General features: G+C 46.7%; 62 protein-coding genes, 5 long non-coding RNA genes and 2 other non-coding genes across 97 annotated transcripts in view; 39 read left to right on the top strand and 30 right to left on the bottom strand.

Moving 5' to 3' along the window:
- The window catches only part of LOC133170639 (testis-expressed protein 2-like), a 4928-nt gene extending 3478 nt beyond the window's left edge, over positions 1–1450 (top strand). For both annotated transcript variants that reach the window (XM_061303712.1, XM_061303711.1), the window contains exons 7-12: positions 1–59; positions 131–245; positions 371–487; positions 572–772; positions 850–970; positions 1039–1450. The exon at positions 1–59 is cut by the window's left edge and continues 41 nt beyond it. In XM_061303712.1, the coding sequence (XP_061159696.1) occupies positions 1–59; positions 131–245; positions 371–487; positions 572–772; positions 850–970; positions 1039–1119 (694 nt within the window). In that variant the 3' untranslated portion in view covers positions 1120–1450. The remainder of the gene's footprint in view (positions 60–130; positions 246–370; positions 488–571; positions 773–849; positions 971–1038) is intronic.
- A 292-nt stretch (positions 1451–1742) lies between these two features.
- Positions 1743–2888, top strand: ndufb10 (NADH:ubiquinone oxidoreductase subunit B10). Its single transcript, XM_061303611.1, has 4 exons — positions 1743–1973; positions 2246–2384; positions 2499–2638; positions 2741–2888. Exons 1-4 carry the CDS (start codon positions 1826–1828, stop codon positions 2830–2832), a joined length of 519 nt encoding a protein of 172 aa, XP_061159595.1. The 5' UTR covers positions 1743–1825; the 3' UTR covers positions 2833–2888.
- An 806-nt stretch (positions 2889–3694) lies between these two features.
- LOC133170572 (small ribosomal subunit protein uS5-like) lies at positions 3695–5529 on the bottom strand. The gene is made up of 7 exons (XM_061303610.1): positions 5464–5529; positions 5078–5215; positions 4913–5002; positions 4522–4629; positions 4117–4450; positions 3920–4011; positions 3695–3820 (listed from the first exon to the last, which is right to left on the bottom strand). Exons 2-7 carry the CDS (start codon positions 5210–5212, stop codon positions 3740–3742), a joined length of 840 nt encoding a protein of 279 aa, XP_061159594.1. The 5' UTR covers positions 5213–5215; positions 5464–5529; the 3' UTR covers positions 3695–3739.
- Positions 5530–6859: 1330 nt separating this feature from the next.
- Positions 6860–8693, bottom strand: LOC133170762 (small ribosomal subunit protein uS5-like). The gene is made up of 7 exons (XM_061303892.1): positions 8610–8693; positions 8224–8361; positions 8059–8148; positions 7668–7775; positions 7263–7596; positions 7077–7168; positions 6860–6985 (listed from the first exon to the last, which is right to left on the bottom strand). Exons 2-7 carry the CDS (start codon positions 8356–8358, stop codon positions 6905–6907), a joined length of 840 nt encoding a protein of 279 aa, XP_061159876.1. The 5' UTR covers positions 8359–8361; positions 8610–8693; the 3' UTR covers positions 6860–6904.
- A 1319-nt stretch (positions 8694–10012) lies between these two features.
- LOC133170698 (small ribosomal subunit protein uS5) lies at positions 10013–11877 on the bottom strand. Its single transcript, XM_061303811.1, has 7 exons — positions 11799–11877; positions 11381–11518; positions 11216–11305; positions 10825–10932; positions 10423–10756; positions 10234–10325; positions 10013–10138 (listed from the first exon to the last, which is right to left on the bottom strand). The coding sequence occupies exons 2-7, from the start codon at positions 11513–11515 to the stop codon at positions 10058–10060; spliced, it is 840 nt and encodes a 279-aa protein (XP_061159795.1). The 5' UTR covers positions 11516–11518; positions 11799–11877; the 3' UTR covers positions 10013–10057.
- A 319-nt stretch (positions 11878–12196) lies between these two features.
- Positions 12197–14849, bottom strand: rnf151 (ring finger protein 151). 3 transcript variants are annotated; one of them, XM_061302452.1, is made up of 6 exons: positions 14710–14849; positions 14153–14272; positions 14005–14031; positions 13522–13691; positions 13059–13155; positions 12197–12808 (listed from the first exon to the last, which is right to left on the bottom strand). In XM_061302452.1, exons 1-6 carry the CDS (start codon positions 14776–14778, stop codon positions 12347–12349), a joined length of 945 nt encoding a protein of 314 aa, XP_061158436.1. In that variant the 5' UTR covers positions 14779–14849; the 3' UTR covers positions 12197–12346. The 3 variants fall into 3 exon arrangements, with proteins under 3 accessions (XP_061158436.1, XP_061158437.1, XP_061158438.1); XM_061302453.1 differs by having other exon boundaries at positions 13983–14272; positions 14710–14727; XM_061302454.1 differs by lacking the exon at positions 14710–14849 and having other exon boundaries at positions 13983–14031; positions 14153–14526.
- A 748-nt stretch (positions 14850–15597) lies between these two features.
- Positions 15598–27967, top strand: tbl3 (transducin beta like 3). Its single transcript, XM_061302437.1, has 23 exons — positions 15598–15781; positions 15888–15939; positions 16042–16137; positions 16221–16268; positions 16351–16492; positions 16597–16681; positions 16797–16967; positions 17215–17290; positions 17415–17511; positions 17593–17813; positions 17925–18066; positions 18625–18683; positions 18775–18881; positions 19014–19149; positions 20513–20752; positions 20851–20921; positions 21035–21191; positions 22316–22374; positions 22838–22941; positions 25154–25225; positions 25345–25503; positions 25610–25703; positions 27369–27967. The coding sequence occupies exons 1-23, from the start codon at positions 15750–15752 to the stop codon at positions 27697–27699; spliced, it is 2751 nt and encodes a 916-aa protein (XP_061158421.1). The 5' UTR covers positions 15598–15749; the 3' UTR covers positions 27700–27967.
- Positions 27968–28629: 662 nt separating this feature from the next.
- On the bottom strand, positions 28630–32282 carry noxo1a (NADPH oxidase organizer 1a). Its single transcript, XM_061302444.1, has 8 exons — positions 32123–32282; positions 31957–32037; positions 31817–31880; positions 31555–31738; positions 30896–31086; positions 30694–30807; positions 30487–30604; positions 28630–29907 (listed from the first exon to the last, which is right to left on the bottom strand). The coding sequence occupies exons 1-8, from the start codon at positions 32186–32188 to the stop codon at positions 28974–28976; spliced, it is 1752 nt and encodes a 583-aa protein (XP_061158428.1). The 5' UTR covers positions 32189–32282; the 3' UTR covers positions 28630–28973.
- A 4494-nt stretch (positions 32283–36776) lies between these two features.
- gid4 (GID complex subunit 4 homolog) lies at positions 36777–39272 on the bottom strand. The gene is made up of 6 exons (XM_061302457.1): positions 38912–39272; positions 38389–38448; positions 37840–37947; positions 37647–37748; positions 37422–37552; positions 36777–37304 (listed from the first exon to the last, which is right to left on the bottom strand). The coding sequence occupies exons 1-6, from the start codon at positions 39134–39136 to the stop codon at positions 37241–37243; spliced, it is 690 nt and encodes a 229-aa protein (XP_061158441.1). The 5' UTR covers positions 39137–39272; the 3' UTR covers positions 36777–37240.
- Positions 39273–40195: 923 nt separating this feature from the next.
- Positions 40196–43579, bottom strand: drc3 (dynein regulatory complex subunit 3). 3 transcript variants are annotated; one of them, XM_061302448.1, is made up of 14 exons: positions 43445–43488; positions 43216–43272; positions 42917–43105; positions 42733–42849; positions 42386–42552; positions 42139–42294; positions 41950–42069; positions 41772–41883; positions 41525–41700; positions 41298–41426; positions 41145–41215; positions 40813–40936; positions 40517–40648; positions 40196–40445 (listed from the first exon to the last, which is right to left on the bottom strand). In XM_061302448.1, exons 3-14 carry the CDS (start codon positions 43101–43103, stop codon positions 40350–40352), a joined length of 1587 nt encoding a protein of 528 aa, XP_061158432.1. In that variant the 5' UTR covers positions 43104–43105; positions 43216–43272; positions 43445–43488; the 3' UTR covers positions 40196–40349. The 3 variants fall into 3 exon arrangements, with proteins under 3 accessions (XP_061158432.1, XP_061158431.1, XP_061158434.1); XM_061302447.1 differs by lacking the exon at positions 43216–43272 and having other exon boundaries at positions 43445–43579; XM_061302450.1 differs by lacking the exons at positions 42386–42552; positions 43216–43272 and having other exon boundaries at positions 42139–42248; positions 43445–43579.
- Positions 43580–43802: 223 nt separating this feature from the next.
- On the top strand, positions 43803–54708 carry LOC133169914 (TOM1-like protein 2). 2 transcript variants are annotated; one of them, XM_061302445.1, is made up of 16 exons: positions 43803–43960; positions 45350–45434; positions 47057–47135; positions 47217–47366; positions 47586–47720; positions 47789–47905; positions 47991–48107; positions 48263–48396; positions 48484–48526; positions 48825–48996; positions 49313–49406; positions 50291–50366; positions 50734–50811; positions 51995–52054; positions 52501–52534; positions 52641–54708. In XM_061302445.1, the coding sequence occupies exons 1-16, from the start codon at positions 43876–43878 to the stop codon at positions 52781–52783; spliced, it is 1602 nt and encodes a 533-aa protein (XP_061158429.1). In that variant the 5' UTR covers positions 43803–43875; the 3' UTR covers positions 52784–54708. The 2 variants fall into 2 exon arrangements, with proteins under 2 accessions (XP_061158429.1, XP_061158430.1); XM_061302446.1 differs by lacking the exons at positions 50734–50811; positions 51995–52054.
- Positions 54709–55052: 344 nt separating this feature from the next.
- On the bottom strand, positions 55053–56430 carry LOC133169923 (uncharacterized). Its single transcript, XR_009718479.1, has 2 exons — positions 56289–56430; positions 55053–56196 (listed from the first exon to the last, which is right to left on the bottom strand). It is a non-coding gene; the product is annotated as an uncharacterized LOC133169923 (long non-coding RNA).
- Positions 56431–56537: 107 nt separating this feature from the next.
- Positions 56538–72773, top strand: srebf1 (sterol regulatory element binding transcription factor 1). Its single transcript, XM_061302436.1, has 19 exons — positions 56538–56673; positions 58132–58710; positions 58971–59140; positions 59227–59367; positions 59536–59754; positions 59928–60042; positions 60248–60405; positions 61675–61888; positions 61973–62157; positions 62275–62536; positions 62819–62985; positions 63200–63368; positions 63468–63576; positions 63777–63886; positions 66901–67033; positions 67147–67312; positions 67953–68159; positions 69319–69430; positions 72016–72773. Exons 1-19 carry the CDS (start codon positions 56568–56570, stop codon positions 72234–72236), a joined length of 3543 nt encoding a protein of 1180 aa, XP_061158420.1. The 5' UTR covers positions 56538–56567; the 3' UTR covers positions 72237–72773.
- A 440-nt stretch (positions 72774–73213) lies between these two features.
- LOC133170976 (retinoic acid-induced protein 1) lies at positions 73214–84899 on the bottom strand. The gene is made up of 4 exons (XM_061304214.1): positions 78782–84899; positions 78576–78669; positions 78038–78087; positions 73214–74627 (listed from the first exon to the last, which is right to left on the bottom strand). The coding sequence occupies exons 1-4, from the start codon at positions 84860–84862 to the stop codon at positions 74619–74621; spliced, it is 6234 nt and encodes a 2077-aa protein (XP_061160198.1). The 5' UTR covers positions 84863–84899; the 3' UTR covers positions 73214–74618.
- A 27126-nt stretch (positions 84900–112025) lies between these two features.
- Positions 112026–122476, bottom strand: fam20ca (FAM20C golgi associated secretory pathway kinase a). Of its 4 annotated transcripts, XM_061303547.1 has the most exons (12): positions 121339–122476; positions 120327–120511; positions 119127–119205; positions 118607–118699; positions 118360–118446; positions 114648–114740; positions 114334–114449; positions 113858–114038; positions 113677–113786; positions 113491–113572; positions 113273–113332; positions 112026–113183 (listed from the first exon to the last, which is right to left on the bottom strand). In XM_061303547.1, exons 1-12 carry the CDS (start codon positions 121920–121922, stop codon positions 112931–112933), a joined length of 1923 nt encoding a protein of 640 aa, XP_061159531.1. In that variant the 5' UTR covers positions 121923–122476; the 3' UTR covers positions 112026–112930. The 4 variants fall into 4 exon arrangements, with proteins under 4 accessions (XP_061159531.1, XP_061159532.1, XP_061159533.1 ...); XM_061303548.1 differs by lacking the exon at positions 118607–118699 and having other exon boundaries at positions 121339–122474; XM_061303549.1 differs by lacking the exons at positions 118360–118446; positions 118607–118699 and having other exon boundaries at positions 121339–122469.
- Positions 122477–126681: 4205 nt separating this feature from the next.
- On the bottom strand, positions 126682–131696 carry LOC133170545 (uncharacterized). The gene is made up of 3 exons (XR_009718592.1): positions 131272–131696; positions 130585–130636; positions 126682–129913 (listed from the first exon to the last, which is right to left on the bottom strand). It is a non-coding gene; the product is annotated as an uncharacterized LOC133170545 (long non-coding RNA).
- Positions 126736–129701, top strand: LOC133170542 (serine/threonine-protein kinase par-1-like). Of its 3 annotated transcripts, none has more exons than XM_061303546.1 (7): positions 126736–126872; positions 126994–128088; positions 128164–128258; positions 128342–128386; positions 128800–129024; positions 129086–129263; positions 129327–129701. In XM_061303546.1, the coding sequence occupies exons 1-7, from the start codon at positions 126818–126820 to the stop codon at positions 129599–129601; spliced, it is 1968 nt and encodes a 655-aa protein (XP_061159530.1). In that variant the 5' UTR covers positions 126736–126817; the 3' UTR covers positions 129602–129701. The 3 variants fall into 3 exon arrangements, with proteins under 3 accessions (XP_061159530.1, XP_061159529.1, XP_061159528.1); XM_061303545.1 differs by having other exon boundaries at positions 126994–128258; positions 129327–129500; positions 129572–129701; XM_061303544.1 differs by having other exon boundaries at positions 126994–128258.
- Positions 131697–139592: 7896 nt separating the features above from the next.
- On the top strand, positions 139593–146806 carry LOC133170888 (uncharacterized). 2 transcript variants are annotated; one of them, XM_061304081.1, is made up of 2 exons: positions 139593–139861; positions 140036–146806. In XM_061304081.1, the coding sequence occupies exon 2, from the start codon at positions 142574–142576 to the stop codon at positions 146723–146725; it is 4152 nt and encodes a 1383-aa protein (XP_061160065.1). In that variant the 5' UTR covers positions 139593–139861; positions 140036–142573; the 3' UTR covers positions 146726–146806. The 2 variants fall into 2 exon arrangements, with proteins under 2 accessions (XP_061160065.1, XP_061160066.1); XM_061304082.1 differs by having other exon boundaries at positions 139948–146806.
- A 28251-nt stretch (positions 146807–175057) lies between these two features.
- On the top strand, positions 175058–181677 carry nptx2a (neuronal pentraxin 2a). The gene is made up of 5 exons (XM_061303895.1): positions 175058–175522; positions 177389–177635; positions 177784–178028; positions 179269–179448; positions 179965–181677. Exons 1-5 carry the CDS (start codon positions 175058–175060, stop codon positions 180190–180192), a joined length of 1365 nt encoding a protein of 454 aa, XP_061159879.1. The 3' UTR covers positions 180193–181677.
- A 7567-nt stretch (positions 181678–189244) lies between these two features.
- LOC133170669 (uncharacterized protein K02A2.6-like) lies at positions 189245–193483 on the top strand. The gene is made up of 2 exons (XM_061303771.1): positions 189245–191993; positions 192729–193483. Exons 1-2 carry the CDS (start codon positions 189475–189477, stop codon positions 193420–193422), a joined length of 3213 nt encoding a protein of 1070 aa, XP_061159755.1. The 5' UTR covers positions 189245–189474; the 3' UTR covers positions 193423–193483.
- Positions 193484–193974: 491 nt separating this feature from the next.
- Positions 193975–207027, top strand: baiap2l1b (BAR/IMD domain containing adaptor protein 2 like 1b). Its single transcript, XM_061302494.1, has 14 exons — positions 193975–194337; positions 195536–195611; positions 195684–195770; positions 197286–197347; positions 198162–198233; positions 198836–198970; positions 199946–200098; positions 200175–200330; positions 200415–200532; positions 200610–200829; positions 201965–202027; positions 202342–202561; positions 206286–206332; positions 206537–207027. Exons 1-14 carry the CDS (start codon positions 194287–194289, stop codon positions 206607–206609), a joined length of 1533 nt encoding a protein of 510 aa, XP_061158478.1. The 5' UTR covers positions 193975–194286; the 3' UTR covers positions 206610–207027.
- A 3317-nt stretch (positions 207028–210344) lies between these two features.
- On the bottom strand, positions 210345–218090 carry si:dkey-119f1.1 (Structural maintenance of chromosomes protein 6-like). The gene is made up of 27 exons (XM_061302493.1): positions 217944–218090; positions 217554–217749; positions 217195–217330; positions 216924–217029; positions 216604–216740; positions 216332–216393; positions 216178–216258; positions 216005–216106; positions 214537–214656; positions 214354–214452; positions 214140–214286; positions 213979–214067; positions 213743–213907; positions 213354–213532; positions 213069–213276; positions 212875–212989; positions 212647–212807; positions 212436–212571; positions 212247–212327; positions 212000–212170; positions 211734–211871; positions 211528–211673; positions 211274–211399; positions 211101–211206; positions 210876–211027; positions 210708–210806; positions 210345–210549 (listed from the first exon to the last, which is right to left on the bottom strand). The coding sequence occupies exons 2-27, from the start codon at positions 217683–217685 to the stop codon at positions 210465–210467; spliced, it is 3279 nt and encodes a 1092-aa protein (XP_061158477.1). The 5' UTR covers positions 217686–217749; positions 217944–218090; the 3' UTR covers positions 210345–210464.
- Positions 218091–218977: 887 nt separating this feature from the next.
- On the bottom strand, positions 218978–222210 carry bri3 (brain protein I3). The gene is made up of 3 exons (XM_061302496.1): positions 221644–222210; positions 220339–220435; positions 218978–219847 (listed from the first exon to the last, which is right to left on the bottom strand). Exons 1-3 carry the CDS (start codon positions 221807–221809, stop codon positions 219715–219717), a joined length of 396 nt encoding a protein of 131 aa, XP_061158480.1. The 5' UTR covers positions 221810–222210; the 3' UTR covers positions 218978–219714.
- Positions 222211–222936: 726 nt separating this feature from the next.
- On the top strand, positions 222937–231327 carry tecpr1b (tectonin beta-propeller repeat containing 1b). 2 transcript variants are annotated; one of them, XM_061304025.1, is made up of 25 exons: positions 222937–223102; positions 224081–224331; positions 224399–224581; positions 224692–224814; positions 224883–225005; positions 225418–225592; positions 225673–225773; positions 225849–225950; positions 226168–226295; positions 226470–227032; positions 227524–227627; positions 227712–227867; positions 227940–228089; positions 228156–228313; positions 228416–228543; positions 228640–228730; positions 228797–228893; positions 228991–229070; positions 229378–229434; positions 229518–229692; positions 229941–230076; positions 230170–230262; positions 230338–230444; positions 230513–230632; positions 230715–231327. In XM_061304025.1, exons 2-25 carry the CDS (start codon positions 224107–224109, stop codon positions 230847–230849), a joined length of 3510 nt encoding a protein of 1169 aa, XP_061160009.1. In that variant the 5' UTR covers positions 222937–223102; positions 224081–224106; the 3' UTR covers positions 230850–231327. The 2 variants fall into 2 exon arrangements, with proteins under 2 accessions (XP_061160009.1, XP_061160008.1); XM_061304024.1 differs by having other exon boundaries at positions 222938–223102; positions 228637–228730.
- A 394-nt stretch (positions 231328–231721) lies between these two features.
- On the bottom strand, positions 231722–243738 carry lmtk2 (lemur tyrosine kinase 2). Its single transcript, XM_061303035.1, has 14 exons — positions 243232–243738; positions 242075–242196; positions 241846–241999; positions 241660–241736; positions 241464–241582; positions 241263–241350; positions 239874–240004; positions 238272–238356; positions 237818–237939; positions 237035–237184; positions 234096–236955; positions 233867–233999; positions 233574–233804; positions 231722–233362 (listed from the first exon to the last, which is right to left on the bottom strand). The coding sequence occupies exons 1-14, from the start codon at positions 243332–243334 to the stop codon at positions 233334–233336; spliced, it is 4404 nt and encodes a 1467-aa protein (XP_061159019.1). The 5' UTR covers positions 243335–243738; the 3' UTR covers positions 231722–233333.
- LOC133170265 (uncharacterized) lies at positions 237398–239722 on the top strand. The gene is made up of 2 exons (XR_009718540.1): positions 237398–237792; positions 238553–239722. It is a non-coding gene; the product is annotated as an uncharacterized LOC133170265 (long non-coding RNA).
- Positions 243739–246205: 2467 nt separating the features above from the next.
- Positions 246206–248267, top strand: LOC133170601 (parvalbumin beta-like). The gene is made up of 5 exons (XM_061303652.1): positions 246206–246340; positions 246749–246819; positions 247249–247381; positions 247672–247781; positions 248016–248267. The coding sequence occupies exons 2-5, from the start codon at positions 246759–246761 to the stop codon at positions 248039–248041; spliced, it is 330 nt and encodes a 109-aa protein (XP_061159636.1). The 5' UTR covers positions 246206–246340; positions 246749–246758; the 3' UTR covers positions 248042–248267.
- An 800-nt stretch (positions 248268–249067) lies between these two features.
- Positions 249068–250852, top strand: LOC133170599 (parvalbumin beta-like). 2 transcript variants are annotated; one of them, XM_061303650.1, is made up of 5 exons: positions 249068–249212; positions 249774–249843; positions 249953–250085; positions 250235–250344; positions 250423–250852. In XM_061303650.1, exons 2-5 carry the CDS (start codon positions 249783–249785, stop codon positions 250446–250448), a joined length of 330 nt encoding a protein of 109 aa, XP_061159634.1. In that variant the 5' UTR covers positions 249068–249212; positions 249774–249782; the 3' UTR covers positions 250449–250852. The 2 variants fall into 2 exon arrangements, with proteins under 2 accessions (XP_061159634.1, XP_061159635.1); XM_061303651.1 differs by lacking the exon at positions 249068–249212 and adding an exon at positions 249537–249598.
- A 143-nt stretch (positions 250853–250995) lies between these two features.
- On the top strand, positions 250996–253895 carry pvalb8 (parvalbumin 8). Its single transcript, XM_061303653.1, has 5 exons — positions 250996–252526; positions 252675–252744; positions 253260–253392; positions 253469–253578; positions 253696–253895. The coding sequence occupies exons 2-5, from the start codon at positions 252684–252686 to the stop codon at positions 253719–253721; spliced, it is 330 nt and encodes a 109-aa protein (XP_061159637.1). The 5' UTR covers positions 250996–252526; positions 252675–252683; the 3' UTR covers positions 253722–253895.
- Positions 253896–255792: 1897 nt separating this feature from the next.
- aimp2 (aminoacyl tRNA synthetase complex interacting multifunctional protein 2) lies at positions 255793–257976 on the top strand. Of its 2 annotated transcripts, none has more exons than XM_061303420.1 (4): positions 255793–256045; positions 256742–256960; positions 257047–257281; positions 257389–257976. In XM_061303420.1, the coding sequence occupies exons 1-4, from the start codon at positions 255923–255925 to the stop codon at positions 257775–257777; spliced, it is 966 nt and encodes a 321-aa protein (XP_061159404.1). In that variant the 5' UTR covers positions 255793–255922; the 3' UTR covers positions 257778–257976. The 2 variants fall into 2 exon arrangements, with proteins under 2 accessions (XP_061159404.1, XP_061159405.1); XM_061303421.1 differs by having other exon boundaries at positions 255796–255931.
- zgc:161969 (uncharacterized protein LOC569044 homolog) lies at positions 257974–261588 on the bottom strand. Its single transcript, XM_061303418.1, has 2 exons — positions 261236–261588; positions 257974–260367 (listed from the first exon to the last, which is right to left on the bottom strand). The coding sequence occupies exons 1-2, from the start codon at positions 261425–261427 to the stop codon at positions 258655–258657; spliced, it is 1905 nt and encodes a 634-aa protein (XP_061159402.1). The 5' UTR covers positions 261428–261588; the 3' UTR covers positions 257974–258654.
- A 105-nt stretch (positions 261589–261693) lies between these two features.
- On the top strand, positions 261694–266894 carry cacng4b (calcium channel, voltage-dependent, gamma subunit 4b). Its single transcript, XM_061303419.1, has 4 exons — positions 261694–262605; positions 264772–264855; positions 265129–265269; positions 265387–266894. The coding sequence occupies exons 1-4, from the start codon at positions 262380–262382 to the stop codon at positions 265917–265919; spliced, it is 984 nt and encodes a 327-aa protein (XP_061159403.1). The 5' UTR covers positions 261694–262379; the 3' UTR covers positions 265920–266894.
- Positions 266895–268492: 1598 nt separating this feature from the next.
- cacng1b (calcium channel, voltage-dependent, gamma subunit 1b) lies at positions 268493–271562 on the top strand. The gene is made up of 4 exons (XM_061304163.1): positions 268493–268733; positions 270643–270717; positions 271082–271219; positions 271328–271562. Exons 1-4 carry the CDS (start codon positions 268493–268495, stop codon positions 271558–271560), a joined length of 687 nt encoding a protein of 228 aa, XP_061160147.1. The 3' UTR covers positions 271561–271562.
- An 8223-nt stretch (positions 271563–279785) lies between these two features.
- pitpnc1a (phosphatidylinositol transfer protein cytoplasmic 1a) lies at positions 279786–297004 on the top strand. The gene is made up of 9 exons (XM_061303939.1): positions 279786–280205; positions 289727–289875; positions 290357–290445; positions 291396–291403; positions 292671–292742; positions 294076–294171; positions 294872–295027; positions 295193–295256; positions 295325–297004. Exons 1-9 carry the CDS (start codon positions 280158–280160, stop codon positions 295636–295638), a joined length of 996 nt encoding a protein of 331 aa, XP_061159923.1. The 5' UTR covers positions 279786–280157; the 3' UTR covers positions 295639–297004.
- A 211-nt stretch (positions 297005–297215) lies between these two features.
- On the bottom strand, positions 297216–300911 carry slc25a19 (solute carrier family 25 member 19). The gene is made up of 7 exons (XM_061303938.1): positions 300792–300911; positions 300205–300356; positions 299983–300138; positions 299514–299684; positions 299262–299442; positions 298999–299129; positions 297216–297933 (listed from the first exon to the last, which is right to left on the bottom strand). The coding sequence occupies exons 2-7, from the start codon at positions 300334–300336 to the stop codon at positions 297718–297720; spliced, it is 987 nt and encodes a 328-aa protein (XP_061159922.1). The 5' UTR covers positions 300337–300356; positions 300792–300911; the 3' UTR covers positions 297216–297717.
- A 274-nt stretch (positions 300912–301185) lies between these two features.
- mif4gdb (MIF4G domain containing b) lies at positions 301186–303656 on the top strand. Its single transcript, XM_061303960.1, has 7 exons — positions 301186–301379; positions 301659–301716; positions 301855–301935; positions 301997–302106; positions 302329–302484; positions 302680–302772; positions 303014–303656. The coding sequence occupies exons 3-7, from the start codon at positions 301857–301859 to the stop codon at positions 303239–303241; spliced, it is 666 nt and encodes a 221-aa protein (XP_061159944.1). The 5' UTR covers positions 301186–301379; positions 301659–301716; positions 301855–301856; the 3' UTR covers positions 303242–303656.
- Positions 303654–305425, bottom strand: mrps7 (mitochondrial ribosomal protein S7). Of its 2 annotated transcripts, none has more exons than XM_061303959.1 (5): positions 305317–305425; positions 304733–304924; positions 304457–304520; positions 304198–304365; positions 303654–304131 (listed from the first exon to the last, which is right to left on the bottom strand). In XM_061303959.1, exons 1-5 carry the CDS (start codon positions 305358–305360, stop codon positions 303910–303912), a joined length of 690 nt encoding a protein of 229 aa, XP_061159943.1. In that variant the 5' UTR covers positions 305361–305425; the 3' UTR covers positions 303654–303909. The 2 variants fall into 2 exon arrangements, with proteins under 2 accessions (XP_061159943.1, XP_061159942.1); XM_061303958.1 differs by lacking the exon at positions 305317–305425 and adding an exon at positions 305152–305290.
- Positions 305426–305583: 158 nt separating this feature from the next.
- On the top strand, positions 305584–312231 carry gga3b (golgi associated, gamma adaptin ear containing, ARF binding protein 3b). The gene is made up of 17 exons (XM_061303934.1): positions 305584–305667; positions 306106–306190; positions 306270–306345; positions 306416–306514; positions 306619–306742; positions 306818–306921; positions 307659–307739; positions 307893–308030; positions 308099–308180; positions 308260–308370; positions 310204–310461; positions 310549–310634; positions 310734–310867; positions 310965–311239; positions 311335–311504; positions 311717–311827; positions 311939–312231. The coding sequence occupies exons 1-17, from the start codon at positions 305628–305630 to the stop codon at positions 312047–312049; spliced, it is 2085 nt and encodes a 694-aa protein (XP_061159918.1). The 5' UTR covers positions 305584–305627; the 3' UTR covers positions 312050–312231.
- Positions 312232–317118: 4887 nt separating this feature from the next.
- On the bottom strand, positions 317119–321764 carry nup85 (nucleoporin 85). 3 transcript variants are annotated; one of them, XM_061303335.1, is made up of 19 exons: positions 321258–321764; positions 320986–321076; positions 320642–320843; positions 320501–320571; positions 320368–320411; positions 320155–320218; positions 319946–320067; positions 319747–319881; positions 319504–319626; positions 319271–319402; positions 319081–319187; positions 318917–319000; positions 318772–318837; positions 318534–318685; positions 318319–318436; positions 318139–318239; positions 317870–318021; positions 317578–317682; positions 317119–317279 (listed from the first exon to the last, which is right to left on the bottom strand). In XM_061303335.1, the coding sequence occupies exons 1-19, from the start codon at positions 321288–321290 to the stop codon at positions 317181–317183; spliced, it is 2001 nt and encodes a 666-aa protein (XP_061159319.1). In that variant the 5' UTR covers positions 321291–321764; the 3' UTR covers positions 317119–317180. The 3 variants fall into 3 exon arrangements, with proteins under 3 accessions (XP_061159319.1, XP_061159320.1, XP_061159322.1); XM_061303336.1 differs by having other exon boundaries at positions 319946–320064; XM_061303338.1 differs by having other exon boundaries at positions 320642–320798.
- A 70-nt stretch (positions 321765–321834) lies between these two features.
- LOC133170418 (small ubiquitin-related modifier 2) lies at positions 321835–324895 on the top strand. The gene is made up of 4 exons (XM_061303339.1): positions 321835–321994; positions 322997–323128; positions 323383–323454; positions 324162–324895. The coding sequence occupies exons 1-4, from the start codon at positions 321974–321976 to the stop codon at positions 324222–324224; spliced, it is 288 nt and encodes a 95-aa protein (XP_061159323.1). The 5' UTR covers positions 321835–321973; the 3' UTR covers positions 324225–324895.
- Positions 324896–325295: 400 nt separating this feature from the next.
- On the top strand, positions 325296–330737 carry LOC133170787 (jupiter microtubule associated homolog 1-like). The gene is made up of 5 exons (XM_061303927.1): positions 325296–325510; positions 327265–327407; positions 328789–328943; positions 329442–329472; positions 330236–330737. The coding sequence occupies exons 1-5, from the start codon at positions 325455–325457 to the stop codon at positions 330370–330372; spliced, it is 522 nt and encodes a 173-aa protein (XP_061159911.1). The 5' UTR covers positions 325296–325454; the 3' UTR covers positions 330373–330737.
- A 1709-nt stretch (positions 330738–332446) lies between these two features.
- On the bottom strand, positions 332447–333977 carry si:dkey-66i24.7 (uncharacterized). Of its 2 annotated transcripts, none has more exons than XM_061303554.1 (2): positions 333507–333977; positions 332447–333108 (listed from the first exon to the last, which is right to left on the bottom strand). In XM_061303554.1, exons 1-2 carry the CDS (start codon positions 333559–333561, stop codon positions 332534–332536), a joined length of 630 nt encoding a protein of 209 aa, XP_061159538.1. In that variant the 5' UTR covers positions 333562–333977; the 3' UTR covers positions 332447–332533. The 2 variants fall into 2 exon arrangements, with proteins under 2 accessions (XP_061159538.1, XP_061159540.1); XM_061303556.1 differs by having other exon boundaries at positions 333569–333977.
- On the top strand, positions 333937–339461 carry armc5 (armadillo repeat containing 5). 2 transcript variants are annotated; one of them, XM_061303552.1, is made up of 7 exons: positions 333937–334833; positions 335024–335054; positions 335167–335277; positions 335427–336303; positions 336428–337107; positions 337298–337430; positions 337604–339461. In XM_061303552.1, exons 1-7 carry the CDS (start codon positions 334474–334476, stop codon positions 338862–338864), a joined length of 3453 nt encoding a protein of 1150 aa, XP_061159536.1. In that variant the 5' UTR covers positions 333937–334473; the 3' UTR covers positions 338865–339461. The 2 variants fall into 2 exon arrangements, with proteins under 2 accessions (XP_061159536.1, XP_061159537.1); XM_061303553.1 differs by lacking the exon at positions 335024–335054 and having other exon boundaries at positions 334693–334833.
- A 2679-nt stretch (positions 339462–342140) lies between these two features.
- On the bottom strand, positions 342141–343308 carry LOC133170528 (cytochrome c oxidase subunit 6A, mitochondrial). 2 transcript variants are annotated; one of them, XM_061303516.1, is made up of 4 exons: positions 343186–343308; positions 342916–342979; positions 342401–342543; positions 342141–342291 (listed from the first exon to the last, which is right to left on the bottom strand). In XM_061303516.1, exons 2-4 carry the CDS (start codon positions 342977–342979, stop codon positions 342202–342204), a joined length of 297 nt encoding a protein of 98 aa, XP_061159500.1. In that variant the 5' UTR covers positions 343186–343308; the 3' UTR covers positions 342141–342201. The 2 variants fall into 2 exon arrangements, with proteins under 2 accessions (XP_061159500.1, XP_061159498.1); XM_061303514.1 differs by having other exon boundaries at positions 343130–343280.
- Positions 343309–343370: 62 nt separating this feature from the next.
- Positions 343371–350208, top strand: LOC133170521 (spidroin-2). Of its 2 annotated transcripts, XM_061303505.1 has the most exons (23): positions 343371–344751; positions 345279–345326; positions 345593–345616; positions 345690–345749; positions 345865–345900; positions 346064–346135; positions 346200–346277; positions 346382–346405; positions 346479–346523; positions 346806–347537; positions 348115–348177; positions 348263–348301; positions 348372–348428; positions 348513–348566; positions 348644–348679; positions 348744–348788; positions 348868–348909; positions 348987–349058; positions 349133–349207; positions 349281–349307; positions 349426–349467; positions 349758–349814; positions 350027–350208. In XM_061303505.1, exons 1-23 carry the CDS (start codon positions 344685–344687, stop codon positions 350029–350031), a joined length of 1800 nt encoding a protein of 599 aa, XP_061159489.1. In that variant the 5' UTR covers positions 343371–344684; the 3' UTR covers positions 350032–350208. The 2 variants fall into 2 exon arrangements, with proteins under 2 accessions (XP_061159489.1, XP_061159490.1); XM_061303506.1 differs by lacking the exon at positions 346806–347537 and having other exon boundaries at positions 343844–344751.
- LOC133170522 (perforin-1-like) lies at positions 350209–353011 on the bottom strand. Its single transcript, XM_061303507.1, has 4 exons — positions 352046–353011; positions 351836–351974; positions 351560–351771; positions 350209–351280 (listed from the first exon to the last, which is right to left on the bottom strand). Exons 1-4 carry the CDS (start codon positions 352570–352572, stop codon positions 350386–350388), a joined length of 1773 nt encoding a protein of 590 aa, XP_061159491.1. The 5' UTR covers positions 352573–353011; the 3' UTR covers positions 350209–350385.
- Positions 353012–353849: 838 nt separating this feature from the next.
- paqr4a (progestin and adipoQ receptor family member IVa) lies at positions 353850–358436 on the top strand. The gene is made up of 3 exons (XM_061303512.1): positions 353850–355511; positions 355919–356137; positions 356258–358436. The coding sequence occupies exons 1-3, from the start codon at positions 355238–355240 to the stop codon at positions 356689–356691; spliced, it is 927 nt and encodes a 308-aa protein (XP_061159496.1). The 5' UTR covers positions 353850–355237; the 3' UTR covers positions 356692–358436.
- A 291-nt stretch (positions 358437–358727) lies between these two features.
- On the top strand, positions 358728–363723 carry coro1a (coronin, actin binding protein, 1A). Its single transcript, XM_061303508.1, has 11 exons — positions 358728–358881; positions 359554–359760; positions 361056–361178; positions 361287–361416; positions 361664–361845; positions 361911–362030; positions 362304–362408; positions 362745–362890; positions 362964–363021; positions 363120–363350; positions 363475–363723. The coding sequence occupies exons 2-11, from the start codon at positions 359563–359565 to the stop codon at positions 363565–363567; spliced, it is 1386 nt and encodes a 461-aa protein (XP_061159492.1). The 5' UTR covers positions 358728–358881; positions 359554–359562; the 3' UTR covers positions 363568–363723.
- On the bottom strand, positions 363656–365932 carry cldni (claudin i). Its single transcript, XM_061303513.1, has 3 exons — positions 365774–365932; positions 364569–364701; positions 363656–364442 (listed from the first exon to the last, which is right to left on the bottom strand). The coding sequence occupies exons 2-3, from the start codon at positions 364698–364700 to the stop codon at positions 363939–363941; spliced, it is 636 nt and encodes a 211-aa protein (XP_061159497.1). The 5' UTR covers position 364701; positions 365774–365932; the 3' UTR covers positions 363656–363938.
- A 1313-nt stretch (positions 365933–367245) lies between these two features.
- ppp1caa (protein phosphatase 1, catalytic subunit, alpha isozyme a) lies at positions 367246–373769 on the top strand. Of its 3 annotated transcripts, none has more exons than XM_061303509.1 (8): positions 367246–367550; positions 367681–367787; positions 370024–370155; positions 370257–370487; positions 370558–370662; positions 370863–371086; positions 371275–371409; positions 371486–373769. In XM_061303509.1, the coding sequence occupies exons 1-8, from the start codon at positions 367543–367545 to the stop codon at positions 371600–371602; spliced, it is 1059 nt and encodes a 352-aa protein (XP_061159493.1). In that variant the 5' UTR covers positions 367246–367542; the 3' UTR covers positions 371603–373769. The 3 variants fall into 3 exon arrangements, with proteins under 3 accessions (XP_061159493.1, XP_061159495.1, XP_061159494.1); XM_061303511.1 differs by having other exon boundaries at positions 367246–367559; XM_061303510.1 differs by having other exon boundaries at positions 367247–367445.
- A 463-nt stretch (positions 373770–374232) lies between these two features.
- kmt5c (lysine methyltransferase 5C) lies at positions 374233–384175 on the top strand. Its single transcript, XM_061303504.1, has 9 exons — positions 374233–374708; positions 375706–375838; positions 376496–376661; positions 376964–377073; positions 377159–377322; positions 377652–377671; positions 377828–377964; positions 378039–378199; positions 378531–384175. Exons 2-9 carry the CDS (start codon positions 375726–375728, stop codon positions 383165–383167), a joined length of 5508 nt encoding a protein of 1835 aa, XP_061159488.1. The 5' UTR covers positions 374233–374708; positions 375706–375725; the 3' UTR covers positions 383168–384175.
- A 96-nt stretch (positions 384176–384271) lies between these two features.
- shank1 (SH3 and multiple ankyrin repeat domains 1) lies at positions 384272–411618 on the top strand. Its single transcript, XM_061303469.1, has 27 exons — positions 384272–384771; positions 391162–391638; positions 394739–394942; positions 395063–395134; positions 395212–395320; positions 395656–395810; positions 396206–396373; positions 396559–396675; positions 397092–397169; positions 397248–397314; positions 397409–397578; positions 397660–397784; positions 397883–398046; positions 398130–398243; positions 398332–398407; positions 402048–402130; positions 402245–402369; positions 402478–402613; positions 402694–402774; positions 403014–403022; positions 403241–403267; positions 403348–403404; positions 403579–403694; positions 403863–403980; positions 404515–407899; positions 408214–409092; positions 409377–411618. The coding sequence occupies exons 2-27, from the start codon at positions 391207–391209 to the stop codon at positions 409453–409455; spliced, it is 7146 nt and encodes a 2381-aa protein (XP_061159453.1). The 5' UTR covers positions 384272–384771; positions 391162–391206; the 3' UTR covers positions 409456–411618.
- Positions 411619–411991: 373 nt separating this feature from the next.
- Positions 411992–413401, bottom strand: LOC133170493 (uncharacterized). Its single transcript, XR_009718589.1, has 3 exons — positions 413242–413401; positions 412612–412717; positions 411992–412416 (listed from the first exon to the last, which is right to left on the bottom strand). It is a non-coding gene; the product is annotated as an uncharacterized LOC133170493 (long non-coding RNA).
- LOC133171050 (small nucleolar RNA SNORD88) lies at positions 412482–412571 on the bottom strand. Its single transcript, XR_009718676.1, has one exon. It is a non-coding gene; the product is annotated as a small nucleolar RNA SNORD88 (small nucleolar RNA).
- LOC133171049 (small nucleolar RNA SNORD88) lies at positions 412787–412877 on the bottom strand. The gene has a single exon (XR_009718675.1). It is a non-coding gene; the product is annotated as a small nucleolar RNA SNORD88 (small nucleolar RNA).
- A 1023-nt stretch (positions 413402–414424) lies between the features above and the next one.
- si:ch211-51c14.1 (protein kinase C and casein kinase substrate in neurons protein 2) lies at positions 414425–421264 on the top strand. Its single transcript, XM_061303468.1, has 10 exons — positions 414425–414837; positions 416250–416314; positions 417824–417980; positions 418154–418389; positions 418491–418646; positions 418882–419057; positions 419811–419931; positions 420159–420229; positions 420307–420386; positions 420459–421264. Exons 2-10 carry the CDS (start codon positions 416258–416260, stop codon positions 420566–420568), a joined length of 1164 nt encoding a protein of 387 aa, XP_061159452.1. The 5' UTR covers positions 414425–414837; positions 416250–416257; the 3' UTR covers positions 420569–421264.
- Positions 421265–431198: 9934 nt separating this feature from the next.
- syt3 (synaptotagmin III) lies at positions 431199–445924 on the top strand. Its single transcript, XM_061304186.1, has 13 exons — positions 431199–431450; positions 434921–435045; positions 435139–435441; positions 436883–437278; positions 437692–437800; positions 438125–438301; positions 439976–440102; positions 441192–441410; positions 442223–442343; positions 442695–442866; positions 442940–443069; positions 443145–443241; positions 443600–445924. The coding sequence occupies exons 3-12, from the start codon at positions 435291–435293 to the stop codon at positions 443235–443237; spliced, it is 1695 nt and encodes a 564-aa protein (XP_061160170.1). The 5' UTR covers positions 431199–431450; positions 434921–435045; positions 435139–435290; the 3' UTR covers positions 443238–443241; positions 443600–445924.
- A 1682-nt stretch (positions 445925–447606) lies between these two features.
- Positions 447607–454961, top strand: med25 (mediator complex subunit 25). Of its 2 annotated transcripts, XM_061303884.1 has the most exons (20): positions 447607–447747; positions 448058–448198; positions 448278–448323; positions 448435–448559; positions 448637–448735; positions 448855–448975; positions 449044–449191; positions 449304–449428; positions 449534–449609; positions 449718–449980; positions 450063–450164; positions 450480–450565; positions 450632–450689; positions 450765–450872; positions 451021–451197; positions 452929–453039; positions 453246–453317; positions 454191–454361; positions 454432–454552; positions 454644–454961. In XM_061303884.1, exons 2-20 carry the CDS (start codon positions 448062–448064, stop codon positions 454745–454747), a joined length of 2250 nt encoding a protein of 749 aa, XP_061159868.1. In that variant the 5' UTR covers positions 447607–447747; positions 448058–448061; the 3' UTR covers positions 454748–454961. The 2 variants fall into 2 exon arrangements, with proteins under 2 accessions (XP_061159868.1, XP_061159869.1); XM_061303885.1 differs by lacking the exon at positions 453246–453317.
- Positions 448325–449846, bottom strand: LOC133170756 (uncharacterized). The gene is made up of 2 exons (XR_009718622.1): positions 449705–449846; positions 448325–449588 (listed from the first exon to the last, which is right to left on the bottom strand). It is a non-coding gene; the product is annotated as an uncharacterized LOC133170756 (long non-coding RNA).
- Positions 454962–457686: 2725 nt separating the features above from the next.
- On the top strand, positions 457687–472045 carry lrrc4ba (leucine rich repeat containing 4Ba). Its single transcript, XM_061303566.1, has 3 exons — positions 457687–457870; positions 466824–467314; positions 469006–472045. Exons 2-3 carry the CDS (start codon positions 467072–467074, stop codon positions 470920–470922), a joined length of 2160 nt encoding a protein of 719 aa, XP_061159550.1. The 5' UTR covers positions 457687–457870; positions 466824–467071; the 3' UTR covers positions 470923–472045.
- A 9422-nt stretch (positions 472046–481467) lies between these two features.
- Positions 481468–498055, bottom strand: mybpc2a (myosin binding protein Ca). 2 transcript variants are annotated; one of them, XM_061303905.1, is made up of 28 exons: positions 497902–498055; positions 493307–493345; positions 490848–490931; positions 490595–490743; positions 490416–490533; positions 490285–490333; positions 488754–488810; positions 488528–488700; positions 488335–488467; positions 488055–488179; positions 487378–487483; positions 487144–487313; positions 486257–486422; positions 485764–485870; positions 485664–485693; positions 485217–485356; positions 484986–485145; positions 484773–484877; positions 484511–484699; positions 484265–484399; positions 483865–484032; positions 483709–483797; positions 482960–483155; positions 482545–482684; positions 482271–482430; positions 482061–482197; positions 481791–481977; positions 481468–481599 (listed from the first exon to the last, which is right to left on the bottom strand). In XM_061303905.1, the coding sequence occupies exons 1-28, from the start codon at positions 497987–497989 to the stop codon at positions 481568–481570; spliced, it is 3432 nt and encodes a 1143-aa protein (XP_061159889.1). In that variant the 5' UTR covers positions 497990–498055; the 3' UTR covers positions 481468–481567. The 2 variants fall into 2 exon arrangements, with proteins under 2 accessions (XP_061159889.1, XP_061159888.1); XM_061303904.1 differs by lacking the exons at positions 493307–493345; positions 497902–498055 and adding exons at positions 491496–491510; positions 492017–492143.
- A 1573-nt stretch (positions 498056–499628) lies between these two features.
- On the top strand, positions 499629–502908 carry emc10 (ER membrane protein complex subunit 10). Of its 2 annotated transcripts, XM_061303058.1 has the most exons (8): positions 499629–499790; positions 499905–499968; positions 500309–500421; positions 500631–500744; positions 501421–501605; positions 501723–501816; positions 502068–502182; positions 502676–502908. In XM_061303058.1, exons 1-7 carry the CDS (start codon positions 499701–499703, stop codon positions 502152–502154), a joined length of 747 nt encoding a protein of 248 aa, XP_061159042.1. In that variant the 5' UTR covers positions 499629–499700; the 3' UTR covers positions 502155–502182; positions 502676–502908. The 2 variants fall into 2 exon arrangements, with proteins under 2 accessions (XP_061159042.1, XP_061159041.1); XM_061303057.1 differs by lacking the exon at positions 502068–502182.
- A 1970-nt stretch (positions 502909–504878) lies between these two features.
- zgc:195001 (uncharacterized protein LOC567531 homolog) lies at positions 504879–508546 on the top strand. Its single transcript, XM_061303059.1, has 5 exons — positions 504879–504982; positions 507330–507356; positions 507435–507497; positions 507670–507809; positions 507888–508546. Exons 1-5 carry the CDS (start codon positions 504961–504963, stop codon positions 508284–508286), a joined length of 651 nt encoding a protein of 216 aa, XP_061159043.1. The 5' UTR covers positions 504879–504960; the 3' UTR covers positions 508287–508546.
- A 52-nt stretch (positions 508547–508598) lies between these two features.
- On the bottom strand, positions 508599–512100 carry akt1s1 (AKT1 substrate 1 (proline-rich)). The gene is made up of 6 exons (XM_061303056.1): positions 511939–512100; positions 510870–511467; positions 510549–510810; positions 510243–510326; positions 509994–510172; positions 508599–509800 (listed from the first exon to the last, which is right to left on the bottom strand). The coding sequence occupies exons 2-6, from the start codon at positions 511242–511244 to the stop codon at positions 509663–509665; spliced, it is 1038 nt and encodes a 345-aa protein (XP_061159040.1). The 5' UTR covers positions 511245–511467; positions 511939–512100; the 3' UTR covers positions 508599–509662.
- Positions 512101–512555: 455 nt separating this feature from the next.
- tbc1d17 (TBC1 domain family, member 17) lies at positions 512556–517020 on the top strand. The gene is made up of 17 exons (XM_061303054.1): positions 512556–512711; positions 513244–513339; positions 513409–513486; positions 513554–513668; positions 513853–514036; positions 514131–514242; positions 514372–514530; positions 514626–514751; positions 514840–514943; positions 515050–515144; positions 515242–515358; positions 515459–515559; positions 515683–515782; positions 515856–515953; positions 516124–516240; positions 516304–516390; positions 516503–517020. Exons 1-17 carry the CDS (start codon positions 512670–512672, stop codon positions 516653–516655), a joined length of 1884 nt encoding a protein of 627 aa, XP_061159038.1. The 5' UTR covers positions 512556–512669; the 3' UTR covers positions 516656–517020.
- A 3192-nt stretch (positions 517021–520212) lies between these two features.
- ccndx (cyclin Dx) lies at positions 520213–522012 on the top strand. Its single transcript, XM_061303833.1, has 4 exons — positions 520213–520573; positions 520716–520931; positions 521116–521418; positions 521526–522012. Exons 1-4 carry the CDS (start codon positions 520322–520324, stop codon positions 521661–521663), a joined length of 909 nt encoding a protein of 302 aa, XP_061159817.1. The 5' UTR covers positions 520213–520321; the 3' UTR covers positions 521664–522012.
- Positions 522013–522233: 221 nt separating this feature from the next.
- nucb1 (nucleobindin 1) lies at positions 522234–526839 on the top strand. Of its 2 annotated transcripts, none has more exons than XM_061303832.1 (12): positions 522234–522343; positions 522988–523111; positions 523170–523410; positions 523568–523671; positions 523809–523994; positions 524071–524161; positions 524228–524286; positions 524527–524619; positions 524706–524795; positions 524864–525034; positions 525110–525221; positions 526097–526839. In XM_061303832.1, exons 1-12 carry the CDS (start codon positions 522243–522245, stop codon positions 526186–526188), a joined length of 1464 nt encoding a protein of 487 aa, XP_061159816.1. In that variant the 5' UTR covers positions 522234–522242; the 3' UTR covers positions 526189–526839. The 2 variants fall into 2 exon arrangements, with proteins under 2 accessions (XP_061159816.1, XP_061159815.1); XM_061303831.1 differs by having other exon boundaries at positions 526094–526839.
- A 4220-nt stretch (positions 526840–531059) lies between these two features.
- Positions 531060–535522, bottom strand: LOC133170570 (uncharacterized). Its single transcript, XM_061303606.1, has 19 exons — positions 535445–535522; positions 535196–535307; positions 535086–535133; positions 534843–535010; positions 534460–534585; positions 534280–534381; positions 534177–534206; positions 533978–534112; positions 533551–533703; positions 533265–533399; positions 533023–533171; positions 532829–532949; positions 532705–532756; positions 532569–532635; positions 532371–532498; positions 532248–532300; positions 532016–532189; positions 531779–531924; positions 531060–531704 (listed from the first exon to the last, which is right to left on the bottom strand). The coding sequence occupies exons 5-19, from the start codon at positions 534563–534565 to the stop codon at positions 531600–531602; spliced, it is 1656 nt and encodes a 551-aa protein (XP_061159590.1). The 5' UTR covers positions 534566–534585; positions 534843–535010; positions 535086–535133; positions 535196–535307; positions 535445–535522; the 3' UTR covers positions 531060–531599.
- A 392-nt stretch (positions 535523–535914) lies between these two features.
- Positions 535915–540188, bottom strand: LOC133170763 (C-type mannose receptor 2-like). The gene is made up of 18 exons (XM_061303894.1): positions 539888–540188; positions 539709–539813; positions 539595–539621; positions 539021–539223; positions 538846–538952; positions 538619–538731; positions 538508–538552; positions 538284–538439; positions 538115–538197; positions 537793–537904; positions 537659–537706; positions 537426–537593; positions 536951–537061; positions 536759–536866; positions 536551–536633; positions 536223–536287; positions 536041–536103; positions 535915–535924 (listed from the first exon to the last, which is right to left on the bottom strand). The coding sequence occupies exons 1-18, from the start codon at positions 540060–540062 to the stop codon at positions 535915–535917; spliced, it is 1782 nt and encodes a 593-aa protein (XP_061159878.1). The 5' UTR covers positions 540063–540188.
- Positions 540189–540404: the final 216 nt, after the last annotated feature.

Raw genomic sequence — 540404 nt, 5'->3', positions numbered from 1 at the left:
CATGGGCACCTGCTTGCCTCAAATTCTCAGCATCTCCAAACCTACACTGGACAGCAGAGGTGCGGAAACGCGGCGTAAAGGCGGGCGCAGCAACGCGGATTCACAATGAGCACATCAACGTTTGTTTTAGGTCTGTGGCTGGACCTGCAGATCATGTACAGCGGCTGCTTTCGAATGACCCTGCAAACCAAGATCAACCTGAGCAGACTGGGGAAAGAGGATCAAGACGAGGCTCAGCCAGAACGGTAAATCAATGGCTGAGTAAATTTGCCCATTTATAAAATACATAATCATGTAGACTTCACAGGTTTAAAATAAATGATCAATAATAGTAGTGCCTTGTAGAGATCGTAATATTTTCCAAACGCAGGTTGTCTAAACTAGCGGACAGCGATGAAGAGTCATCCGGTGTCGAAGACGATGTCCTACCAGCTGAGCCGCAGGCGTGTGGGTCAGAGACGGCAGCGGCTGCTGCTTCAGCTGACATGTAGGTTAACACTGCGGTGATTGTCGTTCAAGAGGTGAAACATTTTGGACCCTAAGAATGTGTACCACCCACACGCTGAAACAGGAACTCAGCAGGCAGCACCAGTAGGAAGATTCTGAATGTTATGGACAAGCTAGCAAAGTCCAAATATTTCCAGAATACAGAGTACATCAGGAAGAAAATAGACGAGGTGACAAACATGCCTCTGATGCTCACCGTAGAAGTTCTGGAACTCTCCGGAACTCTGGCCATTAACATCCCGCCTCCCCCTTCTGACAGGATCTGGTATTTGCTGTCTTTCTTCTTTTGTATCTCAGGATACAAGTGGTACAAGCAAAACATTTTGATTTTTTTTTCTTCAGGTACAGTTTCCGGGCACCTCCTAAGTTAGACCTTTGTGTGCATCCCATGCTTGGGGAGAGAGAGGTCAACTTCTCTCAAGTCACAGAGTGGATTGAGAGAAAGCTCAGAGCAGAGTTCCAGGTCAGTGTCACTTCCTGACAAGTCGTGTTTTCTTGAACAGCAAACAAAACACCCGTTGTCGTCAACAGAAATTGTTTGTCATGCCCAACATGGATGATTTCTTTGTGCCTCTCATGACATGGCCCGTTAAGCCATTCGCACCCTGTTAAGAGTCCACTTTATCACCAGCCATCCCCCATGGAGACCTACCAGCGGTGGATAAAAATGTTCATTGGCTGCTCTGATGTGAATGAGTAGCCATTTTTCAGTGATGATTCTCGAGGATGGTCATTTGGCTGCACTTACTTATTATTAATGTATTGAATCAGATTTTTTAAATCAGTGATTTTTATTATCAGCATTTACGAGGGAGTGATTGGGAGAGAACCCAACCCCAGATATTCATTGGAAAAGTCCTATGCTGAGGCTGGAGTGATATCTCATCAAAAAAAAAAACGCTGAACAGAAATTATGCTTGTCTGACATGTCCAAAGCAAGATGTTTCAAATGTAATAAGTGACTGTTAGTTCAATAAAAAAAAAGTGTTCAAAACATTAATTCGTATTTTTAAAAAAAATATATATATTTTAAGGTTCTTTGCTGACATCTGTTGGTTGCCCAATGCCTTCAACTCCAATCTTTACTCCTCAACCTTGTTTGGGAGAAAATACTGTCTGAATTTTAAATCAGGAATTTTCAACGTCATATTTTTTTAAAATACCAAAACTAAACTGTTGTCAGGCGATATGTTTTCATAAAATAAAAGTTGCTATTGACCTCCAGCCGTCGTCCCTTGCGCGCATGCGCCACTTCGAGAGGAGAACTGTCGAGGTCAAATTGTAGGATTTCCCCTGCATAGGCTCAAAAGAAGGTAAAATGCCGTCCGACTTTGATAAGGACGCCTATCCGGAGCCTCCACGGCAAACTCCGGTTGTGGACAAACAGACGGCTCTGCCGAACCCGGCCTTGATTTTGACTAAGCTCTTCTATTACTCCGTGGACCTGCCTGTCACCACATTTCGAGGTAAACGAAGCTAATGCAGCTAGCTGCATGCTAGCACAACAAAACGGTTACAGCTGCTGCATAATGACGCCAACTATAAATTGAACACAAACACATTGTGCTGTATTGCGAGATGTTTTTGCAAGAGTTTTTAATTGAGCAAAATTGAATAAAACAATACGGTGGTTGTCGCTGTTGTCAGTCACACGAAGTTGCATTTTTAAACAACGAAAACACACACACGTTTTAAGAATTGTTACTCCAGAATGTGCTTTGCCATCTTTTCTTTTTAGAGGTCGTTGACAGCATTCAGGCGAAAAACAAGCCTGTCTACTACCATCAGAAGTTCCGCCGTGTTCCCGACCTGACCCAGTGCCAAGAAGGGGATTACCTGTGCTACTATGAGGCTGAGATGCAGTGGCGGAGAGACTTGTGAGATCACATCTTGCATTCAGTCCGAGTGGACATGAACTTAAACTTAGATCCCGATACAACAGCAGTATGAAAGATTCTGCATGTAATGCTCAATCTTGGCTCTCACCACAGCAAAGTGGACCAGGAAATTGTGAAGATAATCCAGGAGCGTATGAGGGCCTGCAATCAGAGAGAGGGCTCCAGTTTCCAGCAGAACTGCTCCAAAGAGATAGAGCAGTTCAATGAGGTTACCAAGAACTACCAGTTGCGCTGTACGTTTCTCACTTGATTGCTTCATGCTCCAACACATTTCCACAAGCGTTGATTTTTTTTTTACCTTGGGAGTAATTTCATGGCTTCTTGTCTTGACACAGATGGGGACCTCGGAGCATATGCCAGCGGGAGGAAATGTCTGATGAAGCAAAAGGAGAGGATGATGGCAGCAGCTCAGACTCAGACTGCTTAACTGTTCTCATCTAACCCGTGCAATAGTTGTAAAATAAAGTGTTTAAATTAACATAATCTCTTTTTATCCACTAAGTAAATAATAATGCTAGTTTTTTCTAGGACAGTTATTTATTGATTGATTGATTGATTGAATATTTATTGATCCCCAGGGGTGGGGAAATTCAGGCCCCAGCAGTATTCATACCACAGAGTGGGTATACAAAAGACACAGGCTGCCACACAACGGCGCCAGAAAGTGCTCAAGATAAAAGCCATCAAAGCAAAACAAAGCTAAAAGACAAAGGAAAAAAAAAACTGTGGCCAACCAGCACCCCTCAATACAAGAGAACACCCCAAAACACACAAAATAGCCTCCACGGGGTCCATAGAGAGGTGTAACGGCAGTCCAGGTCAACGGCGCCCAATGGACCGTGGTCGTGAATCGGTGAAAAACATCACAAAGCAGGCAAACGTGTGAGCAGCGTCCTGGGCACCCAGTCGGATTCACGTGCAGATGGTCACCACGGGGCTAGCATGGCGAAAGTCGTTGGTTCCGACGAGCACGAGGAAGCGGAGTCCCTACAAGGGTCGCGGTTGCAAGGCCAAGGCGAGGGCAACTTTAGTAGCCTCAGTTGACTTAAAAGGGGCACCACCAATGTTGTACACTTGCTAAAATGCAAATGTAAACCCATTCCATGGAAGTTGAATGCCAACGTACAGGTGTTGAGTAAATTTGTCATAAAAGTATATCAAGCTTATTCTAACATTTCATTGCTCATCCAAACTAAGTTCTTACTGCTCACAACTAAAACATACTAGTGAGCATTTTGTTTGTGACAATTTTTGACAGTTTAATTTTGGAGACAGACAGGGTACAAGGGTTGTAATGTTTATCAGACTTTTATTTCCAGTCACTGTGCAAAAGTTTAAGAGGCCGGTGCCTGGACAGACTGGCCTGTCTGCACCGACACTCTGGTATGGGTCTTTGCCAGATGGTCGGTGAACTCCTAGAGGAGGGAGAAGAGGAGGGGAGGGGAAAAAAAAAAAAGTCAAGACAAATTCAAGCTTGAAGAGTCAGCAATGAAACTACAGCAAAGCATTCTGACCTGGTAGGGAGACTTCGTGAAGATGGTGTCCTTCCAGAGGTCAGGAGTCAGGTAACTATAAGTCTTCGAGATGGCATCAAAGGTAGCCTTGGCTGTAGGGGCAACAATTAGTTATTCATGGAATTCTTAAAAGTCAAGGCACCCAGCGATTTAAAAAAAAAAAAAAAAAAAAGAGGAATCCCTGTCATTAAACTTACCAAAGTTGCCCAGTGTGGCAGTGCAGCCCCTGGCGGATGTGTAGCAATCGTCGATTCCGGCCATCGTGAGGAGCTTCTTGGGCACGGGAGCCGACACGATGCCGGTACCACGGGGCGCCGGGATGAGACGCACCAGCACGGAGCCGCAACGGCCCGTCACCTTGCAGGGCACCGTGTGGGGCTTTCCGATCTTGTTCCCCCAGTAGCCCCTCCTGACGGGCACGATGGACAGCTTGGCCAGGATGATGGCACCCCGGATGGCGGTGGCCACCTCCTTGGAGCACTTGACGCCCAGGCCCACGTGGCCGTTGTAGTCGCCAATGGCAACAAAGGCCTGTGAAGACAAGGTACGCTCTCATCTGGAGCTCCGCTGTGGGGAGGAGGAGGAGGGACTGGGGGCCTCACCTTGAACCTGGTGCGCTGGCCAGCCCTGGTCTGCTTCTGAACAGGCATGATCTTCAGCACCTCATCTTTTAGACCAGAGCCCAAGAAGAAGTCGATGATTTCAGACTCCTGTTAAGTTTAATAAAAGATTGGAGGCTACCCAAAGGACCATTTTACAAGTAAACAATTTTACACAATTCCTCTACATTTATGATCACAAACTTTGAGTTTAAATACATTAACAATGAGAGCCACGTGGCCAAATGGCACTTGAAAGAGCAATCTTCAAATAAACACTTTCGGTGAGTGGCACCTGCACAAACAGCAACTTGCAGTAGTGTAACAACTACACAATATACAATTTATTTAAAGTGGCCATTAATCTCATAACCTAACCTCAGACAGAACTCACCTTGATAGGCAGAGAATAAAGATATATCTCCTCCAGGGACTTGATCTTCATGTCCTTAACCAGGCGGCCCAGCTTGGTAACTGGCACCCACTACAAGGTACACGTTAAAATTAAAAAAACTAATACAGTCTTGGTGTGCACTTAACCAAGTAAAATGTCACTCACTTCCTTATCCTCTGCCTTGCCTCCGCGGGCACCGCGGCCTCTTCCACGGCCTCTGCCGCGTCCACGTCCTCGACCGCGGCCGCCCGGGCCAAAACCTCCGCGAAAGCCTCCCCTACCACCGGCGTCGTCCGCCATTTGCTGTGGAATTTGATGCCAAACATTAATCGGAGCCTAATCGGAAACGTATTCAAGACGAGACGTATTCGGGATCGCTGTGCATAAACACGCTAGTTTCGCTGCCATATTGGTGAAAAAGGAAGACACAATGGTGCTCAAAATGTATTTAACGGCTCAATAATATCATAGGTTTCACTAAATAATACAGTTTTAAAATATATACCAGCACGCAGTCATAAGACTGAGATTTGTATGTGTAGCGTACTTACGTGATCGTTAGAACAGGAAGAAGGGCGGGGCTTGGGCCCGCTGCATTTTATTCATGTGAAACATCGCGATATTTAGAAGTTCTCGCAACATACTGCCCAGTAGTGGCTAGGTTTTGGTACAAAATCTTTAATAAATTCGCAGGAGGACGAATATTTTTTGCAACTTACAAAACTACATTCAAATTAATACATCATATAAAAATATAATTCATTTTAAAATTGAGTTGAATCTCACTAGATTATGATTTGTTTAACACCAGACACGTTTTGACTTCTTACCAAAATACTTTATTGAAACAAATACTTCCGTGTCCAGCAGTCATTTGAAACACATTCTATATTTTACCCCTATACTTTCTATATTTTACTTTACTTTGGCAGTATCCATACCACAGAGTGGGTATACAAAAGACGCACAGATGGCATGAGCGCAACTCAATAGGCTCTCATAAGGCCGCCACACAACGGCGCCACAAAGAAAGTCAGAAAGTGCTCAAGATAAAAGCCATCAAAGCAAATCACAGCTAAATGATAAAAGACCAAAAAGAGCAGCCAACCAGCACCCAATACAAGAGAACCCCAAACCACACAAAATAGCCTCCACGGGGTCCATCGACAGGTTTAAGGGCAGTCCAGTTCAACGGCGCCTAATGGACCGTGGTCGTGAAAACATCACAAAGCAGGCAAACGTGTGAGCAGCGTCCCGGGCACCCAGTCGGGGCACGTGCAGATGGTCACCACGGGGCTAGCATGGCGAAAGTCGTTGGTTCCGACGAGCACGAGGGAGCGGACTCCCCACAGGGGTTGCGGCTGCAAGGCCAAGGCGAGGGACCCGGTCATCACTGGCCGGACAAGCAGGACACAGTCGTAGAGTTACGCCGGACTCGACCGATGATCCCGGTCCCAGGAAGAAAATAATAAAAATCAAATATCCGATCCGAAGAGATACCGAGGTGCGGTAGAAGGCCCCAGCATTGCCAAATGGACAAAAAGAAGGAGAAAAGGAAATAGAGGAAAAGAGAACACTGCTGGGAAGCAGCCACTCACAGCACCATACCAAGAGGAAAACAACAAAAAACCTCTTACCCTTTATGTAAATAATAATGCAAGTTTTTCCTAGGACAGTTATTTAGTAGCCTCAGTTGACTTAAAAGGGGCACCACCAATGTTGCACACTTGCTAAAATGAAAATGTAAACCCATTCCATAGACGTTGAATGCCAACGTACAGGTGTTGAGTAAATTTGTCATAGCAGAAGTGTATAGCAAACTTATTCTAACATTTCATTGCTCATCCAAATTAAGTTCTTACTGCTCAAAACAAAAACATACTAGTGAGCATTTTGTTTGTGACAATTTTTGACAGTTTAATTTTGGAGACAGACAGGGTACAAGGGTTGTAATGTTTATCAGACTTTTATTTCCAGTCACTGTGCAAAAGTTTAAGAGGCCGGTGCCTGGACAGACTGGCCTGTCTGCACCGACACTCTGGTATGGGTCTTTGCCAGATGATCGGTGAACTCCTAGAGGAGGGAGAAGAGGGGAGAAAAAAAAAAGTCAAGACAAATTCAAGCTTGAAGAGTCAGCAATGAAACTACAGCAAAGCATTCTGACCTGGTAGGGAGACTTCGTGAAGATGGTGTCCTTCCAGAGGTCAGGAGTCAGGTAACTATAAGTCTTCGAGATGGCATCAAAGGTAGCCTTGGCTGTAGGACCAACAATTAGTTATTCATGGAATTCTTAAAAGTCAAGGCACCCAGCGATAAAAAAAAAAAGAGGAATCCCTGTCATTAAACTTACCAAAGTTGCCTAGTGTGGCAGTGCAGCCCCTGGCGGACGTGTAGCAGTCGTCGATTCCGGCCATCATGAGCAGCTTCTTGGGCACGGGAGCAGACACGATGCCGGTACCACGGGGCGCCGGGATGAGACGCACCAGCACGGAGCCACAACGGCCCGTCACCTTGCAGGGCACCGTGTGGGGCTTTCCGATCTTGTTCCCCCAGTAGCCCCTCCTGACGGGCACGATGGACAGCTTGGCCAGGATGATGGCACCCCGGATGGCGGTGGCCACCTCCTTGGAGCACTTGACGCCCAGGCCCACGTGGCCGTTGTAGTCGCCAATGGCAACAAAGGCCTGTGAAGACAAGGTACGCTCTCATCTGGAGCTCCGCTGTGGGGAGGAGGAGGGGGGACTGGGGGCCTCACCTTGAACCTGGTGCGCTGACCAGCCCTGGTCTGCTTCTGAACAGGCATGATCTTCAGCACCTCATCTTTCAGACCAGAGCCCAAGAAGAAGTCGATGATTTCAGACTCCTGTTAAGTTTAATAAAAGATTGGAGGCTACCCAAAGGACCATTTTACAAGTAAACAATTTTACACAATTCCTGTACATTTATGATCACAAACTTTGAGTTTAAATACATTAACAATGAGAGACACGTGGCCAAATGGCACTTGAAAGAACAATCTTCAAAGAAACACTTTCGGTGAGTGGCACCTGCACAAACAGCAACTTGCAGTAGTGTAACAACTACACAATATACAATTTATTTAAAGTGGCCATTAATCTCATAACCTAACCTCAGACAGAACTCACCTTGATAGGCAGAGAATAAAGATAGATCTCCTCCAGGTACTTGATCTTCATGTCCTTAACCAGGCGGCCCAGCTTGGTAACTGGCACCCACTACAAGGTACACGTTAAAATTAAAAAAACAAGTACAGTCTTGGTGTGCACTTAACCAAGTAGAATGTCACTCACTTCCTTATCCTCTGCCTTGCCTCCGCGGGCACCGCGGCCTCTTCCACGGCCTCTGCCGCGTCCACGTCCTCTACCGCGGCCGCCCGGGCCAAAACCTCCGCGAAAGCCTCCCCTACCACCGGCGTCGTCCGCCATTTGCTGTGGAATTTGATGCCAAACATTAATCGGAGCCTAATCGGAAACGTATTCAAGACGAGACGTATTCGGGATCGCTGTGCATAAACACGCTAGTTTCGCCGCCATATTGGTGAAAAAGGAAGACACAATGGTGCTCAAAATGTATTTAACGGCTCAATAATGTCATAGGTTTCACTAAATGATACAGTTTTAAAATATATACCAGCACGCAGTCATAAGATTGAGATTTGTATGTGGAGCCTACTTACGTGATCGTTATAACAGGAGGAAGGGCGGGGAGTGGGCCCGCTGCATTTTATTCATGTGAAACATCGCGATATTTAGACGTTCTCGCAACATACTGCCCAGTAGTGGCTAGGTTTTGGTACAACATCTTTAATAAATTCGCAGGAGGACGAATATTTTTTGCAACTTACAAAACTACATTCAAATTAATACATCATATAAAAATATAATTCATTTTAAATTTGAGTTGAATCTCACTAGATTATGATTTGTTTAACACCAGACACGTTTTGATTTCTTACCAAAATACTTTATTTATTGAAACAAATACTTCCGTGTCCAACAAAGTCATTTGAAACACATTCTATATTTTACCCCTATACTTTCTATATTTTACTTTACTTTGGCAGTATCCATACCACAGAGTGGGTATACAAAAGACGCACAGATGGCATGAGCGCAACTCAATAGGCTCTCATAAGGCCGCCACACAACGGCGCCACAAAGAAAGTCAAAGTGCTCAAGATAAAAGCCATCAAAGCAAATCACAGCTAAATGACAAAAGACAAAAAACAGCAGCCAACCAGCACCCAATACAAGAGAACCCCAAACCACACAAAAGCCTCCACGGGGTCCATCGACAGGTTTAAGGGCAGTCCAGTAGCGCCTAATGGACCGTGGTCGTGAAAACATCACAAAGCAGGCAAACGTGTGAGCAGCGTCCCGGGCACCCAGTCGGGGCACGTGCAGATGGTCACCACGGGGCTAGCGTGGCGAAAGTCGTTGGTTCCGACGAGCATGAGGGAGCGGACTCCCCACAGGGGTTGCGGCTGCAAGGCCAAGGCGAGGGACCCGGTCATCACTGGCCGGACAAGCAGGACACAGTCGTAGAGTTACGCCGGACTCGACCGATTATCCCGGTCCCAGGAAGAAAATAATAAAAATAAAATATCCGATCCGAAGAGATACCAAGGTGCGGTAGAAGGCACCAGCTTTGCCAAATGGACAAAAAGAAAGAGAAAAGGAAATAAAGAGGAAAAGAGAACACTGCTGGGAAGCAGCCACTCACAGCGCCATACCAAGAGGAAAAAGAAAAGAAACAACCTCTTACCCTTTAAGTAAATAATAATGCAAGTTTTTCCCAGGACAGTTATTTAGTAGCCTCAGTTGACTTAAAAGGGGCACCACCAATAGTGTACACTTGCTAAAATGAAAATGTAAACCCATTCCATTTCATGGAAGTTGAATGCCAACGTACAGGTGTTGAGTAAATTTGTCATAGCAGAAGTGTATAGCAAACTTATTCTAACATTTCATTGCTCATCCAAATTAAGTTCTTACTGCTCAAAACAAAAACATACTAGTGAGCATTTTGTTTGTGACAATTTTTGACAGTTTAATTTTGGAGACAGACAGGGTACAAGGGTTGTAATGTTTATCAGACTTTTATTTCCAGTCACTGTGCAAAAGTTTAAGAGGCCGGTGCCTGGACAGACTGGCCTGTCTGCACCGACACTCTGGTATGGGTCTTTGCCAGATGGTCGGTGAACTCCTAGAGGAGGGAGAAGAGGAGGGGAGGAAAAAAAAAAGTCAAGACAAATTCAAGCTTGAAGAGTCAGCAATGAAACTACAGCAAAGCATTCTGACCTGGTAGGGAGACTTCGTGAAGATGGTGTCCTTCCAGAGGTCAGGAGTCAGGTAACTATAAGTCTTCGAGATGGCATCAAAGGTAGCCTTGGCTGTAGGACCAACAATTAGTTATTCATGGAATTCTTAAAAGTCAAGGCACCCAGCGATAAAAAAAAAAAAAAGAGGAATCCCTGTCATTAAACTTACCAAAGTTGCCTAGTGTGGCAGTGCAGCCCCTGGCGGACGTGTAGCAGTCATCGATTCCGGCCATCATGAGCAGCTTCTTGGGCACGGGAGCAGACACGATGCCGGTACCACGGGGCGCCGGGATGAGACGCACCAACACGGAGCCACAACGGCCCGTCACCTTGCAGGGCACCGTGTGGGGCTTTCCGATCTTGTTCCCCCAGTAGCCCCTCCTAACGGGCACGATGGACAGCTTGGCCAGGATGATGGCACCCCGGATGGCGGTGGCCACCTCCTTGGAGCACTTGACGCCCAGGCCCACGTGGCCGTTGTAGTCGCCAATGGCAACAAAGGCCTGTGAAGACAAGGTACGCTCTCATCTGGAGCTCCGCTGTGGGGAGGAGGAGGGACTGGGGGCCTCACCTTGAACCTGGTGCGCTGGCCAGCCCTGGTCTGCTTCTGAACAGGCATGATCTTCAGCACCTCATCTTTCAGACCAGAGCCCAAGAAGAAGTCGATGATTTCAGACTCCTGTTAAGTTTAATAAAAGATTGGAGGCTACCCAAAGGACCATTTTACAAGTAAACAATTTTACACAATTCCTGTACATTTATGATCACAAACTTTGAGTTTAAATACATTAACAAAGAGAGACACGTGGCCAAATGGCACTTGAAAGAACAATCTTCAAATAAACACTTTCGGTGAGTGGCACCTGCACAAACAGCAACTTGCAGTAGTGTAACAACTACACAATATATAATTTATTTAAAGTGGCCATTAATCTCATAACCTAACCTCAGACAGAACTCACCTTGATAGGCAGAGAATAAAGATAGATCTCCTCCAGGGACTTGATCTTCATGTCCTTAACCAGGCGGCCCAGCTTGGTAACTGGCACCCACTACAAGGTACACGTTAAAATTAAAAAAACAAATACAGTCTTGGTGTGCACTTAACCAAGTAGAATGTCACTCACTTCCTTATCCTCTGCCTTGCCTCCGCGGGCACCGCGGCCTCTTCCACGGCCTCTGCCGCGTCCACGTCCTCTACCGCGGCCGCCCGGGCCAAAACCTCCGCGAAAGCCTCCCCTACCACCGGCGTCGTCCGCCATTTGCTGTGGAATTTAATACCAAACATTAATCGGAGCCTAATCGGAAACGTATTCAAGACGAGACGTACTCGGGGTCTCAGTACATAAACACGCTAGTTTCGCCGCCATATTCGTGAAAAAGGAAATCACAATGGTGCTCAAAATGTATTTAACGGCTCAATAATATCATAGGTTTCACTAAATAATACAGTTTTAAAATATATTCCATTACGTAGTCATAAAGTTGAGAGACAGATGCGTACGATTTTGTCGGATTCGGTGTTTGAATGTCTAGCGTACTTACGTGATCGTTATAACAGGAAGAAGGCCGTGCCGTGGGCCCGCTGCATTTTATTCGCACGAAACATCGCGATATTTAGAAGTTCTCGCAACATACTGCCCAGTCGTGGCTAGTTTTTGCGACATCTTTAAGAAATTTGCAGGAGGACGAATATTGTTTGCAACTTACAAAACTACATTCAAATTAATACATCATATAAAAATATAATAATTCATTTTAAATTTGTGAGTTGAATCTCACTAGATTATGATTTGTTTAACCCCAGACACGTTTTGATTTCTTACCAAAATATTTTATTTATTGAAACGAATACTTCAGTGTCCAGAAAAGTCATTTGAAACACATTCTATATTTTCTATATTTTACTTTTAAAAAAAGAATCAAAGTTTGTACCACAATCGTTACGTTTGGTAATCCTAGTTTTATTTACAAAATAAATATGAAAAAGAGCACAACAATGTCCCACATTCACTCACTTTCATGTGTGATAAACCTATCTGCATATTCCAACACACAACACCTATGAAATAAAGACATTCTTCCTTCAACTGTCAGCCGTCGCTGGTAAATCTGCTCCCCGTGGATCTGGAGCTGCCCTCTCCCAAGTCCTCCTCCACCTTGTGCAGCTCATCCATCGCCTGCAGACTCTCACATATCAGCCCGATTTGCCTCATCATGTGCGTCATGGTGTTCTGCATCCTCCTCATCTTCCTCTGCAGGGCGACGGCGATGGCCCCGTGGTTTCTGCTCTTGTCTTGGTAGTGCAGCTTGAGCTGCATGTAGCAGTTGTGCTGAGTCCGCGTGCGGTGGGAGAGCATGGTGCCGCAGCCCATGTGGCAGGGCTGGCGCCAGTGCTCGCAGTGGCGAGCGTGGGTCTCTAGGTCGCGCCGGAGGAGCTGCGCCCGGCACCCTGGGTACGGGCAGGAGACCAGCTCGAACAAGCAGCTCAGGCTGTGGCAATACTGCTCCGAGAGGGCGAATGTCTCCGCGCAACCACGGATCTCATTCTTACACTGTAACAGACATTACAAGACAACATATCTAGAATTTTCTTCTCTCCTTAAGTAACTTATCTAGCAAAACGATAATTTATTTTGTTACATTCATTATAATCATCATCAAATAGCAATAATCATAGGCTACGATACAGCACATAATAGGGTTATTCCTATTTAGACGCAAATCTCATTTGAGCAACTTTCTCTATGTAATTTGTGGGTGAATTGGAGTACACATGGCAAACAATCTGTTTATAAGGCCAACCTTTATCTTCATGCGTCCTATCGTCTTGCTGAGTTTGAACATGACAAAGATCATGCACGCGTTAATTGGCTTTCGGCAGCAGGGGCAAGTCTCCTGTCTAGCAAGGACATAAAAGACAGTGACTCAGGAGTTGCTTGGAAGCATTTGACAGTACTCCATGCTCAGTGGCGTAGCCAGGAATTTTTCCAGTAGGGGCGCGCGCCCACAGGAAAAAATATCAAACATCACCCACGCCGTTCGCTGGTCGCTAAAACAACATCCGGGTCCGGAAGGCAAACGGTGAATGGATAACATCGCGCACATAGAATAGCGCAAGCACATTCGCGCAAGACCGAAAGAAAAAAACGGCATGAAAATGAAGAATCGAAAAAGCTTGATTTTTTTCAGCCGGGGCGGGGCGCAGGGAGTCCTAACCGGGGCGCTGCCCCGGCTTGGCTACGCCACTGTCCGTGCTTGCTTGTACCTCTTAAGCCACTGTAAAATGCACTTCTTGCAGAAGATGTGGTGGCACGCCGCTCGAACGGGGCACCGCAGGACCCCCTGGCATATGGTGCAGATGAGATCGTAGTCTGGAGGGTCCACAAACTGCTCTGCGTCGTAACCGCCACTTGGCGAAGACACGTCTGCATCCGTCTGGACAGTGACGACATTGATGGAGAAAGGAAAGGAAAGCAGGACAACAGATTTGAATGGAATAGTTGCGTCAAAGGCCTTTTCTTGTACATGTCAGAACCAGGATTTAGCTTTAGGTAAACGCTAGCAATAGGGTTTCCAGGGATCCCCAAAACATCTCATATGATTTGATCTGTTTTTACGATTTAAACCTTTATACACGTAAAAACGTTAGCATTACATTGTTGAGAATGCTTGGAATCACAATATCATCAATCAAACATTTGTTTCAAAATTCTCTTCACTACTCACCATGTTGTTCGTTTCCACTGACCGTTATGTTTCCATTGTAGGGGAGCAACTTCACTCCACATCAAGCCGCGTCACGACGGTGTGTTCACACCCGTGTTATCATGACAAAACACGCATACGTGAACATTCCTGACACAACATGAGGGAGGAACCGTGTGAGCTCGGCATACAAATGACAACAGTGAGCAGTCAATGGTGGTAGCCTGGCCCCCATTTTGCAGCGCGTCCTTTCCGTGGCAGCCTGGCCCCCATTTTGCAGCAAGTCCTTTCTTGTCCTGTCCTGTCCTTTCCTTTCAAGCACAAATGCAAACTTTGTGAGCCTCAGTCACAAATTATTTAGGAAACTTCATCAAACATTCATATTAACACACTATGACATTTTATGGAGACAACCCAAAATACCAAGCCTGGTGTACGGTGGGGTGGATAAGAAGCCCCAGACGTCCAACCACTACCAATTCTGTGAAGTGGTGCCGCCAACCACTCAGGGTGAGGGAGGGTTTCAACTCCTACTTCTCAGCTGATGGCTGATAGTGCACAGTGATACACCGGCACAACCTAAAATGGCTCTTTTAAGGGCCAGCCACACTTTTGATCTCAAACCTGCAATTGTACCTTTTTCAGAACCAAAATTATTATTACAACTGTTTGTACACTGCAGGTCAATACTGAAATATACTTTCTAAATCAAACTTTAAGTAAGTTTATTGTAAAGTTATATACTTACAAAAAAAGAAAAACTGAAGATTGGACACAAAAATAAACATAAACAGCCTGGCTCCTTCCTGGCAAGCATTGTGACCCAGACATTTATTCCAATAATCCCAAATTTAACTTTGTAGTGCTTCGTAAATTAATTTATGAATTTGAAATTTGACACTATCCTTCTGCTGGGCTGGCAATCGTTGCAACATGGGAGCCAGACTTATCATGAACAGCTCATCTTCTGAGAGTGACGGGGCTGGAGCTGGAGCAGAGGAGGCACGCTGTTTCAAACAAGGCAAAAGATGCTCTCTCTCCTTTAGTTCCTTCACACTCTCTATAGCGCTCCACTCAAATCTCCACTTTCCTGTGAAAACACCATCATTTGTGATTGTGATACAAAGCAGTTTGTAGACTGGTACTCTTGGAGAACAGCATACCATGCTCTGGAGCAACCTCTTGTGCCCCCTCGCCATTTGATGTGCTATGGTCGTCGCCCCCCAGAGGAACTTTAAGGTTACCACGCTTCGGTCGCCGTGACACAAAGGCGTCAAGAAAAGAGAGGGCTATCGAGTGCTTCCATTTCTTCTTCTGTTGAATCTTCCTCAAATAAGTGTCCCTTAGACATCTCCATTTTCTGCGGCAATCCTCCTCTGACAAAAAAACAAACAAAACGCATGAATGGTGTCCGGTGGCCAATGTAAATAAGTAAACAAAATCTATTTACCGGACACGCCAACTTCCTCGCTCACCGTTCTCCAGGCCAGATATCTTTTCGTGCGGTCCCTGTAATAGTAACTGGAGGTATCATAAAGTACTGGGTGTCTACAAACAGCAGCGATAATTTTATTCTCCATTTTCCAACAACGCGCTCGGAATATGACGTAATTACCATCGCGACCAAATCAGCAGAGTTCTGTCTGCTGACGTCCAATTCTTGCGACTCTACCGTCAAACATGCGGGAAAGATGTGCCGACCGGAGCCAACGTGCCGAGTAACAAATCTTCATCTTCAGTGAGCGTAATCGACGAAGTATAACGGGTTAAGATTGTGACGCACGCATCATGGCGAATATCAACGTTCAATTCAAAACAAAGTAAGCTTGAGCCCCTTCGCACGAGTTGGTGGCTCCATTCGATGAGCTAAGCTAAGTGTAGCAACAACTCACTGTCCTTTACTGTCATGCTGTCATCCTTTTACAGTTATGCTGTATCTAGTAAAATTGAGCCTTTCTACAAAGGAGGAAAAGTGCAGGTAAATTTGTTTGTTCAACTTTTACTTCAGAGAAAGCGAATCGTGTTTTACTATCAAATCAGTGAATTGCCCCGCTGACATTTTGTTGTAATACTTGGACAGATCAGCAAAGATGAAAAATATATCTTTTGCACGTGTGGCTCACGTGTCAATGTTTTGGAGATCAACACAGGGAAGACCGTCCACAGCATTGAGCACGTAAGGCCGAAACACACCCAAGCAGTGACAGCACTGTGATCAGACGTGTTTTTTTTAACATTAATTTTCTCTCATTTGTGTAGGATGATCAAGAGGACATCACGTCGTTTGCACTAAGCTGCGATGACGAGGTAAGCTGGCATGTTTTTTTGTTTTTTTTTGCATGACTGTCTAAAATCGTTCATTGCATCGTTGCTTTGCGTCCTTGCACAGATGCTGGTAACAGCCAGCAGAGCGCTCCTGTTGAAGCAGTGGGACTGGAAGAAAGCGCAGTGTACTCGCACTTGGAAGGCCATACACACGGTTCCTGTTGCCAGCATGACTTTTGACTGCACCTCCACGCTCATGGCCTCAGGTCAGCATCAATAATAAACACCTGTTATTTTTCGAATTCACACATTCTCCCCCATTGCGAACAAATTGCACAGTTTACGTAGCGTGTCCTAATTATGCTTTTAGGGGGCTGTGATGGCACTATCAAGCTCTGGGATGTGGTCAAGCAATACTGCACCCACAACCTTAAAGGCTCCTCTGGTGTTGTACAGTAAGTGTGAGATTTAACTTTATTTTTCATTTTCACATATGCATGTCAGTGCCTTCATTGTCATTCAAACTGCAACTCGGTAACAGCAACTATGACATCAATCTTATGCGCGCAGCCTGGTGGAGTTCCACCCAGACATCGGCCGTCTGCAGCTCTTCTCGTCCTCTCTGGACTGCGGCATCCGGCTGTGGGACCTGCAGACCAGCCAATGCGTGTGCGTGCTCAAGAGCCACTACAGCGCCGTCACTTCCCTCAGCTTCAGCCCCGACGGCGACACCATGATCAGGTACAAATGTTGAGTGAATCGAAATTGTTTATTCGAAGCAACTTCAAGGCAGACAACAAACTGTAAAGGAAATGGGATTAAAACTGTGTCCTGAATAAGATTTGTTCAAGTTTTTTGGCAGGTGTGTTTTATCAAGAAAGCATGCAACAATCCCAAAATGTTTATTTTTTTAATTTACACATCATTAGTATTTCCCACTCCGGGGGAAACTCACATTTTTGTGTTGTCCACATGTGATTGTGTGTAGTTCAGGAAGAGATAAGATCTGCACAGTGTGGGATTTAAAGAGCCAGACAGCGAAAAGAACTGTACCAGTCTATGAGGTAAGGCTGCGGCAGCTATTGGATGTGACAAAAAAAAAAAAAAAAATTAAACTGAAATTGTCATTTTGTCTGCTAGTTATGAAAACTGACATCTGATGCTGCAGTGCATTTTCTTTTTGTGCAGGCTGTGGAGGGCGTTGTGATCCTGCCTGTGACAAAAGACCTCTCGGAAATAGGAGTCCAGAGCAGAGACTTGCATTTCGTCACAGCTGGCAGCAAAGGTTCACCTTTGACCCACTCTGTAACATCCTCAGAGTTCATTCCTATTTGACATGAAAACTCTTTCCGCTCTGCCTGCGCAGGACTCTTGAGGGTGTGGGAGGCCAGCACAGCCCGTTGCGTCTACAGCCAGGCCCGCCCGTCCACACTCTGCCTTCCCTCAGAGGATGCGGAGGAGACGGATGACGACCCCCGTGCGCTAACATATTTGCTTCACCTGCCCGTCTCTGGCAGGCTGGCCGCCATCACCGCGGAGCACAACATTGTCCTCTACCAGCTGCCTGCCCTCAGCACGCAGCAACAAGTGAGCCACCTCAAGCTACTTTTGTATCACCGTATTTGATAACACAAGTGCGATGGATACTGAACCGAGTAGGCAGACCTGCACCTCTCTGACGTGAGTTCTTTTCCGCAGTTCGTGGGTTACAGCGACGAGGTGCTGGACGTGAAATTCCTGGGTAAAAACGACAGCCACATCGTGGTGGCCACCAACAGCTGCCAGCTCAAAGTGTTTGAGCTGCTCACCAACAGCTGCCAGATCCTCTACGGCCACTCGGGTGAGTCACCAGCAGATGGCAGCAATGCAGCACCTGTCAGCTACTTTACCCCAAGAGTACATTTTAGTAATACAGTAAATACAACATGCACTCAGATTTATTCCATAACCTTGCTTGTATCAATGTACGAGGATGCTCTTTGTCCTCGCTACTAAGAAAGCTTTGCCCCAAGATTATTGTAGTTGACAGAAACAAACAAACAAACTAAACATTGAAAACAAACATTTTCAAAAAAAAAATTAAAAACAAGAGTGTCTCAAGGCACAAACTGCAAATATGGTCCATTTCCTGTTGCTGTTACATAATAGTAAATATTGTGTTGTGAAACAGTATTCAACAAGGGAAAATCCCCGTGGGTGTGAATATGTAACAAAGCATAATTAGCAGAGGTACCTCTCAAAAGCCACAACTGTTGTACCTGGAAGTGTGTGTGTGTGTGTGTGTGTGTGTGCGTGTGTGTGTGTGTGTGTGTGTGTGTGTGTGTGTGTGTGAAGATAATGTTGCGACAATTGAACTTAAAGCAGGTTGAAGGAATGTTCTGCATTTACTCCCTCACAGATACCGTGTTGTCATTGGACGTGTTTAAAAAAGGCTTTGTGTTTGCAAGCTGTGCAAAGGTGAGCGCAAGCCTACACAATAAGACCTTTCCAGCAAGTTGCATCCACACTGCTAACAAGTGTGCGTCATGTGGCGCATCTCATTCCACAGGACAGATCCGTGCGCGTGTGGCATATGGACGCCGACAGTGGCCACGTGCGCTGCGCGGCCTACGGCAGCAGCCACGCCAACGCCGTGGGTTCCATATCCTGTTCCAGGTAAAACCCAGCCCCGTCACGCATTGTGGCCCCGATTGCGATGCGGGATGGGTGAAACAAACCAAATTTGAGTTTCAAACGGGGTCAGTATAAAGAAAAAAAAAAGTAAGGCACCTTGATGTATGCATGCAGGTTGAAGACATCCTTCTTGGTGTCGGGCAGTCAGGACTGTACAGTCAAGGTGTGGGATCTGCCCGAAGATTTATCAGCCACAAGCACAGACTTGCATCAGCTGGCCACACGTTCCACAGAGAGGGCACACGATAAGGTAGGCTCACAACAATAGACGAGAGCAACAAGAGAAGATGCCACAGCAAATAGACTTTGCTTTATGTTCACAACTAATGAATTGTTAAGCATGTGTGCGATTGCATTCGTGCCCACACATAGGCTTGATGTTGCAAGCGTCATTTTTCAGGTATGCAAACTATTCAGGCTACCGTAATTGACGTTCATGTCAACCTCAAAGATCTGAAGTTCCATCCATCCATCCATCTATATTCTGTACCGCTATGTCCCCACGGGGGTCGTGGGCGTGCCGGAGCCTATCCCAGCCGTCATCGGGCAGTCGGCGGGGGACACCCTGAACTAGTTGCCAGCCAATCGCAGAGATCTGAAGTTGTGCCTTTGAATTTCGGCTCGGATATATCGTTTGAATTTGAACACGTCAGCTTCGTTTTGAACACCACCACATCCCCAATTAAAAGGGGCTGTGTGTACATTATCTTTGTCTAAATTTACTTCCAATAGTTTATTTCCAATTGGCTTATTAAATTATAGCATACAATAATGGAAAAAGTTTTTAAATTTAACATGGGCTGGCATTTATACAGGGGTGTGTAAAAGATGATCTTTAGAAGAAATAGATTGATACAATTCTGGAGTAGTCGTCTGGGGGGTTTATTTATACTAAGCTAGCAATCGTAAATCAAGTGCAGTCATCAAACCAGCTAACAACAGTGCATTTCCTCAACCCATGTTTTCCGTGTTGGTCACATTGATGATGTAACACACCGTGTCAAACTCAAGGCCCGGGGGCCAGATACGGCCCGCCACATCATTTTATGTGGCCCGCGAAGACAAATTGTGCATTAAATTTGTGTGTCATTACTAGAATTGCAAATTGTCTTCACTTTGAATAAAATCTTTTTTTTTTTTTTAATATTTGACTAGTTTTTTCTCGTCTGATTTGAAAACGAGTTATTTTTCCGTTTGTTTTGTAGCTTTTACTGTATATAATATGAGGTGCTCATACATTTATTTGGGTTGACAGTTATAATGGCCCTCCGAAAGAAGCTATGACTACAATGCGGCCCGCGAAAAAAACGAGTTTGACACCCCTGATGTAACACATCACTAATCAAGGCGTGCGCAAAGAAAAAAAGTGATGTAAGAAATAATGAAAGACTGGCTTGTTTGTTCCATCGTTAAATAATGATGACGATCTGAAGTATTGTTTCAACTCCTTGAATCAAATGCTCATTAAAAAATGTACCAATTTTAAAATGTAATTTGATTCTTTTTTCCACTGCTACATTTGGTTATTTCAAGATTAGGCTTGTCACTGAACCCGAGACAACCCTGGAAGCACAGAAAAGATGATCCCGATGCTTTGTTGTGTCTCACGGCAGGATATCAACAGCGTGGCTGTTTCTCCCAACGACAAGCTACTGGCATCCGGCTCGCAGGACCGCACGGCCAAGCTGTGGTCGCTGGCGGGGGAGGCCAGCGTGCAGCTTCTGGGAGTATTTCGGGGCCACAAGCGCGGCGTCTGGTCTGTGTGCTTCTCGCCCGTCGACCAGGTGCTGGCCACCTCCTCCGCAGATGGCACCGCCAAACTGTGGAGCCTGCAAGACTTTGGCTGTCTCAAGGTGGGCCGGTGGACACTTGGGCGACTCGCAAAAATTCCTCTGAGCCCAGTGTTCAGTTTGACTCAGAAAGTAAAAACACATCTTTTTGCTTTGGTTAGACCTTTGAGGGCCACGATGCATCCGTGTTGAAGGTCATCTTTGTGAGCCGAGGCACTCAGCTACTCAGCAGGTAAATGCTGACGCCTTTTCTAGCTAACACAATACGCAAAGGTAACCAATTGGTAACAACAAAGACTGTGCCAGTGCCTAACAATAAAATTCCCACCGGCGCTTTGTCCACAGCGGCTCTGACGGTTTGGTGAAGCTTTGGACCATCAAGACCAATGAGTGCGTGAAGACGCTTGACGGCCACCTGGACAAAGTGTGGGGGCTCCATGCCAACAGGAAAGACGACAAGATGGTGACCGGGTCGGCCGACTCCAACGTCATCTTGTGGACGGTAAGGGATGCTTGAGATGAAGTAAGATAAGATAAAGTCAAATAAATAGACACTGCTTAACAATTAGACAGTCATAAAATGTTGTCCACCTGCTAGCAACGTTTTGTTTACTTCACAATAGTAACTAACTAGCTTTAGCATCAGCTAGCAAGCCAACTTGCCCACAGAATAAAACACACAACTATTTTTGTAAACTCTTTCTTCTGTTTTCAAGTGACCCATTCCCATGATCACTATCTTCACATGAAGCAAAAACACTGCCAATCACCCGCACGTCCCTAAAACATGGGCACTTGCAAGTTTGTGACAAAACCAAAGTTGCATCAGGTGAAAGGCGTAGCAAATATATTTCCTCTATATGATGGTTTTGCCGTGGATGTGTTTGGCTAGGCGTGTGTGCGCGCACAAGTCCTCAGTCTGCACGTTTGAATGTCATGCGGCCTTGTCTGCTTGCACTTGTTTGTGACTGCATTCTGATCTGAAAAGATACAATTCCAACACGTCCTCTTTGCTTACTCAAACATATCAGCTCAGTGACCTAGTGGAAGAGTGTCCGCCCTGAGACTGGAAGGTTGTGGGTTCAAACCCCGGCCGGGTCATACCAAAGACTGTAAAAATGGGACCCATTGCCTCCCTGCTTGGCACTCAGCATTAAGGGTTGGAATTGGGGGGTTAGACCACCAACTGATTCCCGAGCGCGGCACCGCTGCTGCTCACTGCTCCCCTCTCCCCCAGGGGATGGATTAAAATCACACGGGGATGGGTTAAATGCAGAGGACAAATTTCACCACACCCAGGTGTGTGACGATCCTTGGGACTTTAGTCTTTAATATGAACTGGGTCACGCAGATAAAAATGAAGCGGATCACTTGAACCATGGGCAACAAGTCCTCTGTCACCTACACAAAAGAAAATGAAAGTCAAAAGTACAGGCAATATCCATCTGTCTGTTTTCTACAGCAATGAAGAATTTAATGCTGCAGAAAAGCCAAACATGCACATGTAATGTGCATGTGCAATGTGTATGTTTGTATGAAAACACTTCCTCCAAACAAAACATCATGTGACCACATGTTTGACTTTCTCAGAATGCCAAATTAACGTGACCTTGTGTCCTTTACCAGGATGTGACACAAATGGAGCTGGCCGAGGAGCAGGCTAAGCAGGAGGATCAGATCTTGAAGTAAGTCGCAAACGGCCCACCTCTTTCCGCTTGAATGTCAGCGGTTGCGCCATCTCAATGGACACAAACGGCTTTTCATCTCGGGCCCGAGACCGGTTACCCGCATGCCTCGCCATCACACGCATGCGTGTGCTCAGTCGAGCTTTCGTAAGATGAAGTCTTTTTGAATGATAAAGCGGTCACATGATCCATATCAACCCTCGGAGGTCGAGTTACTTCCTGCTCTCAGCTTGAACCTTCTGATGGCAAAAGCTGCAGCAGTAAGACTTGTCATTTTGGTGAGAGTCTTGAAACGGAAACTTGAATCGTAGAATTGGGTTTAGTATGTCTTTGTGCCTTCAGTAGTGAGCACAACAGCGGGTTCAGTTCAAACTCGCAAGAATTCACTCTGATCTATCTAACAATAGCACCGAGCATTTGTTTATACAAAACGCCGTTCTTTTCCTTTCCTGTTTGTGCGAAGGCAGCAGGAGTTGTCCAACCTGCTCCATGAGAAGAAATACCTGAAAGCGCTGGGCCTCGCCATCTCGTTGGACCAGCCGCACACCGTGCTGTCTGTAATTAAAGGTACGTCATCTATTCATAGCTATTAGTTTATCTTGCGCCGGAATGAAAGGTCCCAATTGTGGCTCGAAACGGAAATCTATCTTCAGTGCGTGCCAGGAAGAATATTCCTCTGGTTGTGTTCAGGGGAGCGCCTACGATGGAATACCACTATTCATCATTCTGCTCTGACAAGACAAAAACAACTGCAAACTGTATTTTAACCTCTAATTCATCAGTCACTCATCAGCCTGTCACGTCTCAATGTTCTAAAACAAGTCGAGTTGTTTGTTTTGGCCTTTGACGATTGGAAAAGGAGCAAAGGGGAAAGGAGAGGAATATTTTATTCAATAATTATATCATAATTATATAATATTTTTAGCTCAAGTCTATGGTTATGTTCTGCCTCTAGACATTTTGCATTTCTATGTGCACAATGTCACAACACATTCGGAACAATGTGGTTCCACAGGTTCCAGCCACGTCAAACAGTCTGCACATTCAGTCTACAGTGCCTTGCGAAAGTATTCGGCCTCCTTGAACCTTTCAACATTTCGTAACATTTCAGGCTTCAAACATAAAGATATAAAAGTTATATTTTTTGTCAAGAATCAACACCAAGTGGGACACAATTGTGAAGTGGAACAAAATTTATTGGATAATTTAAACTTTTTTAACAAATAAAAAACTGAAAAGTGGGGCGTGAAATATTATTCGGCGCCCTTGCGCTAATACTTTGTAGCGCGACCTTTTGCTGCAATTACAGCTGCAAGTCGCTTGCGGTATGTCTCTATCAGTTTTGCACATCGAGAGACTGGAATTCTTGCCCATTCTTCCTTGCGAAACAGCTCAAGCTCAGTGAGGTTGGATGGAGAGCGTTTGTGAACAGCAGTTTTCAGCTCTTTCCGCAGATTCTCGATTGGATTCAAGTCTGGTCTTTGACTTGGCCATTCTAACACCTGGATACGTCTATTTGTGAACCATTTTATTGTAGATTTGGCTTTATGTTTTGGATCATTGTCCTGTTGGAAGATAAATCTCCGTCCCAGTCTCAGGTCTTTTGCAGACTCCAACAGGTTTCCTTCCAGAATGGTCTTGTATTTGGCTCCATCCATCTTCCCATCAATTTTAGCCATCTTCCCTGTCCCTGCTGAAGAAAAGCAGGCCCAAACCAGGATGCCTGCCACCACCATGTTTGACAGTGGGGATGGTGTGTTCAGGGTGATGAGCTGTGTTGCTTTTACGCCAAACATATCGTTTTGAATTGTGGCCAAAAAGTTCGATTTTGGTTTCATCTGACCAGAGTACATTCTTCCACATGTTTGGTGTGTCTCCCAGGTGGCTTGTGGCAAACTTTAAACGAGACTTTTTATGGATATCTTTGAGAAATGGCTTTCTTCTTGCCACTCTTCCATAAAGGCCAGATTTGTGCAGTGAACGACTGATTATTGTCCTATGGACAGACTCTCCCACCTCAGCTGTAGTTATCTGCAGTTCATCCAGAGTGATCATGGGCCTCTTGGCTGCTTCTCTGATCAGTCTTCTCCTTGTTTGAGATGAAAGTTTGGAGGGACGGCCGGGTCTTGGTAGATTTGCAGTGGTCTGATACTCCTTCCATTTCAATATAATTGCTTGCACAGTGCTCCTTGAGATGTTTAAAGCTTGGGAAATCTTTTGTATCCAAATCCGGCTTTAAACTTCTCCACAACAGTATCTCGGCCCTGCCTGGTGTGTTCCTTTGTTTTGATGGTTCTCTCTGCGCTTTAAACAGAACCCTGAGACTATCAAAGAACAGGTGCATTTATACGGAGACTCGATTACACACAGGTACATTCTATTTATCATCATCAGTCATTTAGGACAACATTGGATCATTCAAAGAGCCTCACTGAACTTCTGGAGTGAGTTTGCTGCACTGAAAGTAAAGGGGCCGAATAATATTGCACGCCCCACTTTTCAGTTTTGTATTTGTTAAAAAAGTTTAAATTATCCAATACATTTCGTTCCACTTCATGATTGTGTTCCACTTGTTGTCGATTCTTGACAAAAAAATTAAATTTTATGTTTTGTTTGAAGCCCGAAATGTGGCGAAATGTTGAAAGGTTCAAGGGGGCCGAATACTATGTTCTACTTTACGGTCGCACGTCGTCTGCGCACATGTTCAGTCACATGGCCATGCTTGTGTGCTAGGTCCCCATCCGGGTATTGCCCTAATTGACTTGTCTCGTTCTCATAGCAATCCGTCAAACGCAAGACAGTCATGAGCTTATGGAGAAGACAGTTTTGAAACTTCGAGTGGATCAGAAAGGTAAGGGAAGAAATAAATAGATAAATAAATAATAACACCTTAAAAAAAGGACGATTGATAAAAGTACTATGTGGCGTCATCCAATCGCCGATCCCTTTTGACGTTGTCGTGTTTCCTAGAGTCGCTGCTGCGTTACTGTGGGGTGTGGAACACAAATGCCAGGAATTGCCTGGATGCTCAGGCCGTGCTCCAGGTGCTGCTGACGCATCTCCCACCTGAGGAGCTCCTTCAGTACCAGGGCGCCCGTACTATCGTGGAGGGCCTCATACCCTACACAGGTCAGCAAATTGTCAGCGCAGCACGCTAGCATAGAAAAAGATGGAGTCGGAGCAGGATACAAAGTCACATCTGTTGCCTTCCTAATTGGCTTTTTCCACCTTCCAGAGAGACACATGCAGAGGATCGACCGTCTTCTGCAGGCATCCATGTTCCTCAACTACATGTGGCAGAAGATGAGAGTAACCGGAGCAGCATCCAGGTGAGATATGCTCAGCTTTGCCATGAAATCTACCAAACAAGGATCAAATGCAGGAAAACGAAGGGAATGTCATTTCCCCCTCTAATTCTAGTCAGTCAAATTCATAACAAATCTTTTGAGATCGAAGCCACACCCCGACTACTGAAGCCAAGGATGAGCATCTCCCGCGGATCCGCGGATTACCGTGTTTTTTTCCGTCTGGAGTATCATTTTTGTGAATCGTGTAGATCCGTTGAGAAAATTGTTTTTACATGGTGGGGGGGAATCAAACGGGATCAGGAACTGCTTCAGATGGGCATGGCTCGAGAGCAGCGTCATCTTACAACTCGGAACACAAAGACGCTCTTAAAGCAATGCAACGGTGAGCGCCCGGCGCGCTGCGGTTGCGCGATCGGACTAAACTAAGCTCCCTGCGCTCTGAGATCCACTTGAATTTTGGAAAGTACATCAGGAGTTTAAAAATATTTTCTAAATTTCAGTGACGGCTCTGTCACAATAATGCAACCAGCGTGGTGCAGTTGTGCGTTCGGCGACGCGCTACGGTTACGCGTTCGGCGGTGCGCTGAAGTTGCGCGATCGGACAAAAGTGCGCAAATGAAAAAATGCTTAAAGTCTTGGAACGGATTAAAAAAAAATCCGTTTTTTGTAATGGGAAGATGGGAATTCGACCGATTCGCTTCTCGAACCGCCTTCCGGAACGGATTGTGGTCGAAAACCGAGGCTTGACTGTATTATATTCCCCTTGGTAGCCCACCAAGCAGGAATATGTTTTAACAAAACTGTTGAAATTGAGTGATGAAATTAATGCTTTTGGGGTTGCTATACTGCCAAAATCCAGGAGTTTCCAGGGAGCTTTTCTGCCTGAGCCCCCTCCGGGGCGTTGCCCCCTGCGGCCCCCAATGGGGGCCTGTGGCCCCTGCAGCCCCCAATGAGGGAATGTGGCCCCCAGACCCCGGCTACTTTTCAGTGTTTTTTTTCATTTGCCGTTCTCATCCCTGATAAGCATATTACAATGGCTTTTTTGTCACACTTAAGTCACACTCTCTGGTCCACAGTACACGATTTAGCCTGACAATGGCAGGAGTGTGACTCAGCTAGAGTTGATTGATGTCAAGACGAAATCGCGAGTCGGTTAACTATACGAAAGCTCAAGATGAACTTTGGCAGTGTCACAGAGCAGAGTGACAATATGCGACAATAAGTATCGTTAGATGTTCTACTTTTATCTTACGGCAATGTTTCTGCTCAGCTATGCGAATTTTTTGTCTATGGCGTTTCCCATTTTATGATAGCATTAAGCTAGCGGACTAATGGTAGGTTGTCGAGATGCCAGTTGGCATTACTTTGAATTACCTTTTGTGACAAATAAACAACATGAAGCCACACAATTCCTGATTTGTAAACTGTTCCTAAAAGTAGACATGAAAATTATCCTCACCTCTGTTCACATTTTGTAACAACATTGATACAAACTGGTTACGGTTATACTACAGAGAAATCAAACAAAATTCCATCCGCCAATTTTTCTGTTCAGATCTCGACCTTCAACTTGGTAGACAAACAAACGTGGTAGACATCTATCAGTAATCTGAATTTCATGGTACAGTGTTTTTTTCATGCATATGGCACATAAGTGTAATATAAATTTCACGTCCTCTCTACTAGCATGGGCCAAGATGAAGAAATGGACACCACACCTCTTGGCTCCGGACCTGTGTTTATGATTGACAAGGAGGGGTTAAAGCCCAGCGGCAAAGACAAACGAGAGGAGGACGATAGCGGAAATGATGAAGATTCAAATTGTCCCGCTGAGGAGGACGAGGAAGACGACGAGGAGGTGAGCGCCGTCAAGAAGGCCACCACGAATGGCAACCCCCGTCCTGAGAGCCAGGAGAGTTCTGAGGAGGAAGAAGAGGAGCAGAAGCAAACAACAGTGTCAGCGGCAAAATGTCTCGCAACTTCCTCTTTTCCACAAGGCTCGGCTCTCACTAGCTGACGGACATGACCAAGTTCCCGTGCACACCTGCGCTCAACCAGTGAGGAGGCAAGAGCGATATTTGACAGTTAACACATTAGCTGGGAAGTGAGTCAAAGAGCAGGAAGTGACAGCCCAGCTACCAACAATGATGGATTTGTTCTGCTTGATGGACCGGCTCTTCCGCAGTCAAGCGAGATGGGGTGGTTTTTTTGTGTGGTTGTGAAATAACTATGTGCATGTTATGCTTTCTAATTAAAATGAAACAGCCTGTATTTTGTCACAAGCAGATGAGTGTCTTGACATTTTCTTCATCCATAACGTAACATGTTTTCATGAATGAGCATCACTCGCTGCAGCTGGCCTCGGATCAGGCAACTCGCAACGCAATGGTCTGCAAAATTAATAGAACGGGGCCAGTGGTAGTTAGTTTAGATTGTAGCCCACGTAGTTGACTTTTGTGCACCTTATTGCTATCGAGCAAGAAAGCATAGAAAACAATGTCTGTATATTATAGAGACCAGGGGGTTCAATATCTGACGTTTGTACAGCTTGTGTGGAAATGGGTGCAGATTTTCGTAATACAAACAGGGATAATATAACTTGATGTAATAATTAAAATGGCACTACTGATAATGTAGTACCTCGCCTGTTTAACATAGGCTAGTAGTTGACCTATATCTTTGTGTAGCTGGCGTAGGACTAAGTGAAAAGGTTCACAAGCTACCTTTCGGGCACATGATATCATAATCGGCCTGTTGCTAGTGGAGTGTTTCATATAACTTGACTTCCCGCAGCTGCCCAGGGAAAAGCTCACAACTGAATGTCAAGGAAATGGTAGTGGTGTGGTACATGTAGCTGAGAGTTCCATCATCGAGGATCACAATGTCTGAACCCGAAAGATTTACCGTATGCGTATGTCATTGCTCTTTAAGTAATGTTACGCCACAGTGCATTTCATCACCATGTTTTTATTTTGTTCGAAGCAAACAAACCACAACACAGCCAGTCTATTTCAAGCATTCGTAACACATGCTAAGTACCTTTGGGTATAAATGAGCTCTATGTGAAAATGCATAAAGCACAACAAAGGTTTTCCAGTACAGAAAATATACCCTGACAAGACTGGAAAGACTTGAGCGTCTGTGATGATCCTTAGCTGGAATGGAACGAGCCATCTTTTTAGTATAATACAATAAATACATTTGAACAAGTTTGTTTGAGAAGTCAACGTGCTGGTGTGACTTCCTCCGCATTGGAGTTGTTTGATCAAAATTGTCCAATGTTGGCTTCTTCTACCGAGTCTGTATGGGAGTCGGTGTCGGGCTGGGAGATCTGTTTGCGTTCTTGCGGGTGATGGTTGTGCAACGACTGAGAATCTCCTCGGTCTGCGGCCTGGGCGGCACCTTGGGTGTCGAGACACTCTTGAAGATGTTTGGGTCAGAGATGGCGGGCATCATTTTGCCCCCTGTCGCGCTTTGTGGGTCCAGTATGTTTCTAGATGCCGGCGGAGGGGTGCGGCTGTGGCGCATTCGGTAATTGTCTGTGCTCATGCTCAGGCTGATTGTTGTGCTGGCCGAAGATGAATTGTATTCATCGCTGCTGAAGTCGCTGTCGCTTGTGAAGTCGTCCTCGCTGTCCACGGTCAGGCTCAGGGGAAGATTGTTCTCGTCCTCATTCTCCACCAAGATGATGGGCGTAGGGACGTAGTTTGCATTGGGAGGTGAGACGTGTCCTCGGTTGGGAGGTAAGGTCTGTACTGGATTGGGAGGTGAGCTGCGTCCTGGACTGGAAGGCGAGGCGTGTCCTCGGTTTGTAGGTGAGCTGCGTCCTGGATTGGGAGTTGAGGTGTGTCCTGCACCGGGTGACAGGGTGTGTCTTGTATCAGGAGATGGGGCACGTCTTGTATTGGGGGGTGGGACAGGTTTCGGCTTGGGAAGTGAAATGGGGGGTGTCGGCTTGGCGGCGGGCCTTGTGGACACGGGTGGGCTGAGGACCTCGAGGGATCTAGACAATTGCCTGGTCAGGGGTCGGGGGTTATGTGAGCCACGCCCGCTGGTGATCGATTGTAGTGTTTCCTGAGAGTGGCTCATGGACTGTGCCTGCACTGCCAGATTGGTCGGGGACAGAAGAATGGGGCTGCTGGGCCCGTGGTGGCCTCCCCCCATGCGGATGTGGCTTGGGGGCTTCAGGTACATGCTGGGGATGTAGCCGGCCTTGCCTTTGTATCTGCGGAAGGTCAGAGGTTGAGTTCAAATCTTCAAGTATTGGACTAAGTCTCTATACACTGTCAGAAATAGGGTCAAATACCCTTGAACTTAGTCCAAGGCTGCAGCTATGTTCCCAAGTTCCCAGTGGGGTATGGGTGTGTTCCCAAGTCCGTTCAAGTCTTTTGTCTCAGGACTACAAAAGCAGGACCTTTGAGGGTAGCACCCCATTGGCAAACCGTTGTACCCCTTGGGTCAGGTTGGGTCCCTTGCGCACCTGGTAATTACAGTCATAAATGACTGTTTGTGCCTTGTCAATGGCTTGGGATGTAAGTTACAAACCCCAATCCTACACTTTTATATCAGCCTAACATCCCAGTCCTCTAAGAGAGAAAGCTGTACCCTTTCCAGCACCTATTTTTTTTTCCTGGATCCTTGACCTTTACAGTTTAAGGTTTGTTTTATCATTGGGTACGGTGATAGTCTCAACCCTTCAAAATGTCAATGCTTCCATAGCACTGCAGTCCTAGTGTGGTACCCATTGACCCAAAGTACAATGACAAGCCTAACACTGTTGTATTGATATGCTGGCCAACAATACCTGATGAGCCACCAGCCGTTTTCGGACTTCTGCAGGACCTCCACCGAGGCACCGATGCTCACTGTTATTTCGTCATCTTTGTTGGATTTGTAGCTTTTGGTAACGGTATAAAACAATCCTGATGGAGATAAAGAGTCAAACTCAGTGTGGCGTGTTCAACATATTTGAGAAAAAGACAAGGTGTCACTGGTGGTTATGACATTGTACCTCTTTCCGGAAGTCCATCAATGTTGTCTTCCTCCGGTTCATCGTCCGTCCTCTCCAGATACGGAGCAGGAAACCAGGCCAAGCACTTGTCTTCATTCTCCACAAGCCACCATCCTGAGGCCAGCCACAACGGAAAACCTCAGAACTGGACGCTTTTTTGTTTTGCCTTGCGATCCAAAGTTGACAAAGCTGTTAAGCTCACCTGCTTTGTCCTTGATGAGCACGTCGACTTTTTCATCCACCGCCACTTTGAAGGGCTTGTTCTTGGTGTCCTTGGTCTCGTAGGGGGCCACACACCTGTAAGTCTCCGACGAAAAGGGCTGGGTCACGTTGCTGCCCTGGCTAAAGACTTGCTCTTGTTGGGTTTGGGTTTCAGGGGGCATGATTATGACGCTGAGGGTGGAAAGACAAACTGGATGTAAATACAGTGCAGAACCAAGCTCCAAAACACGGTTTGTCAGTTCAATGAAGACTTAAAATAGTTCTTAGTTTTTATGCTTGGTTTTCAGTATGAGCCTTGCGATTGGCTCTCATCCAGCTCTGTGTGTGCTCCACCTTTGGCTCAGTCAATTGCCATTACCCCCAAGAAGTAACAAATAGACTCTTGGAAACAGGCCTCAGGCGAAGCTGCGCTGCCATGCTGCTTGGTCACTTAACTAAGGCGTGTACTGTAATCATGACTGCAATCATTGTCTCACTTGACATACTTGGCGCTCCCGTTAGCACCTCAAATTTTGCAAAGCGCTCTTCTCATTCAATTCATCTTTCCCTTCGAATGGCTCGAATCCTCACGTTAGTCATTAGACTTGATGGGTCGGCCACGTGTTTGCCTTTATGTGTCAATGAAAGGAACATGCTTACCCGTTCCTGGAGTACTCTGGCTGCAGCTCCTCGGTTTTGGGGTGGAGAAACTGGATGAGGTGCACCGACTGGTTGACCTGCGGATTGCAGCTCAGCAATTCATTGCAGTACCTTTGCAAGGGCTTCAAGTAGTTCAGGGACTTGGAGGGGCCATTCTTCTGCCCTGCTTTGGCCTTCTTTGTGACTAGAAGCATACATGACACTCAGGTCAGGGCCACCGCCGTCATCGACAGCAAGGTCGAAGGAATGGGATGATCAATACCTTTAAACTTAGGCACGATTCTTTCTGATTTCTTTGTGCCGGGGAAGGCTTTCTTTATCAGCTTCTATAACGCAAGTCAAGGTGACGCATTTAGCTGTCAGAAAGTGTCTTGACACATCCAGGTGGTGTTTTGCACTTACATGCATTTTCTTGAAGTCCTCTACAATCCTGTAGATGACAATCTCTTCCTCGTCCGACCAAAGCACCGATGTGATGTACATCTGGAGGAGCAAAACGTTACACGTTAAAGCTTTTGGGTCAGAATGCTTCCAAAATTAAGAGGGAGAAGAAAAGCAGGCTCCTTACTTTTTTCTTGTCCTTCTCCATCACTCCGGTTAAACGGATGCTGATGGGGTACCTTGGCGACGACATGTCAATTGCAAAGTCCGCCGACTACGAAAACAAGAACGCGTCCACTTGTGTTTGGGAATGCAAGGAACAGATGCTCCACCGGTTCATTTATACGCGTTCCACCTGTACAGGTGTGGCTCCGTGACGCAACAGCAGTATTTGTGACAATTACGGGAAAGTCCAACCTTGCTCTAACCTTTCAGCACGTCACAAAAAGGACAAGTAATAAGTTAAATAGTTATATATGTTAGGTAAATAGCAAATAGTTGGAAAAATAAGAAAAGGGTCAGAGATTTATTTTTTATTTTTACAATTCAACTGAGAAAACGGAACAAAGATAAGTTGTCTGTTCTGCACATTTCTGATCAAATTATAGAACTACGGCAAATTAAAGTCAAAAAGTCAAAAATGATGCATTGAGATTATTTTAAAAAGAACAAAATCAAATAGAGACTATCTGATTGAAGCAGCGCATCAATGTTTCAATCAAATGGCACTTGTCTCCAATTTTCCACATGTAAGAACATGTCAGATGCACTGCTGTTGTCATTAACACAGTTTGACAGTATTTTCTTTTCCAAAAGAATGACCTCACTAATTACAGCACAAATAACGTTTGATTTGGGTTTACGGGAAGTTGCATTGTGTTGTAACCGTATTTTTCACTCCCCACCAGCTACTTGAACTTTTTAGCATGTATTGTCCTTGATGAGCACTGCCAAGAAACTTTGTTGAAGTGAGCTGAGGAGCTTTGTTTGGATAAAGGTAGTGCTTTGGTGCCGCCTTGTGGCAGATTGTTGCAGAGGATTAGTGGTAAAGAGAGAGCTGAGCCAAAAGGCAAAGCTCTCAATTTACCGGTCGATTTACGCTCCTACCCTCACCTATGGTCACAGGCTATGGGTCGTGACCGAAAGAACGAGATCCCGGATACAAGTGGCCGAAATGAGTTTTCTCCGCAGAATGTCCGGGCTCTCCCTTAGCGATAGGGTGAGAAGTTCGGTCCGCCGGGAGGGACTCGGAGTAGAGTCGCTACTCCTCCACGTTGAGAGGAGCCAGATGAGGTGGCTCGGACATCTCATCAGGATGCCTCCTGGACGCCTCCCTGGGGAGGTGTTCCGGGTATGTCCCACCGGTAGGAGACCCCGGGGACGACCCAGGATGCGCTGGAGAGAGAGGATTGATGTTGACGTGATGAGGAGCTTCATTTAGACCAGACAAAATGTTACATTAGCGTATGTTTGTCTGATCTTCTTGCCAGTCTTATTGATCAACTTGGCCAACTTCTTCAAACCAAACCAAAACAGGATTAGTCACTACAAAAGAGCCAAAGCCGCCACCACCTCTTCTCTTCAGTGCCAGATTCAACTCTCATGAAACCTTTAATACAAAAATAAAACAAACTTGACTTCCTTGTGCTTCAAATGCCAGCTTTGGTTTCACTTCTTTGCAGGTGAACAATAGAGAATTCCTTAAATACATAGTTCACACCGTTTAGTGTGTAAAATTAGATGGCAGCTTGTGTGACTGCCAAGTCTGACTCAAGTTTGTGTGGCAAGAAAAGAATTAGGTAAGTCTGCATGAGTAAGGAATCCGGCATCTTGAGAAGGAAGCGTTGCAGCGCCGTTCGCACCTGCTTGCTTTTGCCTGTTTCCATGGCTGCGGCACGTAAGAATAGTACTTGGTGCGTGGAATTTTTCCAACTGCTCTGCTTTTTACTCCATTTTCTTTTATCTGCGATGCGAGTCGTTTGTTAAACGGAAGAGGATTAGGGCCAGTGAAGGAAAAAAAGGGGGGTAACAGGAGTCTGACTTTTTAAATTCTCACTTTAAAGTCAGAATTCTGTGAATAAAGTCGGACTTTAAAGTCAGAATTCTGACTTCAAAGTGAGAATTCTCACTTTCTGACTTAAAAATCATAATTTTGACTTTATTCTCAGAATTTTGACTTTAAAGTGAGAATTCCCACTTTAAAGTGAGAATTCTGAGAATAAAGTCAGAATTCCCACTTTCTGGGAATTCTGACTTTAAAGTGAGAATCCTGACTTTATTCTCAGAATTCTCACTTTAATTCTCCAACTGTGTCACTCAAGATTTTTTGTTTTAACCAAATCACCAGCAGGGAAATATGCAAATAAGAATAAACTGTTGTTACAAATAAGCAACATTTAGTACAAAATAGTATAAACAAAAAGTTAACACGGATTACAGTTCGACATTCGTTTACACTACATGAATCACTGAACAGAGGTGATCTCATCATGTATTAAAAATATTTTCTATTACAAAGTACTGTAAATAATACTGTAAAGTGAGAATTCTCACTTTAAAGTGAGAAGGTCGAATTCTCACTTTAAAGTGAGAAGGTCGAATTCTTACTTTAAAGCTATAATTCCGAGAATTTAGGTCAGAATCCTGTCACTCCCCTCCCCTTTTTTTTATTCTTTACTGGCCCTAATCGTCTTCCGTACCTTTCTCATTGGCTGTCATATTAAGGTTTCATAATATGTAATATGGAAGGAGGCCTATCGGGCCGTTTTGGCCTGCGGGACTCCGGAGGCAGCTGACAGGTACCGGGTGGCCAAGCGGAACGCGGCTTCGGCGGTTGCTGAAGTAAAAACCCGGCCGTGGGAGGAGTTTGGCGAGGCCATGGAGAATGACTTCTGGACGGCTTCGAGGAAATTCCGGTTCACCATCCGGCGTCTCAGGAGGGGGAAGCAGTGCAACGTCAACACTGTTTACAGTGGAGATGGCGTGCTGCTGACCTCGACTCGGGACGTCGTGTGTCGGTGGGGAGAATACTTCGAAGACCTCCTCAAGTCCACCTACACGCCTTCCATTGGGGAAGCAGGGCCTGGGGACCCTGAGGCGGACTCTCCAATCTCTGGGGTCGAAGTCACTGAGGTAGTTAAAAAACTCCTCGGTGGCAAGGCCCCGGGGGTGGATGAGATCCGCCCGGATTTCTTAAGGGCTCTGGATGTTGTGGGCCTGTCATGGCTGACACGTCTCTACAACATCGCGTGGACATCGGGGACAGTGCCTCTGGATTGGCAGATTGGGGTGGTGGTTCCCCTCTTTAAGAAGGGGGACTGGAGGGTGTGTTTCAATTACAGGGGAATTACACTCCTCAGCCTCCCTGGTAAGGTCTATTCAGGGGTGCTGGAGAGGAGGGTCCGTCGGGAGGTCGAACCTCGGATTCAGGAGGAACAGTGTGGCTTTCGTCCTGGCCGTGGAACAGTGGACCAGCTCTTCACCCTCAGCAGGATCCTCGAGGGTGCATGGGAGTTCGCCCAACCAGTCCACATGTGTTTTGTTGACTTGGAGAAGGCGTTCGACCGTGTCCCTCAGGAGGTTCTGTGTGGGGTGCTTTGGGAGTACGGGGTACCGAGCCAACTGATAAGGGCGTTTCGGTCCCTGTATCACCGATGCCAGAGTTTGGTCCGCATTTCCGGCAGTAAGTCGGATTCGTTCTCAGTGAGGGTTGGACTCCGCCAAGGCTGCCCTTTGTCACCGATTCTGTTCATAATTTTTACGGACAGAATTTCTAGGCGCAGCCGAGGCGTTGAGGGTGTCCGGTTTGGGGACCTCAGCATCGTGTCTCTGCTTTTTGCAGACGACGTGGTGCTGTTGGCTTCTTCAGGCCGTGATCTCCAGCTCTGACTGGAGCGGTTCGCAGCCGAGTGTGAAGCGGTCGGGATGAGGGTCAGCACCTCCAAATCCGAGTCCATGGTCCTTGATTGGAAAAGGGTGGAATGCCCTCTCCGGATCGGGGATGAGATCCTGCCCCAAGTATCTTGGGGTCTTGTTCACGAGTGAGGAGAGGATGAAGCGCAAGATCGACAGGCGGATCGGTGCAGCGTCGGCAGTAATGCGGACTCTGTACCGGTCCGTCGTGGTAAAGAGAGAGCTGAGCATAAGGCAAAGCTCTCAATTTACCGGTCGATTTACGCTCCTACCCTCACCTATGGTCACGAGCTATGGGTCGTGACCGAAAGAACGAGATCCCGGATACAAGTGGCCGAAATGAGTTTTCTCCGCAGAATGTCCGGGCTCTCCCTTAGCGATAGGGTGAGAAGTTCGGTCCGCCGGGAGGGACTCGGAGTAGAGTCGCTACTCCTCCACGTTGAGAGGAGCCAGATGAGGTGGCTCGGGCATCTCATCAGGATGCCTCCTGGACGCCTCCCTGGGGAGGTGTTCCGGGCATGTCCCACCGGTAGGAGACCCCGGGGACAACCCAGGATGCGCTGGAGAGACTATGTCTTTGCCTCCTGAAGCTGCTGCCCCCGCGACCCGACCCCGGACAAGCGGAAGAAGATGGATGGATGTAATATGTAATATGTAGCATGCCAAAAAGTTCAGATTGACTGATCAGGCCTCTTTGGTAGACACGATTAGAGACGTGACTTGACCTTGGCCCTTCAATCGCTGTGACCGTCGATGGTATATTTGGCACACTTACCAGTTGAATCCAGTTAAGGCCGTGAAGTTACCCCACCACTGACTGACTGAATTGTTCAAACTGCAGTAGTAACTTAATGCCAAAGACATGCAGCGCCATACTGACATCTAGTGGACACTGCACTGCAGGTGAGTTCAAATGCGGAAACGCATGATACGCACAAGTTTTTATTGCTCCTCGTGCTTGGTGCAGCAGACACATCCAACATTTTTTTTAATGTGGTGTATTCCAGCAAATGTCACACAAGGTACATTTTGCCATCAGTCATAAATTCAACAGATCCTGTCCCCCCCAAAGTCCGACAATATTGTGTTTTGTGATGTGAAGCACCAGGAGGTTTAGAATGTAATTTTAAGTTTGTCACTTTTCCAAGAGCGCCTCGAAGACTGTTTCAAGCTCAATCTTTTTTTTAGTGACGCTTTCACTAGACTGACCCTTGTCCCATTTCTTCACAAACTAACTTTCCCAGCAAGGCAAAGTCTTAACCGAGCTCCATTTGGGACAGCAAGTGGCTCGCTCGCCATCCGTATTTCTTGATGTTGTTTTTGGGCATCCCATTGAAGACCGGGGCAGCGTGAGCTGAACCCTCCTTGACAAAAACATTTGTCGCTCGTCTTTTCAGCGGAATTCATAAATGGGAATACTGTGCTCTCGGACGTGGCTCAGGTTGAGGGACTGATACCTGGAAAAAAAAAAAAGATTTCAACATTGTCGGTCAAAATCCTCATCTACAAAACCGCTCCTTTTCGAGAAATGTACCCAGATACCCATTTCAATCCTTCATAATGCGGCGACTGACCATTCCGAGCTCCTGTGATAGTAGTAACCCTCTATAGTGGCCGAGGACTTCTGGAAGCAGATGTAGTAAAAGCCTGCAAAGGACGCGCCGCTGATATCCTTGATGGTGTGATCGGGGACCAGGAACTGCTCCTTTGGGATGGCAGAAATGCAGGGTTCAAAGTTCACAATCAGGAGGACAAAGAGATAATGTTAAGGGTCACTGAAAAAACACCCGGGGACTGACTTTCCATCTCATGAAGACGTAATCGCTGCGTTCCAGCGCATCGTAGTCAAAGTCATCAGAGTTGAAGCTTTTGGCCACTTTATAAAATGGCTGAAATTTGCCCTGCGGGAAAAAGTCCCTTCAAGTCACGTCAGACAACCGCCGATCAAACGTCACACTCCCTGGTGGAGGTCATGGGAGAACGGGGACGTACCCAGTGCTTCCTGTCCACATCTTCATCAGCATCCCACTTCCTGGTTAGAAAAGGCCGCTTTCGGCTGATGATTTCACCAGCAAAGAATGTCGTGAGCGTCGGATACTCCTGGTGGCAAAAAAAATAAGACGTTAGCAAGGGAGGCAGGAGAGGCGAAATTGGCCATCCGTCTGTTGCTACGCAATTGTAGAACACTCAGTACATACTTGCACTGTTATTTACCATTGCTGTTTTTATTTTAGTTTATTTTTTGGGAGAAATGAAAGCAAATATGTGTTCACTTTGTGCCAGTGAATACACCACTTCAAATTAGATGCGAGCGCAAGCTGACCCGCTGACAACAAGTTTCACCCTTGAACATTCTGTTCCCCTTGTCAGGCCCCCCTCAAAGTATTATGTAATGAAATGGATACACACTTGTCTCAGAAATTATAGGGCAGGCGTGTAGACCTTAAAATAGAGAATCGCCGGGTCAACTGGCCTGCGGTGACCCCCAATAAGATAACCATCACAAGTCCTGATGTCAGCTAAATGTTTGAGCTCGCTCACTTCAGTCAGGCCGCTGATCTTCAGATATCCACACAAGTAGGAGTCCTCGGGAGTCACGTGCTAGAGGAAAAATCAATAATTTTAGTGAAACGTGTTACTAATGTGTAATATCTAGTGTATGCTGTCAAACAAAGTGAAGCTGCATCCCATTTTCTCATGCTCCTCCATTGTAGGGGACAAAATGTTGCAAATTGTGCTGAATAAATAACCTTAAAGTATCAATAATGATAATAGTCCATTAATTCGATAATCGATGTGGTGTCGATTAGTCCATTAATTGTTGCACCACTATTGCAAAGTTATCGGTTCATGCAAAGTTGTAAGAAATGATACCAAACAATGGCATTTCAAATGTCACACTTGCATTCAACCGGTCGCTAAACTAAGTCAGTGTGTTGCTATTGGATGTCAAGTAAGGCAACGTCGACGTGCCAAGTCGGTCGCAAGTGGACCTCAAAAGAATGCCATTTGCACGAGAACAAAAACGCAAGCGATCAAATTCAAAAGTCAACCTGATACGTACCTGCAAAACCACATCCACGTCGTAGGCGTTCCCTTTGCTCTTCTGGTAGCCTCGAAACTGGGAGCCGCTGTACAGCAGCGACGTGGCCACGCCGGGCTGCTGCCCATTGATCGGCCCAGGCGGGACAAGCGAGCCCGGGGATGGACGGGCCGCGTCCGGGGCAAGGCAGCACTCGACTGGGACGGGCATGGCGAGCGGCAACGGGTCACTGTCGGCTACCGTCATCAACTTCGGAGCAGGCGAGCACCCGAAGTCGCCCAGGTCCAAAACTTTGAACTATTTCTTTGGGCTGGCGACCTCAGCGCAACTCTGAATGGAGAGCTATGTTTCCCGGAATGTGATTGGTCGAAAGCGTAGGGCTTGAGCGGACCTTTTCTTTGGGGGCTGTCAAACCGAGTGGCATTTTGGGAACTGTAGTAATATGACGAGATACTACCAAAAAAAGCACTGACGACTTCGAAAACTCGAAACACGCGACCCTCGCCTGTCTTGTGAACAGGTGTTGTGCCAGATTTGGACGGAGGATCCGTATTGTGACGCTTTTATAGGTAAAAAACCCAAATCTTCACGGGGGAACCAAATCTGGCACAAAACCGGCACCGTCAGTTCGATTCCCGCGATGACGGTGTGCGTGTGTGTGACAAAACGGAAAAAGAAAATACGTTCGGTTCCTTCGTATTTTTTTAAAACTTTGGCATAAATATATGTGATCGTAGCTAAATTAGTACACACGGTAGGATCTGGGCGGCTCGCCTCACAGTTAGGAGGGTGTGGGTTCGATTCCACCTCCGGCCCACCCTGTGTGGAGTTTGCATACTATTTTCCCCGTGCCCGCGGTGGTTTTCTCCGGCACTCCGGTTTTCTCCCACACCCCCAAAACATGTTTGGTAGGCCGATTGCGCACTCCAAATTGCCCTTGGTGCGAGTGCGGATGGTTGTTCGTCTCTGTGTGCCCTACGATTGGCTGGCAACCAGTTCAGGGTGTCCCCCGCCTACTGCCCGATGACTGCTGGGATAGGCTCCTGTCCGTGGGACAAGCAGTATAGAAAATGGATGGATGGATGGTAGGATCCGTATTGACGCTTTTATAGGTAAAAAAAATTCAGATGTACTAATGAAAAGTAAAGACATTAAATCAGCGTCAAAGCTGATTTAGCTTTTGAGGACACATGAAGCTATCTCTGATAAAACAAAATGTTTGCTGTTGGTTAGCCAGTATAACTGTACTGCCTATATCACTAATTAATGTAATTGATATAAGAAAAACTTCACTTATTCATCAAGTAAAGAAACAAATCAAGTGAGAATTTTACTATCACAACATTGCAAAGGGAAAAAAAGACCCAAGGAATACGTCAGCCAATATAGTGGTTTTCATGGAGCAAATACATATTTGGGCACAATGTAATCCCCTTCTTTCAAGCCCACCGCGTTTGCACTACATCAATTTTTTCAGCTGTTCCCTCAAATAGTCGGCGTGTCTGTGAATATCTGCGATGCGCATTCGGTTCCTCTTCAGTTCCGTGTCTTCAATCTGAAACGTCACAGAAGGACAACATGAGCGGCGTGCACACGCGAGACCCAAAAGACATTTCAGGTTTTTACCCCTTTGATGAGGGCCACTTTCCAGGCCTCGGCTCGCGTGACCAACTGCGTCTCCCTGTCATTGATAGTCTGCAGATGGTTGTCGTGGCTGGCAGCCAGCGTGTCCATCACTGTGTTTTTGTCCAAGAACAGCTACATTGAGAAGGGCGGGTGTCAGACCTTATTATGCTAAATGGCAATGGTGACAAGTTCTTTGTATTTGTGGATGCAGCATTTCTTGCTAGGAAGACAAACCTCAATTCAACCTCAATCGGAACTGCTGTTAATTGACATCATGCGGTGCTGCCGCTACCTACCATTCGGACATCATCGGGCAAATCATCTTCGGCTTCTCCCTTCGCCACCACCTCCAGTGTGGTGACGGCAATTTGCGTTACCTTCTGATGATGGCTGTCCTCCAGCTCTCGACACTGGACGAATGTGCAATCGAGTCAAGGAAGGCCTGGCACAGTTATAGCGCGAACAGCGCACTAAATGCGGAGTTCAATATGTGAAGATGTCACCATATCCCATGAGTTCATAAAATTGACTTTTTGGAATCAAAGCTTTGTAAAATGGACTTCCCCGTAGCCACAAAAGGTCCGTCCCGTAAAGTTGAAGAGGAGCTGCGAGGACGTGTGAAGGATATATGCCTTGAGCCGTTTCGCTGAAACTGCCGGTCATCTCGGAGATGTTGTTGTCAAACTTTCGGATCGTTTCCTGTGGGGAGCGTCGTTTCACTTTTGTGACATTGTCGGCATAGATTGCAATTGGAATCAAAAGTTAACATCGCACAAGGTACCTCCAGGTAGCTGTAGAGTTGAAACTCCACCGTCATTAGGTTGTAACACAAAACATTGATTTCTTCCAACCAGATGTCCATCTTGCTCTTCTTTTCATCCTTCGCTGCCTGTTGTAAGTCCAATGTTCTCTGTACACAAAAATATGTCTTGAAAAAGCACGGCATCTCGTAGAGGAACCCAAATTGGGACATGTTTAGGACATTCCATTCCCCGTTTGCGAGCGCACCTGCTTCTGTTCCGTCTGAAAATCAGCCAACACTTTGGAGGCTCTGCTTTGGCTGTCCGTCACGTCTACGTCAAGTCGAGCAAAGAATGAGGCGACCTCGGCGTCTCTTCGCTTGTACTCGGCTAGGCCCACTTCAAAGAGCTGGTTGCACAGGTCAACCAGTTGCTGCTCGAATGTAAACGAGAAGAGTCAAGGGAGGGAAACAAACGGGAACCGCTTGACAAAACCGCCCGCGACAAAGGATATGCCTCCAGCAACTCGTCCACTCCCGGCAGGCATTGTAGTTTTTTTAACTCTGTATCATTTTGGATAATGTTTTTGTACAGATAATCTCCATTCAACTGCTCCACAAAAGAATCCTGAAATAAAAATAAAGACATTGGCAGCCATCTTTATCAAAACCCAAACGAGTTGATTGAACTCACCTCGTGCATTTGTAGTATAGCTTCCTGTTTTCGTTTTTCCTTCGCTGCTTGTTGGGCATGTAACTCCTCCTGGTTCATCTCCTCAATGTCAAGGTTGTACTTGGCCGACGCCCTGTTCCTCTTTATGCACATGGCATCATATTACATGCAAGTTGCAAAACGTTTCAAAACACTGCACATGTTTCTTACAATATCCTCGTTGAGAAAAACGTTGTTCAGGAACTTCAATTGCTGAAAATAGGCCGCGAGGAAAAGGGTGTACTTTTCTTCATTGTTCTCCTCTGGGATCGGATTTCCATCTATATTGAGGGTGAAGAGCTTCTTGAACTTTCGCAGATAGACCACCTTTGGAGTGCAGAACAGTGACTTTGGGTTTGGAAAATGTCCCAAAACACACACTTTCTTTTTTCATATTACAATGCGTCTTTTTTGTTACATTGTTCAGTTGATGCAGTTTGTTGTTTGCAATGGAGAAAACAGTTAGTTCCACGAGGTTGTCCATGTTTTCGATGAGAGTAATGTGGTTGTTGGACAAATTCAGCACTTCCATCTTCACAAGACCATCCAGACCTTCAATTTTCTTGATTTTGTTAAATGACAGATCTTAGAAACAAAATGGGCGTTATTCTTTCAAGTTTGCACGTTTTTCCTGCACAGCAAAAAGTCCAGGCTTGAAGGACCCAGCTTAGTCAAGCTTGCCCCATCTCCCAAAAACATGCTTGTTAGGGTAATTGAAGACTCAATATTGTCTTAAGGAATATTCAAAACAACATGTTTTCTTACTGAGCCACGTCAGGTTAACCAGATGGTCCAATCCTTCGATCTTCTTGATGAAGTTGTTGTTGAGATTTAACTTGGTTAACGCCGAGAACTCCCACAAGTGGTCAATCTTCTGAATGTCTTGTGAGGAAAACCATCATTCCACGAGACGCATTCAGTATGACCAAGCCTGAATTTTTCTACTCACTTCTGTATTCCAGACTCAATCTGGGGGCCTCTTTAAAGAGGATTCCCTCCTGCTTAGCAATGAGTTCAGCTTGATCTTGGAGACCTTGCTCCAGGACGGCTTCCTGCAGAATCTCCTCATCGATGTAAATTGGGGTTTTATCATGGTAACCGGCGCTTAGGTTGGAGGTTTCCTTGCTGGAAAGCATGACTTTAAAAGAAATAAAAACACAAACTAAAACCTAATTTGGCCATTTTAAATGGTTATGCATGAATAGACTACTATGACTACCTTTTTCTTAAATATAGCAAATACTGTACCTGTTGACTAATAAGGGGGGAGGGGGTCAAATACTGCATCTCAGAATGTGTCGGATACTGCATGCAACAACGTTGTATTTTTGTATTTTTAATTCACTAAAGGGTACATCAATAGCGTCATCAATGAATGTAGTAAACGATGTTGACACGTGCGCGTATTAATTGCTCAAAACATGTAAATGTAAACGCCGATTACGGTTCGTCGGAATTCAATAATTATAAGTGTTACCTGCGTTAGCACAGAAGCTACAAATCAGCCACAACTGGGAACGCAAAATGCGTATATGTCAAAATAAATAAATCACATTACACTACAGCTCTTCAATGTTTACGGGTTGTTGCGTAGCAACTGGGTGCTGCATTCGAGTACACTGGGTAAAATACATTCATGCGTCCGTCAAAGTTAGCGTCTATTCCACTTTCAGAGCTCAATTCACAAATCGTGTTTTACACAAAAACGTTTTTGTTGCAGTTGAAACACTCATGAGACATTTTAAAAACCAATCACAGCTTATATACGTGGATTCAAATGTATGCGGATACCGCGAAAACCACTATGACTGACAGCCATTCTAACCACTGGCATTTAGGTTGTGAATGTGTGTTGTCCAATAGAGTCGCTTAGAAGGCGGGGCTTAAGAGTAGCGTCTGGGCCTCCGCATGTCGGCGCAAAGCGGATTGTTTGCTGTCAACATGGAGTTCTTACTCGGAAATCCTTACAGCACTCCAGTGGGCCAATGCATAGGTACGTCGCTTTTAAAATTGTGCAATTGCCATGCAGCGAAATGTACCATAGAACAAATCAGACGAACTGGGTGAGTGGCGCCCCATTGGAAATCTCGAGTTAGCATCCTTGCGGCAAACGTCATCTAACTGGAATGAGCTTCCAGACGACCCCCCCCCCCCCCATCCCTAAACTTTCCACTTCCTCGGTTCATTCGCTCAAACGGCATCATTTTCGACAACACGCAAGTGTATTTGAATGCACTAAAGCGGACGGGAATATTTTCAAGTTCGCTTTAGTTTTGAAAAGTTGACTGTAGGGATGTGGCATACACGTCCGTTTTCCGGATCTATTTTCCATTATGTCTATGTGCATTCATAATCATAATATTCATAACAAATGTATGTAGTATGCTTCTATCAGCTAACGGGGTTCAGTGCACGATGGAGCTGCAGGGTTCAGTGTTCCAGAAATGCACCGCCTTGTAATGAAAGGCGTTTCCAATATTCTGATTAGATGAGAGGATACAAGGCAAGTACGAGGTGTGCCAGAAAAAGTCCATTGCTGGGGTCTGAACAGATACGTTTCAAAATTACACATGCTATGATATTCCCCTTCTATGTGGGCAAGATGACCAACCTCTCAAGATTGTCTGGTTTAGTGCTGAAAGAAGGCCAGTCGCCAGCTCACAATGCCCCGAGCAACTGACAGTGTTGTTTCTGAGAAGTTCTAAGTGTGACAGCAGCAAAGAGAGAAGTGGTGATGGGACTGAAGACATTAAATGTGGAGGGTGGGAATAAAGAGCCCAGTTGACATTGCCTGCCTCGGAACCATCTGACACCACTGATGGGGTCTCAGGTGAAAATGAGGTGTTGACAGAGACCATGCGTGAATGGTGCCTGTCAGTTATTTCAAGATTCAAGAGTTTCTATTCGCCATGTTTGAGCGTGCCAAACAAGGAATTTGACTTTGGTAAATCACAGCCTCTGTTCAACATTTAGGAGACTAACAACACTCAGGACATGTGAAAAATGGCAAATATTCTCAAACATCCCCAGACCTTAAACTCCCAAGAGGGCAAGGAAAAACTCAAAACTCCAGCTAGGGGAAATGACAAACCTTGAGAAGAGACCACAGATGGGAGCGTCCCTCTTCCAGTATGACGAGGCTTCCACTTCTCAACAGTATTTAAACTGGGCAACACACTTTTTTTTTTGCCCATCCTTGACCTCCACAATTCTATTCTACATTCGACTCTACAGAATTGTCAATTTTTGCACGTTTTTATCAATTACCTTGAAACATGTCTTAAATGTCTGCACTCACTTTACAGGGTCTTTAAGGCATTTTCTTTTGTGTGTGTATTCACTGAGAGTTGAAAAAAAAATCTGTTTCTGTTGGTTCTTCCAGAGAGAGCCACTGAAGGTGGCCTCCAGAATGAAGACTGGGCCCTCAATATGGAGATCTGTGACATCATAAACGAGACGGATGAGGGGTGAGTTAGCCAAACGACTCGAGCCAGCACAGCGTAGGACTGCTGGGAAGAATGCTGCCCGTGCCCACGGCAGTTTGTCACCGAGCTCTTATTGTTTTTACTGGCTGACTCCACAATAGCCACTGCCTGGGCACCACAAAAAGGCCTTTTGTTAGTGTTGGAGGTGTCACTGAATGGACAAGCTTGACTATGTACTTCTCGTCCGAACGCCTCAATGCAAGAATTTATACTGAAGTCAACGCTTGCCCAGTTGGAGAAATAATCAGGATGTGAATCTTTCATTAAAAAAACCGCTTGCTCGTTGAAGCGCTTAATTCTAGCGTCATCCGCAGTGGCAACTCTCCATGTGTGGACAGCGGCGGCGACATCGCCTCGGGAGAAAAGCGAGAAAAGCGGATGGTGCCGTGGCCTCGTGCTGTCACCGTCGCGCACCTCCGCTGGCTGACAAATGGTCGTCTGTTTGCGTGCTGCGCAAACAATTTCATTGCAAAACCGGTGTAACAGCACGTGGTCTCATAAGATGGACACAGAAAAGAAAGACAGAAAATGTTATGTACTTCTCTCAAACAATTGCTTTTGAGTCAGTGCAGATTGGAAGTGGAAGTTTCAATCCAAGCGATACACTTTGGATTACCGTTTTCTTCCATGTATAATGCGCCCCCATGTATAATACGTACCCTAAAAATGGCATGTCGATGCTGGAAAAAAGCCTGTACCCATGTATAATACGCACCCAAATTTAGACTTTTTTATTTTTTTTATTTTTATAAAAGTCCCAATGATCGTCACACACGCATCTGGGTGTGGTGAAATTTGTCCTCTGCATTTGACCCATCCCCGTGTGATTTTGATCCATCCCCTGGGGGAGAGGGGAGCAGTGAGCATCAGCGGCGCCGCGCCCGGGAATCATTTGGTGATCTAACCCCCCAATTCCAACCCTTAATGCTGAGTGCCAAGCAGGGAGGCAATGGGTCTCATTTTTATAGTCTTTGGTATGACCCGGCCGGGTTACTTAAATCCGTAAACGTAAAATTATTTCAGAAAAAAGATCATCTTTGGGAACAACCGGATGTTATTCTGCCGGTCAGTATCACTGCGCATGCAGTGGCAAACTCGATAGCGAAGAAATATGTGAGACTCTCAACGGGATCACCAATATTTGAGTGATGTTCCAGTTATTTATCACAATTATTTATTATTATAATATATATAATATATATAATAATTATTTATTTATTATTCACAATTGTCATGGTGATCTTTCTGGTGATTTCTTAACTAGGCTGGATGTATTTTTTTTGTTGGTGTTGATTTCTCCGACTGCCCAGAAAGGCACCACCGCGATCAGTTAGGTTAAAATGAAAAAAGAGGAAAGTGACGTTGTAAAGAACCATCCGTGACAAGATCTCCTTCAAAAATTGTTGTACCATGATTTTCTTCTTCTTCAAAAAAAACCATTTGTACCCATGTATAATGCGCACCCCAGATTTTAGGACAATAAATTAGTTAAATTTTGCGCATTATACATGGAAAAAAACGGTAATGTAATTTTGTTTCCAGTCGGAGATGCCGCCGTTTCAGTCCTTCTTTCAAGTCTACACGCATTTATTTTTCCCTCGCAGGCCAAAAGACGCCATGCGAGCGCTGAGGAAACGACTCGGCGGCAACAAGAATTACCGAGAAGTCTTGCTGGCGCTGACGGTAAATCGCACCTTTTCGCACTGACGGTAATTCGCATCTTTTCCTGCGGCATGTATTTCACGATCTTGCGCGACTCGCTAGGTCGTGGAGACGTGCGTGAAGAACTGCGGCCACAGGTTTCACCTGCAGGTGGCCAGCCGAGATTTCATCGATGGCGTTTTGGTGAAAATCATCTCGCCGAAGGCCAATCCTCCGACCATCGTGCAAGACAAAGTGTTGTCGCTGATACAGGCACAGCAGCCAGTGTTAAAAATACGTTTTATTTTATTCTGCAGAGGGATGAAATAATGGCAACATATTTGAATCTTATGAATATAAAATTAATCAAAAACATTTTTTTCTTCAAGTAGTTTGATTTGGCAAGAGCCAACACATTTTTATATTAGCGGGACATTTCCAAAGCGGCCATGTTGCCAGCTGCAATCAAGCATTTTACTCTCACCTGGGCAGGCCTGGGCCGACGCCTTCCGGAGTAGTCCTGATCTTACCGGGGTGGTCCACATTTATGAAGAACTGAAGCGGAAGGGCACGGAGTTCCCCATGGCCGATTTGGACGCACTGTCGCCCATCCACACGCCGCAGCGGGTACCGAACCAAATTTGGAAAGACACACGCGGAACATGTCGACTTTGATCTCCCGTTTCTCCTTCCAGGGCACGCCGGAGGTGGACCCGGCCATCATCAAGTACCTGGCACCTGCAAGCACCGCCACCGACCTAGCCGCCAGGCAAGGGTCTCCACACGACCCCATCACGGCGACCCCCCAACAGGTGACGTCGACTCGTCGCCCTCCTTGCATTGCCCGTTTGCCCACATTGACGACGTCAAGTGATTGTTGCCTGTCTTGGCCCGCAGGTGGCGCGCTTACGTAGCGAGTTGGACATAGTGAGAGGCAACATCAAAGTCTTGTCGGAGATGCTGACGGAGATGGTCCCTGGCCAGGAAGATGGACCCGATCTAGAACTGCTTCAGGTTGGATGGAGGATTTATATTACAATGTTAAATAAGAAAACTCTGCTTGTGTCAACCACCAAGGGGAGTAGTGTGCTAAGGTCCAAACCTTTTTATTCCTTGTCATGTATTCTTTCGCTTCACCCACTCGTCTGTCTGCACCCCCTTTTGCCAAGGAGCTGCACAGGACATGCAGAGCCATGCAGCAAAGAGTCGTTGAACTCATCTCACGCGTGTCCAACGAGGAAGTGACCGAGGAGCTGCTGCACGTCAACGACGACCTCAACAACATCTTCATCCGATACGAGAGGTGCGTTTGCTTCAAAAGATGCTGTGTGCTCAACATGGGTCGTCGTTTGGAAAAATGTGCAGCTAAATTCGGTTGTGCTGCTTTCAGGTATGAGCGCTGCAGGTCGGGGAGGGGCGCTAACAACAAAGGGGTGAGTATGGCCACTATGTGCTCTGAATGCCTTCATTGTTGTTTCTTTGCCCACAAATTGTGCTTCGCTAGTCACGAATTCACAGTTTTTATTTCTTTTGTTGAACTTAACTCCAATATTCTGTGAAAAATTTGCCCATCTGTGTGGGGGCGCTTTCTCTGATGCTTTGAGATGCCAAAAGATGGCGCCAAAGCCCCAGCTTGCAACTGGCCGTGAGAAAGGATCTTTGGCCTCTGACAGGCCCGCCGATAACACAGTTGTTGCCATGTTGTAAGCCTGGTGTTGGGTTGCTCCCCAGATTTTGGGTGAGGAGACAGATGACAACCTGATCGACTTGGGTCCCGGCTCTCCGGCTGTGGTGACCCCCCGAGCGGCGTCCAGCCCGCCTCCCCGCGGCACAACAGGGGCCGCTGCCTCACCGGTCCAGAACCCCGCTGTGGGCTCACTGTCTTCCGCGCTGGGCGGCCTCGGTAAGAAGACAACACGGTCTGCGTGCTACTGTTTGTCTGGCCTCTGTCCTGAAACTTGTTTCAGAGTGACTAGTGGCTATTAAAGTTCAAAAGTTCAAAGTCACTTTATTGTCAATCCCTTCATATGTCCAGACACACAAAGAAACCGAAATTCCGTTTCCTCCATCCCACGGTGACGAGACACAGTACACGATAAACATACAAGTAGACGACAACTCTCAATATAGTACTAGTCAGCTCTAATTGCGTGAAATGTCATGCATTTTTGCTCTGTTGATTTCCATAATGAACCCACCACGCTCCCACTTTGTTTCAGATGTCAGTCCTGCAAGTCCACCAAGCCGCAACCGGGACGACTTTGACATGTTTGCCCAGACTCGCAGCAGCTCGCTGGCTGAGCAGCGCAAAAAGTATGTCGACATGGTTCTGTCCTTGAGTCCCTTTGCCAGTTAGGAAGTAATTATTTTCAGTTTTATCAAGTGCGAGTTATTTTTATAACAAGAACGGGGCAATTGTTCAGACACTCAGGCAACGGAACTAGGGGTGTAACGATTCATCGATACACATCGATTAAGCGATATAATGCTCTACGATTTATTGGCATCGATGATAAACGTAAACATCGATTTATATCGCCGCGTTTTAGACGCGACTTTATTTTGAAATCCAGTTCATTGTTGCTTGCTTCCTCTTTCCGGGAGCAGTGCGCGGCGTTGTTGTGTTGTGAGCAGAGCAGGCACGTGAAAGGGGAGTCGACAACTAGTACGCGCACTGCTTTAGGCTTCAAGTCATTCGTTTGGAAGCACTTTGGATTCCAAAGAAAAGATGGCTCAACGGACAAGACACGTGCAGTTTGTAAATCCTGCCATGGGGTGATCAAATATTCCGGGAGCACAAATCTCGCCGCACATTTAAAGAAAAAACATGACATCAAAGTTCAGTGTTAAAATAAGCACTTTGTATACTACAATACTCTTATAATTTCCTAAATAAAGAGTTTGCAGTACCTTGTTGATTTTGCGTATGAATTGTTATAAATCAGGATATTGTTCTATTTTTTTTATTTAAAAAAAATATATATATCGATCGTAGAGCACTATATCGTGATATATCGTGAATGAATCACAGCAGGCTTTAAGATATCGGCAAATATCGTATCGTGATTCTTTGTATCGATATGATATCGTATCGTGACAAAACCCGCAATTTACACCCCTAAACGGAACGCTAGAAAGGCAAAGCCACTTTGGCCCCTGGTTCTTACGCGTGTTCTCGATGTGTTTGTCGTGCGCAGTGTCAAGTACGAAGACCCCCGGGCTGTGGGTGGTCTGGCCTCGGCTCTGGATGTTAGAGAGCACAACGCGGGAGGGGTGAGTGTGCCTGGCTAACTGTCTGACAAGACGACATCCGTGCGGATGCCCAGCGCATCGTTCTTGTGATGCTCTGCCACTCTCACATTAAATCTGAGGCAAATCTGAGACATTCCAGACTTTTAACTCCTGTAAGTGTAATGCCTCATGACAGGGTGTCTCAATGCATTTGTCCATTTGTCTTTGCGCACCGGTGTTTGTTCCAAAATCTCGTTCACAATGCTGTATTTTCTTTTCCGTATTTTCCATCTTCCTCTCGCTCCTTTCGTTCGGTCTTCCTTTTTTTGTCCGCCTCTTCCATCGTCGACTTGGCTGTCTGCGCTCTGCCGTGCTCCATCCTCTGAGCTGTTTTCTGTTGTTGATTCAGCTGAGGGTAGAAGGATACGCTGGTACCCCAGCAGATCAGGAGCTGCCCATAGACAGCTGGCTTATTACCCAAGGAATGGTGAGGACTCCATCCTGAGCGTGTCCTCCTCTTCCACCTCGTCCTCCTCCCACCATCACCGGCCTCCTGATCTAGCCTCCGTAATCCACCGCTCTTCCTTTTTAGTCTCACGCCATTCTCTCCTGGCCCACTAAAACAAGCGCTCCCGTGATGGGTAATAGGATGATGCTAACCTTTGTCTACGGCCGTCTGCTGTTCATTTGCTGACTGAGCAGCTTTCTAAAGTAAACAGGCTGGCTTTGTGCCAACTTTGCTCTTGACTACTTGTTTAGTCAGGCATTTATTCCGCTGCATTAATTTAAAGCCTCAATGATTATTTAAGCGAGATGCCAATGCCATTTTCAAAAAATAGATTTATATCCATGCCGAAAGCACTTTCTCCATGTTGCCCACCACTGATTTGTTTTATTGACATAGCTGCCAAACACTGAAACGTTACTGACACCTTTCACCTTAATCCATCCCCAGACTTTAACCTTTACCTTCTTTCGTCATCCTATTTCCCAAGCTCACTAAAGCCTGTAGACTAGTGCCATGTAGAAAAGATCTTGAACACCAATTTACACAAGTTGGAGAAAATGTGACGATGGAAACCAGTCACCTCTTTTAACCGCCTTCCCTTTTACGCCACTTTTGTTTCTTCAGTTTCCTCCTATGACTCTCGCTTGCTTTGCTTTTGATGAGCTCTCTTCTCTGCTGCAATCTCACAAAAACGACAATGCCACTTTAGTTTTTTGTGAGGGTGAACGTGTTTGGAGACGTGTGGATTATCCTGAACAGTCCTTGAAATATTTCTTGCCTGTCCCAAACATGACTTGTCATCGCAGCCCTCCGCGTGTGCGCGCGTGACTGCCTCCTGACAGCTTTTCTGTTAGTTGCTAATTCGCTAATGATGGGGAATAATGAAACGCTGCTGCGTGGCACCAGGCGGCAGCTGTTAGCCCGCGTCAACACGCAACACGGGACCTCCTGTTCTTGAGGTCCGCAGCTCACTGGCAGGTTGTTGCGCAACAACAGCGCACTCTGCTTGGCCCTTGCTTTCCCCCCCCCCCTCTTCCCATTTATTTTCCTCCTGCCTGACCTCTTTTTATTTATGTGTTAGAATTTCGTTTCTGTTGTGTGATGTGGTTGTGTTGGTTAGTGTCATGTGGCTTTTTTTTTTGTCCATGGCTTTGCTCCGTAGATCCCTGTATCGCAGTCCTCTGTCATGGATGACATAGAGGAGTGGCTCAGTGCTGACGTGGTGAGACTTAATTTACCTTGATTTCAAATCTCTTCATTTCTTCTGTCCTCACCATTTCTCAGGCAAAACATGTGTTTGCTCTAGCATCACATTCCTTTTTCTTCTCACTAACCTCACTCGATTTCCATCAATGCCTGACATCATGGATGAATGAGCACAAGGCTCACCCGCAAATTATTTTTAGTATGTACTCGTGGACAATGTCCATGTTCCATTTTGAGCCTGCCAAAATAGGAGTTGGAAATTTAACAATGTTTCTATTATTGTGGTAGTGGATAAGCTGCACTGCGTCTCACTGTGAGGTGGAATATTTTGTTAGTTCTATAAATTTTATTTGTTCATAAGGAAGACGCATTGTGTTATTTATTGAGACTGAAGGCCATTATTTGAGACAATCTAGGAATTTTGTTTTACAAAATTATTATTTTTTTTTCTTTCATGACTAGAAAGGCGATCTGGATGAAGGCGTAACCAGTGAAGGTAGACCACATTGAAGCATTTGGCATCATATATTTGCTATGTTATGAAAACAAATTCACTTTTGCATTAATGCACTTGAAAGACAAATTCTTGTGTTTTTCCTCAGAGTTTGATAAGTTCCTGGAGGAGCGAGCAAAGGCATCAGACACGTCTCCCCCCGGGGATAACCCCGCTCACCCAGCCCTCCCCGCTCCCGTCGCCTCGCACAAGAAAGCAGAACGCACAGAGGACGCCCTCTTTGCCTTGTAGACTCGCATCCGAGTGTCTCGGCGGCTCCCTCGGCGCCCTCTGAAGGTCGGCGCTTGGAACAATTCCCTTGAACGCGGTCCTCCGGTAACATTTCATCGTCTTGCCACTTGTTACAGCATTGCTGGAACTTCCACAGGTGTGCAGGTCGTGTCATAGCATCGCTGGATGTATTTGATCGTCAATGTGGGATGCGTTGACGCTTTCGTCATTTCAAGATGCGTTTAAGTGGAGGGAATAATCCCGCTCACAAATCTTCATTAAGCCGCTACATAACTAACGCAAGTGTTGGTGTCCAAGTATTGTAATGCTTTGAAGGAGTTGGACAGGAGAGCAAAGAAAAGATTAATGTGCAGTACCTTGCTTCTGCAGCTGTGTGTGAAAACGAGAAGATGAATAAGCGCATTCTCTCGTTTTAACAAGCTGTGTCTGTCAGCAACCGTTTAACCAAAGGGAAGAAAAACAACCCAAATAGTGTACAAAGGTTTCCTGTTTTAGGAATGATTCCATAAAAGCCAAGTGTTTGATTTCAACTAATCTTGCGTCACAACAAGCAGCAGAAGTTTGGATGTTATGGAAATCTAAATGGAAGAATACTACTACATTATACGCACGTGGAGATCGAGCTATATTTAATCTCTGGAATTATTCCAAATTGACTATTTTGTCCCACCCTGGCAGTAATTAGGCCAACTTTAATTATACTCCCTAAAAAATAGTAAACTTGCAGCGTATTAACGTACACGTTGAAGCAAAACAAAACAATCTGTGTTTTTTTTGGTGTTTTTTAGGGAAAAGGGAACAAGGGAACAAAAAAAAAGAAAGAAAATTCGCAAGAATACAAATGGGTTGAAATGAGGTGTTGAAACTGCTGGGACTGCACCAAACTATTGGATTCGATTACCTACTGGACAATTACGACAAACAAATGGCATTATTAAGGATACCGTAATTTTCGGACTATAAGTCGCGTTTTTTTTTTCATAGTTTGGGTGGGGGGGCGACTTATATACATATATGTTTTTTTTTTCACTTTTTTGGGCATTTTATGGCTGGTGCGACTTATACTCCGGTGCGACTTATAGTCCGAAAATTACGGTATATCGTTGGCTATATTGTGTAATATACCTCAAACAAACAAAAAGCCAATGTAATGACTTTTAATCGTACTATGCAAAGGGAAGCGCGTTATTTCTTGCCCTGGCAGTGTAGATATGTTTTAACAGTTTTAAGAACCTTTTTGTTGTTTTGTTGTTAATGTCAGTATAATTGCTAGTTACGTATTTTTTCCACATCAGACTGTAATATGTCTTATATAATATTGGGTCGATGGTACGGCTCGGGATCCAAGAGCCCAAAAATCCATCCTATCTTAAACTCCAGCACTTTTAACCTCTTGGTTTGTACTAATTTGCTTTGCATGTCTAATTTATATATTTTTGTTTTTGTTTGGTTTTCACTTTAAGAGTAAGACCAAAACCCGTGTAAATCGTGCAGTATTGTTGTCAGAATGATGTACTGAATTTGTTACCCATCTAAAAATGCATTGAAATATATATTTGCCTACATAATCTGCATAACTGCCGAGGATTAGGCAGAACTAAATTGGCGGAAGAGATTTAACAGGCAGTCATTGCACAAACTGTTATCATACCGGCTAAACCGATGTGGCCTAACGTCGCTGAATGTCGTGTTTATGGATTCCAGAACCTTTTGAAAAGGTTTCATGAAGCTTACACGATAATTGCAGCATGGACTCTTCCAAATTCCGGTTTTGTTATTAACATGCTAGTGTACACGTTTAGCATCAGTGGATGTTCCGTGTCTGTTTGGGCTCTACCATCTGCCGTCATCCTGACTGGTGTGTCTCTGTGTGACTTAATGCACGTATGTAACTGCCCAATAAAACACTTGAGACTGCTACCTCACACGCTTTGTGCTTATTCGTGCATGATGTCACTCGTGTTGGCTGCATTCTGAAATGTGAATGTAAACAATGCAAAAAGCTGTCGGTTTCCCTGCTGGCGAGTAACACGCCTTATGCATGTAGGGGGAACAATTCAAATATGTCTCCTTTAGTCCTTTCTTTATACAGTGTCACCTTGCTTTATCGCTGGCTCTGGTGAATGAGTATTTTTAGGCTACGGATTTTAGCTATTGATCTGACTCCAAATTGCGATCAACACTTAACACAAGAATTGTTATGTCCAAATCCACACACTGTCGCAGCTAACAATTTTGCGAGTTCGTTCTGTCAAAGAGAAGACCAGTATATCAATTAGGCCGAATTTACCAATTGTTTAATCCTGACAAAGCAAGCTAATACAGGCGCCATCAGAGACAACACATTCTTCCGAGTTGCCCAGTTTTAAAGAAACACAATATGAATATTCAAGCATGCAAAATATTGTGTGGTGATTGGTCGATGGTTGATGGTCATCTCCTCCTCGTTTGGGTTTTCCCCTGCTCAGCACAGGTGTCTGGACCACAAAGACGAGTTGTTATTCGCGTTCCCCATCGGCCTTGAGATGTCCTCCCTGTCTGGACATCCTGTTCCACAATACTTTGAAGAAAACCAATTAATGTAGCCTGCACATTCCTTTCCACTTATTAATCACCACACTACTACTAGAAATGATATTGATATGATTATATGTGTCTAACGCAGCCTTAATCAAACCAAACTCGGTTGGCCACGTGCCACCAAGAATTGTTAATTGTTAGGTGCCGGTCTTGGGCTCATGTTGGAGAGGACTGTTTTAATACCAATTGTAAGTGAACAAGGAAATACTCAACTTTTTGTGAGTACAATCGATAGTTGAATCTCCCACAACGTACCATAAACACATGCGTGTTGTAACACTGGCATGGTTCCAAAAAGGCATGTTTGACATGTCTATGACAAAAAGTGCCGCAAAGCTTTATGTACATGTGACACTATTTGTTTTTAAAACGATGTATTTTGTAATTATTTTTAAACTTTGCTTTTTGATGACTCAAATAATTAAAATTTGATTACTACACATATCGACATCGGGTAATTTCCCTGTTGCTCTTCAAACTGCAAAAATCATGATGTAATCCCAGGCTCACAGTTGTGACGTCATATCACACCACTCCGCTCCTGCACTTCCCATTGGACAATTCTACTGGTTCTACAGGCGGGGCTACGAATGCGAGTCAAGCAAACTTGATGTTTATTTCCATTTGCAGGCTCGCTTCCCTATTGGCTCTCAGGAGACAAACCCACTCGATAGCCGCCTATGCAGTAAAATTGTGTTGAAACCAATTGGCGCTAATTTGATGAATTGACAGAAAACGATGATGGTTACAATCTGCTATGCAGTTTATAGATAACGTCTGCGTGGAATTATGCTTAGTCTTCTGTACAGCGGTCGTCTGTTTACGTCCACATTCTGTAAGAAAAAACCAAAACAACACAACACGGTAGGCGTTAAGGTGAACGCGGAAGTGATTTGACTATCTCGTGTATGATTGGTTAGATTACCTGCCCGTTGTTCTCGAGCGAGGCGGGCGAGTTTGGCTAAACACGAAGTGGTGAATGGGCTTCTGTGTTTGATTTGACAAGTTTCCTCAAGGCATCATGGGGTTAGCACCGGCCAGTTAGTTGACAGATCGGCACAAAAAGAAACATTCTCCTTCCTCGTGTTTCGGCTACATTTTGGCCAATGTAGCTCCCCGAGAAACTGACGAGTATTCGCCGCTGGGAGACCCCCCTGCATAGTTTTATTTTACACTGGATTATCCTAAAAACAAAACCGCAAAAATGAACACTTTGTCGTTTGACGATCCTTCGTTGGATAATCTGGATCCGACATTGTCGCTGCATGACCCCAGCGAGATTGACACGGCCCTTCTTAGCGACATTGATGGTAAGAATTCTGATTTTCACTAACACAGTCACAGCATACCAGCGACAACTCTTTAGTAACCCTTTTTCGTAAATATTTTATTCACGTCGTGTCGTAGTCTAAAAACGCATTTTAAAAAGCACGAACCGTTTACGTTAAATCATCTTCGTTAAGTGTTGGTAGCTTTGTTACAGCGAGCTAATGGCATGAACTGTATACCGCGGTAAATGTACGTTTCGAAACGTTTTACGGCGAGTGTGTCATTTAACACACGCTTCGAAAAGCATCTTTAATAAGTACAATATTAAATGTGTATAAATTGACTTCAAGATGGAGAAAAAGGCAAGGCTAACGTGCTCGTGATGGCGCCCCGCCCCCAAGCAAGTTTCCCCAGACTGAGGTTACTAGCGTTCGTTTCCTCCTCAGGGGTTCACGGAACCTCATTTGACCGAAAATGCACAGGGGTCCATTAAACACCGAATAGATTTGCCTCGGAAAAAAAACAGTGACCCTATTGCATTTTTTGCTGTGTTATTATGTAGCCAAGCATGTAGCGCTGCTAGGTAAAAAAAACGACTAACCCATATTTGTTTACCGTCATTAAAATATATATATATCGTTTTTAAGACTTGAGTATTCTTATCGGATTTAGAATTTTAACAAATTAAATTAACAGGGAAATAAATTAGGTCACATTATAGACGTTAGACGGTGGCTCACTTGTGACCGATGGTAACCTCTCCGTAATGCCCTTTCCTGTCTTGGACGATACGCGCTGTGATTGGACAAGAGCGATCACCTCATCCATAACACTACCGGAAATTTAAAAAGCACCCCGGCCGGCAGCCGGCGTGTTTGTACAGAAAGAAAACGCAACAATGGTCTGTTATTATCATCAATTATCATTATTAGAACCATCACATTGAGACAAAAAATATTACGCGTGATTTCTCACTATGCAAATTGGAATTGGCAAATAAGGATTTCTTTGAAAGCTATCCATTTTTGTAGTCAAATTCAGAGATTTGTTGATTTGGTTTTAATCCCAAATGGATTTAGTAAAACACACATTTTCTTTCTGTGTATGACTAATATTTTGTCACTTGAAGATATGTGGTGCCCTTGTTTTTTTCTCTTGCACATCACCGTTCCTGGATGACAATAACAATGATATGATAACAATAATGCAATGTATAACATATTTAGTAATAGCTATGGGTTAAGGCATAGATTAGGTGAAACAGGTGGACTTTTTTGGTGAAATGTCATTGCTATAAATTACAACACATGGTAATATCCATCAAATTCTAAATAAAAAAAAATGAATATATCCAGACAACCTGTTGTGTGTGTGAAGAAAGTAAAGATTTTTTTAATCCAGAAAACATCAAGAATACGTTCAGGGTGCCTTGTAAAATGTTGTACGTGGTTGTCATATTGAGTCCTCCTTTCAATTTTGACGATGCTTTTAATTTTCAGACATGCTCAAGTTCCTTCACCAGGAAGGGGAACTCGGAAGCCTCTTTGATAACCCTCCATACACAGGAGGACCCGCCGGCAGTCTGGAACTTCCTTGTCTGCCCCAAGTCGTCACATCATCCTCCCCCCTGTCCACCGCATCTGCGCCTCCATCCACGTCTTCTTCTTCTTCCTCCTCCGTCCTGAGCAGCAGCCCCCATCTGGATGCACTCCTGGGCCCTCCCATCACCCGCAGCTCATCCAGCCCAGACAAGGCCTTCCAGCCTACCACCACCTTTCAGCAGTCCCCGCTGGCCCAGGTGTCCATCCCCACCCCGCGGCAGCAGCCGGCGTCCCCGCAGCAAGCTCACACGGTCGGACCGCCCAAAGTGGAAGCACCCCAGCCGGCTGTGGCCCAGGCTACGCCTGCCCCAGGAACTTTACCTCATGGGTCCCCGGTCCTAAACCCTGCATTCAACAGCACCCCCCCAAAACTCTTCACCTCCTCTTCACCGCCCCAAACTCCACCCCAGCCTCCAAAGCAGATGCCGACGCACCTTCAGAGCCAGACTCCAAACAGAGGCCAGAACTGCTTCATAGGTATTTCCTGTAATGAATTGTCTTGAGGACTAACTCTTGGTGATTTATAGTTTATCACATGGCAATTAGTTTTAATGCTAGAGGAAAAAGGTGACAGACTTCTGTCCTTTCTTTCTAAAGTTGATAAGACAGCACACACTGAATGCTGCTATCATGGCCTTACAATGAGATAAGAGTTCACCTTGTGGTTCACGAATTTTGTAACCTGTCTGCCGAGATAAAAACAATTGCTGATTGTGGCGCACCTTACCCGTTGTCAGTCGGCAGCACTGTGAGCCAAGCGGCAGCCACCTTGTCCTCCTCGCCTCCCAAGGTCCAGCCAATGGCCATTCAGACTCCGGTCCAAGGCTTGAGTGCAGCCTCTCCTTTGCTGGCCGCGGCGGGAAGCCCGCCCGCTCCCGCGCTTACGTCTCATGTTCAGCAAGTACCCGTGAGTGTACAACTCAGGTGGTCTGATTCATCAGTGCTTGTCGACTGGGCGGATGGCTAGAAAAAGATAACTGACGTGTTTTGCAGGTGTTACTGCAACCCCAGTTTATCAAAGCCGAGTCTCTGCTGTTGACCACACTGAAGCATGACCCCTGCATGGTCACCACCGTGGCCTCCACCACATCGCTGGCCACCACCACCACTCCAGTTCAGAGCGCCTCACTGCAGGTAAATAAATTCCCAACCAGTACTTCAGTCACATCCACTGCTGGTTGTATCCATTCCTTCAAAAACAAATGTTTGGGAATCGCTAACGCTATTGAGTTGACTTGCCACCTGTTTAATACTGCAAGTTGGGATGTAAGCTTCACAAGTAGCCATTGTGTGTACTTTGAGGCATTTGTGGGTGGGGGCACCTTCCTGACTACCGTGCCCGTCATGGTGGATGCCGAGAAGCTGCCAATCAATCGCATCATCAACAGCGGCAAGACGGGCGTTTTCCCCGCCAAGGGGGAGAAGCGCACGGCCCACAATGCCATCGAGAAGCGCTACCGCTCGTCCATCAACGACAAAATCAATGAGCTCAAAGATTTGGTCGCAGGCACTGAGGCCAAGGTGGGTTATCTCCTCCATCTTAGCATCCCTTAAACAAATTCAGTGCTATGACTTAACAATACTGATTTGTTTGGTCATTGTTATTCTGGATGGAAATAGAAAGCAATCTAGTAACAGAGAGATTTTATTTGTCGATGTAGTTTAAACCAAAACTATGTTCTTGCGTGTCCTAGCTCAATAAATCAGCCGTGTTGAGGAAAGCCATCGACGTCATCCGTTTCCTGCAGCAATCCAATCAGAAGCTCAAACAGGAGAACCTGGGACTGAAAATGGCAGCCCAGAAAAACAGTATGCACCCGTCCTGCTTTTTGCCCGCACACGATTCTTTCCCACTTTCTCTGCTAATTTCTAGTCGTTGACCTTTTGGTGACGAACTCCGAGTAGAAAGGCTCGTCTAACTGCCCTCTTCTTGCAGCCGACGCCTTTCCTTCCGTGCACTTGATTGATTGCCCCCCCCCCCCCCCCGTCCCCCTGCATTTTGCTTTTTCCGCAGAGTCTCTCAAGGACCTGGTTGCCATGGAGGTGGACACAGTGGCTGACGTGAAGATGGAGCTGCTTACGCCGCCGGCATCTGACGTGGGTTCGCCCTCGTCTTTCTCGCACTGCACCAGTGACTCGGAACCCGACAGCCCGATGGGAGAGGATACCAAGGTATGACGCCGCTCTCCGGGAGCACTTTGGTTTAAGAGCCCAAAATCAATATGCGCAATCTCAGCCTTTGAAAATTAAGTGATCATTTGTTAACTTTTACTACGGAAAACAATGATCGATACTTATTTTTTTCCAAACCAGTAACTTCATCATATTCACTTTCTTTGTTCATTTTCAATTTGAAATAATGTCAAATTTTTGGACAAAGGGGTGGAAATAAGAAAGATAAAAAAAATCTAATTAATTGAAGAAATACCGTTTTTTTCCGTGTATAATGCGCGAAATGTAACTAATTTATTGTCCTAAAATCTGGGGTGCGCATTATACATGGGTACAATTTTTTTTTAATTTTTAAAAAAATGTTTTTTTATTTTATTTTATTTTTTTTAAGAAAATCATGGTCCATACGACCGCAATGCTCTCGTATCAGACGCTTGCTCGATCACCTGCTCGTTTGCTGTCACAATGTACTCTACACAAATCCGAAACATTTGTTGCGGCTCCGAGTCACGACGAGGGGCAAGTTTTGGTTTCCAAGGGTGTTTTTATTCCTCTTCAACGTCTCTCCCATACAGAGCCGCCTTTTACACGTCCGCACGCCTTTTTCACATGTCCGCACTGACCGCGGTGGTGCCTTTACGGGCAGTCGGTGAAATCAACGGCAACAAAAATAATTACATCCAGCCTAGTTAAGACCATACCAAAGACTATAAAAATGAGACCCATTGCCTCCCTGTGTGTGTGACGATCATTGGGACTTAAAAAAAATTTTTTTTATATAAATAAAAAAATTTGGGTGCGTATTATACATGGGTACAGGCTTATTTCCAGCATCAACATGCCATTTTTAGGGTGCGCATTATACATGGGGGCGCATTATACACGGAAAAAAAACGGTAATTGACAGAGTAATGGATTATTAGAATAATAATTAGTTGCAGACCTAATGTGCATGCGGGCTGATTTGACTTTTGCATGATGTACTGTTAACATTTCATCCAAAGTGCATGAAATACACATAAAAAAATACTACTGGCTTTTAATATTTAAGAGCATCTTGACATTTTTTGCTTCAAGTCCAAACACAGTGCATTTAAAGTGGCCTTATGAAAGTGATAAATCTTACGTTTGATAATCTAACACCCACCCAAGAATTTATCTATAAACCAGTCCATTGCCCATATTTCTTGGCAAATTAGAAAATGCCTGGAAACTTTCTGTACTTTTTTCTCCCCTCACTTGAACGGCTCCCTGTCTTGTGCGCACCAGCCACACGTGACCATGCTGGACCAATCGGCGAGCGGCAGCAGCGCCGGCGGCATGCTGGACCGTTCTCGCATGGCGCTCTGCGCTTTCACCTTCCTCTTCCTCTCCCTCAACCCCTTGGCCAACCTGATCTGCTCATCTGGCGGTGACACGGCAAGTGGTGCGTCCGGTGCCCCCCATCACGCGGGCCGGAGTGTTCTGGGCTTGGACATTGCGGGTAAGAGGAGACGACCCTAAGTGAGGAACAACGTCCTGCGTAACACATCTTCACTCGGCTTGTTGTCCAACATGTTCTCTGCAGCGGACTCATGGGGCTGGATGGACTGGATGCTACCAACAATTCTGGTCTGGCTTCTGAACGGCATCTTGGTGTCGGGAGTTCTTATCCGCCTTCTGGTATACGGAGAGCCTGTGACCAGACCTCATTCTGGATCTTCGGTCTTGTTCTGGAGGCACCGCAAGCAGGCCGACCTGGACCTGGCGCGAGTATGTTCGGTGTAGCGGAACGAGATGAAATGGCTTGATCGTTCAAAACAATGACATCGTAAAACTGTGAGAAACATGACTGTCTAATGGTTTCTTGATTGCCTTTTTGCTGCACAGGGGGATTTTGCTCAGGCCGGCCAGAACCTTTGGACTTGTCTCAAAGCTCTGGGTCGCCCCTTACCCACCTCCCAGCTGGACTTGGCCTGCGCCTCGCTGTGGTCCTTCCTCAGATTCTGCCTTCAGCGCCTCTGGGTGGGCCGCTTGCTGGCCGCCCGGGCAGGGGGACTACGATCGGACCGCCCCCTGCAGGAGGACGCGTGCAAGAGCAATCGAGATGCTGCGCTGGTTTACCACCGCCTGCACCAGCTGCACATGACAGGTTGGCTCTGAGAGTACAAATACTTTCAAGTAGATTCTTTTTCCAGGTGTTTGTCCTTGACTATTTCATTTACTGGTGACTTTTCTTTTTCTTCTTACTTTTGGTAAAAACAGCAACACTTTCGACTCCTTGTCAGAACACATACATTACAGATACTTTTTTTTTGTATTTGTATTCGTGCCTCTATGCAAGCACAGAGTGTGAGTTGTTGTCTCCTGTGGCGATGCATTGCACTCATGCACATTCAAGGGTAAGTTTCTCAACATGTGACTTGGCATACAGGCAAACTGAATGGGAGCCACCTTTCAGCCGTGCACATGGCGCTCAGCGCGGTCAACTTGGCGGAATGTTCCGGCTCCTATCTGCCCGTGGCTTCGCTGGCCGAGGTCTATGTGTCTGCGGCGCTCCGAGTCAAAGCCAGCCTGCCAAGGATCCTGCACTTCACCTCTGTGAGCACCCTTTCGTCAGAGCTCGTTGGGTTATATCTCGCGCTAAAGTCAGCCAATATATTCTGCCCAGCTGCTTGTCGCGTTTTGCTCAGGTGCCGTAGTAAAGTGTTTCTGAGGGACTACAAGCTGAACGACACTTGGCAATAAGTGAAAATTGATTGGCTATTAGCGTTCCAATCTGAGTAATGATTCTGTGTTTTTGTGTTGTTATCAGCGTGTGTTCCTGAGCAGCGCGCGTCAAGCGTGCCTGTCGTCCAGCGGGAGCGTGCCTCCGGCCATGCAATGGCTCTGCCACCCTCTTGGCCACCGCTTCTTTGTGGATGGGGACTGGGCCATTCGCAGCATCCCCAAAGAGAGCATCTACAGTCAGGCCGGCAACACTGGTAGGAAGATCTGCAATCTGGGCTCGGATGATTTTTTTTTTTTTTAACAATTTTGTAAAGATGTAAATCATGTAAGTGGTTGCCTGATTTTTCTTTCAGTGGACCCGTTGGCTCAGGTGACTCAAGCCTTCAGGGAACACTTGCTGGAAAAGGCTCTTTACTGCGTGGCCCAGCCAAAAAGGGAGAAAAGCCCCAGTCATGTCGAAGGGTGAGCAAAGCACATAAAGCACCAACTGGCCACTGACTGATGATATCAATAAATCATAATCCAATCCAAGAACCGTATCAAATATTCTGCCTTTACAAAGGGAACAATGGCTTGGTATCAATATTTGATTGGCTGTCCTGATATTGTCGAATTGTAATCACATGATTTCATGCTTTTCATTTTCATGTGATTGTCCTCAGGGAGTATGCAGATGCCCTGGAGTATCTGCAGCTGCTGATTAGTGCTTCCGATGCAGCTGGCGCCACGTCGCAGTCCTTTGCTATTGGCTCCAACATGGCCACTGTCACAGGTAAATGACTTTTGTCACCACTACTTCACCCATAACCACAAATATAATACCCACCATATTTGCGCCACCGAATGCTGACTGAGCCCCGTCAATAATAGTGAAAAGACGCAAGTTATTGACGCCGCAAGATGGCGGCAAAGGACAACGTTTTCAATGTTATGTTCAACACTTATTAAATCAATTTAAGCTTTCTATTAGATTGTTTTACATTAATTCCAAAATTTTACTCAACAAACGCCTGTTGCAAGCGTCGTAGATATTAGCAATAGTAGAAAAAAATTGATTAATTGTGATTTATTACGAGAAATTGTGGTCTTCGTTAGTTAATAAACACTGTTTTTATTTATTTTGTGATAGTATTGCCACTTGTTGCTCTTCTCCTACTGTCACTTAGGTTGCATCTGACTGGTCAAAGTCAGATGGAAAAAATACAATTCCATATAAAAAACCAAGTTAATTTATTGCACATGCCATTGTCGCCATGACCAATGGATGGATAATAACTTTTTATTCTCGTTAGGGTTGTCACGATACCAGTTTGTAGCCTTAGCGTTTGAAAAGCAACAGCACTTTTCTTCTTCACTCTTGCTTGCCGCTGCCTGTCTTGACGTGGTCCACCGCTTCCATTTTGCCTTCATGTTCCCTATAGAAACCGCAAGCTAACTTTGATTTTCACTTTACGGACTGATTTCCACCTTCCCACCGCTTCACTCTGTACTTGCGGATTAGATTGCTCATCTCAGCCAAAAGAAAGCGGTTGAGCAGAGGCTGGCTCGCCAAACAGGAATCATCCGCTGGATTGCTCCATCTATCTTCAGGCCTGTCAAATCAGTGATCACCTTGAGAGTTGGGAGGGATGGAGGGCACAGCGGGAATTTTAATGGTGGCCTTTTATTGGCACCGATTTATTGTTGGAATTCGCTGCGTGCTGGCCCCATGTCCAAATGAAGTACTTTGCTCTCTTAAGCGAGTCGTCCAAACGCTCTCAGGTCTCATCGTGTTGTAAGTTTAGCAGAGGGCTGTGACAGCTGGATTTGGAAGTCAAACACAGACAGCAGATGTCTGTCGTCGCTGTCGTGCATATTGAATTCCACCCGGGAGCTAAGTGACAATGTCAGAGCACGTTGAAGCGTGCCGGTAGCAGCGTCGTTATTTGGTCGTCACTTATCAATACTTCCAAATAGCAGCAGAAGAGAAATTGTACCAATGGAGCAAAGAGTAAAACCCCCCCCAAAAAAACAACGCCGTCAACAGATAATTTCTTTTATTCAAAGTCTTTAGTGAAAACTTTGAATAATGTAACCACTGATCAGTTGTCAATGTTGCATGGCTTCATCATTGGGCTAGATCAGGCGTGGGCAAACTTTTTGACTTGCGGGCCGAATTGGGTTCTAAATTTTGACCGGGGTACCGAACCAGGAGAAGATGGATGTAGTCTTTGTGTGAAGTAATATAAACGACACGTAAAGATCATTGCATAAAAAGTTTTGGCCTTTAGTAGGTAGTAAAGCATTGATAATCAAAAAAAGCTTTTTGAAAACAAATGAAATTATTAACAGCATTAAAAAATATATTCCACCAAAAAACTACTATCAGTGTTTATTAAATAAGACTCTGTTATTATGAATAACAGTTTCCATCACTTCAGCGCCTGCAGGTCAGACTTATGAAAGATGCTTATCGAATGAGGCGAAATCACATCAAACGGCAAACATTGTGACCAAATACATCATCTTGAAGAATCAGTGAAAGAATACATCTAAATAACGTAATAAAGAAATCAATAGTATTGTTGGTCTCCCTTTTTTGCTAGTGCATAATGGTTTGGAGTAAAATTTGTTGTGGTAATTCTTAGGATAGAGCCGAGGTGTCGGTCCGTTAACCTAGATCTGTGACGGGCTTTGTTGACGTTCATGTGGCTGAACGTCTGCTCACCCACCTAGGTCGGGCCAAATTGTCCACTCTTTTTTTAACACTCGGCACTCAGTGTCCACCTTTCTTTTCCTCGGGCCACTCATTTTAATGGAAGGTTTGTGGGTGGCTTTAGCGTAAAACTGTATCTGAAAGCTCAGCGCGCAAATTACGAGAATGCTGACGTCACGGCCCACACTCGAAATTCGACACTGATAGAAATAGAGCGTGGAGTGCGCCAGGACCGTACTACTGAGTACGTATACGCACTTGTGAGTGTGCACCAAGCTTTCTGTCACGGCTTTCGGGAGTCAATGCGCAGGCGGGCGCTTCCCCATCTACTGGGGAAACATACCATTTTTTTTCCATGTATAATGCGCCCTCATGTATAATACGCACCCTAACAATGGCATGTTGATGCTGGAAAAAAGCCTGTACCCATGTATAATACGCACCCAAATTTTGACTCCTACTTAAGTCCGTGAACGTAAAATTATTTCAGAAAAAAGATCATCTTTGGGAACAACCGGATGTTATTCTGTCGGTCAGTATCACTGTGCATGCGCAAGCAACCTCAATAGCGAAGAAATGTTTCGGATTTGTGTAGGGTACATTGTGACAGCAAACAAGCAGGTGATCGAGCAGGCGTCTGATACGAGAGCATTGTGTTCGTATGGAGCGTGTTTGAAGTGAACAGCAGAGAAGAAAGCGCATCTGTAATGGCGGCCTCCGTATGATATCCGGATTTAAAAAAAAAAAATATATATATATATACTTTTTTTGTACCCATGTATAATGCGCACCCCAGATTTTAGGACAATTAATTAGTTAAATTTTGCGCATTATACATGGAAAAAAACAGTAGTCATTGCAGGGAAAATTACCCAAAAAAAAAGTTAAATAATACAGTTTATTCAGGTTTGGCGGGCCGGATTAGGGCCGTAGTTTGCCCATATCTGGGCTAGATGTTGGCTTGGTACGTGAAGATTTTTGAAGCGTTTTGCTGCCATCTTGTGGTGTTTACATGCTACTATAAGCCTCTTAAGCGAGGGCCGTACTCGCTGACGATCTTGACCTCGTGCTGCTTTTGTCTCATTGTCTAGGCTGCGACCCCCACTCTAAATGGTGGTCCTCTGTCATTGTGGTTATCATCAACTGGCTCCAAGGGGACGACGCGGCCGCCGAGAGGCTCTATCCAACTGTCGAGCACCTGCCGCGAACGCTGCACACCGCGGAGTGAGTCGGCGCTCGGCGAGCGGATCCCTCGGTCGTGTTGTCTGCATCGCACTGACCCGCGTTTTGTGCTCGTGTGTGTGGGCGCACATGCGCGGCTCCACTCACGGTGTCAGGAGCCTCCTGCCCAAGGCTTGTCTCAACACCTTCCGAGCGGTGCGGGCTCTGCTGTCCAAGCCAGAAAACTGCTACTTGAGTCTGAGCCACAGCGACAAGGCCAGCGCCCTGCTCAGAGACAGTCTCAACTTGGGCCCGCACTCTCACAGCTCCACTTTAGACAAGGTACGCGCACGCGCGCACACTCTGGCACTTAAAAGCGTGCAAATTTGTTTGCCATAAACGTTGTTGCTTATCACTCCTGAGAGGGCACTCTGCGTGTGTGCGACGGTGTCTGTCTTGAAAGTATAAAACATGCTCAAGCACGCACGCAAATACTTGGTGACAGATGTGCCCGCACATGGCCATGCATTAAGTTGTAAACACAAGGAAATTGCCTGTACAACCGCATCATCACTCACACTACGCATACACGTGCACGCACACGCAGCAACTGGTGCACAGTATTTTTTTTTTGGCCTGAGCTGTGGTGCATTGTAGTTGCATTGCATGTGTGTACGCCAAGTGCAATGTTCCTGCAGCGCAACACAGAGCTGAGCCTCCAACAGCATTTTGACTCGTAGATTTTTTCCATGGCAATGTCAATATTTGTGCACAACCAGATATGACAGCAATATCCAGTAGAATGGCGTTGTTTTGATTGCCTCAAATCGTGACGAGATACAAAAAGTCCACTCACCAACGACGTTAGGAATCCTCTGCAATTGTTTTCTTTCAAATGCCAAAGCACAAATAGGTTTCTCTCGACATAAAATGGATACATGTTCGTTATCTAATGTGCCATCGATGCCCATTTTATCCGCAGGTGGTGCAGTTGCTGTTGTGCGACTTGCTGTTGGTGATGAGGACCAATGTGTGGCGTCTTCAGCAACAGCAGCTGCAGGGGGCGGGTGCGGCCGGGACGGGCTCCGCGGGGGTCCAGCAGGCCTCCCCGCCCGAGCTGCAAGGCTTTCAGCAGGACCTCAGCTCTTTACGCAAGCTGGCGCAGAGTTTCAGGCCAGCCATGCGAAGGGTATGTACTAGGGGTGTAAATCGCGGGTTTTGTCACAATATGATATCATATCGATACAAAGAATCACGATACGATATTTGCCGATATCTTAAAGCCTGCTGTGATTCATTCACGATATATCACGACATAGTGCTCTACGATCGATATATATATTTTTTTAAATAAAAAATATAGACCAATATCCTGATTTATAACAATTCATACGCAAAATCAACAAGGTACTGCAAACTCTTTGTTTAGGAAATTACAAGAGTATTGTAGTATACAAAGTAGGGGTGTAAATCGCGGGTTTTGTCACAATACGATATCATATTGATACAAAGAACTACATTACGATATTTGCCGATATCTTAAAGCCTGCTGCGATTCATTCACGATATATCACGATATAGTGCTCTACGATCGTTGTTTTTTTTTTTTTTTTAAATAAAAAATATAGAATAATATCCTGATTTATAACAATTCATACGCAAAATCAACAAGGTACTGCAAACTCTTTATTTAGGAAATTACAAGAGTATTGTAGTATAAAGTGCTTACTTTAACACTGAACTTTGATGTCGTGATTTTTCTTTAAATGTGCGGCGAGATTTGTGGTCCCTGAATATTTGATCACCGCATGGCAGGATTTACAAACTGCACGTGTCTTGTCCGTTGAGCCATCTTTTCTTTGGAATCCAAAGTGCTTCCAAACGAATGACTTGAAGTCTAAAGGGGAGCAAATTTCTTCGTCTTTTTGGACACTAGCCATAGCACCAGCCCAGGAGCCGCGTACTAGTTGTCGACTCCCCTTTCACGTGCCTGCTCTGCTCACAACACAACAACGCCGCGCACTGCTCCCGGAAAGAGGAAGCAAGCAACAATGAACTGGATTTCAAAATAAAGTTGCGTCTAAAACGCGGCGATATAAATCGATGTTTACGTTTAGCATCAATGCCAATAAATCGTAGAGCATTATATCGATTAATCGATGTGTATCGATGAATCGTTACACCCCTAGTATGTACACAAGCGAGCAAGAGAGAGAGTGAGCGAGAGAGAGCGCCGCAGGTTAACTTGATTATTTGAAAGCAGCACTACTGGCAAAGCCAAGCAACAAGTATGAGTCATCGTTACTTGACTCCTTGATTCACGCACTCTCGTCCCCCTTCTCCCGCAGTTGTTCCTTCATGAAGCCACGGCCAGGCTAATGGCGGGGGCCAGTCCCACGCGCACGCATCAGCTGCTGGATCGCTCGCTGCGACGTAGAGCCACGCCTGGAACCAAGACAGGTGGGTTGCTTTTCGACAAAAATTGCACTCGCAGCTTTAGGGCTAGGGTTAGAGTTTTAGGTTAGGGTTAGGACAGACTGTCATTTGAATTGACCATTTAAAGAAAAATCTGGATATGTGTGCAATTTTATTATCATTCATTTCAAAGGTGGCGGTTATTCATTTTGTCTTCCTCAAAACGAGTCAAATTGACGTGAGGATTCTGTCAGCACCATTGATCATCATTTAGAACACTAAGCCGATTGTAGAAGTGCGCCTAACTTGCAGGGCTCGAAACTAACGATTGCCCGATTGCCCGGGGCAAGTAGCGATGGCAGACGGGCAAGTAGAATTTTTCCTCACTTGCCCAAACTTGCCCTGCCATAATACCATGTTTTCAAGCTGTAAAAAGACGATTTTGTGCATAAGTTCTCGCAACTTCTGCCGCTTCTGGTCCGACATTTTGTTTTCTAGGGAGCGGTTAGTTTCTCGTGTAAGTCTGCAATACATTGATAACGGCAGTGCTTCTCAATTATTTTCTGTTACGCCCCCCCCTAGCAAGAAGAAAACTATTCGCGCCCCCCCTCCCCACCGTGACTATCCTAACTTGTCTTGTAAGTCGTAAAATGTTGCACTGTCGCAAACGTGACAGAAGTAACAATTAGAGCGCCACTGCCCCCTGCTGTAGTAAACGCGCAATTACACTTTATTCTAGTACTGCCAAAAAAAAAGCCTGTTCCCCAGGGTCACACGCGCCCCCCGAGGAATAGCACCGCGCCCCCCTTGGGACCAAGACAGGTGGGTTGCTTTTCGACAAAAATTGCACTCGCAGCTTTAGGGCTAGGGTTAGAGTTTTAGGTTAGGGTTAGGACAGACTGTCATTTGAATTGACCATTTAAAGAAAAATCTGGATATGTGTGCAATTTTATTATCATTCATTTCAAAGGTGGCGGTTATTCATTTTGTCTTCCTCAAAACGAGTCAAATTGACGTGAGGATTCTGTCAGCACCGTTGATCATCATTTAGAACACTAAGCCGATTGTAGAAGTGCGCCTAACTTGCAGGGCTCGAAACTAACGATTGCCCGATTGCCCGGGGCAAGTAGCGATGGCAGACGGGCAAGTAGAATTTTTCCTCACTTGCCCAAACTTGCCCTGCCATAATACCATGTTTTCAAGCTGTAAAAAGACGATTTTGTGCATAAGTTCTCGCAACTTCTGCCGCTTCTGGTCCGACATTTTGTTTTCTAGGGAGCGGTTAGTTTCTCGTGTAAGTCTGCAATACATTGATAACGGCAGTGCTTCTCAATTATTTTCTGTTACGCCCCCCCCTAGCAAGAAGAAAACTATTCGCGCCCCCCCTCCCCACCGTGACTATCCTAACTTGTCTTGTAAGTCGTAAAATGTTGCACTGTCGCAAACGTGACAGAAGTAACAATTAGAGCGCCACTGCCCCCTGCTGTAGTAAACGCGCAATTACACTTTATTCTAGTACTGCCAAAAAAAAAGCCTGTTCCCCAGGGTCACACGCGCCCCCCGAGGAATAGCACCGCGCCCCCCTTGGGACCAAGACAGGTGGGTTGCTTTTCGACAAAAATTGCACTCGCAGCTTTAGGGCTAGGGTTAGAGTTTTAGGTTAGGGTTAGGACAGACTGTCATTTGAATTGACCATTTAAAGAAAAATCTGGATATGTGTGCAATTTTATTATCATTCATTTCAAAGGTGGCGGTTATTCATTTTGTCTTCCTCAAAACGAGTCAAATTGACGTGAGGATTCTGTCAGCACCGTTGATCATCATTTAGAACACTAAGCCGATTGTAGAAGTGCGCCTAACTTGCAGGGCTCGAAACTAACGATTGCCCGATTGCCCGGGGCAAGTAGCGATGGCAGACGGGCAAGTAGAATTTTTCCTCACTTGCCCAAACTTGCCCTGCCATAATACCATGTTTTCAAGCTGTAAAAAGACGATTTTGTGCATAAGTTCTCGCAACTTCTGCCGCTTCTGGTCCGACATTTTGTTTTCTAGGGAGCGGTTAGTTTCTCGTGTAAGTCTGCAATACATTGATAACGGCAGTGCTTCTCAATTATTTTCTGTTACGCCCCCCCCTAGCAAGAAGAAAACTATTCGCGCCCCCCCTCCCCACCGTGACTATCCTAACTTGTCTTGTAAGTCGTAAAATGTTGCACTGTCGCAAACGTGACAGAAGTAACAATTAGAGCGCCACTGCCCCCTGCTGTAGTAAACGCGCAATTACACTTTATTCTAGTACTGCCAAAAAAAAAGCCTGTTCCCCAGGGTCACACGCGCCCCCCGAGGAATAGCACCGCGCCCCCCAAGGGGGGCGCGCCCCACTATTTGAGAAGCACTGGATAACGGCAAAGCGCTTCGTAATTAAATGCATGCTCCCTCACCCGTCCCTGGCTCTTCTGCGCCTGCGCACCAGCAGAGCTTGTTTCCGTGTCGGGCAAGTAAAAATCCACTCCAAAAAAATTCGGGCAAGTAAAATTTTGTTTCGGGCAAGTAAAATTTTCTCCAACTTGCCCAAGGGCAACTTGGGCAAAAAATAAGCTTCGAGCCCTGAACTTGGCATTTGTGTTCGACAGAGGAGTGCGAGGCACGGCCGGGCCAGCGCGAGCAGGCGGAGGCGGTGATGCTGGCGTGCCGTTACCTCCCCCCGTCCTTCCTGTCTGCCCCCGGCCAGCGGGTGGGCATGCTGGCCGACGCTGCCCGCACGCTGGAGAAGCTGGGAGATAAGCGCACCCTCCACGACTGCCAGCAGATGATCATCAAGCTGGGCAGTGGCACCACCGTCACCAACAGCTAAGAGGACCCCACCCGATCAACTGACTCGTCTTGGGACCCGTTTGTAGAAAATCAAAACTAAAGTTCTTGTTTGAACAGTGTTTTCCCACCTCGGAACTTTCTAGATTCCTGAGCAGAATCTGGGAAGTCTGAGCGTGAGTCCTGCGTAGTGCTACAGTTTGACCTCAGAGAGGCACCAATGCATCCTCAGCCAATCGGTCGCGCCCGTTTTCCCAGAGAGTTGCTTCTTTTCATTTGATGAGAAGAAAACAACCTTAAGAGATCCATGAATGAGGTTATGGCTTTGTTTGGTTATGATGTGTACATATAATATTAATAATGTATTTATAATCTGTATGGATTTTGATCCTGCAGTATTTGGCCTATGTGGAAGAGCGAATGCTGCTTTTGAGGGTTGCGTTGTCATGGCGATTGAGCGTCACCAAATCAGAAAGGTGACATTTTGCGCGTGATCTTTGGTGGGGCGAGCCTGTTTGTGTGTCGCCATGCACACGGCAGGCTAACTGTTAAGTGCAGTCCCCCCAAAGAACTGTTTTCTTTCCCACGTTTGAATTTTGCTGGTTTGTGTTTCACTGTTTTCGTAGTTGCAGCCTAATGTTTATGTGTGGCACACACAATTCAAAAGATAACGTTTTGGGGTCCTTGTATATTTTCATCACCAAGATCCATGTCCACATTTAAACATTAAAAACTTTTTAGGCAACCTCAACTTTTTCTTCTCGTGTTTATTGCAGTGAAGTCAAATGCTCTAAAAGTTTTCCAATTTGGAGTAAGTATGGTCCCGACTTGCTCGCTCGATTAATCGTTTCAGATAGTAAGCCTTTTTTTTTTTTTAAATGTATAAGTAAGGCTTTTTTTTTTTTTTTTTTTTTTAGTAAAAACAAAAACATGTACAGTAAGTTTTTTTTCAGGAAAAAAAATATAGCTTTTTATAAATAAATAAATAAATACATAAATGAAAGCCTTACTATACAGCCTTTTATGAAAAATAAATCATGGGATAAAAATCAAGCAAAAAATAAAACACTCAAAACTTAACATTACAAAGAGATGACATCTGCATCGGTGGATTTTATGATTTATTTTATAAGCAATAACGTATTCCATTTTATAGAAAATAAACATCTCTAGGAAATACTATACACAGTTATTATTAGTACAGCACATTTTACATTTAAACAGCATCAAATACTTCTGTACACCATGAAAGAAACCGTCAGAAAGGTGTTCAATGTTTGGCACGCCGTTTTTTTTTTTTTTTTTTTTTTTTTTTTACGCACTGAGACATCACCGAGACATGTCACCTAAAGTCACGTGAGCGGACACCTCGTGCGGCGTGTCGTCACGCGGCGTGGCGTCAGAGGCTACATCGAGACCACACGTGCGCCGTGGCTCTCCCAAAAATTGGATTCACATATCGTGGCCACAGGAATACGATTTTAAAATGTGCAGAAGAGATGTTGTGAGACAAACAGACCCCTTGTTGGATCCTTGGAGCCTTACAATGCAAAGATGATGGCAACAATGGATGAGTTGTACCCATTTTTTGTCATCTTTTTTTTTACCGTTTCCCAAGGGCGGTGTGATGATGTGGTTAATGCACATGAATATATAAGATAAGAGTGTTGTACAGTAGTGCCTTGAGATACTCACTTTGCACTGTGAAAGCCTCAGAACTTCCTCCATTGAATGAAAATGAAAATTGTCTGTGCCAGCCGTCTCAACTCTCAGCTCATCAGTGCGGCACTCTTACTGGCTGTTATCGTTCTCCGCAGAGTGTAAAGAAATATGATTGAAATACGTATGATATTGTCTGCCTGCCTACGTGTGCTGCTTGGAGATATGCACAGTGACGCTTAGGAAGATCACACACACCTTTTGGCCTGCAGACAAAGTGGAGAGTGATGGCAACCTATCATCTATGATGATGGCACCCATCTGAAGGATGGAAGGAGTGCATCCAAGCAGCACTCACTCACTCACTCACTCACTCACTCACTCACTCACTCACTCACTCACTCACTCACTCACTCACTCACTCACTCACTCACTCACTCACTCACTCACTCACTCACTCACTCACTCACTCACTCACTCACTCACTCACTCACTCACTCACTGACAGACTTTGCTCGGCATTTCAAGCATACCTTCCCCCCGCCCCCCTTGTCCAGAAAACGTTGGGTGCCCGAGTCCTTGAGGAGTTGCTCTCTGGAGGAGCATCTTTCTCTTCCCCTCTCAGTTCTCTCTCGATGCCGGTGTGGGAGCGCCGCCTCGGGGCGCGGGGCCCCTCCGTCATCTTGTCCGTTTTTATAGGCTTAGCTGGCTGTTAGGACAGCGTTTATCTTTGCCTTGTTCCTGCGAGGTGGTCCAATCGGATATCTTACAAATCCTGAAAAGGCACGGAGGGGAGACGGGCGTGAATACAACACACGCGCGCACACACTCGCGCGCAATTGAGCGTTTTGCGGTTGAAGCGAGTCGGATTTTAAATTAGGGTTGCCTTAAGGCAGGGGTGGCCGGTCGATTATTGATCGATCGCGTGATATTAAAATGTTGTTTTTTTCCTCGCACTTGACGCGTGTTCAAACAATGGCGCTAACAACACACGCTAGCTCGCGAGTTCCCTCCAATTGTCAGAACCCTGTTTTTTCTCTTAAACTTAAGAAAGGGTATAAAAATGAGCGGGGCAGCTGGCCATAGTAAGAAGTATCACTTCTTTCATGAATGGGAGTAGGACTTTTTTTTCACGCTGACATATCTATCTATCTATCTATCTATCTATCTATCTATCTATCTATCTATCTATCTATCTATCTATCTATCTATCTATCTATCTATCTATCTATCTATCTATCTATCTATCTATCTATCTATCTAATCTATCTATCTATCTATCTATCTATCTATCTATCTATCTATCTATCTATCTATCTATCTATCTATCTATCTATCTATCTATCTATCTATCTATCTATCTATCTATCTATCTATCTATCTATCTATCTATCTATCTATCTATCTATCTATCTATCTATCTATCTATCTATCTCTCTCTCTCTCTCTCTCTCTCTCTCTCTCTCTCTCTCTCTCTCTCTCTCTCTCTCTCTCTCTCTCTCTCTCTCTCTCTCTCTCTCTCTCTCTCTCTCTCTCTCTCTCTCTCTCTCTCTCTCTCTCTCTCTCTCTCTCTCTCTCTCTCTCTCTCTCTCTCTCTCTCTCTCTCTCTCTCTCTCTCTCTCTCTCTCTCTCTCTCTCTCTCTCTCTCTCTCTCTCTCTCTCTCTCTCTCTCTCTCTCTCTCTCTCTCTCTCTCTCTCTCTCTCTCTATCTATCTATCAATTTTTTTTTTAGTGGGTAGATCTTTGTGACTTGGTCATTTCAAAAGTAGCTCGCGAGCTGAAAAAGTTTGAGCACCCCTGCCTTAAGGTTTCAAATTAAGTTTTAATTTCGTTTGAGGGTTTCAAAGTAAGGTTTTAAATTAGGGTAAAGGTTTGAACATTTATAAAATCAGAGTAAGGGTTTCACGATTGGAGTTATCCGCAGTTTCCGGACATGATGTAACATGTTTTTTTCCACTCGCGTGCAGCCTTTGAGACGGTTCCTCGTGAAACGAAGATGCGCTGCAGAGTCGTTAAGTCCACTTGGGCTTCAAGCCTCTGAAGCGGTGCACGTGTGCCTAATGAAGCGGCCTCTAATCACGCGCGGTTGCCATTCATCTTGTATATTGGAGCGGCGCGCAGCAGGAACGCCCACTAATTGCGCCGATTCGGCGGAGGAGAAGCGCTTGGGCTTCGGCCCTTCTCCTCTGCACGCCTGCCGGCGTCGCCTTCTCCTCTCGCCTCTTTGATTGCAACGCCTCGTCTGATTTTACTGTCCCCGTTTGTCTGTGGCGCCCACGCAAACAAGCCGCTTCGCTTCTTTCCTGCCTCGCTAGACGCGCAACCAGCGATGTGTTAATGAGCCTCGTGAGTCATGCGTCACCTGCGCGGCGTTTTTAATGCGACTTCACCTTTTGTGTGTGCTCGCAAGGGGACCCTTGGGTGTGGTGTTTGCGTTTGTGCACTAGGCGCTTTGATTAGGCTTTGCAGCTTAAATTGGCACAGCACCGACCTACACGCACACACGCGCTCACACACACCTCTGCTGATGACAGCTTTTCCTCCTCCTGCTAACAACAAACCACTCACTCTCTTTCTTGCCCTCCCTTTTCTCTTCTCGCACTCCGCTGCCTTGTGCGGCTCAGACGGAAGCGGCGGTGAAGGGAGTGTGTGTGTGTGTGTGTGCGTGTGTGTGTGTGTGTGTGTGGGGGGGGATTAGGGGTGAGGAGATCAGGGGAGGGACGGATGAAGGCGGCATGACTAAAAATGGGAAAGAATGAAAAAAGAGGCGGCAGCTCGTTGGGGATAAGAAGTGAACGCAACAGCAAAAGCAGCGGGAGGGGGGGGGGTGCGAGGAGGCGCCAAATAAGCCGAGTGAGGGAAGGAAGGAGGAACAAGACGAGAGAAGAGGAAGCGTGTGTGTGCGTGTGTGTGCGCGCGTGTGTGTGTAGCATGCGAGGCGCGTCGCAGGCAGGCAGTGATGGTGGGTGGGGTGTTTTGATCAGCAGCCAGCGTTTCATCACTGTCAGTCTGCGCGGAGGAGAACAGAAAGAGGAAGGAGGGAGGAAGCGAAGGAGGGAGAAGGAGGGGGGCACTGGTGCCTCAACGCACCGATGCTCCCTGCTGAATGTCATCCTCACACCCAATTCCCCCGCCTTCTCCCGCTGCCTTTGACCTTCCTCTTTGAGGCTGCAGTGAGGACCTATAACCACCAGATGACGTCTGGCTGACAGCAAAGCCGTCCGTACTAGGGGTGTAAATCGCGGGTTTTGTCACGATACGAAATAATATCGATACAAAGAACTACGATACGATATTTGCCGATATCTTAAAGCTTGCTGCGATTCATTCACGATATATCGCGATATAGTGCTCTACGATCGATTTTTTATTTTTTTTTAATAAAAAATATAGAACAATATCCTGATTCATAACAATTCATACGCAAAATCAACAAGGTACTGCAAACTCTTTATTTAGGAAATTACAAGAGTATTGCAGTATACAAAGTGCTTATTTTAACACTGAACTTTGATGTCGTGTTTTTTCTTTAAATGTGCGGCGAGATTTGTGCTCCCTGAATATTTGATCACCACATGGCAGGATTTACAAACTGCACGTGTCTTGTCCGTTGAGCCATCTTTTCTTTGGAATCCAAAGTGCTTCCAAAGAATGACTTGAAGCCTAAAGGGGAGCCAATTTCCTCGTCTTTTTGGACACTAGCCATAGCACCAGCCCAGGAGCCGCGTACTAGTTGTCGACTCCCCTTTCACGTGCCTGCTCTGCTCACAACACAACACGCCGCTCACTGCTCCCGGAAAGAGGAAGCAAGCAACAATGAACTGGATTTCAAAATAAAGTCGCGTCTAATGTCCGAGGTCAAACACGGCGATATAAATCGATGTTTACGTTTAGCATCGATGCCAATAAATCGTAGAGCATTATATCGATTAATCGATGTGTATCAATGTATCGTTACACCCCTAGTCCGTACCGTCCGTCCGTCCGTCCCTCCCTCTATCCATCCATCCATCCATCCATCCATCCATCCATCCATCCATCCATCCATCCATCCATCCGTCCATTCGTCCATTCGTCCATCCATCCATTCATCCATCCGTCCGTCCGTCCATCCATCCATCCATCCTGCCACGAGGGCTCCCTGTCATGGACAATGTGGACTCATGTTTTTTGGGATGTTCTTACCTCATGTTTGGGACATTTGATGGAGAAGTCATCTTCGTGGAATGTGCAGCCTGCACAGTTTGGGAGAAAGCAAAGACAAACCAAACAGTCAATAGAAACAAGTTGGATTCCAGCACAATTAGCATTAACCTGAAGAGAAGAAGAAGAAGGAAGCAGCAGAGGATGCAAGAGGAAGCAGTCTGTTACGTATGGCCGAAGCACGCAGCAGGAGGGAAATGGGCCTGCTGTGCTCTCATCCCCCCGCCTACCCCCGCCCGCCCCCAGGTGCCTCGGCAGACTTTTAAATCTTCAGCGTGACACATAACAGCCACCATATGAAACAAAAAAGATGGGTTCTGACCCTATCGTGCACAAACATTTTGGGATAAAACTTGCCCGTTCGGCCATCTTGTTGCAGACTAAAGCATTTGAATCCGCCCTTCCTCGTGCTACCTCCGGCTCGAGCACTTCTCCCGGTGTCCTACTTCTTCATCTGCTGCTTCACAAAGCTCTCGTACCTGCTCGCCCCACCCCCGGCCGGACTCTGGTCTTGGCTTACCTGTCTCTTTGGCGCAGGCGTAGTGGTACTTCCGAGAGCAGCTTCTCCAGCAGCAAGTGAGGGACGCCCCCGCAGTCTGGCACTTGTGGCAGCTCTGGGGTTCGTCACAGTGAGCGAGCGCGTTTGGGGACAGAGAGGGAAAAGCAAAAGTAGGAACATCAGGACAAAGCGGTTGCTCGGCAACGCGGCAATGTTTGTGTTCGTACCGTTTGGGCCGAATTTGCGGCGGCTTCCTTCAGTCCGTACAGTCGCCCGGCCAGCACAATCACGCCTTTGGTCCAGATGGCGCAGTTTTCATGAGCCCAGTGCTCACTGGCCTCAGCTTCATCTTGCAGCCTTCGGAGCAAACCCTCTTGGTTTGCGCAAGGTCCGTCCTGGAGCCGCCTCATCCTCTTTAACCTTTCGCGAAGGCTTATTCTTGGAGGAAGGCCTGTTCTGTCTTTTCCGTCTGCTCGTCCGTACGGCCGGCGGCGACGTCTGGCGCTTCGGCTCTCCCGCGCGTTGTCTCCTTCCTTGACTTCCTCGACGGCCTTTGACGATGCCCGCGGTTCTTCACTACCTTCATCCAGGTCGGCATTCCTTGACCCTTGCCCAAGGGAGACGGCGGGCTCGGCGGTCAAGAGTTTCCGAGGGAGTCCTTCTTCGGCATAGTACGGTCCGCACAGATCGCCCAGATCTCGATAGTTTGAAGGTTTTGCGCACAGGCAGCAGGTGAGACGTTTACCGGTTAGATCCGGATTGAGTGTTGGCCCTTGGAGCATGGCGGCGGTATGCGGCACTACTTTTGCCACCGTGAAAGGATTCTTCATCCGGAGAATTCCCTTCTTTCTCCGTCTCTGGAAAACATGCACGTCCTCTGGCTTGTTGACGATGGCGCACCAAGATGGAAAGTCTCTGGAGTTGTTCATGCGCACGTAGGGACAGAAAGACTGCGGCGGGTGCTGCTGCTGCTGCGGCTGCTGCTGCTGCTGATGATGCTGGATGGGCCTGGTTCGGACTCTCCTGACAGAAATGCTCTTGGCCTGCTTGTCTGAGATGGTCAGCACAGGACCCACAACACCGTCTTTGTGTTCCTCGTCACGCATGTCTGTTTGCGTCTGGAGCTTTTCCGCTTCGCAGCCGGCAGCCCTCACGACGGCCTCAATGACCTCCAAGGCGTCCTTCATTCCAGGTTTTGGCCCGGGCTTTTTGTACAGTTTGAGCGGCTTGTCGGACGTCTCCTCCATCCCCCGTTTGCGCTTAGCCGCGTGGGCGAATGGTTTTCTTCCCCTTTTGGATTTCTGGAAGACTTCTGTGCCGCCCACCTCGGTGTATTCTTTGATATCATCGGGAGCGATTGGCAGTCGGGGCTCCTCTGAAGGCATGGTGGTCTCCTCTGCCATCGCGTCTTGTTGCTCCGTGGGTTCCACTTTGATCTCCTTTGCTGTTTGGGTTTCTTCAGGCTGAGCTTTTCGTTTCCTCTTCTGCTTCAGGTGCATCTCGTGGTTATTTTTAATGGCCCTCTGCTTGGCAGCTCTTGGGGCGGTCACGATGGGCTCACTTGCTTCCAAAGCTACGACGGAGGCATCTGTGCTCTCCACCATGGCCCATCGCTTCCGCTTGGAGGAGTTGGGTGTGGGTAAATCAAGTGCTTTTGCCTGTTGGGTCCAATCTCCTCGAGGACCGAGGTCTACCTGAGCCCCCATTGCCCTTTGGACGTTGCACATTGGCCCTTGGTCATTGGCATCCTCTTCTTGTCTCCACTCTTGTGTTTCTCCACTTATCTCCTGCATGTCACTTTCTTGTTTGACCTCCTTCCTGGCAATGCCGTCGAGGTGTTTGGCAACCGCCTGTCTGCTTTTTACTTCACTTTCCATCATTTCAGTGCCGTTGACAGGAATAGCCGTCTGGACGACAGCATGGGTCGCAAAGTCCTTGGTCATTGCGTCGTCGTTGAGATTGACGTCCGTCTGAGGAGTTTGGAGATACTTCTTGGAGCTCGGCGAGGTGATCTTCTGCACCATGGCCTCGTATTTCAGCCCTCTGCCCTTACGTGGAGGAAGAACTTTTGTTCGAGCGGGGCACTGCGCAGGCAGCGCTGGTACGTCCCCTTGATCGCTTTCGGGAATATGTTTGGTTGGGTACGGGAGCGCGGGCTCTGTGGTGGTTGGCCCTCTCTTTCTTCTGGGACCCTCTTGAGGTGCGGAGACAACCTGCTCATGCGGTTGGAGTGCTTTGGCTTTAGGCTTGGGACCCCTCTTTTTCTTGAGTGGCACCAAAGAGGGATCCATGGCTGACTGATATGTGAGTGGAAGCAACTCTTCACTATTTTCAGCTGGAAGCAATGCAGGAGCTTTTGTTGTCGTCTTTTTCACCATATGTGGAGTTGGCTCCACTTCCTCTTTCTCAGAACATTCAATTGTGCCACTTTGGGTTGTTACAACGTCCTTGTGTAGGTTTTTCTCCTTTTCTTTGGCCTGTGGGGGCTTTCTTGACCTTAAAGTCATATTTCTAGTGTCATTTTCCTGTGCTTTTATGTCATCCGGTGACTTTTGGTCACGTTTGATGACTTTTATGTCCTGGTTTATTTGTGATAGTGTGGCCTTAATATTTTTCCTGCCCCTGCCTTGTGGCTCTGTCAAAATTATTTCTTCCTGTCGCGTCTGCTTGGCTCTGGAAACTGAGCCTTTGGGGCGACCGACAGGGGCTTTGACGGTTGGCAAAGCCTCTTCGGATTCGAATCCTGGCTTTGAAATAGGTTTGGGACCAGGTTTTAAGCCTGCTTTTCGTTTCCCCGGAGACTCTATTTTTTCCGCCGGATCTGGTGTACTTGGCACATCCTTTAGTCCTGATTTGAGTCCTGCTTTTGGGCCAGGCTTTAGGGCGAGTTTAGGGCCTGGTTTGGCTGCCGGTTTTGGCCCTGGCTTGGATCCATTTTTCAGTGCTGGTTTGGGTCCAGGTTTTGGGCCTGGTTTCCTCTTCAAATGATCCTCGCCTTTGGGTGGGAAGTCTGCTGCATTGAAAGAGCGGGTGCACATTCTTGAACTCAGTCCTTCGGCTAACATTGTGCTTGTCTGGCTCACGATTGATTCCTGGTGCGCAAGCTCAGTTTGGTCTGGGAACAGCATCATTTTGGCTGAAGGCCTGCAGGCGTTTTCAGAGGCCAGGGGCTCCCCTTCTCGCTCCTTCTCTTGGTCCCGTTCCAAGCTTAGCTGTCGCCTGATGGCCACACCTGAAAGCATGGTTTTCCTTCTCCCCCTTGTATGTTTGCGCCCAAACGCTCTGGGCTGAGCAGACGGGGCCACGGGCTCTGGCTTGGCCAAAGGGGTCACGGCGCTGGAGCAGCTGAGGCCCGGCTCCATGTCCTCATCGCCTTTCTTTGGGGAGGGCGGTGTGTCCGCCCAGGAGGGGGCCGACGGAAGAATCGACTTGCCAGGCAACTGAGGAGAGTCGGGCTCCAGCACTTTAGCGTCGCTGTGATCCATGTGATCCCTGGACAGGGCTGGAGTTGTCGTTGTCTTGTCGTTGAGGGCCGAGAAGACGGGCATAGCAGACTGTGGCTGCGGTGCCGTGTCGCCGATGGCCGATTCTCTGGAAGAAGCATCCGGGGCTGCGGCCACATTTGGATGCGCGGGCACTCCCGCGAGCTCATGGTCGCCGTGGAACTCAGCTCTTTTCTCTGTCCTGGGGCAAAGGTCGGCAGAAGGCTTCTCAGCGCCGTGTCTGTTCTTCATGATGTCAGAATTCACTGACTGGCCGCCGTTCTCCTCCTCCACTGGTTCGTTTCTCACCTCATCAGACGTGGGTGGGGATAGAGCACATTGCGTTGGTTTATCAAAGTCTGCTTTGGGTCCACGGTTTTCCTCCTCCTGTTGGTCTTCCTCAAGCGACTGTTTGCTCTCTGTCTTCCTGGAGTTGTCCTCCTCCAAGGCCTCGCTTTGAGGGGTGTTGTCTGAACTGTCCTCCTTCTCTGTGGAATATTGATCCTGTTCAAGGTCACTTGCAGGATGGAAAGGCAACGTTTTCAAGGAGCTCTCGGAAGCAATTGATGACTCGGATTTGTATGCTTCTTTTATCTCTTGGCCGAAATGGTGGCTCGAGTCAGAGCAGGCGGCTGGGGACTGTTCGAGTGAATCCGGCTCATATTTCCTCCGAACCGCTTCATATGGCGTCTCGGCATAGCAAAAGTCTTTGTTTTTGTTGACTTGGTTGTACAGAAATGAACATTTGCCCTCATCTGACCATTTCTCTCGTTTCTCTGTCAGTTTGGCAACACAGGCATCTATTTCATAGTCAGGTGTTTTGGGCCGAGTCTCCACTTCTTGCTCAGCTGATTTCTCTGTCCACGCCGATTCCTCAAAGTTTTCTTTAACGGGCTGGCTGATCCGCTGTATGTCGGAAGATGAGTCGGTGTCGGGTTTAACGGGACTGGGAACTGTAATGCTCCCCTCAGCGAGGCTCTTCACGGGAGCGCCGTCTTCCTGCATTGACTGACATCGAATTGGGTCAGGAGTGAAGTTGTGCAATCCTGAGTCTCCAGACCTGGTGGACACGTCATCCGGAGATGTCATGGAACAGGACGACATTGTGTCCACGTTAATGTGGGAGTTGTTGGCAGGCTGAGCTGGACTCCTGCCCTGGTTTCTGTAGTAGAAGCTCCTCTCCAGTTGCTCATCACTACTGCTGGAGTAGCCCCCCTCGTGCAGTTCTATTGGCATCCGCGAGTGCTGCACGTTCGAGTAAAGGTCCTGCGCTAGGCCGCCGCTTAAATTACCGGCACTTTCTGAATATGGACTTTTGTAGCCCTCGCCCTTTTTCAAGGACGCCGCGCTGCCAGAACTGCTGCTGCTTTCACCACTGTTCCGTTTAGAGGCTTTCTTGTTGGCCACCAGAGTCTCGGAAAGCAGCAACTGTTGGACGTTGTTGGATATGTTCTCAACCTGAGAGGTGAGGGCATTCAGGCTCCACAAGCTGGGGTTGGACAGCAGTTTCTCGGAGAAGCGCTCTTTCACGCTCGGTCCTGGAAGCGCGTTGGTGAAGCTGTGGGCTGCCGCGTGGGGCACGCTGGGGGACGGGTGTGAGCGTGGGGGCAACAGCATGGCGTTGGACGCGCCGTGCTCTTGGTGGCCCGTTGAGGAAGACGACGAGGACAAAGCCGCTCCCGGGGTGATGGGCGGTTGGCCGTACTGGAATGATTCGGGATTAGTCATCAGCGGCGACGGGGTGGAGCTGTATGAAGGTGAGCGTCCCAGCGAGCGTGCGGGTGAGTGACTCGAAGAGGGACTGCAAGTTTGATAATACTGCTCGGGTGACCTGACAGACAGTTCTGAGAGACAGTAGTTTGCTTGTGGTTGGCTGAAGTGCTGGTATTTGGGGTTGGGCTGGGCTTCCTGTGGGTTGCTCATGGCTTGCAGAGGGGGCTGTGGCTCATAACCTCTGGAGTGTTGGTAGCTGTAGCTGTTCTGAGATGCGCGGTAGGCTCCTTGCTTCAGGTTACCGAGGCCGCTCATTTGTCTGCCGTATTGTGAGCTCGGCGGCACGCTGTAACTTTTATAACATGGCGGCATGGGGCTGCACTTTTCTATGTATGGTGAAGGAGAGGGGGAAGGTTGGGGATAGTGCAGGTGACTTTGTGGGTACATCAACGGTGAAGGGTTACTTTGGTGTGACTGCTGATGAGGGCTGGGATAAGATGGCTGGGGGCACTGGGTCTGGGAGTGGCCCAGCATGTTCTGGTCCATGTACTGTGAGGAGTTAGGGGCGGGTGGACCTCCAGCCTCGAGTCGCCCGACCATCTCGTGCTCATACGACGTCAACTGAGCCGTGTCTTCCCATTTGTGCTGGAGGTGGCCCCCGCTCATGTACTGGGCTGAGTAAGTCCCGGGGCCCATGTGGTTACTGTAACCACCGTGACCTTGTAGAGGTTGGCCGGAACTTGGTGGAGGGAATTTGGGGACTTTCTTCTTTGCCTGCGAGGGTGCCGAGCCTCCGTTTCCGTTCCCGCCGCCGTTGACCGGGAAACCAGGGTAGGCTGGCTGGCTATAACAGTCCTTAGGTGCTCCTGCGGTTCCTGCTCCTGCAGCTGCAGACATGCTTGTAGCGTTCACCAGTGAGCGGGCGTCATAGGCTGACCTTGACAGCCCCGGGCCCGGGCCTGGATGAGGACCAGGCCCCGGGTGGGGTAGCTGAGGGTGGGCATGATGTGGGTGTTGTCGGTACGTCTCCAGGCGTGATAATTCGTGGGGCTCCTGCTGGTAGCAGGGTTGGTTGCTGTGGTAACCACCGGCGCGCTCACGGAAGGACTGCATCGCTACCACAGTCTGAAAGCAGAACAGGGTGGGGGAGTTGTTGGTAAAGAGGGGGTGGGGGTTCTGAAAACATGGAGAAATGGGGCAGGGGACATAAAACACTCATGAGACATTTTGTATACTTTCATGGTATCAAAAAAAAAATCAATAGGTCGATAGATGGTTCAATCACTTAATTGGCACAGTTCGATCCCGATTCCATTGCACTGATGCTGGTATAAGGAATTCAATTGCAGTTTCAAGCTCTCAGCTCAGTCTGTCAGCGTGTGTTTTTCTGTGCTGTACGAGCCTGCCGCCTCCCGCACAATACCCCGGGTTGCAAGCGGCCCCAGGAAGCGCCACCAGATGCGCGTTGCCATTATTCATGTCTGAAACGGGCAATTTGCGCACACGCACACGCACACGAACACACACACATACACGCACACGCACACACACACAAACTGGACAGGTTGACGCAGTGTAATGCAATGCAACATGGTACGTTGCACACACTGGTACAACGAGGTGGGCCCTGTAATGAGCTTTCCCTCCTGCTGAAAGAGGCCGACGTGTGCGTAATTGACTGCCGTGGGCTGCGCACGCCTCACAACTCGGCGAGGCCGTCGATCCTCTTGGGCAACATTTGCGTACACCGTGAGCATTTTCCTGGGCTAAAACGTCGCGGCGATGACCTTTCTAGACACCAGATTCCGGTCTATAAGCGTACATCAATAAGCCAGAGAGTGGAGACGACTGCAAGAAGCAAGAGAGGAGAAAATCTGATTGTTCAGCTGGATGCTTCAGAATGTGGCGAGCCGCCGCACAGTTCCACTCCTCTCTCGGCGCCTTGGTCGCTTTCATCGCATCAGCTTCACAGGCGCTTTGAGACGGGATTTATCTTCTTTTGCCACAAGCACACCCCAACACAAAAGGTGACCTTAAAGCGGTCTTGCGCGTGAAATATAACGACGGACCCGGTAGGGCTGCGCGTTTGGGGGAGGTGCACAAACCCATTCGCGTTGCCCCGACAGGAGGGGTACCCGGCCGCCAGGGTGGAGGGATGGAGTGCCGCACTGCGTTCACCTCGTCGTTGTTGATTGTGCATGCAGACGCGTTTCATATCGCGAGCAGGCGGAGCAGGCCTGGAAGCTAACATAAACACACTTGCTCATCAGCACAGTCCAAGTCCAACAACGTACCATCAAAAAGAAGGCAAACAGACTCCACCCATTAACATATCAGGCTGAAACACTCATCATCTAAGCGGATCAACTACACGGCAAACCAAACCTCTCACCAGTCAACACTAAGACCTCTCAAATTACGCACACAGAAATAACACACGCACGCACACATGCACACCCACACACACACACCTCCCCTCATCAGTGCACCCACTTTTCTTGCTAGGTGGTGTTCTCCACAGCAAACTACGATGATCCCCCCTCCATCAAGGGGGCTATACTCCAGACCAAGGCAACAGTAAGTGAAATTCATGGCCGCGGAAGGCGAGCAACATTGGTTACGTGCTTCACACATTGCAGGTGTCTTTGTTTTGTGTGTGTTGCTCTAAATTGGCTTCAGTATGACTCCAAAGAAAGCCAAAACTGCTAGCGATAGTGTTATTCCAAAACTTTGAAGCGCCTAATTCGCGAGAGTGATCCTGCTGACACCAAGGAGTAAAACGAGCTAGAAAAGACTGACTCCAAGAGGGAGGCATCGATCTCAGCCACAAAAAACTAGACCCGCCCTTGCATGAAAATCAAAGCGCCGATTAACTCAAATGGTTGAAAGATACACGGTTAAAAAAAAATCCTGAACTTTAACTGAACTTCTTGGGTGGAGACTGGCAACACAGACAGACAGACAGACAGTGTGATCAGGCGGTCCGGGGAGGTTAGGACCCCAAGGGAGACGCTCGGGAGATGGATTCAGCCAATATCTGCTCTGACATTTGTAAGTGTCCCGTTGTCATGGCACACGGCTGGATGTCAGGCGGGGTCGCACAGAATAATCGTCCGGCCGCGTCGAGAGGAGCGAGGTGAGGCAATCAAATGGCCGCAAACGGACAGACGGATCGCAAATGAGGTGCCAAAGCCGGCTGCCGCTCAAGAAGTGACAGATCCAGAACAGATCCAGATCTGATCCTGACAACCAGCCAATGGGACCACAGGGATTTGAGGTTTTGAGATCTATACACATTCCAATAACATTTTTCACATCAACAACTACGCAAACATCAAAAGAATCTCAGTACATTCAGTCTTGAAAAACAGTTGGAGCCTTGATGGATGAATCCAAACGATTCCATTTCGCCATTCAACAGAGAAATGTTGGAAAACAAAGCATCGTCTGGACTGCACCTCTTTTCCTCCAACTCGGCCTATCTTTGCCAATATGGCCCAAAGCCTTATTGAAGGGATATTAAAGTCGAGCAAGCGCTTCCTCGTCTTCGACTTGATGAAAACCAGTAATGCGGTATTTGTTGGAGGCGGACGGAAGTGGCCGGCCGAAACGCCTCAATAGCATCCAATCGTGAGGAAACGCAGCTTGGCGCCGCTCGATTTTTGAGAGACCATTTTAGTTGTGTGAGGCACGGCGGTTAGCGTTTGCGCATGTGTATGTGTGTGTGTGTGCGAGAAATGCAATTGCCTCATCTGTGGGGTGGAGGATGACTCATCCACATTCACAGACATGACTTAGTGCTCTCACGCTGACGAGGATGACACTTCACACGAAAACGTCGAACGAACACATCAACATAAACTAGTTTGAGTATCTAGCTCCCATTTTCTCTCAGATAATGTTTTGGGGATCCAGATGTTTCCACACATCTGTTGTGTGGAGATCAGGCGGCAGATGCCGAATGGGTGAGTGTGGACGCAATGCCAAACTTTTTCTTTTGCGCCGTCTCTGAACATGACGATGCCTGCTGACCTTTAGCGGAGGAACAAACAGCGCCAAGCGATGCCATCCAAAAGCAGACACAATAACAACAACACAAAGAGCAGAGTGTGTCGTTGCCATGGCAACGGGGGAGCCCCTCAGTATGCTAGCAGCATGGAGAAAGCATGCAAGATGAACATCTGGCCGCAGTGTGTCAATGACAGGTCGGCGTACTTATCACGCATTCAAAACATGCACAAACACATCATCATCATCAGTCAAGGTTGATCTAATAACATGAAAAAAATCAATATATATTAACCTGTATTGATTTGTGTTGATCGCTATGTGTGGCTGTAACAAGACCGAGGGCCAGTGGCCTGGCTCTGCGAGGAAGAAAAATGTAATACGAATGGCTCCTCGCAAAGGCTCAAGATGGTCTGTCTGGGTACAACATAAAACTCGTATTTAAGGCACCACCACACAAAATGACTCTTTTGCCAGTTGGTTGCCCCAACCCCAAAATATTGCAACACTTTCGTCTTCTTCCTCCATTTCTCCACTCCCTCCATCCCTCCTTCCACATCTTTTGAGGCGCGGTCACCTCCAATGGGCAGCTGACCTTTGAAGGACTAAACCTGCCTTTGTTGACATGGTAACGGCGCGCGCAGACGGGTGGGGATGAGAAGGACGGAGGTGACGCACACACACACACAGGTTGGGTTTGCCTTCCTCTGCGTGAGGACGTTGTCGTGGTTATACCTGGGCATGTGACCAGAATGAGGATTGCTCATTATTTGCTGTGTGTACGTCGGTGATGACGGTCTTGGGTCAGTTTTGGTTTCTGTTAGAAAATGAATTCAAGCTTCCAGGATTACCTCTGCATTGGGTGTGTGTGTTTGTGAAGCGGGCCTCCTGTTGACCTTCCACAACAAAGAGAGAAAGTGACACATCCTGAGATGAGAGGAAAGCGACACAAGCAAAAAGAAGGAAAAGAAGAAGAAGTAGAAGAGCGCGTAGTGAAGGACGCTCTCTGTCTAATTTCCGTCGTTCCGTGCGCTGCTACGCTTGGGCGCACACGCTTGGCGGCGCGCCAGGGAGCTGAGGTCCTGCAATGTGGTCTGCAGAGCTACTTGGTATTCCATCAGCGAGGGAGATTGTGGAGCAGCAGGAGGAAGATTAGATGAGGAGGGGGGAAGACAAAAGCGTGTGCAGAGCAGACTGAAGGGACTCGCTAAGTTTGGAATTTCATGTCCACTAGCTGCATTTAGAGTTTAAACTTTTTGGGAAGCAGTCAAATTGGCACCTACACTCACGTCGGCCTTGGTCCTTAGCACAAAAATGCCACAAGTTGGCGCCAAATCACTGCTTTTCTATTTGACAGGGCTTAGGTGTGGGCCTAAAATAGTGACAGGAAGGTGAGCGCTTTCATTCCACCACACATCTGCTCAGAATGACGATTCCTTTGCATGCTTGCTGTCAAGACACAGAGACGGGCAACAGACATACGACTATGAGAGAAGCGTGGGAAGCCATGGCGCTGCAAGTCTTTGGAGCCGACGCTTTGGGAAGAGCCGGCCAGCCAGCGAGCGAGCGAGCGAAAGAGCGAAAAAAAGCAGGTCAGAGAGACGAGAAAGGTAAAATAGGGAAGGTGCGATAGAAAAAAATGACAGGAAGTTACTTGTTATATAAGGGAAAGGGGGAGGAAGAGATGAAAGAGGAAAGGATGGTTGTGGAGCGCGGGCCAGAGTACTGAAGGGAAGCAAAGTGGAGACGCTTAGCATGGGGAAGGTGTTCAGGGTCAGGAGGAGGGGGTGGGAGGAGGGGGGGTGGCAGAGATGGAGATCCACGCCAGGAAAGAGTTGCAGCAGTGTAGCAGGCAGATGCGTGCGGGACCGAGATGCGGAGATCGTTATCGCGCACCAGCGCTGACTATTGATTTGCCGCTGTTGTCTTCAGCGCTGAAAGAACACCCTCTGTCCGCTTCAAAGTGGCTGTGTAAGTGAGTGTGTGCATGTGTGTATGCGCGTGAGCATTCCTCTGGGCAATATTGAAAAAACAAGAAAAAGGTTACAATGACACTCAGCGGAGTGCAGACCTCCGTCAAGGCCAAACTGTCCAAATTTGGAGTAGTGCTGTTGAGGCTACTCGTCTGTTTTCTACTGCAGTTAGGGCTAGACTGGCCCTCGGGCGTAGCTGCCAGATGCCCGACGGGCCGCCCGTCTTTCAGGCTCCTTCAAGGTAGTGAAAAATTGAACACGTGGCCAGGCCATGACGATGCCACGCGTCTGCGTGAGGCGGCAACTGCTGCGCTAGCCGTATGACAACATCCCGCTCTGGTGCCTGAAAAGCAGATGCTGATGTCTGGAAGGAGAATTGGACGATGGCAACGCATGAGAAGCGACAGCCGACACATCAATCGCCTGTCACAAGTGCATGAAAGCGAGCTAAAGTTTTTGCGCTGCGGCGGCGACACACGTGAGAGTGAAAGCGGCTCGGGTAGTGAGCCAGCGGAAGGCGGAGGAGAGCAAAAGAGGAGGAGGAAGAGATGAAGGGGAAAAAGGGGGAAGACTCCATCCTTTGTTCTTTGTTGATGAAAGCAGGAATCGGAGCCGCGACTCCCACTCCCGCTTTCTCTCTCGCCGTGATGAGCCTTGATGTGTGAGAGCGAGCAAGTGAACAGAAGGGACACACACGCGCACGCACACACACACGTACACGACTGCCTTATTTCGCTCAACTGAGACCCAAATGACTCCTCGCTCACTAATTAAACTTTAATCTGCAATAGCGCGCAAATTACCTGCCACGCAGCTGAGCGCCAAACGACGGGGATGCGTGCAATGAGTGAGATGGGGAGGGGCGGGTGGACAGATGCATGAAAGCGAGAGAGCGAGAGGAAGGTCACACTCCACCTGCGGGAGGAAAAACGTCCTCCCTTTTTTGTTGCCGTCGCTGGCGGCGCCAAGAGAGGCGCAAGTGTTTACGTCTGCACGAGTGGCACTGGAGGACGCGTACACGCAAAGACGCAGTCCGTGCGCTCCTCCATCTGCCCGACCGTGTTCCCATCTTCCTCGCAACAGATGCAGCCTCCGCCATTTTGTGCCACGCATTGGGCAGAGGGCATGGCAACATGCAGGCCACATGGCTGCTCACGGAGAACCCAATTTTCTTGCATCTCCACCTTGTCCAAAATGAGTTTGCCGCGTGCCGCTAAGCAACAGGCTGCCCCGACTTCAAATTTCAGAGCTGCTTTGTTAAGCGAGACCATCAGCATGACGTGCAACCAGCAATCGCACACCACAAATTACTATCAAGAAAATGTTTTATTTCATGTCCTCTTTAAGTTTTGGCGGCCGGTATTGGCATCCCCGAATTATTGACCGAGCTTTTAATGAAGGAATGGGGCATTAGGTGAGCGCGCGTGCCATGACTACCTGACGGTGAGTAAAATAATCAAAAAGAAAAAGCACAAAAAGCTCCAGGCAGCCATCGGCAAACAAAAGACGGACCGTCATGAGCAGGCTTGGCGCTGAATATTAGCCACAGTTGGTGGGCAGGTGCAACAATCAAGGAGATGCCCGTCATGCGAGGCTGCCCTTGTGTGTGCAGAGGCTCACCACGCTTGACTTGAGCAAATCTGGCGCGCAGGAGGCGACAACGCCTCGTTGTGCGATACACCCGCTAAGCGAGGGCAAAGGGAGGCCGCGCTGAGCAGGGAGCTGGGTCGGAATATGTGGCGGAAGTGCAAGACTTCCCGCCTGGTGTGTGGGAGGGGAAGCCGGCCGGGTCAAAGACATGTCAGGACGGAGGCCGACGGAATATCCAGCACACAATTAACCGTTCCGTGCCACAAAGCAAAGCAACGTTGACATCCATGACGGCAGACAAACAACGTGCGATGACAAGGAGCGATGGCGGGGGAAATAAGCGCTGAAGCGGGCTGGTATAGATCCAGCTCGATTCCGAGCGCCGGAGATTGCGCCGACTCTACAATGGCAGCAGAGAATAACATTGATTAATGGCGTCAAACGGGTCATATTGCAGGGAGTTACCGTGGCAACGGCAGCCCGCCAATGTCCGCCAGTGACCACCTGTCAAGTGACAAAGCAACAGGCCGTGAGACCAGAAAGAAAAAAATAGCTGCCCTTTTCGTGGATATGGAAAAAAAGCAGTTCAAAGCACATTTGTTCAAGTACGTCTTTTTTTATCCTATTGATTTGTACTTTTGATTTTGGGTTCGTGCTCGAAAAAAGTAAAGACATTTTTAAATCAGCATCAAACTTACATTTAGGGACACATCAAGCTATCACTGATTCAAATTTGGAGTTGAGCAATCAAGTTTGCGCATGATGATGTTTAGTTTGACAGAAACAAAATAAGATTTGGATTCCATGACGATGAAGGCGACGGTGTTTTGTATCGATTATTATGTCATCAATGGTGACTGCAAATAGAGAATTGTTTGGCTTTCTAGTGTGGTGACGTGTACACAACCATCTCAACAGCCACTTTCCCATCCATCCATCCATCCATCCATCCATCCATCCATCCATCCATCCATCCATCCATCCATCCATCCATCCATCCATCCATCCATCCATCCATCCATCCATCCATCCATCCATCCATCCATCCATCCATCCATCCATCCATCGTTAGCTTCTGCGGACCAGGAGGCACCTAGCAACCAACGTCCAGCCAATTAGTGTCATGCCATTCCTGTTTCCATGGTAACACACCACCGTCCTCTTTAGGCACAGCCATTTAGGCGCCCGCCATGCACTCGCGGCAAAAGCATTCAGCGGCACCAAGTTTGAGAGGCCGACGTCATCTCGTCAATAAAGCGCCGCTCTTTGGATTCATTAGCGCGCCCGCGACAAACAAAGGCCGCTCGTCACTGGTGAGGCTGCCGGCGCCTCTTAATTGCACGCCGGATGTCTTGGGAAAGAAAGAAAAATGTAGCACAAATTCCAGAATTGCTCCTCCTCCAGAAAAAAGAAGAAGGAACATGCTTTTCGGGTTCCTAGCGATGGCAGATGGAGGAAGTGCAGAAGGCAGCTTGACAAATTCTCTTGCAAGATGTTTCTGCCTTTTCTGCGAAAGGGATGAGAAAACAAATGCATATGGAGAGAGGGGGGCGGCTACAAAGCTTTGTGATATGAAGGCGGGCGTTGTGTGGGAAACACGGACATCCAACAAAAAGCGCTGGCACCCGATCCAGGCGCTGCTTTGGGCTCCAACGTGCCGCAGAAAATAATGTTAGCCACAGGGCTGTGCAAAGCTTCCCATTTAAAAGCGGCTTTGCTTCCGCGAGCCACGCTCCAAATGGGCCCATGGAAATAGTTTTGCTCGGCCAAGGAAGATTAAAGATTTGAATGCTAACAAACAACACAAATCGTTGTCAAAAAGGCTAACCAATAGCATTTTAGCAACAAACGGCACAAATTCTGACCCGCTAACCGAATGCTAACATATTTTGCAACATCGCATCAAAATCCTCACAGTTGGCATTGCTGGTTGCAGTTGCGCAAACCTTCAAGCGACAAAGTATTGAATGCGAACGCAAAGACCAACTCAGATTTTTGTGGTGGCCCACTGAGGAGCTGAGCTGTCTCCATGTACAACAGTGTGTCTGCAACATACTGCTCCCTGGTGGCCGGCTAAAACATGCGTTGGCAATTTCCATGAAATGAAAGCAAAAACATTTTTAAAATTCTTAACATTCCATTTAACTATGTGATTATTGTATTTTAACAAAGTGCAATGTCTTGTTTTCCTTATTTAAAACCACATTTCTGGGGTACTGGGAAGAAGAGTGCTCAAAATTGCTCCAAGCTGGTGAGTACCGAAGCTGGGCAGAAGGTAAAGTGCTGACATGACTTCCGCTTTCACCTCCTGTTTACCTCATTCCACTTTGTTTTGCTTTCCTCTCGCTCTCCTCCCCTCCAGCACTTCCTCGCCCTCCCCGTTTCAGCTACCTGCCTCATTTGCATAGGAGAACTCATTTGCATACATATGAGCTACGTGCAGAAAAGGGGATTTGTGAGCGCTGATGAAAAGAAATGAAATCTTAGAGGAGGGGAAGCGTGCTTGCAACCCGTTCGCTCTCCTGAGATTGCCACCAAAGAAACAATGCAATTTTGGCTAAACGAGGGTCCAAAGGAAGTGGCGGAAGGAAAGGAATAGGCGCAAGCGCACCATTTGTGCTGCTCGGCGTTGTTGTTGTTGTTGTTGCCGTGGCGGCGACGGATGATGATTGCCTCACCGGAGCACAAGTGATTGATTGGCTGTGACGCAAAGACACACTCCTCTCCTCTCTTCTGCCACCCTTTCCTATACACCCACAGAGGCCACTTCCTGCTAGGTAGGTCAATGCCAACACACACACGCACACACACGCATACACACCCACACACACACAGACACGCACATGGACGCGCACACACATGCACACGCACAAACACACACAAACACACACTTAGGGAGAGCCTCTGGAATATTAAGAGACTCAACACTCACCCCCCTTCCTCATCTCCACATCAGTCCAACCAAGATGCCTGCCTTGCAATCTGTCCCTGATTGCCTGCACACACGCACGCATGCACGCACAGACACACGCACACACACACGCACGCACACACACACACGCACACACACACACACACACACACACACACACACACTCGCATGCACGCACACGAACTCGCGCATATTTATCCTGCTCCTCCAGCTCGCTAATTGCACACGTTGGGGAAAAAAAACTGCAGCACATCTTCCCGCGCTCTTGTCGCAGGCGATCTAGACGTGACCCAAAGACGGCTCATGCATGTGCAGTAGAACCTCCGTTCTGCTATGCCCTAGTTTTCGGATGGCTCGGTTCTCAATTATTTGACTCTGCTTCCTGTATGTAAAATGATTGTTATTCTCCATAAAACGTTTCTTTTCTGTTCAGACTTGTGAAAGTCTGGAACAGAGTAAGTGGACTTACATTATTTCCTAGGGCAACCCTTACTTTGAATTTCAGAGTATTGCATTTTATTCATTTCTGGATAATAATAATCGTTCCACTGTATGTATTACGTGTATATTACGTAAATCATGTATAAAAGGGTGTCCTCCTTTTCGCCTAGCTTCGATCGTGCACCCCCTTCCATCCTCCAAACACGCACACACAAAGTGCGGCCGCATGTGTTTAGCATAAAAATCATCCATCAACACACACAATTTCCCAGCTCCCCACTAATGTGTTGTTGTGCGCGCAAGCAGACGCAGACGCGATGAGGCGACTGTCGTCTCTTGTGTGTCATCAAGATCGGGCCAAAGAGGACACAGTGAGGGTGTGTGGGGAGGGGGTGAGTGGGGAGCGGGCGACGAGAGGTGGCAGGGGGGCAAGGAGTCGAGATGAAAGCGGGAGAAGGAGGACGGCAAGGCGAGGCGGGGTGTGTGTGTGTGTGTGGGGGGGGGGGGGGGTGATTGTAAAAGGGCAAAGGAAGGATCTGAGAGGGAAGTGAGAAAGAAAGGGAGGGCGGCGAAAAAACGAAGGAAGGAAGCAAGGAAGGACAGCTGTGCCTGACTGTTGATTGGCTGGAGAGCAGGGAGGGAGGGAGGTAGGAGGGAGAGGAAGTGAGAGAGAGTGACTGTCACCTCCAGTCGGAGACTATTAGCAGGAGCGGCAGCTCTGAGACGCCATCGCTCATCTTGGCCTGGCACAATTACACACATGGGCACACGCCCACACATGCAAACACACACGTGTTCTCCTTCACATGCAATGGCGCCTCGAGATGAGAGTTACTTTTGTTCTGTGACAACACTCCAAACTCAAAACCTCTCTCAGCTCATCAGTGCGGCACTAATTTCAATCATCATTGTTGGCAGACTATAAAGACAACCCGACTGAGCGCAATGTGTACATTGTTTGTGCAGAAAAATTTCAGTATGTTGTTTATATAAAATGCGGCCATGAGGCTAAACTTGTACCTCGAGTCGCTCATATCTCAAGGTACTGCTGCATGTTTGTGTATGAAACTAAAGGGAACCGAGTGCACACATCCAAGCTGGCCGTCTGCGTTCAAGTGCGTGTGTGTGTGTCTGTGTGTGTTTGTAGCGAGACTTCAGAGGGAGAAGCAATGTCCTTGTATTTGATCCGTGTGCGTGCGTGTGCATGTGAGGCGCAGCCGGCCAGGGCTGAGTGCCCAGGCCTGAAAGTGACTGATAGAGTCCATGCCAGCTTGAGAAGCACGATGCCACAGTCTCCAAACGACCCCCCCATGTCCCAGCTCCACCCTCCCACTCCTCCTCCTCCTTCATCCCTGCTCTCTCGCCGCATCTATTTTTGTTATTTTGCTTCAATTGTTCCATCTTTTTTTTTGTCCCACGTCCAGCCCTCTCATCCTTTCTCATACTGGAGACAACCCGGTCCACCCCCCCACTGCTCATTTCACATCCCGCCGTCGCTTTTCTCTTTAAAGCGCTTTTGCGCTCTTATTTGTCCATTTTGCCATCGGGCTTTCATCTCAGTCATTATTCAGCACCACAGGCCACCGCAAGTGGTCACTGTTTCCTACTTTGCTGGCTAAGACAAGACTTCTCCGCCGTTTTCCTGCTCTAGACAATTTAGGCCCTCACCATCCTGCTCTCGTTCTTCTCATCCCTCTATTTCAGAGCGGTGTTACCTCATTTGCATACAGCCTGCTGAGGACGCAATGAGCCAGCTTCCTGTTTACTACGGGATTTTTTTTTTTTTAAGTATGGAAGGAATGGTTGAAAATTGTTGCACTGCCGTAGTCTTAAGGAGAACATTTGGAGCACAAGGTGTGCATCTGTGAAAGTGCTGATGCAAATAAGGACTGTTTGGCCTTGGCGGAGGTGCTCGTTTGTTTCGGGGAGAGCGAGAGCCAGCGGGAAGGAGGGAGATGGATGGAGCAGTGAACTAGGGCGGCCCGCCGCGCCGTGCTGCTGCATGCAAGATGGCTATCTGCGTGTCCTATGGGAGAGGCACGGCTTGTTATTTTAAGGAGGGTGACTCTGGAGCTTACCCTTCAACGGAGGAAAACAGGGACACACACACACGCACACACGCTCAATTGACGCTTACTGCGAACATACAGCGAGAGAGCCTACGCAAAAAAAAATAAAAAATAAACACTCCGACACTGAGCGTTGAGAGGCCTCAAAGGCTGCATGCGGGCAACACGGATGAGCGAGCGCACGTGTGTGTGTGACTTGTGACATTTGACGTAGTGGAGCGCCCGCAGTGGCTGCTCGCTAAGCGCGGGGGGCAGTTCTGCGCCAACGCGGCGGCATGCTCGTCGCATCACATCATGTCACATCACAAGTCATCTTATCACATCGAATTTCCTGCTCCTGCAACGCACATAACCCCCCCCCCCCCACCATAATTCCTCCGCTAATGCCGCGTTTGCTACTATTGTCCCATTGTATTTGGGCCTTGTTGGCGTCGTTGCCAATGCTCGTGCTTCTCCTCCCGCATTTTCCTTTATCGGAGCTGTCGCTCCCCAGATGCTCATTTCCTTTACGTCTCTCATGTGCCAGCTCCTCTGACATGTCGTTCCTCCTTTCGCTTCTAATTTCCTTCCTGGCTCTCTGCTGTGGCGTTTCAAATGTGGAAAAGTGATCAGCAAATTTTCAGACAAATCAGAGCGAGTCTAAGGAAATGCTACTACTTAGCAAACATGGTGAAGCGGCATTTAGCTGTTATGCTGTGCCAGAGGTAACACTGAACCGATGACATCACCAGTGTCACGCCACTCCCGTTGGCTCGAGTAGAAGTAAGATGGGGTTTGTTTAGGTTTGTTTACAAAGAAAGCGGTCAGAAGCATCACTTTATGAGCTCTGCTGTTTTGGTGCATGAAGTCATCAAAACACACACGCGGACACACACACACACACACACACACATGCACATGCACACACATCTGCTCAGCAAGAAGGCCTGCCACACACACGCTCGCTCCCTCGGCCAAGAGATAAACAAGAGCGCACGCATCTCCCGGGAAGTAACCATGGAAACCATCTCGCCCTCTCTCTGTCATGCTCTCGCGCTCGCCGGCTCTCTGACGGAGCCGCAGCCTGGCAGTCCTGGAGGCAAGACAATAGCAGGCTTCAAGGCCAATGTCACTTCTTCCCACAGCCCCTCCCATATTCCCCTCCATCACTACCCCCCCCCCCCCCCCACACACACACACAAACACACCCCTCTCCTCCAATTCGTAAACAAGGAGGGAGAGAGAAGCTTGCTGTGTTGATCAACGGTGATGTCACATCTCGGGCGGCATCCACGCAGAGCACCGTCCGAAATTAGAATAGAATGCAAGGAGATTTGGCTCACGGACACACACACACACACACACACACACACGCACGCACACACGCACGCACACCACAAACACACACACACCCACACACACACACGGATTGGCACATCTCCACACAGTGTGTCCACACAGTGTCGCCACACACGCACACATTTGCCTCTTTGTATAATGTGGCCAATTGCTGTCTTTGCTTTGTAGGGCGCTCGAGGGAGGGAAAGGGGATTTCATGCAGACGAAGGCAGCCTCTAATCCCCCGCTTCGTGCCGCTCTCGCTGGCTTTCTCTTTGTAGATAGAGCTCTGCATCTATGCCTCTCCCTCGTGCTATTTACGTGTCTTCGTACCTGGCTGCGGTGACGGATAATCGTAGATAGCAATTAAGAATTGACTAACTGCCCCACTGCCCCCCCCCCCTCCCCACACCGGAAAGGGTAACTACGGGTACAAAGATGCCATCACGTGCAGAAATGAGCACATTATAATTGCTAGGCATGTTTCTTGAGCCCAAAAAGAAAGTACCGTATTTTGCGCCCTATTAGGCGCACCGGTGTATAAAGCGCACCTTCAATGAACGGCCCATTTTAAAACTTTGTCCATATATAAGGCGCACCGGACTATAAGGCGCATAAAATAGAAGCTTTACTGCAACAAACTGAGGTTGACTATGGTTGCGGTATGCACCCACTAGCCAATAACCAACAATGTAAACAATCGCGTTTCTCAAACGATCTCCTATAAAATGATTGGAACTGACTAAAGTTCGATCTAACGCATTGGTACTACTTACCTATGTTTCCCTTCCATATCGATCCGTAGATTTACTCGAAACATTAACGGAGCAGCCTATTTTGAAATGAAATAGCCTCGCGGGTACAGCAGCTATTCGGTGACGCCCCCTGACTACTGTTACCGTAATGTTGGGAAGCGGTGCGACCTTGTAATTTACTAGTCGTACTAAAACGTACTAAAACATTTTGGCAGAGCACTGTGTACAACCAGTATGGATCAACAAATTCATCACTTGATCCATATATAAGGCGCACCGGACTATAAGGCGCACTGTTGACTTTTGATAAAAATTTAGGTTTTTAGGTGCGCCTTATAGGGCGGAAAATACGGTACCCGGTGTTTATTCAAACCAGAGATTTTTATTTTTTGGACGTTGGTGTGACGATTGAGCAGACTGCTGATTGGTGTCTTTTTGCACCCTTAAATGGGTGGCGACCAGTCCGGGGTGTACCTCACCTCTAGCTCAGAGGCAGCTGGGCCAGACTCCAGCCTCCTGCATGTTTTTATTTCCCGAGGGAGAGGCATTTATTCCTTCAAGTGGACAATATGGCGACTAATTGAGAGCAGAGACCTCGATTTGGAGGATTTACGCCGGTAAGCCAGCCTGTGCTCAAGCAAGGACCTGCGTGATAAATGTGAGATGGCGTCAAGCTTCTCAATGGTGAGAGAGTCCTTTGCTTCGTCAGTGTCTGTGTCACTCTCTTTTTTTTTTGTAAAATACCTGTTCTGAATGACTGCAGAAACCTCAGCCAATCTTTCTGTCTCGGTCGAGAGAGGGAAGGAGGGAGAGGTGGGGGAGCTGTCAGCTGCTCAGGCTAAGCGTCTAATAGCTTGCCATGCTGAAGTGACATTTCTAGTATATGGATGCATTAGTCCTGAAATGGAAAAGAGGGATGAGTGTGAAAGAGAGAGAACGAGGTGATTGGATATGCAGCAAGAATGCTGTGGAGTCAACAGAGCTTATCAATGCATCTGTCCAGAACACTCCTTCCTCCCTCTCAAGAAGAAAAGTCAAGGTGGAGAAGGGTGTGAGTGAGCATTACGGAAGACGACGTGGAGGCGGAAAACAAGGACAAGAGCCGGAGAACAGCCATGGAATTTTTGGCCTTCTTTCCAAGTGCTCCAACTTTTGCAACGGCAATCAGCGGAGGTCACCCCCGCGTCCTCAAATGGTGAGCTGCACCTGCGACCGCAAACCACCAATCTGATGGATTTTTTCTTTTTTTTTTAAGCTCACTGTTTGCTCTGATGAGAGCCAACCTGATTGTGAGTTTGTGTTGTGTGTGTGGGTGCATCTGGCGCTGTGGCAAACTTTGTGTTGACAGAGCAGAGTCGGCGCACGTGCGTGCGAGCGTGCAAAGGCGATAAGCACCTGTGCCTGGAGGCGGCCTTGTGATTTCCCCTCACGTCCTTGGCAAAATCAGCTCAATCATCTGGCCGCCACCAGAAAGAGGCCTGCCGCCGTGCCACGGGTACTGACAAGCTCTGACTATTGCTCTTATGCGCTAACATTTCTGCACAAGTTCACGCACCGAGGCCTTCAAAGACAACGAGGGAGAATCCCACCTCAATTGCACACAAGTGGCATTGGTGATGGTGGCAATGGCGCCCCCTGGCGTATGAAGTCTCTTGACTGGCTAGCTAGCTAACAACACATTGCCATGAAATGTAAAAACACACTTTTAAGTTACTTGGCCGTGCTACATCTGGCTTGTCAACAATTAGTACCAAACGCATCATTAATTTTCAAATCAGTCTTCACTTCATTGGGTCTTTCATAAATTCATGAGTGGAAATTGGACAGTTTAGAAGACTCCTGAAGGTCAAAATCCTTCTACAAACCCAAAAACTGGCATTCTGAAATCACAAATAACAAACGCGTGTGCACACGCACGCGCACACACACACACAAACACACACGCACGCACACGCACGCACCCACACGCACCCACACGCACCCACACGCACCCACACGCACCCACACACACGGTGTGACATCCCCCCGACCTAAAAATGTCTCCTAAGTAGCATCCGGCGAGAGAGTGGTGATGCTTGTGTTGATGAGCCACTGTAGAGTGGAGGGAAGATGTGTGTGTGAGCGAGCGCCAAAAAAGGAAGAAAACATGCCGAGCGTATGAATTCTGCATGTGCTTGTGTTCCGTGTGCGTTTGCGTGCACGCATGGTGGCAGAGTGCTGTTCTCCTGTCAGTGTGATTAGAGGGCGGCATAAACATGGACGGAGGGGGGACGAGAAGAGAGAGAGAGAGAGAGAGAGAGAGAGAGAGAGAGAGAGAGAGAGAGAGAGGCGGGGGGGATAGGTAGAGACTGCGTGTGTGTGTGTGTGTGTGTGTGTGTGTGTGTGTGTGTGTGTGTGCATGCGTTTGTGTGTGTGCACCTGTATGCGTGCGTGCGATGAGGGAGTCTTTGAAGGCAGTGGACGCGTGGTGTATTTTCTCCCCCTCCACACACACATTCACCCAAGGGCACTGCGAGGTCATTTCAGTCCTTGCCTCTCTCAGTCAGTTTTACGCACACACACACACACACACACACGCACGCACACACACACACACACACACACACACACACACACGCACGCACACACACGCACACACACACACACAAACACACGCACGCACGCACACACACACACACACACACGCACACACACACACACACACACACACGCTGACGTGTGTGAAAGAGCAAGTGAGTGAGCACGTCCTCCCTATGTGTGTATGTTTGCTGAAAGGTTTCCATGGCAACAGCAACACCGGAACTGCCCCCTTCATTTGCATATTCAAGTGCAACAGCGGCGTACAGTTAAATTACAGGCTTAAACTGAATGGCTTAATCAATAGAGTGGTTGGAAAGGGAGGGGGTGGGGTTCGGGGGGGGGGGCGGTAGGATGCGTAATGCACAGAAGCATGTGGACCGGGCGGGTGGGGGAGTGTCAAAGACGATTGCAGGTGATGTAATGGGAATGAGGTAATGGTTTTTGGGGCAGTCAGTGATTGAGACGTTCATGATTTACTTCCCGACAATTGTGGTGGATTTTCTCAGGAATGTGTTCATTTCTTATTCTGGCGGAATACGGCCTGTTTGAATGCTGCTTGTCTTCTCAGCACGGCTCTCGGTCCACTTGAGATGCCATCTTGAGCTGCTCTTACTTCTTAGCTCGGCACCTTGCTATTGTGATTGACCTCAATTCTATTCTTTTGGTGAAGAGCTCGATGGGTTCTTGGGCATTCTCTCCATGGGCTCCTCTAGCAGGATCTGAGATGTTTTAGGATTTTCATGCACTCACATTTGCTCTCACACCCTGCCTGACTGAGCCACATTTTGGCATTTTTGACAAGAACAACAACAACAACAAGTAGCTCAGGCATACTTTGTGCTACGTATACACGCACGCTGGTGCTCTTGCCTCTCAGTGCCCGGCAAAAAAAAAGTCTTCCTGCTTTGCATCAACATGCCACTGGGAAGAAGAACCAATCGCGCTTTTATTATGATGAGTGACTCTGCGGAAGGTGCGCGTCGCACGGCGCAAATTGCTTTTGCATAATGAGAGCAAGCTGCAAAAGGCTTACGGTGCAGGAGGAGGGCGGCCGCAGCAAGACTGAGGAGAGGCTCGGCTTGCTGACTGGGCTTTCTGCTCTTTTGGGATTAACAGCATGTTGCGATACAAACTCTTGGCGTACGTAGGCGTGGGTGTGCGCGCGCGTGTGCGTGTCTCCGCCACGAGTGTCGGCGTTTGGCGCAGTGGCGTGACAGTACGGCGAACCCAAAACTGTTTTGCTGTGACAATGAAGGCCCAGTGGTCACAGGAGGGATGGAGGAGGACGCGAGAGGAGGGAGGAGTCTGCCGGAGAAATCGGTGATGGAGAAAATGGATGGAAGGAGGAAGGGGGGTTGGGGGGTCACTAATGGCCCGAAGACACAGCTGGCTGCAGACACTCAAGGACAGACAGACAGACAGAATGTGTGTGTGTGTGAGTTGCATGAATGCGAAGACGATAAAAACAGAGGGTGCAAGAGAGGGGTCTCGCCAAGGCGAGTGACGAGACGAGGGAGGGCGGGAAGATGATTTCCTTGTCATACCTTTCACGCCGTGCCAGGACAGACAGACAGACAAACACAAACAGGCACAGGCGTGGCTGCCCGGCACATCAATCAAATATCGCATTATTCAACACAATGCTAAAAACATTCATTCATAACTTGTGTCCTAAAAGTGCTCAAAGTGAGGATAAAGAATATATGCTTGTTTACTGTCTTTCATCATGTGTTCAAAGCTTCATAACACCATCACATAAATGTAATTCATTCGCCCATCTATGGCATTTTGCTAACTGGTTAAGTTGTTCCTAAGCTTCACACTAATAACAAAAAAAAGAACCTCACAGCATTACCCACAAACCGAAGCATTCTTGCACCATCAGCGCCTCATTCAGCTGTTAACCTTGCCGATGACATCATGCATGTTGAATATTGGAGGAGCGGAGGAAGGCGTGTGCGTGTGTGTGTGTGTGTGTGTATGTGCGTGTGTGTTTGTGAGGGCATGCGTGTGAATCAATGCATGAGGATAGGAGCGTTTGAATGAGACGGGAATTTGCCATCGTGTGTCATCCATGCGAGCCAGAGCGGGGAGACAGCGATGAGCGCCATTAAAAAAAATAAGACCAGAGACACTAATGAATTGCAAGTACGAGGGCGGGGGGGTGTTTGGGATGCAAAAACGGGGGAAACAAACAGATGTGGATCGAAGATGGGGCAAGCGGGGGGGGGGGGGGGGGGTACGCGGCATGGGCTGGATGCCGGGATGAGGAGCCCAAGACAAAAAGAAGAGGAGCAAAGTGGAGATGATTGGGGGGTAGGTGGGCTCGGACTAGCTCACACAGGGTTTGTTGACTGCTCGGCTGTTTCAAAGCTGGTGACTCATGCGTTTACACAAGCTAATATGCTAACATGTTAACTGGGTCAACATCGATGGCTTTGCGTTTTGCTGCCGAGTGCTCCAAGTAAAATACAAAAAGAAGCCATGAATTGGTGATTGTTTAGAGGCGCTAGGTGAGGTGAGGTATGAAAGATCCCAGTGTTCTGGAAGGCAGCGCTAACCCGAGGCCGAGCTTGGAATTTTCTTTCACGTGATGCTTGACTCGCAGCGATCTCATTACTGATCCATCCATCCATCCATCCATCCATCCATCCATCCATCCATCCATCCATCCATCCATCCATCCATCCATCCATCCATCCATCCATCCATCCATCCATCCATCCATCCATCCATCCATCCATCCATCCATCCATCCATCCATCCATCCATCCATCCATCCATCCATCATCCATCCATCCATCCATCCATCCATCCATCCATCCTGTCCTCCATCTCTCCCTTCCTCAGCCATCTAGTTGGTATGCATTGCCGCGTAGCTCCTGGCTGCAGGTGAGACCCAATGATTATGCATGAGTCGCCTCCGAGTGGATGCGCGCACGCGCGTGTGCATGCACTTTAGTCGTCACGGATTAGCAAACATACGTGGGCGAAGGGTGCGTCCGCATGGAAAATGGAGATTGCGCGGTAAGGAGGAATTGCTACAACTTGACTTGCAATGCGCAAGCGGGAACTAATTGGAAAGCGTCAACACGCAGGTTGCAAGAATCCGCTCCTTCTGTTGTGCACGCTTTGGCCACGAGGGGCAGTAAAACGTCAGCATACAGACACAAATGAAGACGAGTTTCACAACTAATCTGCGATCATATCAGTAAATATCTTTCTGCTTAAGCGCTGCAAGCTGTGAAGTGAATCGAGTTTAAATCTCAAAACCCTAAAAAAAAGTCTGGCTACTCGTCGGTCTGGGTGTGAGGGACACCAAGTGAAAGGCAGTCGGCAGACGGCAGCGACTTCACAGGGAACTCAAATGACAGCCAATCGAAAGAGCAAAATGTGAGCCGACGCTTCGAAGTTGTGCAAGTCAACGCCCCCGGCCACAATTTGCACAACCCCGCCTTGCAGAAAAGGAAAAAAAAAAGTTGCTTTCTGCCGTCAACGCTTACGCACCATCCGCCCTCCCCAAACCACAAACATGAAAGCATCGACTCGCCCTGCAGCTCCGTAATTGACGAGATCAAATTGGAATTGGATCAAGAAATAATGCTTCTCCTTTCTGAGCCTCAGGTGAGCACTTGCGTGTGTTCCCATGCTGGCCGGCCAGTCCGAGGAGCTCGGTAGGCCGATAGACATCAGACAGGTCATTAGCCCCTCCGCCTTGTTCTCCAGGCACGAGAAGAGTAGCAATTAGCCGCGTCGCGACAGCAAGCTGTGTGAAAGTGGCGCACGTTGGCGCTCCAGATCGCCAGCCAACACGGAGGCCCTCTCCAACGCCTTTGCCGCCGCTGCTTGTTTGTGTTTTTGCCTCCTGCGCCGCAAAGGCTTTGCTTAATTCAGCAGCGCTCAGCATGAGATGCACGCCTGGCTTTGTACTCTGTGTGTGTGTTGGGGGGGGGGCATGCTAATATAGGTCAGCCAAGCAAAAATAAAGCAAAAGTCAGAAATGCAGGCGCAAAACTGAAGGACTGGGGGCCAGATTGGGCCTCCCACATCATTTTGAAATGTCTCAATTCAAATGCTCCATTCGGCTTTTTGACCTTGTCTGGCAACACCCTGACCCCCTGACGTGACCAGCACGCCGACCCATCGTTGAAGCACGCCGGATAGTCGGTGTGCCCACGCTGGCACAAGTTGGCATCTGGCCCGCGCCCACTTTGCTTCTCGTCCCTTCCCTCGGCTGCGCGGCGCGGTTGCTATGGAAGCTAATTTGCAGGCGGCGGCGAGCAGACTTTGCGTCGCTTGCACGGAGGCAGTGGAGCGCAATGTTTCCGCGCAAGCACGCTTCCGCGCGGGCGGGCGCACACACGTGCTCCAAGCACACAGCCTAGTAACAGCGTCGCCAAATATGGGATGGCGCTCATGCGCTTCAAAAGGAAGCGCGACATTTGGCACATCCCAGCAAACAACACGGAGGGAGGGGGGCGAGCGGCATGTCAAGCTTTGGTCGGCGTCCGTTACTGTCCCTCAAGGTCAGTTAACATGAAAAGACCTCAGCGGAGTCATTTTTGGTCTCCAAAGTCAGGGAGTCCAGTGTCAAGGATGTAATGTAGTGCAATAAATTTACTATTTTGAGAGTATCTTTTTGGAGATGCGACATGTTTTTCTTTTTTGATGCAAGAAGACTAAGGCCCGTTTTGCAACAACGTTTTTCTTGCCTCAGACTGTTTGTTGCTGTCGTGTTCCTTGGTTCTGTCTGCTCCTCATGTTACCGCTTGTGTTGCGTCACGTCAGCAGGTGTTTGAAGACGCAGGCGGGCGGGCAGACGGCGAGGAGCTTGGTGGCCACAAAACTTTTTTTTTCTTTTAATCGTGCCCCGATTAGAAGACAGGTGAAGCTGCTCTGGGCTGATACTTGTGTAAACGAACAAACTGCAGCGATCTATAGTTCGCTTAATCAAATCAAGAAGACACTTAATTGAGAGCAATCACGAATAGCGGGTGAAAAAAGAAGATGGATGATGGCGAGGCTTTGGTAATTATTCAGCGGCTCTCCTTTCTGTGACGGGAAGGTGAGGAAAGTTAAACAAGGGAAACGCGGCCGGCAAATGCCAATTTTGGGTGCCCTTTACTGATCATTACACACACACGCATGCGCACACACGCGGCAATGGGAAAAGCTGTCCCGTGCTGAAAACATTTTTTGCCCCCACCTTCGCGGCGCAAGATGTGACTGAAATCATCAAGTGGAGAAACGCAGAGCTGCTCCCCTCGTCCGAGCATTTCCATGCTAATCATGCAGCTCGCTTTCATCGCGTTGCATCATGCGGGAAAGCCACTTTTAGACACAAGAGGGACCAAAAGAAAAACTTCGGAGAGAATCTTCACGCGTGCACAAAAGGAGAAAGAAGCGTCGATTCAGCACTAAAAATGGAAAAACATCAGCAGCACAAGTGCCATTGCGATGCTTGAAGGCAATGTTTGTCTCATCTGCCATTCATATATTCGTCTCCCCTTCACCTCTTCCTCAGCCTCTCGTGCGCCATCACACTTGATGCCTCGCATTGTCATCAAGCACGCGCACACACACACACACACACACACACACACACACACACACACACACACACACACACACACACACGCACGCACGCACACACACACACACGCAGCCCTCCCTCTCTCAATGTCCTCAGGGTGAGCGAGGATGTCGGTAGCATCCGTTTAAGTCAGCGGTGACACTGCAGTCTTCCATTTAACGGCACAACTGAAGCCACGCGCGCGCGCCACACACACACGCGTACACACACTATAGAACCAATGGGCATCCATAACACAGCATGACCCCAAAAAATGCAGTTGACAGAAAATATGGGTTCCATGGATGTTGAAGCTCAAAAAAAAAAAATTCTGGTCACAGGAACAGGCAAGTTACAGGAGCAACTTCATCTTCCTCGCATTCAGATGTGTGTGTTTGCATTCGTGCGCGTGCGTGCGAGCGCGTCCTCTTACGCAATAGGAAACGTAAACAGCGTGCTCCAAGAAATTTGCTATTTTGGCTCGGAGGGGTCTGAAAGGCAAAAGTTGAAGGAAGGAGTGAAGGCACCAGTGACGTGTCGTGACGTGACGGAGCCCGGCTGTCCTCGAATATGCACGCACGCACCACGAGATTCCTTCCACCTGTGTGGTCCACAAGCTGACGATGAGGAGCAAGAAGAAGAAGGAGGAAGAAGAGTGTGCAGTACCTGTTAGCGGCGAGCCGTTCTCGCGGGTGCCGGGGCGGTGCACGTCCTTCCGTGTCCGCTCGTCCTCTAGCGAGGCTGCGGTTAGCTGAGCCGAGCGTTGAACGGCCGAGCGAGGCTCCCTTCGCCTTCCACTGCCGAGGCTGCAAATGGCAACGGCGCTCGCAAGCGGCGATAGCAGCCTCACTCGCCAACGCCAGCTCTCTCTCTCTCTCTTCTCTCCTCTTCTTCCTCTCCTCTCTCTCTCTCTCTCACTCTCTCTCTCTCTCTCTCCTCTCTCTCTCTCTCCTCTCTCTCTCTCTCTCTCTCTCTTCTCTCTCTCCTCTCTCTCTCTCTCCTCTCTCTCTCTCTCCTCTTCCTCTCTCTCTCTCTCTCTCTCCTCTCTCGTCTCTCTCTCTCTCTGTCTCTCTCTCTCTCTGTCTCTGTCTCTCTCTCTCTCTCTCTCTGCTGTCTCTCCTCTCTGTCTCTCTGTCTCTCTGCTCTCTCTCTGTCCTCTCGTCTCTCTCTCTCTCACTCTTCTCTCTCTCCTCTCTCTCACTCTCTTCCCCTCTCCTCCTCCTCTCTCTCTCCTCTCTCTCTCTCTCTCTCTCACAGGACGAGAGGGCGGGCTGAACGGAAGGGGTGGGAGAGGGGCTGGGGGTGCAAACTGTGGTGGTCGGGGAGAGTGATGGGGACTCAGGGGGATAAGAAAGCAATTAGAAGACAGCTCCTCTTCCTTCCAGTCGGGAATGTATAATGGAATTAGCTCGGAGGAGGTATGAGGGGTGAGAGTGGTGGGAGGGAGGTTAGAGGCAGGGGGGGGGGGGGGGCACTCTAGGTGTTCAGGGAGGAGGAGGCAGCGGCGTCAGCGGCCCGGGGGAGTTTATCAGCTGGGAGCCTTTTGGAGAGAGAGCAAAAAATGATGTCATTTTGATTTTCAAATCAACTTTATTAGTAAGTTTCCCAAATTAACTTGCCAAATAAATTACCTTCAAAAACGTCAATTAACCATCAAATAAAGCATTGCATGTGACGCAACACCGAAGATTTCTATAAACGAGCCTTGCATGTCACCTGCATCTTTATTCGAGTAGAAATCTGGATTTGATCTGTCTTTTTCTTCGAACGAGACGCTGGAGGGAGGAGTTGTGAGACCACCTGCAAAATTCTACTTATATTGCCTTGGCCTGAGCACAAAAAGAGTGACAGCAAATTCCAATCAATATCTTCCCAGAAAAAGCGTCTTCACGCTATTTTAAAAACAGACGCCACGCAGGCCACATTTTGCATAGCGGCGCTATGATAGCGCCGCTCGATATGATGTGAGCGACTGAGGCGGCTTTTGCATGAAATCGAAAGACGATTGTGCTGTGAATGAAAATAAACGAGGAGGAGGAAGAGGAGGAGGCATTCATTCTCCTCCAATTCAACCTGCTCCTGCTTGACTGACAGCTGAACAGCCAGGCTTTTATAATAATGAAAATAATGATGGCATGAACGCATGCGCACTGACAGCCAGTACGGACACCTGCTTTCAGTCGCTTCGCAAGTGCGCATTTGGCAGCCAAGATGACGCGCATGCGCATGGGGGGCAATTGATTTGGCGTTTAATTTCCCTCCCAGGCGCTCTTGACGGAGGCGCCCTCGTCCGACCTTGAAGACGCACGCCAGAGGTCACGTCTCGCGCAAGCGCATCACCCCCCACCCCCCTCATGCGCTTCTCTTCCTCAAACGACCACTTTCCATCTGCCTGCTAATTATAGACAAAATGCGGCGCTTCCTAATTTTAGCTGCGGCTGCGAAATAGTGCGCCGGTAATGAATAATTCATGAGCTGAGACACAGAGCCCGCCCGTTCCCGCCCGCTCCCGCTGGCACCGTGTTGCACGGCGCACTCACATCAGGCCTGGTACAAGAGATTCAAAATAAAAAAAGGAGCAATAAATTGTGAGTTTATGCCAAATCTGAAATCACCAACATGGAGATGAGATGCGTGACGTGAGCGCTCGGTTTGCCTCAGTGGGACGCGTTTGTTTTGATGCAAAAATTGCCGGCAGGTAGCTCTGACACGAACCAAGCGAGGTTGAAGCGGTCGGGCCGCGAGGGAAGGCAGTATGCCTTTGAACGCTCCTCTCATCTCATCTCATCTCATCTTGCCTCTGGACGGGCCCACGACGTAAGACATGTCTGATGACGTCACGCTGATTGACTTTCAAACTGGTCTCATTTCAAAACGTTTTCTTCTCCTTAAAGAAATACTGTCAAGGGAATTCTCATAAAACGCTTGGAACCTGCACGGGCCATGTTTTCTCCAATTTTGACCTTCTCAACTGTCGTGCAAGTTTGGAAATACACAAGCGTCTTGAGATACCAGAGACCATGCTGGCATTTTACTAGCTGTTGATGTTTTTGTCTGTTTGCTTGCTTGAGAACAAGCGTTCTACTATCACAATTTTCATGCATGCTACTTTTTCACGTGGCTGCTAATAGGCGCGTTTTGTATTCAGCGCAGGTACACTGAGTGATGTGCGTCGGCGTCGTCCAAGTTCACCAAAGGGCCACGTAGCCTTTGAGGTGGCCGGGGACGTGCACGCGTGTGTGCGTGCGTGGGTAAGGGTCGTGGAGAAACTAAACTCACACGCGCACGCACTCTCGGATCAATGGAAGGCAAGGGAGGGGTCTATGTGTGGGTGGGAGGGATGTTGCCATAGCGACGAGGGGGGCAGTGATGTTACCAGGCAGGAAAGGCTCTCTTTGACTGACGCGGATGGTCAAAAGTGCAATAGGCTACTTCCTTCTCATTATCATTGCAATATAAAGATTAGCCTGAGATTACCATAATTAAAGGATATATATGACGTCACAGGAAACAAAATAAAGTCATGCTGAGAAACATGAGGAAATCAACACAACGCACAAATAAATAATCACCAACAACGTCAGTTGTGGGTTGTACTTGGAAAAGCTTGAAGCAGGACAATACGTACTCCCACTTAGCGCCGTTTTTTAGATAAGATTTCTTTTAATGCCCGGTTTCCATAAGGAACAACGATGTACAAGCGCTCTCTGCTGGTGAATATTGACAGTACACGCAGCCGCTTTGGTTCAGGACCACGGACAGCAGCCGTCAAGCTCTTCAGCGGGCAGCGCCCACTGAACCTAAATATCAACATTTTAAATGACTTTTCTTGCCAGTTGGGAGTGTGTGTGACATATTAAGACGTTTAAAATACATAACAGACATTTTAAAGTTTGGAGTAAAAGAAGTAAGATGGCGGCGCGTGCACACGCAGCGGCCTCTCTCTGTCCCGAACGGTGTTTTGTTTTGTCGTTTAATGTGGGTTTGTCCGACAGTTTTGTGTGTTCGTCTCGTCGCACCGGGTTGTGCTACAAGTACAGCGGGCTGGTTCTGCTAGACATCGGCGAAAGCGAGTTTTGTGGCGATCTGGACTTTGAAGCGGGGACATTAAAGGCGCTCGGTCTGCTCCGTCCTGAAGCGTCGGAAGCGGTGTGCGAGGAGGCTGAAGAGGGGCGAGAGCGGGGGCGTCCGGGCCAGGCTGGCGGCCAACCCAGCTCGCCCGGCCGTGCCTTCCTTTCTTCTGGCGAACGTTCGATCGCTGGGCATCAACATGCCTGCTGAGATCTACGAACCGGACAGTGCGTAACTGCTGTGCATCTGGAGCGGCTAGCGTGCTATCGGGCGGACCGGGCCATTGTACGAGGGGGAACATCGCGAGGAGGTGGAATGCGCGAATGGTGCCGGGACTCTGTGGTGGGATGCAAGCACTGCTCGCCTCTGGCGAAGTTTGTGATCTCCAGGCTTTTGGGGTCCTGAACTCTCTCCCCCGTTGTTTACTTGTATGTTACTCGTGTACTGTGTCTCGTCACCGTGGGATGGAGGAAACGTAATTTCGATTTCTTTGTGTGTCTTGGCATGAAGGAATTGACAATAAAGCCGACTCCGAAAAGACGTTTTGATATAATGGGGGAGAAAAAAAAATAACATTTGGGAAAGAATTGGACAAAAAAGACCGCTTTCACCTCCTGGAGAAGACATTTTGAAAGCGGGATCTTGGAAAAGTTCTGCATTTGCTCGCAACAGTTTAAATTTGTCACTTTTTGGTCTCTGTGATTTTCTAATGTTCAAAGACACACATTTGAAATAGGTTTTGGGGCGGCATTTACGCATTACAGTACGCTTCAGCCTGATTAACAATGTAGATTTCTAATAATTCATAGTTGTACATATAAATCACTGTATTCGACGTTTGAGGAAATTTTAGGATTAATTTAAAGTGTATTCTCTACAAGTCAACTTAATTTGAACTAACAATAAATTTATGATGTGATTGCTCACTTCCATGAACTTACCTGCAAACGCCCCCAAATGCCACTGGGTGGTTTCTCTTTTTTATTTGGATTGCACACTTGAGTAAACAGATCGTCACAGTAACAATGCAATTGCAGAAAACAAGCCAATGACTGCGCAGCGATGCTTGTTAGCGCAACAAAGTAAATTTTTGTATATACAATGGGGGTGTTGTGGATTAAACCCTCAAAAGCGCAGCCCCCCCCGTTATCATCACCCTCTTAGCATTATGACGCTAACACGGCTAAGCGATGACCTCACCAAGAAATATTCCTTTGCACTCGTCACGTAACTGGCACACAAACTGCAACTTTTTTTGGTATCAAATAATTTCATGAGGAAGTCTCAGTTTTGCATGTGAAAATCGGATTTGAAGTGCAAATTAAAAAAAATAATTGGAATTCTTACTGCACAAGTGGTTGAAGGTGAATCAATGTTACATTTCATGGTAATCCTGCAAAATCAGACAGCAAATACAATCTTGTTCACTCGAGACTTTCTGGGCCACCATCGTTGTCAGCATATACACTTGAATCTTTCTCAAATGTCTTTTTTCCCCTTACGTGTTAATTATACACATATTTGGCTACTTGTGGGTGGGGCCGACCTCCTGCGAATAGTGGTGATGGACAACAGGTAAATAAACAAGCAGTTTAAATAGATTGATCCTTCTTGTGATCGGAATGGCAATCGGTTATTGTGTTTTGTTTTCCAAATTCGTCGATTGGTGATCGTCTCCAAAATCTCGATTGTAAAACATAACAGACACGGGCCGAGGGATCTCGGGCGTGATCAAACCAAATGTTTGTCAAGTCTGTTGGCGTATCCGTAAGCTCCGTCTCTTGCACGAACAACAGAGCCATCGAGGAATTCACTGAATTCAGCCTGCTACGAAAAGTGTAATTGGTCCCGCATCTGGCGCCGGTGGCCCTCACTACCTGTGAGCGGCGTGCGCGCCCGACCGGACGTCCACGTCTTCCTCGACCACATTGCCGTAGCCTTCCTTTTCCACGCAGTTGGCCAGCGCCTGCAGCACCAGGCCCAGCCGACGGTCGAGGGCCTCCAGATGAGGCCGGATGAGGAGCGGGGACAGGCGGTCTCGGAGGAGGGACTCCTCCATCACTGCGCTCAGCCGGTACTCTTCCTTGGCCAGCAGCTGGAGACGGAGGAAGGTGGACTTCTTCACCCTGCAAAGAAAGGAGCGCTTGTTTGCAAGTTTCCCTTCATTCTTCCCATTTTCCCCATCAGCAGAGAAATAAAGCTCTTGTCTTCTGACCTGCAGCATTGACTGAGAGGGACCAGAATGGACATCTCATCATGGTAGTGCTTCCCAAACCTGAAAGGTCAAATTTTAAAAGACAACATGACAACTGCTTGCAAATCTATTGGAACTCAGCCAAATGTTGAGAAAACAACAAATGAGCACAAATGGAAAGAAATTTGAAGGAAGTGTCTGAAAATGCAGCAAAGAACTTTTGCAAGTGTCCACGTTACCCTCTTCCATTGTCCAGGTGAATAATGAAAGTGTCGTTTCCAAACTTCTCAAAGGTTTCGTAATGATGGCGATCCATGTTACCTGCAGAGCAAAAGCGACATGAAACTTGGGGAATGCTGCCCTCGTGTGGTCGCCGTACACAACTTGAGTTTGAAATTAGATCTATTCTGTTGGCATTGTCTTACCCATCAGGAAGTCAAAGATGGTCATGTCCATGACATCCAGGAGTCGAGTGCCGCGGTCGTATGGAGGCGTCTGCTTCACCTCGTCACAGTAATCGGGATCCACCTCCCACCTGACCACGTCAAGGAAGAATTAAAGGAAGAAAAATAAAATGGTGGCCAAAGCGAGGAGGTGGCGACTGACTCGGCCTTCTTGCGTTTGTGGTACGAGCGTCGCCAGGGGTTCCGCCAGGTCTTACGCTTGGCCAGGCTGAGGTCGGGCAGGAAGGCGGCCAGGGAGCCTTCCATCTCATCCGGTTTGCCACACAGCGCATGCTCCGTCGAGCAGTAGTACGAGCACTCGCCGTAGAAGCACACGTTGTTGGCTGCCACAAAACACACGCCTTTACAAAAACAGCCAGCCAGCCAGCCGTCCGTCCGTCTATCTTCCTATCAGTACTTTTTAATTTGACCTCTTTCCCTTTTTGAATATCAGCACTTCTACAGAAAATGCCTCTTGTGGTTATTTATTCATTTAAAGTTGTCACAACCTGTCTCAAGGTTTATTAAAAAATTGGAGTCCTCTTTTCAAAATAGTCTATGCGAGGCTAATAGCTACAGCGCCACCCTGTGGTCAAATGAATCCCTGTCCCTTCTACTGCTGCTTTGCAATGTTTTTACCTGGCGAGATGAAGAAAGTCTTCCAAAGCTTTTTGTCCCGGGTGACGTCTCGGATCTCTCGTGTCATGTTGACCAGACGCCCGGCCACTGGGGGGACTCTCCGGAAGTCCAGGATTCTGAAAGCAAATGGAAAGATCGGGAGCGGCTCAACTTGACAATCGCCGGTCTGGAGTGGACATTTGAGTCAAATTCAATCATTTAAGTCCAAGAAGGCCAAGAAGTCACGCTAGCTCGGTTTTTACGCTGCCTGCTTGACACGCTGGAAATAGTCCTTGTCACTCCAGAAGTACCGGCAAGCAAAGCAACGTGCTGACCTGTCCAAGTGGAAGGCGGCCACCTCGGCGTTGTGCCTCTCAAAGTCAGAGAAGTAAAAGAAGTCCGGAGGGGTTTGCTGCTCACGTGTCTGCCTGAGGGCGAAACACAAAGGCGACGTCAACATGAGCACCATAAAAGAATAATTCTGTCATGTGATTTGTCAAAGAAATTGTCAGTTGCAGTTCTCGGCCGTCTGGAGTTGGCAAGGTCACAGCACCGGAGCCCCTTCACATATGACTGATAAATGGAGAGCTGGAGTCCTGATTGAGAGTCAGCGAGAGAAAGCGGGGGCATCATCCGGCCAGATGGCTTGGAGTCGCCGTCGAGCATCGGCCGTGGCTTCAAAGCCTCGCCGCTGTCGAGCCGCACACAAAACGAGATTGGCAATCGACGCGATAGAAGGTGTCGACTTGCATCTTGGTGATGGAAAACCCCGATGAGGATTAGCGCACAACCGGCGATGAGCGGGCGGCTCAAAGGGATTGCACAAGATGAGCATTTTGGATCGAGCCCTTGAATCGAATCTTGTCGGTTTGCCGTCCTCTGAAAGGAGGACTTGGATTTTATTGGAACTTGGAAGCAAAATTGGAGTTCCAGCTCCAATTTGTTTTTTGGAGTTCCATCATGAAGCTCGACTTCAAGGCCCGAAAACACACTTAGGTGCCGACATTGCCAATTTTTCCAATATCTGTGAACCGCTCATCAGTTTTGTTATTGTTTAGCAATCAACAAATTGTGAACTTGCAGAGTAAGACTGAGGCACGAGAACGCATTCGATGAGTCGAAGCGTTAGCGGCATTGCTAATCGCCAAAGAGGATTAGCTGCTTTTGAAATGCGAGAATAACAAGACGCGTTTTGAGGTTCCTCGCTGACTTTTGACAACAAGCAAAAGGAATATTGCTTCCTCGCCAACGAGCGTGAGCGTTGCCTCTCCATCCCCAGAGGATTATGCCTTTTCAATAGCAGCCAGGAAAGCCTTGGCATTTTCTCCGGCGGGCGGCTTTGCTTGCCGCAACACGGAGGCTGTTCTTGGGTCAGCATGTCAAAAAGCAGCCGGGGGGGGGGGGGGGGGGCTTTTGCAACAAGCAAGCCCAGCGCGCTTATATCTTCGCTTTGTGCACGCAGCAAATCAAAGTCAACTCAAAGTCCATATGCTGCTTTTTGTAATCTAACGTGAGACAAAGTGAGAAAGGCTGACTTGGCAAAATGAGTCAAGTTTCCACTGGGGAAAAACCAAAACACAAGTGGAGTTTCCCGGACTAAAAAAGTTGCGTGATTCATCCTGCGTTAGTCGTGGGGCAGCCCCGTGCATCAAATGATTTGCCGCAATTTCCTCTTGGCTCAAGGTTGAGCCGTTTCACGCACAATGACGATTGCCGGCCTGTTAGCACATCATGCGTGCAATCCATCCGGTCGGTGTTGTGGCTGCCGACGGAGGCCGAGGCGTTTTGGAGCTGTCAAGCCTCCTCGTTGGCCATTTGGAAATAGAAACCATCTATCAGAGGCTTAGTGGCGGTTGAGAGATGGAATGAGGAAGTGGTAAAAGCCCAGCAAAGGGGGGGGAAAAAAGCTTCCATTTATGTCGAAGATAAATTCAATTCATTTGACAGGCGAGTCGCTTTGCGGGCGATCTCCGCCGAGGCTCAACGCAATAAATGCCGAGTCGTGCATGAAACCAACAACAGGGAAAACAACAACGCTGCTTTGTCAAATACAAAGTTGACATCCTGCAGTCAGCGAGCCACAAACAAAAGTCGGTTGTTTGAAAAGGCGAGGCGACGATGAGTCACGCCCGCTTTAATGTGATGATTCTTTCTCTGCCTCCAATTCTTTCGCTAGCCTCTAATTGATCCCGCCATTACGCAAGCAGCACAAAAGAAGCTCTCGCGTTCGTCTCACCCAGTCCCATAAATCACAGAAAGCCCGCCTTGCTTTGCTTTTGCTCCCGTCTAAAAAAAGAGACGGTCAATTTGGACGTTTCAACTTCACCTCCCAGAGGCGCGCATTTGCGGCATTCCAGAGCAAAACATTCCTTGTGGCGAACCCGGGAATGCACCCGCCGCGCATTTTGGGCTATTTTAATGACACGGCGGGTTGGAACGGGCACGCTCAGGCACCTCAAGCAGAAATGCCCACCGGCATGACAAAAACATGAACATTAAAGACTAAGCACTAAGCATAAACTCACTCAAAATAGAAAGCAAAATATGATGAGGTACATTTTCTATACGACCAAAAGTGACAGCAACTCAACATTTGTGTTTGACTCTTTGATGCTTGTGGTTGATGGAATTTTCCAAGCCTCCAGAAAACAAAACTACCGTTTTTTTCCATGTATAATGTGCAAAATGTAACAAATTTATTGTCCTAAAATCTGGGATGCGCATTATACATTATATTTTTTAATCCGGATATGATACGGAGGCCGCCATTACAGATGCGCTTTCTTCTCTGCAGTTCACTTCAAACACGCTCCATACGAACACAATGCTCTCGTATCAGACGCTTGCTCGATCACCTGCTCGTTTGCTGTCACAATGTACCCTACACAAATCCGAAACATTTCTTCGCTATCGAGTTTGCTAGCGCATGCGCAGTGATACTGACCGGCAGAATAACATCTGGTTGTTCCCAAAGATGATCTTTTTTCTGAAATAATTTTACGTTTACGGACTTAAGTAGGAGTCAAAATTTGGGTGCGTATTATACATGGGTACAGGCTTTTTTCCAGCATCGACATGCCATTTTTAGGGTGCGTATTATACATGGGGGTGCATTACACATGGAAAAAAACGGTAATTTGCATGGTTGAGTGATTTCAAGGAACGATCTTGCTTACGATGGGGGACGAGTCCATTTCATGACAAGATTTAAAACGCTGAAGCACCAAAGTTGACTTTTTGGTCCCAGCTAGAAAAATCTTGCAAGCTGCAGCGTAAAGAACGATGGCAGCAATTAAAAGCGCAACCGGGGGCAAGTCTGAGTCGACGGCCAGCTAATGGACGGACAGACGGATGGACGCTTCGCTGGACACGCTCTCGCCTGCAGCCGCCGGAGGCTTTTTGACGTCGCCATTAAAGGACGGCTCATTTGAATCAAACTCACGGCAGCCCGAGCCCACTCGCCGCCTTGAACCGTGATTTGAACGGCGATTTGAACGGCGATCCAAAGGTGATCGTAGCTGACGATAAAAATGGTTACGCTCAAGTCGTACAGCTTCCAGTGTTTTGAACTGAGCCATATGAAGCCGACGTTGTGGAAAGAAAACTGGACATAAAGCGAGAGAGCGATTAAAAAGGAAAGGATGGGAAAAAAAAGCCTCAACCAAGTAAAACATTCATGAGCGATGTCGCCAAGTACGGAAGGGGACTTGAAAGCGGACGATTCTAAAATAAGAACGCTGCTCAGTGCGTGTCGTCCCCCCCCCCCCCCCCTTTCTTTCTCGTCTGAGTTGCCAGTTTGCCTGTCAGAAAGGAATCAACAGAGAGTTGAGATGACGGAAGGACAGACGCCTTCGTTAAACTGTCGACCCTCACAAATGAAGGACACGCTTGGAGCCGAGCAAACGATAAAGCAGACAGAGACAACGGCCGCACTGATTTTGACAGACGGGAAATTTTGGAAAACAGAAGGATAGGTGGGAGGAAGAAACAGAAGAAAAATGGGAAAACCAACTATGAAAATGGCATGTTCAAACTTGTCCCCCTCACAGCAATCCAATCTCAAGATTCTTCACAAAGTAGCTGCGGTCGAAGAACGGCAAACCATATTGCGCAATTCCTCCCAATTTATCATCCCTGGAAAGAAGGAAGAACCCATTGAGATGGCAAGTACTGCGAAAAACACAAACAATACCAGGACCTTTGACAAAAAGCTGTGGCCAGCGTCCTTTGCAAACAAATAAGTAGAAACCCAACGGCCTACATCCCAGCCCGCCAGAAATAAAGCAGCACTTACGGCTTTGCTGCCGGGCCATTGTGGACACACCACACAAGTTCTCCGAACGCTTGCGGGACAGCCACGCGCGGCATGGCACCAAAACAACAAGCCCTGTGTGATGACATCACGCATCACAACAGCGACTTCTTCTGTTTTATTCTTAAATCGATGTTGTATGCGTTATTCTGCTGCCTGGTGGGTACGGCGTGCATACCAGAGTGGGCAACCTGATGCCCATTGAAGTATCAAGATGGTTACATTCATTACATTCGTTTAAATTACAATCAGTTCATTCCTGCAGAGCCATCAATGCGGGCTTGTGAGCAATTACTTCTGAGCACAGCCCAGTTGGCCCGGACGCTGTTCAGCCGCAGCGGCGGGGGAATTCAACAAAGAGAGAGCGAGGACAGCGATTTCTTTTTCATTTCGGCACGACACCCTCGCACTCGTGTTAATTAACGCGTGAGCCTGTTGATGTTTGTTAAAAGGCAGACAAAAAAAAATAATGATTTTGACGCTGTCTTTGCGATTGACTTACTTCATGGGCTTGAAGAGAGCTTGGCCGTAGTTGTGGAAGGTCATGATCAGTTTGAGCTGGGTGCCTCCGGATTTCATAGCTGCAAGGGAGACAAAAAGGGAAAACTCAGGTATGCCCATGCGCACATGTTTTTGGTGGCTGTCAAATTGGAAAAGCAATTTGGCATGAAAGCAATCATGTCCGCTGGCCACAATGAGCAATCAGACTGGAATCGTGTGGATAAGTGGCAGAAAAATAATCCATAGCCGCAAGTGGACTGAATGACTGAAGGGGAGGGGGGGCAATTTTGAAAAAGAACCATATAGTTCACAGATAGGCAGGGGAAAAACTTTTTTGTTTTTAGAAGGCTCAACGTCAAATAGATGCAGCTTGCTTGTCCTTCTGCTCTGTTGTTTTGACACAATGTTAGAATAAACAAATTCCAAAAGCACAAAGGCAACCAATTCCAAAGCTGCTGAACGTTCCTCCTGAAAAACATTTGCAAAATGTCTTTTGTTTCTATTTCCATTCCATTTAAGTCTGAAGATAAAACGACGCTACAATTTAACGACGGCACCTTGAGTCGCAATTGGAAGCCAAAATAATCGTCAAATTGACCTCAATTCTTCGTGCGGCGCTGCTTGCTTTTTGTTGTTTCATTGAAAGCTACACACAAAAAAAAGGTAATCCTCTCCAAAGCTGAGCTTATGCGACTGTATTGTTTGTGGGCTGACATGCGACGTCCTGTCCTGTCACGTCATGTCCTGTCCTGTCACGACAACATCCACAACCCCATGCTCCTGCCGAGCCGCGTGCGTCTAAACGTGAATCATCTTGTGCGACACGTCTCCGTTGTCTGGCCTTTCGCAAAGCTGCTGGCGTGGCCCCTCCGCCACAATCACATTCGCATCGCGATGATAAATCCGCCGCGCTTCCACCTGCGTCTGATTTATGAGCCGGAACACGAGGCTGACGGCAAAGGGGGGACAGATAAAGCAACATCAGCCATTGTGCTCTCTTTGCTTTGCGACGTCGCCCGGACAGAAAAGTCTAGCTCTGTGTGCGGGTAAAATTTTCCGCTGTAGCCCACGGGGTGCTTTTCCCCAAAACGCGGGTTTCTGACCAGAAAGCAGAGCAAATGGGAGCTTTGCTAACAAGCACCTCACTGGCGTGGTCGGGAACATTGATTGCTTTTCTGACAATGGCTTGCGTCAGACTCACCCACACTGGTGATCTTCTGGGTCAGCAGGTCCTGCAGCAGAGCCTCCAGAACTGGGTTGTGTCGGGCGTACAGCTCATAGCGGTTGATGCCCACGTGGAAGCGCAGCCAGTTGGGATACAACTCGGACGTCACCTCCACCTCACGGGCGCTCACCTCGTCGCGCGTGTTGCCGTCCTCGCCGTGCCTGGACAAAACAAAAAGAAAAAAAGAATCAGGTGACGAGAATGGTGACACAATGGCAACAGAAAAAAGAATGAACAGACGCAAGCAAGTTACAAAACTGGTCGCACTTTCCTATTGTGACATCATACTTGTGAAGTCTTGAAAGGAGATGACAATTATTGCCACGCTAAAGGAGGTGAATCCAGGTTTAACTTCGGAAAGTAATTGGAAGTTGGTCACGTTGGCTCATTTAGAGAACGCAAAATGACAACTGCATCAAAATGTCAAGAAGTTGAATGGTGTACATTCTTCGTAAAGGCGACAATTTGATGGTTTTATATCAATATTCGTTGGGTTCTGCCTCAAACAAAACAATGTCTCGGAAAAAAGGTTCTTGCCACGTACATTGAATTCTACATCCGCCATCGCTTTTGTGTCTGTTCAAAACTTAGCAAAATTAAGCAGGAAGACATCACTCAGTCAGGGATGGACGATTTAAAGGAAGACAAGGAAGAAAGGCTGACATCTATAAGGATGATGTAGGATGAATGGATGGATGATTATGGATGAATGAGGAATAGACAGATGAGTGCATGGATGTGTGCCTAAGGAATGAAAGAAAGAAGGATGAATGGATGAACACAGATACACAGATTGATGAATGGATGGATGGTTAAGTGGACAAACCCAGAGAGAGATAGTCAGAGGAAGGAAGGCAGGCAGGCAGGCAGGCAGGCAGGCAGGCAGGCAGGCAGACAGAGAGAGAGCGAGAGAGAGCGCGAGAGAGAGAGACAGACAGAGAGACAGAGACAGAGACACAGAGCCATTCCAATCATTCAAGTAAATTACCATCCTTGTTCCTCAGTGGCTTTGGGATAAAATCTGATATCCGTGTTGACGTTAAACAAAGTGTCCTGCTCCGTGAGAGGCGGAGGTGCGATTTTGTACAAAGGATGCTCAAAGAGCGCCGCGAGTCGCGATGCACTGGCACCACGACCAGGGCCGGCTCTGGGTCGTGTCGCCGTCCGACCCCCGCTCGCCTCGCCCGCCGCGCCGATGAGCGGCTTGTGCTCGTTCGCCTTTCGCCGGTCGGCCCCTGCGCTCTTCTCCCGGGACTGCAAGGTGCTGTGGTTGGAGTTGGGCTCGCTGCTGAAATCCTGCAGGATTCGCAGCGCGTGCTTGTCGGGCCAGGCGCCGGCCGCTGACCCGACACGCTGCTGCTGCTGCTGCTGCTGCTGCTGCAGCTGCTCCTGCTTGGCCCAGCTCGGCGACTCGGCGCCGCCGTGGTGGGTGCACTGGCAGCCGCCGTCGCCGCCGCCGTCCGCTCCCGACGTCTTCTCCAGTTTGGGCAGCAAGTCGATCATAATGTGCACCGTGCACGCCACGAGGAACACGGTGAGCAGCAAGACTCGGAATTTACGAAACATGATCATCTTTTGTTGCTTGGCTCCACTCCACGCAAGTCAAGCTTCACGCGCACCTGCCACTGGCGTTCCTTGCTCGGGTTAAAAAGAAAAGTCCATCGTGTTTTTCGATATAGAGCAGTCCAAGTAGTTGGGGCGAATGATCCGAGACATCATGACGCCCGCGCGGCCACATCTGTGATCTTAATCTCCGGCACGAGTAAAGTCTTAATGTGCCATCATACAAACATAGATACAGTCCACGAAACAAAATAATCCCGTGAAAAATAAAAAAAGGAGGGTGATGTTCCGAGTAAGTGAGAGCCAATCCGCACGGAATGCTGAGTTTCGCTGAATTCAGCGAGACGTCGAGCGGCCGACAGGTGCGAGCAGAAGCATCCCCGCCAGCGTTGGAGGTCCTCCCGCTGCCTTGTCTCCCTTCCAAGTGTGCATCCTCCGTGGATGTGTGCAAAAACGCGACCGGAACCCCGCGGAGGAGTCCAGCCTCGGTGGCGTCATGAGGAACCGATTGGCTGCACATGCAAGCGGCGCCTGCGTGTGACACGCACGTCTTGCTTTCACATAGCAAAGGCCGTAAGATCGTCAGCTGCCGCCGGGGGGCGCTAAAACGCCCCCATCCACGCCATTGATTTTTTGATTACAGTACACACACATTCTTTACTTATAGTATAGCAAAGTGCACGTACTTAAACGAATGCCACCGTATCTCTGTGTAATGACCACAAACAGGTTTTAAAGTAACTTGGGAGAGAAACTCGGTCGATGTCTGCCATGCTCTAACTGCTGTGGAAATACGAGTGAGACTCAAAAGAATCTTGGGTGATTTAATTTGGGCTGTCTATTAATAGCTCGATCAATTTCCATCCATCCATCCATCCATCCATCCATCCATCCATCCATCCATCCATCCATCCATCCATCCATCCATCCATCCATCCATCCATCCATCCATCCATCCATCCATCCATCCATCCATCCATCCATCCATCCATCCATCCATCCATCCATCCATCCATCCATCCATCCATCCATCTTCTTCCGCTTATCCAAGGTCGGGTCGCGGGGGCAGCAGCTTTAGGAGGGACTCCCTGACTTCCCTCTCCCCAGCCACTTCATCCAGCTCATCCCGGGGGATCCCAAGGCGTTTCCAGGCCAGTTTAGAGACATAGTCTCTCCAGCGCATCCTGGGTCGTCCCCGGAGTCTCCTACCGGTGGGACATGCCCGGAACACCCCCCCAGGGAGGCGTCCAGGAGGCATCCTGATGATATGCCCGAGCCACCTCATCTAGTTCCTCTCAACGTGGAGGAGTAGCGACTACTCCGAGTCTCTCCCGGATGACCCGGACACCCTGCGGAGGAAACTCATTTCGGCCGCTTGTATCCGGGATCTTGTTCTTTCGGTCACGACCCATAGCTCGTGAACATAGGTGAGGGTAGGAGCGTAAATCGACCGGTAAATTGAGAGCTTTGCCTTTTGGCTCAGCTCTCTCTTCACCACGACGGACCAGTACAGAGTCTGCCGACGCTGCACCGATACGCCTGTCGATCTCGCGCTCCATCCTCCCCTCATTTGTGAACAAGAACCCAAGATACTTGAACTCCTCTACTCTATCAGTTTTAATTTTTCGATTATCCAATCCTTGTGTCGCAATGGTTTGGATTCTTATTCAAATATGGACACAGACTCACTGAAATTAAATTGTGACTTACAGTTTTTTTCCATGTATAATGTGCCCCCATGTATAATACGCACCCTAAAAATGGCATGTTGATGCTGGAAAAAAGCCTGTACCCATGTATAATACGCACCCAAATTTTGACTCCTACTCCGTAAATGTAAAATTATTTCAGAAAAAAGATCATCTTTGGGGACAACCGGATGTTATTCTGCCGGTCAGTATCACTGCGCATGCGCTAGCAAACTCGATAGTGAAGAAATGTTTCGGATTTGTGTAGGGTACATTGTAACAGCAAACGAGCAGGTGATCGAGCAAGCGTCTGATACGAGAGCATTGTGTTCGTATGGAGCGTGTTTGAAGTGAACAGCAGAGAAGAAAATGCATCTGTAATGGCGGCCTCCATATCATATCCGGATAAAAAAAAAAAAAAAAATGTTGTATCCATTTAAAAGTAAAATAGACTTGATTACATTTTTTTAGTTTCAATTACTGGCTGGCGGGATTTGAAATTGGAATGTGCCCACTACATTAATATTGCAACCCAAAGTCTTCTTCACACACGAGATGAATTTTCAATAGTAAAGAGTCAGACAAGGTGTCTCGGTGTTTGACTTTGCCAATTGCAGTGAGACGCAGTTTTGGAATAATGAGACAGGTTAGTTGCGACGTGGTGCGACAGCCCCGCTGGGTTGATCGCATTATCTCAAAGGCGAAATTGAGCTTTTCAATGAGGTGCAAGCGGAGGGTGACCTTCAAAGCAGAGACCGCCCAGACATCCCGCAAGCGCACTTTTTGGCACCCTTTCAATTGGTTTTAATGACCCGCAAGACACAGAAGTTGTCCGCAATTGGGGGTGATCACATCCAAGGGCGGATGACCGCGTTGTGCAAATGTGCAACAACAACCTCAGAGCAGCGAGAGGGGCGACATGCAACAAACACGGTTGTCGGTGAGCCGGCCCGGCCGGGCTAATTTACTGTCACATTAGCGGCGTAGATGTCCGAGAGGGAAGCCTCGGGAGGTGAGATGCGGCTCGAGACCCCGAAAGTAACGCGCACTAGGGAATGAGCCGAAAGTCTCCCACGAGTCACTTTCAATATCGCGTCGTTTGGATATTCCCAAAAACAGTTGTCGCATTGGTCTTGTTTTTCAAATCCAACGAGGACACGCAGAAGCGAGCTTTCTCCTCACATTGATGCCAAAACCTTTGCCAAAAGCTGACCTCATTGTGGCGTGGCGAGTTTTCGTACTATAAATTGAATCTAGTTATGGGTTAGCATTGTCAGCTGTAAATGACAACATATAGTAAGATTCACATTGCGGAAGATTTTAGAGGTCAAACTTCACAGCAAAATAGGCAAATAACTCCAAAAGTCGATTTGCTAGAGAAATGAAAACATTTAAAAAAACCATGAGGCCAGCTCACATAAGAAAATGACCGTCGAGGAGTCAGGCCTCGTGATCTTGCCGTGATGGCCTGTGGCCACATTGCTTTGCTGTTGTGGCTTCAGTCCACCATTTTGGAAGTGAGCCTTGCCAACAGTCAGCAAATACGTCTTCAGCCATCCCACACTGGGACAACGCAGAGGTGACAATGTCCCTGCTTGGTTGTGATGACCCGGCGGCTTCGCGTGGCAGGTTAGCGTGACACATGAAAGCAAACGGCACAATCACGCCGTGGAAATTACAAAAAAAAAAGCTGACCAGCCTTCAAAATTGGGGAGAGCAAAGGTTTAATTATAGCTGCCACTTCCCCCGCTGAAACATTTCCGCCGATGAGACAAAATGATCATTATTGATTATAGCGTCAAAAGAGTGACGTTTATTTGAAGTGGAATCGCTGGCAAAGCCGCTTGCTTCTTCTCACGATGCGGCTTCGGTAGTCACGGCTGCCAGAGAAGCTTGTGTTGTGCAAAATGTTTAGCACTTGAAGTGACTGCTCATCGTCAAATTTCAAAGAGCGAGTGACCCGCTCAGCTCAGCTCGCGTAAGCGTCACTTGAAATCGACTTTGCTCTCCACCCGGGAGAAAGAACAAGCAACCTCTTGCTCCTGCAATATGTACACTTTGCTGACTGGGCTCTTTCTTTCAAATTTCACATTCAACACTTCACTTTAACATAACGCCAGGATGAAAAATATAAAGACTAAAGAAAACAAAAACAAAATGTGAATCTGATGTAACAGTCAAGGTTGCGTTTATTTTAGTTTGTTTTTGAGTGAGTGACCCCGCACAGCCTTCAAGTTACGCAACGGCTGGCGGTCACAGGGCAGACGAGGCTACCGAAAGTTATGCTGCCCTCATGTCACCGGGGTCATCATTTTGTAAACATTCCTTTTTTTTTTTTTTTTTTGGTCAGAGGGTAACTCAGGACAACAGTCACAAGGGAACGTGTTTCCACCACTGCTGTATTGTTTGTTTTGCTGCTGTGCAGACTTCAACGCTTGGATGAGATTGTCTCCTACTCTCAGCTGGGGGGGGGGGGCGGATTCACACATGAGCTTTGAGCTACACTTTTGTAGATTAGGTGCATTCAAAAAATATTTTGCATTAACGGTTGTATTAACATAAAACAAACATGTTTTAATTTAAGACGGCCATGTTATATTGACTTCAGCTAACTTCATGCTAACAGACAATGCAAAACATCATAGACTGGCTAGTCAGCAGGTATTTTGAACACAAAAGGTGCGTCAACACATGTGGACAGACAATATACTAATAATATTTACAGGCATATATTCTTTATCCTCTGCAACAAAGACAATGATTGAAGATATTGAGTCGTGAGACTCATTTGTATCCACATGACTGCATTGTAGTGCATAGTGCATTTCTTGGGTAAATCACAAAATCCACCCACCCTGTTTAGAAATCATGTAACCCCTTATTAACATTTGTATTTGTTCAAACCATTATGCAGGTGTCAGTGATAACGGCTTCCAAATACGGCTTCTGACTGAATCTTATGTAACTGGCTCATCATTCTTTATGTTGTCATCATCGGTTTTAAGCCAGGGCAATTAGCACATGACTTTATTTGCCTTTGATGACATCACCCTGGACTTGGCGTGACACTGATGCCATTGTTTTGACGCTGAAGAATGGAAGCCGTCCACTTCTACCATTACTGCACCTTCTTCTTATTGGACACAAAACTTTGCAAACTGATGACATTGCTGCCACTTCAACGTTATCCTCTTCTTGCCTGTGCCATGAAACAACATGGATGATGACAGTCTACAACATTTCGAGGCTGCATCCTCCGACGGCCGTTCAGGTGAGTTGTTACATCTTGTGAGTCTTCAGGAAAACCTCTTCTAAAAGTTGTTTATCTTCCACTGACAATTGTGCACAGGAGATCTCCATGAATCAAATCCATGATTTTGTGTCCATTCTAGAAAAAGGAGAAAAGACCTCCTTTGCGGAATATTGTGCTGTGTCAACCCTAAAAAGAAAGGCCAGCAATGATGGCGCCCAAACCCCAAAGAGGCGCCGTGACATGATGCCATGCACCAGTGAACAGAAAGAGCTCGCATCTCACAGCCTTCACATGTCCGTTGATGGCGCGTCGAGGAGTGGCACCGGGACAAAGTTGAACCCTGAAGGAGAGGTCGAACAACCCGATGCGTCCGCGATGGGTAGACCGGCTAAGGTGAGCACCAGAAAGTCCAACACGACATCAGTGACTCTCAAAAACAAGTCTGAGAGCTCCAAGAAGGCCAACGCGAAAAGGAAAATGCAAAACGTTGAAGCAGATTCCTGTCAGAAGAATCAGAGTAGCAAACCATCTGAAGGAAGCTTGAAGAGCAGAGCAAAGTCCCCCAAAGAAACGGACACACTCACAGTGAAGCAGAAAGGAAAATCAATCCAGGCCGGGCTGACTAAAGGGAGCAGGAGAACCAGGTTCAGCAGAAAAACTGAGACTCGCACAAAGAAAGCGAGGGCCAAACCAACTGGAGAGTTGTTAAAACCGGCACCGTCCAAAGGGAACGGGAGAAAGTCAAACACAAAACCACAGAAGAAGAAGGATAAATATGCCGAGGGTTCAGAGAAGGCAGTGCCACGAAGGACAAAGAGGAAATCGGAACTGAAAGCCTTCGGAAAAAAGCCAAGGAAACCGAGTGAAGGCCAAGTGAGAAGTACCTCGCCCAAAGCCACCAAGAGAAAGCCCAGCAAAAATACCAAGAAAACCGAAGAAGGCGGGCTGGTTAAAAGGACAAAAAAAAGATTGGGTCAACTGAGACACACCTTGGCAAAAAAGTCGAGGCATAAACCAACCGCGAAAAACACACCAGCCGTGGAAACCGATGGAAAGTCCGACTCGGTGCTAGCGAGCCTCTCCAAGCAGGTGAGTAAAATCCCCAGTCAACTGTCTGTGGTCTTTTTCGGAGAGTCCAAGAAGGAGGCCAGTCCGAAGCCCGTGACCTCCATGGAGAGCAGCGGCGACGTGCCACCGGGGTCCACCGCCTCCCAACAGGCTGCGACCAATCGAGGTAACCTCCCATTTGCATTTTGCCGATCCACGTTCAAAGCGAAGCTACGTCAGCGCTCGTGCCTCATCTCGGCAGCTTCGTTTGCACGCAAATATCAGCAAGTCAACAAACTCGGCGAAGGAGGCTTCGGATCCGTTTATGCTGGTTACAGGAAAAGCGACTGCTTGCCGGTGAGTCTCGATAACTCACCCAAAAACAAAAAAAAAATCAGCGCTTGGCGCGGTCACCCACTAACGACGCTCCGATCCCTCAGGTGGCAATCAAATACATCCCCAAAGAGGTCAAACGGGTCCCGTTGGTGAGTACTTTGCCCGACTCCACCGACACGGACATTCATTTGAACTTGGACCCAAAAACTGAGGTCCACTGGAAAAAGAAATGATTTGTACATTAGAAAAAAATAAAAGGACAGTTGGCTGTGGGGGATTAGAATCCAGTCAAAGACTGGCAGTTTCACTCATCTAATCTTGCGAGAAGGACAATCTGACTTGTTTGGACATCTCGCCAGGGACCAGTTGGGTGGGGCAGGTTTAGATTCTTACTGAGAGGAATTACACATTTGAGTGGATTGAGGTCAAAGAGGTCAAGACATTCCTGAAAGTTGCCTTCCAGATTGAGTAAAAGTCCTACGAGTTGTCACGGCTATCATAAAAAAATGAATAGAACCGAATTTTCACTGAAACCTTTTTTTTTTCTTTTTTTTAACATCAGAACATCAACGGGTTGAAGAAGGACATCCCCATCGAAGCGTTGCTCATGCTGCAAGCATCAATCAAGAAGAACTCAGACGGGACGTCTGCTGTCGTGTCGCTGTTTAACAAATATGATCTGGAGCATCAGATTGTCCTGGTCATGGAGAGGCCCGTCCCGTCCGTAGACCTATTCACTTACATCACCAGATGCCGGATCGGCGCGCTGCCCGAGTGCGAGGCAAAGGTACGCATGAGACACGCGATGCGGTTGCTGTCACGACTCCATGTTTGTGTCCGCCGGACAGAACATCATGAAGCAGCTGGTGGCGGCGGCCATCGACATGCACGCGGTGGACGTGTTCCATCGAGACCTGAAGCAAGAAAATATCCTCCTGGAGGCCACGTCCGGCGTCCCTCGCGTGCGAATCATCGATTTCGGCTGCAGCTGCTTCGCCAGCAACGAGCCTTACCGGGACTACAACGGTAGGACGCCCCACCCACTCTTGCGTCTCCTTGGCTTCAGACGTTCATCTGGGTTCCTCGCAGGCACCTTGTGCTACGCTCCTCCGGAGTACGTTCTGAGACGGACGTACAGCGCCGGTCCTACCACCGTGTGGCATCTGGGCGCGCTTCTCTTTGAGCTGATGGCCGGAACCAAGCGATTTGACACCGTCATGTTCCTTTCCCAGATGCTGAGGCTAAATCGGGTTCTGTCTGAAGGTAGGATCCCGCCATTTTCGTTTCTTCCTTGCAAACAACCGTCGCTTGAATTTTGGTGGCTCTTTGAGCAGAATGTGAAGATTTCTTGTGGAAATGCTTGAATTTGGATCCGGAGAAGCGGGCCACCCTGGAGCAGATGCAGCGGCACCCGTGGCTCGTATGAGAGTGACACCCGCTCCCGTTTACATGACCCGGTTGGGTCATTCGGCAGGGAAAAAAGTTGATCCGATGGAAAAGCTGCAGAATAAAAGTAGAAAGCGCCAGCTGGCTCTGCCAATCCTGAAGAAATCCAGTTTAATCGCTTTGCTCGCAGGTTTGCTCACAACTGGAGCCACGAGGAAGCGGAGTAAAAAAAAGTGTTTTGATGGTGAGAGCCTCTCGTGACAAAGCTTCTTGTAAGCGACACTTCAGGCCTGTAGTTACACAAAGATGTCTTCTTAATTTGGGCCTCATTTGGGCTTTGATGGCAGCTACAAAATTTGACCAAAATAAAATTATTTTTGAAAATTATATTTTGAAAGAGCGGCTCGGTGGTGCACTGGGTAGCACGTCCGCCTCACAGTTAGGAGGGTGCGGGTTCGATTCCACCTCCGGCCCTCCCTGTGTGGAGTTTGCATGTTCTCCCCGGGCCCGCGTGGGTTTTCTCCGGGCACTCCGGTTTCCTCCCACATCCCAAAAACATGCTTGGTAGGCCGATTGAAGACTCCAAATTGTCCCTAGGTGTGTGTGCGAGTGCAAAGGTTGTTTGTCTCTGTGTGCCCTGCGATTGGCTGGCAACCGGTTTAGGGTGTCCCCCGCCTACTACCCGATGACGGCTGGGATAGGCTCCAGCACTCCCGCGACCCCCGTGGGGACTAAGCGGTTCAGAAAATGGATGGATGGATATTTTGAAAGATTTATATTGCTACGCTGTTTAAAATGTGTTTACTGTGTTTATAATTTTTTGTCTGCCGTAAATGCAATGATTGATTAAAACAATTTAATAAGGGTCCATTTGTCTTTCTGTGGTCGCGTGTGCCCTCGTTTGCGACCTCGCTTCCCACCCCTACCACCGCAGATAATGACCACATTAATATGTACATACCTGCTCGGGTTTCCCAATCCTGTCCGACTCGAGCAAAGACGGTGGTTTCTCTCTGTTGGACGACAAAGGAAAAATAGAGTTGTAAATTATTGAGCAGAGACGTGAGTGACAGGCCGACTGATGAAAGTGAAAGAGAAGAAAAATTGACCAAGTGACGTTGACTGATGACGATGTCAACTTTAGGCAAGTGGCTGATGCTGAAGAACTCTGACACAAATGTACACGAGAACGCACATGAGGACATACCCGAGCGTTGGACTCAATTGGTCAAATTCCTCTGGCGTTGTCTGTAGTGAGACGATGAGACGCCGATTGAGGACGGATTTTCTCACCATGTATCGTAAGGTCCTTAGTAACGCTTACCGAATGTGGACAAAAGTAACGGGACACCGCTTTTAGTTCTTCAAACAAGCCACAATGGCAGTCCGGAGCTGGCACGGCGCCTCGGGTTAGAACGTTTTCATTTGCATATCGAACAAATCCCGATTTACTGTTTCACGCACGACGCTCGTTTCATGTTTGTGAAAGTCAGACAAAGTTCTGGTTGAAGAAGTATCAGCTTTGTTGGCTTGCCGCTGACATGCCGCGAGCCGGTTTCAAGCCGAGTCGTCTTTCAACAAAGCAAGAATCAAAAGAAGCGTGAGAACAAAGCGGTGGCGTTTAGCGAAACGGGCATGCGGCTCTGACCTTTGCACAAGACTCCAATCCTGCAGACCCTTTTTACACTTCAAAGTCAGCAGTTGGATTATTCCAATTAGTCCTGCGGCGCCGCCCAGGCCAGAGCCACCTGCTGATGAAAGAAGCCACCTCAAAACAATTCCACATCCGTGTCACATTTGGAAATGATGGATTGCATAGCAGGCCGCTTCCGCATAATTGGATGCTGGAAGGGTTTTATTTTCATTTTAATTTTCTTATATGAACTCTCCACCGAGAGACGTCATATGACTCCACCTCTTTTTCAAGTTCAAACATGACCGAGACAAGCACGTGACATGCCACCTTCCAATATATGAGGGCGTGAGCATGACTCTGCCCTTTCAAGCAAGCAGCGAGCGAGCACTCCCGTCCGTCTCAAAGGAAAAGTCAGAGCGGCTTCAGGGCAGCCCACGCCGCTTGCGCTAACGACAGAGGGGAACTCCAGCACGTAGCACAACTCAACTTAACGCACACCCACACGTCTGAATTCCTCCCTCCTCCATTTCTGCTCCACACGCAGACTAACACAAACATGCAGTGCGGCGAGCGGCCTCCCACGCGAGCCAAAGCACGGGCAAAACAGGTTGAGTGCCTACAAAGCCACACTTTTGAGTTCCCGCTTGGCTGAGGCTGAACCAGCATGTGGATGAGCCAACATTGATTCTGATGGAGGAGAACTTACACAGATTATTTGTTGATTATTGTCGAATTGTTTGTTCTTCAAGTCTTGAAGCGCGTGAAGGCCTCGAACGATACGGTGACAAGGGCAGAAAAGCCTCACTTGTCAAACCACTGGGGTGGCCTGAAAATCACAAGGGCAGTCCACCGTGTAGCTCCGCCCCTGGATGAAGGTTGAAAGCTTCTGTCAAATACAAAACATTGCTTTCACTCACAATGCAACTTGAACGGCTTTTTGTTCCTAAGCTTGTGAGCAAATTGACTTCCGAGTACCCTCACACAGAAGAACAAGCGTCCACTTTGGATTGCTTTGCGTCCTCACTTGCAGTGACTAATGATTGGCACGAGATGAGCCCGCTTGACGGCCTTGGCTCTGCGCCTGAGATGATTTCATGTGCATGAGTCAACCTTTTCAGGATCCTCAGGTGATTGACAGCGTGGGTGCGGCTCCGACAAAAAACAATGGCGGCTGCTGTGAGCAGAGCCGCCACGCTGCTATCTGTCCTTTGTCACCACCCCTCCCCCCCATGCCCCCCTTGAGGGCCCCTCAAGAGGCATGAGGTAATTGGTTCTATTTGTGCAATACAAGCTAATTTTCAATCAACTCAAGCTTGGCTCCAAGTGGTGTGGCAAGTGTGCAGAGGCGTGTTGGTTTTCCGGCAGCCACGCAAATTGGACTCACTAGCAAAACCAGCTAGATGGGCTCAAAGACAAAAATACATTTGGTTTCTTTTCTGGAAAATTACTTCCTTAAAAACAAAAACCGGCATGGTTGCTGCCACTTGAGCAATGTTGAGCCCTTCTGGCATGGCAGTAAAAGCGCTTTTACTGTCGTGCTAAACTAGGGTAACCAGATTTGGGTTTCTGAAAAAGAGGACACATTTTTTGGGAGTTGGAGTCCAGCACTCACGGTTCTCGAAATAAGGGGGAACATATCCTCACGGGGCCGCCGTGAGGATGTGTTCCCCCCTGTAATTTGGCCTAGGATCGAGGGAATCTGTTCAAATTTGCCACACTACCTGAACAGACCTCCCAGCAAGACAGAAAAAAAAAACAGTTGGAGTCCAGTACTCACCGTTCTCAAAATGGGAGGGGGGTACAAATTCTCACGGGTTGACATCTTTTATAGAGTTCCTGTTACGTTTTTACCCTAACACACACACCACCTGTCACTTTGCTTGGGACAAAAGGAGGCTTCAGAACTGAAATGTCTTCTCAATTATTCATTCAAATCAATTCACTCAAATCATTCTCGTTATGAAAGATTTGATCACAAAACGTGCGTGGCTTTTTCTTAAATGAACACGTTTGACATTGCTATAGTGTCAGCTTTTAAGTATATTGTGCTGTCATTTTAAAGCAAATTAATAAATGCAACAATATTAATTTGCTTTGAAAATACCTGAGTAATAAAATGGATGGATCACTGATGATCACAATTAAGTATAAAGTCTCCTTTGTAATATATACCGTTTTTTTTCCATGTATAATGCGCCCCCATGTATAATACGCACCCTAAAAATGCCATGTTGATGCTGGAAAAAAGCCTGTATACGCACCGAAATTTTGACTCCTACTTAAGTCCGTGAATGTAAAATTATTTTAGGAAAAAAGATCATCTTTGGGAACAACCGGATGTTATTCTGCCGGTCAGTATCACTGCGCATGCGCTAGCAAACTCGATAGGGAAGAAATGTTTCGGATTTGTGTAGGGTACATTGTGACAGCAAACAAGCAGGTGATCGAGCAAGCGTCTGATACGAGAGCATTGTGTTCGTATGGAGCGTGTTTGAAGTGAACTGCAGAGAAGAAAGCGCATCTGTAATGGCGGCCTCCGTATCATATCCGGATTAACAAAATAAATAAATAAATAATAATAGTTTTTTTTTGTACCCATGTGTAATGTGCACCCCAGATTTTAAGACAATAAATTAGTTACATTTTGCGCATTATACATGAAAACAAAACGGTACTCCTTGTAGCATGTAATGGTCCCCAAAAAGAAGAGTTTCTTTGCATCGAGGTTTATGCAAAGAGCTCACGTAATTATATATATGAGTGTTCCGTCTGTACGACAGGTCTTTGAATGCACCCCGCTTCAACGGCAGAACGCGGATGAATTTAAAGACATCAAATGAGAATAATCCTTTCTAAAAATTAAAATTGACTGACGCAAACGTGAGTTCTTCATGTTTTTATTGAAAACAACATAGTGCTGACGCCGTACGGCATCGGTTTTTCGCTTTCCAAACAAGGCGTGCGCGCTCCCGCGGCAGGGGGAACAAAATCTCACGGGGGAACCAAATCGAGCACAACACCGGCAACGTGTAATGGCAAATCAGCATATCGTCCCATAAAATACAAATCTTGATGGCGTGGGTGAGCGTTATCGCCCTCCTGTGGCCACTAAACGTGTTGTCTTCCCTTTGTGCCTCGCTGCGGGGGTTTATGGAACATTTCGCTTGGGGGCACAAAGCACACGTTTGCGGTCTTGGTGTGTGTAGCGAAATGGAAGAGGGGCGCGCACCCATAATTGGGGGTCACAAGCACTTCCCAACAGTTTGACGACGTGCTTTGTTCATCTTTCCGTGTGGGATGACGTTACGCTGATCTCGAGAAACGAAGTCTGCGCAATGAGCAGGCGTAACGCGCTAAGCTTCGGTGGAAGCCGCCGACTTTCCGAGCCGTGAATCTGTGAACTGTGAATGGCGCTCAACAAAGAAGCGCCCTGACTGACAAACGAGAAAATCAAACAAAATGCACCCAGGAGCTCCAAAACACCTAGTCGTGCTCGGTTGTCATGGCGACAGTAGCAATGGGGCATGCGTGTCGACGATGTGCGAGTCCTGTGAAAAAAAACATGTGACTCATTTTCGCTGGTTTTGATTGTGTCAAAAAAAAAAAAAAACAGAGCCACAATTGTGTGAGAAGCACACAAGTCCAATAGAACACGCTTGAAGCGCCGGTCCAAACCTCGGCCGTCAAATGGTCCACCCGCGTGCACTCAAGGCCAAAGATGAGGCGCTCTTAAGCGACCACCACGGCAGGCTAGCTGACGAGAAGCCGTTAACTAACGAGCTAGCCGCTCGTTGCTATTGCATAATGCATAATGGAGATGACAGTGGACTTCAGGCGAGACCCTTCACCACTTTCACCCCTCACTATCTGCAGTAATACTATTCTCTCCACAGACACCTTCAAGTTCCTGGGAACCACAATCTCTCGGGACCTGAAATGGACCGGCCACATAGACTCTGTCCGGAAGAAGGCCCTGCAGAGGCTGTACTTCCTGAGACAACTCAAGAAGTTCAACCTGCCGCGGGAGCTGCTGAAGACCTTCTACACTGCCATCATCCAGTCTGTCCTCTGCACCTCCATCACAGTCTGGTTTGGATCGGCCTCCAAACAAGACAAGCACGGACTGCAACGGACAATCAGGACTGCAGAAAAGATCATTGGAATCAGCCTCCCATCTATCCAGGACTTGTACCTGTCCAGGACCAGGAAACGTGCAAGGAACATCTCGACAGACCCTTCTCACCCAGGTTGCAGTCTGTTTGAACTACTCCCCTGCAAACGGCGTTATAGAGCTCTGTACGCCAAAACCAGCAGACATAGACAGCTTCTTCCCCCAGGCTGTTGCTCTGTTGAAATCACATCACTCTTAGAGTCTCAGAGTCATTACTGTGCAATAACATTCTGCTCTCCACACCTTTTTTGAATTGTCTACACTGTTTGTACTATGTGCCCTCTCTGCATCCATTGCAGCCTGGTCATCCTGGAAGAGGGACCCTCCCATCTGTGGTCTCTTCTCAAGGTTTCTCATTTCCCCTAGCTGGAGTTTTGAGTTTTTCCTTGCCCTCTTGGGACTTTAAGATCAGGGGATGTTTGAGAATATTTGCCATTTTTCACCTGTCCCGAGTGTTGTAAGTCACCTAAATGTTGAACAGAGGCTGTGATTTACCGAAGTCAAGTTCCTTGTTTGGTACGCTCAAACATGGCGAATAAAAACTCTTGAATCTTGAATAAGGATCACACGTTCAATGAGCGGGGAACTTGATTTGATCTGAGCAACCGCCAAAGTGCTGCTGTATTGGTTCCTCATTCAACTTTTCAGTCAAAAAAAGCCTTGGAGGCGGCGCATGTGGAAATGCAAAAAAAAAAAGAAAAAGGTATTTTCAGTTCAATGCGTGACTGACAAACAACAGAGTGCTGGTGAATGTTGAACTCCCAGTACGTTCATCTCAACTCCAGATTTTTTTTCTGGCCTGCTCTCAAAGCCACAAAGCCTTTTTCAAAAGATTCGTTCGAAATTGCGTTTGCACGCTCGTCATTTGAGGCACAAGGGAGAATCGTTGCTTTTTTTTTTATCCTCGATGCATTAAGCACTTTAGCCTGAGAAGCCGGCAGCTATGTTGGGCTTCTGTTTCATTTTCATAAGTGCATGCCGGAGGTTTACGCCACCTGCTTTTCTTCATTCAATCACCTTAACAGCCTGGTCCAGCCTGGCCTGCAATATTGATGGTGACTCATCCATCAAATCAGATGAATTCCAAAACAACATTTGCATACACCGGATTTTCCTTGGGCTATTTTATATTAAAATGAAAAACATATTTGATGTGAGAATGCACAGTTATTCTTCAAGCAATAATGATGCTCTCCCATGAGGCATTTCTAAATAAAGTGTGAAATGTGCCCTGAAACTGCAAAGGCATTCCTCCCCAGTCAAGATTTCAGAATTCCCCGGCTGAAATGAGGAACAATGGAAATAATTGGCGCCTGGCGTAGCGCCGCCCTCTCCGTGGGAGCAAACTTGAGGCTCCTTCCGTCCAGCCGCTGTCAAAAGATTCAAAGATGCTGTGGAAACTTGCGATCACAAAAGTTTGCTCGACAAGCAAGTGCAGAGTTGCAAACTTCAATCCTGCTCGAATTTCCGCGTCTGTCAAGCTCGAGCGCCCAGACTGAGTTGACAGCCGCGGGATTCGTTTAGGTGGCCCGAGATTGCTTCTTTAGAAAGTCCAGAAGAATCCAACAAACGCTGCTCAGTCTGCATGTCGGGACTTTGACAAACATTTCAAAGAGGAGCAAATTGGGCCACTGCGAGGATAAAGGAGTCATCAGGGAGCACGGCCAGGTGGCCAGCGGAAACACGCAAGCCGACAACACCGCGAGCCTTTAGAAGCGGCTCCAAACCTCAAAGGAAAATCTATTAAGAGCGCGAGTTAGTGGGCTCCCATGTTCCTTTGGGCCCTTGCATTCAACGCTCGCCGTTGCCCTTGATGATGCAACGCTTGCCCGTGTGCGTGATGGTGTGGAAATATTGCGCAACATTGTCCGTCCTCTCATTCTGAACCTGCGTTGGATGTGCCGTGTTCTTTTCTTTTTTTTTCTTTGAGAATGCTCCGGAGCATCCCAGATAAAGTTTCTCATTTCGCGAGTGGCTGCACTTTGTGTGGCCCACTAATGGCTAATGGAGTAAATAATTATAAAGTTAGCCTGCGATGAATCTGATCGTTTTCTCCGAAGGGAGTCGGTGGCCGCTTTACGAGCGAGCGAGCGCCGCGTCAACTCCCGCTTAATGCTAATCCATAGGCTGCTTTCCATTTATTCTCGCAGCAAGAGTAAACACAGAGGCTGGAGGTCATCCTCAAAGTCGGTCGGCAAAGTGCCACATTAAAGGCTTGCTGTGATCAAGTTAGCCACTTCAATACAAACATTCAAATACGCAAAAAATGCAATTCATCAATGACAAAACTGTTCAGCTAAAATACGTATGCTACTGAAATGGTTCCATCCATCTGTCCTCCTTTGCCATAAAAGACGCAAGCGGCACTGACGACGTCGACTTAGCAAAATAAATCGGCGCCCATCTTTCAAAGGCTAACAAGGTCTTTCTCCTCCCCAAAGATCTGCCAGCCATCCGTCAGCACTTTTTTGGAGAAGCGGCGCTCAACTTGCCCGTCTGATGTAGCCCGAGTTTGTCTGCTTGCTCGAGGGCGGTCGGGGAAGAAGAAAGATCTGGCCGTGTTTGAGAAGGGATCACAACGCATGAAAGCATCAGAGAAGTTTGCGAGAAACAACAAAAGACAAGAAGACTGTGGCCTAACTTTGCTCGCCCTCCAGCAGTGGAATAAAGCAAAGCGGCGGGGGAGCCATTTTGAAAGGGTTTATCACCTTCCGAGCGAGGGTGGCCGTCTGTAAAGTGGCTTAAAGTCGTCACAAGTTGACTTGCGACACAGAAAAGAAAATGCTCACTTGAAACAAGTCTTTTTGAGCACGGCTCAAAGATAAACGGCATGTTACGTAAAGATTGGAGACCAAAATACCACCCCAAGATGAAACAAGCTCCAAGTGTGCTCGTGTTGATACCAAATGAGCTCAATAGGAGCCATTCTTAACATTTTTAAACCATTCAAGCACTTCGACCGGATGAGAAATTGATTTAAGCACAGTAATTTAAAGATTGGCTTAAAAAAGACAAAAATTGGAATCAAGTAGGGGGCTCCAAAGGCAAAAGCCGCACGAGAGCTTATTGGAATCATCCATCACCAGAAAGTAGACGCCTCGCTAATAATGAATCGAATGAGCCACTCAAGTGGCAAACCAAGTCCACAGCCAAAAATCGATCGGTACCCATCGTCACTTTGCTCGAGAAATGAACGCCCGCATTGTTTGATGAGCGGGGTGCCACGGAGGGACACGACGGCCACGAGTGGGACAGCAGAAAAATGTGCGAGACTCAAAACAAGCAAATTGGCTGTGTCAGCGCAAACATCTTTTGCAGTTCAGTGTCTGACAAAAAAAAATATGATGACAGACCTAAAATTGGGTAATAAAAAATGTGGAGCCGCAATTGTCTAATGTGTAATAAAAGTTGCTAAAAACAAAGAGTGTGATGACACGCGGACTCCCGATGGGTAGAAAAGCGGAGGCATCAAATGTGTTCTATTCCCACAGCAACTTTTAGCCTGTTCAGCACAAAGCGTAGATCGATGGCGCCTCATAGACTAATAGGATCGAAGTATCGTGGATTTGCTACGAATCGCTAATTAGCCACGCACGTTCGCAACCTTGGCCAATTAGTACACCTGAAAAGTTTACATCTCCCCAAATCGAACATGAACCAATATTTCAACAAGAGTTCAGTTCATAGTCATAAATGAAGCAAAGCAATACAATTTCGTTTACAGAGTGAAACAATCTAATGACGTAAAAAAAAAAAAAAAACACATTCTAAAAGAAACAATAAGCTGCTATAGCTAGCTGGCTAGCAGCTGAATAAATCTCATGTCCGCATTGATAGCTAATGCTAGCAGCATCATTTTGATGGTCAAAATGGTTCAGTACCACGAAGGCAGGCCGACATTCGAATTCTCATTTCTTTTGTCAGACGCACAAAGAAATCCTCCAATAATAAAAGAAAACAATATATCGAGAGATTTAATCGGCCGAAAACAAGTCAGATTGAGACAGCTAGGCGACAGCCCTCGGACTTGAAAGTAAACACCGCTCGGCCGATTGTGTAAACAGGGCCGCGTTTTCTCAGTCGTCTCTACTCATGACATCAATGTCCCAATTTGCAGCTTTTCAAAGAATAAGAGGCCCATTTTGAAGTCCAAATGCTCATCACCCTTGTTACTGCTATATTTCGTTTCTTTTCATTTTCTGTGTATTTTCATTATTATTACCGTTGAGTGCCACCAGAGGGCGCTATAGTGTAAGTGAGCTTTGTAAGAAGAAGTAGAGGTTAGTTTCCGCCGAAGAAGCGATCTCTCGAGAGATCGAAAGATGCGTGACTGAAGCGTGGTCACAAAGCTAAGTTGTTAAGAGAGTTAAGAAACAATAAGAAGAAGAAGACGACTGAAACTAATTCCTCTCTCGGTACTCAGCCAACGAGGTATTGTTTGTATGTTGTATTTGTCAGAATCGTTTTATGTGTTAAATGTCTTTCTTTTGAGCTAACTGTTTGTTTTGTGCCTTTAGTTTTCACGGTGTGTTTATGAGTCTGAACAAGCTGGATTCAATAAATCCATCCGTTGAGAAAGCCACTTGTGTCTGTTGGTACCTGGAGGAGTTACAGTGAAAACTCGACTGATCTGCGCGAGTGGAGGCGAGGCGGCATGATCAGATGAGCAGCAGTCTTGCCACAGCGTGATCGGCACGTGCACGGAGCGGGCGCGCGCACGAGACCAAAGCGGGATTTGAAGACCAACACTTTAAGATAAGGCCATAAGAAATGCGGACATTCATAAGTTAAGAGTTTGTCTGAAAAAAGGAAAACAAAACGCAAGTTTAAGGTTGATTAATCAAACTGTGATTTAAAGTAACGTTTGCTATTCCTAATTTTGTTTATTAAGCCACATTGTAAGGTCTAAAGCACTTAAGTTTAAGCATCAGTAGGCTACATTTGTTTTACACTGGCCTATTTGTGCCAAGAATGAGAAATGTGTTTCATGTGAACAGTTTAAATGTGAATAACTCTTATTTGAATACGTTTTGGTATATTTAAGTTGAAAGAGTTAAGTTACTTTCACATTACTGTATAAAGATTCAGTATTACATTTTTATTTTATTCTGCCTTTATATTTCAAATGCCGACTGTCGAGGGGTGACTTTTAGTTTACATAAACATTTTTGCTGTTTAGTGACAAGAGACAGACGTTAAAATGACTGATCCAAATACACCATTAATTAGTACAGAACCCCAAAGTCAGTCTGAAGAAACCCAAGGTACTGATCCTAGTGAGCAGCAAGACTCAGTACAACTTAGAAGAAGTCAGAGAGTGAAAACACTCACAGAAAAGGGAAGAGAAATGCAGGATGAGAAGATTAAAGGACTCCAGCAAAGATTTAACTACAACTACGACAAGTGGAGAACACATGCAAAGGCATCCAAAGTACCCCTCTCTCAACCAGGACCCTCAAATAAAGACATTCTTGAAGATATAACTGGTGATGTTAGAGGTCTTTGTGCAGATGTCACAAAAGTTTATGAGGAGTTACGCAAGCTCACCCCACCGGATCAAGAGACACGTCGCAGAGCAGATCTGTGTGTGGAGATCTCAGGTTTCCTTGTGAATAAAGCAACTTGCCGATTGGAAGGAAGAGAGGAACAAGATTGGCCGGAAGCAGGCTCCCTCTTCCAAACTACGAGCAGTAAGTCAAGCTCCTTCAACATAACTAAGAACTCATGAGCATTCACATAGATCCTCTGTAAAACATCAAGAAGCTGCAGCAGAAGCAGCAGCGAGTCAAGCTGTTCTAAAAATATTAGAAGAACAACAAATGGAACAGCAAGAGATAGAAAGACTAGAAGTTGAAGTCAGGAAAAGAGCAGTGGAACAAGAAACACTAATTAGACAAAAGCGCTTGGAAAGAGAGGCTGAAGAAATTAGACTAAGAATGCAGAGAGAAGCAGATGAAGCAAAGTTTAAGGCTCAACAAGAAGAGTATGCAGCTCTGCAGAGAACACTTGATGAAAAGAAAAGAAAAGTACAGCACCTGGAAAAGGTCAAAGATCTCAAGGCAGCACAAGCAAGGATGCAGGTTTATGACCAAATGAGTGTAGCAGAAGTGCAAAGGGTCGACGTAACAAAGATCAATACAGAAATTAGAGACGTTGAACATGTAAGCTTTCCATCTCTGCTTGAACAAGTCTCACCCCAAGCTGCAGGCACTCCTAAAGGTGATGGTACATCAGATTTAGTTAAAGTGCTAGCAAGTGCACTAAGTGCTAGTCGTATCCCTGTTCCGGAACCTACTGTGTTTTCTGGGGATCCCTTAAGTTACAGTGACTGGAAACTGTCATTCCAAAGACTGATAGACCAAAAGAATATCCCTAACAAGGAGAAAATATTCTACCTTCGAAGATATGTGAGTGGACCGGCTAAGAGAGCGGTTGAAGGATACTTCCTGCTTGGAACTGAATCCGCACATGCTGCTGCATGGAAGATTCTGGATGAAAGATATGGAAATCCATTCACAATAGCAAAAGCTTTTAGAGACAAACTGCATGCATGGCCCAAAATGACCTCAAGGGACAGTTTCGAACTAAGGGACTTTGCAGATTTCTTGCGCAGTTGTGAAGCTGCAACAGCTCACATTAAGTCATTAGAGATCTTGAATGACTGCAATGAGAACCGAAAGATTCTTTCCAAACTTCCAGACTGGCTTGCTGCTAGTTGGAATCGCAAGGTTGTTGAAATTGAAGAACAAACAAATCAGTTTCCCACTTTCAGCCAGTTTGTTGAGTTTTTAACGAGAGAAGCCAAGATTGCTTGTAATCCTGTTACATCTTTACAGTCACTAAAACAATGTGAGTTTAACAAATCAGACAAACTGAAATTTACCAAACAGAAAGAAATTGGAGTTAAAACACTGATGACGACTTCACAAGAAAAAACACAACTGGTATGTGTATTCTGCAAGAAACCCAAGCACAGTTTACACAAATGCAGAAGTTTTCTTGAAAAGGCTGTGTCAGACAGAATCAGCTTCATTAAGTCGGAAAGGCTATGTTTTGGTTGTCTCAAACCAGGCCATCTTTCAAAGAGCTGTACCAACCGCAATATTTGTGAAAGGTGCAGTAAAGGGCATCCTACCTGTCTTCATGAAGATAGTTAAGGACAAAGAAGAACAAAAGCAACCACTAGCTAAGCCAAATCCAAGTAACAAAAGATCAAGTCAAAGCGACCGAGCTCAAGAACAAGTTACAGCCATGGCTACAACTAACCGAGTAGCGAGTCAAGAAAATAACACACAGACGGCTGCAATCATTCCTGTGTGGCTTTCATCTTCTACAAAACACAAAGAAGTTCTTGTATATGCCTTACTGGATTCGCAAAGCGATACAACCTTTGTTCTCAGTGAAGTTGCAAAGTTGCTAGATACAAACCAAGAACCGGTTAAACTAGAACTGTCTACCATGTCTTCCCAGACTACAGTTGTTCAGTCTAACAGACTGCAAGATCTTAAAGTTCGTGGTCTTAACTCAAGCAAAGAAATCACTTTACCTCCTACATACACACGAGAATTCATTCCAGCCAACAAAGCTCACATTCCAACTAATGAGACAGCTAAAGCTTGGCCACATTTAGAACACCTTCAACCAGAAATCGCACCTTTGCAAGATTGCGAGGTAGGATTGTTGATCGGATACAACTGCTCACAAGCTCTTCTTCCAAGAGAGATTGTGTCAGGCAAGGAAGGTGAGCCATACGCTCAGCGCACTGATCTTGGTTGGAGTATAGTTGGACAAACCAATCCCTGCTTGAACTATGGAGATGCGATTGGTATTAGTCATCGTATTATTGTCAAGAAGGTCATCCCAGAGCTTAAGCCCTCTCTAAAGCTTCAGAACAAGGTCCACTATGTCAATAGGACAACAGTAAAGGACGTCACCCCTTCGGACGTTATCAAAGCACTTGAAGGAGACTTCTCTGAAAGAGCCCTTGATGGCAACCCTGTGTCACAAGAAGATTTAAAGTTTCTCACAAAACTCAAAGAAAACATCACACAGAATGAGACCGGCCACTATGAGATGCCACTACCATTTCGTGACGAAAGACCCACATTACCAGACAACAGAATATGTGCAATGCATCGCCTAAAGTGTCTGGAAAGAAGATTAAAGAAAGACAAGTCATACTACAATGATTACACAAACTTCATGGATGATATCATCTCAAGAGGAGATGCTGAAAAAGTCCCTGACGAAGAGTTGAATAACACTCCTGCATGGTTTATCCCACATCATGGGGTCTATCACCCACACAAACCCGGCAGGATCAGAGTAGTATTTGATGCCTCGGCCAAATACCAAGACACTTCTCTCAACGACCATCTTTTATCCGGTCCTGACTTGACAAACGCATTGGTTGGTGTTCTTTGTCGTTTCCGCAGAAGTTCTGTCGCATTCATGTGTGATATAGAGCGCATGTTCCACCAGTTCCATGTCGCAAAAGAGGACCAGGATTATTTAAGGTTTCTTTGGTGGGAGAAGGGAGATTTGGAAGCATCACCATCAGTTTACCGTATGAAGGTCCATCTTTTTGGAGCAGCTTCTTCTCCAGGCTGTGCCAACTTTGGCCTAAAACACCTTGCGGCCCAAGGACAAGGTCAATTCCAAGAAGACACCATACATTTCATACAGAGAAACTTTTATGTTGATGACGGCTTGGCAAGCGTTCCAACTGAAAGTGAAGCCATTCAGCTCATCAAAGACTCAAGAGAGCTCTGTTTCAAAGGAAAGTTAAGACTCCACAAATTTGTGTCAAATAGTGAGAGAGTTATGTCCACTATTCCAGAAGAAGAGTGTGCCACAGTGAAAGACCTTGACATGTCTCTAAGTTTACCACGCATTGAAAGAGCTCTCGGAGTGGAGTGGTGTGTCACTTCAGACACATTCAAATTCAGAGTTCAAGTTAAGTTGAACCCCCTTACAAGAAGAGGTGTGCTTTCTACGGTCGCCTCTATTTACGATCCCCTTGGGTTTATAGCACCATTCGTCCTCCTGGGAAAGCAGATTCTCCAGCAAATGTGCAAGGATAAGGTTGAGTGGGACCACGAGCTTCCAGAGCACTTAAAACCCCAGTGGGAATCTTGGATTAAAGTCCTTCCCAGTTTAGCCAACATGCAGATTCAAAGATGTTTCATTCTTACAGATTTCGGTCAGGTTAAAAGCTACGAGCTTCATCACTTCGCAGACGCCAGTGTCAATGGATATGGTGCTTGTACTTACCTGCGAATCATTAACCATTCTGATCAAGTCCATTGTTGCTTGGTAATGGCCAAGTCAAGAGTCACGCCTACTAGTGTCACAACTATCCCTCGACTCGAACTCTCAGCAGCAGTTGTTGCAGTTAGAGTCAGTGATCTACTCAGGGCAGAGCTTGAAATCCCAGACCTTGCAGAGTTTTTCTGGACGGACTCCACCGTTGTTCTCGGCTACATAAATAATGATGCCAAAAGGTTTCAAGTGTTTGTAGCGAATCGGATACAAAGGATCAAGTCAAGCACAAGGCCAGAACAATGGGCGTATGTCGCATCAGAGCAGAACCCAGCAGACTACGTTTCTCGAGGCTTAACTGCAGAGCAACTGAAGTCTTCAGAATGGTTTCAGGGGCCAGCATTTCTCTGGGAGAAGAACATGGCTGATAGAGATATCAAGGTGGGAGAGATCAGAGAAAATGATCCAGAACTTCGCAAAGCTTCTGTGCATACCATCAAGTCAAAGGAAGAACAAACTATTCTCAGCAGATTTGAGAAGTTCTCAGGATGGTCCAGTTTGATAAGAGCACTTGCAATCTTGAGAAGAAAGGCCAGAGAATACAAGGGTGACATACAAAGGACCAAAGAAAGTACAACTTTGGAAGAGAGAAAACAAACAGAACTGTTTGTCATTAAACTTGTTCAAGAGAAAGCTTTCGCAGAAGCGATAAAGAGTCTAAAATCAAAGAAAACAGTTTCCAAGACCACAGATCATAAACTGTACAAGCTAAGTCCGTTTCTGGACGAAAAGGGAATCCTCAGAGTTGGGGGACGTTTGAGTCAAGCTGTGCTTCACCCACATGTAAAACATCCTGCCATACTTCCCAAGGACAGTCACATTTCAACTTTGTTAATCAGACATTTTCACTCGAAGGTTCAACATCAAGGTCGTGGAATGACGATGAATGAGTTGCGTGCAAACGGTTGGTGGATTCTTGGGAGCAGCCGTGCAGTCTCATCATACATCTTCAAATGTGTTAAATGTCGCAAATACAGAAGGAAAACAGAGAATCAAAGTATGGGAGATTTGCCAGTAGACCGAACAGAGCCTAATCCGCCTTTCACCTATGTCGGAATGGATTGCTTTGGGCCAATATACATAAAGGATGGACGAAAGGAGCTCAAGAGATATGGGCTCGTACTAACCTGTTTATGTTCACGAGCCATACATATTGAAGTAGTAGACGACCTGAGTACAGACGCATTCCTAAATGCTCTGCGAGCATTTATTGCAATAAGAGGAAATGTACGTCAGCTGAGATGTGACAGAGGAACCAATTTCATTGGTGCCCAGAGAGAACTCGCAGATCTCATGAAAGAAATGAATCAGGAGAAAGTGAAGGCACTTGGATGTGAATTTCTCATGAATCCCCCTTCAGCAAGCCATATGGGTGGAATATGGGAAAGACAGATCAGGACCATCCGTAGTGTTCTTTCAGCCATCCTTGACCAATCAGCAAAGAGACTCGACAGTACATCCTTGAGAACCTTGTTGTACGAGGTCATGGCAATTGTCAACAGTAGGCCGCTTTCCGTCGAGCATTTAAGTGATCCAACAGGGCCTGAGCCATTAACGCCCAACCACATTCTCACTATGAAGTCAACCATTGTTCAACCTCCTCCAGGAGAGTTTATGAAAGAAGATTTGTATCTTCAAAAAAGATGGAGAAGAGTGCAATATTTGGCCAATGAGTTTTGGATCCGTTGGAGGAAAGAATATTTGCTCAACTTGCAACCAAGACAGAAGTGGACTGCACACAGGAGGAATCTGAAGGTGAATGATGTAGTGCTTCTAGGAGAGGACATGGCACCACGTAATGAATGGAAGCTAGCCAAAGTCACTGATGTCTATCCAGGAACCGACAACAAAGTGAGAAAGGTTCGACTTTTGGTTAGTGAAAGGACATATGACAAACACAGTAAACTTGTGACTAAAACAGTCTCATTAGAACAACCTATTCATAAAGTTATTGTTTTGCTAGAAGCTGACTAAGGGCTTGTGTGTATTTTCATGTTCAGTTTGTCAGCCTGAATGTAATTCATAGGAATCCCACAGCAAGAGTTGTGAGATTGGTGGGAGTGTTACAACCCTGTTTACTTTCATCGCATTACATTTTGCTGGCTCAGAACAAGCAAAGCGGTGCCGCAATTCCCACGTCATATTTCTCAATCCAAACAATCAATGGCTTCTTCTCAGACGGTAAATTTGTTGCAGAAACGTGCGCAACTCTCAAGGGGTTGGGCGGGTGGAATCGGGAAAAAAAAACAGCAAAATGATTACCTATGCCGCATCATTTCTTCAACGCTCACCTTGGACGTGCAGTCAAATGGGAAAAAAGCAATTTTTTATCTAATTTTCTAACCCAAAAAATTCTTCCTAAAACATTGAAATAAGATTCATTTCAGCTGCAGTGAGGCAGTGTTGGCAAAGTTGGGGAACATCCATGGAACATTTTCAAAGCTGTAGAACACGCTTACTCATTCCTACTTTCAGAAAGATTTTCTTCCAACAAAACTCCATAAATAGGCCAAGCAAGGTGGTAGACGCTTTATGTGACATGTCCCTCTGTCTTTTATTCCAACTCTTTCCCTGCCCGATGTTCACAATTGTGCAGTCTGCTCCAAATGATTTTGAATCTCAGCCTGACTTCCTCTTGGGCTTTCATCACTTCCTGCTTGGGGCCAATTTGAAACTTTTGAGCTAAACTCCTGTCATGCAACTTTTGTGTGGAGCAAATTGAAAGTGTGCATCAAGTCACAGTGGCCGACAATTAATATTTTGGGATTAAAACATCTCTTTTTTGATGAACGATTGGGCTCACTTAGTTATTGTAATTGAATGTCGGCCGTGACGGTGCAACTGGAGAGCTCGCAGTTACCTCTGTGAATCAATTTTTTGCCGTCGCCAGCCATGTCTTGTTAGCGTGGAGAGCAAAGTGGTTAAAATTCCACGCGCACACTTCACCAAAGATGATGCCTGCAGGTGACTCATTTTTTTAATCGCAAATTTCTCCTTCTCATCATTCTATGAAGTAAATGAAGGCGGGCGAGGTGAGCGCGCTTTGACGTTGGAATACAAACGAGGCCTGCCGTTCATTCATTCCAATGCAAATTTGAATAAAGAAGTGCAGCTGTCAAAGGTCTGGTGAAGACATTGCGCTGTGGACGATCATAGAATGAGAGCAAGATTTGAATGTCTGTGAACGCATAAAACAGAGCTTTCGGGATTAGTGCAGGATGCCTACAGCGTGAGAATCTTTGTTGAGTAGAGGCATCCGCACGTTAGACACTGCCAGGACAATTGAGGGCTCCTCTGGCAGCCCTTCGCTCTGACTTGGACATCCACTTTTTTTTTCATTGATTTTCATATTATGTATTATTTGTGCCCTCTCTGCATCCATTTCAACCTGGTGATCCTGAAAGGGGGATCCTGCCATCTGTGGTCCCTTCTCAAGGTTTCTCATTTTCCCCTAGCAGGTTTTTTTTGAGTTTTTCCTTGCCCTTTTGGGAGCTTAAAATCAGGGGATGCTTTGAGAATAATTGTCAATTTTTGTCTATGTGAAGCCCTTTGAGACTGCTTGTGATTTAGGGCTATGCAAATAAACTTGACTTGACATGACTTAGACGGCATCGGCGAGGCGTGCTGTTTTCACATGAGGAATCCTACATGGTCATTTGAACAGCGTCGTTTGTCACCCGATTCCAACGCAAACTGTGACTCATCCACGGCTTTTTCACATCAGAAAGCCGTTTTATGAAGGGGTGGGGCATAAATGCGGCCGGATGAGCCGATGTCCAAATATGGTCCATACTGTACTGTACGGAGCCTTGTTCTTTATGAACATTTACGTGTGCAAACTGAGAAGATAGCGCAGATGTCAGCCATGCACGGCTCGCGCTGCGCTCGCGATGTCGACGGCGAGCGTGCGTGACTCACGTCGCTGGGTCACGCTGTGGACAGGAGGAGGGCCTTTAGACGGTAACGAGATCCCCAGCTGAGGTGCAGCCGAGGACGGAAAAAAAAAAGGAGGCATGGCACGGTGACACGAAAATAAACAGTGCTGTCACTCAGTGCTCCCGAGTGTTCCCTGAAGATGGAGCGACGTTGTTCTAAAAATGTCTACATTTATCCTCTTGTGACGTGCGCCTCGCAAAATCAATGGTGAAGGGCCGTCATGAACATTGTGTACTCACAAGCCGGCGATCCAGAAGCGGCACCGATTTGATGCGACGGCGGAATTGAGAGCAAGGTGTCATGGCCGCTTAAGTGGACAGCGGTGGGCAGGCGGAGAGCACAAGCCAAGCGGACTCACTCGACAGACACTTTACGAGTTGGGTGTGGCCTCAATGGCAAAAGGTGAAGCGATCCGTGTGTCCAAAGTGGCCCATCAAAAACGATGAGCGGAATCGTTCTGATCTGAAATGAACAGTTCATGACATAAAAAGTCGGACCCGGCCCGAGTGCTCGTGGCTTTAATCAAAGTGTTCCGAGTTTTTTTTCAATAAGTGGCGGCGCTCCTCGTCCACTGAGTGATGGATATTCAAATGGACTAAATGAGGTGTGCTGGAGCCGGTACCACGCATTGTGTGCACAGAATTCTGTCGGAGCCATCTTAACGGTCCAACCCAAAAGCAGACAGTTAACATTTCTTCGTTTTGGTCTTCCATTTCTGTCCGTGTTGTGTTTTGTCATTTCAAACAAAATGAGTCGTAAAGCTGAATCTGGTTTCACAGAAGGGTTTGGATGTGTGAGCAGACTTCCCACACAAAGCCGGGGAGGAATAAGTCGCCGCCCGGTATTGTCCCGTGTGTGTGAAAGACGCAGCGATATGATGGCAGGCCGGTGCTGGTGAAGAGAAGGTCTCGTGACTGGCGCTCGGCCCGGTGGCGCCTTAATGATGTGCGCTCAGTTGACTCCGTCTCAACTCATCACTTTGCCTAGTTTTGTTTGTCCTTCTCCCTCTGGCTTGAATTCCTCCTTTGCTCCTCCACTGTGGGCGGGGAGACCGCGCTCACTTTTTGATTTTTTTCTTCTTTCCCTTCTCGGTCTCTTCCACTACCATTTTTTCTATTTGACAGCACTTCCGATTTCGTTTCTTTGACCTTATTATAATTAACGGGTCAAATAATCAGAACAAAAATATACGCAATCCCGAAAAGGCTTTTATTCCCATTGCGCCGTCAAAAGAAATTTCTCGACATGACGTGATGGCGGACGAGGACTCACATTGCTTGCGTGTGACGGTGAGCCATGTGGACAAGGGTTGCTCCTCAGTCGTGGCAACACAAGTTGCGAGGTCGCCCAACTCGAGTGCGAGAGGACGTGCGCGAGTGCTAAGCGGGCTCTCTCGTGTCGCTTGCGATCTCCTTTCCCCGCAAGGGGTCTCGTTGCCCTCTGACATTTGGAGGACGGCGCCACCGTGGCCCGTAGGCTTGCTCCATGAGTCCTTCAACGGGTCCCTCGTCTCGTTTTGGTCTCCGCAGATTTGGATCGTGGATGTCGCCGTCGTCTCTTCAGTTCCATTTGAACTTTCCGCCTCCGTTGCCGCTTCCATGAGTAAACGTCATCCGTCTTGCGCTCACATTAGGGCCTCCGTCCAATCTTTCATCTTCTTTTCCACTGGCTGACTCTCTGCCCGCAGCGGCCGGCCGACAAAGGGAGAGAAGGAAAAGGGAGGGAAAGACAAGACACGTCCGCGGGAGCCAAACTGACCCCCTTTCGTCTCCCTTCTGGGCGACTGTGCAGTCGGTGGCACAGAGGGAGCAGCGAGGGGTCAAACGCTCCGAGCCGCTGACGCAAACGGCCGTGATGTGAGGTGACGGATGTTGGGACATCCATTTTGTGTTCATTGGAGCTTTTGTACATCATCGTGAGAATGTCGGAACTTGGCAAGTGCTTGTACTAAAGATTACTTGCGCACTGGGATTTGACTTGCCAGTTGAATTTGTTCTATGGCCAAAATTACTAGTGCACAGTTTGTGCTCGCTTTGTAACATGAAATATTTTCTAAATTAAAAATTCAGTAGCTATGTTCATGGTTTGATGAAAAGAAACACAGCACGCTCGCCCTTTTAGCGCCTCCCGCAAGGGTGGTGGAAAGTTTCAAGCAGCATTTCCCCCCAATTAGCTTGTCAGGACGTGCCGGCTTTGCACCAAATGTGTTTTCCAATTTGCTGCAGCCTCAATTAGATCTTCTCCCAGGTAAGTAATCAGGGGGTGGGGGGGGGGGTTGACGTATAGGAGCAAAAGTAATTACGGCTTTTGGGGAGACAGCTGTTGCACGCCGCCAGCCCTGTCAGATTTCATCATGTGGATTGGATTTCATCGAGAGCCCGCCGCCGTCCCCGCTAAGAAAGCCCATTAGACACCAACGGAGGTAAGTGACAAATACTTGGGGACGCGTATTATCGGGCAGTCCATGCAGTAAGAGGACAGAGAGCGAGACCAGGGACGACGGTACTCGAGCAGGAGTCAGTCTTAGTGTGTGAACGCTCCGAAAAAAGACCAAGGAAAAAAAAGACGGGCTGACAAACTATGAGGACACGCATATTTCAACACCAACAGTGCAGCAACACATGCAGACAGACAATATCACAAAAGCGGGTATGAGTGTGTGTGCATGTGTGTGTGTTTGTGTGTGTGTATTGGGGGTTACGTAGATGTATAAAAACGGCAAAAAATAATTGTATTTCCTTGTTCTGTCCAGAGGCAAGACGTAAAAGTGACATTATAAAGAAGTCCAACATGCAAGTTATTCTGTGTATTTTGATGATGTGGTAAATGTGGCTCCATTTTAATTGCTCTATAAATCAGAAATACACCCAAAGCATCATAAGCTTTTCATTATGAGAGATCCCCGTGCGTCTATTTATTTATTATAATTGGATGATTGGATGATACTTTTTGGTGGCCTCAAGCAGGCTGGCGAGGCCCTGGAGGAGGACACTGAATATTCATGAGCGACTTATCCGTGGCCGCAGAAAGCAGCTCGCAAGTCTGGAGCCACCTCGCTTGCCCACAAGACATTCCTGCAACTCCCATCTTGGGTCAAAGGTCACCCAGCCCAGCAGGTGGGAGCCAAAGCACAATTCAATTCATTCCACATGGCCAGGGAATGGTTTAAAGGTTATTTTTCTCCAGGTTAAGTTAGGTCGTCCTCAGCCAAGCTTCCATAGTAGAAGCTATACATTGCTAGTAATGACTGTGGGGTGCAGCTCCTCACAGCATCCCCAATCCAACCCTTAATGCTGAGTGTCAAGCAGGGAGGCATCAGGTTCCATTTTATAGTCTTTCGGTATAACTCGGCCAGGGATCGGACCCACGACCTCCCAGTCTCAGGGCGGACACTCATACCACAAGGCCACTGAGCTGGTATCCATTAAGTCTTGCGCCATATCTTGATTTACGAGAAAAAAAAAGTTTATCCAATGTGGTCCATTTTTTTGCTTCTAATGATGAGCAAGCCTCCACTCCTCCCCGCCAAAATCTTTTAAAACGGCTGGCAATGTAATTTGCGGATTCCTATCATGCCGCTACTTTTGGGCCACGGACTTTGGAGCTCCAAGCGTGTTTTGCTACACAGATGGACACCATTTGAGGCTTTTGGAGACAGACTGAGCCGAGCCTGCATGGGAGCTGTCTTAATATGCTTTGATCCCTTGAGAAGCAGAGCGACTGCTGAGCGTTTGCTTGTCGAAATTGAGTTTGAGCCAACAAAAGCTTCCCTAATCTGCGCTTTCTATTCCGTCAACATCAAGACAACAGACCAATTGGTATATTAAAGGAGCGTGGAACTTAAAAACAGAACAGTCGGGGAGCTCGCATCCGGATTAGAAGCCCGAGTAGACAAGAGGGAGACTGATCATGGGGTGGGGGGGGAGATGTCAACAAGACGCAGCTTGTCAGCAGGCTTGGAAACGTATTTCCTGTTGGAGATGTTTCAAGTCTGAGGCGGGATGAAGCGGTCGGAGATGCGCTCACATCAGACCCGACACCATGAAAGATTACACCGAGCTCCGTTACACTCGAGTCCGCTTGGCACCTCAGTCCAGCTGGCAAACGCCATTACAAAGGCCAGCCTAGTTTCTACTCTCAGCATCCTCGTTGTCGCCTCGAGGCCTGTCATAAATGTTCCATTCATTCCATTTTGGATTCCTGCTGTGTCATTAAATTGATGCTAACCGGCAATGAAAACACCATTCGGCTGAATCTCTGGCTTACTTGTGTGGGCAAAGCATGACCTGACCTGGGTGAGCTGGGTTCGCCAAGAACGCCGGTTTCACAACTTGGCCAGTTTGAGGACTTTGTGGCAGCTGCGATGCTCTTTCATCGCCCGCAACAGCTGGGAAGCACGCCGACACTCGGAAAGATGAAAGAGGAATCGACATGGCGGGTAGGAAGGAGTCCATCTGTCAACTTTGTGTGCAGAGCCACGACGCTGGCTAACCCCGACGCTGGCTCCAGTTGTATTCATCTAAGCTGATCAGTCAGAGGAGCCGGAGATTTCATGAGCTGCTTCGACTTTGCAAGAGTTTCCCTAATAATAGGTTCACACCCAGGTGAAAGCGGAAGAGAGAAATCATGTAAATTGGAGAACCAAACTTTGGGCAACCTAAGCATTATGAAAGCAACTGTCAGACAAAAAAGAAAAAAAGTACCTCCAGCATCACCTCCCACCAGAGTGCTCATTAGGCAGAAAGCAAACACGGAGCCACTTGCAATGTATAGCCTAGCTAACTTTGTACTTTGGCTACACAAGGAATTGCAAATGCTCGAGATTTAATCAGCGCATTCTCTGCAATGTCAAAACTACCAACGAGCGACAGCACTCCAGTTTGTGATTGCATGGGAGTGGATGGCTGTGGGCAGAGTAAATGAATGAATGAATGAATGAATGAATGAATGAATGAATGAATGAATGAATGAATGAATGAATGAATGAACGAATAAATAAGTTAAGTAATAATGGCTTTTAGGCTGTATGGACTGAGTATCTAATGTTGTGATTCTCTAAAGAAGAAAGAAGGTCACCACCATTCGGTTGTATTTAACTTTGATATTCTATTTGCTTTTCAACTATTTTACTCAGTATCGGATGGGAAAGGAAATTGATGACCAGTAATATCACAGGCTCATTAAGATTCATTGTGGAAGCCTCGCTTTTTAAAATAATGTATTTTTTTTAGCAAGGACGCATGACGCGTGGCATTAATACGAGGCAGCAGAGCAATGCCGACTCATTCGGTTTCATTTGGAGCCACAACGCATAAGCGCGTCTAATCAATCAATGGAAAAATACACAGGCGGCTATCTGCATGTCTACTCACAGCCTAGCAACAAATTAAACCATTGATTGCGCTCCATGTTCCTCCATTGCTATTGATCCGTCTCAGACGTCTGAATAACCTCCAGCCTGCGTACACACAATATAAAAAACAATAAAAAAAACAACAAAAAGGGATCAACGGGATCTGTCAGTCAGTCTGTCAGTCAGTGAGTCAGTCAGTCCCCCCGGCTGTACGTGCCATCGATCTGCCTGCAAGTAATACCGCACGCTCGGAAAAGAACGGCAATGGAATCTAAGTGAGGGACTAAATGAAAACGGAGAGGCAATTTAGGGAGCCAATGGAACGTCAGCTTTTTTAGGAAACGGAGTCCTTCGTGTGCGGGGATGCTTGTGGTGTGTTCTCCCTCCAAGCAAAAGGACAAGGGGATCGCACTTCCCCACTTTCGGCCCTTCACTTTACAAAGAAGCATGAGCAAAACAATCGCCACAATATGCTAGGACCACAAATATATACAATATATTTTTGAAATATAGTTTTAAAAGAAGACACTTGGGCATGGTTTGTCAAAGAAGCGGCACATTTTGATTCCAGATCGGATTGCCACCTACATTTTGACCATCGAATTGACCTTTTTGTTTGTAAGTCTTCGCACATCCAACCAAAGATAAAAATCACCTTTCTACGCTGCAATTGTATGGCTCTAATTAGTAAAAATGACACTTACTAGTTATTTGTTTAGTTAATTGCTTACCGTGATTTCCCATGCATAATGCGCAAAATTTACCGTTTTTTTCAATGTATAATACGCAAAATTTAACTAATTTATTGTCCTAAAATCTGGGGTGCGCATTATGCATGGGTCCAACAATTTTTGAAGAAAATTTCCCTCGAAAGAAAACTTGAAATCACCTTTCTTCTTGTTTGTTGTCAATCGCGCATCGCATTCAGCCATCCTGCCCAACACGCTTAGTCAGTAAAATTCATAATTGACGACACATCGTTTGATGCGATGGTGCAATCCTTTATGGTGTGTTATTGTCAAATATTGTTTGTTTTTTAATCTCCATCGCAGACCGGATATCATACGGAGGCAGTATCACTGCGCATGCGCACTATGGATCCGACGCGCAGAATGGATACGCAAGACACGTCAGCTATTTAAAGAGCGAGAGTTCAGTTTAATTAGCAGTTTCATCAAAATGGTTAAGAGAGCAAGTTATAGTATAGCATTGCAAAAGAAAGTCATTGAAGTGGCAGAAGAATTTGGCAATAGCTGCGCGCCAATTTGATGTCAATTAATCAAACATAAGACTCTGGAGGAAGAAAAAAAATCAATTTGATACAGCAAAGGCTTCAGCAAGCGCACCTGGAAGAGGAAAGAAAGCGGTTGTTCCCAAAGATGATCTTTTTTCTGAAATAATTTTACGTTTACGGACTTAAGTAAGAGTCAAAATTTGGGTGCGTATTATACATGGGTACAGGCTTTTTTCCAGCGTCGACATGCCATTTTTAGGGTGCGTATTATGCATGGGGGCGTATTATACACAGAAAATTACGGTAATTTAAAAGCAGACCTTTATTATTTTTCGTTTACTTTCAACGTTTTTTTGTTGTGGACACTTGGAGGCAGTATTGGGGGGAATAAATAATTAGGTTCTGTTTGCTTATGTGGAATAAAAACAAGTACCGTTTTTTTCCGTGTATAGTGCGCAAAATTTTACTAATTTATTGTCCTAAAATCCGGGGTGCGCATTATACATGGGTACAAAAAAAAAAAAAAAAAAAATTTTTTTTTTTTTTAAGTCCTAATGATCGTCACACACGCAGGGAGGCAATGGGTCCCATTTTTATAGTCTTTGGTATGGTCTTAACTAGGCTGGATGTAATTTTTTTTGTTGGCGTTGATTTCTCCGACTGCCCGTAAACGCACCACCGCGCTTCGTGCGCGCACGGGACAGCAAACGAGCAGGTGATCGAGCAAGCGTCTGATACGAGAGCATTGCGGTCGCATGGAGCGTGTTTGAAGTGAACAGCAGAGAAGAAAGGCAAAGTGTTGTGAAATAAAATGCACAGAACGGATGCGCAAGACACGTCAGCTATATAAAGAGCGAGAGTTGTTTTCTTCCTATTAGTTTCAATTCACAGTTTAATTAGCAGTTTCAATCAGCAAATAACAAAATGCGTATTACAGGTAATATTTTATTTCACAACACTTTGCCTTGTTCCTTTGGTCTCTGCTGTTCATCCTAAAACACAAAGGCGCTCTTTAAGCAATGCCACAGTGAGCGCCCGGCGCGCTGCACCAAATTAAGCTCCCTGCGCAGTGCGCACTGAGGTCCACTTAAATTTTAGAAAGTACATCAGGACTTTAAAAATATCTTCTAAATTTCAGCGACGGCTCTGTCACAATAATCGGCCAGCCCGGTGCAGTTGGGCGGTCGGCGGCGCGCTACGGTTGAGCGTTCTCTCGCACGCTCTCTCTCTCGCTCTCTCTCGCTCTCGCACACACGCAAACCGGATATCATACGGAGGCCGCCATTACAGATGCGCAGAACGGATGAGCAAGACACGTCAGCTATATAAAGAGCGAGAGTTCAGTTCTCTACCTAAATCCGTATTACAGGTAATATTTTATTTCACAACACTTTGCCTTGTTCCTTTCTTCTCTGCTGTTCACTTCAAACACGCTCCATGCGCACGGAGCGCGGTGGTGCGTTTACGGGCAGTCGGAGAAATCAACGCCAACAAAAAAAATTACATCCAGCCTAGTTAAGACTATACCAAAGACTATAAAAATGGGACCCATTGCCTCCCTGCGTGTGTGACGATCATTGGGACTTAAAAAAAAAAAAAAAAAAAAAAAAAAATTAAATTTTTTTTTTAAAAAAAATTCATAAAAATTCGGTGCGTATTATACATGGGTACAAGCTTTTTTCCAGCATCAGCATGCCATTTTTAGGGGTGCGTACTATACATGGGGGCGCACTATACACGGAAAAAAACGGTAATGTCATTTTGTACAGCCTGTAAGAAAAACCATATGTAGCAATGTAAAATGTAATGTCAAACAATTTACTTGATTGCTTAGAGCAGGGGGGTCAAACTCGTTTATTTCACGGGCCACATTGTAGTCATAGCTTCTTTCGGAGGGCCATTATGACTGTCAACCCAAATAAATGTATGAGCACCTCATATTATATACAGTAAAAACTACAAAACCAACTGACCAATAACTCGTTTTCAAATCAGATGAGTAAAAACTGGTCAAATATTAAAAATATAATAATAGTAATAATAATAAATTATATTTATAACGCACTTTACATTTGGGGGAATCCCAAAGTGCCACATGGCAGATAAAAAAAATAATTAAAAAAAAAAAAAAAACTATACATATATAATATTAAAAGTGAAGACAATTCTAGTAATGACACACGAATTTGAGTTTGTCTTCGCGGGCCACATAAAATGATGTAGTGGGCCGTATCTGGCCCCCGGGCCTTGAGTTTGACAATTGTGACTTAGAGTGTGGTGGCTGGTGGGTGCTTTGCTTGTGCTTCTGCTGCTTGCTGGTCTTTGTTGGGTTCGATTTTGATGTTTTTTGGACTTGGCATGATCATCTAATGCAGTATTACCTTTATATTTGAGGAGAGTCTTTGTTGGGCACAGGGAGCAGCTAGCATAAAATGGATCGCCTGGGCATGGTTTTAGCCACATAGGGCATTTCTCCTGTTTTCATTGTTAAAACATGTCGAGCGTTTATATTTTTTCTTTACTGGCCTGTCATCACCTCCTGTAGCACCCTCGTCATCCGTTTCTCCACCCATTTTTACGATATCATTTCACTCTTTTTAGTCACTGGATCCTTACTGTCTCTCCTTATCCTACACACTCTCCGTTTCCACCTCACCATTCCGAATGAGCCGCCACTACCCACCACAAATGAGTATGCTACGTCATTTTTCTAGAGCCGATAAGGACGTGCATAAGTTTGTGGATGTAGGCAGGCTACAATTAAACTGAAATACAGATTTTGGACAGACCATGAAAATGTGGGACAATCAGGACAATCCGAGACAGGTAGCAACACTAACTCTAGATGAAGTTCACAGGAAAACTGAAAAGCTGGAGAAATGTGAAAAGAGTTTGAGATTTAAAAAGCTCACATAATTAAACTTCTTGTGAGCATCTTTGTGTTTCCCTGTCTGCTCACAATGTGACATTTGCCAGTAAATGCTTTTGTCAATGAATCAAATGTCAGCGCAAGAAAACTAAATGGCAAATGCTTAGCTGATTAAAAAGAGTTTGGTGGGAACAAAGAGGGCTTTGACAATTCATGTGTCCGTCAGAAAAAAAAAAAAAAGAAACAAGATCCCATCAAACAACCTTGAGTTTAAATCAAAACAAAAGCATTGTTTGTTTGTTTGTTTTTGCTACTGGATCGCATTATAGTGTGTAATCGTTTGGCCAGTTTGTGAATACAAATTGATCTAGAAAGTCTACACACCTTTCACATGTTGTAGTTGACCCCCCAAAACCCAAATTGAGTTTAATTCAAAAGGTCACAATGACTAGGTCACATAAAATACGCAACTCTTAACCTTGCTCTCATTTCTTTATCATTCACGTGGCATTTGAAATGGGGGGTGTAGACTTTTTATATCCACTGCACAATGTACTATAACGAAACCAGCATGTGCAGCTCCTGCATTTTCTGTTCATGGGAAATCTATCAGCGCCCTCTAATGTTTGAAACAGCAACACCAAAAAGAATCGGCATGAATTTGAAAAAAGGCTGAGCGCAGCGAGGTGTCATCTGCAGAGACACACACACACACACACGCACGCACACACACGCACACACATACTCACTCATGTACGCACACGCGCCAGCTAATTGCTCTGATTTAATGAACGATGAAATGATCTTTTGGCTGACCTCAGCAATTTGGTCTCAGCACGCCCTTCCACTTTATACATCATTACATCAATTAATTAAGCACGTTGGGGTCAGGCCTGTCGAGCTCCGCGTGCACCTTGAGCTCCAAAGGAGAATGACTGTCAGTTTCTTCCATTTGGACATCCTGCAGGTGTCACATTTTTTTTTGTTTGCAGGTGTACCTAATATTGTGGCGAAAGCCTGCTCACACAACGTCCAGTCAAGTGTCGTCCAGAGTTCTAAACAACAGGGCCATGCCTGCAAATGCTGTAATTTCAACAATCTGCCAACAGGAGTCGCTGTAAGATAACAATACATCCGCCTCAGACTGGCCTTCATTTACCGAACCCTTTTATATAATCCTAATCGTGATTGAGTGCTTTCTTAGTAACCTATCCGATTTGAAGATTTCAAATTTATTTGAATGAATGAGCTGTTTCACATAAAAGAAAATGAAAAGAAAAGAACATTTCTAAAATCCACATCCTTGAGCTGCTGAAGCAAAGGCTTGTCCTTCTGTTTTGTTCCTATGAATGGCAAAATGACGTGGTGAATAATTGTGGAGGGGAAAAACAGCCCTGTCAACATGTGTCAGTGACACGCAAGCATGAACTGAAACCTAAAATTTTCATCATGTGTTGCCCCACCCACGCCAACTGACTCCTAATCTCTTAATCTCTCCAGTCAGTCAGGAGTGTTGTCCTAACGTTAGTGTGTGTGCGTCAGTGTGTGTGTGTGTGTGTGAATGTTTCTGCAATGTCCTTTGCAACACAAAAGCTCTCTTTTTCCAATCATGAATGTGTACCTTCTGTACAGAAAATAAGAGAACGAGTGAATGGTTGCACGTCTCTATGTCTCCTTTGATTGACAGGTGACCAGTCCTCAAAGAAGATTTGAAAAAAAAACATATGTAGACAGCAATCTGGCATATATTCTTTATCCTCGACTGATACTTCATCTTATCGAGTTGTTTCACACACGCAAAAAAAAGCAGAAAATGCTCCACTTGACAAAGAGAGATGTTTGATTGCGTGAGAATCGTCGGTAGCGATAAACCCGGATTTCAAGTAGGACTGCTGCTTCGCCTCATTCTCTTTCATCATTTAGGCTTTTTCACTTTCAAGATTCTCTTCAAAGATCTATGTTTTTTTACTATTTCTTTTTGCTATCAGCTGTCTTAGCCGTTCATTTCAGTGGTGAGAAAAATTGTGTCACGAGTTGATGTATAAAAGCAAGGGGGGCTACTTTCCTTATCAAAAAGGAGAAACTTATTCAGGGAAGCTGGAACCGATTAATGGCATCTCCATTAATTTCAGTAGGGAAAGATGATTTGCGATGAGTGTCAAGCCAAATGAGGACTTGGATACCGATGCTACTATAATTGGGCTGCTCTTATTGTTATGCTCTTTCAGTCACTACAATTAGAGGCAGCTCTTAATGAAGCAAATGTTGTGCCGTTAAGCAGACAAATCAAGTGTCATGTCTTCTCTCCTTGTTGTTAAAGCCGAGCGCCACAGATGCAAACATTTTCACCACCTCATGTAACATGCAAATCTGATCCAACTGATTCCCACGTGTCAATGAATGGACAGAGTTATTGCGCAGCCAGTCGAGCGTGTCTTGCAAAATATCCGCGAGGTCATAAACAAGAAGTGAGCGGGGGAAAATGTGTTGTAATTTGCTTTTCAAAAACGAACAAATGTAACAACAAATGAAGCGACGCCAGCGAGAGTTTGCGCTCCGAGCAAACAGAAATCAAAAAGGTCCTTGAGGCGCTGCGATGAAACCTTGGGTTCTTTTAGCCAGCAACGATAGTGTTGCCATGGAAACGCCTGTTGAACAGAGCTTTTATGAATCTTTCAGCCCAGCCCTTTTTGGAAAATGATAAATGATTATTTTCTTATTTATTATCTACTTTACATGACGGGCGCCGTGTCCTCGTACTCGCCAAACGGGTCAGCGTGCCGCGCTGACTTAGATGTAAGTGCCTCAGTCTCTGCAACACCATCATGCATGTGAACACACACACACACACGCATGTAAGCATTTGAGCTAACTCAGCCTGGCTTTGTTTTTACGATTGCAGGCAATCATTCATCGAGTTCACGGTCACACAATGAACAACATTCAGTAGCTTTGATTTGGTGTCCTTGTGCCTGCCACAAAATCAAGCGAGACCAAAGAGTTGAGCTACAAACTGCAATTTGAATGAGAACTAGTCGGAAAAGCCAGGAAAAAAAAGGAAAAAGCAATCATGAGCCGCACCTAGCCACATCTACTTTGACTAAGTATGAGTGCGCGAGGCCTCGGTTCTGTACGATTCCAAACGTTTTGACGGCGTTTGGGGTCGCCGAGGCCTTTCAACTTGGGATTCTTGTTTATTTGCAGCTTGTCTCCGCTTGTCTCCCAAACACAAGGGAGAAGGTCGATAAGTTATTATTGTCGCCATGACACATATGAGTGCTCCTGACATCACTCACAGTAGTTCAAGTGCCACAAAAAAAAGGTTAGGTGCACTGTGAGGAGCAGTTGTCATGGTTACTATGTGGAGAAGAAGAACTGAAAACAAAAAGCAATAACCTGCTTGAGGTAGGTTCAACACTTGGGTTAACTCTCTGCGGATTTTTATTTTTTTTATTTTCCTTATAGATTCAGAAAAGTCCTAACTGACAAGCAATGATGCTAAAACTGAATAAACAAAATAATGCAATATCTTTAGTACGTTGGGTTGTAGTACAAGAGAGATGTTCTTGTCTTTTGAGTCCAAAGTGATCCATTTGAAAATATTGATTTACTGGCTTGGATGAAAAAGACATTTGATTATGTCAACAGTGTGTGCTTTTATAAGGTATATATTCTTGAGCGCCATTTTCCTTATGAAATAGATGACAAAGGTTTGGGTTTCTTTTGGGCGGGGGAAGCTGGAACACAATGGCATTTCTTCTCATGTCAATGGGCAAAGACGATTCCAGGTACGTTTTGCGTTTCCAACTACAACAACTAGGGTGTTCTTTGTCTTCAAGAGGCAAACTCCTTCTTATCAAATGAAAAGGTTCCTCCAGAGTGAAACTCTCCTCTTATGTGGTCTTAAGGCAGAAAGAGGAAATAAAGCAGGCTGGACGGACGGACGCGTGGAGTCGGAGTCTCCCGAGTAGAAGTTGAGCCTAAGCGGCGATCAGCGTGGGTGATGAACGCATTTGCCTAATTGAAGCCAACGTGAGCACGATGAGCCGCTGCTCGCGGGAACGTGAGGAGCTATTATCCCCACCCCGGCGGACAGGCGAGAACGTGAAAAAGGCCAATTCCGAGAGTCACTTGAGGATGTGACTCTACAGGCCTGTAGAAGCTCGTTTCATGCAAATCAAAATAAATGCTTTATGTCGGCATATTGAAGGAGGCATATGGCTTTAAAACTTTGTTTGCTCGGCTAATTAACGTCTTCTTGTCTCCTCTCTCAGAATCAAACATACGCGCTTATGTTTGGAGACAAGTTGACAACAAAGCTTGAGTCTGCTTTCATGACTTTTGAGGCGGTGTGAAAGCGCAACAGGAGCGAGCTGCCTTCAATGCAAGCACTCGCACTAAACATGCAAAACAAATGGAAGTTTTGCACATCCTAACCAATGGCATACAATGAGCTGAACATAGCTATCGGATTTCGTGGCCGTTACTGGATCATGCGAGCTTATTTGAGTTTGTTGATGATTTATTCAAGCAGAGTTATCACTACACTGCAGAAAGTAATTCTCAGTAGTGCAGGGGTGGCCAACTCGCGGCTCGCGAGCCGCATGCGGCTCTTTGGCTGGTTTCGTGCGGCTCTTTTACGTTCATGTCACCATTTGTGTTTATTTTTTGTGCGTATTTGCTTCGCTTGAGTTCAATATGGTATCTTGGTTAAACGCGCATGCGCGTGAGGTGAAATCCCGCAAAGGAGGAGGGACAAACCCATTTGAGGAGTGTCAATTTCGCTCTCAAAATGGCAAGGAAAAAATGCACAGCTAAACGAATATATGATGATGAACACAGGACGTTTTTAACAGAGTTAAAGTTGTTTTTTGTTGAACTCAATGGCAAGCCATTCTGCCTGATATGTCGGACGTCATGAGCGCATTTAAAAGCTTCAAATGTTCAGCGCCACTTCAGCTCACTTCATGCCAATATTGATAAGGACTTTCCAAAAGGGACTGCATTTCGCAAGCACAAGTTTGGACACTTTAAAAAGTCAGGCAGAAAAATAGGTACAGTTTTTCAAAAAAATTACGAAGCACTCCGAGACTGTCACACTTGCATTGTTTCAACTGGCTTGGAACATTGCACGGGTTAAAAAGCCATCCAATGAAGTGGAGTTCGTTAAAATATGCCTCAGTGACGTTATTGAAATCTTGTCTCCTGAAAACGACAAACTAAAACGAATGGTCTGTCCCGCCCACATAGTAAGTGAAAAAACTTATTATGTTTTTGTTTGTGGAACTTGTTGAACTGAGAGTTTGTCTGTGTGAGACAATGCACACAATGTTCATTGTTGAAAATGTGGTCTTTGGTCTGTGGTTTTAGTACTGTAGGAGTCAATTTGTCATTATCATGTTGGTGCGTGACATGATAATGTCATACAATAAATTTGGCTGAGCAGAGGTGTGTGTGTGTGTGCGTGTGTGTGTGGGTGTGAGTGTGTGTGTGTGTGTGGGGGGGGGGGGGGGGGTATGTTCATGCTCATGTGTATGATGTGGCTCTTTGGGATGACACAGTAAAAAATGTGGCTCTTAGTCTCTGACTGGTTGGCCACCCCTGCACTAGTGTATGTTCCATTCACAACGGCACGGATGCAATGTTTCTCATTTATTAATGTTCATCACGCGTGCTGTGCACAGTTGAGCATTTATTTATTCATGTACGGACGCCACATACACTGCCGGCGCGGTTGATTAGCGCTCGCCTAACCAACAGAGATGAAAAGTAGCTGTTTGTAGAAGTGAGAACATCTGAAAATAATTGATAAAATTAGTACGGTATAGTCATGCGCACAAAGAGTTTCACCGCTACTGTGAGTGTCTCAATTTGTTGCTTTTCGTAGATGATATTTGTTAGCCTGTTCGTGGCATTTTGCATTATTAGCAATAAGCTAGCGGACAAAATGATTCCATGCAGGGGGGAAGCACCCGGGTTACGTGAGGCGTTCTACACGCAACCCCTCCAGTTTGTTTGTCATCAGCTGCGCCGCGGACTCGACAAGCTCTTCAGATCAAGAGAGTGAAAAGCCACAAATTGAAATTGAGCCTCAAGGGTCCAAACCTGAGGAGTCGTGCGGGGCGAGAAGGCAAAGGCCGCAGGCAATGCCGATGCGGAGCAAAGCTGCAGGGATTCCACCGCTGGCATTGACTTTTAATGCGGCTTCGCGCGTTTTTTTTTGGGTTACGTTCTGCTTTTCATCAATTTAGGGTGGACACACTCCTGACCTCTGCGCCGAGAGACCAGAACACTGCAGTCTGGAAAGCCTGCAAGGGTCTGCTACCACCGGCCATGACATTAGGTACACTCCGAATCAAACTAATTTTGAGACAAAGGCATTTACACATTGTGAATTTACACCGTGAAACAAGTTCTAATGAAAGGGCCCGTTAGCTTAATGCTTGTGACTGACATGCTAACTATTAGCAACATCTCTTTGGGTGAGACTTGATTTGGAAAATACATGAGACGTTCCTTTAGAACGCACTTTTATACAAAACACAACATCATGTTTGTATTTACGATCGTTTTTTAGATGTGTCTACCTTTCTCAAATTGCAGCATTCGGACAAAATGATGCTCACGCCTCATCACAATAGCAGCACTTTTGCGTCTCCTTTGAGCGCTTCTCCATTTTCACTCCGGCGTGAGGTATAACGCTGGACTCGATCGGTAGCAATAAAACTTGCCCGGCCCGCCGAGCATCTCCACGCGCGGAGGCGTTAAGAGGGATTGAGGAAACGTTATTTTTATCATGATTGAAAATGCAACTCGATACTGCCCCCATGGGAAATAAAGGTGAATTGGCTTTGACGGTTATTGTTTGCGCCCGACGTGGATAAAGATGGGGAGGTAAGCGCCGAGGTGGGACGCAAAGTGGGTCAGAGAACAAAAGCTCAGGTGCAAATGGGCCTCATTAGCTACACAGCAGCCACGCTCGCTTGCTCACTCATAGACGATGATCACGCACGTGCAACCTGAAAATAATCAACAAAAACATCTCCAGCATTTTCCTTTCTATCCGCACAACGTTTCTTGCAAGTGTGCCAGAAGAAGACAAACTCATAACGCGGGCATGGAAGAGCCGATGTGAAAAGTTCAGGTGGAAGTTTGTTGTGCAAAGCGCTCGAGGTTTGTGAATAATTTAACTCTGAGCGAGAGCGTTGTGCAGAAAATTGACGACTCGCACGGAACACAATTTTTTTCACCCGCTCTCTTTGCTTTGCTTCCCATTTATTTTTCTTGGGTTTTGTTGTTGTTGTTTTTTTTCATTTTGATTACGGTCCAGTTCTGCTGCACGTCTTAATGATCCTACCCTTACTTTTTAAAAGTCATTTTTTGTTGGGTAGTTGTGTTTGCAGCACCTGTTGAGTTGCGCACTCGAGTGGGTGGAATACATTTCATTAGCTGTGCGGGCACTTTTCCACTCTTTTCCATTCTGCATGCAGGTATTGGGTAGCGTCGGCTCCGAGATCTCATGTGTGGCAAGCTCGTTATGCATTTTCTTCCGACGCTTCCAAACGTCAACCTGTGCCCAAGTGGTGTCGCCAGGGTTTTGGGCCCCGCAACCGCTCTTCATTCATTCATTCGTTCATTCGTTCGTTCGTTCGTTCGTTCGTTCATTCGTTCATTCATTCATTCATTCATTCATTCATTCATTCATTCGTTCGTTCGTTCGTTCATTCATCCATCCCTTCGTTCATTCATTCATTCATCCCTCCGTTCGTTCATTCATTCATTCGAGGGCCCCATTCAGTCATTACTAAATCCATCTGACAAGTGCTCTTTTTTTTCATTGGTCAGTTATGAATGGCTAATGAATTCTGCATGGCAACAGATGGCTGATGATTTATGATTGTGCCATCTAATCTGTGCCAGGTGACAAAATACGCAACTCTATCAGTGGCTAATGTAACAGTTAGGGTATAATTGAGGCGGATGAAACAGCAAACGGTGATTAACCCCATTCACCTACAGAGAGTTCGGATCTGAACCCGTGCCCGGAAACAAGCAGTCAATTTCAAAATGATGCATTGTTGCTCGTCTCTCTATGCTGCTGACATAGTATATTGACAGGCAGAGCAATTAAATGCCCTTCCACTCGATGGCAGTAGGGACAATAATGCGCTGGCTGGATAAAACTTTGGAAGGACCATACGAGTTGATTCAAATGTTACTTCTGTTGAAAAGTTTCATAATTAGTCACAAGGTTGTACCAGTGTGCTTCATATCAGTTGGAAATGAAATTAGAATTGCAAAAACGCAGTACGAGAAAGGAGAGTTGTTAGCCAGCCATTTTCCGTTCATATAAAAATGCCAGCGAGTGTGACAGCAACTCTTATTTTGCCAGCCCAAAAAACACTACACTGAAATGACCACATATTGGAAATTGAAAAAATCTTGATAAATATTCAGTCACTGTCATCCATTTTAATTGCCTGCATGCAACTTTAATCTTTTCAATTTCATGTATAATTTGGCGGTGTGCTGCAAATCCATATAAAGAATGGCTTTTATCTGCCGCCTCTCCTTTGCCGGGGAAGGAACCATTTCTAAATTCATCCCCAACATCAATGCCTTGTCAAAACACACTGCGAGGCTCAGCCCCCCGCCCCACCCCCACATACTTACCCCGCCCCCTCCCTGGCTTGTCGGCTCACAAACCAAGGCTTTGACAATGACAGCTGTCCGTCCGGAGCTCCACACACTGAGCCCGAACATCCATCACGCGTGTGACCACCACGCAGCAACTTGTGGCTCAAATTAGCAATGAGAGCAAGCCAGTGTGGGTCAGTGTTGAGTTGGCAGCTCTCTCTGGCTCCCGCATCCCCTCGGGGAGGCGGGAGGGATAATAAAGAATCCGTGATGAGGATGTGCGAGGCCGAGAGGCCCAAAAGAATCCAATAGCAGTGGGGGGGAGCAGCAAGTAGCGCAAGCTCCATTTGCAAACACAAACATTTGGTTCTTCCACGTGTGAAAAACGTGAAGCAGCATGCGGTTCATGAAACCAATCGTTCCTTTGTGATATTGTCGCGTTATTGTTCAATAAAAGCCTCGCTTCGGGTTCCGTCGGTTTAACCCGCAAAAAAATTGCTCCTTGATGAATTTAACAATCGCCATACTGGAAAGTAGCTGCGGTTTCCTTTTTTGTCTGCTCTGATTTATTGAGACTTGCCGATGCTCGTTCGCCGATCACGAAAGGCAAACATGTCTCGCGGAGTGAAACGCAAACAAAGCCAGTGTGAAAATCTCTCTGAGTCGCCCGGATTAGGTGGGATTAAATGTCCATAATGCACGTGGGTGCAAGAGTTAGGTGACCTTCAGTAGTTAATACGAAAAACTGAAATCTCTTTCACAAGTTTAGCAAGTGAGAAGCACTCTTAGCATTGTTTCCCATTGACAGAAATCTTTCATCCTTCAAGACTCAAACGTCACAAAGTAAAAATAACTCGACTTTGTGCGACACAATCACACAGGCCTTGGGCAGCACCTTCACTTTTAGTAAAAAAAAAGATAGTAGGATGGAAGACGTTTCTATTCCTTCAAGCAACTTCCCCACTGACGCCAGCTGTTATGACGCCGCCCGCCCGTCATGGCCACCGGCAAACATTTCCAGAGTGACGGGAGGCCGATTTGCTGTCGTCGTGAGAAGTCAAAGCGATGGGCAATAAGAGCGAGGCGGAGGATGGCCGCGGACGGAGCGGCGGCCCGGCGCGCATTTCTCAGCGGGTCGCCTTCTGGCACCGGCGGGTATTAGCAACGGCACGTCACACAGAGCGCGGAGGTTTGGAAAAGACGGATTTGGCAACCATGGAAACTGTCGCCGGCGTCATCGGAAGGACGCGCTTCCGTCAGACAGAAGAAGAAGAAGGGGAGACGACGACCAGGACAGCTGGACGCGGCCGAGACTTAAACCAGGGCTTGAGGAGCCAAACGGGCGTCACGTGCGTCACTGCATGATGACCTTGGCGTTCAATTTAACTCAATGAGGCTTTTCAGCACGAAGATGGATTCAAGTGACGAAATGTTGACTCATGTTCTCCTCAATTACTGCAAGAGATGATTTTGCTGTCATCAACCTCAATAGGACTCTGAAGGACTTTATCGGAGAAGTTACACTTTTTGAAAATCTTTGCAGTTCCCACATGGGAACGGGGTTTGCTTGGGGCTCAAAAAATATGCCAGACATGGTTTTCAATTTGAATTTTGAGTGCGACTCCAGACCTCACAGAATGAGCAATTTAGCGTCCCATTGGTCATGTTATACTAGGAATTGAGTCACGTAACGTTCAATGCTATACAATAGGGGTGTAAATCGCGAGTTTTGTCCGATACGATATAATATCGATATAAAGAACTACGATACGATATTTGCCGATATCTTAAAGCCTGCTGCGATTCATTCACGATATATCGCGATATAGTGCTCTACGATCGATTTTTTTTTTTAATAAAAAATATAGAACAATATCCTGATTTACAACAATTCATACGCAAAATCAACAAGGTACTGCAAACTCTTTATTTAGGAAATTACAAGAGTATTGTAGTATACAAATTGCTTACTTTAACACTGAACTTTGATGTCGTGTTTTTTCTTTAAATGTGCGGCGAGATTTGTGCTCCCTGAATATTTGATCACCGCATGGCAGGATTTACAAACTGCACGTGTCTTGTCCGTTGAGCCATCTTTTCTTTGGAATCCAAAGTGCTTCCAAACGAATGACTTGAAGCCTAAAGGGGAGCAAATTTCCTCGTCTTTTTGGACACTAGCCATAGCACCAGCCCAGGAGCCGCGTACTAGTTGTCGACTCCCCTTTCACGTGCCTGCTCTGCTCACAACACAACACGCCGCGCACTGCTCCCGGAAAGAGGAAGCAAGCAACAATGAACTGGATTTCAAAATAAAGTCGCGTCTAATGTCCGAGGTCAAACACGGCGATATAAATCGATGTTTACCTTTAGCATCGATGCCAATAAATCGTAGAGCATTATATCGATTAATCGATGTGTATCGATGTATCGTTACACCCCTACTATACAATTATTAGTGTGGCCTTAAATCTTCTTTTCCGAGGCTTAATTCCAAATACTGTGCATCGCCGTGCGACGTTTTCTTTCAATGCAAGTCTGAATGGGAGACAAGTCTCAAAAATGCGTCTCGCCAGAATAATCTCCAGCAGGATTGAACAAAAACTTGCAAACACTATTTATTATTCTCAACTCGCAAATGCGAAGGTTATTTTTTCTGCGAGTGGGTCCGATTTAAAGTTTTTGCACGAAGCGTATTTTGAGAGTACAGCGAGGTCATGCCCGCAGTGCTCGCTTCCTGACTGATGCAAGTGTAGTCTTTTTTTTAACTCAAGGGGTGCGAGGCTGCTGATGCCAAAAACGTGTGCAAGTTTCGGCCCATCTGCCTGAAACCTCGGCAGGTGTTGTTTGCGTTCATCCGAGCAACGCAGTCGCGCACGCACCCTCAAACCGGGGGCGGCACGGCCATGCAGCATATGTGCGACGGGCGACGCTTAATTCAGAAGGGGGCCAACATGCCCCCATGTGCTTGCTTGAGCTGCCTGCCATGCATATGCACGAACAAGGAGAAAAAACGTCATCTTTTCCAGCAGAATTGTGTGAAGTCCAGTCACAGTTAGTTTAGCGACGGCGGCGGCAGCAGCAGCAGCCTGGCTGCTGCGTGAGGAGAAAACTAACGCGCGCTGCACTCCGGTGAAGACAACTTGTTTTCATTTTGAGACACGATTCACAGATGACGAGCATCCTGCGTACGTGACCGGATTTGAGCGCTTGTTTTTCTCCCCAACATTGTTCTGACGGTCGCTTGGGAGGGGGCAGATTACGACACCAGCAATTTGATGTCAAATGTATCAAGCTCCGCAATTGACAGGCCCTCAGTCTTGAAAAAGACAAATGTGCCGCCCCGTCTCTGGCCCTCGACGAGGCTGCTGCTTTGCAACCGGTCCGGATGACATTTGGCTTTTTTTTTTCAATCCGCAGGTGTGGACGCTGCCAAGGCGGTAGCGCCGCCCCCTGTCTCACTTCGGGGTCGGGCCAACAGTTGCTGAGCGCAGCTGGCCTACTTTTAGTCAAATATCGGCTCCTTTGCTGACTTTTGTGTGCTTTTGTGGTGAATTCTCTTCGATGGTCAGCTGGCCTTCCAAACAAAATGGTGAAAAAGTGGCTGGCTTGGGGAAGGAAAACTTCAGTCACACACGGTTGATTGGGGAAAGATTTTATTCAACCGATGTCAGAGAGAAGTGTCTCGCGCCCTAGCCAAGATGTCGAGTTCCCTTGTCTACTCTCGTCCTAAACCTTATACTCTTGCGCTTCCCTCCACGCGGGAGCGCGCAGATGGGGCTGTTGGCTGACCTATGACCCCGCAGTTGCCTCCCCATCTCTACATCGTGTGTATCTTAGCAGTTGTTAATGGAAGCCAGATGTGTCTGGCGCCAACGAGTCTACTTTCCTGGACCAAGCCCCAAACAATCCCACACGAACCTGACCCGAACATGACCCGGTCACACTTAGGCTTACTAGTGAGATAAACATTGCATGATACCAGGATAAAAATACACTACACTTTCAAAGGACTTCTTCTACTCGAATCGATGTTTTTTTAAAAAGCAACAATTTGTTTCCTCACAAGGAAGCATTCCTAATGAAGAAGGCGCAAAACAGTGATTCACTCACACGGCCGAGCGCGGATGGCGCAAGTGGGCGGTGCGTCCCTGCGGCAGCATGCAAATTACGTAACGTCAACCTCGTTTGTTGTCCGTTGCAGACGAGTCATTAGGAGCTGTGCGGCAGCGCAGCCAAAGGAAAATTTAGACCAGCCAGCTCAAAGATCTCGTTCAGCTTTGAGGAGAGGCAGTACCGGGACCTTCAGTGGGGACTTAGGAACAGGGGTGTGTAGACTTTAGATATCTAATGCAGTGCAGATTGTGTCAGCGCGTAACTTGACATGCTTGGCTATTTGATGGTAGCTAAAACCAAACTTCAACACATTTATCGAGTAAGCATCTGTGTCACTCTAAGCAATATACAAAACGCATCGTAGCTCCCCCCCCCCCCCCATTCCTTCAACGTTAAGTTACAGGCAGACATGACCTTGAAACAGAATTGGATCTGCATTCACTCGCCAACAATAATGCAACTCACTGGCCACTACATTAGGAACAACTAGACAAAATCTCGAGCTTGAATAAAAGGACCCACTTCAAAGATGGGTCCTTTATAAGGCTCGTTTTTAATTCATCGCTTTCATACTTTCGGTAATATTTTGATTTTCTAACCAGACGAGGAGCGGCGTGCGAACCAAATGGCCACTCCGAACGGGCAAGCCAGGACGACAATCGCACGGCGCTAATGACTTCTCACACGCAAATTTGTGAAAAACATGTTCCAGCAAGCGAACAGAGAACATCAAAAGCCATACGTTGCCAATGAAAGCTGAAGCAGTTTGATACCAAGGCGGGAGAGGAGCGCATTTCAAACACGATTGCTTGGTGGTCCTGGACAAACGTTGGCAGCAAAGCCTTCACGTCAAACGCATTCAAGTGCGTCAGTGGCGGAGCCAAAGTCTATTGATTCCAAATGCTAATTTTCTTCGACCGCCTCAAGGTAGCCAAAGTCAAGGTTCAATTTGTTCAAACTGATTTTTCAGCTACCTTCAAATTTGATTTCATTCAAGTCTAACAAGGAACGGAGATGTAATGGTCTGGTTTAAAGACAGGCTGACATCACAATATTGAAAACATTCAGTGGAGCAAAAGAAGAAGTACGTCAATAATAAATGAATCACATGCTTTACTGAGAAATCAATTTCTAATAATAAAGTCTCCCAGCACTTTTTGCTCTTTGTCTTCTCCAGTGTGCGTGTGTACTTTTTTTTTTTTTTACAAGTTTCCATACTCTCCTTTTGTTTGACGGCATTCAGCAGTCACACTGCAGCTCATCATGCAACGGCACCGTATGAGTCAGCAGCAGGATTTCATATGCCGGTCACGTTTTGTGGACGATGTGTATCTGCGCAATCTTCCAAATGCCCCCTGACATGAACGGAGTAAGCGAAATGAATGTAATACGCATCTTTATAACAGCCTGAAATGATCTTGTTGACTCAATCAGTTCTGCCCATCTGCACCAAATAATATACACCAGCGGATGGATATTAAGGATCCATTTAGGCTTTCCAGGAAATATCACACCTAACTAAAAAAGCGGACTTGCATGGTGTTACTTTTACAAGTGCAGAAAACAGTAGCTCTTTGTCTTAAAGGGACACTTGATTAGAACAGTAGATAGAATTCCAAGCCTGGTGGCAGATACGATTCTAATTCAACAGCCGCCTTGCTTAATTAAAAAGATTCACCGTTGAGCAGTAGGGAGATGGAAATCAAAAATGCTCATTTACGTCAGGGACATTTGATATAACCAACAAATAAGAAAAGTCAAAGTCAAAGTCTGCTTTATTGTCAATTTCTTCACATGCCAAGACACACAAAGAAATCGAAATTACGTTCCCACTATCCCACGGTGACAAGACACTGTGCACAATATACATACATACAAGCAAACAATACAAAAGAACAAAAACAAGAAGGCATAAACAATGAATAAATAAGAATAAGAATAAGAAGGGGCCCAAAGAAGAAGATTGTGGCACTCCTTTATGGAAATTGAACGGCTACTGAAGCTAATCCTGAGGTAATTTGAAAAGGTGTGCTCTGACGCATTGACAAATGCGTTTAACAAACCGACAAAAGGAGAAGCACGGTGTGGAAGAGTGCCACAAGAAACCATCGATGCTCCTTTTGTAATTTGCACAAGCCGAGTAAATCTCCCTCTCGCTAAAGCAATCCTGGGCTGAAGTGTTTTACGTTTGCCGGCAAAGTCAAGCGAGGAGAAGCTTTGGATGGCGGCCTATTTGCTAACCCCTCCGCGAGTCAAGAGGATTAGAGAGGGAGCAGGAACTCGGCCGACGCTCACCAGTCGCCAGCATAAAAGGGAAATAACTCCGCCCCGTCAACTTTCAAGTCAGCCATGTCATCTCTCCTCTCAGGGGTCCTCAAGTTGAAGACAGTGAGAGAAAAGGTTGCCATGGCGATACATCTCGTCCGTCCTGGTCTCTCAGGGGACTTTTCATTCTGTTCCTTCGGCGGGCTTTTCTTGGCCTTTTGAACCCTTGCGACATATGGCAATTCTTTGCGCCTGACATTTAGCCTGTGCTTTTTTGCCGGGAGTTACAAGACGACGACCGCAAAGTTTTTCCGACCAAATCTTTAGGAAGCCGAGACCACATTTGACGATCTGCGTCCCGATGTGATATTCTTCACAGCAAGACAAACGAGTGAAACAAGTCCCCCAAACAGTACACAACCCAAAATGGTCAAATTCCAAAGTTTGGCCAGTTTACCACACGAGTCCGAGTGCAAAACGCTGCTCTCATGCTCCAAACCGGATTTAAAAAAACGCCAAAGATTACGTTAACCACTACAAGTGCTCTGGTGGCCTCGAAAAGATCCTTCTTCTCAATCCAATTTATTTTATAAAGCACATTAAAAAAAAGTTGTGCCGTACGCCAATAAAAAGGTAAAATAGAGCATAACATGAAACCGCCAGCAGGAAATAAAGGCCGTTTATGAGAAGGCAACAAAATTTGGAGAAACATAGAAGCAGAAAGTGCCAACGCTAAGAAATCGTTTTCTAAAAGAGATTCAAACGCAATGTTAGGAAGGTTCTTCAAAGTAATGCAAAACAACCCAACGTTCTCTGGCCCGTATCAGATTGTCACAAATTCACGGAATCACCGTAGCGCATTTCAAGCTGTAAAATAAATCATTTTTGGTTTTGAATTGTTTTTCTTTTTTTACAGAATAAAGTGTCCCATTAAGGTTGACATTCAGTCAACCCTCCTAAGTCCAACACAATCTGTGATGCTGTTTGAGTGCCAAAACAATTTATCCCATCGGAAATCATATTTAGCAAATTAATTAGTTCCAGACTCAAAGTGTCACAAATTTGTTAATTAAAAGCAGGATTTTCTTCCTTAATTATCATAGGTCATCACTTTGTTAGATACATGAAAAAGAATCAGGTGAACCAACTCACCTTTATAAAATGATGCGAGAGCATGTCGCCGTGGTGACATTTGAGAGCAAAATGTTGCCTTGCATACCGACAACACATTTTAGGCTATCGCTGCCATTCGACCCTGCAGAAAAAACAAAACACAAAGAAAACACACAGTTGTCAAAAAAAACATGTCTTGTCATAATTGCGCACATGCCACCATTTGTTTGAATTTTTGGATGGATTTTTCTGATTGATTAGATTGAGAATCCTGTTAGAGAGATGAGTGTGCTTCATTTGTGGTACTTAACATTAAAAAGTGAATGAAAGCAACCCTGAGCATGAGGATGCATTCCACTAAGAGACTTGACGATGGCGCACAGGCTGCCGCGTGGAACGCGCGCGCGCACACACGCACCTCGCCATCATCCTCATCGTCATCCTCGTCATCATAATCCTTCTGCCTGCCTGCCCGCCTGCCTGCGCAGCTCGATTGCGTGTCGGTGAGCACTCGCTGGGTGATGCCGGAGCGAGCAGGCACGCTGGCAACTTCTCTGCAACCATTTCTGGATCTTTTGGGTTTTTTTCCCCCCCAGCGAAGGAAGAATCAGCTGAGATGGTCATATTTAACCGAGCACGCGGATGTGTGATTTGTCAACGCTCCACTTTTGTTTTGAGCTCAGCAAACACTTGAATGGGCAAGGGTAAAAGTTGTTTGTAGCAGGAGTAAGCCACCCCCCACCCACAGCCCGCCCGCCCCGATCCAGCCAACTTTCACGCGGCAGAATGCTGTCCGAAGCGGTAGCGCTGCTCTGCCTGTTTGGCGTGGCGGCGGCAGCGAGCGCGCAGGACGCGGCAGCCACAGGTGGCCGCTTCGTATGCAACGCCATCCCCCCGGGTGCCGAGCCGGGCTGCGGCTACGCGGCGACGGGCAACCGACTGCAGGTGAGCGGCCCCATGGAGGATGAGCTGCGCAACACCATCATCCGGCTGCGTGAGACCATCCTGCAGCAGAAGGAGACCATCGTCAGCCAGCAGGGAACCATCAAGGAGCTCAACTCCAAGCTTGCGCGCTGTGAGGCAGCAGCCGACGATTTGGTGCCGCCGGCGGGCAAGTCGCGGGGTCACGGCTCCAGGAGGAAAGAGCTGGGCAAGAACACCATGGGGGACCTACCGCGTGACCCCGGCGAGACCATAAACCAGCTTGGGAAGACCATGCAAAGCTTGAAAGGGCGCTTGGAGAGCTTGGAGGTAAGACACGTGTGGCTGCGTAAACGTGATTGAGCAGCCAGGGGTGGTTCTAAAGCGCCAAAGACAGCATGGGCAATGTGCCCCCCACCACACCATTTTTGCTCATGCCCCTAAACAGGACATCTGCCGAGAGGTAGCATACACCTGGGACTAGTCGCCAGACAATCACGCAAAAACAAACAACCGTCAATTCTTCATTCCGATCTTTGGATGAAGCTAACATGCTTGTTGTTGCAATATTGGCAGCTAGCACTTGGACGTATATTGAGTCACTGTAAGGTTTTCTGCGGGAATAAAACATGCAGGGATTGGCGAGCGTACGTCACATGAGCCAATTCACTCTTGTGAGAGTGAAAGGACCTTAAAATGGCGGCCCCCATACGCAAGTAGATGCAATGTCTTAAACACATTTGTTAAATAAATGGCTCACATATTTAAGGAAGTGATGTCAAAAGGTAAATGGTTTATCGAAGGTAATCGTTTATCAAATTATTGTTTATCAAATCATTGTGCAGCCGCACATGCCTGGACCTTTGCTGTGCAATTGCTTTGTCATTAATATGGTCCATTATTTGCCATCTCCCGGGTCCCGAGGCAATTACTGCCGTTGAGTGCTGCGCCTGCGATGGTCACACCTGCAATTCATTTTGCAGCATCACACTCGCACGCACGTCGGCTAACAAGCGGGCGATGACGTCAAAGAGGGCCCCACTGGATTCGAGCTCGGAAACAAAGCCAGCTTCGTGTGATTCAGAAGGTTGTCACGCATTCAGGCATAAGACTAGACTGGCCTTGGATCAGACGAGTATCAAAAAGTGTTGCCAACCAATGTCAGGAAGCGACTTTGGAGGTCCCACGGTCGACAGGTCAATGAAAAGTCAAGCGCTGGCCGAGGTGGAAATACAACTCGGCTTTATGGGCGAGTGAAAAGGCATCTTTCATCATCTGCTACACACTCGCCATCCTGCTTGATTCAGTTCCATGTTGAAAATGCTGCAACGACTAAAACGTCACTTTTTTCCCCCTCCCTCATCGCTGCCTCTTCATCTTTGCTCGATTGGAAGCTTTATTGCCCAGATCGACCGCCGATCCAATTGAAGAGGCGGACCGTATTTCATTACGCTTACGCATCTATCGATTCATATCTGCTAGATTTCATGACGGATGAGATCACGAGGCTCCTGTCGGCAATCGAAGCTTATCGATGAAAATGCAAAATTGGATGCGAAGCTTCAAGACGGGATTTTAGACAATCTTGCGGGAATCAAATTAATCTCGTCAGATTCCAGCAAATTTTGTTTCATGTCAGCGTTTTGTCTAACAATTTTGTGAGCATGAAGAATATTGAAATGTTCCTTCATAATCCTCTTTGCTGTGAATGGAAGCTTTGTGTGGAAATTTGGAGTCTGCAATGGATTACGGGGAAGCTTTTAATTGAACAAACTGGAGGCCGTCCAGCACCGGAGCGTCCGTCGTGTTGACACAAAATAATCAACAATTGTGCGGATGATGATGATGCTCACATGCGGCTTACTCTCTCGTTGCATTTAATTTTCAATGCTTAACTTTCAGGAAAAGCAGATTTGTCAGGAAAGATTAATCAAACTCGGTGAACGGGAAGGATCCAGATGGGCGGGGTCAACCAAAATATGACACATTTATATCAGAGCTCAGGCATGGGCAGTTTTTGTCCTATTTTCAAAAATCCGTCTGTTATTAAGCGTGGTGTGAAGTCTGGGTCAAGTCACACAGCTTTTTTTTTTAAACTCATTCCAGCCGTGGGTGTTTGCTGGGTCAGCAAGCAAGCACAGGTGCACGTCGACTCTCGACATGCATTAATTGTTTTTTACCTATTCCGCCTTCCAGCAGCAGAGTTTGCAACTCCCCGGCGCGAACGCGTCAGCCGGAGGTGTTCCGGCACTGAGCCCTTTGCCGCCGCAGCTGCGGGAGCTCCTGGGCCAACGTCTGGGCCTCCTGGAGATGCAGTTGCTAGGAAAGGTGGCCGAGCTGGAGGAGGAGAAGACCCGGCTCTACAACGAGACGGCGGCTCATCGCCAACGCACTGACAATGCGCTCAATTCGCTTCTGGAAAGGATCGCTGAGCTAGAGAAAAGTAAGCGCTGCAGACGGAGCTGTGAATTCTTGTATTTGTTTTCCTGGATAACAACTCAAAATACATTTGGAAAACAAGTGTTGCACTGAGCAGTTGGGAATGAAAGAATTGAAGTTGCACTTTGTAATTGGATCCAATTTGTGGTCAGACAACAACGCCTTCAAGTCACCTGAGGACTTCAAGGTGTCCCTGTCGCTGCGCACCAACTACCTGTACGGTCGCATCAAGAAGAGCCTCCCCGAGATGTACGCCTTCACCGTCTGCATGTGGCTCAAGTCTGGCGCCAGCCCCGGCATCGGAACGCCCTTCTCGTACGGCGTGCCGGGCCAGGCCAATGAGATCGTGCTGATCGAGTGGGGGAACAACCCCATCGAACTGCTGGTCAACGACAAGGTAACTTTGTTGTCTTTTCTTCTGTCCTTATTCGTTGAAGCCCTCCGGCACGAGCGGCATCGCGGCTCATTAAAAGTGCCTCGGTGCGCTTGTCGTATAGCGCCGTGCGTACCTTTGAGCGTCTCTGACCTTCAGCGGTAATTATTTAATGAGCATCTTCAGAACGTTTCATCCAAGTGACCCACATTCCACATTGGCTCGGCAATAACAGCAATTCATTAGAGATTTACTGTGCTGATTTGAGGCCATCTTGTTTTTTTCCCCCCGCTTCCTGTAAATGCTAAAATGGCAGCTCCACTCATGTAAGCGTCCCAGTAATCGTTGAGAGTGCTTATGCACAGGTGACACTAGTGCTCAGCAGTTCTCTGCTCCCTGATTGGCTGATGCTGCAGGTGTACAGTTTGCTGTTTTGATTTTGTTTTGTGATCTGGCAGATCTCCGAAAGCAAACTTAATTTGGCTGTTTGGCTTTCTTTTGCATTATATGGAAGGTTCCCTAGATCGGCGAGAAAGAAAAGTGTTCTTCCCCCACTGGTTTACTTACATTGGAGGAGTGGGGGGGAAAGCTGAGGTACAGTCAGTCAGCTCTCCTCACTGCTTTTCCTCTGTCATGCATTATACATGCGCTCAAGTCAAACAGATGAGAGGAAGACGGTGCGAGGAAGGCTGGTGAATACGAGACCCCCAAAAAAGGAAAACTAGATTCGAGGTCTGCAGAGACTTGGAGAGGGGGGGGGGGAGCATGTAGAGAAGATGAAGAAACTATGACAGAAACTATGACAGATCAGACAGATAGATGAAGGCCGGCGAATATGACGACGGCGGTCATGTGTCCGTTCTACGAAGTCAGGTTGGTTATGCAATTGTGCAATCGGAAAAAGCACCTCAAAAGTCCAGAAAGCTGTCTGGTTGTTTTCGTTCTGCAGCTCTGGAGCACGGCAAAGATCTCAAACAAAGAAAAATACTTTCTCGTATGGATTTAAAAATGAAGAACCGAGTGCAACACGCATTGCATAGATGAACTAACCTAACGGATGGCCGTAGCGCTTGTGATGCTGGGAAAGCTCCTCGCCGTCGTTGCTGCGCGCGTCGCATCACCTGGGTCATGTATATTTTACTCGACCGGAGAATTTGTCGTTTGAAGCCGCCCTAGCCGCTGCTTTTAATTGCCGTCCTCGTTAGCAGCGGTGCAGCACTTTCGGGCACGTCTCATCTCGACTCTGGTTCTCTCCTGCGTCCAGGTGGCGCAGCTTCCTCTTTCAGTGAGTGACGGGCGTTGGCACCACATCTGCATCACCTGGACAACCAGAGACGGCTTCTGGGAGGCTTACCAGGACGGCGAGCGGCTCGGCACCGGGGACAACCTGGCCCCCTGGCACCCAATTAAATCTGGCGGGGTGATCGTGTTGGGTCAGGAGCAGGTGAGCGCTTGAGATGGCCTAGGGGGGTATTGTTGATGTATTAGTGCAAGGAATTTTCCAGCCCCCGAGGCAGAGTGCAGAGGGGTGAAGTGACTCTTCTCACGCTATGATGTTCCTTTTAAGTATGACCTCATTCATCTGCTGCAAGGACAAAGCATGATGTCATTTCATTAGCCGGTAAACTGGATGACTAATTTGCTTTCATAATCTTCAGCGAGACCTTCATTCATATTGGATGATGTTTGGCTTTAAAGCGCACTCAAAGGGAGATGGCTGCAAAGATTGTGCTCAATGATATCAAAGACAAGAAGAGTCATAGTCAACTGAGCTCCTCATTTATTTATTTAACTAATTCTCGAAACGTGTTAATACGCTACAAAATCACATCTTCAAGCCAACAAATAAAACAAACGTGATATTTTACCAGGAATATTGCGAACTTAACATTTGGTTCATTACTAAGAATTGAAGTCAGACGATGTTTCTAAAGCTTGCATCATCTGATCGTGTGCCAAGGACATCGTCGGAGGTCGCTTTGATGCCACGCAGGCCTTCGTGGGCGAGTTGAGCCAGTTCAACATGTGGGACCGAGTTCTGCGGCCAGCCGACATCGCAGGCCTGGCCAACTGTTCGGCGTACATGCCCGGCAACGTGGTCCCTTGGATAGACGCCAATGTGGAGGTCTTTGGCGGGGCCACCAAAGCACCGCTGGAGATCTGCGAGGACCGCGCCTTTGAGTCCTAGTGCCAGGAGACCTCGCAATTGCAAAAAAATAAGAAAAGACAAAAAATAAAAAGCCAAGTATTCTAGATCATTGCAAAGACACTGATGTCAAATACAAACCCATGTTGGCTTCAGCGTGTGTCATTCCAGTCTTAACCAAACCATGGAGGAAAACTTGAGGACGAGATGGCTTGTTGACATTCTGGGCTGCTCACCAAACAGATGTGTGTGCAAGCTGAGAATCGGCTAGGCCAAGCTTCCATGTTTGAAAAGCTAGAAGGAAAAGGATCACGACATTCCATCCGTGCATTCCAATTGTGGAGCTTCTGAATGCCGACTCGGAGCGAGAAGGAGTCAGCGAGAAGATCGTTGCAATCTGTTTCCATGAACAAGTTTAGGATTGTCGTCAATCAGGCCAAGTGTCTTTTCTCTTCTTTCATTTGAGTCAACATGCTGTACGTTCATGCTGCGTTCGTGCCGCCTTTCATGTCGCGTGGAAACATTCTTCCTGTGTCGAGGAAAAGGTTGCACGTACGCGCTTTGAAGAGCGCACCAGCCAGGGGAAGGCGTTCAAGAGTCGGCGGCATTATTGTTGTCAAGCAACGGCCATATTTAATGCATGAGCCCCGGCTGATGGTGTTTGGCAAAGACAGCGCATGCCTTCTTTTAGTGCACATGCACGTGTACGTTCCAAATAAGTAAGCGCGTGGACATTATGTAAGACAATGTCTTGCGTGTTAAAAAAAAAGAAAAAAAAAGAAAAGATTAGCAGGGAGGGAGGACATTTTGATTCTTGTCAATCTCCGCTTAATACCTCTCTGGCCCTTGAGCGGCGGCCATTTCCCAAACAGCTTTACATGGATGCCGGCGACGAGCCCACAGCTGCCCAAAACCAGCTGAGAGCTGGCACCCGACGCCCGCCGTCATGCCAGAGGGATTGAGCGGGAAGGACAAGCCGTAATTCCGCCATCATCAAGTGCGCTTGCGAGTTTAGGTCCTGGATCCCAAATAAACGTTTCCTATTGAAATGGATGGAAATGGCGTTAATCCATTCCAGACCCCCCAAAAAATGTTTCAATGACTACTCAAAGTGGAATGTAACGCATTAAAAACAATTTGCAATATGAGTTCATACTTGAACAGACAAACATTTCAGTTCTTTGAGAGTTTCTAATCGCCTGTCAATGATGTTTAATATGCGTTGAGCTAGCAAACTGTCATAAGATGTGCTTTGGTGAAATACACCAGGTGTCATTATTAGTATTGTTTTGTGTTTTGTTCTAAAGTAAATGTAAACAGCAAGTGGCAAGCGACACAACGGTTAATTGTACTGACTTTGACTAAAAGTCAAACTTTTGCTTACAAGACAAAGCAAAAATTGGCTTGTAAGTCAACGTACCACTGAGTGGTTGTGGATGTTTTTTCTTGTTCAATGTTGGAACGAATCATCATCGATTCAATCTGTGTTTGAATATGAGTAGCAGTCTGGACATTATGAATGTTGAATAATAGTCATGCTATTATTTGAGGAGGAGGGGGGGGGGGGTGTCTGGGTCGGGATACAGAGATTTTAGCACCACTTTGTGCATAAATGAATTGCAGTGGCAGCCCGCATATTTGCATTTCTGTTTTTGTGCTCCAGCCAAAGCCATGTCTAACACTGTATAAAATGTTGCTTAGGAGCTCTCGTGGCATTACAAATCTTTGCGAGACGATTCTTGCTGCTTGCCAATAATGGCTGCCCAGTGTCCTTGTGCAGCTTCGTTTGTGTTTGTAATTTTGTTTTTGCTCAAACTCGGCTCACAAAATCTTCAAGGTTGATCTGAGGCAAGAGCAAGATAAAAAGCAAGAAGCTTTCATAAAATACAAATGTCAGCAATGGGCTTTTTAATCCCTGTTTGCTTCCATTCATGCTTGTATCCACATTTGTGTGGTTGAGATTACACATTGAAAAGGAAAAGAATTAAAAATAAAATTATAGAATAAAATTGTAATTTAAATATCAAATATGGAATAGTAATTGAATTACATTACATTTGAAGAAAAAAAAAGAAAATAATTCATGCTAGAGACCTTTACTAGAAATATCCTGCAGGATTGTGAGGGTAAAGGCTTTTTTTCATGAATATTAGCAATTCCCGACCAAAATTGAAATTTATATTTTGCATGGTGTTCTTCTCATGAAATTACAACTTGATTGTCGGTGCACATCCATTTCTCTTTTAAGTGCAGAATTTGATGCAGTAACCTACAAGACAGCGCAGAATGTCCTTGTCGTGCTTTAAGGAAAATCATGAAAGATTGTTTTGTCTTTTTTGTCTTGTTTACAGAACAAATTGTCCTGCTTGGTTTTTGCTCATTAGCAGGACAAAAATGACAAATGGCCTCTTTAGAAACAGCTTTTGTTTTTGCATGAAGAAAACAAAAGAAGACATTTGATGTTGTTTGATTAGGTGAATTTTTGAGGTATTCAACCAAGCATTTGCAATCATTGAAAAAAAGATATCTTCAAAAAAAATATTTCAGTGAAGAACATTTTTCACAATTTTTTTTTTCATCTGTGTATTAATCTGTAATTCCGATGAACAAAGATCAAAGTGCTCAGTCAGTTTTTATCACACAATCTCATCGTGTATGCGTGTGTCATGCACCTCACCGGTGAGAGCAACCACAAGAATAAACCAAACCCAAAAAATTGTCCATGGTTTGTTGTTAGCCTTGTTTAAAAAAAGAAAGAACAAGAAAAAAAACTGACGCAACTCTCTGTGGCCTCTCATACACAAACCCGATACAAGAAGTGTGTGTGTGTGAGTGTGTGTGCACGTGTGTATGCGTGTGTGCGTGCGTGTGTGTGTGTTTGTGTGTGCGTTTGATTGCATTTTCCGCAGATGCTGATGTTGGCAAATGTCAGCTGTAGGACAACCAATAAACAAAACATTTCAAACCTGCACCTAAGATTCATGCAGCGTCTTTCTTTAAATTATTTTTTAGATTTACAAACGTGATGCAGACAAGTTGCGTCAAACTTGGATTTGGCAAACTGCAATATTCTCTTTGTAAGCCAAAGTGTTTTTTGTGGTGTCATAATAAGATTGATTGGTGTTGTCATTGCAGACAAGATGGCCGCCATGTGGCTGTGCCGGATACACTTTTGTGCCAGACACGCTTTTGTGCTTTGCTTTCAGGTGTCGATTGAAACATTGCAGCCACAAAACAAAAGTTAACAGGTGAGATCAATCCAATTTATAGTTTCATTCTTGCACTTTACTTGAGATGTCTTGGTTTTTACACCACAACATTTTTTCCTGCACTTGCCGGTTTTTCACTGCTAGATAAAAGAAATGAGAAAAGGGGATTTTTTTTTTTTCCATCTTGACAGCCAGTGTGCAGAACAGCACTTGGCTCTGACGCTGCCACTTTGGAGTACCTCCTTGTCAGAGCAGTTTTTCCTGCCAGTGAGAGACATTGTGGCCACACGAGGCTTTTTCAAGATATTTTTTTCATGGCTCAACATCAAACACCTTTCCAATTCATGGCAGTGTCATTTGATTGACAGTTGAGCGGGTCCTCATTTCAGTCCAATCACCACAGGGACTTTAGTTACTTATTTTATTTTAAACACCAACCAAGTTTTTTTTTTTAATAACGTAGCTCAGGAATAAGCTCTAAGAGAGATGTTACTCAATTTGTTGTTGTCTTGCGCCATGGCTCATTTTTTAAACATTGTTTACCTAGTGAAATATTCAACGGAGGCCCTTTGGCAGCGCATTTCCATCCAAGCGCATGTCGGGAGAGCGAATACGCTAGAACATTCTGCAGTGTTGCCCAAGGCGAGGCAGGGTCAGAAAGTGCGAGTGGCCCAAATTCAAACGAGAATGCAGGTGCCGCCGGACCAAAGCTCCATCATTGAGAAGGGACCACAAGTTGAGCGACTCAAGCTGCTAATTAAAGCCCATCAAGAAGTCACTTCCAGGCATTGGATTATTTTTATTTTTTTTGTTCAGGATGTTACGTACGCAGCCTTCAGCCTGCATCGCTTCTCTCGGGAAAAGAATATTCTGTTCCTATCGTCACTTTTGTCTCGCAGCTACTTTTAAATGAGGCACACGCGTGGCTTCGCGTGTTGGCGGGCAAAACTTTGTTGCCAAGCAGCTCCTGCAACACAATTATGAAGAACAATCCTGTTCGAAAGAGTCATCCTTTTTGAAGGCGAGCCAGCAAGCGCATATTTGCTCCACCAAGCAAATTGCTCACAGGCGGCAGATGCCGCCGACATAATCAAAAAAGTCACACCGAGACGAGCGACCGATGCGTCGTTTGATTGATGAAACCTTGCCAATGTGCTCACGTGTTGACAGAAAAATCACTGGCCATTCACGAACGGAATATCAAATGCCGTTGGATCGATTTGTATTGATTAGCAGCTGAGGAGTGCAAGATATTAGTCGGAAGCCATGAAATGAGTTTGAAAATTGCAACCAGCTAAATAAAAGTGCCAAACAAATCAGAATCTCTGTTTAAGATGTGGGATTGCCCGTCTAAATATACATAAAAAAACAAAACAATCATGAGTTCATTGAGCTCATTTGAGTATCGAGTGGAAGAAAAGAGTGGACCGCCATTTTGTGACATGTCCCTGTGTGGAAAAGTTCAGCAGGGGATGATGCGGCACTTACTCCACTCCCACCAGCGCCGCAAGCAAAAAAAAAACTTGTTATGAAAGTGGACCAAGTGAGTCAGACGAGAGAACTCGCCTCAAGTTTACCGCAAATCGGCTCCACATTCAAACGTGGTTTATTATCAGGTGTCAATTCAGGAGGACCCCCCCACACACACACACACACGTGTGATTGGCTGTGGTGCTTTTATCTGTGCAATCTAATGTGATGATATAGTAGCCCCCCTCCCCCACAGGGGCTGCGCCAAGTCTATTATCTAGTTCATCCAGGGCTGCTAACAAAATCATCAACAGCCCGAGAGCGGAAGCTGCCCTCCCATCGACCCACTCTCCGGCAAACACGCGCACGCCACTGTGATTAAGTCCTACTTCTCTGCTGCCACCAGCAGATCACGTGACCCCCATCCGGAAATGGACCTCGAGATATAAAGCTGTTTTGTTTAATCCCTTCCCTGTCTATTTATAGCACCTCTGTGGCCGCTTACTATTTACGCTTCTGGACTTCCTGTTGCCGCTGAGTCCATCCGTCTTTGGTTCAGGCAACAAAACATGTCGTTTATGACTTCTGCTGAAGATGCACAGCAGGTGGCCTGGTTAGAGTCGGTGATTGGTCCAAACTCAAATGAGCATTTGTTGCAGAGGGAGCACAAGAGGAAGTGACAGATGGGTAAATAAGCATCTGTCCTTTTGAGCGAGGAGGGGGGGGGGCGTACGAGAGGAGCGCTTTGGATATGAGCCGAGCAAAAGGAGCCCGGATCGACAGCGCCGTGAGCTCGTGCAAAATACCCAGCAAATGTCTCATTTTGCTAAAGGCTTTCGACTTTGAATGATCATTTTCACAGACGTCGTTAAGAGCATGATGAAAATCTCCAATCTCATCGCTCCATTCAAAGCAAAAGTAGGCAAAGTTCTACCTGTGTCCAATTTTGTAATCCTTTCGTCCCTTGAAGCAGGGAAGACATCAAAGTGCAACAGGAAAACGAGGGCAGATAATTTATTCCACAAAGCGGCAGAACAATTTCCCCAGCGTCTCCTAGAAGAGTTTGCGTTATGGCGCTCAAAACACGGCACAAGTTGGGTACGAGCTTGATTGTGGGATGTACTCATCTTGGAGATCTTAATTATTTTGCCTCCCCCTGATTTATCTCCCAAGGTTTCTTTTTATAAATGCCCACCCTCTGATGCCTCCTGCTCAGACACTGGGAACATTTTCTGAACGTGACTGCTCACAAGATGACCACAGAATGGGAAATGAAAAGTGCCTTTTAACTCATTCAGTGCCAGCATAGTTAAAAAAGATGTCTGACGTCTAGAGTCGTCAATGGCAGTGAGTGAAAACCTTGGCCGCAAATCTGTTCTGCCCACCCATCGAGAAGAAGACAGTCATTTCATCCGAATCCCACCGTTTCCCTCACGAGATCTTCTGAATGTCTGAATTTGGGCGAAGCACCTGAGCTACGGTTGCCACGATTGAGCGCCGACAGCGTTTGAAGCAGGGCCACCGCCGTCGCCGGCTTCGCGAGACTTTCAAGGTTGCTCACATAAGAAGCTGTAAATTTGTGCGCTGTGAGGGAGCCATAGCTCAGCCGAGAGCCACGGCGAGCTTGCAAACAGCCTTGTCAGCTTGTTGAGGGTGTGAACTTGACTTGTTTGCGCAACAAACCTTTATTCTTTTTTTTTTTTTTTACATGCATGTTGCTTGAGATGTAAGCGCTGAGCAACGAGGCCAAGTTGAAAAGTCTTTCTCTGCGACACTCGTCACTTATGAAGCGTACTAAACGGTCGCTCATTACGTTTGGATTTAGCGCCGATACAAACACAACGCGTCGGATGACGGAGGCGTCATTGTCACAAACATAAACGTGGAATATCAAGACAGCCCGCGAATTTGTACACGCATGTTTGCGAGGCCTTTTCACGCTGGCGTCAAGGTCCTCGGGCTGCTTCAAAGTGACAGCCGGCGGGCACAAAGGAACGCGGCGACGTGGCGTGTTTATGGCGAGCGACGTTCACGCTAGGAACACTCAGCTGAACGTTTTGCGTAAATAAAGAATTTGAATGGAGCAAGAAGGCCACCAGAAGCGCTCAGAGGACGAATATTTGTGCTTTTAAACACTCTCTATAACTACAGTGACACAATTTTATTGAAATAGAGGAGAAAAAAAGAAACCAAAAAAAATCTAACTTGTTTACCATTCACTTTACTTTTGGAATGACAAGAAGCTTTGTCATTTTGTCTTCATACGTCCATGAAGGCATTCAGAGCCAAACAACCAGCTGCTGTTTCATTTTTCTTTTACTATTCCTAATTTCTCAAATGATCTGCTTTGGGCCCACGCGGTATGAGGCAAAGACCAGCTGTGGCCCTTTTAATTGGGGAATTTTTTTTTTCAAAACACATTAGGTAAAGTAGAACAAACGGCATTCAATCAACAAACAAAAATGTTCCCTAATTAAATTAAAAGTTCCTCGCACAGCTGTTTACATTTCATTAAATAGTAGACAACGTCAGTACAGTAATCCTTCGTTTATTGCGAATAATTGGTTCCAAAACCCGGCCCGCGATAAGTGAAATCCGTGAAGTACGGTCACCAACAAGAAGTACGAGGCAGACTAACGAGTTAGCGGAAAGATGCTAATTCACAATCGTGCTAACACGTGAAACCGGACTTCTAAAGCAATGTAAACAAACATTTGGAGCAATGCTACATTTTCCTAAAGGTTAGACACATGTTTCCTCAATTTACAAGTTTTATTTTGACTTTTACATGTTTTTTTTTCATTTGGAAAAAAAATCCGCGAAGTAGTGAAGCCGCGATAAACAAAACGCGAAGTAGCGAGGGATCACTGTATATATATATATATTTTTAATCGCCACTCTTGCAAAACACAGTCTGAATGTTGGATAGAAAGAATGCGTGAAAAATTTTTTGAATAGGAAGCATTTGCCAAATGTCCTTGCACCCAGCTCAACGAGATGCCACGACAAACTTTTCCAGGCTGAAGCGAAACATTCTCGAGTGAGCTTTGTTGCCATAGAATATGCCGTTGAGGAAAGAAAAGCAGAGAGGCCTTTGCTTGTCCTCTCGCTCGTTGTGATGCAACGTGCAAGGGCTCACAAATAGCGCATCTTGCTCGCCACAAAACGAAATGTTTCAAGCTTGACATTTTTGCACATTGTTGTATCACTTCAAAATCAAAAAGAGCTAATAAATGTACCTGGTGAACAGAAATGTTGCTAATTGCTGACGTCTTTGTCAAGTCAAGTTTATTTGTATAGCCCTGAATCACAAGCAGTCTCAAAGGGCTTTACATGGACAAAAAAAAAAAAAAACATTTGACAATTATTCTCAAAGCATCCCCTGATCTTAAGCTTTGCTCGGCTTCTGAAAAGAACACAAATGAACAGGTCATAAGACCTCCTTCATCTTCCTTTTTTTTCCAACTGTCAAATCCCAGTGTCTTCTGTCCAAATATCCTGATTATTGGCAATTGTAGGACGTTACACCCTAGATTTTGTCTATCGAGGAAACTGCTTCGACTAGTTGGTAGCGTTAAGTGTAAGCAAAGGTTCCCATAAATATGCATGCCTTTGCAGATGAGGCACACTTTGCTCATATCTCATGTGCGCGGGCTTTCACTTTTTTTGTAGAGTCGCTTCTCAGCAGGGAGCCCTCCTAAAGGTGGAAAACATCAAATGGCGCTTACGAGGTTGCCTGGATGATATTTGCAGAACAGCGCTCTCATCCACATTCGATAGTTAACATTCAAAACAGGCGAGCTTGTACTCAATATTCAAAACACACGAGTCACGTTTATAAAACAGGACTTATTAAAAAATGGGTCGGGCTTGATCCTGTCAGCCTCTGTGAAAAATCAGTTGACTCTTGTGACACCTAGCGGTCGGTTAGGCTCAAGCGCAATACTGCGGTGCTGCTCAAACTTTGAATGAGCAATGCTCAAATTAATATTACTAACGCAAAATTTAATGAACTAATGCCACTACTATTCCTCTAATCTCCAGCACTTGATAAGCGTTTTATTTAAGGAGGTTGTGTTCTATTTTAGACTGATGAGTATCTTCTCTTGGCTGCCGCATTGCATCACATCATCCGTATTCAAGCCTGCCTGGTGCATCCAACTTCGCAAATATTTTGTTTTTCTGGACTTTAAACTCCCCTTTTAGTGTGAGTGAGGTAATGATTGGTTTCCTCCAGGGAGCGCGCTTTTCCATTTCTACCCTCGTTGTTCGCTTTCCAGGTTGTACGCTTGCGTTGCAGTTTGTGTCAAGTTACATAAGGAACCGCTAAACACGACAAAAGTAGTGCTTTCAAACTAAAACAAGACGCTGGTTGTGGTGTTAAGTGTTTGTACTGCTGTTTTATTCTGAAGGGCCAAACAGGAAGTTGGGGTTGGGGGTGTTCCGGTGATGGGGAATGGCTGCGAGTTTAGAAGATATGAGACGCAAATAAAGACCGTCTAGTTGCTCTACAAAGTGTTGTTTGAATCCTTACGCCCGAAACGCGACATGGTGTCAGAAGTGGATCGACTGTAAGAGCTTACTCGCCGGGGATTGAGAGTAGGTCGTGCTGGGAGAAAAAGTAGCCCTCGCCACACGCAGAAAGATGTCGGAGGGTAACGCAGGAGCTAACGTGGCGACTCCACCGCACCAGCAACAGGCTAATCCGCCCCCGAATGCCACATTCACCATTCAGCCTCCTGAAGCATTTGATTTTTCAAGGCCACAGCAATGGGAGAAGTGGATACGGAGGTTTGAAAGATTCCGACTTGCTAGCAACCTGCACCTGAGTTCGGAAGCTAATCAAGTGAACACGCTCATCTACTGCATGGGGGACGAAGCAGACGACATACTTCGAGGTCAAGCTTTATCGGACGCGCAGAGGCATCAGTACCAAGCAGTAAGAGACACTTTAGACATATATTTTGTGCCCAGAAAAAACATAATTTACGAGAGGGCTAGATTTAACCAAAGAGTACAGCAAGTTAATGAGACTGTAGACTCATTTGTCACTGCCCTGTACGCGTTGGCCGAAAACTGTAACTACGGAGCCTTGCACGATGAGTTAATAAGAGATCGTCTCGTCGTGGGACTGAGAGACACCAGTTTAGCTGAGAGACTCCAAATGGACAAAGATTTGACGCTGGAAAAAGCCGTGAACCAAGCCCGGCAGTCAGAAGTCATCAAGAGGCAGCAAACCGATATAAGAGGGGAAAAGAAAGCGGACCTAGATGCAGTGTCAGTGAAATACAAGAGAGAAAAGCATTCTACGTACAAAGCCCCAAGTCTACCAAAACACAAAATGGCTAAATCACCAAATGAGAGTCAGTGCTACAGATGTGGTAGAAGCCCAGCACATGGCAAAGGACAGTGCCCAGCGAAAGATGTAACCTGTCATACATGCGGTAAAAGAGGACATTACAGTAAAGTATGCAAATCTGTTAAAAATGTACATATGATTGAAACAGAGAAATGTAACGAGACACCTATATTCCTTGGTTCAGTACATGCAGGTTCAGATCCTTGGTATGCAGACATAACCATCAGAAACCACACAGTCAGGTTTAAAATAGACACTGGAGCTGATGTTTCTGTTATCCCAGCCCAGATGTACTTTTGTATAAACCAAAATGAAACAGAGCTGTGTAAACCAGATAGACCATTGATTGGACCAGGTGGCACTCCGCTCAATGTTTTAGGTATGTGCAAAGAAACACTGTGTAAAGGTGAACAAAAGATTCAGGAAAATGTGTATGTTATCAGAGACTTACACATGGCGCTGTTAAGTAGGCCAGCAAGTGTCAAACTAAACCTTGTGTCTAGAGCAGATAGCATAGACATTAAAATGTTGAATGAGAACTACCCTAAGTTATGTCAAGGGTTGGGTTTAATGCAGCAACCTTATACTATAAAGTTGAAACCTGATGCTGTGCCTTTTTCCCTTTCCACACCAAGACGCGTTCCCATTCCTTTGTTGGGAAAAGTTAAAGAGGAACTGGAAAGAATGGAGTCAATAGGGGTGATCAGCAGAGTTGAAGAGCCAACTGAATGGTGCTCAGGTATGGTCCCAGTGCCTACTAAGAGTGACTCAGTGCGCATATGTGTCGATCTCACCCACCTCAACGAAGCAGTGTGCAGAGAAAAGTACATCCTGCCTTCAGTTGAACAGACACTTGGATCCCTGACTGGAGCAAAAGTCTTCAGCAAGCTCGATGCAAACAGAGGCTTCTGGCAGGTTCCATTGGCACCAGAGTCAGCACACTATACAACATTCATTACCCCATTCGGACGCTTCCATTTTAACAGACTTCCGTTTGGGATTGCCTCAGCCCCGGAACATTTTCAGCGGAGAATGTCAATGATTCTCAATGGGCTGCCTGGCGTGGTTTGTCACATGGATGACATCCTCATCTGGGGGAAGGACCAACCAGAACACAACGCCAGACTTCACACAGTGCTAAAGAAACTTCAAGCGGCCGGTGTCACGCTAAACATGGACAAGTGTGAACTGAGCACGCAACAGGTGAAGTTCCTGGGACACGTTTTGTCTGCTGAGGGAGTCAGACCAGACCCGGACAAAATAAGAGCTGTGATAGCAATGAAGGAGCCGTCAAATGTCAGTGAAGTGCGCAGCTTTCTTGGAATGGTTAACCAGTTAGGAAAGTTTATCTCTGGTCTGGCTGAAAAAGACAAGCCCCTGAGAGACCTGCTGTCAAAGAAAAACCAGTGGGTTTGGAGCCATGCGCAGCAGAACGCTTTTGATCAGTTGAAAAACGAGCTGGCATCCACTCCCGTTCTCACACTCTATGACCCAAACAAAGACTTGAAAATGTCGGCAGATGCCTCGTCTTATGGACTTGGAGCAGTCCTATTCCAGAAGGAGAGTGAGGAGTGGAGACCAGTAGCATATGCTTCACGTTCCTTAACAGAGACTGAGCAGAGATATGCACAGGTGGAAAAAGAAGCGCTTGGATTAACGTGGGGATGCGAAAGATTCAAAGACTTTCTCATCGGGAGACATTTTTCCCTAGAGACTGACCACAAGCCACTTGTCAGCCTGTTGGGACAACAAGCACTAACAGAACTTCCACCCAGGATTCAACGGTTCAGACTACGGCTCATGAGGTACAGTTACTCTATCTCACACACCCCAGGAAAAGCACTTCTCACTGCGGATACACTGTCACGCGCACCTGTCAATCAAGAGACAGACTCTAAAGCTACGGAGGAACTACTAAATGATACAAACATCTATGTGAACGAAATAGTCAAAAACCTACCTGCTAGCTCGACATATGTCACACAATTAAAAGAAGAGCAAAAAAATGACAGTGTATGTTCGGAACTCATGTCATTTTGCCAGAGAGGCTGGCCAGACTACAGCCGTCTCATAGGTCCAATCAAAGCATATTGGCCACACAGAGACACATTAACAGTCCATGACAAACTGTTACTGAAAGGCACCAGACTTGTTATTCCTACCACTATGCGCAACAAAGTCCTGGTAGCTCTCCATGAGGGACATCAGGGCATGTCAAGATGCTGACAGAGAGCGAAAGAGGCAGTGTGGTGGCCTGGTTTGAGTAGCCAAATAAATGAGCTTGTGAAAAACTGCACCACGTGCATTAAAGAACGTGTCAATCCAGTGGAGCCTTTAATGCCCAGCGAGCTTCCAGAGAGACCATGGCAAAAAGTAGGTGCAGATCTTTTTACACTCAACAACAGCAACTACGTACTTCTGGTGGACTACTATTCCAGATTCGTGGAGATAGCTAAACTGACACCCACTAGATCAGAAGACGTTATAGTACACCTGAAGTCAATCTTTTCCAGACATGGTATTCCGGAATTCTTCTACAGTGACAACGGACCTCAGTTCTCTAGCCAACAGTTCAAAGATTTTGCTGCAGCCTACGGTTTCAGACATGTGACCAGCAGTCCAAGGTTTGCACAAAGCAATGGTGAAGCTGAGCGTCATGTCCAAACGGTAAAGGGACTACTCAAGAAGGCAAAAGACCCGTATCTTGCACTTTTAGCTTACAGAGCGACCCCTTTGGCTAATGGATATAGCCCAGCTCAACTTCTAATGGGAAGAAGACTTCGCACTCCAGTGCCCCAGCTCCCTTCGTTACTTGTTCCCAGTCTACCGAACAAGGGCTTTGTGGCGTCAAGGGAAGGAGAGATGAAGTTGAAATACAGTGAGGGGTACAACAGGCGACATCGTGTGAGAGATCTTCCTCAACTGTCACCAGGACAACCGGTATGGATCACGGACACTAAGAGTGAAGGGACTGTCATTTCTTCTCACTCAGCACCCCGCTCTTACCTGGTTGAAGGTCCTTCCGGAGCCATCAGGAGAAATAGACATCATCTACTGCCAATGCCGGAAACTACACCAAAGATGGCAATCCCAAGTACACCTATCAGTCCAACAGAGGATACCTTACCAACACCAAACATAAGTGAGTCCCCTGTCCAAACTCCAAAGGCAACAAGTCCTGTCAGAACAAGGTTTGGCCGTGTTGTCACAAGGCCACAAAAACTGGATTTATAAGCATGTATGTATGAAAAGAAAAAGGAAATGTTTAAGAGTGGTGTTACATGAAAAGAAAAAGTTTTTCCTTCATGCAAAATTAGTACGTCTTCATGTTTGCAAAGAAAGGGGGATGTGGTGTTAAGTGTTTGTACTGCTGTTTTATTCTGAAGGGCCAAACAGGAAGTTGGGGTTGGGGGTGTTCCGGTGATGGGGAATGGCTGCGAGTTTAGAAGATATGAGACGCAAATAAAGACCGTCTAGTTGCTCTACAAAGTGTTGTTTGAATCCTTACGCCCGAAACGCGACACTGGTGATCCATTTCCAATAAAATGAAGCTTTTAAAAAAAAAAAAACATTTTATACAAAACATGGAACAATAAAAGGCACCAATAGCCAGACATAACAAATGTTTCCAAAATAAATATTCAAGTAAAAAAGAGAATTGGTAAAAATGAACTTAAATATGCAGGACCAAAGTATTTTTACTTCGGTCGTCTTTGTTTTAATTTGAAACCGATAACCGGAAGAGGTTGGGTGCACTAAAAGAACTTCATCTGAACCTGCCGCCTCCCCTCGCGCGAACTCGCCAACCTGCAACAAGTTTGACAGCAGTTTAGTTTCCCTGCTTGGCAACCTAACGCAGCCGGAACTTCCCTCATCTTAAAAAAAAAAAAGAAAAAGAAAAAATCATTTTAATCGATGTCGCTTCCTATTAGCCCGTTTTGCTTCTCTTCTTGGCAATGAGGACTTTTCTACGACCGTAGTTTTTTTGGCCACCCTCCCTCTCCTCCTCTTTGTTGTCGACCGAAGGTGGACATCTTCAACCGTCGCGTTGGAGTTGTATTTTTGTATCTCTTTTTTTTTTTCGAAAGGGATTTAAACATGTCGCGGAGTTCGGAGGAGGTGAACAAGCTGACTGAAAGTACATACAAGGTGGGTCAATCGGATCCTGTGGGAACACAACAGGTGTGCCCACAGAAGCGCGCAAAGGAGGAACACGAGCCGGAAAGCGCTCGCGTCTTCTAAAGCGTAGATAGATAGACACGTTGCAGTTTTGCGTCAGTTATCATCATGCTTTAACGTCTTGCTTTTAATTACCTTTAGCCTATTAGTACAATTGTTCGTGTCATTTTTCAGCAAACAAAAACAAAGCAAGAATCCTGAGCACAGCTTGTTTGTGGACTTCTATATGGCTGTCCAAACAGACAGGCAAAAATTCTGTCTTTGACGGTTGCTCTTTTTTTGACGTAATAGTGCTGCTATAACAACACAGTTTCAATCACGGGATGAATAGACGACTAATACTATAAATTATGTACTGAACAGTATTTGCTTTCTGACAACTTTTTTCATTTTATTAACTAACCCTAACCCATCATTGAAAAACAGATTTATGTACAATAAGACTTTCATTTGTTATAACAGATTTATTACTTTTTTCAATCTCCCCCGATGACAATATGATGCAACAACAATCAAAAATGTGCAACAGGTGACATCATCAAAATAATAATAATCATTAATCATAATAAGAGAAAAATGAAACAGCAATAATTCGCAAACTGTCTGCTATTATCAATAATAGTAGTAATAATAATAGTAATACGACTAATAATAGTTTCAACCCCAAATTGTTTTCTATCTTGCTGTCACAGCATCTTGGTGGGAACACAGAAACGGCTGCAGATTTAATTATTCATGGGTGTTGTTTGGGAAGCTTATACAGCAAGAGCATCTAATGATTTCCATCCAACGAGCACTATCTATAGTGGCTCCACTTCACACGTCATTCATTGGCAAAAGGTCATGACAAGTTGCTTAAGGCGGCGTAAATGTTTGGCTTTCATCATTTCCTGCATTTTGAGTTTGGGTGTGAGTGAGCCGGAGATAGATATGCACACAAGAGGAAAAGATAAGCACAGCTCAACGTAAACAGCACAATTCTTCCTGCAACTGGACTCGGAACACATTGGTGATTTAAAAAAAAGGAAAATCAGCTCGGGCATTTGACAACATTCCAAGTTCCTGAGATGCGGACTTAGTGATGCGCTAAGTTTGGGAAAGCTCACGCTATCGCTAACAACGTGCGATTGTCATTCCGTTTAACCAAAGTCTCTTTCTTTGCACGTAGAATGTGATGGACCAGTTCAACCCGGGTCTGAGGAACCTGGTCAACCTGGGAAAGAACTACGAGAAATCTGTGGCGGGTGAGCATTTTGCCGCCGCCCCCGTCTGGGAGCACTTTGAAGACTTGATATCTTTTCTAATTTTCTCCCCAGCAATGACCTTGGCAGGAAGGTTGTACTTTGACGCCATGGCTAAAATTGGCGAGAGCGCCGTTGTGTCTCCCGTCTCCAGAGAATTAGGTGAGCGCATTAGATGACTGCTTTTGTAGCAGTCGCTGGATGTTTGCCAGCGGCCTTGCCGCTGCTAATTAAATGAAGCGGCCCAATGGGAGCCGGCGCCCGGTTGCTCTCCCGCCACACGTTGTTGTCGTTGAGCGCTCAACATGAATGCGGCCGCAACGTCAAAGACCGCCAAACTCCAAGCTCACAAGGCCGCTCGAGACCTGAAACCCGAGCTTCAGTGACGCGTCGTGGGCCAGAAACGGGACACCCTTGAGAGATATCGGAGGAGTGCTGCGCCTTGGCCTCTTGCTGGCTTCCTTGAATTCCTTCGGCCTTCCTTTAGCTCCTGGTCATCCTCCTCGACCGCAAGAGGTCAAAGATTGCGACTTCTTTCCTTCCAACACTTGCGCAATCCCGAAGTGTTGACGCAGCTGAAATGCCAAGGGAAAAGCCGCCGATGTGCTTTGGCTCGCCGGCTTCCTTTCCTGTTTGCATGCTGCGTCACGTGATGCGCACCATGCCAGCATTATTTGGACCACAAAAACCAAAGTGTGGAAGGACTGTGGGCTGCTTTGCATGGTGCCAGGAAAATGCTGCTTGGAAGGGCAGCACTTGGAGAGCTCTCCTCCCGAACAACGATGGACTCTCAGATTGTGACAACTCTATCACAAATTCACGTTTATCATCCGAGTTTAGGTCCTTTGCTATGACCTCGGTTGCTATGACAACAGCCAATGAAACGAGGCTGTCCGGTCACAGTAGCACAAGCGACAGAAAATGAAATAATGCGTCTTTCCTTTAGTCTTCTATTTGTCGCCACCTTTTGGGAGACTTCTGTGCTTTCCATGAGAAACACTAAGTCATGTGTGCTGCGTTGTCAAGTGAGTGCGCAAGTCGCCAAACGTCGTGGCGGCGCCGAACACATGCAGCATGTTCGAAAGCAGACGGAAGTGAGCCGGTACGCTCGGGCCGCATATTGATTTTTGGTCCTCTTCAATGTCAACCTGTTTCATTGTTTCCAAAGGTTTCCTTACGTGTTGCTTTTATGTTTCATTCTCAACTATGGCACTTTCAACATCAATTGCCGCCTTCTTGAAAGTAGGCCAAGCGCACCAATGGTCAAAGGGATGCTTTTTTTTTTAAAGATCAGTTTTGGGTTTGCACACGTCCTAATCCTGAATTGATGATTTTGGCGAGGTGCACACAGAGACATCAAATGGCCCGCCCGCCTGCCATCTAATCTCTTTCTGATTAGCCCAACACTTGCCGGTCCAGTTTTTCTTGTTGCGACGCACGCCTTTTTATTTTCCTCTTTCTTTCTTTGAGCAAAATCTTTTGTAAGATCATCCGAAACCGCTGACGGTTGACAGGTCCGAGCTTGAGGGTCAAAGAATCATTTTGCGATATGTGATGTCGCAGTTGACTCGCTTAGCAAAAAAGAGCAAGCAAACGTGCTGGCTTCTTGCTTATCTGCAGTTCATCAAGCATCGCATTCCGTTCATACTTGAACTTCTTTTCTTCTTTCCTGGGCAGGAATGGTGCTAATGGGAATCTCTGAAGTCCACAGGAAAGTTTTTTTCGAGTGGGAGGACAATGTGAGTACACTTTATGTTGTTGGCTGAGTTGACTGTCTGGTTAGTCATTGCCCCAACAGGCCTCTGCCCCCTCACCCCCGCCCCCCTTCCCCGAGCAAAAGTTGACTAGCCGGGTGAGGAGAGGAAACTAAACATTTACAATCCACGAGGACCTGACTGTAAAAGTCATGTCTTTTATGTTTTTTAACAGTGAGCCTCATTTAACCTGCACGAGCTACTACTTGTCTGTCATTGAAGGGCAAAAACAAAAGAGGGCATAGCCCAGTTTGATACTGTGGAAAAAAACATGCGCGGAAGCACAAGTGGCGACAAAGTTGAGAGCCGCTCCTCCGAAACGCTTTTTCTCACAGTGTGAGTGGGCGGGCTCGGGCTGGCTTGTGGATGGGCAGTGAGTCACGGCATGAATCCACATCAAAGGAATTGACGGGAGGGGCACAAGCGGCGGTCATCAATAGCGGCTCGGCGTGCGGTTAATAGAAGGCTGATTTGGGCTTGCTCTATAGTGCTCCCTGCGGACGCCGCATGCAGGCTCTGCCACACGCTCGGCCGTAGGCTTGGCCACCCTCGCACCAATGAGCCAGAGTCACAGCTGAAGCGGAAGCGGGATGAGTCTGTGGGCATTCCCACGCTTGCTTTCTGACTCACTCACAAGGGCAACCTTGAATCCAGCCAGCCAGCCAGCCAGCCAGCTAGCGCCCGCCCCCACACATGTACCAAAACAATCTCAATGCTCTTTCTCTTATTTAACATGCTTTTCCTCATCCACGTTTCTAATTTTCTCTCCTCTTTTATCAACCCTGGTGGCTACCTGAAGTTCAAGAGGTTCCACAGGGAAGTCATAAGTGAGCTGGAGCGAAAGACCGACATGGATGTGAAATACATGACTGTGAGTAAATGCAATTTTTTGAAAAGATGGAAACTCTTCACCAAGATGAAAAATTATGACATCACAGGCCAATGTAAAGCAAGAGACAAAGTCAAGTTTGTCAGAACAGATTTCACTCGACTGCAAGCGTATTGATTTGGAGAAATGTCCCCACATGCTGGCCATCCTGAACTTGGCTAAGGGGGGCTGCCCAAAACACAAGCAGAACTGTGGGGCAGGTGTAAGAACATCTGCTCAGCAAACAACTTAGGTTCGGGTCATTTTTGTGCCACTTGCGAGCAGACACCATAACACCACTGAAGCCAATCAGGCTCATTTGTATTTCGAGCGACTCTCTCCGAGTGTCTTTGTTCTGACTGTTTGGCAGCGCCAGTTGACATTGGAGTCATTATGTCATTACTTCTTTTAATTGCGGTTCTTAATGTACGCTGGCTGTCACTGCTTTGGCGTCAAACAAATTGAGGAGAAGTTGCAGTCGCCACCAGCTGACGTGTTTAAATCCAAAAAGGCACGTGCTGCAGAAGAAGTCGCATTAAGGCAACACTGTCCAGAATTAAAAAAAAAAGAAAAAGCACTGCTTGACGAGATTGTGCCGTTTGCAGGCCACGTTTAAGCGGTACCAGATGGAGCACAAGATGAAGCAGGACTCGGTGGAGAAATCGCAGGCCGACCTGAAGAAGCTCAGGAGAAAGAGCCAAGGCAAAAACGCCAACAAGTACGAGAACAAGGAGAGCGAGGTGAGACGGATGACGACGCACCGCCAGACACCTCGCCGCGTCCCTTCGCCAACACACACACACGCAAAGGGCCGATATTAGCCAAAATGTAATTACGCCGCGTCGGCGGTTTTGAGGGAGACCCCGGTTGGGCAAACAATCTCTCGTTGAGGAGCGCCAACATTACGGATCACCGAGGTTGACTTCTCCGAGGATAGTAGACGGCACTCGGCATCCGTAAAATGCAGGTTGCCCGTAGCAACAGGCATGGTCGGGCGCCCACGGGTGATAAGTGAAAAGCTTTGTTTATCTTCGTCGATGTCCGCCGGGGCCATCTCGAAACATTTGCACGCCTCGTTTTGGTTTTCTTGCCTCTTGAATTGTTAGTGGGAAAGATGCCAGCTGGCCACCTTCCACGCTTGCTTCGTTTCGCGAGCTCTGCCCGAGCACTTGCTTTCAAAATGTCAGTCTTGGTAAAAAATGGCTCGCTTCTACAAAACCTTTTCTAACGATTAGATTATTTTCATTCATTACACAGTCCCAGTCACGACATTGTTGTCTTTATTTTAATTGCCTCTCCTTTTAATTGACAAACAATAGCCCAAAGCTTGCAAGCGAATGACACAAAACAATGATTTGGTGCATAATGAAGAATATCCGCCAGTGGGTGAGCGATTCCCGAAGGGGTGAAGCAAAGCTCTCAAGGAATCATCAATCGATGCAGCCTGCAGACACGCACGCCTCTGCTTTTTGGAGATAACGCACTGGACGTGTCCTGCCTCCTGTTTTTTGTCCATCCTTTCACGAGACTTTTTTGTCCAAACCCACGACCTGCTGCCCGGGTACGATTACAAAGTCGAAAAATGGAATCGTTTCATCTTGAGAAGCGAGTCTTTGGCTGTCCAGCATATGGACGGCAAGATAACGACACTTAAGGTTGCCTTCCCGCAAGCGCGAGACAGATCGGAAAGCGATTTTGTGTGCGTGTGTGGTCAGTGCGTGGAGACGCTGACGAGCCGCCAAATGGACATGCAGCTGTTTATCGCCGACGGCTGCAAAGAAGCTCTGCTGGAGGAGAAGCGGCGCTTTTGCTTCCTGGTGGACAAACACTGCATGTTCTCCTATCAGATCGCATCATTTCATGACAAGGTGACGCACGCGACACGACACAGCTGACAGTTTGTACGCCAGCCCTCCGCAAACACTGTTTTGTTTTTCTGGCCAGGCGAGAGAGATCCTGATGTCCAAGCTGAGCAGTTGGCAGGACCAGTGCAACGACGCCACGGACATGCCCGAAAGCGTCACGAGCATGATCGAGGGACTGCGTACGCCCATCTCAATAACGCCGCTGCCCTCGCCCACCCCCTCGCGACACAGTCTGGTAAGGGGATCTACCCCCCCCCAAAAAAGTCAACAGGCATCGCAAGTGCTCCTTTGCAAGCTAACATGCTCACGACGCTGACAGAACATCTCAGCTCCGCCCGCTCCATCTCAGAAGGCGCACGTCAGCCCTCTCGTCAACATGTTCTCTCCAGACAGTAAACAAAGTTCCGGCGTCACGAGCAGCAACACCACCATCACAGGTAGCGCGCTGGCTTTCTCAGGTGACCCCCCAGCACCCCACTCCACCCACGCCCTTCCAATTTTTTTCCGCCGGCAGGTCACGAGAGCAACGGCGAGAGCAATCTGGGCAGGTCGGTGTCGGTGGCCACGGGTCTCAACAACGTGGTGAGCAAAAGGCCGCGGGTGCGCACCATCTTCCCCCACACGGCTGGCAACAACAACACCCTGCTCAGCTTCGACGAGGGCGACGTCATCATCCTGCTCATACCCGAAGAGAAGGACGGCTGGATGTACGGCGAAATGGAGAAGAACGGAAAGTAAGTGTCGTGTCGGTTGCTCCTTTTGCTCGACGTGACGAGAAAATCCGAGTGGCCAAGCGCAAAAACTATCCTAGTTCTCTTAAACAAGTCTCACGAGTGACTCACGAAATACCGTGTAAAGAATTTTTCGCCACCGCCACATTCTTACCTCCATCTACGGAACCTTGTGCTGCTCCTTCTGGTTTCCTACTTGGCCACTACATGCATCCGGACTTTGTACAAACATCGAAAGGAGCTTGACAAAACATGACATGACATTGGTCGTTCTTTGCAGAGGTGAAAGAAGATATGCCTTAGGTGTTGTGATCATCTACATGTTTTGCTTCACCGGTTGTGGTCAAGCAAGTGCTGTTTGTTAGCCCATCAGAGGCGCTTTGCATTTGTTAGCGTTAAGATGACCAGACTTTTATTCATCAAAGACAACATTTATATTTGTAAATTTTGGTAAACGGGGTTCCTCATCTTTCAAGGCAGCTTTTCTACTTGCGAGAGAATATGACAAAAATATGCATCTCTAAATAGCCAAATCATAGAAACAGAAAAGTCTGATCGGTTGGTGGGGAAGGATCAAGGTCTGAGATAAATCACGGCTCAAAAATTCAAAAGAAGTTGACAAAAAAGAGAAAGAGGAAGGTCTCATGGTGATTATCAGCGTTGGACCTTGTGAGCAGGCTACATTGTGCTTGCTTGCTTGCTTTTTGTCTCCAGCTCTGATAATGTAACTGGGCAACTCACCCACGCAAACACAAGTGAGGAAAGGAAAAAAACATCTTCACACTCATGCTGGATTTGAAACAGATGGATCATTAAGGTTTTTTTTTTTCTGGCAACTGTTTTATGGCGGCGCCGCTCGGGTCCCAATTGTGCCGGACGCTACGAGTCGGCTGTCAAGGACTCAGCACGGGAGACCGTGTATTTTTATCTTGTGTGTAAATATTGACACGCCCGGAGAGAGGGGTGCGGTCGCATTCACCGTCAACGCCTCGATAGAAACAAAAGCGGAAGCGCAGCAAAATATGACTCTGCTCAAGCAAAACAAAAGTTGCAGAGTGCCACCTGACACGCTCCCAATTTGAAATATTGCCCAGAAAATGTTAACCTGATTTATCATGTGTCTTTTTCTTACTTGCAGGAGGGGCTGGTTCCCCTCATCATACTGCCGTGCGTTCTCGGAGCCGCTCGTGAACAACAACAGGTAACGAGACTCCGACCAACACACACACACACACATGCACAGGTCTCACATTGCAAGCAGCCACATTGTCAGTCCCGCTTCCTTTAGTTCCCACTCTTGCAGCGATAAGCTATGGAACCCTTACGGGGTCACCCCTCGCTCAACATTTGCTTCTCATTGTCACCCCAAGCCCCCTCCCACAGGTCAACCCTTCTTTTCCATTGAGTGTGCTATGAACAAAGCAAACTTATTCAGCTCCCTAAAGTGACTGTGGGGGGGGCAAACTATTGAATGTCCATTTTGCTCATCATTTCTCCAATTCAAATGTGCCGCAGTGCGTCGGCGACGACGCCATTCCGCAGCCGCAGTGTGGTCAACCTGCACCACCAGGACACGGAAACAGACGAGGCCACCATGATCCTCCCGGCGGAGGACTACGGCGACGGCCCCCGCCGCGCCGCCATCAAGACTCGCCAGCCCTTCGCCGCCAACAATCACGGGCACCACTCACCCACACCCTCCGCCGTCTCCTCCTCCTCATTTGATCATCACACGGTCAGTCGCGAGCTCACGTGGTGCTCATTCTTTTGTTCTCAAGTCGGTAGACAAATCGTGACCGTATGATACTTCACCTGACACTCTCTAAATCAGGGGTCTCAAACTCAACTTACCTAGGGGCCGCTGGAGGTAGAGGCTGGGCCGCATTAAGTATTCCACAAAAAAGGCTTCAAGTACTCAAAAAAAAAAGGTCAACAGAACCAATCTTCTCAATCTTAACAAGTCAGAACATGCAGAACATGCAGAACATTAACAGTTCTTCAGAACATAGGCTTCATTTACTTCCTCCTAATCTTTGCTGCCAGAGACTTGGCAGCGCTTCCTCTCACACAGCTGAGCCACATTTGGCTTGAGGGAGGAGGCAACTGAGACCCTCAGTATGGCTTTAAGGTGCTCATCTTTAAGTCTGGACCTGAACTTTGACTTATTGAAGTTTATTGTGGAGAAGCATACTTCTCACCACTGAATGTTGTGCCTGAATCCATGAGTGCCTTGCATGCTGGGAAATGGCAGAGATTTGTCTGGAAAAGCTGGGCTTTCGATAACACAAGTTTTTTGGAGAATGCTCTGACATTGTCATATGCAGCACTGACAAGCTGGTCCTGACCTTGTAACTTCTTGTTCAGTACATTCAGCTCCTGTGTGACGTCAACAAGAAAAGCTAAGTCCCTTAGACATTCAGGATCATTTAGCACAGGAACAGTTATCACATCCTTCTCCATGAAGGCTTTCACTTCTGCTCTTAACTCAAAAAAAGTCCTCAAGACCTTCCCCCTGCTGAGCCAACGTACCTCGGTGAAGTAGAGAACGTCCTCGTATTCTGACTCTATTTCCGCCAAACAGTCTGCCGATGCTTTAAAGCCCTGGATCTGATATGGTTGATGATTTTCACAACGTCAGACATCACTTTGCCAAACCTCATGATCTTGCTGCAAAGGGGCTGCTGGTGGATAATGCAGTGCAGAGCAATGGCATCTTCCACACCCTCCTCTTCCAGTTTCCTTTGAGCAAGCACCACAAGTCCGTTTTTCCTCCCTGTCATTGACGGCGCTCCGTCTGTAGTTATTCCAGCCAAACGCTTCCATTGTAAGCCGGCATCCTCAATGGAATCAAACAGCTGGCGGAATATCTCCTGGGTCCAGTGGTCTGGCCATGCATTGCAATCACTGAGAGCAACTTCTCCGTAACTTCAAAATTGTTATCAATGCCACGGACATATATTGCGAGCTGCGCCGTGTCAGTAACGTCTGTGCTCTCATCAAGACCAAGTGAGTACGAATGGAAATGTTTACCTTTCTCACGCAGTTGATCATAAATGTTGCCAGAAATGTCAGAAATGCGCTCTGCCACTGTGTTGGCTGAAATGCTGATGTTACTAAACTGAGCCTTTTTTTCCGGGCAGACTATACTTGCAGCCTTTAACATGTAGTTTGGTGAACTCGCCGTCTTTGAATGGCTTCCCTGCTTTAGCAATCATCTCACCACATAGCTAGCTTTGATAGCCGCTTCACTCTTTTTGCTTGCTTTTTTGAAAAAATCTTGTTGCCTCTGTAGACATGTTTTAAGTTTGGCGACCCGGTCCTCTCGCTCATCCCCCAGGTATTTTCCATACTCCTCAACATGTTTAGTTGAGTAATGACGTCTGATGTTATATTCCTTTTGCACCGCAACTTTATCTTTGCATATTAGACACGTTGGGATGCCCCTGTGCTCAACAAAAAAATATTCCGTCTCTACTGAAATTGTCTGTGCTCATCGCCAATTTTTCTCTTCACGACAGGTTTTGAAAAAGACATGACTGGGGCTGACAAATACTGTATAGCACTAAGTGACAAGATATATTTTCCCTCCACGTGTTCGTCCAAACATGTTAAAGTGACCAATTGCTAATTTGCGCTGTTGTCACGAGCCTGAGCTACGGGAGCCCACAAGTGTTAAAAAATATAAAAACCCCAGATGCATGTGAGAAAAAATGCGCATTAACACAAAGATTTTATTTCAGGCAGGGGGCCACAAAAGATTGTCCTGACGGCCGCATTTGGCCCGCGGGCCGTGAGTTTGAGACCCCTGCTCTAAATGCTCCCCGCCCCTCCGCGACTTCAAAAACAATCAAAACAAATCATAATCAACACAATTGATACATGAGGAATTAACTCCCTTGCAACAATCCCAACGGAGGCCGCTCCTAATTGTTTGTTGTACAATAAATGTGCAAAATGACACTTTGAGCCCACAGAGGGTCTTTGTTGCCATTCTAAAATACAGTTCCACCATTAAGTGTGACATCAAACTTCAGACTTGAACCGTTCACAATTGCCTCCACCCCCTTTTCCAAATTCCGGAATGTTGCGCTCCAGTTTTATCTTGTGCTAGTCGAGGTCATCGTGTATCTTTTTCTTTGACGCATTTGTACTTTAAATTAGTCTGGCTGGATGAACACACTCGCACGAGGCAGTCATCGTTTACTGCCGTGTGCGCAACGGCCGCCGGCGATATTGTTATGTCCCCCGTTGCCCAGTTACAGAGAAAAACACCTGTGACTCCTTGACAAAGCTTTTCTGCTTTAGCGCTTGCACACAAACTGCCACACAGACGCAACCTCCATTTGGCCGGCCAAATAAAAAAACTGCTCGTCTTAATGTGGCGGCAACCAGGTTTCGACTTAGGTCGGTTTCAGTCAAGTGGGGAACCTTTCCGACAAGGGGCATTTGAATTTTTAGATACCCCTACCGAAGGCCACGATGAATTCAGTATTTCAAGAATTCCACAATAGATGAAAGAAATGCTTATAATTGCAGGCTGTGGACATTTGACGATTAGATATTTGGGCGAGTATTTAAAAAATCCTTTCACGTACATTTTTTTCGTATCCAACGGATTTTGTCCAATCGCTATTATCAAAGGCTCAAATTTGACAATTTCACCTACAGCAGAACAGCGAGCGACGCCTTCACAATCAGTAGCCCGCAAAGTACGCCTGAAGGCTTTGTTGAAAATTGAAGAGAATCGAATCAAACTAACAGAATACGAGAAAGGCGGGCTGGGAGAGGGGTGTGGTTTCACTGGAATGCATTGACATCAGGACCCAAAAAAATGCAACCTCACTGGTTTGCTGTTGAAAACGACTTGCACCAAACGGCAGGAAATAGGTCGATAAAGGTTGCTCCCGGGGGTGGGTCATGTATGACGGTGGGAAATTAATTGAGTGGGACGTGCAAGTCTACCCAAATGGTTTCTATTTTTGTTTGAGGCATAAAGCAAAATACTGATGTTTTTCTGTGCTCGCCTGCTCTCTTGTGGCCACTGCGGAAGACTGCAGGTTGCAGTGAAAGAGACAATCGCTAAACAACCTCATGCAAATTCAGAATTCCTGATAAGAGTACCACACGAAGTAATGGAAAAGGAACTATTTTTAAAAGTTACTTTTTATTTTGTGACGAGATTTTATAAACCCTTTAAAGTTTAAAGTTTAAACTGTGGGTGTTGAGTAGATTGTGCAATGCGTATATAAATTCAGCTCAATTAACGGTAACATAACGAGAATATAAAGACGACTTGTGGTCCCGACTGGCACTTCCAGACAATCAAGATTTCGCACGCTGCCTTGTGTTGTTTTTCGCTCCACAGAAACATGTTCAGTTTTTTTAAGAATGTTCCACGAAAGGTATTTGCGAACATGTTGTGTGACTAAAGAGATTTTTTTTTTTTATTTCCTTCACAGACGAACCAGATCAACGGCACTTCCAGACCTCCACCAGCTTACCTGGCGTAAGTCGGTCACTGTTGTTCAAAATTATTTACTTTTTTCCTAATCACTGTCAAGGCAGTTCTATAAAGAGGACCCATACGTCCCAAAAAAAAAGAGAAAAACTAACGTCATCGCTCGACCGGCGCTGGTCCTCGTTTTGTCTTCTGCTTTGATCTATTGCGCGACCCATCGGTTAACGCACTGATCCTTCCTGTGTTCTCCAGGGGTGGCAACCCGTTTTCCACCGTGCGACTACGTCCGACAGTCACCAACGACCGCTCCGCCCCGGTCATTTGACCTCAGGTCAACTTTTACTTCTACAGGACTGATTTCAGGATTTCAACACAAAATGTCTCAAAAACAGACACACGCCGACCGTGCACGAGGAGCTAGGAGAAATAACTGTACACATACTTTTGCCGACCGTGCACGAGGAGCTAGGAGAAATAACTGTACACATACTTTCACATCTACAGTTGTCAGGATGATTGTTGTTTTGTTGTTGCCATTGGGAATGGAGGAGCAGCTCACCCATCCATTTAGGCGCTAGGCCCAGCTAGTTACGCACTACTTGTCTTCAAGTCTGGAAAGTTCATTCAAGTTTTAGTTTCACAAGAAAGTAGTTCTCCCAGCATTAAGTTTCAGTTTTACCAGATCACCCCCGTTCTTAAAGAATAAAGACTAACCAGTGTAAAAATGTGCATAATACAAGAAAGAGTTGTTTTTTTCTGGAGTAAATAAAAAGCATGTCTCCCAGGCGCTATTCAGCCATAAAATAGTTCATACTGAACACAGCACCAAGTGAAAATACTACATTTTCAAACCAAGTGTATGTACAGAATCTAGCCATGCCAACGACATAACCGGAACCACTAGATGGCACAAGACAAATACAGTAATCCCTCGTTTATCGCGGATAATTGGTTCCAAAAAGCACCCGCGATGAGTGAAATCCGCGAGGTACGGTCACCAACAAGAAGTACCGGGCAGGCTAACGAGTTAGCGGAAAGATGTGAGGTAAATTTTAGATTCTATGCGTCGCTGTATGTCACCTTAACCAGCTCACCTTAACCAGCTCAGTGGCCTAGTGGTAGTGTCCGCCCTGAGACTGGAAGGTTGTGGGTTCAAACCTCGGCCGGGTCATACCAAAGACTATAAAAATGGGACCCATTGCCTCCCTGCTTGGCACTCAGCATTAAGGGTTGGAATTGGGGGGTTAGATCACCAACTGATTCCCGAGCGCGGCACCGCTGCTGCTCACTGCTCCCCTCTCCCCCAGGGGATGGATCAAAATCACACGGGGATGGGTTAAACACAGAGGACAAGTTTCACCACACCCAGGTGTGTGTGTGACGATCATTGGGACTTTAACTTAAATGGTGACTTAGCTGCAGTGAGGAGACCATAAGCTATTTTTGCTGGCCAGAGATGCCTCGGTTTCTGCAAAGTATAGCAACTTAGAATATGGAATGGCGCAGCTGTTGTTTTGCAGGGGAAAGAGTCCTCTACATGTCCTTCTTAGGACATTTTGGAGCAACGAGTAGACTAAAATATGAACAGCAGCTGCACTCCAAGTCATGACATCAACGGTTTGGGCAGGTATAAGATAGGCTTGTCTGTCAGAGGAGGGGGCTTTTTCGGGGCGAACATCTGTGCCGTCGAGAGCTGAAACATCTTTGCTTTTGGGGCCACTCAAACTTTTGGAGAGACATCACTCTGACATTGGTTGAATAAAATCTTTTCCCAATCAGCCGTGTGTCACCGAAGTGGAAAACGGACTTCTAGAGGAATGTAAACGAACTTTTGGAGCAATACTATATTGTCCTAAAGGATAGACACGTTTCTTCAATTTAGAAGTTTTATTTTGACTTTTAAATTTTTTTTTTAATTTGGAAAAAAAAATCCGCGATGTAGTGAAGCCACAATGAACGAAACGCGACGTAGCGAGGGATCACTGTATATCCAATTTTTTTCACCCTTTCGAAAATATCGTCGTAAATTTCCTAAACTAGTGCCCTAAGTCAAGTAAAAAAAACACGAACAACGGAACCAAATGTTGATTATATGCATTCACAAACCCGCCTTCGAGGTGTGACATGTAACAACTGTTGACAAAAACAACAAAACACGACCGACAAAAAGACGTGTACCGTTAATGAAAAATACAACTCACCATAAGGGCGAATCAGTCGGACGAACGTCCACGATCTCGCTTTACTTTGTTGTGGTGACCCTAATTGTTAATTGCATCCCTCTTTCATGATCACTTTTTTTCTCTAAAAACAACGAAAGATTGAAAGTCCTTCTTTTAATCAGGGGTGCTTGTTGTCCAAGTGCCGAAGCAGTTTTACAGGCTTCATTTGCAGCCTTAATTGGTTGTGAGTCACCTGTTTCTGCATTCAAGCAGCGTTTCAAGTCTATCCATCCATCCATTTTCTGAACCGCTTAGTCCCCACGGGGGTCGCGGGTGTGCTGGAGCCTATCTCAGCTGTCGTCGGGCAGTAGGCGGGGGACACCCTGAACCGGTTGCCAGCCAATCGCAGGGCACACAGAGACAAACAACCATCCGCACTCGCACTCACACCTAGGGACAATTTGGAGTCTTCAATCGACCTTTCAAGCATGTTTTTGGGTTGTGGGAGGAAACCGGAGCGCCTGGAGAAAACCCACGCGGGCCCGGGGAGAACATGCAAACTCCACACAGGGAGTTGGAATCGAACCCGCACCCTCCTAACTGTGAGGCGGACGTGCTACCCAGCGATCCACCGAGCCGCCCGTTTCAAGTCTAAGGATTTCTATTATTATTTGTTAAAAGAAATACTTGTTCTTGGAGGTAGTAGGCTCCTCAGTTGTAATTTTCCCGTTGAGAAAAAGTATCGAAGACTGATTTTCACTAATTTGCGTGATTTTCTTGGGAGGAGGGGGTCCTCAGGTACCCGAGACTAGCGTCATGACGTAATCAAGGCACACCGGTAACCAAAATATGCATCTTTTCAATTCATGCACAACAGAAATGTAAAAATGTCTATTTTGGTGTGGCCCAATTAACAAATGCCTGAAGATGGTTAGGTCGTTCGAAATCTGCTTACTTGATATGACGTTTGCTTTTTGTTGCTTGGGACTAGAAAAAAGTTAAGTTAAAGTTAAATTCCCAATGATCATCACACACACATCTGGGTGCGGTGAACTTTGTCCTCTGCATTTAAGCCATCCAGCAGCAGTGCCACGCTCGGGAATCAGTTGGTGATCTAACCCCCCAATTCCAACCTGTAATGCTGAGTGCCAAGCAGGGAGGCAATGGGTCCCAATTTTTTAGTCTATGGCATGACCCGGCCTGGGTTTGAACCCACTACCTTCCAGTCTCAAGGCGGACATTCTACCACTATAGGCCACTGAGAAGGTGCTTATGATCAAGCCCAATGAATTTTGCCTCGCAACTGAAAACTGTGGTTAAGACATTCCATTGGTGAATGGAGCACTTCTGATTGAAATAAATGTTTGGTTTTGACTTTATGGGTCATTGATGAAAATGAAAAATGTCATGTATCCTTGCTGAGCTACGCGACGTTGTACCGTGACACAAAGAAAGAGTGTGTTGGAGACGAAGAATTATTTTGGACTCTAAGCCACCTTATTTGGAACTATGTACACATGCACTTGTTGCTTCATAGGTTAGAGTGGAGAGAAATAAAAAAACTTAACCGCTCGACATTTCCCTTTTCAGGTGGGCGTGACTTTAAGACCATAAATGAGTTTCTCAACTTCTGTAATGTACACTTGCGCCCCCTCGTGTCATAACTGCATTAGAACATCAGTATTATATCGGTCACAGCGTCAGAGTACACACACAATTAGGCTTTATCTTAACCTTGTGGCAAAAATGCCAAGAGATATGTATGTTAAGAACTACAGTGGCCCTCCGAGACCAAATTGAATCACTCTGAACTCTGTCAAGGCACACTCCATTACATTCTGGCAAATACTTTATGTTGTAATAAAGTTTTTGAGGAACTGAGACAAGCATCAATTCAATTGAAGGTGCAAAATAGTTTATTGTGTTCAAAAACAAACAAAAAAATATTTTTGTGCTCAACATACTTAGAAAACAAATACTTGATGGGGTGAACATAAGACGCAAATCTCACATGCGCATTATAATTGCTCATCTTGGTTTTCTTGGCCTCGTTGCGGATCCTTGAGACGGAGGATGTTGATGAGATCGGTTTCCGGGAGCGAACTTAAAGAGAAGGAAGATGTAAAAAAAAATGTTTTATAAGAATCAATTAAAACAAAGTCACGGTAGCTGCGATGCGAGTGACTCGTTATTTTGGGATGCTCTTTGTCGGTCTGATTGTTACTTTGTGAGACGAAAGAAGGAAATATTTGACACGTTACCTCATGCTCTGTGGCGTGATGAAGATAAACTGCCGGTAGCGCTGGCTCTCGGCTACCTGCAACATCATGTCCATGGAGATCCTGCGGTTCACCATGTCCTAAAGTCGACATCACAGCGCACGTCAAGACGCGCTCGTTTGCGAGCGTTGCTATCAAACTCTACTTTCCATGTAAACATCAAATTCGTCCAGGCAGCGGAAGGGCGCGTCCGTGATGCCCCAGAGCGAGAGAACGAAGCAGACTGTGGAGAAGGAGCGCTCGCCCCCCGAAAGTGAGCGCATGTTGACCAAGTCGCCTTCGCTTCCTCTTCCGGGCTGCACCTGCAGGGACCAGATAAGACCACCTTGAAGATGCGGTCGCTGCAAAACTATCCGGGTAGGGGTCTCTCCTCACAGAGATGACGAGGGTCTCGTTCTTGTGGTCAAAGTTCATGGTTCCCGTGTAGCCCCTCTGCGACAGCGTGACACTGAAGTAATATATACACCGCGCCGACAGGTAACTGAAAACAACGCGTGGAGACTTTGAGTTCGCACAGGGAAAGAAGCTTAGTGGCTTTCCCGGCCTACCTCCTCAGGTCACCAAAAACTTTAAGTCTTTGATTCATCACCCTGTCCAGGCTTTTGATGAAGATGTTGAGGTTCTTCATCTGCTGCGCCGTGTTCTTGTACTTTTTCAGAGCGTCACGGTATTCTCTGCGTGTTGTGAGGAGGAAGAAAAAAAAAACACATTGCAGGGTCCGCCATTGACTGTGGCCACCATGAGTTTCCCCCAACACCTTTTTTAAAAAAAAAATTAAGTACAATTCTACATGTGTATGCACCTGATGATCTCGTGGCGGTCGCCCTCCTGGTCCTGCTGGGTGGCGAGCTTCACCTTGAGTCGGCTGATCTCCGTGTCCAAGCTCTTGGCGGTGCGCTTCACTTGGAGGCGCTCAGGCCAAATCTGCGTGGCTTTGAGCACGTTGACCTGGCACAGAAAGAGCGTCCTGGTAAATCCTTGCCCAACGTGCACAGCAGACGCTCCTACCTGTACTTCCTGCTCTTTGTTGCCCAAGGTGTCCTCCAGCTCCTGGATGCTTTGGAGATGGCCACCGCGTTTGTCGTCGTAGTACTTCTTGTGATGTTTGCACTTCATCACCTCCTGGTCCACTTTGATCAGATCCTCCTTGGCGTGCACAAGTGTGGTGCGGTGAACAGGTTTACGGAGGTTCTCCAACAGCAGGCGTCAAGCTTGATGGAATTGCATCACTGCTACGCTGATGCTAAGTGAGCGACAACACGAGAGCCGCCTACCTTGATGGCATCGGCCTTCTCAACGTTGATGTTGATGCGCTCCTTGTGCAGGTTGTACTCCTGCTCTGCTTTCTGGTAGTTCTCCTTGAGCTCGGACCTCTGGGCTCTCGCCTCCTCACACTTTTGGTTCTCCTCCGCCATCTTGGTGACAATCTCCTGAAGGTCCTCTTCCTGTAAAGTTTACAGTTGAGCCGATCAGAGGAAGCGCGCTCCGACTCGTGCATGGCGCGCTTGGCGACCAACCAACCAGCGGCTTGAGGTCCTCCAGCTGAGGCTCTTCCAAGTTCTGCAGGTCCGACAGCTCCAGTCGATACTTTGTGGCTTTGTCCTGCAATTAATGCGCACCTTTGAGGAGTTCCGCACTCAAGTCATACAATGTGGCTACAATCAATTCGTTCAACAACATTTGACAAACTCAATGAGAGGGAAGCAATACAATGGCAGTCTTCATTTCTGCTTGGGCTTCCATCTCCAGTCTCTCATTTTGTTTGATGTCCTCTTCCAGCTCGGTCATTTGCCGTTGCAGGGTAGACGCCTGAGACTTTTGAGTCTCCACCTCTCTTTGCAGGTGTCTGCCGAACGGGAAAGAGCGGTACCAGTTATGACTCTCGTCTGGCAGCGCCGACACCTGGCCTGCAACCTTTTACCTGATCTCCTCCTCCACGTCCCCTGACAGGTAGTTGGCTCGCGTCTGCTCGGCAGCGTAGCAGCGGTCAGCAAAAACCTGGTCACCGTCTTTGGAGAAAGCCTGGTAGCAGTTGGGGGGGGGCTTTCTGGAAATCATCACGTCACAAGCCTCGGCCCGATTCTGCGGGGAAGCACGCGTGAAGTCAACCGAGCCAGAGTGGCATTTTTTTTGTTCTTTGATATCACACCTTGATGAGCAAAATGCTCTCAATGCCCCTTTGATCGATCAAACAATTGGTCACCACCGGGTCATCAATTTCTAGAGTCTGAAGCACTGATGGGTAGTCCGGGTGGTTCACAGCCCTAAATGAGACAAAGCAGGGCAAGTTCAACCCTGGATATGCGTGTGAACGTGTTCAGTTCCAGCCGGAGCCTCCCTGACCTCCTCCTGGTCTCGTGGACGTTTGGGAGAAACTTGCAGGTGATGATGGGAGGCCGGCGGCCCGACTGCGGCCCCAAGACTCTGCCCATGAGTCCCTTCAGCACTTTCTCGTCGTCGTAGTTGTCGCAGGTGAAGGCCTGCAGTAGACTTCCCAAGCACACCTCGATGGCGAGAGCCTGCTCCGGGTCCTTCAGTCTGATCAGGTAACCTGCGGCGCACAAGTTTGACACACGTCCACACCACAGACTTGTTGGAGCTGCGCGGAATTCTCAGTTCGAACATTACCCAGGGGTCCTCGTGGCTTGTGCTTGAAGAACCCCTGCTTGTGCGCATCCTGGATGGCGTAGAGCAGCGCGGGCATGTGTTCGCCAAAGCGCCGCAGCCGATTGGATCGACTGCCTTCCACTGCCCGCAAGTTCCTCGCGTGGGCTTCAGTGGACTGCTTCAGTGCATCGTGCTCTCGTCTGAGGGCACGTCAAATTAAAAAAGAAAGAAAAAAAAAAAAGAGCGAGAGCACGTGCGAGAGAGAGAGAGAGAGAGAGAGAGAGAGAGAGAGAGCGAGAGAGCGATGATAATGTGAAAAATGTTTGTTTCTTTTTAAGTCCAACTTGGTTTGTATTATTCCAAGGATATTACCATATGTTTGTAGGCCTCCCTTCATTTTTTATTTTTACCGTATCTTGGCATGATCCTCCTTGGCCCGGGCGCAGGCGTGCTGATACTGGCTAATCTGCTGGCCCAGCGTTTCCGTCTGATGATGGAGATCCTCCAGGTGGCGGTTGATGCGCTGCATGCTCTCAACCCTGGCCTGCCTGGCAGAGCCCGTCGCCCGGTTGATGCTGGAAGGATGTGCCGAGTGAGAACGCGTGAGAGGGCGACCGCGCTGCACGTGAGCGTTTGCATGTGGCACCTGAGCTGCAGATCGTTGATCTTGGAAGACAGGTGAGCCTTGTCCCGCTCCAGGTCCCTCAGGCTGACCTGGCATCTGTGGACCGCGACCTGGAGACGAGCGCGCCATTGCTATGGATGCATCAGACTTTTGTTGGAACGGAAGATGCTAACAAGGCAAACCTCGCTGGACTTGAAAAGGGCGCCGCGGTTCTGCGCCTCTGCCTTGAGCTCGGCACATTTGGGCTGCAGTTCCTGCACCTGCTGTGTGATGCCCTCCAGCTGTTCTTGGATCAGTTTGTACTTCTGCTCGGCCTCCTTGACCTTGTTCTGGAAGCAGAGGCGGGCATGCTCTTCATGCGGACGAAAATACTCGAGCCCGCTGCGGCGTTATTACCTTCCATTCATTCACTTTCTCATCGTATTTCTCCGTAGATTGTTTATTGGCCTGCAGTTTCTCTTTCAAAGGCTCCAGTTCCTTCTCTATCTCCATCACCTGCCAAAATTTGCCAGGTCCAGCCCAAAATCATTTCAGATAAAGTCTCTTTGACCTGCTTCATGATTCAAGCGAAGATCGAACCAGAGCCCAGGCCATTTGCTTCTGCAACTCCTCCAGCTTGGTCTGCATCTCATCCACGGACGACAGGCTCTTGTAGCGATCCTCTTTTTCCAGGTACTTTTGCCTCAGCTCCTTCAAGTACTGCAACACATTCAAACAAAAGTCCACGATGAACTCAAACCGTTCTCAGACCCCGGATGGCTGACAAGAGGCCATCGTGTTTAATTAGTTCACCACCATAAGAATAAAATAAGAATGTAGTTTTGTTGTTGCGTTACCTCGCCAAGACACCCTAGGCCGCAGTTCGATGATCGCGTCTCAGGAGGGGGAAGCAATGCAACGTCACTGTTTACAGTGGGGATGGCGTGCTGCTGACCTCGACTCGAGATGTCCTAAGTCGGTGGGGAGAATACTTCGAAGACCTCAATTCCACCTACACGCCTTCCATTGTGGAAGCAGGGCCTGGAGACTCTGAGGTGGACTCTCCAATCTCTGGGGTCGAAGTCACTGAGGTAGTTAAAAAAACTCCTCGGTGGCAAGGCCCCGGGGGTGGATGAGATCCGCCCGGAGTTCTTAAAGGCTCTGGATGTTGTGGGGCTGTCATGGCTGACACGCCTCTACAACATTGCGTGGACATCGGGGACAGTGCCTCTGGATTGGCAGACTGGGGTTGTGGGTCCCCTCTTTAAGAAGGGGCACCGGATACAGGGGAATCACACTCCTCAGCCTCCCTGGTAAGGTCTATTCAGGGGTGCTGGAGAGGAGGGTCCGTCGAGAGGTCGAACCTCGAATTCAGGAGGAGCAGTGTGGCTTTCGTCCTGGCCGTGATACAGTGGACCAGCTCTACACCCTCGGCAGGATCCTCGAGGGTGCATGGGAGTTCGCCCAACCAGTCCACATGTGTTTTGTGTACTTGGAGAAGGAGTTCGACCATGTCCCTCGGGAGGTTCTGTGGAGGGGGCTTCGGGAGTACAGGTGCCGAGCCAACTGATAAGGGCGGTTCGGTCCCGGTATCACCAATGCCAGAGTTTGGTCCGCATTTCCGGCAGTAAGTCGGATACGTTCCCAGTGAGCCAAAAGGCAAAGCTCTCAATTTACCGGTCGATTTACGCTCCTACCCTCACCTACGGTCACGAGCTAGGGGTCGTGACCGAAAGTTTCTCCGCAGGATGTCCGGGCTCTCCCTTAGAGATAGGGTGAGAAGTTGGGTCATCCAGGAGAGACTCGAAGTAGAGTCGCTACTCCTCCACGTTGAGAGGAGCCAGATGAGGTGGCTCGGGCATCTCATCAGGATGCCTCCTGTACGCCTCCCTGGGGAGGTGTTCCGGGCATGTCCCACCGGTAGAAGACCCCGGGTACGACCCAGGACGCGCTGGAGCGACTATGTGAAGTGGCTGGGGGAGAGGGAAGTCTGGGAGTCCCTCCTGAAGCTGCTGACCCCGCGACCCGACCCCGGATAAGCGGAAGAAGATGGATGGATGGACGTTACCTCGCCATGTTGCGCCATTTTTTCTTCGGTCATATTCTTGGTGGCTTTAATGTGGATAAAGTCCTCTTTCATCTGTTCCAGTTGCGTGGCCTTCATGAAAAACTAAGCAAAAAGAGCAAGACGAAAATCTGTCTTGAGGCCAGAAAACACAAACGTCAGGTCAATCAACAAACCTTGTACTTGTCTGCCTCTCCTTTAGAATGCAGGAAGTTCTTACTCATCTCTTGGTTGAGAACTGACACAGGATTGTGGACCTAGGCAAGCAAAAGGACACTTGATCGGTAGGCGCTCTCATCAGCAACACAAAGAATCTCCATCCTCTCCAACCTGAATATTAAAATTGTCCAGAATCAACGCAAGCTCCTCCTTTTTGGTTGAGATTGTTTGCTCTACAAAGAAAAAGAAAGAATTACACTTTTGTTTGGACAGTAGAAGACATACAAGAGGGCGTGAGAGCTGCTGTTGAGCCCAGTTCACGCTCCCACGTGCTCTCACTGACTTCACCCGCCACCCGGCGGGCCCTGTTATTACATCGTGTTCATTTCAGTACAATCTTCAACATCCCTTCGTGTTGCGTTTGAGTGTTGAGCCAGGTTTACCGTTTTGACTCTTCAGCTTGTACGTTCTCACGCCATCGTGGCTGAGCCTCACGTCAATGATGATGGAGGCGCCGTACAGCTCAGGTTTGTAGGCGTCCTTGCCTCGGTTTCGTAAGGTGACGGACACTTCGGCCGAGCTGCGACAACAGAGAGGCGAAAATGAGCATCATGAATTGAGATGATGGCACTGTGGGAAGTCGACAGAAATGCACCACTTGCAAAAATACATGAAAGGAACTGAAAAATGGCGCAAAGGCATTAAATCAAAATCTAAGCCTGAGAGCATCTGATGCAGTACAACTTTGGGGTAAAAGCTGTACCTTTCACCTTCCTTGACAAAACTCTTGAGGGACGACCCCCTGCCTGAGACCTGCGCGTTCCCACCTAAAGAGACAATGAGCGCTGTCAGGATGGCGCTCTTTCCACCTGCACATAAAAAGAGCACATGTGAAGCTTAATTACTAAACAGAAGGGCAAATAGCAGCATGCCGTCACAATTAGGGCTGGGCGACTTCAAATAAAGTTCTTTTTATCATCCTGACAAGAATCGATTAATTGCCCAGCCAAGGTACAATTGACACAATAACTGACTTCCGTTACGGCCGACGACAATGTTGACGTTGGATCCGAAGTTGATGGGGCCGAGGAAAGAGTGGCACATGAAGTTCTTCAGCGTGATGCTCTCCACAATGCCAGCGTCACTCGCCACCTCAGCCACAATTTGCTCCTGAACAAGACAGGTAGTTACTTGTCATTTATATTCCATAAAAGAAGGTTTTGTTCTTTAACTTTCCTTTTTGTGAAATTGGTGTTCCTGGAAAACAAAAGTTACCAGAAAATCCCTCTTGATATTCAAGTACAGATACTTTTTTCCTTTACAGCGTGACTGTTAAGCTCCAGCAGTCTCCAACACTCTTTGTACAAACTTCCACTGAGCAGCCCATGTTTACCTGTGTGCAAAGTTGGTCTTGGTCTTCATCTTGGTCTTGATCTTCATCTTCTTCGTTGTCGTCATGCTGCACAGATGTCGGTCGTTTGTGGGGAGTTGATTTCACAGGAGGACTGCCTTTCCTTTTAGACATTCTGCGCTCTTTCTTCTAAGCAAGATGAAGGAGAAGGGCACGCTGCCGGCCGCTCACTGCCAGGCTGTGAAATGAACATTGTCATTCGTTCTATTCTGAACCTTACGTCACAGAGTAACCCAACAACACCGCAGCGACGAAGCGTTAGCATTAGCTGGCTATCGAACGGTGACAGCAAAATGCGAGCGGTCATTTTGATAGCCGCTGAGACTTTTCATGAGGTCTTTATGACTTTGAAACTTAATGGAGGCAGAATACCTTGCGTTCGAACGACGGGATAGATGAAGATGTGCCAGCAAGCGGTGCAGAAGTAACAACCTGCTAGATTTGGAAATCGAAATTCCGCCGCCAACCATTCTAATGAACATCTCGCGAGAACACACGAGATCGCGTTCAACATACACCGCTTTAAAAATTACATCATGATCGTCTATTCTCTTTGCGATCAATGTACTTGAAAATGGTTTTAGAACCCGCTGCAAACCCGCTTTTTTGTTGTAGCATTATTGCATTTGTATTGCATATTCTGCCACAAGCCTTGACCGTGTTCTTATCTGCCCACACTGACATTTTGTTTATATTTGTGTTGCATTTCTCTATGCCCTCGCGGGCGCTGCAGACACTTAGCAGCATAATGATTGCAAAATTCCACTGACACTCGAACAGGAATCAAGAGTATTGATCCATGGCACGAATGGGGAACTGGCGGTCAGTTTGAAGTTGGAATAACAGTGTACACCATTAAATGACAGACATTGCTTACTAGCTCTCTCAAGTGATAAAGCAAATGTCACGAGCGGAGTGGAAATGGAGCAGGGCAACCAAGTGCAGCTTGGACCAGGGTTGATTGCAGGAACCCGAAAGACAGACTCGGCAAACTGACATGACTTAACTAACAAACTAACAAGACTGACCGAACAAGCCGTGGCACTAAAAGACAGGGTGACATTACCGTGACAGCAGCAAATGCATGCAATGCTCCGACACATAGACAGGACTTAATACATATACAAGACAGGTAACAAGAGGCAGTTGAAAATGATCGCACTGATCATGGGCACACAGGAGGGGTGGGGCGAGCACACAGACACACTGACAGAAACTTTGGACATGATCAGGGACACATAGCAAAACGGGGGACGAGACATGACAGCAAAGAAGAAAAGCAGACCAGAGAAAAGTGTTATGCAAAAAACTGTCCAGAAAATAATGGGCCCACAACTTGGTAGCCTGTTTTTAATATCATAAACTAGCATAATAGTATATAAAAAAAAAAAAGTAAGCACAATAGGAACGAGCATGCGTAGTGTTTATTTCCAAAAGCAAATACGTTTTTTTCCAAAAGACATTTTTCTTTTTCTATAGAAGATGACACCTTTGCTGGGATGGAAGACAACGACGACATGTTTTGATTGTCTTGCCGAAGAAGAAGGGGCCACTGAGACAAATCCAGCTGTTTCATTTATCTGAATAATTTCTGCACTCTCAACATGAAGAGTCCACTTTTCAAACAGTGATGGAGGTGAAAGTACCTGAGGTCGGTGTTTTTGGCCCTGAAGATGCAACAGGGAAACAAAAGCAAAAGCGAGCAGAATCATCAACCATCAGTGCAAATATGGCCCCCAGAAACAAATTTAGGAAAAAATACTCTGCGGGCAGCTGTCCATTTTGTTTACGTCCTTCCTTCCTGGTTGTCCTTACAAAAATATGGGCTTGGTCAGCAGCACTGAGCTCAACCTGAACTAAAAAAAATATATATTGCTTCAGTTCATGATTGATAAAGAAATTACTGGTTCTAAAATATAATGATCCGAGTCTACATTTTTGCATGTTCTGTGTCAGCGATAGCATTTGTGTGTGTGCGTGTGTGTGTGTGTGTGTGGGGGGGGGGGGGGGCTTAGAGTGCCTCGTTGTTGCGAGGGTGAAAAGGTCACGCCGCATTTTAGCTTCCTCCTGAAATTTCACCACAAAGCCTAAGTGGCACTCTTTTAGTGCCTTGTGCTTGAGTTGACACGTTTGTTGGATTGATCTATCCAAAGGTGGCGCCGCAGTTGGGACATCGCCTCTGCCGCAGGGCGAAGCAGAAGAGGATGCCCAGTGGAAAGAAGAAGATGGCACACAGGATTCCCAGGCAGGTGAAATCGTCTTCCAGAACGCCAACTCTGTCAAATCAAGTGGGGAGAGAGGAAAGAAAAAGCAATTATTAAGTTACCTGTAGAGGAGCATTGAGGCTGAAATTAAAGGATTTGGACAAGTGAAACAATGGCTCTTTTGAAAATTCAAGCGGCGATCTGCCGTTCTGCTCGTGAATTAGCAATTCACCTTTCGCCACGTATGGCTCGACATGTGACTAACAGGATGCTGGCTGACGTGCACTTAAAAAAAAAAAAAAAAATGTGTGAAAGTCATATCCGCTCACAAGACCCAAGATATGCGAGTGTGTGCGTCATTGCTCACCCTTACATTAACCAATGACAACGGTGGTTGCGTCAGTAAAAGAATACAAGGCTTAAAGGCTTTGTCACGCCGGCCAAGTGACAGTCACATTTCTCAATTTGTCCATAAAGTTTTTTTTGTTTTGTTTAGTTTTTTAAATTACAAGTGGCGACATCATCTTAACGTGCCAGTTTAAATGAGATTTGTGTGTCTTTACCTGCAGGCTGGGCATCCTCCTACCACCACAACGGAGGGTTGAATGACCGTATAAGTTCCGGCGTAGGGCTGATGGGACACGGCCGCTCCCAATTGGCCTGTGGTTGACAAGAAACATGCACATGATTGCACACTGAGCTGAAAAAACAGGAAGTTTCAAATTTTCCCAAAGCAATCTATCATGGCCTCTTAATTGTGACACAATGGAAATGACTGGGGTGTTAAAATATTCCCGTGACCATACTAACATTGTGGGGAAAAAAATCAATCATTTAGATAGAGGTGAGTAACTCTCAGACAATATTGACAGACTCGAGAGCCGCTTATCTGAACTTTGATACAAAGATAGCACGTGAGAGCAGAAACACGTGTTTGGGGGAATGTGAATCAGCCTTTAATTCACTGTACATGCTGTAAGCATTAACAAGTCGAACAAGGTTATGTTTCTAGTCACATTGGATAGCTCCGACAGATGTAGACTATGCTGGGACTCCCCCTTAGCACCCTATTGTGGCCTATAAAGTTGCATTTTTTGTGCTGTTCGGATGTGTAGTGTAGTGATTCTTAAAGTACAATATTAGAACCACTTGTGTGGTATGTGGCCTTACTTGGTGGTATGCAAAAGAATCACTGCTGACAGTTCAGTTGGATTTAACTTTTAACAAGACATTAGCATTTCTTTAGGAACAGTTTCTCAGCTTTTAATACTACCCGGTTTAACAGTCGTCATGGTATTTGGGAACTTGAATACGCAGTGTTTTAAATACAGATTGTGATTTTAGTAAGGTTTAACGGTAGTACAAGAAAAGTTTGTTTGGATGATGCATATAAACTAAAATAGTCCATGATACAAAAATTCCTATAAACTTTATAATATAAAGTGATTACGGACGAAAGAATAAGTAACTGAGCAGGCAATGGTTAATGTGTTTATCTTGTAAAAAAACTAAAAAAAAAAAGAAAAAACTACAATTTTACTTCCGTGATATAATCACGACTTTCGCCTATAAAATCACCCGAAAATTAACAAGTTAGACCGCCATAAACGAGCAGACTACTCGTTAACGCCCAATAAAGTGTGCTCCATGTAGTATATATATATATATGACAACAGGTATAAAATTCGTAGACGTTTAAGTTTTCGGCACATTTTAGTCCCTTTTAAGTCACGCTAAAGTAAAAGAGAACGCGCAGTACCGACTGCGGAAATGCGTGACGGTGACTCATCTTCTAGTAAAGTCGAGTTTCGTTTCATGTGAAATGCATAATGCGACACAACACACTGAAAATCCTTGTTCGTACCCACCATGGCCGCCGGGTGGGTATTGGTAAGGCGGCGGCGCTACGGCGGGGATAGCCCCGTAGCCGTGCGGCGGCTGTTGCTGCTGCTGCTGCGGGCCATACTCGTAAGCCCCAGGGACAGTGTTGTAGGCGGGAGGTCTGTCCTGAAGAATGGGTTTGTTGTCCACCATGTCAGCCAGAGTTGTCCGGCGTGCCACCTAACTTTATGGGAAGGACGCCGAGATGCGTTCACGACTTCAACAGTTTGCTGTCGGCCTCCGCAAAAAAAAAAAAAAAAGAAAAGAATAAACGACACGACACTGGTTTACAAAAAACGACGTTTCGTCAAAAACGAAAGTTGGTCGCGCTCCATGCGCCAACTTTGTCCCTCGCGACACATCAAAGCCCAGTTTACAACATCAACGTCGACACAGGAATGCTCCGACAGCTAACTGAGTTCCATCGTTGCTTCTTGGGCGCTACAACGACATTCAGCTGTCACCAAAGCGCATTGTAACTCTGCTCAACTCAGGCAAGCTTCCCCCCTCATCTGTCGATTGTCACAAGAGAGGAATCATGTGATGATCGGTTCGTGCTCCCCTGCAAGCGCCCAGGCCTCTTAAAGAGACAGTGCAGCAAAACAAACGGCCCGCTTCCATTTTTGTCACCGTTTGCACATCTTTTGGAGTAGTCGATGTGTTATACTGTCCTTCTTGGGCAACAAAGCGTGTGTAAAACAGAAAAGTTTGTTTTAAATAATAAATTGTATACATATTTTTATTGTTTTGAAAACGTCTGGGACAGGCTAATAAGCAAGGTTGCTGTTTATAACAGACAAGAATGCGTAATAGTAATAAGGACAATACTCATGGTTTGCTGATTTCATTTCGTATACAAACGTAGTGTCACCGTGAGAAATTCTGACAACTCTTGTACAACACATGATAGTGACGCCTCGATATGGATGGGGCTACTTGACCCCCCTAATTGTAGTTATTTACGTTTCTATTCTTATTATTAATTAATACAAGTTTTTATATTCTGGTGTTTCGGTTTAAAATCAGCAAACAAGTTTACAGAATTGCCTTTTTAAAGACAAAGTGTATTCAAATATTAAGTATCGATGCTAATAATTATGGACACGTAAGAGGCGTCAAGCTGTTATATGACAAGAAGAAACCTTAGTCTTAAATAATTAAAAACGCTCACTCTTGGTATAAATTATTGAAATATTGCACGTCAATCAGACATCAACAAATGTCACGCGCTTCCGGATTGGACCAATGAGTAAGGGCCACAAGCCCTGCCCCCTTTGCGCTCTCTTAACCAATTGGAGCGCAGCTACCTCCATTTCCTGAGTTGTAAAACCATCATTCCGCTACTCTCTAATTTAAAACGCCGTTGTGGGAAAATGTTGGCGTGACTTCACTGGCTGGGACTCTGAGTGGGTCGCTTAATGGAACTGCGGAGCCACATGTAACTAAGTAAGTGTTGTGGGTTAAAAGAAAAATGTTCAGATATGCAGTGAATATGCAAACAGCTTATAGACTACTTTGCGGTAAACGGGTCCACTAGCGTAGGTGTCCACCTTCCGCAATGTTCCAAAGGTATGCTTTGACACCACCCTCCACATTCCCATGACAACCGCGTATCGGATACCAACATTCAGGTAGGCTACCTGCCACTGCACGCTCCCAAAACAATTAATTAATTAATGTTATCAGTGAATTCTGCATAGCTCCCCGTAGTCTAATGCATGCTTTTAAAACTGTTTTTGTTTCAAAAGCAATAGACAAAAAAACAATGACAACACGAAAAAAAGAGCTGAAGGGCCTGTTTGGAATCAGGCGTCAGCTTTGGTATCAGGCAACCTAGCGGATTAGTATCCGTCTACAAGTCAAAGTTCCGGTCTGGTGTTTCAAAGTAAAATTAATGAGCAGGGCTGTTCGAAATGACCTTTTTAAATATACTGTCAACCTAACGAGCAAGAATACCAGCTCCTTCAGCAGCAGACTATTTCACCCACGGTGTAGGGAGGAGAGGTTCCACAGGTGCTTCATTCCCACTGCTGTCAGACTCTACAACATGGCACCTGATCATGTGTTGGTTTTCTTCCGTTCGTCTCTACCGCCACTAGTGGCACTTGTCTTTGTCCTTGTTTGTCTGTTATTTATCCATTTTTACATTTGGTACTTGTTTCTTGTATTCTTGCGCTCTTGTACGCTGCTGTGACAAGAAAATTTCCCCACTGTGGGATAAATAAAGTTCAATCAATCAATCAATCAATCAATCAATCAATCAATCAATCAATCAATCAATCAATTTCCATGAATAACTACCGTTTAACAAGAACTGATCTCAAAGAAGTGCTTTTGGACATGAGGGTTAATATTAGCATCATCATAAATCATGATAGTCTTATGGTCATGTATGATGCATTCACCTCGCTCTCTTTCTGCCAGCCCGCCTTGTTTGGTTTAGAACCGCCATGTCGATCACACTGCTGTGGGCCGTAGACGTGTACGGGCGGGTGTACAGCGTCTCCACCGCCGGCCGGCGCTGGGTCCGCTCCGACGACGCACTATTGGAGCTCAAGCGCGTCAGCGCCGGGAAAGATCGCTGCTGGGGCATCGGCTGTGACCACCACGTGTACCTCAACATGATTCCTCATGAAACACCCATCCGCTACAAAGAGGAGACCTATGAAAACCAGGTCAGGATTAGATGGGACACTCAGGGGTCCCATCCATCTATTTCTTATTCTGAGTTGTTGATTTCAGAGGTGGAATCCCGTGGACGGGTTCACGGACACGCTACTGCCCACCGACCGCTGGCCGTGGAGCGACGTGACTGGGATGAATCCTCAACCATTCGACAGCTTTCGGTTGCCGTCCCGCAGCTGGGAGTGGGAGGGGGACTGGTATGTGGACCACAGCTGTGGGGGCGAACCCACTCAGAGCGGGGTGAGAACACGCGTGCGCCCGATTTCGACTGGCTCACGAGAACGTGCGATGAGTAGTGAACCAATCGAGGAGCGCCAAAGCCTCTTTATGCTGTTCACGCTTTGGTGCAGGGTTGGGAATATGCTGTCGACTTCCCCGCTAACTTCTCCCCCGACAAGAAATGGAACTCTTGTGTGCGGCGTCGGCGTTGGATCCGCTACAGAAGATACACGGCGCAAGGCACCTGGGCCAAGGTTTGGACTCCGGCTTGTCTTTAATCTCCAGTCGCGTGCTACAATTGGACGGAGATTTCTGCTCGCAGATCCCCTCGGCGCATCCCGGGAAGCCTCCGCTACCTCTCTGTGACATCAGTTGCGGCGGCTGGGAGATGAGTGACGAGTCTGGGAGGTACCCTCAACTTTGGGCTGTGTCCCAACAAGGACAGGTCAGAAGGGTTGCCCATTTCTTGTCAATAGATGACCTTCATTCAAATTGTCTTCCAAATCAAAGCTTATTCTGTGGAATAGGATTCACTTTCGCTAATCATTTGAAATAAATTCATGTATTGTGCATAAGTCTTCAATTTTTTTGTTCACTACTTTAAAATAAATACAGCACGTCTTCACTTTACATGCAAACGGTTACAAATCTGCTTATAATAGAGCAAAATCTTATTATTTTTGGTGATGATTGGTATAAAACTTATTGGAGTCGTCAACTGGGTGAAACTCTGCAAAAGAGCATCACGGGCTGCTGCGGCATTTGGCCTCAAGGGGGCAGCATGACTTCAAATATTTGTCAGGCAGTTTCTGTAGGTGGCCTTTGGGGAGCTGCAATAGTCACCTGATGTCTTTCAGGTGTGGTTCAGGGACGGCATCCACCCTCGGGTCCCTGAGGGCACCGACTGGGAAGAAGTGGAGGTGCCCAAGGAGGTGTCCCAGCTGTCGTTGGGTCCCAGAGACCTGCTGTGGACTGCGCTATGGGACGGCAACCTGCTGGTCCGCGCGGGCCTCAGCCTGGACAGCCCCACCGGTCGGCGCAAGCTCACTTCCTGACCACGACAGTCAAACTTCCGTGATGGTATTGAAAGACTCGTTTTGGTGCTCCTCCAGGCACGTCATGGCTGGAGGTAGAGTCACCCCAGAAGGAGGTGGAGACTCTCCATGTGTCTGTAGGGGTCAGCGTTGTGTGGGTGATCACTAAAGACTACAAGGTGAGCCGCATTGATGGCGATGATGATGTCGTCAGTTCTACGCGTGCTCATACCGCTCAACAATGTCCGCGGCAGGTGTGGTTCAGGCGGGGCGTCAATTCCCACAATCCCTGCGGCTCGGGATGGATCGGCATTGTCGGCGAGATGATGATGCTCGATGTGGGGCTCAACGACCAGGTCACGCGCTCGTCTGTTCCTTTAAGTCCATGTTAATCACACTTAACAAACTCGCACTCACTGCTATAAATTTCATCTGCACGATTTAAAAAGTTGAGACGATCACAAAACAGCTTTGACGTGTTGCAAAATATTTGCGTGTGGCTTTTTGTTTCAATGTCAACATGACTGGTCATTAAAAGTAGTGGTGAGCCAAAACATTCATTTTTGCTGCCAGGTTTGGGCGGTTGGTGAGGACCGCGGTCTGTATTTCCGAATTGGGGTGACCCCATCCGAACCGAGCGGCAACGGCTGGATCCCCGTATCCGCCGAGTGGGGCAGCGCTCGAGACACCGTCGCACTCAGGTCTGTGCGCATTTTTAACCGAGACGGTGAACACGGTCTGATAAGTACTACTTTGACTAACATCAAATGTATAAGTGGATAGGTGGAAGAAAATGGATGGATGGAGCAAAAACTCGGCCTAGCAACGTAGCCCAGTGGTCGTTTCCCTCCCTAACTTTAATTATGTTCTCAAAGGGACGGCTGTGAGCTGAGTAGGCAGCCGGCAGAAGCCTTCCAAGGCTCAGCGCTGAACTGCACAAACTCGAACTCCGAGTTAGGTCCGGCGCAGCCGGTGAACAGCACAAGTAACACTCCAGTCCTGGAAGCATCAGACCCTTCAGTGGTCCCCTTAGGAGGAGCCCCCGTCGCCTCTCAAGAGATAAACGATGCACCTGCAACACCTCAAACTTTAATCCCCGCAAGCGATAGCTTCATTAACAGCCTGGTTTCGGATCGCGACAAAAGCTCCTCAAACCAACAGTCGAGCGTCCCGCTTGAGGAGGAAGGGCAGTTCTCCCCGGCACAAATCGTCCTGAGCCCAGACGCCTTCGGGCCCGGCGCCCCTTGGAGCAACGTGGACTTGGAAGGCGCCGAGGCGGCTCGAAGCACGCTAGCAGAAGGACCCCGCTTGAGCGACGGACTGGGTCTGGACGGTGCACAAGGTGTTGGGGAGGAAGAGGGTCCCGTGTGGGCTTGGATTTCGGGAGGGGGCTGCAATGTGGATGCCGCTTCCCAAGTCAGCTGGCTCAGCGCTACAGGTACAAGGACAACTGCGATGGCTTGATGTACAAGTGCCCTGACTTTTGTTAGGCAGTCTACATTTTTCTGTGACTGTTTTTATGCCTTTACTACACTGCCTCCAAGTGGCCATAGTGTGCACACCCAAAGGAGCTGCACAATGTCCATTCCAATGGTGCAAAAACTGTCATTTTTTTAAACAGGTCATTTTAAATGATTTAATGAAGTTAGGTTAAATAATTTAATAACAATACATTGAAATCAACAATTATTAATCGTCCAGTCCTGCTAAGAGCGTAGTCATACTGAAGAATGAACGAAACCCGAATCTCAAGGCACCACTGACGTGACTTTTCAGACATCCCATACATACAATGATCAAAACACATTTCATGTGTGTTCATGTCCATTTTGTGGGTTGTGTGTCTGTTGTGCAGCTTGTGCTCACATTTGCTGTGCCCTATTTGTGGTTGTCTACACGTTTGCCTGACTTTCCGTGTGTGTGTCTTAGGTCCACTTGTTAGCTCTTGGTCACTGACACCTGTGCAGTCTTCAGCCTGGAGCAATCAGGAGCCCCGAGAGGAGATCAGCAAGAAACCTCTGGAAAGAAGCAATGTAGGACTAGTCTTGTGGGTGGGTGGGGTTGAGGTGGGGGGGTCATTACTCATGTGTTACTATGCGTGTGTACACCTCGCACAGTCCGTCTGGGTGCGTAAAGGCACGCTACGTTGGTGGAGGGACTGGAAGCCACAGCGCTGGCTGGATGTGGCTGCGGCTCTGGAACAGTCTACCAAGTCGGACGGCGGGAAGGACAGCATCTTCTTCATTTACTACACGCAATATGATGAGAAAAAGGTACAAAGGTCAAGTCCCGCCCTCGCATCGAGTCCTCGACTGACTCCAGTGTTGACTTGCTGAATCTTGCAGTACATTCACATCTTCATCAATGAGATAACGGCGCTGGTTCCAGTGGCGCGGGACTGCCACTACGCGTTTGCTGTCTACACAGGCTATAGGACCAGACAGAGGAGTCCCCTGGTCCTAGCGGCCCAAACAGAAAAGGACATGAATGACTGGGTAGGTCTTCAGATGATGGGGGCGGAGACGTCGGCATCATCCCGATGTGTCATTTCTGTCCTCCAGCTGAGCTTGTTGTCAGATGTTTGCTGCGAGTGTCGGGGAATCGCCACTCCACCGTCCAGGCAGGCCCTGTGGTCCACAACCTCCAAAGGGGACATTTTTGCCCACGAACCCTCCTTTTCCCTGGAGGCGGCCACGCACACACAGTCATGTGACCTCATGTGAGTGCAACACCGGCACGGCAGTGCATTCTGCATCCATTCATGCCAACGGATTTTTATGTTTCTGTCTTCCGGTCTCGCCGCTCCAACGCGGTGCTGCAGGTTCTGGCGCCAGGTCCCCGGACACATGCGCTGTGTCGAGGCTAACAGTCTGGGGGTGGTGTGGGGCATTGGGTGGGATGGCACAGCCTGGGTGTACAGCGGGCACCCTGGGCGGCAGGCCGACTTGGGTAAAAATCTTCACTGCGATTAGCATTGCGCTTTAAAGAGCAGCCAAGCTCTGGCCCGGTCAAAAGTTTTTTTTCTGTCTGCTTTGGTGGCAGAAGATGCGGGTGGCGTGCACCAACAGAGTGACATCAGGAGCATGCACGTGTATGAGAATCAAAGATGGAACCCCATGACTGGCTACACGGACAGGTAGCGCCAGTAACTGTGGGACAATTGTGGTTTTGGCCTGACTGTGGTTTGGCGTCTTTGTGCCAGAGGACTTCCCACCGACCGCCCCATGTGGAGCGACGAGAGTGGACTGCGGGAGTGCACCAAAGGAAACACCCAGCCACCCTCCCCCCAGTGGGCATGGGTGGGTGGCCATTTCGTCTGGTTTCAATTTAATACGGCACAGTCATTCACTCTGAGTTGTTTCCATCTGGGCCGCAGCACTTTGTTCTGCGTTCCAGGTGTCTGAGTGGGCGGTGGACCACAATGTTCCCGGTGGGACGGACAAGGAAGGATGGCAGTATGCTGCCGACTTTCCCGTGTACGTATCATCGATTGCATCAATTTCCAGAAGTGCCTCCCGTTAGTCAGATGAAATGCCATGTTACTCGCCAAATTTTGCCACCGATCTGGATTGAGACGTAGATCCAGGCACTTTTGTGCAATGGGCTCCAAGTGGGGCGGTGACCCACTTACCATGTGTGGTCGATAGAACTGAAAGACAGAAAGGTCATGTTGCAGTCAGCAGCCACTTTGTAATGTGAATTCCCGCTACCTACGGGACTGGAGTGGAACAGTCACACTATAATTTCTCAAATGGATTGAAAGGTTTTACACGTTTCTTGTAGAACATTTCATGGCCACAAAACACTGAAGGATTTTGTCAGGCGAAGACGTTGGACAAGGTAAGCGTGCTCTGCTTCACATTTACAAACACGTTGGCGCTTTCCAAATTCGCAATGATGACTTTTGTGTGTCGGGTGTCCAGGAAGTGCCAGATCACACTGAGCGGCCCGTGGCGGCCGGTCCCGCCCATCCCCTTGAGCGACGTCTCCCTGATGCCCTGCCTGGCCCACAGCAGCATGGAGCAGGTCCCCCTGTGGGCCCTCAGCGACAAGGGGGACGTGCTGTGCCGGCTGGGCATCACCCCACAAAACCCGGCAGTAAGGTCATCGTTTGTTGTCTCAGGGGAGAAGGACAGAGCCCTGCCTAGAATAATTGATCTTTCCCCTCAAAAGGGTTCCAATTGCTAAGCGAGAGCAGCAAAACATGGCACGAAGCTCCTCAACCAACTTCAATATAGGTCCTTAGCACCAAAATGGTGTCTTAACAACACTTGTACAGTGGTGTCCAGAGATTGAGTGATTTTCTTCTTCTTTTTAAATTTATTGCTGCATTTGACCTATTTCAGGGAAGCTCCTGGCTTCATGTTGGCACAGACCAGCCCTTCAAGTCCATCGCCATTGGTGGCGCCAATCAGGTGTGGGCCATCGCCAAGGACGGAGCAGTCTTCTACAGAGGCTCTGTCTCCCCGCAAAACCCTGCAGGTAAATCTCCAAAAATGACAAAAGCTAATGCTAATTGAAAAAAAAAAAAAAATCACACACGAAGAAATCCAATTTGTTGGGGTGCCCCCACAGGAGAATGCTGGTATCACATTCCCTCTCCATCCCGCCAGACCTTGAGACAATTGTCTGTGGGGCGGACGTCCGTCTTTGCTGTGGATGAAAACGGTGCGTCCCAACTTGAATAATAATTGTGCTTTCAAGCCTTCAAATAACAACCTCCCTTCCCCGCCTCTCCCTCAGGCAACCTGTGGTACAGACAGGGCCTGACCCCGAGCTACCCTCAAGGTTCGGCTTGGGAGCTCATCTCCAACAACGTCACCAAAGTCTCGGTGGGGCCTCTGGACCAGGCCAGTACCACCGCACCGCTCATTCTTACTGTGCGTGTGTGCGCCCCACACCAATGTTTTGCTTTTAGGTGTGGATGATCGCAGATGCAATGGCGGGCTTCCCCGCAGAGGCACCAGGAGCTGTTTGCCACAGGCTGGGTGTCGGACCCATGCAGCCCAAAGGTCAACGGTGGGACTACGGCATAGGGGTGAGTCTTAGAGAACAGTCACTGTGTCCCAACACTTTTATCCCTCCGTTTCATGGCCTGGTTTTTGCCTCCCGCTCCCAAGGGAGGATGGGAGCACATCAGCGTGCGGGCCAACTCAGTAGAGGCCCCCCGCACGCAGCAGGCGCCTGCCGCCGGACCTCCGTCGCCCCGCAGCCTGCTCCCCTCGCGAGTCAACGGGGCTGCCGCGAGTGTGTAACGTGAGCGCCGCAATTGGAAATGCGCAATCATCATCATCACACGGGTTGTGTGGGGAATCGCTCAGTGAGTGAAGAATTCCAAACACAGGCCCAATGACATTTTCTGTACTTGGAGAACCAGGTGACAAAAAAGGGAGTATTATGAAATCTTGTGTATGTGTGCATCCTTTTCTGCTATTCAAACGCAAAATATCTGGTCAACATTGATTAAGGGCTAAAAGTCTCAAAACATCCTAAATGGTCTGCAATTGATTGTTTTGGGGTCTTGTTGTTTATTGTGCATGTTATTTATGTTATTTATGTCTTGTGCTTGTCTGATGTACTTTTTGGGCCTGTTTGCACCCCGCCCCCAAAGACACAAACGAGATATGACACAACTGTACATACAGAGAAACAATGGGATGGACACTTCCTGGACTCTGCAATAATAATTCTAATAATAAAAATAAAGAGATCTTCCTGTTAGCATCAAATGCATCTATGATGTCAATGTGACTTGTGTGGGGCATTTTCACGTTAATAATTCGGGGTGCCCATCCGTCACCTCCAGCCAAACGTTCCACACACATACATTTTCCATACCCTACACTTGTTTGCTACTAAACTGTTAACTACACTACCTTCCGCCGTTTTAATTTCCAAGACGCCCAAAAGTTTTATTTGAAAGTTTTGCTGACCAAACTCCCATATTGCATCACTGCCCAAGGTACAATCGTGAAGATGCAAAACACCATAGCACTTAAAGAATGAAAATGTGTATATTGCATCTGTGTCATATTGACACATTTATTTACATACATTTATATGTATTTACACTTTTAAATAATAGCCTTGCATAGTGCTCAGATATAAATTAACATTTCAGTCACACTTAGGAGTTCATTTGCATTTATTTTCATATTAAACAGTGTAATTACAAACATCTCATTCAATGACATTAACACATGATCAATGTGACGTAAAAATATCACCACTTTTAAAATGGACACGTCTAAACAAAAGCATGATTCCATCTTGATTGGCTTGGATAAGATATGTTCACACAACCAAACCTCGTCACCGCAATGATCAACATTTATATACATCAGTACAGTTATTTTTTTGTTTTTTTGTCAGTTACATTTTGTGTCAAATGTGCAAGTTGAAGCAAACGTCGTCGACAACGCTTGTCCACTCAAAGTCCTTAAATAAACCTTCAAGTTTGGATGAGGAGGTGCACGAACCGCAACTTTAAAAATAAAAAGGTCAGGGGGATGCGGACGAGGGGAGTGGTGTCAGCTACGCAAAACTCCCATCTGAGGTTCTTTGGGTACGACCAAAAAAATAAACACAAATTTGAATGGCGAAAGACAAAATCAAACAAAATAACAAAAGGAATAACAACTAAGAGACAAATCAAGGCAAAGCAGTAATAAAATAATCTCTATGGAATCACAATAAAAAGGAAATCAAATGTACGAAAAATAAAGGCAAGGAAGAGCCGAGTGTCGTGTCGATTGCGGTTCTGCTCCTTCCCCCTCAATTGAGCTCACCCATTTCACACCAGTCAGTAGAAAGTCATTGCACGTTGTTTTTTGATCGCATTATTTTTTCTTTTTCTTTTTTACAAACATCTTCATTGGCTCGTTTAAAAATCTAATTTGGTAGCGCTGCGAACCGACGTGAGCGGTCTTCTTTATTTTCCTCAATTACAAAACTTTAGTGTTTGTCACAAGTGACTTCAAGTGAGTCGACGTCAGCAATTGCAAAGGGTATTATCTAAAAAAATATATATACTTAGTGTTAAGCGACGGCTCAAATGGTCCTACGAGTGCACCGTAGCGTGTAGGCGCGCTTGAGGTGAAAAATAGCAAATATATTGTGCAGTCTGGACGAGCTCGGAGCATCCTACTGCTGTGCCAAAGCTGTCTTGCTAGTGAGGACAAAGTGCATGCTTTTCTTTAAAGCCGCTTGAGCCTTCATCCGTGTTCTCGATATCCACCTTAACCCTAACACATGTCGCTTCTATGTGGCCTTGAAACATACACGTATTCTCCTGCAAAGGGATGTGGTGACTTGTGAACATGAATGCAAAAGCACCAAAAAGCAAGATCACAAATGGAGAATGACCGATGGCAGTGACGATGGAAGAACACTTGAAAGAACCAGGTACAGGTGGATTCCAAGAGAAGATTTCTATTTGGCTCTTGTGCCACATTCTATCCCCCCCAATTTTTTCTTGTACAGTTTTTGGAAGGGGTGGCGGCGCAGTGGAGTTGTGGAAGAAAGCTGGAAGCCACCAGACGCTCATTAGGAGCACCTGCCATGATGTCCCTGGTTCGCCCCCCTCCCCCCCAAGCGGATTTGCACATCCGTGGTGGGCTTGCTCATCGACCGGGTGGGTTCTTGTCTTGACCCCTCCGCTGCGTTCTCCAGGCCCCGCAAAAAAGGTGCAAGTGGTTGTTAGTGTGATGACAACTAGTGGAGTGCCTTGAACTCGAAGGCTAGTCTTTTTCGCCATCCTCACTGCTTCCTAAAAAGGCACAACAAATAAAAAAATCAGTGTGAACAGCATGCAAAGGCACTCTATTCAAGAGGGACAAAAAAGAAAAGCAGAACTGGTCTGCCGTCTCGAGTCTGGTGGATAAAGAATAAGTCGGAATGCATGCAATGTTCGCTACTTTAAGGTGGTACTACACTGGCTTGCTATAATAAAAAGCAAAGTAAGAAAAGAGAAGTACAACCTCCTTGTTCAATGTCAGAATCGGTGAGGTGCGTCAGGGAGAAGCTGGCGATGCTGGCCGGCGAGATGGAGAAGCGCGAGTAGTTGGAGGAGTTTCCCCAGTTGGCAACGGCCGGGGATGAGATGCGAGTTGCCGCTACCGCCAAGCTCTTTGCCGGCGCCGCGTCTTTGTGTGTCTTGGAAGGGAAGGCGGGCGCCGCCGGGAAGTCGTCGTCCCACTCGAAGCCGCCACCTGAAAGAGGAGCAAAAGGCCGCTGAGCGCGCGGAGTGTCGCGCATACGCGCAAACATTTACCTTCTTCGTCCGTGGAGCTCTCAGAGTTGGTGAAGCGGTTCAGGTAGCCGGTGCTTGGCGCCGGGTCACTAAACTGCGGCGTGTGAAAATTGGAGCCCGCTGAGTGGTCGCCCAGCTCCTTGGTTGGGGTGTCCTGAATCACAATGCAGAAGTTAGGACGAGGTCCAAAAGTAGCATTTTGGTTCATCTAAACCCATCCACATTGAAGAACGAAAGAGACGAAGCGGACCTGGTCAAAGAGGTAGACGGTGACATCGTCAAAGAAGGACACAGCTCTCCTGGTGGTCGTCGACGAAACGCCGGTGTTGAAGGTCGCCGGCTTCAACAAGCTCCTCAGGTTCTTGGCACCACTGTCATCCGAGACGATGAGCGGCGCCACGCGTGTGCCTTCGTCCTCGCTGTCCGAGCTGGAGCTGCGCAGCTGGTAGGCGTGAACGTCCTCGTCTGAGTCGTCGCTGTTTTCGTTCTCCTCGTCAGCGTCCATGTCGTCCTCCGGGCCGTCCAGTCGGGCCAGGTAGCGGCCCTCCACTTCGGGCTCTTTCATCTTGTGGGCCTCTCCGGCGTAGGTCCTAGTCAGCTTAGCATGAATGGTGTCCTCCCCTGAAGGGAGCGGACTCATGAGGGAGGACTGCTCCGGCTCGGGAGACTCGGGTAGGTCGCTGAAAAAGTCCGCTCTGTCTCCATTGTGATTGGGCCAGGATTGAGGTTCTGTTTCTTTCCTTTTTGAGTCTACATGAATCTCTGGAGCTCGATCTGGTTCTCTTCTGACATCGCCTTGAGCTTCTGGGGCAGCGGCACCTTCTTTCTCTGGCATTAAAGACTCCACAGGACTTTCCCGAACTGGGACTGGAATGTCTGTCGAGTTCTGCAATGACGTGACTTCAAAAGGGCCTTCCACTTTTGTTTCTTCAGATTTCTTCTCCGGCTCGGATTCATTGTCTGAGAAGTAGGCGGAGTCTCTGTAATTACCACAGATTGGCGCTTCTTCGAGAGGAACGATGTCAAGGCAATCCCCGGCAAGAGCGTCTGGCGAGGCCTCAGGTTCAGAGATGACAATTTCCGGAGGAACCAGATTGGTTGTAGCTCTCGATTCTTCGGGATGGTTTTCCTTTTGAGCTTCGCACCCAGGCGATAGGTCTTTGTCGTTGGGCTGAGAGTTCCACTCGGGAGACTCCAGGTTCTCCGTCTCATAGCCACTGTCAGCTATCTTGTACGGTGGCTGCAACTTGTGCTGGTCTCCGAGCCGGTGAATGTCCAGCGAGTCCAAAGAGTCGGGCGTTTCGGCCGAGTGCTCGCCGGTGGGGAGAGTGGTGGACGTGCTGTCCTCCAACAAGCTGTCCTGGCTGAGCTGATCCAACGAAGGCCCGGAGACCAATAGAGAGGATCTCTCAAGAGGTTGGCCGTTGGCATCCAGAACGAATTCGTCGTGGTCGAACAGATTTGTTTCCATTTCCAAATCTCCATCGTCATTGAGTTCACTCAACAGATCGGCACTCGTCAGATCGTCAACGTGTCCACTGTCGGAAGCCGAGGGTCCGAAAGGCGCTTTCTCGGAAATTTGCCTTTCTACGACTTCTTGAGCACTGCTCTTTGAGATTTTGATGTCAAGCTCAAGGCTGGAGAGATTGGCAGCGGTGCAGGACACCTCTGTTGTGGCACTTTGAGAGAAGACGGGAATCTGATCGTCACTCTGACTCAGGAGGATGTCCAACCTGTCCGAGGTAGAATGGAAATCAGAGTCTTGGCCTCCGTCTGACGGTTGGAGCAGAGTGAGGTCCTCAGTAGAAGAACGGTTACTGTCTGGCAGCCGGTTGCTTATTTCGTCTTCGGAGAAAACAGCAATGGAAGGCACCAGTGTTTCATTTTGTCGCCGAAAAGGATTATGTTCCCCAAAGTTGGTGTGCGACGAGTCCAACATTTCCTGACTTGGGGATGCGCTACTCCATACGAGTCTTGAATCAAAATCTGTTGTCTTTAAGATGCCGGAAGGGTCCAGGTTGTCCCAGGAAGCCATTTTGAAGTTTTCTTCAGGTTCATGGACGTCGCCAGGTGAGAGAAAATTTTGCTGTGGATTGTGTTGAAACATTGTGTCTTCTTTCAAAAGGTTCTGCTCTTTAAGAAATCTGAAGTTCTCTGCTAGTTTGTCACTGTTAAGCAGCCTCATTCTCTCAGCGTTGGCTTCCTCCAGAGTCTGGCGAGTGGCTTCGGAACAATCGCTTAAAAAAGAATCCCGTGCATTCACCTCTTGTCCATGCAAAGGAGTATTTGCACAAAAAGGGTTCCCGCTGCGATCGGGAAGCTCCATAAAATCACGTCTCCAAGATACAGAGTCCTGCTGCGTGGACTCTCCCTCTGTGAAAATGTTGGTGTGGCATGGGCTGTCATTTTCCAGAGATGACCAGATGTGACTGTCTGGTAAATACGAATCCTTGGAGTCGATACTGTGATGGAAGAAGTCGCCCTCCGTGCTCGATTCATCCAAGCGAACATCTTGAAGAACCACAAAGTCTTGCCGGACGGAATCCAAGCCTGTTCTTTGAGCGCCGTCTTGTCCCTCAAGTTGTACGTAACAGCCAGCTGCCCCATTAGCTGGCTTCTGGGCGTGGAACACAGGCAACATTCCAGGCATTCCGGACGGAGCATTCCCACCACCGGCGGTTGCCGATCTGGCGACGGGATTCGGGAAGTGAGCCTGGATGTCTTCCGCGGAAACGGGAAAGAACATGCTGTGGTAGTTGACCGTCTCATCCGAGCTCCGGTGCGCGTGGCCGCCGTCATAGTGGTCCTGCTTGGCCGCCTCCCAAACGTATTCGAAACTCAGACCTTTGCTGGTTTCGGTGACGGTCAGCACCTCATCCATGTCCTGCTGCAGGCCATCGTCAGCAAATTGCTCCAGGATGGGGAAGGAGGAGGGGCCGATGGTCGTCTGTCGCATCGAGACACTCGGCTTGAGAGCGTCCCAGCGCTGCTCAAAGTCTTCTTCGATGTCTCTTTGGCCTTGCATGCGCAGGTAGATGAGCAAACGGTGGACTTCCTCGGCTGTGGCGCGCTTGTCGGGGGAGAGCCAGCAGAACTGCAAAACCTCGTACCTGAAAGTAAAAACAAAAGAATAAAGTTGAAAGCTCTTTTGCATTTGTGAAGAAACAAACAAAGATGAAAAGAATTCACCATCTGTCCGAATAAGGAAGCTCCAGTTGCGGCTTGAAGAGTTTCACTTGTTGCTCCTTGATCACGTGATTGAGAACCTCCCGGTCAGACAGATGAGGATACGGTTGAGCGGCATTCTCAAAAAGCTCCCACAGAGTCACCCCCAAGGACCTAGCAGCAATCAAGGAAAAAAACAAAAGGAGAGAAACCGATTAGCATTTGCTTTTTGTGACGTCATCCACAACATGAATCGCGTTTGGACGGGGCACAGTTGGCACAGAGCAAACAGTCTCCCGTCAAATTGGGAAACCAATCCTTGATTCCAGCTGGCAAACATCCACATGAAACACGATGCTTCACCAAGTCGGCTAAAAGGCGCTGCGTGATTGACATGGCAAGTCCGATAGCAGGTGGCAAACTTAAACCGTTACCTAATGAAGAGCAAAGTCGCTCTTAACAGGGGAGGACATTTTGACTTTCAACGCGTCTTTATTCAGAAGGTCATCCGGTTCTTGAAATTGCGTAATGGAGTTTATGAGCGGCAAACATTTGGCCAAGCGACGGCGCAGCCGGTCGAAACATTCGAGCGACTCGCACGCGGTCGTGCCTTGTTAGCGGCAGACGGCACGGGCGGACTCAACTGGGATTTGCAGCCTCGCGTCACCAATCCCGTTACAAGCAGATGTGAGCGTCTGCTAACAGGCACGTGATGGCCTTGCCGCTATTCAGTCTGCAACTTTGGTTCTGCTCGCCAACTCTGTTACATCAAAGTTCCTGAGGTGAGAGTTTCTTTTCCATACGTACCAAACATTGCTGGATTTGGTATGCTCCAGAGTGATCACACCCCCATGGCGCTCGCCGACCAATTCGGGAGCCAACCAGCGAAGGGGCGCGAATACATCGTCCTCTGTGATGATGTAATCCTCCTGATGACAAAAAAAAGATCAGAGGGCAATCTTACTAACCAGGTTGCATTCGAAATGGGGAGGGGGGGAACAAGTGTGACAACAAAAGCTTTTATTGTTTGGAGTCTGCTAAAGTGATTGATGCTCTGATGCAGGCAGGCGGCAGTGCACGCTCACTTGGACTCACCAAGCGCTCCAGAAATAGCACCAGTGGGTGACCTTATCTTATGAGTATTAAATTCAAAGTGACAGATCAGCAGAATTTGAAGACGGCCGCAGACAGGAGGACCTCGGCGCGCTCCGTTAGCGCGGCTTGGCACCTCGGAAGAGAATTATGCAGTATACGTGCTCACTTTATATGCATAGGGCCCGATTCCGTAGTCTCCGACTTTGACCGTAAGATCCGCTGTCAGGTAGCAGTTCCTCAGAGCTAAGTCACTGGAAAGCAAATATCACATGAGTGAGTTTTACAATTTGTCATCATTGCTGAGTCAGGTGATCAAACTAAACAAAACTCGCTGCCGCCATTGCTGCATTTTATTTGGAACTTTCTTTACTCTCAAAAGATACTGTGGCGAACACGACGTGCTTTTTGTTCCGGAATGTCTGTTTAATTTGCACATTTGCTTTTCAGGCCACAGAGCAGGAGAGGCTTAAAGCTCCGAAGGCTCTGTCAGTGGTGCGCCCTGCAACAAGACCTGCGCAGCTTCTATTCCTGACTGGTGCATAGAGAAGCCGGCCGGACATTCTTTCTTGAGGGCAATGCAGCCCGCGCAAATGGTTATTTGTGTAGTTGCCAGGAGATGGCGCTTGGTGAACGGGCTTCTCCAAATTCAAATTAAATCAGTCAGACATTCACCGTTAGTCGCTTTGCGCTTTACTATTTTCTTTCGCAGAGCTGAAAACAGGGCAGCCGCTCCTGACACAAGCGCTTTGGCGTGACCGTGTCAAAGCCAGCAAAACCTCTGGAAGACAAATGGTGATTTATTTTGAAACCTCTTGTCCGCGCCGGTCTCCAGTTGGCCAGATGCCCGAAAGCGGGAAACGCAGCAGGAAAAGATGGGGGGGAGGGGGGCCTACGACGTGACCCTACAAGGCCAACCATCACGCTCGGATCGCATATCGGCTCGCCTTTGCGCATATTAACGCCACATGGGTGTTCCATGTATACGATTTTAGCACCGTCTTTTGGATGGCCAATCTCAACACTGGCTAAAGTCTTGAGAAGAGTGCACGAGGACGCTAAACGCTCGCCGACGTGTCAACGTTTTCAGGATTGCCGAGCGGAATCACCGGAGATCCTCCGAGTTGTAACTAGGATTGAAAAGACGTCTTCCTAAGCAGGGCTCTCCTTTTACACGCAAAGAGCAGACTCATCATATGCCGCGGACAGCTGACACTGCAGCAACGCCTGGGAGCCGTGTAATCAGAGGCCCGGCAGCTTATTCCGAGCATGCAAATAGAGCTGACGAGCCGGGTGGCCGACGTTTGCCTCAGCCGCACTTTGACGGCAACCCTCCCAACCTATGGGGGGAAAACGAAAATGAAACGCCGCCCCTCCTGGGTGCAAACCTTTTTTGGAAAACGCCTGGGAGTGGGTTAACATGGGGCAGTCCAGCGGTTTAATGTTAAGCTCCTTAACGCAGTCGTATCGGTTACCTTGTGGAGTCACAATCATGAAGCGCTACCAGAATGCTGTAAGCAGAAATTCTGATGTCTGTACAAGCGTAAATATGAAGACTCCAAAGAATATATTATGGAGCTCTACAGATTCATTATTAAAAGGCAAATCCATTGTGGGAAATGTCAAGTTTGGCTTCTTTTGTGGTCGAAATGTTGAAGGATAGAAAGGAAGCGTGCCTCAAGGCTGCGATCAAAAATGTTGTTTGAAATAGAGGCCGCACGGCAAGGTGGGCTGAGGCAGGCACAAAGCAGACTCATCTGGGAAGTGCTACCTGTGCACAAAGTTGTATTTGTGAAGGTGAGTGAGGCCGGCAGCGATTTCGCAGGCCATCCTTTGCAGCTGCAGCATCTCTGCGCTTCTAAACGTCCAGTCCTGCTGAGACAGGTAGCCTCGCAAGTCCCCCTGCAAACACACACAGTTAACACACAAAGCAAAGCCTTCCAAAAATTTAAGCCAGAGAGTTTATACTCCCAGTGAGTTGGACAAGTCACATGGAGACGTTTTCAAAATGGGTTGTAAACGTCGTCTCTTTTGGATCCCCACGCGGGGACATTCCAAGCACGCAAACATTTAGAAAGCAAACGGCCACGACTATCGGCTCACGCATACTTGTAAGTGATATTACTTAAAACGTTGTAAATGGATTGCATGCCTCTTTTATTTTTAACACTCTGTTCAACAGTAAATTAGTTCTGCTATTTATGTAACTGTCAGCCTGCCGTTTGCAAAGTGTACCTTGAATCCTTAAGAAAATAATCTCAATATGATTTGTGCACAACTATACGACCAAAAACAAAAGTACGGATTTTGCTTGGATATGAAAAGTTACAAATGTGTCTTGTAAATCTTTGGGTGGGAAAGGTAGTGTATAAAAAAAAGATTGCAGGAGGAAAAACAAAACAAACATTAACCTGATGTATATGAAGTGAAACCAAACTAAGGGCAGGTGTTAGTACGTGCAGCGGTAGTAGATCCGGACATGCAGTGTGCCAAAACCGCCACAAGGGGCGGTAATTTACGCAATTGCTGTCTTCTCGCGTGCCCTGAACTATTTATTCAGTGAGGTCCGCTGGTTTTAAGGGCTCAACTGTGAGAAAGAAGATAATGCGGTAGCCCCAGCCCGTACAACAAACACACACTAGATAATAAGCGGGTCTTGTGTTGCATTTGTCTTATGCTGCTAAACAGATGGCCCCTCGCCAGAGTTTTTGAAAAGTTGATCCGCGCCAGGCACTCCGCGTACACTACCTTCGTTGAGATCAAAAGATTACGCGAGTCTTTGTGCTTGGACCAGTTCCGGGGGGACTTGGTGTGCACTGACAACTTACAAAGCGCGGCGGCTTGCGAATGTTGCCGGCACCTGTGCCGCTCAATCAGCAACGAGGAATTGATGGCTTTCACTTTCTTTCTTGACTTTGGAAAGATCTATTATGTCTCCCAATCATCCCACCCAAAATAGATCACGAGAAAGAGGAACGCAATCAGCTGCCGTGACGTCGCCTCACCTTGCCGCAATAGAAAGCCGAACTGAAGATTGAGACGGTGGGCCTCGAGTACTAGACGTCAATCAGTAACAGAGAAAAGCAGCGGAATTCGCTGTGCGTGTCGTTGCGGATGGTATTGAAGCTTTCAATCGTGAAAAAACGTTATGGTTACTTACCATTTCACAGTACTCGAAAACAAGCAGGAAAGGAATGGCTTCCACACACTGGCCAAGGCACTGAAGGATGTTTGGGTGCTGCAAGACTCTGGCAGGATGAAAGGATAAGACCGAAGGCAAAGCGTTTGCGTTTAGACTCGCGTGCGTGTGGCGAGAGACAGCAAGTCAGTCTGGCTCGCCCTGGGCAAGCCGTCCGCTCACCTGTAAGGGTCGCCCTGCTGCAGGAAGTCATTCTGCTCGTTGGCATTTGCGTTGGCTTTCAACTCCTTGACAATGACTCTGGTGCCGCCGGTGTCAGTGAAGATTTCGCTCAGGATCGCCTGTCAGTCAACATTCAGCCAGTTGAGAACAGATCCCAACAAGACTTCTGGCTACTCTCAACGGGAAAAAATCTTACCTGGCCAAACCATCCGTTGCCGATCTCCTGAATGTAACTCAGACTATGGCGGGCGATCTGCGAGCCTGCCGAGCCTTCTGAGAATTCCAAAACACAGACAACACGTTTGCCATTTGACATGTCACAAAATGAAATCCAATGCGTGTCGCCGAATAACAGCCCAAGGAGGCCGTGCCTGTTTCCGACCTGCGCTCGGTGCAGGCGGTTGGAGATGCAAGGGTCCAGGCAAGGCCACGGGGGAGACGGCCAACGTATAGACCTCAGCCGACGAGCGCATAGACGGCGTGTCTTCGGCCGGCGGTGTGAAGTCAATCTCGTGGTCAAAGTGGTCTTCAAATTCCTGCGTCGACAAACGTCCAGAATGTCAGCAGCTAAGAATACATAAAGACGACATCAGTCGGCTTAAGCTTCTCACCTTGAAGTCGATCTCCCTTTCCTTGCAGCAGGTCACACAGTTCCCCAGCAGCACCAATAGGGCCGCCAGGGCCGCCAGCGCCAAGGAGACAGACACATAGGATGGGTGGCCCGGGCCGTCATCTACAACAGAGCACAAGGCCAAGTCGGGTGTTCACCACTTGACACGTCCCCGTTATGCCGGATTTCGAAACACACATATGATGGCTGCTCTGTATCCAAAGACAACTGAAAATCAATTTTCCCCGTTGCAACGCCATTAAACCATTCCAGGTGCACAGAAAATAGATGTTTGGGTTATGGGTTTTGAATCCCTTAATTGGCAACAGGCCTTTTTCAAAGTTGCTACATATTTTGTCTGCCTGCCTTCCTTCCGATTCGGTTCGTGTTTTAGTAAGGCGGTCACACAGAGGCGCAATTAACCCACATTGGTGAATTCCTCCCACCGATAGTAACAGCAATACAATGTTGAAGAAAAACTAGCCCTTGCATTGCATTCCAATACGTCCATGTGATTGGGATTTTAAGACGGGGCAAAGGACAGGTCATCGCTGCAATGTCTTAAAAATCATTACAACATGGTATCAACATTTCGTCTTATGATTGAGGACACAACACCAATGATTGACCAGAGATAATAAACTTGGAATGTGTGACGCGGTTATACATTAGCAGCTTCACAACAAAATCTCCACTGAATCTTGGCGAGGGACCATGACAAACCTTCACATCTGATACCTTTTTAATACCAATGACCTAAGATTGAAATGAGTGAGTCATAAGATCTGACCGTGTTGTGCGACACATGTCAACAACCAACTGAACCCTGTATAAAGGTGACTGACCTCTCTGTGCAATGGCACTGAAGCTTCAAAAGAAATTAAAAATGAAATTTGGCTGGTTGGTGCAACAGTATTGATTCTGAAGGCCCTAGGCAGATTAGAGTGGCATGGCAACGCGGAAGCTGAAAGGTTTTAAAATCAGTTATTATCAGATATTTAAATCAGTGCAGCCGGAAAAGGCTACGAGGTTAAAAGGGGAGATTCGTTCTTTTATTTCCCCCCCAGAGTTAGCTCTCGGGGAGGAAATCATTACGAGGTTGTTTAAAAATTTGAAGTGGAAGGGTTAAAGCAACCAGCAATTCCTTCAAAGCTTTACCTGCGCTGTGGTGGGATTGAAGAGGAGCACCTTGAACGGACCAGCATGCCCACAGCAAGATAGCGTAGAGCAGCAGCAAAACATATCCATGACAGCTCCTCATCCTCCACGCTTAGCTCATAAACAAGCTGCTCGATGGTCGCAATTGTCGTCGTCAGCAACGGAGAAGTCGTTTTTCAGTCATTAGTTAACGATGGAACGTTGATGGCGGTGGCACACACAAGCATTCTGTCGCTCTTTAGCCACTTAGCTTCGGCTAGCATGCCAATTGGAACAGTCCTAGCTAGCAAGCACAAACGCGGGTACAAAACGCCCGTTACCGGTGTCCATTCGGACAAAAGGTGCTAACAAGCTCGTTGCCGCGTCATATTTGGTAGGTGCCGCTTGGCGTTACCCAAGAAAACACTAACTGGGCGGAATAAATCAAACCGGACTATAATGAAACTCATCCTTGCCTAAGCGCCATATTCCTTCTCACATAACGTCACGAAATGGGGCGGGTGATGTCACGTGATCGAGGCCTCACCCTAGCCAATCCTGGCTTGGAATACTGTGGCACAACAAACAGCCAATCGGCAACACTTGTTATTTGTCATGGAAACAAAACGCATTTCATGAAGGTTGTGGAAAGTTTAAAACAATGTAGCCAGAGGTGGAAAAAGCACACACCCCCCGTATTTTCTTAAGAAATTTTCAGAAGAAAAAAGAGGCATCTAAAAACTAAAATGTATAGAAATCCTTGTACTTGCAAGATCAAAATCTAACCTTGTTTAATGTTCAACCCTGTTTTTATGTGACCAAACAGAAGTGGGAATACCTGTAGGCCCCCCACCTCTGGCAAAATGTTTGAGGAAAACAAGTTGTGGTCAAGCAAGTGCTGTTTGTTTGCCCATCAGAGGCGCTTTGCCTTTGTTAGTGTTAAGATGACCAGACTTTTATTCCTCAAAGACAACATTTATATTTGTAAATTCTGGTAAACGGGGTCCCTCATCTTTCAAGGCAGCTTTTTTACTTGCGAGAGAATACGACAAAAATATGCATGTCTAAATAGCCAAATCATAGAAACAGAAAAGTCTGATCTGTTGGTGGGGGAGAATCAAGGTCTGAGATAAATCACGGCTCAAAAATTCAAAAGTAGTTGACAAAAAAGAGAAAGGTCTCACCAAACAGAAGTGGGAAAACGTGTAGGCCCCCCCCCCCACCTCTGGCAAAATGTTTGAGGAAGACAAGTTGACGCTTGATTGGATCTTGCAACATTGTTGCAAGGGGAAGGTCAGAATTGTACTCTTCATTATTATGTTTCAGTTACAGTTAATATTGTGAAGAAACAATAATGAAGGCTGAACGGACTTCATAAATCCAAGACATTTATTATATTTTAATTTGACTATAATGGCAGCTGCAATAATTCGACCAAAAGTGAATTATTTACTCTTGCTCTGAGCATTCTCATACGTTTGCAAAAAAAACAATATGAGTAAGAGAATTACCGTTTTTTTCCATGTATAATGCGCCCCCATGTATAATACGCACCCTAAAAATGGCATGTCGATGCTGGAAAAAAGCCTGTACCCTTGTATAATACGCACCCAAATTTTGACTTTTTAACTTTTTTTATTTTTATTAACGTCCCAATGATCGTCACACATGCATCTGGGTGTGGTGAAATTTGTCCTCTGCATTTGACCCATCCCCGTGTGATTTTGATCCATTCCCTGGGGGAGCGGGGAGCAGTGAGCAGCAGCGGCGCCGCGATCGGTAATCATTTGGTGATCTAACCCCCCAATTCCAACCCTCAATGCTGAGTGCTAAGCAGGGAGGCAATGGGTCCCATTTTTATAGTCTTTGGTATGACCCGGCCGGGTTACTTAAGTCCGTAAACGTAAAATTATTAAAAAAAAAAGATCATCTTTGGGAACAACCGGATGTTATTCTGCCGGTCAGTATCACTGCGCATGCAGTAGCAAACTCGATAGCGAAGAAATATGTGAGACTCTCAACGGGATCACCAATATTTGAGTGATGTTCCAGTTATTTATCACAATTAGTTTACCAAGTCTGTGTTTTGAGTTCCTCCAATAAACCCTGGTCCAAGCTGCACTTGGTCGCCCCGCTCCTTTCCACACTCCATCCGTGACAAGATTTTCTTCAAAAATTGTTGTACCACGATTTTGTTAAAAAAAAAAAAAAATTAAAATTAAAAAAATAAATAAAAATTGTACCCATGTATAATGCGCACCCCAGATTTTAGGACAATAAATTACCGTTTTTTTCCATGTATAATGCGCCCCCCATGTATAATACGCACCCTAAAAATGCCATGTTGATGCTGGAAAAAAGCCTGTACCCATGTATAATACGCACCCAAATTTTGACTCCTACTTAAGTCCGTAAACGTAAAATTATTTCAGAAAATAGATCATCTTTGGGAACAACCGGATGTTATTCTGCCGGTCAGTATCACTGGGCATGCGCTAGCAAACTCGATAGCAAAGAAATGTTTCGGATTTGTGTAGGGTACATTGTGACAGCAAACAAGCAGGTGATCGAGGAAGCGTCTGACACGAGAGCATTGTGTTCGTATGGAGCGTGTTTGAAGTGAACAGCAGAGAAGAAAGCTTATCTGTAATGGCGGCCTCCGGATCATATCCAGATAAAAAAAAAAAAAATAAATAAAAAAAATTTTTTTTTGTACCCATGTATAATGCGCACCCCAGATTTTAGGACAATAAATTAGTTAAATTTTGCGCATTATACATGGTAAAAAACGGTAGTTACATTTTGCGCATTATACATGGAAAAAAACGGTATGTGTTCTGGTTAACTGGTGAAGGAGGAGGAGGATCCCTGCTGTGATGAGGTGAGGAAACTCTTTCTCGGGCCCTCTCAGCTGGCTGACGGACACATGGAAGCATCCCTCATTTGTAGCCCTAAAAATAGATGGGACTAGTTGACACATTTCTTTTCATCTTGGCATCCGATACCGTGCAGAGTCCAAAGCTCTGTAAATGGTGTTGCCGGAGCATATATAAGAGGCGAGCTTGGCGCCCTTGGGACATTCGGTCAGAATCCACCTTGGTCTTTTCACTCGCCTCAACGCAGCACAAAGGTGAGTGTGCACCCCCCCCCCCCCTCCACAGCACCCCAAAACTGAGGATTCTGCACACAATCTTGAGACTTAATTGTTACGCCCCGGCCTGGACTATAATGACGATAATGAGGAGGCGACGGTGCCACCAGATCAGAGGACTGTGCAGGACTTGTGGATGATGAACATTTGTGCAAAGCGATGTGTCACCCAATGCTATGTGCCACTATTTTGGGGTTGGGGGGGCAGTGACAACATATTTGTCGTCGATCTTATCGGGAAGACTTGCCAACATAGCAGCGTAAACATGTTTGGCTCAAACTCAGTCGTGCTCATTAGCAATCTGTCAACTTGAAGCCGCATTGTTATTTTCAATCTCACCAAATATGGCCATGATATTTTTGATGGTCGTTGTTTCTCCCTTTGTAGATAAGCAAAAATGGCCTTTGCTGGTGTTCTCAATGATGCCGACGTGAAAGCAGCTCTGGATGGCTGCGCAGGTACCCGAAATTGAGCACCTCAAACATGTCCATCTTGTCATTTCATTTAGTGATTGCAACAAAGCGAGTTTGGAAGCATAGAATTAGCAACAACGTGAAATGTAGCAACACAGCCTATATAAAAGCACATTGCCATGATTCACCAAAGGTTGGATTTGAAAAATAAATTCAGAGAGTGATTTTGGGAGCAGGACTAAGCCAAGATCGTTGGATAGTTGTGATGAAGAGAATCACAAATTTGTGAAAATTTTCTTCAGATTACTACTTATGGTTCAGCCTACAGCTATCCATCACTAAGCTAGCTAGTTAAGCTATCTAGATGGCGAGTTTACTTCGATAGTTTAACAATTTTTTCTAGTCCCTCCTATCTAATCTTTTTTATCTACTTTGCTTGCATATTTCAATCATATTTGAATGTTTGCTTTGCAGGTGCCAACACGTTTGATTTCAAAGCTTTCTTCAGGGCGTGCGGTCTGGCCAGCAAGTCTAGCGCCGATGTGAAGAAAGCCTTCGGTATCATCGACCAGGACAACAGCGGCTTCATTGAGGAGGATGAGCTCAAGTATGGCGTCCAACTCAAGCAAAACGTACATTTCAATCGCCCAATAGCGAAGTTGCCTTAGGTCACACTAGCAGAAAACAACACAACAAACCAGTCCAGCATTAGCAACCTTTTTACAAATCTGAAAAAAAATGCAAATGGATGCAACAAGCATACAAAGGCATTTAAATCAAATTTGTACGTGTCATTTTATAAATGAAGTTTCGAATCATTTTGTTTTTTTGCATTAAAAGTGAACACATTTTTTGTTACAGAATAATGCTGACTCATTGTGTTTCTCCACTTTGTAGGCTGTTCCTGCAGAACTTCTCAGCCTCTGCCAGGGAGCTCACCGACAAGGAGACCAAAGCCTTCCTCGCCGCCGGTGACACCGATGGCGATGGCAAGATCGGAATTGAGGGTGAGACGTCTTTTGATACTTCTTATACTCCTTGCATAACAAAGGTCGAGGCTAAATAAAGAATAGTAAATAGTAAAAATTGGAATCAGCATTAACATTTATGTCATTTGGAAATCTAAAAAAAAATCTCAAATGTAATGAGTGCCAATATCAATAATATCAAAAAGTGATGTCAGTTATCGTCCAAAATTCAAGAGCCAAAAACAAACGACCATTTACTTTCTCCTCCTATAGAATTTACGGTCCTCGTCAAGGCCTAAATTCCACCTGACCAAGATCGTCTTGATGTCTTCGCCGGATCCGGTAATCCTCATCTGAAAGAATGTTTTTTATAGCTTATTTATAAATTGCCTGCGGACTATTTCTCAACAACTTTCACCGCTATGCGTGAATGTTTGGAAACTTGTGCAAGTTCAAACCCATCTGTACTCTTGAGGCGGAGTGAAAAAAAAACGGGAATAAAAACTCGTTTGGTGTAAAAATCAACTCTCTTGTGGCCCGCTTGTTTGCGCATCGTCTGACAATCCACGCTCACACGCACGCACACGCGCAGACAGTGATGATGTCACCGCAAGGGGCTCGGGAATTTGGCGGGGGGAAACGGCAACCGCGCCTGCCAGGCTTTTTGAATACGAGAGCTTAATCGCGCAAGTGGCCTATACCTGCACTTAATTACTTTGTGCTGGCACACATTCTAGACACAGTTGTAATGGCATACGAAGATTTCCGCTGGGGCTCGCTGGCGACCTTTCCAATTCGAATGGTTTGACTCCAATCGTGTGATTGCAGGGTTGCAACCTTGCACAAAAACAATCTTGGACAGCCGAGACGCTCTCCAATTGTGACTCTCTTCGTGGCTTGGTAGCGTGAAAGATGACGGCTGCCCCCCAACATCATGGAATTGTAGTGCCACCTAGATGCGAAAAATCATCTGCAATGTCAAGTCCAGAACCACCACCGGTCTGACTTTCCGTTTATTCTAGCAGGGGTGCAAAAACATTCCAGTTGGGATTCGGCTCAATTCTTTCGAGTTGTTGCCATTTCCAATATATCGCTGGATTTTCATTCAAATTGAAATCTGTACTTGCGTCCTGAGTTGCCAGCGCCACTTGCAATTTGTCCCCCTGCTGGTCGCACTATTCTTAGCAAGGGGGGAGCACAGACGTCTTCAAACGCACCTTTTTAAGCGTCTTCGTTTGTGAAACTTTAAAAATAGAGCGCTCCCTGGCTATGGCGCAAAATGTTCGCCCCCCACCTCTTCTAACACCGCCCCCCCTCTCCCCATTTGAGCGGTGTCAATTATCCAGTGCCTCAGGTTTCGATGGCGCGAACCTATAAAAGGTCAGCGGTGACACGGGGGCGAGCACTGCAGTCGACTTCCCGACCTGTCCCGCATCATCCGTAGTGTCCAAACAGAGAGCCCCCTCAGAGGTGAGTTCCAGTCAACGTTATATGTCAAAGGACATAAAAAGGAAAAATATATTAACTTTTTGATAGCATAAGATGACGTTTGGGAGAGGCAGCAGCTGCTTGAAGAAGACATGTGGCTCTTGAAACCTATTGAATTACAAACTCACATGGGACCTGTCATTCACAACTGTATCCAATTGACGAAAATAGATTTTTTAAAATGACTGCATGGATAGAATTGGATAATTCTAATTTGGCTTTTTAAGAAGTCCCGTGATCTGTTTCTTTTATATCACTCCTACTGGAAAATTGCATGGCGTGCTGAGTACATTGATGCAGTAGTCTGCTGTTGGGGATCTGGATCGAATCAATCCGACTATTCAGACCCTCACCCTTGGACATCCCATGTAACAGTTTATTTTCTTCATTAATTCACTGCTATGGTTATATAAAGTGTCCAGTATGCTTTTGTTTAACAGAACGTTCATGTCAATTTGCTTAAAGTGGAAGGAACACTGATGACTTAACTATGTCTAATTTGCTATACGTGTTCCTGTTGACACATTTTCTCTGTGAAAACAGCACATCACAATGGCCCTGCACAAAATGCTGAATGATACTGCGGTCGCTGCAGCCCTGGATGGATGCAAAGGTGGCTAGCAAATTCATCTTTGCAGACATACACACACGCACAAACACACTGTTTGCACACTGAGGGTTCTTAATCTTCGCAATGGTGACATCCCCGCTTGAAAATTCAGACGCCGGAACGTTTGAGCACAAGAAGTTCTTCCAGGCATGCGGCCTGGCCGGCAAGTCCGTCGACGAGTTGAAGGCAGCTTTTGCCATCATTGACCAGGACAAGAGTGGTTACATTGAGGAGGAAGAGCTCAGGTAAGAGAAGGGCCACAAAACACACATTTCATTTTATTGCTCTCTTCTGCTGTTTAGTTGACTCACCAAAGGCTGAAATAATATATTTCAAATCCTCATTTGCAACCAATAATGTATGATAAAATACTCAACAATAAGATCCTTGGCAGACTGTTCCTGACGAACTTCAAGCAGGGTGCGCGCTCCCTGAACGACGCCGAGACCCAGGCCTTCCTCAAGGCTGGTGACACCGACGCCGACGGCAAGATTGGCGTTGATGGTACGAGCACCACCGGTGAAAAGTGTGTGCACAATCAAAGCAAATGATGCTGATTCTGCGTTGTCCCCCACCCCGCAGAGTTCACCACCTTGGTTCGAGCGTAAAGAGTCACGTGACCAACAGCACCCGCTCTCATGGAACAACAACGCCCACCTCGCCCCTTTCATCTGAAAAATCATTTTTATACATCTGCTTAAGAGACGTTTCCTCCTACGCAACACAAACACACACACACACACACTCATGCAAACACACACGCACACAAGCACACACACACACACTCTGTCCAACAAAGATGATGATTATCGTGATTATCGTCCGGCTGTGTTCATGTCTTAAATATAAGGTTTGCATCGTGTCAAGTCTATGCACTTTCCAGGAATCGACGGTAGGAAAGAGGAAATGTTCTTTTGCTGCGGTCGCTCGGTCTTATCGAGGTTCATCAAGTGTCTTTTCAAATGTGACAATGTGACTGAAAATAAAGCACCGAATAAACTTGTGGACAGGATGCATGTTACGTGCCATTTCATCACGTGACAGGAGAACCAATGTTGCGCTGTGTCCTTTATGTCAACGCAGACGACGTTACACTTATCCACTAGATGGCGACATCCATGGTGAATTGAAAGGGATGTGCTCGAAACCGGGCATTCTGGCCTGCATTTAGTTTTTTTTACATGAACCTCTGTGCTCGAAACCGGGCATTCTGGCCTGCATTTAGTTTTTTTTACATGAACCTCTATGATATTAATTAAATAAACAAATTAGGGCAATTTATAACATTATGCACATTATGCATGAAAACAATTCTTAAAATGAAAATATCGATTGGGATGCAAGCTCAATTTCTAAAGGCACTCTAACATTATGCACAAACTATTAACACTCAAAGTTTGCATTATTAGTAGTGATTAATTCATGACTGCGCCTGCTTTTTAAGTTTTGACATATTAGCAGAAAATAGCGAGCTGACAGTCCCAAAAGCCAGGAAGAAGGGGGTCATTAATGAACGAAAATGAATAAATGATCATCAGTAACAGAATAGTGTGCAAAGGTATCGCCTTGGCACATGACATCATGCAACGACTGCGTTGCGGTGGCTTGAATCTCGCTGTCTATCCGATGTCCGACCTGCTGTCCAGCCCGCCGTCCGGCCCTTTTCTTGTAGACACAATTGGCAATTGGATAACGAGTTATCATGCGGGATTTTTGGGAAAACAAAGCCCGGCAAGAATGAAGACTGTGTGCTTATTTTTAGTAATACACTTCCCCTTATGTTTTCCAGTTAGAATGAAGTTAGACGGTGACAATCCTCCAATAACCAGCAAAAATGCTTTTGGAGGCTCACAGGCCTTTAATTAACATTTAGTGCAATGTAATGACAGCTCAGGTTGCTGATGTCCGCGGCTACTGGCCAGCCGCTGTCAGCATCACGGGCGTCCGTGCAAAAGAGTCAAGTAGTCAAGTTTCTTTAAATTCTTTCTGCAACACCACAATAAACTGTAACTGTATCTATTTCTCAATATATACAATCAGGGATGTGTTGACTTAAATCTACTAGAGCTCTCCTACACCTACTTGGTAAATACTGAAGTTGCATTCTTGACTGTCAGTCGGGTTCACAGAAATGAATACATAAGTGAAACAAGCTCTTGTTTTTGTTGTATGGATAATTTAGTTGAGTTTGAAGCACCTGCCATCCAAGTGAATTTTGAAGCGCAGTTACACTTAGCATGGTCATTCTGTGTTTAGTTCATTCTTGTGATGCGTTCGGTAAAAGGATACATCCATGAAGTGATAGGCGGGGGTGAGATGAAAGAATGCCAAAAAAACTCATTTCTCACGTTGTGTACAAGCAAGAAGGTTGGGAGTGTCGCAGCGGTAGTGGAGGATCCTTTGGAAGTGAATTTGCTTTTGACAAGGGCGTTCCACGGGTCCCAGCTCTTTGGCCGTGGGCGTTTATAAATAGTAAAGGTTAATTAGGTAGCTGGGAAACTGGATCGGGGCGGCCAGTTTGAATTTGATCCCCGGACAGGTAACTCAAGTGAAGCCCATTGTCGGTGCTGCAGGGCCTATATAAGCCACCTGGGCGGACGGCAGCCACCACTCGGCCCAACCTCCTCGCCCTGCTGCTCTGCTGCTGCTGCTGCATCGACAACCGGCCCGCCCGACTCCTCACCAGGTGAGTTCATCTTGCATCACACATGGAAGGCAAGAAGAGCTTCTTGATTTCATTGTCAGCCATGAGTAAATTCTCCAAAGCTGTCGGAGGTTTTGCCCCGGCCTTCGGCGAAATCCCATAACCGTTGGAGGTTTGCGTGCACCCGCAGGTAAAGAACATGTCGCTGTCATCGATCCTTTCTGCCGACGCCATCGCCAGTGCGATCAAGGACTGTCAAGGTATCGTCTTGCACTTCTTTGTCATTTGCGTGCATCTGTGTCACTCGCTGTTTGTGTCGCTTTCTTTGGGACGGTCATCAGGCCTGATTCCAAAAGGAAAAAGAGAGGAAAATCTTAAAGCATGTTTCTCCTCCTGGTGTGTCATAATGTACATTTCCCATGTTTGCTGTTGCACACATCATGTAAATTTGACAGGATGGAAGAAGGTAGTCAAAGTACATATCCTGGAGGAAGGCAAACACACAAGGCACCCTGTCAGCTGATAAGCTCGCTCGACCATATGAAGCAGCACTGTGCGTGAACGTGTTGGGGGTTCCCGTCATAAAAACATGCTCATTGGCAGCAGGGATCGGCTAAAAACAAAAGGAGTGGGGATTTCCTATTAGATGTTGGTCCAGGACTCCCACAATGCTCCTTGATTGACTCGGTACCAAGATGGCGCCAAAGATCCCAACTGACAAAACGATGCAGGATGATGTCGCTAACGCGTCCCGCTCTGTCGTTGATCTGCTTAGCGCCAGAGTCCTTCTGCCCCAAGAAGTTCTTTCAGGTGTGCGGCCTGGCCAAGAAGAGCCCCCAAGATGTGAAGAAGGTCTTCGGCATCCTGGACAACGACGGAAGCGGCTACATCGAGGAGGAGGAGCTCAAGTGTGTGCGGCCGACGGCTAGCGACATCCAGCCCAACCGGCTGCCATTTGCTTTTCTGGACTTGTGCTCTTTGCAGGTTTTTCCTCCAGAGGTTTTCTCCTGCCGCCCGGCTCTTGACGGAGAAGGAGACTAAGTCTTTCCTGAGCGCCGCCGATGACGACAACGACGGCCGTATTGGAGTTGATGGTACCAGACTGTGCATTTTTCAGAATTCTTTCCAGAACAATGGAAGATCTCATTGGCTTTCTATTGTCAATAAGAATCCTGACAGAATCCTGACAACTATTTTGTTTTTCTCCACAGAGTTCCAAGCGATGGTCCTGTCCTAAACACGAGGAGCCCTTTTCTCAGGTGTCCTTCATTTTACACGGCGTCAAGAATTTCCTTCATTTAGCACCATCATCGTTTTTTTCCTTCGCTTTTGCCGTCATGATATAAATAATGCCCAAATAAATGTCAAGGTCATCTCATACGCCCATACAAATAAACATGTGAAAACCACATACGTTGGCTCATTCTAATTTATCCCAGTGTGCATTTTGTTTTGTAAAATTCATGAGCTCATACTGTAAGCATGAGCAGAGGAGGTGACCTTGGTCAGTGCGGGAGTCCTGCTATGGCGAGATCAAATGTCGCCAGAGCTCAGCTTTGTCAAAGAAACCCCAGCCAACCTGCGGCCCATGTGCAAGGCCACGAAAGCAGCGGCGGCGACGTAAACACGCACCAAACAAACACCTCAAAGTGGGATCTGGAGGAACCCCGGGTGGGCAAGACGGATTGCGTGGTATCAGAGTGAGAAGGTCCGAATAGGCCGCATGAGGGAAGGCCTGATTATCTGCCAAGGTTGTCAATTATTCATTCTCTCATTGCATTGTCTTTGGAAAAAAAAAGTCTTATCAAGAAAGGTGTTTGGGGCTCATCTTACTCATTGAGGCCATTTAAAAGTTTAATGTGTGTCCCATCTTCAAGTCAGATCAAACAAAGTGCACAACTTGGACAATAAGCAGCAACATCAACATCATAACTTGGATTTCCTCCTCGTCTTGCCTTTCTGTGACTCTTTCAGTCTTTCCGGCGCAACCAAACAATCAAAATGACGGTGTTCTTGTAACATGAACATCAAATGATTTTGTATCGAGTGACGCAAAACTATTGACCTCATTCCGCAAATAAATTTAAGTTACGTAATCAAACAAATGAATGGTTCAGGTAGTTATCTACTTATTACACTGTTCTTTCATCAATATTTATTGTCAATAATTCCATCTGCTTTTGGCCACTATTAACAGGAGTTGACTGTATTTAAGTGTTTCTCTTTGTCTGACCACACTAAACATTTACGATTGTTGAAAGAGTTTGAGGAGCTTCGGGCTCCGGCGGCATACGTACCAGTACCAGTTCAACCAGTCTCGTGTGTTTTATTCATCAATAATCGCACATGCTCATCTTTGTGACGGCAAAACAAATACACATTTACCAGAATTGACATGACATCACATGACGCATGACATCAGCGACTTTACAAGGCCATCGTCGCCTCAATCGTGTGACCCGGCCAGCGGCCTTCAAAAAGTCTGTATCCCTTCTTCGTGCATCATTTAAAGGTCCGGCCCGTCACTGTCGGGTTTCAGCAGTCGTCAGGTTTCATGTGCAAGCATTATGTGGCGGAGAGCGGATGTAGCTCAGGTGTAAAGCGGTGACAGGAGCCCACCGCGGGGGGACACATCAATGTAGACGATTCGGCCAAGTCCGGACCTCTTGAGTTGCTTCCTGCTGCGGGATTGTGTTGCCGTGTCCGATCGGGTCAAAAGACCATTCGTGATTGAAAGGCTAGCCTCACGCAGACTTGCTTTCTGATTCTGAAACTGCTTATTGCAACTTATAGTTTAATATTTGTTCTTTGAAATTAGAGTATTTATTCCCAATTGACTACTGTCTTTTCTCTCAGCTGAACTAAGACTGCAATAAAGGATTAATTTTACCCAATCAGATTTTGCCATCATGCGTTGCCACGTCAATCTAATCTGTCCAGGACATTCGCAATTAGTAGTCCCGGCGCATGTGCCTCCAACTATATTAGCAAAGAATATATTTCAAATTCATTGAGTTCAAGTTCAGAATTGCTGGCACTTTTGCCACCTCTGGAAATTCATCAGCTCATCGGCATCAGACTTCATCTTTACGTGAACGGCTGCTCGCGTAAATCAGACAAATAGCTCGTGCGCCCTCTGGCGTATCTATACCAGATCCGGTAGTTTCTTTTTTTATTTTTATTTTTTATTCTCTCACTGTAAATCAAAATAAACCGATATGAAAAAAAGGACCTGTTTGAAGACGTACTAGGTTGAAATTATTTAATTCAAAAATAGAAATAAAATATAGGTTTTGTGGATGGCAGACTGACGTCAGGTGGTGTTTCCTGTCTCTTCTGTTGACTTTCACTTTGCTTCCATTCCCGAATCGCTTTTTTCCCCCCATCTGCTTGTTTGCTTGTTTTTTACCCGAGTGAAAAACACTTGCGCCCTCCAGCATGTACCAGGTAAACCCGATCTGCGGGGGGGACATCAAGGTTGATTTACCCACCTGCATGTACAAGCTCGCAAATATCCACGCGCAGCCGGCGAACAGCTGCACCCACGAGCACGCGCTGCAGGTAAACGACAAGCCATTTCTTTAGCAACGAGATGATTTCCACTTTCGCCTTGCTCTCCTATACATCGCCTTGTGTGTTATACGTACGTAGTAAACGTATAGCCCGCGACTTAGTGGCGGTGTCATTTCTTTTTGGAAACTGGTGAGCTAGCTAGCTAGCTAGCTAGCCCGGTGGAGCTAAAATAGCTTTCAGGCTGCTGATGCAACTCAAACGCAGTATACGTTTGCCGCAACCTTTTAATGGTTTTGATACTGTTATAACATGTAATAATGATTAAAAGGAAACTTCTCACTTTGTTGCAACAGTCTGAATTAGACCAACAAAAAAATGTAAATGGTAACGTCTCGACTCACATTTATCTTAAAATATTTGATCTACAGGTTTAATTCATCCCGTGACCTATTTTAATTCAATTCGTATTGAAAATAATTTAAAGTCCACAATTTTCATAAAACATTGCTTTTAATTATGAAAACGTAATTAAAGAGAATGGAAAGGAATTAACCGTTGTTACTGCGCATACTGTAGAATTGGCGTGTTGGACGTTTGCCTTTAAGGGGCGTGGTTTATTGTGTGACAACTGAAGCTGGGGTTGGTGACCCCTGCTATACATGCTCTGAGATTGGATGGTGACCAGTACAGGGTTTACCCCACCTCTGCAAAATTTAGCTTGCTGGAATTATTTCCTGTATGCAGAATGGCGAGGTGGACCCGTCCGTCAGAGCCCTGGAGGCACGTCAGGACGAGATCATGCGCAAATTGTACGAACTGAAGGCGGCTGTGGAGGGCCTGGCCAAAACGGTGAACACGCCCGACGCCGACATGGACCTGACGGTCAGCGGCAGCCTCTCGTCCCAGAGCTCCAGCTCCGCCGCCTTCCAGGGCGCGGCTGACCTGGACACACTACTAGGGAAGGTAGGAGGCGATTAGAATTATTGCGAATTATTAAGAATGTTGAAACAATAATAGTGTCTTGACGTCCCTTCCTCCGGCATCCCAAGGACCTTGGTGCTCTCCGCGACATCGTCATCAACGCTAACCCAGCGCGGCCGCCCATCACCCTCCTGGTTCTTCACAAGATGCTGTGCCAGCGCTACCGGGTGCTGTCCACCGTCCATGTCCACTCTTCGGTCAGCAGCGTGCCACCTCAGCTCCTCTCCTGCCTCGGCCCGCGCCATCCCGACAGCTACGCCCGACATCTCTTCCAGCTCGGCTTCACCCTCATATGGAAAGATGGTAAGGCGCCGTTGGAACGTCTCAGGTCTATTTTAGCTAAACATGCACCTTGTGATGAATGACAACTGAATTTGACAGTAAGCAGCAGTTGGCTTTTGCCTCCTCAGTGCCCAAACTGCAGATGAAGTTCAGCGTTCAGAACATGTGCCCCGTGGAAGGTGAGGCCAACGCGGCACGCTTCCTCTTCAAGCTGCTGGCGCCGTACCCGTCCGATGCTGCGTCGGCTACCCTGGTGGACAGCTGGGTGGACGCGGCGTTCTTCCAGCTGGCCGAGGGTGGCGCCAAGGAGCGGGCCGCCGTTCTGCGTGCTCTCAACACAGCCCTGGGCCGCGGGCCTTGGCTGGCTGGCCGGGACGTCTCCCTGGCCGACGTGGCGTGCTACTGCTGCCTGCTGCCGGCCGGCTCCGCCTCCTCGATCCCCGCCAATGTCCAACGCTGGCTGGAGTCCTGCGAGAACCTGGGCCACTTTGGCCCTGCCAAGGTGCTCCTACAGTGACCTCTGAGGGCAAAGTGAGAGGAAGACGGGCCGACCGTGGGGGGAACGCCTTTTCGCGGTTTCCGCACACGTGGGCTCGCTTTCTGCCTTTGTAGAAGTTTTGAAAAAGGGAGGAAGCACGAAAGGAGTGTGAGGACAACGGTGCGCTGACATCTTTCACCCACTTTGTGCCTACCAAAATAAATGACACTTGGCAAAAGGTCTGTGTGCTCGCGTGTTCTTAGCAGTTGGTCTTCAAAGACTCACATGAGATGGAGCAAAACCATTTTGGGATGAACAACAGGCAGGCAAGAGATCGGGCATTGTTTTCTCACAACGACTCAAGCAATAATGACTGAAAAGTCTTAGTTCTAAAATCAAATGAGCAAAAAAATAGAAATCCCACTACACTGCTTTTTCATCTCGTAGTACAGTATTTTATAAAACCTACATGATGTTCTCATTCAACAGCTGTAGAAAAAACGTGAATGACCAAGATTGCACCGGAAACCGACCTCGTGAAATCATAGTTCTATTGCAGCGTAGTCACTGTTCGGGCGATTGTCAATCAAATCGTTCCGTACACATGAAGCGAAGGGCTGATGATTTAAAAAAAGGCCTCGTTTACGTTTGGACATTTTCGGCACCAACTCCATTTGGAGAAAATGTCGCGTTTTTGAATAAAGGGATGGAAATGATATGTTTGTTGATTAATGGAACAAATAATTGCCAAATTCATTATTGACACAATAATGAGCCGCAGCCCGAGCCGCAGCCCCCAAAACGGCGCAAAGGCCTCCCAAGAGCGACAACATTGGAGGGGTGCAACGGGCACCACGTGAGGAATTGCGCCATGCATCGAGACGCAGCTCGGTCTGGAACGCAGCCCGAGGTGAGCTCAGCTGTTGAGCACGGAGCACACGTTGATGTTGTATCGCAGCAGCTGAATGCGTTCAAAGTATTCGTCGGTCAGGAAGTTTCTGTGCGAGGCGGCCAAGTTCCCTTTCTGGCTGAAGAGCCTCTGGATGGGCGCCGTGGACGGCAAGGTGGTGTTGTACTTGAGGAAGAGCTGCCTGATCCTGGGGAAGTCCTGCAAGGACTCCAGGCTCTTGCCTGTGCCCTCCACGTACTTGTGGATCTCCTCGGCGACGCCGCGCTCCTGGATGTGAGCTGTCCGTTTGGGCGAGCCGTAGCTGAAGAAGTCGTCCTCGGATTTGATGGTGGAGACGTTGCGGGTAGCACCCACCTCGAACACGTCGCACGGGTCCACTTGAGAGGCCTCCCCAGTAAGCAGGGAGCACATCTCCTCCCGTTCGGAGTCGGGCAGCCACCACAGGCGGAACTGGGGCGTGGTGGCCGTGGCCAACTTGGCCTCGTCGCTGGCAAACAACTCACGGAAGCGCGTGTCGATGGCGCTTGCCACCGAGACGATGACGTCGCCAAAGTACTTGGCGGAATCCTTGTGCTCGTTCAGCTTGTTCTTCAGACTGAGGACCGTGGGGATGACCAGGCCCAGGTAGCACTTCTGCTCGGCCTGGAAAAGCTCCAGCGCGAACGCCAGCGGGTGGAAGACGGCAACGTATTCTCGGAGGAAGTCCATCTCCTCGGGCTGCAGGCGCGCCACGTCCAGGCGGGCCGAGAGCTCTGTCAGCTCCCGTTCCGTGAGCGAGACGATCTTCTGGAGGGCGCAGTACTCCACGTTCCAGCGAATGACGGCCGGGACCAGCAGGGCCATTTTGCGGATGGCCTCGGCCGCTTCCATGCCCACCTGCAGGTGGTGGCACTTGCTCCAAATGGAGAAGACCTTGGACATGGTGCTATAATACAGCTGGCACATAGGTCCCTGCGACACAGCCTGCCAGAAGTCCTCGGCGACGATCCGCTCCAAGGTGTGCGAGGGACACCGCTGGATGGTGGGCAGGAACAGGAGCATGTCCTGTTCCGGCTCGCCCTCCAGCACGGCACCCACGTTCTCGTGAACGCCGACGTCGTCATTGACATCGGTGCCGTCCGGTGCAAACTCTTTGAAGACGGCGACAAAGGGGCTGGCGTTGTCGGTGACGGTGGTCTGGACTTTGCTCTCGATGCCGTACGCTGCGTGCACGTCGCGGATCCTACCGGCCACCGAGTCGTACGTGAGCCGGCCCTGCATCCTGGCGAAGCCCAGAGCCGCTGACTTGCGCTCCAGCGAGTCACCGTCAATCCAGTGGCAAGTCACGCCGAAGAAGCTGCCACCACCGGCGCTCCACACGTCAGCCGTGGTGCACACGTACTGCACGCTGGCCAGCTTGGTCGTCAGCTCCTCGCGCATCCTCAAAAAACTGTGGTCCACCTTGGCAAAGAGGGTCACGCTGTCCATGGGGTGGAGACCCTTGGTCAAGCCTGCAATCAGCTTGTTGAAGCCGGGCTGCTCCAGTACATGAAAGGGCTGACAGTCCTCCACGATAAATCGGAAGACGAGGTCGTCGATCTTTTCTTGCGTCGTGCATTTGGAGAGGATCTCCGCTTTGATCTTCTTCAGTTGACAGTAGCTGCTTTCCTCGCCGTTGTTGTCCTCCTTCTTCCGCCCACGCTTGGCATCGGGCCTGGCATCGCATCCGAGATGTGTTCTCTGAAAGATATGACGTTTGAATACTCCTCATGAACAGTATTTGCTACAGACGATCAAGGTTCACTTCAGAGCCGATCTGATACATGTTTGTAGGCTTGACGATATCAAAACATGTTCTGTTTGCTGCAAATGTCATTGTTTAAGATTTCTCTCTTTGCTGTTGAGGGAATCCGAGTTGTCAATCATTCGATCAATCGTTTTCTCTAGCTAAAGACTTTTATGAACAAATGGAGTAAAAATAATACAGAACTAGCATTCACGTCATGTATTTTAAGGAAAAATACTTGACATGCATGTCGGAATTTCCCCACCCCTGGGGATCAATAAATATACAATCAATCAATCAATCAATCAATCAATCAATAAAATAAGATACATTGAAACAGAAAATTCTGTCCGTACTGCAGAGCGCTAATTGGCTGTAACACTGCGAACTAATCAGATGTGGAAAAACGATGACTTCATTGTCGGATTGGTTAGACAAACAGTCCCCTTGATAATTTAGTTGAAAGGTTTTTGGCCAGCACTTCTGATTGTGAAGGCCATGGCAATAATGTGCATTTACATGCCAACATTTACAGGCAGCAATCGAACCTTAACACTCACGTCCAGGAAGTCAAGCAATAGAAGGCGTTAACATAATTGCATGAGCCAAAGATGAGAAATGTCATTGCTAATGTCGGTGCTAATGCTCAGGCCAGTCGAGCAGCCAGGCCCGGTTGAACCTGACCGCCCACCGCCGGTAGTTAGCGTGCAACAACACTGTCGTGATGACTAAAATGAACAATCAATGTTTATTTTCCAACAGTGACCTGGCGACGACTGACAGCGACGGCTCAAAAAGTTCATGAGGGAACTCGCAACTTACGTCCAAGTGCTTCTTTAGATTGGACGTGGACGTCTTTGACGTGGACAGTAGGTTTACCCTGGGAAGGCACAGATTACATTGCACGATGATATTTTTTCCTTGATCTGCCTTGTAGGTGAAATGGTGGCGATAACGCCAAGAATGGATGGCCGACTTGGTCTCGCCGCAGCCTTCATCGAACTCCGCGTCCATTTGGGAACCCACGTGTGAGTGACAAAAGCACTTGAAATGCAATCCGATTTAGTAATCGTGATTACACGTAAAAGTAACGATGGGCGGCGGAGAAATCCTCATAGATGAAAAAAAGGGGGCAGGTCTTTGTTTAGACGGAACCAGGCAGGAGTGGACAACGAGATCGTTCCACCAATGGCGGCTCGGTGAGGTCACGTGCATGCGCAGTGGAGGGAGTCAAGTGACGCTCGCCACCAAGTAGGAAATGCGCTTGCGCAACTCCCCCCCCCCCCCCCCCAACACACACACGACAAACTAGCGCCACTGTGTGGAAATCAAATCTATGGCAACTTTATTTATTGTACACAATGGCTGTTTCCATGACGCCTTGTGGCAACAACAACAAAAATGTTATGCCTGTATGTTTTAGCTATGTCATTCCGAGCCAACAGGGAAAGAGGGAAACGACTTTGTTCATTTGTTTTCCTCCGTTGATCCAAAGTGGGTAATAGTTGACAGTGGCAATTCATTTTGATTTTAATACTTGGGTACATTTCAGTTTATTTTTTTTAATCAAGCATTTAAATTAGCTTCTACAAGAGTATTTTTAATGGCAAGCATCCATAGATCTACTTACGTCGAGCATGTCAATACTAGAACCACCTCTGACTATCACCGATTGCTTACCGCGTTCCCCCTTCAGTCGCGTTCCTCCATTGGTTGCATTTACACGAGGGTGGGCTCTCTTTTCAGAGTTTGACGTGCACACTGGAGCCGAGAGATGACTGGAAAGTTTATTTCTGCGTTGTTTTCCTGCGCTTTGGCCACTATTGTTGCAAAAGTGAGCGCTCGCCTCAACAAGTAGGCGCATGGCCCCCGCGCACTGACGCACTCCGGTGCGCGCGCGCTCGCCTCGGTGACCGGACCGTGGCGTATCCCGACATATACCGCCGCGTGTCTAGCATGAGGAAGCATGGCTTGGTTTGAGCGCGGGGTTCAGACGCTGTTGGCCACGGTGGGGGCTTTCGCCGCCTTCAGCCTCATGAGCATCGCCATCGGCACAGACTACTGGCTTTACTCGCGGGCGTACATCTGTAACGGAACCAATGCCACCGCCGACGAGACCCAGCCGCCGCCGCCCAGGAGCAGGAAGGGGGACCTTACGCACTCGGGACTCTGGAGGATCTGCTGCATTGAGGGTGAGTCTGGAACACTATGGCATTTGATCCAACTCATATTTTACGCACGCAAAATTGTTTCGTTGTACTTTAAGGGGCGTCGTTGCTTAGGTGGGAAAAGTGGTCGTCTCCCATCCGAGATATTCTGGGTTCGGTGCACTTGTGACCTTGCTGAAGTCTCTTTGAGCAAGGTGTTGAACCGCCAGTAGCTCCTGACACCGAGTAGAAACCGTTAAAGCGGCGTCTTGAATGTATGAGCGCGTTTTGGAGCTAGTTTTAACGTGTCATAATGGGAGGTGAAATAATTATTTATGGTTGGCATTTGTGCCTCAGTGTTCTACGACTGGAGGTTAGAATCCCAGTTCCACCTTTGCTGTGTGGAGATTACGAGTTCTCTGTGTGCTTGCATTGGTTTCTCTAGTTTCCTCCCACATTCCCAATTCATGCATGTTCGGCTCACTGAGATGTGAATGTCCCATATTCGGAGTTTTGTTGTCAGCTGGGGTGCTATTGACAAAAAGGACAAGTTTAAAGACACAAAAGAAAAAAAGCACCCATGACATGACATACATGACACTTGAGCCCAATGTTGAGACCTGGTGAATTCTACCTGGGCTGACCATAATGGTCTCCTTCTCTCACAGCACAGTAGCCTAAAAGTTGCTTGCAGTTGTCTTTGAGACATTTCTGAAACATCATGACTTGCAAATGGAGGCAAAACAACAGACGGCGTGAATGAAAGAGGTGCTGCTGTGAAAAGTTCAATTGGCCATCGAGGAACAGATGAAAGAGAAAGAAACACATTGCTTCCAAGCTGCTTTGTCTCCCCGTGCAAAACTTGGTGCGCACAATAGCAGCTAAAGGATTCGCGTCAACAAGGGAGGGGAGACAACGAAAGTAGCGTGTCCATTCACTGCGAGCGAAGTGCTCAGTTATCGTTGACTTTCATTCACGTCTTTCGTGATGCTGTTGCTTGGCAACTTCCCTGGAATCGCTATGGAAACATGCCCCGGTGATTTAAAAATAGATGACTCGGAGGCTTGTCATGTCCGAGCACAGAGGTGAAAGTAAATATATTTTTTAAAATGTGTCAAGCTACTGCTACACACGCTAGTGCGCTGGAGGTGACGTCTCATTTTAGATGCAGGCAGACGCTCATTCATTGACCGGTCTGAGCTTTCCTCCTTCCCGACACATAGGTTCATTTGTAGCCGCTGCCGCCGTGGCTGCATCGATCAACAGAATGACAACGTTGCTGGCGATGGCATCTCGTTGCTAACGGTAACACAGCCGCTTCCAACACGGATGGGTCCATGTGGGGTTTCGTCCCTCATCGTGGACAAAAGTGTCACGTCCACGTGTCTAAAAAACAGTTACACACAAAAGAAGATGTCAGGAGCACCTCGTTGTCATGTAATTAACTAAGGGGTGTCGCCATGGCAAAAGAGGCGCGGATGCTGAGTCAGGAGGCTTGAATAATCTCTTTGCCTTTTTGCTCATGTTTAACGTTAAAGCTAAAACAAAACACTGATTATTTGGCGCCCTACAGCAAAAAGACAAAAACACACTTCTTTATCATTGTCCACTTGTTGCTAGGCAGAGTTCATAGTTTGCTTTTGTTCGGAGGAGCCCACTATTTGAAGAAGTATCATAATTGTTGGCTTTTTAAAATATTGACGGGAAGATCTCTGAATGTTCTGAACTCCCTTTTCCATTTTAGCTTAGTATCAATGACGGACAAAAGTATTTGGACACTATTTATTTTTTTTTTTAAATATTTCTCGCACCACATCTTAAACTAGAGCACAGACCCATTTTCAATCTGCGACCAGACAGAAACTTGTGCTCCATTTCTGCTATGGCACTAATTAATTTGACAGCGGACCTATTTCAAAGCCGCTGAACCATTTCAACAGTGACAAGGTGGCTCAGCATCTCGTACTTTGTTATTTGCACTTTGCGTCCGCTGCGTCGACCCACTGTTAGCATTTGAAGCTTCTGACACGTGAGCTTTTATATTGTACGTTCCTTCAGCCACGAGGCAGTCATGATCACGGCATTGCATAGATTGAGAGTGCGACATTAAAATAAAAAAGCTTGCTAGTTTTGATGTCATTTTAAGATTATTAAACCGTCATATCTCATCACAGAATGCTGAAAGTCTTTGTTTACGTCTTTGCCATGCAGGCATCAATCAAGGCAGCTGTTACCGAATCAACCATTTCCCTGATGACAACGACTACGACACGGACAGCTCGGAGTACCTGCTACGTACGTACCATGATTATAACGCCTTATTGCAGTTTTTTTTTTTTTTCTTCCAGATTTTGTCGGGGTCACAAACAGATATTCAGCCTCATGCAACCTGATTCAGCCAGGGAGCCATTTAATTTCGTGTTGTTAATATTTTAATTGCAAAATAATGCAACTTGTCTTTTTAATGGAAAAACTGAAATGTAAAAAAAAGAATTCTTTGTGAAAATTTGCACGACCAAACGCTTTGTTGTTTGACTGGACTATATGGCTATTGTGTGTGCGTGGTAGGCATCGTGCGAGCCTCGAGTGTGTTCCCCATCCTCAGCACGGTGCTGCTCATGCTGGGCGGCCTGTGTGTCGGCGTTGGCCGAGTCTACGGCAAGACCAACAACATCCTCCTCGGAGCGGGGATTCTCTTTGTGGCCGCAGGTGAGGCAGAGGTCCAAAAACGTTTCCCTGTCATCCCTCAGCCCTCCTACCCCTCCAAGTAGTGTCACATCTGATGTGCTTTGTGCCCCCTCTCGTTGTTTGTGCTCCGTCGAGCAGGTCTGAGCAACATCATCGGCATCATCGTTTACATCTCGAGCAACGCCGGCGACCCCAACGACAAACGGGACGACGACAGGAAGTACACGTACTCCTATGGTTGGTCCTTCTACTTTGGCGCCCTGTCCTTCATCGTGGCCGAAACGGTGGCCGTCCTGGCCGTCAACATCTACATCGAGACTAACAAGGAGGTGCGCTGGCGGGCGCGGCGCGAATTCATCCGCTCCCTTTCGTCCTCGTCGCCGTACTCCCGCATCCCCAGCTTCCGCTACCGCCGGCGGACGTCTCGGGCCAGCTCCCGCTCCACCGAGGCGTCACGGGAGAACTCGCCTGTGGCGGGCCCCAAGGGGGCCGGGGGGACGTCCCCCGGTGGGCCCCTGGATGAGCTGTCCATGTACACCCTGGCGCGGGACAGCGTGACGGACAACGCGTACAGCCCCGAGCACGAGGCGGCCGCCGACTTCTTGCAGGTGCACAACTGTTTCCCCAACGATTTGAAGGACAGCGTGAATCGCAGGACCACGCCCGTGTGAGACGCGCAAAATGAGGACAAGCCGGCGGGACCGAATGACTTGCGTGCTCAACAAGTGAAAAAAGTACTCACACTCTGTGCTCTGGTAGAACTCATAAAAGTACTGAACAATACTGATCCAACTCCTGGACTTGAGTACAAGTACAGACTGAAATGTCCTCAAGTGATTTTTCCCTGTCTATAGTTTGGCAACTTGCACAATGAAACAACGTCCGACAGCAAATTTGAATCCACGACGGCTTTATGTGTCCCTTAAAGTACTTTTGATGCTGACTTCAAAATAGCAGGTGAGCTATCTTCATAATTCTGTTTTTCAGTTCGACCTGTTAAAACTTGCAGCAGTTGCTGAACCTGAGCCTTAATTCATTCAATTCAATTCAACTTACTAAATGGGGACTGCTACGTGGAGCCTAACAGGGCGTGGACTCAATGCTCCAAAGGAGCGCAACTTGTGTAATCTTCATCGTCATCATCATCATCCAAGTGCATTCAGACTACTAAAGGCCTCCCCTCAACCAAGCGCCTTAGCCTTCATTAACGAGGAGCGCCTCGTCGTCTGTCCACTGGAGCCTTGCGAGGTTGACGCACAGTATACAAAATGGCCGCCTCACTATGAAGCCATACAGCCAGCCACATTAGCAAAGACATTTCATATCATTCCAAATGTATTGTGCAAATATCGGGTTTAAATATAAGGAGACAGATAAATAACTTACCGAAATGTGTGTTTCTGAGTTTGTATGTATTTTAGCGCCCTACAAAGACTTTCAAAAATATGAACAGGGCATCATTTGATTTCCTCATTTTATTTTATTTTATAGCTATATGATTGTAATGAATATGTTTAATAGAGATTCAACTTTGTCTGACAGCCATGTGTACGTATTTCCTTGACAATTCAATGTGTGGGAGGGAATGTAAAGTTCTGGCTTACAATTACAATCAAAGTTGCAGAAATAAATGTTGCGGGGAAAGAGTTGTGAGCATCATTGAAAAGAGAAAAAAGAACACTTTTGTTTAGTAGAAATCAAGGGTTGGGTTTCCCGACTTGCAGCGCTCGGCACTCCGACGCAGATTAATGGAGCAAAACGGGTCAAAGGGGTGAGGACGGCGCTGGCAAAACAAACAAGCACCGTGCCGATGAGTGTTGCCTGTCATTGGTCAACAAAATGCCTCTCAAGGCAGAGAAATCTATTTTGCTACGCAGAAAATTAGCCACCAATTAAATGTGTTTTTCACTCCCGCTACAGAAAAAAAAAGTCTTCACAGGGCGGCTGGCAGCTGTAATTGAAGTTAATCACAGCGTGGCTTCGTGGCGTTAGTCACGGATGCTCATTTTAGTCACTTCAGTCATATAAAGAAACTCAGGAAATCAGGGTTGGCGGTGATGCGTCGCCATGGCGGCCTTGTTGCCTGGAGACCAGGCTAATGTCGACTTTGCCTCCCAGCCTTGCTCAGAAAGAAAAGGAAGGAAGAAAGAGTTCAAAAGGGTCACGAGGCCAAAGGCAGTGGCAAAACACTTTTGAATGATGGTTTCTGTAATTGCAACTTGATAGTGGTTCTTTCAAAAAGGTGGAATAAATCAGTTTGTTGATGGGGTCACGGGGCCAAACGGTGCCATGATGACACACTCGGCGGCCTCAGGCTCTGAGTCACTGTTGGGCCGCAAAGGCATCCAGGTAGAATGCGATAATGAAACAAGCGCCTTTCTTCTGCCTGCTTCCTCCTCCTTAAACGCCAGCCGACCATCAATTTCCCGCTCGGCTAAGCTGGCGATGGTGTTTAGAGATAGCGCTGGCTCTTTCAAATAGCGTGACGCGTCAGAATCGAAAAGCGCACCTGGGGAAACGCAACCAGCGGCCGTTTGTGCGTTACACCCGCAAAGTGTAAATGGAAGAAAACAGACGCGGTCCCACAGCGGCCAATCGGCTAAAAACTGCCCACCAAAATGTAAAAGGAAATTGTTGCTCTTCCCAGTTAAACAGATTTTCCCCTGGACCACAACGACATGCCTGGTCAATATTTTTTATTCAATATTTAAACTTTTTTTTTTTATTGTGCTACGCAGCATTCTATAAAAAAAATATATATTTTTTTGTGTGTCTCTAAATGTGGATCATCTGCATGCCTTCAGGTGGGACCCACTTGTGAATCCTGATTGGCTGAGGAAGTGGATCAGTTCATCTGACAACTAATAAAGGAAATCTCCCCCTGGGAGTCCCCTGACACGCAAATGATTTTCAAAGCTACTCAGAAGACACCGTTCCACATCAACTGCAATTTTGTTTTGGAGGCCCGAGATGTGTTAAAATGCGAGTGGGGAGCAGCGAGGGAAACACAATAAGTGACCGAAAGTTTACTTTAGTAGGTCTTTGTCATTTAGTGTGAGGCCTCCACGCGCCAAATAGAAAGCGGTGAGGGAGAGCAAGAGCGGAGGGCTAGAAAGTAGGGCGCCGTTTTAAGTTCCCTCTTTTATTTTCAGCAGGCGCAAGGCAGAGCGCAAGAAAGATCAGAAAGGAAGAGTCACTCGTGCCAACGGGACCAGAGGACAGCGAGCGACAAGAACCACACAGCATGTTGGAGGAGCAGGCCACCAAGGTGAAGATGACATGGGTGGTGATCGTGGCGGGCATGTCGGCCATGCTGGCCGCCGTGGCCACGGACCACTGGGCCGTGCTCAGCCCCCGAGTGGAAAAGCTCAACGCCACCTGCCAGGCTGTTCACTTTGGCCTCTGGAGGCTGTGCAAGAAAAACATCTTCATGGTGGAGGAGGACCCGCAGGGCAAAGGCTGCGGCCCCATCGGCCTGCCCGGAGGTACGATCACTGACGCTAACGTAACAAAGGGGAGAGAACCGAGCAAGTAGCGTCCGTTTGGCAGGTCGGCACTAAGAGTCTGAAAAATGGCTACTTTACTCTGAAGTTCCCAACTTGACCGAGTCATTTTTTTAAAGCCTGTGCTTAAGTCGAGAGTGTGAGGACTTTCCCCACTTCTGACTCTTTGAATGTAGCCAGCAGCGTTGGGACGAGTCATTTTTTTTAGCCGCCGGCATCGCGCGCGGGCTTGAACGCTTCAGGCTTGGACGCTTCAGGCTTGAACGCTTCAGGCTTGCGATTTCTTTCATTGACTTTTAGCCCGGCAGCTCCTCATCAGGACCGACCTTAATAAACTGAGTCTCGGCGCTCCATTCCAGAGCTTAAAAGCACACCTGGGAGACTTGAGTTGAGGGGGGGGGGGTTGACGGGGTGAATAAGGCAATAAGGTTGAATGTTAACGCTGAATGTCGAATTTGCTGTCAAACCACCTACACGTCCAACCAGTTTGGTCCAATTTTGCCTGAGGAAAACATCCACATTAAGCAAACGCATCTGTCCAGCTCTGATAAAAACTGCCACCATGGTAAAATCTTTTTTAACAGTCTCTTTCGCATAAAGTTCAGCAAAAAATAGCTGAGACTTTTTGGAAGGCCTCACAGCTCTCTGAAGGCTTTTGTTGCGTCCGGCTGTAGCTGAGCTCCTCGTGCCATCCCCCAGAATGAAGCGGTCAAAGAAGGCCGACGACACCGAGACACAAAGCAGACTGATTGGTGAGCGGCGAGTGAAGTGAATTTAAAAAATCTCTTTGAATGACAGCTGGGGAGGAAGGAAGGACAAGCACGCACCCGGAACAAAAACATTTCGATGCCTTTGTCCGCAAGGTCGATGATGCGGCCCGGCGTGCTCCGATCGGTTCCGCCCTCGCTCGGGTAATGAACGCCACATTTCATAAGGGACGCGCTCGACGGCGAGCGCCAAGATAACATACCGAAGCAATCTTGAGACTTTTATTTCATTATCGGTAAGTCGGCTACCGCGCTCGAACAGACATTCTTGCCAAATGCTTTGCTAACACAAATGAAATCAGTAACCCTGCGGAGACAAACCTCAGACGCGATTGCCTCTTAGGCGCCTATTTCAAAAAGAATCACAAGGGCCGTTGCTATTAGCAACAAATCAAGGCAGTCGTGTTCACGCCCACAACGACGCTCACCACCCATTTCAATCCACTGCGAAGATACCAAAACAAAGTCAAGTCTGCCTCAGGGCGTGGTTCCACAACTTGCGCGCGTCATGAAAACGGAACCCTCAAGAGGCAAGGAAAATAATTTTGCATCCCGGACTGGAAGCAACGCAGCTCAATCAAAAGTGGCAGTAAAGGCAAATAGTGCTAGCAGCCTCTAATGGATGATTTGGTTTGCTTCGTATCAAACACGCACACACACATGCGCGCACACCCATGGTCCCCTTGCTATGCCTTAACATGTGGATGAATTAGACCGGCCAGCACTGGTAGCAGCCTGTTGCTAGGTAACCTCTTTAGTCATTCGTTCTCATCCCGGGTAACAAACGGCTCCTTTGTTGCCTGCTGTACACATATACACACAAAGATAGATGGGAGGGATTATTAGTTTTTTATTTTTTCGCTTCTTTGATTTGTCGTGATCATGAAAAGGAGTTGTGCCAGCCTCGGAATTGTGCAATTTGCATCCCTGTGCTGTGCTCGAATCAACATGGATTATTACGACCGCTTTTTGCAAAGTGGTGCATACAACAGACGCACTAAAAAGAAAAAACACAGTTCAAATAACACTAAATGAATTGGGGGTGCTGACTTTTTTCTAGCAGATGAGGTTTGTGAAATATTGCGCAATACCGATTTGTGTTTTTCCTCTGTGTTCCGCCGCAGCCAAGAACTGCTCCTACTTCAAACACTTCACATCAGGAGAAGAGGCGGAAGTTTTTGAAGTCAAGACTCAGAAGGGTAAAAGTTGCAATGGCGTTTGCGTTTATGAAACAAATTTTGTGCTCATGAGGAGGAACACGAAAAAGCGCTGCTGTACATCGCGGTGGTAATATACTCGTTGCCTCTGGCTAGACTTTTATTCCCGCCTTAATTTATCGCAAGACTCACGGGATCTGAAACAAGAGCACATTTGTATTTTTATCATGATGTGATTTAATATATAGAGCAACGTGTTTATTCGTGTGCTTTTGAGCTTGGCACAAAAATATTTGGATTTGCTTGATTCAGCAACTAAATGGAAACAATCGACATGTCATCGAGTCGTAATTAATGACAGTGGCCACGGTGAGTGGCTCAGCTGCAGACCACATTTTGTTGGCAGAGTACAACATCTCGGCGGCGGCCATCGCCATTTTCAGCCTGTTCTTCATGATCCTGGGGACCTTGTGCCTCATCTGCTCCTTCGGGAAGGCCCGCGACTACCTGCTGAGGCCCGCCGGCATGTTCTTCGCCTTTGCAGGTGCATTTTCATGTTTTATCTGTTTCCAAATGTAAGGTCATCAGAACGATGATGACAGACCACCGGACTCGAGTGTGACAAGGTATGGGTGACGTTGCCCGCCCGCAGGCCTGTGCATCGTCATCTCGGTGGAAGTCATGCGTCAGTCGGTCAAGCGGATGATCGCCAGTGACGAGACCATCTGGATCGAGTACTACTACTCGTGGTCCTTTGCGTGCGCTTGCGCCTCCTTCACCCTCCTCATCCTTAGTGGCGTGGCCCTGCTCCTCATCTCCATGCCCCAAATGCCCCGAAACCCCTGGGAGACCTGCATGGACGCTGAGCCCGACACCTTGGATTAGCTTCACGCCCACTCGGACGCACTGCAAGCTGCAGTAGAGCTTCGAGAGAAAGATCATTTTATTTTATTTTATTTTATTTTATTTTATTTTATTTTATTTTATTTTATTTTATTTTATTTTATTTTATTTTATTTTATTTTATTTTATTTTATTTTATTTTATTTTATTTTATTTTATTTTATTTTATTTTATTTTATTTTATTTTATTTTATTTTATTTTATTTTATTTTATTTTATTTTATTTTATTTTATTTTATTTTATTTTATTTTATTTTATTTTATTATTGGGTCTGGAACATATTGAGCGCTAGTTTCAGTCCCTATCCATGTGGCTTAAAAATGTCTTTAGACAAAAAAAAAAGTGGGAGGCCAAAGAAAGACGCAACACTGAGCTGGTTGTCGCAGCCGAACAAAGAGGTGACGTGACGCGATGCGACACTCGTCCTATTGTGCGCTTCTAAAAAGGCTACAAATCGATTTGTTCAAATCTTCTGACTTGTAATGTTTTTACTGCCAGTGAAGCATTTGCACCTATGAGACAACAGCAGCCATTTGCTTTTGTGACGGACTGAAGGCTTTCTTTTTCTGGTTGCTGACCGATTCTACCATTTTAATCGATGCCAGCGTAGCAAATTGGTAGCTTTTTGGTGTGTCTACTAAACTGACAATTGAACAAAATTTTGTGGTGTCTTTTGTTGTGTTGATATTGATGCGTAGCTATAGTGAAGCAATCCAAGGTATAGTTCCAAGCGATATTCCGATTGATTATATTCACACATACAATCACCTAAAGACCCCACCCTCTGGTTTCTTTGATGAACCCGTGCCAAACACTCTCTGGGTCATTGTCCACACGCTTGTCAAGAAAGAAAATCCTTGTAGAAGGAAAAAGAAATAAGACAAATTCTCCAGAAACAAGAGAGTCTGCTGGAGCGAAAGCACGCAAGAAGCCGGCCGCATTAATCTTTCACGAGACCTTTACCTTCCGCCTGTGTCTTCTTTACTCACTGTCATGTTTCATTTCTAGGATTCGAGCACGCAGTGGCATTCCCGCCGCTCGTGTTCAATAATCAACTTTGCATGCATGAGTGTTAGCGTGTCACTTTCAAAAGTCCCGCGCGGCTGTGTAAACAATCGGAATGATCCACACTACACGTTTGTTGATTATACTGCTGTCGAGTGCCAAAGGTCAAGATTGCTTTGCTGAGGAAAGATCTTTCCCACCTGGGTCTTTCTTTTTTGGTTGTTCATGCAGCCACTTGACCGTTGGGCTGAGACAGACGTGTAATGAGGCAATCCAAGCGTGCGCTGCGCCGGGACTTGATGTGGACGTACGGCGCAAAATACACTCTCGCTCGGAGGATGACAAGCCTCGAGGACACATGCCAAGATAACACGAGTGTGCTTGACTAAATCTGCCATGACCGCTGACAGATAAAGAGAGGGGCTGGGATTTTTATTTTTCGAGAGAGGTAAGCGTGTCTAACTTACAGGCACTAGTTGATGATAGAAGACAATGTCAAGTATGGATTCAGTTTCCACAAGGGGCAGATATAAAAGTGGTTAGATATTGAAAGCCTCAACTGAAAAAGCAAGTGCAATCTGCGAAGTTTTAGGATGGCAGAAAATCCATACTACTCACCAAAAAAATGAAGGATCAACAACAAAAGTTAACATAACCAAAACCTTAAGTCAGACAATCAGTGATTTCATTTTGTTGAATTGCCTTCAAAAGCAAAACGCAAAGGTTGACTCACGCCGCTGCCAGGGGCAACCAGACAAGTGCAAATGTCGTAAATTACAAACGCGAGACTGTTTTCAAAAGGTCAGGAAATCATTGCAAATAAACACTGAGACACAAGAGAAACGATTGTTTAGAATGACGGGCGCCGAGGTGTTCAGTTGCTCCACTCTTGTAGAAAATGGATTTTCGCTGCACCATTACAGGTTTGTAAAGGAACAACATATTTCAGAATGGCAAAGAACAGACGACGGAATGTAGAAAAACAGGAGAGGGCCAAGAATGGATCCCTGGGGAGCACCACACGGAAAGATTGCGTGAAATGAGTTACAGAAAAACATTATTTTGCCAAAGGGACCTATGTGCTTCTAATTTGTTTTCCTTTCTTTGCGGGTACAAATGAGATCAGACGAGCTGAGAAAGCACAAAAAGTGTTTTTGCAGTCAGCTTGGACAAGCAAATCGAAAAAGAAAACGGATTCTAATGACACTTTTAACGTGACGCCATTGAAATGTTTTCTCATTTGCCAGCTGACTAAAATGCAGGCCTTTTGTGACTCATTCACGGGCAAAACGTGGGAGGAAAGAACATCATAAGAGTGCAGACAAAGTTTGCACAATCTTCACTTAAAAACATCTCGAAACACCGAAAAGGAGCTTATTCTTTTTTAGTTGCCATGGGGACGGCGCAGGAGCGAGACCCGATGATAGCCGAAGAAGAGCCAGGGTGAGAAGGTCACACTGGCTGGGTGACTTCTGGTGTACGATTCTCCGCTCTGCATTTTGATTTACTTGCCGCTGTGGTGTCAAATTGAACGATTCAAAACTGTTTGCAAAGTACCAGTGGTACAACATTCCAAACATGAACGAATAAATGTATTGAATGGCGAGCAAAGCAAGCGTGGATCCAGGCAGCCCATTTCCCTCGAGAGGCTTCAAGGTGGACAACTGATGTCAGAGTCCAAATAGTGGCAGACATCTCATCAGGAGGAGACAAATTTGATTAACTCTCTATCACAATTCCATTCTGCTCTTTTAATTTACTTGGTCCCCGAGTCACAGGCGTGAGCGGAATAGCCGCTCTCCGCCAGGATTTCATTAGTTGAATTTGGGAGAGGCCACTTCATCATACATTCACTACAAACGTGATATTTTACATGTAAACTTTGGGAATGGAAGATCATAAATGTTTGTTTGACATTTTCAAAGAACGAATGACAACTTTCCAAACCAGACGAGACTTCCTGCATAAAACGAGACAGCGCCTGCTGCAGGTAAACGAGTTTGCCTGTGGAATGCCTAGACGCAAGCGATCGGCACGCACACGCACGCAGTATCGCCGCCGCCGCCCACCTGCCGACACTCTGCATGACAACTCGGCACATGCAAATGTAATTTGAATTGCAAAGCGGAAAGTCAGCGGCTACACACACAATATTTCCTGCCGCTGTTATTTGGGAGAACGTCGATGACTACTTTACAGGATCACAATTGGTCACTGTACAAAAAGATTTAATTGAATCGTGATTTTTACTTGTTATGACTTTCTCTTCCTTTTTTTTTTTGCTTTGCACCCAAATTACCACATTGCAAAGTTCATCCATTTCTCTCGTTCAACTCGAAAGGTCGGACTTGCAAAAGCACGAGCGGCGACGAGCAATTGGAACTTTTACACTTCTGCAGAACAAAAAAAAGCTCCATTTCAGCCTGCTGGGCTTTCTCTGCATTTGCACTCAGCTCGACTAATCTTAGAAGAAAGGAAATTTCCCTTTTGTCAAGCAAAATCCAAATGCAGTCCATTAGCAGCGAATGCAGAATATATGTGCACAAGTATTGTTATATTGCCTGTTTACATGTGTTGCTCCACTGTTTGTAGTGAGAGTACTACCGCTGCTATTTGCTAGCTCATCTATAGCCTTTCCCTTAGCATTAGCATTCAACTAGCAAATTTGAAGGCTAAGTGGTTGCTTTCAATACACAAGGCAGCAAATTTCACCTCTTTTGGAAGAATTGTTCACAAATTCGATGCTGCTCGTCATGAAGCGTATAGCAACCGCTGTCGCCATAGTGATGGGAAGGCAGCAGTTTAGAGGGGCGTGGAACGTGGGGAGATGAGAAGTGCACCCAAAATGTGTTATGACCACTGTGATGCTCTGTGTTAGACACACACACACACATTCCCCTCTCTTCCGTGCAACAAATATCACACCCTCACACTGGTGTTGCTGAGTGGTTGTCATTTAATCTGCAAGTGGAAATGCAAGCTGTGTTGAAAAAAACAAAACAATCACTCTGTACTGATAAAATCCATTATGCAAGAGACAATCTTGCTAGATCCGATACCTAGCCGGACGGCCAAACGAGGCGCTTCCAAACTCATCTTTTCAACTTGACTTCCTGCATGTTAGAGTGTAAGCAAATCAGAGAGGTGGCTCACATCGCCATGGCAACGGCGCGGGTGGCTAGGCGTCACTTTGCTGAATAAAAAGAATGCCAAACTCACATCAGAGCTTGGTGCTTGAATTTCTTGGCTGGCTGTTTATAAAATATTGATCTTGCAGATTTAGGCCGGAAAGCGCAATTTACAAAGAGAGCTTGTGAGAAGGAGCGCTGGCTGGCAGCTTAGTGATGCCCGTTGGTGGCCTCATGTTTTGCCAGCGCTTCATCTTCTTCAACACGGTGGGTTTTTTTTTTTTTTGGTGAGTGTGAAAGTTTCTTAGTATGAGTGAGAAATATTGCGAGAAGTTTTATGCTGCTGATTTTTGGTGTGAGATATTTTTTAGGGTGAGTGTGTGAGGTTTTGTGATGTGTGAATTGAGAGTAGTTTTTTTTGTAAGATGCGTATGTGTTTTTGGGGTGTGAATTTTCTTAAATATAGATTTCAAAGTGGAACGATTTGCTTTGCATTGCATTGCATTGCATTGCATTGCATTGCATTGCATTGCTTTGCTTTGCTTTGCTTTGCTTTGCTTTGCTTTGCTTCGATGCAAATTATTTTTTTGTTTTTGTTACAGCCTTAATGGGCCCCCAAACACACACGCACACTTCACACTCCTGGACATCTCGCCATCATTCAGATGCTAGGCCACAGCCACCTTCCACCAGTGGGTCACCCCCCTCCCCCCGCCAACCCTTGCGACCGATGCTTCCAATAAGGTCGCTTATTAATTTTTTCCCCGCTGCTATGGAACGTGCTGAGAAAAGAGGCGCTTCCCGCGCGGCCGTGGGGAAATGACGGGCGCTAAAGGCCAGCTAAATGATGTGGAGAGGCGAGGAGGAAGGCAGGTCTCTTAGCAACCGCTTCTCCTCGCCGCCGCCAACTCCGAAAAACGCGTTGTTTGTTTCATTGTTTGTGTGATCGGAATACGCCGGCCAAACCGTGACAGGTATCATCGAAGCGCGGGGGGCAGGAATCAGCAATTGGAGATGTTGCCTCGTGCCAACTAAGTGAGGAAGTCTTGCAACATTTCTATTTGCTGTGTGTGGGAGAGCGATGATCAAAAGTATCAATTAAATGTGCTGAGGCGATTAGCTTAATTGCGGTTTTCGCAACATGCTCACACAGCTGCATAGTCATCGGAAGCGCTAAGTACAGCACTTCGATTTTTTTTGTATTCAGACAGTGTGCGTCTGATTCGATTTCACCCCCATTATAAATCTAAAAATTAACGAGTGCAAATATTGTGGGGGTTTCCTGTCCAACTAAACATAGAACAAATTTTGTGTCTTGAAAACAAACACAAGATTGCGTTGCGCTAGCTAGCCTAATGCTAACACATTAAGGTCCCGGTGGTATAAGAGCTTTAAAGAAAAGCAGCATTTGAACGCAAACACTACACAGTTGTATATTTTTTATCTTGTGCAAAAAAACGACCAACGTTACTGACTCGCTTACAATAATTGGCGCGTGAGACACTTTTTCATTTGTTTTAACGGCTCATACTGCCCTCTGGTGGCCAGAGGGCAGTCAATCCAGCCATCCGTTTTCTGTAACGCTTGTCCCCACGGGGGTTGCGGGCGTGCTGCAGCCTTTCCCAGCAGTCTTCGGGCAGTAGGCAGGGGACACCCTGAACCGATTCCAGACTCGCACTCACACCTACGGGTAATTTGGAGTGCTCAATCAGCCCACCATTCATGTTTTTGGGAAGTGGGGGGAAATTGGAGTGCCCGGAGGAAACCCACGCAGGCGAGGAGAACATGGAAACTCCACGCAAGGAACCTGCACCCTCTGAACTGTGAGGCGGACGTGCTAACCAGTGCTCCACCGTGCCACGCACCACAACACGTCTCAGTGAATTAATCATAATGCACTCTGTAATAATAATGTATAGTGTATAATGCAATCTGTTTAATTTTAACACTATATTTAATGTGTCACTACTTTATAAACATATATATTTATAAACATATTTTACAAACATATTTCGATTAATTTCAATAGAGAAAGATCAAATAACAATTAAACTTGGATCTCAAGGTACCTCAGTAGAAGGAGTCACAGAAAATGATTCCTAAAATATTACTCCTATTTCTAATATTTTTATTAAAATAAATAAAATCAAAGCAGTAGCACATTTGAGAGCATGGCGCCCTCATGTGTTCAAATCGCCAAAATGTCATTAACCCCCCCTCCCCCATCCGAAAGCTTATGTGTTTAGTGGACTGCATGAACAGAACGCAGCAGTGTGTATAGAAGATCATCACCCCCCCCCCCCCCACACACACACACCTAATAAGGATGGCTGAATTTTTCTAATCAAAATGTAAATTTAATCATCTGGATTCGCATTTACAAGGCGACCGACCGAAGCGTTCTGTTGGCTGCACGGGTAACCTTAGCAACAGATCGTTGTGGACAAGCTGCAGCTTGAATTCTGTCCAAAGGCCAACAAAGCAGAACACAAAGTCCAAAGCTGGAATGGATCGATCGACGATAGCAAAAAGAGCCAGGCGGTCATAATGTGTCGTTTGTTTGAGGAAAACGGAAAGATCACAACATCCACCCACTGTGAGACTGATAAACACCAGAAGCGTATTTATTACATTGTCAGCTTGATAGCGTGATTGGCTTAACTACTTTTCAACATTTTCCAGTTGCATCAATCCACGCTTGATGGGTTACCATGACCTGGATGGCTGACAAGGGGGTGGGCTGTTTTTAGCAAGCGTATTGATTCTTATATTTTATTGACACTGTGACATGTTGTGTTAAAAGGGAACTACTAGTCTGATAGTGGTAATGATATTTACACAATTCAACAACACAACTATTCTTACTTTCTTCACCACCAAACGCAACCATTAGTCTCGCTTCACTTTATTATCTGTTTTTTTTTTTTAATCTGATGCTACGCATGATATTTTATCTGTTTAATAGCAAACAAACAAAATAAGGGGACACACGTTTCGAAAGTGTCCATTCAATTGAAGAACAGCTCTCGAGTGACATCTGCGATTGTAAAGGAGAATTGCAAGCAATATTTTAAAAGGGCTAATGTGAATTTTGATGTTTACATTTAGAGGGCAATGTCAGAATTAATATTTAATCATATTTAATCATAACAAGCATATGCAGTAGTTGTTTCCAGAATTGTACGTAATTGCACATACATTGAGTTTGTTTCAAATTCCCCCCTGTTGTGTTGGGGTATTATGGAAAACTAACCCAGGCGTCCAACCTTCCATTTAGTACAAATGAGATTTTCGACCTTTAGTGTAAGAGCGAAGGAACATGTGGAATTTGATTAATATTTAGATTGATGTGAACCCTTGAAGGTTAGTGCGTTCTGTCATTTCAGATGAGTCTTAATTTAATGGTTAACACACAGTACATACCAGCAATTTATTTGAAAATACATGACGTCTTTCCTTTTTTTTTTTTTTATAAATGTAAATCTAATTGGTAATTATGGCTACATTTCAGGACCAAGGTCAGCTCCCATTAGTTACGTTTCACACAAACGATGTCACACCTGTTGAGAAGAATCATTGCTGTCATGTACATTCATTTAATCATTATTAGCAATGCGTGTTTTGAAGAAAAGTACCGAAGAAAACAAAATTATGTAACATTCTTTCTTTCTTTTTTAAGGATTAAGGTTCAAGTAGCGTGTGATGTGATTTAATCCTCCTCAGAATGTATTGCATTTGTTTAAGTCGTTGTGTTTTCAATTCAGAATCATTTTTGTGACTTTTAAATCACTGAGATCATAAACCCTTATCTGCGCTACTGTTTGGTGAAAAATAAACACTATCCAATTTTCCTGTCTCCAATTCCAAAATGAAACCTCGTTGACCGTCACATACACCCTCCAATAAGATATAGCCACAAATGTAGACGTGTGAGGCTTAAACCGCCATTGGAAGGAAACCGCTACTCTAAAACGAGTTAAAATGTCTTAGCTAGCGTTTAAAAGCGCTACGAGGTTTTTATTTGGAAATGCCCACTTTCCTACTTCCTGTTCCGCCTCCTCACTAACTCCAACTTGACTGCGTCGCTTCAATTCAGACCACCGTGTTCTTTGACTGCACGGAGCTGCGCCGACCCAACGGACTAGCGGAGTTCTTGCGAGTCGCCGTTGGCTTCTGCGATTGCTCGCTTCTTCTTCGCTGCTTACTGGGTTCACTTTGAAACTTGCCACTTCCACTCCGGCGGATCCCAAGCGAGAGAACCACAAAAGTGATTAAATAATCAAGGTGGCATCTGTGAACTTTGCAGCATCTTTGGAGGAGGGCAAGAAAACGACTGTCATGTCTCTCGATTAATGATTTGAACGCAAATACTACCTGGAAGCTCCACGCGTGACACGCAAGTGTGCTTTTAAACGAGAAAAAGAGCATTTGGGGTTGTCAAGACTATGTTGATGAAGGAGTACCGCATCTGCATGCCCCTCACCGTGGAGGAGGTAAGGCACATTTATTTGGAATTAGCCACAAACCATTTCATTCTATTCATATAAAGAGCATTACCAAACAACAAAAAATGACATGGTTTTTTTTTCCCATGAGAAAAATAGCATTCAAAAGGCTGATTTTATTTAATTCATAGAAACGTACTGTAATGACACAATTAAACTCCAATATGAAGAATTAAACAGTTTGTGTATAGTGATTTACTGCTTCATTTCATCGTGCTGCTTCTTGTTATGTTCCCAGTCTTGGCCATCAGGGGGCAGTATTATAAAGTATCCCATAGGATAAAGAATATATGAATCGTATTTCAGCTCAAATATGCATCACCTAAAGGTTGAGAACACCGCAACTGTCGATGCCGGGTTTTTCCATTATGTGTTATGTGTTACGTTCGGTTTGATATTAGCTTGAAATGCATCTGGGCTGACTGCACCGTGCTTACGTGACTTTTCCTCAGCTGGGTTGCACTGGTTTTACTTCGGATCTAAAGCCTTTTTTTACTGAACAATCTAAAAATCTTCAATGTCGTGGTTAGCAAGTGTCGAATGGAAGAACGATGGCTGCTTTGGGAATCAATCAGTTGTTCCCTATTCCCTAACAATCACCATGATGACAATGATGACAAATTTCACTGTCACCTAAAAGTCAGCTTATGGTTTCTTCTACCAGGACATAAACATGGCCGCCATGTGACCAGACCACCAGTAGAAATTTCCTAAACAAATATGTTGTGACGTGATTTATCATTGTGAATTTCCCCAAGTATTGTTTAAAATGTGGTCCAGTGCCAGTTTTAGCAGAACCGCCCCAACTTGGTTCATCGGGCCACCAGCCCAAAAGGCTTGACGAGCGCAGCGCTGGCCAAAGGTTTGAACAGTTTATGGCGCAAGCTAACCTTCCACCTTATGGAATCATTGCGTCTATAAATAAGCGTGTTGCCATAGCGGCTCGCGGAATAGCTTGAAAGTGCGCCGTTAGCGAGCTTGTTTACTTTGCTTCATTATCTTTACATTGGGTGCAGTTTGAAATTGAACTCATCCATACTTCCTGGCCTCTCCCTGAAGTCTATTGATCCTAATCTTGCTTGATGGCTACATTTTAAAGCTTTAAGTGGTTTCTCGGAGTCCGGCTGTAGATTTGTAATTAACGGCGTGCTACTTTATCACAGCTCAACTTGAAGCAAGAACGGCCAGATAGATAACAGCTGTGCTCGGAGCAGCTGAAGGCAGCCAAGATTAAAGAAGACAGTTTTTCATTTACAGTTTTGATGGCAACACAGAGAGTGAAATAAAATGGACGGGGAAAAAAAATTGAATTCACATTCACATATTGGAAGAAATCTAACAGAGAGAAATGCTTCTATATGAAGAAAATACGTTGAGAATATAATTTCCCTTGAACAAATGCTAGCATTTGACTTGTAAATGTACAGTGGATATAAAAACTCTACACACCCTGTTCAAATGGCAGTTTATTGTCAAAATAAAATGGTACAAAGACCATTGATATGCCTTGGCACTGGCTGCTAATTTGAAGTTTTTTTTCTGACTTTAAATTGTATTTGCTGTTTATTTTTGTGGCCGTGATGATAATATTCATTTTGCAATGTTGTGCAACAGCAGGTGACATTATCTTGTCGTGTTAGATCAGTTTTGTTTTTCGCTCGCGTGTGCACAAATGTAGATGCTCTGTGTCTGGGCCGCGACCCAAAAGGTTGCATTACCGTCTCCCACTGTCTTTTGGCTCTACAGCCTGACTAATGTGACTTCTGCTCCCTTATTGTTCTTACAGGAGGTCACGTAGCTCGTGACTTTGCTCTCTCGCGCACACACACGCACACACGCACAGACGCGCACACACACACACAAACCAGATGGTTTTAATGTTGATAGGCCAGATGTCAGAGGATGAGGCATTGGGGAGTCGACACATGTACGATGGTGGCTGACTTAGTCAGCAAAATTTGCCTGCGTTTTGGTAGAGGAGCATTTCTAAACAGCCGCTCGTCAAAGAGCATTTGTTGAGAGTTTTCTATCACTGGCATGGTAAGCTACCACGTGAGGAAAGGAGCTGTGAGTTAAGAGCAAAAGATGCTGAGGTCAGCATCATGCTTTGTTATCGGAAGCACAACGGGAGCAAAAAGGAAGTTTGCAGATGAATGGCTTTAGTTTATCTCAAGGTACCGCTTCTTAGCGACAGAGCGCGAGTGCTCAAGTTCGGTAGCGGGGCAGACATGTCGGCGCTACAACAGCAACATAAAGGGTCAAAGCGGCTTCTATTAATATCACGGAGCTGACTAAAGTTAAAGTCGGGACATTTCTGCTCAGGTGACTGAATCAAAAGCAGCCCGATCACTGTGACACATGCAAAGCGTTTTAACGAGGACGCAGAATAAGCTCAGTTTTTCGTCAGCGAGTCACGGAAGAAATGAGAACGGCAGTCTGAGGGAAATGAACATTCCCTGCCGCCGTTTACTTGAAAGAATGGTTTTAATAAACGTAAATTGAGTTGTGACAATCTGTCTGAGCACAATGTTTGTCGCTCTTGAATTAAAATCATGAATCAATAAAGTCACGGGGCTGCTAATCACAAATGAAGGTCCTGAGCCTTCAGGCCTCGAAAGTTGCCACTACTTGTTATTGCTCTGCCCTGCTTTTTATCAGCTTCCCAATGTTGCAACGTTCACAGCAGATATTTTCACCTTAGTTGTGCAGGCATGCAGGAAAAGGGGGCAATGGGGGGTGGGGGTGGGGGGGCAATTCACTCATTGAATTTGCGCCCATGCAGCCGTGAAGACAACGCTGCACACGCACACTCGAAACCGAATAAATCCTTCCTGCTGTGATCTCAAAGATTTCAAGAGCTCAGGATTCACTTGAAATCTGCCATCTGCTGCCCCGCCCACAAATTGCATTTCCCTTTGTGTAACATTTGCTATCAATGTTGCAGTGTTTTGTTATTTTGCTCTCATTTCCCCATCTTTTCTGTCCGAGCAGCGCAAAAGCAAGGAATAAAGACGAGATTCCTTTGGAGGCTGTGCAACAGCATGTCATGATTCGCTAAAGCTCACCTCCATCATCTCATCACATCCACGCCTGAGGAAACAAGCAATTTGACGCATTGCTTCGGTGTAGGGTTAACCCTGTCACTAGATTTAGCATCGGGTGGCTAGCAGCTAGCCGTTAAGCAAAACTACTTTTTAAAGGCACTTCAATACCCCAAAAACCTGCCCGGCACGGTTGCTGTCCCTAACAATGAATTTTTTTAACCGACCCGCCTGACTCAAATCTCGCTCGGGTGACTTTGACATCACAAGACACGACGAAGGAGACGCAGGTGGCGCGGCAGTCAGCTACAGGAAGTCAAAGCGACAACACGCGACAGGAAACTCTCGGTGATCCATTGTCACGTCAAGCCGCACTTTGCGCCGCCTAAACAAGACGCCGCTGAGAATAGAAGCGGGGCGGCCAGACTTGCGGGACAGCTGGTGGGGGGCGTGGGAGGGGAGCAGCTGGCCGCGTCGCAGCGAGCGCCCAACACAATGTATCAGGACGCATTGTGCGCTCGCTCTGACTAGGCACGAGTCAACACGCTCATAAACGTGTTCCCGAGTGGCCGTCATCACGTCTCATCTCTTTGGATGAGTCTTATTTTTGTCGCCCGCAACTGCACTAATCGGCTTTTGTGCCGCCGATGTGAATACAAATCAAGAACGGTATCAAATGGCTGGCAACAGTAATAAGCAAGTCAAGCAAATAGTTTCATGCACTAAACATGAACAATACTTTTCCGCTTTAAATTATGAATTACAAAGAAGCCATTTTGGATTTGTTCCAAAGTTTTGTCAGAAAGAAATAATGTTGATCTAATTCTTTTTTTCAATCTTCCTACTGTGGAAAAGTATTTAGAATATTTGACTATGATGCCATCCTGGCGATGCTTTTAATTTGTTGTGGATCAAAGCACCCATCTAAATGTTACCTTTAGAAAATCAAAGCACGAGACGGCGCGTGCGCCGGTGAAACTCTGCCATTAAAATTGTAATGAAGCCCCTTCGATGTGCCGATGACGCACCAGCAAGGACGGACTATTTTGGGCCCCAGCGTTAAATTAAAAATAAAAATTTCTAGAACCCTCGGCTTGCTACAGCCGAAATAAATATAATGACTGTTTGCGGCGTGGCCGCAGAATCAATGTACAGCACATTTCACTGTCTACTGCAGTGTCCAGGTTGCTATGGTAACATCCCACAACTGATGAAAATACCTCCTTGAAGATGAAGTGTTCTTGCGTGTGCCGCACACCTTGTATGCAAAACGGAAGGTCAATGACCCCTGTGTGAGTGTCGCTCCTGTTAGCCTGCCTTACACATTTAAATGAAGATTTAAAAGAAGAGCAGTACGTGAATGCATAGACGTATGTAACCTTGACTTGGGTAATGTTGCTGACAACATTGCTGTGCTTGTAAATGTATGTCAGATCTATTTTCATCAGCTGAAAATATTCACAATAGCTAATTAGTGAGACTGAACTACAACTTGGATTGACAATGAACAAAGGTTTTGCACTCTGGTTATTGAGACAGACTACTTGGCTAGATTACTACTCGCAAATGAATGCATCACCTTAAGTGATTGAAATTGTGTTTGTGATATGATATTAATAATGTGTGAGAAAATCTGCCAAGTTGCCTTTGGCTCTTCCAATCGCTGTCCGTCACGTCACACTCGACACCGGCTCGAGCGGGTGCTTGCATCAATTTTTCATGCGTCTCTGAAAGTAAAATGCAAACACTTTGACCGCTTGACTGACTAAGTCTGTTCAAAGGCACAGATGGATTCTCGTCGTCTTCATTTCAATTTGTCAAATCTTGTGAATGGTACTGCTGGACTTGTGTACGTGTGAAAGTTGTTTCCATGGCCACCGCCAGACTGATCTATAAGATGTTGTGTAATACCATTTGTGTGGCTTTTACGAGTCCTCACACGCCTCCGACTGATATGAAAGCTAGCTAGCACCCTTGCGTTAGCGCCTTCTTCCCTCTGTTCTTCTGCATCTTTCGGCTTTGCCTCATTGCTTTTCGTCCGAGCAGGAGACACGAGATGTTGGCCGTGCGCTCCAAATGCATAATCAATGAGATAGACTCCCTCGAGCAAGTGGGTTGAAATTCAACTTTAAGCAAAACAGCCTCGAGTGGGACAGAGGCTTATGTAACCGGCTGCGAGTCTTGTTTATCAAGACGCTCAATGAGCCTCACGAAGACGAAGGGAGTCACCTGCTTGGTGGCCGCAGGAAGTGAAAATGAGAAATGAGACGCACAACAGAAATATGAAGTCTCACCCTCGCTTACAGTTCCCGCAAATGTAAAAATCAGCCGACACGTCTTCGTACTAACAAAGTATGTGCCATCTTTCTCAGCGTGCTACTGGAAGACAAAAAAAAAGATTGTGAAAAATTGGTGGGAAGTGTGGATGTGAGCAAGGAAAATCGTTCTTCCCATTTTGAAGGGTTGCGCAATTCTGCCCCTCCACCATTCGTAAAGAAATGAGCCAAGGCAGGTAAGGAAGACTGAAGATGTGTCTTTTGCCATACTGGAAGAGACGAAGAAAGTCAAATCACCTTATGTAATAGCTTCCCAATCTGCCTGTTCCCTCCGCAGCGCTTTACCTTTTGCTACGCTTCTCACAGTCCTTCTGATCTTCTCAACCTCACCCCCCTCCAGTTCCGCCTTTCAAGCGAGCCACCCAGTGTGCCGTGAGGCGGGGAATTAAAAAAAAAAAAAAAAGGGGATGTGAGGATCCGTAGTGAGTGATTTTGACGTTATGCAATGGGCGGTTGAGTGACCTCAGACACTGCAGAGATGCAGGGTGAAAACGCGAGAGGAAGGACGAAGAGTACAAAGATCTACGTACTTTGTGGGGCAAAAAAAAATAAGACTACATCGTATTGTACCCCATAAAAAAATAGAACCTCAATAAATAGAATAAAAAAAAAAATCAACTGGATATCATTGAGACATCTCAACTCCTCTCAGCTCATCAATACAGCACTAATATGAGTTATTCTTGGCAGAAGATCACAAATATATGATTGTGAATACATGGTGTGAATCTCTCTTCTCTGAAAATAATTTTCTTTCCATCAATCATCTTCTGCTTTGCCACCAGCATGACTTTGTTGAGATGCTTTTGAGAAGCGTTTTATTTCAAGTGATCATCCACGAGTCAGAGTTTCCTATTTGCGCACGACTAAAACGGCCTTGCGTATGTTTTGACAGCTTCGTTCCTCTTGGATTGAGCTTCTAATCGAGTGCTTGAGCGAAAAAGAGAAAAGGCAGTTTGTCTCCTTGCTGCCAGAGCACCACCGCCCCCTCCCGACGTCCCCCTCCCTCTCCAATGCGGATGCGGCCCAATACGATAGGATCAAACTATTCCAGGGAGCTCTGCTTTTTTGCTGAATGGTACAAACTCAGTTGGCCGTGCGCTGGCTCTCGACAGCAGCGACATTTGGGCTTGTGCTGATCCAGCAAAGGAGATACACGGAATCTCCTTGGGGAGAGAAGGTCCCGTGCTTCGGAGTGACGTGGAATGAAGCTGCCTCACCGAGTCTTACGAGGGTCCGCAAATACCCAAGGGCATGTTCTTGTTGTGCTTGATGCTAGCAGGCTAATGTGGTGCTTTATTTGGCCTGGCCTGCCAAGCAAATTTTGTTTCCCTCAGGGAGGGGACCATGTGGAAAACGTTCATTTTTGTCAATAACAAACAGAAAGGTCACAAGTCCACTTTCATGTGTTTGGGACTGCGCAACAACAAACTGGTTAACCAATTTGCGCTTTTGGCCTCGACTGTGCTCTCTTAACGCTCTTGCTGTTATATTTCAAAGCTTCTCTCCAAAGATTTTCTTCAATGAAGCCCAGAATATCTTTCGTGTCACTCACAAGGTTGCACACTTGACTTGCTTCCTGTTATGAGCCCAGCTCGGATTTTTTTTTTTATTTTGGCACGCATCCTCCTGTTTACACGTTTATTTATGGCAGCGGCGCCCCGTTGGAACCTCGAATCTCTCAAGCCGCCTGGAGCACAATGTCGTTTATTACAGAGTGAACCGACTCGCCTCTGTATGATGGCTGATAGGGAACATTATTTAAGCGAGGACTGTTTTCATGTTTGCAGTTCTTTGTGATGCTAGCTGCTTTCGTTACACACAACAAAAGCGACGTGCGTTGGTCTGGTTTTTTTTTGGTGCTGAGTCAAGCGGTAATTCAAGAGCAGCCATTTGATATCTGACGAAGTTACAGATGATTAAACTCGCCTACCTGCAACATGTTCCAAAGGGGTATAACCAACTATTTTGTACGGGCCACCTCTACAATTTGCACATAACGTCACGCATCTTTCACTTCTCGAAGAGTACGACCCGATCAAACCTGCAATTACGCTGAATTTTAATTCCAATTTAGCACGGTGCCCACGACTGCCTTTGTACAGGAAGTGTGTGTGCGCTGACACTAACGCACTTCTTGGCTGCTGCACAATGACCAGCACGTCGTCCCCATCTCCTCAGCCCGCCTCAGCCCGCCTCAGTGGCAGAAAAGACGAGGCTCTGATCCCATAAATAGGCTCGGCGTCTTTGTCTTGCCGTCGTCTTTGAGTGCGTTTTGCCACGGCAGCGGCGCCGCAACATGCCAGCCGATCCGTTTGATGTTCCCACGACGGCTCGCCTTGCGTTTGAATTGAAAAATACATGGCTTCCCACGGAGTGCCACATTTGACCGTTACCATAGCGACCATCACACAGGCCAATCATTTTAATTATCACATTGTCAATTATCACATTGGGTTGTTTTCGGACCTCATCTGCATTTTCACTCGCCGTTCCTGCGAGGTGAGGCCTATCGATCGTTGGCGCGCGCACAAGAAAGATTTAGCCAAGCGTAACGGTCTGCTTGGTGTTGTGACACTAAAAACTTGGCTGCATTTCCTCTCACAACGGCGCAAACGCCCCATCTACATACATCAAGCACTATGTACAAAGATAATACGTCTCGCGACAAGAGAACCGAAGTGACGTGAGTGTATTTTGCTTTAGTGTGTCAGAGCAACATCTTGACTCGTTTGCGTCATATTGAAATCCTGTCAAGGGCTTCTTGTATCTTCCCAGAGAAGGTGAGAGTGATGATAACAACATGTTGAGTGTGCTCCAAACACAGCAACTTCTTCATCCAATTATGCAGAGAGAGGAAGGAGCTCAGATAACAAATGTGCACATTAATTCTGTACAACAAATTAAACCAAAGGGAAAACGATCTGAAAATGTTTCTTCATGTTGTCACCTACATGGGTGCTTTCCACTGCTTGTCTTGCCATTGCGCCTATGCTAATGCTAACATGTACTAGAGTGACAGCAAACAAGCTTCTTTTTTTTAAATCACGCTTTCTATGTCATCCCCAGTAAAAAATGATGCGGCGCACCAACAGCTGCTCGGTGAGAAACAAAGCCCCTTCCAAATTCCCGCTTCCCTTTCTTCCCCTGACAGTCAGACGGAAAATTGCGACGGCATTGTGACATACAAACTTGCGCCCCAGGGCTCCTTGGCCGGATTGATTTTCCATCACGCAATAACACGTTCCCGGCTTGTTGTCGTTGTGCAGTATCGAGCTAACTTCGCAGCCACCCTCCTCGCAGGGAGGGGGTCCCGTACTTTACCCTAAGTCTTTTTTCCATGAGCTTAACAAAGCAATTTCTCCGTTGGCGCTCGAAATGTGCCTGCATATGAGCCCCTGCGCATTCCCGCTGAGTGTCAGAAGTCAACGCAAGCAGCGTATCGATTTCTCAGACCTGGAAATAGGCGTACGACAAATCCGAATTCTCCCTCTCGCCGCAACGCTCGCGCCAAATATATGGAAAATAGTTGTTGCCTGCCTCGGAGTTCCGACCTGCCGAGAGTTCCCGTACGAATCTGTCATGGGGCCAAGTGGGTCGGTTGAGTGATGAATGAAAGGCGAGAGGGCTCGTCCAAATCAAGCTTACAATTGAGTCGTCTGGTCCTAATTCGGGATTGGCCGCTTTGTCATCACGCTGCAGACAGCTGCTAATCTGCACGGCTTTGCTTTGCTCCGCTGCGTTGGCCCCGGTGGCAGCAGGTTCAAATGGTTCCACCACTGTTGCTTCACGACTGCTCTAAAATTACTGTCATACCTCGACATACAACATTTTGGGGGGCACATTTGCTCATCCACTTTCACGAGTTGAATGACCGGGACAAAACTTCAAACACAAAAATGAGAATCCTCTCAAGGAACAGCTGTAGACCACAGCTCACATCCAGATTCTCACGCGGGACTAGCCGGCCCATCCGACTCCAGTCTAAGCCTGACTACTAAGCTGACACTGTATTGGACAAGAACTTTTTGCTTTCGGACAAAACTGCTTCGTTTGAGTTTGAATCAGACGTAATTCGCTCATATCACAAGGAACACCTTCATTGCGTAATTGTGATTATCCTGTCTTTCAGTACCGCATCGGGCAGCTGTACATGATCAGTAAGCACAGCCACGAACAGAGCGAACGCGGCGAGGGGGTGGAGGTGGTGCAGAATGAGCCCTTCGAGAACCCCGAGCATGGCTCGGGCCAGTTCACCGAGAAACGCATCTACCTCAACAAGTGAGGCCCCTTCCTCTCCTATTGATTTTGTTTGTTGTGTGTATTTGCCGACGATCGCACAATCGAACACTTACCTTCATATTCGCTTCCACTTGTGCTATCCTCGTGACTATAAAGTGCCAGGTGTATTGTTAACCCACAAACAACACGCTGCGGTCCTTTCCTCGTTGAACAGGCAACCAATCAGAGGACAGTCAGCGTACGTCATCGAGGGAAGGCGCTTTGCCTCTGTGAATGCAAATTTGAAAGCTGATTAGTCAAAGAAAGAACGTCCTTTTGCTAATGTAGTGGAAGTTGTTGGGCCAGCAAAAGGGATTCTGAAGGCTCAGGGCAGAGTCGGTTGGCATGGCAACACATGGAGGCCCAAAAACATACAACTTACTAGAAGCAGTGCAGCCAAGATTCATTTTGTCCAAACAGAAAAATAAAATGGACACCTGCTGAAATGTTTGCTTCCCCGTTGACGTTTTGTGTCTTGCAGCAAGCTGCCGAGCTGGGCCCGAGCGGTGGTGCCCAAGATTTTCTACGTGACAGAGAAGGCTTGGAACTACTACCCGTACACCATCACCGGTAAGCTCCAGTGATTTGCCATCAAAACAAAAAGAAAAAAAATTGCACTCGTGTCTTTTTCGGCCCTGCATCGTATGAATAAAAAGGTGCAATCTGTCCAATCCCAAATCCTATCAAAGTAGTCTTGTATGCTTCAAGGATTGAAATGTCAGCCTGCAAAAAACAGTTGACTTGGCACACCGTAAAAGGTGATCTTTGATTAACCACACGCGGATGCGAGTGTGGCCTCGCGTGCGGCTGCCATAAAATTGCTTCCGTGCGCGCCGCACACCAAATCCACGTTTTTTTTTTTTTAATTACCGTTTTTTTCCATGTATAATGCGCCCCCATGTATAATACGCACCCTAAAAATGGCATGTTGATGCTGGAAAAAAGCCTGTACCCATGTATAATACGCACCTAAATTTTGACTCCTACTTAAGTCCATAAACGTAAAATTATTTCAGAAAAAAGATCATCTTTGGGAACAACCGGATGTTATTCTGCCGGTCAGTATCACTGCGCATGCGCTAGCAAACCCGATAGCGAAGAAATGTTTCGGATTTGTGTAGGGTACATTGTGACAGCAAACGAGCAGGTGATCGAGCAAGCGTCTGATACGAGAGCATTGTGTTCGTATGGAGCGTGTTTGAAGTGAACAGCAGAGAAGAAAGCGTATCTGTAATGGCGGCCTCTCTATCATATCCGGATAAAAAAAAAAAAAAAAAAAAAAAAAAAAAAAAAAAAATTTGTACCCATATATAATCCGCACCCCAGATTTTAGGACAATAAATAAGTTAAATTTTGCGCATTATACATGAAAAAAAAAACACATAATTTTGACTAAATGCTGTTTTTCTCTATCATTCACGATGATTTTATTTATTCCTTTGTTCTCTTCCTCCTGCCTGACCCTCCACTTCGCACATTCTGTCCATTACACCGACGACCACCGCTGGGAATTTGATCAGAGTACACAGTGAGTACTTTCAAACATAACTGCACACATGGAAATGTCCGTGTTGCTTTTAATGACGGTTCTAGTGCATGACATCAAACAGCAACAGTGGTGGCAAGTCAACAAGTACACAGATTCCGATGACGGCACATGACGTGCAGACGTCGCATTTCTCAATGCATCTGAATTAAAGATGGCTGAAGAGCCAACTCAACACCAAGTGCAAAAACCTTGGGAGTAGAAATAAACCCATTTTTCATGTTTTCGGGGGCCCAAATCTGTACTCAGCACCAATGAAGTGCATTTCACAGTCAAGACATTCCAGGCGTCAGCCCCTCTCGGCGAACTTGTTAATTGATTGGAGTTGAGATGAAGCGCTAATGACTTCAGATGGCCCACTGAAGGCGGTCCAAACATATCAATAGGGAGAAAAAAAAAATCACAAGTTGAGCTTTTCACTGATTGGTTTACACCAAAATTCATGGGAATTATACCCAGGAGACTCGTGAACGGCGGAAGTGGAGACATACGCTCACTGTTTACACTTTGCCACAAAGACTCAATGCAAAAACAAAAAACAACAACTAAATGTTGTAATTAAAGTTGGTGTTGGCAGAGATCTGCCGTCTCCGCCGAGGGCTCCTGATGGATTGTTCAAGTGTTTTGGGGCTGCTCATTAAAGCTTGAGTGGCTTGGGTTGATGTGAAGAATGCTTGAGTCTGTATCATCAAATACAAGTTGTCGTGCAATTATTTGTTTTCCATTGGACGGGTTTATGAAAAAGCGAGGAATACGTGCAAATTTGCTCTTTGTCACGTTTTTGATGAGTACTTAGGCCAACTATACCTTATGCCACATGTGTCAAACTCAAGGCCCGGGGGCCAGATACGGCCCGCCACATCATTTTATGTGGCCCGCGAAGACAAATTGTGGATCAAATTTGTGTGTCATTACTAGAATTGCAAATTGTCTTCACTTTTAATATCTTTCTTTTTAAATATTTGACCAGTTTTTACTCGTCTGATATGAAAACGAGTTATTTGTCAGTTTGTTTTGTAGCTTTTACTGTATATAATATGAGGTGCTCATTCGTTTGTTTGGGTTGACAGTCATACTGGCCCTCCGAAAGAAGCTATGACTACAATGCGGCCCGCGAAAAAAATGAGTTTGACACCCCTGCCTTATGCATTTGAATGTAGGTCGTGATGGCCTTACTTGAAGAGCTACTTGGGTTTTTTTTAGGTGTGACTTGGTGGTGTTCAAATTTTAATTGTTTGTGTGTGGCTAGTGCTCCTTCCTGCCCAAGTTCTCCATCCACATAGAGAGCAAATACGAGGACAACAAGGGGAGCAACGATAACGTGAGTAGAAAGCTGTGCAACGCTTGGGTGATCTTGCTCATTGTTCCACCATTGTGCCTTTTCTCCTCTCATATTGGCTGCTATCTTATTCCGTAAAAGCAGCTTAGTGAGGACTTTATTCGGTGCGAAGTGCATTAGCGAGAGCAGGCAGTGATGGCCTGGCAGAACGGCTTGAATTTGGAGTGCCAACTTGAGCTGGTTGAGTGTTTGAAGGTGAACGTGAAATGGACCATGATGTGAACGGCAGGACGGAAAAACACTAATTTAATCATAAATGGGAATTGGAAAAGTGAAGATGAGTGGCAGCTCTCGCATGTGCCAACCTTTCATTTCTGTCAGGATCTGACAAGTACACCATTGTGTTTGAATCATTTACGAACCCGGCAAAAAATGTATATATATTCGTTTTTCATAGTCTTGGTAAGTAACTAAGTACAAATACTTCATTCGCAGTACATTTTTTAAGTAAAATATTTCTACGTGTTCTGGAGTCTAGCAAATATCTGCACTTCAATTTAAGTAATGAGTATGTGAGTACTTAAGTCACTTTTCACTCGAATATGAAGTATAAGATGCTTTCTTTGTGTCAAGTTTTATTTTAAAAGGCACATTATTACGCAATTCTGAGCCCAAGTTGTAAAAAGAGGCAACAGCACCACCCAGTGGGCAACACTGAGCATTGCAGTCTCACCAATCGGTCTACAGTTCACTTGAGCGTGAGCGAGGGTTTTAGTTTGACCACCTCAGCCCAATTCTCAAGTTTGCCAATCTGAATTCAAACGGTTTCACGTGACAATGTAATTTAACAAGCCCTGTGTGAAACCACTCTGTCAAAAGTGAGAGAAAAAGAAATCTTACTTACCGCACTATATTGGCTGCTCCGTCTGTCTTCAACGTTGGCTTCTTGGCCTTGGCCTCGCATGGCATCTTTCTGAACGGAGTATTGGTGGAAAAAACAAAAGTTGGTTGTTGCATTTGTTTAAAATGTACGTTCATTTAAAACACGAGAGGCAAACAACTTAACCGGTCGATAGGCCGACGCTGTCAACCTGGCTGGCGCCGCGTGAGTGCAGCTGTGCAGAATGTAGCCGTGCACGCTCAAACAACAACTTAGACAAGTCGAGCACTTTTCAATTCTTGTTTTTTCACTCGCATTATTGACCGGGATTTAATAACCGCCCAAGAAACTCAAAAAGTCGCCTTTACGACAGCTCCTCTGAGCTGCAATGAGCAAATGATTGAGGATTCCACGGTCCCGGCTTCTTTCTCTGCCGTCTGATTGCTTACGTCATGATCAATTAAGAACTTGTTGGAGTTGTGCCTTCCTATGCAGATATTTTGCAGCGAGCCCCGAGATGAAGAAATGGAGGTGTGTTTCCTGGACATCGCCTATGATGAGGTTCCGGAACGCCACTACAAGGATTCAGAGGTGATCATGCTACCTTTTGTCACCGAACGTTCTGTCCAAAATAAAAAAGAGTGAACTGTGAGGTCTTGGGGGAAATGAGGTAATTTAAGTAAAAATATGGGGGAAAGGTGACGAGGAAAAGTTGCGTTATTTACTGTTTGTGCTTGTTTGAAGCGCCCACAAGATGACGCCAAAGCACAACTTTTCTATCAGTGACACAAGATTTGTCAAGCCAACAATTTTCTTGAATTTAGTGAGTATTTGACGCTGTGCTCTATCTTTACAACCCCTGGGAGTGGTTAAGCAACTATCAGACTTCTCAAGATTGGCGAACTCAAAACTGCCAGGTTTTTCAGGGGACAGGGCAGCTTTAACCAACGTAGCCAATACTTAAACTTTGGCTACTTAGCATCCGCGGCAGGCCTGGCATGCGCTACATGCCACAGCTGGCGTTCCCCGTGGGGACGGAGCAGAGCCCGAGACAAATGAGCGCAACAACATAATCAGTCCAGAAGAAACGCTCATTAGTGCACGTCAACTTCGTAACGAGGGCCCGCCCGTCGAGCATGTTGGCTTTTTACACGCACAGGTGCTCCTGCTTTCCAGAGGTACTATAATACGAACCAGGGCTTTGGCGCCATCTTGTGGCATTTTAGAGAATGTTGCTATTTAATGACGAATGAATGGACGTGTACTTTTTTTTTGTCCGCGTCTCACGTAGGATTTGCGCTATTTCAAGTCCAAGAAGACGGAGCGTGGCCTCCTGCAGAATGGCTGGATGGACACGCAGGAGCCCATCATGTGCTCCTACAAGCTGGTCAGCGTCAAATTTGAAGTGTGGGGCCTGCAGACACGTGTGGAGCAATTTGTACATAAGGTCGGCCTGACAACATTTTCAAGAAAAGAAAATACTCTACCCACAAAAGCTTCCAGATATTGGACTCATGAATTATCGTACCTCTCGAAATGTTTTGGATGTCAAGTACTTTGAAAGTGTAATGAGTCATAGGAAGGGCCGCCTAACTGTCTTGTTTGTGCTCAGGTCATACGAGATGTTCTGCTGTTGGGACACAAGCAGGCCTTTGCCTGGGTGGACGAGTGGATCGGTGAGTGGCAAAGCTTTCACTCGAGAAATGACACAAGGTGACCAATTGTTACGTGTCCCTGCCGGCAGACATGAGCATGGAGGAGGTGCGCGAGTACGAGCGCGCCACGCAGGAAGCCACGAACCTGAAGCTGGGCACCTTCCCGCCGGCCATCGCCATCAGCGAGACGCCGCTGCCGTCCAGTGCCCGCGGTGGGCCCAACAGCGCCCCATCCACGCCTCTGTCCACCGAGGCACCTGAGTTTCTTGCTGTGCCCAAGGACCGCCCCCGCAAGAAGTCGGCTCCAGAGACCCTGACGCTGCCCGACCCGCACAGCCGGCGCGATTCCCTCTTCAAACTTCCCAGCTTCTTCTCTTGGAACTCGGGCCCGCAACCTGAATGAAGAGCCGCCGCCCAGCGGTCCCCGCCAGAGCCCCTCGGCGGGCCAAAGGCGTGTTTCGGCGTGACGGCGGTCTTAGCTCCCGCACCCGCCGCAGAACCTGACGGCACAACCCAGAGGTTCCCGAGACAGAGGCACAAAAGCCAGAAAGCAACGCTCGGCACGCTTGGCCCTGTTAAGTGTAGCATACATTCCTCACACACACACACACAAAATTAAATTACAGATAAAAAGGCTCACAGAGACAAGCTCAGGGTGTGGATGCTCACGTATGTTGTGATGGAGTCACATGATGCATATACTATGGTGGAGACTTGTTTTGCTGATGGTGTCGTCTGTGTCACTTGACTTTGGAGGGTAAAAAAATAGTTGTAAATACCAAGAACGCTATTCGCAAAGAAGTCGGAACCGGACAGAAGTGTGCAAAACCTCCTGAAAAACTCTACAGAACCTTTCAAATCACTATAGTTAGCTAGCAAAGTTTCTCTGCACCAAGATGTTACCAGATGCCGGCAAAGCACTACTTTATTCAAGCCTCTCATCTCAGCTCAACGTAGTTTTCCAACACCAAGCAGAGCGCCACACTTGTAGAAATGAAGCTCACTTGAACATATTTGTTTCAAATCAAGCACTACCTTTGTCTAAATGAAACTTTGCAACTCACATTAGCGTAGCGTCAGCAACCAGGTACCACAAGACGGCAGCAAAGCACTACTTTTATTGCCAGGGATATCTGCCGGACAGACCTCACAAACTCTGTGATAAATTAAAAAAAACTACAAAAAACACAATAATGGTACTACTTCCGCACACTTGAACATTTTAAACACATTGTAAATATAACACACACACACACACAAATAACTGCTGGTCTAAAATTCATTCAAAAAATACTGTACATATTGTAGCCTCTGTGTCCATGCACGTGCCTTTAAGAGGTGGGGCCGTCTGATGTCACGCATGACATCAGCGAGTCAGTGTGAGCATCTGACCGTGAGCTGTGGTCACCAGCAGATTGTGTACGGGAGTGCTCACTGCATTTTAATGGACTGCTGACATTCAATCAACAGCTGAAAAGCGCACGGCTGAGCGCGGTTCGCCTTTCCGCCACGCGAGGGCATCGCAGTCTAAACAAGAAAACCCGGTGCCGTCACGCTAACCGACTGTTGTGCATGAGCTGTCTGTTTAGTGCACGTGTTCATAACGTTAAGCCGCAGTGTGCTTCGCTTGCATGACTTTCAAATTTGGGCAAATTGTCAGATGTTTTTCCCCACGTGATGTGATGCTAACTTTTCGGTGTACTTTTACTACTTTAATCACTATCGACTCGTTCTGTTCTATTGTGTCAAGTCAAAGAAATAAAATTGTGTTGCATTCAAATGAATGACTTGTTATCCATTCATACATTTTTGATGCGCTAATACAACAAAAACGATAAATCAGTATTTGGAATAAATGAAGACTAGTTCACTGAATAGATTATAGAATTTTAGTTGTAAATTGCAAGTGGGTGATTTGCTCATGACTCGCTTCCCTCCTGTGCAAAATATTTTTTTGAGAAACTGGGCCTTTTTACATGCTAAATAGAACAATGTAGCTTTTTTATTTTGCATTTGAGTACAGTACACAGCATATAACAGGACAGAGGTCCCTTGACTTCAAGTTTGATCCATTCTGCATATAAGAAATCAACTTTTGGAAACAGAGGACATTATCTGCTTCTCTGCCTTTCTTTGAACCCGTGTTGAGAAAAAAGCAACAAATACCTGTACGGTCAGTGTGAGCACGCCAAGAGATGGCCGCCAGGTTAAATTCAATGCTGCCGTCGAGAGCGTCCAAAGCTCACTCGGGAGTAAACACAAAGCCAAAAAGACAACAACACATGAACGAAGGTGTAACAAAATGGTAAAAAATGTGCAAAGCTGGGTTTCATATTTAGAAAAAAATAAAACTCAAGAGTGTTCTTTTGGAGACATGATAATAGAATAATTTCATAAATAAATGTTTTCAGTGTACAAAAGTAGCGTACTGTACATTGTGCCAAGTCAACGGCAAGTGGCCGTGATTCCCTTCCCGCTATGGCTATCTTGCCGCTGCACGACTGTCGAGGTGGCCGTTATTTGCCGGCACTTTGAGGTCTCGGAGCACCTTGAGGAACAATTCGTAGCAGAAGAAGGTGAAGCCGGTAGACAGGGCCGCCTTGAGCAAGCTGGGAGAGAGGCCTTTGAAGAAGCCTGGCACGCCCTCCTCTTTGGCAATCTGCGCCACGCAGTCTGCTAAACCTCGGTAGCGGCGCACCTATTTTGAGAGGGGGGGGGTGTCACTTGTGTGCTTTGACTCAATCTCAAATTATCCATATCTCCCCTGAACTGAATGGAACCGACAATGCGTTCCAGCCAACCAAATTACTTTTTTTTAATAGGAGACAAAATGACACTTTGGATTATTACCGTATTTTCCGCACTATTAGGCGCACCGGATTATAAGGCGCACCTTCAATGAATGGCCCATTTTATAACTTTGTCCATATATAAGGCGCACCGGATTATAAGGCGCATAAAATAGAAACTATACTGCAACAAACTGAGGTTGACTAGGGTTGCGGTATGCATCCACTAGCCAATAACCAACGAGCCCTCTGTAAACAATCGCGTTTCTCAAACGATCTCCTATAAAATGATCGGAACTGACTAAAGTTCGATCTTACGCATTGGTACTACTTACCTATGTTTCCCTTCCATATCGATCCGTAGATTTACTCGAAACATTAACGGAGCAGCCTATTTTGACATGAAATAGCCTGGTGCGTATAGCAGCTATCGTTATAGCATTAGCCATCCGCAAATTCCCATGAGCCTCAGCTCGCAATCTCCCATGAGCCTCAGCAAAGTGTAAACAATCGCGTTTCTCAAACGATCTATAAAATGATCGGAACTGACTAAAGTTCGATCTAACACATTGGTACTGCTTACCTATGTTTCCCTTCCATATCAATCCGTAAATTTACTCGAAACATTAACGGAGCAGCCTATTTTGAAATGAAATAGCCTCGCGGGTACAACAGCTATTCGGTGACGCCCCGTGACTACAGTTGCCGTAATGTTGGGAAGCGATGCGACCTTGTAATTTACGAGTCGTACTAAAAAGTACTGAAACATTTTGGCAGAGCACTGTGTACAACCAGTATGGATCAACCAATTCATCAATTGATCCATATATAAGGCGCACTGTGTTTTTTTTAGTAAAATCTAAGTTTTTAGGTGCGCCTAATAGTGCGGAAAATACGGTATACATGACAGAAATAGAGTAATGATCGAATATTTGCCAGAGTATTGTTGTATGCTAAGTGAAGGCTCAGCTGACCTGTCCAAAGTGAACTCTAGCCTCCTCAAAGCCTGCAACTTGTAGTCTCTTCTTCAACAGGTCTAACGGATAGGTGACCGTTTTGCTAATCATTCCAGCTCCACTGCCACACAGCAGAGTCCTGAGATTTTCTTCAACGCACACGAAAAAAAATCATACACAAACACGTGAATAATCAAGAGAAAACCAAAACAAAACAAAAAACCCCAAAAAACACAATAACTGATATTAAAAGCATAACAAAGTGACCTAAGTGCACCGACCTCCGGATTTGCCAGCAGAAGGTGGCGGGGCCAGCAGCCTTTTGAAGACGTTGTAGAAGAAGAACTGCAGGCCGGCATAGGGAAACACGCCAATGAGCATTGGTGAGAGGCCACGGTAGAACGTCAGCGCGCCCCCAGAGCGCCACATTGTGCGCACGCCGTCCGCCAGGTTCCTGTACAACTGCAAACGCACAAAACAATTCAGGCCAAAGTATCACTTCGGTTGGCCTGGTTTGAGTGGCCTCTTCCCACCTTGGGCTCGCCCTGCGCGGCAAAGCGTGTCCTGAGCGTGTCCAGAGGCTGACACGCCACCGTGGCCGAGCAAGCGGCCAAGCCTCCGCAAAAGAAATGCACCCCGGACATCTGGCTGTTGAATGGCGTCATGTCGTGGACCGCCTTGGTCAGAAACTCAAAAGTGGCAAACTGCAACAGAAATCCTACATATTTTATATATCAGCTTTTACACACACAGAGGCCTTCATTAACTTCATCGCACCACTGCTGTTTTCTTATGGGTTTTTACAGTATACACAGTTTGTTTGTCAGCTACTAAAATACTTGAATCACAGTTTTGAACTCTATTTTGCTTTAAATGTCATTTTTGTTGTCTTTAAAGTGTCTGGGAGGGTCATTGTATGGTCTCTCTCGATCAGTTTCACCAATAACAAGTGGCTCTTGAAAGTATTCGACGCCGATAGTCGGAGGGTCGATTGTACAGCACCTGCACTGCTCCATAGCAGATGGAGAGCAGCTGTGCGGGGACGTGCCCCTTCCAAAAAGCAGGAAGGCCCTCTTCTCTGCGAATGCAACGTGCCGCCTGAAACAATCCCCAGTACTTCCCTCCTGCTCTTCGAGAGGAAAGACTCTCAATCTGAAGCTGGAATGCAAAGAGATACTAATATCAAGAACGCAATACTCGTGTCCACCAGCTTTGTCACGCTACCTGAAATCGAATTTTAATGACATCCAAAGGGCTGATGAGGGCTCGGGTGACCATGCCAGCGGCCGACCCCGCCAGAGCGGCCTCCCAGGCACCGAGCAGTGACCCCTGCGCCGCAGGGTCATAGCCCACCATGTCACTTAGGGCTCTGCTACCTTTTCAAACAGACAAAAACAGATTTCATTGTGACTTTTGTGCTGCCGTTGTCATCAACAATGACAGATGTGGATAAATTGATTTTGGTCTTCCAGAAAATAACGACAATTTTAGAATATAGAGGCGTGAATTTGCGCTTGGTAATTCATCTAAAATCAAGCAGCAGTCGATTCCTTCCATTTTCCAAACACACTTAAACGCGAGAGGAAAATGGAAAACTTGAAGATTCAACTTCTCTTTTGTATTCATAAAACGGAGAGATAAATTAAGACAAAAGGGTGAAACCACTTAAAGAATCTCAAGAGGAGTAATGTGAGAAGCATGTAAACAAACCCAGTAGAGGGCATGTTATAGGACTCAGTAAAAAGCTAAGCAAACAACGACATTTCGTGAAGAAGAATACAAAGGTCATAATAACCAGTGGAATCAATAACCTGCTTGGATAACTTTGTTGGCCTTGATGAAAAAAATGTGCCCTATATCCTCCACGAAGTCTTGGAAAATCTAACGTGAGCAAGTTAAACGACTGCGGCTTCCGCCATTACTGTTACTACTTCCAGGTAATGAGCCAACGCGGTTGAAAAATATAAAAATACAATACCGCCACCCATTGATGGCGTGGACCACTACATTAAATGATTAAACCACTTCTTGGACTATTCATTATAAATGTGCTTAGTAAGGTACAATTCAACACTCTAGTAGAATATATATATATTTTTTTAACAATTAATATGTGGTACGTACAAAATATATCTCGAATTTTAAATAATTTGAAGGCAGGGGGCTCTCACCGCAAGGCGGCAACCGAGAGTTTGTCTATTTGCAACGACCCAGCTTTGGTAAACTATCTTGTGCTAATATTGTATCTTTGAAATACTAAATTTACCTATGCGCGTGGATACAAGACTTATCTTGTAATGATATTTCATCTTTGAATGCATCCAGTACGCCATACCTGTGCGAGTGAAGACGCGAAAAATCTTCATTTTACTTTCCATTTCGCGTAAGATTTTGCAAACGTAAGTGATAAAATCTAAACCAGATGTTTTTGTAAATCGACATTAAACTCTTCTTACGGAAAACTTAACTCCTACTTGTTGATTACGAGCTAGCTTGATAGCATCACGTTCGATTTAAAAACAACCACAACAAAACATTTTCTACTCAACTGCTCGTAACTGATATCATGAATAACAAAGTGTTTGGGGACGTTGTTAGTAACTTGCTCATTTATCGCACTGCGACTTGAATGTGACCCGAGTTTGCTCATGTTAATCCTTGCTCTCTTTAATCTGCAGCCAACTTGATGACACCACAGGATTTTGGAGCTATTGTTGTCGCTGCTAAATAGTTTAGGTGGGAGTTAAAATTTTAAGTTGTTTTATGGACTGCTCATTTCAAGTGATTTATATTGTGAAATTTAAAACAAAAATCCCAATACGCTATGTATTTCGAAATAATGTTTGTCATTGCGTTCGTTGGTGTTCTCTGCAGCGATGGAAAACTCTCCTGAGGACTACAGAATCCAATCGTTTGACCTAGAAACGCAAATGTTGCTCAAAACAGCCTTGAAAGGTGCGTTCACCATATGAATAATCCCCAAAGCGTGTCAGTGTACTCAAATATCATCTTCCAGATCCAGGGTCAGTGAATCTGGAGAAGGTGTCCAACATCATCGTGGATCAGTCGCTGAAGGACCAAGTGTTCAGCAAGGAGGCAGGACGTATCTGCTACACAATTGCACAGGTGCTTGCAATGCCCTACATGTAATGGAGTGCATTTCCTCATAAGTGGCCAGGGGTGTGTTTATTTACGCAATTGCAGCAAGTATTTATATTTGAATTTATACCAGGAGTAAGACTTTAAGTGCAAAAGCAGAGGCCATTATTGTTAAAAATGAAGTTTTATGGTAAAATCGGTGAAAGGTTTTCACAAGATTATGTTGTGAAAATCTACTGTGCGGCACAGGCGGAGGCCAAGCAGAACAACGGCAGCGTGTTCAGGAGGAACTTACTGAACAGGCTCCAGCAGGAGTTCAGGGAACGCGAGGGGATCCGAGCTCGTTCCCTGCAGGAGTGGATCTGCTTCGTCACCTTCATCTGCAACATCTACGACTACCTCAAAGTGAGTGTGCAACCACCGACACCATTTGATTTTCACTGTTCATTGCATTGAATGAGAACACCTCAGATAACTGAAATTATGTAGTTGCAGATGTGTGCACACCCTCGTATGGGATGTGACTGTTTTCGGAATCAACCAATCACATGCATGTTTAAAATGATTCGGTTTGGTTATAACTTTTGCGATGTCCGCCAGGTGAACAACATGCCCATGGTGCCACTGGTCAACCCCGTTTACGACTGTCTGACGAGGCTGGCGCAACCCGACGCTTTGATGAATGAGGAAGAGGTGAGAAAGAGCGCACTCTTTTTTTTTTTTTTTTTGATGAGTTCTCTCCTGAATGTGGTTTTTGTTTCTACTGAAACGTCATTTATGTTCCATTGCTTCACAATCGCGTATGGGCTAGATGTATTCACGTTACAATCCTGTTTTAGTTGCTTTTCAGCCTTCTTGTGGCATCACAAAGACAAACCAGGAGAATTATTTGTAGCACTGTACTCACCTCCAGCTTTGGTGCATCCTCCCTCAGGTGGACTGTCTTGTTCTGCAGCTCCATCGCATCGGGGAGCAGCTGGAAAAGGCCAACAGCCAGCGCATGGATGAACTTTTCTACCTGCTGCGCGACGGCTTCCTGCTCCAGGAGGGCCTCGCCTCCATGGCCCGCTTGCTGTTGCTGGAGATCCTGGAATTTAGGGCGGGGGGCTGGGTGCTCAGTGGCACGGCGCACAGATACTACTACAGCGAAATTGCAGACTGAAGGTGGCACAGAGGGACATTGGGGATGGAGTGCAGCAGCAATTTTCATGATGGATATCAAGACTGTGCAATAGAGCCTCGGAGTTCAGTTCCTGCGGTTCAGTCACATTAGTTATTCTTGTATTTATTCATTGTAGTTTTATATATTTTCAAAGCATTCCTTTCCATGAGAAAACATTTCAAGGTTAAAGTTGTGGTATTCCTGATAAGATATACTGGTTTGACACTTTTTCTGATGTGAGAATATCGGGTGAAGTTTTGAGAAATATTTTCTTTCTAAAGATTTGCATTGCAGTTCCGCATGCAAGGTTTACAAGGTGTGTGAACGTTGTGGTTTTATTTTGGCAGACTGGTTTGTGAATGCTATTTTGTATTTGTTCCAATACATTTTAGATTGAAATAAAAATACAGCCTGACTTGTGCCCTTTTATTCAGCCGCATCAACTAATTTGTATATTGTATAAAATGTAATTTATGTATTGTTATACCTGTAAAAGAAGCTCCTCCACTACTCACACAAACACGAGTGAAATGAATTCCGACATCACAATTCTGATGTCTTGAGCCATCCCTGTCGCTCCAAATTCTTCAGCCCTCCAGTCCATTATTTACATGACACCATTCAATGTCAAGAAGACACCCCCCCCCCCCCCCCAGTCCAGTGCACTTCTACCACCAACGGTAATGCGCGTATGCTCTGTTGGCTTCGGCCATCTTATGCATTTCAATCTTCTTCTTGAAGACATTTCCTTCCTTCACAGAGGCCGCCATCAGCTCCTGGGAGAGTTTTTCGTACATGTGTGTGCGCCGGTGCTTGTTCTCCCTACACTCTGTGATCATCCATTTCATGGCAAGGAAGCGTCGCCTGTTCTCAGTTAGCGGAACTGGCACCTGAGTGACGAAAGGGTGTTTTGAAATTTCATTTGTTCTATTACATTTTATGAAATCAAAACTGACCTGGTAATATTTTCCACCTTTCTGGATGTTGGAAAGACCAACAACAGGCTTACAGTTGTCTAACGCTTGATGGAAGATGGCATAAGGGTTGCACTCAATCTCTTCTCTCTTTTCCTCTGGAGCTTTGTGGTACTTCTCCACCTGTTTCCTTTTAATTTGTTCCAATGTCTGAGAAAGGAGCACACACATTTTGAACTGACGATATCACACTCTTTAATTCACTCTCTGAAGATGTGAGGGCATACAAGTGTGTTTGTACCTCTGTCATGATCTCCCTTGCCAAAACTTTGTTTCCATCCTTCATCATCATGTTGATGAACTTACTGGAAAACCCAGAATAAAATGATCAGCAACTCCACGTGCAAGCGTTTTCAATCAAATTTCCAGGTTTCTGTACTTCAGTGTTTACTTTTGTGACAGCTCTAAACTTTTACTCTCCACCAACTCAACCAAAAACATTATCTGTATTTCTACTTAAACACAGGGTGAGTAAAACTTTTACCATTTTGGCTCATTAAAGACGTATGAGAGGTACCTGATGACAGGATCATGATAAACAGAGCTGGTGACGCTGTTTGCAGCTGCCTTGATGGGCCTGAGAGTCTTCAGTGCCTGCTCTTCCTTCTCCGCTTCGGTGAGTTCTGTCTCTGGTTTGTCATAGGCCTCCTTCCTTACCTCTGGCTCCAGGTAGTATGGATTGTATCTGCTCCATCGCATCGCCAACACCCTGCAAACACAAAACATTCAGCATATCAGGCCGTCATGCTAATTTGTAACACATTTCATTTAGAAGAATACTGTTGGCACTATAATCAGTATAACAATGCTGTACATTCCTACATGCAATGATGGAAGGGGATGAAGCTATCAACACAAACCTCACTGAACCAACAAAACAAGATATTATTGAAATTAATATCTAGTGATGATATTCAAACAGATATGCAAACCTACGTATGTACATGCATAAAGTCCAGTCGGGCTGTACTGATCATCATGAAACATGGCAGCAAAATTTCTCGACTGTCTATTTAACTTTCCTTGAAAAAAATTCAATAGAGTAAAATTCCATTAAATTTAATGCTAGAGTAACATTACAGATTTGCAACGCAACATTACCTGGGTGTCCAAGGTTTTAAAAACCCAGTAATGGAAGTGGCCATGTTGAAAATGTCAGTTCGTCTATTAGGACCCAGACACACAGTTTAGTAGCCCGTAATGATGCCTTCTACAAATACAAATAGTGTATGTTTATTTTATTATGTTGTTTGAAATACAAATAACAATACAAATCAAATTGTACTGTCGTTGAATTTATGTTTTACTATATGCCATTTTTTGTTCCTACATTGTATTATATTCAGCTGAGAGTGCCATTATACGCAACTCTCGTTCATACGCTCGTAACATCTCGCGATCTCTTGATTGCTATGGCGTATCAGGAAGGGGAGTCGCTTGAATCCTGGCTCAGTGAGTGATTATTGCTATTTTATCAATCAAAACATTCCTGTTATCATGCAGATTCTAATGCCAGGGTCACAATACAGTAAATTATTTTCTACAGTAGATGTCAGCACTGCTTTCAAGCACTGTCTGTGTATGTTCTTCTGTGGGTTTTAGCTTGTATTTTTTTAAAGTCTTTTTATTCTATTTATTTTTTATCTCATGCGCGGATCGGTTGGCACTTTTTAAATTTCGTTGTACATGTGACAATGACAAATAAAGATCTGTTCTATATTCTATTCTATTTCGGCTCCGTTATGGTTGTCACTGGTCTATGTGTGCATCATGTCAGTCATCAGGGTGGAGATCTGTTTTTAAATGTGTCTGTTGACTTGACACGAATTATTGTAATTGTATGATTAGACTAATGATCAAATCATGTGGAAATGTATGTGTGTGTCTCAGATAAAGCCACCCATCCAACTAACAGACAAGAGGACTGGGAGTACATCATTGGCTTCTGTGACCAAGTCAACAAAGAACTTGAAGGGTTTGTTTTATATTCACAAAACGTTTGTCATTTTCCTCCCCTTGGAAAAATATATATCATTTGAACTTTCTTCCTGCAGCCCCCAAATTGCAATACCATTACTAGTCCACAAAATCCACTCACCACAAGAATGGGAAGCTCTTCAGGCTCTTACAGTAAGAAGAACAATCTTCTGTGCAGCATAAGCAAGCTTGATTGATTTAAATATCTTGATTGTGTGCGTAGGTGTTAGAGGCGTGCATGAAAAACTGCGGGAGGAGGTTTCATAATGAAGTTGGAAAATATCGATTTTTAAACGAGTTGATTAAAGTTGTGTCTCCAAAGGTGAGTTGTCTTAAGTGCTGTACAACGAACCCCCATGTATCTCAGGGGATCCACCCCGCTCCTCAAAATGTTTGGCCAAACCTGATCATTTCACTGATTTCCAGTACATGGGCGACAGCGCACCCGAGAAGGCAAAGACAAAGATTGTAGAAATGCTGTACAGCTGGACCGTGGCGTTCCCTAATGAGCCTAAGATAAACGAAGCCTACCAAACACTGAGAAGACAAGGTATGCTTTGACACAATTTGGAGGAGCCTTCTTTTCCTCTCCCTTTCTTTGTTCATGACAACTCTCTTCCCAAAGGGCTGGTGACCCGGGACCCAGAATTGCCGCTGGACCGGACTTTGATTCCCTCTCCGCCCACACGGCCTAAACACCCTGTGTTTGACAACGAAGACATGGGGAAGGTCTGCAAGCTTTTGTTATGTTATTTGATAAACAGATTGCGAACTGCTCCAGATGATTGCCCAGTAAGACTTAGACAGACTTTGTCATTTTGTAAACACTTGGTGCACACAAAACGAAATTTCGTTGCATACGACTCTCCACAATGAAATGATATTTCGGCTGAATAAATAGTGACATTACTATATAAATATGAAATAAGATAAGTATGAGTGCAGCAGTGATAAAGCATGTAAACAGTGCAGGAAACAAAAACAATATTTACAAAGTGCGCAGAGGAATGCCAAGTTGACTGTTCAACAGTCTGACGACAGTAGGGAAAAAACTGTTGCAGAACCTGGTGGACCTGCAGCGGATGCTGCGAAACCTCTTCCCAGAGGGTAGCAGGGAGAACAGACCTTGGTGGGGGTGTGATGGGTCACTCATAATATTACGGGCTCGGGACACGCAGCGCTGGGATGACAAGTCCTGAATGGAGGGAAGAGGAGCCCCGATGATCCTCTCTGCTGTCCTCACCACTCGCCTTACGTTCTTCCAATCGGAGGCGCTGCAACCCCCACACCACACCGAGAGACAGCTTGTCAGAATGCTCTCTATGGTGCTTCGGTAGAACGTCCTCATGATGGGTGGGGGCAGGTGGGCTCTCCTCATCCTCCGCAGGAAGTACAAGCGCTTCTGTGCCCTTACTTGCGCTTGTTTTGTCGGCAATGTTTCTATGTTGGTGTGTGTGTGTCCACAGCTCCTTACTGAGCTTCTCCGGAGCAAAAATCCTGAAGACCTTCAGGAGGCCAACAGGTTAATCAAAAATATGGTTAAGGAGGTAAGACACTTCAACAATCATGTTGTGTTTTAAAATCTAAACAAAATTATCTTCAAATATTTCATACAATTATTTTGTTTAGTATTTACGAACTTTGCCGTCGTGGTAACCGCCAGAGCTGATTTTGCGATTACATCGTCTGTCATTTTCCAGGACGAGGTACGGGTGCAGAAGGCATCAAAACGCTGCAACACGCTGGAGGAGGTAAACATCAACGTCAAGCTCTTGTCCGAGATGCTGTCCCACTACGACAAAGATTCCTCGTCAGAGTCTGACAAGGAGATTATGAAGGTTTGCCTTTTTAAAAAAAGGTCAAGTCACATAAGCCTTACTTGACAACCTTGTTTTTGCTGCCTTAGGAACTGTATGACCGCTGTGATAAGCTGAGGCGGGCCGCTTTCAAAATGGCCACAGAGGCTGAGGACAACGACACTAGTTTAGGTTTGCCAAGTTCTTCCACCCAATCAGTTAAGGACAATTGATGAATTCTTAACGAGGGATGAATGGTTACTCTGCTCAGGTGACATCCTGCAGGCCAGCGATGATCTCTCCAGAGTCATCAACGCCTACAAGAAGATTGTTGAGGGCTTGCCCATCAATGGAGACAGCCTGGAGCCTCGTGGACATAACGGTCAGATGGTTATATGAGCCCACACATTGACACGCAAGAAAAAATGCACGCACGCACACATGCATATACATACATACTAGGGGTGTAACGATTCATCAATACACATCGATTAATCGATATAATGCTCTACGATTTATTAACATCGATGCTAAACGTAAACATCGATTTATATCGCCGTGTTTGACTTCGGACATTAGATGCGACTTTATTTTGAAATCCAGTTCATTGTTGCTTGCTTCCTCTTTCCGGGAGCAGTGCGCGGCGTTGTTGTGTTGTGAGCAGAGCAGGCACGTGAAAGGGGAGTCGACAACTAGTACGCGGCTCCTGGGCTGGTGCTATGGCTAGTGTCCAAAAAGATGAGGAAATTTGCTCCCCTTTAGGCTTCAAGTCATTCGTTTGGAAGCACTTAAGATTCCAAAGAAAAGATGGCTCAACGGACAAGACGCGTGCAGTTTGTAAATCCTGCCATGTGGTGATCAAATATTCAGGGAGCACAAATCTCGCCGCACATTTAAAGAAAAAACACGACATCAAAGTTCAGTGTTTAAGTAAGCACTTTGTATACTACAATACTCTTGTAATTTCCTAAATAAAGAGTTTGCGGTACCTTGTTGATTTTGTGTATGAATTGTTATAAATCAGGATATTGTTCTATATTTTTTATTTAAAAAAAAATATACATATCGATCGTAGAGCACTATATCGCGATGTATCGTGAATGAATCGCAGCAGGCTTTAAGATATCGGCAAATATCGTATCGTGGTTCTTTGTATCGATATGATATCGTATTGTGACAAAACCCGCGATTTACACCCTATATATGTATTAGGGGTGTAAATTGCGGGTTTTGTCACGATACGATATCATATCTGATATCGTGTTTTTTCTTTAAATGTGCGGCGAGATTTGTGGTCCCTGAATATTTGATCACCGCATGGCAGGATTTACAAACTGCACGTGTCTTGTTCGTTGAGCCATCTTTTCTTTGGAATCCAAAGTGCGATATAAATCGATGTTTACGTTTAGCATCGATGCCAATAAATCGTAGAGCATTATATCGATTAATCGATGTGTATCGATGAATCGTTACACCCCTAATATATACACACATACACACACATCTCGGTTTTCGACCAGAAGGCGGTTCGAGAAGTCAATCGGTCGAATTCCGTATCTGTTTTTCCCATTACAAATAATGGAAAAAAATGTAATCCGTTCCGAGACTAAAAAAACCCCGCCTTTTTTAAGCATTTTTTCATTTGCGCATTTTTGTCCGATCGCGCAACTGCAGCGCACCGCCAACCGCGCAACTGTAGCGCGCCGCCGACCGCGCAACTGCACCGCGCTGGTCGCATTATTGTGACAGAGTCGTCGCTGAAATCTAGAAAATATTTTTAAAGTCCTGATGTACTTTCCATAATTTAAGTGGACCTCAGTGCGCAGGGAGCTTAATTTGGTCCGATCGCGCAACCGCAGCACGCCAAGCGCTCACTGTCTCATTGCTTTAAGAGCGTCTTTGTGTTTTAGGATGGCTTTACTGCTCCCACTTGCTTTCTTTGGAGGCATGATTAGGGGTTAATACAATCCTCAAAGTAACAAAAATACAATAACGAACGGAGTCAGTCAGTATCCGGGCTGCGCGGTCGAGTTTTCTCGGGTCCTCATCTTGCGAGGTTCGACCTCGGAATTTTCATCGACAACCAAAGCAAAGAATTCTCGAATTTTCCGTTCGAATTCCGATGTGTTTGAGAACCGGGACATTCGAAAACCGAGATTTGACTGTATATAGAAATGACACATGCCCTCACAATCTTACCGCGTTTACCTTCCAGACTCGCCGGAGACGACGGACACACTCGTGGACCTGGCCGGCGGCGCTGACCCGCCGAGCCCTCCTCAACCCGCAGTCCCCGCGCTGCTCTCCGGCGATCTGTCAGACATCTTGGGAGATTCGTCCTTCCCCGCCCTGCCGCCGCCTCCGAAACAGCCGACGGGCTCTCCGGCCCATCAGGGCAGCGGTCCGGCTCACCCTCCGCCTGACTTCGCCTCCGACGCGTTCTCGCTTCTTGATCAGGAGCTGCTGTCGTTAGGTGCTCGCACAACTCCTTGACTTATGAGCAGACTAAAGGACTTTTCTGATCTGAATACACCCTAAATGAATTTTGTATGTCTTGCAGGACTAAAAGATGAGGACCCCGCATTAGCAGGCAACCAACCCAAACCAAAGCTGAACGAAGCGACCAATCAATGGAGTTCTTTGCAGGTATTTTCCACTACTAGTTCCACGTTGGCCCTTCTAGTACACACATAAAAAGGAAAAGGTACACAGAACAAGTGCTCAAAGGGCTTTCCGTGCCTTCAGCCCCCTGCATCGAGTGCAGATTTGTTTGGGAGCGCTGTATGCCCGGCTCCACTCTTACCCCCGGCAGAACCTGACTTGACCTCACTCCAGAATCTTCAAGACTTGGCTATGATGGGCTTCCCCGATCACAAAAGGTATGTTTTTTTTTCTACTTTGTTATATTAGTCACAATTTGTATGTTATCTCTAATAGATGTGATGAATAAAACATGTGGCTTTGCACATTTCCCAGTCATATGATGATGGGAAGCAATTTCAGGGCACCGCCAGTCGTTCCTCCCCCTACGGGCGTGTCGAGCTCCTCCTCTCCAGGATCTCTCCTTCAAACCGTTCTGCCCAGCTCGCCTGCTCTGACCCACACCAAGGCCCAGAACCTGGCCTCCATCCCGGGCAGCCCGCTGTTCCACCCGCTCTCCCCAGCCCACGCCGCCGCTCAGGGAAGCCCTGCCAGAGCGGCGCAGATATCCCTGAGCAATGTTCACGTTCCTCTGGAGGCCATCAGACCCAGTAAGATTACACTCAAATAGATTTGGCTAATCGGCTGGGTGTCATGTCTGCTGGCTTCCGATCGGCTAGCCGCTAACCCGTTCTTCCCGCTGTAGGTAAAGTGCTGCCGGTCACCGCCTACGACAAGGACGGCGTTCGGGTTCTGTTCAACTTTGCCTCCGACTCTCCCCCCGGCAGGCTCGACGTGTTAGTCATGGTGGTGTCCATGCTTAACACGGCACCACTCCCTGTGCACGGGGTGGTACTGCAAGCTGCTGTACCAAAGGTAAGAAGTTGTGCTTTTTCTGAAACATCCAAAAAAGCCACAAGATGGCGCCAAAGCCCCTTCTAACAAAAGCAATGCTTTGGCACCATCTTGTGGTATCTTGGCACTAGCAATTAGTTTTACAAAGCCAAGCCTGACTAATGTAAAAGTAGTGATTTGTCATCATCTAATGTCATCACTATGCAATTATAACCCCGGCCCTCGTATTCCAGTCAATGAAGGTGAAGCTGCAGCCTCCTTCGGGAACAGAACTGGCTGCGTTCAACCCCATCCTGCCGCCAGCCTCCATCACACAGATCATGCTGCTGGCCAATCCAATGAAGGTGAGTCACACCCACACACGCAAATGTCACATTACTCTCAATACAGATCAGCTGACATCACCTCACGTTTTGCTGACTCGCTGTCATTGTTTGTTGTTTGCGTGTTTTCAGGAGAAGGTTCGCCTGCGTTACAAACTGGCATTCACACTTGGGGGTGTACTGTGCAACGAGGTGGGGGAAGTGGACCAGTTCCCCCCGCCCGAGGCATGGGGACACCTATAAACACAAAACTCCAGACAACTATCATCACTCCATTAATACAGTTGAAACAACTTAACATTTTAGTTTTTTTTCTTTTTACTAAAACAAAAATGTCATATGTCTCCTCTGACAGGAATATCCAAGTTAATGTTTACACCTGTAATGACAAAAATCATGATAAATTAAATCTTAATGGTGATAAACCTATGCGTACATTTTCAGAATTTGTTACTAGAACAAATGTGTCAGATCCGATGTTCCCTCTAAGCTGCGCAGTCGCGCACTGCCCGCACATTCTCAGCGCACAAGAAAATCTATCCAGCCCATAAAAAAACCACTCCCCCCACCCCCGAAGCGAAGCGAACACGCAGCGTTTGACGTCCCATTGAGATGAAAAATTAGAGGGAACATTGCATGTAACACCCATATTGCACAGTTAAAATGTAGCCATGTAAAAGTAACATGTGGATGACAGCGGTTCTCCTGCTCACCGCTGTGTTTCAGCTCGATCATTTTTTTTAGCAGCATTTAGTGTGACTACTGCAGTACGGTAAAAGCTGTTAGCAAATCTGCTGGTCCTTGATTTAATTGATCTGCAGCGTCTGCCTGACGGCAACAGTTCGAAAAGGGAGTGGTCAGCGTGGGAAGTGTCCTTTATAATGTTCTGTGTTTTTTTGAGACAGCGGGTTTTGTGTAGATCTTCCAGTGCTGGGAGAGGGCAGCCAACGATCCTCTGTGCTGTGTTGATGACCCCTTGGAGCTTTTTCCTCTGAGCTGCAGTGCAGCTGGTGTACCAAACACATCCACAGTATAGAATAGAATAAAATAGAATAGAATAGAATAGAATAGAATAGAATAGAATAGATCTTTATTTGTCATTGTCACACGTACAACGAAATTTAAAAAGTGCCAACCGATCAGCGCATGAGATAAAAAATAAATAGAATAAAAAGATTAAAAGTATTAAAGTATGTGAAAATGCTCTCTATGGAGCACCGACAGAAGGATGCTGAGTAAAAGAAAAGATGGCCTAAAATGATCTATCTGTCAACCGGATTCTAAATCGACTTTTTATATAAGTGATACTTCCGCTTGCTGGGTCCTATCTGTGAAATCAGAATACCGTAATTTAAAAAAATAAGTGAAACCGCAATGTAGCCACGGATTGCTGTAATTTGAATTTCAGGTGACGTCAGCAGCGCGGCGTGGCATGGTGGTTGTTTAATTAAAGGACAAAGATTGATCATCGGAGTACAACGACAACGTACTACCAGCATCATTGGCGGTTTTGTTTCTAAGTGACACGACGGCAGGGGCAACAGTCCGGGACGGACTACATACAACACGTTGGTTTCAAAAGGATTTTCAAAAGGTACTCTAAAAAAGACTAAATTTACAAGTAAAGGTAAGAATACTGCAGTGGTACGTTTAAATGTACACTGGTGTGTTTAAAATGTTATTAAGTTTAATCAACAATGGGATAAGTGAAGAAGAAAAAAACGAGGGGTGACAGGATTCTGACTTTTTTTCTCAGAATTCTGACTTTATTCTCAGAATTCTGACTTTAGTCTCAGAATTCTTTAAAGTCAGAATTCCCAATTTCTGACTTTAAACTCTCCGACTTTAAAGTCAGAATTCTGAGAATAAAGTCAGAATTCTGAGAATAAAGTCAGAATTCTGAGAATAAAGTCAGAACTCTGAGAATAAAGTCAGAATTCTGACTGTATGGCGTGGGGTGGCAGAGGGAAAGTCAGTGTGGTGTGGTTTTGACCATAGGAGCATAGGGGCTTTTAGCTGAATCAAACATGTAATGCTAGAAATAATATAAATAACTTTTAGAAACTCTCAAGAAATAACAAACATAATAAATAATAAACATAAAAATGATAAACGACAACGAACAAAGACTTGAATGTGTTCAAAGTCATGTTTAAATATTGGAAACAATAAACATAATAAAGCAAACACAACAAAAGAAAATTTGTGCTTTTTGGGACTAAATACAATGTGTTTTTTTTAGCAGAATCAAACATGTAATGGTAGAAATAATATAAGTAACTTTTAGAAACTCTCAAGAAATAAAAATAATAAATAATAAACATAAAAATGATAAATGACAACGAACAAAGACTTGAATGTGTTCAAAGTCATGTTTAAATATAGTAAAGAACAAACATAATAAAGCAAACACAACAAAAGAAAAAAATTGGTGCTTTTTGGGACTAAATACAATGTTTTTTTTAGCTGAATCAAACATGTAATGCTAGAAATAATATAAATAACTTTTAGAAACTCTCAAGAAATAACAAAAATAGAAAACATCAAATGTTTTACTGATTAAATAAATAATAAACACAGTGATGATAAAGAATAATGAATTAAGACTTAAATGTGTTCAAAGTTACGTTTAAACATTGGACACCAAACATAATGAACCAAACGCAAGAAAAGAAAAAGTGTGCTTTTTAGGACAAAAATGCAGTATGATTCTTTTTCCAGCTGAATCAAAGACGGCAGTGGGGCAAAAATATGCCATAAAGAAAGTCATGCTTGTGCATGGGGATGCTATTTTTTATTTTGAATGTTGTTAAGGGCGGCTCGGTGGGGCACTGGGTAGCACATTCGCCTCACAGTTAGGAGGGTGCGGGTTCGATTCCACCTCCGGCCCTCCCTGTGTGGAGATTGCATGTTCTCCCCGGGCCCGCGTGGGATTTCTCCGGGCACTCAAGTTTGCTCCCACATCCCAAAAAAATGCTTGGTAGGCCGATTGAAGACTTCAAAAGGTTTAAAAAGTTAAAAAGTCTCCCCTTATCTCAACCGTAAGTTAATTTAAAAAGTTAGAAAATTTTAAAAAAATAAAAGTGCCGTTTTTTCCATGTATAATGCGCAAATTTTAACTAATTTATTGTCCTAAAATCTGCGGTGCGCATTATACATGGGTACAATAAAACAACAAAATTATTATTATTTTTTTTTTTATCCGGATATGATATGGAGGCCGCCATTACAGATGCGCTTTCTTCTCTGGTGTTCACTTCAAACACGCTCCATACGAACACAATGCTCTCGTATCAGACGCTTGCTCGATCACCAGCTCGTTTGCTGTAACAATGTACCCTACACAAATCCGAAACATTTCTTCGCTATTGAGTTTGCTAGCGCATGCGCAGTGATACTGACCGGCAGAATAACATCCGGTTGTTCCCAAAGATGATCTTTTTTCTGAAATAATTTTACGTTTACGGACTTAAGTAGGAGTCAAAATTTAGGTGCGTATTATACATGGGTACAGGCTTTTTTCCAGCATCAACATGCTATTTTTAGGGTGCGTATTATACATGGGGGCGCATTATACATAGAAAAAAACGGTAATAGACAATAACAATAAACACACAATAAGGTACAACACACAAACATACGACAAGTAATAGATAGTCTCAGTATTCTGGTTACACTGGATTTGATGTAAAGTACATTTGCAATTAATAAATTAACAACAGGACACAGGTGTTCATGCGATTAATAATCACCACATTAAACATACATTGATAGTTGATTTTTTAGATTTGTCTTGAAGATGGATATGGATTGCAACATTTTTAGTGTTTCGTAAAACTCATTCCAAATCTGTGGCCCTTTGCACACAATGCTAAAGCTTGTAGATTTTAGTTTCCGTTTTTTCCCAATGATTAGATTGCTATTCCTGGTGGTGTGGGTGTGGCTGGGCGTACAGATTGGGATGAGTTGACAGAGTTTATAGTTTCGTTTATGGACAGTCTGATACATGACGCAAGCATTCTGGAAATAGTTGTGTTCAACAAGCCTCGGAAGATTGTGTTGGTGGAAGATTGTTTTAGTGGGGGCATTAAACTCAGACCATGTTATTGTCATGTCTTGTCCCCAGTTTTGTTGTGTGTGTAGATTGTCATCGTCTCTGTGTGTCTGTGTGCTCGCCCCTCCCTTCCTGTGTGCCCATGATTAGTGTAATCATACTCCCCTGCCTCTTGTTACCCGTGTTGTATTTAAGTTCTGTATTTAAGCTACAGCACAAGTCATTGTGCAAAATGTGAATGTTTTAATGTGAGCAAAATGTTATGTCTGAAAGGTGTATATGTCTCATATCTTCCAGAACAGGACCCTCAGCCAGGCCAAAGCAGGACTCTTCCCATGGCCAAAGCAGGACCCTTCCCATGGCCAAAGCAGGACCCTTCCCATGGCCAAAGCAGGACTCTTCCTATGGCCAAAGCAGGACTCTTCCCATGGCCAAAGCAGGACTCTCACATACTATATAACATCTACACATCCCATTTTTCAGATTTTTGTCTTTTTTTTAAGTGGACCAAATTACTTATTCAAAAATAAAGCGTGCATATCTGATGTTGCTCACAGTAGTCCTCAATTTGCTCAGGGAGATTGTGTGTATGCCCAGATACATGAAAAATTAGAGGGAACATTGGTCAGATCCCCAGTATTTTAGCATTTATTTGTATTTATTCACTGTTCACACAGTGTCACCGTTTTAGTAAAAAATCTCATTTGACAAAGATTTTGCGATGTCACTGGAGAAGGATTAATTTCTAACAACCAAAATTCTATTCTATTTCATTAAACGTTATTCATTGATTATCATTTTTCTTCAACTAGTATCGGGGAGGACAAAACCAGCCGCACCATATTCAGATCGACATTATCATTTGAAAGGAGTTGATGAGCTTGGTCTGGCAAAAGTTTGCTTTGTTGCCATCTCTGAGCAATTCTAAGCCTTCACTTTAAGCAGGCGTTCACGATAATTGCCGTATGTTTAACTGTCAGTTAACACCGAACCTTGACAATGTGAAATAAAATATATGGACATAAACAAAAGTAAATATTCGGCAGTGAAATTGCGTCAGGGTGACGACTCCGCAAAGCCTCGTTTGCATCTGAGATGTGCAGAAGCGCGTGTTAAATGTACATAAATCAAATCTACTGTATTGTCATTTGTGAATATGTGACATGTTTTACATTTGTACATTCAGTTTGTTTGCAGCATGAAATAAATATTTGTGTGTGAGTGGAAGCTGGTGTGTTATGAAAGAAGCATCACCGGGTTGGTTATCAAACAGGATTTTAGTTGGAAATGAATAGAAACGGTAGAAAAAGAGCCGAGTGTTCACATTTGCACTGTGCCTTCGTTGATGATGGCCCTGGCCAAGTTGCGGGCCAGGGCCAGTCTGAGGAGCTCCACTTTGGTCACCTCTAAGTCTTCCTCCTGGAACAGCAAAGACACCCAAATGAAGAATAAATGTCCAAATATGGTCAATTTCATTTTTGCCCCCACAACTCAATACTATTGGTCTCTCCCAACTTTGGCAGTTATTTGGAAACATTAAAATATTTGAAAAGAATTGGAAATAGCTCGAGAACTCTATTGCATCTTCCTCACATCGTGGAGCCATGCAATCTGGGTGATTTTTAGTCAATAACAATTGAAAATAACATACATTCGAGTGAGCGTGTTTTGTAAGAGATGAATGTGTCGCGCTTTGACACACTGAGGAGACGTGTACCTGCATGGGGGCGTCGGTCGTGGAAGCAGCGGTGGCGGAGTTTGAGGAGGTGAGTTCCTCCAAACAGAAGATAAGCTCGTAGGTTTGCTCTGCAGTGAAAATGACCTGAAATTCAGCACAAACCAATGACATCAATGGATCGAGTTCCCTTTGTGCACATTTTCATAACCCAAGCAATACGTGAGATGCTGGGGCACAGTTGGTGCCGGCATCTAGCATCTTCGGTAGCGGTGAGGTTTCTGAAGACAGCGGTGATATGTTGTAAGCCAGCTCAACGTTTTGCCTCACTGACCTCTTTTTGCTCAAGCAGGGGCAGGGCATCTGTCAGTAGAGTCATCCAGAAGCTTCTGGGGGCGATCTTGGCAGTCATCAAGGAGAGGAGAAGCTTGGCCGCCTCCCTGAAGTGCTTCTCGCCGTAAAGCTTGTGGAACTCACGGTACTTCCCTAAAACAAAAAAAAAGAAAGGAAAAGACATGAAAAGAAAATTCAAGCCCATACCAGAGCAACATGACACACTCTTAATGGGGTTCGGCCTCCCACAAAGCTTGAGGAAAATCATACCAAGGAATGTAAGCCTGTCACTGAGCAGCATTGCCGAACCTAAATTGTCGATGAGGTCCAGATCGGAAAAGGTCCCTCTGGCAGAGTAATCCTGTAAATACCTGAGGACGCATGCAGAGGTTCATTAGATGGGTTGAGGTTTTCCGAGGGGGTTGGGGTCATCCTGGGGCACAAACAAACCTTTCTGAAATCAAGGTGGCGAAGGCGGCGTCTTTGGCTCTGATGCTCCAGGAGAGAGCGGAACCGAGTCTGTTGTTCCTCAGAGCACGCATGGCCATGATCTTACAAATACTGCGCACTGGGTAAAATAGACACACAAAAATCAGTTTGTACTCCAAAGTAATGTTTACAAAAGCCACAGTTTGAACATTTCATTCAGTGATTAGCTTCGCTACCTTGCTCTGACATCTGCCGTTGCTCACAGATCCTGAGCACCTTGAGGGCTTTACGCTCCGTGTCTAAGGGTATGCGCTCCATCTGCAGCTCCAGGTAAACGCGGCCAAACTCAGGGCAGTGGTCAAAGTAGTCCACGGCCAACTGCCACAGACTGAACACAAGAATGACATGTTGAAGAATTCGCTCACTCTGTGCTAAGATGCCCGACGATATGGTTGATCATGACGGAGCCTTTACCTATGGTGAGTGAAGAGACCAGATGCGTACTCCAACAACAGAAACTCTCTCAAGTTGGAGCCAAAGCTAAGAAGACAAAACAAAAAAAAGATTTGCTGCAGCTCTGTGATGTGACAACGCGTCTGGTTACTCGTACGGTCCTTACTGCAAATTGTGGGACTGAAGGAGCTGGCAGTGATCAAGTAGATCTGTCAGGTGGGCCACGAACCACCAATTGTTCAGGGCAATGCTGAGGGGACACACAAGGGAGGATTTAATAAAAACATTGAGGCAACAATTAAAAAAAGGCACAGTAAATTCAATCACTACCTGCAGTCCTTAATGACCTGATGTATGTCAAACTCAAAAGCAGCTAATAAAATGCTGTCCAAGGCTTCTGGCACGCTCCTGGGGTCTAGAAACATGGTCATGCAGGACTGTAAAGAGCGCACAAACATGTTAGACAGCTGAGATTAAGAAGCGTCATGAATGGCAAACAGCGCCGCTGTCACGACCGTACCTGTGCGTAGAAATGCAGCTCTGTGGATTTGACTGTGGGGTGGCTGTAGAGCAACCTTGTGACCAGAAAGTGGTACCAGGTGCCAACAAGTTCTTTATGTTCCAGCAAAGTGTCTTCATCTCCCACTAAGATCTGGAATAAAAACATTACAGGGAATTAAATGCCTTTGGCACACAGTCAAGACACGAATACTACAGTAGTTACACTTTGTGAAAGGCTGAGGGTGCTCTGACCTTGCATATGAGTTCCAGGTGTGGGTTGCTGGCAAAAGAGTTGTCCTGGAGGCAGCGGTCTACTTCCTCGTGCCAGTGTCGCCACTTGATGTCAAACTCTGTCGATGTCTGGGTGCCACCGGGCTGAAGGAACGTTCAACAGGAGTGGGGATTCTTTCAGTGGTGCTTGAACATTACAGCCTTCCACAAAACAACGTCCCTATAGCCTAAATAAATCAAAAATGAATTTGAGCAAGGTCTTACATGATAGAAGGGCATCTTGCTGAGCAGGTTGTCCATCAGCTTGAACATGCTCCTGGCAGCGGGCTGGAGGGTGGCCTGCTTCACCAGCAACTGTCTGACTTCCTCCAAGCGCCCCTGCACCACGTAGCCCACCACCTGTGCCAGAAAATGTCGTCATAAATCTCCGTGAATTCACAGGCGGATTGCGCACATCACCTACCACGTCCCAGTAGTCGCGGTGTTCAGCGGGACTCTCGCTTCGCAGCACATGCATGGCCTTCTCGTCCACATCGGCCTTGTGCAACCTCACCCAGTTTAGCAGGTGGAGCAACAGAGGGCCTGCTAAGGAAACAGGCAGAATCGAGAGAAAGGTTGGCTGTAAACATAGAAAAAAGGAGGGGAAAAAAATATGATCATAGTGACACTGACCAGCGTCAATGAAGAGCACTTCACAGAGATTCCAGATCAGTTCAATGGCCAACAGGATTGACACCTAATTAAACAGAACAAAAGATTGGGTGAGATTAAAATGCAATACAAATAGTAATTATATTTTAGAAATCCACTTTATTCATTCTGGGTTTTTTTTTTCCAATCATAGAAGAATATTCAGAATGATGCTTGATGAAAAAAAGCACACACCTGATTTCCATATTGTGTGCACAGCGCTGAGTCACTGGTATTAACTAATAAAAGGAAGACATTAAAAGAAACCATATATTATCATTGAATAGTCGGTGCTAACAATCCATAACTGTAGTAAGAAAATGCAAACCTGCAACTTGTTGAAGCTCTTCTATACATGCTCGAATTATAGATCTATAATTTTTACTAATGCTGACAAATCTAAGGAGGAAAAAACATGTTTGACACCATGATTGCAGATGAATAGGGTAAGTCACGAGTTGAGACTTACTGGGACTTCTTGTTCTTGCTGGGGATCTCCTCTTGGATTGTTTGGAGGCCAACAAAGATGTGGTGTGACTCATTGAAGAGTTTGCGTAAAATGGGAGAGTAAATGTCTTCGTCCTTCCTGACGTCGTGGATGGAGGAGCTGCATGACCCCAAACCGCCTGCAAACGGAGGGCAGAAGCAAGCAGGCATTGGATAGGATACACCTGACAGAGGCAAAGTATAGCTACACTGAGCATTTATATTATCAAGAGTCCCAGAATATTTGTTCAATTAATGTATCAGTAATTACCAAATGCCACTCAACATGGGTTTGAATGTAAATGTGTAGGCTTTTTATATACACACCCGGTTGTTTGTAAAGGGTCTCATACACAAGGATATTTCCTGGACCCCAAGCAAAACCCAAATGCTTCCCATGTCTGGATGTTGGGATATTCTGCAAGGGAAAATAACAGACATGGCATGAACACAACAGAAACAGACATTTGTCATATCTTAACTTGAACTTGTACTCAAGAAACTACATTTTGAGCTGTGTGGAGTTTGAATGGTTTTGCTGGACGTTTACGTCTGACATATTTGAGAGAAGATAAAATGAGAAAAATTAGGTTTCTTACTGTAATTATCGGGTCAACGTCGACCTCCTCCATCTGGGAGTAATTTCACCAGTACAATACAATGTGAAATAGTATAGAGAGAGTGAGAAATACACAGATGAAGTACAAATGGAATGGTTTAGCGTGCGCCTGCCATACATCGAAAGGGCCCCGTGATGTCGCCTGATGACGTCAGGACATGGCTGCCCATTCTCATGCCTGATTTTCCATACCCCTTCTTTTCGTAGGCAATCCGAATTTATAAAGCACCGAAATTACACTACGAAACTATTGTCTGACGAGAACCACACCCGCGGTATTCAGTTTTATATGAAAGTAATTTAGGAACACAAAAATGACGAACATACAATGGCCGTTTGTACGTAGGCGGGAAACAAAGACCGCATTTCATGGCAAAGATAGTCGGTCTTGGGGTAGTCGGTGCTTTGATTCGGTACATTTACCGCAATCTAAACGCCAACAAAGTAAAAAAAAAAAAAACATGCGCGTTCACGCGGGGCCAACAATCTCTGTAACGAGCATCTTGCCTCTCCCGCCCACGCCAGGGCTGCCGTTCACCCTTGTGACTGCCGGTGGCCAATCGGGGCTCACTGTGTCGTGCGCGCACCGTCTCGGGGCCGCGCACGCAGGGTTTGGAAACTTTTAGCGGGAACGAGCACGTGCGCGCACCCGTGTTCTTTGTGTGGCAGCAAAGCGAAAGCGCCAAAAGAGCGACCATGGCTGATGAGAAACCGAAGGTGAGTGCAACTACATCACGCCGCTATCAAATCCGACTTGAATCCACAACGTGGGAGGCGTAGGAGCTCATTTGAAGCGGGAATTTCCACGTGAATTGGTCTCATCTTGTCTAAGTTTTCAAGCGACAACTGAAGTCGTTGGACCGACTTGGATAGACCGGAAGGCTTGTGCACGCGCATCGAGGGGCGCGCGTCCGGCATTTTGTGCTTGAGCACACGGTTTAGGCAACCAGCTGGTGGCACCCGCAGTTCGTGTCTCCATATAACGTTTGCATCCTGTGAATTGTCGAATCATTGGAAAGGGGAGAAATACTCCCGTGATGGCTACTGGTGTGAAGTAATAAGTACAAATAATCTATTACTGTTTTGGGATTTTTCAGTATTCTGTATTTGAGCAACGTAGTACCAATTCTCCGTTACGGAGAAATACTCCTGTGATGCCCACCGGTGGGAACAAGAACAAATACTCTTATTACTGTATTTAGATGTTTCAGTCTTCTGTATTTGAGCAACGAAGTACTAATTGTCCATTACTGTACTTAACTATTTCTAATCCATCTCCTTGAATAATGTGGAATGAATATTTTGTTCCTGTTTGTACTTGGGTATATCTTTCAGGTGTATGTACTCTGAATAATGCTAATACTTTGTTACTGTGCTTGGGTATATTTTTCAGGTTTGCTACTGCACTGTGATATTGCAGGCTGTAATTTAGTTGAGTATTTATTTTCTGGTTGAGTTTTTATTTTTCCTTTCTCCATTGAGATCTGTACTTCCTGCACCTCATGTTGGTGGATATTCTTGTTCATCTGGCATGTTTAGGACTGACCAGCCTACTTCTTACTTTGTCAATATGGGCTTGCCACATTGTGACGTAGGAGATTTGGGTGGCCAGACGCCAGCGATGTGCAGGCCAACGGAGAAATTCTTGCTGGCTGTGACCGCCCACCACTGCAACATAACAATATCAGTTTTGTGTTTTTTCGTGTTTGTGTTCCATAGGAAGGTGTGAAGACAGAAGGTAGTGAACACATCAACCTGAAGGTGGCGGGCCAGGATGGATCGGTCGTGCAGTTCAAGATCAAAAGACACACGGCCCTCAACAAGCTCATGAGGGCCTACTGCGAGAGACAGGTGAGCAGTAATTTATCTGTTAAACGGTTATGATTGTAGGACAATTGGACATCTTTGCATTTTATGATGAGCATAATCGTTTTCTACCATTTATTTATATGATCACCCTCCACCGTATGTGAATAAGAAGAATATTTCTGGACACTTCAATAATGTTCCACTTTATACATATGAGTGATTGCGACATCATTCATCATTTGCTACCATCTAACAACCGTATAAGACTGAAGACTGACAACGCGTGTGTTTTCCAGGGACTTGCTATGAGGCAAATCCGGTTCAGATTTGATGGACAGCCAATAAACGAGAATGACACCCCATCACAAGTAAGTTTAAGATATTTCAAAAACCAACATGTCATTCGAAGAGGATCTGATGAAGTTCACCCTTGTGCTCCTGGAATCGACTCCACGTGATTTGTTGTTGATTCGTTTGAAGCTTTTGTGTCAAGTCTTGGATGAGGGCTGTCCAAGATTTCATGCATTCTTTGCCCTGTTCCCTCAGAGTGAGGAGGGAGGGTCAACTGAGTGTCTCTCCAAGACTCATAATTTGCAAACATGCAGAGTCCAAGATATTCTTAAATGGACAAAAGCAGTTCTGTGGGCAAGTAGGCCATGTGACAAGAGGAAGGATTGTAATTATAGTGCAGATCAAGACTTAAGCTTGACCTTTTTCTTCAAACAGCATGCTTTGCTCAACATCTTGGTGAATAATGAAAATATCTACTTCTTATCACACAACTACATTTCTGATCATTGCAGTGATTACCTTGGCTTATTGGGAGTAATGCATTTAAGGCCTTTATATTTGCATTTGTTTCTAGATTGTCTTTCGTGCAGTGATGGATGATTGTTGTGCCATGCTTGTTTACAGTATACAGAAATGTGTTTCAAGTGTGTGGGAGGGGGTAAACGTTTTTTTTATGGTCTTATCTTTTATTTTCAAACTTTAGACACCAAACTTAAGTGTTTTTGCAGGTTTCTGCCAAGTTAAAAAATATTCAATTAATGGTTTTAATTGTTCTCGTTCACAGTTGGAAATGGAAGATGAAGACACGATTGACGTGTTCCAACAACAGACAGGAGGAGTGATTTAATCAACCACCCCCATGTGTCATCTTTCCTCATTTAACGGAACCGCAGCCTGGCATAAACATCATTCACATCTTGTCCTTTCAAAGTTTCAATGACTGCTGTACAGTATTTTCAGTCTTGGCCCTTTTACTTCTGTACTTTTTGTACATAAACCAATCCACTTAGATCTTTAGAATTCAGCCCGTCAAATTGGACTCATTCTCGAATAATAAATATTGTAACTTTTCCAATCGCCAGGCTCGGTCTGGAGTTTTGCTAGTAAATTGGTTCAAAAGGTGAGTTAAAGTGATATTCTCTGCGGTTTTCACATTACTTAAAGAATGTGGTCACAAGGGGCCAAACCACCTGCAAGATTGATTTGTGTGATCAGGTCACCGTGCGTGTTGACCACTTGAGAGCTGGCCACTCAGAACACGTCAATAAGCGTCTGGGCTTTATCACGCTGTGGAAACAGGCCCAAAATCTCATTTGGTGACCATATGAAAACTAATTGGATTTTTAACTTTATATGGTGGTAAATATGTGGACAATTGCTTTGATTAATCCGTTAACTAGACCAAACGTCATTTTTTGGGGGGGTAGTGGGAGGAGGATATTTTTTGCTGTCATGCAAACAATCTGTATTGTCTGTTAAGATACCTGTTGAAATAAAGCTATTGTTGTTTTTCCAAAACTCTTATTTTATGATGATCTTTGTTGTGAGTAGAAAACTATAACTCAGAGTAGGATATTAATCATATTTGTGAGTTTCTGGTGCCCGTTGATGATGTATGTTAAATAAACCCTTAAATTATGGGTAATTCTCAGGAAAAGAAAGTTAATTGTGTGTTTTTTTTTTTTATATATATAAAGATATGCAAACTCGAGGACTCAACTCAACCCCTCCAACCTTAGAACTGTGAGACAGTTTTAGAGATTAAGTATTGTAACAATGAAATTGCCATAAGAAAATGGTCCTTATCGCTCATGCTGCCATCAAGAGAGGTGAGTTCCGTGTTTTTCATCCAATGACCGATGAGTGACACGAAGTTCCGTCCAATCAGAGCCAGCAGAATAACAGTGGGAGAGGCTACGCTTTGCCGTTACCGAAGCAGCTCTTCTCATCGCACGGGCGGCTTCAGCCTTTCCACATCGTCGGGTGGAGACCACCGCATTTGATCCCCCCTGGCCGTTGCCTCCCCCCAACCCCTTCGCTATTTGTCGCTTCGAATTCACTGAAATAGCCATCGAAAATGACCACCACCACCAACTATCAAGGAATGGAACCCGGTGCCAAAAGCAGTTCCAGGTAAATGGCAGCTTTGAATCTATTCGGTAACGAACAAAAGGAGCGGACGCGGCTAACAAAACCGCCTCCTTTTTCTTCCCGAGAAGCTAAGACGCTAACCGCCGCTAGCCTGCTGCTGCTGCTGAGAGATTCTTGTGCCTTGAGCTCATCTGTCACACAATCTTGCTAATTAAGTTAATCTGATGCGCCATTTGGACTTTAGCTGCACCGCATGGGGGTCATTCTGTCTGGGCTTTGTTCGATGATTAGGTGGCTGAGTTTAAGAGAGGCAATAAGTTGAGGAGAAAAAAAATGAAAATATTCATGTTTTCTTATATAAGTGACTCCTTAGTGACGAGGCCTAGTAACTTTGTAACCGCGCTCATGTGACTGCAACAGTTACTTCCCAATATAATTGTAGCTTTAATGCCTTACAAGAGTTTGATAGTGCTGAGAAAACGGGATTATTCTTTTGGATCTGTAAATGTTGTTAATGTATTAGTAATTCATTGACCATTTCAAGTGAAAGACAAGGAAGTGCGTTTAAAAGTTAAATTTGTGAGTAAGCCCCACTGCAGTCTGCGGCGCTATTCATCGGAAAGGTATGCAGTCCTATCATAGCTGGAAGTCATGAATCTCGCCTTCTCGCCTCCCACTTGGCCCACAAAACAATGCAAAGAAAATGTGCTGTCTTGGTGCATGGACAAGGCGGGGCTGGGGGGCTATGAATCGGGAATTTTAATCAGATTTTGGGAGAGGTGAGCAAATGTGTGTCAGTCATCAAGCGTTTTTGATCTGGCATGTGTCGAAGGGTGTGTGTGTGTGGGGGGGGGGGGGGGGGGGTGCTCAGGCAGGGAAGGATGTGGGCGGCGGGTTAACTAAGCCTCCAAAATCTCCCCTTCAAATCTTGAAAAGTTTAATTATTCACTGCTCATCTTTGCGGCTGATGGGTCTGAAGGGTCTTCTTCCACACGCAATCAGACAACCTGAGCGAGGCTCACGTCTCACCGGGACCTCAAAATCAAGCAGCCAGCCGCCTTATCGGGCTAGCGTCCTGTTAGCCCTCGCTTATTAAAGCCGCTTCACATCCGTGTCATTTGCGACGTGATTCTAGGGTGGGGTCGGCTGCCAGGCCGCTTAAAGCCTCCCCCTCGCTCTCGCTTGCTTGCTCTGTGTGTGCGTGGAAAGCATGAGCTCATCCCCTGGCTGGCTAGGTGCGCTCCACTTTAGCTTTTCCCACACAAGCCAAGCGGGACAGACGCTTGATCGACAACGCACATTTGCCCTCGTTCCATATTGGCCAGGAGAGCCTTGGACAGCTGCTCAGTGTGTCAGCTGGTGGAGAAGAGAGCAAAAAAAAAAGAGGGAGGGGTCCAGTCGGCCTTTTTGTCCTTTGCCACAACTAGAAAAAAGCCTTCTTCCTTATTATCGCTTTCCTTTTGTTCAACTTGTGGTGCGAAGATACTTTGCTTACCAAGTCTATTCATCCGGTGACATACATAACGTCGACTTTTGACCTGAGCTGAGTCACATTAACCCACAAGAGAACATTGCATTCAATGCAGCCATTCAATAATGAAGATAACCCCCCTCGCGTGTCTCAGAGAAAAAAAAAAATCTGTGTGGGGGGGGGAGGGGGGAGTGTCACATCCATATGTACTTGAAGCATGTGCTACAAAGTAAAGAGAATTGACTGTTGGGAATTAAATTGATACAATTTGACCTAAAAAGTCAGATGGCTGCATTAAAAGTGTAATGGTCCGGCTCTTTCCTAGGGTGCTCCGACCGCCAGGCGGCGCCTCCAACTTTTCCTTTGGCACGGACGAAAACACCACCCCGCAGCGCAAGAACAAGATGGCCTCCAGCATCTTTGCAGAACCTGACGACCCGCATGCCCACCGGAGGAACAACCCACCCAGTCAGTTCCTTTTTGGTGTCCTCTTTTCACATTTCGATGTGCTGCGCTTTCAGTGTTGGAAAAATGACAAAAGGATTTTCCGTCCAAGTAGTCAGAACATTCCACTGCTCTAATAGCAGAAGTGCAATTCTGCAATGTTTGGGTAATTTGACCCGTGGCTTTGTTATTGGGGGATTAGATCAGGCCCGAATGGAAAGAAACGGTTCTGTTCAAGTTTGGGGCTTGGCGAGACCCGAGCCAGACTTCAACGACAAAACGTCACCTCGTGGTTGTCTGTTTGCTTCCAAGAAAGCAGGTAAAACGTTTTGCGTGACCTTTTGGTGGCACGCTGTTGCTCTTCCAGTTTTGCTGTGTTTATCTGTCAGCTCGAGTCATATGTTTTCACTCCCGACTTATTTGCAGATGTCGCGTCTGCTCGTTTGCTGTGGCGTTACCTTGACTTCGGATGCAAACACGTTCTGGCTTGGGTTGTTTTTTTAACTGTCCAGATTTTCAGTCATGAGCAGACATCATGTGACACAACTCCCGCAGAGAGAAGGAATATTTATGTTGAAGACGTTTGCAGCACTCGACATCGCTTGGTCATGCGTAAAAACAAGAGACGAGCTGGGGTCAGACCGAGAGTATCGATTTGTAGAATATCTTAAATTGAACATATTTGGCTGACATGCTGGCCCCTTCTTGGGAACGGAACGGTCCTTCGTCCTGCTGGTTTTGTTGGACGAGGGTGGAGGCCAGCCTTCCTGTGTTACTTCCGATCGACCGGCGCAACTGCTAGATGTTTATTTGTAGGAACGCATTTGACTTTCCCCCGTTTGTCAATTCCCATCACGGGCCGGTTGCTTGTCGTGAGCCCGCCGTGTGCCGAACAGCTTGACTCGGTCCACACGGCTCACATTTTGCCAGAGTTGGAGACACTTTTTCGTTTTTCCTGAGTAACACTGAGCGATTGTAGTCAGCCTCTTAATTTCCAGCACAGTGTGTACGATGTGACGCGTTTCCAAAATAAACGCTTGAGAGGTGCCCCCGGCTCCCGAGCACTTGAATGCTGTAGCCGATGCACGTTGTGTTCAGCCGCTGGTGACTTGTGCGTGACGGTTGCTAACTTTAGAGCAGCTGTTGGAGCAGCTGCTCAACTGATGCAAATATCTTCAGGACGAAACATTCTCACAACCTTCATCAGACTCCATCGACAGCATTTGTCGAGTCACACCTCACGATGGGCTGAAACGGATCACTGCCCTTTCACAGGGACAATTTCAACGCTGTAATTTGTTTGTCTTCCACTAACACTTTGAAGTCCATCGCTCGCAACCTGCGTTTGTGCTTCCCCCAAATACTCCGGCTTTTTGTCTGATGACTTTCCCGTTCCCTCGGCCAGGTGCCGCAGACGCCGCGGCGGGCACCCTGTGCGGGGAGCACTCGGCCCCACTGAGACGGTGCCAGCAGCCTATTCTGTTCCCCAAGAACCCTCAGCCGGAGCTCACCACCATCCACAACTCCGGAGCCGCTTTGGTGTGGAACCAAAGACAAGAGGTTAGTTAATGCGCCACCGATAGTTAATGTGCCACCGAGACCAGCACTGTTAAAAATTACTTTCACGACAGGCCACAGTGTCACCAAGCCCTTACGTCATGTTTAAAAAAGGTTTAGAATTATCAAACGATAGCACGGGGTGTTAGCAAAGCACTACTTGTGTCCAAATGATGCTTGCTTGGACATAGTTGCAGATCTGCCAACCGTTGAACAATTGGCCCCATTTTGCACTGACGAGATGACGAGAAGCCGCTGAAATGCAAGTTGACAGTCAGAGGCGACTAGTGTGTACATGTCGAGTTTTGCCTCAAGGCGGTTGAGGCGCCCTTTTTTTTTTTTCCCTTTCCCGTGCTGAAAGGCCAGCGCTTCAGCTGTCCCGCTAATTATGTCACATGATGACAGGGTGTTGTCCCGAGTCTGGATCAACAGGCCGCAGTTAAACGGGTCGCTTTGCTTCATGTTTGCCGCCGTTCATGTTCTCTCGTGTTTTTGTGACAGGAGGAGGACGGCCAAGAAGGAGCAAACAACGGTGAGTGAGCATCTTGACGTCGGCAACACGTCTACGCATGAAAATTAGGGGTGTAAATCGCAGGTTTTGTCACGATACGATATCATATCGATGCAAAGAACCACGATACGATATTTGCCGATATCTTAAAGCCTGCTGTGATTCATTCACGATACATCACGATATAGTGCTCTACGATCGATATAGAACAATATCCTGATTTATCTTGTCCGTTGAGCCATGTTTTCTTTGGAATCCAAAGTGCTTCCAAACGAATGAGTTGAAGCCCAAAGGGGAGCGAATTTCCTCGTCTTCTTGGACACTAGCCATAGCACCAGCCCAGGAGCCGCGTAGTTGTCGGCTCCCCTTTCACGTGCCTGCTCTGCTCACAACACAACACGCCGCGCACTGCTCCCGGAAAGAGGAAGCAAGCAACAATGAACTGGATTTCAAAATAAAGTCGCGTCTAATGTCCGAGGTCAAAAACGGGCGATATAGATCGATGTTTACGTTTAGCATTGATGCCAACAAATCGTAGAGCATTATATCGATGTGTATCGATGAATCGTTACACCCCTAATGAAAATGTATCTGCCGGCATGTCAGCATTTTGTGCGCTTCGTTTTTGTGGTTGCTTTGTTCTTGTTTTTCTGTTTTTAAAAGGCAAGCATAGGCTCAAATCAAACAGCTCAATGATGATGATGTAGAGAAGGGCATCAGATGATTAAAGAAGTGGCATGAAAAGTGTTTGGTTGTGAGCGCATTGCCGTCCATCTCTTGACAGAGTGTCCCGACAACGAGGAGGCGGAGCAGGAGGAGCAGCGGGTGCCACAACCGTCCGCCCCATCGGGAAGTGCCAACTCCTCTGCGGGCGGCCGAAGAAACCCACCCGGTGGCAAGTCCAGCCTCATCCTGGGTTGAGAGACCCCCATCCTCTTCTTTCATTATTATTTTTTTTTTATTTTTGAAAGATGAATCCCCCTTGTCACTCTCTTCCTCGCCATCGAGCTGTGCCGCTCATGTCCGCCTCGGCTCTAATCCCAACTTGTCCTTTTCCTCCTTTTTTCTATTAAAGAACTGTCGATAAAAGCACTTTACGTATCTCTGTGCCCTCCTTCCCGTCCGTTGGAGCCCGTCCCGTAGAGGGCATCGCGCCTGACGGGGAAGGCAAGACATTTAGCTCATACCCCGTCCCGTTTGTCCATGTTGTAAATGCTAAAAAAAAAGAAAACAAAACTGAAATGTTACGTGAATTTCTAAATACAATAAAGATTGATATGAATTTGCTCTTTTTTACTTCTTTATTCCTACTAAATCTGAAAAAAAATTCCATTCAAATACACTTGTCTTGCATTCGCGTCTTGTGTCCAAAGACATGCGACAGGCTTGTGGCCCTCCTTGACATGATTGCTGTTCTGGGAGTGTGTGTTTTATTGCGGCGCTGCTGCGGTTTGTACGACATGCAAGGAAAACGCAGCCCTCTTGGAGGCTTTGCTTTATTTGGAAGCCAAGCACTCGCTCGCCTTGGCCTCGCTCCTTTGGCTTCTTTAGCACCGTTAGCATCCACAACAGTAGTGGCGCTTTTTGTGACGTCATATCTCATCCAGTTTACTCTACTTTTGTTTTTGCTCTTTACATTTGAGATTTACATTCAACAGTGTTTGTTTCTAGATTCAAAATTGACCTTTAATATTTGTACAACAGCCATCTTAAAGATTTTAACAGACATTTTTCCACCAAATGTCTGAGCTAGCTCAGGTAAAAGGTCTGATTGTGTGACTGCTCTAGTTCGTGACTAAAAATGGTGATTTACTGGATTGTTAATTTCATGTTGGGGGATAAAAAGAAGGAATGATCACAGTGGGATGATATCTTTGAAGATAAGACGGTAATCTTTCCATCATGGAATTAGACATTTGGCCAAGTTAGATGGATCTTCTCTCCCAACCTGGAATTATAATTACAATGGTTGGAGGCTTACAGCCTGAGAGGCATGTGGGGGTCACTCGGGATCAACAAAAGCACTTCCTGTCCTGGAGACGTGCCGGCATAACTCGGAGCCGAGGCAATGGATGAGTTTCAGTCAGTCGGAACCCACATAGAAAGTCTGACTTTTTTAAAAAGATGTTTTTATCGTACAAAGACTGCTGTTTTTCTTCTGGAGGCTTACACTATATGGTAACAAAATGAGATTTATACTTGATTACTTTCCATCAATGCCAATCAATACCCTCCCCGAATCATAACGGCACTGACTCAGCAAACTGACATCTCACTGGGCGGACGCTGTAAACAGGATGTGATGATGGCTAAATGCACGGCCGGGGGAAAGGCACCAGTCTGCTCCCACAGGAAGCAGGAAGTAATGCCGCATTAATTGCTCTCAAAAGAGTCGTAACTCAAAGAGGAAATGTGTTTATGCCAGTGGCAGGCCTCGCATTTGGTGCCCGGGCCCATAAGGCCTTTCGATTTGTTGTCATTTTGGTGACAAACAGAACTCGAATCATCACTGTCGCCACACTCATCTTGAAAAACGAACTAAATAGTGACTCAACGATTTGTCATGTGTTTGTCATTGTTCCAGTGTAATATTGTGAGCTGCGATTTTCTGTGTCGTTCGCTCTGTCGTCTATAGAAGGCGCTGTTGCTTCAAATTGTATTTTTCAATAATTGCACTATATGTATATATAGTGCAATTATTGAAATACATATTATATATATATGATATATTTATGTATGTATGTATATACATACATATATATATATATACATCTGTATATATATGTGTGTGTATATAGATGTATTATTGCATTTATTTCATACAAAGAGTACAACACTATAATTTACATAATAGTAGGAAGCGACTGATAGTTTTGTATCAAAACTCACAGGAAACATTCCTAAATGTTTGAATAGAATCTGAAGAGGATTAAGTTGCAGGATTAATAGAGTTCTGAGGGGAAAAAGTTGTATTTTTGAGTAAAAGTCAAAACAGTTGCGATAAAATCCTACTTTTTATTTAGTATATTTAGTAAAGTAGTTTTGTGTGCAGTGTCATGTCCACATGAGTCCATCTGTCTCTTTATGAGCTTTCTTTCTCTTTCTGGGCCAGGCTGGCGATGGCGTGGGCCAGGTTGTTGATGGCTTCAATCTTCCTCTCTTCGAGTGCTGTCTGCTGTGCCCACATCCTCAACTTCCTCTCCTGCAGCTCCATGTACAGCTGCAGGACGTCCTGCGGCGGCCTCGGACTACATGATGTTGAGGAAATCGCAGGGGGAGGCGACGGCAGAATGGGCGTGAATCTCTTGCTGCTTGCCTTGGTCTTGTCCATCTTGGAACCCCGTCCAGCCGGCGCGTCTTTCCCCAGGACTCGGTGCATGGCCCCAAAAAACTCCCAATGGACGGCAGCCTCCCCCAGCCTCTTGGCCCGCTCTGCGTTCTTTCTGTAGGTGGTCAGCATGTTCCTCCATTTCAGGTCGCACTCGTGGGCCTTGACATCCATGTTGGCTGCTCCCTTTTCCCTCAAACAGGCATTGACACCCTCGGCCACCGTCTCCCAAAGTTTCTTCTTCTTGCACACGGGCTGTTCAAAAGCCTGGTCCATTTCCAGGCGGGTGTTGACCAGATGCCACGTCGCCTGGAGGGTCCATATGAACTCTAAAAGGGGCAAGAAAATTGGAAATTAGTTTGACTTCCCTCGCCCCTGCCACTTCATCTAGTTGTTCCAATGGGGGTCCCCAAGGCATTCTCAGGCCCCGGGAAAAATGTTAAAAACCTTTTCTTCGTATTATATTTGGGTGGGAGGTGGGGGGGTATAGGATCCTGAACATAACTCATTTTGAATAATGTAGTAAATTTTTAAACGAGTTTTTTTTAATTAGGATAAATCAATCAACCAGCCCTAATATTTAATTTTTAAAAAGTTTTAATAGTATCATCATTTGTACCGTTGCGAAACCTAATATCAGTCATATCCAGTAATTTTGTTTTTCGCTTGCCCACTCCTCCTCCTCATCGATGCTTTGATGAAATAAAAACTTCAACAAGATACCAACCCGCTTTGGTTTCTTCGGCGTCCACCATGGACACTGCCGCTTCCTTCTCCTCCATTGCCTACCTTTGAATAACAATTGTTTCGGTTGTCTCCGTATTGTTGCAAAATCACAAGCTATTCGGTGAATGCGATGTCTCCATCGTGGAGATTAACAACACCTTGGTTATAATGTCCTTCTTGCATTGGACAATCCGGGTTTACGACGAAACACTTGGCAGCTCAGGGAAATGTAGTCTATTTTATTCCACACCCAGTGGAACTGAACCGCGTTATTCACATGAATAAAACTACAATCCCGGGAGGCCACGTACCGTATTGTGTTAGCGTTGCAACTCGGTTTGTAGTTTCGTCAAACTGTAAACGTACAATAGAAAGCGACCCGGCGTGAAAGTTGGACTACAACTCCCAGCATTTATTAAACCGAGTCCTCCTCCGCGCTCCCTGCTTCTTTCCCAGAGCGCCCCTGTTTTCTTGTTAGGCTAAAGATGGCGTTAGCGGCTAACACAGGCGTTTGCATTTTGTGTCACACAAACTATTTGGACAGTTGCGGCTCAGCCGCTAGTAATCATAGCTTTGCCTCGTCACTCGGTGTGTGAAAATATGTTACATTGGACAGACACGCGTCAGGGTGCCTGGAAAACGATTGGCTGGCCTTCAACACGACATAGGCCTGTTTTGCGGGGAGCGGAGGGAAAGCGATCGGAACTCTATTTTCCATCAGCAACCGCGGCATCAGGTGGTACAAGTTTTTTTTTCCTCTACCGCAGTATGTAGTTTTCCAGGCATGTCTTTTATTTAGTTTTTTGTTTTTTAAAATAATCTATGACCTCAGTCGAAGCATCAATGGACCTAAAAATGTAATGAAATGCTCTTTAAAGCCTCCAGACGGTGGTATGTGTTGTATGAATGAAATCTTAAACAAAAGTGACGCACAAAATTAAGCCGAGAAGCTACCTGTAAAAAGAACCATGACTGCTTTACCTATGCAATGTGGCCGAAAGGCTTCTCGAGCACCTTCTAGCAGGGAAGGTTCTCTGTCAGCGCCAGAGTCCTCCTTGACCTGGTGCTTGACCCACCTGAGTAAGCCCCCACCTGACTTTCAAAGTGAACTGGAAAAAAGGTTCAGATTCTCCCAGTGGCGAGCTTTGGTGGCCATCCGAACACAGCACATAAAGGGGGACAAGGCCGGCATCACCCGCTTTCGGACTCAGGGGGGACTGCAGCCCTTGCTGGACCTACTCGGCCACCCGGGGTGCTCCAGGAAGACTTTGGACCTGACCCTCAGCATCCTGGCCAACTGCTGCACTGAGCTGGAGACGCGCATTGAGGTGAGAGAAAGGAACCACTCACACTGCAATTATTTATACAGTTGCAAGAAAATGTTTTTGAACCCTCTGGTGTCACAGAAGAAGATGCTAATTTGTGCAGAAATTCAAGTCATCCCAAAGGGTTCCCATACATTTTCTTTTAACTGTATCTTTCTTTCAAACAATGAATCTTTATGAATTTCTAATGTAGGTTCGCAAGCTTGATGGAATAAATATAATTGGTGAGTTTCCTTTTTAGATATTTTCATGAAATGTTTTTGTGGTGTAAATCAGCACCTGTGCGTGTACTGTACACACTTCACGGCATCTTGACAAATGTCGTTGTTGCCTCAGTGGACGTGATGAAGAAGAACGTGGCCCAGGAGACCATCCAGAACCGAGCCGCACGGGCTTTGGGGAACCTGGCCATGGATTCTGAGAGTTCGGCGCTCATTCACTCAGCCAGTGAGTCCCTGAGTCCGCACGTTAGATATTGATGTCACATTAAGATGAAATCAGACATGTCAGGTCTCGCGATGCAATTGCCACATCGATGCTAGCGTCAGTAGCCTGTCTATGGCGTTTTACATAATGTTGTACTTTTTGCTGCTCAGGTGGCGTTCCTCTCCTCCTCATGTGCTTGTCTCTGTCATCCGCCCCATCGTCGCCCACCGCTGCGCCGCCCAAAGAGGCCTGCCCCAAACTGGAGTGCGCCCAGTCGGCCTCGCGGGCGCTCCTCTACCTCTCGGACACGCCCGCCAACCGCCTGTCTCTGCTCACTCAGGGCGCCCTCTCGGCACTTGCCCCTCTCATCGCTCCGGAGTACCCTCAAAACCTGCGGCGAGCGGCCCTCAGGACTCTCCACGAGCTCACCCGAGGCTGCGGTCCCGAATGTGCCAAGGAGGTGTCCCGCTCGGGGGTCTTGGCGCAGCTGGGCGTCATTGTGTCCGGAGAGGCCGAGAAGCCCTTGGAGGAGCTGGCTCTGAAGACTTTGGCCAACTTGTGCTCCCAAGGATGCCTTCGTCCCTTGGTGGGCTCCCTGGGGGTAATCCCCAAGTTCACGGCGGAGGCAAAGAAGGATCCCCTCAAGTCGGGGGTCTTCCTTAAGGCGCTGTGCCTCTGCTGCAAGGAGGCGGTCAATCGCGTCAAGGTGAAAGAGAGCGGCGGGCTGGAAGCACTGGTGGGCTTTCTGGCAGCGCACCCGGGTCACCCCCTAGCCCGGCTCGCCATTCTGGCCTGTGTGGACTTTGTCTTCGACGAGTCGGCCGTGGAGCAGCTGCAGGAGTTGGGGCTGGTCCCCCTGCTGGTGGCCCGGCTGGAGGAACTCAACACGGGTGAGGAGACGGACTCAGCCGGCACCTCGTCGGGTTCGTCTCATGGCGAGCTCCTGTCGTCGTCGTGTTTGGACTCATTCGACTTTGCGCCTTTCGAGGACTGCAAGAAAGAGGAGGTCAACAGGGAACAAGGCTCCTCAAGCTTTTTGAGTCTCAGGTGCGACACATCCCAGCACTGCATGTTTTTACACCAACATGGGTCCTCTAACATTTTTTTACATTCATTACGCAATTTACCCAAATTAGTCCATACTTTTTTTACACATTGTTTTTGCATCCAGGTCGTGGCTGCTGTCTGAGGGTATGATCTCCTCCGAAGAAGACTTGCTGGATTCCTCGAGCAGCGCAGATGGCGACTGGGCGGCATCGCCCCCTCAAAGCTCACCGAACCCCGAAAGCCCCGCCCCGCTTAAAACCTGCTCCTCTTTCAACGCCGCTACCTCAAAGAACGATGCTCCCAACTCCTCCTCGTCGCCGATGAAAGCCTGCGATCCGCCCCCCCGGACTCCCCCTGTCGTCTCGTCCTCCTCAAAAGCCGCCCACCCAGCCTCCCCTCCCAAGTTCTGTTCACCCCACAGAAGGCGGCAGCGGGCGTGCTTGACACTTTCCCCCACGGCGAAGCTCGCCGTCGACACGCCGCCATCGGTGCCTCGGCGCTTCGCTTACCAGCACCCGTACCACCCCGAACCCTGGACACCCGAGTCGCCCGTGCTTCTGTTGCTGTCGCGTTTCTCCCACGGCGCCGACCCCAGCCCCGCCCTGGTCACCTCTGGCGCCGTGCGGGGCCTGCTGCGATACCTCGGTCAGCACCGGGACCGCAGCAGCCGCTGCTTCCGCCTGCTGTGTCGCCTCACCTGCAACCCCAGCTGCCTCCAGGCGCTCCTCCGCACCGGAGCGGTGGCGCTCATCCACCACCACCTCTGCCAGAGGGACGGCGTGAAAGCCAAGGTTAAACAGCTCGGTAAGATATAGGTTGTGGAGCCAGCCATATTGGATGTGATGTCAAACTTTGTGGGCACGGTCCATACGACGTTGCGTAGTCCCCTGGAACACAACATTACCGGCTGACCCTATGTCCCCCCCCAATCTTGTCGGGAACACCGGGTTTGGTTGAACACGAGCAGTTTGCAACGTTGTGCTCTTTTGCGCAGGCGGGACTCTCCTCAACAATCTCCACATCCAATGCGAGTCGCCGTTTGGCGCGGGGGTTCTCGCACACGTCATGCTATCGGGCTCCGAGTCAGACCGAGTCAACTGCGCGCTGTCTCTGCCTTTAATTAGCAGGTGAGTCGGTCCTCTTTGAACCGCCAAAATGGCCGCTCCCAGGTTTGGCTTTCAGACATAACATTTCAAAATTAAATCAGTCAATTATTCGATTAGCATGACTTTATTTTTTACGTTCGGCCTTGGAATGAATTAAGACCCCCACAGTAATGGTGATTTCCTTTTTCTGTTAGCAACAAGCCCCTGTTGCGGAAACTCCTCCTGGACTCTGGTAGCCTTCTCTTGGCCCTACAGCCTCTCAGTTGCTGCGACGATAAGGACACCCACACCGCCGCTTGTAGACGTCTGCTTTCCACCTGGCCGGATGCCTCATTCCACTCGCTCTACTCCTCCCTCCTGATTGGCTGCCTGTCTTCCCTGGTGTCCAGTGTCCAACTGCTCCCTGATGCCGGACGCTTGATGAAACTCCGTCAAAGTGAATCAGCGGCACCCCCTCCCTCTAAGAAGCCCCGTCACGTTCGCGTCTGCCCGTACATCACATCCAACTTTGACCTCCTGCTGATTCTGGATGACGGGGCCGAGGTCCCGGCCAACAGGGAGGCCGTGGCAGGGTCTGGTTCTGAGTACTTCAGGGCTCTGCTGAAAGGCGGTTTCGACGAAGCCAAATCCAGACAAGCCATCCGCATTAAAGACGTGACCGAAGGCATGGTGGTACCGGTGCTGCACCACCTGCACGGGTGCCGGACGGCGGCATTGAGCCAGACGGAGGAGTGCCAGTTTTTGGACTCGTTGATACTCGAGGGGCTTGCTCGCTGCCAGTCGGAGGATTTGTCCTTCCAGAAATCTCCATTAGGTGAGACCTTGATAGGAGCGTGTCGATTCATGGCCACGGAGCTTCAAAGAGAAATGGAGGAGCTCTGTGTGGTTTGTCTTCTGTTGACCATGGTCGAGGATCATGCGGCAGGAGGAGAACAGGACAGCACTGAGGAGCACCTGGCCAGCAGGACGTCGGAGATGGACCTGACTTGCGTTCAACTGCAAATCGAGACTCTTTTAGAAAAGAGCATGAAGACAACGACATTCTTAAACAAAAAAGAGAGCAAAACCATCCCAGCAAGGAAAGTTGAGGCTATTTGTCAAATTCAAAGTTTGAAAACCTGCTCAGAAAAAGAGAGGTCAGAGTTGCAAAGCTCAGCTCGGAAAGCAGAAATTACGGACTCCCTTCAACCGACGGAGAAAGAACCAGAAAGGGGTACGCGAGGGGTCCTGTCTGCACTTTTGCCGCAGGTGTACTGCTTGGCGCAGCGCTACAATTACCCAGCGCTGCGTCGAGCCTGCCTGGCGTTGCTGCTGGGCTGTCGGGACGTGGGTCAGCAGCCACGCTTCTCAGCAGACGAGGCTGCGGACTGCCTGCGTGAGACCGCCAGGCAGGCTGACTGCGTTGACACGCTCAAGCAGGATCTTTGCGGTTTGGCTGCAGACGCGCTAAGCTGAGAACCCAAGAAAGATCGTATGCGTGTTTTTGTTTTCTTTTGGCGGGGACTGCATTCTTTTTTTCTTCCGTTTTCTTCTGCCACCTCATCAAGTATCACTGAAGATTCTTTGGGATATTGTGTGAAGTTTGGAAATCTGTAAGGATTTTAATGCTACCTCTTCACTCAATCCTTGGACATAATTATTACATAATTACATAATATGGACATTAATAATTTCATACATCATACTTCAGGATAGATTTTCTTTCATCAAAGGATAATTGTATATTTATATTATTTAGGATTAGTTATACCTTAAAATATGAGTAATGGGCAGTTAAAATTGTATGTAAATTTTATGGGGACACCTTGATGAATTCAAGGCTGTCTCATAATTGGCGATGACATACAGTGCTTCCGTTTGTTTTGGGATTTTGTTTTAATGAGGTAAAGGTCTGTTCCTTGCTTTTGTTTCAACTTGTTTTGCTGGAAGTACGAGGACAATCAATTTCATGTCTTCTTTATTTTGTACATAGTTATCATACGGAGATGGAGGTGTAGATTTCACCTGCACGAAATTCCGTGCCACTGAAATATAAAGATTTACGACACTTGCTATGCTGTGTTCTGTGTTTTATTTACTAAGACTAAGTAAATTGAATTAATTCCTGTGGACCAATAATTCAATACAAGGGATGCTAACTTGCCAGACTACATACGTCCACTGTTTTTTTTTGGTTTTGTTTTTTAAAATAAACTTTTGTTGGTTGTCTTTCTTACCGATAAAACTGATAATACTTAAATTAAAAATGTGTGGATTTTTTTTAATCCTGTTTTGAGGAAGCTATTTTAACACGTCAATTTAAATCAGAACATTTGAGCTCGATTTGTTTGCTTGAGCTCATCTCTGCACCACCTACATTAGCTCAGTAACAAAATGAATGTCACTATATTATCAACAAGACGAACTAATTGGTATTTTAAGAGTGTGTGGTGTATGTTTACAATTTAAGAATCCGTAGGCAATGTTCTAAAATAAGGTAATTTCATAAGCGGGCAACGCGGCGCCATCTTGGTAGAGGAATTCAACTTCATCTTTGCCGCCATCCTCCTCACCTGTCTGAATTGTAAGGCGTTGGTTCTTAAAAAGCTCATTAATGAAAGAAATATATAAAATAAAAAAAGCTTATTACAGTTTTTTTCCGTGTATAATGCGCCCCCATGTATAATACGCACCCTAAAGATGGCATGTTGATGCTGGGAAAAAGCCTGTACCCATGTATAATACGCACCCAATTTTTTTTTTTTTTTTGAAGTCCCAATGATCGTCGCAATGGGAGGCAATGGGTCCCATTTTTAGAGTCTTTGGTATGGTCTTAAATAGGCTGGATGTATTTTTTTTGTTGGCGTTGATTTCTCCGACTGCCCGTAAAGGCACCACCGCGCTCCGTGCGCACATGTGAAAAAGGCGTGCGGACGTGAAAAAGGCGGCTCTGTATGGGAGAGACGTTGAAGAGGAATAAAAACACCCTTGGAAACCAAAACTTGCCCCTCGTCGTGACTCGGAGCCGCAACAAATGTTTCGGATTTGTGTAGGGTACATTGTGACAGCAAACGAGCAGGTGATCGAGCAAGCGTCTGATACGAGAGCATTGCGTTCGTATGGAGCGTGTTTGAAGTGAACAGCAGAGAAGAAAGGAACAAGGCAAAGTGTTGTGAAATAAAATATTACCTGTAATACGGATTTAGGTAGAGAACTGAACTCTCGCTCTTTATATAGCTGACGTGTCTTGCGCATCCGTTCTGCGCATCTGTAATGGCGGCCTCCGTATGACGTCCGGTCCGGGATGGAGATTAAAAAACAAACAATATTTGACAATAACACACCATCAAGGATTTCACCATCGCATCAAACGATGTTTCGTCAATTATGAATTTTACTGACTAAGTGTGTTGGCCAGGATGGCTGAATGCGATGCGCGATTGACAACAAACAAGAAGAAAGGTGAGTTTTATTTCGGGGGAGATTTGTCATGTCTCGTCCCCAGTTTTGCTATGTGTCTAGGTTGCCATAGTTTCTGTTCGCGTCGCCCCTCTCTTCCTGTGTCACCTCAATCGATGTAACGTGTTTTGTATTTAAGTCCTGTCTGCCCCTCGCTCACCGTCGGATCATTGCATGTGTTACTGTCATGATGTCTGTTTGCTTTCTGTTCCTGTCTTTGGTAATGTCACCCTGTCTTTTTGTTCCACGACTTTGTCGGTCAGTCCTGTTGTTGGTTTTGTTGTACCATGACTTTCTCAAAAAAAAAATAATAATAATTTAAAAAAAAATTTGTACCCATGTATAATGCGCACCCCAGATTTTAGGACAATAAATTAGTTAAATTTCGCGCATTATACAAGGAAAAAAACGGTAATCGTCCCGTTAGCTTAGTGTCAGTAATTTGAGTAGTTCCAAACTTTTGACAACATTCAATGATTTGTCGTAGGGACGCCTGAGGAAACTTTCAGGCCTGTAACTAACCAGCTTTAGCTGAGTTGCTAATGTTAGCATAATGTTGTGAACACGACCCCAATATTATTTTTTAAACCTTAAGCCTGCTTTAAAAAAGCTGTTTTACATATCGCTTTTATTTCTTTGAGTCACAATATAGTTGGTAACTTGGTAGGATAAGTAATTATGCTGAGCAGCAGGTTACTTAGTGTGTCACCTGTGTCAAACTCAAGGCTCGGGGGGCCAGATACGGCCCGCCACATCATTTTATGTGGCCCGCGAAGACAAATTGTGCATCAAATTCGTGTGTCATAACTAGAATTTCAAATGGTGTTCACTTTTAATCATATCTGTTTTTTTTATGTTTGACCAGTTTTTACTCGTCTGTTTTGAAAACGAGTCAGTTGTCAGTTTGTTTTGTAGCTTTTACTGTATATAATATGAGCTGCTCATACATTTATTTGGGTCATAATGGCCCTCCGAAAGAAGCTATGACTACAATGCGGCTCGCGAAAAAAAATGACTTTGACACCCCTGGCAATGTTCAAGGAGTGTGTGCAGTGTTTAAAACAAATCATTTCCTGAAGAAAAATCTGAGAAATTTGAAATTAAACACATTTAAGCTGTGTTGTCTGTTTATTTCTGATCCAGCATGGTAATTTATAGTAAGTCTCAAAAATGTTTGACATAATTGCCTAAGATAGTGTTAAAAATACACAACCAACTATAGGTGCTTTTTTCAGTCTTTGTTAGTGCTCTATCTTGGTACTGCTGCCATGAAGAAATGATCTGACGCTTGAATTGGTGCATAGGATGATGTTTATTTCAGAGCAAGACATCACTGCATTGGCTGGAAGGCCCCTCAGTGATGGGAGCTCTCATAACCGTCGGGCAGAGCATTGGCATGAGAATTGTGAAACAGCGAGTGGTTGCCATCGCCCCATGGGAATTTCTGTTGGGAGACAGCGGTGAGTGATGTCTGAGTATTGCCATAAATCTCGACTTGGGCGCACAGCGATGCAATACAAATAATGCCGAGGGAGTGTCAAGGGGCCACTCACCTTGGTGCGGATGCGGAGGTGTTGGTAGGGCACAAATTCTGGCGGCTCGTGCGAGTGGGCCTGCATCTTCATGTAGCCGTTGGCCATGCACACGGCCACGCCGGGCAAGGCCAGCACGAAGGTCAGGATCTTCCAGGTCTTCGCTGTGGAAAGGTCGCCAGCATGAATGAAATCTTTTCACGGTGGTCCATGATGAATTCCATTTGAATGCCTGCCAGGGAGCAAGGACGCGTGTGCAGGCCGCCAGCTTTAAAGTTCCTCATTAGCTACAAGGTGCATTTCAGCATGAATGTGACTGTAAGTGGGGCTATCTATTGCTAGCGGCAGGTGAGTCACAATTCAAATGTGCCACAGATATTTTTTAACATTCTTTGACAGCAAGTGTCATTGTTGAAGGTGCGTCGGATATTGGGAAAAAGACAAAGCCAAGGAACCCGCTGAGGCTTTGAGGACATGCTTGTGTTCAAATTCTGATTTGGCGGCCTTTGTTTTTGTGAGTGTGAAGACGTTCTGACCTCCTCCCTCATGACTCGAATGCGACGCGGCGGCAAGCACCCGCCGAGCAACCGACAACGACATCTGTGGACAAACAGACCGCAGTTTGCAGGGTAGGACATGACAACACAGCTTTGTTTACTTCTGGGTCATGCAGACTCAAGAACAACAATTTTGTTCTCATTTCAAATATGCAGATGAGTAAGAGGGTTTTTTTTGTTTTGCTAAACTTACTGCTGATGTGTCAGTAGTCTTTATTTGCCTCACAGCGCGCCTGTTGCTGGCTTTACCTTTTGTCTCCTTCCTGTTTGTTTTGTCCTTCAGTCTGTCCTGAGCTGAACTCACTGCGGCAGGCTCCTCCCTACTCTCACTCTGTCGCCGTGCCAGGGAACTTTGAGTTTATATTAAACCCAGTGCAGCGGGCCCACCGATCCAGTATGTGCCCGAGAAGCAATGCGGGAGGCGTGTCTCGGCCTCAGGCCGCTTCATAAAAAGATCCACACGGTATCTCGGGTTTTTTAAATCTCACATGACTGCAAATCCTCGGCGAGATGCAAAGTCAGGCGCGTAGGTGAGAAAGTAAGTTTGTGGAAAAACGTTTAGTTACACTTGTGACACTTTGACTGGATTTTCACCACCTGGCCAAGTGCCCGATTGTCATTGCCAATCCCCGAAAAAGAAAATCAGACGCACACAAGTCCACACATCCAAGTTGAAACTGCTTCATGTGTGACATGTGCCCGTTCGCTTGAGGACAGTATAAAGACAGATGGCAGGAGTTTCCTGTCTGCATTTCAGTGTTGACGCTTTGCTTTTGTTGCCTGCACCTGGCCGCTTGCAAGAGCGCCTGATGTCATGCAAACAGTCAGTCCGCGGTGTTATTGTGGGAAGCAACGTAGCGGCCATCTCGGCACAGGCCCACCTTTCCGTGCGCTCCGACAGAAGGCAGCCGGCCTTTTATTGCCAAGCAAAGGTGGACAGACAGACAAATGTTTAGAGTGGAACGGACGGACGGTGATGTTTGGATCTCGTGTTCGCTACCTCCAAGGAAGACGATGCGGTGGTCCAAAGTCAGCTGGCCCCAAAAGAAATTAGGGTGCGTTCTTTTTTTGGCAGAACCGGCCTATACGATGTAAATGCTAGATAAAATATGAAATAAATGCCAGCACGGGCCTATGCTTCGTGTTCCTAGTCTCAACACTTGATCGCCACAACCTCTTGTTGCTATGGAAACTCTTACTATATGCTTTTTGGATAGATTGTCTTGGCATGGTCCTGTTCCCATCTTGTACACTGATGTGAGCCCACTGCCAAAACATTTGCAACTCACTTTTCATGCACTTCTGTGGAAGCAGGCTGAAGGTCCGGTCTATTTTGGGGCTGTCTTTTGTCGCCGTTTACTACCTCGCGTAGGAATCGAGCCAGATTTACAACTTCAGAAAGTTGGCTGTCTTAATGCTAACACACGACGCAAAAGCTAACAAATGGTTTAGCACTTTAATGTCCATGTAGTGGTATGGCCAGCGTGTAGATGACAACCGGTGGACACTGACGGTCAACCCATACGCAACATATGCAACCTGCAGTACCTTTGTTGTGAAATATAAAGCCAAAGACTCAATGTATTTCAATGTAAGCGTTGCCATGGAGACGGTGCTCGCCCAGCCAGGATGTGGCCTGCCCGTGCCAGCACCGAGGGTGGGTAGCGCTCGGAGGGAGGAGAAGGAGCGCAAATATAAGAGACGGCAGGAGATGCTCCATCCAGTCATCGATTCAACCCTCCTCCGTCATGTGGTGGCCGACTCTTCTTCACGCTTCGCTGCTCGTCTGCCTCGCCAGGCAAACTCTGCAAAGGGGTAAGCAAAAACTCATGAAATCTCACTGAAACTGTTGCAAAAATATTCATGTGTCTATATTTTATATTTTTTCATGGCGCTTGATATGGCTCCTCTTGATATTGTTAATAGATTTTTTTTTAATCTCACTGAGTCTTTTTCCTAGATGAATAAAGCTTAACAATATTTTTTTAAAAAATACTAAGATTCAACTGCACTTAACAATTCCCTATTACCCAGGTAAATAGTGGGATGATTTAGTTTCCAAAGCTGCCATGAATCGGCGCCTTCAGTGGCTGCTTCTCACCCGCCTGTTAAAAGTCGCTCCACCCTACTGCACTTTGAATCATTTAATATTGCTGCGATCAAAGCGTTGAGGAATAAAATTTGGCGGCCGCATGTGAGAAGAGGCTGCAGGCGCACACAGTCGCCTCTTGTAGTATTTTTTTTTAATAGTGATCTTCAATGAAAGGCATCTTTGGTCGTGATGATTCAGTATTTGAGGTCGAGTGTAAAGTGTTTGATGTGGTAATGTCTTCCCATTTCAGGGCTTAAAGCTCAGGGCATGTCTTGGAGGAGGATCATGCCAGCCAGAGGTGCGGGCAATCTTTAATTCTGTCTTTCTGTGTCTGTTTACTCAGAAGGGAGAAGAAGGGGGCAGTGTTTTTTTTATTTTTATTTGAGACCTGACGCTTTATTTGGTGCTGCTCTTTTATTTGGAGCAGAGTTCAGCAATTGTTTATAAAGTGGGATAAATAGTGAGGCATCTACCTCTGTTAAATGGATGAAGCAACATCTGGGGACTAAATATAGAAATCTTGTTTAAATGTCACTGTGCTAAACACTCGCATCTGCTCTTCAGGTGTCGGCATCGGAACCAAAGGCGGTGAGTGCTTTCTTGTGAGCAAACTATCATCTGTACACAATTCGAATTGTCATATTTTGATATTTTGTCGTAGTGAATGGGCCCCACGGAGCACTGGGGGGAAGATATGTCAACAAACCATTGAAGGCTGGAAGTAGGTCTCGTTGTCTTTGTGATTGGGGATGCTTTCTCCTTTAAGAATGTGCTTATCTGAGTGTTGGGCTTGCAAAAATGGTCAAACTCATGTTTGAATGCTCTTCTCTATTCAGTTGGCCATTATCCCGTTCACAGTTCACTGGGTGTTGGTAAGTTGTCGTTTCATGTTGAACTGAAATTCAAATAGAATGTCAATAGGTTGAAGAATGACATTTAGTTGTAATGAAATTGTTTTTTGGGAAAAATGGTTCACAATCCTTTGACACATCATCATCTACCTTGTATGGCACAAACAAGTTCTTCTTTTCTTAGGGGGCTACCAACCTCTTGGACGAGGGCTTGCACCTGGCCGAGTTCCTGCCTACGGAAACCACGGACTCTATGGTATGAAAGCAGTTCATTAGCAGAGCTCCTCGCCTCTCCTACTGACCGCAGATCTTTATCGCAGGTGGCAATCATGGTGCGGGCTTACCAATGGGGCTGGCACCCTCGAACGGCCTGGGCTTGGGCCACGGAGGCAAACACGGTAAGACGAGCCTTGGTGGAGGTCTCACAGCAATCTCCCGAGCGTCATCTATGGGCAAATGATGCGAAATGTAAAACATAAACAATGTTTGTGTGTTTTTACAGCTTATGGTATCGGTCCTGTTCCGGGTAAGCCGTTTTGATCACTTTTTTTTTTTTTTTAATTCATGCCCAACTGTTAATATTTTAACATTATTTCCAGGATTTGCTCCTTACGCCGGTATGGGCTACCCTGCCGTCCGACCAGGTACTAGAACCTCTTTGTTGAAACTCTGCTATGTTTTTTAAGATTTCTTGAGGTTTGCTGCAGAGTGATGGTTTTACTCTGGAAAGATGTTTTCAGTTTCATCTTGTATGCAAATGTATGCTTCTGAGTTGGTTTAACACAGCAACATGGAACATAAACATAGTTTCTCCAAAAGTTCTTTGGCAACGTGGATGCCGGTGGCTGCAAGGTGCATGTGATGCCCGGTGTTGTTTTGACGCCGTGGGATGAACACGTGTTGCATGATGGTATGTCCCCTGTCAGGTGTTTCTGCGCCACAATTGGGAGGATTGGAGGAGGCCACCCATGGCCGAGCCGCCCAGGATCACAAGAGAGCAAAAACTGGAGAACTTGCCGTCTTGTTTGGAGGACCGGAAGAAGCTGCCAGGGCCAAAATGGGGACTGGAATTGCCAAAGGTTTTGGACCTGAAGTGGTTTCAACTGGAAGTGGAGTCCAAATCCTAAACCCTAATACAAAGGTGTCGAACCTCGGACCCACCACAAGGGATTTTAGTCAGGCCGCCAGAGGTGCTCTTGATCCTCAGGTCCTCAATCACGGAGCCAGCCACCCACAGGCTGTTGGTAAAGATAAACTCCAAAAAGCAGCTTCTGCGGCTTCTCCGGCACAGAGCGCCCGAGGCCACGCTTCTTCTCATCCACAACGTCGGAAAAACAAAAACTGTGGCTCCCCATTTTTACCAAACAATCACCGTGAGCCATCCGGTTCTGACATGACGCAGAGATTAGCGCCTAATCTTGCTCCTCAAGTTCCAAGACCCGATCAGTATCGACTTCTATTGTCCCGTGACGGTCGCTTGCAAGCTCCCACATCCAGACTTGTTTTAGCTCCCCAACAGAAGAGTCCAGATGGGGCAAATGGACAAATCGGTGGCACTTTGGGCCAGCCAGTGTCAAATCCTCAAGCACAGGAAGTGCAGACAAATATACCTTTGTCTCCAGAGACACGTTTAAGTCTTGCCCGGCCAGAAGAAGAAGGTAAAAAAAAAAAACTTTCCATCATTCGGCGTGTCAGCAGGTCATTGAAAAGGATTGATCTTCCCGGGCCCTTGAATGAGGGACTTAATTCGTCCTGCTTTCAAAGGTCTTCACAATTCTAGTCAGCAAGCAATATTAAAGTATATTTTCTTTTGGGAAACGTCTGACGTATTTCAAAAGTATTACTGCCATGTTACTTCAAATTTAGTGTTCCAGCCACCACACGAAGCTTGTCACCTCAATCCAGCACAGTCCCTTGGCAAGGGACTACCACAAGGGGACGCCAAAGTGACATTTGAGGCTGTGCTTATTAAATTCGTACTTGGTTGCTACAAAGGGGCGCCAAAGTGACACTTCAGTTCATACAGTTTTTAATCCAATTCAAAATTAACTGATTTGACGTCCATGTGCAATATAAGGTTGAGATTGTGTCATCTACTTCTTTTGCTCTGATTTAGTTCATGGGAGGCCTTCATTTCTCTCAAAGTTGATGTGTTATTTCCACACATGCTGCTGGTTTGTCCATCTTTTGTGGTGTGCTCTTGTGTTCAGCTCGTTTTGTTCTATTCTTGCGCAGGTTACGTTGGTGGTGCGGGCAACTATCATGGAGGAAACCTGGCCCCGGGGGCTTACGGACCCGGTAATGCTGACCTACTAACACGGACAGGAACGTTAATTCCTTCTAAAGCAGCGTGAAGTGAACTGATGTCATGTTTATGCTTTAGGACAGGGAGGATACCTGGGAGCAGCTGGGAAACTTGGAGGTAAACTCGTCATCCTAAACCTGATGAGCCGTCATTAAATAACCCCAAATTTGTCTTCCAATTGTGTCAGTTCCGGCTGCTCCTGGCCAGGGAGGATACACAAAAGGCCCTGCGGGTGTATCGACAGGTCAGGATTTGCTTTGTTGTGAATGTATTTTGTGATTTATTTTTCTCTGCCAAGCAAATGTCGTGAGATTATGTTGAATCGCAGGTTATGCCAACGGTGCAGGAAGATACGCGGGTACTCTGGCCGGCAACGGCTTGGGTAAGAAACCAACAAATCATGGATGGACATCCGAATGTGTGCAAATGACTGCTATTTTTTGCCACATCTTTTGACAGGTTATGGAAACGGTTACGCCAACCCGTATGGTGATGGTAAGTACAGAACAAGTTTTATTCAGCTGACGGGGGGGGGATTTTAATATGCTCAATGTTGCAGCTCTGGGCACTGGAAGCTATGCCGGCCAGCCGCAGGTACCGTATGGTAAGACATGAAGCGGTCTGTCCCGCTGTGCAAGTATGAAGGCATAGACAGTATGTTGAAACCTTCTGTGTGTTACCAGGAGGACTAGACGCCGGACTGGAGCCAGCTGCCGGCAAATATGGTGAGAGTACTCCACTTGTTACCGTCACTGCGCCTCGTAATGAAAATGCCAACGCAAGTTTTTTTCTCGTCCTGCAGGGGGCGCCCCACCCGCAGCAGCATCTCAGGGCGCTTACGGCGGTGCTCCGGTTGCCCCCAGCAGACATGAAGGTCTGTTCGTTTTACTTTTGAACTCATTTGTTACTTTGCCACAACTATAACCACGAACACGTCGACCCCTTTAGGAGATGGCGGCTACCCGTACGCCGCCCAGCCCATCGGCCTCAGTGGAGATGGCAGCAGAAGTGCCGGCAAACACGGTGAGAACGAGTGATGGTCTCCTGGCGTGAAAAAATAACATTTTGACCAAGGTGACGTTTTGTGCACTTTCAGGTTCCACATTTGGAGCTCCACAAGCAGGTGACTTTTCTCACTTTTCTCTCACCCCAGCACACCAGGCCACTTGTTCTACATCTTGAACGCTGTAGTTTATATCAACTATATCACCAAGTGCTCTTCTTTTTATTTTTTTATCAAGGTTACATTCCACAGCAGCTAGGCCCGAGTCAAGATGCGCTGGGTAAGTGAGACACCAGTCCGACTTCCTCCTTCACAAGCAACTTCCTGCTTTTCTTGCAAAATGCCACAAGGCGCTCCTCAATGCGCCGTTAGTGTTGAAACTTTGTGAAGAGTAACCGATACGAAATATTATTCAAATGTTGATGATTTTTATGCCTTTTCTTTTTTGAACGCATCATTGGGGGCTTATTGAGTTGTTGTGAAGTGCCCCCAATACTTTTGTTTTATATTTTTAACTTTTTTTTTTTTTTTTTTTACTTTTCCAAACAATGTAAATTGGCCTTTTCACAGGCGCAAAAGCAGCCAAGTACGGTGCAGGAACTGGACCACTTGGAGGTGGATACAAAGGTGAGAATGAAGGTTCTTTGAAAATAAGACTAAAACCTCAATACAGGGGGCAAAAGTAAAAAATAAAGAGGGGCCCACAATTTTTCATTAGACCTACTGGGTGGCTACATAGAGCGCAAAATCTCAAAAAGATTTTTAAAGAAGAAAGCCCCCCCCCCAAAAAAGTCAAAATCTGCTCTCATAGTATAATTGTCCTGTTTGTGTCTCTTTAGGTTAACTGATGAAATGACCTGATGGCTTTCAAGTTGATTGTTTCTCATTCACTGATTTGTATTTTTTTTTTCAAGTTCCTTATATTTTTGTAATCTTTATACCTAACAGACCTTAAGGCTTGAAAGTGAACATGCCGCAATGAGTGGGATGATGTATTTTAAAATAAATATGGAAAACAGAACACATTGACTTTGTATTTATTCCAGCCGAGAGTGAATAAGGTTTCAGAGTACGCCGCTCATTTGTTCACAGGAAATATCACCACTTCCTCTCTCATGATGGAAGACATGAAGATGTCTTTTCCAAAGAACTCACAGCAGTCATTTAGCCAGTGACAAGTTGGGCAAATTGGTGAAACTCACTCAGACTTTTTTGGTTTCTCTAACTTGGTTGTAGGAAGCACATCAGCCTGACTCCGGTTTGTGGTTGGGCTCCGACTGTTCACGTAGACGCCCATCTTTTGCAGGATGGCTCGTGGAAGAGGGTGAGCGTGGCGGGATACATATGAGCTCATCAAACTTTGGCTCATGGGTGTGGCCTTGTAGTCGGTGCACCGGGTGCCACCAAGGCTGGGTGCACATTCCACTTCCCACTTGTAGAAAAAGCGTCCATGGGACATGGCGCACACGTCCGTCTTCACGCCCGCCGTCAGTACTTGCTCGCATTTTCCCAGAAGGTCGTTGTCCCAGCCGCTATCTTCATCCCAAACTTCAAATCGGACTTTTGGGGCCGCCGACAAGTCCTGAGTGCCCAGGTCCACGACGCTGTCCCAATGGGGGTTGTTGTTGTTGTAAATGACGCGCGAATACTGCACCTGCTTGTTGAAAATCACCTTGACGAAGCCGTCAGTGGCCGTGTTGTGATCGCCCCAAAGACCCTCGGCCCGTTGGACAGTGATGATGACCCGGGCCGTGCCCCTCTGGGTCGGGCAGCAGTCCGGGTTGACACCGCGTTCGTTATGGCACTGGCAGACGCAGGGGTCCCGCGAATTGCTTTTGACGCCGGCCTGGCAGCTCCCGCTGCAGTTCCTCAGCAGAGCCCGCTCCAGGATGTAGTGGCTTATGGCCAAGCGCAGGTTCTTCCGAACGTCAGTGTTAGTCGGCAGCAGCTCGTGCAGAGACTCTAGCGAATACGATATAATGTCCGGATAGCGAGGCAGCGTCTCGAGCCAGTCCTTGTAGGCGGATGGATCTTTCTCGGCAGAAAAGAGAAGGTCCATCTCCGTGGTGTGACCCCCCGTTATGAGTGTCATCCTGTCGGGAGAACCAATGTATCACATGATCAGGGTCGGGCTTTTCTTAGGGCTGCAAATACATGCAAAGTCGACTTCTATTTAGGAAAATAAAGGTTACGTGACGAGACTTCATTGGGCAGCCAAGATTGCACCTGTCATTAGTTTTACCGTCTTTCCAGCACCCAAACGTGCTTTTCGTACAAATATTGATTTTACTCCTGCAGTCAGTTATCAGTTATGATGCGTCAAGACTTGTGGAAGGAGCTACAGAATCTCTTTGTGGAGGAAAAACTCTGACCTGTCGTTAAAGAGGCTGGAGAAGGCCGCCTTGCTCTCCGTATTGTCTATGTCATTCTTGCAGTGTTTGCTCTGAACGTTTAAGGTGGCTTTAATGGTGGCCGAAGCTTCGGCCTCCAGGCACATGTTGACCTCGTCCACGTTGAGGCCCTGCAGGCTGGCCTGGCACTGCTTGATGCTGGTCACGGATTGAACCGAGCCTCCCAGTTTCACCTGGATTCAAAGAAAAAGGTTTGACTCTTGTTTTTTTAGCCATCCCGTTCCACTGAGTTGCTACCTTTGTGATGTAATGGGTGCCAAAGTTGTCGATCAGTCTGTAAAAACGTTGCTTGTATTGAGGGCTGAAGGTCTTTGGAAGCGCCTTCAACGCTTTTCGAAATTCACTGTGCAGTCGAGGCTTACTGGACACCCGGTAGCTTTAAATGCAAACAAAGAATCGTCTCAAAATATTGATTTAGGAAAACATCTGAACGAGTCTTGACTTTACCTGTAGTACTCGCAGGAGACTTGTTGGCTGGTGAAGCTGTACCTGTCACTCTTTGATTTCTCCATTGAGGACTTGGCCAGTTTGGACTCGCTGCCGGCCAGCGTGACTTTTGCCTCGTAGTCCTTAACACTCAAGTCCAGACCGGACTTCCAGTCGTTTTCCACGAGAGAGCTGACGGAGTTGACGAGAGACTCGCTGGAGCGGTAAACGGTGCTGGCCACCTTGTGGTTGCAGGACTGCTTTGGCCTCCAATCCACCACAGACAGTGGAAGTTTCTGCTTTACCTTCTCCAGGAACAGGTTGCTACACAGGGTGCAGCTTTTGTCTTTGCGTTTCCACGAATTCATGTCCAGAACAAAAGCTCCCTTGCGCCTCAACTCGGTTATGTCGAAGCCTTCCCCGGCCAGATTGGTACCTGGAGCCATGTCAGCCTGCAGACACTCCTTGGGGGAGCCCGCTGTGCAGAACTGGTGTGTGCGCTGAGGCAGGAACAGCGCGACGACAGTGCACATATACAACAGAATCATGTTGCGCTTGTCTCACCTTTGTTGTTTTGTGGTGCTACAAGTCCGAGCTGTATAGAAGATGGATGCTGCATCAAACTGTGCAATCGCGCCTGACCTCGTTGTTTTAAATCCAAATACAGTGGTGGGGGGTCGGGGGCGGTTGATAGCGGTCTTGAAACAGGTCGTTGGTTTGACACTTTTTGATGGGGGGGACCGCGGTATGTGTGCAGGGGGCTGGCGTTCCCGTCAACACAGAAAAAAAATGGTGATCATTGTTTTCCAAAGTAAATGTCAATCTTGTCAAATGGATTTCTTTTAATGAAACAAATAAAAAACAGTACTTGGACCATATCAAGTTAAACAACCCAAATCAATTAATTGATTATCAAAATAGTTGATTAATTTGAATAAATGCAAAATTCATTTTGATGTCTTTTTCAGACCATCAGCATTCAGCGGCACCCTTCTGTGGACATGTGGTCTTGTTACTCAGAATGAGAATGTTGTTTTAATCTTGTTTCATTTTAATTTTTTTCCGACCGCAGCCTGTGGGTAACACAGATGACACCCCTTCATTCTCACACAAGCAAACGTCCTTCATCCGGCTCAGGTCGGTGATGTGTGATGAGGAAACAGCAGAGTGGGGTGAGAGGTGGAGTGATACATCCGCAACCTCAGAGCTGCTCTACCATTAGACGATTACACTGCGTCACCCGCCCGTGCTGCCTCAGAGGCCCTCTCACTTTACAAGCGTCAATATAAACCATGCAGTATTATATTTTGATCATGAATATAATGCAATCATTGGGATGGTGGGTTTCCCTATTGGCTAATTACAGTGGTACCTCTACTTACGAACTTAATTGGATAGAAGCAAAGTTTTCCCTTGGAATCAGTATAAGAGCAAATAAGCGTGCTGGACTATCCCAAAGGTCACACTTTTTTTCCCCCTATTACTTTGTGTAAAACACACGGAAAACCAAAACAGCAGTTTTATTGTTGCTTTTTCAAACCTTTATAACAAAAACTAAATGCCACTTTATTCTTGACCTCCTGACTTTGCTTAGGGAAGTTGAAATGTGTTCTTACTAAAATAATACCCCCGAGAAGACAGAAAAAGTCAGGCTAATACATTATTGTATGCTTCCACGCACTCCTTGCAATATGCCCGCTCACGTACTCTACATTTTGGTGAAATTAGTGTTTTCCGACTGTGTGAGTGGTCATTGAACGCACCTCACGCAAAACGCAGGTGAGAACTTAAAAAAAAGCAACCGAGCTTCTAAAGATGAAAATTGACAAATACTTCATGTTTTTTTTGTTTTTTTTTTATTTATTTTTTTATAAAGACAAGCTGGTACTAGTCTGCCGCACGGCAACAGTTTCCGCCTTCCACTGAGTGCGTGCGCGCTCCTGCCACAGGGGATACCAACTTTGCCACAAGACTGGCCATACTCGTCGCTCGACAATACGCATGCGTTCGTCATGCTCCTTTATGATTTCGCGTTTCATATCAATACAGTAATTGTACTTGTACTTGGAACTTTTGAATTAGAGGCATTTACTTGTTGGCCTGTGCTGTACCGATTACAATTAGTTTTTTTACGTCGGAAGGTCACTTAAAGGCAGAGCTCATCTTCATCCTTGAAATGTCCTTTGTTGTGTCTGCGTGAATTTGTTGATGTTTTGTGTCATTCACAAGCGCCAGCGGGGAGCACATGTAAGACGTCCTGCTGTGATAAAGGGCAACAAGGACTCTTCAATAATGAGGTAATGTAGAGTAGGAGGCGAACGGAAATGTCAAGGCGGTTGTAGTAATCCACGATAGACCGGAATGTGTGAAACGCGGCCTCCAAAATAAAGTTTATCTTATTGGTTTGCTTGACGTATCCTGGTCAGATTTATACGCAGTCGTTTTCGCGGATTATATGACCTTTTATTTTAGAATTTCTGAGCGTTTTGAAGTCATTGAATCACGATTGTGTTGCCTTTACTTCAACGGGTGTTTTATTTTGGAATATAAAACACAAGTAAATCGTTTGAGCTCGACGGCGTATGACCTTTTATGCCGAAGCGTTGCAGCGGATTCAAGGCCGCCTTGCGGGAGACTCCACAGCCTCCCCATTCAGATAAAAAAAGAAAGAGAAGAAATAAAAAGGCAAGAAAGGCTTCCATCAACATGATGGACATCTTCCGAGTAGAGAACGGGAGAAGCAGCGTCAGGACGGCGGCAGCCCGCCCGCCGGCATAGCCCAGCCGGCCGGCGTTGGTAGCTCTAATTTCAGCTCCGAGATTCGCTCGTATTTCCCGGTCAGATTTTCGAGGCAGCGCCGGGGCGGAGCAGCCAAGTGCCTCCATACAGTCGGCATGCTAACGCCGTGAGCGGGGCTGCGGATCGAGCCCAGACGGCATCACACCCCGGAGCCGCATGGACGCGCGCCCGCAGCATCTGTGCCCGTGACGCGGCCGGGATGCTAGCAACGAGGAAGTGTCTGTGACATGAAGGCTGTTGACTAATGTCATATGGGTGCGACGCTGACTTTGTCCCCATGACTGGCCGTGCGGCGCCCCAGTCCGGCGGATGACACTCAGCCAGGTAGCGGCGGGCCCGGCTCGGGGCCGCCTTCCCCGGCTGCGCGAGTAGACAGACTGAGAGTGGAGCAGAAGCCAGCCAGCGCATTTGGAAATGGTGTCCCACAAGGTTCTCGTGGCCGTCCTCTTGCTCAACGTCTACATCGGCGTGCAGTCCGTCCCGTGCTTGTTCGGTGGCGCGCTGCTGTTGGTGGTGTTCGCCTTGGCCTTCTTAAATGGACCGCGGCTGCTGGACTGGGCGAGCTCGCCCCCGCACCTGCAGTTCAACAAGTATGTTCTGACCGGGTACCGGCCCGTCTCCTCGGTGCAGGACTGCATCAGGAGTCTCTTCTACCTGCACAACGAGCTGGGAAACATCTACACTCATGGTGAGCGCACAAGCACACACGCACTCATTGACAGACTGTCGGTTTGCAAAGAGGTACCGTACCGTACTGTACAGTACTTTCCTGGTAAATTCCCATGGCAAGATAAGAGGAGTGGTGGTGGAAGTTTTCCAAACTATAAACTTTAATTTTTGGTAAAACTAGATTTTTTTTTTTTTTTTGCACAATCGTTTTATCTTATTTGCTGACTGTTCGTGATCGCGTAAAAGACTGCAAGACCAAGTGTTCACGAAATTATCTGAAATCAGTTGTCTTTCATTCGATTATTTTTCAATTTCTTTCAACTCTAATGGTGCTGTTTGCAATACTTTTTACATTTGGGAACGTGATCTGATGGAAGTTTTCGCGCCTAACCGGTTTGTTTGCATGCTCCTCCCCAATGACTTCAGGCATCCCTCTGGTGTGCTTCCTGGTGCTGCTGCCACTCAACATCCCCTGGTCGCAGATCAGCGTGACGTGGCTGGGCGTGGTGCACTTCCTGGCCTGCCTGTCGCCCCAGCTGGGTTCGGTGCTGTACCACCTCTTCATGAACCATGAAGGCGGCGAGCCTGTCTACCACACTCTCCTCAAGCTGGACGTGTGCGGCATTTGCATGATCAACACGCTGGGTAGGCAACGCTGCACAAGCCAAACCGCACCCAAAACAAATCTTCACATGGCAGGCCTGTACTGGCAAGTTTAACCGATGCGTCAGTTCGAAGTTTAACTGTGCGGGCTTGCCGTTTCAGGGGCGCTGCCGATCCTGTACAGCACCCTGCTGTGCTACCCACTGATCCGCACGGCGGCGTTGTCCGTCTACATCTTGCTATCCAGCTACGGCATCTACTGTGCGGTGACGGCGCGCAGCAGCGTGCGGCGCCTGCGCTCCTTCGCCTGGCAGGCACTCTTCCGCTTCTCCTTCTTCGTGCTTCGCTGGGTGGGCGTGGGCGGCGGCAGCCCTACCTCGCTGCGCCAATTCCTCACCATGGACGCACTGGCCGTGCTGGGCGGCGTCATCAACATTGCTCGCATCCCCGAGCGCTTCCGCCCGGGCCTTTTTGACTACTGGTGTAACAGCCACCAGATCATGCACGTGCTGGTGGTGGGCTCCATCCTCTACCTGCACTGGGGCGTCCTGGACGACCTGCTGTGGATCAACAGCTACAACTGTCCCTCTGACTGAGGCCAACTTCACGAATGTTGTCGCCCCTTTTACATAAGCGTGCATATCAGTGACATCACTGCACGCACTTTGATTTTAACGTTAGCGCGTTGAAAGAATCCACACAGCACAGTGACGTCACATCGTTGCGTTTACGACTACTAGAGTACTTGACGTCTCCAAATGGGACAAAATGCAATTTCCCATCTTCCCCACCAAGTGGCGCCACTACAGCGGCACTGGTGCAAAGTCCAATTCGGGCGCTGCGTCTGACTTTCCTGAGTGGAGTTGAAGTTTACCACTGTTAAATAGTGACAAAAGAAAAACCAGTACCAATTTGCATTGCAAATGCCATTGGTGGCGTTGCTTAAAGCAGCCGATTAGGATTTTCATCCTTTTCTATATCTTTTTTTTTTTTAACGTTCTCTTGACTGTCATACAAGTGTAAAAAAATATTAAGTGTACCGCTGTTAAATAGTTCAAAAGAAGAAAACACTCCCAACTTGGAGGATTCCTGTCACCAATGCAATTGAAGCTGTTAAAAGTAACTTAGAAAAACGGCAAATAAGGGTTTTCATACTTTTCAGTATTTTAGCTTTTTTTTATTTAAACACTTTTGATTGTCAGATAAGTGTTTAAAAACAAGATATCAGCTCCAATTTGGGGAATATTTGGGAATATATGCCTGATTTTTAAAGCCACTTTTAAAAGTTTAGAAATGCGTCAACTGGAGAAAATTGTCAAAATGCGGCTCAGGTTGCTCCTTTAGGAATGATTGTGACCAGAATTAAAAGAAAACTGCAAAATTAGGGTTTCAAATAAAAGATTCCGCGCTTTAGTCCGGATAAAGATCCACAACCTCGCTAAAAAAATGCAGCGTAGAGCAGGATGTGTTTTTTTTTGTACTGGTCTTGCTAGTGTTTCATGTTGTTTGGGATGTAGTGACATCGGCAAAACCAGTACCAAAACCTTGTTGCCCTGTGCTGTTTTTTTTTTTATTTTACAAAATGATTGTAATGTTGTTTGTTTTTAGTGCACAGTTTGTTACACTGGAGCCACTTCCCTGCACTTTTGTTTTGGGATGTACGTAGAGTACATACTCGCCCAAAAAGTCACCTTTCGTTTTTGTATGACACATGTCTCACTTTGCCAAATTAGCACGCAAACGTTAACGTTTGATTTGTCGCCACTGCATGAGAGTGTTAGCTACCGGTTAGCCTCGACTTTCATTTCTTCGCTCTCAAAGAGCTCAGAGTCCATCGACCTAAAGGAAATATATCATGTATGTAGATTATGTATACATCCGAGCGAGCAGTCCCACTTTTAGCGAGAAAATGGACGCTTGTGCGAGTAAATCTATGCATAAGTCAACAACAGGGAACATGGACGCACGCTCTGTTCTTTCCCGCCTCTCAGGGTGCCGTAACGGTAGCGGAAGGCCATGCCGAGGCATCTGTCTGGTGAAATCATTGACTCTTGTGCCATGTCGTTTGGCAAAGCGAAACCCGTCCACAAAATGGCCTTCGGACGGCACCGCGACCCAACTGAGTTGTGCTTTTTAAAGATATAATCGGAATATATCACAGGTGTCGACTAGCCTGTTAGTTTCTCAAGGGAAATGCTCTGTAGTGATCCGAGTCTGGACATGATGGACTACAGAGGAGCTCAAGGTTGTGCCGTTTCGTGGTCTGAGGGGAGTGTCGCGCCTACAAACTGTCTCTGCTCTGGTCTCGATTGTGCAATAAACGGAAGTTTATATTTGTAAATATTTGCTGATGTCTTCTATTCAGAGACTCCCGTTTCTTTCATCAGTGTGAAATGTCCAGGTGGCAAGAAAACAAACCCCGCTCTAGCTTTTGAATCCAGGATGGCGGAGATAAAGCTCAGGTCCTCGAGGACCGGCATCCTGCACATTTTAGATGTGTCCTTCCTCCAAAACACCTCATTCAAATCATCAACTCATCATGATTTATTCTTTCTTCTTCTTCGTGTTAGTTTTGACACCCTTTCTTTACTGTCATCCTGGTCGGGGGGGCCCCGTGATCCCGCCTACTTCCTGCCGCACTTCCGACTCTGTGGCTGGCCTTTTTTGGCGGCGTTCTTCAACGTCCTTCTTCTCTTCTCCTTCCTCTCGCTGCTCATTCTAGTGACTGCTCCGCGGCGACAGCCAACAGCAGCCACCCCCCCCTCGCCACCAGCACCGACCATCAGGTAGGCCTTCATCATCATTACTGTCATGCACCTGCCATTTCAATGTGCATATACTTTCATGTAATATTTTCAATATGAGTGAGTGCAGGGTTCATTTTAAAACTTAGAATGACCGTATAGAATCTCTAAAAATATTTGAAGAAATTTTAGGGTGAGTGTTTGTATGGAGGAGGAAGTGGGCCGGTTAACTGAGAGGACCTCGCATATCAGCAACACAAACAATAGTCTGCAAAAGAAGAGAAAACTGAGGTCTTAGAATGAGATGGTGCACGCTCTCCCAAGGTTGCCCAACTCTCGTTTAAAACAATTGCATTTGAGCTGCCGTTTTGGGAGGGTCTGCGTGGACATTTTTGAACCTTTGTGTGGGAATTTGGCAATACATGTACATGAGGAAGTGTTGTGGTTAAACTGACAACACAGTTGCAACTTGCGAGGCCTTCACTCGTCATCATTTGCATTGTTTCTGTGTCGTTTTAACCTCTCAGAGCGACCATTTTCCCCTGTGTGTGCATTTTAATTGCATTTTTTAAACAGACTCACAGGCAGAAAAAAAGAAGCGGAAGTAGTTGTGAAAGCTCGCCCCACTTCCTCTTTCACGTCCCTCATAAATGGCTTCATCGCTGCTGAAAAAAGTCACAGTAAAGACGCTTTTCTTTTGTTGTTTGCTGCTAGGCCGCCACCATGTCCCGGCAGGTGGTGCGGAGCAGCAAGTTCCGCCACGTATTCGGCCAGGCGGCCAAGGCCGACCGCTGCTACGATGACATCCGCATTTCGCAGATGACCTGGGACAGCAACTTCTGCACCGTCAACCCCAAGTTTGTGGCCATGATCGTCGACGCCAGCGGCGGCGGGTCCTTCATGGTGCTGCCCCTCAGCAAGGTGCCACCGAACTCTTATTTGGCCAATTAATAGGCACCGTAGTTCCTGCCACATTAAATGAGCCAACTAACTTGAATGTCATTGTATCGAACCGTTAAAAGTTTAGTTATAACAAATATTTTTTAATGTATTCTTCATTAATATATGATTGCTAATCCACAAACTTTTTGTTTAGCACTAACTACATTTGTCACTTTTTGGCCATGATAGTTTCTGCAGTATTGAGGTATCAAACAAGCTTGCTTCCACTACTATTTGTACTAACACAATTTAGAGAACATATATTTCAGGGGAAAAAACCGAAAACGTCAACTTCAGCAGAATTAGTTACATGACGACAAATAACTGATGTAGCCACTATAGTTGTTCATTCAAGGTTTTTCAGTATTTAAAACATGTTAACGCTTTGAGGTGAATGAGGAAGTTTGGTGTCAACTTGGAGGTTTTTTTTTCTCTTGTAAAGATCTTTTTGCCATATTTGGAGGTCGACTGACTCTGTTCAGTCTGGGCCGGATGTGGCCTCCCCATGCCTCGCTTTTCTTGAAGACGACATGCACGTGGTGGAACCCTTAGTGCACTTTCTGAAAGTAGCTCATGCTCTTTGGTGCTACAAAGCCAATCATTTGCCATCCATCCATCCATCCATCCATCCATCCATCCATCCATCCATCCATCCATCCATCCATCCATCCATCCATCCATCCATCCATCCATCCATCCATCCATCCATCCATCCATCCATCCATCCATCCATCCATCCATCCATCCATCCATTTTCTATACCGCTTGTCCCCACGGGGGTCGCTGGCGTGCTGGAGCCTATCCCAGCAGTCATCGGGCAGTAGGCGAGAGACACCCTGAACCGGTTGCCAGCCAATCGCAGGGCACACAGAGACGAACAACCATCCACACTCACACCTAGAGGCAATTTGGAGTGCTCAATCGGCCTACCATGCATGCTTTTGCGATGTGGGAAACCGGAGTGCCACGCAGGCATGGGGAGAACATGCAAACTCCACACGCGGAGGGCCGGAGGTGGAAACAAACCCACACCATCTGAACTGTGAGGCGGACGTGCTAATTAGTGAAACCCCCGTGCCGTCATTTGACAATCAAAGCAAAATACAACAACAGGGGCCATTTGTTGCTAGGCAGAGTTCTTATGGCCCAGATATATTTGGTTCATATTTCAAAGTGGAACTGGCTTGAGGGGCAGAATTTGCTAATCCTTCTTGAAGGTGCTATCAAGCAAAAAACAATGTGCGGGCTCCTCTAACCATCTTGCGTGTGTGCAGACTGGCCGCATCGACATGTCGTACCCAACAGTATGCGGCCACACGGGTCCCGTGCTGGACATCGAGTTTTGCCCCCACAATGACAACATCATCGCCAGCAGCTCTGAGGACTGCAGCGTCATGGTGAGTCCGGCAGTGGTGGTTTGTGGTTGTCCTCCACCCATGACAGCAAATCTCCATCTGCTCACACCAAAAAATCTCCTTTGAGCTTCTTGTCGTCTTGTTGGGCAGATTTGGGAGATCCCGGACTCTGGGCTGAGCTTGCCGCTCACGCAGCCGGTAGTGAAGCTGGAGGGCCACTCCAAGCGCGTGGGCATCCTCAGCTGGCATCCCACCGCCCACAATGTCCTCATGAGTGCAGGTGAGCACAAGCACGGATATACTGGAGTCCTTTAAGGGCTTGATCAAGTGCTTGTGTAAAAGCTTTAAATCCACCACAAAAATACAATGAACAAGAACCCACGGGCTGCCAGTTACCCAGTCATAGATGATAAAGACCCGGAGCCCAAAAAAAATCATCAAGTAAGAAAAACAGCCCTCGTCTGCTGAAAGTAGAGGGGCACTGCCCTATTAGGGAATAACGCCAAGCTCTCCTGCTACTCGATCAGGCTGCGACAACGTGGTGATCCTGTGGAACGTTGCCCGCGGCCAGGCGGCCATCAGGATTGATGACGTTCACTCGGACCTGATCTACAGCGCCTGCTGGAACCGCGACGGCTCCAAGATCCTGACCTCCTGCAAGGACAAGATGTTGCGGATTCTGGACCCTCGCAAGGGCACCGTCCTCATCGTACGTTCGCTCGCCGTTGCCAACACGACCGCCTCCACCGAGGTCCGACTGTTCCTTTTTCACAGGAGAAGGAGAAACCTCATGAGGGCTCCAGGCCAGTCCGGGCTGTGTGGGTGTCAGACAGGAGGATCCTCACAACCGGCTTCAGTCGCATGAGCGAGAGGCAGGTGGCACTGTGGGACCCGGTGAGTCCATATGGACCTCCTTTTAAAGGCGTCGTCAGACTTGCCGCTCTTATTAATTCAGTGGTGCCTTGACGTCTGAGTGAAGTCATTCCAACTTTTCCCACTAAAATAAATGGAATCACAATTAGCTGGTTCGATCCCACGCTAAAAACTACCTAAAAATATTCTAATGTATTTTTTTTTTTAAAGCAAAATACGATATTCTTGAGTACAGTATAAAAATATGTAGAGTAGGTCTCTGGCTGTTTTTAATCCCTCAAGTTCTTATTTCAGGAGGACTTTGGCTCACCACTGACCCTACAGGAACTGGATACCAGCAGCGGCGTCCTCCTGCCCTTTTATGATCCGGACACCGGCGTGGTCTACCTCTGCGGCAAGGTCACAATCCCACCCTCTACAGTTGGACATGTTTAAAAATTGTCTTTGCTCCGTGCCTGGGCTCGGAACCCAGTTGGGTCAATTTTTTCTAATCTACGTTACAGCCCCCCCTCCAAATAAAAGAACCCTATTTTTGTGAAGAATTTGTGAACATTTTATAAGGTGCATTTGTCTAAATGCCAGTCCCCAACTAAGATTAATTTAGTTCCTTGGCACCGTGATGCCACAAGATGGCGCCAAAGTAATGCTTCAGCCTGGGCACGAAAGCAACAACAGCTGAATTTTTGTGAAGTTGGCTCATAATGAAAAATTTGACTTGCACCACAACACCTGCAGGGCGACAGCAGCATCCGCTACTTTGAGGTGACGGAGGAGGCGCCCTATGTGCACTACCTGTCCATGTACAGTAGCAAGGAGAGCCAGAAGGGCATGGGCTACATGCCCAAAAGGGGCCTGGAGGTCAACAAGTGTGAGATTGCCAGGTAGCCTCATTTTAACATGTTAGCATCACAATCCAGGAAATCTTCTCCCAACATCACTCTTTGCCGCCGGCAGGTTCTACAAACTCCACGAGAGGAAATGCGAGCCCATTGTCATGACAGTACCTAGAAAGGTGAACATAAAATATTATCGTGTGTTGTATCATTGGGTGGGTCTACTCTAGGTATTGCTATCATGATGGCTTGATATAATTTTCTTCCTCCCGCGTAGTCGGACCTGTTCCAGGAGGACCTGTACCCCGACACCATCGGTCCGGAACCTTCCGCAGAAGCCGACGACTGGTTTGGGGGCAAAGATGCGCTGCCTGTGCTTATCTCACTCAAAGATGGCTTTGTGGCTACCACCAAGGCCAAAGAGTTCAAAGTTCACAAGAGCCTCCTCAAGACCACTGTGTCCTCGGCTGGTGCCGCTCAAGTTGACAGCGACGCAGGGGTGAAAGGAGTAGGCCTTATCTTTCACAATCTTCTCTGATGTCATTTTCCAAATATTTGCATTGTTTGTTTGATTTCAATGTATGCTTTATTTGTGTTTACTTTATGCTCTATTTATTCACTTTTATTTTCAGGACGTGTCGGCTTTGTTGCAGGAGTTGAAGGCTTTGAAAGCATCACTGGAGGAGCTCAGCAATCGTGTGAGCACGCTGGAGAGCAAACATTAAACCACCTTTTTTTTATGCAATATAAAAATGGAAAGAAAAGAGAAGATATATTTTCCCTTAGAAAGATAAAGAGAAACCCACTCCAGGCTTAATTTGTTGCTCCAATTTTTTTAATATATGCCACTTGTTTGAAATAAAATCAATATTTTCCAAGCATTTGTGTTTTTTCAACTCTTTCATTGTTGAATACAAAATCATACCAGTATTGTTTATAAAAACAACTCGACTGCAACAAAATGGAAGCTAAATGTACATTTTCATCCCCGCACCACACAAAGAAACATTTCATGTCAGTTGTTGACTATTTACAGAGGATCTAAGCTAACGTGGTTAACAGACCTCCGGCCAGAATAGGATTGATTGTTTCCAGCTCACACGTAGTTCTTGTTGGGTGCGGAGGGACTGTTGCTGTAGTACTTGGCCGTGCCCCCGGAGCCGCCCGACTTGGGCCTACTGAAGCAGCACAGGAGCCCCCCGCCCAGGAGGAGCAGGACCCCGGCCCCCCAGCCCACGTAGATGCAGGCACCCAGCTCGCGTTTCTGCGAGCCGGCCACCAGGGGGTTGTTAAAGTCCTGGACCACCTGGTGGGCCGACCAGCTGACGGGTATGATGAGGACGATGCCGGCCAGTAGCAAGCCTACGCCAGCCACCAGGCTGATCTTGGGCTTGGTCTCCTCGTTGTCCACACACGTGGTGAAGTCGGCCCCGCAGAACAAGATCAGGAGACTGATGGCGGCCAGCATGCAGCTGATGATGGTCATGGCGCGGGCCGCCTGCAGGTCCGCGGCCAGGACCAGCAGAGAGTCGTAGTTCTTGCACTGCTGCTGGCCCGTACTCTGCACGGCGCACGACTTCCACAGGCCCTCCTCGTGGCTCTGAAAGTACACAAAAATCAAACGTCTCCAGTCAGTCTGTCATTCGGAGCTACTACGCATGCTGTCGTTCACTGTCTTGTAACACATTTTCAACTTGAAAGTAAGCAGGAGGGAAAAAGCGCTCACCTGGGCAGTGACGATGTTGGAGCCGGTGAAGGAGGAAACCTTCCAGCGGGGGACGGCGCAGCACACAATAGCACCAATCAGGCCCAGGACCCCCAGGGCCACGCACGTGATCTGAACGCCCACCGATGCCATCCTGAAAAAGAGGTCAAAGGTCAGCTTTTGCAAGCTCAAACTCACACACACACGCACACACACACACACACACACACACACACACACACACACACACGCACACGTTCTGTAAATCTCGAGCCTAATGGTAAAGGTCTGTTTTGATGCTCGAAGCTCATTCTAATGTTTTTCATCCCTGGATCAAAATGGAATGTAAATGGTGGCGCCACTCGTAGAGAGAAAGACATGAACACACATACGCACGCACGCACGCACGCACGCACACACTCGTTGTGTTTCTTGTATCTTTGGGCTAGCATTGAAAATAAGCGCAAGTCTGAACAGGCCCGCTGCTTGTTGCTTCTCCACCTAGTAGAAGCGCCAAAAACGTTCCCCTGCACCGAAAAGTCCAAAAACAAAAGAGACACAAAATGTTTCCAACAGATTCCTGATATGGTTATGCCTCACATCCTTTTTTGACAAAAACATTCTGAAATCATTGTGAAAATGTGACGATGGAAGATGAAGCCAGCATGTTTGTGCTTCACTTGAATTTAGAGCTGAACTAACTCCAAGAACGTATTTTTCTTTTTAGTTCCTTTGTGTTTTTTGTATTCACCACCTTCAATGGAATCTTTTTCATCCTTCTTATTTTTTCAATAGTTTTGTTTTTTTCATTTGATTTAAAAACACATTTTCAAAAATTATTATTCATGAATTTTTTTTTTTCCTGTTTATTTAGTTTTAGTTTTCACCCCCCGTTTATTTCATCTTCGATAACTGAGTCTTTTTTTTTCAATTTTTAGTTTAATTTTGTAATCAAATTTCTCGAGTTTTTTTTACGGATTTTGTAGTTTTTATTTCAAACCTTCTTTAACAAATGTTATGTTGTTATTGTTTTTCATTTTTATGGGCCAAAGCAAATGAAATATGACACCCGCCTGGGATGCAAACAATTTTCCTAAAACGCAAGCCAAAAAACTTGATCTACTTTGGAGCAAACAAGCATATGGAGTTTGCCCAAAATAAATACTATTAAAACATCCTCCGAAAATAAATTTACATTCATTATAGGGACAAAGAAATTGATTTACCTTGGTTGTGAATGAGAGTCAAAAGATTTATTTCTTGGCTTTTTCTTTGGTGTTGTTGGTCGGCCTCCTGCAGGGATTGTGTGCAGATGCTGGGACAAGATGGTGTATTTGTAGAGGAATGTGATGCATAGGGTGGGGCAGGCCCACCACGTATCTACAGACCAGAATGGACTTGTCCTCCTCTTGTCTTTTTCTTCGTCGTTTCTGTTTGACTCCACAAAAAAAACGAAAAACACTCTTGGCTCCTGACAAATTTGAATGTCCAAAAACATCACAGTTTTTCTTCTTCAATGTGCCTTTGTGGTGTCAACAAACCAGCATAAAATATTTGGGTCTCATGATGCTCATGATTTTGTTTGACTCATCTTGTTTTTCTGCATGAAAAACGACAAATGTGACCCAAGCTGCTGGTTGTGTATCTGAACAAAATAACATACACATTCACACACACACACACACGCACACACGCACACACATACACAGGTACCACCGCCCTCAGTCGAAACTGATGACAAATAAAAGATTGTGATGTCATAGTTTGGTGGTGATTGTGGGAAAGACAGTGTGGGTTAGTGGAAGAGTCGAGATTGTGAAAGTTCACATTAGATACGCCAGCTCATGTAATCCAATTATTAAGGAGTCATAGAGAGTATTAATTCATAAGTTTCCATGTCATTGCTTAATTTTTTTCATGATGACATTACATGACAGACAATACAAACATTTGTATTCACCTACTTGTGTATGTTTGTATTACAAACATGTTTAATCGTGAATACAAATGTAAAATACATGGGGTAATTCTTACCAAGGCCCACCCAAAAAACGAACAACCGAAAAAAAAACCTGGCTCTCCATTTAAACAAATAGCATACATAGTTATCTTATTCATGAAAAACAAGGCATTAAATAAACACTACATAAATGTTTAAAAGTGAATAGTTGACAAAATGTAAATGTATTACACGTAAAACTGATCTGAACAAATGTACTTTAAAGGTACAATGTTACAATGTTACAATGTTTTAATGTTTAATCGTTTAAAAAAACACTATTTATTTCAATAATATGCCAAGAAATCAACATCCACGTAGATTTTATATACAATCGTGAGTCCAGATGGGTCACGCCTCACTGTACAGATACGATACAGATCTTCACTTGACGTTGTCACAATGTCTCAGTTCTAAACCATTTACGTTGCCTTCAGCAGTGGCCTTTTGCGTCACTTAGCGTCATCCTACGTCACAAGTGTCTACTTTGAAGTCAAACGCAAATTTGATCCTTGTGCAATTCGGCTTGTACACGCAAGATGGCGCCCTTCGAGTTTCACATCCGGCTCCACTACGTTGACGTTCTTAGGGGGCGGGCATTTTCTGACACCAACACGCGCTGACACCAATCATATTCCAGGTGTAAACGCCTTTGACCAATCAGCTTTTAAAGCCTGTGACGTTAACAAGTTTGACTCCGGCCCTCTACAACAACAGCCAGCCGACCGGAGACACTCCGAGTCCGAGCGGCAGCTAGCCCGTAACGGCCTGCTATTAAAGTTCCCACAGGAAGAGGCAAGGGGGAACCAGAGCCGCGGCCGAGCTCAGGGCTTTTTTTTTTTTTTTAACAAGTTTTTGTATTTTTACTAACACACTGGGAGACCTGTTATTCCGATAAGGTACGACAATGCGAGCTAAATTGACTGTCGCTTGTTTGGCTATGAGACCAGCTCGGCTAAAGTGCTAACTAGTTAGCATGAGCTCAGAGTGAATGGAATGAGGCTGTGAGTAATGTGAGACACTCCTTATGTATTCTTAACGGTGTGTAATGTCACGATTCCAAGCGCTTTGGATTACTGCATAACCATGTAACTTCCAACTAATACTGTGTTTTGTGTTTTGGTGGGTAAATAGAATTGAAGGTGCCAAACGGGAATCGGGAAGCTCGTGTGAGAATCAACAGAAAATGGCGGAACCGGAAAAATTAAACATCGACTCGATCATTCAGCGTCTTTTGGAAGGTGAGACTACCAATAACGACGGCAAATTGTTTCATGCGAATAAAATGTGTGTCTTATGCAGCCGGTGCGGAGATAGATGTGTATCACAGCGGAGCGAATGATACCGAAAACATCATCTCTGCATAAAAAAAAGCACTAACACTAAATGGGTGCTTCAATTATCCCCATTTTAACATTTTCTTTACTTTAGGTACTAAACAGAAGTCATGTTTTCTTTGTTTATTAGTACTTTGGTAGTCGACCACTTGATTGTGTAACCGAGACAAGAAAAAGCCAGAGGACACTAAACACAATCGCAAATCTTATCAAGTGTTGAGTTCATCCGAAGAACACAAATACACACTTGTGTTCAAGTTCATCCGAAGAACACCAATACACACTTGTATTGCAAAGCAGTTTTTGCATTTTGTTTTCCTGCTTAAATTCCTTCTGTTGTGTGTGTGCCTTGAGCACGAGGAGGCACCATCATCACTTAGATTTGATGGTGTAACAAAAGAAAACTGCACTAGTGTAGTGTCATTTTTATGCAGAGGATAAAGAATATATGCCAGTGAGCATTATAATTGTCTGTATTTATTTTGGAAGAAGCATTGCTTAGAGACTTAACTACTGCAGCATTGATGCTAGTTTGTTTGCTAGCACATATTTATGGTGAGTTTTACAATCACTCTAAAATGAGAGCGTGACTGAGCAAGTCATTTTATTTCAACGTGTTCATTGTCTGCTAAATTGCTGCTTGTTGGGAAGTTCTCTGTCTAGATCTCGTGCTCGTGACTCAATTTTTTTTTTTTAACTCAAATTTTCTGGACTGTTGTATGGTCCGCTTTAGGTTAAATGAATGTAGGTGGTATGTTGGCTTCATGGAGTTGATCTGCAGGAGGTGACTTGGATTATTCACCACAAAAAAAACGCAAGCACAGCAGCCATATTAGCTGCTGTTGACTTTGACTCCGGACCAGCTGCTGCTTGTGTGTGTGTGCGTGCAAACAAGGCAGATAGTGGCAGTATTTATATACGCTTATGTAACCCTGCTGACCTTCCATGTGTCTCTCTCTCTTTTTTTTTTTTATGGTCGACCTTAACAAGCAATCACCTGTTTCTGTTGTGCTAAAGTTTAACGGCGCTTTCTCCCCCTTGTGTTTTTCACACGATCAATGAATGAATGATTGATTGTGCCCTGCCGTGTGTCTATCCACTTTCTCCAGTGTGTGTGTGTCAACAACAAGCCAATTAAACGTGTTGGGCGAACCACCAACTCAAATCAATTAACACCCTCAAGTTGCACTGTGTGACTGCGTGTGTCTGTTAGTGTGATTTTAATTTTATTTTGTGTGTGTGCAAGAGGGTGATGTTAAACTGATGTAACAGTGCATGAAGTTGACTTTTTCCCAGTGTAGTCATCCAGACGCTGCTATGTTTTTTTTTTTGGTCCAAGTCTTTGTTTAGACTCAGCACATTCGTGCAGTGTATGAGTGTCCACTGATAAGCTCGCCTTTTCCTGCTAGCGGCACGGTCAACTCCGAAGTTAGCTGTGTTGCGGTTAAGATGGCTTTAATCCCGCTTTAGGGGGCACTAGCAGCAGCACCGCTCGTATTTAGGCCCTGTTTCACTATTTTGGGCAGGCCTCCATTTTAAGTAGCTGCTCCACTCTACTCTGACCTCCATTGACTAGTCTCATTTATAGCAGCAGCGTCACGTCCTCGGACAGATTGAAGATGATGTGGTGGCATCATTGATCAGTGTATTGTTCAACATTTTAGCAGTCACTTCTCAAAAGACAGAAAGCAGAGTGGTAGTATGTCCAACACACGACAGAACGGATGTGCAGGACAAGTGTGGCGCGCATGTGGGAGCAGTGTGATGTCAGGCAGTGCATCACGGCGGGCCTCTGCTGTACCATTAAGCGCCATGTATGCCTGTGTGGGTGTGTGATTGAGGCAAGCCTTCTTACAAAAAAACGTCCCTAAAACCTTCATTCTGTTTTGTCCTCGTCCAAAAATTCATTCATTGTTGTGTGTTCCTCTAAGGTAGCACGTTTGTTGTTATTTGTTCCTCATGATGCCTGTGAGCGTGTGTGCTTGTTGGGCTGACACGCCTGTCAAGGGAACCGCGAGCTCGACTGATGAGTGATCATCGTCATTTCATTTGGGTTTCATTCTGCAGCGCTTCTTGCGTGGGAAGCCTTCTGGCCTCATGCGTGTTGATTATTCATCTGGGCGTCCTTCTTGCCTTGCAGTCAAGGGCTCACGGCCTGGCAAGAACGTGCAGCTGACAGAGACCGAGATCCGTGGGCTGTGCCTGAAATCTCGAGAGATCTTCCTGAGCCAGCCCATCCTGCTGGAGCTGGAGGCTCCCCTTAAAATCTGCGGTGAGCTCAACATACATGCACAAGCAGTTGTATCCCAAAAGCGCCTTGCCGTATAGTCGTGAAATTTATTTACCCAAACTGCTCTCCGGCTCCCCTCGCAGGCGACGTCCACGGCCAGTACTACGACCTCCTGCGGCTGTTTGAGTACGGCGGATTCCCACCAGAAAGCAACTATCTGTTCCTGGGCGACTACGTGGACCGAGGCAAGCAGTCCCTGGAGACCATCTGCCTGCTGCTTGCCTACAAAATCAAGTACCCGGAGAACTTCTTCCTGCTGCGTGGCAACCACGAGTGCGCCTCCATCAACCGAATCTACGGCTTCTATGACGAGTGTGAGCGGCATGGAACGCAAATTGATCAAGTCACTGAGTTTTTTTTCTGAAGAATTTTTGTGCGTTTCAGGCAAGCGAAGGTATAACATCAAACTGTGGAAAACCTTCACGGACTGCTTCAACTGTTTACCGGTGGCTGCTATTGTCGATGAGAAGATCTTCTGCTGCCATGGAGGTAGGGACACCTTCCAAAGACAGGCAGCTTGCCATAATTTTTCAATTTCTTCCACAACTACCGCTATTATTCCTGGTAGTCTGGATGCCTTGGGGGCTCCACACTGCCCCCCCTCGTACCTTGGGATCGGCTAGCGCATTCCTAACAAAGTCAAAGTCAAGTGACCTGGGCGTGTTTATTGACTGACATGACCTCGCCAGGCCTGTCGCCCGACCTGCAATCCATGGAGCAGATCCGCCGAGTCATGCGGCCCACCGACGTGCCCGACCAGGGTCTGCTGTGCGACCTGCTGTGGGCTGACCCTGACAAGGACGTGCTGGGCTGGGGGGAGAACGATCGTGGCGTTTCCTTCACGTTCGGCGCCGATGTGGTGGCGAAGTTTCTACACAAGCACGACATGGACCTCATATGCAGGGCGCATCAGGTCAGCCCGCCGACATTTGCCCCAACTCGTACCCATGTTTAAAATCTCCTCATTAAACTTTTGGGGCCTTCTGTCAAGTGCTGTGTGCACGTCAAAATCTACATGTGAATGCTTTGTGAGCTTGTGATGACTCGTAATGATCTGCGTGTCTCATATTTAATGATTTGTTCCTCATTCCTCTGGTGCAGGTGGTCGAGGATGGCTACGAGTTCTTTGCCAAGAGGCAGCTGGTCACTCTCTTCTCAGCCCCCAATTACTGCGGAGAGTTTGACAACGCCGGCGCCATGATGAGCGTCGACGAAACGCTCATGTGCTCCTTCCAGGTGCGTTTTACCGAAGCTGTCAGCACCAGGAAACTGTCTAAAGTTTTTCGCCAACCATCCCGTTTGCGTGTCTCAGATCCTGAAGCCGGCGGATAAGAAGTTGTATCCTTATGGTGGCGGCGCCGGGATGGGATCGGGGAGGCCTGTCACCCCGCCACGGAATTCCGCAAAAGCCGCCAAGGCTAAGAAATAACACCCACCGCTGGCTCCTCTCCCTCCTTTTCGCCACCCTCGAGTCCGCCTGATGCTCTCATTGTTCATTTTCTCCTTTCTACCTCCCAATTATCTTTTTCTCCCAGAGGCATTCATTCAGTTTCCCATCTGTGTGTGCGCGTAATCACACAGAAAGTTTGTTTTCCTCATTATATTTCGCCGCTCAACAAGTAAGCTCTTTCCATCTTGGAGGTGTACCCACTGCATTTTGTACACCATCTTTTCCTAATGGTGTTTATCCGGTTAAGCTGGGGGGGCTTGCTGGCTGTATGGGTGCACAGGCGGCACTCATTCAAAAAGATGCGATTTAAGATGTGAAACACTTTTTTGTTTTGTAGATATTTGAAAGCGATGTGTCCTTTGGAAGCTGAAGCTTGAACTGGCACGTTTCCCACGTTGCAAAAACCACCTTGTGATTATGGCACTTAGCTTGTTGCGAAATGAGGTGCAGGTGCAGCTGGTAATAAAAATAATAATGTTCAACTGCCACGTCACACTGTGGTGTTCAGGCCACGTTCATGCTTGAGGCTTAACTTATGGACTGCCGTACAAATGGCAGCAAAAAGCTGACTTCTAAGCTTTTTGCTGGTCAAAACGGTCAAGATTAGCATCCCTGTATGGGTGTGCGCTCTAAAATGCATTTAAGTATAATTTCCTGACATTTCAGATGGTTTTAAAAAGAAAAGAAAAAAAAAAATTTTTTTTAAAACCAACTGATGTATGTAAGAGAGCAAATAGCATTTTTTTTTGTATAAAAAAATCTTTGGGCACAGTTGGTTTGGGACTCCATATTCTTTTCATTCCTTAAAATGGATTAGTGTAAATACGATGCAAAGTAAACCTCTGTTTTTTTAAATTGATCATAAAGGCGTTGCTAACTTATGGCATTATTGGCTGGCAAGTCAATATCACGTGGTTCAGGTTTTGCTGCAGTACTGACCCACAAGTGTGAACGTGGCCTAAAATGGGGAATACTACTGGGGTGGGTGGTTACCGTGACAACTAACCAAAAGAGATGAGAAAAATAAGCGGCGGGGTTTTAATTGACACATCTTTTGCCTCTGCTTGTTTTTTTTTGATGGGATAACAAGAGCCATAGAAATTAACATCACGTGTATAATAAGCGTAGTACATGCAAACAGTAGAAATCGTAAACATTTGGCAAACAGGGTGTCACCACAAGCAAACATTGCTTCTGTAGTCTTTCAGGGTTTCTTACATTTTTTGGCCCTCTCTTCTTCGGTCTTTGTTGCCACGTTTGTCCTCATCCTCCATTTGAGTCTCGTTCGCATTAGCGCCCATCCACTGAGATCAACTCAGGAAGTGATCAGGAAAATCCAAACCATATGTATACAGACACGACACCAAAACCTTCCAGGATAAAAAGTGTCACTGAGTAGAATAGAGAAAGTCTAGGAAGAACTCTAATTAACTGATTAATCTCATCTAAAAGAAAAAAAGATGAAAAAAGGTCCAAGATGGCCACATAAGGCCCCTTCCATACTTTTCATAATAGCTGTACAGACATGTGCTTTTTTTCTTTTTCTTTTTTTAAACGATACAAAAGCATTAATCACTTTTTTCGTTCATTGTTTTTACTGACAAATGTGTATCTCTCTGATGTAGGAGTTTGTTTTTCAAGGAACGGATTAGGGATGTTTTGCATCATGTCCTTTCACTGGATGTGTTAGCGCAGCATCAGATCAGTGGCGTAGCCAAGCTGGGGCAAGCCGGGGCGGCGCCCCGGTAAGGACTCCCTGCGCCCCGGTTAAAAAAAAATTGCGCTTTTTCATGCCGTTTTTTGTCTTTCGGTCTTGCGCGAATGTGCTTGCGCTATTCTATGTGCGCGATGTTATCCATTCACCGTTGGCCTCCCGGACCCGGTTGTTGTTTTAGCAAACAGCGAACGGCGTGGGTGATGTTCGATTTTTTTTTTTTTTTTTCTTTCCTGTGGGCGCGCGCCCCTACTGGAAAAATTCCTGGCTACGCCTTTGCATCAGATCATTCCCATGGTAAAAATAAATAGAAATAAGTGAAACTAATAACATGGAAATTTTATTTGTTTGTTAATTTCACCAGTAGATCTCGTCCCATTGCAATTTGTCTGTTAAATGCAAAGAAATTAAAATATATACCTAGAATTTGTATATTGGTGTCTTGTGGCTTTTTGTGAGTTTGCGGATTTTTACAGGACTGCAATGCAAACAATATATATTTATAATCTTAAATAAAATTTTATTGTATTTAAAAAAGAGGTCCACCGTCATTACTATACATCACAACGGTATAAGTAAAACATTTTTTTTACAATTTTGTACATTTTTATTTGACGCTCATGTTTACTGTGTCTGTAACCGCTGCACTACAACTGAAATGGAAGCGAGGAGGAGGAGATTGACTGTTAAAAATATTTTTTGTGATTTCAATAAGACTACTGTCCTCCTTTTCACCGTGAATCGACTCACCAGTAACCCCGCCTTCACGCTAACGTCGTCGAATCACGAGCGTTAAATCCAACCCGGCGCGAGTGATTCGCCAAATAGACGCCGAACTGGAGCAATGGCATTGATGAAACTCGGCCCATTTGTGCTCTGCTTCCGTGCAGCACCAACTCATAACAACCGCCCCCCTCTCCAAACCGACCAATCACACGAGACTGCTTCCAGAGGAGCGCGTTTTATTTGCCTAATTGACCTTGAACCCAACAAATGGGAGCTTCGGGTAGGCGTGTCTTCAAGGTGCAGAGGTTTGGTTGCACTGCAACGTACCAACTTTTACTACCTTAAATGAAGCTTTTAAAATGATTTATATTAATATAATTTGACGAAGCTTTTTTTTTTTTACAGACACGAAACTAAACAAATTACACACAATTTGCATGCATTTGCAGCATGAATTGCGGAGGTTTGCACGCCGGGTTTTAATTACATTACAAAAGTGTTCTCGTAATCTGGGGTGGAAAGCTAGCCAGCTAGCCCGCTAGCTAGCATGTTGCTAGGCTAGCTTTCCCGGCGAAGAGCTGCGTTTTGGGATCTTACTTCTCCATTCTCACGCTCCTACTTTCGCTGACCAGAAAAGACTCCCAGGTGGGTTTTTCGCGGCAGTGTCTAGGCTATGCTTTGAATCTATGGCCTATGTATATATATATATATGTATATATATGAATTTGTGTGATGCGAGGATGTTAGCTCGCCGACCCGCTACACACTACACACTTCTCTCCAGCAGTTGATGACTGCTACATAATAAGCTAAGGCTTAAATCTATTCAATAACGAACTCGTCGACACTTGCTGGCTCCGAGTTGAAGGAACGTTGTGACACTATTTTGACGAGAGACCTCATTGTAGCTTATTTTCAATAACAGGCCGGTGTGTGTATTGCCGTACTGAACATTGAGGGGATGTCAAAGTTGTTTTCCTCGCGGCTCACATCACGGTTCGCGTTAAAACGGTGAAAACGTATTAATATGCAGGGTAGGCGTACACAGTTTGAATTAACTTTCATTTACTTTCAGAAACCGTGAATAATGAGAAATCATGATGCCAGAACAAAGGAAGTGTAACGAAGGCAGAAAAGCAGAAGGAGAGATGCAAAATAAAAAAGCGGGTCTGAAAGAAGGCAGAAAGGAAGGAAAGAAGAAAAGTGGATCTGAGGAGGAAAGCAGAAAAACAGGTTTAGGTGAAGGGAGGAAAGCATGAAATTAAGATGAAGCAAATGAAGGATTGTGTAATGCATAAATAAAAAGCAGGTCTCAGGAAAGGAAGCCGAGAAGGAAGGAATGAGGGCAGAAAGAAAAAAATCCCCAAATCCCAGTTGGGTACGTACTTTGGTTTTAAGGTCCGAGTAATGCTTATCTTCTGTGGAAAGCATTCACTGACATTAAAACTGAAACATTAACAGTCTGATTCTTATTTGTAAATTGCAACATCAATACTTTAGGTTGTCTTCTGTGGAGCAAATGAAGGACGCAGACACATAGAACAGTAACATTCTATACTATGCGTTATCATGCTATAAAAAGATTATTAATGTTCTATTTTTTTTTTTTTACTCTGACGGTACATGTGCAACCTTTTTCTAGCATGCTGATGGTGGGAGGCGATGGACTGCGGCACTAGAATGAGTGTGAAGGAGCTGTGTGAGACGGATGACCTGGCCACCAGCCTGGTGCTGGACCCGCTCCTGGGCTTCACCACCCATAAAATGAAGATCAGGTTATTAATTAGCTTGTCATAACCCTGCATTCTTAATAGACATGAGTAGAAATAGTCCAAAAGAATCTTTGAGCCACTCAGTCATGCACAGGCATACATGACGTTCGGTCACAGAACACGTTCAACGGCAGATTTTAATCACAGGTGGCTTTGTGTGTCTAAACCAGTGCTTCTCAATTATTTCCTGTGACGCCCCCCCTAGGAAGAAGAAAACATTTTGCGCCCCCCCCCCCCATGTTATTAACATTAAAGGAAAAACAAAAAATAAATAAAAAAGAAAGATGAACTTACAATAAAGAATAACTTTATTAATAACAGTGTTTTTTAGTCTGTAACAGAACAGATTCAAAGTGCTGCTGTAGAGCAAATACTCTTCCAGTGATACCGCCACCCCCACCTACTGCAGTGGATGTGTAATTACCCTTTAATCTAATACAGCCAAAAGAAAAACATGTTCCCGCGTCCCCCTTGGTATCGCACTACGCCCCCCCAGGGGGGCCCGCCCCACTATTTGAGAAGCACTGGTCTAAACGTACTTTTGACGATGACCTGTCATTATTACTGATAAAAAGTGACAATAAATGCAGAAGCGCCCAAATTTTCAGTTTGCACTTTCTTGCACAAATTTTGGCATATCATTAAAACCATTCTTTTCAGCCCAGCACCAGAGGTTCGTCGCTGGGGCAACTTGAAAGAGACGCTGCTGCGCTTCCAACGCACACACGACTTTAACGCCACCTTCGAGGCGCTAACGGTGGGCGGGCTGGCGGGTGACTGCTTCAACGCTTTGGGGAGCCACCGGCAGGAGCTCCTGAGGCAGCACGTGTGTACTCGTACCTTTTCATCGACATCAGTTTTATTAGCATGCTCTTGGAGTGTTGCCTCCTCTGGGATGATTTGGTGTAAAGGTTCCAACAAGACAGACAGAAAACCTTGAATGTACAAAATGATCCCTTAGCTTACTGTATATTTTTTTGTCTCTGAATACTTCTCAAACACATCCGTGATCATAAGATAAAGAATTTGACTTGTGGAAAAATAATCCGCCGTGCAAATAAAGTCCGCGACACGTTCTTTCTCATGTATGTGCGCACAGTGGTCTAAAGTCGCCCATCTTATCCACAGGTGAACCGCTACCTCAACGCCTTCCTTTTGGATAGCGGCATCCAGATCGAGTCATGTGACCGCTACTCCTCGGAGACCAACGGAGCCAAGATTTCCTCCACCAGACACTGGTGCGTCCGTACACCGCTCCGTGGCGCTTACAAACACGGAAGGGTCACTTGACATTATGGTGTAACGTTTGTCACTGGTGGGCAGGTTTGCGGGCGAGCGCGTGGAGGTCCTTCTGGGTTGCATCGCCGAGCTGAGTCCAACCGACAGCGCCGTGCTGCGGGCCGGCGTCAACGACTTCAGTGTCATGTACTCCACACGCAAACGCTGCGCCCAACTCTGGCTCGGACCTGCTGCCTTCATTAACCATGGTCAGTTTGGCAAGTTCAGTTTTGGAGTTGTGAATGGCGCCCTCTGCTGCCATTCGGCCTACATTGCGTCAAGATATTGATTTACGATTGTGGCAGAAGATGAGTTCCAACAGTGTTAGGCAGTATATGCATTGGAAACACAACTTAAAGTCATCATTGAAAAACTTCTCATTCACATCTAGAAATATATTGAGATACTTTTTAATGTCTGCTGTTGCACAATACAGAACCTTTTAAGTGGTTAGGAATTTAGTGCTATAAAGATGCTTTCAGTGGTTTAAGACATTTGACTTGAGTGTTTCCTTTCTTTCTTTTCCTTATGCTGGAAGACTGCAAGCCAAACTGCAAGGTGAGCAAACATTCATTGGTCAGACAAAACAAAGTGTTGCCTAACCTGGACAATTATTCTTATTATTATCAGATTTTATTTTGACGGCCATCTGTTTATTTGTGCGTCTCTCGGGGACTCGAGCAACCTTTTGTCTTTCTGCAACCCCACGCCCAGTTTGTCCCCGGTGAGAAGAATGGCGCTTGCGTGGAGGTGATTCGACCCATCTCACCTGGGGAGGAGATCACGTGTTACTACGGTGCCAGCTTCTTCGGCGAGGGCAACGAGATGTGCGAGTGCTGCACCTGCGAGAAGTGCGTGGCTGCTCTTTGCAATTTCTGACCTCTTGTGACTCGTGTGTAACACACCCACGGGGACTCTCCTGTAGGAAAGGGGAAGGTCACTTCAAACACAGAGGGAAGCAGCCGCAATGTGAGGAAACAAAAGACCCCGGTGACCAGAAGTACCGGCTCCGAGAGCGCTACCTTCGCCACCAGCGAGAGAAGGGACGCTTAAGCCCCAAGCCCATTCTTCCGGGATTACATTCAGGTATTTTCTCAGGGTTTTTCTCTTCACTTTGGTTTGCAACAACTGCAGGAATATCCAATCTCGCCATACCCCGATCTATGAGTACTCTGTATTTTCTGTTGGTAGTACTTTGTGTTGCACGCCAAATTCAAGTGAGCCTCAGATACACTGTATCAAAAATATCCATTCTTTTTTTTAATGGTTTTATACAATGCAGTGCTATTTTTTTTCTTAATTATAAAAATGATTTTACAGGGGCTGTAATTTGTGGTATTTCAATTGGTCAATGTTACGACTTTACTTTTCTCTCTGGAAGCTTCTGTTGTGACTTGACCTTGTCTTTCCCTTCTAGCAATCCCCTCGAGGAACTCCTTCACCCATCAGATGCGGAAGAATGCCCTTAAAAACCGAAAGTGGAAGCAGACAAATAAGTGGAGGCGACAGAACCACAGGCTCACAAGACCCGGTGAATTGGCTGAGCCCAAGAAAGAGCAACGGACGCTGCCGCTCCCGTCACAGTGCCTGATCCGAGACCTGAGCATTAGGGTGCGGCGCCACTCGCTGGACTTTTTGCTGATCTGCAAGGATCCCAAAAGCAAAGAGAGGGCCCTCCTGCAGCAGCTGGAGCTGGTGAAGCCAAGGATAACCCCCAACGTAAAACGTATCTCACGAGGTCTACTTCAGAAGAATAAAGAGCAGGTTGGTGTTCCCTTGAGGAGCTCATCCAGATCCAAAAGCACGGCCAGGCTCGCCTCAGACAAAACCTCAAGCACGATAAAACAGGACAAGACGGAGCAAAAAAACTTGAAGTCCAGGGTCGGTCAGAATCTTCTGGAACCTTGTAAGAAAGATTCAGAGAAGCCGCTACTATCGTCACTCAAGCAATACCTGACGGTCCGACTCACAAGAATCTCAGCGCCTTGCGGGGAGGCACAGGAAACAAGGCTTGACGACCGGCACGTAAGGGAGGAGCTGAGAGGGAAGATGAGGCAGATTCAGGGCCTCAGACCACTGACTGCACATAAATCCCAACAGAAGCAGGGACCACCCGCCCCAGTTGCCCCAGCCCCAATTGCTCCAGCCCCTTGCACCGCGGAAGCTCCGAAAGGAGCGCGGAAAATGTTCTCCCAGGCTATAGATGAACGACCATTACGGAAGCGACATGCCTCAAAGAGGGCCGGGGGGGACTCTTCCCATCTAGTGGAAGGTGGAAAAAACAAGATTATCGAAATCCAGACAGTCGTGGAAGAAAAAACGCCAACAGAAAAGGACAAACCCAAAGAGCACAAAGAGAAGCGAAAGCTTCGTACAAATACATCGAGGACAGTGACAACCAGACGGAATAACTCGCATGGGGTTAAATCTCCAAATCCAGGTGATGTTGACAGTTTGGAACAGGTAACGCCAAGCAAACCAGTACCCAACCTAAGCAATGACATCGTCCTAAAACAGGCCAGGGTCCTCCTGTGTGATTTTTTGAAGAAAAGTAAAGCCTCAGCCGACGAGCAACCGGAGGGCGATGGTTGTTCCTCGGATCAGAGAGAAGCCCAAGAGGGCAACGATGTGTCGACGAAACGAAATGTCAGTCGGCTGCAGAAAAGCCACAGACGAGTGAAGACGAAAGCTGAGCTGAAGTCCAACAGCAGAGAAAGCAGTTTGGTTCCCTCAGCTCAGAATCCCGACCAGCTCGACACACCGGCAGCTGCCGACCTCAATCCGCTACCTCTCCAGCTGCATCTTTCGGCCAGCACCAGCCAGACCGCTCAGAACCTTGATGCCGTGCAGTCCAACATACCTCTGAAGAAGCGGACGTTTCGCAGTGCTGCCGAATCGGAACAAAGTGCAACGGCTGCTTCTGTCACGACGCCCATAGAGGTTGCCGGCACGTCCTTAAGGCGGGAATCGAGTCGTCGGCCCAAAAAGATGATCAAACGTGCCAGAAAACGCAAAGTGACGCGAGCAAAAGTGCGGAGGGTGAGCTCTGCAAGGCTCTCGAGGCTAAACTACGCGGGCAGGGTGCTTCGGCATCGAGTTACCAAAGCTCCTCGCGGTCGCCTTAGTAAAGTTCACAAGTTAAAATCCGAGAGGCGAGATGAAGACGACAACCACAACTCTGTTGAGCAGGATGGAAACAATCAGAGGACGGATGAGCAAGAGAAAGACGCACAGGTGGGGATATCAGCCTTGGAACAAAGTGACGCTGAGGAGACGAAGCCAGAACTTAACTTCAGGATCCGATTCAAGAGGAGAAGAGGCAAACTGTGGGAGATGCAAAGCAACGATTTGGACGGTCCGATCAAAACAGAAAACCGGAAAGAAGTGGACAGTGATCCTTTTAAAGCCATCATGCATTCCGTGTCTGTGTTGAGCATGGAAATGCAGGCCGCTCAGGCCCATGTGCAAGCCTGTAAGAGGTCCAAGAGCAGACTCCTTCGCTTGAAAAAACGGGGCGAGAGGAAGAATGCCTTCACAATGTTGAAGCTGCCCAGAGAAGATTTAGGGCCAAGCCGGCAATTCGACAAAACTCAAAGCGATATGTCGTCTGCTGTCCAAGGAACGAAAAGTGAAGATAGGTTCACGAGAAGCTGTTGCCTTTTTGAAAGTGAGTCGAAGCAGAAACTGGAGTCCGACTTGGGTTTGAATGGCGTTCTTCTGCCGGTTCTCAAATTGCGCAGAAAGGTGGAGGACATCTGGGAGGTGGACGACATTGATGAGATGCAGAACCAGCTCCAAGATAAAATGGAGAGATCGGTCAAGAGAGAACTTCGAGGTCCCGCGTTAGCCAAGCAAATCCCGGGACTGCTGGACTTGAGCAAGGTCAGAGAGGAGCCGTTGACTCCCAAGTTGAACAATAACGCGTCGCTCCTGAAAACGGACGAGACGGACAAGCCGGAGTTGTCTTTGTCGCTGTCACCGCTTTCCCTGTATTGCCCTAATGACGAGGACGCAGAGAGTGCGGTCGTGGCCAACTTGATTGCCGAGAGACCGGAAGCCAGCAGCATTAATGGCCGGAAGCAGCGGCACAAAATGGCGTCCGAGTGTGACACGCCCACCAACTGCCTCAGTCAGTCCCTCCAACAGATCGACAACAGCCTCTCCAAACTCTCCGAGGGTCTTTGCTCATCGCAAATTTTGGAAAAGACAGCTGTCTTGTCCGGAATTCCCAGTTCCATCATCCAGCCCCCGTCGTCCCAGTCTCCGCCCTTCCCAACCGCAGATAACATTCTCCCGGGCGAGCCCAATTTCGCGAACTGCTGCGATGACATCCTGGACTTCCAGTATCTCAACTTTGAAGGCTACGATCAGCCGCAGAACATCCTCAACTCATCGCCCTCCGATCTGTGTTCGCTGGACCCCCCTACGGATCCCTTTAGTAGCCCCCTCTCACACAGCCCCTCGGACACATGGACCACTGAGACGCCCTACATTTGCGCCCCGAGTCCCAACAACAACTTCACCAGTGACGATCTCCAGTTCTTCCCCGCTCTGCTCCCGTCCAAGAATGATTCAGTCTCTCTGGACTGTGAGACAAAGAGTAGCTCTGGCAGAATCCCACCCCAAGCAGGTCTGAGTTTTTCAGAGCTCGCCAATCCCGAACTGGCGGGAAAGGATCGACCAACCTTCAGCAAGGATCCCGGAATGAGGCTCTCCAGAGAGGACTTAAAAGCTCCTTTGTCGTCAGCGGCGGTCAGCAAACCTCGCCTATTTGGCACTCCTGCTGCACTCTCTCAGAATGCTCCTCCTTTAGTACCGCCCGCCTCAAACGTCAAACCAAGCAGCAGCCAATCAAAAGTCACATCCAACCTGAAAACACACGGACCCTTCCACCGCATGAGCATTCCCAAACAGCCCCAGACATTTGCCAACTGCCAGACGAGTGCGCACCGAGGCGCCCCCCAAACGAGGTCCGTCCTGCCGTCTCCGATGGCCAGCAAGTTCCTCCATCCTCAACTCTTGGCGGGCAGAAATCCAAACCACCCAGATAATCTCTTCAACTCCCAAGAAAAGTCCTCCACTGTGATCCACAGGGTTATGAAGCTTCAGGGCGGGAACCCGAGCCAGAACTTGTACAGCGCTCCCCCCAGAGACCATGTGGCTGCTGGTGGCCACACCACGTCCAAAACATTTGCTAGCAAATCCAATGAAAACTTTCAGCACAAAGACAATGTTCCTGTTCAAAACGGCAGCTACTTCGCGCCCTCAGCCAACCCCAGCAGGTCCAGCGTCTATTTCAACAAACACAGTTCATCCTTCCACCAAACCTTCAGCCAAAGTAAAACGGCTTCTGAAAAGCAGGACGATGCCACTGCGACGTACAAAAACTTCTCCAACCTGCCAAGACCTTTCTTCTTCCCCACTAAAGACGCTTATTCTTACCCACAGGAGACATCCAAACACGACAAGTCTACTCTGCTGGGCTCTGACAAGGACCAGCCTTGTTATCCGCAGCAGGATCCATTTGATTTCAGCTTCGCTTCGTCGCTTTCTCCAATGTCGTATCACAGCGGTCCTCAAATGAACCACAGTACGCCACCTGATACACTGGCCTCGGCAAGTCGGACCCACCCGGCAGCGTCCTTCTCGTACGGCCCACAGGGACCTCCTTACGTACTCAACTTCAGCGGCGACCACTCGTTGACGCTGGGCCTCAGGGACTCGCCCGAAGGTTACCCGGGACTCGGACCCGCAAACTACACCTACCACTGCTTGATGGAACCTTCGGGCACTCAAGGGCGGCTGGTTCTGGAGCCCTGCGGTTCCCAGCCGTCCAACCCGCCCTCGTTTTGCATGGGTAGCTTCTCAGGGCATAAAGCGGGTCCGGACGAACACTTGAAGAAGGATGCGCCCCACCAGAACCAGCCGGGCGACCACCAGGACATACCGCATTATGGGCCGACGTCTCACTCCATGGGTTCTACCAAACCCAAGCGGGTCAGGCTGGTGGTGACGGACGGAACTGTGGACCTGGACCTCCAATATTCTGACTGATCCACAATGCACGTTTTTGCAAAATTGCCCGTCAGACTTTGATTAGATGACCAAATAGCTGATGACCAGTCTTTGGAAGTCCCAGACTGTGACTTCTTAGCCGCCCTGCGGCGTCCGGGCCGTGATCTTGGTGTGTGTTTTTTTATGGGCAGCTTTATGCCTCCGGTTTTCCTATCAGCCTTTTTGAATACTTCGATTTTGATAGCCACAAGAATCTCCTTTCTCACTGTTTGTACGCGTGCAAGTGTGTTTTTAGTTGTTGAGCGGTCACCATTGCTTACTGCGTGTGGAACTTCAGAGCTTTTTTTTTTTTTTGTCTGAATGCTACCTAAAATTTCATGTCTAATCCGGTCAAAAATTGCCAACTACGTAGTAGCAGCATCTGTATCAAGATTCACACTGTCGGAGTTTTTCCATATCAGCATTCTGTCCTTGTCTAACTTGTCGTGACACTTAAATGATGATTAACTATGTGTCTAATCAGCATTTTTGGCAAAGGTATGAAATTGAATAAGCTTTTGAGGGTCCGCGGTCGTCCATAGTGAAGCAAATAATTTATGTTGTGAAGAATCAACAGTGACAATCTTTCCACTGTTTGTGTCGACGTCATTGTTGCGTTTCCATGCCAGCCTTCCATGCCGCTGTACCATTGTGTATTTATTTGAAACCTGTTGGCCTACTTGCGGTTTTGCTTTTAAAACAAAATGGTGCTTGAACCTAATTTATACTTCACCTTGATTGTTGATAGGAGTAAATGTTTTACGGTTATTTAACGGGACAAAAAGCGTATTGAGTTGAATATGGAGATGACATAAATATATATATATACATAAAAATCTATATTATATGACTTGTAACAAATTTCTCATCCGCTGTTGTAAAACTTTATTTTGGGTCCCCCCCAAGCCTGAAAGTGTTAGTCTTATTAAAAAGGAAAACGTTTGCTGTAGAAATGTACAAAATGTCGCTTGTACACAATTAAAGACTCTCTCTCCTTTTCAGATTTTACCTTCTGGTGTTGTTCTTATTTGTTTCAAAATCCAGACGTCGTGGCTGCTTCATCAATGGACCTAACACTCTTGCCCCCCCCCCCCCCCCCTCCTCTTCACAAGAAGCATTGCGGCAATGGCTTCCCCCATTATTGGAAATTGCTCGCTCATGTCGAGAATTGCCACTAATCTGCTCCACATCTCCCTTTCATTGCCTCACCGCTCTCGTTTCGGCTCTGTCCAAACATCAAAGACGGGGAGGGGACGAGAGCGAAAGCAAAGCAAAGGGGGTATGCCCAGGATGGAGCTGCAGAGGGGGAGGGATGGGGCGAGCGAGCTAGGGAGCAGCGAGTGAGTGTCACTCCGGGAGGAGGACGGGATAAACGTTCCTCCATCCCGTCGAGGAGGAGGAGAGAAGAGAGGGGAGGCAACCTGGTTACCACGGCGCCCGCTCTTCTCATTCTTCTGTCTTCCACTTTTTTTTCTTCTTTTTTTCCCACTCTGCTCTCTCTCCTCCCCAACAGCAGCGTCTTGGCTCGTCGCCTCCTCCGGACTTCTCTTCTTCACATTCGCCATCATCATCATCATCATCATCAAGAGGAGCTCGACAAGACAGTAAGAACCTCTTCAATGTTGGTACTACAATGCGTGATTGTGTGTTGTGCAAGAGAGTGTCGGGAGTGCCCTGGAGCAAGGCAGCCCAGATGCTGCATAGCAGCCGAATGCTAGCGTAGCGCTGAGTGGTGTGTGTGTGTGTGTGAGTGTGTATATAAGTGGAGCAGCTGCTGCTTCATGTCACATCTTTGAAGTCCCGCCCACGTACAGTATGGATGTATGTTAAGGGGGTGGGGGGGTCGTGAAAAAAAGGCTAGCTCGTGCATAAAATAACACTTAAGCAGTGCGGGAACAATGTGGTTGGTTGTTGTTCATTGTGTGTTGAATCTTAAAAGCTACATTGGGAAGCCCCAAAATGTGCTGCACACATGAATGTCGATGCTTGAGACTTTGGCTGAGTGAGCATCTGCAAGGATCTGCTCTGACTCGATTTTGGAGCGCATCTGTAGAAAATGGCTTGTAAAATTGTACTCGTGGAAAGAGTGTGGCAACAGTGTGGTTGTTTGCAGTCTTGCGTGTGATGTGCAGATTTGTATGTTTCACAAGATACTCACCAAAAGATGGGAAAAATGAGCCTGAAAGATCACGCAAACTCGTCGATAAAATCTCAAGAGACATCCGCAAATCCTGAGAGACTTTGGCTCATGATTAATGCTGAGCGGTTTTTGTTTGGTTTAGGCCAACCTGTGCAGGAAAATTCCCCCTGATAACTGCATAGAACCAATTTGGTTCACAGTTGTGCATTTTTGTGTGTTTCTCGTGCTAAAGATATGCCTGGAAAAAAATCAGTGGAGGCCCCAGGAGTTGTGTGCAAATCTCACGAGTCTCATGGAAGTGAACGTACACATATGATTATATATATATATATATATATATATAAAATAAATAAAATTAAAGCCTTGCAACGCCTCCATCCTGGCCGCAATGTCCCGAGTGACGTTCAAGAGCATCTGTCACCTACGCTGGCTCGCCATTGTTCCACCACAGCCGGATGAGTCAGTCGCTCGCGCCAGTCAAAGTTCACATTGGCTGATGATGTCATTGCCAGGCCCGGCTGGCAAGAGCACCAGACTCCACCGTCCGCCTTGCAGATTGAGCAAAGTGACGAGGCATTCGTTAGCGTTCCTTGACAACTTTTTGGGAGCACAACAGCAATCTGGTGACAGACAAAAAGAAAACATCGAGTTGATCTTTTTTGCCTTCACACAAGTCCCTTTTCACAGCTGTTTTTCCTTCTTCCCCGAACTCCATTTCACACCAATTTAGTTCTTCACAGAGCTGGATTTTCCTGACCGGGGGGGGGGGGATCTTGTAACCCCCTTTCACACCGCTGCCATGTGCCCTCGTTCTGATACAACCCGGGGAAATTGGACAGCGTCCTGGCTGGAGATGAAAGCTGATTAATTAGCATAAATTGGCTGATTTGCTGAGGAATGCAATAGCGTCGGGGCATGGGAAGTACAAGAAACACAGGGACGGTTTTATCGACAGCTCGTCAATGGGCTCTCAGGCTTTCCTCTCGGCTTCTTCCGCTTTTATTTGTCGGAGCGCGTCTCTCCTTTCTTTGCAATATTTGCTTGGCTGCTCAGGGGTGGCGGGGGGGGGGGGTGCTGCTGCTTCATAACTCCAGATTTAGCCAGCGCCTTCGCTCGCGCTCTCGCTCTTCCCTTTTCCCGCCGTCGGTTAACGACCGATCTGGGACAGGAAGCCTCCCCAGCGCTCTGTCCTACTTCGGTGCCGCCGTTCAGGCTCATTCGACTGATTTAGCACCATCCGCATGGCCTCGACGTTTGTCGTCGATCAGGTGAAGGGCAGGGTTAATTTGGGACAGTTTCACTCTGGTGGCCGAATGGCGTTTCTTAAGGTTCTATTTCCCTTTCACACAGATACCATCCTGCCTCTGATATGACCTCTGACCCCAGGTCACACACATTGTCCATGTTGCTACCATTCACACAGATTTGTGATGAGCGAGTCGTGGGTGTTAAACTTCACTGGTCCCGATTGCCCCCTTTCACGCAGCTGCCATCTGGCTTCTCTTATTATTCTGCTGCTACGTCTGACACAAGTCGGGCAATTGCTTCCAACCCCCCCAGGGTGGTACAAGTGAGTGATGGTTGTAACACCTTTTATATCAAGTTCCTCTACCTCCTTTCACGCGGCTTCCACCGTCCTGCCTCTGATATCAGCTCATAAACTGGGAAATTCCCACTCCTTGCCATGCCGGTGCGCGCACACGCACACACACACGCGCAATGAAGTCACTCTCAGTTTATTGGGGCTAATGACTCTATTGAGCTGCGAGGGGGAGGTTGCCAAGGGTTAGGGGGGCCACGGGGGTTGTATCCCACCACCGCGGCATCATCAAATTGGCGCTTCTATATTTAGCTGCAGCGGACGGGCCGGGAGAAGCACGTTTGCGTGTGTGTCATGGTTTTGGTTGCAGATTTTCTCGTTGCATTCAAGTCCAGCGGGTGACAGACACGCTCATTTCTCCGCCGTAACGCTGCGAACGGAGGAATTAGCTGCCATGCTGGGAGGAGTTTCTCGCACTCACTGCAGTGCTTCATCTTTGCTGCCGTATGCGTGTCAAACGCTGCATAAAGGATCAAAGAAAATCTCCGTATGGATTATTTCATTTTTTTCCACAGGGCTTTAAATATATCAGCAAACCAGCTGGAAAGCTTGTGTTGTGTAGTATGCCTGTGTAAAAAGTGGCGATAAAAAACACATTGAGAAAGGTTTACTTGCATCAGTGTATAATTATCACAATGCATTCACTTGCCGTCTTTCAATGAACCTGTAACGCGTTTTTGAATCTTCCAGTCTTTCCTCTGGGAAAAGCCGTCCGTTGAACTTCTGTTTGGAGGCTTTTTTTCCCCCTTTGTCAGCAAAGTCCGCATAATGGGCCAAATCGATGGTCTCTCCTCCCAGCATTCACTGATCCGACATGGAGAGGAGTTATTTTTGCCTCCTCCTCCAGTGCGCTTGTCACGCGTTTGTCTTCTTGTGCCAGCAGCAGTGGGCACCTGTGGGTGTTTATTTATTTAGTCAGAACTTTATGATGACGAAGCAGCAGGAAAAGCGTTTGGCATTTTCGCTGCGGTGATAAACGACCCTTTTAATGTGGTTAAATTGGTGAGCAGACTTGGAAATGTACAATTTAGAGCCCCAGCATGAATGATGAGCTTCTACTTCGATACAAGTATTTGTACCGGTACATTAAACTTCAAATCAACTTCAATTCGGTCCTGCTAAGTTTCTCTCGGCAACTTTTTCCGACAAGAAACAAATATATAAAACTTCCCGTTTGTCCTCTTTTTGTTAGCACCCGCTGTTAATATTTCACAGTGCTTCATATGTTCAGGCAGCCTCATGGCCCCCGGCTATACCCTCCGCCGTTCACTTATGGATGAGCTTGGCCCCCTGCGGGCCGCCGGCGGGTACGGCCGGCCGGCGAGTCTCAGTGAGCGTACGTTCCGTGCGAGCGGCCAAGCGCTCCCGCGGAGACCGAGCGCAGCTAATGAATTACGAGGCTATTTGCGAGGGATCGCAACTCTCGGTGGACCAAGGCGCCGTCGTGGCTTCTTCAGAGGACAGGAAGACTTTCACACGCCGCTTGGAGGATGGCAGTCGAGCAAAGGTTGCCACGGTAGCTGCTAGTTTGTTTGATGAGGTCAAAGGTCAATTTTCGTGTCTTTCAGTGAAGCTGGTGTCAGGCACTTTTCAGGGACTCTCCTGACAAAATCCGCCCAAATTGGACAACTTCCTGTTCAATTCCGGGCTTGGTTTCTTCAATGCGTTCTGTTGTATAAATACACCAAATTTCAAGTCTATAGATGAAATTGGGGTTTCTTTCGAAGAGCATGACTGACTGAAGGAATTTGCCCAATATAACAACTTGAACTCAACATGCTCAACATACCGTTCAATTCCAAACGCGGACTTGAGACTTTTTCATGCATCCTGTTGGACATATCTTCCCAGTTTCACTGTGAGAGCCACAAGATGACATGATGCGATTGCGGTTGCCGTCATTCAGACAACTGAAGAACAACTTTGCGTTCAATTACCGTATTTTCCAGACTATAAGTCGCAATTATTTTCATAGTTTGGGTGGAGGTGCGACTTATACTCAGGAGCGACTTATATGTGAAATTATTAACACATTATTACTTGATCATTAACACATTACTTCCTTACTAGTAAATCCCTTCACATGTTGTTTTCACACTAAACTGCATGAGGGCGCTCTAGGCCTGTGGAATAATTAGAACTGCAACTGGAGGAGTCTGACGTCAGTGACGTACAAGAGGACGCGCCGCATCTATATCCGGAGTCAGGGGAGTTGTTTATAAGTGACACAGAGGATGAAGATTTCGATGGATTGAATGATTTGGAGTGACACGGATGGTTCGACATACTTATTTATGTTGTTATTTGAATAACTCTGAATATGTTACGTCAGGCACGTTCTCAGTTCCTCGTTTGTGCAACGTTAGCATACCGTACCATTCAGCCTGTTGTTGGCTATTCATGTCTGATCTTGATGATGTATTTTGTCAAATAAATTTCCCCCCAAAAATGCGACTTATACTCCAATGCGGCTTGTTTTTTTCTTCTGTTATCCATTTTATGGCTGGTGCGACTTGTACTCCGGAACAACAGGACTTATAGTCCGGAAAATAGGGTAAACGAGATTTCACGCTCAGGAAGTAAAAGTAAATTCAGGCGCCATCGTCATTATATGTTGAAAATACCTTTTTATGACATTTCTGTTTGGAAGTGTGCCATGAGCTTTTTCTAATGTCTGATTATAGTATATTTAGTAGGTGTCCTGATAGATGCATGTCTATTTTTTAATGAATTGTCTTGATGAGACTGCATCCTGGCTCACATACCTGCCACGGGTCAATTGACAGAGAACCTTTTGTTGTAAGGGTCTGTCCGCTGTCTTGTGATAATAAATTTTGCACCCGCTGAGTTCACCTTCCGTTTATGACATCCATGAATTGAAAAAGTCCTCTGTGGCACATTTGTGTGCTTTGCGTTTGTGCCGCCCTCTCAGAGACTCTCTGGTTTTGGCGTGAGGGGACTCCAGGCGACTCTGATGGGACGTGGCGACGCTCAGGCATCAGAGGCGCTGACGTCTTGTGGCTTTATTATTGGGATGCTTCAGATGAGTCAGGGTCCGCCGAGAGGTTCTTGTGGGACGCCGGGCGGCACTGACTGACGCTGATGCTCACAATTTCAAATTTCCATATTGCCATTATAGTGAGCAGAATGATTGTGGTTATCAGCATGAGCGCCGTGTCAGAAAGTTAGCCAGACTTGTTCCAGCTAAACCAAAGAGTCAAAGGCAATCATCAACATCCAAAAAAAACGTATTGAACAATACAAAAAGAAATGTGGAAATGTGCTGAAAAAATGCCTTCCGCTGTGTTTGAGAGAAGTGTAGCGCAAGCGTCCGACTGCACCCTCTTTGAGGTCTTCTACGGTTTGTTCAGTAGAGGCCGTCGCCACTCGTCCCCCGAGTAGAACTGTTGCATCACAAGCCGGGTAAAAGAAGGCCATGTGTGACTCTGTTGGTCCCTGCGGAACCAGGCGGATGATTATGTGATGTCCTCGGTGACCTCAAGGTCTCACGGGTGACAACTTAAGTATGTCCTGGCTGTCACACGTGTACGCACCAGTGTAGCGCACACCCAATCACACAAACTGACCTTTTTTTTTTTTTTTTTTTTGTGCAACCGTGTCAAACAAGCAGTCAGGCAAATTGGCCGCTCCACTTTTTCAACAGGCAGAAAGTGGGCCGATGTGTTCTTTGGAAGTTTGTCCTGGGGACCGAGAGAAGGAGAAGCTCTATCTATACAAGTGTCCTAGATAGACATGAGGGCAGAGCTAGCATGACGAAGATGCCTTTGAGTGCCACGCAAAGAAAAAGTCTACTCCCATTTTTTGGACACCCTGTTCTTGTACTAATCTACTATTACATATTAATGAGTGCTATTTTTTTTTTCTTGCATTTTAAAATTAGCATACCTTATGCTGGCCCCCGCCAGGCACTATCACCGAAGGGTTAGCGGGGCTAATACGCTTTTTAAAATGCCGCCGAGATGAGTTTGACCCCGTAGGGGAAACGGGTCTCGGAGAAGCGTCGGTAAAAGGGTCGATGGCTGACGGACAGATTATCAGGCCCAGATTAGCATGGCTACTTTGATCTTGTCATTGCTTTATTTTTTATTTTTGGAAAATGGCTATGAACTGATGCTAACCTGTTAGCATTAGGCATAGCATAAGTTGTGTGGGGTTTCTTTTGGAGGGGGCGGGGCTGCTATAGTTTTATTGCCCATTAACGTAGTCCCTGGAAATGTTGTCCTTCCTGTGCAGGATCAGCCCAAGAATGATGGCGTCGGGGCCGCCTTTGCTGTCGCCATGACGATGCCCTTCAGCCCGCTGACCAGCGACGAGGAGCACCAGAGGATGCTGGGAAACAGCAGACACCCGTACCCGGGGGCGGAGGACGAAGAGGAAGAAGAGGAAGAGGAGGAAGAGGAGGAGATGGAGGAAGACGAGCGCAACGAGGATGGTGAGGAGGAGAACGGCGAACTGGAGGACGAGGTCGAGGTCCGGCGAGGTGGCGGCAGGGGCGAGGGGCCCAGGCAGTCGGGGAAAGGCGCCGGACGAGCTGGGAACCCGGGTCACGCATCCAATCCCTACTCGGCCAATCCCCCGCATCAGCAGCTGGCCAATCAGCAGCAGCGGAGGCAGAAGGAGCGCACGTCCGGCTCTGGGCCGCCACCCCCCGAAGACGCCCACATCGCCATGATGGTCTTTCGCATTGGCATTCCGGACATCAAACAAACGGTGAGTGGACGCTGAGGAGCTTGAAAATAAGAAACGCCAACGCGGCCGCCACAACGCGTTTTGGCAAGCGCCAGCCTCCCTTTGTGTCACCATGACAACAACACTACTTTTTTAGCCAACATTTTGCACATTCATCAATCAGTGTAGCTTCGATCCTCTCTTCCATCTATTATATTGTTAGCCTAAGCTACCTCTAGCTTCTTGTTGAATCTTCTACCAAACAAAATTTCCATCTCGCTGACCTCCAACCTATCTTATCGTTTTACGTTTAATTTGGTTTGATTCATTGGCATGGTAGCTAGGTTTCATTTGCAGAGAGGTTCATTCTATCAAGTTAAACTGTGCTTGTGCTCAAGAGTCAAACGTTCAAGGTGACCTCAGACCAAAAAAAAAGTGCTGAAGCGCCATCACAGTGGTTGTCACCAAGTGGAGTTCAAAAGCACTCTATGTTGGAAAAGCATTTGGAGTGGCAAAGTCGAAAGCAACAAGAGGTCCTAAATGGTGCCATACGACCAGGAAAAGACTTTTTTTTTTTTTTAAAACAGTGCTTGTCTTCAGTCTGAATGGATCGATGAGCTGTCGCATTCCATCACTTTGAATGTGGCCTGTGGCAGTGTGAAGAGGCCATTGAGTCAAGTGGCAGGCATTTTTTTTGGTTATTGTGTCAACATACAAAAACATACTGCCAAAATACTTGAATGTTTTTTGTTGCAAGTATATTTCCAAATTTACATGTCAGTCATCTTAATGTTAATTTCAATCTCTGCGAAAATTGAATGGGCAAAGCAGCTGTTTTGGATTGCAGGAAGGCTTTGGAGAAAGAGAACTACTCGTGGACAAACATTTTTGTGCACATTTTTACACGTGAAAAACAAACAGACATAAGCAATCACATTCAGAGCTGAAAGTCTGTAGCTAACAGTGGCTATAAATGCCTGTGCCTCCTCTCTCTCTTCCTTTCTAGCTGACGTGTGTGATGTATTATTGATCCACCGCATTTTTCTCCATTTTTAAATAAATTCCTACATGAATAATTCACGTTGGCGCACTTGTTTATTCGGACAAATGGGAAGGATGGCTAACTGGAAGACAAAAAAAGATGCCCATTTGGGAATTGAGAAAGAGAGAGAGTGAGAGAGAGTTACAGGCGCAATAAAAGAAAGCGGGAGTGGAGGTAAAATGGAGACGGACAGAGGTGAAGTGAGGTTGGCAGGCGCTAGCTGGCATGATTAGAGAAGGCGCACATGGAAGAGGATGGCGGCGTAAATCCACGCGGGAGTCGTAAAAGGCACCATAAAAGTGATCATTTCTCTTCAACTTGACCTCATTTTGAGTCAATTAAGCTTTATAAATATATTGTCATCATCAACGCTAATAATATCAGTCAGTCTTCAAGGCATCTAGCAAACTAGCTTGTCCCCAATGTAGCGTATCTATTCAAGCTAGCACATAGCCAAGCTTTAGATTGCTCCTGCCTTGCTAAACTTCCCCTGGTTTCATCTCTTTTTAGGTTCCACTTAGCCTAGCTTCCTTCTACCCTCGTATTCAACTCATCAATTGTCATCAAGTTTATTGCTTCAATATTGGGCACTTCTGCTGACACACTTGCTCTCACCTTCACCCCTTGGAAGGTCCTTGGTCGTGCGGCAGCTACGTTCAACGTGTCGGCTAATTCACCCTCAGTAAACCCGGGTGGCTCATTAATTTGCACCATAATGAGACCAGGGAGCGACCGCTTTGAGCCAGGAGTGAGTGCAAAAGTATTGGGACGCTTACAGGAACTGCAGAATGTCATTCTACTGGAGGAAGAAGAATTAGAATAAGAGTGTCTCTGTTTGCCTCATGTTCTTCAGCAAGCCTTACTGCTGCATGTTCTTCAGCTGCATGTCGTGCGCGGTTTTGCTTTAGTTTTTTTATGGGGACTTGTCATGTGGCTACAAAGTGAAACGAAACAAGTCATTTTGGGGTTTTTTTTTGGATGATGTGACATCATTGTTGTGCGCTCTGCTGGACATGATGTGCCAGCAGCATATCATCCACTGTCTTGCTTTGGTAATTGCTTTGCTACCTGTCTGTTTCTCAAGACGTCCTCAACACAAAGAGCAGATCAGTGCAGGGGAACTCTTTTGCTAAGAATGTTTACATAAGTCGTCTGCAAACGGGCAGGCAGGCGTCCTTGTTGAGGAGGTGGAGGAGGAGCTGGCCTGGCGTCTTTGTGATGGGCCCTAATTGGCGGAAAGGGTGAACCGATATCCCGGTTGAAACGTTTTCTGCTGCTTAACAATTACCATTTTCAAAGGGTTTTTCTTCCCCTTCAGACATCAGCACAATTTGTAAATGGGTGGATGTCTGTGTGTTATTTGCGGGTGCATGTACGTGAAACTGAGCCACACTGATCACCACCGTTTCTTCTCTCAATCATTTGCCCTCCATGCTAACCCCCACCCCCTTTAGGCACACACACGCAAACACACCCATCACACACACAAACTACCCCATCTCCACGGGAAGTCTCTATGGCAACAAGCAGCTTGCTCGGCTAATGAACCGGTTGCCTTGGAAACCGTGCTGGCTGTGCGAGACAGTGAATAAAACCGAGGGAGGACGAATGTGATGCATACACAAATCTGTGTGTGCGTGTGTCTGTGTGTGTGCGTGTGTGTGTGTGTGTGTGCGTGCGTGCGTGTGCGCAACAGTGAGCAATCATGTGTGTGTCCTGAGTGAGGGCCAATCACGGCGCGACTGTGCGGCGTCGCCGTGACAACAGTCCTCCTCCCTTTTTTGTGTTGCGACTTCTTCAGTTTGCTGACAGCGTCTCTTTCTGCGTGTGTGTGTGTTTGTGTGCGTGTGTGCGTGTGTGTACTGTACAGCCATTCATATTCTGTGCACCTTCCTCACTGGGATTGACCTAGTTTGCTGTGCCACTGTCTCCCCCTGCTGCACGGAAGGTCCACTGCGACTCCTGTTCTCTCATTCCTTCAAATATTGACTATAAAATACAGTTGAGGAGTTGTTTTAATATATATGCAAGAGACATGATTAGACTTTTTCTCCTCTATAATTATTCGCCAATTTGAATGTGAAATTCGCCCACTGGCAGAAATGCCTGCGCTTCAACCCGGACGCGACGGTGTGGAAGGCCAAGCAGCAGGTGCTGTGCTCGCTCACCGAGTCACTGCGAGACGTCCTCAACTACGGCCTCTTCCAGCCGGCCACCGACGGCCATGACGCCAAATTCCTGGAGGAGGAGCGACTACTCAAGGAGTACCCGCAGTCCTTTGAGAAGGGTGTGCCCTATTTGGAGGTACGCATATGCACCTTCTTGCTTTCTCATTTTCCTGACAATCCTGCACTATCATCAATTTAGTTTGGTCTAAAAGACAAAGAATGTGTCACGAGTCTTCTCTTAACTCTCGACTCTTAGTTCCGATACAAGACTCGAGTGTACAAGCAGACCAACTTGGATGAGAAGCAGCTGGCCAAACTGCACACCAAGGTGAACAACTTCGGGGGAAAAAAAGGAGGCGGAGGATGCCAGTGCAAGCTTCCACTTGTGCGTCTGTCGTCACGCAGGCCAGTCTGAAGAAATTCATGGACTACATCCAAACCAACGGTGTGGACAAGATGAGCAAGTTCTTGGACAAAGGCCTCGATCCCAACTACCAGGACACTGACACCGGCGGTAAGCGCAACATGAAAAAAACCCCACAAATGTCAGAAAATGAAATCACACGACGATACATGACATTTTTGTCGTCAGTAAAGTGTGATTCATTTTCTTGAGCTTGTGATGTGGAAAGTGGCAGAGTGTGAGGAAGGCAAGCCTTGGATGCCCGCGTGTCACTTTGCTCTTGGCGCCTCCTGCCGGTGTCTGCCGACTTGGGTGTGTTGACGCTCGCCTCGCAGGCTGAGTGTCGCCCAGGGAGCGAGTGGCAATGCGCTTGCCTGTCAACTGCGGGGGACGGGAAGGGTATGTTTGTGTTCATTCGTGTGGCTGTGTTTGTGTCTGCCCCGCAGAGACGCCGCTGTCGCTGGCGGTTCAGTGCGAGCCGGGCGGCGGCGAGCCCATCCGGGTGTTGGTGGACGGGGGCGCCCACATCGACTTCCGTGCCAAAGATGGCCTCACGCCGCTCCACAAGGCCGTCCGAGGCCACCGCCATATTGCCCTGCTGGTACAAATACCGCCACGTGGCTTTTGCAAATAGTTTTCTTTTTTCTTTTCCTTTCATCCTGGCAAGAGCGTTTCAAGTAAATTCACACTCACCCACGTTGTCACCCACACACACGCACAACGTTACTTATTATATTCCAGCATTAAGCTCTACAATCTGCTTCTACGCAGTAGGGCGGTTTGGTGGTGTACTGTTTAACATGTCCGCCTCACAGTTAGGAAGGAGGGTGCAAACTCCACACAGGGAGGGCCGGATGTAGAATCAAACCCGCAGCCTCTGAACTGTGAGGCAGACGTGCTCACCGTGCCGCCTAGCACAATCTTTATCAAAAGTAAACTGATGGACCATACAAATCCATAAGTACTTGTCCTCCTGTAATTTGTTATTGGGCGCAGGTCCTGCTATCTCTGGGCGCCTCCCCGGACTACAAGGACCGTCGGGGTCTGACGCCGCTGTACCACACTGTGCTGACAGGGGGCGACACCTCGTGCTGTGAAACGCTGCTCTACCACCACGCCAAGTTGGGCATCAGGGACGAGAACGGCTGGGACGAAACGCACCAGGTCTGCTCGGCTGCCGCTACAATCCTCTTCATCTTCATCTTCATCTTCTGTGTGTGTCTGTCCACCATGTCACCATCAGGTAGTTTCATCCTCATCATCATCTGGGAAGGAACGAATGAAGCTGTTGTCATTGTACAAATGGTGCTGAGTGTGTGTGTGCCGTACCCCCCCCCCCCCCCCCTTAGGCGTGTCAGAACGGGAATTCTCAACACCTGGAGCACCTCCTCTTCTACGGGGCAGACTCCACCTCCCAGAATGCATCTGGAAACACTGCCTTGCACTTATGTGCTTTATATAACAAGGTACAAAATTTGTGCAAAATATTGAACACATTTACCATGTCTTAAGCAGAACAGCTAATGAACAGGTGCACCTAAGCTCAGTGGCCTAGTGGTAGAGTGTCCACCCTGAGACTGGAAGGTTGTGGGTTCAAACCCCGGCCGGGTCATACCAAAGACTATAAAATGGGACCCATTGCCACCCTGCTTGGCACTCAGCATTAAGGGTTGGAATTGGGGGGTTAGATCACCAACTGATTCCCGAGCGCGGCACCGCTGCTGCTCACTGCTCCCCTCTCCCCCGGGGGATGGATTAAAATCACACGGAGATGGGTTAAATGCAGAGGACAAATTTCACCACACCCAGATGTGTGTGTGACGATCATTGGGACTTTAACTTTTTAACTAATGTGTGTTCATTTATTTGTAATCTTTTTTAGGAAAGCTGTGCACGAATTCTGCTGTACCGAGGAGCCAACAAAGAGACCAAGAACAACAGCGGCCAAACACCCTTCCAGGTCATACTTGGCAACCAATGTTGCGAGAGAAACGACTTGCTTGCTTGCCTGCGTAAGACTTGTGATGTCATCAATCAGGTGGCCGTCATGTCGGGTCATTTCGAGTTGGGGGAGATCATCAAAAACCACCGGGACGCCGATGTAGGTCAGTCCTGGAATGTGCTCTTGAGCAGAAAACCACCTCAACCTTCCCGCCGAAGGCCAACTTCCTTAACCTCCCACTAACCCTCATCCGCCAGTTCCCTTCGTGGAGTCTCCAAAATACGCCCCCCAGAGGCGCGAGAGCACGCACACCCTGACGCTGCCTCACCCTCACCCGTTCCTGCGCGCCAACAGTGACAACAGCATGAACTTGCCCGAGTGGATGGCCGTGCCCAACTCGCTGAGCACCAACATCGTCTCTGTGCAGGTATCGCTGCAAAAACGTTTTGCTCCTCGGACCTCAAATGCAAGATGTCCCAAGAGACTGATTGCCATCTTCCCTTTTTAGGGATTCAAACACACAGGAACCATTCGCAGCTCCAGCAGTCCCCGCGGGGCCAGGACGCGGTCTCCGTCCCGAGGCAGGATGGGGGACAAGGACGACCGTAGCCGGCAGCAGAGTCGCAAACAAGGGTGAGCAGAGACCCACTGCTTTTAATTTAATTTCAATCGTAACCTCCGAGGTCTGTCACGAGTCAGCCCACTTTGCATTTTGTATCAAATTCCGTCAGGCCCGCCACTGCCCCGGCCGCCACCGGCACAGCCAGCACGCAGACGGCGGGCCAGCGCCGGCGCCTATACAGCGCCGTGCCGGGACGCGTCTTTGTGGCCACGCGGGCGCACTCGGCCCAGGGCGAGCGAGAAATCAGCTTTGGCAAGGGCGACAGGGTCAAAGGTGAGCAAAGAGGCCCGATCCGTCGGCGCTGAGGTGGTGCGTGTGTGTGTGTGTGATGTGCGGCTCTTGTGTGTGTTGGCTAGTGTTGAGCGTGGGCGAAGGAGGCTACTGGGAGGGGACGGTCCGAGGTCGCACCGGCTGGTTCCCCTCCGACTGTGTGGAGGAAGTCTTGCTCCGAAGTCAAGAAGGCAAATCTGGTCAGTTTTTTTTTTGTTTGTTTGAATCATTTTCTATAGCTTCACATGTAAAGTCCAGAAGCCTAATTTTTAATGATTGTGATTCCAGAGAGCCGCGGGGAGCGCGCCAAGCGTTTGTTCCGACACTACACGGTGGGCTCCTATGACAGCTTTGACGCTCCCAGGTAAGAAAACGTCTCCACTGTGCCCCCTGCAGTTTCATTCACAGCTACGCTTTGTCGTCGAGCGTGCGTGTTGGTGTGTTTAGACGTAGCACATGCTGAGTCACTTTGTTGTGACTGCGATGTGTTGTGACCGCGAGACACAGTTTCCCTGGAGGAGGACCAGCGTGATGGGGCGGGGGTTGTGTGTGAGGGGGCGGGGGGGGTTACAGCATGCCAGCTGTTCACTTCATTTCAGGTGACTCATACATCTGCACACTCATTTTGAAGGGGAACACTTCAGGTACTGCTTAATTGTCCCCTAAAATGACCCATTAGACGCTAACTGATGCTAAGCTACTGCGAATATGGTAGCATTTTTTTATTGATACTTTGACTGGAGGGCAAGATGTAAAATGTGCCAGCCTGCAATCCTGCCATATGTTAGCAGAAATCTCTGTTTATGATCTCCAACTCTTCTTTCAATCTGTGACTCTTCCTCTTCTCTGGCCAAGGGTGTTCGTCTCTGGCGACATCATATTTTATGGATTTTCAAATGCTTTTCGTCACGGTGGCTAATTCAAGCGGTGGCTTTTAGTCGGGCACGCCACACGGGTCAAATCTCCCAGTACGCTCCTGTCATCCGTGACCGTCGCAGCATCCCGCCGTTGTTTTTTAATTTAGCCGAGCAACCCCCCCCCCACATTCACTTTTTAATTGTCCAGCCATCAGTCGCTCTGTCTCCCCTGTGGTGTCTCCATCTGGAGGCCACACGCTGAAGGGCAACCAAGGGGATAGTTGTTTTTTTCAATGTAAATGTACCACGAAGCCCACTAGGAAAAAATAGTCTGATTCATTTTTTCCCCAGTTTTTCTCTCATGTGAAGTTTAACCGATACTGACAGACAGGACGTATTGTACAACAGTCACGTCTTTGGCCTGCGGTTCAGGATTTTATTGTTGGGAGTGGAAAGAAAGCCTATTTTTCAAAATAGGTTATCTGCATTGTATTCTGCCAAATATCGGAGTCGGCATCGGGCTCAGAAAATCAAAATCCTACATCCAAGATCCAAATATATTCACAGTTAATAATCACCAGCGAGCTGCAAATGAGCAATTGAATGTGTATTGTTGTTGACCGTTCCCCGAAGAGTCCTTGGGTCCAACCCCCAACGAGCAAATGTCGTAAAGCAGCCGGAGCGCTGATGCGTCCTCGTCTGACCTGCCGCCGGGCCTCCAATGATGTCATGCGGAGGAGATGAACAGACGGCATGTCTTCATGCGTATAAGGGCTCGCTCCTCATCGCCGAAACGGAATCGCCGGCCACCATGTTTGTTTGCATGTTTTGGAGAAAGTCACGCACTCATGTTTTGGTTTTCAAAAGGTGAGCTTAAGTGGTAATGTTTGGACAAAACTGGGAATTTGCAGCCTCCGACGAGGAAGGTTGTCTCCAGTTGGTCGGCTAAACAGCCGTCGGCCTTTACAACTTTGCTTTCTAGCGCTTGAAGACGATCCGGACGGACAGCTGTGTGAGGGCCAGGGGCGGGGTGAGGGAGGGAGGCCATCTGGCGAGCCGGGCACTTGTCCAACGTGCCCCACAGACCACTAGGCGTATTTCAGTGCTCAACAACCGCCGAGTGAACCGATCTCACGATTGACCCTCTTGTCAACGCCACCGAGGTCGGACACTTTTTGGTTTTGACTTGCGTGCGAAAATAGGAAAAAAAATGAATGGAACAGTGGAGCTCCACTCATTTGCAGGGAGCGGGCGGGCGGGGGTTGGCCTAGCCAGCAAATCGTGAAAATCTACGCACAATCAAAGCCCACTGAAATGCATTGGATTTTTTTTTTCAAATGCTTCAAAAGATGCTAATGAAGCGACAAGATGCCTTTCCCACTAAAAACGGAGGTTGGCTGGTAGCACAAAGCTCCGATATTGGTGCTGCATCCCAATTTATCCCGAGTGCCGGATTCGTTCCAAATTAGCCTTCAAAGATTTCCGTCGTCGTGCTGAGAGAGACGAAGAGACGCGTGCAGATGGAGCTTTGATATGACTTCATAGTCTAATTGTCATACCGCAGAGTCCTTGACGCTTGGAAGGAAACTGGCCAGGCACGTGTGTGTGTGTGCGCGTGTATGTATGTGTGTGTTTTGTATGAAAACCTCGTTGAAAATGTGGTACGGACCACAATACGGCCAGTGAACTGACCTCACTGTCTTTGAGCCAATCACATCTCTGGATTTGGTGGTGTTGCATCATTGATGACTGACAGCTGTCACTCACTCGGACTGTGTGGTGCAAAGTATTTTATGAATGGGACTTGATGACAGAGAAGTGATTTTGGATGCATGTGCACGTTTGCCAGTAGGCCCCGCCCCTTTCCTTGAAGAAAGCCACTCAGCTCTCTCCAAACATCTCCCTCCCCGTCCTCCCTTCCGCCGCCTCCCTCCATCCCTGTCGCATCCAACGCAGCTCCCGCTCGCCTCCCGTCTTTTTAAGCATGAAGGGGCTGGGGGAGTGCGGCCCTCTCCCACTCCCGTCCTCCTCCTCCTCCTCTTCTTCCTCCTTTCCTCCTCCTCCTTGCCGTTCGCCTCTCGCCACTGTCGAGAAGGAGAGGGAGGGGAGGAAATGGCGACGGGGGCATGCGGCGAGGAGGATCTCTCCCGCTCCCTCTCCCTCTCCTCCTCCTGGCCGATGCTGGGCCCGATGAATCGGAGCATCTGGTTCATTTACAGGTATTTGGCCAGCCTTTTCCTTTTTTTTTTTTTCATTGCGAGCACCACCTGCAGCCGCCTTCTCCCCATCCTTCCGTCACCGTGGTAGCCGGAGGCGGGAGTCGTATGCCTCGGCGTCATGGCAGGCAGGATCGATTGGGACGACTTGACAGATGTTGCGGCGCCCGCATGTGTTTCGCTTGCGTGTGTGTGTGTGGGGGGCATGTGTGCTCGCGTTTCACTGAGCGAACGTGTGTGTGAGCAGCACGTGCACTCTGGCGGTGTGTGGATTGATGGCATGTTGTGTGCGGTGACGTTGTTGTCAGCGATGCGGTCAAAAGCGATCTGCCTTTCGTTCGTCCCCATTTCCGTCGGCTTCAATCCAGCAATTTTGTAAGCTTGAACGTAAAAAGTCACATTTTGGGAGGTCATCTTATCTTAAAACTGATATTTTGATTTCTGAGCTTTGTACAGTCACTCGGCATCAATTTCCTTTGCTTCTGGATAATATGTATGAAAAGTTAGCGCTGGTGTGTAATAATAACTCCTGCTTTGAGGTGTTTCTTGGAAAAAAAAAAGCAGCAAACCGGATGAAAATCCGCAGAGAGTAGACTTTGTGTAACTCAACCGCGCTGATAAAAGAAAGCAAAGCCTTCAAACGTGTTTGACAAGGCACGCATTTCGCTCCCTGGTTACTCGTGATTTCGTTGTTTTTTTTGGGGTGACATAAAAAGCCCGTTTTTGTGAGCCGAAAGATGACAGCACCATCAAAGGGTCTCATCAGATGCTTTGACGAGATTTCTTTTACCAGCTTTTTACCAGCTCACTGTGGTGCTGTGAGTCCGGCAACCGAGCCGTTTGAAGTCTCGTTCTGGCCCCTTTCTGTTTACTTGCTACTGTGACCCCAAAAGTTGTAGCTTGCATTGCAACTAAACATCTCACCTGCCAGCGACTACATCATCAAGGAGAAGACGGTGCTTTTGCAGAAGAAAGACAGCGAGGGCTTCGGCTTTGTGCTGAGAGGTGCCAAAGGTGAGGGTGAGAGAGAGAGAGAGAGAGAGAGAGAGAGAGTGCGAGAGAGAGAGTGCGAGAAGCGCGAGGCGACGTCACCAAGATGGACCGCGTTGATTTCTTGTCATCTTCCAGCTCAGACCCCCATCGAGGAGTTCACCCCGACGCCCGCCTTCCCCGCCCTGCAGTACCTGGAGTCAGTGGATGAGGGCGGTGTCGCTTGGCGGGCCGGCCTTAGAATGGGCGACTTCCTCATCGAGGTAATCTGCGCTCATGACTCGTCTCGCCTTTTTTTGTTTTTTTTATTCAGACCACAGCGTTTCAAGTCATCCATACAGGAGCGATATAGGAATGTTCTTGTGTTGCAGGTCAATGGTCAGAATGTGGTGAAGGTGGGTCACCGGCAGGTGGTCAACATGATCCGGCAGGGCGGCAACAGCCTGATGGTCAAGGTGGTCATGGTGACCCGCAACCCCGACATGGAGGAGGGCGCCCGCAAGAAAAGTAAGGAAGGGAAGGTGAGCGCGAGATGACAGGAGCCTCGTGAGTGACCTCTTGTGGCCTCCGGCGTGCTTGCCTTGCAGTCCCGCAGCAAAGTAAGAGGCTGAGCACACCCGCCATCGCTCTGCGATCCAAGTCCATGACGTCCGAGCTAGAGGAGATGGGTGAGGCTAGGCTACTTTTACTTTGTCATGTTGTGCTACATTCTGCATCATAAAAAAAATTCTGGGCTCAAATCAAAGTCAAAATATTGGAAATTTCAAAAGCAAGAATGTTGTAGATGTTTTGCCCTTCCAGTCCTACATGGGGCAGCAATATTTATTGCGTAACAGTTTTCAAACGAACTAAAGAAGTTTGACAATTTCTTCTTCTTTTTATGTACCCTCACGATGCCATCGGAAAGTGGAAAGAGGTGCAAGTTTTTATTTGATTGTTCTGACTTTGTGATTTTTGTTCTTTGGAAATTTTGCATGCAAACTGAAAAGTGTCTCGGGATGACTTTTGTTGGTATGTGCAAGATATCTTTGCACCCAAGTGCATGTGCTGCTGCAGGGAACGTTATTAGTATTCTGCATAACAATGCTGTCATGCTCCCGCCAAAGACGAGTGTCCTTTTTGTCCTCCTCGCAGCTGCCGCCCCGTGGAAAAAAAAGTCAGGTAATCTCTCCCATCCACTCGTTGGTTGCTTTCGCCCTGCGCTTTTGTGCACTCACTGCTCGCCTTTTTCCTCCTTTCAGAACTGGAATCGTCCCAAGTGGCTGAGAAGAAGCGGACCGTCTATCAGATGGCTCTGAGTAAGGACGCCTCGTCATGGCCATCTTCTTCCGCCTTCCTCGTCCCGCCCTTTATCCCCGTTTTGCCATTTTGTGTGGCTGTTGTCCCCTTTTTTCCTGTTTCATTATGGTGTGTGTTGCCTCCTCTTCCATCCTTCCTTTCTTTCCCTCCTCTTTCCTTGCTCTTACTCTCAGATAAATTAGATGAAATTCTTGCAGCGGCTCAGCAGACAATCAGCACCAACGAGGCGGCGGGGACGCGCGGACAGGGGCCCAAACGGGACAGAGGGCGGACTTTCTATAGCAACGAGGTGCGTGCGTGTGTCCTTCCTTCTTTGGTACCAGTCCAACACTGCTTTAGATTTCACTTTTTTGTTCTTCAATTAAGGTACCTGTCATTTTCAAAACCTACTTTTGACCCTGTGTGTTTAAGCTCCACACGCTAGTTTGTGTAATGAAATGACTGTCTGCTGTTTCAGCCAAACTACGCGGACCAGGCCGGCCCCGCATCATCCGGCCTGGTCCTGGCCTACGAGCGGGGCCACTACGCCTCGCCTCACGGCCCCCCGCATGGTATGCTGCGGCAGCAATCCATTGGTGAGGTGGTTTGTTTCTTCTACCCGTCCGTCCGTCCTTCAGTGCGTCCGCCTATCTGTCTGTCCTCCAGACCCGCTGCGCTGTGCTGGTCTGTGTGTCTGTGGCCCTTCCGTGTGTGTGTGTGTGTGGGAGGCCACTCTTGTGTCGCTCTCATGTGCCTGTGCTGTAAACATTCTAATTATGATTATGAAGGTGTGCCTACTCTCACTTGAGAAATAACAACAAACGTTGTTGTTGAGTTGCCGGGTGTCATTTATTCTTGCAAATAAAAATTAGTCATTAGAATGAGTAACATTACAATTTCCAGATAGGTATGTGGTCACTTGTTCAATGATTTATTTCTACTAAAGGAGTCACAAAGTTTCACATTCAGTCTTTTTATTTTACCAGTGACTCGTTAACTAACTGGCTTGAGGACAGACTTGGCGGCGGGTAGACGGGCAGGTAGCTAGAGACAGGCATCCTCAGCTTTCCTGTGCTTTCTTGTCACCAGTCAAATTCAACTTTTGGTTGTGTCCTCCTTTGTGCTTCCAGGAGTGCCCGAGGAGGAGAAGCAGTTCCTGCATCCCCCGGCTATGAAGTTTACCCGAAGTCTGTCAGTGCCTGGCCCGGATGAAATCCCGCCACCCCCAACCACTGCACCACCGGACCCTCCCTATTCCTCCGCGCCGCCCTTTGGTTGGAGAGCCAAGACCTCCCAGCAGCCCTCTGTCTCCGTGTCGCAGTCCATGGTGGCTTCCTCGTACTACCAGCCCTACTCGCAGGCAGTACACTTAACCCAACTGGGCAGGGAGAGGACAGGCGGCACAGCAGTGGACTACTCAACTTTCTATTCCCATGTGGGCACACACACTGCCCAAAGCAGGACTGCTACGCGTAAGGTTGCCAATACTGGAGAGCCTCTCGGTGGTGGTGGTGGTGGCGGCGTCAAAGCGGCTGGTCTTCGGAGGGGCTACAGCAGCGCCATCCCCCCATCCAGCATTGCGACCGTCATGCCGCAGCAACAGCAGACGGGTCAACCGCAACGGCTAGAGCGTAGCACAACAGGAGCAGGGGGTCCTAAAGGTGGCGCTCGGAGAGGCAAGGGTCCCCTGGTGAAACAATCCAAGGTGGAGGACCTGCGAGCAGCCCAGGGCACACTCGCGGGCAAAGTGGAAAAGAGCTCCATCCCCATCCCCACTATCATCGTCAAGGCCCCGTCCACCAGCAGCAGCGGGCGTAGCAGCCAGGGCAGCAGCGTGGAGGCCGACACACCCGCTCCAGGGGAGGCGGATGAATCCAAAGCTCATCATGGTCCTCCTTCTCGTACCCCTGCCTCAAAGCCCCCTGCGCCGCCCTCCATTCCAGCGCCGGCACCGCCATCGCTGCCGTCCATGCGAGCCCAGGATGGGCTGGACTTTACCAGCCAGTTTGGGGCAGCCGTCGTTGGTGCGGCTCGTCGGGACCGGGAACGCTTTCACGAAGCCCGCAGGAAGAGCGCCTCCCTATTCATGTCCGCAGACGAAGACATGGGTCTGGGTAGTGACAGCATGGGAGGACTAACGCGGGCTCACCTGTCGCAGCAGCAGCTCAACACACAAACTGAAAGTTCAAACTCCAAGCTTCGGCCTTCAAAGTCCATCGACGAGGGCATGTTCTCCGGGGACACCTTCATCCACCACACCCGCAGCATGCCTCCAGCCTTTGGACTACCGGAATACTCTTCGCCCGCCCTGGACTATCAGCCCAAGTCTGTTCCTGCCGACCTGTACACCGCTGCAGGCAGACAGCCTGCGCCGTCTTCAACTTTCATTCACCCGCTGACAGGAAAAGCTCTGGATCCCACGTCGCCTCTCGGGCTCGCCCTGGCAGCCAGAGAGCGCGCCCTACGAGACGACAGTCGGTTGAGAAGGGGCCCGGAGCGCCCCTTCATCCGCCAGATGTCCAGCGTAGTCTTCCCTTCGTCTACTGTCACCTCGCAGCCGGTCTCGTCCTCCGCCCAGTCCTCCAGCTCCTACTTGGTTACTTCCTCTTCGCTGGCTGCCACCACTCCTTCCGTTGGACGTCCACCCTCACCGAGAATCCTCAGAGGGGGCGTGTGGGCCGAGGAGGGGGGCGGAGGTGTTGAAAGAGAACGGGAAGCGGGCGGTACTCGCGAGGGGCTGAGAGTTCGCTTCTCGGAGGACAAAACGGTCCACACACACCCGTACCAGTCGCAAGGGTATCAGCCCAGCTTCAAGGAGAGAGAGCGGGAGCGGTCGAGGGAGCGAGAGGGGGAGGCCTCTCGGGAACAACAGCGGGAGAAAGAGCAGGAAGTCTACATGAGGTGGGCGGAACAGGCCGCTAATGAGCAGGCATCCCAGCAGCCTCGGCGGCCCTCATTCCTCAGGATGGAGAGTCAAGCCGACGCTTACATCTCGTCCCGCACCACGACCTCCACTTTATCAACCAGTACTCAGCAGACGAACGGTTCTTCTGGGTCTGGCCTGATGGTTCTTCCGCCGCCCGCCCCGTCGGTGGATGCAGATGATGAATTTGTCTACGCAGACCCCCTCCCACCGCCGTTAGAGTTTGCCAACAGCTTCGATAGGGGATACTCGCAACGCCGGCTTCTCCCCAACATAAGCCAACAGACGGCACCGCCTCCTCCACCTCCCCCACCACCGCCACCGCCTCCACCTGTCCAAAAAGAACTATTTGGAAGTGCGTTTCCCACTCACACGCCTCTGCCGTCGCCCCAGGCGGGCGACTCCACCGCCTCTAGCCTCACGTCATATGACAGCGAGGTAGCTAATCTGACCCAATCGGCTCACTCCCCCTCTCAGACATCGCCCAACCCACCACCTCGCCACTCACCTTCGATCCTGCAGCCCACGTCAACCAGCGGACCGCCACCTCCGCCCGCCGTGTCGCCGCCCCCAGGCGCCTATCACAGACCCTTATCCGTGTCCCATCCTCACCACCTATACAACAGCACCCATGCTCCGGGGCGCTCCTCGCCCACTCCCCCGCTCACCGTAACGCCGCCCCCCGCCTACCGGGGCCCCCCGGCTGCCACCTCCGCCCCTCTGCGGGGCACCACTTCATTTGCCACGACCACAAGCTGTGCCACCACAACCGCCACTGTTGCCACCACAACAAGCACCTCCACACAGCTCTACCATGAGCGAACGCATGCCACATACACCACCCCCATTCAGAGCACTCACTCCAGGACAGGGGAGCGCCACCGTCCGCCCCCCGCCGCCAAAAAGGGAGAATCCCAGGAAACGGTGGTCGACTCTGGGATAGAAGAGCTGGACAGCCGCAGTAGTAGCGACCACCACTTGGACAGCATCTTGGCTAACGTTCGGGCTGACAGGTTGGAGCGAGGGGAAAGGGTGGGCAGTCGGTTAGCAGGCGGGACAGCAGAATCGGGGGAACGTGGAGATTTTCTCGAGTCGTACATGAGCTACTTGGATGGCCAAACTTTTGAGATGCAGAATGCCACAGCAGCAGCGTCAACCTACCCGAAAAGCAGCCGGTTCAGAGAGGGAAGTCGAGGGGGCGAGCTCCACAGACAGACCAGCACCGCCCCTGCATCCTTCCACTCCCGAAGGCGACGAGACGAACATGAACGGGAAGAGCAGGAGGGTGAGGAGGGCGCCACGACGGAAGATGAAAGCGGCCAGGACGGCTACGCCATGAGGGACATGCAGAACTTAGGGCGTCCCAGCTCACCTTACTTTGAACGCCCGCGCACTCCCGAAATGAAGCCTCTCTGGGCTGAAGGACAGATGGGCGGTGAGACCGGGGGGCAGTTCGGGGCACTCTTAGAGGGGAAGAAGATTTACCCTCCGGCATCGAGTATGAAGCCAAACATGATCAATGAGCTGAACAGCAAACTGCAGCAGAGAACTAAGGACAATTGGAGCAACCAGAGACCCCTGAGCAGACACAGGTACACAGGCCTTCAAGGTTTTCAACTTAAAAGTAAAACACAGAACAACGATGACACCTCACGTCTTTATAAAACCCACAAATAACAGGAAGCTACAGTATGTTATTTGCTCATTCGTAGGACAGCAGGAATTTGAATTTAGCAGGGACTCGACTTGACTCACAAGATTTCCAAAGTAACCTGTGATTTGCTTGAAGGTTAAAAGTTAAAACTTGAGACTTATGTAGTTTGACTTTCATGCACACTAGGTGCCTTACTCCCTTCAAAAACTCAGTCCAAACCTCTTGACTTGACTTTCTCTTTTTCTTCCTCAGATTCTCAGAAGATTCAGTCTCAGCTCTGAGTCCTCCGTCGGCTCGCTCGCAGTCACCGTCGCCAATCTCTTTATCGCAACCTTCCCTTTGCCCGTCCCCGACCCCCACCTCCCAGTACCCTGACTGGGGGCGTTCGCCATCCCCTCAGCCCACCGCCCCCTCGCAGCCTCCCCGCTCGCATTCCCCGCTGTCCCCGACATCATATTCCCCTTATCCGACTTCCCCCAAGCACAGACCCGTCTACCGGACCAAAGCGCTTGAGTTCCAGTTCATCCCAAACCGAGAGTCCCGCAAGGACCCTCACATGCTCCAGCGCAGGCGGGCACCCAGTCCTCTAATCTCCCCATCAGAGAGGCCCAAATTGGGGCCGCCCCGTCCCTCGTCCCTCCCTCTGCTCCCGACTTCTCCCCTGTACAGTGCCATGTATGATCTACGGGGCTCAATCACCCCACCCTCGCACGGCAACACTCTCGGAGACCCCTACTTCTCTCCCTCACCGCCCCTTTTTGCACCTTCCGGGGCCCCTCCTCCTCCAAACTCCGCCTTGATTGTTTCCCGCTCTCTTTCTCCCACTCACTTCCTGTCTGGGACATCCTCTCCTCCCCTGCACCCACCCACCTGTCTGAGCTACCCCCACCTGCCTCCCCCATCCCCGACCAAGCCCTTCGCCTCCAAGCCGCTGCCCTACTGGACCAAGTACGACGTGGCCGATTGGCTGGGCTACCTGAATCTGGCCGAGCACCGTGAGCGCTTCCTGGACAATGAGATCGACGGCACCCACCTGCCCTCGCTCACCAAAGACGACTACCTGGATTTGGGCGTTACCCGTGTGGGCCATCGTATGAACATCGAACGGGCCCTGAGATCGATGATAGACAGGTATGACTATAGTATCTATGGTATCGTCAGTTTGCGTCCTTATGTTCTTTCAGACAATATTTAGTGTATTGGTAACTGGTCTGCACTTACTACCTTATTAGCATGTTTTTGGCATGTGGGAGTAGCAGAGATTCAAACCTAGATGCTCTGGCTGTGTGGCATGCACGCTTATCACATTCCAATTCTATTGATCAAATTTGTCTGTGCTAAACAAAGCGACAGTCTGACTTTTTTTATGTGTGCGCGTGTGTGTGTGTGTGTGTGTGTCTGTCTGTGTACTCCAGGCTTTCCAGCAGCCACTTCCCCATGTCAATCCTCTCTCCTCGGGATGAGGGAAGAATGGATGATGGGAGTCACAGTTGAGGTGGCGGTAGAGGAGGTATTCAAAGAAGTTGGTGTATTGCCCCAAAAATTATCATGTGGTGTCCCAAAATGGAATCATCGGAATATGTCGGGACTAACCAAGGGCTCCCCTCCCTGTATGCGACCTGCTCATCTCGAAAGGACATCACAATAGAACTGACCAATGCAACGGTAGGAATTCCAAATCGGGAGCTGGAAAAGCTTTTTGGTTGACGCTGGAGAATATATCCAGGCTTACCTCAGCGCTGTGATCCGACGTCACTTTTAATGACAAATGTACAGACTGATGGTCACTGTATCACGTTGTTGTAGCATAAACAAGTGCCCAGACCCACAACATCAAAATGTTGCACACACTAAGGAAAGCCCTTTTGAGTGTTGAGTCCATATCCTACTAGTGCAATGGCCCTCGCTGTTAAGACAAGTCAGCACACTAGCAGAACAATTGTCTAACTAGTGATGTGTCTTCCACTCGCGACTTCTACTCCTGTGTGACATTTTTTGCGCACAAGTAGAACAAGTACAAGGTCACTCGTGTTCTACCAGTGCAAAGATATGTCACACAATACTGGAAGGCAGAGACAGAAAAATGTCATTCACTTTTGCACACTAATCGTTCTACTCGTGCGCTGAATTACTATTAGAGGCTGCAAATAGGGTACTAGTGCACAGACCATTCAGGGCACTAGTAGGATACCCAACTAAACCCAAACGGTTTACACACATAAACAGACTTAAATGCAAACACAGAAAAAAAAAACTTTATGGGACGCATACAGGTATATAGAGTATATATATATAGAGCTATATCATAGGTATTTGGATAATTAATAGCGAAGATTGAGGACTTCCTGTGAGGCAAAACAACTTCCTGGATACAAACTGCCATGTTCCTCTCTTTCTTCCCATCCAAGAGGACTCCTTTTACTACTCGGATTCTTCGTACAAGTTTTTACCAGGCCGGCCGACGGACGTCGTTAGCGGGGAGATTTTATTTCGCCGTTGTCGTCCTTACTGTTATTCCCACGTACGCTTTGAGTACCAGACAAAGTATTTTTGCATTCAAGCACATTTCAAAGTCCTTTTTTGTTTGTTCCTCTCCCACTTTCACGCTTGAATCCTATTTTGGAAGTAAAGCGCTGAGACGCTAACATGTTAATGTAGCGCTAAGACGTTGAAATTCTAACGACATAGCGCAAGTTGAAATGGAGTTAAACGTTTAGAAAAAAAAAAAAAAAAGGGCTCTCTCTATCTCGCACTCTTTTGCATCCGTGTTAATTTCTGCGTATTTGCTGTGATTGGTCACCGAGGGATGTTTGCGAATAACAATAAGGACGCGTGAAACTAATGTGGTTTTAAGCTCTATACAGAATCTCTTGTCTTCCAAATGAAAATATATATGATTATTTGGTTTGTTTTTTTAAAGAATTATCAATAACGCCTCTGCTTTCTATCCAAGTTGAGCCCCCGTATTTTATTTTTTGTTGATCAGCATGTTTTTGAGCAAAAACACCCTGCTTCCGTCAGTGGAGAAGAGTTGCAGTTGCGGGAACATTATACTCGCTTCGGACTTTCTTCCTCTGACAAATCACCAAGACTCAGTTTGTAAACATTTGGCTCAACTGCATAGAAAGTAACATTTATTTTGCTTTGTTCTGTTAAGAGATCTTTAAAAAGAAAAAAAAGAGAGATTATCAACAGTGGAAAGGTAATTTACTACATATAAATATATATATATATACGTATAGTATGTATATGTGACATGCATATACACATTCCTATGAATATATGAATATAAAGTGTTTTAAGAGACAAATTGTTAGGAATATAATAAAGATGAAAAGGTTTTAATACATGGGCTTGGATTTCAGTCATTAAAGCAATTTTTCTTGCACATCCACACTTTTACCTATAAATTGAATCTTTGAAAAATGTATATTTAGGGAAATATCAATGGTGAGTGCTTGGAAAAGAAAGTTAATCTTCATGAAGTGTATTATAGCCTGTCAATTGTTCTAAATTTGCATTTCAGGTTTCTCGTTTGAAAACCCAGCAGGGTCATTTTGAGTCTTGACCATTTTCAATGTCAACAAAAATGGGACGCTTAATATTTAAAATCTCACCTGTTGTATTTATGACCAATTGACTTCCAAATAAAAATTAAGTCCTTTCATTCATTCATACACTTGCACATTTTTGCTGCAAACTTCTGCGCTACATTTTAAGCCAAACTGGATTTAAGAATTTGGGACTGAATTATAGCCTCAAGTATTCCTTTTATTGACTCACATACCCCATCAAAATTATTTTCAAATGTGTATGAAGGCAAATTTTAATTTGAAATAGTACCGCAGCAAATGTTTCACTTCAAACCCCTCCCCAAAAATACATTTACAATAAGATTCTAAATTGATTCTTAATTGAAATGATTCAAAATGGTAATTATAGCATTTGGTTAATTTTCATTTTTTTCCTGCTACACAGTTCATTTAGGACATATGTAGATGAATTTATGTGCAAAGAAAAGGAGATTCCATTTAGACAGTGAATTAATTTTATTACCAACTTAAATAGGAAGTATAAAAAAATAAATCATTTAATTCAATAACTTAAATGTCAAAACTGTTACATTAAACTAATTTAATGCATTAAAAAAATCATGACCATCTTAGACAAGATGCGTCCATTTCCACAAGTGGGAAGGTGTTGGCCAATCATTCCTGCCGCTTGTATTTGCCATCTTATCCTCGCAATGTCCAGCACCCGGCCCATGTAGTACCCATCACGTGGGCCTGACCACTAGCAACTTGTCTGACCACCAGACCTGCATCTCCAGTAGTGGGGGGGGCAGGACGTGTGCACCGCAGTAGGGGAGGCGGGGCCATGTCCACTCCAGTGGGCAGGTTCTGGTCCACAAGAATGTTCCAAAATCCTTCTTAGTTTGACCAATCACCTGTGAACCTGGGGGAAAAAAAAGAAATCTTTCAGGGAGATCACCCACTTAAAATAAAAAAATAAGAATTTGACGCATCCTCAGACTCTGCCATGTCAAGAGCAGAGCAGCACTTTAATCAACAGGAAATTTCTGAGCCCAGTGCAATCCATCACAGAAGTAATGTATAAAAAAAAAACACAAAACTCATTATTTTATATCACCTCCATTTCTTGACGACCAGCTTTGCGAAGCCCCGAGAGGCCACCGAGATGCCCAACCATGGTGGGTCCACACATGGATGATGCCATAAGGATCTCAAGTGGTGATCTACAAAGACAAGAAAGAACAGAAGTTAAAATGAGGTTGTGGTCATAAAATGTATAACTTTTGCCAATTAATCTCCTCAGAAACTCTGGCTTGTCAGGGCCAAAGTTGCACAGAATCTTCATGTGGTCTCAGAGCCCAGTGCATGTCATCCCAGGAGCATTTTTAAATGTGCAAAATCAAAGAAAACTACTGACATTTGAAGAACAGTCGCGTTAGCTAGTAGCTACTTAGGCATCTGGAAAGCTAACCACGTGTCCAGGAGGCCTACTGGAACGCGACTAAATTGAACAAATGCGCCAATTTAACATTTTCTCGCCGATTAATCCATGACGGGCATTGGAGTGCTTTAGCTGTAAAAGAGTAGTAACGTAAGTGTAATTTGGCTGAAACGGTAGTACAGAGCGTGAAAGTAGTGCAAGAAAAAATGGCACTTAAAATTTAAAACGACGCGCAAAATCACTGCAGCCATGCACTAAATATCAGAAAATTCAGTTTATAATTTGAGATTAAAAAATGAGTACCACCTCGTACGTCCGAGAGTCGAATGAAAATGAACGCATCATCTTCGGCAACTCGATTTTATGCTCGTTTACTGGCTTCCGGTCACATTCTTCTTTTGCACTGCCACCGCGTGGACGGAAGGCATACTGCAACTGCAAAGCGGTTGAACAAAACCCCATTTCACTAATTTGCCAGTTCATTTCAGCACTGCCTCGTCGATTAGGTGATGACATGAGACGCTCACTACTATTATTACAATATTAATGAATAGTGACAACTTGGTTTTGATTAACTGACAACACGAGTAATTAATATAATGAATATAAAGATTATGTTTCAAGTACTGCCACCCGGCGCGGTTCATTTTCATTCTGCATTATGTTTGATGCAATAATCAACTTTTCTCTCATTTAACAGTCCACTTGAAAGGCGGTGTCTCCTGTCTTCATGTCTGCTAACATGCTAACCACAGTACATCCCAGTGTGTCCCGTCTTGTTGTAGGCTTTTGATGGCAGGATGACTAACGGCTGCATTAGCGTCTGTTGACTGTTGCTTCCAGCCGGCGGCATTACAACGCAACAGCTGCATCAGCCATCTTACTACAAGGCAAGTTGGAACACGGTCAGACTGCACGAGAGCTACATAACATGAGGTAATACCAGACACAAACATGAGTTCCAGGAACTATCAGTCTCTAACTCGTACTTCCCTGAACTAAAAGTTGCCAATCAGATATGTTTCTATGCTGCCCCTTACCCCCAAAGGGTCAGGTTCCGGAACCCCTAAAAAGTACCTCCCATTGTGTCCAAAGTACTATCTCTCTAGCATGATCTTCTTTTAGCCATGGACAGTCAGATACTCAGGCTCCCACAGAAAAGTTCCTGGACCTCTTAAAAGTACGCCACCTCAAACAAGGTCTTCTTTTGACCCTGACCTTTGACACACAATGAATCATTTTGCTCCTTTAAAAGTTTGTCGTAAAGTTTCTGCTGCCAAAAAGCGCCTGTACTTGTTCTGGAGGGGGTCCTGACGCGCACTCACACGTACATAAACACACACATGCACGCACACACACACGCCGGATGTGTCTTCCAGCTGTGCTTGCAGGGGAATGCTGAGGGGGTAAAGAGGAAAATGTGCTGCTTTTAGATTTTTTTTTGTGGGGCAATAAAGTTAGTAATGACACACGCGCACATGCACACACACACACACGCACACACACACACACGCACACACTAACTAAAGACTGTGGATGAAGTTGAATACGGCGAGCTCACAGGCGGCAAGAATCGGGATACAAAGAACAAGAGAGTCCTGCAGCTGTTTAAGGAGCTAAAAGAGAGAAGCAGGGTCTAAGTGAAGAAAGAAAAAAGGAGGTAGAGGACAGAGGGAGGAGGAGCGAGGCGGCTTGTGGGGGGAGCAGGAAGAGGAGGCCAACTCATCTGACACAAGCGCAAAAGAGCCAAAGGGACGGGAGACGATCGGGAGCGGCACCGTGCAACCGCCGCTTGTAAAAGTCCAGAAGACAAGAGCAGGATTTAAAAAAAATAAATAAAATAGGTCAAAGATTGCCTGGGAAGTGACCACGTTGACAAAATAGAAGAAGAAAACTTGCAAAGTAAGTATCTGTTTTTTCCGTGTGTGTGCGTGTGCTGAGTTATGTCTGACAGATGAAAACGGGGGCAAGGGGGGGGGGGGGAGTTAACGTGACGCCCGCTTGGCTGCGGGATTCGAGCTCGCTCGGTTGCCGGGAAGCACCACAGGAACTTTTTTTCAATTACTCCGAAAGTTCAGAATTCAATTCAGGAATCTTACCCTACTTTTGTCTCATTTGGGGCCTCTGCAATCATCTGCAAAAAATGAACTTGGCATGCATTGAAAAAAAAAAGTTCAAGTTGAGGCCTCTGGACGTGAAAACCAAAGCTTATTAGTGCCACTTTGCTTTGTGTGTCGAAGCCTATTTGAACTGCAACAAGACCGCTTTTAAAAATTCGACAATTTAGCCTTGGATGTCTGATGACAAGATAGCGATATAAGTACGAGGACGTTTATGAGCCGTTTCATGCAACTTGGTGTCTAACGCACGAATGCCAAATCAGATTCCAATTCGGGACTTTATACATACTAGTTCACTTCCAAAACAAGTCAAGTAATGACACGTGTCATAAATGTTACAATGTTTTCAGGTAGTAGCAAAACACTTCCCTGGTTAATTTTCATAATTCTGTCAACTGTTGGTCTGTAAATCAAGCTGAACCAACTCTAACAAGAGTCTATTTTAAAAAAAAAAACAGTTTACTGTTGGATTGCTGACAGTGATGACACAAGTAATTTGTATAAAGATGATGCTACGAGCTGTAGCAACCCGCTTTTGTGTTTAATTCGGCCTGATACAGTATCCCATCGACTTAATATAAACAGGTGACTTAAAACCTGCAACAGTGCCATCTAAAAGTTGTACTCCATTCCCGCCTTGTCGATACAACACAGGAAGTGGAGGTCAGGGTTCAGATGCACAACAATTCATGACCTCCGTTGGGGTTATCTCACTCTCACCAGAGAACGTGAGCGAGACAAACGGGGCGAGGCGCAGAGCATATGATGATGCGGGGAAAGAGCCTTGGTCCTCTGGCTGGGAAGATGGATGCTATGTTAGCATTAGCAAACGTGGGAATCAAGTTGAATTTGGACAGGAAGTCGCTACTCGCACGTTCCCACCGGTTCTATTTTTAGCCTCACTGAGTTGAAAATTGGCTGATTTGAATATAACAAAACCTGATTTATCTACGCGGCCATGACAGGCTGCTTAGCGGCTAGCAAAGTTAACGTCATGGGATGATTGTGCTTGGGGTGACTGGAGTTATGTGATTTGGTGATTTTTTTTTACTTGTTTGTTTGTTCAAATTAAGCTTGTTAAAAGCAGTTGACACATTGAGCAATGCATCCTTAGTGGCATTTATTGACATCAGATTTGATTGGCTAGCTAGCTATAGGTGACATGACACTAATGAAACACTGCTTCCTCTACAGGCACCAAAATGTCGACGCTGCCAGCCAACAACCGTGAGGATGTGAACAATCACAGCTTCTGGATGGTAAGATGATGTTGAGTATTGTTTTCCAAAGTAAAATCAGACGTGTGTATATGTGTGTGCGTGTGTGTTTATAATGGAGTTTAAACACATGACAAGTGTCGTCTGCCTCGAAGGCTGCAGCACTCTTTTAGCTAACAAGGTGTTCTTTGTTGAAACGTAAGTGGAAGTCCGCCATTATGACTCAGAAGCTGGAAGGAGGATTTGCTCCTGATTGTGTTTCACGTGACACAAATGTTGAATCAAAATCACGTTAGAATCAAACTACTTCCTGCTTTTTCAGTTTTCATGCGGGATGAGAAAATAGTTTGGCTTTTGGCAACGTGACATTCATTAGAGAGGCTCCCCCCTCCCCCTTCTTTGTTTCCAGTTAGCATGCTACGCTAAACTAATTGGATGCAGCTCACAGTTGAGACACAAGAAGCACTGTGCCTCCAAGTCATCGCCTGTTCCCTGAGTGTGCAGCCATTCCCTTAATGCACACTCCATTTCATTTTAGATACCAATTGTTACCAAGTTATCATTTTATTAATCCTCATTATTATTTATTTTTATTTATTATTAGTAATATATATTTCAACATATATATTGAAATATATATATATATTTTATTATTATTATTATTTTTTTTTTTTTAAAGAGGAACATAATTCTGCTATATGTTAGCATTCTTACAACTAGCATGTTATCATTCGTTAATCACTACAGTCATGCAAATCATGTATAGCTTGTATCAGTGATGTTGCCAAGCATTGTTGCGGAGCACAAAGAGAGCCCAAAACATGCACATAAACACACACACACCAGAACATGTCTATTAGCATTGGACTAGTCAGGGTAGCCTTCGAGACTTCCCAGAATCCCTTGCAAGCACAATGTAGAACCTCTGCTGCTGCTAGCTTGCTAGCATCTGCCAACTGGTTTTGGGCTGTGTTGTTTCCGTTGGCCCGTCGGCAGATTCCTCAGCTGGTTCTGTTTAAGGAAGACACACTCGCATGCACACGCACACGCACACGCACGCACACACACACACACACACACACACACGCACACACACAAACACACACACACACACTGTGAAGCCCTTACTAAAACAGACTACGAGAAGAAAATCTAGCAAATAGACAAACCAATGGCAATGACAATGGGATTGCCACATTGTATTTTACATTTGAAAGACTCTGAAGGACGTTTATCTATAATTTATCTCAATCCTATGCGAATTTTCTGTGATGTTATGAAAAGGTGACTGCTGGAAGACTCGAAGTATGCCAGGAAACTTTGGACTGTGACGTCCAAGCTCCACATCCACAATCTGGCCTCACTTGCTCTTTTCTTGGGCTTTGTGACTTTTGGCGTCCTCTGGTGGCTGCACTAGTAACAGCAGACCCAGACACCACATGAAAGAAATGTCTTAACATTGAATGGCATCCCGCAGAACTCTGACCTTTTCATTCGCAGCCAAGATGAGGAACACTTGATTTTGAAGGTCTGGTCTCTTTGTCTTTGTAGCCTGGCAACTACCAGCGCACGGTACGACGCACGGAGGACACCTTCCAGGCGTGCGGCGACCTGGCAACATGCATCCAGGAGCGAGCCCGAGTGGAACGTCAGTACGCGATGCAGCTAAGCGAGTGGAGCAACAAGTGGAAGCCGCACGTGGACTCCAGTGAGTTACTCACCACTCATACTGTCTCTTGTCACTAAAACTTCTCTCAAGACCAGCACATTCACTGAATGAGAACCTACCCTCTGGCTAAAATCTTTCCTTAGGCCTAGGATATTTTCTTGAAACCTAAACTTTGTAAAGACTTAGCAGGGTTTGACCTTCCTCTTCCTCAGGTCCCCTGTATGGGTCCCTGCTGAAGGCCTGGCAGTGTTTTCTGTCTTCAACTGACCGTCTGGCGTCTCTGCACGCGTCCATCTGCCGCTCCCTGGTGACCGAGGATGCCGAAAGGCTGAGGACTTGGCAGAAGGATGCTTTCACCAAGAAGATCTTTGGGGGTTTCAAGGAGGCCCAGGACGCCGAGACCGGCTATGCCAGAACACAGAAGCCTTGGACCAAACGCCTCAAAAAGGTTAGCAGAAGTCACAATATTCAAAGTTAAAAAAAATCAAAAAACAGTGGAAAATTACAAAGGTTAAGAAAAGCTTTTGATTTTGATTTTTGTTTTATCAGTTGGACAAAGCCAGGCGGGCGTACCACAAGGCGAGCCGCAAGGAACATGTCGCCCGGGAGCGCGAGTCGCAGGCACGAGCCAATCAGAACATGGCGGCGGACAAGCAGAAGAAGATTCAGGAAGACCGAGAGATAGTGCAGCAGGAGACACACAAGGTAAGGCCGTAAAATAATTGCCCGTTGTCATTTTTCCATTTTGCTGGTTGTTAATCAAATTAGTCTCATGAAATAATTGCTTAATCGATTTATTGTAAATAATCGAATCAATCAAAATGGTTAAACGAGAGAACAGAGCATTTTGGATGTGGCCGGTGGACCATGGTGTCCCCACCCCTGCTTTGGTACACCAGAAGTCCCTTTTAAGGGCGTGGCGCTTCCATGTGTATGTCAGGTGCGAGCCCGCTATGAGAAAGTACTGGAGGAGACCAATCGCTACGCCCCTCGCTACATGGAGGAGATGGAGGCCATCTTTGAGCAGTCACAGGAGGAGGAGCGCAAGAGGATTGTCTTCCTCAAGCAAGCCCTCCTCTCTTTCAACAAGCACCTCGACGTCACCGCCAACGATAGGTAGCCCGCCACACCCGGTCTGTTCAAATCCTGAGTGTTGTTCATTCAAAAGACCTTCGTGCAACTTCAGAAGACAGCACTGTATTTCAAGGGAACTCCCCCAAATTCAAAAGTAGCTGACATTAAACGTCATTCATTTAAATCAGTGCTTCTCAATTATTTTCTGTTATGCCCCCGCCCCTAGCAAGAAGAAAACTATTCGCGCCCCCCCCCCTCCCCACCGTGACTATCCTAACTTGTCTTGTAAGTCGTAAAATGTTGCACTGTCGCAAACGTCACAGAAGTAACAATGAGAGCGCCACTGCCCCCTGCTGTGAAAATGCGCAATTACACTTTGATCTAGTACTGCCAAAAAAAAAGCCTGTTCCCCTGGGTCACACGCGACCCCCAGGTATAGCACCGCGCCCCCCAAGGCGCCCCACTATTTGAGAAGCACTGATTTAAATGAACTTCCAAGGTACTGCTGTATATCTTAAATGAATTTCTGGGGTAGCACTGTGTATTCAAATGAACTTCAAGGGTACCACTGCATATCTTCAAGATCTTCACTCAAAAGCACCACTGTGTATGTAAATAAATGCAGCATTTATAACCGGCCTGCTCTCCCAACTTCCCACCTGTGTCGGGCTAACAGGAAAATAAAATTCCTCCCTGCTCATAAATACATGCCGGTCAGCACTTAATGAAATTAATAATTCATCATCTGCACGTTGATCAACAACATCAATCGCTCTCGTTTTTGTCATTGCGCAGCGCAAAGGAAGTTTACAGCCAGCTACGCGAGACGGTGGCGGCCATCGACGAGCTCGAGGACCTCCGGTGGTGGAAGAACACGCACGGGCCCGGCATGCCCACCGATTGGCCGCACTTCCAGGTGCTTCTCAAGGCTAAATGCTAAGCCTTTAAATGGGAACCACACGCACTAAACTATTGACAGGCATGAGCTGGTTAATTAGCCTCCACGAGCAAACATTAAACACATAGCTATAAAGTTAATGCATGTTCTAGGGTTTGGCAGAACATGCTAGTTGTGAGCTAACATTTACTTATGCTAACATGCTAATCATGGTGTTGTTTTTTTGTTATTGAATTGATGTTCAGGAATGGATTCCTGAGAAAAAAAACAAAAAAGGGAAGGAGGTGGTTGGAGAGAAAGTAACATTAGAGAAGAGGTAAAGAAATTGAACGTAGAAATTACTAGACATTAAGATGATGATTAAGAAATGTTCAATAACAAATTTTTCTTTAGCGCAAAGATTATCGGTGTGAGAGTGAGAGCCTTGTATGACTACGTCGGCCAGGAAACGGATGAACTCTCCTTCAAAGCTGGTGAACATCATTGCCAACTTTGTTTTTTGCATTTGTGCTTGACAAACAAAAACGTTACAATCATTTTTGTAGGCGAAGAGTTCTTGAAGACAGAGGAAGAGGACGACCAAGGATGGTGTAGGGGGGTGAAGGACGGTGGCCTGGAGGGACTTTATCCCGCTAATTACGTGGAGGTGGTTTAGTGGGAAAAATCATATTTAATTGAGTTGATAATTTGTCTCCTGTGGATGTTTGGTTTGTAAAAACAAATGCTGTACAAAAAAGTAGCTGTTAGCCAAAGATCTGTGAACATTTTAACATGCAGAGATTACGATTTTTGTTTTCTAGAAGATTAACCATAGCGATCACAAATTTTTCCTTTCATGAGGAAATTCCGTTCCAAAGTTCTATTCCGAAGTTAGGTTTTGTCACAAATGTTGAGTGTGTGTTATGAAGTTACATCACAAAGTTTCACCACAAAATCACGTCAAAAACGGTGTGTGATGAAGGTATGTTGCAAATATGTTACGAATCTATATTTTGGCCGCATGCTACAAAGGTACATTATGAAGTAACGTTTTGAAGCTGCAATAGAAGTTTGTTTCTAATGGACGCTTCAAATGTACATCATTGAATTCACATTACTACAGTACGTTATGAAGGTACATTATTTCAAGCACATTTGTGATGCTAACGAGTGCCAAGCTGTTAGTTTAGCAAGGAATACCACTTTTGGAAAACGTGTTCCTTTAAATATATATCTATAAATCGTATCTGTTACTTTATGAATGTCTATGTATAAGAAAGTTGCATTCCGCTTTGGTCTTAACCACTAGGCTATGTGTGTGTAAACCCCCAACTATTTTTTTTTTTTTTAGGAAATAAACTTATGAAACGCCCATGTGTGAGTCATGGCGCCGTCACAATTGGGACTCTCCACTCGTGCATGCAAACGCACCCAGAGACACTCAGGGTCACCACGCGGGTGACAGCAGGTCAAACGTTGCTCTTTATCCAGACATCACTAGTCGACTCACGAGTGCCTCTGACGTTCACATTTGGCCGCCAGCCTTGCATCAACGATGACGAATCGCCTTGCTCCAACACGCACGCACGCGCACACACACACACACGACTGTCGATGCTTTTACTGCCTCACAGCAAAAAACGTCCACTCAAGGTCGCAAATGTAATTTGTTTCCCCTTTCTAAATGCGGATTTAATTTACGCTAATGATCATCCTGAAATAGTCTTTCGTGATCTTATGTAAAGCATTTTGAAACAATTGCACTTGCGTTTTTAAAGTGCTCTATGAATAAAGTTGAGTCTTTGAGTCGCCTCACTCTTGATAATAAAGCCTCCGTGCCTGTCAAGTTGAGTGCTTCCGGAATGCGAGCTGCACTCAAGGAGCTGTGATGATGAAGCGTCCTAGTGAACAAAATGAATAAAAGGTCTTGTGACACCTTGAAAACAATTGTTTAAGTGCACCGCTTCATGGCAGCCAAGTGGCGAGTGGATGGAGACGTCACCTCAATTATTTTGTTTGCGGGAACGTTCACGAGGCCTGACAAGCATAGTTGATGACCGGAGTGCGTGTTTTTCTTTTTGTCTGCCAGCGACAACTTTGCTGGCCTCTTGGCCTCCGTCCACTGAAGCCTTTAAATTGTATTAATGTCAATGTCTCTACTTTTTGTCTATGCTATACTTTTTTAGAAAGACCTACGGACAGGTTGCTCCTCTAAGGAAGGGGCACAGTATGGCACTGGGAAAAAAAAGATGTGTTTTGTAGCGTTGCTTACTACAACAGAAATTACCGTATGGTGGTCCTGATGGGACAAACTCAAGTAAACATTATCCAGCAGAGGGCGCTATGACATCAACAGCCTCAGTGAGGCCGCGAGGCGGCATCTTGCCGACGGGGCGGCAGGCTGGCTGACGGCCTAATGGGAAAATGTCTTTATTCCCTCATCTCTCACGCACCGACTGCACGGAACTTTGCGTCGCCATGGCGACGGTGAGCGACCGAGGCGGCGCCGTAATTAAGAGAGCAGCAGAGCTCGCTGGGGTGACTCCTTACATTCGCAGTAAGTCAATGAAGGGGTGTGTGTGTGTTTATGTGTGTGTTTGTGCATGTGTGTGCGTGAATGCTGCATGTAACATATATGATGATGCGCCTATAATGTGTGTGTGTGTGTGTGTGTAGGTGCGTGTGTATGCGTGTGTTCGTGTGTGTAGGTGTGTATGCGTGTGTGCGTGTTGGGGATATTAGTCATCGTTTGAGTTATGAAAGACTGCAACTTTTATACTGATACATGTCACATGCAGGTAATTACACACACTGAGACACAAACCTGCATAAACACTTACAAAACCACACACGTGCACACTATCAAACTTTGGCGATCCAACACACACACACACACACACACACACACACACACACACACACACATTGTTAGTGTAAGCCTGCTGCCCTTTTGTTAATTAATTAACTTACAATTTGGCATTTGTGGCACCCACACACACACCTTGGTCCTCTGGAGTGGGTTGTGCTGCACCCTCGTGACACTCGCTCTTTGTGCCTCATTTGTGGTCGTCCGCAGGGATCCATCCCTGGTTGCGGTGCATTCAAGTGAAGGAGATTTGCGTGGGATATTTTTGTGCTCAGCAGGTGGACAAGTGGTAGCAATCTTTTTTTTTCCTCTGGACAGCTTTCTTGTTCCTGGTTGTTGATGATGTTCTCATTGCAGTTTGCCGCTTTTCTTGTTCTTGCCAACCTGACTCGTGCCCTCACTGCTCGAGTGTTGTTCGCCGGCCCGCTGGACTTTTTCTTGCCTCGGGTGTGAATTTCCACAAAGATGATGTTCAAGAGTCCCATTCTGGAGCCAGGCAATGTGCCCATACCTCAGCAAGGTGGCGAGATGTTGGGGGACTCTTTAGTGTGATAAGTCTGGGTGTGCGTGTGTTTGTGTGTGTGTGCATATGTATACTGTATATCAGGGGTGCCCAAACTTTTTCCTGTGAGGGCCACATAACCTTTCCCTTCTCTGATGGGGGGCCGGTGTCAGTTTGTAACAGAAAAAGTGTGACGATCGTAGGGGAGCTTAAAAAATTTATTGTTTTCCAGAAAGCCACACATAACAAATAACGGTTATTTAATAACCCTTTCCAGGTTCTTTACAGAAAAAAAGTCAGGAAACAAATAATAACACTATTAATGAAATAAATAATAACTAAATAACCCTCTCTGAGTTCTTCACAGAAAAAACAGGAAATAAATAATAACTAAATAACTCTCTCTGGGTTCTTCATAGAAAAAAAAAACATGGAACATTAATTTTCTGTTGTGCCATGCACAATCTTAACAGATAAAAGTTCAGCTCAGTTGTCAGAGCAGAATCTCTCTGACGTATATGAGCAGTCTCTTAAAGTTCTTGTGTTCCTTCCTTATGATCCTTTTGTAAATTCCAGTAGGCTTGTAGACACCGCTGTCTTTTTTGTTAAAGTTTGCTAGTGCGTCATAGTCTTGAGTAAAATTTGTTGTGGCAATTCTTAGGCGAGATCCGAGGTGTTGGTCCGTTTACCTCGATCTGTGACGGGTTGATGTTGACGTTCATGTGGCTGAACGTCACGTCGCGTACGTCGAGCCAAATTGGCCACTCTCTTTTAAACGCTCGCCACTGTGTCCACCTTGCTTTTCCTTGGGCGACTCATTTTAATGGAAGGATTCCAGGGGAAGGTTTGTGGGTGGCTTTAGCGCAAAACTGCATCTGAAAGCTCAGCGCGCGAATTACAAGAATGCTGTCGTCACAGCCCACGCTCTAAATTCGGGACTGATACAAATAGAGCGCGAGTGCGCCATGTCCGTACACGCACTTGTGAGTGTGCACCGAGCTTTCTAACACGGCTTCCGGTAGTAAATGCGCAGGCGAGCGCTTCCCCATCTACTGGGGAAACGCAGTCATTGCAGGCAAAATGACCCCAAAAAAAAGTTTAATAATACAATTCGTTCAGGGTTGGCGGGCCGGATTAAACGGTCCCGTGGGCCGTATCCGGCCCGCGGGCCGTAGTTTGGTGACCCCTGCTGTATATTGTTAGAGAATCTGTTTGTGTCTGTTAGCGTTAGTGTGTGAACGTGTTCGCGTGGGTGTGTGCGTAGGAGTCTGTGTATGCGTGTATGGCGTGTAGGTTTGTGTGCCTGTAGAAATGTGTGTGTGTTAAAATGTTAATGTGTGTGTGTGTGTGTGTGTGTAGGATGGGTAGCTAGAAGTCTGCACGCGTGTGTGTTTGCATTCACCTATACAACTCTCAAGGGGTTCAGCAGTCAAGCAGGGCAAATGAACCCTTTGTTGTTTTTTTCACTTCCACAGCCTGAGGTGCACACGCAAGCACGCTCACAAACACACACAGACACACGCACACACACACACACACGCCCGTTGTGGCCAGGTTAGGACCCGGCGGGCCACTGAAGCGCACCGGGATGCGTGATGACTGCGGCGTTCCAGGTGAGGGAACGTGTTTGCTGCGCTGCTGTCAAGCACAGGAAACATCACAGCTCAAGAAAACAAACAGGCGGATACGATTACTCCGTGCAGGTAACGCACCAACTGCACACGTCTCATTTTAAAAGTCCTCTATTAGTGTCTTCAATCATGAAAAACGCAATTAGCGTTGTGAACAAGTCAAAACGTAGAAAGAAGAATATTATGAAGATGGGGAAAGGGAGGAGAGGTGGCTTCTGGCAGCGAGAAGGTTAACCGACACTTGAGCATCCGGCAGCCAGATGGTCGTGCGGCGCGCTTATTAGAGCAACACACACACACACACACACAAAGCGTTGCCACATCAGCATGGCGTCGTGTTAACAACGTTGAGCACCATTCCCAAGTCGTTTACATCCTTTTCATTTCCTGGTCTCAGTCTGATGCTCACAGCTAACTGGCTGCCATTGTATGGCGCCTCGTTAGCCGCGCCCAACCAATCGTGCGACACCTTGCACTCGTGTTTGCGGCAGGGACGTACGTCCAAAAAGCGTTCAAGATGTACAATAACACAGCCCCCCCCCACTCGTTTTTTCATGAGCCGGGCCTTCTTGGAGCCCCCCAATACCCCCTGAAACTTCCCCACAACCTCCCATCTCAATTTAATGTGTTTGGGAAAACGTTTAATTCTCCCTCAAGGCAAAGTGCTTTGCTGGCGTGGCCCGACGATTCAAACGCCAGAAAAGTGCAGCCGGCTTTTCCACAGCGCTCGTTTGACCGTGTCACTGCATGATGACAACAACAAGCAGATGAATTACAGCAATAACACCAAGCAGTAACAAGCGCACCAGGAAAAAGAACAGGAACAAGAAGATGAGAGACAGAAGTAGGTAAATCAGCAGCATCAATAAGAACATCAGAAACAGGAAAAAGAACATCAGACACCAGAACCCCAGAAACACGAACAACAGGAAGACAACAGTCACACACAAGAACGTCACCAACAAAGAGTAGAAGAACAACAACGAGAACTTGGACAGTAGTGAACGCAACAGGCACAAGAACAGCAGCAAAAGCTACTTAAACAAGAGAAACACATGCAACTGGAACAAGAACACTAAAAGCAATAGCAAGAACATGAGCACCGACAGCTTCAAGAAGGGCAGCCAAAAAGGAGTAGCAGGCGGCAGCTATCGGAAGAACAATAACACAGAAGCAGTCACAGACGCGTGATTTACGCATGAGGAACAGGCCCCGCGGGATGAGATTGGTCTCCCGGCTCCCACAGAGACAAACGATGACACGAGGCCAGCGCGAGAAAAATATCATGTCACGGAAGGCAAACGTGCGTATAAAGTAGCCGCTAACTCGCTAACGCTAAATCTTTCACGACCCCTTCTAAGCCCAAAAAAAGGTCTTCCGACCTCGCGTTATAAAACAAAGCATTTGGATGGCAGGTGCTGGCGAAGTTGTCTTGGTGAAGCCTCATGTGGCTCAACAAACAAAAGCATTTGTTGTCATGTTTGGTAAATATTTTCCCTTGATTGTTTTACCGTCCAAAAATATTGCATTCTATAGATCCGTGTTTTGCGTTCTTTCAAGGAATACATTCAAAAGACCCCCACTCCCCCGGCAGACATAAGTGGGGAGTAAAAAGAAATAAAAAGTGAGTGACGGGTAACGGGGGAGTCGCGACAGACGCGCTGAAGCGAACGGAAGCGGTGGGCGATCAGAGAGAAGGATGGTTGTCACGGCAACGGGCGATTACGAGCAAAAAAAGACTTATGGGAGAGCCGACGGCAGACATGACGTGCTGACGCCAGAAAAGGGGATCGTGTCAGGTGGGAAGGTGGAGGTTGCGGTGGGGGAGAGGCGGGGCCTGGGGGGGGGGGGGGCTCTTAAGAGACAAGAGGCCTCGGCCAGCCAAGTGTACTTAAAGCCTTTCGCTGGCTCAGGAGTTCTTCACTGTCAGGGATCCATAAAAGTGGAAGGCAGGCAGCAAGGGGTTGGTGAAGGTCAAAACCAGTTCAAAAGATCAACAAAATAAACAAAAGGATCAGTCGCAGTCACATTGCTACTCGCCAGACTGTGAGACGAGACATTCGATTTATTGATATTATGGTATTGTTGTGCTGATATCTGTGTCATAATATAATCGTGATGCTAAGCATTTTGTGATATTCATGGTAACATGCATGAAGTTGCGAATTATGTTGTAATATCAGAATGTATAGTTGATTTGCTAAATGATTGAGGGTTAGACTCTGAACCGTGATGAACTTGTTTTTACACTTGTCTGTCTGCTTATTTGGTAAAAGCGTCACGATGGAACGGATTATTTCGACAAGGCTGGTTAGCCGTGGTGGCTATTAATCATTTGGAGACCTTTAGCGTGCTGACGCTACCTAAGCGCTAACAGTTGCTATAAAGGTCATCAGTCTTTTACTTTTAACTGGTGTTGCCATGGTGACAGATGGTCTACAGTTGCTGTCTAATATGTTTACCTGCGACTAACTTCCCTGTTTGAGTGACACTTGCAGCATCATACGACTGTACTCGTCATTGCGCAATATCACCGGTATTGTGATACAAGCTGGGCCGCACGCTAGCTATATGTTGTAATACTAGCTGCGTAGCATTATCCTGACATACACAGTAATCCCTCGTTTATCGCGGATAATTGGTTCCAAAAACCACCATAAGTGAAATCCGCGAAGTACGGCCACCAACAAAAAGTACTGGGAAGGCTAACGAGTTAGCGGGAAGATGCTAATTCGCGAAAACGGACTTCTAAAGGAATGGAAACCAACATTTGGATCAATACTACATTGTGCTAAAGGTTAGACACGTTTCCTCAATTTAGAAGTTTTATTTTGTCTTTTAAATGTTTTTTGAATTTGGAAAAAAAAATCCACAATGTAGTGAAGCCGCAATAAACGAAACGCGAAGTAGCGAGGGATCACTGTACTGGCAAGAGCAGGCGGAGCAGACGGATGGACACGGTTGTTGATGATGATGATGTCATCCATCTGTCTGGGAGTGACAGACCGACGGCGTGTTAATATGTCAATGCTGGCTGCTAATTGACTTTCGGAACAACTCCTGAAGTTGTTGTACTTCCATTATCTCACATGAACAGCAGCGGCTTCCACTTCTTACAGCATTGGGGTTTTTGGGGGGAGGGGGGGGGCGTTTAATTACCCACCGGTGGAAAGTTTGCAGAGTGCAGTTTGCATAAAGTGGACCTAATAACAGACATAATAACTTTCTATGCGTGACTCCTCTTCCTGCATCTTGTATTACTGTAGTGGCCCGAATATAAGAAGACCCTGATTATAAGACGACCCCCTCTTTTTCAAGACTCAAGACTTTTTGAACACCAGTTTTAATTTTTATTCAGAAAATAATTACAGTACATCTGAAACAAATGATTATAACAATATATTCAAGAGAAAACGATTGTTATTTTGCCTCATTCAAATCATGCAAAAACTGTCTATCACATCTTAATATCTGAACATTTAAATATGTAAACTAAAGTACAATCACATTTGTAAATGAAGGGCTTCTGGGTTTTGAAATGTAAATGAACCAATCTACTGTGATAAAACAACTAAATTGCAATAAATGCATTAACCATCAAAGTGAAGTCTAACCCTCACTGTAGTCTTGAAACAAATCTGAATAAGAAAAAACATTGCAATAAAAGAATGCAAACTGGTTTAAACTTGACAGTAGCTGAGATCTCTCTCTTTTTTTCTTTGTGACAGGGGTTTCCTTTGGCCAGCATTCGCTTTAAAGATATCTGGCGCCATCTAGCGTTGTGAATGGGCATAATGTCTAGACCCCGAATATAAGAAAGACAACTCCCACTTTTTCAGTCTTATTTCAATGCAAAAAACACCGTCTTATATTCGGGCCAATACGGTAATAGTAAAGTTTTCCCAAAAGAGTGGAACCTGTTAAAGCTACAAATGTAACCATTCTCTGATACGAGCTGCTCTGTGATATTAGCGCTATCACGATACTTGGTGTTTCGTGATACTCACAGTATGACATGGGATTGCAAGACTATTGATATTTAGCTTTACTTTTTTAGAGCAGATTGGTTTTTCTTAAAAGTGCTGGTACCCCGGCAGTTGTTTGCAAAAGAGTACAAACGAAGCTCCTAGGTTGGTTGTTGCCTGTTTTTTTTCTCTCTTTCTCTGCTCACAATTCCATTATCTGACTCCCCATGGTCTTCATCATCAGCAGCCTCCTCTTCCTCTCCTGCTGTCTCTGTTGAGTTTCTCACTGTGTGTTGTGACAAGTGGTGTAGGTCACCGTTTAGCCACAATTAGCACACAATCATGGCCGTACACTTCAGGGGTACAAAAAACAGCATACGGCAAAAAAAAAAAAAACGAACATGATTGATAAATTCCTATGTCTTTTTTGAGACTTTTCGCGGCTCTGCAGGATGCTACCGAGTCAAATCGGTTGCCAGGGCTGCCGGTGCTCACTGGCAACCCACTGCTGGGCTGGCAGCAACCACCACTTCCTGTTTATGTCGTGAGTGACGGGTCGCCGAGTCTGCCTGACAGCTCGTTAGCGAGGAGGTAGCCGTCAGTCATCAGGCCCAAAAAAATGAAAGGCGATGCTGAGACGATAGCCATTTTCAGTGGTCGCTTTATTAGCCTGCACGTGTTACGATAGAGTCTTCCCTTTTGCTTGTCAGAGACAGAGCAGGTGTACCTAATCCAGTGTCCATCGCCTGCAGTGAGGAGTCGCCCATGTTCAACACGCATTGTCGCCATCATAGCATGTCGCATGCATGCGAGGATGGCGGCAGAGGGGCGTCTTGAGGGGGCAAACGCGCCACTTTTCTACCGCTTACATAACCACAGAGCAGGCTGACGCCGGGCCCAAAGCCTTCAGGTCGACTTCGGGTCCCCTCTCTGCAGGGACGCTGCCCCCTCCCTCTGCTGCCCCCTCCCCCCAACCGTCTAATCACTTTGTCCGATAACTCTGATGAGATTTCTCCTGATGGATGCTGCATGTTACGGAGACGGACATCTCGCTGACATTCCAATTACATTTTCCTCACAGCCTGATCAACAAATCAAATCAGATTCTCTCCAGGAAAACAGACGCAACGGCGCCGTGCGAACACAAAGCAAACGCGCTGGCCTCGTTAGCCTCGGTGAGATGTTAGCAGCTGACTTTGACTTTGAGCTTCAATGAAATAAGCAATGACGACTTGTGCGGCTTTTTCACTTTGGCTTCACTTGCTTGTGATCAACATGTGTGCTGGATTCGGAATCATTTGGTGAGGTTTCCAGTCGTAACAGTATCGAGATACCAGTTGTATCGTGAAACTCCCAATATATCATTGTCATAGTATATTGGTTCCAATTGTATTGTGATACTGGCTATATCATGATATTAATTGTGTCGTAATACGAGGCATAACGTTGTTCTATACAGGCTAGGAATATTCATATTGATTGCATCAGGATACGAGCAGCATCTTCACCCTACTTGTATCGTAATACTCGTCGTATTGTGTCACTAGTAGCATTGACGAATGAAGTGTACTTTTATGTAGCTGTATCATGAATCTGGCTGTATTATAGTACTGGCTGTATCATAATACTTGGTATTCCATGCTACCAGCTATACAGTGAACTTGTATCATGATACTTGTTGTATTGCGATATTAGTAAGTATAGTTGTATACTGGGGTAGCATAGTCTTAATTGTATTGCGATGCCATAAGTTTCCCAAGACCAGCTGTATCATGTTACCCGTGTATCATGGTACTAGTTGTATTGTCATACTAGCTATAATCGTGCTACAAAAAGCTTGAAAGTGGGCAGTTTATCGGGCAATTTAACGGCACAACTGTATCATGATGATACAGCTGTATCGACCTAACAGTGTCGTGACACCAGCTGTATAGTGGCACTCGTAATTCCACTAACTATACTGGAACCACACACGCACATGCACACACGCACACACACACACATACACACACAGCCCTCCACATCGCCGCCGCTACCACCATCAGCACATCTCCAGGGACCTATCCAGCAGCAGCAGCAGTAGCAGCAGCACTATTGTTACTATAATTATGACCTAATCACAGCTGTAATAGCACAGATATCATGCTATACGTAGGTAGCGCATACACACACACGCACAGGCACAAACACATACACACAGCAACACTTCTCATACATCAGTGTGTCTTTAGTAGAGAGAGTGAGAGAGAGAGTGAGAGAGAGTGAGAGTATGACAGAGAGAGAGGGAGAGAGAGAGAGAGAGAGAGAGAGAGAGAGGCAGGGAATTAGTATTCCGAGCACAGGGCGGGAAGCTGAGAGCGAGCATCCAGCAAGGAAGGAGGAGGACGAGGAGGAGGGTTAGGAATATTAGAGCGAACAGGAGGGTTGCCATCATTTGCTCCATTTCTCTCCGACGTCGTCAGCGCATCCCGGCGCGTGCGTGAGAGGAAGAAAGGGAAAGAGGTGGGAGGGAGAAAAAACACGCTGGGAATGCTCCACTCGTGTTTTTACCTGACGTGACGGCAGCAAGTGGCGAGATTCGTGCACGTTCCACGGTAGGCAAGCGCGCACTCCCACACGCCTATATCCCGTGACGTGCGCGCGCACATTCATGTCTTATGTGTAGCGCGCACGGCGTTCATATTGACTGACTCTGACTCTGATATTGCTTTTTTTAGCGGGGTTGGGGGGGGGGGGCATGTACTGTAGACGCTATGACTTTGTATTTGAAAAAAAGGGCCGGCAGCAGCAGACGTTCTCGGATGACGCGCGCGCACGACAAACTGGGGTGTGCGTGTGTGTGTGTGTGTGTGCGCCCGCGCGTCCGTCAACCATCTCCTCTCCCTTGCTTGCAGTTCTCGCGGGGCCACGCCCCTTTACCTTGACCACCGAATGTGATTCATGCAAATTGCAGGCGTGGTGCATGCGTGAGCCGTCCACCGAGGCTGCAAAAAAAGGGTTTCTGTTCCAGCAGAACATGGCAGCGTGTGTGTGTAGCATCTACCCTCAACGTGTTTACTGTACGTACAAAGAGATACAGGACCTAGAGCAGGCTGCTAGGTCTCAGCTAATCTCACTGTAAATCCGTCCCATCATGGCACAAAGACGGCGTCCAGACCGTAAAACGGCAGGTGATGTCAAAGTCGTGACCTCTAGTACTGATTGTGAAATCGGCCCATTTGTGAACCAGAAAAAAAAAACACAGAAGGAAGGCGGAGCAGACAGGAGCAATCGAAAGCAGAAACATCTCATTAGGCATAACCGATGGATTAGCGGGGGAGATGAATGAGCCAAGATGTGCTCGTTAAGTCGCCTGAGTCCTTAAAAATAAATAATTGAAGTGGTCCACGCTTTGTCAATAAAGTCATGTGGTGAAGCTTTGTAAACAAGAAGCTGTACGTATGGCGTATCTTTGTCAACAAAGAGGCCGCGAAGGTGATTGAAGGCTATTGATCCATATCGTTCCTCGCTGGAACATGTTTTATTCAGTGTGCATGGCATCATCGCTTTGGCTCTAATGTCTCGCACTGTCCCAATGTCAGCATTCCCAAACCAAACCGGCTCCATTCCGCTCAGCTGTGGGATATGTTTGAAATGTGTGGAGCTCAGAGTTCAAAGCAAACATGGCGCGTCGGCATTTTGCTGTTCTGCTGCCAACGGAACTGAAGTGAAATGCTTTTTGAATCCAGGTTGTTTTGTGAAGCACATTGAGTTACCTTGTGTATGAAATGCACTACGTAAATAAAGCCGCTGAGGCTTTGCTTTACCTTCACTCTGAAAAATAATCACTGCTAAATGTTTTGCTTGCCTTGAGTTTTGTATTCATCTTGATCGGAATCGACAAGTAAGGGAATTCTGTCGTCCCTTTTGTCACCCTCACTCCTAATTCTTCAATTGTACTCCTTATCTGAAAAGGGGATTCCAAAATCCCTCATAAACATGCTTAGATTGGGATTTTTGGTAAATCTGAAACTGACTACCTAAGTAAGGATTAAGCAAGAATTCCATGACCTTTATTTTCCCTCTCGCCCTTTTCCCACCATTCCCAAATGTGATTCAATGACTCCGTCACTCTCGAAATTATCCCTATCTAAATCTTCTGCTAGGGTTGGGATTTCTTATTTGTCATCACTCTCAAAAGAAATTCTGGAGTCAGGAATTCCAGCATACTTGTTTTTTCTCCTGTCAGACGTGCTCTTTATCCAGTCATTTTCAAATCCAGTCAAGGTGTAAAGAAAGACACAGTGGAAATAATCCCACATCTCAAAGCGAGGGGATTCCGTTGTTTTCCCTTTTCCCAAATATAGCCAAACTGTGTTATTCACACCGGATTAAAATATTTGACATGGCCACCGTTTTGTAAATAATCCCTCACAAACCTTCGACGTGGGTCGGGATTTGTTTTTGGTCTTTCTCTGAGTCTCTGTGCAAGGGAAACCCACCTTTCCCAGCCCTTTTCAAATCCACCCAATAGAGATTCTAAAATCCCGCTGCTCGGTTAATAATCCTTCTTCAACGTCACGATGTGTTGTTTATTGGGATCTCCGAGCAACGGAATCCCCTCGTGTACATCGTCAATGCCGACAGCTGTACTCTTAATCCAGTCATTCCAAAATACAGTCAGGCTATACAAAGGAATATTATATATTGGTGTTTTTGTTGTTGTTTCACTTGTTTGCTTGTTTGGAATTTACAGCTCAAGAAGTTTGGGAAATTTTACTTAGCAAAGAGAAGTGAAGCGAGCCGTAGCGTAATCTAAAATTTAGGTCGTTCTCTCTGCACTTTGCGCTCCGTTGATGTCGAAGTAGCTTTTATGGACTTCTCCGCCCAGCTGTGTTGTGGGAATTCCAGTCCACTGCTGGGAATGATGCAACATAAACAGCTCATCGCTGTTACGGCCTCTCGAATTGACAAAGTAATGGCAGACGTTAATAAAAAAACAGAGCCTCAGCTCGTTAATGATTAATTGGAAGTCGTCGGTTGAGTTTTTAGCTCGGCCGCCTTCCTTTCCGTCCGTTGTCTTTTAATCTGACCGCCTATCATCCCCCGCCACTTTCCTGTCGTGCTCCATAATGAGAAGCCGACCTTGTCTGGTGGCACAGCGGTGACAGGGCGGCCCGCTGAGAATATCGATCCCGAGCGGCTCGCCAGTCACCGGAGCGTCTGCGGGAGGTTTTGTGTTGCCGCGAGTACTCAAAAGGCTCCGTTATCGCAGAGTCAGGGAAACGTTGCGCTTTCATGACTTAGTTGCTTAGCCCTTTTAGCGCTAACTGGACCTTTACAAACTCAGAGCGTACCAAACTTGCAAGATGACATCTTTGGATGTCAACAATGTCTTTGGCCGCTTGCCGTCCACCCCCAGGCCGTCGGCCTCTTGGCTGCCAGACAGCCATTGCTCATCGTGAGACGTCCTCGTTTAAAAGTCACTCAGACAGATTTACTGGAGCGGGGCTGCATGTTAGCAATATTGGATCTGCTTGTTGTTCCCCCAATTTTGGATTCCAGCGCACGCTGTCACGGCCAGATAAATAGACTTAAGTGCTTCTCCCTGAAATGGACAGACTATCCTGACGTGACAGTCTGCGACCATTCGAAGCTGGCGAGACCGGGTTCATCCGCTTCATTCTCGCCAAGTGCGGCTGATTGACTGATTGATAGATTGACTGGAGCATTGATGAGGACTCTGGCCGCCAGCTGCCGCTCAAAATGATCAACTACCCCCCCGAACGGTATCTGGCGACGCAGGGATCGATAGTCCTGGTTCGCTCGAATGCGCTTGGAGAAGTCACTCCTCAAGATGACCTCCCGCCGCTTTTTGCCTTTGATTCATTCGTGTGCCTAATAACGAGTCTTCGGTTATCCCCGGAGGCCTTCAGACTGTGAGAGTTTTATGCTCTGACCTGCTTTTTTGACAGAACAAGTTCAAAAACAAAAGTTTTCCAGGAGCTAATTAGCATGCTTCTTAATGTGTTGGCATTGGAAACCTTGAGACTTTGATTGGTTTCTTTTATTGGTGCGCTTTCAGGTGATGTCAGGCAGCTTGGAGAGTCTTTCCAGGAAGTCGGTGCTGATTGGCTGATTGGTTTCAGCCCAAGGACTAAGAAGCAAGCCGCTTGTTTCGCTCTTTCGCAACGTGACAACATGCTAAAGGTTACACGCACGCACACACAGACACACACACACGCACCATTAACACACATTACCAGACATTCCGGTGCCTTTGCTGTCAAATTGTTTTTCCAGTCCAAGTGAGTCGGCGGGCTCGGTCATTCCTTAATGGGCCCGTCCTTCCGGTCCGCGTGATCCGGCCCCTACGTTCCCGGGCCGAGCCTCGTCGCTCGGGCGCTGCGCTGTGACTGGCCGAGTGCGGGCCGGAGTGCGATGCGGATTGGAGGATGTCGGGCGACTGGGATGAAGACTTGTGCAAGAAAGCGCTGATGTTGGTGGAGGAGCTTTGCTTCAACTCGCCTCGCGGGCACAGCCAGAGCGAACTTTGCCAGGAGTTCAGCTACCTGATCAGGGGACGCAACAGACAGCTGGACGCAGGTAACGAATCTGGACCCAAACGTACTATTTGAAATATTCATGGGTTTTACGGGCCCCCGAAGAGTCTCACTACGAGAGCTCTGACTGTTAGCGCTGATGGACTCGTCACCAAACGCTCTGATGTTGATTAGCGCTGCCGCTGCTGTGTAGATTAGCCCGGATCGGTCTCCGCCTCGGGAGATTTGCAGAGAAAATGTCACAGCGCGACCTGAGGCCGTTTTGTGTCTGTGAGGTGGCAAAAAGGATTTGTAAGCGGAGCGGCAAGCTTGGTTTTTGACTTTTTGTCATGCCTGATTATTTTTGTCTTGTGACTGGCTGATTGTGAGACAATTGAAAGCGCTTCAGCTTGGTTTTTGACTTTTTGTTATCGTTAATTGTTTTTGTCTTGTGAGTGCTGATTGTGAGACAATTTAAAGCGCTTCAGTGCATTTACCATTTGATTTGTTTGTTACTTTTGTCTTTGGTTTTGTTCTTTATTTTCTTGTCAGCTTTGTCTTGAATGATATTTTGCCTTCTTTTTATTTGCCTTTGAATTTTTTTAATTATGTTTTTGTTATTTTGGACTTTGATTTTTTTTCTCTTTGGTGAACCCTTTCAATATTTTTGTTCGTGGCCATTGGTTTTATGATTGCTTTTGTCTGAGGTTTCATTCTAGATTCTAATTTTGGTTCTCACTGTCTATGTTGCCATTTCCATACAGGTTATTTGTGCTGGTGTCTTTTTTTTCTCCTTAAATGTAGCATCAAAGCGTTTCCTCGGCTTCTACTTACCTTTTTCTTTATTTTTTTTTTTTAATACCCGCTCTCTTCTTCCTCTCTTTTTCCCTCCCCCAATCAATACTTGAACCTCTCTCATCGTCCTCGCCGGGCTCGGCCGTAAATCACCGCCAGCTTGTTTTCTCCCGCCTCTCCTTCACACGTGCTCGTTTTCATCGACTTCCTCGGGACAAATAAAAGGCAGGAGCAGATGCATTGGGCTGAAACCGTTTCCGTCCGTCTATTATTGTCCCCAGAGGCTTTCTGAATATTTCCCCCGATCTAAACAAGGCTAGTCCAATATGAAAAAGTACCCCCGCCCCCCGTCTTCTCAGTAACATTGCTGAGGAACAAGTGCTGATTAATGACATACACAGACTGATGAATAATTCACAGGAGGTAGGCAGGCAGGCAGAGGGCATCATGGGAAAAGCGCCAGCAAGCAGCCAGTGTTTTCCAGATGCTTTTCACAATCCCACCGTTGAGTGATTGAACGTCTTGGCCCAAGAAACGATGACCTTGAAAAAGGAACACTTTTTATTTGATAACTTCAGGCCATAATTGTGTGGTGTTGTTGTTTTTGCGACGGGGGTCTCAGTAAACGTGGAGGGAATTATAAAGCCTGCCAAAGCTACGTTGTTTGTTTTCTAGCTAGCTATCAGTTTGTCGATGGTTTGCGTTTGCAGAGATTTCGGTGAGCCTGCTGTCGGTGATCGTGACGTTCTGCGGCATCGTCTTGCTGTCGGTGTCGCTCTTTGTGTCGTGGAAGCTGTGCTGGCTGCCATGGCGGGACAAGGAGGGCGGTGGCCTGAGCCTGACCTCGGGGCTTCTGCCCGGGAGCGCCGGGGTGGGCGGCGCCCCCGGTTCCTCCTTCCTACCGCCGCTGCTGCAGCGCAAGGAGGGCCAGTCGTCGTCGTCGCTCTACCCCTCGCTTGGCCAGCAGGGGCAGCACCACCCGCACTTCTCTGACCTGGTGGGGCTGGAGAGAGGCGATGGTGGCGGCGGTGGCGGCGTGGTGGGCGGCCCTCATGAGACACAGGAGCACTCCTACCTGGACATGGACTGCTACCCCAACAACGCCGGTGAGACCTGCTCTTAATTACACAAACGACATTCACGTTCATCCGTCCATCATCTGAGAAAATATATTTTTTAGGGTTTCTATATTTTTGCAATAAAATGCAAAGAAAAAGCAAAACAGCCTTGTATGTTGAGTGAGCTGTTCCTAATGAATTGCCCTGTGAGTGTATGGTACACTGCTATATAAAGTGTGTGTGCATGTGTGCTATAAATAGCCTGCACTGCACTTCCGTCTCCAGTCTTGCAAGGGGGGGACGGGCGATGCCTGCTTGGGCTGGCCCCCCGTAGAATATGACCGATTGGGACATTTTGGTGTCTCCATGGCGATGGCTCCTGTTTATCATTTTGTGTCCTTTACAAAATCTTCATGTAAATCAGCTTCTTTCTTCTTGTTTTGTTTTATTATTTGGTTCAGGGACGCTGAAGCTGAGCCAAACGTCTCCGGACGTGCCCAATTCGGAAGGGGGCGCACACCCCCATAAAGATCTGCCCAACGCCGTCTCCCAGCAGCAGGTCACCGCCCGGTCAGTTCGCCTCCACTTCCCCCCCATAACCCGAAAGAAATGACCAACTCTATTTTAATGAAATATGTTTTTGTTGCTGGAAATAAATATGACTTCATTCTTGCAGAATTACAAAGTTCCTCTTGGGGGGAAAAATATGAAAGTGTTGAGTTGAATCATCAAATTAATTTGCTCACCTTATAAAAGCCTGACGGCACTTAAACACTTATTTAGTTTTTATTAGAGCAGGCTTGCGAAACACTTTATAATTAGGCCGAATTGTTAAAAAAGGTCACACTAATCATCACTTGATACTCAGTTGTGTGCGTGTGTGCGTGCGTTCAGGCCCAAGCCAATGACTCACCAGCTGTCCAGTCCTGACTTCCACGGCGAGGAGAAGGAGCAGGTGACCAGCATTGGCCAGATCAAACCCGAGCTGTACCGGCCCAAAGGTGACCAGGGTGACGGCAAGCAGGGCGAAGCCTGCGGCAAGATCAGCTTCCTGCTGCGTTACGCCTTCAAGTGAGTTCGCACACACACACACCATCGAAGTTGGTGGGAAGATGCTGAGTCAGCGTCTGCACTGAGCCTTATTGACTTCGCTGGCCGCCACCTTCAAAACTGCCTGAAATCCTCCCAAAACGTCTCCAATGTTATTTTCACCTCCAGCAACCTTTTTGCAGCTCACAATGCTGCTGTACGCTCACTGGATATGACATTAGGGATGCTTAACCTGTACAATCTAAGTGCTGTCTAATTTTCTTGTTAGAACTGAATTCATTGAAAGCGTGAGGGTCTGTGATTCTTCAGTGACTGATCAGCTTTCTTGACAATATTTTTAAAGCTTGAAAAACAAATACATTACTCCAGTGGTGAGGGCATCACTTGGCGTTCCTCCCTGACAAGCTATCGGCTTTTCCCGCTTGGCCCATGTGTCGGGTTTTAATGGGCTTGCCGATTGAATCTTTGTTCCCGTAGGAACACGAGGAAGATTGACTCTGTTGTTGTGATGCCGACAGGGTCTGTCGGTGTTATAGCGCGTTAGCAACATGCTATCACACAAACGCACGCGCGTGCCGCTTTGGCTGCTGTAATGAGCCTCCTGAGTGTGGAGCATTATATCATAAATCATCCTGCACCGGCCTTCCTAAATGGGCCACATGAATGCTTTTCATCATGCAGCCATCCCGCCGCCTGGTTAATTCCCGCCATGCGTGTGCGTGTGTGTTGTTGCGCTTTCATGCGGCTCAGCATTTATAATTCATGCGCCGCCTTTTACTTTTCTGACCATCAGCAGTTTGCAGCGCCGTCGCAATGCTTCAACGTGTCGCCGTCGCCGCCAGCTAGCTAGCGCCGCGAAAAAAACAAAACGTCAAGAATGCGAGCTCGTTTTTAAAAAACGCCCACTTTGTCAGTGGCAGTGCATTACGCTGAGAAGACTTTTCAGTAGCTTGCGGGCTCTCCTCCAGTGTGGAAGTTCTCCAAAATATGAGTCATGGCTTTGTCACAGTGCGCTTTAAAACTATAATAAATATTTATTTATACGTCTTGCTTTGTTTTCCTAACCCACTCAGCGGATACCTGTGGTTTTCGAGATGATTGGGTTTCTCTACCCAAGGTTGGGTTAATTATGTTGACCCAGGAGAAGATTGGATTTGGCTGTGCGGAAAAAACGAAACCAGACACCATTTTGGACAGCCATCTCCTGTCAATTCAATAAAATGAAATGAAACTGTTACAATGATGTGAAGCCTGGAGGTAGACAATCAAATGTGTCCAGGCTTTGTTGACGTTATGGCCGTCATTTCCCTCTGCGATCGCGTGTAATTGCCTTAATGGAGGTGAACACGTGCACACCCATTGACCACTCGGTCGCCTTGTCGACGAGCTCGTGCAGCGCATTTGCGCCCGAAAGTTCACGTCGAGCGACTAATGAAGTGGCGACACGCCGACTAATAAGCGGAGGCGTCGTTTAACGAGGTCTGATTAGTGGCCGCCTGCTAATTAAATACACCTCGTAGTGACACACACGCACGCATATGCGAGTTGTTGTGTTATTCTGGTCCAGCATTGCTCCAGAGACATCCAACCTCCCACCTTGTTTTTTGTGTACGCTGCCAGTCCAGGTGTGTGTGGGCCGAGCATGTCTGGCGCGTTGGCTTAAACAGGCACGTTTGTGTTCTGCATGTGTGTCAGCACTGAGCAGCTGGTGGTGAAGATCCTCAAGGCCTTGGATTTGCCCGCCAAGGATGCCAACGGCTTTTCCGACCCTTACGTCAAGATCTACCTGCTGCCTGACCGCAAGAAGAAGTTCCAGACTAAGGTAGGCTCACCCCGCCAAGGTTTGCTGCCTCAATGAGTGAAGCAGGAGTGTTATGTCAACAAAGGTTGTCTCGTGTCGTCGCCCACTTGAGGTGAGGGAGGGTAATGGATTCAAAACAGGCAACTTTGTCATTTGAAATGTGTTGAAGCAACAGCGGAATGTGGGCCTCATTCAGCTCGCTGTCTCATTGCCGTCCGCTCCATCCGCATCCTGTTAGCTCGCGCCACTAACAGGAGATGATGGGGCGTTAATAATAAGCGGGAGTGACAGATCCTCTCAGGTTGGATTTGAACGACTGAGCGAACATCGGAAACCGCCGCATCCTTGTCGTCTGTGTTCATTCCGTCAATCGCTTCAATTCCCGCGCCGAATCCGAACACTGCACAAAAGGAGCGAGTCGATCCACTCGTTTTAGCTTCTTTGGTGTCGGAAGCCAAAACAGGAAATATGGCATTTTTAACCAAGGTCAATTGGATTCTCTGTCTCTGTCGGAAAATGGTAGAAAGTTAATTTGGTGCTTAAAGGTTACTCATCATTCTCAAGGACGTGCCAGTGAGAACGAGTTCTGCTATTAATCACGGGGCGCGCCGATCGTGTGAGGCCCTTTTTGTTTTCGACGCCTCCTGAAAAGTGCCCGTTGGTGGTCCGGAAATGGGGGAATGAAACGTGCGAAGCGTTAAGCGACCATGACGGGATAACAGCGGGAGAGGCGGCCAGATAAGAAGCGAGAATCACTGAAGGTGTCACAAGAATTAATAGCTTCTCTAGAAACCAGGCAATTGTGCCAGTCCCCCGTGTGTGTTTGTGCACGCGTGTGTGTGCGTGCGTGCGCGCGTATCCTATTTTTCATGCCTGAGGAGAGATAGTACACGGTTTAAGAGGGAGCAGACAGAGATGAAAGAGAGAACAATATGAGCAAAGACAACAACAACAGCATCAGCGACAGCTGCTGGTACCCGGTTGCGGGGAGAAACGAGAAAAAAAGTACAAGAACACTTGTTGGAAAATGGTTGAGCAGGCAGGTGATAAGGAACCTGAATAAGTGACGACAATAAACGAGTCTGTCGTGATTTGCGTCTCTGGCCACAGGTGCACCGAAAGACGCTGAACCCCATCTTCAACGAGACATTCCAGTTCGGTGTGCCTTTGAACGAGCTCCACTCCCGCAAGCTTCACTTCTCCGTCTACGACTTTGACCGCTTCTCCCGCCACGACCTGATTGGGCAGGTGGTGGTGGACAACCTGCTGGACTTCAGCGAGGGCAGCGGGGACAAACCCGTGTGGAGGGACATTGTGGAGGGCACGGCGGTGAGTTGCCACCACAAGTCACGTTTGAATCAACTCGGATCAAAATCCAAGCAGACGAAACCCGATTCAATCGCTTTACGTAAACCTCATAATGTGGATCCGACTGGTCTTATAGACTGAACCTAATCCTAAAAGGACTAACAAAGCCCTTAAAGACGTCCAAGATTTAAAAGGCCCCGCCTGACCACTTTGCGTTCACATTGAAACTAGAGTGAGACCGGATCCAACAACCAGTTCAGGTCCAAGCGCTGCTGACTCAAAGCGGCCTGATCAATAAAATCCCTTCATCAACACTTCATCTTTTACATTCCGTCTTCTTGCTTCTTTTAAAAAGGCACATTTTACGTTCATGTATTGAGTATTGATCCGCGGTTGACGTGAAGTCGTTGAGCCCTCCGCTGTTCCCTGTAAAGTTATTTTGTATGAGCGGCGCGCATGCCGTCGTGCATCTGATTGGCCGACTGATCAATGACAGAAGCGCGCAGCCTGGAAATGAAGAAAAGGACGGCCGGAGTCCATTACAAATGAAATATTCATACGAGACGAATCAAGGGCGTCTGATTTATTAAATAAGCGAAGTCTGGCGGAGGAAGTATCGATCCGAAAGGGATGCGAAGCGTGGAAAAACACAAAAGAGCCGTCGCCTCTGGTTGGCAGCAACAGATTGGCATATGATTTATTTCGAGTGACACATCAGCCGCCTTCCTCCCAGCCTGGCAATCGTCGAGGAAAAAGTCTTTGGCGGAATGGCCGTCCCCACCAGACTCAATGGCTGCGGTTCTTTTGAGCTCCATTTTTCTCTGACTCCACAGGAGAAGGCTGACCTTGGGGAGCTCAACTTTTCGCTATGCTACCTGCCCACGGCCGGCCGACTCACGGCCACCGTCATCAAGGCCACCAACCTGAAGGCCATGGACCTGACTGGTTTCTCGGGTAAAAGAACTCATGTGAACCTGAACAAACGTGTTTTTGTCAAGCTAAAGACCATTGTCGTTGATTGACAGCTGTTTTATTGTTGGTCACTCCAGGAGCAGCGACAGTGGCGGTGACAGTAGTGTTAATATTATCAGTGTCGCCTTCCCGGAAGATGGCAACTGTTAGTGCCGGCGCGATTCCGAGACAGACGCTCGGGAAACATAGTGTGAAAAAATAGATGGCCGCGTGTGCGTTTCCCAAGATGCATAACAAAGCGCATCAACCTGCTATTTATTCGCCGCTGCCCCCAGGGTGAGCTGGCATCAAGCGACAATCTGGACTAATTACAGGAATTGCTCTTCTCACCAGACCCTTACGTGAAGGCCTCCCTGGTCTGCGACGGTCGGCGGTTGAAGAAGAGGAAGACGTCCATCAAGAAGAACACGCTGAATCCGACCTACAACGAGGCGCTGGTCTTTGACATTCCCAACGAGAACATTGAGAGCGTGTCCATCGTCATTGCCGTGATGGACTACGACTGGTGAGCTCTGCTCGAAGCTGCTCGGCGCAAATAATCGTGACGGCTTATTTTTGTCTGTTTGTGTTCCTGTCAGCATCGGTCACAATGAGGTGATCGGAATGTGCCGTGTCGGCAGCGACGCCGACGGCCCGGGGAGAGAGCATTGGACCGCCATGTTGGCCAATCCACGCAAGCCAATAGAGCACTGGCATCAGCTTGTGGAGGTAACATGTTTGGAGCTAAACGCTTCGCATGAACCCTCGCTGACTTTGGATTTTTTTTTTTCCACATCTGGGCAGGAAAAAGCAATCGGTACATTTGTGTCGACGAAGGGCGAGGGATCCCCCTCCTCCAAGCCGCACATTGTGGTGGACAGTCCTCACTCCGATTAAGCGGGTCAGTTGTTTATTCATCTCTATTCCGTCTCTGTTTAAAGACTCGCCTCCTTTGTTGGCTTATTAGTTACGCAAGTCTGTACGACAAGTTTTCCTCAGGCTGCCTGTCGTCGGGCGGAATGCAAGAAGAAAAATGGGTCAAGTGTGTTAAAGCTGGAGTGTCGGTGAGGAGGTTGTCACGTTTGGGCTGTTTCAGGCAGAGGCATCTTGGGTTATGGAGTCCAAGTTTGGGTTGGGTTTTGGATCAGGACATTGGCTCGAGTTCTCATTTAGCGCCTCAAAGCTTTTCCTCTCCACCACCCGACACAACCGCCTGCTATCGGCGGCTTAATTCCTCTTCATTTCCTCTTTTTTCTCAGGCCATCGCCGTGTCTCCACCTCCAGACTTTTCCTTTTTCTCTCCTCTCATCTGTGAATACATCTTTTTCCATCAAAGAGAGACAGCTACACTCGACGTTTTGGCGCTTCCGCTCAATCTGTTGACGGGGGAAAAAAAACGATAACCACGCAGCAGCGGAGACAAACACACCAACTCACTGTCGGTTTGTTGTATCGTATTTGATCTCGGGAGGCGTGTAATGCGAAAAACTCTTGAAAAAAAAATCATGAAAAATTCAAGCCATCTTCAAGGTCCTTGGAGCGGGACCAAAGCTCATGTATAGACTCTCAGAGAAGAAGATTGACTGTCTCCCACAAGGTAGCGGCACCTGCCGGATTTACCAACGCTGACCCCTAGAGGAAGGAGGACCAAACACGGTCTTCAGTGATGTCAGAGGAGCCAGGACAGGACGAAGCGTAGCCTGAGCATGTTACCTTGTGTTCTTTGTCTTCACGCTTCCAGTCGTCCTCGTGGCTTCTTCTTTGACCATTCCCGGGACGGAGCGTCGTGATGTTTTGTACCAGGGATGCAAGGGACGTCCCCCCCCCCAAAAAAACGCTCAGACTTTTCCTTGGCGGATGCATCCCAAAGAGAAAAGGACTTTTCTTTTGAGCTTTGGAATCATCTAGTCACACATGGCACATGTCCATGTTGCGTTTATCCGTGTGTGTTTCCGTGTTTGTGGGTTTTGCATCCGTGTGTGAGTGTGTGTACGTATGCTTGTGTGTCCTAGTGACCTTCTGTGATCATTACCTCATCCTCCTCTGACTCGGCCGCCTAAAAGTCGCGTCTTCATCATACGGAGCCATGTTGTTGTGCGAACACTCGCCGGAGGGCAGGACCCGGACGTTTACTCGGACATGACCAAAATCGGCTTTGAGTGCAGGTTAAAGCCAGATTTGGCCTCGGCTTTAGGTTGGGTTTGAAATTGGGCTGGCGGGTTTATTTTCCCACATCAATTTTTGATAGGTTTGAGTGAGGGTTTCTGTGGACACTCAGAGTTTAGCTCTGTGTCCATCTGTCAGGAAAGGAGTCCTCCAAGGGGATGACGGGCACAGGCTGCTGGAGTGTTTTTCAGCAACAGGTCATGAGGGATACTGTCAGAGTAAAAAAAAAGTATTGGGACACAGCTGTTAATGAAGTGGACCAGCCAGAAGTGAACGACTTGTAAACTGAAACTAAAATTCTTCTGCGTATTGGCGCTCTTTTCTCACCACATTATCAAAGCCATGTGGCCTTGCACCCTCTTGCTCCTCCCAGTGTCGTGTAACGCTGTCGTGCTTCGCTGTTTAGTGTGCTGTGCGAAAACCCGGCTGACGGCAAAAAAAAAAAAAAGTTTGGTTTTTGATTCATCTGGGACATGGAATGGATGTGAGTGTGAGTCATGAGTCGTTACGGATCATCGATCTAGCTTGGTCCCAAGGCTCCTTGACGCGCCCCCTCTCGTTTCCTCTCGTCAGCTCATTTTGAGTCCACCTAACCGCCACGTTGCCACCTGGTTTTTAGCCGCCACCGCCTTCCTCGTCTGTCTTTTTCATGACTCATGTCTCCCTGTCCTCCATCTTGGCCCCCACCCTGGCTGTCTTGTGGTGATGTGAATGGTCGCAATGGAGGTCTGCATGCTTCTCAATTAACACGAATGATGTCAACTCGATGCAAAATGACATAAGCAACGCTCGGAGCTACAAAAAAAAAATTCAAATAAAATGATGAACTCATTACTAATACAACTAACGACCACAATGATGATACGCGGGGCAAATGTGTTTTTTCTCTGTGTCGGAATTAAGATGCGTATTTATCAATTGGGGTTACATATTTTTTAAATAAAAAAGGGTATATTCATAATTATGTTTTTTTTGTTTGTTTTGTTTTTAAGCCGGGGCGCGATTGTTTCAGTCCGGGAAGAGTGAAGCGATGCTGTTGGAAATAAAAGCTATGTATCATGTAGACCGCTGGCGTCTATGGCTTCTTTCAACGCACGTGTGCAATGTGATAACAAAGATTAGGAAACTATCAAACATGTCAAAAAGTGAAGAACATATTTTCATTGCATTTTTCCCTCTTTGTTTTATAATATTTTTATCTTATTTTCTGTAATTTCTGTGACTTTTAAAAAATACTTTTGTATGTTATATAAAATGCTTTTGTATAATGTTTAGACAGACTTTTTCCTCAGTATTTCTTTTTTTGTAGTTGTGTCTTCTCACATATTCGAGTTTTTTTTTTAAATCAAGTACATTTTGCATCTTGCAATGATATTGCGATATTGTTGTTCTTCACTAATTGCGCCTTTTTTGCATAATGTTTGAGGATTTTTTTTTCCCAGCCTCGCCGTGCAGGTCTCTGGATTATTTCGACACACATCGAGTATACGATGTGTAGGATGCTGAAGAGGAACTCTGACGCATCTATATTTGTCCACCTGGACTGACCTACTGTGCTCTGCATTAAGTCAGTGGTCTGGAGTTATTCAGCCACTTTGCCATGAATTCTTTATCGCAGCCGTTTTCATTTTGGCCAAATGCAAAATGGAGCACAACTTGGGATCTTCCCCTCCATCTGGACACCCAAAACCTCTCATTAAATCCAATCAAGTGGTCATTTCTTCTCGAGCTGGAGATGCCCATGAGGAAGAAAAACAATCTGGGATGAGGGAAGAATTTTTAAGAGGGGATGGGGGTTGTGTGTGTGAGTGTGTGTGTGGGACAGCGCTACAGACAAGCTCGCAAACACACATACATACACACACATAACGATGCACCAGTACAAGAAGAAATATAAGGGGAGGGGTGAGAGGGTTAGCGTCTCCATGGCAACGTTCTCACCGTCAAGGACAAGGAAAAAATATAATTTCATTTCAGACATTTGAGTATGTGCATTTGATTATTTCCCCCAATATTTTATATTTATATTTTTGACAATTTCCCTCAATATTTATTTTTAACAGCAATGTCAACCGGTGGCCCGCGGTCTTCTAGTGATCCGTGGCAGTATTGCAGTTGGTTCGCGAAATTGGAAATGGAAAAGAATTGCAACATTTTGTTTAATAAAATGGATTCATTATTTAGACTTGATTTATTTGCCAGCTAATTTTGTGAATTATTTGCCCATCCAAATTATGTCAAATATCAAGTCAAGTTTATTTGTATAGCCCTAAATCACAAGCAGTCTCAAAGGGCTTCACATTGACAAAAATTGACAATTATTCTCAAAGCATCCCCTGATCTTAAGCTCCCAAAATATGACTAAGGTTCTCAAAACAGACATACAGATGCAAATAAATAGCCTGTATAAAATAATATTCCAAAGCAGTGGTCCACGAGTTGCTTCTTGGTTTTGATCGTGGTCCCTTGGACAAAACCATTTGAAAGCCCCTGAACTATAGCAATACGCATTTTTGCATATAGTTGTCGTATGCTTTGTGTGGGACGGGAGGAGCGAGGGGGGGAGTTAGCATCTCCATGGCAACGTTCCCACCGTGCAGAAGAGGAAAAAAATATCATTTAGTGGGAAAGACATTTGTCTCAGTTCAGTGAGCTGAGAGAAGACAGCGCCCGAGGGGATGGAGGAGGAGGAGGAGGGGGGGGGGGGATTGAGGTGTTTCTACAACATACTGCATGGAGCCTCTTGACAAGCCTGGCATTAGCCGCCAATGCTCATGTGCTACTATCGTACTGATATATAGCAGCCTAATGCGAGCTTCATGTCTGTTTGTTCCTATTTGCGGACTTTTAACTGGCGGAGGTAGAAAAGAGTAGCTGAATTTAAATTGTGGATCTACTGCAGATATTTGCTGACATCTATTGGAAGACGCGGCTCACTGTAAAAGAGAGAGAAGGGTGCGGAAACTAAAATGTCCGCTAGATGGCAGCAGAGTTAGAATACCGCATCTTTATAGCGGAGGAAGAAGACGGCCCCATACGTCACTTCACGTTTGTCCTCCGCCACTTCCGGTGAAAATACAACAAAACGCTCATACTAGCCATGCTGTAACAAGTCTGATTCACACGTTTGGAATATTTACTTCACCTTTTAGCTCACCAGAAGCTTCATCTGAAACTTGGTGAATGTGGCGGAACGTTGCCATGTTGTGACGGGAGGCACGGACATTTTCGTTCGACTCGCGTGAGTTTATAAACATCGGCGCCTGGCTAATGATGGCTGCTGTCAGTCAAGGAATTTCATTGTGGTTCTTGCTGTAGTTTCGCTTTCTATTTGTCCTTCTTTGTCACTGTGTTATAGAAAAAAGTAATATTAAAGAACAGCTTATGAGCCCCTTAGCCTGGCGTAACAGTTGACAGCAAGAGCTAACGTTGCCAAAGTTTTTGTTGACGTGACGTCACTGTCGATTCCCAGCGTTTCCTTCAGATTTTTAAAGTACAATCATTACTGTGAATGGAATTGTAATTGATAATGTGGTGTGTCTTGTGTGTAGGTCTATGGTGTCCCTCATGGAGGCTTCCACCAAGCCGGGCAGCAACCAGGTGGCTGATGTGGTCTTTGTTATTGAGGGCACAGCCAATTTGGGGCCCTACTTTGAATCCCTCAGGAAGAATTACGTACTTCCAGCTATTGAGTAAGGCCAGCGTTAATGTCATTTTTCAGAGCCTCATGTATAGAAGTGGATAGTTCATGTGATGCATGCGTTACTGCAGGTATTTCAATGGAGGACCCCCAGCGGAAACAGACTTTGGAGGCGATGTGAGAACGACCGTATTATCTGTTCACATTTAGCAGCTTGCTTTGCAACATTTCCACGACAGTGTTAATCCCTCTGCTTTTTTTTCCTTTGTCATCTGCGACCTCCCCCAGTACGGGGGGACTCAGTACGGCCTGGTGGTGTTCAACACGGTGGACTGTGCCCCCGAATCGTACGTGCAGTGTCACGCTCCCACCAGCTCGGCTTTCGAGTTTGTCTCCTGGATCGACAGCATCCAGTGAGTGCACCTTTTGGCTACGCACGCGCTGTGTTTCAAGTGGGGAATCTCAAGTGTTCACCTACTTTTCCACCCAGATTCATGGGGGGCGGAGCAGAGAGTTGTAGTCTTATTGCGGAAGGGCTCTCAGTAGCCTTGCAGCTCTTTGACGACTTCAAGAAGATGCGGGAACAAATGTGAGATTCTTCACACACAGTCCGGTTACATATAGGCGGCCACATGAAATTAATGCAATGTATAAATGAAATAGAAACACGTCCCTGCTGCCATGTCACTTTTCTCCTCCCATCACCAGAGGTCAGACACACAAAGTGTGCGTCCTGCTGTGTAACTCTCCGCCGTACCTGCTTCCGGCCGTGGAGAGCGTCAGCTACACAGGCTGCACCGCCGACAACCTCGTCAAGATCATCAGAGACGTGAGTTCTCCCGAGCGCTTGTGATGTTTGCAAGCCAGATGATGTTCCCATCAATGTCTTCTTTCCAGAGAGGAATCCACTTCTCGGTGGTGGCCCCCAGAAAGCTGCCTGCCCTGAGAGCTCTGTTTGAACGGGCGTCTCCAGTAGGGGGCGTTGTGGAGCCTCATCCAGACTACAGCCCAGACATGGTGTTGGTCAGGGGCATTTCACTGCCTGGTAAGTCACACTCGTGACTGGGATCCTTCTTTTTTCCTCATCCCCTCTACACTTTCACCAGAAAAGTGATGTGATCAAGCATGCAAATAAAACATTTTTCCATGTTGCGCAGTGTCATCGGCCGGAGGTCCCGGGCCTATGAAGCCTGTCTTGCCGCCTCAGCCGCTGACTGTCAATCAGCCTATGGTCGGGGGCCCACAAGCTCCTCCCCCCATGAGCGCTGCACATCCTTACCAGGTGCCTGGCCGGTGGCCAGCGTCGGCCGTCTTAACTCACGCCGATTTGCGTCTGGCTGCCGTGGCTAAAATATTTTACGTTGCTTTGTCTTCCATTTGAATCCAGAATCCACCAACCATGACTGCTGCTCAGGTGGCTGCACAGATGGTTGTGGAGGCAGCTAAAGGCCAGAAGAACCGATGTGAGTTGCCCACTGACTGTGTCTGCGTGTGTGCATATGTGCACCAGGGAAAAAGTAACTGCACGGCAAACATGATTACCGCCGACGTCTCCCACCTCTCTCCTCCAGTCGTAGAGATGGTCAACGCGGGCCCGCCGTTCGCTGGCCAGCCGTCCATTCCGTCGCTATCGGGGGTGAAGCTCAACCAGCCCAACATCTCCACCGTCACCACAGCCGCTCAGTCCATGATGCCGCAGCCGCCAGGCGCCCCCAACCAGCAACAAGCGGCGGTGCCGCCCGGCCAGCCACCGCCCAATCAGCCACCTCAGCCACCCACTCAGCAGCAGCAGGCGCCTAACCAGCCTGCGCCGCCCGCAGGACAGCCCAACATGGTTCGACCTTTAAGCAGCTGTGCCGAGCCCCGTGTACTCAGTGATGGAGTTATATTTAGATCTGTGGGTTGTTTTTTTTAAGTCGGGTGTGCAGGCACCACAAGGGAATCCCAATCCGATGGGCCAGCAACAGGGCATGGCCAACAAGATTGTGGCATGGAGTGGCGTGCTGGAGTGGCAGGAGGTAATTCATTCTAATGACGACACCGCCATCACAGTTAGAATGCAAATGATGTCTTTCTCTGAGTTTTATAAATAGTGGAAGTCATCTTCAAGTCATCAACGACTTAGAGGATAATTATTGTGTATTGACTCGTCCTAAAAATGAGCTGACTTCTCACCTTGACTCAAAATAGAAGGTGTCGGCAATGCACCTCGTCGAATTATCTCGTGAAATCTTTCACCTCGAGACTTGGCAGATTCCGATCTGCGGGTGTTGGGAGGAAAAACAGTGTTGGAAGTTGTACTGCGGGCTGATCAGATTTGCGTCCTCTTGCAGAAGCCTAAAGCCGCCTCCTTGGATCCCACCACCAATCTAACACGCTCCCTGCCGTGTCAAGTGCAAGTTAACCAGGGCGAGAACCTGTGAGTGGTCCTAGCCATGGGTCTTTTGCCACTTTTACTTTGTCGCTGACCCCTTTGTCTCCACAGCAACACGGACCAGTGGCCACAGAAGCTTATCATGCAGCTGATCCCACAGCAGCTTTTGGTCAGCCGCTTTCAGCTACTTCTCATTGTCACGCCAGCGCCGCCTTTGTGCTCACACTTGGCTTTCTCTCTGCAGACGACGTTGGGGCCGCTCTTCAGGAACTCTCGAATGGTTCAATTTCTCTTCACCAATAAGGACATGGAGTCGCTCAAAGGCCTTTACCGCATTATGGCCAACGGTTTTGTAAGTCTCAAGCTGTGCTGCCAACTATATTTTCGGGTGTGGAGAAGACAACAATCTTTTTTCTCGTTTAGCATCATAAAATAGAATCAAATAACTTTTTTCTCCCCCAGACATCCAAGCTGCTAAGCTTTTCTCCTTGTGCTTTCAGGCCGGCTGCGTCCATTTCCCGCACACCACATCGCCATGCGAGGTGCGGGTCCTCATGTTGCTGTACTCGTCCAAGAAGCGCATCTTCATGGGCCTCATCCCCAATGACCAGAGTGGATTTGTCAACGGCATCCGTCAGGTCATCACCAACCACAAGCAAATCCAGAGTCATCGCGCGGTGAGTGCTCACGGGGGGCGTGGGGGCGGCATGCTCGTCCGCTGGACCAGAAAGACAAAGGTGATGAGGAGGAGTTGACGTCAAGGAGCACCGGGGGAGTTGACTGGTGTTTAAGCTGCATGGCTATTGACGTTTCCTTTGACGCGGGCACTCCGCTGAATCCCCGCACATGGCACATTCAGGGGACTCGTCTAGGTTACTTTCTGTTTTTAGGAGCCCTGGACTGAACCAAAATGACCCCAAAATGGAGCAAAATGGTCAACCTCTTCCTTTTCAGGCAAGGTCTGAGGGCCTAATAAACAGTCACGCGTGAAGCCCAATCCTGGCGTTGAGCAATGTTGAAAATGATAAGATTAGACAAAGCTAAAGTTGGACTGCCATGAATAATAGAGCGCGGCTAGCGCAGATGTCACATATATTACATGAGACCTGCCGCGCAGACAGTGTGCCAATCTGCAGGGACGCGAGCAGAGCCGCCTTCTTTGGCCGCCCCCACGGCTCACTGATGGAGGCAAAAACACTTTTTCTGCTGCCTCTCTTTGGATGCAGTCGTCTCGCCGGAAAGTCAAGCCAGTTTTGCTTGGCAACTTGAAGTCTGGCAGGCATCTCTATCGTGGGTAGATAGATCCACAACAAAGTGTGAAGAGACTATGCCTGAAAAGGCAAAGGAAGTCTGCCATTTTGCTTTTGCACAATGAGCCTCTGAGAATTGTTTCTCCACCATTTGTGTTTGCTAGAAGGGTGAAAACACCGCCAAAATGGGCCGTGCGACGGCTCGTATCTTGAAAAAGTTGGATCGCTCGTGTCTCTAGGCACAAATGTAATCTTACCTTGGCCTGCTTACTGCTCTATGCTGTACGGCAAAATAGCTCCCCTTATAATATTGGCCTAATTCTATTTGTATTGCTTATTGGCGATGCTTGTTGTTTAGTCATCCTGCTAATTTTAAATCCGGACAAAGTGCGTGTGCGTCTTGAGCATTTAGAGGCAGCAGAATGCATGAAACAATAATGATGATTTTTTTTTCCCTCCCTCTCTCTCCCGCCGCCTCTTGTGTATCATCACATATTCAGTGTTGCATCGCTAATAAAGGGCGCCACAACAGCAGCAATCTTGAGGCGTAATTAAAGATCTCATTTTACACCAAGTCGCCGGGATGAGCTTGACGGGGCCACGTGCCCCTCTTAATGCGCGATGCTTTTGCCTAGAAAGTGCGTCCGATGTCCCGGGGCCGCCAGTTGAAGGATTGCCGTGTCTGCTCACATGTTTGCGTCATACCGCCGCGATTTGTGAGGCTCGAGCGATTTCAATTAGTTGAAATGATGGCACTTTTAGGACTACTAACTGATAGATTGTGGAATAACCTGCATAAATGTGCTACTTCCTCCCACATTACCTTTTAATGTCATAATGTAAAAGGCTTAATTACGAATTCAGACTGGTTGAATTTTGCCTTGGAAATTGCATCTAAAGGCTTCGACTTCCACACCAGCAGGTGGCAGTGTGTCATGCTATTGTCATTAAAGAAAAAACATGCTTGACAACCACAGACGTAAAAAAACCCTCATTTTTAATTGTTTTCATGCATTTGTCATTTTCCTGAGCCCATTTTACTCAAATTCCTCATTTTCAGCAGTCCGTGTTATTAAAACCTGTTTTTGTGTTAAAAGTGTCACATCACATACTGATGACTGTTTACTCAAACTTTTGCTGCTGTTGTTCTTCTGGCAGTTGGGCGGCGGTGGTGGTCCAATGCAGCCCGGTCAAGTTCCGCCCAACCAGAACTTCCTCAATCGACCCCCTGGCCCCATCCCTGTTTCCCATGGCAACGTGCGGCAGCAGGTCGATTACTACTACAACAAAAACAACACGGACGCACACATGCACACAGACAGACACACACACGCTATGCCTGGTGCTTCTGACTTGTGTGCATGTATCCCCTCTCGCTTCTCATAATGAACTCTGGTTCTTCTCCAAAACACCACCAACACCCTCCTCCTCCTGCCACTTCTTCTCCTCTTCCTCCTCCTCTTGCTCCTTTCCAGTCGGTGGTGGTGGGCATGCCCCCTGTTAGTCAGGTCAATATGATGGAGGAGCAGCAGAGGCAGAACAACATGGTGAGAGAATCTTACATAGACTCCATGTATGATGTTGCACAAACCAGAAGAACACATTTCATTCTTTACATTCCAATTAAGTATCTCATTACTTCATTTAAGCTCATGACATTTTTATGGGTTTGGCTGGAACAGATTGAAAGCATTTCCATTTGTTCAATGGGTAATTAAGATTTGAGATAGAATTTGAGATACAATCATGATCATACATTTTCACATAATTATCCATAAAAAAGAAAATCACACACAGGTATTCATCCATCCATCCATCCATCCATCCATCCATTTTCTGAACCGCTTAGTCCCCACGGGGGTCGCGGGAGTGCTGGAGCCTATCCCAGCCGTCATCGGGCAGTAGGCGGGGGACACCCTGAACCGGTTGCCAGCCGATCGCAGGGCACACGGAGACAAACAACCATTCGCACTCACACCTAGGGACAATTTGGAATCTTCAAGCGGCCTACCAAGCATGTTTCTGGGATGTGGGAGGAAACCGGAGTGCCCGGAGAAAACCCACGCGGGCCCGGGGAGAACATGCAAACTCCACACAGGGAGGGCCGGAGGTGGAATCGAACCCGCACCCTCCTAACTGCGAGGCGGACGTGCTACCCAGTGCGCTGAAATGAACATACTCACACAATCGTACCATAACATGTCTAACGTGTACATATTAGCATGTTTTATGCATGTTAACAGTGGTTGAGCCTTTGAGCTCCATTCTTATTTTGCTCTGCAGCTGCATGCCAACACTCTATAACCACATGCATGTATTCCTAGCAAACGTTTTCATGGCACCGTGACGTATTTATAGTGCGCGCGAGGGTAAAAACCCAGCCGGCGGGTGAGACTAACGGACGTGAACTTTGACCTCAGATGAGCATGAGAGCCGCCGGGCCCAACAGCCAGCAGCCGCCAGTCAGTGGGGCGCCGCCCAACCAGGTGACGCAAGGCGGCCAGGCTCCGCCCCAGGGCCCCATCCTGCGCTTGGCCAACCCAGGGGCCAACCCGCAACTGCGCAGTCTCCTCCTCAGCCAGCAGCAGCCGGTAAGAATGCAGCCCGACGTACAGCGCCTTCGCCTGGTGGAGGTTCAACTGTGTCACCTCGGCATGACAGCAGGGGAACGTGTCCCACATGCCCGGGATGATGTCGCACCAGGGACTCGGCCAGCAGATGGTTCACTCGGCGCCAGGGGCGGGCCCTCAAATGCAGGCGCAGTGGCGGCAGCCCATGCCAGGTTAGCCTCATTCAGTAATTTGCTGTTTAGTTTATTATTATGCTTGTGAGATGTCAGCTTGCCTCATGCGTGTGCTTGTGTGTGCGCGCAGGTCAAATGCTGATGTCTGGTGCTCAGCGGGGGGCCGTACCCCAACCCGGGATGCCCCAAGTCTCCAGCGTAATGGAGGACGAAATCCTCATGGATCTCGTTTGAGGGTCAAATCTTGGACTTACTTTAGCGCTTTTGGGACTCTTTTGTATTTTGCTTTTTTTTTTGCAAACCTTGGACATAATTACAACATGGATGATGAGCGGGACAGTGCGTGTGAAGCTAACGTGGGTTTGGTTTGCTCTCGCACGCAGGAAGTAGTAGCGAGGCTTCAGTAATCATGTCGAGGTGTTGAACAATTAAAATTTCATAAAATAAACGCAGTCGGCTGTGTGCTTTTTTGTCTTTGCGGCCAAACAGTGTCAGCATGTTAATTTTAACCGCTCCAATATGTTGCCCCCTCCCGCCACGCATAGCCGAGCCAAGTAGTCCTACCAGATGGTGTCGCTCGGCCGCCAATCGGGCCAACCAGGAAGTGACGTTGCTGCCCGTCACCCTGGAGATGGTTGCTAGGATACGGCGACAGTGGGCTCTTGTTTTGCTGACCATGGTGCCCCTCCTCACCCTCTTTTCTTCTTCTAGATGGACACCAGTCCCCCCTCACTGGGCTCCCTCACTTGAGGGTCTTCTCTCTGACCCATTTACTAGAACTCCCTCACAAGTTCCCCTTACTGAGGTCCCATCGTCCTCTCACTCGTTCCCCCGTTTTAGAGCCCTCTCACTATCACTACACCACTTTCACTTGGCCCACCTCACCAAGTACCCCTACCTAGGCCCCCCTCACAAGGTGTCCTCATTGGTCTGTTGCTCATGCCTTAATCAGTCCCTCGGAGTCCGACACGGCATCAACCCCCCCCCCCCCAGTCTCGTCACCTCCATCTTCCTGCCCCCATCGCTATTAGTTAGTTTAGTTTAGTTTATTGTTTAGCACATATTATTATATCAATAACTGTGCAAGGAGGGAGACGAAGCCTAGGGCTTGTAAAGAGCTCCACTCCTTCTAACCCCCAATTCCAACCCTTAATGCTGAGTGCCAAGCAGGGAGGCAATGGGTCCCATTTTTACAGTCTTTGGTATGACCCGGCCGGGGTTTGAACCCACAACCTTCCAGTCTCAGGGCGGGCACTCTAACCACTAGGTCACTGAGCTGGTTTAGCGGCCGCACGTGCACTCCTACGCTTTTGGATGCGTGAAAGGTAAAGCCGAGACGGGGACGTGACGCTCTCTTCTCCTGCCCTGTATTTTCTACGTCACTGAAACTTTTTTGTCCAACCTAATGATCTCCTTTCCAGATGTTGCTGTGTGAAAACCGCCCCTCTGTGTTTAAGGCAAAAGCTCTAAAATGCGCTTCCAGCCAAACACCGGCGGCCATCTTTTACTAGTCCCATGCGTTTTGTGTGTGTGCGCGTTTGTGCGTTAAAATGGCTCTGCAGCACAAACAGCAAGAGGAGGGGATGTGAGTGAAGGTGTGTGTGTGCTTATTTAAATAATGAGGCATGGAGGGAGGGGTGTCGAGCCAGGGTTGGAGGAAGAGTGACAAGAGAGGAGGGAGACATCCGGAATGACCATAATACACACAGTGAAGTAGGGAGAGGAGAGTGTGTGTGTGTGCGTGAAAGGCAGGGGGTGGGGGCGACGGAGAGGGGAGGGATCTCCACTGCACTGTTGTGTGACTGGAAATTTAATAGCAGCCACACTGAGGGAGCCACTAAACAAGCTGCAGCTGTGTGTGAGGCGTCATAACGACGGAGCTTCACTGCAGACGGCGTGTAAGGGGAGTGGCGGTGTCGTCGTGGTGGGGCGGGGGGCTCGACTAATGAGCAATTACATTGTGCTCGTTAAGTGCACAAGGGACTTGTGCGGCAGCGGTCACGTGTTCCAACCGGAGAACAGGTTGCTCGTCCTGTTGCTTGTACTGGGCCAATTCCGAGACACTTCGGAAGCTCGGTGAACTGCAGAACGGGTCGGCATTTTCCCAGCACGCGAACAGGAACTTGCACTTGGTGGACGTAGCAACACAGATGTGATGCAGGTGCACAGCAGAGCAAAGTCCTCAAGCTTCTTTTGTCGTCGGTATTCAATCACTGATTTTAGTTGCTGGAAGGTTCTGACCTATCTCAAAGCTTACTTTGGGCTGTCTCAACGAAAGGCACACGTGCAATACACAGTTGAGCTGTTTTGAACTGCTTCACATCTGTGTTGCGCAACAGTCCACCAATCTATGACACCCGTCAATTGCTATTTATCAACTTTGGGCACTGGTGAGCTCTTGCCCCGACGGACATAATAAATGGGCAGTAGTTTCAAGGTCCTGGCCTGGAATCGCAGTTCACAGGTTCATTCCATATGCAACACAGATGTGATGTCCATCAAGCCGCCACCTGTGTGAAGGTGTGAGAGAGCCCGCGGGACCGTGCGTGAGCGCGTCCGTGTGAGCCCGAGTATGCGTGCGCGTGGGCGTTGCCACGGCAACCACTCCGGTAAGCGACGTGACGCAACCCGCAGAACGCGTGCGTGGGAATCGCGCACGCGCCGCCCGGAACACTTTCACGCCGTCATTAATCACCGTCATCGTTCCTAACCACCACTTGCTCGTCTTGTCTTTGAGGTGCTCCGGGAGCTCACGTGCATTCCAGAGTCCTCATCCTCAAGCGCGCGCGCGCGAGAGAGAGAGAGAGAGAGAGAGAGAGAGAGAGAGAGAGAGAGAGAGAGAGAGAGAGAGAGAGAGAGAGAGAGAGAGAGAGAGAGAGAGAGAGAGAGAGAGAGAGAGAGAGAGAGAGAGAGAGAGAGAGAGAGAGAGAGAGAGAGAGAGAGAGAGAGAGAGAGAGAGAGAGAGAGAGAGAGAGAGAGAGAGAGAGAGAGAGAGAGAAAGAGAGAGAGAGAGAGAGAGAGAGAGAGAAAGAGAGAGAGAGAGAGAGAAGAGAGAGAAAGAGAGAGAGAAAGAGAGAGAGAGAGAGAGAGAGAGAAGAGAGAGAGAGAAAGAGAGAGAGAGAAAGAGAGAGAGAGAGAGAGACGGAGAGAGAGACGGAGAGAGAGACGGAGAGACGGAGAGAGAGAGAGAGAGAGAGAGACGGAGAGAGAGCGCGAGGGAGGTGGAGGAAAGACGGCGGGCACTCTGCAGAGAAGCACGTCCCCGCTGCCGCTGCTGCCGTGAGAGCGCTGCATGGGTGCAGGATGCGTCTTTCCCCGCCGGCGCCGTCATCATCGTCCGCCTCTTCTCCCGCCAAGGTGAGACGCTTTTGTCTGTCCGTCCTGTCCTCAAAGTCCATCCTTCCTTACGAGGATGGATGACGTCCGCGCAGAAACATTTGTCAATGCAATTATCCGCATCCCGCGCCGTCCCGGCTTGGAAATCCAGGAATGATGTTGCGTGCGTTCGTGTGTGTATTGGTATGTGTGTGTATGCGAGAATGAGTGGGTGTCTGTGACAGGGAGAGTGAGTGTGTGTATGCTGGTGTGTTGTTCTGTGTGCGTGCGTGTGTGTTTTTTTAAAGTGTTTGTATCATGCGTGTGTGTATTTGTTAGTGAGAGCATGTGTGTGTTTGTTGATGAATGTGTTGTTTTGTGTGAAAATATGTCAGTGTGTGAGTGCATTTGTTAGGGTGTTTGTATCATGCGTGTGTGTGTTTGTGTGCGTGTGAACATGTGTTTATTAGTTTTTGGTTTGTCTATAGTTAGCGGATGTGTGTGAGCGCGTGTTTATTAGTGTTTGGTTGGCGTAGTTATTGTGTGTGTGTTGTACAGTTCCTAAGTGTACGTGTGAGGAGTCAACTGATTTGCATCCTCGGAATTCAACAGATTACCCCCCCCCCCCTTTCAATGTAGTTGTGATGGGCGCACCTTGAGCCTCCAGAAGCCCTAACACACACACACACACACCTTCCCCTTTCCTCCTTCCTACCCCTCCTCTTTCTGCCGTCGTCCATTAATCGCACTTGTTTGCGCAGATAATCAGTTTCCCGGCTCGCCGCCGTGATGATCGCAGGAAATTGCGCAGGCACCTTGCGGGGCCGCTGCGTGTGTGCCGGCTTAAGCATATGAGTCAGTCGGAGACCCCCCACCTCACCCTCCTCCGCCGGTCTTGAACCCCCCCCCCCCCCCCCCCCCCAGTGGGGAATAAGGAGCAGATAGATGAGGGCTTACGAAGGAATACTGTGTCTTAATGGGTGCGTCAGGGAGGTTGTAAGGGGGCACTGGGGCAATATTTGAGGGGGGTTATGCCAGGTGGGGGGCGCAGAGCTCAAATTGTGTAGAGGTGACTTGTTTGTAGGCGAAGGTGTTTGATTTGCATTGATGGCAACGTGTTGCATCACATGCAGATGTCGTTCAATCGTACACGAGTTGTTCTGTTGGAAGAGCAGCAACACGAAATGGAGTTAAAATTGCCCGCTAACCAGAGAGCCCTTTCACATGGCAATTCAGTCGCCCTTTTTTCTTGCGTCTGTGTGAAAGGCATAGAATGGCGGAGGTGTTCAATTCCGCCCGCTTCAGAGGTTCTACATGAAAGGTACCGACGGGAACTGGGGAGTTGTCAAAGTCGACGCCTGAATTTTCATATTTGCCCTTTCCCGCCATGGATGTGTTGCTTCTTGGAGTGGAGTTGGAGGTAGGCCGCATGATGTGCAAGGGACATCGCCACTGCCGCATTAAGATGGAAACCGAGTGACACTTGCCCTAAATTTGCTACGTGTGTTTGTGCGCGTATACAATGTGTGCTGCTCCAGACAGCAGCAGAGCAGATGGCAGAAAAAGTGGCTGCCGTAATCAGGGCGGGTGAGTGAACCAGAGAGAGGCGCTGACGGATGACAAGATTGTGTCTTTCTAGATTATTTCTTGCAAAAAGTAAACTGCTTTTGATTTTAAAAGGCATCCAATTGAGTCAGAACTTGAGTGGGCCATTTTTGCTCATTTTGCATGAGAGTCATTTTACGTCACTTCTTCTGCATCGTTGTCTTAGCACACATTGTGCTTTTACCAATTTTTGAACCATATTTAATATACCGTAATTTTCGGACTATAAATCGTGTTTTTTTTTCATAGTTTGAGTGGGGGGGGGGGGGCGACTTATACTCAGGAGCGACTTATATACATATATATGTTTTTTTTTTCACTTTTTTGGGCATTTTATGGCTGGTGCGACTTATACTCCGGTGCGATTTATACTCCGAAAATTACGGTAGTGTTTTTTTTTTGTTAGTTTTTTCTTTCCCCAAATAAATCCTAGCATAGTGCTGTTTGTTATCAGGTTGGCCCTCAAGCACCAGCATGCATTGCAGCTCTGCTTTGGCCCACCAGACCACCTTTGGCGCTCATTGTTTTCAGGGTCAGTGACGCCATAAGAGCCCCAGCGGCCCCGGCGACCCCGGCGGTCCCGACGGTCCCACTACCAGCGCTTAGCATGTAAACACTGACGCCTTGATGGCAAGAAGCCGAGCGCTCTTGCGTTACTTGTGAGTCAACCTGCTCGCTTTCCCAGGCGCCCCAGGCGCAGCACGGGAGCACTGTTGCACCAGATAAGGCCTAATCTGGGTGCCGATGTCACGAGGGGGGGTTGAAGTTGGGGGGGCACACTTTAGACCATTTGTTGCTCGAGACCTAAGATGTGCCCTAGCGTCGACTCGTTTTATTTACACGTTTTTGCCCCATTTGCACATTTTCCTCGTTGTGGAAGTTGAAGCCACTTTCATGTGCGCGGCCATCTTGGGAATGGGCCCAGTGTTGCTTTGACAAATCAGCAGAACTGCTGCCCCTCACATGTCAAAAGTGGAACTTAACCTTGACTAGCAAAAAAATAAAATAAATCAGTGCCTCATTATAGAGCTGGAATGATGGCGCCGCAAGATGGCGAGTGGTTACCGTGGCAACCCCCTGAGAACTTCCATGTTGCACATGGCGTGTGTAGCGAGGAGATACGAAAGCGGCCTCCGCGCCCCCGCCTCGAGGAAGGGAGGAGCGTCTCTTCCGATGTCTCCCTCTTCTCGCCTTTTGATGTGCGTGCCGTGTCGCCGTGGCGACGTCCATCATCTGGTGGCCCGGGGGGCTGCGTCCTCATACAGGGTCGCTGTTGATCCGGTCGCACATTAGTCAGCCCGTCAATCATCTTGAGAGAGGTGCTGAATAGTGACATGTTGGTGACCGGACGCCATTTCTTGCTCGTTGAGGTGGTGGTGGTGGGGGGGGATATTTACCTTTCTAATTTTTTTTTTTTTTTGGACTTTTTCAAAGTGCTTTCAGCCGATCTTGTTTCTTTCAACCACTGCGTGTCTTTTATGGTAATGCAGGCGATGTATGTGGTGTGTGTGAATATTGATGTGGTAGTGTGTCCTGCATTCCAAATGCGAGCACGTGTAAACTGCTGCTTGCTTCTCAAATTACTTCTCATTTCCACATTTGCATACTCTCTTCTTCCCGCAATATCAAAGTGTTTTTGTTTGCGCTTGACCTTGACGCGGACTTTGACATTGAGCCACTTGCAACCGGCGCCGTTTGTTTGGGTGTCTTTTTTTTTTCCCGCACGTGCTCGCCGTAGGCCTGCGTGCATCTTTTCAGCAACTTTTGAATATTTCATGTGTGGAAAACAACAAAGATTGCACACGCATATTTTCATGAGCGTTTGTGTGAATGGTTTTGATGTTTGGGTCGTTTTCCTTGTTTTGGTCATCTTTAACCTCTTCATCATCTTTGTCTTTCATTTTCTGCCTTCCGCTTCATCATCTTCTTTGTCCTCAACTTTTTCACCATCTCAGTCTTGTCCCTCATCACCTCTGTCCTCATCTTAATTCCTCTTCTTCGTCATCTTTATCAGTTTTTTGGTCCTCTGTGCTGATTCTTGCCTAAAGTCAGAGCGCCTGCGAGTTGCCCCCGTTTTCATCTTTCAACCCCCCCAAGTCAATTCTGCCTAGCAGTCAGTGAAAGGTTTGAAATGTTTATAAGCAACCGCGACCGGAGTGAACTGCGATAGACTAGCCTCACGAGGAGGCCCGCCGTTGTTCTGCCGTGTACCATTTTGCACATCTAAAGCTAAAAGATGGCGGTGAAATTGAAGCTTCAAGAGATCTGGCACAACACACCGCTGCGTAATCAGTCTCGTCGTTGGATTGAACTGTAGCCTGCTTAAGAAAATCGCATCGTATTGTAATTGGAGTGCACCACAATAAATTTAGAGTGAGCGGAATCATCACACTGAATGTGTGTCTTGGAATCGTATTGGAATCGGAGTGAATCGTGTCATCGGAGGGTAGCATAATTGAAGTGTATTGAGTCGGAATCGGAATCCAGCTCAGAGTTGGCGTGGACTCTGCCGAACGATGTTGGAATTGGAGTAAATTGTATTATATCGTATCATTATTTGGAATCAAAATGGATCACATTATAAATATTCTAATATTAAGTGCATCATATTTAATTGGAACACATCCTCTTCTATTTGGAGCGTGACGTATCATAATTGGAGTGCATGGTCTTTCATTTCAACAAGTCACTTCACGTTTCCATGAGGCTAGTTTGCACCACATGAAATCAATCAAAATGATTAACAACGTATCATCGATTAGTTATTTTCCAGTTCATGGACAATGGCAACTCCCTGAGGGCCGCCTCGTTTCCACGTTTCAGCCTGTCGATAACGTCATGGCGAGCCTGAGAAAAGACGGCGCGGTGCAGATGGCGTGCAACGCAAAGCGAGGCGAGTCCTGAACACCGCCCCACGGGGACGGCGAGACGGAATCGGACTTGAGCGGACGACGTCCCCCTCGATAAATGTCACAATCTTTTGCATTATGTCAAAACGTGTCAGTACGGTGAGACTCATTCCGATTATGATGAATACGATTTGATTTACTTCTCTGACGCTACAACTATTACTCCGATGGAAAGAATATTCAGACCACTTTGATTATAATGGGATGTGATACCCTTCACTCCAATTTTATGTGGCATAATTCATTCCAATCAGGATAATCCTCTCCTCAATATCGATGCAATAGGATTCTCTTTAATTACGATTACGATTCGATGATTACAGAATTATTCTTGCCAACTTTACTTTTGATTCACTTCAAATTCTGGTGGTCTTCCAACAGAATTCACTTCAATTACAATATGATTCTCTCCAATTACGAGATGATTCTCTTCCATTCGGAGCCAAGCCGCAAAGTGCGGCAGTCCATCACAATCGGAGGCAATGTGTCACAAGATATGACATGATGTCACATCACGTGGCACATTGTGGCATAGCTGCCAGACGCTGATTGAATCCATCCACTCCATCCATTAACGTTTTATTAAAATGCGTTTAGCGGCGCACTCGCTCTGACATGATGGATTCCATCACGCCGTTTTAATCAATACCACCATTGATTCACCACACACACAACACGCACACGCACACACGCACACACAGGAAGTGGCTCTCAACTCACCCTTAATGGAGACTTTTAGTACGTCACAGATTATGACTGCTAATGTGTGGAAGACACAAGGCAGCTAACGGGCCTAGCCAAACATTGCCTTTTGGTGCACGCTTGAGTCTGTGTGGCAAAGGCCTGGTGTTTGGGTGAAGTCGATTTTGTCTAATCTTTTCTATCACCTCTGCCTCCACGTAGCGCCTCGCCGCACGATGGTTCCCGGGGGATCATCCAGGTATTCCCGCCTTATCCGAGCGCGGCTGACGGATTTGGGTCCTCATTCACGCTTGACTGGACGCGGCAAAGAAAGGGGGGTGGGGGGGCAAACGTTTAACCCGCAAAGCGGTCTGACAAGCGGAGTGTCTCGCTTGCCGTGTTTCTGGTGATTCACACGTCCGGTAGACAAAGCGGTAACATTGCGACGTTTAGCATCATTTGGCCAACGTGACGATAACGCTTTTTCACATTTCACATCCACACACGCACTAAAAATCTAGAAATATGACCCATTCCAATTTTGATATGATTCATTCCAAATGTGATTTGATACAACACAATTCATTCCAATTCTGGTGTGAAGCACTTCATTGATGACACAATATGATTACGATTCTCTCCGATTGTGATGCAGTATCATACACTTCAATATAATTTGATTCATTCCGATTTTGATGCAACACCATGTGATTCACTCCAAGTGATACAATTCAATTCTCTTCATTTATGATGCAATGTGACACAAGTGCCATTACTGCAAGTAGAATACGACCGATTCCAATTACAATGCAAGCGGTAATGTGTAATCTTGTCTACTTTAGCGGCGCATTTGCTCTTTAGGAAGTCAAATCCCGGAGCCGGGACGTGGCCCGGGATCAAACACGTGCAGACATCTTTTAACCTCCTCCAGCCGACACATCGGCCATTAAACATTTAGCTTGTGTGCGATTAGGAATTCCTGTCATGCATCCAAAGATATGAAATATGTCAGCGTGCATTACGGCCCGCACGCTAAACGCACTAAAGCATGAGCACAACGTCTGGAATATTTCAGTGAGATTTAATGGGGGGGGGGGGTGTTGGAGTGCGAGCGAGAGAGAAAGAGAGGCCAAAAAGGCGAGTGAGCGAGCAGAATGTCTGCAGGCCAGGGGGTGTGTTGGGAATAACGGGAAGTGAAGTGCCTACATTTCTCCGCTCACAACACACAAACATCAAATCCACTGTGTCATCCACGCGCTTGCTGGATGCTATGCTAAATGTCACATTTTTACATGTTGTCCTCAAACGCACCTTAAGCATTAAATATGATGTTAGCTGCAGCGTGACATCGATGCCACCCACAATTTGGGCCCTCGTAAAAACATTGACCGCAATCTCTTGTACTGAGCTCGCAATGTTGTCTGCGTAGCGTCCACTTGTCGCGCTAGCAAACGGCAACGTTGTCATTTGCGGTCGCGGCGGCAGTGTGACAATGTTCAGGCCGTGTCGTTTGTACAAGCATGTGTTTGGGCTGCTAATGAGCTGGCTGGTGGGGGGTGGGGGGGGCAGTGGGATACAGCTGGATGGTGGTTGAATAGGGTTACCATGGTAACTGTTGGCGAACATTTGAATGCACAGTGAGCCGGAGGAAAGCTGGGAGAGGAAGCTGGGCTGCGCCGTGCGTGCGTGTGTGTGTCAAAGGGTTAATGTGTGACATGTTAGCGGGTTAATGTCTCATCAAAATGCGAGGTCACTGTAACGTCTACTCGCCAGCCACTGGAGATCGTCTGGGGGGTTGCTTTGGCTTATGGTGGTCTCAGATGCAGTGTATCAATACCCAAAAATGTGCATCGATACCTAAAAACATGAATCGATACTATTAGCATATAGGTTGATATGGATGTTTTACCGTTGATGATCAAACTTGTCATAGTATCGATATCTGACGTGATTGCACCGATACCAAACAAAGGGGTTGTCAGAACAACGAGAAGAATACTGATCTTAAAATTCCATTAAAAATGATTATCGATCACATCGAAGCTCCCTCGACCCTTCTCCTCTCAACCATTTCTCACTTTCTCGTTGTCCCCCCTTCTCCTTATTAATATCCCAAAATGTTCCCTTTCCTTTTTTTGAATGTCTCTCTCTATTTATACCACCTCTTTATCCCCGATCATCCTTTCACTCCCGCTTCATGTTCGCCCCCCTCTTCGTCTTCCTCCTCTGCAGCTGCTCAGTATTCATCCATTACACCGTTGATAATTCCCTCTTCTTCCACCTCCTCCTTTTCCTCCATCCATCAGATTAATCATCCTTCACTCTTTCCTCACCTGGCGAGGTCCAAGTGGCATCATTAAAGTCGTCGTTGATAACAAATGTCAAATAAAACGCGTCAGCGCCTGTTGTGCAGCGTGGCGGGGCGGGCCAGGCGAGGCGAGGCGAGGCGAGGCAGGCCACCTGCCTGCATTTCCATCCGGGATGCTAACGCTGTTAGCTTAGCTATCAAGCAGGCTGCGGCAGTCAAGCAGGCAGGCTAGCATCTTCCCTGAGGCTAACAATTAGCATTTGAGCTTCCTTTTGTGCTTGTGTTTTTTTTGGCAATGTCATCGCTTCGGGCTGGGAAGGATGACATGATTAAGAAAGAGGAGAAGGTGTTTATTATTGGAAATGTGTTTGTTAGGAAGAAATGTGCTTTATTTGGTTCTCTTTTTTGGTTCACAGTCCTCTTCTTGTTGTGTTCAGTTAATGGCCATTTGTAAAACTGTGATCTGCGTGGTGATCTGCACTTGAGTTGAATTCAATTTTGCACATTGCCATTCCATTTGTATGTTTCAGCATTTCCAGGAAAAAGTGTATGAGCCTTCGACATTCATTCAATCAAACCAGTCCAACTTTGGAATTGTTAGTCTGCCAAGAACAATTACGTCTGTTTGACACAATAGCTCCGAAAGATCTTTGTCTTTGATACGCTCTAAATGTCTGCATTGTTGATGGTGAGAAAGGAAAGGCCTTTGATACGCTCTCTTCTTCCTCATTCTTTTCATCTTTGTTGTTCCTCCTCTCCTCCTTATGTTCCCAAACAAGCGTTGGGAAGAAAGGGAATCGCGTCTGCTTATTTGCGTCGCTGCGTGCTACCCTGCAAAATCCTTGCAATTCAGGATCAGGGCCTGACGTGTATAACGTCTTCCGACAGGGTCTCGCTTGGACGCATTCCCCCCCTTGAATTTTGTCCAAAATGGCAACGGGACATTGAGACTTTTTTGTCTGTCTTGTTGTGATAGAAATGGCAGATGAATTCCTTGTCATGAGAGTTTTTGGTGTATTCTGTCATTTTTGATTGGTCCACTCGATCTCATGTCCATCCCCGAATTTGGTGTCAGAGGCAATTTCTTTTGAGCATTTGTCTGAAATGGCTGCAGACTTGCTGCACGGACGTTTACTTCTTGTGTACGTTGCGTCTTGACAAACTAGCATAGCCAACCTCATGTTGATCTGTTAAGCTTTCCAGAGGCATCGCACGAACATGTCGCTTCAAATCACAATGGCTGGCTGACTTGTTCAGTTTCAGTCACGGGTCTTTGAGACTTTTTGGTGCATCTTGGCAATTTCACGTCCACTGATGAAACTGGTGTCGGCAGCTCATTGTCATTTTTTGCTTTACAGGAACCACATCTGAAAGAATTCAAAATGGCTGACTTCATGTCCGTTTTCTTGAATGGCTCAGAGAAGAGACTCGACTTTTTTTCCAAATACCTTATGTCAATTTCCCTCTTCTTGTCTTTGTTGTTTATCCTCAGTGACACCCGGCTTTGCGTCCTCCCCAAACGAGCGTGGGTAGAAAGGGAATAACATCTGCTTATCTGCGTCGCTCTATGTTCCCACGGCACACCAGAGCAGAAGCGCAGAGATCGGCAGCGGCGCCAAAGCGGCAAAGGCGCCATGCGGGATTAAACGGTGGCGCATTGGGATTAAGGATCCCCCGAGGCTTTTCCGGACACGTGGGCCGCACCTTTGGATCGCAGCACCGGGTCATGACCCAGTTGCCATGCGCATCGCCACGCTGACCTGCCTTCCCGGCCCTTCCTCCCCCTTCCTCTTTGGGCTGCTCTACTTCCTGTCGGCGGTGGCGGCGGTGGCGGTGCTCGCCTCGTCGTCCTCGTGCCCGGACCGCTGCTCCTGCTCCAACCAAGCCAGCCGAGTCATCTGCACCCGCCAGAGCCTGGACGACGTGCCGGACAGCATCTCCGTCAACACCAGATACCTCAACCTGCAGGAGAACGCCATCCAGGTGAGGTGGTGCTTTCAGGGACACGCCCAAATCATAACGCCATTGACGCCGCCGTGTATCTTCAGGAACAGTCGGAAACGCAGAATTCCTGGCATGAATGTTCTCAACTCTACCGTCTGTCTAATTAATCAGTGATCTCATTCAGTCAGATGTTTTCTTCAGGGACAATCTTAAATCCTAAACTTTCTCACTGAACCGATTGTGTGATTGGTCCAAATTTCGTGGCAGCCCGCTGTCACATAAATGCGCCACACTCTGAGTTTATGAAAGATTCTTTTAGTTCTCCAGCAGGCTTAAAGAGCTTTCATCCATTATTCCAGCTTTACTTTTCCGCTTGTTCGCCCGTCTCTAGTGCAGTTGGAAGAAGTGAACATTGACAAGTTAATCCAAAAATCCCAAACAGGCGTTTAAAAGGCTTTTTAAAAATTATTTATTTTATTGTGCTGTATCGCTGTGTGTTATATGTTTACGGTCGCGCTCATAAAAATGCTCCCCAGGAGAAATATGCGTGCCACTTATTGACTGGCGACGATAAACAACAACGTCAGACATGTTCCAATTAAGAGTTTATATATTACATATTGACTCACAAACGGCTCACTTTTGCCCGCGTGCTTGATTGCAAACCACGCAGATGATTTCAATTAAAAACCAACTCGGCTTTACGAGAGAAGTAATTACAAACACGTCGGCAGGGAGAAAAAAAAAGATTGTGATTTATGACGATAGCTGCTCGCTTGGCATTGTAATACCACATTCTTCCTCGGGAAGCAGCAGTGAGCGTTGACCTTCTTACTCGCTCACCAAAATGTGGGAGAATATGTCCAAAATTCTATATACATTAGTGTAACAAAAAAGCTGAATGATGCTGGCCTAAATGAAATCTAGTGAGTTTGATTTGATTCTGTTTCAACTTTAAGGCAAATGTAACACCAACATTTCCATCAAAGTTCACACGATTCGACTTTTGAGGGTTCTGACATAGATGTCCCTTTCCCATACGTTAAAATCTCTTCTGGGACTTGAAACAAGCTGCCGCACACAAAAAAACAAAATTTCCAATATTAGTTTTCCTTTGGAGCGGATACATTCCGATTTGCTCGCTCGTATCCCGGAGCGCCTCTTGAAATGATTAAAAAATCTAAAAATGTTTTAACACCTGAAGGCATCCTAGATTCTCCGGCTTATTTTTTGCTTTGCTCGGCTGCGGACCCTTGCGGTGAAGCCTTGACAGCTCCCACCAGCCCCCAACACCTCCCTCCCACTTCGTGCTCTACATTTGGAGGCGGAGGTGGCTCAATTCCAGGAGTGTGTGTGTGTGTCACAGCAAGATTAGGCAAGACACACACACACATACACACTGCAACCCCCAAAGTGGATCACAATCCGTTCGGTAACGCTGGTTTATGGCAAAAACTTGAAATGATCATCCAACTTTGATGCCTCGTTGTGCCTACATAAGGTAGCAGGGGCAAAAAAAACCTTGAAAATTTCAGTCACAGTCTTGAAATTCCACTTTCTGCTCCGTTTTGCCCAGTATGTCAGCATCAATGGCAATTTCAACGGGCCGGCCTTTGCTCCGCCTCCTGTCGTTTTTTGAACTAACATTTCAAAGTATAAAGCAAAAGTCGATCGCAGAGTTCCACTGCCAAAGATCGTCAGTGTTGTAACTTTGCGTGGTCACCCCGCAGGTCATCAAGTCGGACACCTTCAAGCACCTGCGGCACCTGGAAATCCTGCAGCTCTCCAAGAACCAGATCCGTCAGATCGAAGTGGGCGCCTTCAATGGCCTCCCCAACCTCAACACGCTGGAGCTGTTTGACAACCGCCTCACGCTGGTGCCCTCGCACGCCTTTGAGTACCTCAGCAAGCTGCGTGAGCTGTGGCTGCGCAACAACCCCATCGAGACGCTGCCGGGCTACGCCTTCCACCGCGTGCCCTCGCTGCGCCGGCTGGACCTGGGCGAGCTCAAGAAGCTGGACTTTATCTCGGATGCCGCCTTTGTGGGTCTGGTCAACCTGCGGTACCTGAATTTGGGCATGTGCGGTCTCAAGGACATACCCAAGTTGACGGCCTTGGTGCGGCTGGAGGAGCTGGAGCTATCAGGGAACCGGTTGGAGATCATCCGCCCCGGGTCCTTCCAGGGTTTGGCTTCGCTGCGAAAGCTGTGGCTGATGCACTCGCAGGTGTCGGTGATTGAACGCAACGCCTTTGATGACTTGAAGAACCTGGAGGAGCTCAACCTGTCCCACAATTCCTTACACTCGCTGCCGCACGATCTCTTCACGCCGCTACACCAGCTGGAGCGGGTGCACCTGAACCACAACCCTTGGGTGTGCACCTGTGACGTGCTTTGGCTCAGCTGGTGGCTGAAGGAGACAGTGCCCAGCAACACAACCTGCTGCGCCCGCTGCCACGCGCCGCCCTTCCTCAAGGGTAAATACATCGGCGAGCTGGACCAGAGTCACTTCACCTGCTACGCACCCGTCATCGTGGAGCCGCCCACCGACCTCAACGTCACCGAAGGCATGGCGGCCGAGCTCAAGTGCCGCACCAGCACCTCCACCACCTCGGTCAACTGGATCACTCCCAACGGGACGCTGATGACCCACGGCTCGTACCGGGTACGGATCTCGGTGCTCCACGACGGCACACTCAACTTCACCAATGTCACCCTGCGCGATACGGGCCAGTACACCTGCATGGTGACCAACGCAGCCGGGAACACCACGGCCACCGCCGTGCTCAACGTCACTGCCGCCGACGTCAGTGTCAACTACACCTACTTCACCACGGTGACGGTGGAAAGCGTGGAAACACCGGGAGAAGAGGAGTCCGCTCTGGTGGCGATCAACGAGACCTTCATCCGAGTCCTCCCGGTACCAACGCCCTCGGGGAATCTGTGGCCAGACAGCATCCCGACTACGGCCTCCTCACTGTCTGTCGACTGGTCCTCACCCCGCGCCACCCGGCCCACCTTCACCATACCCATCACCGAGCCGGGTTTCTCCGGCCTTGACGACGTGATGAAGACCACCAAGATTATCATCGGCTGCTTTGTGGCCATCACCTTCATGGCGGCGGTGATGTTGGTGGTCTTCTACAAGCTGAGGAAGCAGCACCAGCTCCACAAGCACCATGGCCCCGCCCGGGCCATTGAGATCATCAACGTGGAGGACGAGTTGGGCGGTGGGGCCGGTGGCCGGGGTGCCGGCGGCGGCATCGCGGGGGGCTGCGCCTTGACGCAAAGCAGCGGAATCGGGGGCGGCCAGGGCCTGAGGCGGCACCACTCGGACGCCGTCACCCTGCCGCACCTGACTCGTTCGGAACACCTCAACTACTACAAGACACACCACTTGGGCAACAACATGGTGGGACTTGGCGTCAACAACAACAACAACCCACTGCCTTGCTCCCAGAACATGAGCATGTCCTGCTCCCAAGTACCCAGCTCCTTGGCCGGCGGCCTGGGGAATCTGCCCACCCCGGTCCCGCTGCCCCAGCTGAGCCTGCACAGCTCCCTCAAGGGCCTCATGGCCAAAGGGCAGAACGAGCCTCTGCTCTTTAAGAGCGGCTCCAAGGAGAACGTACAAGAGACTCAGATCTGAGGGAACCCATGAAGCCCCCCTGTTGCCCCACGTCGCCCCGTCGAGCACACGCTCCTACCCGCATTCAGGTGACAAGCAGCTCTAGTTTTTGCCAAAGTCCCAAGTCAAGCCAACTAAATGGATGTCGCATCTTTTGTGGATTATTTCTACGGACCGGCTGGGTGGACGGAATTACGGGATGCGTCTCCGCGTGGCTTCGTGGACAAACCAGAGCTATAAAAAAAGGATAAGAAAAAAGAACATAAAGCACTTGATATTATTATATATGAACGGTAAATATATTTTCACTGGGAGAAATAAATTATAAAGAATCTTTATGAAGCCGTCGACGTAGAAAGTGTGAAGAATATATTTAAACAATCTTGGAAAAAAAATCGTTGTCCTTGTGGTCCGCCTTTCAAAATGGCCGCTGGGTGAATCTATTTTCTTTTTTCTAGTCAGGCCCGTTTTTTTTTTGGTTTTTTTTAGGGGTGGGGGGCAGCGCTCACACCAACAGGGTCAGCGGCGGCGTGCTGTGTAGCATCAACAAAAACAATAATAATAATGAGGACGATAATGACAATAATAAGAAGTGGCATAAACTCACGGTGTACATAGTCCCAAAAGGCTGCTCGCTAATCACCATCTTTGGATTCACATGTTAGCGTTAGCATTAGCATTGTTATTATCACGCCGTTCGCTCTTCTTTTTTTGTACACTTGAGGGTCTTTTTCTAACGGACACAAAATGGCGGCTGGAGAAAAACGTCAGGATTTGAAGATTATGGAAGGATGACTTCACTCGATGACGGAGGTTTTCCGAAGGTAAGCCCCACTTGTCGGTGGGACAAAAAAAAACTAAAAACAGACTTTTTTATTCACCCCCAAAAAAGGACAAATTAATGAAAAAATACATAAACATATAGATCTCTTTTAAAAGAAAAAATATGATGATGATTGAGTGTTTTTTTTTTGCATTTTGCTTTTCTTGTTTTTTTTTCTTATTTTTTTTAAAGTGTTCTCTTTCTTCTTGTACTCTTCTTGTTCTTGTTCTTCTAATTAGATGATTCCACGGGTTCTAATTATGCCGACAGTATTCTGTTATAGCCCAGGTCACTTTGGAAATTAAAAAAAAACTGGCACACAAAATGGCAGCAGCTGGATTCTCGTGGCTGTTTTCTTGATTGTTTTGGTTTTACTTTTGTGTGAGGTGTTTTTTTTATTGTCAAGCGGCCGATGGCTGAATCCAAAAAGCTTGACTATTTAGCTCAGCTCGATCCAGTTTTGTTAAATGTCGGGCATGAATGTCCGCTACTTCTTGATGGCAAACTTTGGCTGTGGTTTCCTTGATTTTAGAATGTCAGCATCTCGTTGCCATGATGACACCCTAATAAATGCCACAGTATCAACTTCAACAGCCGCCCATCCCCCTTCCCGAATCCTCCTCTTCCACCCCATCATCATCATCATCAGGTCTCCATGGCAACAGTTGCCGCTGCGACAGTCCTCATCAAGGTGTCGCCGTTCGCTCCATAAACTCTGCAAATGACTCGTAAACCCCGACCCCCTACCACTTGTGTGTGTCTCTGAGAAAGACTATTTGTACCTTCAATGCATCAGGATGGCTCGTGTGTTCATAATTGATATTTTTATTTGATATTCTATGTAAGTCAAAATAATACAATTCAATTTTATTAAAATCTAGTTTAGTGTATTCATTTTAATTTGTAAATTAACGGAAAAACAAAAGAAAAAAAATTGAATGTTTTTTTATCGAAAACATGAACCCAAAAATCTGGGTTTGTTTTTCTGACAGAAAATAAGGTTGATTTTGCTCCATGACATAATGACGCCTGTTGTGAATTATTGTGTGCCGGTGGGTCAATGAGCATCGTCGTCATGGTCACATCTGATGCTTCTGGATGTTTCTTTTTAATAATGACGCTCAGCTGATGCACACTGACTGACACTACTCTTCATCATCGCACACAAAGCTCCTGCTTGGTTAAATCATGACGATGTGGGGGCGCGCCTACGAGAGGGCGCGCCAAGGTGTCCTCCATTCGGGAACGGCCAACACCTTGGCACCAGGCTTAGCTAGTCGTCGTCTTGGTTACTGGGCGGCCCTGGCAACCACATGTCTGTGCCGGTCGTCTTGCCAGTTAGGAGGTGGCTGGTGCGTGTGTGTGTGTGTGTGTGTGAGTGTGTGTGTGTGTGTGTGCGTGTGTGTGTGTGTGTGTGTGTGTGTGTGTGTGTGTGCGTGTGTGTGCGTGTGTGTGTGTGTGTGCGTGTGCGTGTGCGTGCGTGTGTGTGTGCGTGTGTGCGTGTGTGTGTGTAGTCAATTGTTGCTTGGCAGATTAGGTTGATATAAATGGGCATATGTCAATCATACTCGGCAAAGGCAAAACCCTGAAAATGTTGCTCCAAATGTCTGCTTTTAACCAAAATGGGCGACACTTCCAAGCATGGGTCCTTGAGACGTTATCATGCGTGTTATGATAGACATATCCTCGCAATTTTGTGTTCATTAGCCGAAGCGGTGTTTGGAGCTGATTTTTGTTTTTAAACTTTTTCATACAGCATGACTTCAGAAATTTGTGGCTGCTTCGAAACCAAAGCGGCTGACTTCCATTTACATTCTGGGCATGAGTGGTACACTAGTAAAAAAAGACAAAAGAAATACGGCCATCGGTGCAGCATTTATAAAAAAAAAAAAAAAAAAGGACTCTTATTCAGTCCTCCTCTTGCGGGGTGCGTTGGCACCTCTATTTGCACACATAAGTGCCTGCCTTACATGTCAAGCACTCCACTTCAGAGGGTCACGACCCTGGCGAAAGCACGGGAATTGTTTTTATTCAACTCCTCCGTGAACATGCATTTTCGTTTCGGCATTGCTTATAAACACTCGCTGTAGACTGGCCAGCCCACCCAACTTCGTAGCAAAGTGACTAGATTTGAGGAGAAGGGCGTGACTTATTTGCGAACGATACAGAAAAACCTGGAATTGAGTGAAATGGAACGGAGGGGCAATTCTATTGACAATGTACTGTACATGTATTATGTTTGAGGCAGTCCAACAAAATCCCCGGACGATTTTGAAATTCCCCCCGAAAAAAGTAGGACATGTCCGGGAAAAAGAGGACGTGTGGTCACCCTAGCTAATGCTATGAAAATGAGTGCATGGACACACAATAATATGAAAAGGAGATACAGTTTATTATTTTTGTGTCATCTCAAGCTTGCGGCTTTACTGGGTCCGGCGTTTCCATAGATTGAAGGAACTGAACCATCAACAAAATGAAGTCTTTCGATGAATCCTTTTCGATACTGACAAAAGATTTCTGAAACACTCGTCCTTGAACAAGCAGGACTTTGCCCACAGATGTGGGAACACTGCTTGAAAAATTAAATTTGACCAGGCACTTCAGAGGTTCTGATGCTGGGGCAATGAGTTGCGCGGATTGATGCATCCAACAACGGAACATTTTGATCTCTCCACTTCGGCATCCTTGAGTTGTTTGGACTACAAAAGTCTCACCGAGTAATAAAGATGGCGGATTTGTGAAACCGTTTGGGCCACACACATTACCTCGTTTGGTAGTCCTGCCCCAACGGATGTGATGTAATAGATAGAAATACGTAATAAAAAATGGGGAAAACTGAACGGAGTAAAAAAATATCCCCCAAACAGATCATAAAAGTATCTCTGCAGCACCTGGAGGGATTTTTACAATCTTGGAGACTCAGAGTACACAATAAAATGAATATGAAAGCAAAAATGTGTATTTTCCATAATACGGCTTTTTCATGCAGCTACGTATGTCCAGCTAATTTGATATCGTTCGGTGAAACCGGGGTCAGAGGCAAATTTTTTGAGAACGTCCCAGGAAATTAGCCCGCAGCACCTGCCATGCGTTTGCTAATTCTGAAGTTATCAGGAAGCGGTGTGGCCACGAAGCTCTCGGGGCCTTCTACAGAAGTACCGACGTGGGCGATGAAAGGTTTTCCCTGGAAATGGCTGCCGCCCCCGCCGCCGTTGCCGCTTTGGGACGTCACGCTCAAATGTGGAAAAGTGGAGCTTTTGTGGGCGGGAATGTGGGGAAGACTCCGTGACTGCTTTGGAATGTGCTGAGCCAGCCGCTCCAGAAAAGCCGTTTTGGCCTTTTCTGCTTTGTGCTCTCGGCGGCCACCTCGGCTTGGCTTCCCGTTGGGACGAGGCTGGGCAGGAACGCCGGCGCCGCCTTTTCGGCCTTTGAAGTGTAAATGGTGATGCGGCGGAAGCCTGGATGTAAGCCGCCGTTGTGATAATTGAGCCGTCGCTGATGTCGCGCGTGCTCAAAAAGGCCAAAAGGAGCGTTTCAAGCCCACCGCACGTACGTTCACTCCTGGCTGTTGAACTTTTGCTTTTTTAAGAAAGAAAACATTTGTAAAGCGTCATCAAGATGAAATCAACTTTGACAGCCCGTATTGATTTTTTTTTTTTTTAAACGCTTTATGTGTACGCCCCCGCGTCAGTCAGGCGCGGCATTTTCCTCACTGCAGAAAAATGAATAGAAAACAGCAAGAGCAAATGTCATGAAATGAGGAATATGTTGACTTGTTTACTTCAAACAAGTCTACATAGTGAGCTGTGTATGTATGTCAAGTGTATGTATTTTACCAACACCTTAATTTCTATAAAACACAAGAGCAAATTTCTGTTCTCGATTTGACACGATAAATAAACCACGACAGAGAAGGACCTGTGGTGCGATATCTCGTCTTTGCACCCTGTAGCCTACTTGTCATGTATGCACAGACCAGATTGGGCCCTTTGTTTGTGCGTGTGTGTGTGAATCTGAGATCTTTGTGTGTGACTCAAATGTGTGTGTGTGTGTATGTGCGCGAAGGAGAAAGGCCGCCGCCTCGCTTATATGTCACCCAGCGCCGCAGGACCAATGACTCTTCTCCATGCCCCGACCGAGGGGGCGGGGCGAAAGGGCGGCAGGGGGTGAGGCAGGGTAATAGATAGATAGATAGATAGATAGATAGATAGATAGATAGATAGATAGATAGATAGATAGATAGATAGATAGATAGATAGATAGATAGATAGATAGATAGATAGATAGATAGATAGATAGATAGATAGATAGATAGATAGATAGATAGATAGATAGATAGATAGATAGATAGATAGATAGATAGATAGATAGATAGATAGATAGATAGATAGATAGATAGATAGATAGATAGATAGATAGATAGATAGATAGATAGATAGATAGATAGATAGATAGATAGATAGATAGATAGATAGATAGATAGATAGATAGATAGATAGATAGATAGATAGATAGATCTTTATTTGTCATTGTAACATGTACAACGAAATTTAATGGCGGAAAGGGGGGGGCAACTTTTCTCACCCCCTCCCTCTCTCCTTGAATCACACGTCCACATGGTCGTTGGCCTTCTCCCTCTTTCTTGTCTGCCATTTTCCGGCCACCTGCAGCATCGCGTAAGATCTTGATCGTGTTCTCATGCAAAACATGCTTCATAGCTCACTTCCTGTTGTCTTTGCTGTTCCACTCCAGTGCTGTAGGTGGTAGTCATGAGCATCAAAGTCTCTTTCTGGTCCTCCATTACAAGCAGAATTAACAGCCAATAACCTTCACAGAAATCTTGTTGTAGCAGACGTCTCCACCCAATGATGACCTCGAGGAGTGATCATCATTACTTCAAAACAATTCCACCAATGCCCTTCTGGCTGCTTTGTCAATCTCCTCCCTCCTTGATGGACTTTCTGCTGGGAGATGTTAGCATGTAAAGTGAGGAGCGAGGACAATGCAAGTGGAAGAATGAGATGAGCCCAGTAAAGTTCTGAGCTGGGTGGGGCACTGGTCTCAATGCAAATGCTCAGTGGCCTAGTGCTAAAGTGTCCGCCCTGAGACTGGAAGGTTGTGGGTTCCAGCCCCGGCCGGGTCATACCAAAGACTATAAAAAGGGGACTCATTGCCTCCCTGCTTGGCACTCAGCATTAAGGGTTGGAATTGGAGGGTTAGATCACCAAATGATTCCTGAGCGCGGCACCACTGCTGCTCACTGCTCCCCTCTCCCCCAGGGGATGGATCAAGATCACACGGCGATGGGTTAATTGCAGAGGACAAATTTCACCACACCCAGATGTGTGTGTGACGAGCATTGGGACTGTAACTTTAACTTAAAATTAACCAGTGAGGCTGAGTGTTCCATTCAAAGTGAGTTCAATGGTGAAGTTGGTTGTCCCACAGCTGCATTTAACTTGACCACGCGCGATTGGCCAGCAGCGGTGATGGAAATGTCAATCGTCGCACATGGTTAGAATCAAAGTGATATCTCACATTGTGGAGGAGGTGGAGGACGAGCAGGAGGCGGTGGCCAGTGTCGTCTGGAGGTCAAGGTTGCCGTTGAGAGTCTTTGATAGCCATCAAGGGCGGCCCCCATCTTGCCCCACATGCACGCACACATCCATCCATCCATTCATGCATCCATTCATCCTCATCTTCTTCTTGTCCTTTTAGTGTAGTTGCTCAATGATCTTTCCCGGTCGTCTTTGCACGACCGCTGGAAGGACGCTTGTTTTCCTGCGGGGAATGTGCGGGGGGACGTTGAGAGATGAGTTATTGATTCGACAGCAGGACGACGACGTGGAATGGCATTCAAGACATTTCATTAGGCACACTTGCGCACAAAAAAACAACATGCCAGGACAAAAAACTGACGTGAGCCGTGGAGACGGCATCTCTTATAATCTTAAATAAAAACTGTTTCCAGAATAATCCGTCTTGAAAATGTACGTTATGTATGTATAGTATGGATATAGTTTCAAATTAAGGTTTTAATCACCATTTAGGATTTCAAAATAGGGTTAGTGTTTCAAATTAAGCTTACTGCTTGAAACTGGAGTAAAAAAACGAGGGTTAGTGTTTCAAATTAGGGTTAGCGCTTCAAACTGGTGTCAAAAACTAGGCTTAGATAGATAGATAGAGATAGATTAATCTATCTATCTAGATTAACCTAGATAGATAGATAGATAGATAGATAGATAGATAGATAGATAGATAGATAGATAGATAGATAGATAGATAGATAGATAGATAGATAGATAGATAGATAGATAGATAGATAGATAGATAGATAGATAGATAGATAGATAGATAGATAGATAGATAGATAGATAGATAGATAGATAGATAGATAGATAGATAGATAGATAGATAGATAGATAGATAGATAGATAGATAGATAGATAGATAGATAGATAGATAGATAGATAGATAGATAGATAGATAGATAGATAGATAGATAGATAGATAGATAGATAGATAGATAGATAGATAGATAGATAGATAGATAGATAGATAGATAGATAGATAGATAGATAGATAGATAGATAGATAGATAGATAGATAGATAGATAGATAGATAGATAGATAGATAGATAGATAGATAGATAGATAGATAGATAGATAGATAGATAGATAGATAGATAGATAGATAGATAGATAGATAGATAGATAGATAGATAGATAGATAGATAGATAGATAGATAGATAGATAGATAGATAGATAGATAGATAGATAGATAGATAGATAGATAGATAGATAGAAAGTGTTATTCTGGAGCATGGAGAATGGAAAATGAAGAAATGAAGAAATGAAGAAAAGAACTTTGGCATGGAACATGATGACGACATTAGCAACAAAACATTGGCAAGGATTAATATTGTATATACGTAGTTCATCGTTGGACAAGGAGATGAAGAAATGAGACTGTTTCAACGAATTGTAAAAAATCAAGAGCTGCAAAAGATTGGACGACATGTAGCAGGCCATCTGTGTGTGTGTTGTTTTATGGGGCGCGGTTCTTACATGTCTTGGGGGAGAACGCCCGGCGCCGTGCAGCATTTTTCCTGAACGCAGACTTAATCGGCTGAAATTGAACTAACCTGGTGTGAGTTTGACTTATCTGAATATTTTTGTCATTAGAAGAAAACGAACACGCGTTGAAGATGTTAGACATAGGTGATGGTTGATATGAGGCGGATGGTAATTGGGGTGCCCTTGCCTCCCATATGATAAAAATTTCCAACAACACTTTATTGATTCCAGGGGGAAAATTCAGTTTTCCAGCAGCATTCATACCGCAGGGTGGATATATAAAAGATATACAGATGACAAGAGCACTAACTTAATAACTGAGAAAAGAACAAAAAGAAAGAGAAAGAAGGAAATGAAGGGAAAAAGAGAGAATAGAGAGAACACTGCTGTGAGGCTGCCACTCACGATGGCGCTATCAGAAAAAAAAAATGGGGTTAGTGTTTCAAACTAGGGTTAGAGTTAGCAGCAAGGTTCACGGGGGGGTGCCTTGATGAGTGAAGTGGTATTAGTATTGTTCACACGGCCCAGAGTACCCCGCACCCCAGCCCTTGCATCTCCTGCAGCAATTGCTCACTGCAGTGTTGCCGTGGTGACGCAGAAATGCGGGAACATTTCCGTCCTTCAGAGACGACAGGCCACGGATGGAAGGAGTGGGACCGAGGGAAGAAAGGATGGAAGGCTGCAACGCCGAGAAAATCTTCTGAGAAGTTGATTAACAGGCTCCTATGGATTGACCTGCTGCGTTGCCATGGTGACCATCTCACTTGTTTACTCCCATTTACTGCCCACCCCCCATCTCACCATCCTGCCAACCTGCCGCAAAGATCCGCCGCCACTCGCTTGCTCTCTCTCTTTCTCTCTCTCTCTCTCTCTCTCTCTCTCTCTCTCTCTCTCTCTCTCTCTCTCTCTCTCTCGCTCTCTCGCTCTCTCTCTCTCTCTCTCGCTCTCTCTCGCATTCATTTTATTGGCAGGCAGCTTTTCCATGGAAACATCCGGAAACCATAGCAACCATTTGAATCAAGCCAAAGGCTCTCGCACAAGTGCCACACTCCACTTGATGCCTCGCTCGCCGTCTCCACCCTCGTTGGTGGAGGCCGCCGACACGTGACGACATCATCAAGTTGCTGCAACACCGACGGAACGTTGTGGACACATGGGTGCACTCAAACGAAAGAAAATACAATTACACTAGAAAGAAGGAAGGAGAGAAATATTTGAAGAACATCAACACACGCTATACATACATGCAAGGTGGACAAAACGTGTGTGTGTGTGTGCGTGTGTGTGTGCGTGTGCGCGTGTGTGTGTGTGTGTGTGTGTGTGTGAGAAGCTCGGGTGGTAACATGCTGTTCTTCTCCTGAAGCCCCACATGGTGCGTGTATACACACACACTTTGATGTGTCAATCATCCCAAGAACATGCCTCCCGCTGGCTTTCAGGTGAACGGGAAAAAAACAAACACAAACCCATTTGCGGCGTTGTGCTGCACTGCAAGTCTCCTGTGTGACCGTTCAACAACATTTGGTTTGCTGTTTGTCATTTCAGCGTCACGCAAATGGCCGACATACATACAATCTACTTGAGCAAATTTAGTGTAATTTTTTTCTTTTTCATATAAATAACACAATTCATTTAAATAATGCTGATATTTCATCTTGAAAAGTCTGACTTTTAAAAATAAAAACTTGGTAATTAAATTTCAATACATTTGTTAGTTTGAAAGGTGCAATGTAAGAAATATTTGTTCAAAAATAAATAATTTGAATTGAAAATGTACTAAATTTGAGATAAAGAATTTTTGGAATAATATTTAGAAGTAAAATTTGGGAACCATCATGTTCATTTTAAGATGATCGCAATGCAGTTGACATCTCAAATTTCAGTTTATTGTTGTTTTGGTTTTGTTTTTGCTCGCGATGATTCAACATGGTCTGGCTGTTTTGGTTAGCGTGGTCACGTCTGCAAGGGTTTCGCCGTCCTCCCTCTTGGCTGCGTCGTGTTTGTTTTGCGGCCGCACGAATTAGCGCTAATTGGTTTGCTTAGCAGTGACGCGGGAAAGCGCGGCAAAGAGAGAGAACCCGAGCCAGCGAGCCGAAGAACGAGAGAGAGCTAATTAGGCCGCTGTTGTTGGGGTGCCTTAATGAGCCTCTCGTGTTCCGTGCTAATGAGACCCTGAAACCTGCTGCTTGCACCAATGGGTCAACACTCAACTAACGTGTGTGTGTGTGTGTGCGTGTGTGTGTCTGTGTGAGAGAGAGAGAGAGAGAGAGAGAGAGAGAGAGAGAGAGAGAGAGAGAGAGAGAGAGAGAGAGAGAGAGACAGAAAAAGACAGAAAAAGAGAAGAAGAGAGACAAAAAGAGAGAGCCTGAGAGCGAGAGAGCGAGAACAACTCCAGTGCTTCCTTCACTTCAAAATCAGAGCATGGAGGATCAATGTTGCATACTACATACAAAAGTCCACTAGCTTAATGCTAACACAAAAGAGCATAGACAGGCTAAGGAAACTAGCATCAATGTTTTGGTGTCGCAGCCCTTTAAGCAAGCGGTATTTGAACATAATCAGTGACTTGCTGTCATCCAATCCTGGCTGAATCGTGATCGTATCACTGGCGGGAAGCACCAGCGGCTTCGGAAATGACGACAGACTCAGTGAAGATGGCAGCAGATGTACTTGAAGGACTTTATACGCACACAAAGATGTGACACTAACGGTTGACAGCACGTGAAATTATATTTACTCATCTGGTCATCCAATCGGGTCCGTTCTCATTTCTTTATTTCTTCTTTCTCCTTGACCACTGCGGAAGAAAACCAATGAGCGTGATGATGACGTCATCGCAAAGGTACAACTAACACTCAAGATATCATTAGCATCATTACTAAAACAGTGACAAAACATTTGAAGGCAATACCCCATAAGGTTGAGTCTAAGTCTAAATAAATGAAAAATTCTCAAAAGTAGAAGACGGGCACTTGGAGTCCTACGGACCTCGGACCTCCAGCTTGCACTCCACCTCGTCCTCGCCGAGCGCGTTGACGGCCTTGCAAGTGTAGCGCCCGCCGTCGTACAGGCTGGGCTTGCGGATGTTCAGTGTCAGCACGCCTTGGTTGTTCTGCATCAGGAACTTCGGGTCCTCACCGATGATCATCTTGTTCTTCATCCAGATGATCTTGGGCTAGGGTGGGAAGACAAGCGAGTCTCCCTCGCGACTAGAGCGGATGCTAATGTGCGACGCGAAAGGGGCGCGCGCGAGCACACCTTTGGGTGGCCACGGACGGCACAGCTGATGGCCGCACTGTAGCCCGCCACCAGAGTCCGGTCCACCAGGGGCGCCGTGAATTTGGGGGAAGCGCTGTGGTCCCTCTCTTTGAAGGGCGGAGGCTTGTACTCCAAACCTGGAGGATGTCAAATAATTCATTTGTGTTGCCTTTTTATTTGGAGCCTTTTTCAACGTGGCCTTGGACGTACCCGTCTTGCAGATGAGTGCCGTGTTGCTGCTGACGCCGGGCTGCTCGCTCAGGCCACAGACGTTTTCACTGAAGACTCGGAAGGAGTACTCATTGCCCATGACCAGGTCAGACACAGTGCAGTTAGGCCGCCGGTTGTGCTCGTACACGGTGAACCAATCCTGAACCAGATCAGTCGAGGGTTGAGGTTCGAGTTAGGTTCCTGTTAGTTAGGTAAGGCTGAAAAATACAGCCAGTCCAGTTGAAGCCAGTCCAAGATGGCGGCCGCGGCCCACCTTGGTCTTCATGTCGGCCTTCTGAATGGTGTAGCCGATGATCTCGGCGTTGCCATCATCTTTGGGCGGCTTCCACTCCAGCGAAGCGTTGAAGCCCCAAATGTCAATGACACGTACCTCCAAGGGGGGGCCCGGCTTTTCTACCTCGAGAAACACATCACAGCCATGTACTTTCAGGAAGACGAGTTCTTCCTCTCATTAGCTCAACCTTCTCAAGCATCAAGTATGAACTTAATCCCGCTCGACACACAAATAATCCCGTGGCGTAATCCCGCTGACCTGTGAAGAGATGAGCGATGAGCCGGCGCTCAGGATTAGCACGCAGCTTTGATGACTTTGGCAAGTCGCAAATGAGGACTCGCGATGGCGCCTTTGAAGAGATTTGCGTTCGCCCGTTTCCAAAGCGGTGACTCACCCACCACCTGGATGCAGATGTCGGCACGGTCCTCCATGTTCTCGATCTGCACGGCCAGTGTGTACGTGCCCGAGTGGAGCCTCTCAGCCGAGCGAATGAAGAGGATGGAGTCCACCTCGCTGGAGCGCGTACCCACGCTTCGGTCCTCCAGGACTTTGCCGTCTTTGAGCCAGGTGGCCACTGGGCGAGGTTTACCCTGCAAACATACAAGACCCCAAAGAATTGACAAAATCCTACATTTTTGTTTTGCATTCCTGCAATGTCCACATTTCCAAGCCCAAAAGCCAAAAGCATCACCTGGGCTGAAACCTGAAGGGTCCTGAGTGCATTTAGCACATTCACACACAAAAAAAAACAGGGAATGAAATATTAAAATGGGCAAGTCAGCGGTTCTAAATGTGCCAGTCGTTCCTTTGCCGCCACTTGACCTACTTTGTGCCGATGCACTGATTTCTTTTTTTAGGGATATTTTTGGCTATTTGAGTCTACAACTAACATCGTTTTGGGGTGTCAACTACAAAACAGGAGATTACTAGAAAAGACCACATTTTTCATTTATTTATTACTAGAAAAGACCACATTTTTTATTTATTTATTTATTTATTTATTTATTTATTTATTTATTTATTTATTTATTTATTTATTTATTTATTTATTTATTTATTTATTTATTTATTTATTTATTTATTTATTTATTTATTTATTTAATGCTCATTTATATATTTTTATTTGCGATTTGCAACACTAACCTGGAAGGGGATGACCAAGTTGACCTTCTCTCCGACCACCTTTACCAGTTGGGTTCTAAGGTGGCGCGGCAAGCGGATCTTAGGATGTTCTGTAGAAAAGAGAGAACTGATTTCCATCTGACTTGAGTGCACCAGCTGGCCGGTCTCTGGTCTGACCCATGATCTCTCTGATAGTGACGGCCTGGGAGAGCGTGGCGGGGGGGCTGCGCCCGGCGATGTTGATGGCCACCACCCTGAACAGCATCTTCTCACCCACCGGCAGATCTTTCACCCGGTACTGGTTCTTCTGCACCGGTTCCTTGTTGGCCTCCACCCACTCGTCACCTGAAGGCGATCGAGAGGCTGCTTCATGCCTTTTTCAACTTGAGGAACTCATCATGACCATTAATTATTATCAAAGAACATTCCCTCACTTTATTAGGACAGTTTTCATTTTTTATTCCCCTCAGTAAAGCTTCATGTTGAGAATTACGGCTTCATTTAGCATTAAATGGCTGCCTTGTGCTTTTTTATTTTCCTTTCAGGGTCAGCAATGGCCAGCTTGCATGCAACTTACTTCCTTCTTTGCAGTACTCGATGATGTAACCGTCAATGCCGCCCGGTCCCACTTTCTCAGGAGGAAGCCACCGGAGAGCGCAGGTGGAGTCAGTCACATCCTCCACTGAGAGGCGAGTGGGCTCACTGGTGGGGGCTGGTGGGAGACGAGAGACGCTTCAATACCTCGTGGAGACACGTTAGGGATGAGTTGTCTCTGCAGTGTGATCGTGACACGAAGGAACGAAGGAATGGAGTGTGCGCGCACCGATGGGCATGAAGGGCTTGGAGTTGAAGCTGGGCTGCGAGATGCCAATACCGTTGACGGCAAAGACCCTCATCTCGTAAAGCACACCCTCGATCATCTTCTTGGCCTCGTAAGTGGTGGACTCGTACACGTCAAAGTTGAGTTTGGTCCACCTGGAGGAGCCGATCTTCTTCCTCTCCATCAGGTAACCTAGAGACAAAACGTCATTCAGTGTTGGAAGTGAAGATGAAGATTTTTTTTGAGGAGGAGTGGCGCAGGTCACCTTTAATGGGCACTCCGCCATCAAAGGCGGGAGGGTCCCAGATGATGGTGGCGCAGTTCTCGCCCACCGATGTGCATTTCACGTTCTCAGGAGGGTTGGGCACGTCTGGCGTGCACACGAAGAAGTGACAGAAGGCGGGTTCATGTGAAAAAGCAAATCCCAAAGCTAGACAAATGCTAATCGGTGTAGCGACATAGGAAACGCCCAACTGACCCACGACCTTGACGAAGAGCTCGGCCTTGTCCTCTCCGGCGGGGTTGGTGACGGTGAGCGAGTAGAATCCTTCGTCTTCCTTCTCCGCCCCCTGGATGACGAAGCTGCTCAAGGTCTTCCTGGTCTCCACGCGGACCCTCCCTTCCGCCTCGCTCACCGTCTATGGCACCGTCCGGAAAACAGCCGGTGAGTCATGTGAAAGTGGACAACACTCATTGCCTCCTCGCTCACCTTGTCGCCTCTCATCCAGCACACGATGGGAGGCGGATCGCCCGAGATCTCCACGTCAAAGCGAAGTTTGTTCCCGGCCACCACCGTGATGGTGTTCTTGCTCCCCGTCCCGCTGGTGTCCAAGTGGATCTTGGGCGGGTCTGTCACGTGACATGAAGTACTGCTGCAGTATCTACCGAATACTACTCGAATAATCCTGCTTGATTACTGATTGCTTGGTTGAGGACGCAATTCCATCCAGACAATGTATCAAGGAATGAGAACCCAATTGTAATTATTTGATACGTAACTGTTTCATAATTCTGTAATTGTACCTTTCCGCATACTACGAAACATAAAAGTACAAATCAAGTTAAGAACAACAATCTCATTATTACTGATTAACAGATACGTAAATAATATAGTAATAACAACCGGATAGTCAAGGAATAAGAGCTTGGGACTCACCTTGCCTGGGAACATAGTCAATCTTGATTTCTGCAAGAAAAGAACGGATGAGTCAGCGCAAATTTGTCCCAAATAACAAGATGCTAATTTCGCGGCTCACCCAGGAAGTTGAGCTTGGCCGACAGGGAGAGCGCGTAGCCATCGGGCACGAAGGTATAATCTCCCACGTCGGAGGGCTTCACGTCGTTGATCGTCAGCTTGTGTGTCCTGGAGACATGGCGGGGTTGCCAGGGAGACCACAGTCACTGCTCCAGCGGCAATTAAGCGACAGAGAGGAGTCGTTCTTGCGCTTCTTTTCCCCGGCAACAAAATTGTCCCAAATGGCTTTCACCTTGTGTGACCGCTGTCGCCTTGCCGTGTTTGTGATGGAGGGATTACGCAGAGAAGTCGGCAACCCTCGGGGGGGTGCATGTGTGCTTATCTGTGTGTGTTAAGAGGCTGTACTTTTGCAAATTGTTGCCTATTCCAAAAAAATGGGTCAAATGAATCATGTGGTCTTGATTGCATGATGTTTGCGTCAATGATCGGCGTGGCCACCAAACTGACATTGTCACAAATTCACTTAGATCGGATTATTCCCGGTGTGACGCTACCTTCCGATGTGAGTCATCTTGATGCGCTCGCTGGGCTGCACCTCCACGCCATCCTTGAACCACTTGCCCGTCACATGCTCGTCGGACACCTCGCACTTGAACATGGCTTGCTCACTGGCCTTCACCGTCAGGTCGGCGATGCTCTGCAGGACTTGCAGTTCTTTATCTGTACACGAGAAACATTTGCCCTTAGCTTAGCTGTTAGCAGCCGCTTCAAAGCCAAATAGCAGATTTTTTTTTGTTTACTCTCAAACTTTGGTCCACATTCTTGGCATTTTTGAAGCAACGTTGAAGGAACACTCCAGAGATTTGACAGTGTAGCAAGGAAGCGGAAGCCACGACCCCGTCATCAGTTTCGGACGTGTAGAGCAAATTAGCCTGACGGATAGCGTCACGATAGACACGCTCGCAGAAAAATTGAGCAATATTAATTACGGCACAAGCTAATTGATGAGTTTCCACGCTTGTCCGAATGAAAAACATCAACACGTAGCGATGGCTAAGCTAATTGAAATACCTGTCAGCACCCCGCCAACACTGACGACCAATTAGTTTGCGTCTCGGCCCCCTGTCGGCTTTCACATTGGTTTCACGGACGATTTGATGCGTTATCTTCGTTTAATGTTGAGTACCACGCTGTCAGCCTGATTCCCACATTTGGTGGGAGTAAGTCACAATGTGAGAGTTCTAAATAAGACCCGAGCCTTAAACTTCAAAGTCCAAGGTGAGTTGAGCAATCGAACTGGACAACTGCAGAAAAAAAAGATAACTATTTATCTTCTGGTGAGCTGCAAATGAAAAATTGTGACTCTGCATCGGGCTTTGAGTCTCTACATACACTATAGTTTACTCGATCATACAAATAAGGCAAGCAGCCACGCGGGTACCTTCCACTTCTAGCTCAGCCTTGGACTCTCCGCCATTGGTCATGGCAAAATAGGTGCCGATGTCCTCCTTGGTTACATCGTTGATGATCAAAAGGTGCTTCTTGCCATCCTTCTTGAATCTGTACTTGGAAGCTGCGCTCTCTTTGGTCAGCTCCACGCCGTCTTTCATCCTAAAGACCGACGGGCACTCGTTCACCTCGGTCGCCATACAAAACGGCAAAAGGTGTCGCTGACCATTTGACGTGTGCCCCTTCCTCTGAGACCTCCACCTCAAATTCCACCTTCTCGCCCACCACCGTGTGGACGTCATCCAGAAGCTTGGTGATGGTCACTGGGGGCTCTAAAAGACAACAGAATCAATTTTAAATTCATGGCCGTTGGTGGATTTAAGAATAAATAAATAAATAAATAAAACTTCATGTATTTTTGAATGTCATACTTGAGTTGTTCAGTCCTTAATGTGGCCTTCAGAGGCCACCTTCAAACGATGACGCATTCACTCACTCAAAACCATCAATGGGCTTTAGACTTTAGTCATAAAAACACAAACTTCTTTTTTTGTGTACAGAAATTCTTATAGTGCTTTTTGTGTATATTATATCATTGTGTATTTCATATTGATGACATTTGTATCTTATATTTTTTTAAATTGCATTTAATTCTATTTTATTATATAACTAATTGAAATGAATACATACCATTTATAAAGCATTCAGAACCGCATCATGTTATTTGTAGTTCATATTTATATTGTTTTAATTTGACTAATTGTATTTCGTTTCATTCCATTCCATTTGTATTTGAAATCATATGACTGTATTGTCGATTGTATTTTTTTTTTTTTACTGGCCTTGAGTTGTTTTCATTGCAGATGAGGAAGTGTTTGAGAAGACAACAGGTGAGTCAGCTACCTTTGACGAAGACCTCGGTGAAGCATTTGTCTTCGCCCACCACGCACTCGTAGGCGGCGTCGTCCGACAGGTTGCACTTGTTGATGGTAAGCGTGCGCCGGTTGCCCACGCACTCAAAGACGTACCTGAAGCACAAAGAGACGTCACGGGGAATACAGTCGCGCGGTGACGCAAGCTCACCAATTGTTTGGGACTTCCAGCTGCCGAGCAGCAAGGAAAAGGAAAAATAAAATGTGATTCAATTTTGATTGCACGACATCGATCACATATAAGCACTCACTTGGCCGAGGGTTTGATCTCCTGCCCATTTTTGAGCCACTTGATGGGAGCGTTGGGGTCGGCCACCTCCACGCTCAGCTGGATCCGGCGGCCCTTGTCCACCGAGTAGGCGGACTCCAGCTTCTTGAGGAAGGCTGCGAGCGCAACGTGGACTTAGGCCGTCGCCCACCTGGACTCCACCCACCCCACCTCACCGTCGCTCTTCTTGGGCTCCACCGTCTTCATCTTCTTCAGCCTCTTGAGCATGCCGCGTAGGTCGGTGATGCCGTACTCGAAGGCGATCTTTTCGTAGTCGCAGGGCTTGGCCGCCTTTAGGATCTCCCACACGTCCAGCTCCTCGCGGGGGAGCTGCTGCTGCTTCTTCTCCCTGACAGAAGCATCATGGCGGGCGGGCACAAAAAAGGGAATCGCTGGCCGTACCTTTTTTTGAGCAGAGCGCTGAAGTCCAGGTCGCCGGCGTCTTCGCCTGCATCGCCCCTGCGCGGGAAGAACATTCATGGTGAACTTCTCCGCTCGCTCATCCGTACCGCACAGCTTTACTATTTGTGCTTAACCTTTTTTTTTTTACAGCCACCCACTCACTCCACTAGCTGATTACGAGTCACCTTCTTGTACGGTTACAAGTGCGTACAGTTGAATGTTTTGTTTCGTTAAACGGTGTTTGTTTTACCGCCGTCAGAGCTCCCCCCCAACGCCGATATAAATTCTGAGTGTCTCTTGTGCCTGCACGGCTGAGCGCTCCACTCAAGGATAACGTGCGCGCTTGATAGTGGTGGTATAATCCCGGAAGGAGGGCAAACCCTCCCCGGGGAGCGATAATAACCTCGTCGACGGGACGCGGCAGCTCGGCGCTCGGCTGAGCGTGAAAACGTCGGCGTGGCCTCTTACTGTACATGAAGGCCTGTGGGAGCCTCGGATGACCTTCGTGCCAAGATGAGGGCAGAGCGAGTGAGCGGGCGGGCGCTTGACTAAGCTGAGGATGGCAAGCAATTAAAAGTATTTCGTCAACTTATTAGCCACATTACTGGACGCCAGGGTGGTATTTTGGGCATTGTGCTTACTAATCCATGAGCCTTTGCTCTTTTTAAGCCTGCGGCAATGTACAGACTGTGGTTGACCCTCGTGCCTGGATCAAGACTCTCTTAAAAGCTCCTCAGTTTGTTTTTGTGGGGCCCTTTCACTTACTTTGTGACAAGTATTGCAAAATTGGAGAATCTATAAGCTATTATGATTAATACTACGGAGGCTAAAATCGTTAACTATAAAAAGAGTTTCACTTCTTGAATTGATCTACTTGATTCTTTTCATTTTGACCAAAATTAGCCATTTTTTAAAGATGCACCTGTTTTTCTATTTGAGAGTTGTGCCTGGAAAAGACTTCAACGATGGTCAGAAAGATTCTTTGATCATCATCACTCACGTTTAACCTTGCAGCCTCAGAACTCTGACTTCCAAGTAACCTTTTGCTTTCCATTTCCTCCTCCTCCCCCTGGCGTTTGCAATACCAGCCCTGTACAAATAATGTCTCCGCGGCGGCTCAATATCGCGCTGTCGCTTCGTATGCTGCGCTGCTCGTCTTCACTGGGGCGCGCTAACGAGGATGGGAAATGATGCTTTCACGTGAAGTTTACTGATACCGGGACGCCTGCTGAAGGTGGACGCTGATTTTGCATTGCGTCACAAACGCAACCAAAGAGTAATTCACAAACACAGTGGTGCCTTGACAAGTCATAGTTAATTAATAGTAAATCAAATATCGCCGTTCGGATCTTGTTCCCGAGCCCCGGATTTGGCACCTGTGCATTAATATAATCATGTGACATGTCTACGATTGCGCGTGTGCCTCAGCAATGCTGCTCGGACGTCGCCTCCCTCATCCGAGAGGACTGAAAGGTTACCCAACATGAGACAGACAGACAGACAGACAGACAGAATGACACCGGACACTCACGATCGCTTAAAGGCCTCCAAAATGTTGTCATCCCGTTGCTCTTCCACAGCTGAAAGCAAAGTAGAATAGCGCTGAGGTTCCTTCATCTTCATGCCAAAAAGAGCCGATTATAATGCGATTAAACGACGCACCCTGCACGGAGACTTCAAAGGTGCAGCTGTCACACTTATCCTTGGAGGTCACCTCGCAACGGTAGCCGCCCGCATCGCCATCCACCACTTTGACAATACGCATCTCGTACGTGTAGATCTGCAATAACAACCAAGTTCCGAGTCAGCACTCTGATCCCGGTCAAAGCCGAGAAGCCTACCTTGGTGTTCCTGTCGTAGGTCTCCTTGAATTGCAGGTGCTTGCCGGCTTTACTGCCCAGGTCGAGCCACTTGCCCTTAAGCCACTTCATGGTGGGCTTCCTCATCAGGGTGGACGAGTCCACTTTGGCCAAAAACGTCACATCTTGACCTGCTCACACAAACACACACAAGTTGCTTTTTGAAAGCTGCCATTCCTTTTCTTTCACTGTTGTGCAAGCAAGGCGAGAGCAGAGGAGCTTGTGTGGTGGTGACCTTTAACGGCGGTGGCGCTCTCCGGCTTGAGCGCAAACAGGCCGGTCAGCTGGGACAGCTGAGGGTCCTCACCCGTGACGACCTCTGCCAGGGTGACACGTGTTACGTCACCATGAACACAAACACACATTGACTTTTGCTTACTTCCTGCAGCTATGCATCTTTAAAACTTTTTGGGGTACTTTCAAACCAACAGTGCACTTGACTCTGGTTTGCCCTGCTTTGCAAGCCTTGGGTAAGTTTGTGCTGACACAGTATCAATCCAAGCGCACCAAAACCGCAATCACTCTCTTCTCTCACGAAAAAGAAGGCAGGTGTGTCCACACACACATAAAAATAAAAAAAAACAGCATTGTACATTTCAGGGTACAATGGCTTGTCAGTGATACCCCTCGAAGGTTTTTCCTTTCTACCCTGACAGCCAAAGATTAGTCCTATGGGCTACATTTAGTCGGTGGAGAATGTGTCATAAAAACTCAGCGACCTCAAATTTGTGCTACGTGCAGTCAATATGATTAATTAAAAGAGTCCTTTGAGGAGGACCAGAGTGAGGGACGACTCAAATCAGAACAAGGTACACCAATGAATCAATCAAGCCATGTCTATTTGCCGATTCCAGTAGATAGACAGATGCTCGGCAAGTCTTACCATCAAGAGGCAACTCTGCATCGTAATGCGTGTTGGTGGGAGAGAGAAAGTATGTCAGTCTGGATAAAAGCATATTTCTGTTTTGGGGTCAGAAGGCAAGCAACACTCGTTCAGAACTACGCAGTTATGGAAAAGGTTTCCAAAAGAATCCCATGTGTAAATGCAGAAAGCTATGCGGCAGTCGCATAGTTTTTTTCGAGTCAGTCAAAATCAACTATATGTCCAGCTGCATGGTCATAATAATAAATAACACAAAATTCACCACTCGGTTTCTACTTGCTTTCTCTGTAATAAAAAAAGTATGATTTTGTTAGCACCAAATGCTAACTTGATGCTGCTAACGTACCTGAGTTAACATCCATTGCTGATGCTATGAGCTAAAAGGTTCCTTTTTGAATTTTCACACACACACACACGGTGACAGACACTCATGTTGACTGCCACACAACAAACATAAGCAGACCAACAGCAAGCGGGGGTGTTGGTTGAGGGTGTTTTGTGGTTGGCAGGCACCTTCTTACCATCGCTTGGCTCAGAGTTTGCTGAGTGAGAGGAAACATGGATGCCAGGAAAGCGTGGAGGCAGCAAAGTGGCAGCAGGAGGAAGACATTTGGTGACAAACATAAACACGCTGAAGCAAGCAAGCAAGCTCACCTGAGGTGGACTGGACATCTTCTAATGGACGACAAGCAAAAGTGAAAGCTGCATCACACTTTGTCGGCCCCTTTTTGATACGAGCGTCACAATATCAATAAAAAGAAGCAAGACGCTTTGCTCAAATTTTCCCAACAGGTAAACAGGTAACGACCCTTAACGACCTTGATCCTTTTCGTTCGGCATGTAACACATAAACACATTCACACGCCATTTCATCACAAGTGACTCAAGTTTTACTATGATCCAAAGTCAAACAATTCTCATGCGGAACACATTTGCAAGGAAAATACACGCACACAAAAATCACACAAAATGAAACACAGTAGTATGTCACAAATGCAAATGATATATAAAAAAATGAACATTTATGGAGTGTGTGTGTGTGTGTGTGCGTGTGTGTTTTCCTAATGGTGCAGGCCAAGCAGATGAATGTTTCATGCGTCCTTCAGCTACCTTTGTGCAAGTTTGCAATCCCGGCCTTTGATCACTTTGGTACTGAACTTAAAAAGATCTGGAGGGGAATTTTGGTTTAAAGGAAAGTATTTCTGGAAATATTTGTTTCATTTCCCTTCTCACCCTTTCGCCACCTAAATGTTTTATTCCTGGCGTCTGACAGTAGCAGTCGGGTGCACGTGAGTGCACTATGCTGGAGGTAGAAGGAAGGCTCCTCAAAGATCTTTGGAGATGTTTGCCTCTCCGGGCAGGAAGCAGCTAATCGCTAACGAGCCCCGCGAGAGTCACAAACACCTTTTGTGTGCTCACCTTGTCGGATTAAGCCGCGCTTGTGTTCGCCAGGCAAAGTCTGATGGAGGATGAGTGTGTGTGTGTATGTGTGTGCGTGCGTGCGTGCATGTGTGCGTGCGTGTGTGTGTGTGTGTCAAGCCAGATGAATTAGTGCATGAGCAGCTGCGACGATGAGGAAGAATGGTGACTTAGATGAGTGCTCACAACCAGATTTGTCTCTTCAAAGACTCACTCTGTGCGTGCGCGTGCAAATGATTGCCGGGATTTTGCAAGAGCGTATGCAGACATCAGGTTGGACGCTCACATTCTCACCTTTGGTGTCTGAAACAGAAACACAGAAAAGAACATTTCAGAATTGAAAGAATAAACATTTATTGTGACGCAGTGACCATGATTCTCTCTTCACTTACCAGCAGGGGGCGCTGCTGCAGCTTGATCACCGTCACCGGCTACAATTTTACATCAGAGAAGAGTTTAAAACAAGTCCTTACATTATTGGCTTGATGCAAACAATGTAAAACAAACATGAACCATAAAATGTGACCCTAAGCGATTATTGAATTAAAGTACAGTTTTTTTCCATGTATAATACGCACCCCAAAAATGGCATATCGATGCTGGAAAAAAGCCTGTACTCATGTATAATACGCACCCAAATTTTGACTCCTAAACGGAGTAAACGTAAAATTATTTCAGAAAAAATATCATCTTTGGGAACAACTGGATGTTATTCTGCTGGTCAGTATCACTGCGCATGCGCTAGCAAACTCAATAGCAAAGAAATGTTTCGGATTTGTGTAGGGTACATTGTGACAGCAAACGAGCAGGTGATCGAGCAAGCGTCTGATACGAGAGCATTGTGTTCGTATGGAGTGAACAGCAGAGAAGAAAGCGCATCTGTAATGGCGGCCTCCGTATCATATCCAGATAAAAAAAAAAAAAATCTTTTTTTTTGTACCCATGATTGCACCCCAGATTTTAGGACAATAAATTAGTTAAATTTTGCGCATTATACATGGAAAAAAACGGTAATAATTAAACCCTGAAGAACAAAAGATGGAGGCTCGGGGACTTTGACGAAAGATATTTGCAAGCATACAAAACATCAAAAGGAATCCAGTGGCTAAAATGAGGATTAGAACTTGTTTAGTTCAACACCCAAACCACGCTACCAATTTCACGGCTTTCGAATGGCTGTCCATTGTAGTGACGGATGCACAAAGTGCACACACAAAAAAAACACTTCTGGATCTCACCATGGTGGAACAACTAAGACAGGCATGAGAAGAAAAAAAACGTCCCGCTTGGCCACCTCCCCGGAATGTTAGTCCCTAATCTCTGCTGACATTTGGCGTCTCATCCAAGTCCAACATTTGATCATGCATGTGGAGTATGTCACGAAACTGCAGCCAGAGAAACACACACCTGTTTCCTGTGTCAGGAATGTGATGTCACCTGAGCCATCCAAATCTCCGCTAACCAGAAGCAGTCGGCTGTGGCCGAGCTCCAGAGCATTTGGTGCTATCGCATGGCCTCCGCCTGCACTCCTAAAGCAGCCTGGTGGCCTTTTGTGTTCATTACTGAGCCGAAACAAAAGTTTGAAGACAATTTGTCAGAAGCTCGGCGATTTCTTAAACTTTAATGAGTGAAAATTGGAAAATTCAGTGCCCAAATTAAGTTTTGCTAATCAACATGAAATTTGGTAGGCATGTTGATGATGAACACAAACACATAAAAGTCTCAGAAAGCCATGTCCAAAAATAACACTCTAATTTTGCCATTTCATTTTAAAGCGGACTTTTTGGGTTCTTGGTGGCTGCCTCAAAAGTCGTCCCGAAACTAGTTTCACCTCAAAACACGCCATTAGATAGCTATGTCTTTGGAGAGAGAGTTTATCTCCACTAAACATTGTCTTCTCTCCTTCCATACGCTCATTGTTATGGCCTGGCAGATGGACACTTCCATTTTAGGCACAGGCTCACTTCCTGTCATTGCGGTATAGCGTTACATTCCGAGCCGCCATCTCGTTCCCGTGAATATGCGGCGGCCACTTGATGGAGGGAGGGGCAGATGTAGAATCATAAAACGGACAAAAAGAGATGACAAGAAAACTGATGGATGGAGAGTCCCCAAAGGTTCCTCAGGGATTGGAGACAATCCAAAGGAGCTTTTTGGTTTCCAGCATTCATTTGTTTTAGAGGAACTCCAATTATCAGTTTACAGTCTGGCCGTATAATATAATCTTCACTTCACAACCTTTTTATCCCACAAGCCTTACAACCACGTCCCCTTGATTTTCTCATAAATCCTCACAGGAAGCCGTCCCAGCCGAAATCCAAACAAGCCATAATTCCTGTCGTTGCAGCCAAACATCCCGTCCTTGGCGCTCCAAAATGGATCGCATAGCTGACCGAGACGGAATGTCGAACTTAGCGAGCGCTTCCAAGACCGTTAGCGCCTGCTAGCTTGCAGGAACAACACTTGTGGCAAGACAAACAACAACTTTGGAGCTTTACAGAATCGGCAGTTGTGATTGGCAAACTCCTCGCAGGATCTTTAGCTCTTGGTGGGAAGTTGCTACTCATTAGTGACTTCAACTTTCATCTTCCGATCCAATTGTCACATTTCAGAGTTCACAGGAAAAAATGTCTCAATTGATTAGTCTGACTTCCTTTTCTCATTCCGTCTCTTATAAAACAACATTATATAATTATGAATGACTTAAAAACGTTTTGGGCCTCTGGGAACAAAATTTGAAAAGTAGGTCATTCTTTTTGTTCCATGCTGGTCAGCGTTGCCTAAAAATCTTGAAGTTTTCTTGAAATGAAAGCAATCTTGCTTGAATCTGCTACGGTTTTTATCAACAGCGACTGCTGACAGGACAGGTGTCCTCATCCGTGACTCGGAGTCCCAGGATCTCTTTGGTGACCATTCGCACTGATGGGGAGAATGTCAAGCTACCTCGAGTGACAAGCGACGTAATAATAAAGGCGCTCACCCTCCCGTCACCAAATGATGGCCACCTTCCAAGCGCCCTTAATGCCAATGAAACCAGCCGTTATCCGTAGATTTAAAAATAGATTCTTTTCAAAGCAAATCATGTTTTTTTTACCACCCTATCAGACCAAGAATAAAAAGCACCATGGTGCGACAAGCGAAGTACAAGACACGCTTGCGAAGTGATTGCGTGGCTAAATGAGGTTGGTTTGGAATTTTAGCCACTTAAAAGCAGAGGCCACCTTAAATCTCAGCGGACTCACAGCTCTGCAAGCAGACGCTAAAAATAGACTCCAATTAGCCTACTGCGCTAACATCCTTCATTTGACAACAACTGTATTATTGTCGTAGTCGTTCGCAGCTGTGTACATTTGGAACAGTTGCATTTTTGGTGCAGAGTACATCTACAGTGCATTATTACTTTTGAGTGGATATTCTGATGATGGATGTAATTTCTAAATTTAAAACTTCAAAGTAAAACATTCTGTATAGCTGATTCACACCAAAACAGCAGACGTCGTGTGTCATTCTAGGCGGGGCATCTTGAGACATTTTTTGCGGGTCTCCCTCATGATGCATAAAAACTGGTTCTGGGGGCCAATATTACAGCGATTGTGACAGAGTCTTATGTTGAGGGGTTTTTTTTTTGTTTGCAAACGTCCTCAAATGATCATTTTTTTGGTTTGGGCGGGGTCACTGGAACTAAAGGCCTTCGTCTCGCACCCTCGCAAGCATCAACAGGCCCCTATAACTGGGCAAGTGACTCCATCCTCGAGGCCCTTGGCACCTGTCGCGAGGCAGGATGACGATGCCCTGCCTGACAGGAGAGGTGACGCCATTAAACAAGCACAGCCTCCAGCCATCTCCTCACACCACCCTCAACTATTCTGGTGGCTGTTTATTGGGCTTCCAGAGGTGCGAAGAAATAATTTCAAGGAGGTATTTTAACACATTTAAATGTGCTCAAATGACTCACAGGTAGGTCTGGACTGCATCCATGCAATAAATGGGATTTGTTTGAGTTACTGTAGCTCAGAGGACTGCTCGGTGGAATGAACAGCCAAATTACATAAGACTGGGGGAGAAAGGACGAGGTGGTGGCACCTGCCTTGGCAGAGGCCTCCCCATCCATCCTCTCTCCTCCTGCACTGGCGTCTCGGGTTTCGAGCTGTGATTTACCCGCCAGCTGACAAAAGGCGGCGACAGCGCATATTTTAGTCTCCATGACAGCGCCAACATACGTTACAGCCCCCGCGGCATGATGTCACGACACGCCAGGTTATTCTTGAAAGCGACACCTTGCGCTTTATGACCGCAAAGACGAACAAACTCGACAGATTTAATTTACTGCAACACGACACGTCTGGGATTTGCCATTGGGAGTGGGACAAGTCAAAACATTTGGTACGACAGCATAAGCCAACCACAAGCAAAGGAGTAATGCGTCAACTATGACAAAATAGAGACGAATACGCCAGTGTATTAGACTAATAAATGTAGATTATAATATTGGGTGGGAAAAAAACCACTCAAATAGCAGACGACAAACACGAGGAAATAACAAAAATATAGAATAGATTTTTAAAAAAAATACAATATTAAAATGGAGGGCAAAAATACAGGCAAAAAATAACACTATTTGAAACATAATATAAAAAAGACAAATTTCCAAAATTAGAAAATAATTTTAACAAATAATAAATAATTCTTAATTCAAGAAATGCTAAACACCTTTGATATTTGGTCTCCAAAACTCAAGAGTTCAACCACGGGTGAGAGCAGTCATCATCTGCTTTCACTCAAATACATTTAACGTCAACTTTTCAAAGCCATCGGAATCCCTGTTTTAAAGTATCGAATACAACATACAATTTCAATCCTCTCTCAAGCTGAACGCTTCCCGGTAGGCCTGTCGGGAGTCAAGTGGTGGAAGGTGATTGACAGGCTACGTTAGCGGTTAGCTGTTCCTTTGTGTCGACATGCCGGCAGCTTTGGTGCGACATCTTACCAGGCTCCTGGAGCTCAGGCATGTCTGTCACAGTCACTTCCAAAGCGTCTTCGTCGTCTCGGGGATCTGCCTTCGCTTCCTGCTCCATCCCTTTTTATCACCTCACCTCGCTGCCTCCTCCTTCCTCCTCCTCCTGCTAACGCTGCCAGTCATCTCATCTTCTTGGAGTGACAGAGCGCTTGTCACCTAAAACCTTGGCAGCAGCACGGAGACCAGAAGATCAGGGCCGCCGGGAGACGCCGAGCGCCCCTGAGGAACTCCTCATTCCTGGTGTTAACGACCGCCGCGCTAATCAATCAACGGGCTGACGGAGCCCTCGGGGCCTCGCGTGCATTTCTGTGGTCTAAAATGAAAAGAGGAAAATGCAGAAAAGGAGATCACAGACCTGTGCTCAGACAATGACATTTGTCCGAGCTGTCAGCGGGAAAGAGATCCATAAGGTCAAGGATCTCATGTGTTCTTTAGGAGGTGCCCTGTACAGTCCCCGTGACCTTGACAAAGACGTGCCTGCGGATACTTTTACAGCTGATGTAAATATAAGCTCAGCAGACACAATATTGGTCACACCCAACACAGAAGCAATCTGATCGCACAACTGACCCGTATAGGGCCGTTTCATACCAAAATAGCGGACTACTTATGTCTTTTAAAGCATGGCTTCTTGAGACTTTTTTCTGGGTCAACATTTCGTAGACATGTCTACCAAATTTCAAGATGCTGAGTGAAATTACCTCCAGGGGCTGAATTTTCTAAATATCTTTGAATATTTTTGCATCACCTTATGAAATGGCCCTAAAATGTCCACTTTAAACCATGTCTCTTTTCAGATATTCAGACATTTCACACAGCCTTCTACGGTCTCCTTTTTCACAACACGTTATTTGAACATGTGACAAAGTGAGAGGATTTATATAAAATCTACATTTACATTCAGACTAAGAATAGCACAGCTGTTCAAGGTGTTAAAGAGAGGGATAACACCTAATCGGTGACCAGATACTTCGTCTCAAGTTCTGAATAACTGAGTCAGCTACTTATATATAATCTCTTTCCTTATTAGACTCTTTATTGCACTTTAAGACATGACATCATCCTGCTTCCCAGCTGTTTTACACCCAATAAAGTGGTTTTAGAGCTCTATAGCAACAAGATTTGCTTATGGGATGAACATAAATACATGTATTTCATCCATTTATTTTTAATTTTCTTCTGTGATATTAAATCTGTTTCTTTTACCAATACTTTACGACATTTATTTCGGTGCCATTTTGGAAAATATAGTATAGTAAGTATATACAAAGTGTCGTTTACATTGTTTTTGGTCATTTGGCGCCCTCTGTCATCCAATAAGGAGAGGTACAGCATGTAATATGATCACGAAAGAGTTAAGAGTGTACATGAATTAAAGACTTTAAAACTATTTACGATTATGTCGGTTATTTGATGAATGAAAATACGGAAACACATACATAGTCGTTGATTAGGGAGAGTTACTATAATAGCATACCGGAAGCGCTCAACGTTGTGCTGCTTTCTGTTTTTCGGCATCTTGTATGCCTTCAACGTTTAACATTATACGCCAATATATGTTAGTTACTCGACGTAAAATACATGGGTTTGGAATAATTCCTCAATTACAATGACCACTGTATCAATTTAATAATTTACCGGGAGAAAATACGCGTCGTCGTTTATGCGTTATGCTCTTATTGCGAAAGAGACTTGTGGAAGCACTAAACGGCGTTCTGTGAACACTACGTCGCCTTTGCCTGCCTGAACCTTTACGGTCAAATACAAATATGAAGCCTTTATCATCACTCAGAACGGCATTTGTTTCTTTTGTGTCACTTCTATACATTCAGATCGCCTGGTGCAATAATGACAGGAGGGTACGTGTGAGTCGTCTTAAAATCGTTGCATTGCATTTAGTCTTGGATGAAGGCGTTTAGCGATGTATGGTAGAAGGCTAACGGTAGCTTGGGTGGCTTTTTCTCCATTTCCAGGTTGACGTCCAAGATGCGGAATTCGGTGATTTCTCAGTGCCTATAGAACATTCCTTTGAAGTTGGTGAGCAAGTTTTACTGTCGTAGTGCCAATTTATTGTGTTTGATAGTTATCTAACGAAGCAACTTAAGTGCTACTTTGAGGGGGGTACTTCGCGACGTAATGCCGTTCGAAAGTATTAAACATTACAATGAAGTCGTCTGAAATTAATTTACTGGCTTTACCAGACTATTTTTGGCGTTATATTCTCAAACTCTACATTCTGATCTTCAATTCGGCGTATGTTAGTTGTTAATCCACGTCACCGTGGGTATTTCAAATCGCTCCCAAAGGATTGAACTGTCGCTGACATTTGAAACTGCAGGCGCATTTAACCGGGAACTCTCGCGCGATCTCTGTCCAGCTGACGTAGGAAAGTTCCGGGTGCGTGGAGCGCTGCTGCTCAAAGGAGGCAGGGATCCGGGAGTGACCCTGAGTCAGAACCAACTAACGCAGGACGACAGAGTCAAGCTCAAAGTGAGTAAAAGCAGTTATGAACCACACCAATAATAACAATAAAGTGCAAAAATTCTAAAATAAATAAATAAAAAACAACCGATTGTATAATTAAAATAAATGTTTTTACATTTACAAATTTCACCTTTTTTGTAACCTCAATTGACCTTGCCCATGGGCACAAAAATGTACTATTGAAAGCAATATATTAATTTATTAAAACCTGACAGGAAGTGGCAGCAGTGGACGGGCTGTACCGGATCCGAGTGCCTCGGATTTCGCTCCAGGCCGACAGACAGACGGAGCGACAAATGGACGGATACCTCACTGCCTTTGTCAGAGCTGTAAGTCCCTTCAACAAAAATATCTATAAAACTGTGACCAAACAAGTAAACATTATTCTTTTAATTTTCATTATCCTATTTTTTTGTTATGTAATTTATACTAAATTGGATGATAAACAAGGGCGGCTCGGTGGCGCACTGGTTAGCATGACCGCCTCACAGTTAAGAGGGTGCGGGTTTGATTCCACCTCCGGCCCTCCCTGTGTGGAGTTTCCATGTTCTCCCTGGGCCCGCTTGGGTTTTCTCCGGGCTCTCCGGTTTCTTCCCACATCCCAAAAACATGCTTGGTCGGCCGATTGGGCACTCCAAATTGTCCCTAGGTGTGAGTGCGAGTGCGAATGGTTGTTCGTCTCTGTGTGCCCTGCGATTGGCTGGCAACCGGTTCAGGGTGTCCCCCCCCTACTGCCCGATGACTGCTGGGATAGGCTCCAGCACGCCCGCGACCCCCGTGGGGAAAAGCGGTACAGATAATGGATGGATGATAAACAAAGTTATTTGCGCGACCCCAAAATTCCACCAGAAAATATAAGGAGTTTCCCTAAAACATAATTCTTCAGGTTCAACTTGGAGGGCGAGTGTTTTTAGATGGTACTTTTGACTAGCATTACTCTAATATATGATTAACATGAATTACAACAATAATAATCCTCATGATCGCCACGTTCCGTCTGTTCAGTGTGCCATGGTGGAGTCTCACCTGAGCGACGTGATCACACTGCACACGGACGTGTCGGGAACGCTGATTGGCATCTCCATCGTCACACTGCCAGGCGCTTGCATGGGGACGGACGTGGAGGACGAGGTGGACCTGGAGCTCTTCAACACCACGCTTAGCGTTATGGCCCCCGTCAACGCGCCCGGGTCCGTTACACCAAACGCTGATTACTTCTCGTCCTTTCTACTTGTTGGCGAGAGGAGCGATGGCAGCGATGTTTTTTATTCTCTTTGATGTCTAATTGCCATATAATGCCCTCGCAGGCCTGAGACGGCTATGTTCCTGGAGCGCATGGAGCAGGAGGCGGAGAAGAAAGGCAAAAATCCCCAGGAGCAAAAGTCTTTCTTCGCTAAATACGTAAGTGGACTGGACTTTCCCCTCCCCTTCCACAGCTCCCCTCTTCACCCTTAGTGTTGCCCATCTTACCCGCTCACCACACTTGCATCTTTTTTGCTTGCCCGTACTCGCCAAAGTGGATGTTTACCAAAGGGCTTCTGAAATTATGTCAGTTGTAATGCCACACCTTCGCCTGAAGGTGACGCCGTGTGTCTGCCCACGCAGCTCCTCGCTGACTGTTGTGTGCTGCTTGCTGTGCTGTTGTGTTGCAGTGGTATTTGATACTGGGAGGCGCAATCTTCCTCATGGCCTCCAATTCGGCACAGGCCCCAGCAGGGGGAGGCAGAGAGCAGAGCTGAAAAGCCCCCCCAGACTCACTCGCTGGAAGTAAACATGAGAATGTTTCATTGTGGCTCTTCCTCCTCATCTTCATCTGCTCATTTCCTCACACAGCGGCCACCAATGTTGCTGTTGTACTCAGCTGCCGAGAGATGAGGCGACTTTAGCGCATAAGAAGGAAATTGTTGAACACTGAGCAACCGCATGTCAAGTCGTGCCTCCGTAAATGCTGCTGTTTTGGTTAGCGACAGAGACAACGACACACGGTGGTGGGATCAGTGGCCATCAGTCAATGCCTCCCTGTCAAGGTCATTTGGGTCCAGTTGATTCATTAATGGAGGCGCGGCGTTTACCAGAGCAGGGGCCGTTATCTGAGGAAATACAGCACCTTTTAACGATATGAAGATAGTCAATTTCTAACTGCGTGAAGGACTTCCGTTAATCGTGTTCCACTTAACCACTAACAACATGCTTTTCCTATTCTTGTCTTGAAGCCAATCTGGAATAAATCAACGAATAGATTTTATAATTTGTGTTGCAGTGGATGTACATCGTGCCCCTGGTTCTCTTCCTGATGATGTCAGGCGCTCAGGACCAATCAGGGGCCGGGGGCGGCGGAGCAGCTAATGGCGGCGGACGATGATTTGTTTTTTGTTTTTGTTTCTCTTGTCAGCTGCTGTACATGAGCGTAAATGTGATGGTTTAAATTTCCTAATACCACTGTGAAGATAAATGTATTTATGACCCCATCGGATTAAAGCGGTTTGAGCTGAACCGAAGCAGCAACGCTGTTAATTTTAGATTTCGACAACAACAACTAAATATAGTTTGTAACTGCATCTGCATCATATGGAGTTCCATAGCATACTTGCAGAGGTATGACATCATGTGATATGACTCAAGTTAGGATAGGTATGTACATATCCAGAATAGCTCACAAACAGCACAATTGCTTTTATGAAATGCAAAAGATCATACATAACAGCATACAAGCACATGAAGAAATATTAAGTCTAGAAATGAGAATTTTGCATGGAAAGCTGACGGTGTATTTATTGGGATGTCATGAGATTGTCTGAAAATCTCAATGTATGCGCACCATCCCTCCTCCGGAAGGTCTTTTTTAGTTTGGCCGCTTATTTCGAGCGCCAGTTCGCCTTGCTGACCTGTTTCTCCGCAGCCCGATTGCATCAGGCCCCAACTTGCAGTGGCCTGTTGCATCATGGTAGGACCTCTCAGCTTGGCCGCTGATTGATGCGTTTATACCGGGAACCGCGGGGACACTGCAACATGTCATCTGTGTGCGTAGATACAAAAACTTCTCACACGCTCACGTACAACGTTGCATAACAAACATTATACTTGCGTAAAACCATAAAGAACCGATTGATGAATATTGTTTACAGCAAGTATTATAAGGAGTCCCAAATAAGATTTGTCAGAAAAGTTCCAGGACGGGTGTCCTACGAACTTCATGCAGCAGCATGCAGGGAGCACCTAGGATTTGGCAGCCCAGCCAGGAAAACATGGCGGGGGGGGGGCTTTAAGAGGGGTTACGTCCATGACAGGCCCCTAAATCATCGGGGCCATACGGTCGTGCCAGTGCCATGATTGAAGGTCCAACGGCAAGGTTTTGTGTTGCGCAAAAAGCTGTGGGGGTCGTTGGTTTTAGCCAGTCACTAAATCTAAGCACCTTAAGCTTGGAGGCTTTGCTTCCAGGAATATGTTCCCATTTTGGATTTGTTAGACTAATGCTAGAGCTAATGAAGCTATTTTTTTAAAGCTTTTTTTGTTCAGAAATAATATCTTAATCTTGGGAGAAAGTCAATATTTCCCGTCAAAAAATCCCAATCTAATATTAACAATATTTCAAGAAGAGTCTTACTTTAACAAGGACAATATTTTTTGGGGCTAAGATCAATTAAGCTAATGGTGAAGCCTGTGTTTAATCTTTAACTACACTCCAAACATTAGCAATTGTTGGGAGACACTGAAAGCAGTCCAGGCTAAACGCGTCCGACCGCACGTGGCCAGGCCGATCGAGAAGTGAGCCGCCGGCCCGCCAGCAGCTGTCCGCCATCAATCAAGCGCGAAACATTGCGCCGCTTATCACGCTCTCTATTTCCCCCATAGCACCGCTGTGTAAGCATGTAATCGGACAACACGAGAGGGATGCTAACAATGGCCGCTGCTTGTAAACAGAGGTCAAAGGTCAGCGGCGGGATCTCGCACGCCGCTCTCGTATAGCGCGCCGCACCTCATTAAGATGTCTCGGCTCCCCTAAAAAGTGACGAGGTATTCGTATTAACCCAACAGAACGTATTTTAACGAGATGCTTGCAGGACACGCTTGAGCTTTGCAATTACAGCGCCAGAAGGGTTAGGGTTTTAAATGTGTGTTAGGGTTTCAAGTCAGGGTTACAAAAGGGTACAAAGGCAGGGTTTTGACTTCACTAAATTTCAAATTAGGATTGTGAATGTAATTCAAGGTTTTAAGCAAGGGTTGGGCTTTGAAGGCAGTGTGATGTCAGGTTGCATCATCTCGCGTCATGCTCTATTTGGAACTAACAACTTTTTGATTGGGTTTTCCGGCACAGGCAGCCTCCACGTGTGTGAAAATGAGCTAAGAATGAGCTAACCCCCCCACCACACACACACACACACACACCTCCGCCTACCCATACAGCGGCATGGCATCATCCGACACCTCAACATGTGTTGAGTGTGCCCCCTCCCATCTGGTAGGTAATAAGAGGGGTCCCCCAAAGGAGAATGTCACTGCACCGACCGGCGCTCCACCTGAAACCACAAAAGCCAAGAAAGCAAGATGCCCGTACCCAAGAAAGCAGGTAGGACGAAAAAGGACTTTAAAGGAGTTTTGTTTTGTCAACGTAATTAGTTTTTTTTTGCCTCAGAAAAGAAAAAAAAAAATCTATCGACCAGAACGTTTTTCAGAAGCCACACTTAATGCTAAATTTCCACCAAGAATTTGACAATAACCTTTTACAATGGCAAGAAAAACAGTCAAATTCTACTGACAAAATTTAACAACATACCGGCAAAATTGAACAGTGTAATACTAACAATACCATAACACTATACTCAGCACTAATTTAAACGTTGCTAAACGTGCGCTGCACTGTCACTGGTCTCTAGGTGTTTTTTAGCCATATTTTGGGGACTAAAAAAACCCATATATCAATCTTCAAATAAGAAAGTTGTTCTATCTATTATATATTACAATAAAAAATATTTTGGATTACCAAAACATAAGGTAAGGCAAGGTCACGCAGTGGACAGGCTCGCCGATCTTTTGTGTTTTAGCCGTGTCGTATTGCCTAGCTGATCCCTTGAGCTGGAGGCGATAAGTTATTCTGTCAAGTCTCTCCTTTCATCTTGGGAGGAGAGAGACGGAAGAGGCCCACAATCACTGGAGCTGACCTCTGTTGTCAAATGTCTTCATCACATGTATGGAAGGCGCCCAAACTGTCAAGGCGATCCCATAATCCTCACTGGTCTTTCACGCGTTCTTCCGCTGCTTTCATCAAAGGTTGCGACTCTTAATAGTAGTCATCATGAATTAATTTATATAGACCCAACAAGAATTCAGATTGTTTTAAAAAAATGGCAAAATCATTTAATTCAAAGGTCATGCTTTCATACTAAAAGAATAGTCATATTACTTCAAGAAAAACATTGAAGTCTAAATTTCCTTGAGAGAAAAAAAAATTGTAAATTCTGTTAGGGTTTACAGAATATCTTTATCGTATGATTATGTTGGAATGTAACCTGTAATAATTTACCTAGCTTGTCCCGTCTTAACAAAAGTAGTAGACCAAAGTGCTAAGATCTTTTCAGCTGATTGAATAGCTGCAGAGGAAGCAATCAAAGTTGCTTTGTTTACGCAAGGTCGTAAAAGGCCCCCTGCTATGCTTTGATCAGCAGGGAAGCGGCTTCACCCCATCCTGTGTTCCCACACCCCCACTTTCAACCCCACTGTTTCTCTCAATAAATATGCACCTGATGAGGCCTGAGTCAGACCTCCATTCGACCATCGCTGTAAGCACAGCTATGAATGGACTCTCCACTTGCAGGTGCTTAAAATGACTTGCTTGTGAGCACCACCCTGACAAATTCTTAACAGCAAACGGCAAGAATTAAGTTGTGATTTTACAAGATTTCTTTTTTTTTACAGAAATTTAATCTAGGGTATCTGAAGCTGGCTCAAAACTCAAATGATGGCTTGCAAAAATCGACCAAAGGTGGCAAAACTCCCAGATTGGGCCACTCGTAGTTGAAGTACTGGCGTTGAGTAATAACTTTGACTTATGTAATGCGAGCGAGGCGTCCTGCTTTAAACGTTTGATCGCTGTGATAAATGACGAGATTATCCGTGGGTCTTGGATCTTGGCCGGAATGCCAGGATCTTGCCAGGGGGTCCTGGAATCAAAAGACCGCTCATTAAACGCTCTCACGCCATTTCGAGGAAAGACACCATGATCCTTACAGCCTCCCCCCCCCCCCCGCACATTTACTGATCTTAAAGCGGGTTGACAGGTTAAGGTTTCAACAGTCACTTTAGGAATTGCTCGCTAGGATCATTTAGTGCACTTTAGCAGCTTGGATTACAGCAGTGCTTCTCAAATAGTGGGGCGCGCCCCCGGGGGGCGCGGTGCTATTCCTGGGGGGGCGCGTGTGACCCTGGGGAACAGGCTTTTTTTTTGGCAGTACTAGAATAAAGTGTAATTGCGCGTTTACTACAGAGGGGGCAGTGGCGCTCTCATTGTTACTTCTGTCACGTTTGCGACAGTGCAACATTTTACGACTTACAAGACAAGTTAGGATAGTCACGGTGGGGAGGGGGGGCGCGAATAGATTTCTTCTTGCTAGGGGGGGCGTAACAGAAAATAATTGAGAAGCACTGGATTACAGTCAACTTTAACTTGGTCATAAAGCTCTTTTAATACGATGAAAAAAATGTTTTTGTTGTATTTTGAATGTGGAGAACAACAAGTGAGCTCAGAGTGTAAAAATATTCTGCTGTGAGGAAGGCTTTAAAGATGGAACTTGCAAATTCAAGTTTGGGAAAGGTTGGGTTTTTTTTGCCATTCAGATACTGACATAATTTTTGAAGGAGTTTTTCAAGAGAATTAATTTGTGTTGGTTGTTTTGACTAATTTCTTTGTCCTTTTACAGGAAGAAAGAATAACGGGGCAGCAGAAGGTAATCAATTAAGAATATATGTAAATGTAAAATAACAATCCTTGACAATAACAACCAAACGTTTTTGTGTCACTTCAGAGAAGCTGCCGCCGTATGAACCCAACATCCCCGAACCAACCACCAGGGCAGACTTTCTCAAATGTCAGTCAGCAAATACAAATAGCAAAGTAGCTCTAAGGTTGATTGCCAAACCAAAACTGTGCTAACTCGGTAAAAGCTAAAACGCAAAAGTCCGCGCAATGACTTTTTAATCCACCTGCACTCGACTCCTCTTAGGTGACTCGGCTAATTGTATTCTTGCCTTCCTATCCAGACTGGATGCCACTGACTTTGGATGACAAAACGGCGCAGAAGCTGCTATGGATCTCGGAAAACGGAACTAAGGTGGCGCGCACATCTGATGCCGTCTGTCCTTATCCCAACAGACCTGAGAGATACGAGCACTCGCCACAGGTGAGCGAGTCAGACATTTTGCTTTCCAGTGGACGTTTGCTTTTTATAATAAGTATCTGACCTGCTGCTGGCGTTCAGGTGCTGTGCAAGGAGGGCCTCCTGGGCTCGCGCGGCTACTGGGAGGTTGACTTTGAGGGCTGGGTGGTGATCGGTGCGGTGGCGGAGAGCGCCCCCCGCAAGGACGGCGCCTGCGGCCTGGGAGAGAACACCGGCTCCTGGGGCGCGGGCTGGGCGGGCTCCTGCTACCAGGTGTGGCACAACGGCGAGAACGTGGACGTGGAGCTGCCCCTGTGCAAAACACTGGGCGTGTACGTGGACCAGCCGGCCGGCATCATCAAGTTCCTGCTGGTGGAAGGCGAGGGCGACAAGGAGGTGCGGTTGGTGCACAAGTTCAAGATCAGCGTGCAGGAGAAGCTTCTGCCCGCCATGTGGGTGGGCACAAACTCGTCCTGCCTCATTCGGAAAAAGGAGCAGTGAATCACGAGGCCGGAGGCTGAAATGAGTGGACCTTTACGGTGAAACAAGCGCTTGAGGAGTCCAAGGCGGAAGGAGCGCGCGTGCCTGTTTTGAGGCCCAATTCTTTTATTATACTGTGTATTTTCCTTTTCTTTTTTAGAGTTAGACAAAGGTGACTTTGCATCTTTCCATGTGTGCTCCACAGCTTGCATATTTTAGTGTGCCAAATAAAATGAACTTGTGTAAAAAATAAAATAAAATAAACAAACTCGCTAATTTAATTGTAAGCTTGGCTTGAGGTGTTGCAGCGCAGTACAATATGACGAGCCCGTGTTGTCTCACTTGGTGTTGCTCCTTTATTTGAAACACAAAAGAAGAACATCCCGCCAACTGTCGCTTGGACATTTCACGTTAAATTCAGTCCGAACCTTTTGCACTCACTTCTGTCAGTTTCAGTCATTCGTTCACTTCCAAGAAATAACAAAAACATTTTGAAGTACAATCATTGGATGAGTCAGTCACCGGTTTGCAAAGTACAAAGAGGCAAATATGCAAGTTTGGTTTGAACAATGAATTACAGGAGGTGCTGCTGGTGTGCCAACATTTTCAACATTAGCATTTCACATTTTTATCTTCAAGGAGAACAAATGCTTTCGAAGCGAGGGCCTGATGACGCACTGGGAACTATTATTGTAGTTGTTACCATGCAATGTCATCCGTCCTAACATGCTAGCACACGCTAACCGCAGCAACAATGACAGATGCACTCGTGTGTTACAAAAGATGAATATTTTAAATCATTTTTGTGTAATAGTAAAAAAAAAAAAAAAAAACACTAACACGGTTAAAGCGAAAATTTGGCTACGTTCACTTTGCAGCACTTAATGATCAATTTGGATTTTCAGATGAAATCAGATATTTTTTTTCTGTGTAAACATTCAGATTACTTATTAAAGTGACCCAGATTTGAGCGTTCAGACGTGCCCCAAAGAAAAAAGTCAAATCAAATCAAATGCAGGGCACATAAGGGAAAAAACAACTGGAATTTAGCTGTGGTGTGAACATAGCTTTAGTGTTTTCATTGTAATTATTTAAAACTTGAAACAGTTCTACTCACTTGTGTGCACTCCCAAAAACCTTTAGCATGTAGCATTAACGCGGTACACACGTGTGACAAATCAAGACCAAAACCGAACACAAACAGTCATTGCGCCCCTCATTGTGGCTACGGCACATGAGCATAGCATTTCCAAACTCTCCAGGTGCGACGTCGGCTATTTTTATTTATTTTTTTTAGTGTTGCATTACCTCTTTGAATTAGCGAGCGATGAATGGAGGTGCATTTTTTTCACGCAGTTTTCACACAGCATATGACTCTCGCCCCCCCGCGCTCGCACTCAGTGCTTGAGCGAGAAGTCACCCGTGTTGACGCGAGGTCGTGGCAGGGCCCCGAACATTTCTGTCCCGTCGGTGGCCCCGGGCGCCAGAAGGGCCTTCATGCTGGCGGCGATGTGCTCCAAGTCAGCGCACCCCACCTGAGGGAACACATACGGAAGGCTGCATTACGCCGGGAAAATTGTGCTTCAAAAAGGGACATTTTGGGGGGCGGTTTCAACGGGAGGGATTTAAAAAATTTGGAAGACTTAAGACACGCAAAAAAAATGTCTTAAGAAGCCATGCCTAAAATGACTGCCAGTTTTTTACTTGAAATGAAAAGTTGACGTTTACCCGTTCTCCGCTGTTGCCTTCCCCGGGTGCCGCCCGACCCCCCTTACACCCCCACACGGGTACAGAGACGGGCAGTGAGCGGGCCAGTGCCATGGGGTGGGCGTTCCGCGAGGCGTGCATGCCGCGATGGCCTACGGCCATGCCGCGCGAAGGCGGCGGAGCCTCCTCACTCAACGAGCCTGCGGGACAAATGCAAACACATGAGTGATCAATGATGATTGGTGAGTGAGAGGGCGCAGGCGAACTGACCGTCTGTGCTCTCCTCTTCGCCGTCAGACTCAAAGAAGGGCTCGCAGTCACGGGATAGCGAGTCCTCGTCCATGGAGAACACGCCTGAAGCCCAACGTGTCAGTGTTTACTTTTTGGATCATGGATCATTACGACAGAGAAAACGTAATTTCGGTTTCTTTGTGTGTCTTGACATGTGAAGAGATTAACAATAAAGCTGACTTTGACTTTGATGTCTCGTCTTTCTTGCTATTGTGCACGGTGCCGTGGAGTTTTTTTTTTACACTCTGTGGGTTACTACATCTTTTTTGTGTGTGCATTATTTACCTGCGCTCTCGCTACCAAAGGGTCTCTTTCCTTCCATGTCCTCCTCTTCCTCGTCGTCCTCATCCTCTTCGCACTCTTCCTCAAGGTCAACGATGCCCGAGCGTTGCCCGTCCTGTTGGGTGGCCTCTGAGGCGTTCTTGTCACGCTCGCCGTTGTTGGCCTGGCCCGAGACGCCTTCTGAGCTGTAGATGGATGGGTAGTTCTGCGAGTAGAGTCTGCCGTTGGGGCTGACGCTGCCCGGCACGCCGTCACCGCACAGATGCTACAAACGTTAAGAAGAATGAGGCCGGGCGAGAAGAAGCATGTACGCGGCTGACTCACCACCCTGGGCTCAGCCTCTGACGTGAGTTGGGTGGCGGTGTGGCGCGTGTGCCTCTGCGCCGTCAGCAGGGTGGTGGAATGCAGCACGCCAATGTCGTCCACGTAGCGCCGCGCCGACTCCGCCAGGAAGCCCTGACCCCAAACGCTGTACGAAAACTGGCAGTCCCTGGGAAAGCCGCCGCCGCTTTCCCACTTCTTCTTCTTGGCGGCGTCCGTTTCCGGCACCGAGGAGCGGAACTTCTTGCAGGCCGTGAGGATGGCCAGCTCACAGCCCGATTTTTGGCAGTACGCGTCGGCGGCAGCCAGGAGCGCAACCCAGCTGTCTCTGTGGTTGTCCGCGATCTCCGGCTCGGACAACTTGGTGATGGAGGCCATGGTGGTGTCAGGTAGAGTGTGTGTGCGAGCGTGCGGAGTGGCCTAATGAATGGGGAAGCTGCTTACTTGCTGGTGTGTTTTGGTTGTTTTTGCCCTGGTGATGATGGAAAGGGAGTTTTTGTATGAGGCACTGGGTGATTTAATGATATGATGACTGGAATTATTTTTTAGCACAAAGGCGAGCCAGGGGAGAGAATAGATGATGGCAAGTTGCTGGTGATATCTGCAGAATGGATAAAAACAACAACATAAGTCAACTAACAGGCTGATAAGACAGTCCTAGATCATGTTTATCCTACATTACTTTGACAGATGAATATTAAGATACCTTTACAAAGGACAGCCGTGAGCTAATTTAAAAATTAACCATTGCGCACTTACTCCTTCGGGGCCACTTTGATAACACTCGATGCTAACTGACAACTGGAGCTAAACTAGCTTTGAAATCGCTGCTAGTCCGATGTAATGCCACGCTGTGCTTTGTTTTCACACGTTTGTACTCTTTTGCATTTCAACTAGGGTTGCGGTGGCTGCTGCAGCTGTCGTTGTTGCTGCTTATTTGTGAGCCACTGTTGTTGTTGTTTTTTGTGCAGACTCCTCATGATGGACGCCCCATGCACCATCTTTTCAGACTCTTGCACGCAGCCGAGACGCATATTGCTAACGAGCAAAAACATGCCAAATGCTGACCTACCCGTTCGCTTTCCTTCCTTCGAGTTGCCACTTAATCGTCGAGGTTAAACTCTACTTTGCTGCGTCAAACGTGCTGTGCCTTCTTCGAGCGATCCTCTCCCCTAGCTAGGCTCGTCACCAGCGGGAAGTGTGCGAAGACGAATGTTAGAGGTTCCTGTCAAAAGCTTCAAAGTAAAACAAATGACGCTTAATCTCTGCCAATCACTTCGCGTCTCTTGCGAATCCTGGAGGTTCCAAGGAAAGGAGGCGTGCCAATTTTGGAGGCTCACCTTTGACCTCACATGCAAATTAAGAACGTTTGTTTTGTGGCAGAAGAAGCACATCTTTAATCTCTAAGTAAATGCAGACGTACGTGAGTAAAGAGCAAAGACAATATTACGCAAAAAAGTCGTATTGTATTGTTTTGTTTTTAAAAGTTTGAGCAAAGTCACCTGCGCTATGACGAACATGAAAGCGAATAATAAAAAAACTGTCAGGAAATAAAATAACGTACTCATAAGATAAAATAATAATATCAAATAAAAGTGAACTTCATAGAACAAGATATAAAAAATAATAATAAAGACAATGAACACGTTGGATTGTTTTGAGGTAGCGGTGACGGGTCACAAGGCTCGGATTGGCTCATGTTGATGATGCTATTCCGAGTGGGTGGGTTTGGTGGAAACAGGAAGCGTGACGTAACATTTGTTTTGGGAAAACCGTCGTAGAAGTCTAGACTAGTAACACACGATGAACGATTCAAGAATGGAGCAAAACGGTGATGATTACAAGGTAGCACGACGTTTTCTCGTCTTTTTCTAACGCTCCGAAAGTTGGGGGGAAAAGTCGTTGTTCAGCGTGGGCGCTAGTTGCGTGTTAGCTCATTTTGTTGACGTGTTAGCTAGCGAACGCTGGTAATTTAATTTTCGAAAAGAAAATAGGCGCTGTTTAAAATGTAAAAAACAAGATTCACTTTGACACCTAAAGCTAATTCGTCACATAATAACTTGTCAGACCTGCCGCGAGCCGATCACATGATACGTTTACGTGACCAAACCCTTGTCGTAAATGATGCCCCCCGCCCATTGTTATTTACCTTTTGGAAATTGTAGAAAATGTCAACAGTAGAAACAGCTCTCAATAAATAGTAGAATATGTCAACATTAGAAACCACTCTCAATTTGACTCACTTGCAACATTATTGCCTAGAACCACAATAATCAGTCCAAACTCAGCTTTATTGCTATTTGGTACAGCCCTGTTTAGAGTACTTAATGTTGTGAGTGGTGGGTATATACTTGAAGCGTTTGTCTTGTTTCCTCAGCTGATATTTGAGAAGGAGGGTGTCTACCTTCATACTAACGCCAAGAGGAGCAACCAGGACACCAGTATCCCGGGTTTCATACGCATTGTGGAGCGGGTAAGGAAATCTGTTGTTGCCCTGACAAGATGCGGTAGAAGATCTGAAGTATGATATTATTTTTTTCAGGCTGGCTTGCCAGCCTTAGAGTGGAGTCCTCTGGAGGACGCAGGCCGCAGCGCTCCTGCTGTGCTTTACTCCAAAAAGGTGGGTTTCTTCGGAACATGACAACATCCAAATGATATGATTGAACAGCGTGAATCTTCCCAATCAGGATGGCGAAGGAGGAGGCGAGGAGGACACCAAGTTTGATCCCGGCTACGAGCCAGACTGGGCTGTCATCAGCACGGTGAAAAAAGATCGGGAGCATGTCCCCGTCCGAGAGACAGGTGCTGCTTCAAGAGCTTACAGGCCACATTTTTCTTTAAATGGATTCAAAAATTTCTGTGCCACATGTATGTTACTGTAATCACTTGAAAGTGGCTCTGGACCTTCCCCCGCCTAGCTATTGAGTCATGAGAAACTCTGCATGGTTGCAGAACTATGTTTTAAGATGGCCCATTTCTGGTGCAGGTCAGTGGTCATTCTCGCTGCCGCTGTCGGAGCTCTACTCACTGCGCAGGGCCCGCTTCTCTCTGGGCCGCAACTTCCTGGTGCTGACCAGCAGGGGGGGGCACCCGCTGCCTCCCTTGCACTTCCACCGAGGGGGCAGTCGTGAGCTGCTGCGCGCCCTCTGCAACTACGTCGTCCTGGACCAGTAAGCGTGGTGAACTCGCTCGCTCAGTTAATGTCACGTCATTGGACTACATATACGTACGATCACGTTTTTTTTCTTTGGGTGATATCATCAGGTCCCCGGTGGACGGACGTCTTTTTCTGGCGTACCCGCAAGACCCTGGCGCGCTTTCGCAGTCCTTTGACAAGCTGCACCTCTTTGATGACGGAGGCGCTGATCTCGTGTCTGTAAGATATGATTTCTTTTGCTGAACCTTTTGCGTTATATCAAATAGCTAACTGACTAAAAAGTGGCTATACTTATTACTTATCTGCAGAGTATGTCATTCATTATTCGTTGTAAATAATCTTCCCCAGCGATTCATCCATGACCCCTATGCAACGACCTTTGGCGGCTTCTCCAAGGTCACCAACTTCTTCAGGGATGCCCTGCGGCCGCCTGAGCCACGTGACGCCCGCAGTCCAAGATCGGCCCCGCAGCTGGACGAGGAGCCCGGCTTTGAGCTCATCACATGTGTAAGACGCACAGCTTCTATCCAAGCCGCCATCTCGCGGACGGGAAACAAATCGCGATCCTTTCGGAATGCCGATGTTGGGTTTGCCCACCGCAGGGGGTGGAACTCGGGCCCAAGCCGGTGGTCAGCAGGGGACGCCCTCTGGATGAGTGGGAGGTCTTTCTGGATCATGAGGGGCGCGTCAAGGACCCCGAGCATGTCAAAGAACTGGTTTTCAGGGGGGTGAGCGAACGCGATGATTACCACAATAAAATAATTCCCCATTTGTTTTTCTTCTTTCATAACATGAGCTGAGCTTTTATTGTTACAGGGTATCACACCGACGCTCAGGAAGGAAGTGTGGAAGTTCCTGCTGGGCTTTTACCCATGGAGCAGCACCTACAGCCAACGGGAGGAGATCCTACGTCTCAAGACGTCAGTTCTTGAAGAGTCTTTGGATTTTTTTTTTGCCTTTGCGAAGGTCCAGTTTGTACCACTTTTCAGATTATAAAGGTGGTCAACTTGTGTTTTGTGTACGCAGGGACGAGTACTTTCGGATGAAGATGCAGTGGAAGTCGGTCAGCGAGGAGCAGGAGATGAGGAATTCGCTTCTCAGGGGCTACCGCAACCTGATTGGTTAGTAGACTTGGTGGAGCGGCATGTGGCTCACCAGTCAAGGTTATTTTCAACAGGTCTTGTAAATGAAAAGTGCTCATTGATTGATTGTCGGCAGAGCGCGATGTGAACAGGACAGACCGACACAACACATTTTTCTCTGGCAACGACAACCCCGGCCTGGCGCTGCTCCACGATGTGCTGATGACCTACTGCATGTACAACTTTGACCTTGGTGAGTAAACAGAACAAGCATTGTCGTCAGCCGTTTGCTTTCAAATTGCTGATGATGATATATGATTGTAATGATCGTGTTGTTGCTTTTTTGTGCGCAGGCTACGTGCAGGGGATGAGCGACCTGCTGTCTCCTCTGCTGTTTGTCACGCAGAACGAAGTGGAGTCCTTCTGGTGCCTCACTGGATTCATGGAGATGGTGGTCAGGATGCTTAAATGCCACCTTCTCATCCTTCCACTCCTCTCTTTGCTCCTCTTTCTTGACCTTCCGCTCCCTCTTTAAACATTGCAAAATTAATTGTGAGTTTTGCTGTGTGCTCCTCAGCACCACAACTTCGAGGAGTCGCAGGAGGCCATGAAGCAGCAGCTCCTTCAGCTCAGCATCCTGCTGAAAGCTCTAGACCCGGAGCTCTGCGACTTCCTGGGTGAGACCAACTAGATCAGGGCTGGAACCACCAAAACATGAAACCAACATTTTTTCCCCCCTTTGTCGGTCAGACTCCCAGGACAGCGGCTCGCTTTGCTTCTGTTTCCGGTGGCTGCTCATCTGGTTCAAGAGGGAGTTCTCCTTTGAGGACATCCTCATATTGTGGGAGGTGAGCTCCGTTCAAGTTGCTACACGAGATTGTTTTGGCTCATGAGTGTACGTCAGCTAAATTTGCCAGTCGCCACACAAAATGTATTGAAAGAGTTCTTAGAAGGAACCCTGAAAATGGCTGAATCAACTCCCCAAAATGCCAACAATTTGCGGTGTGTTGTTCCTCAGGTTCTGTGGACTCGCCTTCCCTGCCCCAACTTTCACCTTCTGATTGCTTGCGCCATCCTGCAGTCGCAGAGAGGCGAGCTGATTGGCTCGGATCACGACTTCAACACTATTCTCAAGGTGGGTGCATTTGTGTGTGATGTTGAATGGCTGAATCCTGATCCTTGTCATTGTAACGCACAGCACATTAATGAGCTGACAATGAGGTTGGACCTGCAGAGCACTCTGCGAGATGCAGAAGCCATCTACCTACAGCTGCTTCAGTGCAAGGTGAGTATTTTAGTACATTTCCCAAACGCACACACACTTACACGTGTTCTTGAATGGAACCTTTGTAATTCCATCTCCTTGGCATTTGCGCCCCCCCACCACTGGATTCCAGGATTTGCCCCTGAAGGTCCAGGAGGTTTTAGGTGCATACGTGCCACCCAGCTCCTCGTCCGACGACGACAGCCCAGACTTTGAGTGCGGCGATACACGGCATTCCCCCGGCCAAGCACAAGCCGGCGCGGCGTCACGTGACACCACCCCCTAAGAAAACCCAACCAGCTGACATGAAGATATTTATATGAGTTGTGTATTAACTGTAAGCTCGAGGGGACGCTGTAATACAACGTGTTGGCAGCAGGGGCCGACGTGAAGGCCGTCACTGCGCCCATCTTCCTCCTCTTCTTCCTCCTTTTGTTTGATGCTGCTCTCTTTTTACATTTTACACTAAGTTGTTTTTCACCTGCTGCAGCCACCCGACTAAAAAAAGGGAAGAAAATGAAGGGTGTTTTTTTTCGTGTGTTAGACCGCCCTCCCTGACAGGAAGGGATGGAGCTATGCAACATGGTCTCCTTTTAACCTTTGTACTGGTTTCATCTGCTCATTAGTACCGAATAAAAGGATAATGAAGAACTATGTTGATTTTTTTAATATGATATATACAATATTCCTTAAAGAACTCACAATTTCATCTGCCAAGTGAGCATGATTGTGTTTTAAAGTCTCTTAGTTAGTGGATTATGATGTGCGACAGGCAAGGACTTAAATTGTACGTAATAAAACCTAAATTGGGAACAAAGTGAAAGACAAAATGAATTGAGCGTGTAATCCCATCAGTGTCGTCAGAACAAAATGAGGCTTAAAGCTGTGGACAAGGCTGCGGCCATAAAAGCGCTTTCAAAGCAGATTGAGTTTGAATAAGGCGGCTGCTCAGCACCAGTCAAGTGGGGTCACCCGGCGGGGGGGGGGGGTCGCCCAAGGGAAACCCAGTGACAGATCGCCGGCCTGTTTAAGCGAGATCCTAAATTCATACGTGGCAGCTGTATTCAAAAACGGGCTGAGGGCCCAAAGGGGAGCGGCGATGGGTCCTGAGAAGGGGGCGAGGCACCCCGCCCCTCATTTTCCAGCTCATTTCCCGCGACACCAGAGAACAGACATCCCTTTTTTACTGCCGCCATTCATCTCACACACAGACACCTGCTGCTACTGCTGGTGTGTGTGTAGGTGTGCGTGCGTGTGTGTTTCTGTGTGTGTGTGCGTGCATGTCTGTGTGTCAAGGGGGGAAGGTCAAAGTTTAACCAGTCCCCAAGTTAAGACACAACACAAACCGCGCCAATGTTTACCAACGATTACGTTGTAACGTCCAGCACAAGTGTTTCTGGGTTGTTTTACCGAGCAGGTTCCATTAGGTTTTCATGTGTCCTGCCAGGACAGACACGTCCACCAAATTTCATGTCCATTGGAGGAACTGTGCAGAACTGTTTTCTGGTTTTCTAGGGGGCACAGCTAAATTAATTTGCCCAATGTGGCTGCTTCAAATCAAAATGGCTGACTTCCAGTTCAAATACAGGCATGCGACCTTTTGATTTTTTTCGTCGCGTTTTAAACATGACTAACTTGGCCATTGAGCACACTTGAGTACGATTCCAGTCAAAGCGGCGGCGGCCTCCCGGACTGATGGGAATCATTGACGTGGACAACTGAATTATTGATGACCATCTCCAATCAAGTCGGGCTGGTCCCGTTTGAAAGGTGAGAATGGCCGCTGCGTGCCACCTGTAGCCATGGTGTCAAATACAAGCTGCACACCTCCATTGTGTGAGCGAGCCCCTCTGGGATCTCGGGGGAACGTGTGACGGCTGCACGACAAGCACGTGTCCATGCGCTGAGAGCGTGCGAGGTAGAAGGCAAAAGGCCAAGCCTGGTGTCTGACACTGATTTGTAAACGTAGACAATACGGCTCATTGACCCGAGGCTCCACTGTCTGTTGCACATACCTCCAATCGCGGCTCTTTAAACAGCAGCAGATTGCCACAAGCCTCCATCGGAGAGGGGGCATATGGCGGGGGTCCATGGGGAGGGGGGGAGTCGGAGGGACACTGCTTTGACAATGAGGCCAACTTTGATAGAAATGTCCCTTTAAATGTCATCCAAGGGCTTTTATTAGACCCAATGGGATGTAGCATTTTCAATTATGATCAGTATCAGTTCTTTTCTAAATCTTGTTTATTTTCACATGTGCTTAAGCAAGCCTTTGTGCCATTAATTTATTCATGGGTTAAATGGAGCTAATTGTGGCAACCACCCCTCAACCCTTTTGAACTGTATGCATTGATCTGTGTGCTTTTATCAAAACTCAATTCAGATAAAACATTACTTTATTTAGGAAGAGAAAATGTGAAATGTATATACCGTAATTTTCGGACTATAAGTCGCTCCAGAGTATAAGTCCCACCAACCATAAAATGCCCAAAAATGTGAAAAAAAAACATATATATAAGTCGCTCCGGAGTATAAGTCGCATTTTGGGGGTCAATTTATTCGACAAAATCCAACACCAAGAACAGCCATGAACGAGCAACAACAGGCTAAACGATACGGTATGCTAACGTGACAAACACAAACGAGGAGTTGAGAACGGGCCTGATGTAACATTCAGTTATTTAAAAAAACTATTACATAAATAACACGTTTATAAAACCATCTGTGTCACTCCAATTCATTAAATCCATTGATCGTCCTTTGTCAACAATGCCGTGACAATCCATCGATCAAATTTCGATCGATCGATCAAATTTCTCGTCTTTTATCGATCGTCCTTTGTCAACGATGCCGTGTGCCGCGCCGCAGTTCAAATTATTCCACAGGCCCATACAACGATATATAAACTATATTTTAAACAACTATCACATAAACAACAATATTATCAAGCCATTTGTGTCACTCCAAATCATTAAATCCATCGATCAAATTTCTCGTCCTTTGTCATCCTGGTGACAGAGGACATGTCCAGAGGATATGGCGCTTTAAAGTGTTGATTACTTTATTTGATTTTTTCTCTCTATTTTTCATGTTTTGAATATGTTCAAGATAAAGATATCAAAGCATGTGAAGTGATCAACTATACTAAAAATAACGTGAAGTGGTCAACTATACTTGGAAGTAAGTGATGTGTTAATGATCAAGTAAAAATGTGTGAAAAAAACCATATACTATAAGTCGCTCCTGAGTATAAGTTGTCCCCCCACCCAAACTATGAAAAAAAAACGCGACTTATAGTCCGAAAATTACGGTATATGAAATATACAAATTAAATTTATTGAGAATAAAACTACCTGCACTTTTCTGTAACAATAAATTAATAATAACAGGTAATATCTTTCAAAAAAGTTGAGTTGAGTAGACTTTCATTGTGAGTCAAACGTGACCATGACCTCTCCTCATCTTACCTAATGACGTGGCCCAGAGCTTTGCTTCCCATTTGGTGAAGTTAAAACCGAAATGTGTCATATTCCAAGTTGTGGGGGTCTTTAACTAGTAAAATGCCATGTGGGTGCCCCCCTCCCTGGTCCACGTTGGCGTTGTAAACAAACACCGTCCTGCTATTATCATCCATTCCCATTGTCAGAGTGTGGAGATGACCTTTTTCTTCTCCCTTTTCACCGTCGATCCCAAGCTGTCACCCCGCCACTCCTTCTCTTGTCTGCGCCGTCGGCCGTGCTCCGCCCCACCTCGTTCCGCCCCCCTTCGCCGCCGCCCCCAACTCGCCGGCCCACCTGTTGAAGCGATTGTCCTCTTCACAGTTTATGTCACCGGCCAGGGGTGCCGCCCTCTTTCAGGCTCTCTTTCTTTCTCGTGCGTATAAAAGCGAGCCAAGAGTTTTCTCCCGCTTCACTCATACTTTTTAGCCAGTGCTTTGTTTGGTCTCGCCATCATGCAGACGGACGACAGAGGTGTGTCGCTGTGGTGCGAGGAAACAGATGAGGACTACCGAGATCAGGCCGCCCTGGGGATGGGTGCCCCCGGGGTTCAGCTGCGAGCTGCCTGGGACCCGTCAGTGTCGGGGAGGCGTGTGATCCAGAGGCTGCTTCACGTGGAGGAACGATACGCGCCCTCACCGCTCTACGTGGGCCTCATTCAGCAGGATCCCCAAAGACGGGAGGAGCTGGCCAAGTGGACGCTGGAGGTACTATTAGTCTGTCCACAACAGGTCATCTGTGATGTTGACACTTTATTGACGGTCTCCTCCCTTACACACGGGAGCCGTCCGGCATTATGTCACCTCATGCCTCGCGTCGCTCATCTCACTCGCTTTTCCCCTCGGTCAGGTGTGTTGCGATTGCGGCTGTGACGAGGCCGTGTTCCCGCTGTCCGTCTCCCTGATGGACAGATTCCTGTCGGTCACGTTGTCCACGCCCGTGTCGCCCTATTGCCTGGCGGCAGCCTGCGTGCTCATCGCCTCCAAGCTGAGCGAGTGTGACAATATCACCTCGAATGCACTCTGTGCTGCCGCAGAGTACAACTTCCTGCCCGCCAACCTGCGGGTAAGGCACCTCACTTCCCTCTAATTAACTTTGACCAGTCAGGCTACTATTGCAGCGCTATTTACAGTATTGCCAATTTAAATTTCATAATTTAAGCAATGTTATGTTTTACGTCTGAAATAAAATACACCTCAAATGGACCCAAACACCCAAATACTCTTGCCCCGCCCCCCTTGCCCAACAGGAAATGGAGCGTGTGGTACTGGCCACCCTGCGCTGGGATACAGCGGCCGTGACACCTCAGGACTTCCTGCCACACTTCCTGGCCTCCCTTGGGGAGAGCAACGAAGAGGACAGCACCACCTTGAGGCGACACAGCGACACTCTGGCAACCTTGTGCGCATGCGACTCGCGCTTCCTGGGGGCTTCGCCCTCCCTAGTGGCCGCCGCCTCACTCAACTGCGCTTTGCGGGGCCTGGGCAACAGCGAGCACTCTCGGCTCCACCCGCTCAGCTCGACGCTGGCTGACCTCTGCCAGGCTGACCCGGTAAGTGGCGTCCAGGCCAATATTGGCTCACGAGACTTTCGAAGCTTGGGGTTAAAGGCCTCCTACCTCAGTTTGAGAACCTCTGTTCTGATGTACTTCAATGTCAGGTGGTGCTGCAGTACTACAGCGAGATGATTGAGCACGCCCTCCGGCAGCGCCTCAGCAGCAGGCCGGCAGTCAAAGGCGATGAATTTGAGGACGAAAGAGCCGGCACGCCCACTGACATGAGAGAAATCGATTTCTAAAGCCCTGCCAACAGCCAAACTGCAACTGCAGACCAATCAAATTTGTCGTCATCAGTCAAACTGATATAAATTATGACTTCCACAAAGGATACTTTTATATACTGAAGAGATGAAGTAATTATGCTGTTAATTTATTTTTTTCAATTATTTATTCACCAGACATTTGTAATGTGTTCTTTGTGCCATAGTGTGTCTACGTATCTCTGTTATTTTATTGCAGGCTAGTTATGCATATTTTGCATATCTATATCTTTAATTTATTTATCTTGTGCAATTCTTTATTTTGGATGTTAATTTATTCAATATGCCATACTTATAAGTTGTTTTTAGTGTACTGAATGAACTAATTGAATGCGAAATCTATTTTTGGAAACGATTAAACATTTGAACGCACTTTGCATCCATAATTTACTGTGGGGCTTATGTTGTCTTGCTTTGTTACTAGTAGGTGGGTAGATACGTTATTGTTCTCGTTGGAATTATGGCGCTTGAGTTAACGTGAGTTATTGTCAAAGCACCGATTGTAAAAGTTCCTACTTTTTCAGTGGGTCATTGATTATACCACACGATCTCGGTCGCATGTTTATGACGTTTCGCATCTGCCACCAACTGGACGCTGGTTTTTGCTTCCCGGAGCTCGGCCAACAGGCTATAAATGTACCTGCGATAAGAAATAAAAGGTATCTACACCATTTTAATCTTTATGTGCTCACAATTTTGTGATGTAAATTATAAGGTATGGACATATAAGTAACAGGCGGGTAGAAGGCGTATGTAGCCCTTCGGATGGCTTCTCGCTTGTTCACAACAGCTAGCTGGCTATATAGCCGCTTCTGTTCGCTACACTATATGAAAAGATACAACAGTCACACTTTTAGCTGTCTTTTAAATTAGATAGCCCACTACATACAAACACTGCTACTTGTGCTTCACAATTTGGTCTACTCTACGCTGTTCTTATCTGACAGGAAGCACGACGTGTTCTGAAAATAAACAAACGACGTTGCGCCAAACTCCAATGATGAAATCCGATATAAGCAGTGTGTTTCGTTCCTAAATTGCCATACTTAAGAAATACAGATTTTTTTTACTCATTGATACTAAGCATGCCCTTTTTTGGAATTCGTCGTTTAATATGATCACCAGCCACCAAGCATTTGCTTAATTCCTGAGGACACTTATTTAGAGACACTACTAGAGTGACTGAAGTGCGTGTTTATTTGAATGTGCGCTCATGCACTACAACTCAACTATTCGGATATAATTCCTCATTAAAAACTACTGAAAATGAGCTTTAATTCAACATCTTTCACCATGATTGAAGCAGGAGGATGAAGTTGGAAGGTGCCTGGACGCTGCTGCTTCTTGCCGTCTCTGCGTGGTCAGTACCGATTGATCGCAAAGAGGTCCACCAGGATGTCAAAGATGAAGAACAAGTAGAGAGCATGGTATGGATTTTTTAGATCTATGATTTGCCTCTTGTTTGACACACTTTTTTGTTAACAGGACACGGGTCTGTACTATGACCGATACCTCCGAGAGGTGATTGAGGTCTTGGAGACGGACCCTCACTTCCGGGAGAAGCTGCAAACAGCTAACACGGAGGACATCAAGAACGGCCGCTTGAGCAAAGAGTTGGACTTGGTCAGCCATAACGTCAGGACGCGTCTGGACGAGCTGAAGCGCCAGGAGGTGTCGCGGCTCAGAATGCTGCTCAAGGCCAAGCTAGACAGTACCAACACGCAGAGTGAGTTCAACCATGTCAGGGCAGCGGCAAAGATATTCAAATAAATTGAAATGCATCAAAAACGTTCGATACCTTAGAGATGTAAAAGAACAATTTATCTTTCTATACATTTCATGGCGTGTGAAACACACTGAAGTGTTGCTTTTCTTCTTTTCAGGTCTGCAGATGGACCACAGCTCCCTGCTCAAGCAGTTTGAACATCTGGACCCGCACAACCAGAATGCCTTTGAGGCCAAAGACCTGGAGCTGCTCATCTCCACGGTGAGAGTGGTGACAGCCATGTTTGTAGTGGATAAGCCCAACAGCAAATTGTTAATTTTAGTAAATGTTGAGCCGTTGTTGCCGATTTCGGTGGTTCTGATTCTGTGTTCAGTCAGTTCTCATGATTTTTGCCTTAGGCCACCAAAGACCTGGAGAACTACGACGCAGAGCGGCACGAGGAGTTCAAGCGCTACGAGATGCTGAAGGAGCACGAGAGGCGCGAGTACCTGAAGGGTCTGGACCAGGAGAAGCGGGAGAAGGAGGAGCAGCGCTTGCGGGAGCTGAAGGACAAACATCGACAGCACCCCAAAGTCAACGCTCCTGTAGGCGATGGCTTCACTCATTTGTTCCTTTTCAAGCGGGAAGCTCTTCATCTCTCTGCTTCCTGTTCCTCCTCAGGGCAGCGTAGCTCAGCTGAGGGAAGTTTGGGAGGAGACTGACAGACTGGACCCCAAAGAGTTCAACCCCAAGACCTTCTTCAAGCTGCACGGTGAGTGAGAACTGGGTGTCTCTCTGTCTGACTTCACCGTGTCATTCTTGCTTTTGAGTTTGTTAGACACAAACGAGGACGGCGTACTAGACGAGCAGGAGCTGGAGGCGCTTTTCACTAAAGAGGTAGGACAGCCTGTGCCTTTCACGCGGAACTCAGAAAAGCCGGATGTTCCCGAGCCTCAATATATTTTCCTATGGCCACCTTTTCTCACTTGTACAACTCTACGTGAGAATAAATAAATATATGAATAATAATTAATAAATAAATAAATAAATAAATAAATAAATAAATAAAGAATGAATGAATGAATGAATGAATGAATGAATGAATGAAAAAATCAAAATACGACTTGGTTCTCCCAGCTGGAAAAAGTGTACGACCCCAAGAACGAGGAGGACGACATGATGGAGATGGAGGAGGAGCGGCTGAGGATGAGGGAGCACGTCATGAAGAACGTGAGTCTCCTCTGCCGTTGTGTAGGCGGGCTATCAAATCCCACCCTGTCATTCTTTCATCCCTCTGCTGTTGTGTTTCCCTAAAGGTGGACACCAACAAAGATCGACTGGTCAGCCTGGCCGAGTTCCTCAAGTCAACTGAGAAGAAAGACTTCAACTCCCCCAAAGAATGGGAGGTAAATGCGGCAGCGAGGCACGAGAAGGTACATTGTCCAATATGTCTCCTCCCTTTTTCCATCTCCAGACTCTGGATGCCAAGCCGGCGTACACGGAGGAGGAACTGCAGCGCTTTGAGGCAGAGCTCCGTGACAAGGAGGAGGAGCTAAAGAGGAGGGCAGACATGCTACAGCAGGAGCAAGAGCTGCTGAAGGAGCGAGGAAAAGCCCTGGAGGCCCAGAGGAGGGAGTACCAGCAGGTACCTTCTCTGCCGCGACGTCCACCAGCTTTCCCTTAAATCCTCACCGGCGTGACTGGCATGTGGCCATTGCAGGCCGTACTGGAGATGTCACAAAGGCACAAGGAGCAACCGGGGGTTGACGGACAGCCGCCGGCCAGCCCTCGGGGAGAACTTCAGTTCCAGCCTCCGCAACATGAAGATCAAGGTAAGTACACTGCATGACATTGATACATAGTACGTACATATAGATATGAATTACCGTTTTCTCCCATGTATAATGTGCAAAATTTAACTAATTTATTGTCCTAAAATCTGGGGTGCGCATTATACATGGGTACAAAAAAGAAAAAGAAAAAAAAAATCTTTTTTTTTTTAAAGAAAATCATGGTACAACAATTTTTGAAGAAAATCTTGTCACGGATGATTCTTTACAACGTCACTTTCCTCTCTTTTCATTTTAACCTAACTGATCGCGGTGGTGCCTTTCTGGGCAGTCGGAGAAATCAACGCCAACAAAAGTCAAGTTTATTTATTTAAAAAAAAAATACATCCAGCCTAGTTAAGAAATCACCAGAAAAGGGAGGGGGGGGGTATGGTGCTAATGGGACGTCGAACGCTTCGCTTGATTTCATTCGTGTGGCGGGCTCCTTCTAGTGTTGAAACTGAGAAGTGAGCTCAAGCTTCTTGTGCGGGCCATATTCAATTATGTTTTCAGAATTTGCTGCGGGGCAATAAAAACTGGACCGCGGGCCCCAGTTGGCCCGCGGGCCGTAGTTTGGACACCACTGGTTTATAGGCTACTAAATAAAGGATGCACAAAAGGTACCTGAATACATCATTCATAATATAAAAATAAAATAGTACTGGAACTATTGTTTTCAGAATTCTCTTCTCAAAAATAACGAGAAAGCGATATAAAAACAGAAAATCAATACTCTATACAAATATTAAGATATTTTTTTCCCGCCCACAATTTCGCCTCGGTAATTATGATTCTTATTGACATTGTGAAAAAGTCTTTCAGGGATTTTTTTAAATGTCCCACGAAAGTTGTTGAGTAAGTCTCTTTTGTCTCAGCAGGAAAAGTTGCTGTCGTGGAAAACCTTGAAGATGCCCTAGTGCGGAATAATCTGCCTGCCGAACCGCCGCAGAACCTGCCCGCACACACTTGAACAGCACGCACGCACACACACACACACACACACACACACACACACACACACACGCACGCACGCACGCACACACACACACACACACACACACACACACACACACACACACACTCACTCTTTGACTTGCACTGACATACATCAGGGGTTGCACAGACAAGTCGAAGTGACTTCTCCACGATGACGTTTTGAGCGTGTCGTCGACGAATCACGTGTGTTTGGCTTGAGGAGGCGTGGATTTGCTCGCTGCAACAGGTGAGTGCATTGTGTCTGATGTCACTTGTGCAGAGTGCCCCAAAAGTTACTGTCCACTTTTATTTCGATTGAGGCATTACTTTTTGTAAACTTATCCCCTCACTAATTAACCTGAGCCGGATCCTCTTTTCAGAAACTTGACATGATGAAAATAGATTATTACAAAGTGTTCCCATCTCCTGGCTTTAAAAAAATAATAACACTGTACAGAACCTATCAACAGCATCTGCGACTTTCGACTCGACTTTTATCATGTTAGTGTCGACAGTCGTGCAACCCCTGCAACATGAAGTATTGAACTGAAACTATCGTTAAGTGTTCTTTTGCTGTGGTGAGATTCAAAACTGTTTTATTCTTGGTTCCTGTGATATCAAATAAACTCGTAATTTATGTCCAGAATCTGCTAACTTGGTTTTATTGAAGCATTTTTTCAAACGCCAATTGAGTGTAGAGGTTAGAACAGGGGTGGGCAAACTACGGCCCGCGGGCCACATCCGGCCCACGGGACCGTTTAATCCGGCCCGCCAACCCCGAATAAATTGTATTAAACATTTTTTTTGGGTCATTTTGCCTGCAATGACTGCGTTTCCCCAGTAGATGGGGAACCGCTCACCTGCGCATTTACTACCGGAAGCCGTGTCAGAAAGCTCGGTGCACACTCACAAGTGTGTGTACGGACATAGCGCACTCGCGCTCTATTTGTATCAGTCCCGAATTTAGAGCGTGGGCTGTGACGACATCATTCTTGTAATTAGCGCGCTGAGCTTTCAGATACAGTTTTACGCTAAAGCCACCCACAAACCTTCCCCTGGAATCCTTCTATTAAAATGAGTCGCCCAAGGAAAAGCAAGGTGGACACAGTGCCGAGTTTTTCAAAAAGAGTGGACAATTTGGCTCGACGTACGCGACGTGACGTTCAGCCACATGAGCATCAACATCAACCCGTCACAGATCGAGGTAAACGGACCAACACCTCGGATCTCTCCTCGGTTAGAATCATAGTCATTCGAAACAATGATTGTTGTTGTCTCGTAACACCCACCGCCTATGGAAATTTAACTGTGCCATCGGATTTTGAATTCGAATTTGTAGCACTGAATTTTTTTACATCCAATTTTTAACAGATTTTTTTTTTTTGCATCTAAATCAGACTTTGAATTTTAAAAGCCATCGAATTTCTAGCACTGAATTTTTTTTTCCTAAGACATTTTTTTCAATGTCTCAAAAAATTCAGTGTAAAAAAATTCAATGTCTTAAAAAATTCAGTGTAAAAAAATTCGACATCTCAAAAAATTCAATGTAAAAAAATTCAATGTCTAAAAAAATTCAGTGTAAAAAAATTCGATGTCTCCAAAAATTCAGTGTAAAAATATTCAGCGTGGACATCCGGGGTAACCAAGGGAGAAGTAATCGATCCCTGTATCAAATCATCCAACGTTCAGCCAATCAAGTTACGCTCCATTGGTCGTTATATTCTTGTTGATATATTTATTGTTTTTACTTTTGTTATATGTATTTATGTTGTTGAAATGCCTGTTACTGCTGCTGCAACAAAGGAATTTCCCAGATTGGGATTAATAAACTATCTATCTATCTATCTATCTATCTATCTATCTATCTATCTATCTATCTATCTATCTATCTATCTATCTATCTATCTATCTATCTATCTATCTATCTATCTATCTATCTATCTATCTATCTATCTATCTATCTATCTATCTATCTATCTATCTATCTATCTATCTATCTATCTATCTATCTATCTATCTATCTATCTATCTATCTATCTATCTATCTGACGTCGAAACAGGAACGTCGTGAAGTTGTTTTTTTTTTTTTTTTTTTACGTCGTGAAGTTCAAAGGTGAGCTCCGGTCAGAGCTCAGGATGGCCCAGAACACAAATAATAACGCTTTGGTGAGTGTACTCTTTATTTATCTTTTGTGTTCGTAAAAGTCAGTATTTTATTTACCGGACACCTTAACAGAATTTGTTGAACAATATCTACACAGGGAACTTTTAATGAAGTGGCGTTCCTTAAAAGTTTGCTAGCTATGAGCTAGCGTTATGTTAGCTAATAGCTGGCGTTATGTTAGCTAATAGCTGGCGTTATGTTAGCATGGCTTATTTATACTCAAAACAGTTGAAAAAAAAGGACAAATGGACATCCGATAATGTGGCTGTCACCAAACTACTCTAATGCTTATTAAAGTCTAGTAACATTTAGCTATCACCGTTCCTATCTCCGTTGCCTTTCGCGGCGCCATCACCATGGTAACCATTATCATGGTGATGGCGCCGCGGCCACGGTACTGCGCTCTTTAGCAGGAGTATGCTATACATACTGGTTGGTGTACTGATGTCAACAGTATGGAAGTTTATCTGTGCCATCGGATTTTGAATTCGAATTTGTAGCACTGAATTTTTTTACATCCAATTTTTAACACTGAAATTTTTTTTGCATCTAAATCAGACTTTGAATTTTAAAAGCCATCGAATTTCTAGCACTGAATTTTTTTTTCCTAAGACATTTTTTTCAATGTCTCAAAAAATTCAGTGTAAAAAAATTCAATGTCTTAAAAAATTCGATGGCTTTTAAAATTCAAAGTCTGATTTAGACGCAAAAAAAAATTCAGTGTTAAAAATTGGATGTAAAAAAATTCAGTGCTACAAAATCGAATTCAAAATCCGATGGCACAGATAAACTTCCATACATACGCTTCCTCATTCTTTCCAGCGTCTTGCTGTAGTTCGTCTTCTTCCTCGGTTGTGGGCTCATTTAAGATAACGTCTTTCAAATCCTGCAATCGCAAAAACTTTGCCTCCCTTAATTCGTAATTCTTTTCATCACCGTCGAACAGTAACCGCGACCAGCGGCTAGCAAAACTGTTCCTCTCTGCAGCCCGTCCGCTCATGGTGCTCGCAGCGTGCTATCATCACCAGTACGTCGGTGGGAACATGCGGTGTTGGGTTTACCTGGGCCCATAACCTGTTGGTAGAGTAGCCATACAGCAGCAGGTACTTGTGAGGAACACAATCGCACCAAACTCAGTGGAATGAAATAAAGAAAGACGAGGAGGACGATCAACTCTGTTTGCACACCATTCACTGCGACTACTGCGCCGACAGCTTGTAGGGACCCACTGTGCAGCATGCAGGAAGGCTTTTTATCAAACACGCCCACTTAACAGGTCATCACAGGTGGTTCCAAGAAAATAACACGATTTAAACATATTCTGACAAAACATACAATAGGAAAATGTAGAATTGAGAGCATCTCTCAACAGAAAGGTTAAACACAAATGTGTATTTCACAAATAAGACCCAATTTAGTAAACCAATTTATTTTTTAGCAGTTTTAACTGTTTCAGCAACATAGAATGGTAAATAAACATTCCACCAGTAACTTTCATTGTCTCACACTTAATATTAATGGGATGGATGTGCTTGGTGCAGGGACATAAGCTTCTCAATATCAGGCTGGAACTCACTAAGAAGAAGTTGTAGATCCCCGCGGTCAGTAATTTTCAGTCGGTTTCTTTGCTTGGAAAGAAGCAAGGCGACTGCACTGAAGCCCCGTTCTACTAAATTTGATATTGGGAAGGCAATAAAGTACATCTTGACCTTGTTCCACAGCACTTGATAGCAGTCAGAGATTTCAAACTTCTGACTTCGACTTTGGACTGCCGCCCCCCTACCGCCCCTTTCATCCTCACCGCCCCCCCAGATCCGCCCACTTTGGGAACCACTGTTTTATACTATATTGTGTGCTTATGATATTTATAGTATTGTTTGCATCCAATTAAATCTTTATGGTGTGACCATTTGTTATTTCTGCTTGCGTATGCTAAATGTATGTTTTGATTTAGTTTGCTTCTCTTGTATTATGATGTGTGAAGGTTTGTCCAATACTAGCATTACCACTAGTGGTCTGTACAATCAAAAGCTTTCAAAAGCAAAAAAAAAAAAAAAAAAAAGAAAGAGGTACCACAGTGAGCATAAAAAAAAAAAACCAGATGTATTTTATGTAGCCTATTTGCAATTTGGGTCAGTTGGGTTCAGTGCTTCAAAAGTGCAGTGCACATCTTTGCATGAAACAGTCACATGATGCCATCTTGTGACTTTTTTTTTTTTTTTTCTTTAACACGACACTAGTGTGGTGGAATTTTGATATCCAATGCTCGATTTGTGCAGTACGTTAGGCGCAGGCTTTAGTGCCATCTTGTGCGGGGTTTGCATGTCTGCATGCGTAGGTTTCCTCCCATGACAGGCCGATTGACCGCTCCTACTTGTTTTCTTTTTTTTTGGAAGGGGGGTGATGGGAATGATGTGGGTCCTGCCACTGCCTGGCACCCAGTTCAGGATGTGCCCCCAGCTGGAATAGGCTAGCCGCGACCCTCGCGAGGATAAGCACTTCAGGACAATGGATGGATTTCATGACGTGGAAAGCAATAGAGTACATGTCTTTTTCCAGATTGTTACAAAGAGCCATGCAAAAATGCACCCAAATGGCGTCATGAGGTCTGACTAATACTCGTACATCAGGAATAATAAAGTATGATCTAATTGAGCAGATTATAAAATTGCCCTGTCCAAATCAGTAAACTATTCAAGGAGTTAACAGGTGACACCAATTGTCTTTCTTATTTTATTGTTTTTTTGGGGTCAATTAAACATGGTCAAACAACAGATGGAATAATAATGCATGGTAAATTTAACAATAAGTAAATGAAATATCAATTATGAAAATGCATGGTAAATCTAAGAGAATAACAACATGGTAAATTGAACAAAATAATAATATTGCATGGTAAATCATAATATCGCATGGTAAATAATAATATCACATGTTAAGTCAAGAAGAAGAGGAATGCATGGTAACTTAAACAGAATAACACATGGTAAATCTAACAAGACGTCTAATGCATGGTTAATCAATCATAATAATGCATGGTAAATTGAACAAAATAATAATAATCATAATAGCACATGTAAAAAGAACATGGTAACTTAAACAGAATAATAACACATGGTAACTAACAAGACGACTAATGCATGGTTAATCAATCATAATAATGCATGGTAAATCAATCAGTCAATCAAAAGGCATGGTAAACCAAGCAGGATGATCATGCAAGGTCAATTGCATTCATAGGATTACTCGCAACTGGCACTTCCCAAATCCACCGGATAACGCGCTGTGGGCATCTTGCACACGTAGCCGTTTAATTGCATGCAGGACATCTTCTTCCATTTGCCAGACTGAAAGTCAAAATGAGATTGATTTTAAATCTAAACTTGTCTTCGGCGAGCGGGTCAATCTTTTTTGCACCTACCTGGCTCAAGGTGGCCACGCAATTCTCCATCAGGCCGGTAGGTTTTCCCGGAGCCCAGTTGGCGAAGGTCACCTTCCGGAGGTCCGACCACACGAATCTGCCGCGATTGACCAGGTCGTTGAGTCCGGTCCACGTGTCTCCAGGGGCTGCAGAGGACAAACGGCAACAGAGCTCTCATTCGCTTTCCAGATACGGCAGATATCGAGCCGATGTGAGCGACGCCTAGCGCGCACGCACCAAGCTTCACGAGGTCGTGCAGCCAATCCCGCTCAGCCTCGGAGCGGATAGACACCAGCTCGGCATCGAGACTCCTGCAGAAGTGTTGAGCGTCGTACCACTTCTTTGTATCATTAAAACGTTTGTAGCAGAAGTCCGCAAACTCCTCCCAGTCAGGTCCCAAGCATCTCGGCTCTGCGCGCAAGATGGCGTCAGGTGAAGAAATGCTTTCTATTCTGGACGGTCTACTCACCCGTGTACACCTCAAAAGTGTAAGACGGAGACGGAGCCAATTTGTTAACGTATCTGCAGACAGTAAAGTGAGAATGAGCCGGACATCTTTGAGTGGACTCGCCAGTGAGAGGGGAGCACGCACCCTTCCGAGATGATTCCGTTACAGGTGGAGCTCTTGTAGGCTTTCTGTGGCAGTTTCTTCAGCAAAGTCACATCTCCTCCCATCTCAATGATGCCCGAGTGAATAGCAGCCGCACAGATGTTTGAGTCCTGCACTCAAGAGAAGGTCTCAGACATAGAACAAGAACGCCGCTTGCAGGTCGTGCGGTAATTAACATACTTGGTCGTAGATTCCTGTTCCATAGACCTTGTAGCCGGCCTGGGCGCAGCCCAGTGGGCATCGCACCCTGCGGAAGTAGTTTGTTTAGTAAGGAGGAGGCTTTTTGGCAAGAAACGTCATACCAAGTCTGACTCACGTCATTGAACCGTCGAGGTCGAAGTCGGCGGCTGTGCTGCTGCATAAGACGTCTGTGGGTCAGAAGGGAAAATCAAAGCCCGTTTCTTGCTAGTTTCTCACTGCACTCCAAACGTCGTACTCACTGAGAGCGGTGTCGTCAGACGTGCACCCCAAGACGTCAAAGCGTAGGCCCGAAAACATTGGCAGGAGGCGGACGTACTTGGTGAAGACGGGCCTGGTTAGAATATACGTCCCCACAGAAGGCTGGAAACAAAACACGCGCGTTTGCAATGAACAACAACAGCCTGGATGACGAAACGAGTAGACAACCGCTCACCTGCTTTGGGTGGCGATACCAAGTCTCTCCGTCAATACTGAACTGCATCGCAAATACGTTGGAACTTTGCCCTTGGTATGTACACTTCTGGGTCTCAATGCCTGTCACCTTGAAGTTCTGACCGAGGTTCACCTGGATCCAGCTGCCGACTGAGGGCGGAAGGCATTCCGTTGCTCAGGATACCAAACTACCAGCAACTACGACGGAGAGCTGTGGTTTTTTTTTGTTTTTTTTTTACGTACGGATTTTGGATGGCTTCCAGCAACCGCTGCCCCCCAGACGCGCTTCGTAAGGTTCGGCATTGATCGCAGAGGAAGAGGCTGTAAAGGAAGAGTCTGGGATTCTCCCGTCAGCGATGCCCAGACGATCAAGACACACTGAAGAAAGACAAAAAAAAGACAATGTGGAAGGCAAGCTCGCTCATTCATTCTCACGTCTGGTCACCCGTTCCGAGCCGACGCTCTATCTGGGGATCCGTTGGATTCTTTCCTTGCACATCATCGGCAAGTGTCAGGATGTGAAGCCCACCTTTCTTCTCACAGCTGTAGACGACGCGGAGGTATTTGGAGACACCAGGGCAGGAGTCCGTATCCGTAAGGTAAAAGGGGTAAATGGGGCAAATCTGATAGTTGTCACACAATCCTCTGAAGTGACGGAGAGCCCCTTCCACCCTGCAGCCACCTGCAAGTGACAACACACCACCATTTCACGCACATTTTATTCGCACACTTACATACTGACTTCAACTTGTCACAGGACGTAGAGGATTTTAATGGTTAATGACTATTAGAAAAAGAGGAATCCAAAAAGCGCCCGGCTTAGCTCTTTTTCATCGTTTTCCAGTTATATGTTACAAACAACTTACCGCCAACGCTGACGGCGTGTGAAAACCTCATGACAGAAACGGCTCCAGGACAGCGAGCCAAAAACAACGATGCCACTGGAGGATTCTTACCGCGTGATCCGCCGCCACTCGGACAGACGTCGCTATCCTTCCGTCCATGGAAAGCCGACCGTATGCGGATGACTCTTTCATCGGGACATTCGAGGGATTTCCAATCGTCTTGGCAGTGAAGCTCCTCCTTGTAGCCTGTGAGAGCACAACCGTTGACTTCTCTCCATCTTTTTTTACAGAGACGTTGAAGGCGACTTACCGTCATGTGGCGGCAGCAGATGTGTCTTTCCTAGAAGCAGGAACCAGAACGTGGATGTCGACACGTGATGCCGGTCCACCGCGGGGCGTCACGTCTCACTTACCTCTTTTCTTGCAGACGTAGCCTTTCTTCTTGTCGCACTTGTCGCGCTTCCAGTCGCCGCTGCCAGTGAGCAAGAAAAGACATTCCCCCCCTTCAGCGACACCTGGAGGGAGGGAGGGAAACAAGATCTGAGCGCTCATCCGTTCCTCCAAAGTGCAGCTGACAACAGCCTCAGCCCGACCTGCACTCGGGTGGAGGTAAGAGAAGGAGGATCCGTCAGTCCACTTGTCGCCGTCACGCTTGATGGAGGCGTCGGCGCCCAACCACAGGGAGGCTTTATCATTCATCGCCAGAAGCTTGGCGATACCTTTGGATCCCAAGGAGAACATGCAAGATTCCAAAACGACTCACACTTGACTCTGCACTACAACTTGATGGGTGCGGCACAGCCGTGACAAAGCGCTAACAATACTGCAACAGAGAGTGAAACAACAACAAGAAAAAACAACAACAACCGAGCAACGCTGGCCATATCTCGCTTCTATTTCTCGTTTGCTTCATGTTGGCGAATAAGAATTGATCCACTTGTTTACGGCCAATATATTTTAATCCATGGCGCCCTACCGTGTACGAAGCCCTGCTCGCGCGAGTCGGCGATGCTGAGCAGGTTCCCTTGGCGGCCTTTGCAGTCGGCTTGCGCCTCCTGCCAGGTCTTGGCGGGCTGAAAGTTGAACAGGTAGCAGAAGTCGTCCGAGGGGTCGTCCAGCCACCAGCCGCATTTGTCAGTCCAGCCTGCGAGACAGACGGCGCAGGAGGGCAAAACAGCATAAGACAGCGGAGAAGACGGCGGCGGTGCGAGACACCTACCATGTTGGCTGGCTAATGGTGGCAGCTGTCGAGGCCGTCCACGCTTGGCTGCAGGGGGAGCGCGAATGAGTAAATGCATGAAGGAGTGCTCAGAAGGGACATTTTTGCACCTGTTTTGCAGACAAATGGCCGCTTCGTTGTGCAGGGGCTGCCGCCGATCTTCCCAACAGAATTTGGGAACGCGCAGTCCCCCGTGGCGCCATCTTGCCACGTGTCGTAGTCCTGAGGACGACATGAGGGTGTTGGACTCTCGGCTTCCCAACGCCCTTCCTCCGCGCAATTGTTGTGCTCCAATTTCAACTTTCCCAACCTAGCTCGTGCAGAATGACTTTTCCAAAGTCCGTCAGCAATTTACTTACAAAAGCTGTTCCGTCACTATACTCGTAGTTGTCGCTTTTCTTCTTCAGTCCCAGCCAAGAAAACCAAACGCTTTGCGAGTGATCTTGAGCAAAGGAAGGACAACAAGAGCTTCAGGGCAAGAAGAGCTTCGTCGGCCAAATGACGGCAGCTTTGTGGGACCGACGACTGCGGCGGTTCGTCTTAGCGCTCACCAAACACAAATTGAGCCTCTTGCAGTGAGTGGACGCTAGCCAGGTGGCCTCTCTGGGCAACACAGAACTTCTCGGCATCCTCCCAATCTTTGTACAGCTTTGAGTAAAAGTAGCAATGATCGCCATACAGTAGGTTGCCCGTGTCGCAGGTGGAAGCTGAGGCCGCAATGGAGAACATTGAGGAGGAAACCACGACCACATGGTTAAAGTGCAAATAAGCGTGCTGCAACTCACTCTCCACTACAGCAAGACCACTTTTGGGGGAACACGTCCGTCCCTTAGGGCAGCCTGCAAAAAATTAAAAGACCGTTTGCGCCTTTCAACGGCAACGTGACCGCAGACGTGGAGGCTTACTCAGCGGCCGTTTGCACATGTAGGCCAACGAGGAATCACAGGAGCCAGACCTCCACATGCCGGGCTGACCCCTTCCCCCTTGGTTGACGTAGGCGCAGGACGCGACGTCGGGGCTGTCGGTAGATTATAAAAAAAAAAAAGGAAATTTCCTTCAGTGGTCCTTCTCAAAATTGGTTCCAGAACCTTTACGCGTCTCCGCCTGACAACAGCATGCAAAGTTGTTACGGCTTACCTTTTGAGTTGATTTGAGACCCAGTTGGTGTGATCCATTGTCTCGCCATCGGACCAGGTCAGCTTCTGGCTCCCGCCTTCAAAGCGACACCAGACGTCGTCGCATTTCTGGGGGGGGGGAAAGAAAACGGCTCCAGTTGTTGCTGCAGAGTCCACGACCGCTTGCGCTTCCGTCTCACCAGGTTGGAGAGTCCCAGCCAGAAGCGGGTGTCCTTGCCCATGGTGTCCTTCACAAAGCCCTCCTCGGCCGAGGAGGTGATGGAGAGGAGGTCGCCGCCCTCCCAGACGCAGTGGTGCCAGGCCCCCAGCCAACCGTTGGGCTCCTCCACCTTCTTGTAGCAGTTGGTGCCGTGCTCCAGCCACCCGGGAGCACACTTGCTGGCTGAGGGCACAATTTGGGGTTCTTCCACTCCTGCAAGAAGAAAGGGAAAGACACACGTCAGGGTACAGACGGACGTCGGGGCAATGACGGACATCAGGGCAAAGACAAACGTCAGAGCACAGATGACAGCTAGCGGAGCATCACAACTTACTCACCTTTTTTCATCTTCTTGCAGACGTAGCTTCTCTTCTCTTCGCACGTGGCGTGCTTCCAGACGCTGCTTTTAGTGATTAAGGAAAGACACTTGCCCTCTCCGGGGTCACCTGGAGGGAGGGAGACAAGATCTCAGCGCTCCGCCGTTCCTCCAAAGTGCAGCCGACAAGCATCAGACATCCTTTCAGACCGACCTGCACTCGAGTGGATGTAAGTGAACGGGGATCTGTCAGTCCATTGGGCGTCATCTTCCGTGGTGGAGACATCGGCGCCCAACCACAGAGAGGGCAGAGACCCGACGTAACCTGTGGACCCAAGGCAAAGGTGGAACAGGTTCTAATAATAACAATACATTATATTTATAACGCACTTTACATTCGGAAGAATCTCAAAGTGCAAGGACAAGTATAAAACAACTGGACGACAACCAGGATATGGGAACAGGAATTACGGAAATGCTCAAGAGGTGAGTTTTAAGTCCGGTTTTGAAAGAGTCAGTAGATTGGGGTGCTCTTCGGTGGATCTTCCAGAGATACGCTTTACTGACCCGCTCATTGAGCCCATGAGGCGCATTTTGGAACGACACCATTCATTTGATCCATCCATCCATCCATCCATCCATCCATCCATCCATCCATCCATTCGTGACACCAACAAATGGCCGCCTACCCTGCACAAAGGCCTGCTGCTCGCGGTCGGTGATGCTGAGCAGGTTCCCTTGGAGGCGTTGGCAGTTGGCTTGCGCCTCCTTCCAAGTCTTGGTGGGCTGGCGGAACATCAGGTAGCAGAAGTCGTTGATTGGGTCGTCCAGCCACCAGCCGCATGTGGCAGTCCATTCTGCGAGCCAGACGGGGTAAGACCGCGCAAGACAGCGTAAGACGGCGGCAGTGCAGGACACCTACCCGGCTGGCCGACTAATGGTGGCAGCTGTGGAACCCCTCCGTGCTTGGCTGTAGGGGAAGGGGGCGGGGGGGGTTACAAATATGAGCAAATGCTTGATGTGTGCAGAAGGAGCGCTCGGGAGGGGCCTTTGCACCTCTTTTGCAGACAAATGGCCGCTCCGTTGTGCAGGAGCTGGCACTCAACTCCCCAACAGAATTTGGGAACGCGCAGTCCCCCTTGGTGCCATCTTTCCAAATGTTGTAGTCCTGCGGACGACATGAGCATGTTGGACTCGGCTTCCCAACGCCCTTCCTTGGCAATCGCTCACTCGCGCCCAAGTTTTGCCCATTTCCCCTCCAAAACAATCCAAAATTTGAAGCCTCGAGCAACATTTGTCCTATGTCCACTTTTATTTTTATCCTACTCGAATTTGGACTTTTTTGAAAAATGACTTTTTCAAAAGGCATTTCACTTACGTAAGTTGTTCCGTCACTCCACTCGTAGTCGTCGTCCTCCTTCTTGAGTCCCACAAAAGCAGATTGTGAGGTTTGAGAGTGATCTTGAGGAAAGGAAGGAGAACACGAGCTTCAGGGCAAGAAGAGCTTCAATCAAATGACGACTGCGGCGGTTCCTCTTGGTGCTCACCATACACAAATTGGGCCTCTTTCTTGGAGTGGACGCTAGCCAGGTGGCCTCCCCAGGCAAGACAGAATTTCTCGGCAACGTCAAAGGTTTCAACCGTCTTCTCATAATGATAACAATAATCGCCATAGCGGAAGGTGTTTTCGTGGCAGTCGGAGGCTGGGGCCACAAAGAAAAACATGACCATGACAAGATGTTCAAGTGCAAATAAGTGTGCTGCGACTCACTCTTCACTACAGCAGGACCACTTTTGAGCGAACACTTCGGGCAGCCTGCAAAAAAATAAAAGACCGTTTGCGCCTTTCAACGGCAACGTGACCGCAGACGTGCAGGCTTACTCAGCGGCCGTTTGCACATGTAGGCCAACGAGGAAAAACAGGAGCCAGACCGCCACTTGCCGGGCTCACCCTTTCCCCCTTGGTTGACGTAGGCGCAGGACGCAATGTCGGCGCTGTCGGGAGAAAAGAAACAAGCAATTACCGTTTTTTTTCCCCTTTCCCCAAGTGGCCCTTTTCAAAATTGTCTCCTCCGCCTGACAACAGCATGCAAAGTTGTTACGTATTACCTTTTGCCTTGATTTGGGGCCCAGTTGGTGTGTGTCGTGTTCTCGCCATCGGACCAGGTCAGCTTCTGGCTCCCGCCTTCAAAGCGACACCAGAACTTGTCGCATTTCTGGGGGGGAAAAGAACAACAGTCCCACTTGTCGCAGCAGTCGACGGCCGCTTGCGCTTCCGTCTCACCTGGTTGGAGAGTCCCAGCCAGAAGGGGGTGTCCTCGCTCATGGTGCCCTTCACAAAGTCCTCCTCGGCCGAGGAGGTGATGGAGAGCAGGTCGCCGCCCATCCGGACGCAGTGGTGCCAGGCCCCCAGCCAACCGTTGGGCTCCTCCACATTCTTGTAGCAGTTGGTGCCGTGGTCGAGCCACCCGGGAGCGCACTTGTTGGCTGAGGGCACAATTTGGGGAACAGATCAGAGCACACTCCTGTTTTTGCCCTCCAGTCCACCATTTTGAGCAAAGGGCAATTTGCGGGTCACGGTTGGCCAAATCTACATTTTCTCGGGCAAATTGGAAGGATCCGGTACTCGACTTGGTTAGCTTAGCCCAATGGCATCAGAGACGTTTACATTTTGAAAAGGATTCCCCAACATTCACCTTGGCGCTTGAGAAACAACCAAAGTGCCGCTGTACAAGGTAAAACGATGCAAAAAACATTTGTGGTTGAGTACTTCATAAAAACGAAAAAGCACAGAATTTGTCGGTTGGCATGGTGTGACTCCAGGGTCATTGTTTTCGACGCAGTCGAAGGCGACTTACAGTCAGGAGCCGGCGTAGCGTCTTTTACTGCGAAAGGAAAAGACAGACGTCAAGGGACAGACAGACGTCAAGGGGCGATGACAGTCAGTCGGTGGGGCGTTGCCTCTCACTTACCATTTCCTCTCTTCTTGCAGACGTAACCTCTCTTCTCGTTGCACGAGTCGTAGTGCCAGTTGCCGTTGCCAGTGAGGAAGGAGAGACAATTATCCTGGGGGGAACCTGGGGGGCGGGAGAGAAGATCTCAGTGCTCCTCCGTTCCTCCAAATGGCAGCAGACAACAGTCTCCGACAGACCTGAAGTCGAGTGGCCGTAAGTGACCAAGGCTCCGTCAGTCCACTCGCTGCCTTCGTCATTGATGGGGACATTGGCGCCCAACCACAGAGAGGATGCGTTCGTCAGACCCGTGAAGTAACCTGTACCAGAATGAACGACATCATCAAGAGGAGCCGAGCGAGGAGGACGAGTCATCCGTTGAGCTGCGGGTGATCGACTTTCTCAGCTCAAAAGGAATTGAGTTAGACAGGGGGACCATCGAGAAATATTCAAACCAAAGCAGCAATAACAGTGCCGTTTGCAAACACAAATTGGAGCTACTGAAACAGGGTAGACGGCTGAGGGGATCAGACCTCAACCAGCATCTGACAAAAAAAAAAATGCAGATATTGCATGTATATGTGTGTATATATATAGCGGAAGGCTTAACTATTTCTTGGTGCAGTTGGCACCAAAGAAGTAGTAGAGATTGTAAAGAGCAGTGAAAACAAAACCTCAACTGATTACAATGAATAAGAAAAGTGAGCGGTGAAATTG

This window comes from Syngnathus typhle, linkage group LG17, assembly GCF_033458585.1.
Source record: "Syngnathus typhle isolate RoL2023-S1 ecotype Sweden linkage group LG17, RoL_Styp_1.0, whole genome shotgun sequence".
Classification (NCBI taxonomy): domain Eukaryota; kingdom Metazoa; phylum Chordata; class Actinopteri; order Syngnathiformes; family Syngnathidae; genus Syngnathus; species Syngnathus typhle.
Note: the sequence above shows the minus strand (reverse complement) of the source record. Positions and strands in the feature narration are given on the sequence as shown.

Excerpts from the sequence above, each read along its gene's own strand:
- ndufb10 (XM_061303611.1), top strand. The coding sequence starts at position 1,826 with ATGCCGTCCGACTTTGATAAGGACGCCTATCCGGAGCCTCCACGGCAA. Across the intron at positions 2,385-2,498 it reads ATGCAGTGGCGGAGAGACTT|CAAAGTGGACCAGGAAATTG; the intron begins GTGAGATCACAT and ends CTCTCACCACAG. Across the intron at positions 2,639-2,740 it reads CAAGAACTACCAGTTGCGCT|ATGGGGACCTCGGAGCATAT; the intron begins GTACGTTTCTCA and ends GTCTTGACACAG.
- LOC133170572 (XM_061303610.1), bottom strand. The coding sequence starts at position 5,212 with ATGGCGGACGACGCCGGTGGTAGGGGAGGCTTTCGCGGAGGTTTTGGC. Across the intron at positions 4,451-4,521 it reads GCCAGCGCACCAGGTTCAAG|GCCTTTGTTGCCATTGGCGA; the intron begins GTGAGGCCCCCA and ends TTGTCTTCACAG. Across the intron at positions 3,821-3,919 it reads TCACGAAGTCTCCCTACCAG|GAGTTCACCGACCATCTGGC; the intron begins GTCAGAATGCTT and ends TCCCTCCTCTAG.
- LOC133170762 (XM_061303892.1), bottom strand. The coding sequence starts at position 8,358 with ATGGCGGACGACGCCGGTGGTAGGGGAGGCTTTCGCGGAGGTTTTGGC. Across the intron at positions 8,149-8,223 it reads GCAAGGCAGAGGATAAGGAA|TGGGTGCCAGTTACCAAGCT; the intron begins GTGAGTGACATT and ends TGTACCTTGTAG. Across the intron at positions 7,169-7,262 it reads TGCCACACTAGGCAACTTTG|CCAAGGCTACCTTTGATGCC; the intron begins GTAAGTTTAATG and ends TTGGTCCTACAG.
- LOC133170698 (XM_061303811.1), bottom strand. The coding sequence starts at position 11,515 with ATGGCGGACGACGCCGGTGGTAGGGGAGGCTTTCGCGGAGGTTTTGGC. Across the intron at positions 10,933-11,215 it reads TTTATTCTCTGCCTATCAAG|GAGTCTGAAATCATCGACTT; the intron begins GTGAGTTCTGTC and ends TAAACTTAACAG. Across the intron at positions 10,326-10,422 it reads TGCCACACTAGGCAACTTTG|CCAAGGCTACCTTTGATGCC; the intron begins GTAAGTTTAATG and ends TTGGTCCTACAG.
- rnf151 (XM_061302452.1), bottom strand. The coding sequence starts at position 14,778 with ATGCTTGCCAGGAAGGAGCCAGGCTGTTTATGTTTATTTTTGTGTCCA. Across the intron at positions 14,032-14,152 it reads ACTGCTCACTGTTGTCATTT|TTGCTCCCCTACAATGGAAA; the intron begins GTATGCCGAGCT and ends TGTGGAGTGAAG. Across the intron at positions 13,156-13,521 it reads ATTTTACAGTGGCTTAAGAG|ACAGGAGACTTGCCCCTGCT; the intron begins GTACAAGCAAGC and ends TGTCCTTGCTAG.
- tbl3 (XM_061302437.1), top strand. The coding sequence starts at position 15,750 with ATGGCGAATATCAACGTTCAATTCAAAACAAA. Across the intron at positions 16,682-16,796 it reads GGCTCCTCTGGTGTTGTACA|CCTGGTGGAGTTCCACCCAG; the intron begins GTAAGTGTGAGA and ends TTATGCGCGCAG. Across the intron at positions 25,226-25,344 it reads ACTTCGAGTGGATCAGAAAG|AGTCGCTGCTGCGTTACTGT; the intron begins GTAAGGGAAGAA and ends CGTGTTTCCTAG.
- noxo1a (XM_061302444.1), bottom strand. The coding sequence starts at position 32,188 with ATGTCGTCGCCAAGGTACCCCATCAGCATCCGTTTAACCGGAGTGATG. Across the intron at positions 30,808-30,895 it reads GCTCATCAAGGACAAAGCAG|GATGGTGGCTTGTGGAGAAT; the intron begins GTGAGCTTAACA and ends GGCTGGCCTCAG. Across the intron at positions 30,605-30,693 it reads TGATGGACTTCCGGAAAGAG|GATTGTTTTATACCGTTACC; the intron begins GTACAATGTCAT and ends TATCTCCATCAG.
- gid4 (XM_061302457.1), bottom strand. The coding sequence starts at position 39,136 with ATGACGGTAGCCGACAGTGACCCGTTGCCGCTCGCCATGCCCGTCCCA. Across the intron at positions 37,749-37,839 it reads ATGTGGACAGGAAGCACTGG|GGCAAATTTCAGCCATTTTA; the intron begins GTACGTCCCCGT and ends TTTTTCCCGCAG. Across the intron at positions 37,305-37,421 it reads TATCACAGGAGCTCGGAATG|GTATCAGTCCCTCAACCTGA; the intron begins GTCAGTCGCCGC and ends TTTTTTTTCCAG.
- drc3 (XM_061302447.1), bottom strand. The coding sequence starts at position 43,103 with ATGCTTTCCAGCAAGGAAACCTCCAACCTAAGCGCCGGTTACCATGAT. Across the intron at positions 41,884-41,949 it reads CTATACTACAAATGCACGAG|GATTCTTTTGTGGAGCAGTT; the intron begins GTGAGTTCAATC and ends TTTTTATTTCAG. Across the intron at positions 41,216-41,297 it reads AACTCTACAGCTACCTGGAG|GAAACGATCCGAAAGTTTGA; the intron begins GTACCTTGTGCG and ends CGCTCCCCACAG.
- LOC133169914 (XM_061302445.1), top strand. The coding sequence starts at position 43,876 with ATGTCGGCGCAAAGCGGATTGTTTGCTGTCAACATGGAGTTCTTACTC. Across the intron at positions 48,397-48,483 it reads ATCTTCATCCGATACGAGAG|GTATGAGCGCTGCAGGTCGG; the intron begins GTGCGTTTGCTT and ends TGCTGCTTTCAG. Across the intron at positions 48,997-49,312 it reads TTCCGCGCTGGGCGGCCTCG|ATGTCAGTCCTGCAAGTCCA; the intron begins GTAAGAAGACAA and ends ACTTTGTTTCAG.
- srebf1 (XM_061302436.1), top strand. The coding sequence starts at position 56,568 with ATGAACACTTTGTCGTTTGACGATCCTTCGTTGGATAATCTGGATCCG. Across the intron at positions 56,674-58,131 it reads CCTTCTTAGCGACATTGATG|ACATGCTCAAGTTCCTTCAC; the intron begins GTAAGAATTCTG and ends TTTAATTTTCAG. Across the intron at positions 67,313-67,952 it reads ACAGCTCCACTTTAGACAAG|GTGGTGCAGTTGCTGTTGTG; the intron begins GTACGCGCACGC and ends TTTTATCCGCAG.
- LOC133170976 (XM_061304214.1), bottom strand. The coding sequence starts at position 84,862 with ATGCAGTCCTTCCGTGAGCGCGCCGGTGGTTACCACAGCAACCAACCC. Across the intron at positions 78,670-78,781 it reads CCGCAAATTCGGCCCAAACG|AGCTGCCACAAGTGCCAGAC; the intron begins GTACGAACACAA and ends GACGAACCCCAG. Across the intron at positions 78,088-78,575 it reads CGCCTGCGCCAAAGAGACAG|GCTGCACATTCCACGAAGAT; the intron begins GTAAGCCAAGAC and ends CAAACTGTGCAG.
- fam20ca (XM_061303547.1), bottom strand. The coding sequence starts at position 121,922 with ATGATCATGTTTCGTAAATTCCGAGTCTTGCTGCTCACCGTGTTCCTC. Across the intron at positions 120,512-121,338 it reads GCCACTGAGGAACAAGGATG|GCACGGCGAGGACGGCAACA; the intron begins GTAATTTACTTG and ends TGTTTTGTCCAG. Across the intron at positions 113,787-113,857 it reads CACAAACGCAAGAAGGCCGA|GTGGGAGGTGGATCCCGATT; the intron begins GTCAGTCGCCAC and ends TGACGTGGTCAG.
- LOC133170542 (XM_061303544.1), top strand. The coding sequence starts at position 126,818 with ATGGATGATGACAGTCTACAACATTTCGAGGCTGCATCCTCCGACGGC. Across the intron at positions 128,259-128,341 it reads GGAAAAGCGACTGCTTGCCG|GTGGCAATCAAATACATCCC; the intron begins GTGAGTCTCGAT and ends CCGATCCCTCAG. Across the intron at positions 129,025-129,085 it reads TGCCCGAGTGCGAGGCAAAG|AACATCATGAAGCAGCTGGT; the intron begins GTACGCATGAGA and ends TCCGCCGGACAG.
- LOC133170888 (XM_061304081.1), top strand. The coding sequence starts at position 142,574 with ATGAAGATAGTTAAGGACAAAGAAGAACAAAAGCAACCACTAGCTAAG.
- nptx2a (XM_061303895.1), top strand. The coding sequence starts at position 175,058 with ATGCTGTCCGAAGCGGTAGCGCTGCTCTGCCTGTTTGGCGTGGCGGCG. Across the intron at positions 177,636-177,783 it reads GATCGCTGAGCTAGAGAAAA|ACAACAACGCCTTCAAGTCA; the intron begins GTAAGCGCTGCA and ends ATTTGTGGTCAG. Across the intron at positions 178,029-179,268 it reads AACTGCTGGTCAACGACAAG|GTGGCGCAGCTTCCTCTTTC; the intron begins GTAACTTTGTTG and ends TCCTGCGTCCAG.
- LOC133170669 (XM_061303771.1), top strand. The coding sequence starts at position 189,475 with ATGTCGGAGGGTAACGCAGGAGCTAACGTGGCGACTCCACCGCACCAG. Across the intron at positions 191,994-192,728 it reads TTCAGACTACGGCTCATGAG|TGACAACGGACCTCAGTTCT; the intron begins GTACAGTTACTC and ends ATTCTTCTACAG.
- baiap2l1b (XM_061302494.1), top strand. The coding sequence starts at position 194,287 with ATGTCGCGGAGTTCGGAGGAGGTGAACAAGCTGACTGAAAGTACATAC. Across the intron at positions 195,612-195,683 it reads CTACGAGAAATCTGTGGCGG|CAATGACCTTGGCAGGAAGG; the intron begins GTGAGCATTTTG and ends TTTTCTCCCCAG. Across the intron at positions 202,562-206,285 it reads CCTCATTTGATCATCACACG|ACGAACCAGATCAACGGCAC; the intron begins GTCAGTCGCGAG and ends TTTCCTTCACAG.
- si:dkey-119f1.1 (XM_061302493.1), bottom strand. The coding sequence starts at position 217,685 with ATGTCTAAAAGGAAAGGCAGTCCTCCTGTGAAATCAACTCCCCACAAA. Across the intron at positions 214,657-216,004 it reads AAATGGCGCAACATGGCGAG|TACTTGAAGGAGCTGAGGCA; the intron begins GTAACGTCCATC and ends AATGTGTTGCAG. Across the intron at positions 214,453-214,536 it reads AGCAAATGGCCTGGGCTCTG|GTGATGGAGATAGAGAAGGA; the intron begins GTTCGATCTTCG and ends AAATTTTGGCAG.
- bri3 (XM_061302496.1), bottom strand. The coding sequence starts at position 221,809 with ATGGTGGACAACAAACCCATTCTTCAGGACAGACCTCCCGCCTACAAC. Across the intron at positions 220,436-221,643 it reads ATACCCACCCGGCGGCCATG|GCCAATTGGGAGCGGCCGTG; the intron begins GTGGGTACGAAC and ends TGTCAACCACAG. Across the intron at positions 219,848-220,338 it reads GGAGGATGCCCAGCCTGCAG|AGTTGGCGTTCTGGAAGACG; the intron begins GTAAAGACACAC and ends TTGATTTGACAG.
- tecpr1b (XM_061304024.1), top strand. The coding sequence starts at position 224,107 with ATGTCGATCACACTGCTGTGGGCCGTAGACGTGTACGGGCGGGTGTAC. Across the intron at positions 229,435-229,517 it reads AGGCGAAGACGTTGGACAAG|GAAGTGCCAGATCACACTGA; the intron begins GTAAGCGTGCTC and ends TCGGGTGTCCAG. Across the intron at positions 230,445-230,512 it reads CGGTGGGGCCTCTGGACCAG|GTGTGGATGATCGCAGATGC; the intron begins GCCAGTACCACC and ends TTTTGCTTTTAG.
- lmtk2 (XM_061303035.1), bottom strand. The coding sequence starts at position 243,334 with ATGAGGAGCTGTCATGGATATGTTTTGCTGCTGCTCTACGCTATCTTG. Across the intron at positions 241,737-241,845 it reads ACCGCCTGCACCGAGCGCAG|AAGGCTCGGCAGGCTCGCAG; the intron begins GTCGGAAACAGG and ends TGGAATTCTCAG. Across the intron at positions 233,363-233,573 it reads TTCTGACATTGAACAAGGAG|GAAGCAGTGAGGATGGCGAA; the intron begins GTTGTACTTCTC and ends GTGCCTTTTTAG.
- LOC133170601 (XM_061303652.1), top strand. The coding sequence starts at position 246,759 with ATGGCCTTTGCTGGTGTTCTCAATGATGCCGACGTGAAAGCAGCTCTG. Across the intron at positions 247,382-247,671 it reads ATTGAGGAGGATGAGCTCAA|GCTGTTCCTGCAGAACTTCT; the intron begins GTATGGCGTCCA and ends TCCACTTTGTAG. Across the intron at positions 247,782-248,015 it reads TGGCAAGATCGGAATTGAGG|AATTTACGGTCCTCGTCAAG; the intron begins GTGAGACGTCTT and ends CTCCTCCTATAG.
- LOC133170599 (XM_061303650.1), top strand. The coding sequence starts at position 249,783 with ATGGCCCTGCACAAAATGCTGAATGATACTGCGGTCGCTGCAGCCCTG. Across the intron at positions 250,086-250,234 it reads ATTGAGGAGGAAGAGCTCAG|ACTGTTCCTGACGAACTTCA; the intron begins GTAAGAGAAGGG and ends GATCCTTGGCAG. Across the intron at positions 250,345-250,422 it reads CGGCAAGATTGGCGTTGATG|AGTTCACCACCTTGGTTCGA; the intron begins GTACGAGCACCA and ends CCCACCCCGCAG.
- pvalb8 (XM_061303653.1), top strand. The coding sequence starts at position 252,684 with ATGTCGCTGTCATCGATCCTTTCTGCCGACGCCATCGCCAGTGCGATC. Across the intron at positions 253,393-253,468 it reads ATCGAGGAGGAGGAGCTCAA|GTTTTTCCTCCAGAGGTTTT; the intron begins GTGTGTGCGGCC and ends TGCTCTTTGCAG. Across the intron at positions 253,579-253,695 it reads CGGCCGTATTGGAGTTGATG|AGTTCCAAGCGATGGTCCTG; the intron begins GTACCAGACTGT and ends TTTTCTCCACAG.
- aimp2 (XM_061303420.1), top strand. The coding sequence starts at position 255,923 with ATGTACCAGGTAAACCCGATCTGCGGGGGGGACATCAAGGTTGATTTA. Across the intron at positions 256,046-256,741 it reads CCCACGAGCACGCGCTGCAG|AATGGCGAGGTGGACCCGTC; the intron begins GTAAACGACAAG and ends TCCTGTATGCAG. Across the intron at positions 257,282-257,388 it reads CACCCTCATATGGAAAGATG|TGCCCAAACTGCAGATGAAG; the intron begins GTAAGGCGCCGT and ends TTGCCTCCTCAG.
- zgc:161969 (XM_061303418.1), bottom strand. The coding sequence starts at position 261,427 with ATGGACGCGGAGTTCGATGAAGGCTGCGGCGAGACCAAGTCGGCCATC. Across the intron at positions 260,368-261,235 it reads ATCTAAAGAAGCACTTGGAC|AGAACACATCTCGGATGCGA; the intron begins GTAAGTTGCGAG and ends CATATCTTTCAG.
- cacng4b (XM_061303419.1), top strand. The coding sequence starts at position 262,380 with ATGGCTTGGTTTGAGCGCGGGGTTCAGACGCTGTTGGCCACGGTGGGG. Across the intron at positions 264,856-265,128 it reads CAGCTCGGAGTACCTGCTAC|GCATCGTGCGAGCCTCGAGT; the intron begins GTACGTACCATG and ends TGTGCGTGGTAG. Across the intron at positions 265,270-265,386 it reads GATTCTCTTTGTGGCCGCAG|GTCTGAGCAACATCATCGGC; the intron begins GTGAGGCAGAGG and ends TCCGTCGAGCAG.
- cacng1b (XM_061304163.1), top strand. The coding sequence starts at position 268,493 with ATGTTGGAGGAGCAGGCCACCAAGGTGAAGATGACATGGGTGGTGATC. Across the intron at positions 268,734-270,642 it reads CCCCATCGGCCTGCCCGGAG|CCAAGAACTGCTCCTACTTC; the intron begins GTACGATCACTG and ends GTTCCGCCGCAG. Across the intron at positions 271,220-271,327 it reads CATGTTCTTCGCCTTTGCAG|GCCTGTGCATCGTCATCTCG; the intron begins GTGCATTTTCAT and ends GCCCGCCCGCAG.
- pitpnc1a (XM_061303939.1), top strand. The coding sequence starts at position 280,158 with ATGTTGATGAAGGAGTACCGCATCTGCATGCCCCTCACCGTGGAGGAG. Across the intron at positions 294,172-294,871 it reads GCCACTACAAGGATTCAGAG|GATTTGCGCTATTTCAAGTC; the intron begins GTGATCATGCTA and ends CGTCTCACGTAG. Across the intron at positions 295,028-295,192 it reads TGGAGCAATTTGTACATAAG|GTCATACGAGATGTTCTGCT; the intron begins GTCGGCCTGACA and ends GTTTGTGCTCAG.
- slc25a19 (XM_061303938.1), bottom strand. The coding sequence starts at position 300,336 with ATGGTGGGCTATGACCCTGCGGCGCAGGGGTCACTGCTCGGTGCCTGG. Across the intron at positions 299,685-299,982 it reads TCTGCTATGGAGCAGTGCAG|TTTGCCACTTTTGAGTTTCT; the intron begins GTGCTGTACAAT and ends TTTCTGTTGCAG. Across the intron at positions 299,130-299,261 it reads TTCTGCTGGCAAATCCGGAG|AAAATCTCAGGACTCTGCTG; the intron begins GTCGGTGCACTT and ends TGTGCGTTGAAG.
- mif4gdb (XM_061303960.1), top strand. The coding sequence starts at position 301,857 with ATGGAAAACTCTCCTGAGGACTACAGAATCCAATCGTTTGACCTAGAA. Across the intron at positions 301,936-301,996 it reads GCTCAAAACAGCCTTGAAAG|ATCCAGGGTCAGTGAATCTG; the intron begins GTGCGTTCACCA and ends ATCATCTTCCAG. Across the intron at positions 302,485-302,679 it reads ACATCTACGACTACCTCAAA|GTGAACAACATGCCCATGGT; the intron begins GTGAGTGTGCAA and ends GATGTCCGCCAG.
- mrps7 (XM_061303959.1), bottom strand. The coding sequence starts at position 305,360 with ATGGCCACTTCCATTACTGGGTTTTTAAAACCTTGGACACCCAG. Across the intron at positions 304,521-304,732 it reads TATCATGATCCTGTCATCAG|TAAGTTCATCAACATGATGA; the intron begins GTACCTCTCATA and ends TGGGTTTTCCAG. Across the intron at positions 304,366-304,456 it reads CAAGGGAGATCATGACAGAG|ACATTGGAACAAATTAAAAG; the intron begins GTACAAACACAC and ends CTCCTTTCTCAG.
- gga3b (XM_061303934.1), top strand. The coding sequence starts at position 305,628 with ATGGCGTATCAGGAAGGGGAGTCGCTTGAATCCTGGCTCA. Across the intron at positions 306,515-306,618 it reads TTAAAGTTGTGTCTCCAAAG|TACATGGGCGACAGCGCACC; the intron begins GTGAGTTGTCTT and ends ACTGATTTCCAG. Across the intron at positions 308,031-308,098 it reads CTGACAAGGAGATTATGAAG|GAACTGTATGACCGCTGTGA; the intron begins GTTTGCCTTTTT and ends TTGCTGCCTTAG.
- nup85 (XM_061303335.1), bottom strand. The coding sequence starts at position 321,290 with ATGGAGGAGGTCGACGTTGACCCGATAATTACA. Across the intron at positions 320,068-320,154 it reads AGTGCTCTTCATTGACGCTG|CAGGCCCTCTGTTGCTCCAC; the intron begins GTCAGTGTCACT and ends CTGTTTCCTTAG. Across the intron at positions 318,022-318,138 it reads TGACAGGCTTACATTCCTTG|GGAAGTACCGTGAGTTCCAC; the intron begins GTATGATTTTCC and ends TTTTTGTTTTAG.
- LOC133170418 (XM_061303339.1), top strand. The coding sequence starts at position 321,974 with ATGGCTGATGAGAAACCGAAG. Across the intron at positions 323,129-323,382 it reads GGGCCTACTGCGAGAGACAG|GGACTTGCTATGAGGCAAAT; the intron begins GTGAGCAGTAAT and ends TGTGTTTTCCAG. Across the intron at positions 323,455-324,161 it reads AGAATGACACCCCATCACAA|TTGGAAATGGAAGATGAAGA; the intron begins GTAAGTTTAAGA and ends TCTCGTTCACAG.
- LOC133170787 (XM_061303927.1), top strand. The coding sequence starts at position 325,455 with ATGACCACCACCACCAACTATCAAGGAATGGAACCCGGTGCCAAAAGC. Across the intron at positions 327,408-328,788 it reads CCGGAGGAACAACCCACCCA|GTGCCGCAGACGCCGCGGCG; the intron begins GTCAGTTCCTTT and ends TCCCTCGGCCAG. Across the intron at positions 329,473-330,235 it reads CCAAGAAGGAGCAAACAACG|AGTGTCCCGACAACGAGGAG; the intron begins GTGAGTGAGCAT and ends ATCTCTTGACAG.
- si:dkey-66i24.7 (XM_061303554.1), bottom strand. The coding sequence starts at position 333,561 with ATGGAGGAGAAGGAAGCGGCAGTGTCCATGGTGGACGCCGAAGAAACC. Across the intron at positions 333,109-333,506 it reads CGCCGAAGAAACCAAAGCGG|AGTTCATATGGACCCTCCAG; the intron begins GTTGGTATCTTG and ends TGCCCCTTTTAG.
- armc5 (XM_061303552.1), top strand. The coding sequence starts at position 334,474 with ATGACTGCTTTACCTATGCAATGTGGCCGAAAGGCTTCTCGAGCACCT. Across the intron at positions 336,304-336,427 it reads TCAAGCTTTTTGAGTCTCAG|GTCGTGGCTGCTGTCTGAGG; the intron begins GTGCGACACATC and ends TTTTGCATCCAG. Across the intron at positions 337,431-337,603 it reads TCTCTGCCTTTAATTAGCAG|CAACAAGCCCCTGTTGCGGA; the intron begins GTGAGTCGGTCC and ends TTTTTCTGTTAG.
- LOC133170528 (XM_061303516.1), bottom strand. The coding sequence starts at position 342,979 with ATGTCGTTGTCGGTTGCTCGGCGGGTGCTTGCCGCCGCGTCGCATTCG. Across the intron at positions 342,544-342,915 it reads TTCGAGTCATGAGGGAGGAG|CGAAGACCTGGAAGATCCTG; the intron begins GTCAGAACGTCT and ends ACCTTTCCACAG. Across the intron at positions 342,292-342,400 it reads ACCTCCGCATCCGCACCAAG|AAATTCCCATGGGGCGATGG; the intron begins GTGAGTGGCCCC and ends GTCTCCCAACAG.
- LOC133170521 (XM_061303505.1), top strand. The coding sequence starts at position 344,685 with ATGTGGTGGCCGACTCTTCTTCACGCTTCGCTGCTCGTCTGCCTCGCC. Across the intron at positions 345,617-345,689 it reads CGGCATCGGAACCAAAGGCG|TGAATGGGCCCCACGGAGCA; the intron begins GTGAGTGCTTTC and ends ATTTTGTCGTAG. Across the intron at positions 349,059-349,132 it reads TGCCCCCAGCAGACATGAAG|GAGATGGCGGCTACCCGTAC; the intron begins GTCTGTTCGTTT and ends CGACCCCTTTAG.
- LOC133170522 (XM_061303507.1), bottom strand. The coding sequence starts at position 352,572 with ATGATTCTGTTGTATATGTGCACTGTCGTCGCGCTGTTCCTGCCTCAG. Across the intron at positions 351,975-352,045 it reads GTCTCCTGCGAGTACTACAG|CTACCGGGTGTCCAGTAAGC; the intron begins GTAAAGTCAAGA and ends TTGCATTTAAAG. Across the intron at positions 351,281-351,559 it reads TCCAGCCTCTTTAACGACAG|GATGACACTCATAACGGGGG; the intron begins GTCAGAGTTTTT and ends TTCTCCCGACAG.
- paqr4a (XM_061303512.1), top strand. The coding sequence starts at position 355,238 with ATGGTGTCCCACAAGGTTCTCGTGGCCGTCCTCTTGCTCAACGTCTAC. Across the intron at positions 355,512-355,918 it reads GGGAAACATCTACACTCATG|GCATCCCTCTGGTGTGCTTC; the intron begins GTGAGCGCACAA and ends CAATGACTTCAG. Across the intron at positions 356,138-356,257 it reads TTGCATGATCAACACGCTGG|GGGCGCTGCCGATCCTGTAC; the intron begins GTAGGCAACGCT and ends TTGCCGTTTCAG.
- coro1a (XM_061303508.1), top strand. The coding sequence starts at position 359,563 with ATGTCCCGGCAGGTGGTGCGGAGCAGCAAGTTCCGCCACGTATTCGGC. Across the intron at positions 361,417-361,663 it reads CAATGTCCTCATGAGTGCAG|GCTGCGACAACGTGGTGATC; the intron begins GTGAGCACAAGC and ends CTACTCGATCAG. Across the intron at positions 362,891-362,963 it reads AACAAGTGTGAGATTGCCAG|GTTCTACAAACTCCACGAGA; the intron begins GTAGCCTCATTT and ends TGCCGCCGGCAG.
- cldni (XM_061303513.1), bottom strand. The coding sequence starts at position 364,700 with ATGGCATCGGTGGGCGTTCAGATCACGTGCGTGGCCCTGGGGGTCCTG. Across the intron at positions 364,443-364,568 it reads CCAACATCGTCACTGCCCAG|AGCCACGAGGAGGGCCTGTG; the intron begins GTGAGCGCTTTT and ends GTGTACTTTCAG.
- ppp1caa (XM_061303509.1), top strand. Across the intron at positions 370,488-370,557 it reads CTACGGCTTCTATGACGAGT|GCAAGCGAAGGTATAACATC; the intron begins GTGAGCGGCATG and ends TGTGCGTTTCAG. Across the intron at positions 370,663-370,862 it reads GATCTTCTGCTGCCATGGAG|GCCTGTCGCCCGACCTGCAA; the intron begins GTAGGGACACCT and ends TGACCTCGCCAG.
- kmt5c (XM_061303504.1), top strand. The coding sequence starts at position 375,726 with ATGGACTGCGGCACTAGAATGAGTGTGAAGGAGCTGTGTGAGACGGAT. Across the intron at positions 377,323-377,651 it reads TGCTGCCTTCATTAACCATG|ACTGCAAGCCAAACTGCAAG; the intron begins GTCAGTTTGGCA and ends TTATGCTGGAAG. Across the intron at positions 377,965-378,038 it reads GAGTGCTGCACCTGCGAGAA|GAAAGGGGAAGGTCACTTCA; the intron begins GTGCGTGGCTGC and ends ACTCTCCTGTAG.
- shank1 (XM_061303469.1), top strand. The coding sequence starts at position 391,207 with ATGACGATGCCCTTCAGCCCGCTGACCAGCGACGAGGAGCACCAGAGG. Across the intron at positions 397,170-397,247 it reads GCGGCCAAACACCCTTCCAG|GTGGCCGTCATGTCGGGTCA; the intron begins GTCATACTTGGC and ends GTCATCAATCAG. Across the intron at positions 402,131-402,244 it reads TGTGCTGAGAGGTGCCAAAG|CTCAGACCCCCATCGAGGAG; the intron begins GTGAGGGTGAGA and ends GTCATCTTCCAG.
- si:ch211-51c14.1 (XM_061303468.1), top strand. The coding sequence starts at position 416,258 with ATGTCGACGCTGCCAGCCAACAACCGTGAGGATGTGAACAATCACAGC. Across the intron at positions 418,647-418,881 it reads TGCAGCAGGAGACACACAAG|GTGCGAGCCCGCTATGAGAA; the intron begins GTAAGGCCGTAA and ends TGTGTATGTCAG. Across the intron at positions 420,387-420,458 it reads TGAACTCTCCTTCAAAGCTG|GCGAAGAGTTCTTGAAGACA; the intron begins GTGAACATCATT and ends TCATTTTTGTAG.
- syt3 (XM_061304186.1), top strand. The coding sequence starts at position 435,291 with ATGTCGGGCGACTGGGATGAAGACTTGTGCAAGAAAGCGCTGATGTTG. Across the intron at positions 435,442-436,882 it reads CAACAGACAGCTGGACGCAG|AGATTTCGGTGAGCCTGCTG; the intron begins GTAACGAATCTG and ends TTGCGTTTGCAG. Across the intron at positions 440,103-441,191 it reads AGAAGAAGTTCCAGACTAAG|GTGCACCGAAAGACGCTGAA; the intron begins GTAGGCTCACCC and ends CTCTGGCCACAG.
- med25 (XM_061303884.1), top strand. The coding sequence starts at position 448,062 with ATGGTGTCCCTCATGGAGGCTTCCACCAAGCCGGGCAGCAACCAGGTG. Across the intron at positions 448,199-448,277 it reads TACGTACTTCCAGCTATTGA|GTATTTCAATGGAGGACCCC; the intron begins GTAAGGCCAGCG and ends GCGTTACTGCAG. Across the intron at positions 450,165-450,479 it reads GCGTGCTGGAGTGGCAGGAG|AAGCCTAAAGCCGCCTCCTT; the intron begins GTAATTCATTCT and ends GTCCTCTTGCAG.
- lrrc4ba (XM_061303566.1), top strand. The coding sequence starts at position 467,072 with ATGCGCATCGCCACGCTGACCTGCCTTCCCGGCCCTTCCTCCCCCTTC. Across the intron at positions 467,315-469,005 it reads TGCAGGAGAACGCCATCCAG|GTCATCAAGTCGGACACCTT; the intron begins GTGAGGTGGTGC and ends GTCACCCCGCAG.
- mybpc2a (XM_061303905.1), bottom strand. The coding sequence starts at position 497,989 with ATGGAGCAGGAAGCGAAGGCAGATCCCCGAGACGACGAAGACGCTTTG. Across the intron at positions 484,033-484,264 it reads CGAGTACTGCAAAGAAGGAA|GTGACGAGTGGGTGGAGGCC; the intron begins GTAAGTTGCATG and ends GATCGCCTTCAG. Across the intron at positions 481,600-481,790 it reads GTGCAAGCTGGAGGTCCGAG|TGGTCAAGGAGAAAGAAGAA; the intron begins GTCCGTAGGACT and ends TTTCTTCCGCAG.
- emc10 (XM_061303057.1), top strand. The coding sequence starts at position 499,701 with ATGAAGCCTTTATCATCACTCAGAACGGCATTTGTTTCTTTTGTGTCA. Across the intron at positions 499,969-500,308 it reads AGAACATTCCTTTGAAGTTG|CTGACGTAGGAAAGTTCCGG; the intron begins GTGAGCAAGTTT and ends ATCTCTGTCCAG. Across the intron at positions 500,422-500,630 it reads ACGACAGAGTCAAGCTCAAA|GAAGTGGCAGCAGTGGACGG; the intron begins GTGAGTAAAAGC and ends AAAACCTGACAG.
- zgc:195001 (XM_061303059.1), top strand. The coding sequence starts at position 504,961 with ATGCCCGTACCCAAGAAAGCAG. Across the intron at positions 504,983-507,329 it reads GCCCGTACCCAAGAAAGCAG|GAAGAAAGAATAACGGGGCA; the intron begins GTAGGACGAAAA and ends GTCCTTTTACAG. Across the intron at positions 507,498-507,669 it reads CAGGGCAGACTTTCTCAAAT|ACTGGATGCCACTGACTTTG; the intron begins GTCAGTCAGCAA and ends CTTCCTATCCAG.
- akt1s1 (XM_061303056.1), bottom strand. The coding sequence starts at position 511,244 with ATGGCCTCCATCACCAAGTTGTCCGAGCCGGAGATCGCGGACAACCAC. Across the intron at positions 510,327-510,548 it reads CTTTGGTAGCGAGAGCGCAG|GCGTGTTCTCCATGGACGAG; the intron begins GTAAATAATGCA and ends GTTGGGCTTCAG. Across the intron at positions 509,801-509,993 it reads AAGGCAACAGCGGAGAACGG|GTGGGGTGCGCTGACTTGGA; the intron begins GTAAACGTCAAC and ends GTGTTCCCTCAG.
- tbc1d17 (XM_061303054.1), top strand. The coding sequence starts at position 512,670 with ATGAACGATTCAAGAATGGAGCAAAACGGTGATGATTACAAG. Across the intron at positions 514,243-514,371 it reads GAGGCGCTGATCTCGTGTCT|CGATTCATCCATGACCCCTA; the intron begins GTAAGATATGAT and ends AATCTTCCCCAG. Across the intron at positions 515,560-515,682 it reads CTGGATTCATGGAGATGGTG|CACCACAACTTCGAGGAGTC; the intron begins GTCAGGATGCTT and ends TGTGCTCCTCAG.
- ccndx (XM_061303833.1), top strand. The coding sequence starts at position 520,322 with ATGCAGACGGACGACAGAGGTGTGTCGCTGTGGTGCGAGGAAACAGAT. Across the intron at positions 520,574-520,715 it reads TGGCCAAGTGGACGCTGGAG|GTGTGTTGCGATTGCGGCTG; the intron begins GTACTATTAGTC and ends CCCCTCGGTCAG. Across the intron at positions 520,932-521,115 it reads TCCTGCCCGCCAACCTGCGG|GAAATGGAGCGTGTGGTACT; the intron begins GTAAGGCACCTC and ends CTTGCCCAACAG.
- nucb1 (XM_061303831.1), top strand. The coding sequence starts at position 522,243 with ATGTTTATGACGTTTCGCATCTGCCACCAACTGGACGCTGGTTTTTGC. Across the intron at positions 523,411-523,567 it reads AGACAGTACCAACACGCAGA|GTCTGCAGATGGACCACAGC; the intron begins GTGAGTTCAACC and ends TCTTCTTTTCAG. Across the intron at positions 524,620-524,705 it reads GGGAGCACGTCATGAAGAAC|GTGGACACCAACAAAGATCG; the intron begins GTGAGTCTCCTC and ends GTTTCCCTAAAG.
- LOC133170570 (XM_061303606.1), bottom strand. The coding sequence starts at position 534,565 with ATGAATGATAAAGCCTCCCTGTGGTTGGGCGCCGACGCCTCCATCAAG. Across the intron at positions 533,400-533,550 it reads CTACAGCTGTGAGAAGAAAG|TGTGTCTTGATCGTCTGGGC; the intron begins GTGGGCTTCACA and ends GTCTTTCTTCAG. Across the intron at positions 532,301-532,370 it reads AACGGAATCATCTCGGAAGG|ATACGTTAACAAATTGGCTC; the intron begins GTGCGTGCTCCC and ends TACTGTCTGCAG.
- LOC133170763 (XM_061303894.1), bottom strand. The coding sequence starts at position 540,062 with ATGACTCGTCCTCCTCGCTCGGCTCCTCTTGATGATGTCGTTCATTCT. Across the intron at positions 537,062-537,425 it reads GCAGCAGGCCTTTGTGCAGG|GTTACGTCGGGTCTCTGCCC; the intron begins GTAGGCGGCCAT and ends TTGGGTCCACAG. Across the intron at positions 536,104-536,222 it reads GTCTCAAATCAACTCAAAAG|CCCCGACGTCGCGTCCTGCG; the intron begins GTAAGCCGTAAC and ends ATCTACCGACAG.